The sequence below is a fragment of the Lutjanus erythropterus genome, chromosome 14, assembly GCF_056507025.1.
Source record: "Lutjanus erythropterus isolate fLutEry1 chromosome 14, fLutEry1.hap2, whole genome shotgun sequence".
Classification (NCBI taxonomy): Eukaryota; Metazoa; Chordata; class Actinopteri; order Lutjaniformes; family Lutjanidae; genus Lutjanus; species Lutjanus erythropterus.
This window is the reverse complement of record NC_139330.1, coordinates 24,573,911-25,114,961: the sequence shown is the minus strand read 5'-3', so window position 1 is coordinate 25,114,961 and position 541,051 is coordinate 24,573,911. Positions and strand designations below refer to the sequence as shown.

Sequence of the window (541,051 nt, the reverse complement as noted above, 5' to 3'; positions counted from 1 at the left end):
AATACGAACTTTGCCATTTTTGAGATGCAAGGTGATAACAACTCTGATTCCAAAAAAGTTTGGACTTTGTGTAAAACGTAAATAAAAACAGAATGCAATGATTTGAAACCCCTTTTTGACCTACATTCAATTAAATGATGACTTTTAACTAACTGATAAACTTTATTGTTTTTTGTAAAATATACACTCCTTCTGAACTCAATGTCTTGGGACAGTAGCAACAAAGAATCTGGGAAAGTTGTGGAATGCTCAAAAAACACGTGTGAAACATGCAAAAAGAAAAACAGGTTAATTAACAGGTGACAGAATCATGATTTGGTATCGAAGGCTCAGTTGTTCACAAGCAACAGTGGGGCGAGGGTCACCTATAACTGCAGAGGCAAATACTCATTTTAAGAACAATGTTTCTCAACACAAAACCGCAAGGAATTTAGAGATTTCACCATCTACAATCGATATCATCATTAAAAGATTCAGAGAATACAGAGAAATCTCTGCAAGGCTGAAAACCAACACTGAAGGCTGGTGACCTTCAACAGCTCACGCAGCACTGCATTAAGAACAGACCTGATTTTATACAGAATACTACAGGAGCTCAGTCACACTTTTGAAAACTGTTGTCAGCGAACACGGTTTGTTGCTGCATCTATAAGTGAAAATTGAGACTCTGCCACACAAAGTGAAAGCCATAGATCAACAACATCCAGAAGAGCTTGTCTGAGATTGACTGATGGATGTGGAAAAGTGGGCTGAAGAAACGGACCATGCAGATTGTTACCAGTGAAATCCAGTATCTGTGATGGTATGGGGATGTGTTAGTACCCGTGGCATCATGGCTAATCTGCATGTCTGTGAGGGCCCCGTTAATGTTGAAAGATACATACAGGTTTTGGAGCAACATATCCTGACATCCAGACAACATCTTAATGAGAAGACACTCAGCACATTACAACAGCGTGGCTTCGTAGTACAAGAGGTCTGGACTGCAGGCAGGCCAGTATAATGCCTCCATGGTCTCCCACTGAGAGTGTGTGGGGCATTATGAAGTGCAAAATACGACAGCAGAGACCCCAGACTGTTGAGCAGATGAAGTCGTATATCGGTCATGGTTCCCGAACACTTAGTGTTTTTTGGAATCAGGGTTATACTGTATATCAACAAAAAAAAGCTTGTAATTTTTTTATATCCTCACAAAAAAATTGCTTTCGTCTACATTCCAGTGGGTAAATGTCATCTATTATTGTTACTGAGCTGAATTAAAAGCTAAAGTGTATTTCCTCTAAAGCCTATTACTAATACATCTCTTAATATTAGTGTCATTCTACTTCACCCTAATTACATCTGAAGAGGAAATAATGACATTGATCAGGTTCCTGCTGCTCTATTCAGTCTTCTCTGCCTACACTACGATGGTAAATGTGAAACTAACATTTCTCCAGCTTACCGCACCACTGAGCAATACCTTATCAGAGCAATATAACCAAGACAGATTCAGGGTCCATATTTTGTTTTATAGTTTCTTAGAATAATGTGATTCAGTGAAGCTTATTGAGTAGAAAACATGACACTGCCAAGGCTGCTCCTGGAAACTGCACTGAATTTACAGCTTTGCACTCATTCTATTACAGTTTGTGTGCTCTTAAATTACCCAAGTACATGAAACTCTCTCCTTAGCAAGAATCAACACTGATGCCTTGAGTCTTAGCTTACAGGCAGATTTCTGCCCGGTCTCGCCGGATGCGAAAAGTGGCTGCTCAGCTGCACTTCAGCCAGGTTTGGACGGGTTCTGTGGCTGCGAGCCAGCTTCGCCACAGAGAGTTTCTGGCTGGTGAGGACAAGGCACCGGACTCAGCAGGTTGTTCTGGTTGTCCGGTAGCAGGTAATCTCTCTCAATACAAAGTCAAGGTGACTCATGGTGGGTGAGAAGTCCACTCGAGCCCGATCTGAGCAAAGCAGTAGAGAAAAGCCAGCATTGGTGGGAAGATGGTAGACCAGCCTGAAATGAGAAGAAAAAGTTTTATCTGTAACAGGAGATATTTAGATTTAAAAGGAATTACATTGTAGATTTTATCTTGAAACGGTGCACATTTTCTGTTATAAATACAGATGAATTAAAATTAAATTAAACTAACTGCTGTGTACTGATGCTTTTCAAGGTAACTGCATTCTTTTACAGGAGCTACAGAGACAGCAGTAGTAGTAGTAGTAGTGTGTTCAGGTCTGTACTGTGTCGTGTTATGGTTATTGTGTTTTTCTATTTATAGCTGCTTCTTAGCGGGTCGAGCAGGCAGGTAAGGACAGCTGCATGCACCTCCTCACCGACTGGCTCGCCTCCAGATTATCTCAGTAACCTGCACCTGCACCCACAATGCTTTTCAATGGTCTATTCTTTTCTATTCATGTCAAAATCTAATTCACATACACACAGGCTGCTTTATGCACAGCTGTACTGTCAGCTTCCTGTCTGCAGAAGAGAAAGGTTACATGCACTGAGGATGGAGAAAACATTTTATTGACAGTTGCACAACACAAAACTTTAGTATGCAGAAAATTAGCATATTTTTTGTTTGTATTTGGCTTTAAAAAGAGTCTTGTTGGTGTTTTCTAGTAAATGCCAGCTAAATATTTATGTTAGTTTAATCACATTACACAAAATTTGAACCCATTTCATGCACATTTTTGTAATATTATGCATTTCTGGCATCTTAAATAATCATTCAAAGGCTTTTAGCCTGGGGCCCTGCATGCACCATGAGCACGCCTTGTCGTTGTGCCAAGACATCCCAGCGTTCAATCTTTGCAGGTATGTAAATTTCATTAACACCCTCAGTATGAAATATATATTCTCCTACCAGTCATCCAACTTTAGCTATTACTGACTTCAAACTAACAGAGTGGAAAGCAGAACTAAAAGGAAACACACCGCCAGCCAAGTGTGTCAGGTACTTGCAGTTTTGGATCGTAGCAGAGTTGTTTTCAGGCTCTGCCGTTCTAAAGAAAAGCACTCCTTAATACAACTTGGCAAAGAAATGGAGAACGGAAAAAGTTAAAGTTACACCAATTTATTTGAACCAGTTGCATGCTACTATGGCTCTAATCAACCACTTCTGTAATCACACCAATTTCTTTTGCCACTTGATTAACGGAGTACTTCGAGTTCAGACGAGGTGAAAAGGCCACTTGCAGAGAGGCAACTCAAAAGTAAATATAAAGCTGATTAGAGATCAGAGGGGCTGTGCTTCTAAAGTAAAGTAGAAACTGACAACGTGTAGGTTTAGTTCTTCCATTATCATTAGACTGATACAAACAAAGGACAACTCGTGTGGCTTAGAAAATTCAGAAACGTGTTTTTTTTTTAGCCATGCTAGTGGCATCACTCTAGCATCACTGGCATCACTCTGTCTGTCTGTCTGTCTGTCTGTCTGTCTGTCTGTCCACCACTTTGATCCAGGATTAAATATCTCACCACTGGAAGGACTGCCACGAAGCTTTGTTCCAACCCAGAGAATGAATCCTATAGATTTTGGTGACCCTTCTGACTTTTTCCTGTAGCACCACCTGGAGATTCATATTTGGTTTTGTTTTATCCGTTATATTCTGGACCTTTATTCTACAGCAGATCAATTAAATTTTATTTGATCAATCAGATTCTTAACAACCGATTAATTGGTCATTGTGATCATCCCTACAGTAAACTAAATATCTTGGGCAAAACAACACATTTGCAGATGCCATCTTGGGCTTTGAAGAAACACAACACTTTTCACCATTTTCTGACATTTTGTGAACCAAACAAATTAATGAATCTACATTAATTAATTAAGAAAAAAAAAGAATCAACATATTAATTGTCAGTGAAAATAATCCTTTGTTGCAGCCCTAATCAAGTCCCCCTCAGGATGAATTATGATTTCTGAACTTTTCATCTATTATCACACTGTAACTCTATGTAACTATTCACTTGATCTTAAATTGGGTCTATCAGCTGACTTGAGAAGATAACACACACATCCTCAGTCAACATACACAACTATAGACACAGTGTGATTAGAGATTTGTTTTTGTACTTGAGAGGTCAGAGTGCAATTACGCTTCTGCCTGCAACAGTAAAAATCCCAGACAGGCTGATTTAAAACCATTGATCTCATGTTAATGAAGAGAACCACAACTCTTCCTCTGTGGTTTATTGTGCAGACGCAACAAATAGCTTTTCTGGTGGATGCGTTTTAATTTGAAGCACAAAAACACAAGCAGTCAATGCGAGCAACACAATTATTAAAAGGTTTGTTCAATGTTTTATTTAAACAATTTAAGAAGCATAAGGCAGTGCCATCGTTATTTTTAGTTTTTTTTAAATGGTCCAGATGAATCATCATAAAAGCAAACTGAGATTACCTGTTTAGTTTCTAGTTCTGACACTGAATAATTCACAACAGAAATGGCATTTCCAAAACACCCTGCTCTTATTTTTAGGTTTCCGTTAACTTATTTACACTAAGTCTACAGTGTTGTGTGTGTGAAAGGGGTCAGGAGTGCTAGAAGACACATAATGTTAACGCACAATTTGCTGAACGCCTGCCAGGCTTACAAGATTTGTTTTTACTCTTATAAACCTTAACCTGGTGACAGGAAAGTCGAGCCAAAGCAGACTGACAAAGGTCAGCTGAGATGAAGGAGTGGGAAGAGTCCTCTCTAATACAGATGAGACTTACCACAGAACAAATCACTAATTTAATCTAAAACAATTAAACGATTCTCGCAAATAAGCGATGAATCTGCTGCATACATCTGAAGCTTTCTTACCCTCAGGTGTGTTTAAACTACAGGTTAAATGAACTTTCCATTAAATAAAAAAAATGTAGAGTTATCTGCCATCTTATCAGTATAGCCATGAAAAGCACGTAATTATGGATATCGGCTGAAAAAAATCCATATCTAGCATCCCTAGTTTTATGGCCTGCAACTTCATTGCTTTGACTCAGTCCCACAGCTCTCATTATCCTTGTTTCCAATGCGAAGGCTCTGATAAACAGACCGTACACCACCTGCCCAGCACACAGACCGAGTTAGAGACTAGTTGATGAATGTAGTGCAGTATTCTTCAGCTAAAAGAGTCTGATATTAACTTCAGGAGTTGGTGGAGACAAAAACAGAGCTCCAAGGAAAGTTAATATTTGTAGGGTGGTCAGAAAATCAATGCTAATAAATGCTAATATTGAGTTGTGTCTGCTCAGTGTGTAAATGGCCAACTGTTCACAGTGACTTCATAATGTCACTGCTGTGTTTAAAGCTTGTTTTGCTGTCCCTAAGTGGTCCAACAACAAAAAAATATGTATGTTACTTTAAAGCCACTACAAGAGGTTTTTAACTTGCTGTGAAAGTCTAATTTTATTACTGATGATTCTATATTACCTACATTGAAGCAAACGAGAACACCTGTGAGAAGAATGGTTATTTCTGTGTATTTGTCCTTAATGCCTGCCATCAGGTTGGAGTCTCCTTAAAATCAGATGAAACAAACTTGCCTTTAACTTTTTCCAAGCAAAGTTACAGTTGGACAGATTTTTTATTCAGATAAAATGTCATTTTTTGAAAGACTTTGTGGTAATTATGGTGGAAATGCTAGTGCTTTTAGTCACGGGGGTATCATAGTAGCTTAAAAATAAACTAAGAATTTTATTTCGGCATTAACTAATAGTTCTTTGTTAATAAATTATATATATTATTTGATGACCAGAACTGAGCTGAGCTCTGGGCAAGGACTCTGTGCACAACCCTGCAGCAAGTGCTGCTTATCATGTATAGAGAGGCGTCAGGAGGGCCTGCCATCTCGCTTTAGGTACAAAATGAGCCAAATAAAGACACAGGGAGCAAAACAGGAACTGGCACAACCATGAAGCAGATGTCTCTCCATTTGGGAGAGTTTGCCCATCCAGATGCATAAAATGCCCCAGTATAACCAGCAGTGCTTCAACATCCCCTGAAAATACTCAAAATCTACAGACAGCAGCATTTTTAATCATTTTATTATATTTTATTTATGACTGTTTTCCGCCTGTGTGAGCAGGCCTCTCTCTGACTGTTTCTTTAGACACACTATCTTTAGCTGCTGTCACCTCTGGATGAGAAATGTCCTACAATGCAACTTAACTGTCAAATTAAAAGGCCACATGACTGGCTCTCCACATTGGAAACAGATTTATAAATGCCAGCTGAAACAATCCTGCAAAAAAACAGAGGCACAGACAAATCCTATTGAGTGAGTGTTGTAGAAGGCAATTTACCTTGAATGAAGACACGTTTCCAGAAGATTCTGCCAACATGTATCCCTCCGAGGAACACCAGATTAGAGAGGATGAGCATGGCAGTGGAGAAGGCAGAGAGAAGGGCAATGCAACGTCTTTCCATCGCCGCAGAGAAATTCTGCTCCTGGGAAATCAGTAAATAAATAAGTAAATTGCAAAGGAACCACGAGAGATTTTCATCATCATTTTAGAAACAAAGAACAGCAAGACACCTGGCACTAATGAACTGTGTGACCATAAACTAGGATGGTTACACAGTATGTCATCAGACATTATTACTATTTCAAGAACATGAACCTTCTCCAAAGGCTGGAGGCCAAAGAAGCACGAATAGCCTGAATGTCTCTGCTGCTGCTGCTAATGTATTGGAAATAGACTTTTACTCACATTAATGTTGAGTGTTAACTGTAAATGCCAATTAGATGTGACAGGGTCTAACCAGTTTGTCTCCTGTCTGTACTTACTATAGCAGCTCCAGGCATTATCTCCTATTAAATCAGATTACATGACCCCTTTATTTCTAGCTACAGGAGACAATTTGTTAAGTCGACACTTTTAAACTGAATGGAATTCTATCTATGTACAGTTTTAATCTCTTTTAATCTGATGTTTTTGCACTTTCAGAGTTAAATTACTGGATTTCATACTTACGACAATGGAGTGAATAAAGGATGAAGAAAGGAGAGACTTCAGTCCGGTTTCCACCAGAACTCCAACCCAATTCATCAGGGCCCAATACTGTAGGTAGTCATGGCCACCGTGCCAGAGGCAGACGAATCCAAACGCAAGGCCAGACGAGAACATTTTGTAAAGATGACCATACCGTGAACCTCCCAGTGGCACATAGATGTACCTGGAACATGAGTATAAAACATTATACAAAATAAATCTTTAAATGCAATCAAAGTGAATAAAAATGTTCTGCCAAGAACCCCTTACAAGATAGAGAATATACCAGGGGAATCCATCACATATTTCCATTTACACTTCTACTTTTTTATGTGAAAGAACAACACAATATATTAGGAAGATACTGAACATGTACTAAAAGTATTTGCACCACATCAACACAGAAGGACCATGTAGAGAGAGCTAATTTCCACTTAAATGGGTGTCATGTTTTTGACTGACTTCAGGATGATTTAAATTTACATTTTAGAGATCTATATTGATAGATTAGAACAAAGTCCTACCATGATAATTTAAATAAAAAACTTAAAAAACTTTTCACAGACCCCCTGGCAGAGTGCCATGGACCCCTATTTGAGAGCCGCGGCTTTAAAGGACCAGTTCGTAGGATTTAGTAGCATCTACTGGTCAGCTTGCAGATTGCAAACACGTCGCCTCACCCTCCTCTTCTGAGCTTGTAGGAGAACGTAGGGTGGCTGTGAAACTTGCATAAAGCCTGAAAAAATCTATCTTGAGCCACATGACTGGTTCTCCACTGTTTGCTTTGTTTGCTCTGGACATTTCGTATCACAATTATCATTATTATCACGGTCGTGTCAAATTATGCTGTACATGTAAATGTACAAAAGGTCTGATACTCACACTGAAATTATTTCATCAGTTCTTTCTACTGAAAACCTCTCGATGATTTGAAATGACATCATCCTTTCATGATGTCAATGTTTTCACAGACGCAAAACAAACCCACTTTGCAGCTGCACCTGCGTCTGAGAGACTGTTGCTGACTATGGTTAGCTTTTGGATAGCTTTGTTTAGCTAACAAGTGTATTTATCGTAAAACAAATTATCATTTCATCCCTATCTGGGCTACTTTAGAAATGTGGTGGTGCAACATGGCAACCTCCATGGAAGAAGTTCCATGTCCTCTAGATATGAACATCTCATTCTAAGGTAATGAAAGCACAACAATTCTTATTTTCGGGTAATCATCTGCTACTGAAAACATACTTGAATATTATATTCCATCTCTGCCATATCCTGCCTATAAATCCCTGTAAATCTTACAACACTGGGCCTTTCAAGGGGATTATAACCTGTCCATCACAAGGAAAACAGCAAACAAATGATAGAATATCATAAATAAGTGATAATAACAGAAAAATCTAACAAGGACAGGACAGAGATGTACTGCAGTCAGTAAAGAGTGTAGATATAAAAAACAAAAGGGGGTTGAAAATGGCACCATAATGCACCAATGAATTGTTGTGCTGGTCACATAAATTATCGTGTCTTGTTCATTGATTTTTAATCAAATAAACATTGCTCAGACACCCAGTGCAAAAACAGAGGCACTCCAGGGAATATCAAATCCTTTCAAGTTTGTTAATAATGCTGCAACTGGGTTAATGATTCCTAAGTGGTTTCTGTGATTCACACCAAACCCTTGACACACGTTTGACCCACTTTCTAACATTTCAACATTTTGGTTAATACATTGAGGAGATTTTTTTTTTTATCAAACATCAACTATCTAACGCAAAACTTATTATTATGCTGTGGTTTAAATGAGATTACACTTCATGTGGTATAAAAATAGCAGCTGTATATTCATGTGAGAGCCCACTTGCTGTGAATAATATCCCACCAATCAGTGAAGAATGTGGTGCACTGCGTGAAGAACAATGGTCTCAGATACTGTGAGAACCCCATGTGTCCCAGAGGTACTGAGAGCCTCAACATACTACATCACTCCAACATGCTTCGAAACAAACATCACGTTCTGTCTAGTGTTGCTGAGCTGGGAACTAATTATCTCAGCCACCCTGTGGCTAATCAATGTTCCTGAAAGATGAGCCAGCATTTTCTGAGCCTTAAATAGAGTGGCCAGCTTGGTCATACTGGAGGATGAAAGTAGGTGCAAAAACAGATGGAGAGGAATCAGAGTGTTAGAGCGGGAGCAAACTGAATACCTAAACATACTGGGTACCTATCCATCTATTTAAATTATTTAGATGTAGCTGGAGTCTAAGCAGATGTTAATCAAAATATGGTAATTCTTAGATATACATTAATACCCTGGATAATTAGTGTGTTATCTAACACCTGACTACTGCAAGCAGACAGTGCAAACGACACACACACAGGTTTTATACACAATGTCAACTATTATTATTGGTTTCTGTGCTCTTAAAAAGATGCCGTGTACTTGATCTTCCTGGCTTTAAGTGAAACCAGAAGTTAAATACGGCACCCCAACCCCCCAAACCAACCTGATCCATGCCCCCCCACTTATCAGGATCTAAGATCAATCGCTCCCTCTCATATGCAGCTGTAATAACTCAATCAAACAGCTGGTAAGAGCTCTTTTGTTGGCCGATAGCTGCATGTGTATGAAACAGAGAACCAGAGACACGGTGGCACAGAGAGAAAAGCGTAATGGAATGGCGAAGAATGAGCCACTTAGCTGCCCAGGGAGACGAGGTGTCAGTGAGTCATGCGGAGCACATCATTTAACACCTACGCACTCATCTAGCGCTCTTCAGACAATTTCAACAGAATTTCAGAACTGCATTAAAACCTCTTTAAAAGCACTTTCACTAGAAGGAACGTCGGGGCATTGTGTCATGGGTATCATTTTGCATCTGCAGTAGGATAATTGCAAGTGATGCCATTAAGCGGGAGAAAACAATTTCCAATGGACACGGATTAAAATGGAAACTTGCATTAGCAATTTAAATCCCAAGATCTTTAGTAAATTAATCGGAGCCACTTTAACAGCCTGATATGCCACATTTCATTCTAAACTCATATTTAACATCTGAAGATCAGATGGACGTGTACTGTACACCGTCATACACGTCAAACAGTCAACACAACAGCTAATTAGCAAACAATAACTAAGACAAGGGAACCTTTTCACAGAGCATCAGTGTGTTTCCTGACAACCGTGCAACTGTAGTGTCGCCTTAATGTAGCAAAACGCGTCTACCAAGCGGACCATAAACCCCCAATAGGCTGCATTCAGCCGAGTGTGCATCATTAAAAGCAGACAAACTAATAATGTGCGTTGTCCAAACTACAAGTGAGCAAACACATAATGCTCCCATTACATATGCACATATTAAACAAGGAGGCATTTCTCCAGGGTGCGTAAACAGTAACACAACAGAAGAACTATTCACCAACAACATGCAACCTCATAATCATGAGAAAGCCTACATGCAAATGCAGCATCCTTGTCCATTATGATGAAACATGCAGGCAGACAGCTGGAGAGTGGCACCTTTTATTTTTTAAGGTCATTCAAGTACAGTCTCGGCAGGAAGTGAGCTCTTTAGGTAAGTGTGCAATAAATAACAGATACATTATGATCAAACACATGCAAATATGAGGAAATAAAAACTATGGATAGATATAAAAGTATATAAATATTATGCATGCACACAAATCTGAATGTTATTCAAGAATGCACAAATAATGCAATGAAAACAGATATTTCTTTGCTTATTAATTTTCCAGAAAAAATTATTTCCCCAATGAAATGCAGTAATATTCAGTCCTACTTTTACTTTTATCCAAGTACATTTTTACACATGAACATAATATTAATGTTATAATATTATCTTATGTTATTATAATATTAATATACATGTATAATATTTCAAATACTGAACTGTAGTCAGATCAGCACATCAAGACACAAACTTGGTATCGTTGCAATTTAAAGGAACAGTTCACCACAAAATCAAAAATACATATTTTTCCCCTGGCCTGTAGTGCAATTTATCCATCTAATTTTTTTTGGTGCAAGTTGTAGAGTTTTGGAGATATCCACAGAGATGTCTGCCATCTCTCCAGTATAATGGGACTAAATGGCACCTGTGGTGCTCAAAGCACCAAAAAATACAAAAATTCAAAACCAATTTCTCTTTCCAAGTATCCAGTTACTTCCTATAATCCATAGACATTGTTATGAGCAATTTCAAAAGAACTACTTTTATTTCTGCAGTGGAATCTACCGGAACTACTTTCTTTCTAGCAGAAAGCGAAGAGCCATTTAGTCCCATTATATTGAAGACAAGGTAGACATCTCGGCCGATATCTCCAAAACTCAGCAACTCAAACCAAAAAAATCTTGATGGATAAGCAGCACTACATGCCAGGGAAAAAGATGTACCTTTGATTTCAGAGTGAACTGTCCCATTTTTCAACTGAATTATATTTTTCTATCTGTATAGAGTTTCCATTTTTAATTCAAAACAGAATCTTTCAAATTATAAAACTTTTTGGGATGAAAAGTACAGCCTGAGGAAGTGGTAATATATTCAATAATTAATTATATCTCAATATTAAATCAACTTAATGCTTTTAATGTTTTCCATTGCCAATGAATATTAGGTGACTTCTAGTCTAATCCACGTCCGCTCTTCTATCCGAATACAGATACAGATAATTTTGTTGGCTGAAGAGATACAAATAATGATGTCTGTGCACCTCTAATAAATACATGTGTAGATCCACACAGATAAAATAGATTAGATAGACAGCCAGATTAGACAGACAAATAGACAGACTGATATTTTAAGAGCTATTATTTGGTTTAGATTACATTTTTAGTAAGCATTAACATCTGAATTAGTCTGTCCACTGCTCTTGAAGTGCCTCTTACCTGATGAGCCATCGATACAGACCCTCGTCAAAGTGCCTGAGAGAGAACCAAAAAAAAAAAAAGGATATCTGAGTCACTAATTTGCATAATAATATAACACTGAGTAAGAAACACCTGAGCACTGGGCTTCATGTATACTGAGGCATGTGCACTACGTATGATGCATGCGTGTGTCCTTGTCATTTAGAAGATTAGAAAAGACATTTTGTTTTGTTTTTTTCCTCTCGCAGCCTATAAACCGAAGCCGTTTCGTCAATGATGTCAGCGGACAGCTTTATGCATTCCATCAATGTTGTGAACATTGGCCAGCTCAGCACACACAGGCTGGATTGAAGTGCATCGGTGTCAGCACATTGGTCAATCTAGTGGACAGCCGGTGCATTTTTTACTGCAAAACCAAACACACAGCCTTCCATCTCAATTTTATGTGCTTTAGCTTTCTCTAATGTTAATTACATTTAGGGACAAACAGATTGTGCTGTAAAAAAGTGACGCGACGCTTTAATTTTGCAATATTAACATGAGGTACACCAGATTTTACTCACTGTCAAAAATGTGTTTTTTATTGTATATTATAAGGTTTGCATTTAACTGCATGATTGTTCAGTCTTAACCTTGTTCATACACACAGCTGCCAGTTTATTAGGAACCCCTATCTTTAACTTAGGTAGTGTACGAAAGCTATAAATCCTCCCTTCAGGAATGTTATAAGGGTCAGTTCTTGTTGAAGACTGATTTAAAGAGGTGTTAATTCAACTTTATGACCACTGTTTATACTATTCAATTTTTTTCACAGTCTTCACTTTATTTTTTGCCTTATATTTATCATTTAAGTGCTATATAAATGCACTTTATTATTATTATCATTATTGCATTGGAGCATATAGGCCTAGTTTCTGATGCTGCAAACTGTTGTGCCTTATACAAAGAGATGTTTCTGTTACTTAGACAACCCTCACTGATATAAATGGGGTGGACCAAAAAATAGAAACACCTGTCAGTGTAATGCAATACAGTTCAACAGCACCACAAACTACAGCCTCCAAAATAACCATTGAGTTGAATCGACATCTCCCAAGATGCTTTGGAAAAACTGATAAATTATAACCTCCATGAAGGCAGGATTTATTTACTGCTGCATTAGACTGAATATCTAATAATACTGGCAACTGAAAGTATATTAGCAGCCAGAGGTATTTTTCTTTGTTCTTTGTGATGCACACCACCTCAAAGCTAAATGTTAAACACAAATGAGGCAAAACGTTCATTGTTGCATATACCTGAATGACCTGATATGGTTTTCAAAGCGGTGGAAACTTTGTTGTCTGTAGCCTTTTTGTATTTGAAGTCTTGTGGATGAAAGTGCTCTATTCCTGTATAAGGAGCACTGCAATGTGTGTGTTTATTAACTTGAGCAATTGTGACCCCTTCAGCATAAACCAGGCATAGTCTTCTTCATTGCTTTGTAACAAAAGTGTGAAGTGAGCTTGTTAATTGTAGCAATTATCATGAAATCTATTTTTAAACGTCCACCGTTTGTGGAAGTAGGTGTGACATAAATATCTCAATATGACGTGTGTGTGACTACAAACTCATGCTAAACCATCAATGACTCGACCTGAAAAATAAATTGGAATTCTCTTTCACACGGTTACGCTGGATGGTGTTATTTAGTTACAAATCTGTATTCAATCTTTGGTATTAGATCCCCTTTAAAACACAAAGACACACATTTCTGATCGTCATTCCTTTTGGTGATTTTAACATGTGGGCTGGTTTTGTTTTGTTTCATGATTTACTTTGTTGTCTTTGTTTGCTACTAGCCTGTTTTTCTTCCAGAAAGACAAGACGTGGACTGTGAATGTAGGAATGCTCCAAGTGAACAAACCATTTTAGCTTGAGTCTGAGAGAACAATACAATGTTCCAGGTGCAGAGGTGACCTGTTTTTCTGATTGCCAGTAATGACAGAAGATGAGACAATTTGCTGTGACCAGTCTTATTGCCAAAGCACAGAAAGCACTTAAGGCACTCGACCTTAAATTTACGTTTTCCTCAAGGATACAAGGAATGTTATGCTGCAAAGATCAATATAAAACTGTATTCACGTAAGTGGTATGAACTGGTGGTGGCTGTACTCTATGATCTTACCTCCACATCCCTGTGAAGCTGTACATGATGCTGACACAGCGAGGGAGCTTCGGGGGAACTAGTTTATCCAAAGTAGCCAGCATGGATGGAAACCCAAAAAGCACCAGATACTTCACATAGAAGAACTGGACGAGGGCCAGGGCCAGACCACCTATGACAAGACGAGAAGGAGATGTTAAAACTCATATATTTAAAAGACAAGTTCTACACTTTCCAAAGAGAATTTTTCTGTCAAGTAAATTTTAGGTATGCATGCAAAATTTACAAATTAATAGACAGTATATGACCCAACTGTTTATGCCATTACTTTGTGAAAAATGTAAAAGCAAATGAATACTTGTAAGATACTAATTCTGTCACTTAAAAATAAAATATAAATAAAATCACACTACAAATCATGATGACTGGATTATAAATCAAGGCCAGTGAGTGAGTCCACAATCAGCATATGAGATGAAATTTTAGACCCAACTAAATCCTGTGCGGTAACGTGTTTTTCACATTCTGAATCTCAAAAACATCTTCAGCGTGTCTGAAGTGGCAGGGAAACATTACAGATGAAACTCAGTGTTATGCTGTACTTGAAAGCACAAAAATGCATACAGCACAAAGACTTACCCAAGGCCCAAGGAGGAAGAATTTCTAAGTAGGTCTCATTAGACTGGATGGAGTGCATGTACATGACATGGATCATGTATTCTGCAATGCACCACCACAGGATGATCCGTCCTGATCTGAGCACCAAGTATCTGACTGCAGATTCACCCCTGTCACTCTCCTCGGCTGGCCTCCGCATCTGCAAGTGTAGAAAGTGAGCGTGTTGAAGCTTCTTCATAACAGGTTTGAGGTAAGAGGTCAAGGGCAATGAAACATGAATTGTTAGCAAGCTAGCTACTGGCTCATTTATGGAGAATAGTGGCAGTAACCAAAATATAATGTAATACAACTCTTCAACAGAATAATGTTAAATTACACCAAGTCACAATCTCTCCCTCTCTCTCTTTTTGTAGCAAACAATAAATAGACATCATGTATAACAGGCAGTGCTTTGCATTTTATTTGACTCTTATAATTCTGTAAACTTGAAACCAGTACAAGAATAATTGATAAAAGTCATTGTAAATAAGCATTTAGTTGCTTGTAAATGGTAGCTATTTTGCTACAAATCTGAAAAATTGTAAATAGTCCATTGCTCATGTTTTGCTATGGCAGAACAAAAGAGAATTTTAGACTACACTGCAGTTTAAATTCAGGAGTCGCCTTAGTTAGGTCTCTTACCTGCTCAACATAGTCTTTGTATGTGATAATGGGTCCATTGTAGAAGAAAGGATGATAGAAGGTGTATGATAACAACCAAGAGAGCTGCACAACTCCACCATGGTTTAGAGGGCACCAGCAATGCTCCAGGCTGAAGCTGATGAAGCGTAGACCACAGACGGCATCACTGAAGAGTAGCAGATAGTACTCCTCCTCGGTCTGATACCAGCCTCTCTGTGTAATACAGAGGGAAGGCCAATTATTTTTATGACACAGTCCTGGGGAATCCTTATACGAACAGTGATGGCTTGACACTAAATTTAGAGAAGCTTTAAAAAAACTATTTGTTTAAAGACACAGACCAAAATGAGAAGATCAGCAGATTACAGCAGGTTGGACAACTGATTTTAAAAATCTGTCAGCATGTACTAATGAACACATGCTTACGACAACTTTTTAATGAGGTCTGCAGGAGCATCTTTGCTTTCAAAGTCGTGCTTGAAGACAGGACTCAACTGTATGCAGTTGTGTGTGTGTGTGTGTGTGTGTGGAGGGGAAAAGGCAGATTTTTAGAAGCATGCACGGGTCTGTCAGGTCTTTTTACTCACTAAATTCAAATTTCTAACCATTGTGAGTGGAGCATACCTGCCTGGCTGTAACCACGCTTGATGTGTCAGATACTGTGCATTTAAAGAGATCTTTAGATCATGGGAATATAACGTAACCATCGAGAAATATTAAGAGCCAGTGTCCATCAGTACATTCATCATTAGTGTAGAAATGAATGGAACTGAGTTCTTAAACTAATATTAAAACTGAATTTCAAAATTTTTTGGCCTGTGATTCATTGTGTTTATCATTATGTTGTGATAAAGAAAAGACAAGTTAGTAAAATCTCTTTTGTTGCAGTTAGTCTGATTTTTTCAGTGTAATAAATGCTTGGCTGTAAGATATGAAAACTGTTACTGCTGCTCAGTGGTAGGTATTAAAATACTTGATGATGAAAATGGTGCTTTTTGCCTTCTAATCCTCAGAAATACTGGAAATAGATATATAAATTAATAGAAATAAATTAATAGATATGCTTAAAAAAAACCCACACCACTTCAACTTTTATCTTGTGGTATGGACACAGAATAATGGAGACAAGTGGCCAAATGGCTGCATGTCCCCTTAGTATCTTGTGCCCTCTTGTGTTCTTTGCAAATATGACATTTTGTCATAATCAAGTAATTCTCAAAATTGTCTTATGGTAAACATATAAAAATGGAAAATGCATAAAATGTAGTATTGATGCAGATGCATATCATGTGGCTCTTGTTTCCCTTAAATCATCAGTTTGTGATTCTGTATTTTTGACCTACTGTAGCAAATATTTTAAAGAAGATTTGACTGATTCAAATGTGTACAGCAAAGTGTCTATTTAATGGTCTGCTTCATTCTTTTAATACAAGACAAAACAAGTATAATCCAAGTGATACAACCCACCTGGATCTCTTGAAGCGGTCGTATGTGAAGTGTGGACAGGAGCAGCAGGTTACAAGCCCATGACAAAGTAGGCTTTCGCAGTTGGGCAACTGAAAACGACAGGCCCAGATGTACCAGCAGCACACTCACACCTTTAATCCCCAAAACACTGTTGGCTGCCAAAAGGCCGTATATTGTAAGTGCTGGCACCCTAAACTGTTGACAAAACATCAAAATGAGTCGGCTTGAACATCTTCCACCTAATAGCAATATTCCACTAAACAGTGCTGTTGCAGTCACTTCCTACCTTGGGGTAAAAGATGCTGGTCAGTCTTGATATCACGCCATGACCAATCAGAGTCCAAAGCAAAGACCTCTTAGCCCATTCAGTCCAGAAATACCACTCAAAGTCTGATGGATCCTGACAAAAACAACTAACGTCAAACACACACCTGAAGTCCGCTGAAAATAAGTCTTTTAAAAACTTGAAAAAACTGAAATTGAAACAAAACAGAAAGACATTTTTAGAAGTTTTTTTTCAGTTTCCGTGACACATAAAAGCTTAAATTGGGACTGTCACTTTGGATTTACAACTTTACAACTTTCTGTGAGCTGCAACATAATGTTTGTTCAGCCTAGGCTTTGAATCACAATTTCAATATTGAACTTACCCTTTTAAAACCTTTAAGAAGGCCCTTTTCCAACTGCAATTCCCTCTGTAACCCTGCTTCATGCTCTGAGGTACAAAACAGGAAATAAGTTTCACCTCTCTTTGCTGTTTCTTCTCAGTTCATTGAACAAACATACTGACATGTGTCCATCTACCTTACCTTTGGAGAACCTGTGCAGTTGGTAGAAAGAGTACAGATGAGAGCCAAATGACAGCACCCAGTATGCAAGGATCTCTGTCCATGGCAAGGCTGCCAACTGGGCCTTCGATTTAGAGGTCATCAGGCAAATTCACTGTGCTATAGTGCACCTAAAACAGTGTCATTGAAGTAATTACATCATATCCACAGTCACTGGCAATAACATTGAGTTATTTTTACACACTTAGATGTGAAAGTGACTGATTATATTTATACAAATATATTCTGCTTTTAATAACGTTCCTTTTTAAGTTAGATGGAAGTCTCAGAAACTGTCATCCTACACAAGAACGCCTGCACAGATTTCTTTATCGAATGAAAAAATAATCATCATATTCATCACAATGCTAATCTAAGTATAATACACCATACTGAAAAATCTCTGCAAACCCCAGCAGAGGTAGCAAATAGCAACACTGGCCGTTCTAAGTTTAATATTATATGCTATTTCTATCGTATTGACTGAAGTGAACTTCGTGAGATTGTGTTAAACCGCTGACAAATCGCATGCACTGTCGTCGCTGTGTCTAGAAAGGGAACGCTTGATTCGCGAAACTCTCGCGAGATTTCTACGCGTTATTATTTCATTTTCCCAGCCACGTAGTATGATCTAAATACGTTTTAAAATGTGAAAATGCTGTTGTTGAGCTCTAGGTAGGGTTACGGACAAAAACGTACAGAGTTGGGTAAAGACCGTGGTGCGAGTCAAAAAGATCACTCTCGCGAGATCTTTCGTGGGTCTGGAGTTCTCTTGTAAACAAGAGTGTAGACCAAATCATATGTATCAAACGGGCAAAGTAAACTATCCTAGCCACCAGCTCCGGTAAACAAACCAGATAACGTTACCAAACATCGTTTTATCTCGACTACGACGAGAACACTAGACCCAGTCCGCACGTGTTTACGAGTGATTTGTTCTATTCCCACATCTTTAGGTCACCTGAAAACTTCCATAAGCTATCCTATTCCAATGGCAGTTAGCTAACGTCAACTAAGCTAGCTAATCATTTGAAGAAGCTGCTGTGTTACCTAATAATACCGGGCTCGCGTCCATTGCGATGCTGCAAATTGTAGACTGCAATGTCTGACAGCGGCTGGACTGTAGAGACATATCGTTAGTAGTGAGTACACACCGGCATCCAACAGTCAAAGGTAATGATTTTTTCTTCTTTATGCCTGTTTCACTCTTGAATTCTTGCAAACAACTTTTTAGAGCATGGCCGCCCCCAACTGTACGGGAGGAGGAGGTAGAAAGTACTGCAATTTAATATTACTGTTAATTAATGCTGCTCTGTAGTTGTAACACTTCATTATACTGTAACATTGAAAGCTATAGATAATTCGACTCGATTTTTTTAATCAACTGATTAATTGATTCCCAGGATTTTTTTTTTTCTGTTTTGAACTGATGGATATTCACTGTCTTGCTGACTCTAGTATGACTGCAGCTAACAATTATTGTCACAGTCGTTTAATCTGTTGATTGTTTTCTCAATTAATCAATTAGTTGTTTGGTCTATAAATTGTCAGAAAATGGTAAATTGCCCAAAAGCCCAAGATGATATCCTCAAATGTCTTGTTTTGTCCATGACCCACAGATATTCAGTTTACTATCATTGAGGAGAGAGAAACTAGAAAATGTTCACATTTAAAAAGCTGAAATCAGAGAATTTTTACCTTTTTTCTCAAATAATGACTCAAACCCATAAATTGACTATCAGAATAGTTGGAGATTAATTTAATAATCAATTTATAATCGATTAATCGTTGCAGCTCTGGAATCTAGTACAGATTATTATTAGCAAGACACTTGCTTCACACTATCATTTGAATATTAGATTATCATGATTTTGACACACAAAATTATTTACCTTGACATTTTAATCACTCTACAAGAGGATTGTTACGCTTTGAAAGGGTTTATTGTGGAGAAACTGTGTTGTACAGTAGGTCAATGGATCAGACTATGCATGCATCCTGCATTAGACAGGTTTGCAGGTTTTTCATAGCAGAATCTTAACAACAAAAAAGCCACTGGGAAATAACAAATATGGTAACAAGTTAACATCAAGACAGCGTGAACAACAGTAACATAACATAAATCTGTCCTTCATACATGGTTCATTCTTTCATCACTGACAAAGTCTGCAACTTCTCACCAACTTTTCTGACAAATTTAGTTGAGTGTTTACACTCAACTTATGAACTTAACAAATAAACGTTTGATGTTTCATCTCCCCTTAACATCTATAGTTTGTTTCTTTGCCTTACAGTCAAATACAGAGCAAAATAAAAACATGACCACAATTCATGTACGCTTTCAGTTATCCACACTGAGAGATTCAAATTCATCAATATAACACTTAATTGTAAGCTCGTCTATTGTGTGTGTGCATGCATTCATGCTTGCATTTGTGTATGTCTGTGCACAGTGAGTGTAATCACAGTATGGATATTTTTTCACAGCTCGTCGGTCTCTCCATCAAAGGGCACAGCATCTGTCTCCATATGAATGCTGCTGGGCTCACTGCTGCCCACCCAGCCAATAGGAGTGCGGTTGAAGGAAGGCCGGCAGCCGATCTCCTGTTGGTACACTACTGCGGGTTCAGGCTCCTCTTTCGCCTCAGTTTCTGGCAGCTGGAATTTCAGGAACTGGTTGGCCTTCTCAAAGCCGCCATAGGGGATGGCACACCTACCAAAGCAAGGTGAGAGGGTGATTAAAGCCCTGGTTTGTTACAAATTACTTACAAAGTCAGGCATTGAAGGAAGTACCTGTTGAAACATTTCCACTTGGGGAAGTCCTTATGCTGAACGGGACCAGGCATTGAACCTTTCAGAGTAGCTAACAGGTTTTCATCACCCTTCATGGCCTTCTCCCATGGCGAAACATAGGTCTTAATGTGGAGGTGCTTCTTAGCATCATCCTTTGCACCTCCTGTGAAGAAAACATCCACGGCTAGAGCATATGACACACTTGACTGGAGTTAGTAGAGGTGTAACGATACATCAATCTGGATGCAAAGTGAACACATCAATCATTTTGGGAAATACTCTCATTTACTCTGTTACTAAGCTTTAGATAAAAACATGTCTGTATGATAAATATGGGGCTAGCTGGTTAGCTTAGCACAAAGACTGGAAACAGTGAAACAGCTAGCTGGACTCCAAAAATTAAAATAAATCTTCCTACCAGTTAATCCAAGGTTCACAAATTATCATATAATTAGTTTGCTCAATACATGCAAAGTGTAAAAAAAAAATACAGTGTGGTGTTACAGAGGTTATGTGTCAGACTATTTCTTGACCAGATATGGTGAGAAGTTAAATTACTGGATGTCAGCAAAGACAACATTTGCTGTGTTAAGTGTTAAGTTTGATTTAAAGTATTAAGTTACTCTTTGAGATGGCTTTTTTCTCTTATTTGTGTAGTGTGTAGTCTTAGATTAGAAATGTACTTATTCAATAATATCTTGCATGTGCTTTATTTATTTATTTATTTGTTCATTTTATCATCCATCCATTCATCCATTGTGAATGGTAAAGTCAAGCAAAATCAAACACATCTCAGAATATATTTAGTGAATGCATATTTATATATTTAAAATGGCCGAAAAATTCATACCCACCTTTTAGTGAAGACCACTCACTAGCTCCTTGTCCTTGTTCACCTTTTCCGTGGTCACCCCCACCCAGTCCTCCTGCACCTCCTGCACCTCCTGCTCCTCCTGCGCCTCCTGCTCCCATTGCACCTTTACTTCCAGGCTTTGGGGGAGGCACAGGGGCCCCTCCTCCGGTATGTAGCCCTACAAAATGCAGCTGTCCAGAATCTTTGCTAAGAAAATGCCCACCAACATTTATCATCTGACCTCCCATCTGACCACCCAGGCCTGGAACAAACTTCTGGAGGTTGTCCTGAAAGAAATATGATAAACATAACCAATCGTATGACACATAGCATATTCACCTATATTTTCTGATAAACCATTTCTCATTTTCTTGAAGCTCTAATCTAATCTAGCTGGTATGATTGACTAGTAACACTCTAAGGCCAAGGGTTTAATCATCATTGTTCAAGATGACTTAAAAGTAAGTATCAAGTCCATTCACAGCCTTCCTAGTGATAAGAATAAAATGTTTTTTCAAACATTGACAAATTTCTCCAGAGACTTTAGGGATATTTGATTGTTTCTGTGCAGTTTCAGAAAAATGATTCTCAATGAACTATGCTCTCACCATAGACTCACTACTGAAGACGTCAGGGTTGTTCTCGTAGATGAACTTCTCCACTCTTTGCTGCCTCATCTTGAACATCTTGGAACCTCGGTTCTTCAGCAGGGAAAGCTCTTCCAGCATGATGTCTTTGGGAGTCCTGATCTTTGTTCCCAAGTCGAACTCCGATGCCTCTGGCTCCGACTCGTACTCTAGGTAAGGGACACTTAGAAACGTCTTAATGTGGAAACAGAATTTTACTAAAAAGTATGAAAGGTGTAAATCTTAAACTTTTTCTGATAGATTTAATCATAATGGTCAAAAAGATTTGTTTTCTCAAACAAAGATGCTTTGTTTGTCAAGGACTGGGATCTGCAAAATCTGTAAATTATCATGTCTGATGATGCTTGATTACTTAACTGACATAATTACAGTCCCAAACTTTGGGAAAACTTTCAAATGTTTGCTTATTTCATGATGCCTACAATATTTCCTCATCTTCTCTGTCTGTGCATTTGTATGCATATATTCCTCCTGAAATAATGCAAGTTTTGCATTTCATTACACTTGCAAATTCATAGGTAAAACTATACAGGAGCCATAACTGCTATATTAAATTATATAGATTGCATCCCTTTTTAAGGTGAGTCGTTTCTTCCCACCCCCACCCCATCTCAGACTTGAAGCTCAGGCAGTTTGCCTGCAGGTTCACGGACACTAAACAGAAGTGCAAGACAAGCATGACATTATATATTGATTCTGACAAGTGAAGAAGAAGTCCCACACTGTAAGTTGATCAGCTGTTTATAACTGTCAATTCTCTGTCAATGTAAAACTAAAGACGTTTTTCCTGAAAATAAAGGCACACCACTGTGAAAATACTCACTCTGGAATTGGAGTTCAGTGATTTCCTGCCTTACCTCATTAACATATTGCTCACTTTAACCGTTATAAACATCTACTCCTTGTAAAAGATTGTTAATAATTTCTTACAACTCATAAATACAAAGAAACTCATTCAGTGAACATTCAGAATTTATTTGAACTAATGCACGAGTGTGTGATATATATAACATATTTCTCCTTTAACTAAACAAAATCAACGCAGAGTTCTAAATATTTAGAATTGGGTTATTGACTTTTACTCTTGTTTTGTTACTTTTATTTTTAATTTTTACTTGTACTGCAGTCATAACTATGCTTAACTTGTAAGATAAGTGCCCCACCTACAGAACCTGTAACCTATCATCCATCTATTTATGTATTCCGTCTTTATATGAAAGAGCTGCACTGAGTATATGGAAATTTGGTTTCGTATTCATGTAATTTCATGCCAGCCTTACCATCTTGAGTGATATGTGATAGGTCAGTTATGATCTTGGAGAGCTTTTTCCGCTTGTTTAGTGGGGCAGGTTTTTCCATAGGCATGGCTGGAGGTTCAGGAAAGAGCACAGTGTAAGCAGCAACAATACAGACATACAGAAAAAAAAGTTGAACATGCACTCTTTCAACAAATTCAGTGATAGATGTAATTAAAGTGAACCTTTTTTTCACAAGAGACAAAAAATGTAATGTCAGTGTTTCTGCAGAAAATATTTAGTTTTTAAGTTATACATTTACTATGAATATCATTTTTTTTTCTGTTTCAGCATATTTGATACAAAATGAAAGTACATCAAAGTGAGACATTAACAAGAAAAAAATAGAGCAAACAATGTTTTCAGTGCAGCAGCTTGAGGATGCTTGATGTCATGAGTTAGATTTTAACATTATATTTAATGTAACAATGTTGTTATTCATAAGAAATAATTCACAGTAATATGACGCTAAATCTGCAAGTTCAGACTATGGTTGAAATGCACTGAAGGGAATGTTTTTGCTTCAGTTTTAAGATACATTTCACACAACTAAAAGAAACTTGAGCAGATGGTTTGCGATTAATTCTGACCATTGCAACAACCCTTCAACATGAACACCTATCCAATCATCAACAAGTCCTGAAAGTCGATCCACAGGATCTGAACATATCAGACAGACAGACATCATGGACCCTGCTCATTTTTCAAGTTCAAGGGGGATGTCATTGCCCACAGATTCTTCACATTCCCCAGTGAAACAGATGTCTGCACCAAAGGAAACATATAGCATAATGTGTATTCCAGTCTTGTTTGGGGACACGAGATCTGTGCACAGCCTCAGTCAACATAAACAGAAGCACAGTGTGCTTCAGGCAGAAACTGGTGATCAATGCATTCCTGTGCTTTTTTACTGCAGTAAAAAGTAAAGGCCTCGCGATCAAAAATAGGATCTGATCATATTCCCCAATCTGCAGCTTGCATGAGAACATGTAGGCGGGGGAAGTGGGAGTAATACTTTCCTCATCTGTCGCGATATCAATCTCTGTTGAAGCCTATTAACATTATCAACCAAATTTCTTACAACCTGCGGTGCCTCCCTAGTCTGATTCTCGTTCTTACATTATCTTGTGTGTTTATTTTACACTGTGTTTTTTTTTAATCTTCCTACATTCATATGACGCTGTCAGCTCTCAACAGTTTCTTTAAGGCCCAGTCAAGTGGCAAAACATCACATCACATCTACTGGCTGTAACTCAACCCACTGCAGCTATTTTTAAAAGCCATTTCAAGCCAAGACATTTTAGCGACGTGTAATGGCGTCATACGACTATCAAATGGGCTTCACACAACTCTTAAGGACACAATACACACCTCCAGAAAACAATTCTAAGTGTATGTTTGAACCTGTCTCAAAACAGGAGGGAGATCTACAAGCAGTTGTGGATGTTAACCAGGAGGGTTTTGGGCACAGATTTAATTGCCTTAAATAACTGCAAGCTTAGGGACCCCTTGCGATCAGATTTACCACCCCCCTGTCAGGGCTTGGTAACACTATATAAAATCTCTCTGCAACGCCTACAGAGAGGGATGGTCAGCACATTCACCCATTCCTTTGGTCATTTTAAGACGTACTGTACCAAGAAAATCTAAAAGCAGCAAAGTGACTCCAAGAGCCATTTTATTTAAATCGTTGGTAGAATCAAAAGCATTTTCATCAAGAGCAAGCAATACTTTGGTTGTGTTGAGTTGTTGAGGTTATCTTCCGTTATTTGCCCAAGAATAGCTGCACCACGCACAGAAATTATGATTGTTGCAGATTTTTATTCCTTCTCCCCATTTGTTGCAGTAGCCAGAGTTTAAATCCAAGCTGTTGGTTTATTAGTAGAACAAAGCACGCCGATGAGATGCAGACCCACTCACCGGGTTTTTGTTGTAATCCTTGGAGGAGAGACAGACCTATAAATACCAAGCAGAGAAGAGGAGACCCAATGCTGGTGATCTCGATCACAAGTTTACAAATCCCTCAGTGCCTCTGACCCTACTAGTGGCTGGACCCAGGTCCCGGGAAGTGCAAAACTCAGATGGCAGATCTTCCAGAGGGTTGGGGTTGTGGGTGGCAGCAGTGTTGGTGTCAAGACAGCAGGAGGAGGAGGGTGAAGTTAGGAGTATGAATAGGGATTCAGTGGGGGGCGATAAGGCGGGGGGAGAAATCTCTGTTGGCCAGCTGAAAGTGCTGATGGGGATATTAAGGGAACAAAATCATTCTCACAGATGGTTCAGAAGACTATATTTAGTAGCATAGAAAGGAGAGGAACAGAACTCAGTTATAAGATAACCTCAGAGGACTCTGGGGTGTGTTTGGGCCACACAGGACTGAGAGTGAGGGCGAGTAGAGTATGTACAAGTGCGCCGTGAAAGTTTAAGGTTAAGCATGCTGTATGTGTGTATATTAAGGCCATGTCAGTTTTGTGTTTCAAAGTGGGAGTGAGCTCTTACTCCCTACCTTACTCTAACCTGACACTAGATTGTCACATTTTCAGTTTCTCTGATGCATCAACTGACTGGACATGATGGATATGTGAAGACAGAGCTGTCAGATCCTCTAGCAATGTTTGCATAGCTAAAACAGCTTATGCAAGCATATGTCAAAGTACTGGAGAGCATCCAAAGGCCAATAACCCATAAGATTATGCATGTCTTGTCCTGCAGTATATTTTTGATTTAGTTAATTTTAAAGGCATAATATGCAACGTTTTCTTTCTTTTTTTTTAAAGTTATGTTTTTAGGCTTTTCCTGCCTTTATTTGATAGGATAGCTGAAGAGTAGACATGAAAGGGGGGTGAAGAGAGAGGGGATGACACGCAGCAAAGGGCCACAGGCGGGAGTCGAACCAGCAGCTGCTGCAGAGGACTGACAGCCTCCATACATGGGGCGAACGTGCCACCAACTGAGCTAAACAGCCACTCCGTATGCAACGTTTTCTTAAACAATAATGTATGGACTCATATAAACAAAATCCCTTTCATCATCACTTATGACCCACTAGAAATTTCCTCATTATCCCTGCCAGGTGTAAGCCGGAAGGGGATGATATAATCGCTTCCCTGTGTGCATGTGTATTTTTTGTCCACATTTATGACTGTATGCTGAAGGACCTCTGTGATTCAGAAATCTTGAAAAACCTTGGAAAAACTTCACCTCCATGAGATTGGGACAGAGGTGAGGTCACTGTGACGCTGACCTTCGACCCCCAAATCTAATAGGTAATTGTTGTGTCCAAGGGGTCATTTGTGTCAAGTTTGAGAAAATTCCCTCAAGGCATATTTGAAATATCGCATTCACAAGAATATGATGACCTGAAAACACGATGCCTCTGGCCACAGCTTGCAGGCTTGGAGCCATAAGAAAGGTTTTTCAAGAACTCTGAATCACAGAGATCCTTCAGCATATGGTTATGAATGTGCACAAAAACCCTGGGCTGATCAGTCCAACAGTATTTGAGATTAGCTGTGGACAAGCTGCAGGTCCATTGATCATGCACACAAGCATGCACTCACACACGCGCACATGCTTGATCCCTTACACCTGGAGGGGATAATAAAAAATTCCTTTCATAAACTGAGCAGTTGCCGGATGGTGGGAATTCTTAGAATATGACACATCAAAGACCCATTTTCCCCAGTTCTGACTTATTTCTGCATGTTCTTGTTCAGCCTCGTCTTAAAATAACAGGTCTTGACCCCTCAGTACTGTTGAAACGTTGCGTAGAGTCTTCTATCATCTGTTCAATAATCACGTCATACAAGAAGATCAGACAGTCAGTAAGTGAAAGATTTTCATTCTTGCTTCTGACCACATGAGATTTTACATAAAGGTAATAAAGGAATCCATTCATTGTCTGGATTCCTGCTGACTCTTGAGTATCATCCTGGATCATTCACTTCGTCCTCCCTCAAATGTATTTAAACTTGTTTTCTGAACGTAGGCTTTCTCAGGGTGATTTTTATTTGTGTATTTATTATGGATTTATTCTGTGCATTTTTTTCTTTTTTGGCTGTTTACTCTCAGATTTTTAAATAGCTAACACTGTGTCTTTTTTGAAGTAGTTTGGAACTACAAATGATGATGATGATTTTTTAGATATATTTCTGAAGTAGGTTTTGTAATTATTTAGACATTTTTTGACACACCTCCTCCAGGAAATGTTCATGACCACAAAGTGCTATATCATTTGATAAAGTATCTGGTTATCTTACAGTGGTTCTATTTCTGTTTATAGCAATGATTATATGATTTCAAGCAAAAGTGCCATAGAGACTACTGTACAAGGTGCTTTCAATACATCTTGAAATAGAAACTTTCCAGAAGCTGGAAAGCCAGTTTTATTTTTTTATTTGATCTTTTTTAAGCAGTTAAATTAAGAACAAATTCTTAATGACAGTAGTGCCCTGGCAAAATGTCATTCTCTATAAATAGTTTGATTGGATATTAACAGGCCTATATTGGCATGCTGTGAGTGTGGAGGTTGGCAACACAATGCCCCTCTAATTGGACACTCAGTGAGAGTGGAGACCAACATTGACTCCACAGCACCACTTAGTGGAAAATGTTCATGTAGGCAAAAAACCCAACACGAATTAGAGAGGGATAGATCTTGAAAAGCTTGAATAGTTGGCAAAGACTTGATTACCACTGGATTTGAACCCAGGACCTTTGTGTCCATGGAGGACATGCTTTGTCATGCAACAAAATTAACAAAATGACACAGGCCAAACAGGAGTATTATGGCTATTTAAAGTTAGGATGTCACTATAGCACCATGTACTTGCCAAATTTGTTATGGTCTCTCAGATAGAATTTTTACACATGCCCATCAAATTTGGTTGCAATAGCACAGAGCACATTTTTTGTAATATAAGGCACCCTGGCAGATACATTTGCCCCCCCTTTCCATTCAGACAGAATTCCACCAGCCTTGTATCTGGTCGAGCTAGGCACAACTGTTTATATTATATGGGCCTCATCATTCACATACATTGAATGGTCTCCCTCTAGTAATAAACATTCATCAGTTCTGAATGAAGCATTATAAACACTTTGAGCAGGTGTGGAGCTGATGGCTCATTGCAGAGGGGACACCAAATCAGCTATATGGCATTGAGTGATTTACACATTCCTATTACAAATGACCAAGATCAGATGAAAATCTTGGCAGTCATTAATCAGAATATCTTTGTAAAGGGTGGGGCTTAGCAGGAAATTGGTTATAACTCATTAACCATTGGTCCAATCATCATATATAGCTTCAGGCCTTGTTTTAGAGTAGGTTTATTGAAGCATTTTGAACCCGACCCATAGGGAGCACTACAAATACCACAGCTGTGTATCTGAAAACCATTGGACAGAATTTCATTGGCGTACTTGCTCTGGGGCAAGTATTAACCAAATTCTATTGATTTGTGCAAGTGGTCATGCGCTCATGACACAAGATGCCTTTGAGCAATCCAGAATAAACTCACTGGAGATATCCTGCACTTTCTCCTGAACATACATATATACAGAGTTTTGTACAGTAAAGGGGAGGCTTTACCTCTGTGAAGCCTGAAACCCGCTGGCTGCTACTCACAGCTTTAATTTGAATGACTGAGCTGCTTCCATCCATTAGGCTAAAAAGGGTTTGAACTTGTTAGCTGTAGCTTGCAGTTTCATTTCCTTTCATTTTTGATCATTGCGTCACTTATAATGGCACCATATGCAGAAAAGGCCAACAGAAAACTCACATAAATAAAATAGATCTAAAATGACAGCAAAACAAATAATATTCCTGACATCAAAATAATGAATGTGACCCAGTCTTACTTGATCTCACCAATCATCACACCCAAATCGTATTCATTTTAACTCAACTCAATTCGGAATCAAGAAAAAAGAACTTTGTTCCTGGATCAAAAGCTCTGGGCCAAAACATACTCTAAAGTTTGTGTGATGGCCCCACCTTCTGCAGAGTTTCTGAACTGTTGCTGTTTGGTTTCTGAGATCCAGATGGTTTTAGGGCACAAGAAGAAGAATCCAAACAGATATAGTAGAATTCCAGCAGCTTGTCGGCCTGGAGCCCTAACAAATATTCCCATAATTTCACCACTCACCACTATTTTTTAAGTGCTTTGCTGCTGCTGTTATGTAGTTAAATTTCTAAAAAGTATATAGGTAAACATCCATCAGTGGTTAATGGCATTGCTCATGGTCGCTGGTACAGTAGATAGATACCATGATTTGTCAGGTAACAGGAGTCACTCTAACTACCATGCCACCTCCCTGTGACTCAATGGTGAACAGAGGTATATAGAAAAGACCTGATGTGTTGACACTCAATGAGAAATGTGTAATATATTTACTGGAATAAATCATAAAATGACCATGATATGTCATCAATTTAGCAATATGTTAATGGTTTCTGGCAGGCAATAAGGCAGCCAGTCACTTAACTCCGGTCCAGGGTGTGTGTTTTCAGAGTCAGTGGGCTTTTGGTTTCAGGATAATGGGCTTAATTTTACATTGACAGACAACTGACAGTTAAAAACTGCGGATCAACTTACAGTGGAGGACTTGTCATTGCTTGCTATTTTCAGTTCATGATTTTGCACGCATCCTTAGCTCCTGCAACCTCCTGCAAAGCTTCTCCAAGTCTGGGGAGGAGGGACTTGGGGAAACACCTTGCTTCAACCATAAATTGTATATTAAACAAGATTTCATTCTATTTAGCAGACAGTGTATGGCTCCAACTCGCTATTTGGGCAACCTTTAACAGGCACAACTGCATATTGCTCCTTTAAACTGAGTCCTGTAATTGGATCCTCTGTGTTTTCTCTGCAGCTAACTCATGGATATGGTGGTGGTGTCTGTCTATCTGAGCTGTTCAACTGTCTGTCTGGCTGGCCTGTCTCCTTAAAATATATCTTTCAACATGCTGCCCTCTAGTGGCAAAGCCTAGAATTGCTCGCATGCATGCATGTCATATGTTTTTCTCTGCTTTTGTCTCTCCTTTATCCTAAAAAGTTATCTCTATTAATAGTTTTCCCCTAATCGTACCATTATAGTTTTACCAAATGGGACCAATTAATCTATTGGACATAACAGCCTCATTAACACTTTACTTAGTTATCCTGTTGCAGTCTGTGTCTGTTTAATTAGTTATCTTATTTTAAATTCAGTACTCAAAGCAGACCTGGAAAGTTGCATTACCAGGCTTGTCTTAGTTTCCTTGGTAGGTCAGACACTTTATTGATGTGGAACAGAATATGGTGTAGTAAGCATGGCTTGATTATCAATATAGCTATCTTGCTTTATGAAACAACTGTCAGAATTTTATTCAGGTTTTCTTGTCCGTCAGAAGTTGCCAGTAACATTGCAGTTAATCTTTGGCCAGATATCTGTCAGCTAAAAACTGCGTATTCATTCATGTTCATATGGTCTTAAGTGAATGGAGTCATTGCTGTGAAAATGAATAATAAATGGGCTGGGTTGTGGCTGCACGTTTAATCAAAATGTTGAAATTGCAAGTGACATTTCCAGATTGCAGAAGGTGCAATGTTTTGAAGAGGGAAAAGTGTATGACACAATCATTATGAAGCATTATGAAGGACAGTAGATGAGATGAGACAGAGATGCACTGGAAAACAAATTCTGTTCTCCAGATGTAAGAAAACATGTTTGTTTGGTATATTCACCAACAAAAGTCATCATGATGTTATATAATAGTTTTGTTTTTTCAATGAAAATAACAAAAAAATGATCTGAATGAATGAGTGAATCACATGGCAATATCTGTGTGTGTCTGTGTGTGTGTAAAAAACAGCCTGTAAAGCATTTTACCTTTTCTGTGTATAGTTAAACATATATATCTTTATTAGAACTAATATACAGTTATTGCACTGTTCAATTGTGAATATTATCATTTAATACATAAATTGAAAGAAAAGTGCAGGATCACACAATCAGCAAAAGAGGGCAGTGTAGAATCAGACATATCAGACAAAAGGAGGGCTTTCAAATCTAATTTTATTCCTCTAAAAATGTCTTGTGTCCTAGTCAGTATAAACCTCTACTCAGCATTAATAACATAAAACATTTTCACACTTATTATTTAATCCAACTATATTCAAAAACATGTTGATTTATCATATTTTACACCTAAACACAACTATATCCACACTCTAGATTTTTCATAGCCATGATATTATGAAAACAAGACAAAGCTTTAAGAGAAATTGTATTTTAAAAATGGTAAAAAATAACAAAAGTCTCTCCCCCAGAATTCCACAGCAGAAAACATCATATTCATTTCTTTGCTTCTTATTTGTTTCCAATAACATTCTTAGTCTCTCAAGGTGTATAACCATTAAATACATTTATCCCTTATTTTTTAAATAACAACCATTACTAATGGAAAGACACCAGCTAAATTTCTGTGCTTCTTTTCATCAGCTTCATTAGCTTTACCAACAAACTTGAGGTACCAAACTTTCCTGTCCATCATCTTTAAACTTCTACAGGCTGTGGGATTTCATAACTATGTACAATTCAACCATACTGTAAGTAGCAATTTTCTGCCATGAAATCAGGCCACAACCCTTTATATGAAATAGTGGGCTATGACCACATTCAGTAAGCTGACCTACCTATATACTGCCTATATTCCCCCTCCACAGCGACTCTCATTTCTTGAACCATTTTATAAATGCTGGTGCCTCCCACTCACTCAACTTTCTCTTGCACCACTTAAGATTAAATCACGATTAAACAAAACAAAATACACATTCCTTCATCTGTGTTATTTGTTTAATAAAAGTTAAGAATTTACATATATCTGCAAAGACCACACTCATACTAAGGAGGCTCTGTTGTGCCTAAGTGGCAATTGGAAGCTGTGATATCCAGTGACAAGTGTATACTCAGTGACAGCCTGGGCACTTATTGAATGTGACCCATGCTAAAAAGATAGCATTTCTCTCTGGTTATAGTGAGCAGAGGTATTTGGCACAACCTCACAAACACTTGCAAGAGCAAACCTTGTCATCACATACAGTTCCATCATGGTGAGCTGATGCGTTTTACAATTTTCAATGGGTCATGCATCTTTAAAACCCCTGGATCAAGGTCATCATGGATTTATCCTTGATAATGTTACACACAGAATGGGTAAAAAACATTTTGCGCAATCAGTTAGTGGGACAAGTACTGAATAACAGAACTACATATTCAAAGATGAAAGTCTATTTTTGCTTTATGATCCTCCACCTGTCAACATACTACAACAGACATCTTCAGTGATTTAATCTTATGGTCAGAACCGCAACTATTCAGTTTCAACATCTTTCAGACATTTCAAGTTTCAAAGAATATTCAGTACAGGCTCTGTTTAGATGGTATTTCTGCTACATTAGTAGAAAGAGATCTCCAGAAGCCTTACACAAACCTCCCCCAGGACAGGCATATGGTGGACTATACAGTATACAGTATGTGCTAGTATACTCTATTATTATTGTCACTCAGATACATGTGTGAGTAAATGTGTTGACAGCAAAATAAATGTGATAAGCAGCATTTTGAACAGCAAGTTGATGTTTATGATCTATTACAATTATTCAAGTTCAAACATATTTTAAGAACTTGACTGGTTTCTGGGTTTCAACTTTAAACTGAGTCACCTCATCACCTTATGTTTAGAGCTGATGCTGAGCCTTAAAATAATGGATGTAGGAGTGCTTATTTTCATTAATTTGTCTCTTTTTTACTATTTAATGAATTGATTAGAAAATAGCCCATCACAATTTCCCAAAGGCTAACTTCAAAATGTTTGTTTTGTTTGACCAAATACTCAAAGCCCAAAGATATTCGATTTACAATGATGCAAGAAGAGAAAAGCATAATATTGTCACATTTAAGAAAATGGAACCAATGGATATTTGGCATTTTTGCTTAAATTAAAGAATGAGCCAATTAACAAAATTGAGTAGTCATTACAGCACATAATAATAGTACATAAAGAAGTCCAAGTGGTGGTGATAGATGTACTGCTGTTCAGAGTGCCCCAGGCCTCCAGACACGTGCCTGAACACCTCCTTTGTTGGCAACAAAACGTGGTTTGGGTGCTTGAACTGAGTTGGACTTGAGTGGGGGCAAAGAGGCAAGGATACTGAGCTCAGGAGCGCTCTGGAACTGCTTGGCACTCTGGAGCCCAGTGGTATATGATACTGGAGTGTAGGGTGTAGGGACTGCATGCGGCACAGGGTTTGGAATAGGGGGTGCAGAAAATTTTGGGAGGCTGGGCAGTCCAGCTGGTTGGGAAGGAGGTGAAGCTGGTGATGGGGCACTGACTGTTGCTGGTGTAGGGAGAGGGGCTGGGGTTGGGTTGAAAAGAGCAGGCGGTGGGGAGGTCATGCCTGAATGAGTCAAACGTTCTCCAAGGGTAGTGGCTGAACGGGGTGCAATGACTTTGGGAGTCAAAGTGGGAGCTGACATGGGTGTGGGTGTGGAGAATCGCTTGACCTCATAGACACGGGCTGTTTTGATGGGGATCTGCTTAGGTGAGATTAACGAGCTGCCCACCATAGTGTAGTCGCCCTGCTGCTGCCTTTGGGCCTGGTAAGAAGGCATGGCTGACAGATTGGCAGCACTGCCTCCATAATTAAACATGGCAGAGCTGAGCTGGTAGGGCTGTCTCCTCATGAAATCCAGAGCCTTGATGCCCTCTCTTTGGGAGCCTCCTCTACCCCTGTTGTCTGGCTTGCCTACATCTCTCTGAGGCCCTGTGGGGATAGTGGGCGTCAGGAGTGGGTTGTACCCAATTGGTGGAGGGGCACGGACATTCGGGGAGTATTTCCACTGAGAGGAAAGGGAAGGATTGAGGGAGGAGTCAAGGAGTTGGGGTGTACTGTGCGAGGCGACTTCCTGCTGGTAATGGGTCTCGGGTGGGGTGTCCACTACATACATACCCATGCGGCTCTGCCTGCGGGCAAACAGCTCAGCCCCCTTACCCCCTGCTTGAAGAAACTGTGGGGCCTCATGGATGACCTTAGGCTTGGGTGCCACTGGAGGAGGCACTCTCCCCATGCCGGATTCACCACTCCTCTCTTCCTCTGCACCATCATAGGTCATTTCAGACAGTGGTTGTCCAGGTTTGTGTCGGACAGACCTTTCATCCAGGTTCTGCACCATAGACAGTAGATCAGGATTGGGGGACTTCTTTGTGACATCTGGCACATTAAACATAGGTTTGGGTTTGCCGCCACGCCGTCGAGCCTCAAGTAAAATTCCTGTGCGACCTGATGGACCAGGAACAGGGGTTGGAGCTACAGCTTCTGGCTGGGAGACCACCGACACTGGAGCAACCGGGGCTGTAGGGAATAGAGGTGGAAGTGGCTGAGCAACTGGAACTTGAAGTGGAGACACAGGTGTAACTGGGTCAGATAAACCAGGGATTTGAGATACAAGAGGAACTGGGGCTGGAGCCATTGGTGCCTGTGGAGGAGGCATTGAAGACATAGCCACTGGGAGCACAGGTACGAATGGAGCATGATGAACAGTGGTTATTGGTGGTGATGACTGCATTTTCTCCACAGAAGTAGAGATGGCTGGTGGATGAAAGGTAACAGGAGCCTCTGGTGTCAGGGGCAGGGGACCTTGATGTACAGATGATGGTGGAGGACCAGGGGGTGGCTGTGAGGTTACTGGTGTAGGGGTAATAGTAATTTCAGAGGCAGTGGAGAATGGTGGTGGCACAACAGCTGCTGAAGCAGGACGCTGGGATGTCTTTGCAACAGGTGGTCGGAACGTTACAGGGGCAGTTGCAGCTCTAATGCTGATAAAGCCAGGAGTGAAAGGACGAGCTGTTCTGTTGAGAACATTACTAGTAGATAATTCTGGTAATGGAGTTTCAGCTGGTGGTGCAGGTCTGGTCAGAACAGTCACTGAGGCAGTGGCTGGTTTGGGTGCCACAGGTGGAGGTGACATTACCATGCTAGCTGTACTAACTGTGGAGTAGGATAGGTTCCCGTTCGATATTCCATGGGCTGCAACTGGACCTGGAGCCTGAGAAAGCTCTTGTTGTATGGCTGTAGGACAAGGTGGTATCATCTGCTGGGGCTGGAGGTTTGGTTGCATCTGTGGTTGTATTTCTGGATGCAACTGAGACTGCTCCTGGACTTGAGACTGTGGGGCAGCCTGTGGTTGTGACGCCTCTACCTTCTTGGCATGCTCAGCAGCCCTCTTTCTCTGTTGCTCAAACAACTGAGCACCCTTGCCTGCAGTCTCACTCAACCCTGGACTCGGGGCATCCTCTGCCCCATCACCACGACCTTCAGTGCCTGCAGTTGCCCTCTTCTCCAGCATATCCAAGTAGTCACTATCCCAAGTTGGGTCAGGAACTGATGAGAAGCCATCGTCATCAAACTCTGATTCGCTGCCAGGGAATACCCCATCCTCCTCTTGTGAGTCCTGACACCTATCCTCATCCACACTACCAAAGCTGGTGAGAGTGTACTTTTTGGAGCGCTGACGCCTCTTCTTGAACATCAGCACTCCCTTGGAGTGAGGGTTGGGAGCATCTGTCAGTAGAGACGCTATTGTTCGACACTTGCTTTTGGCTTCCTTTACTTGTTTGTCTTGCTGTGTATCCCCTCGGTTCAGTTCTGCAGGGTATGAAAGTCATAGCTGTTAGAAATTGTTTCACAACAGCATAACATAATTACTGCAGTAAGATCAGAGAGGTCTGAAGGAACAGATTTTACCTTTAAACCAAGAACTGACTCTGACATGACCATCTAAACTTGTCCTGACTCACATGCCTTCAAAAGGCATCCATATATTAACTTGCTACAGGAGCACTTCCGGGAAAATGCCAGGCAAGCCTTCAGCTTCTCACATTAGCTGGGGTGAAGGATAAATTTGCACTTTATTAGTCTTATGTACTCTGACATCTAACTTAACTAAAAATATTTGCAAGCAAGTGGAAAGTTGCATGTTGTAGGTGACTGGAAGGAGAACTTCAAAGGGTAGCCACAACATATCCTTTAACTTGTTATGGTATTAAGCAGATTATCATAGGCAACCTAATTCTGTTACCTTAATATGCACTGCCACGTGAAGGGAGTTCTTAATTTGTCTAGGAAGGGGTTCCTAAGTAGGACATTAGAATGTTAAACCTGCACCCAGAGGCAAGGGGGGTTTACAAAAGTAAATTTATTTAAGTCCTTAACTCAGCCCGTTGACTTCAAATAGCCCACCTCTGTCCTTTTCCTGGGCTTATTATGGATGATGGACAGGATGCCAAGTTGTAGGAAAGAATGCTTGCTCAGTGTCACTGCTCTGTATCTGTTGTTGTGTCAGTGTATGAATCATTGTCTTTTCTCTCTGAGGTTTGTGAATACCAAAAATAGTAACATATATAACTTTATTTTTCTGGGTTCAGTAATTAGAAATGATACATTATGATATATTTTAAACACTTTTAAACATGAGCTTCCTTTTGTAACATTTTATATACACAATCTTCAACTGCAAGTCAAGGTGACTGTTCCATGCTCCCTTTTACATCTGTGGCATTTCATTTTATCATCTAGCTTAATGGACATGTCTCTCTATTTTGTGCTGCAAAGCACATCACAGTTGTACTATTTCATAAATTTGATTAAATAGTAAGGCCAGTGAGAGAGGGAGAGAGGAGCAGGGAAAATGAGAATATGTCTGCTTTGCTGCTTGATACCTAAAACAAACTGTAGATGCTTTTCAGTGCTCCCAGACTGATCACTGGGGTTTTTACACACATAACAGGAAGTAAATAAAGTAAACTTCATTGGCCATGCTTATTTTAACACAGCTTAGGTTGACACTGGAATACTTCAAGAAAACAGACAGATATTTGGCTAGTTATGGTGGTTGATTGTAAGGTTAAATGAGCCAGAATACTCAAATGCTGCTGCTATGATAACTGTTGGTATTAGTTTATATTTTCAGGCCTCAATGGGCATGAAAAGGTACTGAAGTGCTTTAAAACTTGGATCACCTGTCTTATAAGTTTGGTGTTCAAGGTGTGGAGACATGAACTTACTATTGAAAACTCTGAAAATACTTAAGTTTTTCTCCATATAGTACTATACATATAATCGTTGCCTAGAGAAGTAAAGGTTTATTTTTACAAAGAGAACTTTTCTTCCTGTGTATGATAGTAGAGAAGATCAGCTGATCTTCTCTTCAGTGATGTATTTCTGTGCTGCAAAGCAGATGCCACAAAGAAATAACACATAGAAAATAATATAAATAATAACATAATGAATGCATCATACAAGAGATTTAATGTAATGACGTGAGCGACCTTTATCAGGAATGTATATAAACCTATATGAGGCACTGGTTGGTGTTTTTCTTCTTCAGCTGTACTTACTGGCTTGCTTGGCCTTTTCCATGTAAGTTGTTGTGAGCTCCTCGTCAACGGGTTTATTCACAGGACCCACCATCGGCACAAGCTGGCTGCGAGAGCCCAGCATCAGGGCTTCCTTTGCCCTCTCAGGCGATACCAGTGGCACGTTGGCTGGCTCGAGAAAGCCGCTGTCCTCCTCTTGCCCTCCATCACGTGGCCCCTGGTCATCTGCTGAGGAGATGATGGAGGAGGTCTCAGTGGATGTCTGGGAGGACCACATTCCTGGACCAGGAGGCTGGTAAATCACCTCCCTACGTGCCACCCCCGGTAGCCCCTCTCCTCCATTTCCATCTCCCCCACGTCCATCCAACAAACTAGGGAAAACATGTGCATCTGGAGCGCTGTCATAGCCACTCATCTCTGACGTCTCCCCACCCTCGGGAGAGGCTCTTCCTGTTGGTTTCCCCGGGTTGGAGTTGCTGGGGCTGCGGCGTTTCTGCCTGCGCTGCCTCTCGTAGCCTGCCACATCTGCATCACTGTCAGTCTCACCATAGTAAGCCTCACTACCAGGTGGAGATGTCAAACCACTGGTCAGGGAGGAGCGGCTACGGTGAACCTCACGGACAGGTGCATGGTGGGTGTGGGTGGGTGACATGGCACGTAGAGCAGCGCGGTACTCTTTATCTATACGGGGAGATGGGGCACGAGTCACAAGCACCACGGACTGAAAACCAGCAGGCACCCTGTAGATAAGTGGAGAGTTTACAATATTGATGGGGCCGAATGAAGACCCTTGGATTTGATATTAAGTCTTTACATACTCACTGCCCACATACAGTACGTCCCATGTGTCCTTTATGAATTATAAGCAATATATGCACTAGAGGGCACCACTCAGAATGAAAAGTTACTCCAAAGAAGAAGAGTGAAAAGCTTCTGACAACAACAAACATGGCAACACTGGAGGAAGTATCATGTCCAATACTTTAGTACTTTTATGGAAAGAGGGGTTGGTGATGGCTTATCACTAGTATAATTATTTGGTTTCTCTGACCTTTTGACCCGGATGTGTAGTACCCCAGGGGAGCTGTCGATCAGGTCCATGGCCTGGGCGTGGGATAGAGTTCCACATGGCTGGTCGTTGATGGACACCAGCTCATCAGCCTCCCGCAGCCCAGCCCTGCATGCCTTGCTGCGTTTACGCACCTGCACAAGCAAAGGAAGGAAAAATTTCAGTCATATAGAAGCAGGGTTCAACATTAATGGTCGGGAAAATGGGTCAGAAATCTCCTTGCCTGAAGTAAATTTTTACTTGGCCTTATACAAATTGTCTTATGACAACAAACCCCAAAGTTAATTGTCATGTTTAATCTAAGGTTGCAATGTCTATAAAATAAAACAGGGAAAAATGGCCATCCCAGCTTCTCAAAGTCCAAGGTGACGTCTTAAAAAGCCTTGCTTTGTTATTCCGAAAACCAAAGATGTGCAGTTTAATAGGATGGTAATCAGAAAAACAGGGGATCTCCATATTTAAGAGGCTGAAAGAAGAATTTTCTGCCATTGTTTTTTTTACCCAGTTGGGGAACTGAGTTGCTAGATTTACTAGCCTGACATGGCATTTTACTTGCAGCTATGCATGGCCTGTTTGATGCTGACTAATTTATCTTCTATTGTTCCAGGACTTTATCCTATCAGATATAATTTGTAAGGTCAAACCTTAAGCCTCAAGTGCACAGCTTTGGTTTGACAGAGCTGTGATGTGCTGTAGATACTTAGAAGATGATACTGAGACAACTGGTACAAACATCAACAGTCTTTTGCTGTCTGTCTTCATGCTAATTTGTTATTTCTTTTTGGATTGTATGTTCGACTGTTGTAACTGCAGGGACAAAAAAAAAAACAACTTGACAGAGGTATGCTGCTGTCTTGTCTCGGTTTGTGATAGTGAGTGACAGAGAGCAGATTTTGTCCTGACAGCTTGATCTTGCTGCGGACATATGCCACATATTGCAGCTCGAGTGAGGCACTCACACACACTTTAACAGGGAAATGCCAGCCAGCAGCCATCTTCATTTGGTGCTTTGCTATTTGTGCCCAAGGTCTGTCAGGACCATGGCGTTATGCCCACCCTAAATTGCCTCAGGTTTATGTCAACATGTTCCATAATAAATTCAAAGACAGTCACTGCAGTGTTGAATGCACTCTATGGAGACAGAGCCATTTATTAAATTAATATTGTATGTTGGATTTCAGAGATAAGGAAGCATTGCTTTGGTTGGCCTAATTACTGTAGATTTCTTTCCAGCTATTCTGGTTTGTCTGTAATGAAATCCCACATCCCCATTTAGCTAAGCCTTTCAAAGTGGCCTGTGCCTGCTTGTGCTACAGGATGTCATTTATTCATTCCGTCAGTCACCTTGTGGTTGCAAGTCATAACGGTTATAATACCCTTACATGCTCTCACAAACACACACCACATGGACTGGGACAGAAATACACAGAAACGCATATAAATAAACACATTTGCATGCTGGCTCACAGACACAAACCATGCACTGACACACCGGCTCTTTCAGTGAAGGCCCAAATTGCTCCACCTGTTATGGTCAGTATAGTATGAGACCTGAGAAGATAACACCTTCCTGCTCTCAGGGGTGAAGGAGCATGCTGTTTTGGATAGTCGGACAGAAACAGCTGTCATCCACCACCATAAAGGTGATTTGGTGTCCTCAGGCTCTGTGTACATACCACCACATTCTGGATAAGTCAACTACATGTGGGACTTAAATTTTAAAGAGCAGCCATTTTCAAGATGCTAAATACTGTCTGTCAGAAATGGTTGTTGTTGACTATTGTGACTGTCTCAGAGATATAATCTAATGGTGCACGATCCATACCACATTGTTCTCAAACCAAAATGAGCCTCTTTCTTAGTAAAGATTCATTTTAATGAGAATTGTTCTACTGATGCAACATTATAACTGATATTAGAAAAGGTTTAACATACAGTATAGTTAAAGGGGCGTGACCCAGTGCACAATTCTTCCGTTGAACAGAATTCTTTAATCCCACTGAACAACCAAAGGGATAATGGATTGCAAATATGTAATGTGGACAAACGCACAAACAATGTTTAATTCTACAAAAAAAAAAAATCAAAGATACTAAAATAGTCAGGCTGAATTGCTTGGGAAATGTGAACAAAATGATGACCAGGACACTGTGAAACATCGCTGAACTGCTGGAACACACATAGAGACTATATATATATGTGATATTGTCATATGGTGTGGAAAAAGTGAAAAAAAAATTAAAGCTACTTAAGGTGAGATTTATTTGAAAATCAGGACTGAAAAGCTTGTTAGCAAGCTGGTTTCTCTCCTGGTAATTTATTCTCAGCTCATGTGATTCCTGAACTGGAACAAGATAGTGCACAACAGAGGATTAGAAACCAAGAATTCCTTTACATATGAACCGAGAAAAAAAGTTGCGTGTCTTAAGCAGCAAGATACTGAGTGGTCTATGTACAAAAATAGTCTATGAGGTTAATTTTTAAGTACTGAGCTGAAACACACACCTTGGCTGACCCCATGACCTGCTGCTTCTCAACCAAAAATAGCCACCTGGAAAAGTAGTTCTGCTCACTCAACAATTATTGAACGTGTGTGTAGGTCCGTACGTATGTGTGATATGTGATCATATCTGCATTCATTATGTGTGCGCAGGTGTACTAAAAACCTAAACTTTCATATCCAGAAATAATATCTTTCTATATAGAGATTTAATTGAAAAGTCAGCCCAGGTTTCTTTTAACAGCAAAGACAAGTTTGGAAGAGTGAAGAGCAGTGACTGTGCTGTCACGTGTCATGTCACAGATCATGATGACATGGATACTGATTACATATGAACAGCATGCTGTAGGATCAATAGGAAGTCAGAAAATGTAACTACAGCTTTACTGCACTTGAGTATCCTTTTTTCCTGCTTGAAAGCTTTGGCGTGCATGCTTAATCCTTGCTTTCTCAAATGGAGATCACAATTCAGATCTGGACTGCTTCACCAGTGCCAAATGTGGACACCAAATTCTTGTGAAGAATTTGCTCTAGGGGAGTAAACTGAGCTGAGAGGCTCTGTATGAGAACTATAAGGTTTAATGCTTCCTTTACACACTGAATGTTTTCTTTCAGTTGACCTTTTTATACAAGATGTAGATGTAATTCTTTCAAAGTCTTTACAAAGCCACATAATTTCACTATTTTACATCACAGACACCAATGTGACTTGAGTCTGGCCTGAACCATAGTGATTTCACCAACTGAAATAAATCTCCGACTTTCATGACAGTCATTGCCCACTCATTGGTCCAAATAAATCTCAGGTAACCTGCCAACTTAAACATAATCAAGCATGGCTGGAATGATTTGAGTTCTTACTGAAACGATGACGTAGTGGAAACGTTCAGTGGCATAAATCAGATCATGGTCATGTTTGAATGGTGTGTAGTATCCATAAGATCCTCACTATACAGAGAAACTGACAGCCAATAAAACAACCTATATCTGCTGCAATGTATTTCAGAGCACTGCTGAGGAAAAGTGTCAGTAAGCAGCACAAAGTCAAAATAATTTGTCAAAAATAACCTAAGAAACCGATGAAGACTAGTTCAGATTTTCTGGTCAGTATCACTCTAATTTCACCAGAATTCTGAGCTGTAAGAGAGGCAGCACTCAGTGGAAGATATGCAGTAGGGTTGCCCTACATTCCCAGGTGAACTTGAAGTTTAAAGTTCACCCAATCAATCATTGGTGTGTCTTTGCATGAAGACCACTCTCAAACAAGCTCATGACTCATATTCAAGCTCCAAACTTGCATGACAGCCAATATTCCATATCAACTTTGTTCACAGCTGCTTAAATCTCTACCTCATGTATCTCAGCTGATGATTCACTTCTCTTTAGCAAGGTTGTTGAATCAAACTGTTAAAAGACTGCCTCTGTCCAACCTGCTGAGTCACCTGCCTTACCTTAGCCACCTGGAGTGGTTTCTGATGCTCCACACCTCCCTGGAGACGAAAGCCCCATGGCGCTCCGCCGGACAATGTAATTATCACTTCCTCTGCAACCATTGTTCTGTTTTCTGTCTTTTTTAGTTTTTTTCTTTTTCTTGGTTATTTTCTGCTCCGCTTTGGTTTTGTTTTGATTTTGCTTGGGGGGCCCTCAGTGCATTGGCCCCATGGTCAGTGATCAGGGCCCCCTCAGAGAGCTCTGCCACACTGTCCAGGCGCTGACTTCTCTCTGAGTCCACCTCCAAGGCCGAATCTCACACCTGAACGTACACACATGCACACACACTTCTGTGCACCCACCCACGCCCAGAGTGGGCCGACCATCATAGGGAGGCCAAGGGAGCAAGCGAGAGGGAGTAGGAGAGAAAAATATGATGGGGGGGGGGGTCTGTGTCTGCTTACACTGAGGAATGCTTACCCCAAACGAACGAGGGGAGGGTCCTACGCAACACTTGTCCTGTCACTCAGACCTATGTCACTGGGTTGCTGATAGCCCCTCCAAAAATAGGACACCACCACCACCTCTGCTGCTTTGCTTGCCTGTTGGTCTGTAGACCAAGGGAAAGTTAACATTTAGAACGTCCAAATGGCACTGTTTCATATCTGGCTTTACAGCATTGAGGTCATTAGTAACCTTTAGTCAGGTCACAGCCAGACTCTCGAATCTCAGGACTGAGACTTGTCATGATAGGGCATTCCTGTCTTGATTAGTTGCAATCAAGTACCCTTTGATTTTGTTTAGAAATGAATGACAATGAGTGGATTGACCTTAACTGCTGAGGCTGCTGTGTATCCTGGCAGCTCCTCTGAATCTGGAGACATTCTAGGCTGTCATCATAGAGCCTTTAAGGTTAAACACTTGCAAGCTGTAGATGAAAAGCCTGCATAATGAAATATATAGTTGGAAATCCTCAGTGTTGACTGACTGACAAATACTTTGAAACATAGTAAGGACACATGCCTGCTTGTATAAATATTTTTTGGTGAGATGCTTTCTTACAGTGCCGACTTTGTTGATAAACAATCACAGAGACATGCCAATATCTCTCTTGGTAGGCAGACATGGATTAATCCTACCGCATATTTATCTTATGCCCAGGAATCTGTCACAACCGGACCCCACATTCTTACACCCAGCCAATCTCTTAGATGTGGTGGCAGCTGTGGAGAGTCTGAACAAAGACATTTAACACGCATATGAACAAGACTTTTGAGTCTACAGTCATGTTAGCTGATGATGTGTTGCTGATGCTGTACCATTGACTGTAAATAAAGATGGACGCCGCAGCTCCACTTCCGCCCACTGTACAAAACTAAAGCCAAACTGTCCTGCAAATGAGTGCTGCCATCTTGTACTGGTGATGTCATTTGGAGCCATAGTCTGCGCAGTAGCGACAAGCATTCAAGCAGGACTTTGGAGTTCCTGCCCATAAAGCTTGCTAACTTAATTTTGAGTAGTGCTCAGCTGTCAATGATGAGGTGCATCAAATAACTAGCATCAATATAGCATCAAATAAATAATAAAAATTGGTTTGACACCTACTTTGATGTTTTAGTTGTCCTATCTAATAACACTGAGAAGGCAGGATTTATGACATATACTGCAGCCAATCACCAGAGGGCAATCAAGATACTTGGTTTTCAATTGATGGGGCTCTCATGTTGTCCATCTCTAATTTATGTCAGTGAGCTCTACTAAGGCACAGCAGTGGTCTGAGCCAATGCTAACATGCTCTCAAAGACAATGCTAACTTGCTAATGTTAACTATGTTCATCATTGTTGTTTAGCGTGTTTGTATGCATTAGCTAATTAGAACAAAATTTAGCTGTAGCTGATTAGTCGTTGGTTTTGCAAGTATTTGATCATAAACCACCAGAGTATTGGACAAATGCTGTCCTGATGATGGCACTAGATAAAAAGCACTGTAGATGAATGTACCAAATTATTTCACAGACATCCGTCCACATTTTCACTATCTAGTTGCTGATCAATTGGGAAGTTATGAATAATAACGATCAGATATGATTTATGGGATTCCATATGTTTAGACCAGAGTGAATATGGCGAAAAGCTAAGCTTCTCACTGATGATATTCTTAGCTCACCTAGGTCATATTAAGATATCAATAATAAATTGAAATTTTTGGCCCTGAGTTACCACTGACTGAGTGTATAACCTAATAACAGTTACTGGGTGAAGGAAACTTGCAAAATCCTTGTGCAGTCCAGGTCCATGCTTATGAAAGACACTGACAAATTTGATCTTAACTTAAAAGTCATATCTGAGAAACTATTCATATATGTATATATATATTTTGAAACATTTGATTTATGAATCCCATGAACCAGTGAGACTTTGGGTCCATCTTTATTCTTTTTTCAATCTTTCTCTTCTCATGTTCCCTCCTGGTCCTTATCCATTTGGATTTATGTACATGTCTAAACTTGACCTTAAAACTCACTCTGATCATAATCTAATCAAAGCACAACACAATTTCCACTGCACACAGAGTCTCAGTGGATGTAAACTTTCATTAACTATGTTGTGTTTTCCTTTGGGGCGTTCACAGGCCTTTAAACCTGTTGATAGAGGCTGGATGATCCCCTTGGTAGAAAAGAAACGCTGCCATTATCAATGCTGCAGGAGGTTACCAATGATAGCTGCTCCCTTTGGCAGCCTTGCTCTGCAGCTGTCTCCATACCTCAGGATAGAAACCAAGATCAGTCCTGGGTCAGACACTCAGAAAAAAATATCATCCTCTCTTAATGGAGACGGTATCAGATCTATCACAACGCCGCAGTTAAAGCAAGTGCTCGACCACACAGAGACAACTGACCCACTTAATATCAGGTCTGTATTTACACAGGGAAAGTGAAGGATTACATATCTGAACAAACATGTAGTTGTAGATCAGTTGTGCCAACCACTCCCCCTAGTGTTTAGAAGCAGGCTAGCTGTTGGCCTGTTGAAGCTTCTCTGTTTACTTCTCATTAATTACACTATTTTAGTGGCAATTTTTGTATGTTTTGTGGTAGAAAACAGCTAACATTAGATTTGATGGATTTTTAATTACCCTGTGATGCTTTCCATTTTATACTTTATACACATGCTATGTTGTAGCTGTTAAGTCACTCTGCCTACAACAGAAGTTGACTGTCTTTTAAGGAAAGTAAAAAGGTCAAAATCCATATGCAACAGCATAGGCTCCTTTTTTTTTTTTTTTCTTATTCCATATGTTTTCTACTCTGCCATCCATTGCAACAAAATGAATTCACTTTAATTCATTTTGTTGCATGTCAGAGTGAGAGCAAAGACTTGCTGATTGGTGCTGTAACTCAGGAAAGAGGGTAAGCTGGGTGTTTTTTCCTGTGGACATGGGAGAACTGTTAAGTGAGGCAACAGCTTCTTCCTTCTCATGTCCCCCCTGTTAATTATTTTGTGTACTATCTCTCCTTTCAAGGTTTTCTCCGTCACTGTTTTATGTTGTGTTGTATTTTCTCCTCCTTTTCAACCATTTTCACTGTGAGGAGCTTTAGATATTTTCTCTGTTCTCGCTCTCGCTCTCATTTTCCTACTTAATGACTTCTTTGTTGGCCAACTTGCCTTCCCAAGACGACTTTGACAGACAGATTTGTTGAATAGCAGCAGGCGCAGACCCAGTGGCCTTTAGCTGAGGCATCTGTGCCAGCATGGCAGACATTGCCAACCCGTCACAGCCAGCCCTGGCCCCTGGCTCGCATGAGGTGAAAATGAGATTGCCATACCAATAAACATGATGTAAGTGGAGGTTTTAGAAAAGTGAGCAGTGTATATGTTTGATGAAAGTAGATACAGAAAGTAAAGACAGTGAGTATTCTAAGCATTTGTGTACAATTCATCTGAGACCAGTTTCTTTTTGGCACATCAAGGAGGCAGTAATTAAAGCTGCATGTGGTTTGTAAGAGTTAATGCACAAATTAAAATGTAAAACATTTTAAAGCTTCTAGTTTATTTTCTATGTAGGGGAATGCATACATTATAACCTGTGTATATTAAAATGTGTGGAGAACATATTGTTCTCGACACCATACTGTACCCTTTTGGGAGACACATTTTCTGACCCCAGAGAGTCTCACATTTTTAAAATGTCAAGGTAAAGGTAGGTTGGTTTTCCCTTTGTAGAGGCTATAATTCTGACATTTGGCAATATATTTTTAAACTTTCATACTGTCGTGGCTTCTAAGATTTCCTTTGAGAATTAATTAGATTATTTAAGCTGACTTTTGTTCAGATTCCAACATTGTGTATTTCCTCATGATACAGTCGATCGTGCTGTCCAGTTCACTTGCACTCTTTCTCTAGAAACACTATGAGTGCGTTTATCTGCTGCATCTTGGAAATTATTGTCATTCTTTACATTGTCCTTACCTAGGGACAGTTATAGCACTTTGGAGTCTATCTTGTATTTTTACTTAATTACATTAAGTAATTATTAATTACAGTAATGGCTGTGTTTGATTATCGCGCTTTGAACAACTCACAGAAAATACTCTCAAATAGTCTCAGCCAAAGTTAGAAGCAGTCTTCCAAATGCAGATGCAGCAGGTCACTATAATGATGATATGTAATTTTCATACCTTTTCATTCTATCTAAATTCCATATATGTATGTGCATTTGATAGATTTTGTAAACTGTGAATTAATTGCAATTTTCAAGATGTCTGCACAATATAATTGTAATTCTGTTTTACTACATAATGTATGTGGAGCTTGTGATCACATCATTCCAGGCCTCTCACACTTATGAGCTTATCTTTAGGCTGCAAAAAATGTTTTAACAAGTTAATCCAAACCTTTTTTCGTCTGTGGCAGGCTCTTTTGTCAGCTCATCAGAATGTCTTTTTCTTTACTGTTTGAGGTGTGTGTTGACAAAAAGAAGTTAGTTCTTTAATTGCAATTACACGAATTTTCCTTCACACTGACTGACTCTCTTGTTCTTTGCCTCCAGCCTGTTTCCCCCTCACACGCTGAACTCCCGACCCCAGTTTGTGACAGACTGTGCTGCATCTCTCCCAGGACTCCCACTAGGAGAAATGAGTCCTGTGTCATCTGCTTCATGACACAGAGGCAACACTGCGCCAGGTGGCCCCTTCATAACCTCCGTGTGCTGTCACCAGTGAGTCACACACACACACACACACACACACACACACACCTACACCTGCGATCTCACACAAAACAATGGTATAAAAAATAGATTATAGAACAGGTAACTCTACCAAAGCTATGATCAAAAACAAAACCTGACTGATAGTTTCCTTTGTTTGAGTGTCAGTACATGGTTCTCCCTGCTTTCCTCGTTGATATATAAGTACTGTACTCTTTCTGAAAGACCTGATTTAAGCTGATGTGATCTGGTAGCTAACCATAATGTAAATAATCAGTCATGCTTTGTCAGTATTTGTGTATTTATGTTCTCAGTGACCCGTATACTTCTTATCCAGTCCACTGAACTCATACTTAGTTGTACAGAATCACCATAACACCCATAATCATGGTAACAGTCAGTTTGTGTATTTCAGTAATTAAATACTCACTGATGAAGTCGTTTTTAGATATATTGTGTTGTGTAACGTCCACATGCTCGCCATATTAACGCCAACATGCTGATGTTTAGCAAATACTAATACCATCTTAGTTTAGCGTGTTAGCATGGTTACAGCTACTAATTAGCAGCTGGGGCTGATGGGAATGTCATTAGTTTTGCTGGTATTCAGTCATAACCAAAGTATTTTACAAACTGAAATTGACTGTGGCGGTACAATAGATACAAATTGAAGAGACCACGAGTTGCTACAGTTTATCCTGTGGGGAACATGAATGTCTGAATCAAATTTCATGGCAGTCCATGGCAACAGATGTAAAGACACATCAATAAAAACCTACAAAATTGTCAAATCAGCATGGCTAAAAATCGTCAAAAGAAAAAAGAGATGTAATCCTCAAGCTCCCAGAATTTTTATGATCCACCATTTCGAAAAGACTTTGATTAGGCAAACGTCAGTGTGAAGGGGATTAGAGATGTTGCAAACAACTAATTTCCCTGTCGATTAAACAGTCAAATTTAGCCTGGGTGACCAGTCTAAAAGTAGAAAAAAAACACCCTGAGTCACTGAGTGTGGCTAATCTTAGCAGTGCTGGCACTAGTAGCCTGCTGTCCTTGCTGGTCAACATCCACATGCCTACCCATCTGAAAAATGCTTGGTCCACTGAGCTGAATCTGGAGGTGTCTGATGACATTTGGAATGAAGGCTTAACTAGAATTCAAACTTGTTCAATTAACGTCAGGTACAGACTGATTCAATACAAACTCATTCACAGACTCCACTACTTGAAGACCAAATTGAACAAAATGTAACCGTCTGTTTCTCCACTATGTGACAGATGTCAAGTTACAGAAGACTCTTTAACGCACCTTTTCTGGCTCTGTCCTCATCTATGCAATTACTGGTGTGAAATGTTTCAGCGGTTCCCTCGGCTCTGTGGAAGAGACGTTCCCCCTGTCCCAGAACTGGCACTCTTTGGATGTTCAGACACTACTTGGTAGCTGCCAAAAAGATGGTGCTAACCATCTGGAGAATACAGTCCTACAAATCTGTAGATTTTTGAGCATATGGGGTCCATTCATTGACTATGTCACAGATAAATAATTGTTGAATATGTTTGCCTACCCTTTACCTGTGGCCTTGTAACACTTGACTGTGTGACATCCTGAAAATCATAATACTGAAGGTATGTATGTCTGGCAGCTCTTTTCTTTTCCTTCTTTTATTTTATTCATATATATATATATATATAAATTTTCTTTCTTGTATTTTCTAGTCTGTTGCAGTTATTTTCATTTTACCATGTTGTTTACATGTTATTTGAATATAAAACTGAAAATATGAGAGAAAAAAAAACACATCGACATGCCTGATCCACATTGCTCCAGTCAAGTGGTTATCTGTCAGTTTATGCTGATACAGGCTACATACAGCCTTATTTTGATTTTCTATATCAAAATGCAGCTTAACTGAGGCTGCAGCCCTGGCTAGTGGCAGTTTGCTGCCTAGTATTCTTGGTACCGACTAGCAAGGGCAGCAATGTGTTATCTCTTGGTTGCCTAATCATGCATATCTCTGATGTACCGTATATACAGACAAAAATCAGAGTTCCAGTTAGATCACATGATACAATTAACTGTGAATATAGGGTTTAGAGCTTGCTCTTTTTCACATGGATGTTTCCTGACATCCATTACCTTGATGGTAATGTTGCCTTGTTAAACTTTTCTTTTTTCTTTATATTTTGCATTTTTCCTTTACCCAGCTGGGTTTGGATGTGCACACTTTGTACCTTTTTCATTATAATACTGCAAAACACATACTTTGTGTTTGTTAGTCTGTTAAAAAGTAATTTGGCTAATTTGGTTCAAAATTTATCCTTTTCCAATTTGAAGGCATAAATACACCTACTTGTGAATTAAAGCACTCAACCACCTTCTGCACACAGCCATTGTACCAGTCTCATTAAGGTGTTATAAATTTCCATTCCAACCTTCTGAATTTTCTATACATTTTTCCTTTCAAGGTGACAGTATTAATTCAAATTCAAGTTTTGATAGGATGGATGGAAAGAAAATCTGCAGGGCCTCCATAGTATATTTTTGAGAAGCATAGCCATTTGTTATTCCTCCTCTATCATCTTTGCTATCAGTCTGCATGCATTATTCCTCTGTTCCTCACGGTGGCAGTCTCCACTGGCTGTACCACAACAGTACACACACACACGCACGCACACACACACACATACTGTACACACACTGAGCTTGTGTAATCCCTTCAATTTTTGATGAGTCAAAGCCAGCACTCAGTCTCCTCAGGGGAAATGTCTGACAGGATAGAGCGGGCTGGCCATGGAGGTACTGTAAAGAGAGGGGGAGGACGAGGAGGTGGGGAAAAAGTTTACCCGTAGTTTGTGAATTTGACATAAGGCCAGCAGCATCCTCCATGTGGGTGGTTTGTTTGATGTGATGAGACTGAGTGGTCTCCCGCCCCCTCAGCCTCAGTTTGTCAATCCATCAGTGAGTAAGGTGAAGAGAACAGGGAGCGGATTGAGTTTCTGCCAGCTGGAAGATGATCCTCATGTATTTCAGGAGCAGCAGAGCCAGGGTCCCTGTGAGTGTCACCTTCAGGGTAGGTGGGAGTGGCAATGTTTGTTATGTCTCAGAGACAACATCTTCCAGTTCCACCTTTTGAGACCGATGTAACTTTGGACCACTCTGCCATAGATTACTCTCTCGCTCTCTCTCTCTCTCTCTCTCTCTCTCTCTCTCTCTCTCTCTCTCTGTGTGTGTGTGTGTGTGTGTGTGTGTGTGTGTGTGTGTGTGTGTGTGTGTGTGTGTGTGTGTGTGTGTCTATAGCATCCAATAAAGTTTCAGTGTATCACATAGTAATTGCAATTGTCAAGTCAAATTGAATGAATGATCCTTAATATTTTCCATTTCACAAATTGATGTACTGCATTTGTTGCTGTATGTATACTGTATGTATAGGCCACTAAGCCCCCAAATTTGGTCAATGAAGTACATTTATGGTGGCCACAAGAAAACATATGTACAAACAATACAAAAAAGTAATTGAATGCATCCTTAACTGTGACACTGTGATGTAAAATGTAACTAGACTAGACAAACTTGACTTCTTGGCTATTTGAAGAAACTTGTGACACATAACTGCAGTACATTATGCTCTTAGATGTTTCATATTTTAGTCACTTAAACTCCTGCTTTATCCACAGGCTCACAGTGTGGGGATAAAACTCACCTACATGGAATATTTGGTGGCCATAGAGTAGCTTTTTTTTGTAGATGCAAGGTTCCTGACTTCAGCAGAAGCCCCAAGTAGATGACTCTGACCTACCAAACTGCAACCAGATAAACCAGCTGGACGGTCAACGAGAGACGCTCTAGTGCACATTTATTTCACTGTAGGTCGTCTGATCAATAAAAACAGTAGTATTCTGACAAAACATTTGTTTGTTTGTTTGTTTTTTAATTTTGACATTTTTGACATTTAATAATAATCATAATAATAATAATATCAATGCAAATACTTTGTTACTGTCCTTAAGTAAAGTTTTAAGGTATCTGTACTTTACTTGGGTATTTATTTTCATGGCAACTTTTTACTTTTAGTCCCTACATTTTAACTCAAATATCTGTACTTTATACTCCTCTACAGTCTACAGTCTCTAGAGTCTGCTGCAAAGAAAAGGTGAGGTTCAGTTTGTTTTGCAAAGAAACAGCTGGTAAAATGTCCTTCAGAATGCTCCTTTTAACTTTTATACTTTGAGTACATTTTCAAACCCAGTACTTTTCCACTTTTATTGGAGACGCTGATTAAATACTTCTACTTTTACCAGAGTATTTTATTTTATTTATTTATTTTTTTTTACAGAAGTTACTTCTACTTACTTAAATAATGGGTGTACATTTGCCACTTCTGACTGGCATTAGTAAAATAGTAAGTGCTAGTAAAATGCTATCTCTTATCTAAGCTGAAGCTAGCAGCTAAGTAGCTTTTAGCTAATTGCTGGCTGAAAGGTATGCATAATTAAGGTTTGTATAATTGTGGCCATAATTTCAACTGTTGTGAAAGAGCAGTGTCAGCAAGTAAAACCTGATTTTGATTCCATGTGGACAAGCCGCATTCCTATAAGTTCATCAAAATGTCAAACTGGAGCAGCAAGACCAGGTTCAATATTACCCAATTGACCTTTGAACAAGACGTTACTCTGTGCTTAGGTCATTGTTAATGTCTGCCTTTGGGGAAACATCAGATGGCTTTTTTTTTTTTTAACCTGTTTTCCAGCATTAGGCTGCATCTTCGAAAGTGCATTTTGTCTACTGCTGATAATGATGGCTCTACTCTTTTGTTATTTGCTTGACAGGTTGGTACAGTTTGTATAGCTCATACATCACGTATCACAATACGGCAGTGCTTCCATAATGCTACAAAGTCATAGTCCTTTTTCTACTGTTATACTAAAGATGGGACAGTAACCTATTTTGTGCCAAACTTCAACAGTTGGTTGAAGTTCAAGGCCCTGGTAACAGTGCAATTAAAAATGTCTTAGTGCTGTTAGAAAATGACTTCTAAGTTTAACTTTTCATAAAAACATTACCTGTTGTCATTTAGACATGTCAGCATGCAAAGTTGCCAGTTGCAGCTTTAAATGCATCTTTTAGAAAGATTTTAGAGAGCCAGCTCTGCGTTTTGAGCTGGGCGGGGATCCATAAGCATCAATGAGTGCATTTTCTATCAGCCAGTACTGACGCCCATTTACTGTAGCATGATTACATCTTGCATATGGTGAACCATTTGAAATACCAAAATAAATCTCAGATGAAGACTTTTTAATATAGTAATACAGCTTTTTATTTTCATGTTTGATGATGAGCTTGAAAATGAAAGTCATTTTCAGATGCGGTTTGACACACGCACACACATGCGTTCACACACACACACACACACACTCCCCCACTTTAGCTCTAGCTCAACAGAGTGGCTCCAGATCGAGTGAGTCACTTATTCGTCGTCATGAATAAATCACACCCACTGCTACTCTCTTCTACTCTGCACCAATGCCTTTTCCAAAACACCCGCGCACACACACATGGTTGCACGCAAACATACTGTACAAATACACACTGGGCCATAAGTTGCATCCTTTGCCCTATACAGACACTCTGACCAATTACCCCCTTGTTGCACTACAGAAAATGTGTTTTCCAGGGTTTTGCATTTGTTGATAATGCAGTGTATAGTACAGCAAGCCCTGAAACTGGAGCAGAAAAAGTTCTACTTAAAAAACTGAGCCTTTTTACATTACTGTTTTAATATTTATTTTATTCTAGAGACTCACTTTTGTGGACCTTTAAACTACAACAAGAAACTTTTATATTTTCTTGATCTGGGATTTGTAGACAAAAGCAGTAGTGTTTCCACCAACATAACCTCCAAATATAATGTCAAAAATGAAATTATTTAAATAAAAATGTCCTCCTGCTTCTTTTTAACCGGCTAATGTACTACTTACTGTAACTCTGTCTGGGAAAATTTAAAGACAGGCTCATCTGACTTCCCAGAGAATCCGACCCAATGGCAGGTATTAAGAGTAACCATATAGCGATACCCAGTCTTCATTCATGCATCTATGCACCATGCAGACAAATACAAAAGACGCTATAGCATGAGTTTTCGCTAATATCATCTCTCTGTGATCCCTCTGAAATACACAGTTGAGCAAAGAACACAATCCCTTGCTCTCTGTACTCCTCAAGAAGACATTTGTCACTTTACATTTTTATAGCCCCCCTCCCTCTCCTCCGCCCTCTTAGCGGTAAAACGGAGTTCATGTCACCCTGCATTTCCCTGCGGCAAACTGATGGCTATACCCAGAGACCCAGACGTACATACACAGCAAGACAAAGTGATTGCTCCTTTTATGCCACTTTGTTTATGCTCTACTCTCTCATGTTAGACAGCGAAGCTTTCTTTTTCTTGTGTGGACGTTATTGCTGTCTCACTGCTGTCCCTCTTTTTTCTTGTTGTTTTTACTTATTTCTCAAGTTCTTATTTTTATGTCATAAATTCCTTTTCATATGTTCCCATTTGCCACCACTTCTTTCATCTAATCCACTTCAATGTGTCATCCCCACCCCCATCTGTCAGCCTCATTCTTACCTCATCGTCATCTTTCCCTGTCCTGCGATAGATCTCAATCTCCCCGGCATACCCCTCACTCTCACTGGGCAAAGAGCCTGTGAAATTTCCCACAGGGTAAGGCAACATGAGTTTGCTTCTACAACATAGGAAATGGACTCGTATCTGAGGCATTGATTTCCTCTCAGTATTATGGGAAGGAGATGGCAGTGAGGTGAGGGCTAAGAGCCCAGCGGTCGATACACATTCTCATCACAATGCCGGATGTTCCTCCGTACTTGGATTGGTTTCACTGGCCCAGCTCGGGCAGTAATTGTCATTGTGTGGCTCTATTAATTGAGCAGTGTCAAGCAACAAACGAAAGATGACAGGGGTTATTTGATTTTCATTAGGGATTTACAGTACAATTTGAAATGTGCAGTACGGGAAATCACAGTAGAAATATTAGCTGTAGCAGTCGTAATAGCACTTTAATGGGGATAGCAGTCAGAAAAGAATAGCAGTAATGACAGTATTAGTGACCATAAGTGTAATGACAATGGTTGTAGCAGTAATAGTAGTAAAACATATTGCTTCATTATGGATAGGCCTTAAATAGTCTACTAAGTTACAAAAACACAGATTTTCACCAGGGGGAGTCACAAAGCTCTTCTGCGATACTGACAGGGAAATTGCCAGTTGGTCTCAGCATAGAGTTCCAATTTCAATAGTGCAAGTTAAGGCCTTTTTTCAGACTAAGGTTGATTCTTCTGAGTTTCACTTCTGGCATGAACACATCTGACAAATCAAACTGTGTGTGGTTGGCGGCGTCACGTTCAAGACATTCGACATGGCGAATCACTTGTTTCATACATGTTTCACCGATCGTTTACATGACGAGAGGGAGGAAGCAACTACAAAGACAATGATTTCAAAGGCAGCATGTGGAGAGGAGCAAATGAGCGTCAGTATGATGATTGTGTGTATATGAAGATTGAACAGTCTACGGAAATGTCTTTGTTAGAACTTCCAACTCAGCAAACCCCGTCCTGTCGGATTACGATACACTGCGCACATCTGGAACTGTTACAAATCATGTGAAACATCTCACCTATGGATAGCTGCTACTTCAGATCAGTTGGGTCTCTCACATCAGTACTCTGCCTCTTCAAACTTGGTGCACTCTTAAAATATGTCCTGTTGCAGCTGTGAAACAATTTCAGCTACTGAGCCAAGCAGTTCTCCTCCTTTCTCTACATTGGCTGTACAAGGTATGTTGTTATTTCTTCTTTTTATTAAGTAAAAGGAGCCTCAGGTCTTACTAACTTGATGTTACTTACATCTTTTTTGCTGTCATGCAATTTATTTTTAGAAGCTTAATCATTTATTCTCAAAATTGTGTTGCTCTTGATCTGAATAGTCAGGTAGGTCAAAATCTTGCCTGAAATATTTGCAGTTTGGTGCTGTTTATTCATGTTGCTGTTGGTTTGTAAATGCCTTTAGACCTGCCCCCTATACTTAAGCCAATGCCTCTTTCATAACTCATGAACAGTTTGTATTAGATATTTGTGGGAGGCATCTCTAGACTTATTTACAATAGCTGTTACCAGTGATCTGTTGTAGATCATGTGCTCACATTGTATGTGATTAATGGCCCTTTTGCACAGCAGACTTTTTTCCATGTAATAGCAAGAACAACAAATTATGTTAGCACTCTGAATCAGTAATTATTGCAATTCAGAACACAATTAATAATGTTATAAAACTCCTGCTGTAGAAAGTGTCTATTCAACTTTACTTTCACAACACATTTTTGCCACTGGTCTTGTGCCAAGGACTTCCCAGCCATCGCATGAGGCGCCTGAAAGTACAGAGGAATGTAGCAAGGTACTGCAAAGAGAGTCGCACACACACACACACACACAACTCTACCAACTTCTTGCCCATCGAAGAGACAGCAATTTTTCCCCACCCACCACAGCAGCTGGCACCAGCTCAGCTCCATTTCACAAAACCAAGAATAAGCCCCAGAAAAAAGACGACAACTCATACTTAATGGACAGATAAGACCTTTGGACGAGCTCCTCGGACACACAGATCTGCCCATTTTTCTGCAGAAGTGATTCGGCTTGAGATTTATTGACTGCAGACTAAGCACAACAGAAAATACAGACAAAATTGGGCAGATAGCTACAGAGCACTGCTGGAGATGAGGGGAGGAATCTGCTCTGTGTTTTTGCTGGTGATCGGAGTGACCTTGCTCAGTGGCCTTGGCTGCTTGAGTGAACGTGAGTCTGTGGATGACAGTGTCAATACAGTGGAGGTGGAAAGGGCCAGGCCCCCACACCTTATCTTTATCATGGTGGATGACCAGGGTTACGGAGACATTGGCTACCATGGCTCAGACATCCACACACCTGCACTGGACCAGCTAGCAGCAGAGGGGGTCAAACTGGAAAATTATTACGTCCAGCCGATCTGCTCACCCTCTCGCAGTCAACTCATGACAGGCCGGTGAGTATTTTCCGCATCATTGCATCATTATTACAGTGGGAAAATGGTTTTGTTACTGCATCTGTTCTTGTATGATATAATTATGCATAGGCTTTACAGCCGTTTTGTCTTTTGTTAACATCTTTAATGATGTATCCAGTAATGGGGCAGCTCCCACAACAAGTAAGCCCGTAAAATAAAAGTACCACATTTTGTGGCAAGACGAAGTACTATATTATTTATGAAAAGCATCTTGTATTTTTGATACTTTTCTGTTGTTTGATCCTGAATTGTCATTCTCTCTGTGGATAACTGGCTAAATGTGACAAATTGACCTAACAGACATTGTATAGACATATAAATGCAACACAATGTCTGTGCAATATTGTACAATATGCAGCCTTCATTGCTTCTATATTTATTTGTTTTTCATTGTCTTTGTACTGAAGTAGTACTGATACTACTGAGTAATATTTTATATAATTTTGTGAATACACATATTAGTTTATTCAATACTGTATATTTATCTATCATCATCCCTATTTTTGCTACTTAACTTACCCTTTTGCTTCCCAGCAAAAGATTTTTTTTTTTAAATTTTTTTTTTTTTTTTTACATGATTTTATTTGCATAACCAGTGTGACAACAAACATCTTGAGTCTTGAAGTCCTGGAGACTGATATTTTCAGGTCAAATTAAGTCGTTTTTTGGCATGAAAGTTGCAGGTTGAAGGACAAAGTGGGTATTTTTTTAAGCTCCTTAACATGAAAGGATTCGGTAATATCCTCAAACACCTTGGTTTGATGATATGTAACAGTGTGGAAGTATCCACAGGTGCAGTATTTTTTAAACCATCTGTGAAATTTCCCATTATTGTGTTACTAGATACATCTTTGCAAGACACTGCTTTCTTCACATCTTCTCTCACACTCCCTCTATCTTGCCAGCTACCAAATTCACACTGGACTCCAGCATTCAATCATCCGATCACGTCAGCCCCTCTGCCTGCCCCCGCACATTCCCACCCTTCCAGAGCTTCTAGTGGAGGCTGGATATGCTACACACATGGTGGGGAAATGGCACCTGGGCTTTTGCAGGCCGAGCTGTCTACCCACAGGACGTGGCTTTCAGAGTTTCCTGGGTATGCTGACTGGCAGTGGAGACCACTACTCCTATAAGAGCTGTGATGGGGCTGAAGCTTGTGGATTTGACTTGCATGATGGAGACAGGCCTGCCTGGGAGATGACTGGAAACTACTCCACTCTGCTCTACATAGAGAGGTGAGCATCAAGGGATACATTAAACAGATTCACATTCAGAGAGATTAACTAAAATTTATGTCTCCTGTCTCCAACCAGAGTGAAGCAGATCCTGAGGAGCCAGGACCCCCATAAACCACTCTTCCTCTATCTGTCCCTTCAGGCTCCCCATACACCCTTGCAGGTACCAGACCTTTATCTGCACCACTATGATTCCCAGGGCAATCGCCTCAGGCGCCACTACGCAGCCATGCTGAGTTGCCTGGATGACGGGGTTGGACAAGTAGTCCAGGAGCTGAAGACTACTGGCCTCTATCAAAACTCAGTATTGATCTACTCATCTGATAACGGTGGGCAGCCGCTCTCTGGTGGGAGTAACTGGCCGCTGAGAGGTGGCAAAGGGACCTACTGGGAAGGGGGCATCCGGGCTGTGGGCTTTGTCCATAGTCCCCTCCTAGAGAGGAAGGGTGTGGTCAGCAGAGCACTCATCCATGTTTCTGACTGGTATCCCACATTACTAGGGCTGGCCGGGGCCCTGCCGTCCCACCATGGCCTAGACGGTCACAATGTGTGGGAGACCATCAGCAAGGGACTACCCTCTCCTCGCACTGAAATCCTTTTTAACATTGACCCAGTCTCAAGGAAGCCTGGGGAGCCATATGATAAGGCGCTGGTACTCAACGGCTTTGGGATCTGGGACACAGCCGTAAGGGCAGCAATAAGGGCTGGGGACTGGAAGCTATTGACAGGAAATGTGGGTGACGGGGACTGGATACCACCACAGGCTCTTCCTGGTGGTCCAGAAAGGTGGCAGAAGCTAGAGAAGCGGCGCAATGAGCTGGGGAAGTCAGTCTGGCTGTTTAATGTATCCTCTGACCCCTACGAGAGGTCAGACCTGGCTGAAGTTCGACCAGAGGTGGTAAAACATCTGCTGACCAGGTTGGCAGAGTACAACCAGACAGCTGTGATGGCCCAGAATCCACCAGATGATCCTATGGCTGACCCTGAGCTCCATGGAGGGGTGTGGAGCCCCTGGCTGGGCTTAGAGGGGCAAGAGAGGGATAATGGAGAGGAGGATGGCAGGAAAGAAAGGATGATCAAAATTAAGCACTGTAAACTCTGTAAATTAAAAGCCCTCTTCAAGAAGGTGGGATCACGCCTGCAGAGGCAGAACACTCTGTTCTACTAAATATCTTAACTAGCAACATTAATTGAACTAACAACTTGTTTCCACCAGGCATGGCTGCAACACCTCCCAACTTCAAATATGCGCCAAGTCTATTTTTTGACAGAAGCCATGTCAAGCTTAATGGAGCAGATCGAGCAGGCAGGAGATCAGACACAGGAACAACATAGAGAGTCCGGTCAGTATTTGAAATAAAACACCACATGCAGACTTGCAATGATATAACCAGACAAAAAAGAAAGTATTCAACTATGTAGCCTTCTTACCTGCAGAGGAAGTGTGAAAATCAAGAAAAACTGACCAAATCAACAAAATCTGAGCAAGTCAACAAAATCAAATGGTGAAAATGCTCCACTTCTGAAAAGCTTCTGGTGGGTCATGCAGCCCTGTGGGGGACAGATCAAAAACTTGGCACAGATGCAACATGCCTGGTGGAATCCAGTCATAAAGGGTTCAGTATGCTTCAAACAAACTTGGTTGTACAGTGTCATCTGAACACATCTGAAGGCAAAAATGTTAAGACCTGGTCTAAATGCCCACAATAATTGAGTAGGTGTATTTGTCATAATGGAAAGTTGCAAAAATGAATGAATGCAGACAATTCCATTTGTAGGAGTAGGGGGTTTCAACGCTGTTCAATGATTTGACAAGGACTTCATTTGAAGCATACTGACACCTTAATCGGGAGGAAGAGAAAGGAAAAGAGAGATGGAGACAAACAAAAATACAGACCAGCAGGCAAAGAGGCCAGTCAGATAGACGAGATAGACTCAGAATCAAATACTGAGGGTCGGCAGATAAACAGGCAGCTTGATAGACAAGGCAGACGTGGCTGTGCGGCTGGCTGAGCAAGCTGACTCACTCACTGTCCTGCAGCCAGACTGCAGCAGGGTGACTTTGGGCTGTCGCTGGACTGTGCATGGAGCAATGTGTGTGTCATTGTGCATATAGGCCTGTATTCATGAATAGTTTTATTTATACAGATAGAGTGCACACATGTGGAAATAAGGCCTGAAGAGATGGGAAGAGAAAGAAAAGCATAGACAGTGACCTCTTGATGTCTCATGTCCTAATCATCAGGGAAGACCCTTTGAGGATGACACAAAGACACCCATGAGGGTTGTTTTTATCAAATGTCACCTTGCCCTTGTGTTCTTAGGGGTTACATAGATTCACTTCTGCCCATTCTCTGCACACTCCTCTGAAAGACCTCTGACCACCACACTATGTCCAGTCCCTGCAGCATTGACCAACCAACAAAAGCTCAATAGCTGATATTATCAGTCTTTTCTGTTCTTTTAAATGTTTCTAAATTAATCCACTGTGTCATGATTCAAATGATCTAAATAAAATCATGAATGCAAAGTAAATATTAACATCTCATCACTACACACATAATTGCTGGAGAAAGTCAAAGACCACACTTGTTGGGTACTAAACTCAGCTTTATTTTACAGGTGTATAATTTTCTAATTATTTCCTCGCAATTTCCAGGACATTTCCTGGCAAGAATTATGTAATTTGGTGCTGATTAGATGAAAATAGAGGTTTCAGCTGGTCACCTGAACATACAGTAATGTGAAATTTGTCTGTAGGTAAGCATACAGTTAAGTTAGTGGAAAACAAGGGCTGGAAAGACCAGCAATTTTAAAAACTTACACCACCTGACCATGTTGCTTCCACAGTCAGAGGCCATTTTCTGAAGAAATTCAAATTCAGTTTAGGAAAAACATCTGACAACAAGAACCTTTCACCTCTTTATGAAAGATAATTGGCCCTTGCAGCAGGATTAGCGTTCACTAAGCTCTGTGAGGAGCTACTTTTGTCCTTGCTCTAAAGTGGCTTCTATTTAGGGAAAATTGTCTCAGTAATATTGTATTAAGTGTTAAGCAGTGGTGGAAATACTGAAAATCTGTACTCAAGTACAAGTATGATTACATTGCTAAAATATTACTCAATTACAAGTAAAAGTACTAGTGTTAGAAAAATACTTAAGTAAAAGTACAAAGTATTTCTCAAAAAAACTACTCAGAGTATTAGTTACTTTTATCCGATGATGTCACCATCACCTCTCCAGACTAGGGCTCTAAATTTTGTGTTTTGCTTTACCAATAGTTAAAACACTAACAATCAATTAATCATTAATAATTGATTTGATACAAAACAAGTCTTTTTTTGATTGGCCTTTTTTTTGTCTTTTTTTCCTACCATTTCAAGTTTTTATTTCCTTATTCAGCAAATGTCTCCAGCAGACAAAACAAAGCTAGAAATCTCCATGAATACATTTTTAACTGGTTAAATTCTTAATGAAAAATCAATTAAAGATCAGTCATTAAATATACTTTTTGTTTTTTGTTTGTTTCTTTTATTTTTTGTCCATATGTCCCGGTTTTCACTGGCTTTTTTGCCACCAGATCACTTTATTGGTTACAAAAATGCATCATAAACTATTGATATCTAATTAAATTGGCTTCTAACAGAAAAGCTTGCAATAAGAATTGAACTGTGACATGGTGTAACTGCTTACACCATTTCACATTTCAGTTAAATATCAAATTTGATCTGTTCTGTATCAGGTGCATGATGGGTACTTGTTATGTTATACATGTAAACAATCCAACCCTGTCGCCAGACAAGAACGGCAATAATGGCCACTGCTGCAAAACCCTTGATTACGTTCAGTGATGTTTTTAGAATGTGAACAAAAATCAAATCAAATCAAAATCTGTGCGTGACTCCTAGAGGATGGTTAAGGCTTAGGGAAAGATAGAGTTCATTAGGCAATTAAAATAACTTGTTAAAGGGAACCTCCATTGATTTTGCACATCCAAGTCTGTGTAGAGCTCTTGTGGAGTACTACTGCATGTGTGAAAAAAGTTGTATAAAGCCCTTTTGTGTCTCCAGAGGGAACTGCATGAAAATGATGTCACTTGAGTCAGCATAGGAGAAAAAAAGATGACATATCCGGTTCTGCTGAATTGATTCTGATCCTTATTTAAATTTCCACTATGTGTCTGACAGTGTAATTGGAGTGCGATTTTAAAGTGGAGGGAAACATTAACGTTATATTATAACATTATGTGACACAAGTCCATCCATCACCCCCACTTTACTAGGCTGCATAAAGGGCAGAATATTTCCTGCGTTGGCGCTGAACTTTGGCAATGGACTGAAACTGTATGGGGCAGAATCATCTAATATCTATATAATTCCTGGGGATACTTGGCTGAGGAGGCCTTTAGACTCATGCTGTCTGATTAGTTGTGATGTATCTGCCTGCTGATGGAGCTGCTGTTGTGTTGTTGATGTAGTTTGATAGGACCTGATCAGAGGTGGTGTGGCTTGCTCTCATACAACATGTACCGTGTTAACAGTTTCATCATTGTTAGGTATTGTGTACAGCAGCTCATTCCTTGACCCCAGCCTTTAGATGTGTGTCTGTGCGTGGATGTAGAAGTGTTTCTGGGTGTGAGTTTCAGCTGCAATCCCACACACAGTAGCAACAAGACTGTAAATTCCTCCCCAGCGGCCCAATAATGAATATTCAACTGTCCTTCTTCACTATTTCCTCCCTCCTCGCCTCCTCCTCCTCCTCCCTGTCACCCTCCCTCCCTCCATTTATCCCTCAGCTCTTTGCTCATTCCCATCCCCCTTGTCTTTCTTTCTCATTTTGCTCCTCATCCTACTCACTTGTTTGTGCTCATTTGGTAGATCGAGTTAGAAGTATTAGCCATGTTTTGCTCAGAGCTCTGTGGCGTACAGTTAAATAAAACGAGTGGAGGAGGGAAGAGAGAGCTCCCCAGGGGCTGCAGGGGGCTGTCATGTCTGAAGTGCTTGTAGATCAGATTAAAATGTCTTGTTTAGTGAAAAAGCCTCGCTGCATACATAACACGCACCAACCAGTAATAGTGTAGAAGTTTAATTTGGAAAATCTTTAGTTTTAAAGAATAAGGCTTTTGCTGTTGTCAACAAATCCCATTAAAAAAATGCATTGTGGTTTTTTTCAGTACTTTCTGATTTCCCTGCCCTGTCTTTGGCTCTCTGGGACTATTTCCATCCTCAGACTTGGAAAGTGTTTACAGCACTGGGACAGTGTATGTGTAAGAGTTTTTGGTCAGTGGTTTTGGTGTTTTCATGGGTTTTGTTAACAATTAAAACAGTCTAACATATTACCAAACTGTCTTAAGATATATCAGAAAACTCAACTCAGTAGTTCACTGTGTAATTACATCAGTCAGCTGTTTTATGAACTAAAACTGTCTTAAATGAATGATAATGATAAGAATATTTTTTACAAGTCAGGTCAAACATCTTAGCTTGTGATTGTAACAATTTAATACTAGTACTCCTGCTATTACTTGTAGTAATTTGAACAATAAACAGGAGTGTGTTCTGTGGTGCAGTGCCAGGTGCCCTGGAGCAGGTTGGGCTTTGGTGTCTTAGTCAAACAAATTTGCACAAGAGCCAGGAAGGATATACTGACTATTACAAACTGAATCTGTCATTTCTAAGTTACAGAACACACTGTGTCACAACCTGATCACACTGCCATCCAAAAATAGAGGGGCTGATGGTTAGAAAGACACTTTATGGATTTATTTCACTGTTATGTATTCATTTTATTTTTAATGGTGGACAGACTGAATGAAAGACCAACATTGCCATCCATAGATGTGTATTGTACTATACATGACACAAGAAACAACTAATGCTATTAGCCAATTCTGAGTCATGTTAGCAGGATGGTCATCTTTGTACACAAATTCAACATCCATCAACAGAAATGTGTCTGCTTTTCAATCATCCAACAAGCAGTTCTGATGGAGTGTACTGATCCCTGAAGTACAGCTTTGCAGAGCCACTAGCATGGCTGTAGACTCTTGGTGTAGTTAATAAACAAAGCACTGACCTCTATCTTTATGGGAAGTCGTGGAAATTAAACAACTGGAGGCTTTTTATTCCAAAACTGCAAAGACTTCATGACATGGATGACATCGCTCCAGGGACCACAGAAGCTGAAGGCACTCTGTTCACCTCCTCTGTATGTGCATGCAACAAACACACAGAGAGAAGACTTAACACCATGATAAGTAGACTCCAGTGATGAGATGTGATGAGACTGCTTTGGCTTAACAGTAGGACCGCTGCTCAGAGACCCTCAGAGTCCCATACATGTGAGAAACTGGTGAAGACAATCGTTACATGCCCACACATCTGATTCCCAGTATACTGTGATGGCCCGCAGAAATAAGGCAGCGTCAGATGATATAAATCATGGAGGAGGTGTCACACAAACACACACACACACACACACACACACAGGAACACACACACACACACACACACACACAGGAACACACAGTGCTATCCAGTACGTGGGAGGGAGCTGTCATATCCACTGTTGGATAATCAGTTGAAGGTAAGGCTAACTCAAGATTCTTTGGTGAAGTCGTGAAGTTAAACACAATAGACTCATGACAAAGTACAACTTTTATTTTCATGTGTCGGACATCGTGTACCAGATATGGCTAATTGTTCCACACTGAAAGGAAATGTAGCCCCTTTTCCACACTCACTCAGTGAGACTGAGTGGTGTCAACGACTCGATTGGGACACATTCACTAGAGTCTCTTGCATCGTAAATTGCAGCCCATTAAGCAGTGAAATAGACGTGATGTGCTATTAAATGCTTATGTGGGACTACGTGACTATTTAGTAATTGGCAAAGAAAGGTAATAGATCCACTCTAATGTCCTGTACATGACAGACTATTCCCAAGAAGATTATTCAGGTTAAACCTTGAGAAAAGATTTACTGAATGACATCCAAGCTGTCTCAGTGCAGCAGATACCAAGGTTTGACCTCCGGGTGTTGTAAATGAGAGTGGTCACTCCCTGAGACCCATACACACAGCTCTACACCATAAAAGTCTTGTGACGTCACTGGTCAGCACAAGGGAGGGGAGGCTCTCCAAAGATACGTAGTGTAGTCGTGAGCCAAGTTGAAAACATTCTTGCAGAATGAGTCACACCCTTTCAGCCTGTATAGCCCTACAACACTGCTGTTACAGCGTCAATACTGCGAGGAGGTTTAGTTGTAGAACCAAAGTGAGCTAAAGATTATCTTTAAAAAATGTTATATACAAAAAATAATAATGTGTGAACAAGTTAATACTGTTTGAAGTTTTTTTTTTTTTTCAGGGGCTCTCCCAGTGGCGGACTTAGGCTGTCTGAGGGACAGGGGCAGAAAAACTAAAAAAGGTCACCACCTGCATGTGGTGGGGCACCAGCAGGGTGAAAATCGTTGTGCATTTCAGGTGAAACAATTCCAATTCCTGGTTCAGATTAAAAATTGTTTTATTGTATAACAACTACTATAACTGTAATAAAAACACACAGGGAACTATTTTACTATTTAAATGCAAATGGAGGCCAAATCATTTTCTAGTGTGTCAGGTGTTTTCTACGCTGGAAGGATATCCTAGAGGCCACCCTATCATGTTTCATCCACAAGAAAGGCACTTTAGAAGGCACTTCACCGCATGTACTGTCCACTAGAGGGGAACCTTAGAGGGCACTTCATCACATCCAAGACGGCACATTTATATTGTCTTTGCAAACCTTGAGTCCACAAATGGGCTTTCTTGTTATTTTTGTTGTTGGACATTTAATACCTTTAATACCATACCCCAGAGAGAAGATTGGCTATTTCTATGTAGTTATTCTTAATTTCTGCCACCAAGTCAGATTTTCTGTGAAATCAGATGAAATGAGTTTATATTTTTCCAGGTTACAGCAAGTAGTACATTAGCCAGTTAAAAAGAAGCAGGAGGAAATTTTTATTTTGATCATTTTATTTGTGACATTATATTTAGTGATTATTACAGTAAAAACACACACTATTATCCTCGGTGGTCTCGGTGGTAGTATCATGTGATAAAGCAGGAGCTATCCAAAAGGGAGACTGGACAGTGAATTAATGCAAACAAGAAGCAATTGCCTCACAACATAAAGCCTGTTGAACCTGTGTAGACGAGTTAGAGAGGAAGAAAATACAGGATTTTAATATCCCAGTTGTACTTGACTCACATTTTCCCCCTCACTTCACCTGCTGCAGATGTCCTCACTCTATACTTCTTACGTATACCACCATTTTCTCCCCTGCCCTTAATTTATTCATTCAGTTAGATTGAATTATTTAACAAACACTTACAGACTCAACACAACTAATTAAACTAGTTAACAGTTATTTCCAGGAAACTAGCTGGAAATTATTAGAAATTTAAGGGCTGTCAACTAAATTGCTACTGTTTTATTTCACAGTATGATTTCACAGCCATGTGTTGTGTTGGTAAAACTTGAATATGGAGTCTAAAAATGCTGGATGACCAAAACCATCACACTTCAAAAAAAAAAAAAAAAAACATAGGACATGAGATTAGTCTTCCATTAGTTTTCCATTTTCAGGCTTTTAACAAATGAAGCATCAGGTTGGAGGAGAAACCACTTTTAGGTGCAATTGCTCACAGCTCATAGGGATATGCAACTTGTGACTATTTGCAAGCAGACGCTGCTTCATCTTTAGGGGTCACGATCGTGAAAGGTTGGAAACTGCTGCTCTACACCACAGCTTCCACTGTTACCACCCACCCTTCAACCTGCCACTGCACAAGCCTGTCCAAGCCTCTCCTGACAGGCACATCACTGAGGAAACACAGCAATTCAGCAATTAATACGACGGTACCTCTGCACCCTCGCTAATTAGGCTTTCATATCGCAGCGGCTCCCTGTAATTATGGCAGAAACTGGTCGCACTGCTCCTGTGCTCACTGCAAACACTCATTAATCGCCAGCAATGCTCTCTAAACACTGCTCCAGATATACACACACAGTTCAGAAGCAAGGCGAAGAGAAAAAGAACAGCAAGGAGATGCATATGTCGGCATTTACACATGCTGAACATGTTATTTTGCTGTCTTATTTAGCAAATAGCTAGACACATCATTCATATTCTGAACGTTTTCTGAACAAGTCTGCCAGTGTTTGTCCATTTTATTAAGAAAATGCATATGACCTTTCAGTATTATTATACATGTTCTCTTTCAACACCAGGGAAACAGGACCAAAATGCAGATTAACAGGCAGAGAAGGACAAATTATTGAGAAAGGGTGGTGTAGTTACATACTTGAGCAGACAAACAAGCAGAAATGGCAGGAGTACAATGACTATAAAGCAAATGAATGATTTGTCAAACAAGAAATGGCGAACAGCTTTCTATTTATAGTTAGGTGCTAATGACTGAACTAACAGCTGTGGAGGAAGGTGGCTAATCACTGGTGATTGGCAGCGATGGGAAAACTTAATGAGGCGACTAGTGGACAGGTGAGGAACTGAGTCCTGAGTCACATTCACAGTCCTGTGGTTCTGTCGTTTTACAAATGGATCTGCATGGAATTGCAAATGCATTGTGATTATGTGTGAAGAACTACAAATGGCGCCATATGGTTCAGCAATAGTACACTGTCCCCTAGTCATCTGACCCACTGTTAATAGAAAAATATTGCTTAGAGCAGGTTTAAAATGGTCTGAAGAAAAGGAATTTTTAAAGGGATAGTTTGGATTATTTGAAGTGGTGTTGTATAAGGTACCTAACAGTGTACAGTTAGTGTATTACCTACAGTACATGGAGGTCAGCACACACTTGGTTTGGAGAAGCAGAGATGGACACCGGCATGGAAGCTAAGCAATGGTCTTCTCTGGACAGGGTCAACAAAATGTATTTTAGCTGCTTAAAAAAAGGCCCACCCAAACAATCCATTATTACTTCAAATGTACGCTATATTTAGAATATTTTCACTGCTTTACTTTGTCATCAGACAGCTTTTTCTGACAGGAAACTACTGTTATATAAGCCAAATATAGTATATAGTATAGGTAATACAGTGACTATGGATAAGTACCTCATTTTGTCCTGCTTCAAATAATCTTAACTGTTCCTTTAATATACCAAGATCATCATGATGTGACAAAAATAATCCAGACCAGCTACTAAGTGGATCTTTAGAGATTATTTTCTCAAGTACTGTTTCTAAAGTGAAGCCTGAACTTTGAACCTTAACTGCACTAAGACCTGTGTCATCATAACAGTCTAAAGAAACAGGAGAGACTAAAATCATGCGTAGATTAATCAAGGCATTGTCAAAATAAAAAAAAATAAAAAAAACGATCTGCACACACTCCAGTGTTACTTCACTGGAGTGTGCGTGGCTGTAATCACCCACAGACACACATACATACTTTAACATGGTGCCAAGAGGATATATTAATACCCTTCATGAGATATTCATGAAAGCTCAGATAAACCTTTACAGTGCAGCAGCCAATTACATAACACATATAATTCCCTTGTCTCTTATACAATGATGCTCTGGCTTACAGTTAAAATCCCCAAAACTGCGTGAGCATGATCATCGCACATCACTGCCGGCTGGCCACCATGTTAAAAAAGAGATAATCAGATATCTTCTATCAAGGTTTTTGGAACCTGATTATTGTCTCTCTTTCGTGTTCATTTTAGGTGTTTTGTAAATTCCTTGGTGAAGTTGTATTCTGATAAATTCTAGTTGAAAGATTAAAGGTAAAAAATTTGTTGTGATAATGATGAAGATTTTGATAATCATGAACAAAGTTTGTCAGCACTATATGAAGACAGATGGGGACATACAGTGTTAAAAAGACACAGTGGGAGGCAGGTGCGCTTAGCTGTGACGGTGATAGCCTCTATGCAAATGCACTGTCACAGGGAAATAGCCTACGGTAAACACTAATGCAGTGCGATATCACAGTGACTGGGCATTACTGGTGAATAGGAAAAGATTGTGCCAGTATCATTGTGTTATTTCAGTGTTTTTAAGCTCTAGTTGTGCCCTAAAACCAATCCCAGAGACAGTAAAACACTCCTCAGATGTGGAAACTGAAGGACACATGAAGTCTTGTCCCCAGAAGTGCCAAAAGTCCTTCACTACCCTCAGATAAATGTCACATTTCAATTAATAAATCTCCAATCTTTCTGTTTCAAGACAAAATGCCATTACCAACAAGCACATAGGCAAAGATTATGTCAACTATTGGAAAGGCTGGCTTGTTAAAAGCTGCAAAAATAAGTGATGACACACAGCGAGGAGCTGCAGCCTGGAATCAAACCAAAGCCACTGCAGAAGACCGACAGCCTCAGCACATGGGGGTACACGCTCTACCAACTGAGCTACAGGGGCATCCCAGCACTTTTGTTTTTGCTCTCATTTTTCATGAGTTCAAGTAAAAGATCAATGGCTTCCTCTGGACACGAAAGGTTTATTTCTCTCACATTTGTTAAGAAATTTGTCAAAATCTGTGGTAGTGATCACCTCTCCTTTGCCGTGATAATCACAATAAAAGGACAATAAAAAAATGTACGGTTTGATCTTGAAAAAAAATAAAATATTTATTAGGCATTGGACTATAGCTATTTTTCATCGGGCTACAGATACCATTTTTCCCAGGAGGGCAAATTCATGACCCACCCTACTCTCGCTCTGATTGGCTAATACTCATTAGGCTTGTTCGAGATGAGCCAGCTCAGAATCGATTATTGGTGACTGCCACACTGATTAATGAGCTGACAGGCTGCGACTGGCTTGTTCGTTTTGACAAAAAAAAAAAAAAACAAACAAAACAAAAAAAAACACCACGTGCTTGAAAAAATCCTAATTTTCTGAGTGCTTGTAATTTCTAACCCTTAGTCTTGTGTTATGCAATGAAGGTTTAATCTGTTAACAAGCATACAGAGGATCATGTAACAGTAGGACGATCTCGCTGCTTCAGCTTCATCAGCAGTCAAGAAAGTATGCTTTATTTCTTTAGCTATAAATATTGGAATGTGATCTGCATACCTAAACCTAATCTATATTAGCCTAATCTATAATCTAACAGGATGTAAATATTTCTGTCACTTCCTGTAGATTCTCTGAAGGCTGCTACAATCTGTCTGACGTGACTGTAGCTTTTTGTTACCACCTCCTGCTGCGGCCGATCTCGTCTACTTTTCAGCAAATTAATCTCGAACGAGCCTATTGCCTTTGTTGGTCAGGCTGGTTAGGTTTATACATGAGGAGTTATTGAGTAGGGTTAGGATAAGAATATCAGGGGAAGCCAATCATGTTCATGACTTTGCAGCCCAATGTAAAATAGTTCACTGCCTAATAAATGTCTTTTTTTTTCAAGGTAAAATTTCACATTTTAGAGTGTCCATTTATTGTGTAAGTCACACCTGTGCAACTCTGACAGGGATTTTAACAAATTTGAAAAGGGTCTTCTACTTCAACTAATGAAAAATGGGAGCAAAACAAGAGCTGCATTTATAATTTTGAGTATAGACCCATATAGCAAGAATTTGCACTTGATGTATCAACTGCAGGTGTCTGTTACATAAGATATCAATAAGATTTTTTCCATTGAATATGATTTATAAAATGGTTTACACTAGGTGGAAAACAGTAAAATAAGTCCAAATAGTGAATCATTTTTGTCCCCTGGTGGCACATTTCAAGTGATGACTGATTCCCTTTTTTGGGAGACCCAGTTTAGGCACTGAACACCAGAATATAGTGGGCATGCAGCTCATTGCTCTGTGCCAATATTAAAATATTGCGGCATCACATCTCAGTACATGACTTGGTCGTCGACGGATGCTGTTCTTATCGGCTGCTCTGGTGTCAGCTCTACATTTGTGCATATAGATCGAAGATGTAAGAGAGAAATGTTGGAACTGAATCTGGATCTGCAGCTCCTGGTACAGCAGAAAAGATCTCGCGTGGCTTACATCCCACCTCCACCACTTCTGCCAGAGAGGAGACAGCAGACAGATGTCTCACTCTGACATTATTTCTGGTTTGAGAAAACATCAAAACAAAACACAGCAGGAAAACATTGACAATTGTCCCCTTCCAATTTACAGAGGATATGTCTGTCATGTCATGGTGCAAGTCATCTGCGTGGTACCTAAAACCTACCCCCCAAAAAACTGAGGTACATTTAACAAAGAGACTGTGTAAGAACATATATCTGATTTTTCTGTGAAAAATCAAAATCCACCCAGAAAATAACAAAATACAAATTCCCACAGGTAGAAGGGGTCAATATTAAAGGACCAGTATGCAGGATTTAGTGGCATCTAGCAGTGAGGTTGCAGATTGCAAACAACTCACCTCTCCCTCCCTCTTCTGAGTGTACATGAAATTCTGCAGTGGCTGTGAAATACGCAAATGGCTGTAGCTCGAGTCAGTGTTTGGTTTGTCAATTCTGGGCTACTGTAGAGATGTGCCTGTGCAACATGGTAGACGAGGATCCACCTCTGTACATATAAGTGGCTCATTCTAAGGTAACGGAAACACAGCAATTCTTATTTTCAGGCGATTATACAGTATTGAAAAAAAGCTTATTACAGGACTATTGAAAACATGAAAACACCAAATTAAAGCTCCTGCACACATGCTTCACCCACACCTGTGTTTTCACATAAAATGAAATGAATATCTCAACAACTCTTGGATGGATTGTGACTCAATTTCATACAGGCATTTTTTTCTCTTTAACAAAGCAAAGATGCTCTGTGCACACACTACTATATTAATATACCTATTTCTCCACCTACCTGTATAGTTTTATGTTCATTTTTATACATTTTATAGACTTGACTTTTGCAATATTTGCTCTTTATGTTTATTTTCTCTTAGGCTACTATGCTTATTAATATGCGCCAAAATACCATAGCAAATTCCTTGTGAAAACCTATGATTCTGATTTACCAGCCTCTGTTAAGTATGTTGATTGGCAGCCATATTGATATGAAATACCAGGGAAAACACAGGAGTTACCAATGATAATAATTAAGGTCCAGTCCCATTTAGTGTAACTAAGCCTTTCCAGTGAGCCAGAATGGACAATAGCAGCCGTGACCGTGACTCTGCTTGACCTGAATATAATGAAAACTTAATCAGTCTCATTGTTAATACCTGTGTTTACTCCACTTTTTCATGTCAAAATGTTTTTTGTGAAAAGGGTCTATTGTTCTTGGAACTGTCTTTAAGTACACTGAGAGCAAATTAAAAGCAAAAGTAAAATTCCTCACATGTATACAGATGATTGGCAAATAAAACTGAATAGATAGATAGACAAAATATGTTACTGCAGCAAGTTATCAGGCATAGCACAGAGACAGTAAATACTCATATACATGTTAACACCAGAAAAGAAAAATAAACTCAACAAATAAGGAAAAGAATAAAAACTGCTCAATGCATAGTTTAAAGAATTCCTTCTCTATAAATATTATTATTATTATTGTTATTATTATTATTATTATTATTATTATAGGGAAATATCTATAGAATATAACGCAGTTTTAGGTGTTTAACATGCATTTTTGCAAACCAGTTTTCATTTTCATTTCTTTTTCCTGTCTCCTTGTTAATATTCAGAGTGACTCATCTTCAAAATAGAGGATCTTCGTTACTACAGCTCGACTCCCCTCTCTCCTCCTCCCCCCCTCCTCCCTCCCACTCTCTGCTCCTCTCCCTGAGCAGCTCGAGCCTCTCTTCCCCCTCTCTGCCTTCACGAGCTCTCCTCCCGAAACCTGCGCGAGCGAGGCGGCCACTGAAGCGCGAGGCGACTCCCCCCCTCTCCCCGTCACTTCAGTCAACATGGCTACAGTGGTGACCTCGACCAGATTCACAGACGAATACCAGCTGTACGAGGAACTCGGAAAGTAAGCGACCGTCACCAGCACCACCACTGCTGCTGCTGCTCTTGTTGCATTCAGTCATATGTGTGTGTTTGTGCGCGCGCGCGCGTGTGTTTGCACGTTTTTCTCCTCTGCTGCTGCTGCCATTGTGCGCGTTTACTTCAGTGTTGACAAGGCAGGAGAGGAGAGGAGAGGGGGCTGTCAAAAAACAGGGAAGGGAAGGAAAACCACCTCAGCAACAATAAGCTGCAGGCAGGTTCATGTTAGCGCTACAGACGTTTGTATTTAATCCCGAATGCGTAATTAAAGGTGTATCGCACCATTGTTTCTGTCTTCGTGACAGAAAAGGTGTGAAACATCCGCGTCTGTGAGCAACTTGTTTGTCAATTTATCTGCAGGTAGCACGCGTCGAAAACTCGCGTGCACGGACCCATTGCTTGGTGGCATCCCCCGAGCTCCTGTTCAATCATTCAGCTCTGTTTTTGTGCATTTCTGAGCAGACTGCAGGGCTACTGTATGTGTCAAGCCACATAAAAAAAAAAGAAGAAGTCAAGGCTTTGCTGTAAACAAGACTGTGACGGTTGCACATTTACCCTGCTGCACTCAGGATTAAAACATGAGAGGACACATAGGCTACAGTGTATATCCTGCATGGCTACAAAGCCACTTTGTAACATCTAATCTCTGCGTGTGGCTAATAGAGCTGCTCCACCTACCAATGAGCATGAGTTTAAAGGAGGCGTCTGTGCAAAAATGCAGCCAACCTGAGAAGACACAGTTAAAAGAAAAATGTGTAGATGTACAGTCAGTGTTGATGGTAAAGGTAATATATTCCTCAGTGTGTGCTATATTGAGTTGCGAGATCTTCCGCTCAGAAGCTGTGGTAATATTGCCTACATGTACCATGATACATTGCTCATGAGCTTCTGATACCCCTGACCATGTATGTATCACCACTCTAGCCTATAACTATTACTTTTCTATGGCTGAAACTAGGGCTGTGTAAAGTTTTTCTTACCATGGTGCAAAGCAACATATTCCCGTGGGATGGCAGTTTATTGCCGATTGCCTGAACTTTATCGAAAAATGCTGCCATAGGTGACTGTGGAGTGACTGTGTTGCTCACAGCAGAGCAGAAATTTACCATATCTTTGCTTGGCCGGCTACATTGTCACCATCTCGCCAGTGAAGTGCTGTTTAGCGCTCATGTGTGTCAGTGAGCGCTTGTGTGTAGAGTTGGCGAACACGGATTGTCAGATAGCGTTGCTTTTGTTGGCACTGCAGTATGTAAAAAGGGCAGGGTTAAATGAAACTGTAAACTAACGGCAAGAATACATTTTCTTCCATTGTTTACACACCACAGGACTTATTTAGAGACTGGATACGGAAGTGGCAAAACAAAGACATGTGACTGGTTTAAGCATTTCCAAGTCATTGGAGTGCTGAAAACAGATGAGGTCAGCTCAGATGTGATTTGAACCACCTCATGCCCAACACGCAATGACAAGTGTCAGACGTCTGTTTCTAGCTTCACATCACTGGCTTCTATTGAAGATGACTCTGTAGTCATTTATTCATTTTTCCATGGTGAAAACAGTTGTTGTTGTTAGCATGTTGTTGGCCACCCACTGGCAGTCCGAAGATGCCTTGGGTTGAATCTCTTGACTAATCACAGGTTGTGTTTCTGACTGTTCAGTATGCGACATAGATGATCATTAGGTGTATTAATAGATCAATGCGTTGATCTCAACATGAAATTTGACCTTTCAAAATAAAAATTGCGATGATGATTGTAACGAGCTCAACTCCACATACCCATCCAGTGATATCACTGTGACATCGCTGGTTGCAGGAAGAACAACTGATGTTGCAGCAGGAGAGCTCCATTTTCTCTGTCAATATAGCACATGCTGAGGAATCTGTTGCTTCATTTGACTAAATTTACCATCAACACTGGACATTCACATGAAAAAAATGCAGAATTTTCCCTTTAAATATTAATTCTACCTTTGAATGTTCTCATTCAGCTATACTCATGTTTCTCCCTTTGAGCTAATGACCAGCCGTCGCCCTCCTATGTTAGACTCCAGTAGCCAGGACCTCTTCTCACATCTCATACACAGAATATCAGACTGCATTAAATATGCATGTGACTTTCTTTCCCCTCTCTTTTAAGGTGTGTGATTAATACATGCCTTTAGTGTGAGACAAGTTCAGCGCACAGCCATGCACTTTCCCCCGTTACACACACACACACAGTTTTGTTATGTTTGAAGTGGCTTGACTGATGTGCCATCTGAGTTATCGATTTCTTCTGCTCCAGGGGTGCCTTCTCAGTCGTTCGCCGATGCGTCAAGAAGTCCACCGGCCAGGAGTATGCTGCTAAAATTATTAACACAAAAAAGCTCTCAGCCAGAGGTAAGTGCAGCCGATATCCATTGTGTAGCTCAGTTTTACAGTCAAGGGGCAGTATGAATTTATACGAACTGAAAGCTGACAACGGTAGGCTGCTATAGCTGCTCAGTGAAGCTGCAGGTTTGTTCGTTTATTTCCTTAAGAGCAGTGATCCAGGCGCTCTGTCCTGTCCTTGTCAGCGGAGATTCCTGAAAAGCTGGAGGCCACTTGGCAGAGCTTAGCTGTTGCGGTTTGAAGTTGTACAGTGAGGTTTAGTAGGCTTTGGCAGTAAGTCCACAACCATTTTTGGTTTGTTATGGTTACTGTTGGTCTCGATTGTATGTGCACCAGCTTGACCTTCAGCCCAAAATATCCTCAACTCTGACAGCAGCTCGAATGATGAGATAAAGGAATGTTCTTGGTCTTATTTTAATAGTTTTAGCCATGGTTTTTTATTTCTTTTGGTATAAACTGAACTCACGCAGACAATTGCTGAAATCTGGGAACACAGCAACCAAGACAAGACAAGTGCAAGAAACATAAGCAGTGAGAAACAAACCCCCAGGTTAACTGAACTTACAGACTGACTTCTTGGTTCAACTTTGACCTTTTGTACTGTAGTTCTGTTTGTATACGGGTTTCTTTCTCTATTTGTTTGTCCCTACGTGACATCATACATTTGAGTCATAGAGCTTAGCCTCAATTTTTCTGATAATTATAAATGGCCATTTTTGAAGGTTGTTACAAATTGTTTTCAAGGTATTCCAAGAATCCACAAAGAGTCAACTTACCATTTGAATGATTGGATATGTTTTTAAACCAGTGGATAGAAGAGGGAAAAGTTTTTAAAATACCTTGTTTTTAATCAGAGATTGCCAGGGGTTTGTTTCTCAGAAAAAGGTGCTTAGTTTGGTGGCTCTAATGTAATGACAATACATGAGAGGCATAAATTGGGGTTAAAGGTAAAATATGCAGAATTGTTCGTAAACATGCCATTCAAAAGTTGGCCCCTCCTCCTCAATAAATGAGAGAGGCAGAGAGTGAATGGACCTGTGTTAGTGAGAACAAAGCACTAAATGAGAAAAATAAAGCATTTATTTCCCATTACTTCGCAGTGGTTACAACCTCAAGCACAAATAAACACACCCACATCTTCGTACAACGCTGGATTTTGTGTGAATACAGACAAAGCAAATGGTCATTCTGTGCTGTGGCTTTTCAGTCTACGCTGCCTGTGTATATATCTCTCACTGTAGCTCTCACAGACAGAGACAGCAGTACAACCAATAGTCCTGACCTCACAGCCTGCCTGCTGTTACTGGCTGGGAGCTAAGAGGCCCAGAAACAAGTATAACAAATTAGGGCTGAACAAAAATTTTATCGCAGTATGGCCAATTGCAGTTTGCAGATTACAGCAACATTTGTTAAAGGCAAAATATATGTAAAAATACCATTTTACATTAAATGTTGAGTTGCTGAGATGCCCTGGCCTGAATATTCATATTCCACATACTTAAGAAAACATTTTTTGAGTTTGGTACAGATCCTCGCAAAAATCACACCATAATCATTTAATGTTGTTTAATGAAAATGAGAACTATTATGTAAAACCTAATTATTTCTTCTTATAACACAAATAACATCACAATTGCAACATCAGTGAAAATATTTACAGTAACATAATAATTACAAAATTGCAGTGTCTGCAAATATAGCGACCACCCAGGGTTGGGCGATGTCTACTGGATTGGCATACGAGGATGTCTGCAATTAAACATCGCAATGGACGATGATATTGTTGTTGGGGTGTGAGGCCTATGAAGCTTAAAACAAAATTAGCTGGTTAAATATATGGAGGAAGCTAAGCTAAGAAAGCAACAGCACAAATAATAATGGCATCATTGAAAGAAACACACCAACAGCAGCCCATCAGGAGTTTGCCTAACTGGGCAGATTTAGTAAGAAAATAAACGGGACGTAATACAGCAGTGACCAACAACTCCTGCCTTACGGCAACTCTGAGAGGCCACACTGCTTCAAATACTTAAGACTTTAAAATTATAATATTACCATGGTAGAGAGCTCAGTGATTGATGACTGTCAGTCATCACAATGGACAATGGTGTCATCAGTTGGCCCAAGTGATTCATTTTTAATTGGTCTATACATTGTTTAATAGGAAAATCCTGCATAGTTTACCTTTAAATTTTCCTTTGCAGGGTAGAATCATTACCAAATAGGGTTGTCATTTTTTGTTTAAACTTTATTTCCTTTTTTTTAAACTAACCTTTTTTTTTAAGTTCAATTGAATTCATGTAATTTGTTCACACAGTTGAATGCAACCCATGGAGCCATGTAAGAAACACACTTGCCTATCCTAAATCAATAGATGGTAATGACAGAAACATTTGATAAAATGTTGTACGATTTTCAATTTGTGGACTGCTGTTGTTAGCCATTGTATGCTAATGCTGCCCATGTATTTTTTCCTGTCCTCCTTGTTTTTTGAGCATGTGTGTAAACTCTGCCGGCTCTCTTGCCTGACAAGCTAACATTACAAGGCAGTTGTGTTTTACATAGTCAGCAAACACCCTGGAGCTGGAGTACACAACATGGCCAGCTGCACAAATACAGTGACTATTTTAAATTTGAATAAATTACCACATATCGAATATTTAATATTTTCCCACATTTGAATGGTAGCTAGAATTTCAAATATAGTGACACAGTGGTATAACCAACATTTCCAGTGCTCTTTCTTTTGTTTTTATTTCTCAACAAAGTAGTTTAGCTAATCTAGATAAACTTGTCTTATCGTCCAACTGCTTTTGTGTCTTGATCCATCAAACTTTGTTGTGATGCTACTGTGTTTCCTGATCTCTGACATGAAAGCCAAAACTACGAGTACAAGATGTCATTTGTCAGTTGTAATAACCTTTAAGTCTGTGGTCAGTTCAGAATTCTGATATTTGCAGCTACTGACAGCCTGTGTGTGTAAGCGCCTGTGTGTGTGTGTGTGTGTGTGTGTGTGTGTGTGTGTGTGTGTGTGTGTGTGTGTGTGTGTGTGTGTGTGTGTGTGTGTGTGTGTGTGTGCATGCATGCAGCAGTTTAACACATGTTGAAATACGACCACCTGTGCTTCAGTATTTGTGGCAGATTTGTTGTCATTGTCATTAGTCTGCCTGTTACACTAAGCGTGTGTGTGTGTCATAGCATCCCTTCTGCTGTGTAGCTGAATCCAAGCATTTCTGTCTGTTGATCATTTTGGTTGTCACACACGTTTGTGTTTGCACATGTATCACAGTGGTCTGTCACTGTATCTCTTTTTGTCTTGGTGTGTAAACAGACTCGGTTTGTGCGAAGTGTCAGACCAGGCCACCAAAAGGTTGAGTGATGATCTGAGCTGCAGATCAAGGCCAGTTCTGGACTGATTGGGCAGCTCTTTTCTCAGGGGATGCAGGCTGAATGGCTCTCTCTCCCTCTTTCCCTTTGCCTGTCTCCATTGCTCTCAAACACCCCCAACAGTGTCATTTTATGTGTTGTTTTCTCCCTTCTTCCTCCCCCTCCCTCCCTTCTCTGTAAACAAAAGATTGATTTGAGGAAAGATCTTAAAAACCCTTCTCACCAGGCGATTTGATCTAGTGTGTGTGTGTGTGTGTGTGTGTGTGTGTGTGTGTGTGTGTGTGTGTGTGTGTGTGTGTGTGTGTGTGTGTGTGTGTGTGTGTGTGTGTGTATTGTGTGGAGGGCTGTATTGGCAGTGGTCCGGAGCTAGTAACCCGGCAACAGCAGGGGTGAAACTCTTCATCCCATAGGCTGTCTGGCAGAGAGGCCGCAATCTGTGTGTGTGTGTGTGTGTGTGTGTGTGTGTGTGTGCACGCATGTGTGTGTCTGGGTCGTGGTCACAATTGTCACGAAAACACATACACACACACACACACACACACGCACACACACACAAACACAAAGATGACTGCTCTTTTCTCACTTAAAGCACAAACAGTTGCACACATTTTCTCTCACCTACTTAGCAGTTCTCACATTTAATGCGTACGAGGCCTGTCTGCATACAGTTTCACATTGTGAAATACACACACATTAGTCTCTCCTCCAGTGCGCAGTGCCCTTAATCAGAGCTGAAATATGCTGGTGCTGCCAATGTGTTCTTCACAAACGCAAGAAGCATGATCTCCCTGCCTCAACTGCACACACGCACATCATGTCTATAGAGCTGAAAGAATGGGCACCCTTGTGTTAAAAAGTTCATCTGGTTCATTACAACAGCAGTCTTATTTTCATAGTTTAGGAAATCTGTGTCTTTCGTTCATGATAAAATAGTATTGAGTTAATTGCTGAGATCTGGGAATCAAGCATCGTGGCTAAGAATGTCAGACGAGCAGAGCAACGAAGCAGTGAGCATTTAGATGACCTGACAGATTTGACAGAGTGTAAACGGTACACTTTTTACCCAAATTGTCCACTGTAAACCTCTATCATAGTTTGCAGACTGACACTTGGTTGAGCTCTGACCCACCATGCTTTTCATAGTTTTGCACATGCACAGTTTTCTTAAGCTAACAGTATGTGGCTCCATGACATCCAAGTCACAGAGCTAAGCATTCGATCAAATTATGTCTGTCAGTTGTAAACATCCATCACAGTCTCATCAGTTTAACTGCAGCCCAGCATCTGATGGGGTAAATAGGGTAGATAGGTTAAAAAGAAAAAAAATAATTTTGTGATTATTTTGACAGATATTGTGATTGTGATATGATTCTTTTTTTTTTCATCACATTTTTGAATGAAAAAAATTAAATGGTGATGATATAACATGGAAAAAAATAATATTGCAATTTTGACAGATATTGTGACTGATGATATATATATATATGTATATATATATATATATATATATATATATATATATATATATATATATATATATATATATATATGTATACACACATATCATCATATGATGATATATATAGATGTGATTTTTGCTACATCTGCACCAAACAAACATGCTTTGGTAGTTTGATGTCTGGGGAACTTTGGAGTATCACTTGTGCTTATGTGGTGTGTGTGTGTGTGTGTGTGCGTAGGCAGGATTAAGCCCTATTCTGTGTGGCTCAGGGAGGGCACATTGCCGGTGAGGTCAGCGATTATGGCTGGGTCCTGTGGCGTCACATGCATGCGCACAGTCGCTCAGGCGGGTAGTCACACATGCGCACGTGGTCTGTCACTGTGTCTGACATTCACATGTGTAGACACAGACACATTGTTAATAACACAGTACATTTAGATAGCGTTAGTTGAATTTTATTGGCCGAGAGAAACATTTTCTATTATGGATACATTTTCTCATTATTGGACCTTGACAGTAATTTGTCTTCTAAGTCAATTAAATTTGTAGATTTTTGAAAAAATGTTATTTAAATAAAAGGTAGAGATCACAGTTAGGTGGTAGAGATTTCAGTAAAGAATGACATACAAAACTGTACTGATCACGCACAAGCAAACAGGAAAAAAAAACCTAGAAAACACCACAGGTACACACACCTTAAAAATATTAATATTTCATGATGATAGGCAAAGCTGAGTTTATATTAGAGTTGGGCAATATGTTAAAATTTTCCAAACGATCATCATCAGCCTATCCATCGGCCATTGGTGATATCTTTGTCCCCCCTCCGCCTCCTCCCGTCCTCTTGGGTCTCAGCTGGGAGGTGTGCACAAGAGGCAAATTCACTGTTACGCACACTGCATACGTTCACTACGCCCAATAGACAAAATTAACTCACAAAGTGTCTAGAAATGACATATTCCCACACTTATTTTCCATTTTAAACGGAGAAATATCTTCTGAAGTTTCTCTCGTTTACCGAACTAAGACGACCTTAATTGGCTTATTAACTCCTTGGAAAACACACTTAATTCAAACTTGACAGAAAAACATGTAAAACTTACCAAAACTGTCCACTCTTCCAACAATCACCAGCTCTGGTTTGGTCAAAATAAATCCTTAATTCACTACGCGAAAAGAGTGTAAAGAGTCTGACTCTGCAGGCTGTTTTCCTCTCACTCGTCACCCAGCTTAGCTCACTCATGGTCGGCTGAGTGGTGTGTACTGCACCGCTGGATGAATGTAGAGCAGAGCAGAGGCTGTCACTCTGCAGACTGTTACATTAGCAACATAAAATGGTAAATGTTCTACATTTTGGATAATAGGTTCCTTCATTTTCTGGTAGAGAGCCGGATGAGAAAATTGATACCAGTCTCACATTTGTCAGTTTATATTATTATATAAAATAGGGCTATATCCAGATGGTTATCTTAGCTTAGCATAAAGATTGGAAAGAGGGGAAAACAGCTATCCTGAGGAAACAAAATCCACCAACCAGCACATGTAAAGTCACTCATTAACATGTTATATCTTGTGTTTAATTTATGGAAAAAAAAAAAGTTTCCCATTTTACTGGGGCTTAGTTCTTGGCGGGTAAGTTCCTGGAGTCTCAGCTGCTCAAGGCCAAGAAATAGTTTGGCACACAGACCCCCGCAAAACAGCAGTTTTGTTCGGTGTACTTCAGAAGACACCTACTCAGATCTGTAAATGTTCCTGTGGTCCAAGGCTACTGATACTGAAAGCTACCAATACCGTAATTCTGTACTTCACAAGTGTCTCAAGCATCAGTTTACACAAGTAGATAATGACAATTATTCTTAGCCTGAGGCAGCAGAGACTAGTTGATATAAACCGTGGGAAGCAGAAGTTAAGAAGGGAAGTGTGCTCATACGCCTAAGTTACTTTTACTTTGGTGGTGGAGGGCTGCTTTTGTGCATAGTCATGAAAATAGAAGATCGTCTTCTCCTATCTTTGGCTTTTGCGATGAGCCATGACTTCTGTACGTCTCGTGTAGAGGCTAGAATCCATTTTGTACGAAGATAAAGTACCAGAAATCACTGGTCAGATTTTAAGCATACAATAAAAGGAAGCTTGGAAGATACTTTCATATCTCTTTTGTGACAGTAGGTTCATTACAGTAGCTCATCTCATTGTGTAAAAGCCAAAACTTGCACATCTATATGAATATAAGCAAGTCAGCATTTGCTTTTGCCTACTCAGCCTTCAGGTTTTCATTTATGGATCTCACTGTCATCATCACCAATCTCCTGCCTTCACTTCATTCAGTGGTGTTCATGAACCTTTTTGATATGAAGACAAGACATGGGTACACTAGCTAAAACTCTTATTTTCTGTCCATGTGTTGGACTATGAATTTACTATACTGTCATCTCCATTAGACTTAAGCATAATAAGATAACTGTGTAAGGCTTGTGGCCAGTTTTGTTACAATAAAAACCTTCCAATATCCAGCTTTTGTTGATTTGTCAAAGTCATTTATCAACTGCTAAACTGTAGCGTTTGACAAAGCACTCCAGGTACAAAAAAATTAGGGTGACTACTGTGTTTCCACTCACATGGCCTGAGAAAATGTTCACAGTTACCAGATTTATGTTGGAAAAAGTATACATGTTCCAGCTTTGTTGTGAGTTGCTACTTCTCCCAGTAAATGTTTACATTTACTGTGTTTCACATTAACCAAACATTACAGCATGTTATCTTTCACTTCTTTCGTGTCCGAAACTCAGGTTTTCTCTTATGAAAAGGACACTGTATGAGTAAAATCTTGGTGGTTGCTGAAACTATGATGAACTAATTAGACTAGTCCTTAGTGCCTCCAGAATTGGTGCTGTCTTGACAAAATATAAAGTCGTGAAAGCGTGTTGCTACAGGTACAAAGATAAGATACAACCTAGGAAGGCCGGTTTGATTATTGTATTCATGAGTAATACTGCACAGTAGTTTATTGGACTAGGTGGCAGGTTTGACAACTCTGGAAATGTGTCATGATGACAGTCATGTTATCCTCTGTTCTACAGTTGCAAGGTAGATGAATTAGGTCATTCACATTATTAGAAATGCATACTTGCTTGTATTGATTTACTAATGTAGACCATTTCCAGATGGCATTGCATTACATAATTTTCGTGGTTTAATTATGAATCATTTTTGTAATTGATTGATCCAGCAATCATTTTGTCAGTTAAACAATTAATCCTGTGATCTGTAAGATGTCATAATAATAAAAAAAATGTATATCACCATCTCCCAGAACCCAAGGCAATGTTTGTTTTGTCTGAATAACAAACCAAAACTCACAGATATTCATTATTCTATCAAAGATGAGGAAAAACAGAAAATTCTCACATTTGTAATGTTTAAATTGATGTAAGTTTGTTATAAAATGACTTTGGCGATTAATCAATTATCAAAATTTCTGGCCATTAATTTTCTGTTGATCGACTAATCATCCCAGCTCTAGATTTATTTGTAGAGGTTACTAGTCATTAGTGACCACCATCTCTTTAGTAAATTGTTCTGAAACAAAGCACCCAGCCAAAGTGACCCTGTACTACCCGTGTCATTTTTAATAATGTTACTTAAAGTTGAAATGTTTGGCCATTAATCTAAAAAAAATGGAAACGGTTTTGATATTTGGTTAATGGTTTTGGTAATTTTTCAAGCCAAAAAGCCAAAAACAGTCTGGATCCAGCTTCTCAAATGTGAATATTTGCTGCTTTCCTCAGCAGTTAATTGAGTTCAGTCTCAGGATTGAATGTAGGTCACCCACGTTTTGGCAGCGCTCAGATCCCAATACACAATCATTGTAGTTTTGTGTGTAAAATTGGAGAAAATATAGTTGAGGTGTAAAAATATGCTTCGGGTGGCGTTAACCTGTGTACAGACCCATGCTGTTGCGTGGCCTGTGTAAACAGTTGGATTGATTAAAATTAGAGCGTATCTGTAACATCAGACGAGCGTGAGATGCACGACTGCATGACACGGCTGAAAGGCTTTCTGTGCAGATGCTGTAACACCCACAGGAAACACTGTTGACAATGTGATCCATCTCAACGGTGTTTCATGTTATTTTTAGCTGCAATTATGTGTCACGTATTGTGTCGGACTGTGAAGTGAGTGTATTTTTACCCTCTTATTAGGTAAGGCCTTGTGATGTCAGCGAAAGGGGGGGTGGGCTGGCGGCACTCGTCCTGCTGTTGAATTATTGAGGTGCAAGGCTGCTCTGCTCTCACTGAACATGGACAAGAGCTGATGAGTGGACCCTCACACTCTGTTTCACTGCCTCCTTTCTTCATCTGATTTTCTTTCATGTGTCTCATTTCTCCCTTCAGCCACCATTCCCTTCCTTTTTTGTCTTTGCCTCTCTTTTGCCTCTTCCTCCCTCTTTCTAGTCATCTGCTTCCCTCTCCCCTCTCTGCAAGGCTGTCACATCGCAGGCCATGCAGGCAGACGATGTGTGTGTGTGTGTGTGTGTGTGTGTGTGTGTGTGTGTGTGTGTGTGTGTGTGTGTGTTCAGGCTTTTGGTGGGCTTCTAGTGCACTCGCTGGAGGCTGATTGGCGGAGGGCAGATAAACGTAGCAGCGCAGCGCGGTGAATGTTTAATGGGACCAACTGTGAATATTTGATGAGAGTGAGAGAGTGAGGGAGTCATATATGGAAAGAAAAAGATGTAGATATGGAAAGAGAGGGTGAGACAGTCAGGCTTATATGCTTCAAAGCAGAAATAGTGCATTGTAACACATGCATGTTGTAAGTTCCCATGGCATGCAAACCTTCCTCTTTACTGATCGAGGCTTTGAAACAACACTGTGTGTGTGTGTGTGTGTGTGTGTGTGTGTGTGTGTGTGTGTGTGTGTGTGTGTGTGTGTTTTGTGTGTCTTGAGGTTTAGTGTGTTTTTCGAAGACTCTCCTCTTGTCATATTCATCTTGCCCTCTTTTTCTCTCTTTATCTGCTCATCATTATACCCCCTGTCCAAAGCATATGGCATCATTTGGGAGCCAACTTGAATAAAATTTTCATTTGCCATATAGTGCTGGACAAGGACAGGGGATGCTGATTGAGTTATTAATAATAAAAGATGCCCACTACAGTTTCCCAAACCTCAAATTGACATATTCTCGTTCTTGTTTTGTCTGAGGAGCCAGTGAATGTTTGGCATTTGTGTTTAAAAATGACTTTAACTTCTTGATAATAAAAGTAACTGCAGATTAATTTCCTGTTGTTTCAGGTTTCCCAGTGAAGTGTATGACCTGGTTATCACAAATTGCTTGTTTTGTACAACCAACAACCCATTACTACAATGGACAGATCTCTTTTTATTGGGTTTTAGTGGTTTTGTTTAGTGGCTGTGTTTGTGTGTGTGTGTGTGTGTGTGTGTGCGTGTGTGTGCATGTATATATTTGTATATGGAAGATTGATAATTTTATTTCAACATTAGGCTCACTGTGATTTTGTCGGCCTTCAAGTTGGGAAGCAAAAACTGACACCGTTACCTATTTTTCTTTCAAGGATGGGTGAGTTGACAGGTGTGCATCGAAAGTCTGTGCAGCTGTGCATGCCCTGCATCCTCTCCAGTCCTTGACACCTTAGGCCCAAAGTCAGGTGGTATGCATCTCAACACCACTAGGCCACAAGGTCACTGTTTCATTCACACTTCTGTGCTCTAGATTGACAGAAATGTATTCAGCAACTATTCTGACAATCAGTTTATAATTTTAGTCACTTTTCAAGCGAAAATGCCAAACATTCTCCAAAATTAGCTGTATTAGATGTCTGTGTACATGGAACTATTATATCTATTATTATTACTATTTGTTACCATTAACTAATACAAGACGATTGTAAAACTGTTGCATGAAAGGAATATTACACTCGAGGACATGCTGCCATACTGATTATCAGCACGGCTGTGATTATCTTCAGCACTCAGCCTGCAGCTTCATGCCTACCAAATCATAGCCATGCTGATACTCAGTACAGCACTCCCTCTTGTGTGATATTTTTTAAGAGCAACCCAACTATGTTCACATCCATTCTGCTCATCATGCATGGAAACTATCAAGTTAGTTTCAAAGAGAACGGCTGCCTGCCAGCACTTCATTGGATTACATTACAGTAGAGAATCTCAGGTGTCTGTGCATGTGTGTGCTCCCCTGTCGGTTGTTATTCTGTCGTGTGTGTGTGTGTGTGTGTGTGTCGTACAGGAGGTCTCGTTGGTTTGTCCCTCTTCTGACAGTGGCGGTAGATTTGTTCATGTGTAAAGCTCGAGGAACGTCCTTGACTGAAAGCCTGCCTCACATAATATTGCACAGACTGGAGTGTGCAGATGCTCATACTGTTATTTCTATTCTTCCACAAATAAACCTTTATGTTATGCAAGAAACTTACTCACTACTGAGCATCTTTACCAGGTTCCTTTTTACAAATTCTTATGTTATTGCCTCTCTAATTCACTTAGAGCCAAAAGCTGAGTAATTGATAAGTTGATTGCCTAAGAAAACAGATTTCACACACACACACACACACACACACACACACACACACATGCACAGGCTCACACACAGACACGCACCAGACTCATATTTAGTTGTGAGATGGGTGCAGTAATTTCAGTTTACAGGTAAGTAAGTTGCTTCTTTCTAAAGACGTTTTTATTGAGATTATTTATTGCGGCAGTTGGAAGATTGAAAAGGCAATAAAACAGGTTACACACATGGGAAAAGTATCCAGCAATAATGTCTGTGACTGTGTATGTGTGTCTGTCCGTGTGTGACAATGACATCACTTTATGTTGGCAGCGCTCTCACCTTAACTGACTTTTTTCAAATTTTACTCTCTGTTCTTTTCTCTTTCTACCTCACTGCCTCAGAGAATTTTCACCTTCTGTTCTGTTGCAGCTGTTTCACATGTGTACAAATTCACTACTTGCTGTGTGAGTTAAAGGTAAAGCTAATCTTTTAAGTTTGGTTAAAGATAGTTTCGTGACTAACCTGTTTGATTCATTTGGGCTGGTGTGAAAACAGTATCAAACTCTGAATGCATGAAAAAAATAACTAAAAGAAGGAATTAAGGAAGATGTTAAGGAGGGAAGGAAGGAAGGGGTTAAGTAAGTAAAGAGATAGGGAAGGAAGGAGAAAAGTAAAAAAGAGAGAAGATGGGTAATGGGGTAAGAAAGGACAGGGTTAGGTCAGGTAGTAAGGAAGGAGTTAGGGAAATAATGAGGTAAGTAAGTAATGAAAGAAGTAAAGAAGGACACAAGGAGGTAAGGAGAAAAGTAGGTAAGTAACTAATGAAGGAAGGAAAGGGGATGGAAGTAAGTAGGTAATGAAGGTCGGAAGGAGGTAAGGAAGTAAGGGGATGAGTAAGAAGGAGATAAGGAAGTGAGGACAGAAATAAGGAGGGTAATAAGGAGGTTATGAAGTATAACTATAGCCATGTCAGGCTGTGTGTGTATGTGTGTGTCTGTGGCCCTCCATTCTTTTCAGACATGCCAGGAATAATCCCCTCGTGATCACACACTCGCTGTCATGCTGTCAGTCAATCAGCTTGTCTCCATGGTAACAGCTAGTTTACATTCATCATATTCTTCACACCTGACAGCCAAGATTACAATAAGTTGGTCACCATGTTCGCTTCACGTCATGTACGATGAACAGTAACACAGTGCCACCAGAGTCACCATGTTAGTCTGAAGTCCTTTAGCCTGAGGAAACCCATTCAGAGTGTCTGGCTGTCAATCAGACAAATTGATGTTTTCCAGGAAATGTCTCTGAAAGATTTGACTTTTGGTTTACTTTGATTTTTAGAGCTTTAATCTGACAGCAGTCGTTGAAGTGAAAGCTTCCACGTCAGGGATTCAATTCACAGCTGGTGGTGAGAGTAGAGGGAAAGTAAAAAGTATCTCTCAGGCCTCTGCCAGTCATAAGTGTTAGTTGTCTCAGAGTTGGTGAGCTGCGGTATGTTGTGTTTGTTCTCTACTAGTCTGTCTTGGGGAGTTATGCTACGCCTATGAAAAGACTTTTATAAAGTCTATTGTGGCTCCAGACGGAGCCGTGTGAGATCTGATAAATGCCTCAAATGATGTCATGTAAGTTGACGTCAGTGGGGGCCAAAGACCTCAAGTTTGAAAATGATTAAAAACAAAAAAAGGAATCCGGTCAGGTCTGGTGTCTCCACTGCCTCACTTGGGTGGCAACCTAGCAGGTTGCTCCTCAGATTTAATCAGTTATACCTGCAGCTGCAAAGTCTCTGGACAGCACTGACTTTGTTGTCAGTTTTACTAACTACAGTGACGAACAACATGCTGTACTGCTTCTTGGATTTTTCAGTGGTATTATTCTATTCTATTATATCTGGTCAGTGAGGCTTTGTTCGCTTATGTCCTCCACCATTTTTGTGCATTACCTTAGATTACTGTCAGGTTAATAGGAAATGCAGTAGGTCAAGCTGATAGTGAAAGAGCACCATTTGCTGCACCACGAGGCGAGCTACTTCAGACTGTGTTGCACCTTCCTGGGTAGGTGAAGTTGAATTTGTGAAGCTTTCTGAGTCGTGGGAACAGCAGAGAAGTTAAGTCAACCTGAAAATATTTTAGGTCTAGGAGAGAGCAGAGTTTCTGAATACTTCAGCCAGTTATGGCTGTTTTAATATTTCATTTATTTTTATACTGCCAAAGCAAACTTTATTATTATGAACTACATATTTCTAAACACTGCTCTTTCTGCCTCATTGAGCCTCTTTCATCACACACTCTCTTGCTCTCATTTCACTCAGTAATCTCCTTTTTAGAGGTTGTTATTTTTTCATCCAGGCTACAGGCAGTTCTGTTTACAACATGTCACTTTGCATAGCTGATCATTTTATTGGTGTGTGCTTTTGCCTGTTCATTTTACCCGATGCGAACTAGATTTATTATATAACCCAAACCAGGAAACCACGCTAACATCACAGCTTGGCTCTAAATGTAAAGAAACACAAACACAAAACATAGTGATCTGTGTAAATATTTGTTCACCTTTTGTAGTCATTATCTCCATTTAACACTATGGCTTCTTTGCACAAGGCTGCTGTATTCCCAAGAGGAGGATGTTTGACCAGCCACACACAATCCACACACAAACCCACACACACACACACACACACACACACACACACACACACACACACACACACACACACACACACACACACACACACACACACACACACACGATTTATTGTTCTCTTTTCTGTTTGATACTTTGTCAGTTATGTCTGTTTTATAGTAGTTTCACCTGAACGGTATACGCCTGCCTGCAGGCTCTTGGCCAACTTAAAATCATTTGATAATCCCATTTGAAAACCACTCTGCAGCTCTAACAACAGTTGGTAGTATCCCTATAAATTTGTTCAATGGAATCGAGTGTGGGGCTACATCATTTGGTTGAAGTGTGTACTCCTGTTGACTGGCACACCACCAACATAGTTGCGTGTGTGTCTGCTTCCAAGGTTACAATCAAAACAGCCTTTCATAATAAAAGTCTTCTCACAATGATGCCATTCAGCCTGCTGCCTTGACACACTTTTGTGCTGGTGTGGGCGATGCAGGTTCTGTGAAGTCTTCAGTGGAATGAAACACAACCTCCACTTGATCACCAGCGAATTGTAATTACAAAATGAGCTGCCACAATAACAGGGGAGTTTGATGTCAGCACTTTTTTTTAATGATCCAGGACTAGGATCATTTAAAGCCCTATTCGCACAGGACTAGTATTACCTGCCTGGGGAACTCTTGATTTAGAAATTACCCCCAACGTCTCAGTGTCGTGCGGCACATTGGCACGGCATAAGTGAAGTCTGTATTTACTAGAATTTACTGACATTATCCCCTGGATATGATGTCAAGGCTCTCTTGTCTGATGTTAAGCCTGTTGAAAGATAGAAAAAAGTTCCTTGCTGCATGCTACCATGCATGTCATCCATCTCATCATCTTTCAAAATTTTGATTTGTACTTGATCTTTTTTGAGAATGGGCTTACATGCTTTCTAGTGAGATGAGCCTCTTGAATTTGCACCCAAAATCTTTACTTATGACCTCTGTGTTTAGCAAAATATAGTAGGTAATTTGCAGTGGCATTTTTACTTTACAGTACAAATTATCGACCTGGCAGGTGGCACACAAGATTAAGATCACAACCACACAGATAGAATTACTAAATAAATTTGTCCTGTAAACGGGGCTTTTGATGAAATAGGTGTAACTTCCATAATATTTTTCTCATCAGTTGGCTAAAATTAAGTCAAGTGAAGCTAGGTTAAGTTAATATTTATGTAAATATATATTTAATGAATCCAGTACTTACCATTTTGAGTGAAAATATACCTAAACAATGATTATTTCAATCACTGGCAGGCGGCTGTGATATACTGTACATGTAACCAGAATAATCCATTCCAACCTGTCCAACTATTAAAAAAAAACACTCCTCGAAGGAAAGTGTGGTAACAACACACACAGCTCATTGTGTAAACAAAGTGTTTTAAGCCTGACCTGTGCTCAAACCCTGACAACATATTTGCACATACAACAACCTGGACTTGTTCCACAAGCTCCAAAATAAACATCGAACATCATGGATGTAGTTTGATAGAATGGTAGGGTCAGCCTGGCAAATGTAAAGTAACGTCATTATTTGCTTTTGAGGAGGATTATCTCATACACACTATCACAGCTCAGCTGTCCGACATGATCTACAACAGCTGTCACTCTTTACTCAGCTTTACTGGTTGCATTAATTTTTTTCTACTGTGGATGTGTGTTACTTCATGTAAAAAGGACTGGATCATCTTTACACACAGTGGAGGTCTTTGCTCCTTCTCTCAGGGAATAACTAAGAGATAAAACGGTGTGTGTGTGTATTTGTTTGATCAGCTCTCAGAGCTGGTCATTGTCAGGGTTGAAGCATGTCTCTCAGGACAAGCTGCTCATCAGTGATTAGTTATCACCACACGGGGATCAAGGCTGCACTCTGACACATCAAGGCTGGGAACCCTAGCAGTGTTATTTATGTGCTGAATAAAGGTGCCACTGTTTGCCTCCAGATCTATTCTTAGTACTAATTTGGGTGTCATCATCACACATCTTTTGAACAGTCCTCCAGTGAGTTGCTCGTCTCGATTGCGTTGGAAAAACTACTGTCATACCTTAAATTATCCAGTAAAACTCAGTATTCAAATACTTCCAGCACAAACAAGTATAGGTTGGTTGTTAATAGAAGCCAAAAACAAAACAAAAACAAAAACCTTCGAGATGAAAGTATCTGTACTGAGTTCATATAGTGAATATTACGTAGTGCACATTTCCACTTGACAGATTCAGCATTGCACTCCTATGACGTTGTTGGACTCGAGAGTTTTAAAAAAGGATTGAAATTGATGCAGCAGGACCAGATATGTTGTCTTTTTTATTCTGTGCATTTTTCTTTCTTGTCAAATCCACCATCTGCATTACCCACAATGCAACTCGAAAGCAGACAGTTCAGTTGGGAGTTCAGGGTGTGTTGTGCTAGTAGTGGCTAATGTAGCCTTGAGTCGCTAGCCTCAATCAGAGGTGAGGAGCGGACAAAAATAATCATTAAATAGTGAGCAGTTAACATTTAATTTGAAAAAGATGAAAGACTCATATGGCTTCTTAATTTAGTAGAACAAACAAATCCATGAATCAAATGTCTGAAATTGTGTTCACATTTTCTTAACCTCATGAACTCGGTGTAGTCGTTGATTTAAATGAGCAACAGGGTCATGCTCACAGCTCACACAGCTCTAATGCTGATAAGCTTTCAAATGTACTTAATGACATGTGGCATGGTGAGCTGGCAGAGTAGTTGCGATAAATCTAATTTACTTTTAATCTCATGATGTATTTGCTTAGCCACAGTGCAGTGTAGTTGAGATAATAGGAGGGAAAAAAACAGGACTTTGTAGCAATGTAAGAAACCACAGGTGGCTGCTGTTTATATTTAGACGTGTTAATATTTTTGGGGAGGTTGTGATGTCAGCATTTTCACTTCCACTGGTGAAAGAACCGTCGACAACTTTCACACGGTGGACAGCTTTCTGCTCTGATCCATTATTTTAAAAGAACAGTAAAACTAAGAACATTAGTGTGGGGTCAGTGGGCAAAAATGATGAGATGATGATGCAGCACTAATGCTCGGGATTTTGTCAGTTCAAATTGAATGAAAAATGGAGGTTTAAAAGGGATTCTGCACAATACCAAAACACCTTTACTTAAAATATTTCCCGTCTTTTTCAGGGATGGCAGGATTTAAACTTAACTCAAGTGTCACACAATAACTTAATCTTATGTATGTACTAATGACTGCAACATAATGAATGCCTCTGAGGTAAGACTCTCCCAAAGTGTACAACATTATGCCCATGTTTAAGCAATTATAGCATCCCACCTACCTTTGAATATGGCTATTGAGAACACTTTCAGGCATGGTAGGACAACACTTGATATGAACTGGTTAATTTCAAGCTTACCTATTGAATGTTGACTTTGTATTGTGGAATTGTAGAGCAGGATGGTTTTCAGTCCTAATAAGGACCAATGTACTGCATAAGGATTTGTGTGTCTATGTAAAGTATTATTTTTACAATTGGGATAAGCAAAAATATGTTTCCTGCCCTGAAGAAACATTGACTAATAATAATGGTTCTGATATTTCTCTGTGTTCCCCTCTGACAATAAAAACAAAAAAAATATTGTGGCAATACCTGACAGATTAGCTATGTGACCAGCTTGGTTTATTTGAGAAACAGCCTCCTACAGCCCTGTCTTGTGCAGTCCAGCATGTCTTGATTATCCCATAACAACACTGACATAACCTATGCTAGCTGGTGTGCCCACATGTCAGCAGTAAATCCCAGTGTGTAGGCTATGTGCTGCTGTAAGCAGAGGTGTTCAGCATGTTGCCATTCATTGCAATGTTGAGGTTTGCGGACTATAAACACATTTAACCAGTCAGAGAAGGAAAAAATAAGATCTAACTTTTTCAAAAACCTCATTCATCGCTCATCACAGCTGTGTTCGATGGCATTGAAGTGAGGTTCTGACAGACTAAATAGCTTATAGCTTATGATCTGTATTGTTTAATTCACTGACTTTGACTTTGCCAAACCTCTGGTCACATGAGGATTGGTGACATAGTGACTGCTGACATGGCTAGTTGATCAGCTACTGTAGCTTGTGAGCTAACCACTAACAGGCTAGCCACCCAGGAACATGCTAGTCTGTCAAAATAGCTCCCTGAGCTTCTATCTTTTTTTTTTTTTTTATTTCTACTATGCTGTTTACTCCCTCCAGACATTTTATTCTTTGGATTGTACCCTTGTGCCATTTCACTCAATAAAGAGTTACTGAAGAGTGGAAAAGTGAGTTAAGAGAGTTAAACAAAAGTGAATCATGCTAATGGCCAATAGGCTACAATAGCTTCCTCCATTTTTGGCTCAGTGGCTCTCCATTTCCTCAAAAGTCAGCGTGCCAAGATGACTTTCTTTCTACCACTGGTGCAGATTAGTATGCCAAAATTCATCAATTCAGTTGGATTTACTTCGTCCACAAAAGCAAATTCACTGACATGAATTTATTGTAGGGATTATTTTTATTAGCAGTTAATATGGCAATTGGCAATGTTTCCTTGTTTAATTGTTTCATTGTTTAGTCTGCAAGCTGTCAAAATTGTGAAAAATGCTTGTTACAAGTTCCTGGACTAGGGTGATACTTTCAGATTCGTTGTTTGTCTAACCCAGAGATATTTTTATAACAGACAACGACAGCCTCTAAACAGAAAAAAGAAAAATCTCACATTGCAGAAGATAGAACCAAATGTTTGGCGTTTTTTTGAAAAAATTACCTAAAAGACCAAATATGTATTTAAGTTGCTGATTAATGTTCTGTTGAAGGACACTATAATTGATTTTGAAGATAAACTGTGATGTTTTAAATATTGGTGTGACTTGGCCATTAATCAGTTATCACCCTGCTTCCTTCATCATTTTTCACCTCTATATGATGAAAAATACTGCTGGCATAATTAAATAAACTGTACTAATCAGTAGTCTTGGACCAGCTAATTAGAAGACAAAGAACGGTGGATGAAGGGAAGTGATTAGGGCGGGGGTGTTGGGGGGTCAGGATGGTGTTGCCGCCACTGGAGAGGGAGGGTGTCATAACAGAGGAAACAGAAAGTGTGGGGACACAGTGATAGAGAGGGAGAGAATGTGGACAAAGATACTTTAAATCAACGTAATATAGCTCCAACACCTCTTCATGCATATTTCAAAACATCAAGCTGTCTCCCTCCTGTCTGTAAAGAGAAAGGAACATGATTACTTGTTAATCTTTCATATTACTCTTAGCATTTACAGTATGTGACCTGTTACTTGTGATTTGATTCAACATTACAAGTGATGTTAAAAAAAAATGTTAATGTTAGGAAGAGTGAGAAATCTGTATGCATTTTTTATTTGTGGCCAAAAATGTGTTTTGACCTTGACTTTGAACACCAGAGTTTGAGTCAGTGTGTCCAACTGGCCATATGTCTCAAGTTTAAAGAAATTTCCTCAAGGCACTCTTCAGATATATCGTTCACAACAATAGTATGAACTGAAAACACAATGCCTGCAGCCATGCTGTCGCTGGCATGGAGTCATTAAAAAGGTTTTTCAGGGTTTTTCCAAAATTGTGAATCACAGAGGTCTTTCAGCGTACAGTCATGAATGTGCACGAAAAAGGTAACCTGTTTAGTCCAGTAGTATTCAAGATCATCTGCAGACTTTAGGTCTGTAGATAGGAAGCTTTAGGTCCATTGATCACACATGCATTCACATGATTCCCTCCAGGGTTATGCCTGGTGGGGATACAAATATTCAATTAATGATAAGAATCAAAGAAAGAGAGCAAATCCTCACATTTGAAAAGGCAGAGATGTATTTTATTTGACAAATTACTGAATTGATTGTTTATCAAAATTGTCACATTGCTGTAAATTAGCAGCAGGTGTCAGCTATAAAAAAGAAAGTAATTTAGTGTTAGTATTAGTATTTTAAAAAGTCATTTGAAATGACTAACAGAGCTCTTACATGGTCAAATCATCTGTTCCTGGGTTGCAGGGAAAAAGGAAAGTTATTTCATAAGTCTCCAAATCAGGACATTATATACCAAGGGCAGACAAAGTGCACTGACAAAGAGGAAGCCAACCAAAAGTGACATAATATAGTCAGGAGCATGTTATAATTCAACAATATATGTCTTTATAGGAGAAGTGACCATTGATATTAGCCTTTGTTTCTAAACTGTTTTTAAATGATAAACAGCCCAAATGGGTTTTTTTTGTCTGGCCATAAGTCCAAAATCCAAAGATATGCAGTTTACCATCAGACAAAAAAAGCAGCAAATCCTCACAATTGAGAAGCTGGAACCAAATAGTGTTTTGTTGCCTGAAAAATTACACAGATCATCAGTTAGGTGATCAGCTAAGCTCTAGACTACTCGTTTACTTGGGGAATATAAGCTATTTTTTTCTTTAAATGTTGGTGGATGTCCACCATGGACATTGTGTAAAAGAGTTGTGAGCAGTTGTGACCTTTCAGGCATAGGTCAGGACCCAGAAATAAACTCATTCCACCTGAATACCTTCATCCTACTGGAGAGTGTCACTGTTCCTTATGTCTTCTTCCTGTGGTGTTAAACTCAGTCCATACTCCCTCCTGCTATTCCCCACAGGAGAAAGTTTAAAGGAGGTGAAGCTGTAGCCATATTTGTTATCCTGTTGGTCAGAGTGAACTTTTCTAACGAAACCCTGTTAGGGGTCCTGGCAAGGACACAGACTCTTTTCACAGTGCTGCACAGCAACCTGATGTTATGGTCTCTCCCAGCAGGTCAGCTGTCTGTTTAAGCTTCATTTAATGGCTCACCTTAACAAACCCAGTAAGCCACACAATCTCACTTAGCATGCAGAACATGATGCAAAACAGAAAACATTATTGTGAAAAACAAAATGAGAGAGAACAAGAAGGATACACGGTGTGTCACTGCATGTTTTGGTTGAGCTACTCTGACACTTCTCAGACCCCAACACACACAAACACACATACAGACTACTGCACTGTTGTTTTTCATCATAAATTTGAGAACAGAAAAGCATGTAAGAATGTTGACTGAGCAAAGCCTGTTCTCATAATCATACGTTTTAACTTGAGCTGCAGCATATTTCACATCTAAATACACAACTGTTGTTAAGAGCAAAATTTGAATTGACTGGGAGCAGCAACAGGGTCTCAACAATTTAAACTTGAACAACAATATTTTGTTGGTGAGGCATGCAATTCTGTGCATCCCCAAAACATGAAATGAAATGCATGGATTGCATTTTATTTATGTGTAGTCAGTGTAAAATGTGGCATTAGCACAAAACATCAAATTAGAAACTTTGGAAAGTGTACAAGAATATAGTGCCTTTTGAGAAACCTGTTGTAATGGAGGCTGACTTTTATCTTTACCAGATGGTTGAGTCTTCTTAGATGTTAACCTAAATTACACCAGGTTTCAAAGAAGTACTATTTTGTTCATATTTAGATGTGTTAACCTTAAAATTGTGGTTTCATGGGTGTTATTTTTCTGGTACAGTGGTGTGTGGTGTCCCGCCACCTGTTTATTTGTGCTCCTGAACTGATTCAAAGGTAGTAGCAACATTTTCTTTATACATTCAATGCTGTATTTTGTACAAAACCTGTGACTGTAAGATTTCTAATTGTTAATTTGGGCTCTTGGTTCATTACACTCAAGCTTTTTTTGTACTGGCATGGTTGGATGGCAATGAATTGTAACTTTTGCTATCCTTTCACTTTTCATCCATCGCTATCAAAATTTTCAATTTGTCCATTTGGTTTATGACCAAATCTTGCAAAATGAATGACATTAACAGCAGTCTTAATTTAACTTTATTGTTTGTTGTCTAATTAGCAAGTACTTACATGTTAACATACTAAACTAAGATAGTAAACAAGGTGAACATCATACATCTGCATTTAGCTTGGTTGATATCAAGGTATTACGGTATATCAGTGTATTAGGAAATCCTGACAGTATGATTTTCAAAACCATCAAAAATACAGATGTAATTTATCCCAGGGGATTAATGATGTATGCTTTCTTCTTCCTCCACTTCTTCTTTTCTTCCTCTCTCTATTAAACTGATATAGAGATGCTTTATTGCGGTGATGTATTGTAGTCTGCAGCATGCACCACCAGAGGTCAGTCCCTCTACTGGTGGGCAGGGCGGCGCAGCTGAAAAACATGGCGTCTCAATGATAAACGTGAGCCAGCAAACACTGCAGACCACTAATGGTCAGAGTAGCGCGGTGCAGTTCGTGCAGCTGAGCGAGCTTGAGAGAGCCAGTGGCAGAGAGTGACAGTGAATGCAAGCTGAGTGGAGGAGGAGGTGGATAGTGAAGTTGTCCTCCTGGCAGTAAATGTACAGTGTAGATTTGAGTTCCTTGGTGAATAAAGACTGCAGCTTCTTAAGATCAAAGCAGAGCTCCTGAGTGTGCATTGATTCCTAACTGTGGAAATAGTGTTGCTATGACAATCAGCTCAACCTACGTTGAGGGAGAACTGTCTGCAGTGGAGTAGAGATCAGAAGAGCTTGTTTTACATAAATACCGTCATAATATTGTATACCCCGGTAAAATGTCTTGAATGTTTGAAAAAATAATATTCATTTTGAACATGTTAGCTTGCTGATGTTTACATTTATCTCAGTTACAACCTCACAGAGCTGGTAGCTTGGCTGTAGGCTGTTGTTGGCTGAGTTTTGGCAGTGCACTAGTGTCTGGGGTCCAGTCTTATTGGCATACTGCGAAGAATAGTATGCCAGTCATACAAAAAAATAGTACAGAAGCTTACTACTGTTGTTTAATGGTTATAGCCTAAAGTATCTTTTTGAGTTTCACTACCATCAGAATCATGTGATTATCAACACCATCCATATCTTTTCCCTTATCATCGTCTCTATCACTGCACTCCTATTTGTGTTTACATCATTATGCTGTTGGATTTGAGTAGGCGTCATGAGCATCATCATTACCCCACTGACACCAGACTGACCTCTCACAGCGACGGGATGTCTGACTAGGGGAAGTCACTTGTTGAAGCAGGAAGCTCTGACAGGACAGGAAAGAATCAGTGTCAAAAACTCTCCTTCGCATTTCTTGTTTCTCTGTTCGCCTCCATCTGTCAGTCTTTCTCTGTGCCTGTTTCTCTGTCTCTCACTTTCTGTCTCATTGTGTCTCTGTCTCTCTGCTGGGTGATGCAGGGCGGGCCAGGTCAGCGTGATTCAGGGCTGTAAGCCGGAGGAGGATTGGATCTATTTATAGTCTTGTCTGCTCTGGGCCACACTGACCCGAAGTCTCTGTCTGTTTTTCTCTTTCTGTCAGTCTGTCATTCATTCATCTCATATCAGTTGGTCTTCTTTTATCTTGTCTTACCCTCAGATAAGACGACATTGCCCTCCAGTGTTTAACCATCTCTACCTGACTGTAATTCTGTGTAGCAGCAATGTCGTCAAGATGCTCACACACTCATGTCTTTTTTCTAGAAAATGTTCCACCAGTTTTCTTCTTTGATGGCATACTAAACTGGTCCAGCGGACAAAAAATGTAAGATTTAAATCATGATATATAAAATGAGGAGAAAAGTAATTTTAGAGCATGTATCCAGAAGTGGTTTCTGTGGCTGTGAGTTGTGTGTTTGTGCGTGCGTGCATGCATACATACGTGCGTATGCAGTGAGAAAGAAAGGCTGAGAGCCAGGCTTTTAGTTGTGCTCACAGCTCTGTTTTCATTGACTTGACTGGAATGATGCTAAAGGCTTCAAATGGAATCACTAAGTTATCTAATGGCTTTGCTCAAATGAAAAGATGTGTGGAACAACAATACACACACACACTTTAACTAAAATGCACATAGATGCACTCTAATACTATACACTACCTGAACTGTAAGTACTTGTCAAAAGCGATTAGTGACTATATGACTGTTTAGTACAATATGTGATGTACATATTTTATGCCTGTATGCTTCATTGATTATCCTACAATTTAAAGTGTTATTCAAGTACAGTATGTGGATCTGCACTGTTGATTGAAGTTCAGCCAGAATTCTAGGATGAATGGTGGCCTGGTACCTCAGTTGGTAGAGCGTTTGCCCCATGTAACGAGGCTGTGAGTCTGAAGCAGCTGTCGGTTTGACTCCTGCCTACGGCCCTTTGCTGCATGTTACACCCCCGCTGCTGCATGTATTTAATATATATATTTAATATGATGTGAGGGTGAACGTTTTTTTTTTATCTTACACAAATATTGAGACAGATACTGTTATTGTTACTGTTACTGTTACGTATTGAACATAACTGTTCATATATGATGCATCTCAGAATAACCTGTGTTATGTTGACTTCAGTAACCTGGGCAATGCATTGTGACAGTGTTGTCGGGTTAGTTAATAGTGTAGTTGTGTGCAACTGCTTTGGAACAGTAGCAGCTGTGCATGAGTGGCTTCATGATAAAGTTCTTTAAAATGGAGAAGCTGTTCTGTGTGTGCTGGTTGTGTCTAATCAGCGACTCATCATGCTAATATCGTGCTATGCTTAGGGTGCAGGTTGCCAGGTCAGCTCCCATCAGCAGATGAAGAATGGTACATGGCAACCGTGATCTTTTGTTGACTCTGCTTGGTCTCTGACAGTCCCTGAGGAGAGGGGACTTTGACAGAGCTGCAGACTGACACACTGACTATTTAAAGACTCGCTGTGACAGTTATAATCTTGACAAAGTCTGTCAAACCTGTGATTTACTGTAAATAAATGTTAACTACTGCTGATAAAACCTTCTAGTGTACTGTTGCCAAGTTTTAAACTTCTTACTTTTTTTTTCTAAATACTTGGTGGATGGTCGGCCTCAGTAGAAGAAGAAGAGCTTGTGTGTTACTAGCTACGTGAAACACCAAATTCAGCAACAAAATCTGCAGACAGTGCAGAGCAAAAATGCCACAACAATGACCTCTTGTCACCTAAAAAATATGTCACTTTATCAGTCACAGCGTGTTTGGCTGTTTTTGGTCATGGTGTTTACTGTTTGTGCTCACTTAGCTGTCTTTTATTGTGAAGTGTTGTCTGTTTCTTTCCCTGCAGGCAGAAGTTAATTGATGTACATGGGGGAGGGGTATGGATCCTTTTTTGAACGGTGGATGTGGGCTGAAAGAAGCCATCTATCCATCCATCCATCCACCCATCCATTCATCCATTGCTCCAGTCTGCTCAGAGCTTCAAGATGAGATAGTAATAAGGGGAGGGCTGGATGGATAAATATGATGATGTGTCATGCCGTTGGTCATCACTCAATTCAATTGGGCTAAGTGCTGTGTGTTGTTCTTTTCGGAGCAGACGCTACGATATCACAGCTTCTCTCTGGAAAGCTGTAAAGGGGAGGTGTATATGTGGGTGGGGACGGTAAAGACAGGCCATGCTTTTGATGCTTTCACTACTTAACATGAAATACTACAAAAGAACTGAAAGAAAAGTTACCAAGAACCTTGCATACCTGCAGTTGTTCCTGTGTGAGTAAAATATAACATTGGTTAAAATATTTATACTCGGTAGTCTTAATGGGTCACTTCTCAGTTTGTGTCCAAAACATTGTTGTTTTGGTTTGGGATTTTGAGAGCAAGCTGCACACACCCTGTAGTCTGTACCTAGGATGAACTCATTGTGATATTTTAAATACTTGGGTGGCACAGAAGTGCAGCCTCACAGCAAGAAGGTTCTGAGTTTGAACACAGGGCTTAATGTGTGGAGTTTGCATGTTCTTCCTGCGACTTCCTGCCACTGTCCAGAGAAAGGGCAAGAGATTGATACTATCGTGATATATGACAGATGTCAGATTTTGGATATCATGATATTGTGATATGGCATAAGTGTTGTCTTTTCCAAGTTTTAAAGGCTACATTACAATAAAGTGATATAATTTTCTGAACTTACCAGCTGTTCCTTTATTTGCCTTTCCCCACTTAGTCATTACATCCACATTACTGGTGATTATTTATTAAAAATCTCATTGTGTTAATATTTGGTGAAAGCACCAATAGTCATAAATATCGATCTAGAAGTATTTGGTCAGAAATACTATCACATGTGATTGCCCAGCCTCTTGGCTGCAGATTGGCTCCAGCCCCCTGCGACTAAGGCTGTGTATTAGCAGCAATCTGGCGATACGATATGTATCACGATACAGACATTATGATTCAGCATATTACAATACTGTAAGCAATGTGATATATTGCTAATGTATGTAATATAGTATGTATTATCTAATTTTTGTATAACTGTCACATATTTTGTGACTGTGGGGGTTTAAATATAACACAAAATGAACCACTGCTACAAATCTTTGCATGTATCAAAATATCATGATACAGTGTTTTGAGAGTTGATACAATCTGTTCAAACTCAACAGAAAATCTGAATAAAATTCACCAAAACCATCTTGGTTAGTTTGACAGCTGTAGCAAAAACAAACAAACAAAAAAAAAAAACACCCAAAAAGATTGCCCAGAAAAAACCCATTGGCAATGAACAGCTAATAGCTGTTAGCTGATAAATTGTGTTGTAGTTGCCAGTTTATTAGCTACATGTAGCTTAAACTGATGTGGTCTAATAACAGTCCTGCAAGAAATACTACCTGCATAAAGGTTATAATGTTCAGTTCTAGTTGAAACTGTTGCATATGAGACGTTTCTGTTATTTAGCCTTCTCTCATTGATATACAGTAAATGGGTGGGACATTGTAAGATGGAAAAATGAGTCCCAAAACTAGTCACTAGTTGCAATCCAAGTAACTGTCTCCAGTTTCCCTACATTATTTATTGTGCTGTCTCAGCCAGTGAACCGCAGCCTTGGTAGTTTGTTTTCCTGTGGTTTTGAGTTTTGTTTGTTTGAGCTCAGCTTTCAGCCCATTTTATTTCCTGTGGTACACCACTGTGTGTTGATGGTTTAACGGTGTATAGATTCATGCACCAGGCTATATTGGGGAATTGTTTAGGTTTGATTATCAACTTGCCCTTTGTGCTGATTTTATAGAAAAAACATTATATTTTGTATTTGGATTCTACAAATCAAAGAACAAAAGTGAACAAATAGACATGACAAAGCAGAACAAAATACAATAGAATAAACAGACTGTCAAATTGGAAAAAGTGCACATATGCATGTCAGTCTGTACATTGACTGAAATGTCCATGGATCCAAGACCAGGTGAAGTTGAGGAACATCCAACATGAAGGCCAGACAACTGAAAACCTGGCAGATCAAAGAACAATACGGTACACTACAGTACAGTACAGTCCAATACAATTATAGTTCACAAAGATTTACATTTTTTATGGTGTGCCCTGATTGTGTTTACCTTTTTGTTTAGAATCTGTTTCCTGTGTCCACTAGGCTATATTATCATGTCGGATAAAATGCCCTGTGACTTTTGTTTGGCACATTGAAAGGTTATTACCACAACAGTCAGACATCAGACTCTTTGAAAACATTGACTGACACGCTGAAATGAAGAGGTTCATTGAAGAGCTGCATGTTCAGACAAGGGAGGTCTTCCTTACTTTCTAATTTTATCATAGCCTCTAATCAGCCTCTTTCAGTTGGTTCTTTCTCTCACTTCTGATCACACCCTACTAGTTCTGTTGGTTCTGTAAAGAGCCTGCAGTTGCCTTCCATATTTGACACTGATCAGCCTCTGTTAGCTGCAGTCAATTTCTCTTGTGTCTATTCTTTCTATACAATTTATCCTTTTGAAGCCTGTACTTGTTCTCTCGTCTCTATTGAAACTCCTCAGTCAGTTTCTAGTGTTTCTAAGCAGCCAGCTGCCAAGACTGTCTACCATCACAAGCATGATAAAGCCGTCATCTCAGGCCAGCATTGAAAAATAGTCCTATTTTTGCAGCCTGATCCAACTTCTAAGAATACAAGCAGCCAAAATAGCCCATTATGGCTCTGAGAAGAAGGTTGTGGAATGTCTGCAGAATGCTTTGATTTCTCATCCTCTGAACACACTGGTCAGATTAGTGTGTGTGTGTGTGTACGCATGCACGATTGCACGTGTGTGTGAGGGGTCTAAACCAAAGCATGGATATTGAACTTAACAGAGTAGATACATGTCGACACATCTGTATACAGAGACATGCAAAGCTGCAGCTGATTGGCTTAGGCCTGTGGATGAGACGTTTGGGGTCAAACTTGGAGTAGCGTTTTAATCCCTCCTGAATTTTCCAACAGGAGCTTGTTGGTTGTAAAGACACTGGATTTAATACGATATCAATATGCAAACCCTTATGCTGCTAATCAGGACATGACTTTATATTCAGAGATCACATTTTACTGTATTTTTTTCCTTCTTTTATCTAATTAGATAAAACTGAGAATGCAGTACTTTTTTAGCAAGAGGCTACAATGTTGATGAAGTTATTTTGATTACACTCAGTCATTGGACGCTCATATAAAGCATCTAGAAAACAAACACTCCATACATGCTCACCACTGCTGAATACTCACTTGTTTGTCAAGTTGACTTTTAAAACTTTGCAGTCCTGGATGGAGTAGACAGTGGCTGATGTTTCTCCTTCTGTCCTTGTCTCTGCAAGTTTGATGAAAGTAGTTACTAAATTTTTGCGAAGAAAAACCTGGAATGGCCATTTTCAAATTTTTTCCTTTGACTGAGGCCTGGGAAATATATCTCAAAAGTCTATCATGATTGTTAAGTTTAATATTGGTAGATATCTATAATTATTGATCATATAGGTCATAACTGATGATAGTTTGTGTTCTCCAAAGGGTGGAAGTGGCTAAGGTGATACAATAAGTTTGCTGTATTACTGGCCTTAGTTGGGAAACTATTCCTGCGGTTTACACGCAATGGTAGTCTGGTAGTTGTCCATTCATTCATATTTGCGTGCCTCTCTCTAGCAATACTGAACAGTACTGCAATTGCATAAATTGGGTCTCACTGGAAAGCTGAGACTCCTGTAGATCTAATGAGCCAAATTGTAATCATGTGTGATGATGTTAGTCCCTGTATCATTTTATTGTTGTGAGATAATTTTTTGAAACTTTAACATGATATTGATTACGTGCCTATGCTTGTAATGCTAGCTTTATGTTGTGACTACATTGACTATACTATCAATAAATGGTAGCAAATAATTACTGAAAAGAACTCATGAGTGCCATGTAAAATACTGAAATGTAATTTAATTGTCATGTGTTTTAAATGCTTTTTTAAGGCCACAAATTACATATTCATGTTAGTCATGGATGTGAGCTTCCACTGCCTCTCTAGGCCCCTCAGTGTTTCCTGTAAAGGAAGGAAGTATTTCCTGTTTTCTTTTCCTATCTGTGTTTATCCAGCCAGTCAGGAGATTTGAACAAAATGAAGCCTTCTCTAACCTCTGGGTCACCTCCACCCTATTAGCTTGATTCATTGATTACATGCAACTCCCTTAGTTTCCTCTGAGTGTGGGATTTCTGGTTTTGACAATAACTGCTGCCTCAATTGTCTTGAGTTTAGTTACTGTACACCTCCAAGTGACTGACAACTCTCCCACCAGTACTGCTAATAATTTGGATATTATGTGTTGACTTAACATTAAAGTTCATTTTGCTAACTCTCCTAAATCAGCAACACCTTACTTTGGTCTGATGACTCATCAGGTTTGAGCTTGGTTGCCATACTGAATTTTCTCCTGACAAGTTTTAACACGACTCTCCTTTTCTCTTCTCTTCTTTTTTAGCTACATATATCTCTCATTTTGAAAAGTCATCTAAATAAAATGCAAATTAGAGCGATTTTCCATCAGATACTGTTAGAATATATTCGAGGACATGATAAGATGAGATGATTAGTCAAGCACTTGTAACTCTGACACATGATACCATTTCCGTTCTGCTTTCTATCTTAAATGGCATTTGTGCTATGGTTCTGACTGGTATGAAACAATGCAGGTAATGAAATGTTTGATTGAAAATTCACCTCCACATCTAAATTGACAGGAATTAATTGAGCTGACTCTTCTCTACTGATAATGATTTTGATACCCAAATTCTGTCGCACTAAAAACATAAGCCCAACATAAGAGAATAAATATTACTTACAGAATAGCAGAAACTGAGAGTTTGACAATGATTAGAGCTGCAATTTATGTTTTTTTATATTCAGTTTACTGTCATAGCATATATGACAAAGAAAAGCAAGTCCTCACACTAAAGACGCTGATTCTGGTACAGTCGTATTTGTTAGTATGACAACATTTCCAATCTCTGCCAAGCCAAGAATGTTTTGTGATATTTTAATACAGGTTAATTCATGCAATTGAAAATGTGCATAAAATAGATGCAAATGTATCTTTGTGCAGAGCCAGCGTTGGTTGCAGTATTGACAGCAGGATTACCAGAGCACCTCTTGCATATTGCCTATAGCTACTGCTTTGGGCTGCATTTCTGCACTCGTAATCATCACTGTATGTAGAAGTGCTTATAGTATTAATGTATACTGTATACTGATGTGTGAAAGTGCATATCACAGAAGATATCAGTATGTTTGGTTGACTAGACAACATAACACTGCACAAAGCCTTGGATGGGATGGGATGGGGAATTAGGGTACCCCACTGTAACTGAATAAATGGAACTTAAAAAGCAGAAAAAGTTAATCTACTAATGAATTGGTAAAGAAACTGTATTTTAATGTGTCACAGTCATTATGATAGTACATCCCTGTTGATCAGTATGACATTTCCACCTTTGTCAGGCTTAAAAATATTTTGCGATATTAAGGCTTTTAGGTGTTTTTGATTATTCAAGCAAATTTTGTAGTTAAAAACAGGTAGATGGAAATATGCCTGTTGTCAAAGTGTTTGCTCACAATATTGACAGCAGGAACTGTTGCACATAGCCTGTAGTTACTGCTTCGGGCCGTGTTTGTCTACTCATGGTCACTGTACATACAGATGTGTTTACACTATAAACATGCACACTGGTCCATGTGAGTGCATGCTACAGCAGGTAGTGTTTTAGAGATTTAACAATTAATTGATTAGATGAGCAACAGAAATTAATTGGCAACCATTTTATAATAGATTACATGCATAACTTATTTAGAGATTGTTTTATTTTGGCATTTTGCTTTTATTTGATAGTGACCATAGATATACAGATAGACAGAGGGACACCAGCCAGAACTAAACTATGAATGTTGCAGTTGCAGCCAAATGGTGTGAGCGTTATCCACTGGTCCAGTCACTTTAATCTTTTAGTCAAAAATGCCATAAAGTAACTGGTTCCTGTGTCTCAGATATCAAAATTTTCAGGTTTTCTCAATACCTGATACCAAATTGAATAGTTTGGGATTTTGTACAAAACAAGTAGTTTGAATATGTGTCTGGTATTATTTCAGATATTTTAGGGTCTGAACAAAAAAAAAAATCCACAGATGACAATACAGTATATTGGAAATTAATGTTAGTTGCAGCATTAATGGTCATCTAGACACCATGACACTGACAAAGCCTAGGATGGGACAGGGGATTAGGGATGTCCAGTGTCTCTCCCTGTCAGTCATGCACACACACACCAAAAAACAAACAACACAGGCGTAACTCACTCACGTAAGCAGCCCATCTGTCCCCTGAGAGCAGCAGCTGGTGTGTGGCAGCATGTCCAGTGTGTGAACTTGACCTTTGGCACGCTGCAACAGGAGATGTCAAGCACTGTATCAGTCTACTGTATCTGTCCTACCAGCAATCTGCCTGTCCTAAACATGCACACACACACAGCTACACACGCACACACATGGACATCCTCCCTTCGCCATTAGAATCATTAACTGGACACTGATTATATTAAGGCCGGACCCACAAGACTAATTTCACTAAGTGCAAAAAGCTTGTGCCAGAGCTTGTGTGTGTGTGTGTGTGTGTGTGTGTGTGTGTGTGTGTGTGTGTGTGTGTGTGTGTGTGTGTGTGTGTGTGTGTGTGTGTGTGTGTGTGTGTGTGTATGGACACAGCATATAGCTGTCTGTCTGTCCACTTGTGCATGCTCATATTAGTTGACAGCAACTGTCTGGCTCGTGTCTTACCTTTTTGACATCCTGTCTCTGCTGTCCCTTCCAGTTCAAGTTGATCTGATGTTGGTCACAAAAATGTCAGGTTTAGAAGAAAACTATTGTTATGAGTAGAGGAGGAGGACCAGGGGAGATTGGAGAGATGTTTGTGTGTTAATGCACTACAGCTACACAGTTAAAAGAAAATGTTTAATAAATTCACATAGTCACTAGTGCCTGCATTTCTGAAATCCCTCCAAACAAGATATCAAGTTTTAATGGTTGCAAAAATCTTTGCTTTAGAAAAACTAAACAAATTATTCATTATTTATTAGCACTACATCTGTTTAAAAGTTATGTGGAAAAATCTGTTTCCAAAAAGCTATGTTGCAAAAGTGCTATTGAACAACATGACTTGAAGTCAGATTTAGTGAATATTGTTATTGTATACTTTGTGTTATTCTGCGTCCACTCACTCAGTGGGTTTCCAAGAAATATTTTTTTTCTCATATTCATGTAGCTGTAGCTCACATGTTGAACAAAGTATCTTAATATGTCCTCTTCCCGGTACTGACACTGTGTCCTCACTGTCTCCTCTCTGCTCTTTTCTCTCCTCAGATCACCAGAAACTGGAGCGGGAGGCAAGAATCTGCCGTCTGCTCAAACATCCAAACATAGGTGAGTCATATTCAACAGTCACCAGACTAATTTGTCAGTGGAAAACCTTAGTTAATACAGAGCGTTAGGAAAAGGTGTTGAGAAGCAAAATTGTCACTGCAACAGATTTCATTCAGATAGAAGACTCAGAGATCAGATGATGGAAATAGTCTGTGCCATCATGTAGTTACATCAACCCCTGTGTTTTGTTGAAATTGCCTTTACTTCCTTATTGGGTCCCACAGACCACATCACTGTATGTGAAAAATACAAATAATAATAATAATTTTAAGAACCTTTTTCCTTTTCTTCTGACCATAGTAAAACTCAATACATAGGAACATATTAAAGTGATAACCCTTCCTTTTGCCACGGACCAGGCTTGCACATTTAATAACAATTAAATTCCTTGTGTTAGACCTTAGAGAAGTCTGTGTTGCTTTTATGAACAAGCCATTTAAAATTCCAATATCATAAATCCTAGTAGACTAATCTGAGATCAGGGAGGTTAATGCTGCTTAAGAAGTGCTGTCAACACCAATCACACATATAAAGCAGAGGAAAATTCATTGTATTTAACCATGTTTTACAGCAGTGGTCTTTGAGACCCTGAATATGTATAATGCTTCAGTTCTCATAAAATTAGGAAAAATCATGACATGATAAAGCAAACTCAAACAGAAGAAAATGCAAACTGAAGGCACCACCATCACATTTATGAACTACAAATGTTTAACTATAAAGAACCATTAATTTAAAGAGCTAATAACTACCTGGAAACCCCCTGAACCACCCCCACCCCTTTATCAGGTGACATACAAAGTCAGGATGCTGCTATATTTCATAAGTCAGTAACTCTGGTTCTGCAGCATCACTGAAAAAAAATTACCGATTTGAGGTTGTATGCCTCTGCTGACCATGCATTGCATTTTACATCCATGTCTATCCAGACTCATAATGTAGTGAAGACTTTCAAGGAAATTAATAAAAGATATGACATGTTTTTTTGTTGTTGATGGAAGATATTAGTAGGACTTACAGAGGGCTTCTAGTGTTTTTGCCGAACATTATGATGTAACAGTGAAGCTGACCTTTGACTTTTTGGATGTAAAAACTCATCACCTCATCATTTTCTTCTATTCAGTAAGTGTGTGAAATTTTGGTAAAATTTGTGTATGAATTCTTGAGTTATGGCCAAAAACATCTTTTGTGAGGAAACACAGTGGACAGTTGTCGGCCCACTCACCAACACAGTGAGCTGTTACAGTAGTGGCTGTGACACACAGGTAATTAAGGTACTTTAAAACCCTTAGCACTCACGCCAACCTTACTGAGTCATAAGTCAGTCAAATCTGAACACACGGGCAAGATGATACACATATTTTTAGATTCTGTGTGACTCATACTTTCCAGGGATCTTCGATGTCCATTGTGAATGAACGTCCATAAATCTGTGAAGAAGTCAGAGGAAAAAAGAGCCCGGTATCGAAGTAATCCAGTGATAGATGCAAAAAGAAACTACTAACAGCTAATTCAACATATGTTAATGGTGCCAGTGTGCTAGAATATAAACAAATTGGCAGTTGTCTTGATTATGTCTGAGGGGAACACGCAGTGTCAGACTTTGAACTCCCCACCCTACAGAATGAAACTGCTTTGTTTAGTCTCTGTAGCAATAATTTGCCTTCACTAGGCACCATCATCGTTAGTTACTGTTGCTACACCTGCCAAACTTTCCAAAATGTGGCAGGTATAGCTACATGATAGATGACAGAAATGGGAAAAGGAAGCACAGGAACTTGATTAGTGCTGCAGACCTCAAGATGGGTCACCCAGCCAGACAAGCTGGACTGCTATCGCGCAACACAGTTGGGATAAGAGCTAAGATAACCCGGCTTAGACCTGAGGCAGCGAGCCAGAATGAGATGCGTAGTCATCAGCCCACTTTGATTCTACACAAGCCCACAATGTCCTCCTCAAACCCCCACATAACACATGCAGATGCAGTGGTATGAGGGATTCTCCACAAGATAGATGTAAACATTGCTGTAAGTCGTAAATCTCTGTTAAGTTTTAGTCTAATGTATTTTAATTGAACAAACCAAATGTATCTAAAACTTGAGTTTCATATCTTTACTACTGAAATGTGTGCGTGCGTGTGTGTGTGTGTGTGTGTGTGTGTGTGTGTGTGTGTGTGTCTGTGTCTGTGTGCGTGTTTGCATATGTGTGTGAGTGTGTAAAATCCAGACAATAGAAAGTGGCTCCTTTGAGAAAGGAAGGAAATGGCAAAGTGTCTTATCATATAGTGGTATGCTGCCCAGTGCAAGCTACACATGCACACACTGACGCACACAGAGTATGATAACTGCATAATAGGTATAGTTTCAATGGTCTTTCTTTCTTCTTTGTCCCACTTGATTTCTGCTTCTTCCTCGTCCTTTCTTCCTTTCTTTTCCTCCCTCAGCTGGTCTTTTCTTGTCCCACTCTCAAGGGGAAAGCTTGTCAAGTTTTCTTTTCTCTAAATGTAAGTCGTCTGAAGCAGGAAGAGAGTAATATACAACATTTTCAGGCCTAATTTAAGCACTCAGGCACTTTCACCCCTACCTGGACACAAGCAGATATTTAATCTAACTGGGAACATCCAGTTAACAAGTTACAGTCTGTGTTGGACTGTAAAGAGCAGCTGGTAAAAGTTGCCTTTGTTAGCAATAAGAAAAAAAAAGGACCTTTCTCTCCTTTACTTTGTTGTTTCCTGGCTGTTGTGCTTCTTTATCAGAGAGGAAAGCTAGAAGGAAATTACTAGTATTACATCAATTATGAATGATTAAAATATGGCAACCATTCTGTCAACTTTGTCATCCAAGAGCTGAGTGCTGGTTGCCAACAAGGCAGGTGGCTCTCAGGCTTTAGAAACCTACTGTGGCGCCCTGGAGTGGATAATTTCAGATAGGAAAGGAAAGCTATGCTGTGGGAAGCCTTGTATCCTTGGAGAACCGTGTATCACTTGACCTTGTGTGTTTGTTATGATTGTGAATTAACATAATAAAATTATGCTGATTTGTGTTTAGTGTGGTCTCTTTAACTGGCCAGTGATCAATAAGTATTAATATTATTATTGATGCAGTGATCATCTTTCACATCAAAATACTAGATGCAGCTTTTTCCTCCATAAGAGCCATATTAAAACAATTGACAGTTAAAGCACAAACCAAGTCAATTTGTGCATTTAAGTCAACACAAAAGTAAATTATTTCTCATAAGTTATACTGCACAAAATTACACTGCTTTTGTTGATATTCAACAAATGCTCAAGCTAAAATGAAAAGGTCCAAGTACAGAAACAAAGTGTGCCCTTATTGGATTTTATTTAAAATAAAATGGCAGGTCTGAGCCTAACTCCTAAAAACCACAGCATAATTTTTTTAAAAAAAAGGAGGATGGTTGTCTGGGGATGCATAGGAGAATTACTGTAAGGATCACTGTCTCTTGGCTACAGAGCGTGTGAAACAGGAGGTCATGAGACACAGACCATGACTGATAAGCTCTTAGCGCAGCAGAAACGGCCATGGCTGTCAAGAGCAAAGTTTCTAAGTGGTAGGTTACCTGTGTTGTTCCTGAGCTGACTGCTAACAGCTCAGACAGGCTGAGAGGCTCTTCAGTGCATATTTGTGGGGGAGTGTCGGTACATAGTCATAGCCCTGCTCATAATCATGGGCTCATCAATTGAGAGAAAGGATCCAGTGCAGTGGTGCTTCTATAACTGTCAACGGCAAGTCTGGTAAAATGTAATAAAATATTAAAATACTAAGTAGAGGGTTGACCAAAAATACTATAAATCAGCATTTGAAAAAGAGCGCTGTTTCGTAGACTCCCACTGAAGAGTCACCTGCCACCCAATCAGCCAACAGCAAAATTCAATATTTGTAATAGCTGGGTTTCAACCAGTAGAGGGCAGTTGCTATGCAGATGTATAACACATTAAGTAAAATTCAGATACTTTGTATTAAAATGCCAAGCTTGAACCTGAATCTGTCGACAACACTACTGATATAAATAATATATTTCGGTTTTGGAGGTTTAGTTACTCTTGGATGATATAAACACATCTACGTATCCATGGGTGGGTTAAGTGAGCAGTCCGTGCACTTAAGACACTGTTGATGGCAGTTTGGCAGATCACTTACGAAAGGATGGCCGGTAAAAGCAGCAAAAAGAGTCACACACCTTCCAACTGTGAAAAAAACTAGGTGACCCCTGACAGAAGGAGTACCTATCCTAAAAACACTAAACATGATCTGTAAATAAAATAAAATACACATGTGAGTAACATAACTTTGGTTCCATCCTGTTTCTTTCTCCTCCACTAGTACGACTTCATGACAGCATCTCAGAGGAAGGCTTCCATTACCTTGTCTTTGACCTGTAAGTAAATCACCCACACACACACGCACACACACACACACACACACACTTTAGAAACTTTAGACTTTAGAAAATCCATTGAAAAGCATGATATTGTATACAGCGTTTGTCTCCATTTGCAAGAGGGACCTTTATTGTCTCTTTGACAGAAAAAAAAGAAATAACAAAATCTCTATTTTGTCTTTGTGTCTGCCTACAGTGTCACTGGAGGAGAGCTGTTTGAGGACATTGTTGCTAGAGAGTATTATAGCGAGGCAGATGCCAGGTACAGTACATCATCACACTAATGTGTGAACATGTTATATAGTGCATGTTATGTGTTACTACTGAGTTTTCACTGCATATTTTTGTTCATGTTTTTTCTGCATAAGTTTTTTTCATGCTTTCAAAGCAGTTAAGTTTTGTTATGAAAGCACAAAATGTTTTCCATTTGAATCTGTGTTAATGTACTCTGTGCTTTCTGGCAGTTCTCTGAGGTTGTTTTCAGTGCACGGCACACACTTTATTTTTGACCATGTGACTCAGGGCTTTTAAATTTAATTCCATTAATAAATAATGATAAAGCTGTCCTAAGTTTTTTTGTGGCTGTGGCTGTTACCAGAAGTTGCAGTTGTTTTTTCTAGCCATTAAGCAGTTTGTTAGTTTAAACATGATCTACATGATGAAATAAAAACATTAGGTTCTAACATTATTCCATATGAAATGCAAATCTGTTGACACATTAATAACATTACCCAAACCCAAGTATGCAATGCAACCAAGACTTTGAGACTCTGTGCCTATAAATAACGATCATTTGAGTTATGGCCGAATTTGAATCTCATGAGTCTGAAGACAAAATGATGCAAGTCTTTCATTCTGTGTGGCACAACCATGTGGAAAGGTTCAGGTGGTGTATGACTCTTCCTCATCCAATACATAACCTGTGTGATAACAGGCAGAACTTTGTAAATGTAATTTTCTGATTATCTTCAGTATAGGGTTTACTATTTTTTTTACAGTGGATGTACAGTTAATTCAGAGTGTCAGTGTCTCATACTGCTTCCTTCCTTTGCTTGCACCCTTTGCTCATTCCTATAGTACTCATATATTCTGAAATTGCTTTTACCAGGTGGGAGTTCATGACATGATTCTTGTGGCAAGATTATAATGCATATCAAGCTGATACTTCATCTTATGGTGAACTTGGCTCTCTAAATCCTGTACTGATGGATTCCCTGCTTCTAATAAACGGGTCAGGTTGGGTGTGGAGGTTCTCTTTCCAAGCAAAGCTTTTACCCTGGCTATGTAGAGGGTCTCAGTGGATTTTAGAGACACCTTAAGCCAAGCCTCACATCCATACAAGAGAGGGCAGCTTCAGACACTTTCTTTTTTACACTAATGGGCATTATACACATGGGTGAACAAAGTAGAAGGCTGGGAACCCAAAACTTTCATATTTTCACTGCCAATCTGGAGAGCCACCATGAGGACATCCTCCTTCTCCACTTTTCTTTTTCTGAACGTCATTTTAAAATCTACCAAAAACACAACTTGTGATTAACCATCGAAATCATGTGTTATTATTTCCATCAAATGTATGGTCCGTCAGCTTAAGTGCCTCACCTTGAACTGGTAATTAAAGCCATATATACAGTAATTAAGAGCTATAAATGGTGTTTACAAAGTTTCAGTTTCGTAGTGGTGAAAACACTGTATGGGACAGTTTAGTTTTTAGCCATTGATGTTACCTTGGTAATAAGTATGAGTGATTGTCACAAAACTAGTCCATTTGAGCCAGGACAAACAAATGAAAGAAATAGGAAAGACAGGATGGATGTGAGGTGAAGAGTGTTGGGCAAGACAGAAAAAATGAGGGGATGTACAGTGCTAAAGTGAGTAAAAACAGCCGTGAGGTAGTCGGATGGGCACCATATTAGCTGAAAAAAACAGGAAGGAGAATAAAATGTGTCCAGATTTAGCCTAATTTGGACATAATGCCAGGAGCTCTTCTTGTGATTCTGCTGTAGAGAGAGAGAGGACACTATGCTCCCAAAATCTGCCTCTGTGCACCCTTCTGCGTCTGACCCTGACTTCACCTTTGCTAATGTCAAGCTCAATTTGATTTAAAAACAATAATAGTAGTTTTAAATGTGCATCAGACCAGCAACATTGCTGATATGTAAGCTTATGACAAGCTTACATAAGATCTCCGCCACCGCACACACCCTGCCCGTTCCACTTCCTTCCACACATTCATTCACATAAAAATGCACCCAACTTTTCTTCCACATGCGCCACTTGTTCTGCTAAGTCCATTCACAGCTGCATTGTGTGTGAATGCCAGTTTAATTATCATGATAACTTTTTGATTACTGCCCTTGGAAAATCTCACAGTAAATACTGTCCAGCATCAACCAAAGTCAGCAACAGTCTCACAGATGCAGGAGCAGCAGTGTGGGTTCATTTTGCATCAGTGAAAACATCACCAAGGACATGATGCCATTTCAAGTTCTTGAGAAGTTTTCAATGTAAAATTTGGTGAAATGATTTCAGTGTATGTGTCAGTACTTTTCTAACATTTTCGGTACATTTTAACAATACCAGAATAATACTGCCAAGTATACTGGCATCTTTAGTGAGTCGGCACTGATGTTGGGAACACCTGGCTCATTTTTGGCTTTTCAGTTCATCCCAGAGTGGTGACGTCAAGGCTTTGGGTGTCCATGTACTTTTGGTCATATAGCGTGGCAGCTAAGCTTAAAGCTAAAGATCAGCTTGATTGTGACATAGTCAGAGACACTGACTGGAGAATTGATCTAGTATGCATGTTTTTGGTTTTGATGGTAGGTGAAAGTGGAGAACCCAGAGGAAACCCACTTAGGTATAGAGAGAACAAATTCTCCACACAGAACAGGGATTAATAACCACAACCTTCTTGCTGTTAGGCAGAAGTGCTAACCACAGTGCCATTGTGCCATGTGGTAGTAGTTTGTGTATTTTGTAAGGGTGCAACTAACAATTATATTTATTGTTGATTAACCTGTTGATTATTTTCTTGATTAATTGGTAAGTTCTTTGGTCTAAAAATATTTGAAAATATTCACATTTGAGAAGATGGAATCAGAGAATTTGGACTTTCTTTCTTAAAAAATGACTTGTAGTCAGTTGTTGTTATATATATATATATATGTGTGTGTGTGTGTGTGTGTGTAAATAAAAATATATAGCATACAGTCTAGACCTGCTTTATATGAAAAGTGCACTGAAATAAGTTCTGATTTGGCACTACATACATAAAATTGACTTGTCTATTGAAGTGGTCTTCATTGAAAGTTTTTATATAATTTTTTTAAACCTTTCTGGTCATATGAATTAAAAAAAAAAAAAATCAATGATACGGTCATGGTGTTGAGTTTCATTTAATGCTTCTTCTCCCTCGAGTTTTGTACTCTATTGTCATCCAGCTGTTGTGGACTGACAGATGTGTCTCTCCTCTGTTTCTGTGTCTCCTCCAGCCACTGCATCAATCAGATCCTGGAGAGCGTCAGTCACATCCACCAGCATGACATCGTGCACAGGGACCTCAAGGTGAGTTGTCATATACCAGTGGGGATTATGGGACCTTTTTTGTACAAAAATCTGTTTTATATAGCACTGTGTTGTGAATGAAGATGAAAGGGATTTGTAGAGATTCACAACAGGTCTGAACTGCTTGGACGTCATGCTGTGACGTTAAGAGCAACTTAAGAGATGAGCGTCATTCCATTTTCTCCTCACCTGCTTTCTCTGCTTATTTTTCTGGTCCCATGTTCCTCTACGTATGTACCCCCTCCCCTTTTTCTTCTATTCCTCTCTTTCCTCTCCATCCTTCTACCCCCCCCCCCACCCCCCCCCCACCCCCCCCCCAAACACACACACACACACACACACACACACACACACACACCGCTGGGGAGTGACGAAAGCAGACCAGCTGCTATTAATAGCGGGTCGGTGGGTGAGATGGCGGCCAGTAACAATTTCCCCTGCAGCAACACTGTTCACCCCTACCAGAAACAAATAGCACTGTGACCTCTTCAGCTGTGTTATTTAATTTTAATGATGTGATGACTGAAGTAAAAGTGAGCTTTAGGAGATTTAAACACCTGGATAATTGCACCACATTTCTTTTTATTGCCAATGTTGATCTCAGAGTACTAAACTTTAATAGTTTACTTAACGATCTGGTCGAATACTTTTATGTGACAGAGCAAGATTAAACCATTACTCTAGAGTAAGTAGACAAGGATAAAATATAAATAAACAAACAAACTGTTTTTGTGTTAAAGTGGTGTAAATGGACTTGTGTTGCTTTTCATTGAGTTTTAGCTTGCATATGGATCTCTGTATCAAATAAACTTAGAGAGGGAAGAGTTTAAGCAGACAAGAACGATGATACATGAGGGAAGAGGCAGAAATAAATTACATTAGTTGACAGTTGCCTGCAAACTCATTCTGTGTTGCCAAATATCCTTCAGACCCACCAAAATGTACTATAAATTGTAGGATGGATGGATAATGAATGGATGGATGGATGGAACACAGTACGGTATCGCTATAATATCACAATACGCTATATAGTTGCAAAGAACATGAGTCTACTATTAAGTTTCTAAAGCAGAATTACATCTTGGGTTTGAATATTTCACTCAGTTTGAACATCATAATTTTGGGGGCCGCAGAAACAAGTTGTGAAAAGCTACTTAGGAGTAGGGGATGAAAAGTATGGAGAGGGTGTGGACTAAGGGTGGGGGCTATTTGCATATTCATAAATCATTGAATACTAAATGAAGGGAAGGTTCGCAGCTAACTTATTTTGCAAGAAAACATACCTTTAACATATATACAATTTATTACTTCTTGCAGAGCAAGGTGGAGGTGAACATTAAGGAACAGGCTACTAAACAATGAGCTGAAATTCACTATAAAGCTCTGTAAAAAAGAGGGGAGCAGCAACAAACAGACAAAGTTAGCAACTAGAAGAACAAAGATATCTTCCTCAGGGGTCAGTAGAGACCAAATCTGAGATCAAATGAGAATGAATATTGCACTCAAGGGGCCAGAAACTCCAAATTATGCTGTTATTGCTTTGTATCTGCTGTATGTATAGATAGCCAACCCTATAAATGATTGTATGTCAAGTTTGTATTTATAGCTTGTTCCACTGGCTCCAAGTGGGGGAAAAAAAAAAATCAATTAATACTCGTTTAAAGTTAGGTTCTCAGAGAAATCTGACAGCTAAACGAAAGCAAGAACTTCCTGAGGATAAACCTGCCAAAGTAACATCTGAATCGGAGCAATAAAGATACCAGTAACACCAACCAAGTGGACCGTGGAGAGTTGTGACATCATACACGCACACTTGTCATATTTTTGCCTCCTGTCATCTTGGGAGGGCCACTCGCTGAAGGGAAAACAAGAATTAGAGAGAAAGAGTTGAATGCTGGTGGCAGGCTGGGTTGCCATGGTAACTGTAGGGTGAGGTCACCCGGTTGCTGCAGCACCAGTGTAGGGACTCATTATGCCACCTCCCATCTATCTGTCTCTATCTGTCTCTCTTTCCTTTTTCTTCTGTTGCTTTCACTCCAGCTCTCCTTGTGCCCCCCGTGCAGTTCCTCTTTTCTCTCTGTTTCCCATTGTTTCACCTCTGCCCCATAGAGGGGATGGGATGGATGGATGGATACATGGATGGATGGATGGATGGATGACATTAAAAGAGAGGGCAAGACCGCAAAGTCAGTTGGTACAAGTGTCAGACATCTATCTGAAATCTATCTGTCTGTCTGCATTTGAAGTGATGTTCATCATTGTGTGGACTGCTAACCACTGCAAAGATATTTGCCCTCAGGACACACACGCATCACAATGTTAAAGAAAAACATGTATTTTATAAAGCCCTTCTCCTGCTCAGGGTCAAAGGGAGCTGCAGGCTTTTCTGGCATTCACTGAATAATAATCAGGGCTAATGCTCAGATAGACCACATTTATAATTGGTATTGTCTGATATCTGATCATATGCTTCTGCATTTACACCTGCTACAGTGTGTTCACTTGGAGACCTTGACACTTTAAGAGTTATGTATATATGTAAATGTATATTATATCTCAATTCAATATGAAGTGAGCTGGCAGACAAACAAGGTCTGAGGTCTACGGTACTAATATGAGATTCTCTTTACAAGACCCCTACGAGGTCTACTTTTAAGCAGCCCTGCATACTGGGCTAACGTTACTTGTACTATAAAAAGGTAATTATTTTGACTGAAGTAGCTGCTTGCACTAACTTGGCCACTTGTGTCATCTAAAAATGCACCGGTCGATTGTTAAGTAACTTGAACCGGCTAATTTTCAGCTTGATTGACCATTGTTGGTGAATGACCAATCACTGTCATTAGGGGTGTGACGAGTCATCGTTGGTCCGTGGTCCTTATGGATCGCCCCCCCACAGTTCAGCCCACTTGACTAAATGACACCATCATTGTGTGAAACAGTTTTACTGTCGCTGTTATTTTTTCAAGTAATAATTCCCTGAATCTCGATGCAGAGTTGCAGTGAAAAGACAAGACAGATGTGCGCTGTGTTTTACTCTGCAGCTCATCCCTGTGAGGCAGCTGAGTTAGCTCTAACTAGTAACTGACCTCACATGAAATTACACTTGACCTTATGTGTTTCCTCAGAATTGTTTATCTCATCTCTTCCTTAAATGGGAGAAACTGTAATGTGTAAGGAGATACAAATGAGAAAAGCGAGGACGCAGTTAACAAAACAACTAAAACCCAGTTAATATGTCCTCATCTCTGCCGAGTGCTGACTCTTTGTGTGATTATATGATCAGGAGGACAGTGTCAAAATACTGTGTTGCATTTTGTGACAGCTGACTGAAAAGGTCTTTCCTTTGGGGGAAGCCTTTCTAGCCTGTTTGACCAAATCATGCCTCATTACTACTGTAGATGTCATCGTGCTCCTGCAGCTCATCCAGTCATGCAGACAGATAGAACATTTCTTGAAGGAGGGGACATGCTTATCTCTTTTGCCCTTAATTAAATGTTTTTTTCCCCCTCTTGTTGCTCATAAATGTGCCACAGTTTATTTTGTGCCATGCAAAACTTCATAGAGTTTATTCAAGGATAAATTTATCAACATGTTCTTATTAAAAGACTAATTTATTGTGAGTTTTTATACCTGGAATTGGAAATAAAAATATTTCTCGAACATGAGGATTTGCTTGCCTTCATTTCATTAAATATTGAAAGTCTTTGGGTTTTATAGACAAAATATTAAACTGACTTGTGATGACCATTTCTCTTTGTGTTTGACACCTTACCAAAAAGACATATTGACAACAGATTGAAAATATTTCATCCTAAAGAACTATTTGTTTCTGTGTGTTGCAGCCAGAGAACCTGCTCCTGGCCAGTAAGATGAAGGGAGCAGCGGTGAAGCTTGCAGACTTCGGACTTGCCATTGAGGTGCAGGGGGATCAACAGGCATGGTTTGGTGAGAAATAAGATAATAACAATGCAATGTTTTAAACCTTTTCTATTTATTTATTCCACATTGTTCACTTTCAGCAGCAGCAGCTTTAGCATGAAAACTACCATGACTGCTTGAGAAAATTGCACAGTATTACATTAGTAGTGAGCTTGAGTTTGTGTTTCAGTTTAATATGAAAGAGAAACTACTAAATAATCCAAATTTGTCCACAGTCTTGTAAGCTCATTGCATTGTACGTGCATGCATACATGCGTGTGTGTGTGCTGAGAACAGTCTTGTAAGCTCATTGCATTTTCAACAATTATGTGTTTATAGTTGAGATGTATTAAGGTAATAAATAGGATTGTACCAAATTGTTGTATGTAGTTAAAACACTAAAAAAAAATAAATGGAACAAGGGGAAAATGAAATTAGTATATTGAGGGAGAAATGGTAAGTTAATCTCACACACAGACACTGAAAATGAAAAACATTTTACCTATTTCTAACACTTGATAAAAAAAAAAGATCATAAAGGCTTATGAATCCATAGTCTTGCTCAAACAATGCGGGAACCAGAAAGAATACTGCACTTTCATCATTGTGCTGTCATAAAAGCTAGCAGTTTTCATAGAGTTCAAGCTGAATTTCTCACAAGTATATTTGTATTTTCACAGGTTTTGCAGGAACTCCAGGATATCTGTCCCCAGAGGTGTTGAGAAAGGACCCGTATGGAAAGCCAGTGGACATATGGGCATGTGGTCAGTTAGTCAGAATTCACCGTTTCTGTCTGTTTGCTCATATGTATGCCTCTGAAACTACATTTTACATATGTTTTTATACAGTGTATTTATAGAGATCTGTGTGTGTGTCAGGTGTGATCCTGTACATCTTGTTGGTGGGCTACCCTCCCTTCTGGGACGAGGACCAACACAAACTGTATCAACAAATCAAGGCTGGTGCATATGATGTGAGTGGCTCTCTTTCATTTTCTTGTAGCTGTTTTCCTCTACATCTGCATATGTGAGCTGCATTTTTTGTTTGTGTGTAGAAGTTTAGTGCAGTTCGCCTGCAAACACATGACATCCCTGTGATGCAGAATAAATCTTGACACTTGCGCAGTATTCATGGCCTGAATGGTTAATGGCCATTGGAAGGGGACAGCAAATATCTCCATGACTGCAAGCCTTTTTACTATAAGGACAAAGTCAGTTACACAAACTAGACAAAACAATTTGTTATTGTTCACACATCTGTGGATTGACACATCCATATGACCCACAGTCTCTGCCTTGGGTGTGTGCACTGTTGGTGTCATAACAGGGGCTTGCAGCTTTCACTCCTCAAACCCACAGAGCACAGTTCAATGGTGAAACTTGCATATAGAATATTTGTAGTTCTACTTCTGTGAGCACAAGCTGAGCTCTGTAGCTTAGGTACATTGCTACACCAGATGCTGAACATGCAGCATATACATATGAGGGTATGAAGCTGATAAAGCAAAAGTCCAGACATGGACCAACATTAGCATGAATGTTGATTTGTGTTTCTGATGACCTGACAAACTGAAGACTGATATTCACTCTCCTTTTAACTCTTTTTTTTTGGTCTCCACCAGCTGCTGAGGATATGGCTCTAAAGTTCATATTTTAACATGTGTCATAACTTATTTTAGGGAAAAAGGCAAAGTGGAGTATCTGACGTGATTCTTGCTGTACTGATAGAAGTGAGTGAGTTTGCAATAACTGGGGAACAGGAGAAATTAGAAATAAAGCCCCATCTCTCTCTGCCACTGAGGTAAATAGTGGCCTCTATTTCAGAATAACAGCAGTCATTTGATCCTTTATAAATATAGAAATATAGATTAGTGCATCTTAAATAAATGCCCTTCTTTTATGGAGCTCATATTTGCGAGCTCATCCCAGGTGGGCTGATTGAGACCGTGTATTTTCCAGTGAATGGATCCATAAAGATCAGACTTAAGGTCCGCAGAGTCTGTTCAAAAGCTCCAGATGTGTTCATGAAACTTGATTTCTGATACATAATCTTAATCATGATTAATCTAGATGAGAAAAACAAGCACAGAGCCTCGAGATGAGCCCTACAGGACCCCTTCAGTTCAAGTCTCGTCAAATAATGCGCTCCGAATTCTGTTGTGCAAGTAATTTAGAAATTTAATTTTAGTTTTTAATTGCTTGCTACTTGTTATTGCATGATTTTCATCTAGCTGTAGAAAAAGTGATACACTATGAGAGAGCAATAGGCTTATTTATCAGATCTTGTCATCATCCTCTGGGAGATAGAATTTGTTACCCGTATTAATTTCCATAATTGGAAGCAACCACATCTAATGAATGTGCATAATATAAGCATTGATATGAAGTGACTGTGACAAGCAACTGTAATAATCTTCACTATCATCACTGTCATGCAGGTACCTGGAATCTCATTTGCTTTCTTTTTGTCAATAATCGACAACTGATACTTAAATGTTTGAAGAAATGTGTCTTGACAGCTTGCTCTGATTTTTAGTAGTGAACTTGTTGGCTGGTTCTTTATGCTACCTGGGTGGATGGATGAGGGTGGCAGGTTTGGGTGACTGGAGTGAAACAAACTGCGCTGACTTTGAAAACTCCACCTGTTACAATTGAAGGACTTCAGAACAGTGACATAACCACCACAGTTTGAAAACCACCCAGCTTTTTACTGACACATAGAATCAGTGATTCATTTTATTTTCTTTCAAATCATTGAAATGGCCAAACAAAGAAAGACAACAATCATTGCACTATTAAACATATTATACATGTTCCAAACAAAATAAAAGAAAGTAAAGCATGTTTTATACAAAAAACAAACAGAACATATTAAGAATAAAGCTATTGTACTTATACAACAAATTTTTATCTTAGAGTCGATTGATTTGTTAAAATTTTCCAACCAGCCACTGGATGAAACAAAAAGTTTGACAAATTGTGTCTGATCTGGTTCATCTCCTTTCTAAGAAATTCATAAAAGTTCATTCATATCAAACACAATAACCCAACTGCTAAATTTTTAAACATCATTCAGACTAGAACCGTGTGTGTTATTATTGTCTGGACTGTGCATGTTCTATTTTATGGTGTTTATTATTTATTTTGATGTGTTTGAACCAGCCTGTGAGCAGAAAGCAAATTTCTTTGTGTTTGTGGACTGTTGAATTAAGTTAAAATTCAAGTTCAATTAAGACAAATCAAAAAGTCTCCGTCTGTGATTTGTTTGCATTATGGGTTAGAATTTATTATTTAGAATTTAGACGAATAAGCATATTAACATGAGCATAATAACTGTGATGTACGTTACGTTCTGTGTACATTAACATTCCTTCCTTTTTATCTACCTCTTTCAGTTTCCTTCTCCAGAGTGGGACACAGTGACCCCTGAGGCCAAGAATCTGATCAATCAGATGTTGACAATTAACCCTGCCAAAAGGATCACTGCCGACCAGGCCCTCAAGCACCCCTGGGTCTGCGTAAGTCACACTCCGTCTTCTTTGGTGTCCACATCAAAAGAAATCCTTTCTGGGACATTACGTACTGATGTAGATATTTGTGACATCATTTAACAAAATATGTCACTTTTTACTTTCTGCTTTATTAAGAAGTCATACTTGACTTGACTTAGGAATTCATTGGCGGGACACCACGACCTGATGCTCCCACACATTCACACCCAGACTTATATTGTAAAATATGTTACATTTGACAATGCTTTACTAAACAGCGACGCAATTACATCCAATAGCCAAGTTCATTTGTCTCACACATGACCATGGAAATATGTTGTTATGATTGGTTGATGACACCCTTAGCCAAGAGTCTCCTGGCTAATGTAATGATGGTTTAGATTATGGCCATAAATACTGCAGTACCCATGAGCCTCAGCTGCGGATCGAGAAGAAACCATTCACAGGAACAAAACAAAGCTGCACAAATTCAAAGCACAAAACATGGCCCCATAAATGTCGAATTTATCTGAAATTGTGATGAGACGTTTCTTATCTAAATGCGCCTTGGGAAGCATAGTCCCACCTAACATTCTTATGATCACAGACTTGTACCTTCAGCTTTTTATTAAAGAACCAGATATTTTCTAAAGCAGTTATTAATCTTTGCACTGATGATTCATGCTTTCCCAAACTCTAGATGAGCTCCAACTGTGAGTCACTTACAGTAACTTTATTAAACTGCAGGTATCCATATCAGCTGCTACGCTACGTGCTAACAGTGACACTCCCACTGGTGAAAAGTACTTCAAGCAGATACAGTTTAGAAAGAAGATGGTGCAGTTTAGAGTAAATATCTGTATCTGTGTGTCTTTAGGAGACTAGTGGCATGTCCTGAGTCTCTTTAAACCAGTGGAAGTGAACGTGAGCTCAGATCCATTTTTCAAAAGCCACTAATCATCCAAATATTCTGAAACTAAAATGGTATTTTTTAGACAAACAGATCAAGGAAAAATTAACCTTGTTTGAATCTCAGCAATACAAATATGCTCTATAATAATATGAAGCATATTAAGCTAGCAAATAAAAATGAGTGACAAATAGCAGTGCAGTAATTAAATTTGTACTATAAGTGCTTTCATCCATTCACACAGAGTTTACAACACTTGTGACCACACCCATTTAGGAGACAGAAAGTTTATACATTTTTTATCATTGGTGCATCTTGTAATGCTTAATCTTCTTACATAAAGCATCATTGCTTAAAGTTCTAAACACATGAATAAACTTTAAATAATTTATCTTGATTTAAAGTAAGTGATTATTGTATAGGCACAATTATATTCTACTAGAAGGCGTCCTAATATGACTGAAGAAACAACATGCAAAAGCTCCACCTTGTCCATTATTTTCATTTTTCATGATTCCTTGTCATATAGAATCGATTTAGCTCGATTGCGCTTACTGACGTGGTGTTACATTGAAGATGTTGTTTCCTCTCTTGTACATACAGCAACGCTCAACTGTGGCCTCCATGATGCACCGCCAAGAGACTGTGGAGTGTCTGCGCAAGTTCAACGCCAGAAGGAAACTTAAAGTGAGAATGGACAGTCATACACACACACACACACACACACACACACACACACACACACACACACACACACACACACACACGCGCGCGCACACACACGCATATGTTACAAAACTTCTTATAATGTATATTTTTGTGTCTCTCTAGGGAGCTATCCTCACAACGATGCTGGTGTCCAGGAACTTTTCAGGTGAGCTTTGGCAGTGAAGCTAATTACACATCAAGAGAACTATTTGATTTGGCCCACAGTCTTCAAATGGGGTCCAGTGTTCATTATACATATTTGAATGAAGCCATACACAGAAGCACCTGGATTTAGAGAAACTGAGCTGTTTTGTGACAGAAAACTGAAAAAGTCTATTTTGTCTTTGTATGTAATAATAATGAAATTTCAGTTTGAAGCTGTATTCACTTTTTCCTAATGCGATACTTCATAGAGGCCCAATGATACGTATCGCTGTTGGTCTTCTACTTTACTTAATGTCTGCGATCTTTTCTTTGGCCTAAGTCTGGTTCCCTTAACTGCATATTTTTATTCTTGTTCACATTGGCTTGTCAGCTTTGTCTGCAGTTTTGATTTCGCACTTCAGGGGTTTGGCTTGGATTTCCTCCTCGTAAGCAGTTTGATCACTGAAAACATAGCGCGCTTTTGATCGAACGCCCAATTTGTGGGCTAGACGATGGCCTGGTGAGCTAATGCATTAATGCTATTGGCTCTGTGCTTATATGCCTTCATGTAAGTAAAGCAACTCCTGTGGATTACTGCCAACTACTTTCTACTGGTCAAGATCGATCTTGACTGAAGAAAGCAGACACACCAGACCTCTGAATAGCTTTATAAATAACTGTAGGCATGTTTGTTAACTTAATGTCCATGGGAATAACATTAATAATTTGGAGGTGCAGGTATTTTCGTGCTGAGAAGATTTCCTGTCTGCTGCTTTACTTCATCCTAATAAAAAGGAGTTTTATCAGAATCAGAGAAACACACTTTCTCAAAACCCGTGTTTTGTTATTCCTTTCTAATACTCTGAGGTTTATTAAACTTTAAGAAATCCAGAAAATTAAAAGGCTGTCATGCTTTAGTGAGGCTGAAGTCCCACCTGTGCCTCCACATTGAATCCCTCTCTGTCCAATAGTGGGACGGCAGCATACCAGCCCTGCCGCTACCACCAGCACAGCCGCAATGGCACAGGAAGGTACGTCTGCTCGAGGGGGTGTTGGAGTCGGGCACTGCCAACTTCGTACTCAGGCTGTTGGCATGTAGCCTGGGCTGCTTGAACCCCTCCACCTGCTGCCTGCTGCTACTGCACACTGATGGGCCACTTTTGAATGGTCGTCATTGCACTGGGGCATCATACACACACACACACGAACACACAAACATGTAATGGAGACCACAAACGTAGCTCAGCTCTTGACCTTTCAGTGCTGCTGCGTGTGTTGATGCTCTAATGAACAGAGCTCCTATCCAGGACCGCCTATTTAATTTCCTGTGTCGAACACAACAGCCATTTAACTGACACCCAGCATGACCCTCTGACCTCCTTCCAACTACTGCAGCTGCCACCTAAGCAAAGCTCTATTTACACGTCTCTGCATTAATGCAAACGGTGCAGGCTGTATGTCTTCCTCTGCAGCATAACCATTTAAACTTTTTATATCACAAATATAAATAGACAAGACATGCCAGCATTCAACCTCCACAACACTGCCAGTTTTTCTCCTTTGAACTGGTTTGTATTCACTGAATTCGGCTGATGCCCAGTCGATGCCTGCCTGTGATCGTTGCAACCTTCCCTCTGCATGGCTCTGGCACTAACAGCCAGCCAAGCATGTGTATAAGCGCAACAGTATGCATGGGAAGCTGGATAAACAGAATGCACAGTGTCCTTTGTTATCTATATCTCTTTGTCTCCTCTCTCCTGCCTGCTCTGTTGTTTTTGTGTGAACAGACAAAACCACAAGAAACCTAAAGGCATCAGTATGCTTCAGACAAAGGGCTTGTAGGATCGTCAAACAGTGTTGCTTCAGACTGGGGGGCTGCATCTGACATTTTTGTCACTTTCTGAAAACGCAGTCCAAAGAGGTCAAAACTGAAAACAACACATGTAGTGCAAAAAAAAACCAGTTTGTTGTGAAACCAATAACTTTCAACGTGTGTCATCATCATCAGGGTCAAAAGAATATTTAAATAAGATAGGTGTGAAGGAAAAAACTAATCATATACATACACAGACATAGAACTTTGGAAACAGTGCTATATATATATGTATGTTCATTGTGATAGTTTTAAAACATAAAAGATAACCAGCATTGAGATACATTATAAACACACAAATAGAGGGTTTGAAAATAGTTAAAAATAGCATTATGCAGTAAAAAAAGTGGCTGTACTAAATGACTAATATGTCTTTGAAAACAAAGATGAAAATATTAATTTTCATTTCACTGAAATGGTGTGTTCTTGTTCCTGTTATTTTAGTGGTTAATAGACTTACGATCTTTTGCATACCGACAGTTCATAGAGGTTCCACACGCTGCGAAGAGGTCTGTGCTTATTACTGACAGTCTGACAGGCACGGCCACCTCCCATTGTCCGAAACTCTGCTCCATTATCTTGTTTTTGTATGATCCTTTGCATATCATCCGTCTTGATGACAGCAGGCCTTTAGCCCTTGCGCAGACTAGTTTTTTGTGAAGCATACTGAACCCTTTACAGGTGACATGTCAAGTTGAGTGACAGGGTGAGCTGCTTGCTTAAAGGCCGTTCATACAAAAATTCTTGGTTGATCACGAGTGGATGAATTTGTTCATAGAAGTTTCTCTTTATGCTTGATTACGATGTGAAGAATCTGGATTTGAGATGATATCCTGAATTTAAAAGTTTCTGCTGGAATGCACTCCTCGGCACTTTTTGAGATGAAGACTTTGAAATGGATGCTGCATGCCAGACATGTTGATGAGCCACTATCATCGCATGAACTTCATGAACCACCTCTGTGAAAATTATTAATTAAGAATGTCTTAAAACATATAATACCAGCCTGACAGGTGTTTGTGCCTGCAATTCTCCTCTCAGTTCAGATATTAAGATGCAGATATTAAATACATTACTGTTTTCTTGCCTTCTTCATTGCCCTCCTTCCTACTTTATAAATGGAAGGTAAGGGAGGATCATTGGACATGACTAACACAAATATGAGTGTTTATACAGTAAGAGTGTGTCTGTGTTTATTTTTAATCTATGTCGATTTGTGTGCATGCGCGTGGACATTTTATTTCACTTTCCTGTTAAGTTGTGTTTGTTGGTGTCATTTCTGTGTCAGTCTGGTTATAACTGTGTGGTCAGGTTTTCAGATGCATGCACATGATGTCAATGTAATCAAGACTAGTAGGCCAACAGACAGACACGAACTGGTTGGATTGTAGTCTGTGATGTTTGATATGGTGGCCCTGAGAGCTCAACACACTGAAAACAGAAAACATACAAATAGACAAAACACCAAGAAATTAGGAAAATATATGGAAAAAAACGTGCGAAGAAAAAAGAAAACACGCTGCAAATACAGAAATGATGCAAGTAGCACAGACAAGAATGGAAACTATTTCTATGAGACACTTAAAAATGATGAACACTGGGATAAGAGTATGGATTTGAAGTGTAATGAGTTTACAGTTCAGTCTTATATCAGGCTACCTGCACATTGTTGTCATGTTTTGTGACCCATGAAATTATTGAAGGGTGGAAAATGAGCTAAAATGTACTTGCTTGGATGCAAAACATGTCTCAGCTGTGTGTGGATGTGTTCATCGCTTTTTAGTTTCTGTGTGTTTCATCTGTGCTACTAGCAGCGTTTCTGTATTTGTTGTTTTTTTTATAAATGCTATGTATGTCGGTGAAGATATTTTCCTTATTTCCTTGTGTTTTGTCTGTTTGCATTGTGCTCACAGGGCCACAGGTCTGTGACCTGCAGGGAAAGACAGTAAGAGGAATAAATCAAAATGTGTCATTTTTTTGCTTTTTATTTCTACCCGACACTTTTCACAAAGTCGTTCCAGCATTAGTGGTTCATTTCAGTGGATCAAACACTGAATCAGGGTCAATTTATCACTTATTAGTTGTACTGTTTGACTATGTTGTATACTTTATTTGTTATGTTTGTGTCCGAGTTGTTTTTAACTGCTTTTAATTGTTTTTTTTAACTGCTCCCAAAAATGTTGAATGTATGAAGAATGATTTTAATCAAAAGGATCAAATTATAACCAGGAGTAAATAGCAAAGTTGATATAAAAAGAAGGTTGATTAAATGAAAATCAAAAATGAAAGTGAAAAAAATTCACTGGAAAATAGACAATGCTAGTATTTATAAGGAACTAAAAAAAGCACTAGAAAATCTTAAAATATACATTTATTGATAGTTTTCATTGCTACTGAGTAATAGTGCTTCCTCTTACTCTTGATGTTTTGAAGCCAACACACAAATTTATGGAGCCTAATTTCTGTTCCATCAACAATGTCCTGAAAAGAAATTGTAGAAGTTGGGACTATTATTGGACTCTGTAACAAAATCACCAAGTCTGTATTTAAACAAAAGAATATAATGAAATAATAAATAACAAAGTCCTCAGGGAGCATACTTGCTCCAAGTTCAACAGTATCAAACTTCCTTTTAAAACATTGAATTGACCTCATCAAAAAATACTTTTGGGTGGAATTTTCCCTCCAACAATTGCTCTTGCGCTTACAAATATTGATGTGAAATCATGTGGACACTACATCAGGCCTGACAAACCTTTATTGGACCGTCTTTGTCTTGAGTTTGTCCTGCTGAGTGAGTGTTCTCAACCATGTTATCCCTCTTTCTTTCAGCATGCAAAACCTTACTAAACAAAAAGTCGGACGGTGTGAAGGTAAGTTCTCTGACCCTCAAGGGTTTTGTTTACTTTACTGTTTCTGTCTTACTCTTCCTGTCTTCTGTTGTCTCCCTTTTGGTCTGTCACCCTAACTACTCTCTGTTAACATGTATCTTTGATATTATGAGCATATGAAAAAGCAGAGTTTCTTTAAGTTTGATTACCTTTGTATTCTGGGGCTCATTTTTAGTTTTTCTAAGGTCTATTTTATGTGATTTAAAGATTTTTGTGGCTTAAGAAAAAGGATTGATCTTAAAAATCAAGTAGCCGCTTGATCATGTTTGTGAGTTAGTATTTAGATGTGGGGCACAGGTGATACAGATTTCAGATTAAAGTGAAAGTAGGGGACATGATTAAAACTTTACAAATGTTGTTTGGTTTTTACCACAAGGTTTTCCTTTGATTCACAGTGATTCGAGCCACCATCATGACTTGGTGCTCATTTTGTTTTGATCAACAGTCAGCGTCAATGCATGCAGTGAAGCACCATGATCACCAACCGCCAAAATAAAATTCCCATTACAAACAGTAACTTAAACAATAACTAAACCCAACATTAAACAAATAAACTGCACAACCAGTGATTTAAATCTTTCACTTCTCCTTATATTCCCAATATTGTTTTTGCAGCTGATTGTTTTTTTCTCCTGAATTCTCTTAATATCCCTTTGTCTCATCTTTGTTCCTGTGTAAGCTCCTGCAGCTGTTTTGTTTTTCTCTCTTTCTGGGATCAGTCTGGCAGCTTCACTTTTTTACTATTTTTGATTAGCTCCTTGTTTCCCGATGACCCTTTATTTTTTCCTCCTCCTTTCCATTGCTGTCTGTCAGAAAAGGAAGTCCAGCTCGAGTGTTTGTTTGATGGTGAGATTGGCTCTGTCGTTTTCGTTCATTTTTCATTCTTTGTCTCTCTTTGTCTTTCCGAGTCTTTCTCCCCTCTGGTCCTCCCCTCCGTCGTCTCGGTTTCATTTGTTTGCTTTCCTTTCGGAGATGCTTGAGGCGTCGTCTATGACAGTTTTCGTCTTGTCCAATTTCTGTCCATCCAACATCCCTGCATCCCCTTCTGCCATATGCGCCACCAAAACCATTTCAAGTCTTGACAGATCTCATACACACACACAAACACACACATGCTCACCTTCTTCCAGTTATCCTCTTCTGATATCTGACCCATCTGCCTTTTGATCAAATCAGGCATTTTGGACTACTGACCACTGACCATCACAGGAGTGGGGGACATTTTAATCACTGTAAACATCAATATACAATCATTTCCCCTTTTTTTATTATTTATTTGTACCCCCATTGTTTTTCATTTGAGTGAATTTACGTTTTTGTCTCCCTCTTTCTCTTAATAAAATAGCTGTCTTGGTAACCTGCAGATGATCACCACCACTGAACTAGAGACACTTCATGTCTGATAGATTAAAGATATCACACTGCACACATCAGAGGCTGTGTGCGTGAAGTAAAACACGTTAAAACTCAAAGATAATTTTAATATTTTGGTAAGAATTTGGTTTATTAATCTTTATTGATGTTTTACACTTTCACTTTAATTCCCTTTAAAAGCATAAGTTTCAGGACTGATGATAAAATGATATTTTGTAGATACCTGATGTTATATTAATGTCTCTCATATGTGAAAGTTAAAGTGAAAAAAAGTCTGAAACTGACCACATTTTTAATTACAGCTGGGGTAGGCAGTTTATTTTTGGTGTCACTGGGCAAAAGATCCATAAAGTAATTCAAGTAGTCGTAGGGAAAATTAGACTTCTGCTCTTCCTCTTGACTCTGTTTTCAGTCTTTAAAATCTACCCTGAAGACTTTGGCCAATTACAGGTCAGTGAGATAGTTGTATGTTGAGCATTTAATGAGACTGGGAATGAGACCCACCAATCAACTATCTTTGTCCACAATTGCCCACCCCAGCTTTATATCAGAAACTGTTTTGTCGACACATTTCAGCTTGTACTAAAAAGAGTCTCAAGGTTAACCAGCCCTAATAAACAATTTCAATTATAAATAACACTTAAATTCTGGTAAACACAATTTTTGTAGCTGTCGATTTAAAAAAAAAAAACCTCTCAGATCTTGTGTTTTTACACTTTAGTCTGCAGTTTGGATCATTAGACTTGTGACACACATTTGTGAAAGACAAATGTATTTCTTTCTTGTGTCAGTTGATAGAAAAATTAGTTTCCTGAGTTAAAATGAATATTATAAAGGACAAGATTTCAAGCCTGTCGAATATGAGCACCACCAACAAACATTTGCAGTAGTGGCTTCATAATTCTGATTGTCACAAGACAGTAAAAACTGATGAGGACTTTCATGGTTGTAGAGAATGTTAGAGAAATATAGTCTGCATATTTGTACTTCTTGAATGAAGTGTGGTTTGCCATGTTGGTCTCAGTGTTGCACATTAGTTTTTCTGTTAGAATATGTTACTAATCCGTCACAGAGACCACCACAATACTTTTTAAAGCCACACTGGGATCTTTGCTCCTCTTAGAGTTGTAGACAAACAGCTGAAAAACTTCCCAAAGACCTCCACAGCTCTTAACCTTTTATTGATGTAATCGGGTTGTCCACACCTCCTAACTTCCATGTGGGAATACTTATTTGCATTCAAGAAGTTTCTCTTTCCTCTTCCCTTCCAGTTAGCTCGAGGCTGAAAGGAGAGTCCAGCTCAAATTGTGTTTGCTTGTTCAAATCGCAAATTCCATCTATGATCTGTAGCTGTAATCTACAGCTGTGTTTATGCAGCTGACCCACTATTCTGGCTGGAAGATTCCAACAAAACACAACAAAAATTAATGTTTGAATTCGGAGACAGATTCTGAGACAGATTAAAAAAATAATAATTGAAAAAGTAGAGGCAATGAGAGCCTAATTCTTAGCCAAACCCTAGTATGGGTCAAGTTCCAAACACACTAGATTCAACATTTCCTGTCATTCAGACAATGCAGCCTTTGTCAGTCCTCACAAACTCCTGCACCCATAGTTTGTCACAGACTTTCTGTTGAAAATTTGCCAGCTCCAATCCCAAGCTATGAAACCTTTACTGTGACATAATTTTTTTCCTGACTCGACAACCTCTAGGCATAAAATAAGTTCAGAGTTACGATTTAAAGGTCCTGTGTGTAAGATTTATTTGGTTCTATTCACTAAATATGGCAGAGATGGAACATAATATTCGTTTTTATTAGCCTATAATAATCTGAAAATGAGAATCGTTGAGTTTTTGTTACCTTAGAATGAGCTGTTAATACTTACAGAGTGAGTTTTACAGCCGCTATAAGTCGTCTTACACATCTGGGTAGAGTGACATGAGGTGTTTGCAATATGCAAACTAGATGACACTAAATCCTACACACTGGTCATTTAATACATATCAGGTCAATAAAATTAGAAGGAATTTATTTAAATTAATTAATTTTAAATTAATTTTTAGTTATAAGTACAAGTAAAACTTATACTGCAGGGTGCGAAACAGCACTTGCAGAGAGATATTATTTTACATAAGCAGCCTTGAAAACACAGTTTGCTTAAAGGAGCAGTGTGTTGGATTTAGTGGCATCTAGTGGTATGCTTTCAGATCGCAAACACCTCATCTCACTCTGTCTTTCCTAGTGTGTAGGAGAACCTTTGGCCACCAAACTCACGTAGTAGGCCATATCTAGATCCAGTGTTTGGTTTGTTCATTCTGGCCTATTGTAGAAACATGGCAGGCTTCGTAATGAAACATATTTATGAATACTATATTTGCCATTTTCTCTCAATAAATCCACATAAATCTTACACACTGAGGCTCTAAGACTTTCAGGTTTTTTTCTCATTTTTTCCCCAAATTTTTATAAGCAACATTGGATTGAGGCTTGGATTGGGGGCTGAGTCGTCAAGATTCAGTCAAAGTAATGAACAGGGTCTCTTTAATACAACTGGGTGAACAATGCAGTTGCAGTAATGCTAAAGTAGTTTTGTGCGTCAAATAGGCTTTAGTGTTGTCTTTGATCTGACTTTACAGGGGCTTAAGGAGGGAAATAACATCCAGTACATACTTTCACACACGCACACATGCTGTTCTCCACAATTAGAGAAAATCCTGTCATCAAGGCCTTTCACTGCATGCACAGACCTGGACTGGTAACCATTGTTGTAAACTTATTTTCTGACTTAGTTACACATATTTTGGCTGTGTTGCTGCCAGATATGGGCCTCCAATTGCGGATGTTTGTTTTAGATACAAACTTGTGATTTCTCTTCTTATCCCTGCAAAATGTTTATTGACCTACTTGAAAAAGTGCTGGAAAAATACTTAAAATCCAGTCTGAAAATATGCTCATTGTTTTAAAATGCATTTGCTGACTAACTGTTCTGTATCCTGTACTTTCTTAATGTTGTGCAATGTCTGCAAAAGTCGTAGACATAAAATGCAGGCATACACAGGACGCCAGGCACAAAGAGCCCTTCAATCACTCAATACATCTTTATAGAAGAAATAATAGTGCTACTGTCAGTTAAACAAGTTAGGAAGTGAGTATACTTACAGTACGTTTTTGTTGGCGCAGGGCACTTAATCTGTTTCTGCAAGCTCCTGATGGTTAAAAGAAGTTTAATGTTATTGATTAAAGAGATTGTTTTGACGCTGCGTGCACAACAGACAAACAAGAGAATAAAACTACAACAGCCCTTTAAAGTGCACGAGGCAGAGAGGTGCAGATGATTGATACAGATATTCAGATAAATCTGTTTAGCATTGAACCCCACTCCCAGAGTGTGCACTTTTAAAACCTAGTCTCTTACAATATGTGAAATATTTATACTGGCCGTGTAATGGCTCTATTCCTGTTTTCCACCCAAGAAATCCGATAGGGTTTGCGGGAGCGGTGGGAGTCATTCTGTGTTGTGTTTCTTTGCCCCAGTCGCAGGGAAACAACAGTAAAAACAGTGTAGTAAGCAGCAGCAGCACCAAAGACAGCAGCATGTCATCTTCAGCACCAATGGTACCTCATCTCTATTTGGTTTCTTTCACATTGCTTTTTATGGCATCATTTCACCGTTTCCATCTTTTTAATGTTTAGTTCTGTCTCCTCCTCCTCATCTTTTTGTCACATCCCATTTTAAGTGAAATCTTCTCTGTACTTTTTCCTCTCTCTCGTCCTTCATCCTCTGCCTCTTTGCTTCTGTTTAGAACAAAAAAAAACTGTGATGTTGGCAGTCGATTTTGATGACGTTAAAGCTGAACGACGGGTTCATGCCTTTGAGTGTCTCTCCTGGCTCGTGTTTTACCCAGACCTCCTGTGGACACACTCATACAGATATTTACACACAGTGCACAGCACTGACAGGTAGACAAATGACTTTCATTTTGTTGTGCAACAGCAGACACTTCCATCAAGTTCTGCTCGGCCTCATCCTAGTGACTCTTTTGGGTGTTCAGCTGTGTCACCTGAGCTGTGTTGATGGTTTGCGTTCTGGCAATTTCTTGGAAAGCAGAACTCAGAAACCTCCATGACATCAAAAGACAGCACTTTATAAATTGCTCTTTGATATGTGCATTTTAAATAATGAGGACTTCTGGGTAAAACAGGAGCTGGAGAGAATGGGTAACGGGTATGAGGATGCAGCCCCAGCGTTAATGTAAGTAATGGGAATGAGCCAAATATACAACATACAATAAAGTCTGAACAAGGTTTGTGTCATATTGGAAAAAAAAATCTCAAACTGCTGAGTCTATGAAATGACTGGGGAGAGTAATTCCTGTGTGTCCACCCAGAGTTGTGACAGAAAATTAAAGAATATTTTTATTTTAAAGGTAGAATTATCAGCTCAAAAGTGCTAGAAGTCATTAAGATCCTTTAATCAAAATCATGCTCCTACAGCTACATACAGAATTTACAGCTAAATCTAGTAAATTATTGGATGGCTGTTAATCCTGTCTGATGTACAGAATATAGTGCCAGTAGTGTAAATGAGTAATTAAACATTTGGGAAATGTGCTTATGCCTTCCTTTGTTTTTGAGAAAGAGTAAGATGAAAAGATCAGTGACACCTTTGTTTAAAATAAAGTATTGATCTCGAGTCAGGAGGTGATTAGCTTAATTTAGAAATAAGACTGGAAGCAGGGGGAAATTGCTCGACTGGCTCCCTCAGCATAGGATAGGGGTTAAGACCAGGGACTGTCGTCTCTGAACTGTCAGTAATAAAGGCTTAAAATGTATAATAATCCCACATTATACATAATCCCATATGCCATTGAAGGGGCTGCATGCTCTGTGGATGTAGTTTCTGGATGTTGGGTCCAGTGGCGATCAGGAGCCTGAGTTTGTGACTCACTGACTAAAACCAGTATACTGTGGGTTTGTCTTCCAAACAGTGCAGTACATGGAGCTCTTAAATTGCTTTGTGCTGAATGTTTTTGTGACAGGGTCATGGTTGAGGATGAGGAGCAGTTCCACAAACACACAGTCGCCACGTCAATGTTGCATTCACCCCATGTAGGATGTTCAGATATGTATATGACAGAAAGCCATTATGTGTAGAAATCTAATGTTGCAGCATCTAACTATTCTGATACCACACGTTTTTGTTCCTAGAAAAAGCTTATGAACTGGGACAGCGGCACTCCAGAAACTTAAAAATGCCAATACTGTGACATCAGTTTACAATTTTATTTATTATACTGATAATTTTGGTAGGCACACCTTTATGAGACCTATAGACGGAGGAAGATATAATTCGTGGTGTTCTTATGAAGGCTTGTTTGCCAAAACAAGTCAGCATAAGTAATTAATGTGATGAATGAGCCTATATTTCAAAGTACGCAAGATGGAGTGCTTGCTACCCTAGTTCATGGATGCATCAGGGTTTAGTTGCTTTTCAGATACTTCTGTAATTATTTAGCACCATTTTGGATATATCAGAGCTGCCCACTTCTAAGTTCACTTGGACATTGAAGTGAGCTGCTTTTATAAAGTTAGACAATAACTTCTGGGTGACATAAACATAGCATAAACATCTGCATTCACACTTACCCGCACACACAGTTACTCACAGGTCCCTTCTCCTCAGTCATGGCCCTGATGTGTTTAGCTGTTTGTGGCTGTTTTCATGCATTTTGGAGACTCTAAAATGATCCTGAAGGCCACAGTGGTGAATGGGGAACAGACTGACACTGAGGGCCTTCACATCTACAGTCATCTGTTTGAATCACCATAAATGCTCCACAGCCTCTGTACTGTTGCTCCTGTGCTTTGATTTGGTGTGCGCACACATGTTGTTACTGTATGTTTGTTGTCATGGAATAAGTTGTTATTCCCTGGCATTTTCCATGGTGCCCCCCCCACCCCATCCATCCCCTCCCTGCATGGTAAAGTGTCTCCTACCTCCCCCCAGGAAGCCCAGACTACTGTTGTACACAACCCAGCTGATGGCGCCAAGGTAAGCCCCTTCTTCTCCCACCACTAGCCACCAGCCACTACTAACACTGGCAGGTAACGCGTGGAGGATTTTCTCTAAATATACTCCAAACGTCATTGTCAAAACAACCATAATGACTCTCTGAGCACGCTTCCGTCAACATGTTTTATTAATTCTCTTCCTGATTACCAGAAGGGATTTCACCGGAGAATTGAATCCTGTCAGCTCCCCAAATCTGGAGGCAGATCAGTTCAGCTCCTGCTTGTAGCAAATGTGCAGCATTATTGAGCCACTGAAATAAATGTAGAGTTTCAGTGTTTTATTATAATCTTTAAATACATTAAACACCATTAGTTTTATGAATGATGCACAAAAAAGTCAAAATTATAAATTGTGACATTAAATTTGTCCATTAATAATTGTATTTTCTTATTCTGTCTTTAATTGATGAATTAGTGCTTGGATTTTAAATACAGGAGCTCTAATTAGCCTGGTCCCACACACAACTCCCACCCTCACATAACAGCTGGCCAATCAGAGCTCTTGTTGCTGCACTGTGGGTTGGGCATGGTTGAAATTTTAGGATACTGCTTATCCAGGAATGAATTGGGATGACAAAAATTAAAATTTAAGAGTGTAAAATAGACAAAAATGTATTTTTTACAATTTAATTTTAAAGACATGATAATGAAGTATACTGTCTAATGATAAACAGCAGGCCAATTCAAATTGTAGCCTTTGATCGTTGATAAATATGTAGAGACAAAAGTATTAATCAATAATTTCTTCAAATAAGAGAGAGGCTAATTAGGCCTTTAATTTCTTATGTCTGTTGTGAAGCACAGAGATATTTGTTATTTTAAAAAGTTTGAACTTGTGTTGAAGTTGTTTCAGCAGGGAATTTAGGATTAGGGTTAGTCAATTTGAATGAAAAATGTTAAATGTGACACTGTTGATTAAAACAAGCTACTTCTAATCTAGGGCAATGATGTATTGTTTTTTTCCTGTACAGTTGTACATAATCTTTATTTTCCAATTGTGAAAACTAATAAAGTGGAAAAAGCTCAGAAAGCCAAATATTATTTTTCAGAAATATAAAATAATTTCCCCTGATGTTAGTCGAGGTGCACCTTATTTTACAACACAACAGGAAAAACCTGATAAGACCATTTTCACAGCAGCCATATTGATACAAAACAGTAGGGTAAACATAAGTATAACCAATAATGTTAATTAAGGTTCTGTTACACTCAGGTCAGGGTGCTGCTGTTGTACATGTTGGCTCACAAGAAAGGCTCTGCGACACAAAATCTAACAGGACCTTAATTAGGATCATTGTAAACACCTGTATTTATCCCAGTATTTCATATCGATATGGCTGCCATGAAATAGGTCTATTGATTATGATTAAACACTGTAAAAGTATAGAATTATTCCGGTGGGATCCCTCGTTATCCACATAGCTAATTTCAAATTTATATGAAAGAGAAAATCCTACACGTCCCGTCTTACACAGCAGCACATGCACACTGACAACTAAACTGTCAAATACTCACACATTTAAAAAAAATAGGAACCGACTGTCCTGCTGCTTGCGCTGTTATGTTGGTGTACAAGCTTGCAAAATACAAGAATCACTAGATATTCAAATGCTTTCACACGATTTTCTTTACATTGACACTTTTCTGGCTGGCTTCCTCTCGAGGAGCAATTCCACACCAACACACACCCTTCCTGTTAGAATTACCCACACATTTTCAAATTGCTCACACACTTTGTTGCTCTGATATGTGTGGCTCTCTGCGCTGCTGTCCTGGCTGGTTTGTGCTCCTGGGAGGGAGTCGTCCACCCGTCCATCTGTCCGTCAGGTTGTCTGTGTGTCTGTATGGGCAACGTGTCCAAAGCTTCCCAACTCCCACCTCACTCTCACGTTAAAAAATGATTTGTCTTGCTACCTCTCTTTTTCCCATTTATCCATCTATCTCTCTTCCCATCTATTCCTCTTGTCTCTCCCTTTTTTTGTCTCCTCTCTGTCTGACAGGGCTCCACAGAGAGCTGTAATAACACAGAAGAGGAGGAGATGAAAGGTAGGAAAGGTACTTGTCCAACTTTCACCTACTCTGCATGCCTGTTTTTGTTCACCTTATATCTTGTTCAGGTTTTGTTAACTCCAGATTGGATAGGAAAATAATACAATATACCTCACTATACACTGCATTTCACTTTATATTTGAGGTAATGCATGTCTACTGGGCAGAGGTTTGAGGCGACTGTCAACTCTGCTTCGGTCAGGGCAGTGAAGGCTAGTTTAGTAGTGACAGACGACAGATTCCTTTGAGCATCTCCGGAAAAACAAACAGTCAGATGTAAATTCTGTGCATGTATGGGGACTAATAACAGTGCTGCTATCTCTTTTTGCTGTTGTGTCTTGTAGAAACTGATGACATGGTGGTGTAGTGGTTATCAAGAGAGCTTTGTAACTAAACAGCAGGTCCACAGCTACTTTGTCCGTCCTGTTCACACCTTCAGAGAAAAACGCTTTCTGCTTGTTCATTACAAGTTGCTCTGGTTGTCTTCATAGTGTAAGCGCTTTTTCTGCCAAAAATGTGTGTATATGTGGTTCTGTGAGGAAGGTCTGAGTGACCATTCAGTAGTGTGCTTGCAGAGAAAGTGAAGCTGTACTGCACTGATTTGCATTTCCAAGCTGTGCCGAGTCGTGCCCAAGATAGTGGGGCCAGAGCAAGTTCAACCCACCTCTTCAAACCTGCCCCTTCAAACTCGACAGAAACAAAATAAAACATCTTGGTTCATCTTTTCACTGTTTAACATAAATCCTGAATCCTAGATCTGGCTCCCCGCTGCTTCTAACACCCAACCTCCCTCTCACTTCTCTCATCTCCTCACGTCTTTCCTCTGCCCGTTTTCCATTATCGTGGCTCCTGAAGTCAAGAGTCGTGGTTGGAGCCGTTGTAAACCTCCTCAATACTGGTGATATGCTGCCCCCTTTTTGTTTGGAGTTGCTGTCAGCATGTGGCTGTATTTTACCTGTTGCGCCTTTGAGCAAAAATGCCAAACAAAACACCTGTTCAAGCTTCTCAAGTGTCATTTTATGGGTGTTTTTCTATCATAGTACATTGGGTTTTTGGATTTATTTCTGAAGACATTGCCCTTGGTTCTGGGACACTGTGATAAGTGTTTGTAAATCCTTTCTGGCATTTTTTAAACAAAGTAATTAATTGATTAATTAAGAAAAAAATCAGTAGATTAATATTGACAGCCCAAGTGAAGAAGAGGTATGCGTTTCTCAGCTTGTTTGAGTTTATCTACCTCCATGGGGCCAAAAAAATTGAAATCATGCAGCATGAAGGCCTTTTTTGGTGATCTGAATCATCAGCCATCAAACATCCATCATTGCCTACCAAATGTGGATACTTGTACTCCGTTTTGATTGCTTGTGTGCGTGAGTGTGTACGAGCACCACATGCTACTTAAGCCTTTAATTAGTCGTCTTCAGCTCGGGCAATGACCCTTTAAGGTTTTCAGGTGATTGAAGTAGGACAGAGCTGCCTGCAGCCTTCCAGAAAACAGTTAATCCAGTTACTTAAGGCAGCTTTCTGTGGGTTTACCAGCGCTCGATCTCATGGTGGATCATCATCACTGACATGCAATTGGAGGCTGGTCTTCCTGTTTGCTCCTGTGTTTCTCTGAGATTGAATGAATTGGTTTTAAGTTGCTTTGGATGAAAGCATCTGTTGAATAGATGTAATGTCTCTGGTCTGTTCCAGCATATAAACTCAAACACTGCTAGGATTCATCAGTCAGAATGAAATACCCCCTCGTAACAAGAAAGTCACAAGGTCAGCACAGTTTTCTGCAGTTTTCTGCAGCCTGTTGCACCAGCTGTTAAAAAAATGAAGTTAAGCAGCCTACTGCTTAAAAGAATAAAGTTAAAATGTATGTTAGTGTATGAGGTAGTAGCCCATTGGTTACACAAAGGCGCAATCAGGAAAAACAACTGGTAATCAATGTTGACAGCAAATTATTTCTCATATTCCTCTTCACAAATCTATTTTACTGTTTCATTCAGCAACAACTTAACTTACAAACATTTCATATGACAATAACAATATTTTGTGCCATAAATATCAAAAGGATGTAGACAGCGTGCTCTCAATGTCAATGGCTAAGAAAGTCTCTGTCATTAGTCTTGTCCGTCTCTATAACTGCTCCTCCGTCGTGGCAACACTTAATAAGGAATGACTTAAGCCTGCTCACAGAGGTGTCAACTTAATCTTAAGTCTAACTAACTTGTTAACCCGTTTTTATCCCCACACTACTTTCAAACTGAGAGTCATTTGAACGGAGCTGGTGCGACAGGCTGCTGACCTCCATGTGGACCTGACGTTTGTCCATAAAAATTCTTAAAGGTTGTTCACTTTGGAGCACAAGTGAGCTGAGAGGTTTGGCTCCATGAGGTGGTTTGTCCAGCTCATTTGTTTCTTAATTTCTGGTGTCTGAATTGCCTGATGGTGTGATAATGTATTGTGACAAGTGATTAGGATATCATGCTGTACCGTTGAAACATTAAGTCGATTAATTGAGGAACTGATGGATGGAATATGAATCAGCAAACCATTTTTGAGAAGTTTTAATAATTTGAAGCAAAACTCAAATTGAGTGCTTTTCTTTGTTTTCATGTGGCTTCAACTGTAACACTTGGATTCTGGTCAGACAAAACAAGAAATCTTAAGATGTCACATTATGCTATTGGAACTTGTGATGGGTATTATTTAGCAATTCATTGTTGTAAGAATAATTTCTTGCACCCTAGAGGATTGTATTTATTTACAGTCAGTTATATTTACAGTCTAAAACTCAATGTTCAGTTTACTATCATAAATTATAACATTTGAAAAGCTAGTACTATCATTTTTGGGGGGCATTTTTGCCAGAAAAATTACTTAAATTATTGATTATCATAATAATTGTATATTAATTTTCTGTTGATCAGTAAATTAATTCATGGTCTAATTTTTGCAGCGTTTTTTAAAAACCTTTTTTGTCAATTTACCGAATAAATAATGCTTGATATATGAACTCATAATGAGCTCCTCTCAGGCTCCATGTGAGTGTGCATCTGTGTGTATTTGTGTGTTTGTCTTGTGATGGGGACAGTGGCTGCCTGTGACTCTACAAGTACAGATAGTACAGCAGTGTTAAGCCAGTGCAGCACTATTGAGGAGCAGACCCGGACCCTGTCTCCTCACTGCCCACCAACCACCTGTAAGTTGGCAGAAATTTACCTGATTCAACTCTCAGCTCTGACCTTTGTGTCCTGACTTTTTCCTGACAAATCTACCCTGTAAGCAAAACAAGACATTTTGGAATTAAAAGGCTGCATGTGTTTACACTGAGCCTTTTTAGACACACCTTTTCTTACCAACACGCTGCACTTCTGCCCTCCTGTGCTGTCATTTACTGGCACTCAGGCCTGACTTCAAGCTGCTGTTTGAAATGTTCATCTATGACTGAGTGCCTGGAATCTAATTTCCTTTTAATCACTGCTTGATGTTCATGCAGAATAAACTATGTAAATAATTATACACGTGGCTTTAACTTGGTTTTACTGGGATGCAGCTTGCCCTGTGCAGGAGGCTGCTAGCAGCCCTACTGTCCCTCAGACCAGTCCAGCTCAGAGCGCCTGTCCAGAACCAGAGTGTGCTCTGTTGCCCCCCGCAGGCGGCAGCAGCAAACTGCAGCAGAGTAAGTGCAAGGCAGGTTGTGCTTGTGCTAAGGCTCCTGAAGCAGTGTTCATACCGTCTGTTCCAACTTTCTGAGCCACTTGATGGCAGGAGGTTTGAGGACTTGTGGGAGGTAAACTGACTCTATGAACACGGAGTGACATGCAGGTGTGGAGGATTTGCTAGCTGGCTTTTCTGGCTCAGCAGCTGCATGTTAAAAAGTCAACAGAACTTTCAGAGTGAGTTCATGTCTGCTGGTTGTTTCTCTTCTCATGTTCAGTGTGTGCATGCAGTTTGTGCTTTTCTGGTGTGATCTTTTAAAAATCAACATTTCCTGACTGCTATCCCCATTCTCTGAATTTCTGTTGTATTTAAGTAATTGTTTGCTCTCTCACAAAGAACTGGGCTTTCTTAAATGAACATGATGCAGTGTATTTTATTGTTGTGATTTGTGTGTGCACAGGTTTTTGGAGTTGTCTTAGTAGAAGTGTTTGTATTTCACTGGTCTTCTCTGCTGTTGTTGGGGCAGATTTTGAGCTGTGATCATTTTGTGTTCACATTTTACCTGATTGAGCCGTTTCTCACCAGATTTCACAGGTGGCTTCCTCTCAGGAAAAAAAAAAAATCACTCTTAGTATGTGTCCTTTGTGGTGAAGTTTATATAGGTAACTACTTTATTTTCAGAGGGTTTCTGAACAGAATTATATAACCTAATACCCAGATCATTGACATAATAATATGAAAAAAAGATGATCGGTAGAGATATTCATTAATAGTAAATGTTGAAGTCTTTATACTGATTGTTGTATAGTATAGTAGTGTGATTTTTGAACTGTCTTTTTAAAACATTTTCTAAGAAACACAGTGAGTAAACAGGTAAGAACAGGGTGATATTGATGATATCACTAACAATGATTCAAAAAAGCCAAATCCATGCTTAGTAACATTTGATGGACATTGATGAACCTCACTCTGTCCTGTGTTAGGTTGTGTCCAAATGTCAGCAATAGTTTGCAGAAAACCAGAAAAAGGATCCAAAAAAAACACATATGTGATCCTACAAAGACTGAACTGCAGATTACATATTTTTTTTGTTGTTATTAAGACTATTTTCTAAGTGAGACCATTAAAGTTTTAAGTTATTTGTTGGAGATTTCAGATTTTAGCAGGCCAGGACTCTTGAGCATCATATAAACCCAGTGTCAGATATTGCTGCTGTTTATCATGAAGAGTGGACAGTGTGGTGTGTTTTGTTCTGGGTGAATTCAAATGTCACTTACCAGAGGCATCGCCTGTGTGGTGAACTTATTTCAAATGTCAGAGGTTTCAAGTAAGATTAGGGCGAGTATGAGGAGCAGTGTTTGTATGTTCAACTTCCAAATGATTTCTGGCAGCCTTTAACCTCATCTGTTTGTCCTCCACCTCCGTCCCTCTTTTTCTGTCTCTGCTTTCAGCTCGTAAACAGGAGATAATAAAGATGACAGAGCAGTTGATTGAAGCCATCAACAATGGGGATTTTGAGGCTTACACGTAAGTTTTCATAATGCTATTAAACCAATAAACTTGTTTATGTACAAGTCATCGCCTTGTAAAGGAAGAGCTCATAGAGTACTTATATATCTAGATTATTTTGGTGTGAGTTGTAGGGTTTCGGACAAATCGGCCACAGAGGATGTCTGCCTTCTCTTCAATATAACAGGACTAGATGACTAGCACAAAAAAATTAAATACATTTGAAAAACTCAACCAAAATGTCTCTTTCCAGAAATAACGACCCAGTTACTCAGGATAATGCACAGTCCTTGTTATAAGCAGTTTTATGTAGGGACTGCTTTCCTTCTAGCAGAAAGAAAGTAGTTCTGGTAGATTCTCCTGCAGAAAAAAATAGTTCCTACATGAAACTGCTCACACTGCAAGAGACATTGTTTCTCAAATGTATGATCTTGGTGTTTTGAGTACCACAAGCTAAATACCATTTAGTTCCATGATATTTGAGAGATGGCAGACATCTCTACAGCTGATTAAAAAATTATTCAGCCTAAGTTTACTTACAGCCGTGTTTTCCTCTGTCAGGAGAATCTGTGACCCTGGACTGACTTCTTTTGAACCAGAGGCTCTTGGAAACCTGGTGGAGGGCATGGACTTTCATAAGTTCTACTTTGAGAATCGTAAGTTGCTCATTTATGAATTTACTGCAGTGCTTGTTTGTTCTCTTTGCATTACACAGTAGCAAGCCTGTGAATTCTGTCTAAAATTTGTGTTGTGTGATTATTTTTCAAATTGAGGGAAATTTAGATTCTAAAATCTGCATTAAGACGTCTGTAGTGTCCTTGTGTGCGGGTACGATACAAACGAAACAGGGAACCAGTCTAAAAACTCCGTAAGAGCAACTTGGTATTTAGATTTCTCTGCCTACAGAAATTAACAATGTGAAAGTTAGAGGTGAAATACAATATACAGTTGCAGATTAGCACATTATCCAGATAAAGACAAAGACATCTTTTAACTTTTTGTTTTGGGCTGCAACTAACAATTATTGAGTTCATTATTATAGAAGACAAACAAAACAGCAAATATTCACATTCAAGGAGCTGGATTCAGTGAATTCTGGATGTTTTTGAGTAAAAAACAAAGTTTCTTCCTCTAGAAATCTTTGCTATAGATGTAGCAGAGTGAGAAGGATATTAACCTCTAAAATTCTGCAGTGTGTCCACTGCTTAATTCTGAAGAGATGAAGAGAGAAATTCATTTAACAGTTATGTCCTGTGGTGGTTTGAAGCTGCCCACACGTGTCTCCTATGGCAGCTGTAAAATGCTAGATGCTCTCAAATTTTGTTACTTAGCTATACGTTGACACCCAACAAGTCTATTTACAAACAGCTGAAGTGCACATTTCCATCCTCACAGTGCTGAGTAAAAACAGCAAGCCAGTGCACACCACCATCCTCAACCCCCACGTCCATCTGATCGGTGAGGATGCTGCCTGCATTGCCTACATCCGCCTGACGCAGTACATTGACAGCCAGGGCCGGCCGCGCTCCTGCCAGTCGGAGGAGACGCGTGTGTGGCATCGCCGCGATGCCAAATGGCTCAACGTGCATTTCCACTGCTCAGGAGCACCGGCTGCACCCCTGCAGTGAACCGACAACACAGGCCCAGGTAAAGACATAAAACCTCACTGTCATTACCATCTAAAGGGGACAATAACACTTTTAAGCTGCATGCAAGGATTATATTCAACTGTGAAGGCTCTTTGCACAGGATATTTGGCTCTTCTGAGGATTTTTACAGTACAATTTTTTGAAAGCTTCAATATGGATTTCAGAGCCAGCAAAGCTGTATTGTTTGGTAGTGTAGGTTTTTGTCTGCTTAACTAAACTAAAACTTAAAACTAAAACTAACTGTTGTATTCTTCCTTCTCCAGCTTTGCCTGAACTCTAAAGCTGTTTGGAGCATTTATTCTCCGTGGTCGGATTGGTGCCTGGATCCTGGCCGGGAAGAGGCTGCTTGGAAAGTTGTAAAAACACAAAAGTGGGGAAAATACGTTATAAATTCAAAATGTAAAAAAAGAAATAACAAAAACGCATATTTCAAAAGCTTGACTGAATGACCGACCACACCGACCAACACCAATCCAGTCCAACCCTAGCTAGATGAGGTTGGGGCCCGGCTGACGTCGGCCCCCCTTTCTTGCAGATGGTGCATGCTTCTGGTGGCGACACAGGGGTGATGCTGTCCTGGTCCTTTTTCTCCCATGGCCTTTATTTCCCCATCTTTGTTTTGTCTGCTGTCTGGAAAAGTATTAACATGTTAAAAAAATCTATATATATATATAAACAGAAAACATGTACACTTCACACACATAGTTAATAGGACTGGGGTGGCGAGTGTAACGTGGAAAAATGTGATTTCTTCTTTGTTTTGTCTTGAGAGCAGCAGAACGTCTACTTTAATAGAAGTTTTGTTTGTTTTATAGTTAATAGGTATAAGTGGGTGGGGCTTAAGGGAATGGGAGCAACTAATATCTACTTAATATCAGAATTGAACACCTTTTTATTCATTTTATGTGTCAGGTTTGAGCATCTGTACACAATGTTTTTAAGGGGATTAAAGGTGTTGATGCATTACTGAAGGGACCTTTATTTTTATTTTGTCTTTTTGTATTATGTGTTGGTTTTTATCTCTTGAATGATGTATTTTAAAGTATTTTGTGTTGAAAAAGGATCATTTTTAATCAAAAGGGGAATTTTATTTAATATAATTGTGTATAAATAGATATTTATATAGGCAAAAAGGGGAAACATGGTTTTATTTCCGGGTGTAGGGACGGGAGTTAAGCTTGAGAGTGGATGTTTTTTTGTTTTTTTTGTTTTTCAGCTTGGAGGTCTCGCGATGTAAATAAAAACACACACACACATACACACACACACACACACTCAAGGTCCCTGTGCTCCAGCCTTTAGGGTTGAGCCTCTCTTGAGCTTTAGACACAACATCCAGGCCAGCTTATCCTGAAGTTGCAGAAGGTTTCCATCTGTCTGCCCTGCGGTGTTTGGAGTCGAACACTGGGAGGCGCCATCGGTTAAAGTCTAAAGCTCCTCACATCTGAACTACCTAATCTGAAAGCACGGGCACACTCTCACGCCAACATTTTGAGTTCTTTTTATCTGTTTTTGTGTATTTTTGATGTGAAGCATGAATTATTCGAACTATCTAATGGCCTGTACTGTTTTTGCACACTTTGACACTTAAGACTCGATGCTGTTGCGTTTGCTCTTCTGAGGGAGTGAACCTTTCTGCAACTTCAGGTTACGCTTGCCAAAATCCTTCCCCTTCCACCCTACCTCTGCCCCTCTACTTCCGTCATTCCTCTCCACATCTGTTACTCTTGTGACCTTCGCTAACCGGCCCCATTAATCTGTCTTAGTAGCACAACGCTGTGTGATGATGATGATGTCACCCTTATGCCTGTCTCTTGTTCTGATTGTGTGATTCTTGAAAAAAAAAAAAAAATGTGCGTGTCGTCCGTCTTGGCTTGCTGTACTGTCAGTGTGAAGTCCTGGCACTATAAAAAGCATGTTAAAAAGGGATTGGACAAAACAAAAAGGCATTATGGGAAGGGAAGAGGGCTATGCTCGCAAGAGGGCTGTGGGACCTTCGCTGATGGCAATCAAAAAGTTTGGTCCCTTTTGTCACAGTTTCTGTTGTAAATGTTGTAGTTGGTGTTTCGATGTTGATGTTTTTATTAGTTGTTTTAGCCAGAACTGTAAAAAATGAGTGGTTGAAATGAAAAATGGAGGCTGGCAGGGACTGCAACAACCGTTTTGTGCTGTCCCCTCACACGCTGATAAATACACACATGCTCCCGTGGCTAATTATATTGGGATTCACATCATTGTATAAGCACACGAGATCAAAGATTCTCCCTTTAAAGAGGACAAAACATATCCCTGCAGCTCTGTCTTTGTGTGACTTTGTACCAGCAGAGGGTGAGGCTTGCCGTGTGTCCCGTCTCTGTGCTACGCTGCTCTGTAGTGAACTCACGCTCTACTTAGGCTGAAATCACGATGATGCTTCAAATCATCAAACATTGTGAATCATACGTGAGATCTGCCCTACTGTATCAACCGCCTGTGCTTCTTTCTGAGTACTGTGACATATCTGACATGCCATGAAAACTGTGTCCCCCATCTCCCCCCGCCCCCCCCTCCACACACACACACACAGACACGCACACACTTTTTGCACCATGACGACAACAACGCGTTGTAAAACCAGTACTGAAACTATGATGTGATGTTTTTTATGGCTCTGAGTAGTTCTGTTTGTGCTGTGGGCTCTGGCCCAGTTGGCTGTCGATGCCACCAATCTGACCAGATGCTTTTCTTTCATCGTATGTGTATTTCCACACAGTCATGGGGATGTTTAGAAGAGTGAGATGCAGTTACACTTTACAGGTTATCTAAAAGGACACTGATCCGAGGGAACAATCAGCTACACGGTCAGTTTAGTGTTGGAACAGTTGGATCGAGTTAAAATTTGCATTTTTGGTTGTTTGATATGAAGCCAAATTAGACGTTCCCAGCAGACATTTTGACATGTTGTAGCAGGAAAAGCACAAGTGTAAACAATGACATTAAAGGGATGATTTTGATTATTTGAAGTGGGTTTGTATGAGGAAAACATGTTTCAGCCACATAAAAAATTTCAATTTCAGTGTATGCTATATCTTTTCCAATGGGAAACCACCATTATAGAAGCCAAGTATGACTTTCTGCAAATCAGTCAGACTCCACTGGCAAAATCAGTAATTTTACCTCACAAAACAAGGAAGCTACCCATCTACTTCTACCTCGATCTCTTAGTTTGTATTATTGTGACTTCTGAGTTTTAAACAGTTAGTTCTGATTCAACAAAGTCACACAATAATACTAACAAAGTAGCAGATTGAGGCAGACGGAGACAAGCAGCTCCTGTGTTCTGTGAGGTAAAATTACAGTTTTTGCTAAAGGAGAGTGGTTGGTTTGGAGAGAGTGATATTTGGTTTATATGACAGCTGTTTCCTGTCAGAAAAGGTTGTCTGATGCCAAAGTAAATAGGTGAAAAACAGTCTAAATATAAAGTAAATTTAAAGTTGTTTTTTTTTAATGGGCCTTTTTTTTTTAAATGGCTAAAATTCTTTTTGTGTCCAATCCCGTCAACAGTAGTACATTGGTTAGCTTCCATGCTGTTGCCCCTCTCTGCCCCCTCTGGGGTAATACACTGGTTATCGATAAGTACCTCCTATAACCTTACTTCAAGTAATCCGAACTATCCCTTTAATACAGGCTGCATCTCATTTAGTTTTTCTACTCCAGGGTCCCATTTTTGCTCTTAAAAATACCATTTTTAATGTTATTATTTAGACTTGTTTTTCCTACTATGACCACAAAGTCTGTCAATTCTGAATCTATTGAGTCTTAAGAAAAGGCAGCTGGTGCAGTTCACTCACGCTTTGACCTTTTTTAATAGTTAGTTGTACAACAGTGATTCCCAACCTTCATGACCCCTTAAAATGAGGCAGCATCTACTCGCAGTCACACATCGTATGTCAGTGATGAGCAGATTCACCTGTCAGTGATTTTGTCTTCTCATTTTGTTTGATTTACAAAGAAAAAAAGCCCCCTAAATTTTCCCAACCTGTTAAAGGTACCCAGGAAAATTCCAATATCAGCACTATTGAGCAATATCTTTTAGTGTGGCACATGCATGATACACATTCCTTCAGGTGGTCACTGATCTATAAATGGCAACAACACGCCAAGCAGCACAGCAGTGAGGCATCAAAGACAGTGACGAAGACAACTGCAAGAAAATAAACATCAGTGTTAATTAAACACGGCAAACTTAATCCACCTTGTGACCCTTCAGATTTATCTTGTGAGGTTGGGAACAACTGTTGTAGTTAAACCCTCATCATGACCCTGATTTGAATATTTTTCCCCGCATTTATCTCAGTAACTTCAGCTGATTCTTTGTGGTACTTTATTCACTCTGCTCAGTCATATTTAATAGGTAACATATTTATGCAAGAACATTTTCTCACTTACCCCTATCTTGTCATCTAGCAATGCAGATAGTTTTGTTTTAATTTTTCAGCTTTTAAATTACTTTATTAATTCAACAGCAGCATCTCTCTCTAGAAAACAGCATCCTTGTTACTCTGAATAATCCACAGATTTTTCTGCTTCATTTATAGAAAGTAGCTCTAATAAAAATTGTAACACAAGTTTCTGAACAGAGACGTTGCAGTTGCATTTTTTTAAGCTCAACTTCTGCATGAAATCAAAACTATCTGCATGGATAGATAGTACTAGAGGTATGTGAGAAAATGTTAGTTGTAATTTGGATGAACTTCCCTTTAAAAACAACACAGTTCATAGTTACAGCTGCTGATCAGACCCTGTACTGTATAACATCTGGCATGGAGGCAAAAGGCACATATGTTTGCACAGGGTCTGAACACTGAATCCCAGTTGAATCTCATTGTGATGTGAATGGAGGCAAAGAACGGTCATTAATTATATATATATTTTATACACAAATAATGTAATGAGATTTAATGACTTTAGAATACTTAATACGCATATTTAAATAGCTCCAAATTTATTGCATTTAAATATTATACTTTGAAAATCATCTGCATGAATTTATGTGGTTTAAATTATGTTATTTGAAATTTCCAGAAGGTGATTTTAAGTTGTACAATTACAAAAAATATTGTTTGTGTGTGCAGGGCTTCCAGATGTTCATCTAAATGCAATAGGATAAAAATCCACTTGGAAAGAGGTGAATTCAAACCACATAAATTCTGATCAATGCTTTCAATAAATACTAAAATATTTTAATTATATAAATTCAGTGCTGTTAAAATTAAAAATGATATGTTCATTTGCTTAGAAAATTAAAATGATACAGCCGGTCTTTGCTTCCACAGAAGTACTACAGAGTGGCGTCCCCGCCTCAACTGAAGTGTCACTGAGATCCATTGTAATGTAACAGATTACATTTTAACATGACAGGGTATCAACCTCAGAGTCTCACTGCTGTACATAGGATACGTGACCAAATATAAACTTTACACAGAACAACGTTGGGCTGATTGCACCAATGACCTACAAGAGAATAATCATTGACAGTAGGTAGTTTGGTGTCTGTTGTTTTGCTTGTGTGTATAACTAAAATAAACTCCATGTATTTGACATTTTCCAAAATGTTTTTTTTAAATGTCAAATATATGTTGGATTGAAACAGCACCTGATTGAACTGAAGGGAAGAAAAGATGCATACAAGTTGGAAAGGGATCATTAAAAACCACAAACAGCAACACTATATATGCAGTTTTACAAATGGAAGAAATATGCATGTCTACTTTCTGGTAATTTTTCACTGTTTACTTGATAAAGAAATGGAAATCTATGTTACTTGCATCCTTGAGGTTATGAAATGGCTCCATCTGAGATATTGAAACAAAAGTTATCTCACATTAAAATGCATAAAAGATTAGCAGAAGCCTTAGCTTGTATGTAAGTAAATTTATTGCATCGTAACCTTGTACTAAAAGGGGCTACATGTGTCTATACTCTTTGAGTTTCAATTGGATGCTGGATTTTTGCATGACCATACAGTTAATAAACATCATACATTAAAAACTATCACGTGTTTGTTTGGATGGTTGTTCTTCATTGCTTTGTTATTATTGGAAAATTATTAAAGTATTTAATAAAAATAGCATTTCAAAATTGGTGTCTGTTTCTCTCATGTTGCAGCTTAAAAAAAAAATCTACTTGTGTGGTACAAGCAGTTATCAAAATATGCAGTACTGTGTTTGAAATGTTAATTTCATAAGATAATGAAAAGACAATATAGTGGTAACCTACAACTTTATGTATGTGGCTGGGTGATAATTAAGTGTTAAGTTTCAGAGGTTTTGTATAATTAGATATCACACTTAATTAATGACTACAAGCAAAGTGCTATTAACTATTTAAGGTTTTGTTTTTCATGTTTAAAGAATATGTAGGCTTGTAATACAGTTAAATGCATTTATCTCAGCTTTTCATGTGATTGTTTGTTCCAACTGTAGTACTGACTGTCACCTCTAGGGGGAACCAAAGACCAAACTGAATCAACCTAAAGAAGAATTGCAAAGGAGTTACAGTGTAAGACTCAAAAACCTGACACCACAGGTACACGTTGTCATTTCACAGGTGCTTTATTCTATGACTTTATCAATCACTTGGTTTCTAATGCCTTCATATAATTGTTTTGTACTTGTTTTAACTGGTGCTTTTAAAAAAAATGGGGAACCCTTGTCAAAAGCACCCAATTCCACCTATTCAGCTTTAATAGATGGAACTTTTGGTTGAGTTCATGTTTGCCATGGGTCCTAATTTAAAGTATCATACATTGTCAGGGGGCTGAGGCACTGACCAAGTCTGTCATTTTGAAGGAGACAGACAGATTTCTTCACATGCTCTGTCTATTTTTGTTTAACATAATGACTCAGACAGACCTGGGAATGAGACTCAATCAACTGTCTTTCTCCAGAACAGGTTACTCCACCTTTAAATGTAACTTTCCTAAAATTAAGTTTGCATTTTTCAGATTACATTACTTGCATACCTGGTTTGAGAAGAAATAAGCATTTTCCTGTGATAATTTCTTAACAGTAGTTAAGAAGTCAGTAGTCCTTGTATGTTAATGTGATGGTAAGATGAGTTAAGCTTCAGCTCCTGGGTGTAAAGACATGAGTGTTTTCATACCTCTGATTCATGGTGATATCTCTCCTCTGTCACGCAGGCAGGAGATGGTCTGTTCCCCTGTGGTGGCTCCCAATAGACAATCGTGGACGAGATGTATAGAGACGATGGTTTCCTTGTCAATGATGGTGTCTTCTGTGCAATCCAGGGGGACACAGCAATGACAAAATAGTCATTCGAAGCTCCTCTCAGTCAGATGCTGTAGCCTACACATCTGCATTTTATTCATCCTCTCTTTAAAGCCCGGAAAATCCTCACAGGTGTTCTGACTAATTCAGGATGAATAGACCTCTGAGGCTCTGATCAGCTTAAAGATGCCCACAGGTATGCTGGGAATCACATAATGTCAAACACCTTGTACTAAGAAGAATGACAAAGATAAAACAAGTAAGGTTAGTCTTTAACAAAAACTATCAAGAGAGAAAATGTCAGTCCTGAGAATGAGCCACACTAAGTGAAAACACCTGTGTGGGTGAATCATGTGAGCAGGGACGCTTTAATCCTCAGGGCCCACTGTCCTGCATGTTTTAGATGTTTCCCTGCTCCAACACACCTGATTCAAATGATCAGGTTGTTGTCAGGCTTCTGCCGAGGCTTGATGACGAGCTGATCATGTGAATCAGGTGTGTTGGTGCAGAGAAACATCTAAAACATGCAGGACAGGGGTCCCTGAGGACCAGGGTTGGGGAACACTGCTTTAATCAACATAAGCTCCCTCTTTTCAAGCAAGGAGTTTCCCTTTATTGCACAAATGTTCAGCATGGGGGGAATTATTTAAGTCTGAAAACTAATACCATCTGTTGTGTGGAGTTAGTGGTGTTACCAATGATACTAATTAAGGTCCTGAACCACTCAGTGTCACAGTGTTTCTAAAGTGAGCCAATATGCAGAATAACAGCAGACTAACTCTGGTTGACCTGAATGGAATCTTAACTGGTATCACTGGCAACACCTGTGTTTATGTTATTATTTCCTGGCTGCTGTGAAAAAGGTGCATTAGATGGTACAGGTGTTACCAAACCTTAATAAACTGGTGAATTAAACAGTTTGCTGTAATGTTTGAACCATTTCAGCTCAGGGGTTAACATGATCAGTGCAGTCCAGACTAAACTGAAAACAAATGATTTTGAAGGAAATTCTACATTTCCACATGTGCACTTCTCCAAAGGAAGTGCTCAATTTGGTTGCAGCTCTGAAAAGCAAGAACAAGTGGAGTTGTCTTTCACCATTTTCACTCGTTAGGATGTGCAGGTTCCTCACCCAACTTCTCCCTTTGTCCTGGAGATAACACGTTTTCACATAAAACACAAACGGGGCAGAGTAATCTTGATGAATTTTAATTACATCAAATGGATTTATGTAAAAGTGGAAAAGGAGGAAAACACTGGGTCTCATCATCACCATCATGTTCAACACAGCAACAGAAATCTGCACATGTTCTGTATATACTGGGTAGGTTACAGGTCACCTATACTCCAGTCAGTTCCTCACCGAGTGCCTTCCGAGTCAGTGAATACACAATACTGTGATGGTATGTTAATGAACTGTAGTGTGCTTGTACGGTTTCCATTTCAGAGCAGGATGGGAAGTGATAAATGAGATCTATGATGGTATATGATTGAAGCTAAGATGAAGAGTGTGCAGGGTTTGTTTCAGGGTGTTATGGCTGCCAACTGTCATATAGGTGACCTGGAACACTCCCATGATTAGTCTCTATCGTTCGCGCTCAGATCACACAACCTTTGCTCGTGATTGGCAGGCAACAGATGCCAATCACACAGCTGTCATGGCTTTCTGTCCAAGTCCATTTGGCATCCTGGCAAGTAAAATCCCCACAGGTCACTGCCCTCCTCTTTGATTGGATAAAGGAAGTGGGGTGATTGGCTGATTGATTGCTCCATGCAGATTGTGATTCTTCAGTCTGATAGGTTGGAGTTGGAAATGTTCGGTGCTGACATGCTTTTGAAAATGTTTCGTCCAAGCCTGAATGTTGTCTTTGCTTGTGCACGCTGCCCTTTTATGAAAACACTCACTTTTTAATGATCATGGTGTTGGGCAGAAGAAGGTCCAGTTGACTGTCAAGTTTGTACATAAGATCCAAAATGGAGTCATCAGTCTGGTTTAAGATCGCCCTTTTGGCTGTTGTGTGAACATTGGCACTTTAATCTTAAGTCCATAGAGACTAGTGCACATCTAGCAGTCCGTCACACCGAAGGACACATGGCAGTGCAATCTGCCACAGCTTTAGTCTTTATAGAAAAACAAAAACTGTCACCACAACATTTTCTAGTATTTTTCTGATGTTTCCTTGATTCAAGGAAGAAAAGCAAAACAGAGAAGGAAGCCACTTTTCTCTACTGAAGTGTCCTGGATTTAAAAAAAAAAAAAAAAAAAAAAAAAAAAGCAAAAAAGGAAGAAAGAGGAATCTGGGATATACAATCTTTTCTCACTGTAGACGGTCTCAGCAGATTTACTCTACTAGGCTTCAGACACACAGCTCCAAGGCCACCTTTCTCTCTGAGTCCCAGGCAAGCAAAGAGTGGAAAGAGGAAGAAAAGGCAGAAAAGGAGAAAGAGTAGAAAGTAAAGAGGAGAGACCACAAAACAGAAAGTAAAAAAAGAGAGAAAAGAGAAGATTAAAAGTCAGAAACTGTATCAGTAGACAGTGATATATAATAGGGGGAGACAGAGGGAAGCAGCCAGCCTGGATCTACATGCAAGAAAGGGGAAGGATTTCAGCGCTACACCGAAGCCATGCAGCAACAACAAGCAGCCTGAAAACAGCAAAGGGCCTTTTTTTTTCTTCCACTCAGTCAGCAGTCACCTTTACGACAAACACAAGCATCATGGAGGAGGGATACGGTGAGGTGCCGGAGTCGAGGAACTGCTCTCGTTGGGGGATTTAGGGACACAAACAGGCAAAGCGTTGGTCCACTCAGAACATGGTAAAAGCTGCCCATATGCCATGCAGACTGGGGTCCCGTCAGGCTCTGTGAACAGGCGTTTGGCACCACAGGGACGTCGGGGGCGACAAACAGGACAGTGAGGAGGGGGTGGGGAAGGTTTTGGGGAAGCAAGTGCACGGCAGGATGGACGACATCTGTTACACCATGTTTTAGGTTCCCATGGAGACAAGCTCAAACACCTCCCCACTCCACCCCGATCCCTATTCCTCCCGCTCGAGCAGCACTCACTCACCACGCGCTCACAGCATGGTAGCAGACAGACGAGGGTGGTGGGGGCGGGGTTTAGCAGCTTTGCTGCGGCTCCCCACTCCTGCTTTTAGACTTTCTGCCCTCCACATCTGTAGGACAAAGGCAACGTTTATGTTACATCTGGAGACAGTGACAAGGACATTTTCATTGACTTTATACCTGCATATACTGTGGATTGAGATAAATAAAATAAAGAAACTTAAACAGCAAGTACAAAAGCAGAAATAAATAAGGATCTAGAGGCAGACAGTACTACTAGTATTGGCACATAAAGCAGTGCTCGTCTTTGATTATAACTTAATGATTACAACAATCTGTACAAAAACTTGTCAGTCTACAAAACATAATCAAATATTATCCATTCTCAAGTTGTGGTGTGTCAGTGTGAGTAAAAAAAAAGTTTCCAGATACCAAAAGAAATGATGTTCACTTCATTCACAGAGCAATCTGACCACTGAAAACACTAGTCTCAACTTACTATTATCCACTCCCTGTTCCAATAACTCCATCAAGGACTGACAAAAATAAATATCATAATCACCTTATTGGGACTGCAACTAATCATTATTTTCATCACTGATTAATCTGCCAATTATTTTAACAATTCATCGATTAATTCTTTCTTCTATGAAATGTCTCAAAGTGCCCAAAGGGACGTCTTCAAATTGTTTCTTTTGTCCAACCAAAATTCAAAGACTCTTCATTTACTATCACAACTGACAAAGAAGAGCTGCAAATCCTCTCATTTAAGAAGCTGGAACCGACTAATGTTTGACATTTTTTGCTTGAAAGATGACTGAAACTATTAATCGATTATCCAAACAGTTGTCAATTCATTTTCTTTTGATCAGCTAATCGTCTACTTGTGTTGCAGCTCCACACTCTACTCCACTTCCGTCACTATCAACGTTCACTGAACCACCTGTACCGTCTCTCAGATCATTTTGAGAATGAAGCTTCATCATTTTGTCAACAGCCCAAGAGGTCAGTCAAGACCCACCAGAGCAGAGTCCCAGTTAATATATGTAAAAGAAAATACAGAAAAGGTGTCAAATGCACAAATACAAACAGTACACACCATTAATACAAAAAAACAAAAACAAAAAGAAGATAAACATGATGACCATTTTGATCACAGCAATCAAAATGAGTGCGAAAGCCGTGCAATTTAGTGGATGATGCCGAGTTAAAAGCAGTGAAAAAGACGCTCCCCCATACATCAAAACATAACAGAAAATGGAAAGTGAATCTATTATCTGACACACTGAACAGTTTTCTTTTGGATTTTGTGATGAAGAAATTGCTGCTACGATAGACAGCTATTTCTGTTCTGTTTTTTTTTAAATGAATCCTCGTGACACAGAATCTCCGATATTTAAACTCGATTGACGATATCATCAGAAATGCAAAGCCTCAACTGTGATGCATAAACCCCGAACCGCAGATAATAGTATAGTGTTAGCCAGGGAGACAGATTTGATGAGAAAAAAAATAATATGCCGGACGGAAGAACATTCACCGAAGTCCCACCTCAGAGAAAAGAACAAGGCAGAAAAATAAAGCAAAAACAGAACAGCGATTCACCGATCAGCACCATGACAAACAGAAGAGAAAGGAACAAAAACACCACACAGATAGAGTGCTCTAATAAATACATGCAGAGGAGGATTTTTTGTTCTTCCATCCTGTTAATTCTCCCCTCTTTAAGTCAAGTCTAGTTGAGAGATCAGCGAGCCGGCACCTCCCTGTCGTTCACACACACCCGTACTCGTACCACAGAGACTGGTTGTCCTCTGGGCTCAATGACTGCTCCGAATTATTCAAACGACCGGGATCAGCACCCTCATTATACTCTTTCATCTGGCCGTTTGATTGGCTGTGAAGGACCTGGTTTTGGGTGGAGATGTGGTTTGGGGCGGGGGGAGGATGTGTTTTATTTGTGACAGGAGGCCCGCTGATGTTGCTGACTAGGGTGGGGTTTAAAGACAGGAAGGGGAGGTTTTTGCCCGCTGAATCACTAAAGATGGAGTCCATGAACACAGACTCTACAGTGAAGGAGGGGCCGAGGAAAGACTCGAGGGTGGAGAGGTCGGGGTCCTCCGAGCTATGGCAGGGTAAGCTGAGTGACTTGGGCATGGGGGTGGTGGTGGTGAAGGGTCCCTTTAGGTTGGTGCTGTTGGGGTGGTACTCACTGGGTGTAGGCTGGGAGCGCACACCAGCCTTGGTGGAAGCGACGGGAGGAGTCGCGTCGACGGACACGGGCTGACGGTTGTCCTTCGAGAGCAGGTCGTGGATGCTGGTGCGCCGCGTGGTGCCCTCGGCTGTGGAGATGACGCTGCTGGCCCGGGGCAGCGTGGAGGAAGCGGAGTCCAGGCGCTCGGAGACGGACGTGGCCTTGCCCTGTGAGGACAGGCTGGAGCGGACTGGGACAGAGCCCTTCACGCGGGTGCTCTCCGCCTTACGCAGGGTGGGGCGTCCCGGTTGTCCAGCGGATCTCGGTGGGCGATCAGAGCTGGCAGGTGCTGCTTTCCCACTGGAGGAGCGCAGTATGCCCCTGCCCTTTGTGGAAGTGCGTTCTTTCTGCGCATGCTCAGATGAAGTGGAGAGGCGAGGAGAGTCTACAGTGAGGTTCTCCTGACTGCCAGACTGCAGAAGACGGAGATAATAAACAGTGTCAAGAACAGCAGAATTTAAAAAACATACAATCCTCTAATATTCAGGCATTTTAATCAACAATTCATTTTAAATCAAAAATATTCATGCTGATCATGTTTTATATCACATAACACATCAGTTACAACCACGCTGGAGGCCTCACCTCTGCAGGATCAATACCCTCATCCAGGAACTGCTGCAGAGAGAGCACCTCATTGCTCCTGGTCTGGGTCTGGCCCGGGCTGCTTGTGGCGGTGGACGGGTCGAGGGACCTGCGCAGCTGCAGGGGGCTCTGGTGGGAGGAGCGCGAGGAGGTGGGCTGTTGGACAGGGCTGCTGCCGCTGCTGGACCACACCTCCTGGTCCAAACTCAGGCTGAACTCTCCGCTGCTCTCGCTGTGAGGCCTGCTGAGGCTGCCGTTCAACGTGCCTGTGGGAGGGGGAGGCAGTGATGAGAACATGGGGAAAGTAATCCAAGATCTTTATTACTCATCACTAGGAGCTGCAGCAGTATACATAAACCAACACTCCTTACATTTTAACAATATATATACGAGGGCTGTAACCAACTAAGATATTTTCAGTGCAATTGGATTTCTCCAATTAATGCAAATATTCAACAATTAATTCTTTATTTTTTGTAGTTCAGTGTGCCACACTAAATTCCTATATTAGCCTACATGAATATGTTTTAACGGTAAGATTGAGGTTTTCTTTGTCATCTGTGATGTGAAAACATCAGATTTCGACACAGTCAGAGAACATAAAAGTGAGCCTCCTCCTATATAGTTTCCACTGCAGTGCATAATCTGCATACTTTACACTCCTTCACACTGTGAATTAAGGCTTGATTTTGACCAAACCAGAACTGGTAATTGTTAGAACAGTGGAAGGGCGAACTAAGACATTTTGGTAAGTTTTATTTTGTTTCTGTCAAGTCTGAACGCAGCTGACAATGATTTTTAAATTACAGTTTTTCGAAGGGAGCCTGGTTAGTCTGGCGAGAGCAATGAAACAGCTGTTTCTGGTTAAACAAAACTTATCTTACTCTTTAAGAAGGTGTCTCACAGTAGGGATCCTGTCTATAACAATCTGAGCCTGTCAGCAGCAAAAAACAAGGAAGCAAGCTTCACCTGCTGACAGCACGTTATTGTAACGCCCAATGACTGAAAAAGTAAAAAAAGGACTGCTCGTCTAGATGAATCTCAGACACTTGAGGGATCTCCAAGTGATGATTTGAGTCTTAGTCTTTGAGGGGGCAGCCCTTTTATATACTGTAATAAATCATGTAATTTAAAAGTAAAACGTATTGCAAAATGCTGCTTTGTTAGTTGCTTTTGCTGCATGAAATCAAAACTTAATGAGCATTTATAAATGAAATGTGTGGTATCTTTCTGATAGCTCATTTGTAACACTGTTCATGCACCACTGTTGACTTGAAAATGAGAGAAAAGAGGAAGACTTTAGAATGTGATCAAAATTCAATAAGTTGACTGTTTTAAGTACTTGACAACCTGCATAGAATATTAAATATATTTAATGATTTATCATTTTTGTGGTTCAATTAAAGTGCACCTGTCACCCATTTGAATTTGCTAAATAAACATTCAGTGCCAGTAAAATGTAAAGAAACTAGTTAACAGACAGATTTTCTTAAAGGGAATTGGATCATCCTAATACACTGATTTGGAAGAAGAGAGACAAGTAGCCCTCGACCCAGTTTTCACATTAAAGTAGGTTTGGATAAAGGCATGAAAGAAAAGGAACGGGAACAAAGGAGGAAGGCGAGAGTGGTTAGTTGAGAGGAGGGAGAGAAAAGGGACGGAGGAGCATACCTTTGCCCTCCAGAGGAGAAGTGAGGTGGGAGTTATTGTTACTATTACTACTGGTGGTCCTGTTGCTATGGAGACTGGTGGGTCTGGAGGCTGGGTAAGGGACAAGAGGGAAGACACACGCACACACACACACACACACACACAGTTAGGATATATATACACTTAAAGTGTACCCACACAAACATGCACTAACACAAAGACTAACGTGTAGGTGCTCGCTAACAGCGTGACAGAACGTCTCCTGCTGGGGCAGCAGATGGCACATGCCAGGCAGAGGGGCAGGAAGGGTGGCTCAGTGCCAGGCTGCAGCCACAATATGTCCAGTCAAAAAACAAAGCAACTACTGAGAGAGAGAGAGAGGGAGCCAGGACATCTGAATATAAGGACCAATCCAACTTAAAAAAAAAAAGGGGGGTGGGGCTGATAGAGACAATACTGGCTAACAGAGGATGATGGAGTGGGTTAAATTAGTAAAAAGGAAGAAATGGGAAGCCTTTATGTCAAAGTGAGGAGAAGGAACTGAGGAGGAGGAAGAAGAGAAAAAAAACGAGTGGTGACAATGTGACCTTGTTCTTGACAGTGTTTGCAGGGACAGTTTCAGAAAACCAGGGACCATGAAATAATTTCAAACTGGTTTTCAGCACATGGGTGACACCAAATTAGAATTTTAAATGAGCTATTACTGATCATTGTCATTGTGTCTAGGAAAGTAGCCCAGAGTGGCATTCAGTGCCGAGTAGTGGTCACTTACTACAGATGTTACAGGGCACTCTGCACATAGCGCTCGGCTCAACAGGAGAAGGACACAGAGCCAAAGCACTGCTATACACCTGCAGGCCTGAATAAACACACACATATATACACAACTCAACAAACCCTGGTTGTGACACATCATGTTGTGACATCGCACTGCTCAACACTGCTACCCAAAAATATCTCTGTAACAAACAATATGCACGTTCTGCCACTAGGGTTCTCTCTCACATTAAAACAAGAACAAAAGCTGTAGTTTGATGACATCTGAAGTAGAGTAAGATCATGAGAGCTGTTATCTTCATGGCTTAACAACCACCACGCAGATTAATATCTATATGACATACAGAAATAAATAAATCATGTGATGGTTTACTCATATCAGAGAGTGAGGAAGGAAGACAGCAAATGCATCTGATGTATCCTGTGTTTTCTCGGAAGTTACAGCAATTAGCAGCTGGTAGGAAAGACAGCTACCTTGAATAAAATGACAGATTTCTCTTGGTTTGACTATTGTTGCAAACATTTGGTATAATGTAGATACACAACTCAACAAAGTATGTATAATGCAGGTCTAGCACTTTTAGACACTTTAATGTTGACATGTTACCTACTATAGCTTTAATGGTTTGAAATACGGAGAAACACAAAATGAAATTGAGGGAATGTCTTGGCAGCCATAAAAGATGGAAAATCAATAACATCACTGGAAGATGACGTACTGGCTGATACATAATAAATATGTCCGATGAGTGAGTGAGAGTGGATGCAAGTTTCCTCCAGCCATTATGGAGAAGTACTGGGAAATGGATCTCACAGCAATGTATTGGATTTTATTAGTGCATTCTGGGAACTCATCAGCTAAGTAGGATCCAGGTTGGGCACTAATACTATGCCAGCGTCCTGGGAAACAAGTTGAAAGACATGTAACAATACACAATGTTTTGATGCAAAGTAGTAATGAGTCTGGTATACTTAAGAAAGTCTCCAGAACTTTTAATGTGGATGTCTAGTCAGTGATGGTTGAACGTAGTCAGTTCAATTGATGAATTCTTGCTTCTCATGCCTGTTACCTTTGTTATTCCTTGGAGACTAGAAATCCAAGCTGAAATAGTCTGCAGTTTGTCCTCATATCCAGCAACATCACAGAATGTAGGAAGAACAACAGATTTCGCAGCATTAGAACTCAGCTTTCTCAGTCAATATGGCACCACTGAAGAATTTGTTTCAATTAACTACATTTACCATCAACACTGACCAGATATCCACATGAAGTGTGCCGAATTCTCCCTTTATGCTTAAGAGAGGCTGATGGCAGTAGACGTGTCCTAAGTGCTAGGAATGTGTGTTAGTAGTTCGGTGGCCGTTTAACAACTGGGTCATCGACATCACGGTGGCACAAAACTGATGAATAGTTGCCTGGCCACAGATTAACTGCCCTGGATAACATCCTAAAGCCTGAATTAGAGTCAATCCTACTTTCAATGGAGGCTGATCTCTCTCTTTTTTGCCCTCCACTAAAATTGCTTTTCCAACTGTAGCACAGGCTTAATCGAAGTGCAGGAAGGCAGCCCAAAGATTAGCAATGGGACTGCTGAGGACATGACCTGCTTTTTTTGGGGGGTAGTCAGTCCTATTCTCATTTCTTGGTTGAAGGGCCTTCAGATTCCCAGCTGCTGTTGAGAAGTCGCTGTAAGTACCCATCTCTTTTTCTTTTAATTTGACTACAGTTTGATGCTGATGTCAGGTCTTACCTTGACTTTTGGGGTCATCTAAGGAGCCGGCAACATCCTCGCAGGAGGCATTATCTGTAAAGACACAGAAGTGTGATGCTACTTTACATTTCCACCACCTTCATATGAAGAGTCTATGTGACTAAATATTGACATTTACAGGGGCAAATAAATGCCAAACATACAGTATCTGCACATCCATCCTTACACCTGAAATGTGGTGTCAGGTTTTCCCTCCCCTCACACAAACTAAACAAGCATCCTGACCTTTGACCTGAAGCCGGAGTTTGGCCCTGCTGTGCCCTGCAGTGGGCAGGGTGAGAGCGGCACAATCGATGGCGTTGGTGGACAAGGCGAGCTCTTTCATGCGCTGCCCACTACGCTTGCTGCTGCCAGTCATGCTGGCGTCTCCAGGCTCCGCACCGTCAAGGTTTTCGATGCTGCCCGCCCACTGAGCTCCAGGACCGCCCGCCACTGCCATGGTCTGCAGCAGGTCGTTCATGGCTGAATGGATGGAGGAGGGATAAAAATGAGGACCTGAACACTATAAAATTCTACATTTTAATACTATTTTCACCTAAATTCATGACCAAAATAGTTTTAAGAAACCATTTAGTTCAGAAACTGTTTTTTGCATCCTATTTGACAAAGTGACTTAGGGATACAAAATGGTTCAGATGAAAGCAACCATTTTAGACGTGCTCAAAATTGCTAAATGTTCCTTAAGCTTGAAGGACCACCTCTCTAATCAGTGGTTTTCAAACTAGCTTTAAGTCACAGTGCCTTAAAGGTATAGTTTGCATTATCTGATGTGGGGTTATTAGCTACAGCAGATGCTGGTCGGCACACCCCCAGTTAAGAGTGGAGTACCAGCATGGACACTAGGAAATGTACTACTGTGGACAGGGTCAACAACAAAGGATGCTTTAGCCACTTAAGGTCAATCTAAAAAAAAATAAATAAAAATCAGTTTAAGTGTATGCTATATCAGACAGCCTGCTCTGACTGAACGGACAGCCAGGGCCTGCCTTCTGCAGGTAGTACAATGACTATCCAAGTACTCCATACAACCCCATATCAAATTATCCAAACTATCTTCTAAATGCAATAGCCTCATAAAGGACAAGGCTCAACTCCCACTATATGCATGGAAATATAGCAGCAAACTGTTTTTCATGACGTTTTAAACAAAATTACAATTACGTCTGTCTCAGTATTCTATAATAAATTCATCTGGTAGAACACAACAAAATCAAATCTCGTCTTTTGGAACTCAAGGCACATGCAAGCATCTTAAAGATTCAAATATAAAGTGCATAAAGATGGCAGCAGCATTGTTTGTCATCCTTTGCTACCCCTTCCATCTCAGGCAGATACTTTTCTGCCAGATACTTTTTAGGACTTTTTAGGTGATACGGCGCCCTAGGAGGCCGCTGTCTTTATGCACTTTGTTTACTGAGCTGTATGCAACGGTAGAGAAGCATGAAAGCATGCAGAGCTGCACCGAGCGGCAGTGCTGTGCACAAAAGATCAGAGCCAGAATCAGAACAAGGCAAGTCCATGTCAGCAGAATAAGATCTGAAATGCAGCACACTGGGAGAGGGAGAGGGAGGGAGAGAGAGAGAGAGAGAGAGAGAAAGAGAAAGAGAGAGATACAGATACAGAGAGTAAAGGCTCCATTTCAAGTCCTTCATGGTGAGTGCGAGCGGCAGCAATCAGGCGGCTGGTGATTGTTTTTGTCATGCTGTAATCAAAGATGGGAGCAAACACACCACAGGCGCATGAAAGGCAAACCCGCAGTCTCTCCCTCTCTCTCACCTGAACACACACTCTCAAACACACACCCACAAAGAGCCTTTCATTCAAGATATCACACAAAAAAATGAAATCACAGAGCACATGACAAAGCTGCCCAATAAGTTGCCCGTTGCATAGCGACTGCCACAGTCGCTAAACTGAAAAAATAAGCTGTGGTAGATGACATTCAGAACTAAGAGGTGGAAATCAAACTGCATCACACTACCAGAGACAGATCTATAGGAAAAGACTTTTGTAAAGTCAGTCCTAAATGTTTTATACATTCAGTTTCATCTTTGTTTTACATCTTTATTTTAAGACAAAGTTAGTGAAGTTTGTGTTATTCATTCTGATAGTGAGAACAAAGTGACACTACAAGCTGATAAAAGCTAAATCTACAGGGTTAAGTGGAGGCGGCAGACGCATGGTGGAGATAGTGACGGAGGGGTGGGGGTTACTAGGAAAAACTACTAAAGAAGGGTTACTGATATCACCAGGTGCAGCATGGGGGTACTTGAATCTTTGATAAACCTTGTGTAGGCGTCAGATATCAGACAACATTACCAGTGAAATTCCCAAACTGTCTTTTTTTCTTAAGAAATTCTTTTTTAGGACAAAAGGTACAAGGCATATATCAGGACAGAGGCAGTATCACTTCCCCTGCTGTCCAGAGAACTCAAACTATGTTTTAAATATTAAATAGAAAACAATCTGAAATGACTGACTGCATGTCTGAGTCACTTTAAGTGCTGTGATTGTGTGAAACCTGAAGCTGCCATACTGTCACTGCCACACCCCCACACTGCTGCCATGCTGAAATCAGTGACTGTTCCTTCTTTGTTTCTCCTAGTTTGACGATGAGAGGGAGAGGAGGCGGAGGAAGGCTAGCGTGGCGGCTAACAGAGGTCTTACACATGGAGCGCCGGTAGATAGCCTTGGCCTTGTCTTTGTCCTTGGATCTGTTCCTCATGAAAGGCAACCTTTTTATAGCTGTCAGAGCGCAGCCAGAGACAGACAGACAGATAGACAGGCAGACAGGGGAGAGAAGAGCGACAGAACAAGCCCGAGGGAGGCGGAGGAAAAGAAAACAAAAGAAAAAAAGGAGGGCAGAACAGAGGGATGTGGTTAACGTTTTCACAAAGAGAGTCAGGGGAGAGAGGCAGAGAGAGAGCTGAGCCCCTGGACACTCAACTGGACAAAAGACAACAATGCAATAGACACATACTCTACAATATATAACCTAGAAGGGGGGATCATATTATTACCTCTTGTTAATAATAAATAAATACTGCTATAAATTAAATAGCAATGGTAGATAAAGTTAATGGAGCTGAAAACAATTTCTCATTTTGTATTGAGAAGTTTGTGTTAATGTACATTTTTATATCTGTAACTTCTGTTGAGTTTGTGGTCAGCCCCACTACTTTTTATTAGCATTGTTAATAATTGATCATTTATTTCACAAATTTCAAATTTTTTAAATGAGACATTTATTAAAGTGCTTTTTCAGTGGACTAAAATGCCTCTAGTAGACTTCTTTAAAACCTGACTAACAGTTTTAAAGGGCAGTCTTCTGTACAAAGACACATTATGCAAACAAATACACAAATGTAAACACATTATGCAAAAACACCCACACGCTCTCACACATTTTATCTGCACACAACACATTCAGTCTCATGTTCATGGTCATGAGTGTTGTATTCTGCTTTTAAAGCATCACATACTGTACACAACAACATAACTTTCAACACATTAACACACCTACATGAAACACAGAGGATGAAGAATATTAAAGGGTGCAATCAGGGGAGTGAAAAGGTCAGAGGGGCAGGTTAACAGCATCACTGAGTGTTTTCATAGACATAACCAACTTAATTAGTCTATATTTGACTCATGTCTTTGGTACATGTCTTCATGTTGTTCATATGGATCCATTTATTGTAATTTAAGTTTTACTACATGGCTGCTAAAGGCTTCTTTTTCTTTCTCTTATAGCATCTTTATACTTACTTTAAATGTTTTTTTAAAGACATTTTGTACTTTAACATGTGTGTTACATGCAGATTACTGTGGTCATTAGTTTTCCCCACTTGTCCGAAAAATATACACTCACTTGTCAAACTAGATTGCTAATGCTGGATTCTATGTAATACATACATTTTCAATTTACACAACTTTATACTAAATCTTGAAGAAAACAGACCTACTTATTTATTTGGAGATGTGAACCTACTAACCAGTATGCTAATACAACACCAGGCATTGAGTAGAAGTCACTGTGCGTTGCACCTTTTAATAGCTTGGATGCTACATTAGTGGGTGTTTCTCTGCCTTTTACAGATGAACTGCACAGATCAGCAGGTTGGCATGACTGTAAATGACAGCTGATGAGCCTTCAACCCATTGGGGGGGAGAAGTTAAAAGTGAACTGGACCTGAAATAAAATAGCGTGTGAGAAACGTGTTATCCAGTATTTGAACCACATGAGATGCACTTGATTCAGCTTGATACCTGAACATCAATATTGTATTGTACTCCTCTTTAACTCACAATGGGAAGATAAAGTCAAATCAAAAATGAATGCAGCAGTGGGCTACAAAGGTCTGGTAAGCTCTCATCTGTCTCCACATCTACAGGTTATTTTCATGTCTTCAGCCCCTCCTGATGCTGACTCAAGTGACATCACTTGAGGCAATTAATCAAATTTCATGCAGCTCCCTCTGGAGCCATAAAAGGCTTCTTATATATATATATATTCAGTAGAACTTCCCAAGTTGGTCCTGTGACCAGACTTCGAAATGTTCAGTGAGTGAAGTTTGGTGTCACGAAAAACACACAAAAAAGTGACTGATCTGAGGACTAAAACTAAGAGTGTACTGGTGGTATTTTCCAGAACTCTGGTACCATAAATCAGGTTACACAAATCAAGCGCTCCCTCTGTTGTTTCAAATAAAGGAAATGAATGTACTTTTTGTACAAGGTCCAAGGTTCAGAGTCAACCTCGCGGTGCTGCGCAGCTCAACCGTAACGTCTAGGACAGCTGAGTGACACAGACAATGGACTCACGAAAACATGCCCTGAGAGACGTGACAGTCGGGTCACAAACCCCGCCCACCCTCCCCATCCGCAGCATACCATTGGTGGAACCCTGCCCTTGGGCATGGGACTGCTGCCCTCTCCTCCCTTCGCAGAGAGAGAGAGAGATAAAGGAGCAGTTAGGGGAGGAAAGTCCCATTCAGCCACTCAGCCAGCACACAGTCGCACACACACACACACACACCAAGTAGTAGTGAGTTTTGTGAAATATGTGAGTGTATGATTATGTGTTTATGAAAAGGCTGGCAACTATTTTGCTAGCTGCTTTCTTTGCATGTATATTTATGTCTATCTGTGTATGAAATATTGTCTAAATATTAATATATAATAGTACAGTATATTTACTGGACATTTGTTTGGTAAGAGTAATGTAGTTTGGACAGGAAATTTGTGTCACTTATCTTAAAAACAGAGAAAGACAAGTTCCTTCAGTCATGTTGGCGGCAACTATGCTGATCTTGATTCATGTATGTGTATAGAAGTGTCTGTGTGTTTCTGCTGTACTCACTGCTGCTCCTCTTTTGGGTAAGCGTGTCGTCCAGCGAATTGGAACCAGAGCCAACAGATGAGCTGTCCTGGCTGTCCTGGGGAAACGTCAGGAAACCGTCACCAAACTCTGAACGTGAGGGAGTCAGCGTCAGAGAGCGCATCCTCTCCCTTTTCGGTTTGATCAATTTCTTCATCTTTAAAGTGATCCAGTTGCCACGCCTACAAGGTAGAGACGAGAGACAGAGAACAGGAGGAGAACAGAAAACAGGATATAAGTCAATTCAGATTCTGACTGCCTGATTTCTTACCTGTTCGTACTCTACGTTAATGATTTATATCAGCCTCTAAATCTTCTCAATAGTTGACACTCAAGATAAAAATACATTGGAGTATACAGCTGTTTTAAAGCTTTGCAGACCATAAATATTTGATGCATCACTTCCTGAGGCTGCAATGTGAGTGTTTTCTGCCATTCCCATGCCTCCAAGACATGAGTCAACAAGCAATCTCTGTTGTTTTTTGCTAGCAAAATATTTTTTTAACTCATGTGATGAAGCTGCTTTTCACCTGCGTGGGGGTGAGGGGTCGTAGAACTTGTACTGGTCCATGATCTTCTCCTCCAGCTTCTCTTTCTGTCTCCTCAGCTCATTCAGCTTGTCTCTGATGGGTGAAGAAGCGAGAGATGATCCAGTAAGACAGACAGAAGTGTGACAAATTTGTTTTGAATGTTCCAAACCAAAGCAATAAAGGGAATATCAAAATAACTGCAGACAGGGACCAATTCAGACAGCATGTTTGCTGTCCGTTTTAAAGAAAATATATTATCAGGTGTTTACATGTATTGTCTTTGCTCTACGTGGAACAGGTCCTTGCTCTCCATGGTCTGCTCCAGCAGCGTGCGATTCTGTAGCATCAGAGTCTGGATCTGGTCCAACAGGTGACGATTCTCCTCCTCCAGGTTTCCCTTCAGCTGACTCAACAACTAACACACACACACACACAGATAATATTAAAGAGATCCTATGACACCTGTCTAAACAACAAATATGATACATTAAAGGGATAAACCGTCCCACAACACAGCTGGCTTAAGAAGTCGTCTCTACAAACATCATACATGAAAAGGCAGTTGGCTTTAAACTGACACACAAACATGTAAGGGGGAAACCCCAAAGTGAGGAGAAGAGGGAGGAAAAGAGTGCGTCTCCTCACTTCACACTGGTTGGTGAGTTTGGTGGAAGTGATGTCCAGCTGCTGGTACTGCTCTTTCAGTTTAGAGAATTCAGCCTCCAGCTTGGTCTGGTCCAGCTTGGCATTGTTCAGCTGGCTCTTCATGTTCTTGTGGTCCAGCTGGAGATTCTCATTGTCCTTCACCAACTGACGATAGGTCGTATTCAGTCTGAGGAAGATCATGAAAAATTCCAAGGGGTTTAAAAGGTTGAATCACTTTGTTAGCATATTATGCATATGTGTAATATTGACACAAGTTGATCTGACCTATCGTTCTCCTCTTTGAGCAGTTTGCACTGGTCAGCTGTGGCTTGGTGTGTGTGGTTCTCCAGCGCCATCTTTTCCTGTTGCTCCTTCAGATTTTTCTCCAGCTCCTCTAGCTCCCCCTTCCTCTGCAGGAGCTGCTTGTACCTTAACATATAAAAACACACACACACTTTACAAACCACTGTTACACAAGTCATATAAAGAAATATTTAAAGCCACTGGAAACCCAAATTCAAAATTAAGGGTATTATCTACATAGTTGAAAGAATGAAAAAAAAATCTAAAATTTTAAATATTGTCAATTAAGTTTTTGCACACTTTCTTTATTGGGTTTTAACTGGCATGGTTATATTCAAAACTACACAACGTTCGTTGTCCTACTCAAATTCAAACCCATCTCAACAACGGGGAAGTTAAGTGTCACACTGATCCAGACTCCTTTGACAAAAACAGTCATTTAAGCTTGCAGAACACTGGAGCTGCTGATCTTCCACTGCCTTGATTTGCAGCACGTAACATTAGTTTGAATCCAAACACCAAAGTCTGTGAGGTAAAATTAATGCTATTGTCAAAAAAAAAGTCTGGTGTATTTGAAGACAGCAAAGATAGCAGTGGTGAAAAAGTGGTGAAAATATTCTAAATATAGCGCAAACTTTAACTGATTTTTTTTTGGTGCTCCTTTTTTAAGCGGATAAATTAAGTTTTGCTGCTGCCCCTGTCCACAGAGGCTTAATTTTGATGGTACTCCTGAGGGAGGCGTCAATCAAAACATGACCTGCCACGCCCACACAGTCTAATGAAGTAGTCTAAACAGCAAAACAAGCAGTTTTTTTAACTAGGTTTTCTAATAGTTACAAACCTTTATGATCACTCAGATTTTTGTGGATGCTTAATGACACACTCAACTTTGATATCATATCATTTTTACTATTTCAAGCCAAAGTTCTAGAGGCCTTAAGACAGAAAGGAAGGAATACAAAGCACTTATATTTTCAATATCCTTAAGGGGTTTATGGTTTCCTCTAGTTGCTCAGCATGCTTGCTTTTATGATTGTCCTTTGAGGGTGATATTAAATAATGTACAAAAGAAAGTCAAAGTAGTGCATGAAGTCATGATTTGAACATGTGCCCATCCCATGCTCCTAAACCTCTGACTCACTTGTCCTCCAGGTCCCTGTGCTGCTGTTCCAGGCTCTTGTGGGAGCTCTTCAGGCCGCCGTGCTTTCCGATCAAGGCTTCGTACTCAGCCGCCTGCCTCTCATGGAGCGCCGCCAGCTTCTCGTGATCCCGGAGGAGCAGCTCGTAGGTGGCCCTCAGCTCCTCTTTCTCCTTCAGAGCCCCCTCGCGCTCACCCTCCACGCTGCTCTGCTGGCTCTGCAGCTGGGCATTCTGGGCCATGAGGGCTGCACTCTGTGAGCTCAGAGTGGAGTTCTCCACCTACAGGAAAGGATGAAGACAGAGATAAATTAAGTAAGAAGGTGCAAAAAGGGAGGAGTGGAAGGAGAGAGGAAGGAAGAGAGGGATGAATGAGGAGGGAGAGGGATTTGAAATGGAGCACAAAGATGAGAGAGAAGCAAAATAGAGAGTCTGCCTTCAAAATTTATCTGTGTTTATTAAAAAATCTTGTAAATGTGATCTGTGAGGAGTTTTGAGCTCCTCTAACCAAACCTCAAAGGACATTAGGTAAGGAGAGGTTGTTGCTGGTTTTTGCCCATAGGGGGCACTGTGTTTCTATTTGGTTTGTTCTCACCCTGTACTGTAAGCTCCATCTACAAAGCACCAGCAGGAAAACTGTTTCTTTTCATGTTTCCTTTGTGGTCACTGTGGTTTCCTAGTCTCAAATCCCTCTCCAGTCATAACTAGTGTGTATATTCGCACACTTTCTGTACCTTTTTTATTTTCTTTTTTGGGCATTTTATGCCTTTAATGACAGGACAACTGAAGATGTGACAGGAAATGGGGAGAGAGTGGGGGAATTAGAGCAAAGGGCCACGGGCGGGAGTCGAACCCACGGCTACTGCAGGGGACTCACAGACTCTGTACATGGGGCACATGCTCTACCAACTGAGCTATCAAGGCGGCCCCACTTTCTGTACCTTTAAACAGAAACGGTTCCTACCTCCATTTCACACACCTGCCTAGCTACACAAATCCCACACACATAAACAGCCAAAGAAACAGATAGACGATGCTGTATGGTCAGTGCAAATCCTGTCGCCCATAAGCAGGGTTTGAATTGCTGCCAAACAGGGAGTACAAGCCTAAATCCCGGCAGCTAAGCAGCCTGACCAGACAACTGTACAAAGAGCAATGTTAAAAGACAGCTGGACAGCTTTATATTTTGTGTTTAAAATGTAGGATCATTTATGTGGTACTATATTATATACAATGTCACAAGATATTTCATGCTATTTGATTCTATCAGGCACTATGATGACCCTAATATTATCATATCTTAATTATAAAGTTTTGTCTTATCATTAGTGTATCATATGCATCAACATAATTTTTTAGTGCATGTATCTAGAAGTTTTTCCTTGTCTGAATCAAGGGTCTAAGGATAACTTGAATTGTATACACTACATATTGTAAAGCCATTTAAAGCAAACTGATTTGTGATTTTGGGCTAAATAAAAAATATGAGCCTAATAATTATTTAATCCTTAAAACCTTGAAAACAAACAAAAACATCTGTTTCAGAATTAAAAAAAAAATGCATTACAATTATATTTCCCCCTGCGAATGCAGATCAAACGGTGTGATTGAAAGCTCCAGAATAGCCTCTAGAGAACCCTGAAGAGAGACTGTTTTGTCAACTGCTCCAACACACATGATGTCAGGTTACAATGCCACGACAACTGACAAACTTAATCTGTTGATGGGGATCAAGTGATATGATTGAAAGCTCCATAACAGCTACTAAAGGGATATCAGGTCCTTTGCAGTGAAATAACGCAAGCTAGAATATGATATTGTCAAGTGAAAGCTGTTTTATAATTTGTTTTCTACATGAGTGTGTGTAGAGATTGTAGTCTATACTGACTTGTGAGTGTGTGGCAGATTAATATAACAATATGAACTTGTTGTAGTCTGTTAATTGTTAATGTATCTTAATGAGATATAAAATTTTATTGATCACCATCTAACTTGTAGCTTTGTTATCTGTATCTGTAATAAAGCGGTCACCCACTGCCTTGGACATATCACATTGTGTAGTGTGTGGGGGTTTACCTGCAGTTTGGCGTTCTGCGTCTGTAGTGTCGTATTGTTCTCCTGTAAAGATGCAGTCTGTCTCTGCACCGCCACTATCTGAGCCTGCAGGTTGGAGCTTTGAGTTTCCAGTTGTTTGAGCTGACTCCTCAGGGCTGCCTTTTCTGCCTGCAGGGTGGCATTCTGGGAAAAACACACACATAATATAAGACATATGAGAAAGAGGAAAGAAGGGTCCAAATGTGTGTTCATCATTCATGTTGGAAAAGTCACATAAGCCATCCTAATATTGCTGACTTACATTCCTCTCCACCTCAATGAGTCGATCTTTGACTTTCAGCAGTTCCCTGGTTGCTTCATGACTCTCTTTCTCCCATTTACTGACAGCTTGAGGGTCCTCCCCTCCTCTAGGGGGTGAGCTCTGCACCATCCTCTCCTCCTCCTCCCTCTGACGCAGCGCCTCGTAGTTCTTCTTCACCTGGACAGAGACACAAGTCAATACATAACTTTCAGGTGTTTTTCTGCTCCTTCAGCACAATAAAATTAATTCATCCGACATGAATATAACTGGAATTCAAAATGGCTGAAAATCAAATACAGCTCCAGGCTTGACTGTAAAATTACTATATGAAACTGGCGGGAGCCAGGATCCATTAGAGTCCATCCAGAGATGCCTCAACTTTTTAACTCAACCTTTAGCTTTTGGTCTGATTTGTGTCAGCAAGTTCAAAACACAAATGCCTGAAGGAGTGCAGACATCCTCCACTCTGCTCCACCTCTTTGACAGACTCCTTCCGCCTCATGAATAGATAAACTGGTGATAGAAGTGGAAGAGTGCGTGAATAAATAATGTATCGGCCTTGAGAAGCCCTCAGTGTTTTCGGTGTTTCTAGTGTTTTTGACTGCAGTGGATGGGTTTTGGGACATGCTGTTCTCAAATGGAGACTGGTGTGTTTTGGCTTTGTGGGAGGAGAGTGTTTGTGGAATGTGTTGTTATACTGGGTCTTCTGTGTTGTGGCAAGCTGAGTGCCTGCATGCAACAACTATGGTATGTTTTTGTGCATGTATTTCTATGTTTTTAAGAATGTATTTGTGTATGTGTATGTTACTGACCGTCTTGAGCTCCTGGCGGAGTTGCTGGTTGAGGTTGGAGGACTCCTGCAGTCTGGCCTCCAGGGCAGCGATCTTCTCCTCTTTAATCTCCAAAGTCGATTTCAGAGTCGACTCCAGTTTGGTTTCCAGGAGCTTAAACCTGAAAAATACTTGGGTTAGCTCTGTTAGCTCACACATTAGTAATCCTAAATACAGATAATAAATTATCACCATAGCCACAGCATAGCCAGGCCAACTGACTTCTTGGCAAGAGTGTAGCAGATGAGGGAGATATTGGCCCAGAAAATCTCCCACTTGACAATTCTGCAACAGACTAACACTATATTAAACTTCAATACTGGATATAAAATGGGCCACGCGGCAAATTTATTTGCAACTGCAACTGTACTGATCACTTTTAATGACTCTGATCCAAGATGATACACTTAGTTGTTCTTTTAAGAGCCATCACAGAGAGCTGTATACTGTGGTTTGTTCATGTGTTTCTGAGATGATACCTGTCATCAGAGCTCTCGTCATGCAGCAGCCTTTCCTTGTTCAGTCCAATCTTCTCCAGCTCATGGGTCAGTTTCTCCAGATCATTATTCATCTGCTGAGTTCGCAGCTTCTCACTCACAAGCTCCTAAAAAATACACACAGGTACACACTGAGTAAATCTAAAAACGTACTGCCACCCTCAATTTACATTAAGATACATGATTTTAATGGAACAATCAACTCAGTAGCTATCAATGTGCATCAATAACCTTCCATATTGTGTTCAGCTTCACCTGTGTGTCAATAAATTCTCACTTAAACATAATTTATTAGAGTAATAAAAATACAGACGCATGAAAAAAATTGTTGGATTATAATGGATTATAATAAATCTCAAAGCATGTGAAGCTCAATCTCAAAACGTGAGAATAACTAATATTTGCAGACGTCTGACAATGTGAGGGCTATTCTGACCTCTCTCAGTGTGATGAGGGTCTTCTTATCAATGCTGGCCTGTTTAACCAGCTCTTTGTTCTCCCTCTCCAAGTCTTTGACTCTCGTGCAAGAATCCCTGAAGAAGATCATCTCCTTGCCCATGGTCCGATTTTCTTTCTCCAAGGTGGAGATCCGCTGGTTGTTGTCATCCAGCTTGGAGTCGCGGATCTCAGCCTGCTGCCTCAGCCGCTTGTTCTCCTTCTCCAGAAGCTTCTTGTCTTTCTCGAGCTGGGAGCTTTCCTGCTCCAGAGTCTTGTTCTGTGGGGATGATGGGGACGTAATGGAGTGCAGACGGATAAAACATTATTAGATGGGATTACTTTTGGTCTAAATGCCTTGTAAATACATGTTTGTCTAAAAGTGCACAAGGATCAAGGCAAAGAGCCAATAATCAATTTTGACATAATCTGAGATAATCCAACAGTGCAGGGAAACATGCTCTAATTTTATCAGAATGAACTAAAAGAGTGGCAGCATTGCTCAAGAGCTAAATACCAACATTTTCCTATTTATTTTAACATACAAACAAGATCTGTTGTATCACAAACACTACTTTCAGTCGACCTCAACTACAGTTTTTGGGCCAATCTGATTGACCCCATTCTGCCAGGCAGAATCAGTCCATCCCAAAATAAGCAACTGAGGCCGTGTCAGTAGACCACCTACAGCTATCTCCCAACTGATGTTGTACCTGTTCTGCTCCAGAGAAGACCGCAGTCCAAAATGTCTCTAATTGTTTGTATTTTTCAGCCTGCCACTTCCTACATTTCACCACATGATTACTGCTATTCATTGAATGCACATGTTTTTTTTTTCTTGCCTTACCTCCTGTTCCAGCTGCTCCAGGCGTTTACTGGAGATCTTGAGCTCCTCAAGGTTGCGTTGGAGGTTTTGATTTTCAGTCTCTACCTCTTGCAGCTCTGCCTCCAACTGCTGAATCTTCTTGCTGCTGTTCTCTAAAGCCTTCTGCAGGCGCTGGTTCTCTGTATCTAGGCCCTGGTAACTCACCTGGGAGAAGAAAAGCCAGATTGGGATATTAAAAGCAACCATGAACTAGTTGTGCTGCTCCCTGATGCTACCATATGACAGATCCCCTGCAACTTACCTGCAAAAATATTCATTGGAGATAATAATGATAAAAATCTAAGGTGCAAGGTGTCTCAACCGTCTGTAGACTGCTTTTTATTTGTCAAAGAAAGCTTGTTGCCACACATTGTATTGTATTTTAGCTGGGTCTCACTGCTCTCCAGTCACAGAAGTCCATGCACCAGTATGACCACCAGTCTTACCTCCAGTCTCTCTGTCTTCTTGGACGAGGCTTTGAGCAGCTCCAGGCTGCGCTTCAACTGGCTTCTCTCGCTCTCAAGCTCCCTGTTCTCTGCTTCCAGCTGAGCGGCTTTAGCCCCTGCCGATCGGAGACTCTCAGCCGAGCGCCGAAGCTGCAGGTTCTCCTCCTCCAGCTGAGAGTTCTCCTTTTCCAGAGCCTCTAGCTGGAAGGCCATGTTCTTCAGAGCGTCCAGCTTCTTCTTCAGACGACGGCCCTCTGCCTCCAGCTCAGTGTTCTCCTTCTCCAAAGAAGACACCTACACACACACACAAGTATGGATGAAGATGTAATATTGTGTTATATTGTTTATTATATACTCATTACACATTTTGCAGAGTTTTAACTACTTTTAGAACGAATGTTCCAACATCAACACAAGCAGTGAATGAGACAAAGAGACAGAGGACTGCATATGTCAAAAAGGGGAACACAGCTTGTAATAGATTTTTCTCTAATGCAGAGGATGACTCAAACTCAAAATACATTAAATCTTTACTACAGATAGTAAGAGATCGGAGTGAAAATAAGAGCTACAAAGGCTAGTAATTCTTGACAGTTTTTTTTTTAATCAGGAAAGTGTTCAACTTCAACTCAAAAGTGAGTGGTTAACCAAGATGAACAATGCCAAACACAAACATTTTTATATTAAAAATATAATATAAACTGTTCATTTTCCATGTCACTGCTACATTCGTGTAATAATTTGGAGAATAAATAATATTACAAATCCAATTACACAAAATAAAGGGTGCTGAAGTTGAAACGTGGGGAAACTGACACAGACTGACTAACAGACAGGCAAAAATTTAAATCCACCAGACCTTTTCACACGTGATCCCAAGACTGGCAACTTTCTTCTGCAGGCTCTCGTTGTCCCTTTCCAGCTTCTGCATCTGAATTTCCAACTCTTCTGCTCTCTCACCTTTCTCCTTCATCACTTCGAGCTCTTTCCCTGCATGAAATAAACACCATAAATAACCAGAATTTTGTTCCTGTGAATTCAAAATGAAAAAAACAAGGAACGGAAGCCTGAAACTAAAAGTGGCTATCATGTATTTACTGTATGAAAGGTGCTAAACAAATAAAGCTAATTATTATTATTATTATTATTATTATTATTATTATTATTATTATTTGATTAATGCATTGATAGAAAAATACTGTGTCACTTGTTACAACTTAAATAATACACCACTCACGTAGTTGTTTCCTTTCAAACTCCATCTTATTGAGTTTGGCGGTTGTCTCACAGATGGACTCATGGAGAACACGATTCTCTTTCTCCACATCTTTGACTCGGGCCTCAGCACCGACCTGGCAGCGCTGACGCAGAGATGACACCGTCTGCCCCAGGTGCTTGTTCTCCTGCTCCAGACCCTTCAGCTGGAGAACAGCAGACAGCAGAGTTTTGATGAGGGCCGGGGGTCTTGTTTAACATAATTACTCTTCAAGTTTAGTGCCGTAAATTATTTGACACTTCATTGTTCTGTGTTCTGTGACTTTATATTTAAATGTTCCAGCTAGCTGTAATGAGATGGGTTATATAAGTCAATGCCTTGAGAAAGATTTAAGAAATGAAAAGGAAGTCTCAATGTTCTGCTTCAGATCTCTACTAAGTTTAACTACATGAAAAACTAAATTAAAATTATCGACAGTAATCTGTGAGTGCAATGTGTTTTGTTTTCTCTGCCTCAGTAGATCATCAAGGCCCGATTTTACAAATGAGATGGTTAAACTAATCAAAGGTGTCAGATTTAAGTCTAACAGCTATAAAGTCCCCACAGACACACAGTGAGCGACTGTAACTGGGCCACAGAGTGCCAGAAATCAGTGCAGTCAATAAAACATAGTGGTAGTTCCACTTAATAGTTTTTCTGAGCCAAAAGTAAATCAACTGCACAAAGATTACACTTAAGAAAAACTGTGTAGACTTGACAAAATTACACAGCTTAGTCATGTTCTTTTCCTGGAGTTTCCTGGAATGAAAATCAATGCTGGTTTTGTAGACAGAGCAACGTGTATGACGCACAGTCTCAAAGGCCCCGTTTGTCTGACTGTGTTGGTGTATCTGACCATATGCTTGTCCAGTATACAGACTGCAACATTAACTATATTTTAGAGCGCATGCATGCTTGATGTTATTAAAGTCATTATCAGAAAAGTCTAACGTTTTAGGTTAACTGCACTAACAGCCGATTTTCAGCAAAAATGTGGCATAAAACCAATTATCACCCCAAAGATTCAGTTCAGTTCAGTTCCTACATTAGATTTCTTTTTATGCCTTTAATATACAGGAAAGCTGAATATATGACAGGAAACGGGGAGAAAGAGTGGGGGACGACATGCAGCAGAGGCCCACAGGTGGGATTCAAACCCATGGCTGCTGCAGAGGACTCCAGTTGGTAGGGTGTGCGCCCCATGTATGAACTACCCAGGCGCCCCCTACATTACATTTTCACGCAATTATCTGTACTTCTTTCTCATTACATTTTGGGAAGCTTGCCTACTTCCCAACATCAAAACTGATTTAAGCCTAAATGGATGAGACAGTAACACATGATGATTCCTTACTGTATCCATCAGTGTATATCACACACAAGCATCACAAATGTAACAACACGAAAGCGACATAAAAGACATAACAGGACGAAAAGCGTCTAGTGAATCTGTCAGCCGCCTGTGAGGGGCTTTTTAGCAACGCCGGACTGATTCAAAAGGACTGAAAAAAGCATCCTTGATCCAAAAACCTTGAGAACCAGCTTCTGTTGTGAACAAAAGATTTTGGTAGTCCCGTAGAGATGACAGAATTTATAAAAGAAAAAAAGGCTTAATTAGACCTGAAGTGTGTACACGTGTTAATTATAAAATTTTAGGTTCTGCAGCTGACATTAAAAACTGATTCGTACACTGGAGTGAAATTTAAGTTAATTTCTTTCAGTATATTTTTTATTATCCATTTTAAGTTAATAGTCTTCATGTTATATTAATATGATGTGAGGTCCAGTTAGCATTGCACAGAAAAATCCCAAAGAAATGTCACTCAGGGGGGCTACTTCTTTCTTTTGTGCTTTGTGTACATTTCAGAGCCTGTTCTTTTTCACTTTTACTCGAGAAAAGAAGTTAGTACTTCTTGTATTTATTCCCACTGGTATCTGCACACCTCTGGATTGAATACACCAAAATACTTTCTACTGGTGCAAAAATCAAGAACAAATGACAACTGACTGATTTAAAATGATGCTTTGGGACAAACTTACCAAATGAAATCAGTGTGTGCATGATTGTGTGTGTGTGTACCTGTCTCTCAGAGTTTTCTCTGAGTGTTTCCAGAGTCTTCTCCAGTAAAGCCTTTTCCTTCATCAGGTCAGTACTGAGTGACTCTGCACTGCGGAGCGATTCCCTTTCTGCTGTCAGTTCATTCCCCAACTGCTCCAACTGCAAACAATGATTAAAGCACCATCTTGACTGGGTTTTGATGTTTTGTCTGGTGTTCATCACGAAAAACTGCTGGGGGCTCATAATGCCTATCAATATTTTATAAGCAATTTCAGGGTTGTTTCCCCCTTCAGTTAGAGGTATTCAGACGCACTGTTAATTTTCTTACATTACATCCTACGTTGCAGCATCACTTATATTGTGATGCTGTTATTATTGTGGCCATCATATCTAGTGTGAGTTACCCTGTTATTTCCAGTCACAAAGAAGCTGCTGCAATTATTAATCCATGATACAAACTCATAACACCATCGCCTAATTCTGTCACAACACAGCAGACAAACACACACAAGTTCATTTATGCACACATATACAGACAGATGCACATTAAATGAGACTATTTCTGTTGTTCCAGTCTACCAGCGGCTGCATTCACATTCTAATGTGTTTTGGCTCTAGACCGCAAATCACTCGGAAATAAATTTCTCACTTTGGATTTTCTCTTTGTGAGAGAAAAACACAATTTCAATCCTTTTATTTCGAGGGCAGAGAGAGGGGCTTATGTCTCTGAAAATAGCTGAGAGACTTCTCTTAGCGAGGGGCATTCGAGAGTCAAAGACTGGAAAAGAAAAGGCAATGCCGGGCTGCCTGGATTTACAGCTTTGCTTTCATCCTCCTATCCACCCCTCTCTATACTCTCTCTTTCTTTCTCTTTTTTTATTTATTTCTCACTGGCACTGTGAAAAGACCTAAAGTCAAGTGTTAGGGTGATATACTGTGGAGGGGTGCAGGTCCAATATGCTAATCTCGGTGGTGACCCTGATGAGGGGCAGAAAATTAAACTGCAATGCCAACTGAGGCTGCATAGAGCATGGACAGTTTCTCTAGAGTATACCTGAATACTGACTCACTTAGCTGCAATCAGAAACAGAAATTTAACACTTTTCTCATTAGGCTGCTACATGTTCTACAAATACATTCAAGGCTACAGATGAACATCTGTAAGAGGTTTGCAGAAAAGTATTTCTCATGATCTAAAACATTTTTTACAGGCAATCTGACTAATTTTGCTTGAAAGTACTTGACTAATGAAATGAGGACATGCTAAAGGAGTATATCTGTGTTTGTAATTTGCCAGAGTTATTAAGAAGAAGATGAAAGAAGAAAAAGAGGAAATTACTTAGGACTTCCAGTCTAACTCTTACCCAACCACTGAAAAACCCTTCAATGCACAGTCTATTCCTTACTTTCTGGTTCAGTCTCTGATTTTCCTGGTTGAATTTGGCCAGTTTTGCCACAGTGTCCTGACTGGCTGTTCCTTTGAGCTCCTCCACAGTCTTCAGCAGTGTCTGGTTTTCTTTCTCCAGCTTCAACAGGCGACTCGAGGTCAGCTCATTCACCTCCTCGCCCAGAGACTTTTGAGGGGCTGAACCAATGGACAACAAGAAAATGTGAATTATACATCAATGTTTAGCAAATAGTGACAAATATATTTTTTAAAAATCTATTTACATTTTTTTATGTTGTGAGTCAAAACCACAGATGAAATTAAGACACATCAGTCACTGTAAGAGAGTTGAGTGGTGCTGACATTACAATAAGTGTAACAAAAAAAAAAGTAAATATAAAACCACAGGGTCCAACTTTGCAGGTCTTAAAGTGTTTAAAGTGCCATTTTAACAAACAACCCCAACCACACACACACAAAGTCCTTATCCAGATCCCTGGCTAGTTAAACCTCTTAACAGCTTTTATAATCCAAACACACAGATTATCCTCCAAGAGCCACTGAATATTAATTACAGGTCTTAACCGAGTGGAAAGAAAACCCAGTGGAGGCTGGCAAATGCAGAAGAGCCACGGGGATGAGACCAGGGCCAAGAGCCAATTATCAAACCTGGTCTGTTGGCTGTCTGAAACCTTCAGCCTGGTCAGCTCAGGTGACCATCAGATATTTCAATTCAACACCCCAATCTTTGCTTTCTTTAACGCTCCTCTTCGTATTTTTTTTTTCTTTTACTTATTCTATCTGCCAGTTAACATACAGAAATGTCCTCTTGTTCTCTGGTTTTAATAAGAGCCTTGGCTCCATCTTCTTCTTACCTTCGGTCAGTTCAGGTGTCTTGGATAGCTGCTCCAGCTCCCAGCCCAGGTGCAGGGACTCGTCCATGCTCTGTTTCTGGGCCATCTCAAGCACAAGATTCTCCTCCAGCAGCTCCTCCATACGCTTACGATCCATGTCCCGCTCCTGGGGATAACAGAGAGACAGACAAGTGTTGAAATAAACATATCTTGAACATACAACTGAACACTACTACTACAGATCCTGATTCTTCCTGATTTGAACCCCAGCTTCTCCAGCTCCAACTAATCAAATCTCAGATCTCTGCGCTGGAACACTGCTCCATTAATCCATCATCTCACCATCTCCAGGTCGTGGATCTTGGATTTGAGCTGCAGATTCTCCTTCTCTAGGAGGTGCAGTTTGTCAGATCGGGTCCGGCTAGCATCCAGCTGCTCTTCCAGCATAGCCTTAGTCTCCAACAGAACCTGGTTGTCCTCCTTCAGCTCCTACAGAAACCAATATTTTCAATATATCCATATTTGTAGAAAGCTGGCACCAAATACAATTCAGTCCAAGTAATTCAAACACTCTAGCTATATAATACTCATGTATCCAAGGAGTGTGCTTGGATACTTAGCTTGGGTGTACCTCAACTCTGGCCTTGTAAAACTCAATGTCGTGAAGTCGCTCCTTGTATCGGCTCAGCTCGCTCTCCAGTTTGTCAACGCGGATTGCTTTCTCTCTTAGTGCGTCCAGCTCGTCACGATAGGCCCGAGCCGACCGAGCATCCGACAGCAACTGGTAGCTCTGCAGGGGATGGAAGCCACATACAGACCATGAATACATTGAAATATTCTGAAAATATTTGCAAAAAAGGATTCACAAGAGCATACATCTAAAACTACGATATTTTCTGTGGGTTCAGAGACTCTAATCTTGTATGACTTGCAGATTATCTATAAACAACAAACAGCCAAAGTCATATTACATAATAAGAAAAAGAACAGAACAAAATCTCTACACCATCAATTATCACAAACATGCATCCACACGCACACAAACTACCCTCCATGCCCTGAACTCATCCACCTTGTTTACAGCATCCAGCCAGCCTACCACCCACTCCAAATCAAAAGCCATGTGAGGCAGTTGCTAGACTAAAGATAGCTCTAATAGCCTCTAATGAGCTAAGTCACTAGCTAGCTGATTAAAGCCTGGCATCGCTGCAGAAACAAAGTACTTAGAAAGAGGAGGGACGGGAACAGTAGGTGAAGGGGTGATGAATATCTGTGTGTTGTGTGCATATGTGTGTAAGGGTTGCTGTGAATTCTGGCGTTACCTCTTGCTGAAGCTTCTTGAGTTCGACCTCCATGTTCTCGAGCTCCTGTTTGGTGTCCAAAAGCTGCTCACTCTTCTCCTCTCTGAAAAAGAGATGGGAAGGAAGAGGAATTAAACGAGGAGAAAATGGAAAATGTCGGAGCACGTGAGAGAGGAACGACAAGAGACTAGAAGACTAGACTAGGAAAAGATGCAAATACCTCTGTAGGAAACAGAATAAATATACATCACATCCCAAATATTTTTATGTGTGCATAGATGTGTGTGTAACAACTCAGAGTATTAACAAGGACATTCCTTTAGGGCTGTTTCCATTTCAGAGTTTAATGGAAGCCACCGATTGACATAGTTGTAGAGGACGGTTACATTTCACACAATCTATCCTCAAAATCTTAGCTTTAGTAATTTTAGTTTTAGTAATGTGGTACTATACATTATTTGACCTGTTTCAGTAAATTAGTGTTATTAATCATGCAGGAGGCAAGCTGTGGTTTTAACAGCATTTTGAACTGAGTTATATAGTCAGACTGACAAGTGACCTGAAGATTAAAAATATTTAAAAGCAATTCTTCTTTACTATTATAGGTCATAGAGTCGGTTAGCACTGACATATCAACAACACCCCACTGAGCCTAAGAGGCCTTAGTTGACAAGTTAGAAAAATGTGCGACCCAAATGTTGATTTCAAGACATCAATAAACCCACTAACCCATTTTCTTCAGTAAAAATAGCCTATTGTGCCTGTCTGGTGTGTTTGACCTGTGGCTGTCAGGACACAATGACGTTCCTGTGTCTATGTCTTGAATTCATCTACAAATAACAACCTCATTCTCCTGGACATCACATTTAGCAAAACACACAACAACAAACAGAGAGGAGAAAAACAGTGGTCACAAATAACTGAAGAAAAGATAGTACCCTATGACTACTTCAGGGGTAAACACATGCAAATCTGCCCCCAAGGGTCAAACCCCTCATCTTCCTTTACTCTGGAGAAACTACTGCAACAGATACTATTAAAGACGTAAAGAAGAAAAGGTTTACATCTGATTTTAGAAAACACTGAATTAAATTTCTCATTCTTTCACCCTCAATAGTGGGGTCTTGCTATCTGCTATCTAACACTCCTGTATCATTTGTTTAAGTGGCAGTGAAATGGGGCATCCTGACATTTGCTGTCTGTGTGAGTTTGTGTGTGTGCGCAAAGTCTCCAGGCTCTAACCAGAGAGGGAGAATGTGTCGCACTGCTTTGAAGGAAAATGACTGCATTCCTAAGATGCTGTTGTCTGTGTGTGTGTGTGTGTGTGTGTGTGTGTGTGTGTGTGTGTGTGTGTGTGTGTGTGTGTGTGTGTTTGCATGATACTGCTTCACTGAACATCTGATGGCCTATTTGATTACAGCTCTCTGGAGTCTCGGGGTGCATCTCAATAAGGAAAAGGAATCTTTCTTTTCATGCTCTCCCATTTATCTCCTGCTTCCTCCCACATCTAACGTTAGTTGGGAAGTTGGAGTCAACATGCTGGCAGGATGTTCCTTTACCCATTTCTGTTTTTGTTTCATCAGTTAACCCCCTCCATCTCCTGCAGCCCCTCCCGGTCCCCACACAATTCCCCGTCTCCAAATCACAAACACCTGTCAACTCTAGCATGGCAGATTAGCTCTGGGCTCATATTATGGATGCAGCTGGCTCTGCTGCTTATGTTAATGGTTTAACACACGTTGCATCTGCGCAAGCACAGACACAAACACTTGTATGCACTGCTCTATTTGAAATGCCAAAGAATAAAGGCAACCTTTATTCTTAGTCTAATACACGTATAACTAGTATCCTCCTCACCCTTATCTCTACATTTCTGTAACTGGAAATCTTGCCTCATCCAAAAAATAAACAGATCCTTGTCTTTCTGAGAACCAACAAAAAGATTTTTTAATACTTCTTCAGAAGATAAAGCATTCAAATATAAAGCCACAACAACAAATTTTATTGTAAGCTACTGAATATCACCTCAACATGTGAATCACCTTTATCTACTTATTACACCAGATATAAACAAATATTTCTTCTGTAATATTTCGCAGAGGATTACCATAGTAATAGGGGATGTGACTGGATCTCAAAGATGTCTGTTAAGCCTGCACTACTCAATAAAGAAATTAAAACAAAGGCAAAAATTTACCAAGCATGACAAATGAAAAATTAACCTTACTGATCATCAATATTCAATTATACAATGAGCAAATGAGGTAATCAATGAAATGACTTCTGCAGGAACATGTGTTGGTTCAACAAGACAGCAGAGCCGTTTAAAATGCAATTTACAAACGGTCTAGAACAAAATTTGCACATGATGCTTGGTTGTAAGTTAACCAATTCCAGCAAGAATCTGCTGTGGTTAATAATCAACTGACATTCAAGTTGTATTGGTTGATTGATGCCAAACTCAGAAATACTTTACATTATTGACATTAAATCCGTTTCTGATCATTTTAAAATTTATGTTTGATATAATGCTTAACAATGCATTTAATAAGAGACCTTTAGAGATTAAGAAGTGAGAAATGTTTTTTTGGCTTTGAGAAATTGTAGCAGCGATAAAAATGACTCTTAATGTATTTTATGAGTATAAACTCAGTTTGTGTCTGAGCTTGAACAGGAGGAGGAAAAACAGCCAAGATGCAGTAGCTTTAACAGAAACATTAACAAACAGACCACTGTGGGAACACCGAACCATAACCCCCAGCTCTGAATTGGTGTCACACACACACACACACACACACACACACACACACACACACACACAGCAGACACAAACATTTGTATGCGGAGACAATATCTGTGCATGTGCATGCAGCCAGACACAACAAACTCAGTCCTCTTCTGCCTCAGAGAAGAAACTGCAATCATGTGACCACACTGCACCACCACGGACAGGCTTAAAGCTCTTTTTGTCCCTTGTCTGGCCAATCACATGACAGTACTTTTCTATCACAGACTCCACGACAACAAGTAAAGAATACTATAGCAACCAACAAACAAAATAGCTAATTGGCTTGCCGGGTGTTGTTCTGTCGCCCTATTTAGGTCTACTGAAGAAATCGTCATAATGTAGGTCAAGGAAGTATAAGAGAGATGTCTACAGTGATGAATGTCAGACCTTTTCAGCACAAGAATCACAATGAATGAAGGAGAGGATGCTTTTCAGTCTTTTCATGTGACCAAGCAAAGGGTGACCTGCACTCGTTTCTGATTTACAACCAATTGTTAAAGAAGCATAATTCTTGTTTAAATTTAGCCCTCACACATGCCACTGTGTATTTGACAAATGGAGACAACAATATCTCTTGCAAAATACAGGAGTGGAATGATACAGCATTCAAATATAACGTTTCCAAATCACCAGGACTCCTTATTTCTCTGCTCAAGAGGGCAGTACGAGACAACAAGCCAATCACTATTTATTTCCAAACCACTTTAAACGACAGATGGTTTAGGCATGTTGGATGACGAAACTCATTTAATATTCATAAAACATGCAGGGGTTGTATTCATTTTAATGCCGCTAAGGTGATGATGGGGCTTCTACTGTGGAAAGATCCTCGCAAGTGCACAAATGATTCCCTTGAAGAAGGAACTACATGTTGTTTGACCTGACAGAGACAGTCATTGAAATCTAATCCAAGATTAGTTTCAGTGGGGACTTAACCTTGAAAACACTGTAAAAGAAGGGCACACCATGAAGTATTCAACACATCTTAACCATCTTACAACAAAGGAGTTCCTGTCAAAGCATTGTCTACCAACACAGACCTCATGACGCCAGCCAGTCTATTCTGTTAAATCAGATGTTATGTTTGTGCCACATTTAAATACTTCCCCTTATCAGAACATGCTCCTTTTCTTCTAACTGGTCTATGTTTTTGACCATTAAGCCTTTGTCTGGCAAGGGATTACAGCACTTTGAAAAGGAAGCTCTATTATTCATGGGCAGAATTTAAAAGGCCTCACCAAGGTTTGTGAGTGTGCGTTTTTGTGTGCGTGTGGTGCAGTGCAACGTCACAGCAGCCTGGTCTTATGTGAGTAATCGTGATGTGGGGAGGAAATGGATTGCTGGTCTCCATCACTCTTCTCTCTGCATTGTCACTGTTGTTTTTTCAGTCTCGTGTCTGAGGCCTGAATACAGTCATTAAAACTCAGAAAAACCACAGAGGGCTGACAAGTCAGAGCATACCATTTCAATAGCTTCCCGATTTGTCAACATTGTTTAATTACAGTTAGGTCTCCCAACAGCTACAGTGTGATGACTATGCCAAAAATGGGGCACTTAAATGCCAAGACACCAACCTGAAACTGCAACATCTCTGTGGTCTTTATGTCATTTCTCTTTCTCCCTCATTTCTTGACATCTCTCCATTATTGCTACCTCATAATGGCAAAAAATACCATGTCAATTTTTTCTCAATTAATCGATTAGTTAATTTGTCTATAAAATGTCAGAAAATAGTGACGAATGTCCATCAGTGTGTTACAAGGCCCATGGTGACGTCCTCAGATGTCTTGTTGTGTCAACAACCCACATATATGCAGCTTAGTGTCACAGAGGACAAAAACAGAGTTTTGACTTTTTTTTCTCAAAGTGATCAATCAAAATAGCTGGTAATAAATTTAATAGTTGACAAATAATAGATTAATAATTATTAATAGATATATCTATTATCATATATCACTGCAGCTGTACAAAAACAATTCAAATTTACAAATTATGCATCTCAAATCCAGGGTGGAGAAACGTCATACCAGTGTGCACTGTAATACAATACAGTGAACTGCATTTTCAGTACAAAGAAGCTGAGATCATCATCATCATAAGCTGGCCAATGACAAAGTGAGACTGGAAGTTCCCAGTTTAGGTTGTAACAGATGACAGTAAGAGAGGCAAAAATGGCAACTACAGTAGCAAGATCAGAGATAATAGTTATTGTCTAATACCAGCAAGTGGCCTTTTTGGTTCTTTAGCTCATCTAGGGACAACTGTAGGGATTGAAATTGGTGTTTCTGTTTGTCCCCATTCTGTCCTCTTTGGCCAGTTTCAGTAATCATTTATGAAGATGATAAAGCCATGGCACTCACAGTTCCTGTCGAAGGCGTCTGATCTTGGCCTTGGCATCTGCCAACTCCACAGAGAGGTGCTGTCGGCTTTCGGTCCTCCTCATACTGGGGGAGTCACCGGGAGACTGGGTCGGACAGGGAGCCAGGGGAGACAGCTGCACGCAGTCTCTCTCCTGGGTTAACTCCACTATAGTCTGTATGGAAAAAAAGAAAAAGAGAGCAGATTGTGAGATTTCTAGCTGCATAGATGAGCGTAAGAGGCCATTAATAGAACTCAGGCTGTGTGAGCCGAGCTTACATTTGACTCCGAAAAAGCCAGACTCAGGAAAAAACACTACAGAAAGTGTTAAAACAGGAATATAATGAATGAATCTGTATTTTGGGTAATCCATACAGAACAGCTGACAACTGTAAGAGGTAGTAATCAACAAACGGACCAGCATGGACTAGAAGAAAAAAAGGAGAACAGATTCAAGGATGCACCCAAAGCACCCAAAACTAGAACACAGGCATTAGGGCAAAAAGTACATCCACAGTCGCACACGCAGCCTATTTTGATCTAGTGCCCGTGACAGGAAATGGGATTTTAATTGAGAACGGCTGGACTACACCGTGATAATCTGGAGGCTATTAGAACCCCTAACACACACACACACACACACACACACACACACACACAAACACAGACATAAAGATCAGCTCTATCAGTCACGGGCATCTGCACCCTATGGGTTGGAAAACTCATTTAATGACGTATATACTTTTAGTAAAACACACCCACACACACCCTCTATCCACGAGACAGTTAACAGTTTCAACCCTTCCTTCCTGAGGCTGCTCTTTTGTGGTAACGGCAAAAAAAGGGAAAAGTTTCCACATAACCTTACTCAAAGTAGCCCATCATTTTCATTAGCAAAACTCTGTGGATGTTACCATTCTGTGAGCACATCTGCACACGAAATCCTCTCCCCATAGAAAGAGAACAGAACAAATCTTTCGAAGTTGTGCTCTGCTCTGTTTATGTTTGGTTTATTTTGCCTTGGTGATAAAAGGAAGGCTTCATGCAATTACCTCCAGCTGTGTGTCCCTCTCATCCACTAGGTGTTTGAGGTGGAAAGCCAGGTTTCTAGAGAGGCTGTCCAGGTCCTCAGGAGGCATTTCCCCACTTTCCAGCCACTGCAGGTCCACTACATTCTCCTGATTATGAGTCACCTAAAGTCACAAGCATTATATCACCAATAACATTTTGTCCCCTGATGCATTCAATCATTACTTTCCAAGGATGTGCAGGGGTTAAAAAAATCTTAATTCCAGTTTTGTTTTTATGGAGGAGAAATACCTCTTGGATGTGAGCTGCAATGGCAGCTTTGGTGTCGAAGTCTAGAGTCTGGATGCGCTCAATGTACTCTTCCTTCTTCTCACACTGTAAACAGAGGTGGCAGGGGGGTGGAAGAGAGTAGAAAAGATTATTGAAATGTTGAAGCTATGTGTGTTGGGGGTCAACTGAAGGTTAGTGGAGCAACACTGCAGAGACCAAGGCAGAAGCTGCTCCGACATTCAGGTTTCCAGGAAGCAGCAGTTTTACTTCTTTTACGTCTTCAAAGAAAATGTTATCGTCTGGATCCAACAAAGATAATTTTCCTCTCTTGCTGGCTGAAGATGAAATCAGAACAAGACTGTGCACTAGATGTAAGTTCTTTTTCACTGTGTGCTGATTTTCACTCAGCTCCAGGTCCTATTTTGGTGAATGCAAGCTTGAAGTAAACAGAATATTAATTCAGAGTTACTTGCATGAATGTAAATGGGGTGTCCTTTTGCTAAAACAATACAGTTGGTGAAAGGTCAATGCTCTTGTTTGAAATGCAGTGAGTAATAGCTGAATGGACCTTTGTCACAGGACAGGAAAGGTCTGTTGCTGCGCCATTCATTACACAGCATTAGCTGTATGATAGTTCTTTCATTTTATCAAAGGAAGCAAATGACTGTAGTCAGGGGAAGCTGAACCCAAATGGAGATTTCTTACAAAATAAGATGTCTGGCTTTGAAATTAAATTGTTATAAGATGGCCAATAAACGTAATGAACAAATCAGCAACTAGCTCAGTTGAGCACGTTCACAAAATAAGAAACATCATGGCATGGGATCATTCACAGCTGTAATAATCAGCTTGTTGACCACGGGCCAAATGTGGCCCCTGATTTATTAAGGTAGGGCAGATTTGTTCCTCTCGGCTAAACTGACATAAGTTACACAGAAGAGATAGATAATTCTGAGTCTATAATTATGTATTTCATATTAAAACAGCTGAATTATGCTCTTCATTCTTTCCTTGTTTATGGTTTATGTTTATTAGTCATTTTAACATTTCAGTGATTGCATAACGGTAGAGGTTCCATCTATGTTTAATGTTGTATAAACTCTTTCAAATGTACCCAAAGCATCGGTCAATCCTTGCACAAGGTTAACTTAGTTAAGAAGTCAAGTTAATAAGTCAGTTAATTTGACAATTTCAAAGACAGAGGAGTTAAAAGAAGAGAACAAAGATGGACCTTTTTGTTTATCTTGAAAATATTGTGGACCAATGCAGTGCTCCTATCCTCACTGAGATTTTATTCATAGGCATTTGAAAGTAATTTTATCTAAGATCATGAAATATCATGAATCACAGTTTGATTGCTGTCTGTTATGAACTTATTTTGTTGATGCTCCTTGAAACCTGAATTACAAACACATATGTGAAGGGTTTAAGTGTTTAAGTTGACTAAACTGTGCTCTTACCTGGACAGCACAGCCTAGTAGCAGCAACAACAGTTTCTTCATCTCATCCAGACCTTGCTCTAAAGGAAAAAAAGAACACAAAGACACCGTGTCAAGACTGCTGCAGCCAAACCACTTGAAGCATGTCTGCATAAGACATGAAAACAAAAGACAAATAACATTTTGCAATCATTCTAATTCTGTCTTGTTTTCTGTTTAGTCTAGTCTGACACGCTGTTCAACCAGATTTTGTGGTTTAAAGTGGTATAAAAATACCAGAACGTTGATGAATAAATTCTAATGATAGATATTTAACTGATAGTGGTGGAAACCTTCCCCTCAAGCACTTCACCACAAAGAGAGAGACGTGATGATTGATTGATGGTGGAAACTGATAATAACATTTGTAAAGCCATATTCTTTCCAGTCAGCTTTGTGACAAAACACTGTTTTTTTTTTTCCCCAATTAGAGCTATAAAGTTAATCTAGGTCATAGCAGGTATTTCCCAGACAGATGGGGTATTACTCAGGGTATTACTCACCAGCCCATTCTGGCACGTTTAAACTTATTTCCCTATAAAACAACAAATCAAGATTGAGTATGTTATGGTATGTTCAGGGGCAATATTTGGAAGAATCCTCTATCTATGCCACATATACATGAATAATCCAATTAACTCAATTCCTAGGTTGTTACATCCCCCCTGCCCCCCTATTAAAACCCCTTCCTCTGGTTACAGTGCCACAATGATTTCCACTGTGTAGTGAGCTGGCAGAATGAACTTTCAGTGCTCTTCCACATGTCAAGACATATTGTGAGAAACTGATGAAACCTACAAACAGCTGCTAGCAAGCTCAACAGGCCTGAGCTCATCTGTGGGATTTGGGAAGAGCAAACCAGGTGGTGTGTGTGTGTGTGTTATACTGACTAAGTGGTATGGTATATGCAAGTTGTGAGCATCTGTGTCTATGTCTATGCTGGGACTGTGTGTTTTCCTGTTTGGAGCAGGGTGTGTGTGTCTGTGTGTGTGATAAGCCAGCTCATCATGTGGCCCAGGGGGTAGTGAGTCCTAACACTGTCCGACTCTAATAATAATAAATCCAGATTAGTGGCCGCATGTTTTCTGTGTAGGGTGGTCTGTTTGCCTCTCGGTTTAATGAGCCAATCATCACAGCAGGACCAGCTAAATAGCAGGCAGAAAGACAATTATAATCTATGACCTTGCCCTTTGTAGGACTTCCCAAATTATTTAAAATAAAATCAAATTATATAATAAAACCACTTCTCACTAATTTAATTCCGAAAAAAAAAAAAAAAAATCCAAAAAAATGACTCAGCTGGAAGAAGGAACCTGATTGTCTGTGAAAAGCACCAGTTTAGAGAGCGACAAACAGTAGACCAAGAAGTTCCTTTGGGAAAACTCAGTGTGCCAAAACAGAGTGTGCCCTATTAACAGGATCTAGCCATCAATTTTACAGAATCCTCCACACAATCAAATCAATCTCCATTCTCTCATTCCTCTCAAATCAATAGAGACACTGCAAGACATAAGTCAATGCATTATTGAGCAAAAGAGACGTCCATGTGGTCATGATGTGGCAGGTTAAATCATCTTGTAAGTGGGAGACCAATATTATACTCATGACAATTAAAGTTCCAGTGTGTTAGATTTAGGGGGATCTAGTGGTAGAAGTAGAATACAGTACAATGTATAATCCCCTTAAAATAAGAATAATTTTCTTTACCTTAGAATGATCTGTTTATGTCTACAAATTGTGCAGCGCCTCTTACATTGAGTCTGCCATGTTTCTACAGTGATGCAGAATGAACAAATTAAACATTGGCACTACAGAGGGCCTTTCAGGTCATGTTGTACTTTTGGCCATGGCCCAATCAATGACTTCACAGCAGGTTATTTTGCCTTACAGCTGATGCAAAACTGAAGCTTTGCAGCAGCTGTTTTCCTCTGTCTGTGATTAATTCATTGTTGCTTCACTCATTAGGACTGGCTGATGTCTAGATATCATGGTATGGAAATTCTGCTGTAGTTGCATTTGTTCTGTACTGCTGCCAAGGAAAGAGGGTGAATTTTGTTTTCCTAAGTCTCAGGTAAACTTTCTAGCGGTTTGGTATTAGCGTACTCCAGAAGTGCCTGTCTAATGGCTGAGTAGCATGCTGCTGCAGAAATATAGCTTTACAACATGGCGACCTTCGTAGCAAAGGACCCAAACCTTTTGTAGATACTAGGGCTCATTGTAAGGTAACAAAAACAACTATTCTTATTTTGTCATTATACACTAATGAAAAAAATACTTATGAATATCATATTCCATTTCTGGTATTCTGCCAATAAACCCCCAAACATCTTACACACTAGATCTTTAAAGTCCATAACTGAATATTAGGGTTGATAATCGATTAATCGCTTCGAGTCATTTCTTAATGAAAAAAACATCCAAATTCTCTGATTTCAGCTTCTCAAATATGAGATTTTCTCTGACAGTAAACTGAATATCTATATGTTTTTGACATAAGAGATTTAAGGATGTCACTTTGGGCTTTGGAAAACAATGATCAACTTTTTTCACCATTTTCTGGCATTTTATAGAACAAAAAACTAATTGAATAATTCCTACAAATTAGTCGCAGTCCTACTTAACTGAGAGCTGAAAATGCTAACAAACGATTAATCATTAATAATAAAACACAAGACACGATTTTTTCAGATATTTTTTCTCATTTTAATTTCTTCTCTTCTTTTCCCTCTCTTTTCGCATTTTAAATTAACTTTTAAGTTTCCTTATTCAACAAATGGCTCAAAACAAATAGAAAACAAAACAATGTGAAATGAAGTGTAATTACTGCCATTTCTAGACCACATTTATACATTATTATATATATTTATATATACATTTTTAATCCCTTAAATTCTTAATGTTGATTATTTGATTAATGATTAACTATCAATACCCCAACTGAATATAGTTTTAATACAAACTATTTCTAGAAAATATGACCAACCAAGGACTTGTTATGGACAGTTATCTATTATGATAGTGAGCTACAAATGTCACTGTTAGTAAGTACTAAAAAAATGTTAAAATTCATAATCAACACCTGCATTCATGGCATATGAGGAAATATTAAGCATATGGAGAGAATATGGGTGAATTTGGGTCTAGAAAGGTGAGGATGGATAAAACTTAATTCTTTCAGCAGTGGGGCTTAATGCTGCTCTATTAGAGCCATATGAACCTATTCTAGTCAGGGAAGGGATTTAGCTCAGCAAATCTACTGGAGCAACGTAGGAAAGATAAGGGACCTCATAGGATAAATAATTTATACAGCTAGAGAGGGAGAACAAGAGGGAGAAACTGTAAGAGGGAAAGATGAAAGGAAACCAGACAAAAGAGGGAGAACACCACAGAGCAACACAAACACAAGGGAGGAATACAGAAACAGGGAACCAAAAGAGAGAAAGAGCAGGAGGAAGGCAAAGAGGCAAGGTTGAAAATAGAAATGAGAAATCTCCCTCCAGCAGCAGCAAGGAGGCTTCAAGGAGGCACTACCCGTCTCTCTGCAAGCCTCATCTTTGCTCTATCGCTCTCTGCTTCCCTTCTGACACACTCTCTTCATCCATGCAACACACATCCACCCATCCTTCCTTCCTTCCTTCAACATTGTTACAAATCAACTGTGCCTCCTGAGCGTTTGCGTTCACTCATCTCGGCTTCCTTTTTCACCTCTCTTCCTCCCTCCCTGCTCCATCCTCCTAGCAGGAAACAAGGGGTCGGACGGACAGTGACTAACCCGTCTTCCTGTCATACCATTGTTAATCTGTGTAAGAGGATGTGAGTATATAAAATGAAAAAAAAAGTGTGTGTGTGTGTGTGTGTGTGTGTGTGTGTGTGTGTGTGTGTGTGTGTGTGTGTGTGTGTGTGTGCGCATGTTCAATAAATTGATACAACCCTCTGCCATGATGAATAGACTCATTCAGGACCTGATGACTTGCATGACAGTGGCAAAACTGGTACAAGCAACCTGATATTGCTTTGACGACATGCCAGGTTGTATTCAGCCATCTCAGTGCAGCAGAGGACAGAGTTGGCTGAACCTTATTTCCAGATTATCTTAGGGCATTTGTGCTTTACAAGGCGAGAGAGTGTGTCAAGTGACATCGAAGACAGACAGCCTGGAGCTGAGGTCAGTGTCATGAGCATAGGCACATGACACTGACCTCAGCAACCCTTGCCTTTGGACAAGGAGCAATGAACTGGATAAAGTTGAGCATAGAAAAGAAAAATTAGACAATAAAACACTGGTCAAATTGGCATACTTTGCTGTTTATCTTCATTGTTTCATTCTCATAATCCAGTACTTCGTCATACACACACATTCTGTCTATACTATTCTTTCTTAGGAAGACACCAAAATAAGAGACAATAAACAAGCCAAACATTTGCCTGCACATGAAACCATGTCTAAAGGCACACTATGCAGGATTTTTCCCAATAACAACACATTAAAAGTCTCAATCATCACCTACAACCTACCAAAAGTGGGTGGCAGCACCTTCATCCATAGACACCCCTCCCTCCACCTTCTTAATCTCTCTATAGTTTGCTGTTCTCTCGACTCTTTACCAACCCCAAACACCGGTAATTAGGGCTGTATTGGGAAGTCTTACGTAGTCAGACCTCTCTCCATAGCACTTGAGAAAGGTCTGGTTCCACACGTGATCATTCTGCTATGGGGAAAAAAAAAGACACTCCGGCTTATTTTGTATTTCTCTAAACCTATCACAATCGTCTTGGGCGGTGCTAAGCCCAGGATGTAGCAATGGTGCCCCTGCAAAATAGTTTCAGGAGGGAACTTGTTTTGGTGGAGCTACTGTAAGCAAGCTGATATTTTGCTATTTTCACATCAAATTTTAGGAAAACTGTAATAGTATAAAGAACATAACACCACATGCATAAAATCAGAGTTAAAAGTTTACTTTGTAATGTGATCAGAAGAGTGAAGATAGATAACCACACTGCGATCAAGCAGTTGGGGGTTTCAACACAACATAAAATGAACTACTGCCACAAATCTTTGCATGTATGTCACAGCCTCACACACAGTCAAGCCCCTCATTCTATGTTTTCTGTCAGCTGCCAACAGTTGTCATTCCAGTTGTTGCTGCTGTTAAAATGATCTCCTCATTGAGGAGCACTTTCATCTAAAGCCCAGTTTTGATTCATGTTATCCTTAAGTTTGGTCATATTCATTCATAAAATGTATTTATATTTATAGCTATAAGATTTGTATGTGATAAATCTGTCAGCAGTGTTGTGTTTTCCTTTAATGAGAGAGAGGATATGATGTTTTTGTAGCAAACACTACACTACACACAGACTGAATTCATGCAATAATGATAAAATGAAAGCCAGCAAGAGACTTGAGTGATATCAGATATTTTGGTGAGAGCAACGCTGACAATCAAACACGTTTTGATGGGAGAGACACATGTTTACAGAAGATCAGACTAGATCTATGCTGAAAATGAACAGGCTTTAAGACAGACTAAACAAAGGAGCCACTGTCTGTGCATGTGTGCTTGTGCATGCCCGTGTGGACACTCACTGAACACTACTCGCATGCACAAGCGAGTACGTCTGTGTATCTCACTGTGCATGTATATATACAAGGCAGGCTAAGGTTAAGTCAGAGCCTGGGTGGGAGAGAGGGTACTACAGTACATTCCCACTGTTCACTGTTTTGAACACACCCCTCCCCCATCCACCGACTAAACGCACACACATGTGCGTGCACTCACACACATGCAGTCGCCCCCTGCCCCCTAATGAGAGCATAATAAAAGCCACATGGCCAATGACTTTCAGCTGGCAGCCACAGAGCCACAGAGCCAGACTCCACAGCCACCGCTGCTCCGACTGACTGAATGATTATCTGACAAGCTAGAGGGTAAAGGGCAAAAGAAACCCTGAGGAATGCAGTCTAATGCTTTCTGCCTGCTCTGGTCCACTAGCTCCGAGTTGCCCTCCACTCCTGTCTGGGTCAACTTCAGTATTCACTTAATATTCACCTCAGCCATGTGTAAGGCCATTGTGTAAAGCTGCAGATGAATGATTTTCAAGGTGCTGTACATACAGTAGATGTTCAGAAATGTACTGCTGTGAAATTAGCTGTGACATGAAATAATCCCTCATGGCTCCACTACACAATGACTAGACTGGTTTATTATAAGAAGCAGCACTGAAAGTAATTAATAAAAAGCCAAAAGAAAGGTGAGTTATTGTGTATGCTGCAGATGGTTGTGGTAACTGGACAAATATGTAGAATAAATAATCAAAAAAATTAATGGATCATGTAGCTCATTTGGCTTTGGTCTTAAATGATGAAAACTTGATTTTACTACTTTGGCAGGGTAGAAATAGATGGTTTTATTCCTAAAGGTTAAGTAACAACCAAGTTATCCTAGCATGGAACAGAAAACACACTGGCATCATACAACTGTGTGTGTGTGCTCACTGCAGCTTTATTGTTCATTTATTTACTTTCATGTCTGTGGGGGCGTATGGAGATTAAAGAGGTACCCATGACCATTGAAAAGTGATGAAAACCCCAAAACGACAACAATGGCTGTGGTGAAAGTGTGATAAAAGCAGTTGAGGGAGGACAGGGATTTAGGAGCCATTTCATCGGCTTAAAAAGGTAAAGATATTCTTCAACAGGCGCTGTCAGCTGAGCCTGGAAACAATTCACTTTGAAGAGCTGATGATTACATTTACAGAGATGTACACAAAACCTATGAATATTTGTATAGACAACTTTTTCCAAAATTAAAAACAACCAATCCAATCACATCGTAGCAGTTTTAGCAAAGGTTTGCAGTGGGTGTTTTTTGTGCCAATAACTGATGTACAACAGCTTGGAGGCAAACATTTTTTCTTCACAAAGTTCTCATTTTACCCACAAAACATTTAATTTCCACAGCCACGTCTCCATGATCTTAAATGATGGCCCACTCTATCTTCACTCCTCTGTGGCTTCATTAAGGTCACAGTAGAATATCAAGTAGCACTTGGGGTTGCAGAGGTCAAGCTGCTTGAAAATGTTTTCATGAATCAGGAATCATTTGACACTACACTACTGTTGCTTTAAGGCGGCTCAGACACATCAAATAGCACGGCTGGGTTCAGAAGGTCAACACTTTGCCGCAAAATAATCAAATGAATTTAACACTTCAGGTACTAGAAGTTTACAGAGTCTTTTTCATTAAGCCATGTCAGGGAAGCTTCACGTTGTGGTTTTCTTTCAACTGTTCTTGTAAAAGACCTTGTGATGCTATCAAGTGCTGTAAACAGTGGTTTATATTCAGACTCGACATCACTGGAGAGAACATTGGACCAATCAATTCGACAAATGGAAGAGGTATAATTATGCTAATACTGTTCAGCTGAAATATGATTATTTCATCTTTTCTAGTGGGTTTTTGGGTCATAAAAGTTGTATTATGAGCAGATGAACCAGCACTTGGGTCTATTCGTGAAAACAAAGTAGTTGTGTCTGTGTGGTTTAATTTACTCTATTTGGTCCCTCAATTATCTGACTCATATTAAGGGCATCTATAATGTCTTAAAGCTACTTGCTGCATGTTTTGCTTCCCTAACATATGTTTAAGTCACCCATTAGACTTATCTCCTAATTCCAATCACATTCTTTGACAATGGTATATGTGTATTCATAAAATGTGCTATCAGAAGATGGTGGTCTGTACAGGGCCATTGAGCTGTTTCACTATATAAGACTGCACTTAAAATATTCTTTAACATAAATCAACAATCTATCCCCCTGGACAGACTGTAGCCATGGGTGTTAGAGGCCTTTAACCATGTCTCAGTGAAACACATGAAGTCAAGGTTAGAATGTATTATGGAAATACTTGTGACTTCTTAAAAACAATACTTTGAATATTTAAGTCTCCATATACAAGTTCTTTATTGGATTATATTAATGTGAGCAAAATTATTTCGGTTTTGTCCTTGAAACCAACCGATTAATCTTTCCATTTCTCATCACTTCAACAGTAACATCAGTACTTTCTCCTTAATTCTGCAATCATGTCCAATTTTTAATGGTATGGTTATGAATGACAGTCAAATAGATAGCTTGTTATTAAGCACATGCAGAAACAAAGAAATTAAGGAAAATTAAATGTAAAAAAATACTAAAGCAACAAATAATAAAAACAGCTCTACTGCTGCTTCCTAATTAAGTGACAAAAGCACTGCAAGATTGCATGTGTCCTCCTTGTGAACTGAATGCACATCTGCTGCCCCTGTGACTCACCTAGAGGAATGTCTTACAGCAGGTATGAATCATTTTTTGTTTTGATTACGTTTAGAGGCCAAGAGCACTCAAATTCAAAGCCTCACAACATTACTCAACGTACTAGTCTGTATAATAATGTGGTTATATTGTTAAGTGTATTGACACTTACCAGACAGAGGGTTCCGGCCCAGTACCAGCACGTTTGGCAAAGGCATCATCACCAGCTGCTGGAGAGTCTCCTGTACAAAGAAACAAAACATATTTAGCATTTTAAAAAATTCTGAATATGAAAATGAAGAGATGCAATTTTGTTTCCGACCAAGTCCAAACAACTTGATTTAATTATTCAAAAGGAGTTAATGAGCGTTGGATTTTGTCACTAGAGCATAAGCTACGAGAGAAGAGGATTCTGGTGCACATTCCTACTTGACAGTAAGAATGAAATACTATAACAACAATCCTCAGGGTTTTAACATTGTGAAGGGCTGAAGAAGACAGTATTTTCCAATATCTCCCATCAAAAACTGTAATAGTGGCAGGTCTGAAGTATAAGCTTTAACAGTGTGACAGTGTGGGCAAGGCTTAGACTTAAAACGGTTACCAAAATTCAGCAAATATCAGCAAAATGAACAGTATTGGACAAGAGTGATGGTCTCATGTGCATTGGTGATAATAGCACGTGTGTGTGTGTGTGTGTGTGTGTGTGTGTGTGTGTGTGTGTGTGTGTGTGTGTGTGTGTGTGTGTGTGTGTGTGTGTGTGTGTGTGTGCGCATGTGTGAGATGATGCATGTGACAGTAGTATTTATGTGGGCTAAATTGCTGGTGTGGGTTTTGCTGCAGGCACCCCTCCATTCACATGTCAATCATCAAAACCAAAATGAAACCATAAGCTCCAGTTTACAACACTCATGCAGACACATGTACAGAAACGTACATGTACACACAAACATACAGACATACAGCTGGTAAAGGATGGGCAGAGGCAGAACTTAATTGGTGTTTATGTTTTATCATCAAATTATGGGCACTGCACTAAAGCACAAACAAGCTACCAGCAACAACAAATTACTGACATTAATTTTTTACATAATGATATTGACTAATTTTTGCCCTAGCTAACATGATCCATGATGTATTCCAAAAAACTCAAAATTTCTCAAAATTTCACATGCAGACTATGACTCATCAACAACCTGCCACAATATTTTCAGAGTCCTAACCTTTAGATCAGTATAAACCAAGTCCAAACCACAGTTGTGTTGAAAAGGAAGGCAGATTTCTTTAAGCAGACGGGACGTGAAGGTCAGCTAACTTGAATATTTCATGTCTGCCTTAACTGCAGAGAGCAGTTTGAACTCATCTGACCTGATGGCTCCACTATTCTATGCAGGTTATTGCTGATGTCATGACAAAAGAGGCTTATATAAGTAAGGGGTTTGGAGAAGCCCCCAACCTCCCACTGTAACCATCTGTTCTATACATATTACATTACCTCATTGTGGAGGTGAAGGGGGGCAGGAAATCTGGCCTTTTTTCCTTGGTTAAAAATAGAACCACATCTGTGCTGCTTTCAGGCGTTTTCAAAATAATCAAGCAACTACGTTGACCAAGGCCTGATAAATTTAAAACTGTATATCACAGCTATTGCTGATGGCAAGTCAGAGGTACTAAGTAGGATATTCGTGTGTGTCATACACTTATCTGAGAGCAGTACATCATCTTTCTCACTAATCTGTGGAAAAATGCAGAGCTGTTCTTGTTTGAGATTTAGCACCTAAGCTTGAATGTATAAGCTTCTGTCTCCAACAGCCCTTAACCCAGTAATTACTACCCTGTGGTCAATATTGCCATATTGATGTATCAATGAAAATGTTTGAAAATGTTTTCTAGAAGAAGAAGGTATAAGTGTCATTGTTTCACCATGTCAAGAGAAATTTACAGTACAGTTGCAAACAACTTCAGCGATATCCTCTTTATCAGAGCCTGCAGCAGAGGCAAGTGATACCTGTGGTCGTATAAAACTTTGTTGACTGTTTGATTTGATGCAGAGGCAGAAAAAAAACATGGGTTTACAGGGGTGGTAGATTTCCAGTGCATCACTCACATCTGGTTTCAAGCAGATAGTGGCACAAAATCTGACAGACAAAAAAAAGGAGCTGCGTTGATGATGGTGGGTCCATTTTTACAGTTCAACCATGAGGTGGGATTCAGGAAATGTGTGTGGAAACGCACTTGTTTTCATTTCAACACACAGGTGACTGACTTGAATAAATTATTTTCAAATAAGAAATAAATTTACTTTTGTAGGTGTTGACTCAGTGTACTCAAGATGAGACCAAAATCATATGGGACAGATGCACGTTTTAAGCTCACAGAGAAGCTTCTGTGACCTGAGGTGAAGGTTAAAGTTTAGTTCTCTCTGATGGTCAGTCACAGTCATTAGGTTAGGAGCCTGTGGTTGTCATGGTTTTCTGTCAGTGGTGATATTGAGCACTGACCCCAACTGCCCTGTCTGTCTATCTCTGTTTACACTGGTGTATGGGGCAGGGGTTATGATATGTTATGATTGTATCTTTAATAGCCAACCATTTCTAAACCTATATGACAGAAAATTAATGAGAATATTACCTTTTCAGATATGTAACTAAGAGCTTGTACTCAGAGTGGATTACTTTGGTCTCAGTCTTTAACCAGACATATCTGCTCCACTAATAAATAGGGCTGAGTATTGTTTTTTCCAATATCTGTGCTAAAATGATACCAGTGCCTGAAGCGATATTTTACAACAATAAGCACAAAATTACGGTCAATGACATTAAAGAAGTTTTTTTTTTTCATTGCAAAGGCAAATTTGAACTTGAAACAATATATTAACTGTCAACTATGGTATGAAAAAATCATGTCACAATTATAGTGATCACAGTTATAAATTTTATCAAGGTGTTGGTAAAATGTGCTGAAAATAAAGTGAAATAATTTGACTAAGTTTCGTATTGAAATTCTCTCAATGATTTGAAATCACAAAGGATATGATGCCATTTCAGTGTTTTCAGTGACACAAAACAAACCCATGTTGCTGCTGTACCTGCTTCTGGGAGCAGTTCCTAACTTTGGTTAATGCCGGACAGTATTTACCAAAAGTTTTTCAAAATGCTGTAAAAAACAGTAATACTATACATCTGGAATTTTATTGCAATTAATCATGACACCAATTATCGTTTCATCGCGACTGCCAACTGTTTAACAAATTCACATAAATAAAACTGGACCCAGGGTACCTGCCAGGGCCATGAAGACAGTGTGCTGCCATTATGTTAACTAGTGATTTTGTGCAGTGACGCTTCTGTTGCCTGTAACATCCACACCTGAAGCCGAAATTTGTGTTGTGATTCAGGCCCGTAGATACTGTTGGTATAGAAATCAATACCATATCGGTAACAGGATTCAATACCCAACTCTACAAGTAAAGCAACTTAAAACCAACCAAATGTTTTATAAAAGCAGAGACATCAGCAAATATGGTAAAGGCAAAAACAACACTGATGATAATGTAATATTTTATGACCCTGATACTAATGATGACTAATACCAGGCAGTTCCAGTCAGAAATGACCAACAGCCATGATGTCTGAAGACTGAGACAGATTGACTCAACAAGCATCAGACAGAATGATCAGCATAGCTCAGACAGCCACAGTTGGTGTCTCACAGAGAGGCATTTGGTGTGCCTGACAGCCAATCCACCATGCACAACTCATGACAGTTGCTTTGGGCAAAATCAGCCAGGGCTTGAAAAGGGCAAAGAAACAAAATCTGCATCATCTAAGAAAAATATGAAGCCTAGAGTCACCCTAATATCTAAAATGTTAAGATGACTTGTGTCTTTAATCTGTTTCAAGGAGAAACATTTCTTTGATAATAAATAAGGAGTGTATTTGTACATATCTTGGAGGCTCGTGGTTGTTTGTACAGATCTTCCAGGCTTGCTCAAACTGATAATTGTGCTATTAGTTTTGCAGAAAATGATAAGTCACTACAGGGAGGAGAATGCCAACTGGATCTTCAGTTTGGTAACAACACACAAACACAGGTTTTTTTCCTTCTCTTCAACCACCTGTCTCACTTACGACCACTGCTTCCCATCAACACATGCTCACACCTGTCCCCATCAATGGCAGCATGTGTTTGCTGTGCAAGCACAACATTTCAGGCTGTGCTCTTTTTAGTCAGTCAGTCTTTTGTTCTTTTAATACCACCTAAACATAATGTAGTGCAAGACATTTTATCGCTGTAAGTTCACACTGCAAGGGATTCAAGTATTTATCTTTTACTGTATAAAAGTGCAGGGCAAAATTACAGTAACAGCTTAGCTCCAGTGCAGGTATCACTTTTTACACAAACACAGGCACTGTACCTCATGCACTCTTGTTCCAGTCCCAAATGATTAACTGACTTCCCCTCTTTCAAGTTAAAAAGCATGCAAAGAAATTATTTGTATTGTGCATAGTCAAGAGCTTAGTATAATACTATGCCTATTCAGCACCACTTTTCCTTCAGTTCCTTCCCTTCTTAAGGGTCCATTGAAATGCTCTTGTTAATCTGTGTTTCTCTGATCTGTCCAGGTGTTAGCTTGGAGCTTTCTAAAAAAATTCTACAGCATGAGAATCTAATGCCTTTTCTCTCATTTTAAATCTGTATTCTGTATCTGTACTGTAACACTACAGGACTAATGTAGACTAGATGCTTGATGCCCAGTGCTAACACCACTGTGTGTTTCCTACAGAGCAAGGCATTGTCACTGCTTCATCTCTACCACATAATGTGACAGAGTGGTGTGCAGCACAACGTCTATGTTTTATGCCATATGGAGAGGGAAATGAAAGCATCAGTTAAATGGATATTTGGATTATTTAACGTGCAGTTGTACGAGGCACTTATCGATAATCAGTGTATTACCTACAATAGATGTCGGCTTGTCCCCAGTTAGAAGAAGCAGTGTACTATATGCTACTCGGTTAAGAATATTTTCACTGCTTTACTTAGCCGTCAGACAGGCAACCAGTAACAAACTAACAGATTGAGACAGCAGTAGATCAGCAACTACCATGCTCTGTGATGTGAAATTACTGATACAACCTAGGGAGCTTAGTTGGTCAGAGCGATATTTGGTTTATATAACATCTGTTTTCCTGTTGGGGAAGGCTGTCTGATTGCAAGGTACGTGGGTGAAAATATTACAACCCTAAAGCACACTTACAACAATAGTGATTTTTTTAGATGGACTTTTTTGAGGGGATAAGTATGACTGCATATGGAGACCAATCCAAAGCAACGGCTACAAACTACAGCATACAAGTCCAACAAATATTATTTGATGAAATGGATGTATGGATGTAATACTAAAACAGCACCTTTAGTAAGTTGCCAGTCAAATATGTGTGTGTATATAAATGACTATTTTTGAAAGATGCGGGTAATAACACGCTTTGAGGATTTGCTGCAGGCTAATAAAGCTAAACTACAGCACACTAATATGCCTCTTGGATTAGCTGGCAAAGGCTTAGCTTTCATCCATAAAACATGATGGACACTGCAGGAGGAAGACCAGCCGCACACTGATCATGTCACGGCGATGTGCTACAGACGCTGACAGGCATGCACATGCATACACACACTCACACAGCTTTCAAATGGAAGCTTTCCCCGCCTCACTATAGCTGTGACAGCAGAAACGTCCTTGGCTCAGTCAGTATGCCGCTGTCCAATATTCACTATCAAATCATACCCAGTGCACACATGGGGAATGGGAAATAGTCATTTGAATGTTCAAAAAAGACAATATTCACATAGAGAGGGAGTGAGTGATGAGGATGAAAATTGGTGGGGTTGAAGGAAGGAAAAAAGACAAATAGAGAGGGAGAGGGAAGGTGGTGAGAAAGAGAGAGAGATGCAGCTTTGATTTCATCGCTTCTCACTCCAGGCACGCATGATTGAGCTGCCTCCTCCTCTCTTCAACAACCCCCCAATCCCCCCTACCCTGACAATATATTGCTGTATTATTGATTTCAGCAGGATTCACAGATCCTCAACACCGTCTCTTCTTGCATCCCATAGAGACATTTAGACAGACTGAATGAATGAAGAGTCTGTTAAAAGGAAGCTGGTCAAACAATGGAATTTACTCAATCTATATATTTTGTCTGCATACAGGCTGTGTGCAAAGAGATGGATTATTAACCATGAACCTTTATGCATTAGTGAGCAGAATAGGGCTGTGTGATATGGTAAAAAATAAAAAAGTAATTTTGCAATTATTTTGACTAAAATTGCAATGGCAATATGCAATTGGATTAGTGGGAATGATCATTTCTGCATTACAGTTTTCATTTTTACTGGACAAAAAAAAAGACTAAACTTGTGATGATTGTTCCAAACAATAAAATCTTCAAGGCTGCAACTAACAATTATTTCATTATCAATTAATCTGCAGATTATTTCCACAAAATCATCACTTAATCAATAGAAGTCTATAAAATGTCCAGAAAATGATGAAAAATGCTCATCACTCAGGCTCATCATCACAATGCACATCATTTCCTCAGCCCAAAGTGACATCTTCAAATTGCATCTTTTGTCCAACCAACAGTCCAAAACCTAAAGACTCTTTATTTAATATTATAAATGATGAAGCAAAGCAGTAAATCATTACATTTAAGATGCTGGAACCAGCAAATGACTGAGAGTGAGACTGTCATTTTTGCTTGAAAAATGACTGAAACAATTAGTCGATTATCAGAACAATTGACAACTAATTTTCTCTTGATTGACTAATCAATTAATCAAACTAATCATTGCAGCCCTACTTCTGGAAAGTTAATTTCAATTCAAACATATGCAAAAGTTATACTGTAGAATATGCTGGAGTAGGGCTCGGCAATATAGCGATACTATATCATATCGTGGTAGGACTAGATATAGTGATAGATTTTGAATATCAATAAGTCTTTTCCTGGTTTTAATGGCTGCATTAAAGTGTTGTCATTTTCTGTCTGTTTTTTTTTACCCACTTAGCCATTATATCCACATTACTGAGGATTATTTAACAAAAATCGTGTTGTGTTTATATTTTGGAGTACACACCATGTTGTCAGTCACAAACTGCATGATCAATAATTATCAATATCAGCCGATATTACAGTTTATTATCATGATAGTTTTTTCTGCTATTGATAGTTTTTTCTGCTATATCATCCAGGTCTATGTTGAAGAGAAAATTGTGGATGCAGGCATATAAAATCTAATGGATTCTGAGCTCTGCATCCGGCTCTATTGTCTCAAGCTAAATGTGGATTGAATGAATGTCTGCTGACAATAGAGATAATATTCTGCTGATCTGCAAGTAGCCTGCTAGATGAGGCTCTCACACACACACACACTGCTGCAAATGCAATACATGGTCATGGGCCACGCTAAGAAAAAAAGGTGCATGTGCTCCTACAGTAGGTATGCCTGCATGTGTATAAGTTTGTGTTAAAGTGCCAGCTTATAAGGTTATAAGGCTGCTGTGTTTCTGTCCGACAGGAGCCCCGTCTGTTAAACTAGCCCTCCCCAGGACACACACACACACACACACACACACACACACACACACACACACACACACACACACACACACACACACACACCTCCCTAACTCCTCCCCATCCATCCAACCAAGTGCAAGTTCCGCTACCGGCATAGCTTTAACAGGGGACTAATTGTACTGCTACTGAGTGTCTGCGTGTCTGCGTGTGTGTGTGCATGCGTGCGTGCGTACATGTGCGTACAAATGCTGCCTGAACCCTGAGAGCCTGAATCACACCCATTCTGCAGACACGGAGCGTTACCATGGAAACGAGGAGATGGGTTTATTCTCCCCATGCTTGCGAGTCTGACACACATAATACAGCACATGTAGAAAGGCACATGCGCACACACACGTACACACACATAAGCCCTCTCCTGGGTAAGGCACTGCGGACTTCTCTCCTGCTGAAAAATTGCAGAGATTATGAACTTGAAAAGGTTATTACCACCAACAATGGGAGGGAGCATGCTTCCTCTTTCTCTCACACTGAACACACAAACACACAGAAACCACTTAACACCAGATCTCAATAACATCCCCATGAACTGAATCAATGCAAAGAATACCTCTCCTGCCGTTCAGCACTGTAATAGACCCATTAGAACACAAAAGGGGTTTTGCGCACTGCAGTTCAAGGAGCGGAGCAACATCCCTCCAGTAGCTTATTGGATGGATGACTAAAGGCTTTCCTCCAGCACTGTTTTCCCTCTTATTCAGACTCAGGGACTAGCATTATAACAGGTGAAAAAAATGGTGATCTCAAAGGTGATTGTCTACCAATGCAAGCAGGCCAAAAGCAGCCAAATTAGACTTTAAGGTAACATCAAGGGTAACTCAATGTTTATAAAGCTAATCTCTAATCATTTGTGCAAAGAAGATGAAAAAGAATAGCCTTAATGACTATGTTAAATCCTCTTCAACTGAGTGAGTCATTATTGTTTAATTACTTCTTGGAACTCTTAACAGATCAAACAAATTTGGTCATTCATCTTTTTTCTTTTGAAAAAAATGATAGTAAAGACTAAAAAAGAAGAGCTTTTAACTTAAAAAAAGAATGAATTATGGAGAATTAATGATGACCCTGCGCAAGCTGTACTTCTAATCATCACATATTTCCAGCTTATGTGCACATTTTATTAAAAAAATAAGTGTAATAAATACAACAGCTTGTTGAACAACTAATTAATTTAACTGACCTGACCAAAAAAACTCAACAGTTGCTCTTGCCTCAACAGTAAACTCCACCAAAAAGAACAGCAGTTGGGGTCTACTGTCAGCCAGATGGACAGATCATCTCTTACATGAGGAGGAGGAGAGAACGAGCCATTAGTACCCTGTTTCTTTTGTTCTCTGGCGTTATCTATCAGCCAGAGTGCTTTTTACAACAGAGCCCTGAGGCTCAAACGAGTGGACTGGCTGATCCTGCTGCTCGTCTCAAAGGTGGAGGCAGGTGGGCTGGGGAAGCCTGACCCCTCTACCCTCCCACCCATCATCACCCCAGGGCTCTGATTCACACTGGCTGGAAAAGTTCACACAATCACACACATCATTCTACGCAAATTAAGTCAATGCAACTATTGGTCTCTTTAAGGAGTCATTCACATGAGGTTTGATGGCCTCTGTTGATTGCTCTTACAACTCTAATGTACTGTTTTCAATTCAGTTTAATTTGCAGAATAGCTTTGTAGTGCCAAGCCTGCAGAGCAACTGTGATAGTTGGTTTCTTGCAATTAAAGTAAATGTGTGTACTTGCTACAATCTGGACGTTTGGATGTTACAATAAGAAGTGGTCTTTTTAACTTTCTATTTACTGGGCCTCATTCCAAATTTGACTTTTTATTCACATTTTAGATTATAAAAAAGGTGCCTCTGCAGAAAGAATACAGAATAAATACCTTCAAACCACTTCAGATTTTATATTTAAATGTATGGATTTATTTTTTTTTAAGCACAGAGCAATGACTCCTGCAGACATGACCCACATGCTATAGTTCAGTGATAGAAAACAAGAACCCAGCTTCTAGCTTCCCCTTAATACAGCAAGTCTGCCAGTGCCTACAAATAGCTCCCTTTTAGCATATGGGAACCTACGCCACATCATAACCACTGTAAATTCCCCATCACATGTACTTTACTTGGCACGCGCGCAAAGACACTAAATAAGGGTTTGCAGAATGTATGCACACGTACAGGGACAGTGTGTTATTTTGGTAAGCCAACAGTCAGTTCCCACTTGAGGCCGTGATTACATGATGTGATTGGTGAGAAGTTCTGGGTGTAAACGGGAACACTACTCGGCACAAAGGCCTTGAAAGCTCAAAAACAGTGGGGACGTCTGTGTACAAATATGTGTCAGTGAGTGTTGTTGTAAGCGCCTAACTAGAAAGCTGGTGGCAATAAATGACACTTGGATGTCATTTACTAGAATAACTCCACCTGTTGTTTGTGATCAGAAACAGTGTGAGAATCATATCAATGATAGGATAATGCAAGAAGAAAGACCTGTTTAGCTTTGAGTATGATATATCAATTTTACTTGAACTGGATGTGTTACTGATTTTCCCTGTGCTGAAGCAAACTGTACACTTGTAAGTATTAACTTTTAGCAGTACTGCACAATTAAAGGAGAAATATGTAAGACCCTAGCATTCAAAAATGAGTACTGCAGCCCAAACAGTTGGAGCCATAGACTATATATTAAATAGGTTGAATCCCCATTTAATAAATAATAAATTATTAAGTTGTTTCCCCTTATCACATCATCCCCAGACTCAAAGCTGCAGTTGTCTGCAGGCTGCAGGGATAGTGAACCTGCACAAGCACAAGAAAGGTGCATCATTATTTTGACAATGACAAGCAACGAGTCCTACACTGTAATTTGATCATCTGCGTACAACTCTGTCAATGTAAAGCTAAGTCTATTACCCCGAAAAACCAAAGCCCACTGCTCTGATCCACTGTTGGAGTTCAGTAACTGCCTGCCTTACTGTCTGCCAGACTCCATTGCTCAATTTAATTGTGATAAACATCTACTCCTTCTAAAAGATTATTAAGGGTTTCTTACAACTCGTAAACAGACACCAACTCATTCGGCGAACATTGAGCATTAATTTTAACTAACAAACAGGCAAATCAAAACAGACGTTCCAGACTGAGATGAAAATTTCAAAGGAGAACATGCTAGCTGTCCCATTGTTGTCAGAGAAGCAGGAATTTCATGGTCCTTTTATGATGTAGTAGAGAAAATATATTACATATTTCTACATCTATTTCTCTTCTTTTTGAATGAACATCAATCTAATCCACATCTGAACAGAATTTTATTACCTTACTCAACTCTATCGAGAGATGTCTGACTGTCTACTGCCTATGTGATTGTTTACAAACTCAACTAGTTAGCTAGCTGCTTCAGCATCATCAACAGGATATTCAGATGCAAGTATGTAGCATGTGAGTCTGCATGAGAACACACATTTAGCCTGAAGCTACAAACACATGCCCTAATAAACTGATTTGGTCACGGCTGATGCTGAAACGAGGAGCAAGACAATGAGTCTATTGGGAATTCCAGACTTGAAGATTTAATGTATATATAAAAAAACATATTTTGACCAAGTTCTGGTCGAGGGTAATAAACATAACTGCTGGCTTGAGGCCAAAGCTGTAAAAACAAGGATGGAAAATAGTTTTCTCCATTTGTGATGAAGTCAACAACATAAACCACCATCTATAGCTAAAGGTTTGTATGCGTGTGCCTGTGCAACGTCATTCTGGCCAAGAAACAGAGCATCTTTGTGAGACTTTAGGTCAACAGGGGGAAAAAAAAAACCCAGTCTCTTACACCCCAAACACTTGAGTAAACTGAATGCTTAACTGGGAAGAACGTTTGCAGAAACATGAGCATAACATATGATATTTCATAGCCTTTTCGAGAGAAAAATACTTGTTAATGCCAGTAATTAAACAAATGTGTTCTCTCAGCATGGCAGAAAGGCAAGGGAGTGAGACAGCCATGTCATCACAAAGGTTCAACTCTAACACTTATTCAGGTTTAATGCTGAAAGGAAAGGACAGTAGCATTTCTTTTGAATGTGCCCATGAGTATCAAAACATTCTCAGGATGTTCTCAACTTAAATCAAACACCTAACACCTAAAACTCCTAAGGCCTGCTGGCCCGTCCCTACATCACCGATTCCCAGAGCCTTCCCAAATAACCTTGCAAAGCTTGGGGCCAGGCCGGCTCACCATGAATGGTGGCCTCTGTTACCCTTAAACAGTCTAAACAGAGCTCCCAGCCTTTATGCCACACCCCAAACCAAAGCAGTGGGGAAGAGAGGACAGACCTGCCCTTATTTCCAACAGTAACGTCTAATGCTTTTTCAAGGATGGGAGCAGAACTTTTTTTTTTTAACTGTATAGCAATGCACATCAGCCTGAAATCAAATAAATTCACATTAAATAACAGCCACTGGAGTTTACGTTTTTATAAAAGTGTTGGGGGAGGGGGTGTATCGTGCCTCCAATCAGTTTTGACATTAAATGACACCAGATGAGATCTTTAAGTCTTTAGGTTTTCATAAACCAAGATAAAGGGATTCACTTAAAAAAGCTTTAAGAAAAGCCAGTAAAAGCACAAAGCATTTAGTTCAGCTGGCTGAGGCTCCATATTACACCCTGCTTAAGAATGCCAAACCAAGGCCACTAAATTAAAAAGAGGCCCAGCATATTTGGACTGACCGCCAGAGAGATGAAACCCTCAGTAGACTGTTGTATAGAAGTGACCAGGCAACCAGAAAAGTTAATTTCCCATTCAAAAAACAGAAATGCAATAATAACTAGCATGAAAATGTATCCTCACTAACAGTTATGAAATGTTCATGTTATGAAATTATCAGGCTTTCTTATATGCACCAATAAAAATGCACATTACATTCATAAAGACAAGCGCACACGTGATTACAGCTGTTCAGCCTTGATCTGTTCACCAGGTTCTGAAATCAAAGTCTGAAGCCTGTCTAGACATTGACCTCCTCCTACACAATCTGCTGTACCAGAACAATAATACAGACTTTGAACACAGACACACACATACACACACACACTCTCCTTATAAATAGCCCAAGAGAGTTCAGAATGAAAACCATTATTACTGAAATTCTTGTCTTGCGCCAATTCACATTTCACAACGTCTGCACAAAGTCAATCTGCACATTTCCCATGTGGAGACACAATACACATACACACATGCTGCTAGGATTACATCTCATATAGAAGTGAAGGAGCAGGGAGGAGGAGTGGAGACGTAGGGTTGGGGGAGGAGAAAGATCCTCCACTGCCAGCCTCTGATGGTTCAAAAAGGTTAATGAATTAGCCATATTTTGAGACCAGAGGGTCCTTTGGCAAGTCAGCAAGAGCTGCAATTCAATAAAGTCTTCCCCTCCTTTTTCCTCTCAGACACTGAATGAATTATAGAGCTTTTCTAGAAGAGACAACACATCTACGGACACCAGTGCATGGGTGTTTAAAAAGGCATCAAATTCAGCTCATGTAGATACATTTTGTTTTTCCCGTCACTCCAACGAAGACTACACGCTGACCATTTGTTCATGACATACAGTGACATCCTTACCTCGAGAGTGATTTCTAATCATTTCTGACCCAAGCTTACTGGGAAAATGTAATTTAAAGTGTTTTAAGTGAGATCAATTTATTGAATCACAGGAAGCAACCAACCATACAAGGCATTCACTCATTCCAAGTCCTCTTTCAAAGTGCTGAGCAGTACAGTAAATACAAAACCTGCTAAGTCCATTAGCCAATGACCTGAATGGTTCTGTCCTCATCCATATGGCTCTGGAAATCTGAAACCGGTTGGTGACAAAGCAACCACAGGAAAAGAAGACCACCTCAAAAACATATCAAAGCCAATTTTCTTCCTCAGTAAGAACTGGTTCCTTTTGACTTGAGAGCAGAAACTTTGCATGTGTGTGAGAAGAAACAGTGTGATATATATGTAAGTAGTTAGACACTGACACATATTCTACTGTTTTGGCTCTGTGCTCTAGCACATTCAATTTTGTGTAATTTTGTCTGAAATACATATTAATATGTCCATTTAAACTGGCAGGTCCATCTCATTAGCAGCTAACTGAGTGACTTTCAGCGGCTTATGTCCATGAAGGGCCATCAAGAGGGCAGACAGGCACGCAGCAAGGACAGCAGGGAACTATAGGGGGATTTTAACATGTAGGTGGTCCCTGTGAGGCAGAGCCTAGAGAAACAAGTGGCCGAACAATAGTATGACCAGGAGGTCAACAGAGGGATGCAGGGACAAACAGAAGATTAACAAAACACCATGGAGGAACAAAAGTGTTATTGTTGGCTTACATTGTCCTCCTAAAACTAAAAAAACTTACACAAATGCTGCAATTCTAATTCTGCATTTCTACAAAATAGATCAGACCTACAAAATAACACCCATTTACTTACATTGTGTTCATCAATGTCTTAAATATATTTTGTGTCATTGCTGTTAATAGTGCAAGAAACCGATATAAGTGGACTGCATCATCATGTTGATCCAACATATGTCATCCAGATGACCCCAGTCAAAGTCCTTAACCATTTCCGTGATCTCATCATCCAAAGATTTCACTGGCCACTACTTAACACGAGCAGCCAGTGACCCGACCACTGACTCCGAGACAGATAATTCTGCTAGCCATTTGAGGCGGCCTAGTGGAGTGGAGCTTTTGTAAGCTTATAACGTCAAAGTCTACACAATAGGCTGATTGTTTAAATAAGATGACCGGGGAGTGATTAACAGGATGTTCAAAACCAGGGCAAACCAGACCTAACAAAGCAATTACCCGAACAGTGACACTATTCACTTAAATTCTGGGATGAATTTAAATATGGACTTCAGAAATGAAACAACTGACTTATAAACAATCTCAATAAAGTAGTTCAGTCTTATTCAAGTTAGAGAAAATTTATTTAGAGCTAAATGTAGGCTTAAAAATGTATTGTTACCCCTTAGTTTCATACTTTGTTTATTTGAATAACACCAAATTACATGATAACTAAGTGCCTTTACACAGGCACAGTCCCTGAGGATATGGGTCACAGTCCTAAATCTGAAGTGTGGGAAATCTTTGTCTCTGTCAGCGCCACTGCTCGACAATGATAACATTCCCAAACCCACTGTACTGTCGCAACAGCATGCTGGGTCACGCTCTATTCCTGGCTATGATAAACACAGTTGAGACACCGTTGCAGCAATGTAGTGAATCATATTCTCTCTGGATTGGTTCAGTTCTCTAAGCTCACAGGTTTCACAATTGGCATAACTGTAACACACAGTTGAGAGCGGTCACTGCATTTAAAAAACGCTGCGTAAGAGCAGACTGATATAAAAAAAAGTAAGCATTTCAAGTAAACCCAAAGAACTGCACAACTGTAACACCAACCTCATATGACTTCACTGACCGGGTCTACCATGTTTGTTTAGATTTGTTAAAATCACATTGTTGTGTGGAATACCAGTAGATATTGTTAATCTTGACACAGACATGGTATGATGTCACAATAATGCGCCGTCTAGGAGATTGCATTGTGCTAATTAATATAGAGACTCATGCTATCAAGCCCAGCCAGGCTTTGGTTTAGTCATTTCACCAGGATTTGCAGAGGGCAGTTCAAACCAAGAATATTGTGCCTACATTTATTCAGATTTATTCATATTTTGTTGTCATCCATTTGCAATGAGCAATGAGAAATTGCTTGAACTGGTAAGCGGAAAAAAATACAACTGTACAAATTTACACTCAGCTATACACAGTGAGATGGATTATAGATAAGGACTACATCTACTATTTGGCATCTAACATCAGATATGGGTTAGAAACCCTTGTCCAAGTTGTCTGACACAGGCAAATCCACCATGTAGTGTGCTGGTATATGTGCATACTGCAAACTTGATGGTCCAGGATGCGTGTGTACAAATATATGAGCACCATATTTTTTTGTATATTAATCATGTATAATTTCCACCAGCATTAACAGCTTTCCACTTGTGTTCAGATTACCAAATATGCACTAAAGCGCTGCGTGTGAGAAGCGCGCGGCTTTTCTGACATCTTGTTATCAATAAACTCCTCTTTCTTCCTTCCTCCATCTTGTACACCCCCACTCTTTTTCCTCCACTATGTCTTCAGCCAATAAGATTAATAGGATGTCTCAACCACTTCCTTTTGGTCAAAGTAATGATGAACTGTGGTAAGAACGACATGTTTTGGGGCCTGATGAGCCGATACTGTGCTAAATTGTAAATACAGACTGAACATGATGTAAGACTTCACTACATGTGGTTTGGTTTGATTCTATCACCTTAACATCTCTCTGACTAAAGCTTCCAAGTCCATCTTGTAGGTATTAATGTAACATTGTGAGCGATGAGGGTTTTTTTTGTAGGTCTGATATCTTTGTAGACTGCCTGAGAAAAATTGTGGCTGATATATCAGATCATCATCCAAGAGGGAAATGCTGCACAAGATCATTTTTGAGATAACAAGAGAAAAGCAAATGAATTGAAAGATTCATCAGAGGTAGCAGCAGAGGCAGATCAGTGGCTTCATGTGTTTCACATTCCCGGCGTCTCTGTATATTTATTGGGCCCTCTTCGACATCTGGATGGGGGTCATAATGCCACATCACACGCAATCACACACATACTCATCTGCAAATAGATCTCTGTTTACACGGCCAAGTCTTCATGTGGCATGTGCTTGTGTGGACACATTCAGTTCTGCGTGAATGCAAGTGAAAGCTGTGCTGTCTGCTTACATTTTTTTCCACTGTAAAAACCCACTATCTGAATGCAGACCACCTCAGCTCAGGCATAAGGGAACATGGGAACAGAGTGTACGGCTGTACAGCGTCACTTTTGCTTGAGCCATGCAGGAACACGTTTATACAAGTTATTCATCATGATTGTGACCCACATCTGTAGATCTACTTTCAAAAGATAACTGCAAAAAATAGCTCTTAACCATCACTTAAACATAGATAGTGTTGAATAACTTTAACTTTTTATTGAGCTAAAGGAGGAGTAAGAGACACCTGACTTTGCAGCTTGTTCAGCGGAAAGAAATCTTACCTGATAGTAGGCCTTAATCTGCCTGATGAGAATAGAAAGGTTCTGGATGCGCAGTGTGGGGTCATTGTTCACTTTCTTGTTGGTCCTCTGCACTGTGGCCTTAGGATTTCTGTGGGGAAAAATGCATATTGTTATTTAATCACCGTTTGTAGCAAACATTAATGTCTGTTGAAATGTAGGCAAACATTTAAAAATAATGTCCCTAAGCACATGTCTCTGGGTTGTTTGAAACATCTGTGTTTCAGTTTGACACTATGTTGCTCTATGTGATGAATGGGTGTGTGTTTGGCTAAAAACATTAGCAGCACAGTGACGGTGGACCCCTGTTCAAGCAGAGCCAATGCCATAGCCATGTTAAAGAAAACACAGACTCATTAAAAGACAGAGCAAACAGAAATGCCACTCCTTAAATCTAGTGTTTCCAGACCAGTGATGTCTCCAGCCTTCAAATCTAATTTTTCGGTGAGTTAAATCCACTTCAAACAGCTTAACGAAGCATTTAAATTTTCAGGCTAAAATGTCAAAAATGCTACAACAGGCCCTCTGTAGTTGACTGTAGTTCAAACTACTGAGAAGATGGAAGTAAACATTCATCTGAGATCAAATATAAGGGGGTGTATTTCGGTAATTCTTTGACCTCTAACCATGATCATCATTTATTTTATTTTATCCGTCTGAATAAAGAGAAGAAGCATCTTCTTAGTGTCTGAAGAATAGAAAGCCTGTGTGTTTATCTCACTGCGAGTTGCCCAAGGGACATTAAAAGAAGCACACACGACGACTGATGTTATCACGGGTGTCAACATGTTTTAGTGAGCCTCATAGACATTCCACAAATTCACACAGCACCACCTTCCCAGCCTCTGTGATCTACAACAACAATCCAAACTACCATTTGCACATATATGGAAATTAAGATACCAAATCTTATTTAATCTCAAACCACATTCAGAAGCAAGATTATTGCTGTAATTAACAGATGAAAAACAGGGATTTTCCTGGCAATTTGTGTATCTCTTTCCATCTCTTTGGAATGCTTGACATGCAAACTATTTTCCAGGTACTTGACCGGTACTAGTCACGCATTTATCAACTAACTACTTTCCCATGTCTTTAAACAATAAACTCAACAAGTCAGGGCTTCTTAACTGCCGCCTTTGACAGCATGTGCAGTGTTGATTAAAAGCTTGTTGGAGTGGCTCGTATACTTTCGAGGTAAAAGTTAACAGTCTAATACTATGTAAGATTTGCAGCCATAATGTGATATCTTCTGGTGCCCTGAGGGAAATTCCTATTTTCTAGTCTCCCCACTTCACAGAACAGAGGTGGTGACAAAGCAGAACCCCTGATATAGTTTCACCAAGTAGCAGCGGGACACTTTGAAAGAGCGGGTGCTTCATACAACACTTGCTTCAAATTTCTGTAAGGCAGTGGGATTTAGTTTTCACACTTGGGTCTCCTTACAATCTACTTTGATTCTTTTCATTTAGCGTCATTGTTCTAGATGGATTTTTTTCCCCTCTGTTACGTCAGGAGCACAGCAACTGGAAAATCAGTGAGTTCAAAAGTAAAAAGAGTGTGTTCTAATTTCTCACCCAGAGTCATTGATGAACTTTAAACTTGTCTGCGTATTCTGCAGTTGAATTACTGTTTTATCTCCCAGGGGTTGATTGCTTAACACTGGCAGCACAGGGGGAAGGCATACTGTGCTTCACTAACCTCGCTAGTTCTTATCTAACCTCCCAGTAGATCCCTGAATAAATATTCTCATTGATTTTGTCATTAAGGCTATTAGATATGATCCCACAAGATAACAGTTGAAAAAAATATTATACTATAAAGGCCTGGTTCTCTCTTTAGTTGAGGTAACTAAATAAAAATAGGCCTTATTCTAACATATTTTACAGAAGAAAAGCAGCACATGCATTTCACTGTATGAGCATCAAAACATTTATTTGTAAAAATTATTAGTAAAGTAATTTTTTCTGGCACACTTGAAGGAGCATGTTTTGACAATTTCATCCTTCGTCTACCATGCACTAAGCCCAAGAGAGAAGAGTAGTAAAATCACACCCATCCTTCCTAAAAAAAAAACTAAGCCTATAATTAATTTATGATACATTTGCCTTGGGATTGTCTGGGAAAACAACACTTCTGATGTACTTGAGATTTTTAGAGCCTTACATCAACAATGTTAGAGAGCAGCTCTCTTTTTCATGATATGCACTTCAGACTTCAAAGCATGAACATTGTATGACCTATATATGAGGGTCAACAGGCCCTGAGTAGGGGGGAGGAGAGCTCTGGCTGCTCGTGAATGTATGCATGCATGTAGCGTGGAGCACATGTGAAGTCATGCATGCGTCTGCATCTGTGCTCTTGCATTCAAGAATAGCACAGCCATGTTTGTGTCTGTATGGGTGAACAGGTCAATAAAGCTTGACTCTAAAATATCACAAAGACAGTTTATCATCTTTTTTTTTTAATCATTTTACTTGTTCCGTTCAAGAGAGGGGGTCAAAGGTGAGGAATTCTTTATCCTCCTCAAGGACATTCAGCCTGGTGGATGCTTGCAGTCACAGGGGACTTCTGATTGAATGGCTAGACCATGCTGGTGCTCCCCAGTTTCTCAATCAAACACACATCTATTTCTCATAAAACCAACCCATGAGAACCTGCTTCATACCAAGAAATATAAATATCCTTAGTCCCCAACTAGACATTGAGAACTGATTCCAATTGCTGTATCCAAGGGAAACAATAAATTTAAATTTTGACTCTGCTTATTGATTCCTACACAAATTTCACTCTGGCTACTTTCAAATTAAAGCCATATCCTTAAAACACCTACCTTCAACAGGACTATAGACATGCGAGCTGAATGCATGCATATCTTCCCATCTTTGGAGTCTAACATTAACATCAGTTAACCCAGTCAACCATTGCTTGACTAGCAGGTAAACAGCACAAGTTGTGTCAGTTTTTAACAATCCCCTCAATTTAGCAAATGCCATGCTACAAAACGCTTTACAATAGTGTGATACTCTCTATCATTACAATAAAATAGCATAGGAAACCCCAAAATATTAAGGGAACCAGAAAACAGACCACAGTTGTTAAGGTTATTTAGCTAACATTGACTTATCTTGGCGTTTCCACTGGCAACATTTGTCCATGGTAATTAGCGTTTCACAGGCTCTCATCAACATTGTTAAGAACCAAATCAATAAGAACTGGAAACAAAATCATCAAAATCTAATGCTGACCTAAAAAAAAATTGCTACCAAGCATCTGTTGTAATTTTTTTGTGCTCACTGGCGTATGCGTTCTTAAAATCTAAAATAATATTTTAATAAAGTACAAAAGGGCAGAATGCTTGTCTCTTAAATCAATCGGCTGCAGTGTAGATGTGTTAATTAGTCTTTTGATCAGCCTCCACCCTGATACACACACCCACACACAATCATGCTAATCAGAAGGACACAGAGCTCTTTTTAATACTGGTCTAAATGAACAGTCATGTGACCTCCCCAACTGCCCCCTCCACACACACTCAGCCCCTTTTGAGGTCCATAGTAGGGGGTCTATTTAACCCGTTAATTAAAAAGCACAGAGGAGGCTGTAATCCTGTCAGGGCGAGGAGGGTGATGCGGTGAATGAGGTGTGTGTGTGTGTCAGAGAGAGAGAGAGAGAGAAAGAAAGAAAAAGAGAGAAAAACAGTAACGAAAGGCTTGTCCATTCACACATTCCATCACCGTCAGAGTCAGCCAAGAACATGGTGGCCACAACAACAGGACCATGACAGCACCACACAATCCAGAACTCATTTCTTTGGCTGCATCTCTGATTCCACACAGACAAGCACGCGACACTACAACCCCCCCTAGGATCAGCAGGCTAATAAATACAGCGACTTAGAACGGCAATGGGGGTCAAATATCCTACTTATCGCCCCCACCTCCCTGTTCCTGCTGATACAGTAACCTTAAGACTTTAAATAGACAAATAGATTAGGGATAGACAGGCAGAAAGCCAGCTAAACAGCCAGCAAGGCAGACTACTAGTGAGACAGCCAGTCAATAAGCCGGTCTGTCGGTGCTGTCGATAGGCACCACAGCCTTATGTAGAGCCTGGGGCCACTGGGCTTTCTCCTCTCATCTCCTGGCTTTGATTGGCTGGTTAAGTTAGGGAGTAGTGTTAACCTATATATGACAGGCTACATTACAGTCAGCATGGGCAGCCAGGCACATGCTCATACACACACACACACATACACACACAAAGTAGGCTAAATGGACATGCACAAAGAGAAAAAGCAGGCTACATTTGGCCACGTGTTTGGCATAGAGCTTATGAGCTGTACTGTCCAAACACAGCAGGGAGTGTGTGTGTGTGTTTGGGTCTCTATTGGCCCTCTTACATATACAGAGCTGGCCTGGCTCAACTTGGTTTGACTAAGCCTGTCAGCCCAGCACGGCGGGGTTTTGCATTTCCATTACAACAGGGTTACCAACTTGAAGGTGGGTGTTTTAACTGAAGATGAGCTTGAGGAGGCTCAAGTCAAGCGGCTGTAAAGTGATGGATACACCATTCATATACGTCTCTGGGATAAACACAATCTTTCCTGAAATTCTTCACAAAAGTCATGGGTTGTCATCGCAGCCTGCTTGGAGGCGGGTCAGGCTGGCTTTGGCCCCACTCTAGAGTAGGTTGATCTCAGGCACAGCTCGGTGTGCTAAAAGTGATAATGGAAATGCAATTCGGCACGGTATGGTTTGGCTCAGCGCGGCCAAAAGTGTCGGTGGAGAAGGCCCATATGTGTGAGACATATACATAGACAGATGCACACAAATCTGGGGAATTAGCACTTATTAGCAGCCATGCTATGGTTAACAGTTCAGGTGCGGTTCAGGATAATTCTGTGGTCTGTTTCTGTAATGCCAGAACAATGGTGACATGATTTGCGATATTAGAGGTATTGATAATTTTGATTCACTATTCTTTTGACTGAAAAACATGTTAAACTAACTATGGTGTGATTTTTTTTCCAGGAATCTGTATCAAATTAAGTTTTTTTTTTTTTTTACGTCTATAGAATCTGATTTGTAGGAAAGCACATCTCTGCCTCATTCATCAGTTTAAAGTTTTTTGCCTTTACCAAATACCGCCCCTCCTGCAATCTGAAAATTGCAGAAAGTCATATTGCGATTTCAATACAGTAGATTAATTGTGAAGTCCTAATTCTAATTCTACTTTGTCACACATTTTGCATTTACCAAAAAAATTGCAGCTTCTGGGATTTTAATATTACACTTAGCCATATTGCAATTTTCAATATTTTGACAAATTGTGTAAGCCTAAATTCAATTCATCCCAAATTAGTGAAGAATTACGTAATATGTCACAATGGTAGCATCCATCTACTTTCAAAATAGGGCAGGAAACACATACTATATTAGCATACCATACAATCCACTGAACCCACAGCTCCAACTATAAGTTTGCAATACTAAGATATTACAAAACATGACTCTTTCATTTTGCGGGTATGTTAATGTTTTACTTTTTGCCATCATGTAATCTCAACACTCAAGATGACTGCATCCTATTCTGTCGCCCCATGGGAACTTTTCCCATGGAAATTGTAGTATATACAGAACAGTGAGGATCTGACCATTGGTATGTGGTTCTTGTCACCCCATTTCCTTGTCTTGGCTTTTCATGAGCCCATTTCTCTCCTGTCTTTGTCTTTCTGTTTCCACAGGGCCTCTTCCCATTCCCCTCCTCTCTAACTGTATCCATAGGGACTGCAGTTAAACTCATTTCTGCAAAGCTGGATGTGATCTGATTCATTGCCTGGTACTGGACTACAAACACTTTGACCATTAAGCATCGAAACAAAATTCAATGTCTTCACAAAATAGGAAAGATTACTTGTAATATAATGGTCCACAAAGGGAACCTAATAAGTTGTTTGCTTCAGTATGACAATATACTGTAGTTTTACTGTACTCGCAGCTGCTCTGAGTTCCTCTTTTTCAACAGAAATGTCACTGATTACTTCTCCTGTGCTGTTAATTCTCAATGTTAAGCTGCTGTTAAAGAAACTCAACACTTACTGCACACTACACAACACTACAGATGTTTCACAGTAAAAGTCTTCCAGGGAACAGAAGGGATTATGCCCCCTGAGCCACCGAAGGCCCTGTAACATGAAACAGATGGAGGAAGTGTTGAGTTTGCATTAGCAGTAAATGGCCACAACAGCAAACTGACACCAAATATCAGGTCTTGACAGAAAAATTAGATCAAGTATAATCAAATATAAGGCAGATGAAATGGGAAATTCCAAATAAAGACCTCTAACAAAACTGCAGTCTTAAATAAAGACCCGTTTCTCTCTTAGCTGAATAAATACAAAATAATACAAAAGAGCTACAAAAACATAAATGGTTAAATGGTTATATCTATGTCATTTTCTGACACACGCTGAACACAGTGCAGCCAAGAAATTCCTACTAATCCTGAGAATAAATCACTTTAAGTACCAGCCACTGTAAATCAGATTGGTTCTGAATTGCTGGGGCTGAGAACCTAAGAGCAAACCTGTGGTCCCTGTGGGGTTTAAAATGTCCTTGGTTGTGGGATTTTGAGTGCCTCACATTAACACAGCCTTGTTAAAGTTTTGTCCTCTCAAGGTCACAGCTGCCGTTTCCTGTCTGACTCGATACACATCCCCTTGCTAGACAGACACAGCGAGCTTGGCATGACACAAAGATGACAGATGAGAGATGCCAGATTAATGTCCGATTCTACACTTTTGATGTGAAAGGTGTGGACCCCACAGTTCAGGCAGCAGCAGCCACAGCAGCAGCTGGAGAGCTGAACAGACTGACACCCCAGCAGCGGCTCTGCCTGCCTCTTCTCTGTAGTCCAGCTGGAATCCCAACTATGTCTGCTGTAACTAGCCCAAGAGAAAGCCAACAAAAGCTTCAACACGCTGCTCAAAGAAAACAGAAGGAAGACAGGGGACAGAGAGCAGAAGGTGTGGCATGGACAGAAATGGAGACTGAGATGAAGAAGAAAAAGACTCCAGCAGGAGGAAGGATGGGAGAAAGAGGGAAAGGGGAAGAGGTACAGTCTCAGTCTCATGTTCAGTGTCCATTAAACTCTTGAATCAGTGGTCACTGAAATGTGAAAAATTAAAATGATTTAAACCATTTTATTGAAAATGCCATATTAAAGAAGGACAACTTGAACATGATTTTTTTTTTCTTTAAAGGCTACTGTGCCTTGTATTTTTTCCCCCCCATAATCACCCAAACCTCTCCAACAGCCCGAGGTAGAAAAGGATGAATGTAGACTGAAATAAAAAAAACTGAAGCAGCACTGACTCATACGTTTCTTTGTATGTGGCCTCTTCCAGATTCTGCCTGTAACAATAAAACGTTGCCAGATGGTTGTCTAACCTCAGAATATTGTGCTACAGTGACAAAGCCGTAAAAAGAATAACACGAGCATAATATAACCTCCATATATTATAGCAATTAAAGAGAATAAAATGATGCATCTACAACAGTCTACAACAAAAGAAAGTAATTTTCAATAGAAGACCAACTGGTTTAAATAAAACATGTTATTCAGCGTTCAACAGAGCTCATTGGTCAATTTCTGCGTCTGCTTATGTACGCATGATGTGTTGAAAAGCCATTTCTGTCATGAAAGGAAGTGATGACAGGCGCAGTGAGGACTACATCCTGTAGCCTTGAGAGAAAAACAGGCTTTCAAATCTGCATTCAGAATTAATAGATTCATATTCACTGACTCATATGTCTCCTTTATGATGAACAACCACTGGCAAGCACCCTCGTCTGTAGAAAAAATATGGAGATGAAATTGCTGGAAGGTGATAGTTACCTTCATATTATTTATACTCTCATTCCCATGTGTGCAGCCAGCCATTCAGACAGATCTCCAGACATGCACAGATCTGTCAGAATACTCGAGCCAGCTGAAACATTAACCTGTACAACATGCTTAGCGGCATTCTTTTTGTAAACCACATGTGTTTTACATCTCAATACAAGCACTTTACTCACCAACAATCACTTTTATGACAAATTTTCAGGGTTAGAGCTGGGTCACACAACAAGAAAGTGCAAATTCAGTGATTAAAAAAGACAACACAACTAATTTCCACAATCAACGTGACAAATGTTATGTAAAAATCAAGTGGGACACATAAAAGTTCCGTTTTTATTCCTGCAAGCGTCAACCTACACTCACATAGCTCTGTCCCAGCGGCCCGTAGAGGACAGACTGACTGGTTCAGCGAACAGGCCAATGAGCCGGCACGGGTCTACAGGATTGGCAGGAAAACAGAGAATTCAACTGGACACTTGTCACTCTGACAAAAATTTAATTGGCCCCCTCTCGCCGAGCGGGAAAACTAATTGGTTTGACAACACTGAGGAGGCAATCTAATTGGCTAGGTAATGTCAGTCACATGAGGGCAGGGGGGAGGGGATGTGGTGCCATCTGGGTGTCAGCAAACCGTTAGATAATCCTAGGGTCTCTCTTCTTCTCCTCTCTGTGCTCTCCCATGCTGTCCCAGTGACAACTGCTGCCAGCCTGTCTGCCATGTCGGCACTAACCACACAGAGACATTCACACAGGAACGCCAAAGCTTAGACTACAACAGCTGACATGACTGTAAAAATGTAAAAAGCTTAAGTTTCTTCAACCAATGTACTGTAAGTGTGTGTCTGGAGAGGGAAAGAGAAAATATTTAAACCATTTTAACCTTTTTTGTACAAACTACTGCACACTAAACTTCATCTAATAATGTGTGTATATCTTTGGAGTGTTATCATCCACTCTGGAAGTATTTTTCTTGGCTTCACAGAACATTATCTTCAGTGGCAGCGTTTTCAGAGCTGAACTCTTAGTGTAAACAGCAGCTACTGGCTGGAAGCTAACACCAGGGGAGTTTTTTCAGCACTTTCAGCACAATCACGAGTAGCGCAACATCAACTTACTCTCACTACAGTTTCTAGCTGTCAGAACTGAGGAGGTGAGGAAAAAACACATGCGTACGTGAGAGCCAGACCGTGTTTGTCGGAGCCCAAGAAATGGAACAAACACAATCCTGGTTAATTATCGCCTACGGTTCTTCAAAGAAGTTCACCTGTGGTTTCTAAGCTACTTTTAATGAAAGTAACAGTGTAAGGGAGAGATGAGAAGAGGGAAGGAGGCATTACTATACACCCACATAATTCTTCCAGTTGACATACAGTTTCAAATGTGAGCAAACTTTGGACAATGCATCACATTTCTGTCTTTTAATACTGAAATAACGACATGATTCTATCTTGAAAGATTATGAACTGATGCAGAAAAGTCAATAATCAGAATAACAATGAAAAAACAATTCCTGAAATTATTATTGCCTGTAACAATTTTTAAGACCAGGCTGTATGTTTTTAAAGGCTGAATAAACTGGATGATGAAACATAACAGATGTGAACAGGGTTCTATGAGGGAAAACTAAACTAATTATGGATTATTTCGAATATAAAATCATTATAAATACACCGTTTAAAAGTAGCAAGTACTCACACAGTGAGAAAAAAATAAATCATATATAGAAATGAAAAATCAAGATGCATCAATAATCATTTCATAATTTCATCATAGTGCTCGATATCAAATCGAATCATGAGGTGCAAAGAGATTCCCACCCATAGAATTGACAAATGTTAAGTCATTGATCGGTACCATCATCCAAAACTCCCTGCCAAGTTTAGATGCATGGGCTGTAACAAAGATATTAGCTTATGATACAGTCTATTTTAGGTAGCTGAGCCTACTGGAGGTGACCACTAAGAGCCGGTAAAGTGGGAGAGGCAGACAAAGAGCTGTCTCACCAACATAACATCTGACCAATACTGTAGGCCTTCTGTGTGGGAGGGTGGCTGGGCAAGACGACTACCGACAGCTGCCTCCAGTCCAAAACAAAATGAACAGAAAAAAAACCCTCAGATACACATACTCCCACATAGACACAGAAGCCCTGCAGAAAAGCATACACACACAAATGTATAAACACACAGAGCTAACTGTGACTGGCAATCCCCAACATCCTGTCAGGCAATCACTAAGCCAGTCACAGTTCATTTCAGCTCTGTGCTGGCTGTTCCCTACAGGAGTACTCAACAAACCACAGAAAATTCACGTTCAGCTCATTCCAATTGCTTGCAGATAAAATTCTACTGAGTACCTGATCAAATATCTCAGTATTAATATGTAGAGCTGAGGAGTTGCCATGTGGATTGGCAAACCAGGGCTGGAATTGGTCTTTTCTTTGCACATCTTCCCTGTCATGTTTAAGGTTTTTTGGTAAATCATTTTCCATCTCACTCATTCCTCCAACCCTTCCCCCTCATATCCTTTCCGGTTGCTTTCCACTATACAGTGTCCCAGAGGAGAAAATGCTCTAAAAATACTGCTGACTTCTTCACTGTTTTATGTGGAAGAGGAAAGATGTCCTTGTCCTACTGAACCTGCAAAGGCCTCCTTAAACACCTTTCTGTATTGAAGGATTCCTCCGAGAATGTGTATACAGCCTGGAGGAAGTCGGAGGAGGAAAAACAAGCATGTGAAAGAGAGGAGGAAGAGACAGTTGAAACGTGAAGGGAGGCGGCTTAGGGGAGTGATGCAGCCAAGGTGCAGGAGGTCGAGGACACTGGACAAGGACAGAGCAGGACGAAGAAGACACCAACCGGAGACTGGAAAGAGCCAGCCAGGGTTAATCAGCTCTTCATGCAACACATCTACAGCTTAACCCTTCTAAAAACAATTCACACGCAGCACTGAGGTATACTCTACCAAGACAATTCTGTCAGTCAACCACTGAATAAGACAGATACTGAAGCGAGGTAATACTAGAAGTTGCAATAGGAAACTGGAACACATTATAATCTCTTGTGAAGTGAAAATCAATTCCACTGGGAGCAAGCTGGGTCGAACGTGTCTTTGACAGGCAAACAGGAGGAGCAAATGCTGACAGTGTGAAGTGTGGCATTAGCGGAAAAGATGAAAAATTGTGCAGCTAGGGGGAAGTATCAGCCTTAAGCCAGACAAAGGAATGGGAAGCTGTCTTCTGTCATGCTATTTGCTAGGGAGTGACAGCTAATGCATCATCTTCTCCAGCGTCCACCTTCCAAAACATCTACTTCCCCTTTAATTGAATAAAAACAAACAAGTGTGCGTCTGTGCTGGCCTGCTACTTTTAAGAAGGATCTGCATTGCTGTGTAATCTGCATCTAGATTCTGCACTGCTACCAGTCTTACTCTACTTAAGGCTACTATTCCTAGTTTAATCTACAGCACAGCAGGAAACGTGAGTGCAGCAGCTTCCAGGGGCGGGGTGTCTTCCAGCCTGCTGCAGATGACAGTCTAGGGTGACTGAATAAACAGAGCAACTGGAAGTTGTGGGGCTGATTTTGTTCCTCCTTACACCAAGGGATCATAACAATAACTGTCTGCAAAGATATCTGACAGTATGACCCATTGTTGCCCCCAATACAAGGTCCCTTTGTGCTTAGCCTACATTCACTCCAGCAGACAATCTCAAGTGCTGGACAGAGACTGGAGAACAAACTAGGGCCGCAGCTAATGATTATTTTCATCAGCAACTGATCTTTCGATAGTTTTCTCAATTAATCGATTAGCTGTTTGGTCCATAAAATGTCAGGGAATCAGTAATGAATATTTTTCACTATTTTCTAAGGTAACATTCTCATCCTCAAATGTCTTGTTTTGTCCACAATCCAAAGATATTTAGTTTAGAACTGCAATGATTAATGGATTATTTATCAATTATTTATTGCCAACTATTTTAAAAATTGCTTATCAGTCTGAGTCATATTTTTAAGTTAAAATTCTGTGATTCCAGCTTCTTAACTGTGAATGCTTTCTGGTTTCTTTACATCCTAGTGACAGTAAATTCAATATCTGAGGACCTCATGTTGGGTTTTGGGAAACACAGTTTGACATTTTTAACCATTTTCTGACATTTTATAGACCAAAGAACTTTAATCGATTAATTTAGAAACTAATCAACAGATTAATGGACAATTAAAATAATCATTAGTTGCAACCCTGATTCAGTTTACTGCCATAGAAAACACAGACAATATTCACATTTCAAAAGCTGAAATGAGAGAATTTATCCTTTTTCTTAAAAGAAATCACTCAGCATTTCAGTTGGTTAGAAAATAGTTGACAGCTAATCAGTTAATAGACCAATCATTGCAGCTCTAATACTTTCTTATCCAACTAGTCCAAGTCTCTACTAAATTATGATTTTGAGGCATAGCCTACATACATCTATTATCATGGTGCGTTTAAGGTCCCAAGCAGAGGTCTGCACGCTCTCATTTGACCAATCCTGTTACAACAGTGTGGTGCAGGAGACAGATGCACTGGACTGATACATGTCTGAAATCTGCGTCAGATTACTTACATCTCAAGCATGATCTCGTTGAGGTAAATCCCATCCACTAATTCAACATATTCCGATAATTTGGTGCCATCGGTCACTGTCGGCTGCCCGACGGTCTTCACCTGAAAATAAATGGGACAATGCAAATAGGTGTTAAAATAATCAATAAACAGTTAAAAGAAATGCCTTCGCAGGGCAGAGGTGTTTAATTAGTGAGCTTAATACCCATTTGAATGGTTAATTAGGGATCTTACCCAGCAGACCAGAGGCGTGAGCATAAACTGCTCCAGCAAAGGGGTGAAAACCTCGTTTTCCATATTTTCCAGGGCAACTGGCGCCGTATAATTCAGCAGATATGGAAAAAAATGTGCACTCCCCGGGAGAAAGATGTGTTTGTTTAAGCTCCACTCATGTAGTTGATTCAATTAAAACGACGCTCATTTTGGCTAAACGGCCACTGAAACACGTCCGGGGTTTCTTGGAGATTAATTGGGTAGGAAAAAAAGAAAAAACGTTAATCCACAGTCTTGTCGACACGACCCAGCTGTTTCAGATGCCAGCGACTGGGTTTGGCTGCCTCATGGTGAGGAAAATGAATCACATTTTTTGTTTAAACAAAAAAAAAAAAAACCTTTGTTTCAGGTTTTCTCTCTTTTTGGCGTCCACTGTTTTAGCTGGCTCTCTACAGAGGCGAGTGAAGAAAGACTACAGGAGACCTGTGCCAGGTATGGCTTTAAAAAACGGACCGTTGCTGGCAAAAGATCACAGGACGATAAATGGAAATATCCCTCCGAGACGATGAAATTAAAAATAATATCCAGTGCGCAAACAATCCAGAGGTTTATGGTCCTGGTTTTAAAATGATCGGTTTACTCCTGGTATTATTTATGGAGTAATTTCTGACCGGGTTCCTTATCTTTCTCTGACTGCCTCCGTTCAAATGCAGCAGCATACTAATGAACAGAGGGAGCTGAGAGGATGACTGGAGGACACTTAGTACCGCCTCCCTCCCTGTCTGTCTCTCCTGTGCATCTCCCTCCGCCTCCTGCGCTCTAAAAGAAAAATAGGGCATTGATCAAAGTATCCTTTTCTATTTAGTTTTCCTTCCAAGGCCTCAGTGTTGATAACTGTTCCTAGAAAACATCTTCGCCATCTAGGTTGGTGCAATTAAATTGTTTGTAGGAAAGAGGCAGAGATTTTTAGAGTGGTGCAGATAGAAATGGGATGGGAATAAGTTTGGTTGCAGCTCCAGTACTGTCATTTATATGCTATGGCTATGGAAACATTTTTTGTCTTATTTTATTCCTTGGCAAGAGGAATATTGGGGATCCATGCATATCTTTTGTCTGCATTTACAGCATCCAGCACATAAGAGACACAAGGCCAGTAGGCTACTGACACCTGGTGGGTAATGTACAAAGAGACTACTGTAAATGTACAGTAAAGGATTAGTATTTGAGCTCTATCCAAATATATAGAGGAGGTTTAAAAAGTCAGTGTCCAATAAAATAAATTTTTCTCATCAAAGTGACTTAAATGTAAAGTGTGTAAAATTATGACTTACTTATCATATGAAAATAATCATTTGCAGCTCTGGTGTCATTGTAACTATGCCAAGATACCAAAAATATACAATCTAAATAAAAGCCAAGATTAAAGTTGTTGACTGAAATAAATATATAAAATCAAAGCCAGCAACCAGTTAATTTTAGTATACAGCATTTCTTTTAGCTGTATCAGCAGTAAGGTAATGAGTGAATGGTGAGTTTAGACTCACGGTCATTCACTGTAGACGTGGGAGACACCTAATCAACAGTTGATGAATGGCTCTGTGGGTGTGAATAGGTAGCGGAGACTGCGTGGCCAAATAGCCAATTAAAATTTAATCATTGATTTGGGAACTGGAGGCCTGGGTCACCTCTCAGGATGAATGGATTATTGTGTGTTTTCCTAAAACTTTTAATAAGCACATTTCAGCAGCAGCAGAGGTTCTCATTTGCATTTAGAATAACGGTTGCTCTGGTTGGGGTTTCAGCTTGAGGGTATACTGTATAAGATCCTGACTAGACCTGTTGTGTCTTGTTTTCTGTGGAACGTGTTTGGCTGGAGGGATATAAGCTCAGTGAGTGCACATCAGGAGTTTACATGAGGTGCAGCTTCTTGAAAATCTAACAAAAAAATCCTAACAGAAACTACCAAAATATGAAAAAAAAAGAGATTTTTATTTTTTTATTTGTCACTTGCACTCATGTCAACATCTTCATCTATACATTAAATATTTTGGGGTAGGATCTGACATATTTACACTGCGAAAGTACCATTTGGAGATTTTCTTCAAACTGTGCAACAAGTCTACACAGACGCATTTATAAAGAAAGTCGTGCTTCAACAATGGGATTCTCAGTGGAGTGCAAAACCCAACATATAGCACATCTCAAGGCTTCAAAATACTTATAAGTAAAATGTGAGTATTTGTCCCCCTTGACTTGAAGACTTGAGATATGCTACCTTTTCCATTTTCTGGAATAAAAGATAATTGTTTTTGCAGAAATAATCATCATTACATTTCTGGATATAATGAGAAAGTGTCAAATAATATAGTTGGAACAGTCTGGTAAGTTCAGAAAAATGCATCACTTTACTGGAATGCAGCCTTTAATACCAGGAAAAAAATAACACTTATGCCATATCACAATGAGACGATTCTAGTCTCAGATCATCATGTTGATATAATATCGATATTATCTTTCTAAAGTTACCTAGCATTATACATTAACCACCGTACACCACTGATCATACCAGACCAAATGAGGCTGTTGCAGTAAAAGTGTATTGAGGAATTTTGAGGAAGTGAAGACACAGCATCCATCATTATTTATGTCAATGATTTGGACAAAACTGTTTAACCTTCGTAACTCAGCTAATCCACTTCAACAGGACCATGCAGGTGTGGTCAGATGTGATTGACAGTAGTCTGGCAAAATAACATCTGTCATCACATTTTGAATCAAATGTGGCTCAATCTGGATTGGTAGAGAAGCATAAACATGACATCACTTTTTTTTTCCCCATCTGAGTCCCGCCCACTTTAAAACGGTTGAGTTTATGTTGTACCCTGTTGCTCAGAGTAAGAAGCAGATTGCAAAAATGGCTTTTACCTTTTACACTTTGTTCTCCAATCATACCTCTGCCAATTGTTCCCCACAATGATTCAATTCCCTCCCTGGAAATCAATAGAGTTTATCTACGCTTAATGATGCAAAAATAAAAGGGGGAATTTGCTTCAGAATCTACTTAAATCAAATATAGACCTCTTCTGAGGCAACCCACACATGTCTCTGCTAACTCTATCACCTCAACAGACGATTAAACACCGACACAGATAATGAAAACCTTTCATGGCTCGTGTAGCGCCTGCTTATCCACACTGCAGCCCCAACACCATTATGCTCTGCTCAATTACTGAGGATTAGATGGATATTTTGTATAGCTTGGTGTGTTTGTGTAAACTTGTTAGCGTTTGTTTGCATTAGCGTGGGATTCATTAACCTTGCATTGAACGGGGAGCTCCTGCCTGTTTCATCAGCATCTATTATTCATGATGCTTTTAAGAAGTTTGGTCACAAAGCGGCATCCAACTCCACCTAATGACTCAGTGATTGCACAGACCCACAGCAGCATTCCTCACACACACTCAGCACCGAAACTACCCAGTGGAAACCCACCCGACCGCCTCTTTTGGCTTAAACTCTGCAGAAGCAGTGTACACATGGAAATGTGTCTTCTAGTTGGTATTAATCTAACCCAGGGATGAAAAAATCCACAGACCATGAAGCAGCTCTGAAATCCACAACAGGAAAAATAAACTCTCTCTGAACAACTCCATGACCTCGCAGGGCCACTCTCGGATAAAATTCTCTCTTTGTCTTCTGTAGATGACTGCTGTATCCTGTTAGTTATTTCACAGGAATTTACAAGTCACCACAAACATTTTGATTTGGAGCTGTGCTGAATCTCATGTGGGCTTGAATGCATGGTGCACTGACTAATACTGGACAGAACTGCTGGAGTAACTACCATTTCCTATTTCTTCAGTAGCATGTAACACTCATTTCCCAAAGGCTGGGTCGTGACCCACAAGTGGGTCAAAGGAGAAATAAATAAAAGACTATGAGAAAATTCTGCAAATTTAAGATATATATCTGCAGCACACCTTTTATAAAGTATTTGCAATATGTATATTGATTTACTGATGAGAGGAAGTATGGTCTCATTTATGAAGTATGGAAAAATGTCCTATATTTTTTTCTCAGTGAGAGGAAATAAAAACAATGAGATGGCCTGTTAGCTCAGCCTGAAAGCATTCTCATTTATAAAATATTTATCATTTGTAGAATATATATTTTCAATAACACATAAAGATAATATAAGATGATGTGGAAAAGGAATTAAAATGGTCAGGAACGTAGATTCATGATCAAATTACCTTTCCAAGATTCATGAGGACAGGTCATGATGGTTGGTCATTTTTAAAAAGTGGGTCCCCAGAAAAACAGTTTGGGAAACACTGACCTGTACTGACTACCTCTAATAAGGTATTCTGACAAATACAACAAGTAGATAAACATTGTAGTATAGGCTTTTGTTGATGATGAATTCCGATGTCCACCAGGCAACCCAGAGAGAACAATAAAAATAATGTAATCCTGTAATAATGTCATCACCAACCTTTTGATTAGTAATTGAAATTTAATTGCATATTTTTTTCTCAGTAACTGTGATGGATTACATTGATCATGATTTCATTACATGTGACTAGCTAAATGTAAGTAACTATATATTGCTTGTAGTTTCCTGTTAGAGATTTGTGTAAAAGTTGCCATAATTATATGTGAATTCTTGTGTTATGGCTAGAAATGTGTTTTGTGAGGTTATGTGACCTTTGACAAGAGACAATCACTCACGTTTTGAGATATCATGTTGACAAGAATGGGATGACCCAAAAACATAATGCCTCTGGACATGTCTGTCCCTGGCATGGAGCCAGGAAATAAGTTTTTTCAGGATTTTTTCAAAAACTGTGATTCACAGAGGTCCTTGAACATACAGTCATGGATGTGCACAGAAAACTCACAAGCGATCACAATCACATGATCGCCTCCAGGCTTGTGTCTGACATAGATAATAATAATAAATCCTCATACAATAGGCCACATGCACAAGTCAAACCCAAGCAGCATATTCTAAGTAAAAGCACCTATGGTTAACAAATGACTGACATTCTGTTGAATGAAGTTCTGTCCTCTGTTTCTGATCAAGCTTGACAAACTGACCATAATCATTAGGAATCACACTCATTATTTTTCATGATACACGCAACTGTAAACTGTTCAGTAGTTGTAGAGATATCTTGCTTTGGACCACATATTACCATCCTTATGCAAGCCAGTTGCAACGTCAAACGCTGGGTGGCTAAAAAATGACAGTACAGGTGGAATCGATGGTGCCAAACTTGCCACAACCATATACTTCTAGTGGGTTTTGGGTGATGAAGTCAAGTCTATGCATTGTTTTGTGGCATTGTGTTGTTTTTTTGTTTGACTTTACTTTAATAAATACACTATTAGAACACACTTCTTGGTGGACTGATGATCATGTGGTCAACTGAAATATTTTGAAATATGTTGAACCTGTGATTAGTTGCCCTCAACACCCAGGGTTGTGTACAAACATATATATCAGACACATGACAATAATAACTTATCCTCAAGGAAGCAACAGCACAAAAAATGCACCATATACATAGATCATCAAACATTACCTCTGCTCTGCCATTATAGATGGACAAAATAATTGAAAGGTTTGACCTCTGTCTTCACAATAAAGGTCACTCTGACCATCGTCTCTGTCTCTCTTTGTCTCCATCCTTTAGTGCTGCTATGGGAAATCAATGCCTAACATTCAAATCTCCAGTTCAAATGATTGAGACGCCTGTGGCAAAGCCTAATTGCATAACATTACAGGGTAATAAAGATGTGTCCTTTCCCAACCTTTTGCATCCTGTAGATCTGCTATAACATGCTGATGCACCCTTTTACTCAGAGAGATTAAACCAATGTTTTATGACATTATATGACAGTTATTTCATCATGATAGCAATGTAATTCTCTACCCCCACCTCAAATACCAAGCTGTGGGCGAGCTTAAAAAGTGTAAAGACTTTCAACTACCAGCACAATGATGAAGACTCATTTATTAAGAATATTTTACAAACTCAACATGTTTTGATTATAGATTTTGATATTTTGCACATCATGTGTTTGTCATGGTCTTATCACAGTCTGAGGTTCTCAAGGTTTGAGACCAAAAAGTAATCAGCTCTTTGCAGTCCAGGCCTCAAGGCTTTAAATCACTGTGTCTTCCCTTCCATCTGAGAGGATTTTTAGACCAACAACACTTTAAGGGGACAATATTTAGGAATGCAGGGGTTGGAGTTGTAATGATACTAATGTTAGTCAGTCTGTATGTTTCATGAAATTCTTAATTGTAAGACAAAAATCAAATAGATTTTTGTTATAGCCATGGGTTGTTTTATTGATGCTGTGAAGATTATTCTCCCTGCTGCCCTCTTCATATTTTAAACATTGGAGTTCACTTTGGTATCTGCTAACTGCACCCAGTAAGTGTTGTTTATTGTGCATGAATCATTCAGGCTTAGACACTCAATAATCTATCCATTTTTTAATCTGCATCCAATCATTTGACAGATCCCGTGAGGTTAATTTATTATGGGAGCTTTCAACCTTCATTTAACTGTATGTGAACATTGTAACTGATGAACCTTAATAGATGCATAATAGTGTCTGCATACCTATTATTTCATCTACCATAAGGGAAATGTCAGTTCTAGGTCAGATACAGTAGAATAAAGCATTTTCCCTGCTATAATTCTGCTCTACTTCATTCTGAGAAAGTGGAACCTTATTATGTGGAACTTTGCCATGTGCCATAATCTAATTACCACGCTTGTGACAAAGGAAATCATTCCTTGCCCACTCAAGTCACTTTGAGCTGTCTAAACGGCGGTTCCCTCAAGCTTATGCATGTCCGTAATATTTAGAGTAGGGTGGATCCGATTACTGGCTTTTCAGTGACAGATGGGAGAAAAGTCTTTCAACCACAGAAAAGGATGAATCCAGATAATTTCAGTGTCACTGTAGTTGATAATTTGGAAACGGCAATTCTGCAAGGAAAGTTATAAAAAATAGTTAACAAAAATATGTCACAGGTTTCCACACAAAAAACATGTTCAATGAAGCTTTCACTGAATATTTAGAGTGATATATAATCTCTCTTTAAACACAGAGACATGCACGTCTGCCTGCCAAGGACCCAGAAAAACCTCAGTTAGCACCCCTGTGGAAAATCCTGTGAAATCTGCATGTGTGTGTTCATGTGTGTGTAACAGAGATCAGTGCAGCACTTGTGCAGGCTGTCCTGTTGTCACCTCCTGAAACACTGCAGCACGAAAATCAGAAAAGCACTTAAACCTCTTGAGTTCTGAAGTAACTGAGGCACACACATGCAGACACACACACAGTAAGACCAAAGCTGAATCTACCTTTGACATCATTCCTAAATCTGAGTAAAAACAATAACAAAGAACAAAAATGTCTGCGTTCTTACACCTCATACATGGTCATCGCTTTGAAATAGGCCCATATATGCCAATTTAATCGCAACAATCACATAAATTAATGTTTGCTTGGAAAAGCTCCCAAATGAAGATATTTTAACTCAAACGGATTATTATGGCACATTAGTCTTTAGTCTATAAGCTTTAGAAATAAGTTAAAAATAAAAAAATAGTATTTTATTTCCAAATCTTTAGACATTTATTCAAATGTCTTTTGTCATCACTTAGCCTGACATGTGGCCAGATCATGTCATTAAATATAAATGTTAATTTATGTTTTTTAATGTGTTATTTTTTTATTTATTTAATCTACATTAATGTGTTCAGTTCAACAGGCTTCAGGCAGATAAGACGTTGCCTGCTGCAGGAACAGTAAGTGGAGCTGGATAAAACTGAAAACTAGGAGAGCATCAATTCTCACTGCATTCACTTGCACTCAGACATCAGAATTTCACTGCTGTAAGTTTCTGATACATATATATTGTGGCAAAAAAGTGGTGTGGCAACTGGGATGGCAAGACATCTTTTAGGGTGGCAGCTGCCACCCCATGCCTTCCCTCCAGATCTGCCCCTGGTTATTTTAATCTCCAGAACTTGCCTGTTTGAATATCACTTCTCATCAACAACCACTGATCAATCAAATTCCATCAATGCCTTGTGTCATTACACAGCACGGTACAAGTAATCTAAGCTGTCACAATGATCTATGTAAGATGATGGTTTAATAATGGATTGGTTATAGACTGACAGACAGTTGACAGATAACCAGTTGATTTCTGCATTGGTCAATGAACATTTACATGAGAAGAAAAATAAGCCTCTTCCAAACAAAACAACACAGAATCTTCCACTGAGCTGTTTATGATCCTTGTAGTCTACCACAGAACACTGTCTGGTCCATTACGCACTAATAGTCCATGGCTCTGCTTGGTAATAATGAGATCTCAGTGTGTCCTGGAGCCATGGAAACAAGATAATACTAGAAACCCAACCTTGGTAATAATGGGAATGTGTGCTTGTGTTTTCAGAGTGTGTGAGCATGTGTGAAATCCTGCTATTGCTCCCTGCAATTAGCTGGAGTGTGTACATGCGTTTGTGCATGTGCAAGTGTGTGTGCATGCGTGAAAGTAATCCAGAGAGTGTTAGAGAGGCTGTTAACACTCATCTGTTGCCATAACAACTGCAGCAACCCCACTGTTTTGGAGTTGGCTCACTGACTGACTGCAGGGCTGTCTGGCTGCTAAGCTAACTTCTGGACCGACTGTATGATCAGCAAGCAAGGTCAAAGATTTTTTGACTGTCTGACAGACTGACAGACAAATTAAGTGGCTGGTCGATGCATATTAAGTTCATTTAATGAGATACATTTCACAGGTAACAGTGTGACAGTTGGCTCAAGCAGAGAGGCATTTCAATAACATGAATAACATACATTGACACTCAACATTTTTTTTGATTTACTGAAAAACTACCATTAAAAGGCCCTTGATAGCCTTTATGAATGTTCTTAAAAGCTGAAAAAAAGATCATCTTTGTGAGGAAATCCTGACACCTAGTGGTGAATATTTTAAATTGCATATGAAGGTTTACAAGCTGCTGCTACCTCCTCTCTACTTTCAGAGACATATTTACTGTTTTAAATGAGCTGTTGAGGTTAATTGTCTGCAACCTTCTTTTTATCCTCTTAATTGCATATTAACTGATATCATACTAACAGACCACATAAATACCCTGTCTCTTGTAGGCTGTTGTTATTATTATTATTATTATTATTATTAATTCCTCGTTATTATGTAGTTGCGTAGTTCTGTTTGCTCATCATGTTCTTTGGTTTACAGGCTTCTTGTTCAAAACAGACCTTAATTTCAGTGAGACTGCCTGACAAAATAAACTAAAATAAAACAGATACTGAGCCTATAACTATTAAGCCTACACCATTACTTGCATTCAGTCTTTTAAGGTGTAAATGTGTAAATGTAAAGGGAGTGAATAGTTTGCTCATAAAAATAATGTCATTATCACTCATCTCGAATAACATGTTTAAGAAACGACAAACATCACGTAATAGTCCAACTCAAGACTGCACAAACCAAGGATGATAAACGTCAAATGTAGCATCAAAATCACTTAATAAACGATTGTTTACAGGGGCCAAGGATAACTGAACGAGATATATACGTGTTATTTTAAAAGAATCACTTTGTTGGCCATCTCTAAGCTTTAAACCATGCTAACGAATTTAAATTCACGACGCACAAACTGGGGTTAGCCTGCTGCTAACAGCTAATCTCGTTTATTTACCCAAACCAGACCGCAAACCAAAAACTCGTACATTTTACCTACTGCTACAACAACGTATCACTGTTAGTTCGAGGTAACAACATAAACTAAAATTAATTTCAAAGACCCACAGTTGTTGAGACGTAGCTGTAGCGGAATTGTTGTGTGATGTACCCGGACACTTTTGGAGTTGCACACTCGCCTCAATTGGTCCAATCAGAAGGCGCGGCTCTGCGACGTAATTCCGTACATGTGACGAACTGACATGGAAGCCCCCACGCGTATACCTGAACTGTAAAGGCACTGACTGTACAAAGAAAATTGTTGTTTTGTTTTCGTGGTATTTGGATATGAGGTATCTTCTCCGGCTGGGGCAGTCGTTTGCCCGCCTTCATGTCCGGTCATGTCACCACAGTGTTTACAGCAGCCATGCTAATCCTCGCAGACTGGGAGTGGACCTTGGAGAGAAGTGAGTTGACTTTCCCAGCTTCCATTCACTTCACCAGTAACTGTTAACGAGCAAAGCATCATTTTTACCTACAGTGGTCATCCGCTGTCAAGGATATTCCTTGCTTTGGTATCCAGGTAGCTTTTGAAGCAGACTCGGAACAAATACCTGGGATGTGTTGCTATCCAAAACTGAGACTTCTTGTAAATACGACAGTGGTTTAGTATCTCAGACATTTCTCTTCTTGTTTTTGTAGGAAACTTGAGATCTCTTCCGGGAGGTTTGCTAGATTTGCTGATGGAGCTGCCGTGGTACAGGTACAGAAACATGTCAATAGTTGCAGCAAACAAGTGCATGACAGCACCTGTAAGACATTCATATGCATTTGCAGTGTATTTTCTTGACACCGCTATATTGTAATTTGCTGTTGCTCGTCTACTTTGTATATGTACAATAACCACTTTATTTATCAAAGTGGCACTCAGGTAATATACGTAATATACTTAAACCAACCCCAAAAACGTCTGCACTTATTCTCTCTCTTTCTGTTGTTGTGTCTCATGTCGAAAACAACAAGTGAACAACACACCTGTTAGATAATTGGCTGTTTGAGTGTCACTTGGAACATGCTCCATTATCAAGAAATATGATCGGCTGTATATGAACCAAGGCGTATTTGTTATGTGCTTTCATGGTGGTTTGAATTTAATGCATTTAATTGAAACTATTGAACATTTTATTGAACAGCTTTCTTATTGAAGAGGTGACTATTGCTATTGATTTTCCAAGGCTAAGGAATATTTTAAACAAAATACTGTGCTTTAGTGGTGTATAATCGCTGTATATTTGCTGTTAATATAACAAAATTTCAGAAACCAGTTGACACATGATATAGGAATATGGGGTCTACAGGACCCTTGAACAATTAGCCCACGTTGCCCTGTTGGTAATCCAGTTTTAGCGTCATAGTGTATTTCCTACTGCAATATGAGTGGTTCTGCACTGCTTAAAATGCAGTGAAATAAATTGCTCTGTAGGACTAAACTGGTGTTACAGATGGTTGATGGTATGATGTGATTTTTTTATAATTTTTTGGAACCTGTTCCATCTCTCTCTCTTTTTATAGCTGGGAGAGACCTCTGTGATGGTGACTGCTGTGAGCAAAACCAAACCATCTCCGTCTCAGTTCATGCCTCTTGTGGTATGTTCTCTAACATTACTATAAAATTCCCAACCTGCCTTTGTTTTCAGACGGAGGACTTTATTGTACTTATACGTAATATACGTGGACTTTGTAGAAGAATTTCTGAGATGTCTAGTGAATCAACATCCCATTTGACTGACAGGTGGACTACAGACAAAAAGCAGCTGCTGCAGGTCGAATCCCCACTAACTATTTGAGGCGAGAGCTTGGTACCACCGACAATGAGATCCTCACCAGCAGACTCATAGGTCAGTTAATCATAATGTTTCCTTTCATGTGAATAACTTTGGCGTAGCAGGTCTGTGTACTGATATCATACTGTGAATGTCTTTGACTCGAGTGCTTTGACTGACAGTTCCTCATGTCTCCGTTGCTCAGACAGATCCATCAGACCGCTGTTCCCCTCTGGTTATTTCTATGATACTCAGGTCGGTTCAGTTTTAAATTGTTTTCACCATTATGTGGTAATAGTTTTTCTCTTTTTTACTTTTTGAACAAAGATAATAATGTCCATCTGTCTCCATCGTTGTGTGTTTGTGTGTCTGTGCGCATGTATGTTTGTGTCTCCCAAAGGTTGTTTGTAACCTGTTGGCAGTTGATGGTGTCAATGATCCAGATGTGCTGGCTATTAATGCAGGTGAGTTAAATCTCAGACATGTTTTCCACAAAGCAGTGGTTTTTTTTATATCCTTCGCTAAAACAATATTTTCTTTCGTTAAAGCTTCTGCTGCTCTGGCCCTGTCCGACATCCCCTGGCATGGACCCATCGGTGAGGAACATAGAACACATTTAGACCTATTCGCATATTTATATTTATTGACCTTAAATCCTGCTTTTCACTTGTTCGCTCAATTCCAATTCTTGGGATATAACTGTGCGGTTGTTTAAGTGTAGCTTGGTCCTACTCGTGTGTTTGTGTTGTCACAGGTGCTGTGCGTGTTGGCCTGGTAGATGGAGAATTAGTGATTAACCCCACTCGGGCAGAGATGACTTCCAGCAGTCTTAACCTGGTTGTGGCCGGAGCCCCCAGCAGTCAAGTTGGTAAGTTGGCAAACACTGTAAAACTTTCAGCAGAAACTCTGAAAATACTGAATACTGAAAATAACAACAACTTTAAAGAGAGCAATAATCCAAATTGTCGTTTAGTTTTAGTACTTATGCATAAATATGTCATTATGTTATAAACTATAACAGTTGAAAAGTGTAGCCTCCAAGTCATGTAGCCTGTTACTACTGTATCCAGACTTTATTACGTTTTCTATGAATTGAAAGGGACGTTTTACATCAGTGTTTAAGATTATGAAGTAGCCTCTCCTCTGTCTGACTGATAACGGCATACAACACTTTCTTTAACGTGACTCTCTGTCTGCCAGTGATGATCGAGGCGTCAGCTGAGAACGTGCTGCAGCAGGACTTCTGCCATGCGGTGAAGGTGGGAGTCAAACACACCCAGCAGATCATACACGCCATCCAGCAGCTGGTGCGAGAACAGAAGGTCACCAAGCGCACGCCGGTCAAGGTCTTCTCAGCCCCAACTGACATGGTGGAACATGTTCGGCAGTAAGACCACTGATGAAACTGTTTCCCATAGTGTGTGCATGCAATACAAAGAGTGTTTTAGCTATATTACTGTAGAAACTATATGTGTAATGGTAAAACATCAGTATGGTACAGGGAATGCACAACTAATCAAAATATAAAAATCGTAACATGGCCAAGTGCAGTATCCAAATTATAGCAGCTGCAGTTTTTTGATAAAGGAAACATGTGACAAAACAGCATTATAATGAAGTACTGTGGGGCTACAGATGCCCTGCCTTATGAATCTTGTTCTCCAGATGTAAGAAAACCATTGTTTGGTATAGAACCCAGAAAATATCACCTCATCCTGACTCTAATTTTTGATTTCTCAAAATGGAGTGATAAAAATATGATTCATACTGTTTAAGATTTTAGTAATGACATGTTTTTCCTTTTCTTCTTTGCAGAATAGCCTCTGAGAAGATCTATGCTGTTTTCACAGACTACACTCATGATAAGGTAAAGTCCACTCAAACTGTCTTCTATTACAACCTTGAGTGGCAAATTTTGGACTCATTTAGCAAGGATTCATTTTCTGTTTGTGTATTTTAAAACAGACAGCATCACTGATGTTTCTCTTCTCTGCGAAATGATAATGTTCATGTTTTTCAGAAGATTGTGATTACAACAACAATCTTTTATTAATTTTGTTTTAGATTTCAAGAGATGAGGCTATCAACAAAGTTCGACTAGACACCGAGGAGATGCTAAAAGGTAGATCATCTTTATGTGGCATGGAAAGAATTTTAAGTCAGCGGTTTTGGATATTTTTGCAACCCCCTTTACACAATTATACAATGTATGTATATTTATTACATTTCAATTCAACTGAGTCCGTGGACTTTCTGTTCCTCTCTATCAGCTGAAGTGTGTCAATTGATGTCTTCCATGTGTAGAAAAGTTCCCTCAGGCTGAGACCTTCGAAGTCATTGAGTCCTTCAACACTGTGAGCAAAGAGGTCTTCCGTAATTTAGTGCTTAATGAGTACAAGAGGTAAGTCCATGGTGAGTTTAATGCATATTCTCATCATGACACAAGAGGTGCCTTTGTGATTGATGCAAAAACTGGATTTTTGTTGTAGATGTGATGGGAGGGAGTTGACTGCTTTAAGGAACATTTCCTGTGAAGTTGACCTCTTTAAGCCGCTGCATGGCTCAGCTTTGTTCCAGAGGGGACAAACACAGGTCAGTAGAGAGCAGGAAGGTCACACAACTTTCATTTGAAAGATACTTTTTGTGATAGAAGAATATCATGGTGCAAATTTGATGGAAGGGATTAGAAGACTGGCGTTTGCAGGTGTTTTCTGGGTTGTGCGATATTAAATAGTGTGGGTTTGACAATGAATGCAATATGCTTTTTTGGCGTCTTTCATTGACAATTTTGTCCTTTGGCTTTTCCTGTAGGTGCTGACTAGTGTCACGTTTGATTCCCTGGAATCAAGCATCAAAGCAGATATTATCACCACAGCTTTGAGGTAAAATGATCATTTTCACATATGAAACCGCACATTTATACTGTTTACATTGTCAGAACATTAAGCTACCCTTTTAGTACTTTCATGACTATAAATGAAAGCCGTGGCACACAGTGTATCGTCCTATGTAGAAGCCTAAATTATACACATAGACTAAGATGAGCCATTAAAAGTAATTACAAAGACAGTGATTTTCTTTCTGCAGTGGCATCAAAGACAAAAACTTCATGCTTCATTATGAGGTGAGTAAAATCCTGTTTTCTCATTTTTTAAAGTCACACAGATCATTAGACATATGATTCCACATCTGTTATTTTTCGCACTGAGCTCAATATCAACCCTACCTTTCATTTCAGTTCCCTCCATATGCAACCAATGAAACTGGAAAAATAGGAGGCATCAACAGGAGAGAGCTCGGGCACGGTTTGTGTTAAACTTTACACCCTCTGCTTGTATTCAGTCTCTGCTAACCACGCATCTCCACCAGATATCTATATTTGAAAAAAAGACTGTGTGGCTGAGGATGTGTTTGTTGATGTTTGTGCGTGTTTAAAGGTGCCCTGGCTGAGAAAGCTCTGAGACCAGTCATTCCTAAAGACTTCCCTTTCACTATCAGGGTCACTGCCGAGGTGCTTGAGTCAAACGGTGAGTGTGGTGACACCGTTTTTAAAATAACACAGGCAGGAACATGGGGTTACAATGTTTGATAACCTTGTCCTTTCTCTCGCTATTTCGACCATTGTCTCCTCTCAGGATCCTCTTCAATGGCTTCAGCATGTGGAGGCAGTCTGGCTCTAATGGATGCAGGTACCAGAGTAGAAATACATAGAAAATAGATCTTTGACTGTATCTGTATTAAAATAAAAGTTGTTTTTAACAGCTTAGCAGCTACAACTTTGGTAGGTAGGTTTGATAACCTACTAAAACAATTCTAATATTTAAAAAAAATCATAATTTATGTATATATAAGTTGCATTAGAAGTCAATGAGTATTTGTATGAGTTGTATATGAAATGTCTGGAACCTTGTTTTTGTTTGTGTTTTGTTTTTGGATAGCTTTAGCCCAGGGGTGAAAGTGTTACCTATCAGAACATGTTATGTAAAAAGGGTAGGCATGTTTTCGGCCAATTTAATGACTTTTTGTTAGCTATTGTTATTTATTTATCTCTTTATGAAAGTGTTAATTAGGACTGAAATAAACCACTACTACTACTACAAAAAAATCATTTTAGTTTGCATAAAAAATGTAAATGTGAATTTGATTAAACTCCATTTATATGAAATATTCCTATTTTCAATACAGTTGTCACAGTTCAACTGCCGTAAAACCTCACAGAAGAAGAAATCAATGAACATAATCACGTTGAATCTTAGCGGGAAGCCAGATTCAGTATTGAATGTCAGACGAAAAACAAGAAAATTGATTTGTTGTTGAAGTGTAGCAGTAATACAGCTGAATACACAGAAATAAGTGAAAAAAGTGAAAAAGACAACAAAATACTGTCTGTATCATGAAGAAATGTTTTTAATAGGATTTACCTCAACAAGCTGGTGGCACAGCTCTCTATTACATGGCTGCAAAAATGGGGTAAATCATTGAAAAAATTTTGAGAACCACTGCTCTGCCATAGAGGCTCTCTGACCGCGACTTATTATGCCTCTCAAAGCAAACAGATACTAGTTAAAGATGGATATATAGGAGAGCGAGGTTTGCTGCAGAGGTTTCTTCTCACATTTTGTTAAGTGTTTAGTAAAATGTGTGATCATGTCCAAATGTGTGTCTCCCAGGTGTGCCCGTCTCTTCCGCTGTGGCAGGTGTAGCAGTCGGCCTCATCTCCAAGGCTAATCCAGAGAAACCTGCTGAGATTCAAGACTACAGACTACTCACTGATATTCTGGTACATACAGTAGCTAGACCAACCTTTTATCAATACCAAAAACAAATAAAAATCTATAATCTATAACTAATGTCTTTACTTAACTGTATTCTTTATTATATCATTGTTTTCTAACAGGGAATAGAGGATTACCTCGGAGACATGGACTTCAAATTAGCAGGAACAAACAAGGGCATCACTGCTTTACAGGTAATGTGTGTCTGATAAATGGCGGTTTTTCATAGAAACATTTCACCTGGCCTGTATTATGTGTGTGTTTTGGTCTTCAGTCCATATTTTACACACCTTTATTTAACCTCCAGGCTGATGTGAAGATCCCAGGTTTGCCTCTGAAGTTGGTCATGGAGGCTATCCAACAGGCTACCGGTAAGCTCAAATGGCAGTGAAAGTGAACTGGTTTTCCACTAAAGAATAAAGTGTGTACGTGTTTTTGGTGGTTTAATGACCTTTGTTTCATTATTATGATGTTCCAGTGGCAAAGAGGGAAATCTTGGGCATCATGAACAAATGTATAGCAAAACCCAGAGCGACTAGGAAGGAGAATGGACCTGTTGTTGGTAAGTTTTTTGTTTGAACATAAATTTATGTTTGTACATTTAAAAGGAATAAAGTTGAACATGTTCTGTTCTGTACTTGAGCATCCTCTTTGACTTGAACATGCTGTTTGTTGTTTGATCTAGTTGGTGTCTCATGCAACATACTGATTAGCTTAGCATGTTTTTAGCATGCAGGTTAGCTTAGCAGGCTAATTAGTTAAACATGTTGTATAGGCATAGGAGTGTATGATTTGATGTAGGGCCGTCACAATATCAGATTTTCATTACACGATTATTGTGGCTAAAATTATTCACAATAATGATATATTACTACATAACTGTGGGAAATTAAAAAAAAATGCTGTCAGTCAAATTCATCTTTAACGTTTATTGTGTTTCTTTTTTGACAAATAAATTAATACATGTATAAGGATGTGGAGAGACACTTTAAGAGCATACAGTATGTTTAAGATGCATCCCACATTTGCCTCTTTTTCCTGCCACAATCAGGTCCACATTCCTCCTCCTACGATTCAGTAGGTGTGATCATAATGCAGTCCACATACATCAAACATGATATCATACCCAAAGTTTTGTGGCTTGCAATAAACTTAAAAGATTTCTGAAATCTCACAGCCTGTAGGGGCCATAAGACTAGTGGAGCAAAATAAGTCTGGATGACATGGACTACCAAGCAGGCCATGTCATTGAGATGATATTGCTTTCAAACGGTACTGTGTCTTGAGAACTGATCAGAGTTTTATTCTGTCTTCAGAAAATGTCCGGGTTCCTGTTTCCAAGAGAGCACGCTTTGTTGGTCCAGGGGGTTATAACCTTCGTAGACTACAAGCTCAAACCGGTAACGTGTGTTCAAAAAGTTTATATATAACTGAATCAGAAAACCAGAAACTTGACTTTTTTTTGTATATTGAAATACAGTTTCCCCTTTTTTCTGTTTGCTGCACAGTACAGACTTTTTAACAGGATGTTGAAACTGAAGGTTTTATTTCTCCTTCTTAAGGTGTGACAATAAATCAGGTGGACGAGGAGACTTTCTCTGTGTTCGCTCCAACACCAGGAGCCATGAATGAAGCACAAGACTTCATCAGTGACATCTGCAAAGATGATGTGAGTCTCCATGTCTGTATGTATTATGTACAGTATAATCAGCATAATCATACATGTGTATTTCTGTTTTGTGTTGCAGCAAGAACAGCAGCTGGAGTTTGGTGCCATCTACACTGCCACCATCACTGAGATACGGTAAACAAATTCATTGAGATGTGTAGCGTAAAACAGTATTTGATGCCAGTCATCAGCACTCAGGTTAAAGCTCCAGTGTGTAAGATTTAGGAGGCTCTATTTGCAGAATATTGCGGAAATGGAATATAATATTCAGAAGTATGTCTTCGTTAATGATTAGTCACCTGAAAATAAGAATTGCTGTGTGTCCCGTTACCTTAGAATGAGCCATTTATATCTACAGAAGCCAGCATGTTTCTACAGTAGCCCAGAACGGACAAACCAAACTCTGGCTCTAGATACAGCATTTCGTGTTTTGAGTGAGTTTTTCAGCCACTGTGTGTGCTCCTACATGCTTGGATGGCGAAAAGTGAGGTGATTTGTTTGCTATCTGCAAACTCATCGCTAGATGCCCCTAAATCCTTCACACTGGTCCTTTAAACATGATGAGTAGGAGGATTTTGTTCATGTTCCTAATAGTCAAGAAATGAAATGTGAAATGAAACCAAAGATAAATCATTGTTTTCAATTGTTTTCCTGCTTTGCTTCAGGGACATTGGTGTGATGGTGAAACTTTATCCCAACATGAGTGCTGTCCTGCTGCACAACTCACAACTGGACCACAAACGGGTCAGTAAATTCTCCTCTGCTCGTCCATGTTTCTATGAGTGTTTGGAAATGAAAACACCACTTATCATTCTATGTATTTTCCTCTTTTAGATCAAACATCCCAGTGCCTTGGGTTTAGAGGTGGGACAACAGATACAGGTATGTGTTGGTAATAATTACGCACTGTATTGTCTAAAGTAGCCTCCTGTGTTTATGTTCTAGTCTCATTGTCTCTGACTGGACTTGTGCAAACAGGTCAAGTACTTTGGACGGGACCCAACAGACGGCAGAATGAGACTTTCACGGAAGGTGCTCCAGTCTCCTGCTACAACTGTCGTCAAGACGCTGAGTGAGAAACAGAGCATCTCCATGGGTTCAAGCAACAGCCACACGAACAGCAGCGATTTGTGACACTCCAACACGGCTAACACCTGGCTTTGCCGTCAAGGTGGATTTAAACTGAATGGATTTTTCTGCAGAAAAGTAACGTTGTGAAATCCACCAAACCAAGACCATCAGATCTCGTCACAAACTGAGCCGGTGCTGTACATGAAGAGGTTTACCCTGCAGTCATGGGTATGGGTGTGATTAAACTGCACTTGACTGACCTGCAGCTCATCAAGTACAGTGTCCTGCTGTCACTGCGCCTCCATGGATTTGCACAAACTGAAAAGTACTCTTGGATAATGAGCAGGAGATGCATGTTTTTGTTTTGCTTTTTTAAATAAATACATAAATCTGTCTTATTTTTAACTACCCCCAAATATGGTGTCTTGTCTTTAGACAGCATCAAGCAGTAAGAGGGTTTTTCTTTAACTTTCCCCCTGCAGTCATTTAGCATTTCATTTAGTTTGTACCCAACAGACACGGCGCAATTTAACAACGGTTTTCTCATTCACATGTGACAATACTGCCTCTTGTAATAGGGGACTTCCATATTGGTGTCCACCATGGCATTGTGTCCTCTGAGCTGCCAGGATCAAGATTTGGACAGACAAGGCAAAGTGGGAGGAGCATACAGTTATTTTTGTAATATTTTCCCTTCATGTTGTGTTGCACTTGTGTATGTAAGTCATCTGTAAATAAAACAATCTCTGGTTGCCTTGTACTGTTTAAATTCAACAAAAATTCAAAATTTCTAACAAAAACAGCACACACATAAAGAACCAGGCTTCAATTCATCCCAACATTCACATGTCAAATGTTTGACAAACATGCCAATAAATAATGACATTTAAAGTGCCACAAATTATACAAATAAATTAAACACACTACAACCAATCTCAACCAGTCATAGTAAGAGTAAGAGTAAGAGTAGTTTTAGACAATAAAATACAAGTTGTAAGATAGCTGATGGGGGAAAAAAGCGATGAAGAAAAAGGCTAATAAATTTATTGAAAAATAAACTGAACATGGTACCTGGTCTTGTGCTGACACCTGATGATGATAAAACTAACAACAACAACAATAATGATTTTATGTAACACTTCAAATCCCTGCAACAAAGTGATTCATAAAGGCAGCAATAAAACAAAAACAAATCATAAAAATCCTCAGGTATTAAAAGGATATAGATTAAAAACAGTGCAGGTCTCCACCAGACAAACCAAAAGCAATATTCAGATGTTACTCTTTGTAATCACCAACATTTTGACTTTCTCAAAAACTAATTTCTCAAGTTATAGCCAAATGTATGTTTTGTGACATCACAGTGACCTTTGAGTACCAAAATCTAAGCAGTTCATTGTTGAGTTGGACATCTGTGCCAAGTTTGAAGAAATTCCCTCAAGGTGTTTACATGCACGGATGTAATTTTTTTTTTTTTTTGGGGGGGGCTCCTCCTTCTTTCCTTCTTCTCCTCCATCTTTCTGCTCCTCCTCCTCCTGCTTCTTCTCCTTCTTTCTTCTCTTCTTCTTCTTCTTCTTCTTCTTCTTCTTCTTCTTCTTATTATTATTATGTTGACCCTTCTGTTGTGGTCTGTGTAGAATTGAGCCTTTTTTGAGCCACTTTTCATTTACACATTCCATATAAATACCTAAAAAACATGACAATGTCAAATAAAATTGATGACTTGCATTCCTTACCTGTGTTGAATTATGGACATTTTTATTCAATTTATCCCCTCCTGTGATAGTCCCCAGGCTTCATTGTTAGATGTTTTTTTCAAAGACATGAAAAGAAAAAGATGTTGATGTTGAAGCAAATCTACCAACATGTTCCATATTTAACAGCATTTACTTCGTGGATATTGACAATTCCAACTTTCTGCTGTTAGCATTTGAGTTTAGCAAATAGGAAAGAAGCTCGTGCAACTCTCAACCAATCAGATTCCAGCGCCTCACCCGCGCCCCAACCACAAAGAAGTACAGTAGGAGCGAATTTGAAATTCAACACTACACTACTTAAAGACTACAATTTGACTCGTCGTCCTGAATATTACCGTCACCAAACATGGTGAGTATTAAATAAAACTTTTTCTTTTTGACTTCACTGGGTTTAACTATGCAAACGTCCCTCACCAATTACCAGTTCAAGTTGATGTGTCTTTTTTGATGTTAGCTAAGCTATCTTAACAACTGAACGTTTAGCTTCTGCTAACGTTCCGCTGAACGAAAAAGTCTGATGTGAAGAGCAGTTTAACAAAATAAAATTTTTCATGGTGATGTAGTGTTTTAAGGTTTTAGTCTAGGAAGGTGATGAGTAGGTAACGTTATATTCCGGTATACTGTAAATAAATGCTCAAGCTGCTAAAAAAAAAAAAAAAAAACAAGTGATCAACCGTCAAAAACTGACGGCGGTCTGGGAGCGCGCGCAGCCCGTTAAACCTCTGATGGTCACCGTTCTAATCATGGACATAGACGCCGCATTGAGCGGGTTGGCCCGTTGCTGCGATACGTCAGCGCGTCCGCCATATTGGATGTGGCAAAACTGCCTCGTGAACTAATGCAAGGAAAAGGACCGAACTTCATAAAGCGCCTTTCTACAAAGTGATTTAAGTTAATGCCCTTTATTCACCCATTCACACACACACTAATATACCTGGGAAACAAATAGGCATCAAAAACAACGTATGTAACTTTTAATGTGATGATTATAAATGTTTACTCCTTATATGTTTAGGACATAGGTAAGCACCAAACCAACATATGTATTTTTCTAATGTTTTTATGAGTTTTTTACAGCTATCAATGTATGTAACACTGTTATTGTGATGATAAGTATTGAAATATTAATATTAAACATCTGTGTTTATAATAATCAGATTCTGAAACGTAAATGTGACAGGTAGATTTTCTGAATAAAGAGCATGAACGCTTACATTTAACTGATTTTGATTCATCATTTTAATATTCAGTGATTGATGAACATATATACATACATATATCTGTGGGGTGGTGGTGGGGGGGGGGGCTGCAACGGATCGCAGTTGACCCTTGTCCCGTACGGATCGCCCTCTTAGGTTCGGCACGCATGTGATCCACGCACTACATGTGAGCATCATAGTTTTACTGTCACTGTTACTTTTGTATAAGTTATAAAACCTGAAATCTCAATGCAGAGTTGCAGTGAACAGACAGGACAGATGCTGCTGTATGCAGCGCATCTCTGATTTAAAAGCCATCACATCGCCTTGAGTGAAATCCAGACCATAACTTTTTTCACTGATGTAACTATGCTATCACCAAAGAAAACTGTGATGTTCATTGAAACTTTGGTGATATCAGCTGTCTTAACTTCTACACAGCTCCTCTCTGCTCACAGGTGCAGCTCTGTCTGTGACACAGTGTGTCTGCTGATTGATCATGACTTCTGACCAATCAGATGTGCTGCTGTAGGCAGGACATTGAGCCAGACTACAGAGTGTAGTTGTGTATTATACTGTACAGTGTATAATGATCTAATATATGTATAGTATATATATAGTATAGCACTGTATAAGTTTGAAGTTTTTAATATTATTACCATTATCATTACTATTATCATTATTATTACATCACATAACTATGGTGATAATTACAGACAGACAAAGATCAAAGACAAGTGCATTTTTAAAATATTTAAACTCTAATCCCACCACTTTTTTCTTTTTTGTTGATCCGGAAAATGATCCGATCCGTGACTCAAACTGTGATACGATCTGAACCGTGAGTTTTTTGATCCGTTGCACCCCTAACATATATACATACATATATCTATACAACTATACAACTACAGTCTCTGTGTGTGTGTGTGTGTGTGTGTGTGTGTGTGTGTGTGTGTGTGTGTGTGTGTGTGTGTGTGTGTGTGTTTGTAAGCTAAAAACCTTGGAAAAGAATGGTATTGCACAGCTTTTTCCGTCTGTTGCCACTCTGCATGAATGAATGAGGCATCTTCTCAGTTCGCTCTTGCCACTTCCAATATGGCGGCGACGTCGACGTATGATTCAGTGCTCAATGCGGCGTCTGTGTATATATGTCTATGGTTCTAATCCTTTATGTCCGAGGTTACAGCAATGTTATCAGAGAAAATAGCTGCGCAGTACAAAAAACACATCAATAACACAAGGCCCAGGGGTAAAAAGCAAACCGGAAGCGGAAAAAACAATAAATATGTCTATGTGAGTTTGTGTTTCCCAGTCAGTGTGGGAAATTAGCACCAGAAACCAGCCCAGTGCAGGTAAAATATGAAAGTGGCTGAAAGATTTAAGACACAAATTCAGTTTTACCCATTGAAATACCTATAAACACAGAAGTACAACCCATAAAATGCAGCTTTGCATTTTACCAAAAAAGTGATTGCAGCTCCTAATTTGTGACTGAAATATTCTGTCTCCCTCAAAATAGTTTAATTTCATTCTTGATGGTTATATTTGACAGATTAAGGCCAATCTAGTACTTTTACCCGTTGATATATCTTTAAAGGGGTAATACAACTATTAACAAGTAGTTTTCTTTAACAGTGAGTAATGAGTAAAGTAAATGATTAAAAATGTAATAATGCGCTGCTTTTCTTTTCCTCCAGCGTGAGTGTATCTCCATCCACATCGGTCAGGCTGGTGTCCAGATTGGCAATGCCTGCTGGGAGCTTTTTTGCCTGGAACATGGGATCCAGCCGGACGGACAGATGCCCAGTGACAAGACCATTGGAGGAGGAGATGATTCCTTCGACACCTTCTTCAGTGAGACTGGAACTGGAAAGCACGTCCCCAGAGCTGTGTTAGTGGACCTGGAGCCCACTGTGATCGGTATGGGTTCACGATTCTCCAAATCCACAGTTCAATTTTTTATTTTAATGACTGATTGATGATTGATTTGATTTTTTTTTTTTTTTTGCACTGACAGTCGTGTCCTAGACTACACAGTCTTGATTTGTAAAGATCAGCAGATCATTAGTTTGCCCTGCCAATATATAATGCAATTATATAATGTCCAGTAGGCTATGTTGTGTTTTCTTTAGAAGTGTTTTTATTTTTCCTTTGGATTAGTGCTGGAGGCAGCAAGTAGGTGGGGATGGAGAGGGAAAAAAATACTAGGAGAATCACAGATTCTGCCTTTGGTTTTGATTATTGAAAATGAAAGCTAATTTTAATTGATTTTCAATTTAATATTAAAATTATGATATCCCTGACTTGTATACTGAAATTAAATGAATCCTAAAAATAACATACTTGTTGTGTGTGATTGTTATGTTTTGTTTTTCTCCAGTTGTTAAAATCCTGCTATAATTTCTGCTAATTTCCCTCAGATGAGGTGCGCACTGGGACCTACCGCCAGCTGTTCCACCCTGAGCAGCTGATCAATGGTAAGGAGGATGCTGCCAACAACTATGCCCGTGGACACTACACCATCGGCAAAGAGGTCATCGACCTGGTGCTGGACAGGATCCGCAAACTGGTGGGTAAATTCAGAGCAAGTTAATTCCTAATTTTACTTTTGACTATCCAATGAAATGATATAATTGTATCTCATATGTGATCACTGTCTGTCCTCTCTGTTGTCAGGCTGACCAGTGCACTGGCCTTCAGGGCTTCCTGGTTTTCCACAGCTTCGGAGGTGGCACTGGCTCTGGTTTCACCTCCCTGCTGATGGAGCGTCTCTCTGTCGACTACGGCAAGAAATCCAAGCTGCAGTTCTCCATCTACCCAGCTCCCCAGGTGTCCACCGCTGTGGTGGAGCCCTACAACTCCATCCTGACCACCCACAGCACCCTGGAGCATTGCGACTGTTCCTTCATGGTGGACAACGAGGCCATCTACGATATCTGCCGTAGGAACCTCGATATCGAGCGCCCCACCTACACCAACCTGAACAGGTTGGTAAGTCAGGTTGTGTCCTCCATCACTGCTTCCCTTCGTTTCGATGGTGCCCTCAATGTTGATCTGGCAGAGTTCCAGACCAACTTGGTGCCGTATCCCCGTATCCACTTCCCTGTGGCCGCCTATGCCCCTGTCATCTCTGCTGAGAAAGCTTACCACGAGCAGCTAACGGTGTCACAAATCACCAGCGCCTGTTTTGAGCCAGCCAATCAGATGGTGAAATGCGACCCTCGTCACGGCAAGTACATGGCTTGTTGCCTTTTGTATCGTGGTGATGTGGTGCCCAAAGATGTGAATGCTGCTATTTCCACTATCAAAACCAAGCGCACCATCCAGTTTGTGGACTGGTGTCCCACTGGTTTCAAGGTTGGCATCAACTACCAGCCTCCCACTGTAGTTCCTAGTGGAGACTTGGCCAAGGTCCAGAGGGCTGTGTGCATGCTGAGCAACACCACTGCTATTGCAGAGGCCTGGGCCCGACTTGACCACAAGTTTGATCTGATGTACGCTAAGCGTGCTTTTGTTCACTGGTATGTGGGTGAGGGTATGGAGGAGGGAGAGTTCTCTGAGGCCAGAGAGGACATGGCAGCTCTGGAGAAGGATTACGAGGAGGTCGGAGTCGACTCCATTGAGGGTGAGGGAGAGGAGGAGGGAGAGGAATATTAAACACAACATAAAGGCATTGGTTAAACAGGAAACACTTTATTCCTTTTGTTCTTAAATACATTTCAAAAATTAATGTTTGTCTGTTAATTATTACTTTAGCTCTGTTCTCGCTCTGTTCTCAATAAAGTTCCTGTAACATATGAAGTTGTCTGTGTTGTTTAAAAAACTGTTGTTTTCTTTCAAAGAATTACAAGTTATCTTTCTGTCTGAATCCTGGACCAGTTTATGTAATCCGATAAGGAAATTGCAGACTTAGTTTGACAAATTTTTATACACGAATTAACATACATTACATCTAAAGTTTTGCAGGAAACATATGATATCCACAGTGTTTACATTCTACTTTTAAACCCTTGGAATGAGTTAAAAGTAAAGTCAGCTTATTTAAATTATGGCTTCCCTCATAGGTATTCTAGTGCTTTATGGTGACGTGAAAGAAACCCAACAGCGCCCTCTGGCCATCTGAGAAGATGCAGTACAGTATAACATCCAGGACCTTTTGTTCAGAACGGCCATATCTGTAACTACTGTTGCAAGTTAGTAATTTTGTGTCTCACAAAATATTGTGCCCCCAACCCCCCCCCATGATATATTGTGTTAACATGAATGGTATGACAATACCTCTGGCCACCACCGTCACCAGTGTAGAGGTGTAAAAAAGATTTTTTTTTAGCTTTTCCAAAATTGTAAAATCAGGTAAGGATCTCTAAGAAAAGTATGTTTTTAGAGGGAACTTATGACAGACTTAAGAGATCACTGACACAGCTGACCTAATTTTCTTGGACAAAAATAGGGAGAATCTAAACTGAGGGCAAGGGCGCCTTTTAGCAACCAGTGACCAGGCAGTAATCAACTCTATTTTAGTTTAAAGACATCTTCCACCCATTCTGGAGCAGACCTAGTTATTTCACCACTGTAATCACAATGTAAAAAGGCTGTTTTTATACACAGTCACTGTAATTCCTGACTGGGTGTCTTGAATTGGGACATACACAAGGACCTCATCTCCAGTTCTAAGTCCCATAAAGATGACTGGTTGATATGTGCAGGGTTCATTCAGTGGGCTCCAAAATAATCTGATGTTGAAGAGGCAGTTTACTACACACATGAGAAGTACAGCCCTGAGGCTCAGGAAATTGGGAAATACCCATGTCAGGAACCGCAGTGTCACAGTGTCTGGATCTGCTGTTCCATCTGTGATTTATCTGATGGACTGTGGAGCTGTAGACTGGAAACCAGACGAGCCCAGCTCGTGTTTTTTATTTGCTCTGGTGTTTCTGAATTAGTCTGGTGATGTCAGGCCAAGAGAATTGTTTACTTAAATAAAAACATGATTATTCTGTCTCAAGCAGAATTTGTTGTTACATTTATAACTCCAAACCCTCACCCTATAACAGAAATACACACCAAATTATGAGGGTGAAAACCGAGACAATATTCATACAACTATTTAAAATGCAATGATGGTCCAATACAGTGTTGGTAGTGTTTCCCCCAGGTAATATACTCAGTTCCAGCCTGCTTTTCTTGAGTGATAGATTAAATAAAAAATGTATGTATTGTACAAATTACAGCATGACATTAAATATCGCTGCTGTCTCATTGTTTCACCAATTTGAACACAGTTTGAAACACTTGATATCTACCATCTAGTGAATATCTTTGTCCATTCTGGTAGCATTTAAAAGAAAACTTGTGATGAAGTTAATTGACTTTTTCATATTTTGAAAGATGTAGCGTGATAGACTTGCATTGACCACAGGCTGCAATAAGACCAACTTTTGTCACAATTCAGCACGTACACTGAGGAAATTTCAGCTCTGTAGGACGTACTGCAGATTTTCTTTTTAGGTCTGTGAAATTTAGAAGTTGATATTTGTTTTCAAGATAATTATGAAAATGTAAACCTTGAGGTCAATATGTAGTAGTAGTAGTGAGTGGAATTTGCAAACCCACCTGACAATTTTGGTAAATTTTTGTTTTACAGTTTTTGCTGCACAACAAAACACTTTTAGTGGAGAAAAATAACATTAATGATGATGATGATGATGATGATGATGATGATGACACTACTACTACTATTACTACTACTACTACTATTACTACTACTACTACTATTACTACTACTAAAAATAATAATAAATAGTAGTAGTAGTAGAAGAAGAAGAAGAAGAAGAAGAAGAAGAAAGAAAGAAAGAAAGAAAGAAAGAAAGAAAGAAAGAAAGAAAGAAAGAAAGAACAATCATAAGACAAAAAGGGTCCGCAGTGAGCGACACTGTTTGGATCCCTAAAAACAAACAAAACTGAAAGCAGGTCCACATCTGTCTGTCATCTGCAGGTAACTGCTGCTGCTGTTATTACTTTTCTTGTCTGTAGGTGGCGCTCTGAACTTGTGGTGCTGCGGTTTTACCATTGGATGATGTCGCTCGGAGGAGGAGACCCCGCGGCAGATAGCGCTTGATTGACGTCGAAGAAGAAAAAGAACACAAGATCGGATTACAAGATGGCGGTCTGTGGACGTTAGCAAGAAGGCCGTTAGAGTTGTTGTGTTCTCTGTGAATTTTACTGTTTGATATTGGGCCTTCTGTTGAGTTGTTTCACATCGTGAACGTAATATGTTCATGAAATAGCTACTGACATATTTTTTACCGCTGTTGTGAACTTTACTTAGACGTGCATGTTTTATAACATGCGGGTGGAAACAAAGTTAACAGGTCGAGGGTAGGAAAACATCAGACGGGGTGAGGTGATAGCTTGTTAGCAGCCAGCTAGCCTGCTAGCTCCGACTCGGTTAACCATGTCGGACACTCGGCGGCGAGTGAAAGTATATACGCTGAATGAAGATCGACAGTGGGACGATCGGGGTACCGGACACGTCTCGTCTACCTTTGTTGAACGGCTGAAGGGAATATCATTATTAGTTCGGGCCGAATCAGACGGTAAGTTCCCAGTTAGCCTAGCCGCATTGACGTTACGTTGGCTAGCGTTAGCATGCTAACTCCTGGTTGTTCGGGCAGAATGCTTCCTTTGGCCACTATGTGTACTTGGTTAACTTATCTTACCGTACTTGTTTTTATGAATGTACTGCTGCTTTTGGAGCCAATGGTTTCAGACTGGTTGAACCACTAGTATTACTGCTGTCTTTAGATAAAATTGAATAGCTGGGAAGCTAGCAAGCTCGTTGGTTTAGCAGGCGACGTGATCTCAGTAGCATGGGGGCCTTCAAAGTCTAGTCTTAAACCTACAAACTTGTTATTGCTCAAGATAATAAACATTTAGTGATTATGCACCAGTCATAAAAAAGGTAAATGGTGTTGTGAAAAGGCCAGTAATAATGAGCCTTTTTATTGTTCATTTTAACTTTTATATTTTACAGTACTATTTTATTTAGCGCTTCACATTGTTTGCTTAAATGGTGTGTGCTGCCACATTATTAGCTTGTAACCTTCAAGAACTGGTTATGCTATGATTCGTCAGTCTTTGTTGTGATGAGTTACACGAGCTTGAACGTGAAAAGTTACGCAAGTCTTTGTGTTTCAGGATCGCTACTCTTGGAGTCGAAGATAAGTCCAAATACTGCATATCAGAAACAACAGGTAAGACTAACATTACATCATCTAATTCTGGATCATCTACAATTTCTCACCTATCTTATATTTAAATTGTTTAAAATTGGGGTCTTACATTTGAGTCACTCCAATGTTTAGACTTGTTGCTGCTACAATGATGCAGTGCAGACAATGGGAAGTCACTATCTGGTATGATTGTAACCATGGGCACGAGTATGTAATAGGCAGGTCACATCGTTGATAACAACAACACTAGCAAACTTTTTTTTTTCACAATTTTAACTGTTGGTATCATTTCACATACTTATAACAGAAATGTACTCCATGGTTAGAAATAAAAGATCTGGGCCAGATTTTTTCTCTGCATATTGTAGACAGGGATTTCATTCATCATTGTAAAGGGCTTGTTTCCTGGTGTGTGCATTTACAAATTTGAAAGTGCCAGTATGTGAATTTTGAGTATGTGACATTTGTGTGTGATCGCATACAGTTATGTTTGAGTGTGTCTAATGAATATTATAAGCATTTCTGTGTGCACAGTTTGATGTTTCTTTCCACTCCTCGCAGGACACGCTGATTGTCTGGTCGGAAGCAGATAATTATGACCTTGCCCTGAGTTTCCAGGAAAAAGCTGGTTGCGATGAGATCTGGGAGAAGATTTGCCAGGTAATGTCAATCCTGTTTTACCCATTTTGTGAATTGCTTTTAATATTTAACTTTACTGGACAGTGGTGTTGGGGCTAAAAACCAGTTGGAGTGGTACCTGTTTGCTGGTGCTGACGTTTAATTTTCTCTTCTATAAGGGGCAAGAAACAGAAGAGTAATACCACTGCTTTCTTTTTTTGCTTTATATGTACCAACTATTTATTGCCCAGGTTCAAGGCAAGGACCCTGCCCTGGACATCACCCAGGACCCCATTGATGAGTCAGAGGAGGAGCGCTTTGAGGAGATTCCAGAGACAAGCCACCTGGTGGAGCTCCCTCCTTGTGAGTTAAGCAGACTGGAGGAGATCGCTGACCTGGTTACCTCTGTCCTGTCTTCGCCCATTCGGAGGGAAAAACTGGCTCTGGCTCTGATGAGCGAGGGCTACATCAAGAAACTCCTGGGTCTCTTCAGAGTATGTGAGGACCTGGACAACAGGGAAGGCCTGCATCACCTCTATGAGATTGTCCGGGGAGTCTTGTTCCTCAATAAAGCGGCCCTGTTTGAGGTGATGTTCTCTGACGACTGTATCATGGATGTGGTGGGCTGTCTTGAATATGACCCAGCGCTGGTTCAGCCTAAACGGCACCGGGAATTCTTGACCAAGACAGCAAAGTTTAAGGAGGTGATCCCTATCACAGACTCTGAGCTACGGCAGAAGATCCACCAGACTTACCGGGTGCAGTACATCCAGGACATCATCCTGCCCACGCCGTCTGTCTTTGAGGAGAACTTCTTATCCACACTCACCTCCTTCATCTTCTTTAACAAGGTGGAAATTGTCAGTATGTTGCAGGTAAGCATTCAAAACAGGTAACATGTATTATTCTTTAAGGTATAGTTTATCTGAAAGCCTTTGTCAGAGTCATGTCACAGTTCTCTGAACCACATTTCATTGCCAGTTGAACATCTTTGCATGCACACTGTTTTTTGTGCACAGTGTCAGTGACTGACCTTTTGACAAATAACATAGCTCATACTTGATGATAAATGAAAAACAGATTAATTTCCATTATTAAATATATTGGTTTCTTATGGGAAAGATGAACTGTTAAATCACATGGGCAATAAATTTGAGGTTTTATCTAAGGAAGACTTCTTTGCAATAATATGAATATTTAATAGAGCAAAATGGGTAGGAATTGTGATCTTTCTGCCCCTATTTGTTGTAATCCAACAATACATATGGCCACTCAGGAGACTTATGAGGCATTTATAATTTCTTATTTATTTATGAGTTTTTGATCACCAGTGAAAGGTGTCAAATTATGTAAAGGATTGACCCATTAAAAATGTAAAATAATAAAAACATTTCTTAAAAGTTCATCAAATTGGTTAATTTCCATTGTATCACTTTAAGTAAATTTCAGCATGCTGGGTTTCAATGTAGAGCTTATGTGAGGCTTGTGTAATTTAAAAATAATTTGTATCATCCAGTTTGTTTCATAATGCCAACAGTCCCTCCCAGTTCATCCATTTCTTATTCAAGTGTTCAGCATCCAATGATTGTATTTCAGGGCCAATGAGAAGTGAGGTGGCTGTCTCTTTCAGTGCTGCAGGATTTACAGCTGTCATAACACCAACATTTTAAACTTGGATGTAATACCAGTATAAAAAAGATACTTGATTTAAATAATGGCTGATAATAACTGTCTAATCTTTGCTATGGTGCAAGCCTAATTTCAGCCAGGACAGTAGAGACTGAACTGACCTGAGGTCTTTCATGAGCACTTGGATCCTTTCTTTAATAGTTTTGGTACTTTCAGTTCTGTAATGCAGATATTGTGTTGTTTAAAACACATGGTATTGAAAAAGTATTGAAGTGTTGATACTTTTGACAATCTTAGTTGGAATAGTTGATTCTTGCTACAAAGCTTGGACACAAACTGCCCTGGATTAGGGTTTTAATTCCTCATTTGTTTCTCTTTGTGTTTTAGACTTTTATTTAGTTTCAATTGTGTTGATTTCTTATCCCTGTTTGTCCTATGTCACAGGAGGACGAGAAGTTCCTAACTGAGGTCTTTGCGCAGCTCACAGATGAAGCCACAGAGGACAGTAAAAGGAGAGAACTTGTGAGTCAAACATTTGTCAAAGCTCCAGGCCAGATGTTGTGGTAATGTTTTGTGGTTAGAGGTGGACAGTATTGTTATGTTGGCTTTCATTGTTTTGAGAATAAGGTTTGCTCAGCATTACTGTCCTTCTTAATTGGACATACTCTATTTGTCCATCCAGTTTTCATTTATTCAACTTTTAAAAAGCTTTGTTAAGTTAAATGAATTTTCCCACTACTGTAGAATCTTGCAAATGAAACATTGCCTTGGGAAAGTATTTTTGTCATTGACCTTTAACTGTTTGCTTTAATGTAACAGATGCTGATCAGTTATGTTCATTTCTTCTCCTTTATTCCTCAGGTGAACTTTGTCAAGGAGTTCTGTGCATTTTCACAAACATTGCAGCCACAGAACAGGGACGCTTTCTTCAAAACTCTGGCAAATCTAGGCATTTTACCTGCTCTTGAAATAGTCATGGTATGTTATGGACATGAATGCATGAATGTACATGTCTAACTTAGTGTCAGTAAAACAATTTTTTGGTTTAACATTCACAATTTTTTCACATATAAATGATAACCAGGGAAACATTTTACACGTGTAGAATTATGTCTTTGTCCCTGTCTTCAACTCATATTTTTCTCTTGTGTAGGGAATGGATGACCTGCAGGTGAGGGCAGCAGCAACAGACATCTTCTCTTACCTGGTGGAATTCAGCCCCTCCATGGTCAGGGAGTTTGTCATGCAGGAACCACAGCAGACAGACGATGTAAGTATCTAAATATCACCATCATGTGTGCATGGACATTTTAGATACCAGGGACATACTGTGACAATATGAATAGTTGAACAAAATATTTGAATTATGTACTGCCAAGTTGGCTGGTACTCGTATGAAATGTGGTGTACTGCTGATGTAAAAATGTACCTTTGTAGTGTTTCACTCATGCACTTTTTGTAGCTCTGCTGCATAAATTTTACACACACATTAAAGCTACAACAAGGAACTTGCATATTGTGTTGATTTTAGAGGCTCCTGTGGACAAAAGCGGTTGTGTTTCCACCCTACCACAAAATATAACTTCAAAAATAATATGTAAATGAAAATCTACTCCTGCTTCTTTTTACTGGGCTAACATACTACTACTACTACTTTGCCTGGGAAAATGTGAACACAGGTTTGTTTTATCTGATTTCATGGAGAAGCCGACCCGATGGCAGGCATTAAGAATAACTCTGCAGAAATAGCCAATCTCCTTGTGGATGGGCTTGTTTGTTTATATGGGTCATATAGAGGCATCAGTATTAAATTGACACTATTTCATAAGTACTTAATAACTATTTCACACCTCATTGTAGTAGTTTTAATGCACTCAAACATCTACACGTGGAAAAAAACTTTTTAACTGAATTCGTAAATGTGTACAGAAAGCTTCTGAACCATTGAGAGCAGTGCTCCTTCCAAGTAGTCATTAAGGTAAACTCTAAATATCAAACTGGCTTCGTAATTGTGTGATTGCATGTCCTTTGCTTTACTCCAATGTCTGAGATATACAGTGGGGTAAAATACAAAGTGCATGGATGAGGTCTAAAACTGGTAACAAACAATGCTTTCATTGCAATTGATACAGAGAATTGATCATTTTTAATTACCTATTTTTAATAAAGACAGAAAAAAGTTTAATCACTTTATTTTGAATTTAAAGACCTTACTCACACTATTTATCAAGGCACACGTTTTAAATTTATTGTTAACAATAAAAATCACACACAAATAAAAATAAATAATCATTTATGAATGATTTCACTGTGATGGACATTAAATACTAGGAAGCTGACCTGTCCTGTTTGTCCTGACTGTTTACATGTCACTCGTAGGGCGCTCTGTTATCAGGTCATATGATAGGGTATTTATGAGCTAGGGTGTATTCATTATGTGGTTTGCATCTAATGCATTCAAGTAAAGCTATTGTCTATTAATTTTTCTTATTGAAACTGATGAAGTATCTATGGCTGATTTATCTTCCTGTGCTGAATTTCTCCTTTAATGTGGATTACACTGAAACTGAACCATTTTACAGTATCTTCTATGTATGTGTTTTCTTTTGTTTGCAGGATGTTCTTCTGATAAATGTTGTGATCAAGCAGATGATTTGTGACTCCGACCCAGAGTTAGGAGGGGCTGTGCAGCTGATGGGTCTGCTCAGGACGCTCATTGACCCAGAGAACATGCTGGCTTCTACCAATGTAAGCAGAACCAGCAGACACAAGAATTTTAATGATGACCGCCTATAAAAAATTGTCTAACTCAAGTCAAAGTATAAAGCACACAAGGATAGTTGAATTGCTGTTGGATATCTGCTTTTCTATTTTTTTAAGTCATGAGGCCTCCGAAACCCCTGTTTGCGTCATCTAACTATCATACCAACAGAACATATCAAAAGTTCTTGTCATTTGTTTCCTGTTAGAAAACCGAGAAGACAGAATTCCTGAGCTTTTTCTACAAGTACTGCATGCATGTCCTGACTGCACCTCTGCTGGCCAACACCGCACATGACAAAAACTCAAAAGGTGAGCTGAGGAGAGGGGCCTCACATAAACTGAATGGACTGTGTTTCAGATTGTACGATAAATAATAAACTTGACTGATTATTCTATGTCATGACCTTTCAGATCTGCAGGAGGGATCAACTAAGATCAACCCGGTCTGTCCAGGTGGGTGTTATGTATAGAGCTTACTGAAAGTTATTTTTCGGTTCTGCAGATAATAAGAAGTTATTTAAGTTATTTTAATTTCATTTTAGTCTCAAATTATTTCACCTGAACCTTTTCAAAAAGATGTGAATTTCTACATCATATGAAGAACAGTTCAAGAGCTGCAAAGTTGTTTTTTTCTTAAAAGAAATACACTTGGATTGCACAACTGGTTTTAAAATGAATAAGTAAGCTTTGCTGTTTATTTTGTGTAGACAACTTCCAGACAGCTCAGCTGCTGGCACTGATCCTGGAACTTCTGACCTTCTGTGTGGAGCACCACACCTATCACATCAAGACCTACATCATGAACAAAGACCTGCTCAGGAGAGTGCTGGTGCTCATGAACTCAAAACACACTTTCCTTGCCCTTTGTAAGTCTCTGCATACACAAATGATTGTCACAGACATGCACACACCTCTCTGCTGCTTTCCTGCTTTAACATTTTTTCACTGGTTATACTACTTTGTGAATTAACTTATACCAAGTGCAAAGGCATAGGTTTTTAAGCATACAGTACACCAGTGGTAGTTCATAGATTACATTCTTATCTAAAAATCTACTCTCATGTCAGATTATTACAGTGGACATAAAGAGGGGGTCCCCAGTATATTTTTTGTCTGTAATAATTCCTTGGCTAAGAAAAAAATTGACACACTGGCAAAAGACAGTGGCTGAATTTTTGAGGTTTCCGTCTGTTTTTTCCAAGGTGCCCTGCGTTTCATGCGTAGAATCATTGGTCTGAAGGACGAGTACTACAACCGCTACATCATCAAAGGGAACCTGTTTGAGCCTGTCATTAACGCCCTGCTGGACAACGGCACCCGATACAACCTCCTCAACTCAGCCATCATCGAGCTCTTTGAGTTCATTAAAGTGGTGTGTACACACATGAAACATACTTCAAAGCTACTAAAAGGAACTTTTAACTGGTTACAAAACCGTCTCAAGACCAGCCACGAGAGGATTGGCTGTGTCTGTACAGCTATTCTCATTGCTTGCCACTGGGTCAGAGACTCCTTCTCCTCAGATGAAATGGGCCTGTGTTTACATTTTCACAGCCAAAGCTACAGTGAGTAGCACATTAGCATCTTAGGTTCACTTTTTTTGGAAGCATACCTTTCCTTTGCTGTTGTTTCTCACACTTCCTTTGGCAATGTAAACATCTGTTTTCCATGCCAATAAAGCTCTTTTGAGTTTAAATAAAAAGAGGCAGAATACAATTTTTAGTTATCTTTATATTTGACATTATATGCTGTAGTTATTAAACCGGAAACAGGATTGCTTTTTTCACAGGGGCCTCTGATATTAACAAAATATGCAAGTTCCTTGTAGTAGCTTTATTGAAAAGTGTTCATTAATATACAAAGTGTGCATGTGGCACTGCAAGTGGATTGTTTGTAATTTTCCACTGTGTCTTCTCCTTCCAGGAGGACATCAAGTCTCTCATAGCTCACATTGTGGATAACTTCTACAAAGCACTTGAATCCATTGAGTATGTCCAGACTTTCAAGGGCCTGAAAGGCCGGTACGAGCAGGAAAAGGACAGACAGAGTCAGAGACTCAACAGGTCAGTAGACTGACTGGACACACGCATCAAATCAGTGCAGTGAACTTCATGTTTGATATGTGATTATGCGTTTTTCCCCCAATAATTCAGTCACCACTGCTCACTGATACAAAATAACTGTATATTGTTTATTTCACTTTTCCCCTGTAGATATCGCAGAGATGCACGGTCATTGGACGAAGATGAGGAGTTGTGGTTCAATGACGACGACGATGATGATGATGGAGAGGCTGTAGAGAAGAGCCGAATGGAGGATGACTTCTCTGACAGCTACGGCAAATACATGGAAGCCAAAAAAGGTACGTTGCTTTGGTATTATTTCATATATCGTCCTTGAATTTTTTTCCCCCAGGTTACAGCAGTAAGTCTGATATTTACAGTCTCTGTCACTGCAGGAGCTGCCAATGGAGCTAATGGTGCCAACAATGGGAAGGCTGCTGTAATCCCACCTGCCTCACCAACCGTCACTCCAAACAACAGTTCAACCTCCTCTGTCAAAACAGTCGCCCTTCCTGCCACACCAGTCGTCAAGGTAAAGCATCTCTACAAGTAACGATGTGGTGTTTTTGGTCCAGTTATTTACTAAACTTGCATGTTTTTGCAGAAATGTTTTAGCCAGTATCATTGCCACCATCAGACTGTAGAAGTTGAGAGGGAAGCTAATATCTACAAAATTACATGTGTTATTGTCCAGATTTTTCTTTCTTTTTTTGATGGCCAGTAATAATCCAGAATCCTGGCGGTATAGAACGACTACATGACGTGTGTTAAATATCCATATAACAGCAGAGGTCTAGTGCTGTTTCTTTAAGTACTTGAGTGCATGCATCCATGGACAGTGGGAAGTTTATATACTTATGTCAGCTATGACTGAGCACATGATCAAATGTGAGACTGACTTTATGAGTGGTTTCATCTTGAGAATAATACAAGGCAGTCGGTATCACACTTTTCTTACTGGAACAACTGAAAAACGCCTCTCACTGCACCATATGATTGGGGCCATGCGCTTTAGTGAGGAGTCGATCTTCTAGTACTTAAAAATGGATTACGCAAACTATGAACATTACATTTCCTCACAAAAATGCGGTGGAGTGTTGTACAGATGCTCTCTGCCAGCGCTACACCTATTAATTTCTCAAGCCTTTCCTCATCCTGACACAGGGGACATGATCGTAAATAAAACAAACGATTAAATGCCAGTTTAACATGCAAGAATTAAGGAAATAATATTGAATATAAAATAATCACAAGTAATTCACTTAGATTATTTTTAAATATGCTATTTTTATTTTAGAGATTTTAACAAGGTGTGTTTGGTATATTTTGTTTTGGCCACTGGTATTTTTATCTGCTTTGTCAGCTACACGTGATACTAGTGAGAAACTGTATATGCTGGATAATGTCACAGTTTTCTAACACTCCTGAGCAGACAGCAGTGTAGAAGTGATCACAAACCGTGCAAGCAGAAGACAGTGGTGTGAAACCTTGGTAATTTTTTGAATTTGCTTTCCATATGCTTGGTCAGTGGGACTTTTTGTCAGTTGTTCTGTTGTGTCTCTTAGACTGCTCTGGTTGGCTTGGTGGACTACCCCGACGATGAGGATGAAGAGGAAGAAGATGAGGAGGAAGAGCAAGCTCCAAGGAAGCGGCCCCGTCTGAGCTCTTAAGGCTAATAATTGTCCTCTGTTTGGTCGTGGTGGATGGACACTGAGTCCCTGCCATCCTCCCTCCTCTGGTCGTCTCATTGGTCCTTGGCCTGCCTGTGCCGCCTGTCAGTCTCGCTGAGGAGACGGGCAAAGACGAGCTCCCACCTCAATCTGTCCCTCCTGATCTCTGCTCCTCTTGTCTCCCTCAGCAGAAGGAGATGGAGAGCTTCTCTTTTGGAAAGAAAGACAGATCAGTCTGTTCCTTCAGCCCTTTGATTTCACCTCTTCCCTTTTGCCAACTGCCTCCTCGAGGAGATCCCAAACTTTCCTGTTGTTCACCTGAGGAGAGACTCCGTCACCCCTCATCTCTTTCGCAACACTCTTCTACACCTCCTTCTGAACAACCTTCTCCTCCTCATCCACTGTCATCCTACATACCGACCAGAGAGGCTGCAGTGGAAATAACAGTGCCAAGGCGGTTCCTGACTCTGCTCTGTTGCTATAGCAACAGTAGCAAGGAAGCTGCGGTACTACAGCAACCCCGCAGGAGCCCTCACACGTCCTCATTTGAACTCTTCCCTTCCATCCTTCTTGAACCAATGAGCTCCAGAGATAGAGGAAGCCAGAACACAACCAGCCAGTGTACGAACTGTTCAGCAGGCCAGTCAGGCTAGCAGGACTAGCCGTCATAGTTATAGAAAGCTTGACTGGCTGAAGTAGTGTGTGCCGCCCTGCCACAGAACTGTTCACTTTTGTCAGGGATAGCGGGATCTAGGCAACATAGAAGAGTTTAACAGAATGTTGGGAGACAAGGGAGGTGACAAATGATAAAACATACCAGAAGGAAAACTCAGCAGTAATGAGGCTTAGATCCAGAGGAGCAGGACTCAAAACCTTCAAAAGCCATGGCGTCAGGTCGGCCAAGGCACACACACAAAAACACACGGCGTCTCACACACAGGACTGCGTTAGCCAGAAAATCCTGTATTTCATGAATTTGTTAAAAAGTACTGTACAGATGTTATTTTTTTCTTTTTAATCATTTGCGCCCCTGATCTGATTTTCAAAGGGGAGAGAGATACCTACCTACCTGTGTATTTTTGTTGTTGTTGCACAAAAAGGTGGGGGTCACTGTTCACCCTTTCAGTCCAGTTCATTTGATTCAATGTAAAATGCAGAGAAGTTGCAAATGCTGGTTTTAAAAATAACGTATTAAAACTGCAGTAAAGTCATTTTTGCAGCCAACATTTCAAGGATGTCTGGAGTTTTGTATTTTAGTGGATTCAAGAGTTTAGTGGCCCCGTTATGACGCACACGTAGCCCAGTTTTTGTTTCGACTGGGGGACAGTCCTGAGCTGTTGGTGTGTCCACCCTCTCACAGATCTCAGGTTCAGAGTTCACTTTGCATCAGAAACAAAAGGCTGCCCATCTCGTTTGTGCACTGTAACACTGCTAGCTTGGTGAAACATCTCACATTTATCGCTGAATGGAGTGAAAAGGGGCTTGAGGTGTTGGGTTTTTATCCCAGTTTGAAGGTCCAGAATTTTCAGCACCAGTCTGATCCAGTAAGGGTTGGGTATCATTCAGTTTTTCAATACCTGTACTGATTAGCGATACCTTGACTTTGATAGTGGTTCTTATTCTATACTTTTTTCAGTACCAATTTCATAAAATCCATTTTAACAAAATGAAATATATTCAAAGCAGTTGTGCAACTTTGAAAATGAACCAGAACTCGGAGGTACCAAAATTTGGTATTGAATGACAAGAATAAATAATATTGAAGTAATTTGGTTGGTGCCATATAAGTACTGAAATTCGGTACCCAGCCCAAGATCCAGGTCAGAAGTATTCAGCTTTGTTTCAGTTGACATCTAATTTCAAGTTTTCTTTCGATCTCCCATGAAAACTACTCTGCAGATCAAAACAAAGTTGAGGGAAGACATTTTTCTACAGTTTAATTCAAACTCTGATTGGATGAGCTTTTTTTTATTAGTTCTCATAAAGATGATTTATCCAGAGTCGATGCAGTGCAGTTTTTGAATCAAACCGTCGGGAGTATTTAAGACGGAACACACAGCGTTGACTTTGTGAGGAGGAAATTAGACATTTCAGTGTCGGGTTGAAACATTTCTTATGTTGTATCTTCTCTCCTGGTGTCACCACAAGCACAGAGAGGCAGATGAAGGGAATCAAAATTTGGTAAAATGCTACATCACACAGACTTTTGTCTGTTAAAACCACAAGCAGCAGGGTAGGAGCACAAGTAAAATTATTCTCGCCAGTGTGCTTTTCAGGAGTCCAGCAGTACATGAACAGCAATTTGTCTTTCCTCCTGTGTTAGCGTCACCCAACAAATGACTGTTTTTGCTCTCCCTTGATGAATTTGTACCAAGTGCATTTACTACCACTATCCATTCTTAACATTTGTATGAATTTATTTGATAAGTTTTGAAATTAAATGTGACCCTGACATTGAACTTGTGAATCTAGCTTTATTTTAATTTACTGATTTGGCAATTGGAGCTACAAAATTTCTAATTGATACTGAAATATTCCTTTTAGTCCAGATGATTGTACTTGATCAAACCTCCTAAATGTGACTCTTTAGCATTTTTTGATATTAGATATTACAGTGGAATTAACAGAACACCATGTGTCAAATTTTAATATCCATAAATTTGATATATTAACTCAAATTATTTTACAGCAAGGAATTAAAAGCATGTTTTGACATGTTGTACCAACAAAATGCAGTTTTGTGTACTCAGGAAGGTGTTCCATAGATAAATGAGAAATCCCATTTGGCCATTTTTCCTATATTAAAACAGAAGAGAACAGCTACATGTGAATTGGCTGTAGCTTTACAGGTTTAGTATACACACAGTCCAGAGTCCAGGTTGTTTCTATAAAATGTGATTTATTAAACAGCATACATGAAATACTGAACTCCTCAGAGAAAGCAACACACTTCTCTTGGCCCCTTTATGAACACATGACAGCGTGTTCATCTTGACAACTTCCACAGCGCTCTTTGCCTAGGATGAGCTGCTACAGTGTTATCAGCTATAAGATGTACCAGCTGACTTTTCCCTCTGGGAATGCTAATGGCAGTGGAAAACACACTGTACACTTGTGCTAGCTAATGTTACCCTCAACACAGGACTCTCCCAATCAAGTCTTTAACCAGGACTAATATAACTAGGCCAGTTGTGCCTAATGTTGAGTCTATTTTTCGTAGCCCACGGCCCCTTTCTGTTGTCTACAGAGAAACAAGCACATATGTGTCCAAAATCACTCTTCCCTTCTCAGTACATTGAGCAGAAAAAGTATTAAAAGGATAATTCTGACTATCTGAAGCATGAGGCACTCATCTACAGGCGGTGTATTTCCTACAGTGGTCGGCATGCTCTCAGTTTTGAGAAGCGGCATCAGCAGCAAAACAAATTTTAGCCACCCCCCGAAATCTGCATCAGTTTAAGTGGACACCCTATTTAGAATATTGTCACCACCTTACATTGCAGTTACAGCCTTTTCTGACAGGCAATCACTGTTATATAAGCCAAACATTGCGCTCTCAAAACCAACCAAACTCCATAAGCAAAATCAGTAATTTTACCTTACAAAATACTGGAGTTGCTGGTCTACGACTGCCTCAATTTATTAGTCTGTCTGTGTTACTGTGTGACTTTATTTTCTGAAAGGTTAATATGGATTCACCCAAGTTGTACAATAACACAAACAAACTACCTGCTTGAGACAGTGGTAGACTATAAACTAACATGTTCTGCAAGATAAGACTCTTGATTTGTCTATGGTTGGTTCCTTTTGAGTGATACCTGGCTTATGTAACAACAGTTTCATAAAGGCTGTCAGATGGCAAAGTAAAGCTGTGAAAATATGTACATCTAGAGTACACTTCGCTGATGTAATTTCTTTAGTATCAACATTTTTAAGTGTTAAATAGTGTTTAATACATTTTTTTCTGGTTGCTTTTAGCTTGTGTGCTGGTGCCTATCTCTGCTTATACACTGACTATCTATGAGAAACTCATGCAGCCCCACATCAAGTAAACAGAACTATCCCTTTAATCCTAATTTTGCTCCATTACTGGCCAGTGTAGTGTTGCATAATTAACATTTACACATTTATCAATAGTGAAGCACTAATGCAGTGCAGATTTTTAGCAAGTAGTGTACATGATTTTTCATTCAAATGTGAGATTTTGGGGATCTCCAATATGTCACTGAAGTAAATGTAGCGCACACGGAGGAGTGCACTACAAGGAGTGCCTTGGACAAAGCCCAGGTGTGTCTAGTGATGTACAGCAAAAATTAGGAATAAGCCATTAGAAATCCTACTAACATTGGCCTGACCGATCCGTGTGCTTTTCAGTTTGCCTGACATTTTCTGAACTTGCTCAGTCACACAGATGCCACTGTCTAACAGAACGCTTGACTGCTCTCTTAGTGAAAGGGGACTGCCACATACCGACCGGTGCATCCAAAATATAAAAAGAGATGTACCTTCTTCCTCTGTAGACTACAATGAAAAAATCTCTGAGGAAGGAAGACCTCAAACATGTTCTGTTTCTTTGGAAAAGCCCTGATCTGTGTTACATAAAGTGAATTATCTGACTGAAGGAGGCGGAGGAAGCCATGTGTTTGATTACCGGAGTAAACAGATAGAAGACAGAAATGACAATATTGCAGTTGGAAGGTAAGTTATTTCTTAATCACTTCCTCTTTCAGCTTGTCAGCCAGATGTTTTCTCTTCTGTAGTTTTTTCCTCTCCTCAGCAGATATGTCCTGCGTAAAGAGACCAGACAAGACAGAGTGGTTAATAAGTGGATGGATGAGATAATAATCACCACCAGCGGCTTGAGACAAAATGTTGACTGAGTGGAAATGACTACTAAAATACAACAAAGCACACACTCATACATGTCTGAGCTAGAAATCTAAATGAAAGCAGCTGGTTTTGGGAATATGACTATGCTATAAAGTGATATAAAATAATCAAATATTTAGAAAGCTTAATGCATCTAAAGATGCTGATAAATTAAAATACTAGCTTTCAATCCAAATTAATTTCAGATTATTTGAAGTGGGGTTTTATGAGGTACTTATGGTAGATAGCAGTTGGCACACTTCCAGTTTTGCGAAGCACGGAGGAGTACCAGCATGAAAGCTAAGCAATTAACTGCTGTGGACAGGAGCAACAACAAAAGGCTTTTTAGTCACTTAAAAAAAGTTCACCTAAAGTTCACCAAAGTCTCTGCAATATTTAGAATAGAATATTCACTGCTTTACTTTGCAGACAGTCTTTTCTGACAGGAACACAAGCCAAATATTGCTCTCTCCAAATGAACCAAACTCCATAGGCGAAATCAGAAAGTTCACCTTGCAGAACAGAAGGTGCTGGTCCAACACTGCCTCAATCTGTTTTTTTTGTGTGATTGTGTTATTGTGTGACTGTGGTGAATCTGAACTAACCCTTTCAAACACAGAAGTCACACAGTGACACAAACAAACTAACTGATCAAGGCAGCAGTAGACGAGCAACTGCCATATTCTGTAACGTAAAATGACTGATTTTGCCAATGGAGTCTGGTGGAGTGCGAAAGAGCGATATATAATGGCAGTTTGCTGTTGGAAAAAACTGTCTTATGGCAACGTAAAGATGTGAAAATCTTGTAAATATAGCATACTCTTAAACTGATAGGTTTTTTTTTAAGGTCAACCTTTTTTTAACTGGCTAACATACCTTTTGTTGCTGATCCTGTCCAAAGCAGTACATTTGCTTCTCCAAACTGACAATGTGCCAAATCTAGCATAGGTAATACACTGACTATCAATAAGTACCTCATACAACCAGACTTAAAATTATCTGAACTATCCCTTTAAAACTATATATAGCTTTTTTCAGTGGGTGCAATTTCAATCCACAGTGAAAATGAGGCTTTGTTCCCTTCACTTTGTGTCTTTAATAAGCAATTAATTGTTACTGGAAGTAAAGGAGCACAGTCTAATCTTTTTCTGCTGGATGGGGACAGAAGATTTTCTGTAAGACAGAGTGTGACAGTAAGGACGGAAGTGGGTGGGTGGGGGCACTACACAGCAAAACTTTAACAAAACACTCAGCACAAATGATTAATGTGTCACATCAGGCAGAGGCAGCTGATGGATCACCTTCTGTTTGGAGGAGTTAGTGGAGTGTTGTGCTGGAGGAGGAAGAGGTTGAGGAGGAAGAAGAGGAGCAGGAGGGGTACAAGCCCCATTCTTCTGGGACTGCCCCACTGCCCCCTGATAAGCCAGACCATGTCAGATATAGATGGAAGGAGATGAAGAAGAAGAATCCAATAAATAAATCAGAAGGATGATGAAAAGAAAGAAAAATTAGGAGGGAAAATGTGGGTTAAAGAAAATTTGGTCAAAATCAAGAAATGACTTTTGCAATTAAAAGACTGAAGAAAATAAATATCACCAAAATGTAAAGTATGGATATTAAATTATGAGGTCCTGGTACAATTTCTTACTGTGATTGCTGAGCCAAAACTCACCATGAAACTATCTATAGTCAGTTTAACTTCTACTAATAACTCCGATGGACCAAAATGAGGAGTTTGTGAAAAGTTCATTACATCTAACATCAAGTAAAATGTAATGACGCCTGCCATATTAAATATGCTCCACACGTTCAAGTGCCCTCTAACAGTCAGGTGGTTGATCCTGACCTCTGACCTCATTGTGAATGGAGGTATAACAGGCTGTAGTTACCGGAGTGGTGGTGGTGGTTGTGGGTGTGGGTGCTTCCTCTGGTGTTGTGGTCTGCTTGGTTTTCTGCTGTTCTTTTTTCAGAGCATGTAGTTTGTCTCGCTGCTGACGCAGATATGCTGCCCTCTGCTGGAGCTGCTCTTGCTGAGACGCTGACAACTCCTGGAGGGAATTGGAGGTGAAGATGAGACAGGAGTACAACTCAAACCATGTACAAGCAAACATGAATTCCTCCCAATTAAAGGTCCAGTGTGTAAGATTTAGGGAGATCTATTAGCAGAATATGACAGAAATGGAATACAATACTAATAAGTATTTATTCATTAGTGTATAATCACCTGAAATAACCGCTGGTTTCTTTGCATTAGAATGAGGCATTTTTATTTACAGAGAACGTGGGTCCTCTTCCATGGTGGCTGCCATGTTGCATTGCCTGGGGCAAATAAAAGGCCTCGTGGACTAGTAAATCTAGCAATTCACTTATCCAGGTGGGCAAGTGGTAAAAAATAATTAGACACTGTTTTTTCCAGAGCTGATGATAGATGTAGATCAGAGTGTACCATCTTACCCCTTTCTCATCTCTATTGAGAGCTGCTCATGCACAGTACTGATCAGGCACTTGCAAGAAAACAGCGGTCCGTAAAGACAAAGTTTTTGAGCTGAAGTGCAAGCGAGCATTTCAATTATCTCGGAAACAGGAGTTTAGTAGGGTGGCGTGAAAGGATGTGGGCGAAGTACTAACTTTATATTGGGTGGAAAGCAAAGCGGATAAACTGGTGATGATAAAAGTCATGTCAAGTTTACAAAATACATCCCTGGAGTGCCATAATAAGAGATGATGGCATCTTCCTTGCATGGCAGCTAAGAGGGCTGCCTACAGCCCCTCATCCAAGGCCTTGCCAGGATTTGTACGAAACATGAACACTCAGGCAAGCCAGGTAATCGCAAAACTGATCACAGTGGATCATGTTTCTAAAAACACTACTTGCAAGTTCCACTAGTTACTCTGGTCAGTAGATTTCTGACCCACTTCCACAAGTGAAAAAAACACACTGACATTGAAGCCTGCATTAGCCCTGAAGAGATAACCAAAGACTAACTCTAAATACGGCTTTCGTGTTCTGCACAAGTTTCACAGCTGATGTAGATTTTCCTACACACCTGGGAGATGCAGTGTTTGCAATCTGCAAGCTCAATGGTAGATGCAACTACATCCTACACACTGGTGCTGTTAAACATGACTTAGGAGAAAACTTTGAATTTTTGAGCACCCATGGGTGCGATAAGAAAAAATAAAAAATAAAACAAATGCATATTTTTAAATATATGCTAAGTTAAATCTTTCTGGTGCCATTTTACATTGTGTGTTTGAGAAACTGTATGTGTTCGTTACACACTAAACTGATCTCTGCTGACCATAAACTATGAAGCTGTTAAAACCTTCAGATTCCTGCACCTTCCAGATTAAGAATCTTTATTTTCTATAGTTCATCTCTGACGTGGTGGTGTGCAAACTAAAAAACAAAAAACAAAACTGCCAGACACATTAACGAGGGAATTTAATATCCAGCAGAGCTTGTGTTTCAGACAACTGTCCTACCAAACAAGAGGAAGGCAGAACAACCCGTCAAACAAAAAGAGGCACTGAAGTAGGAAGATAACTTGGTTGGCACCACCAGATTTAGCATGTTCATGACACTAAGCAGAATAAATCACACTGCATCTCACTCATGATGTACTCTACAGTATGTAGCAGGCTCACAGACTCACTGTATATGGCTTAGAGAAGCCGGCCTCCCTGTGTGCCTCCTCCAGACATGCCTCGGCTGCAGTCTGGCTGCTGCTGCTCTGCTCCTTGGTGTCAGGACTGACGCTGACGAGGGGTTCACCAGATTTTACTGGAGGTTTCACTGCTGGAAGGACTCTGGACTCCACACCATTACTGTCACAACCTGCATACACATATTCAAAGCAATTTGACTGCTCATGAGGCTTATTTATAAACTATTTTTCTCAACTCAATACATGAACTCCATAAATTGTGGAATTCATCCTCACTTTACCACACTGTAACCCAAATTTCCTTCAGAGGTTAAGTTTCTGAAGTTGGATTTGGATTTATTAAAGGTTTTCCCAAAATTAAACCACCTAAATGTGGTGGGGAGACAAAAGGACAAAAGGAGGAAGAGTTTAGAGTCAGAGAATTGGTGGTGAGGAGTTTGAAGTCCTCCTGCGGTACCTGATGTAGGTTTTGACGTGGAGGTGCTCTTAGCTGCATTCTTCTCATTTCCACCTCCTGCAGCAGCTGTCTTGCCCTCTTGTTTTCTTACAGATTTGCCATTGACCTGGAGGGAGGGACCCACAGGTATTAATACACATTATACAGATGACGCAACCACTACATTAAATTCAGCCCACTATTACAACATGCTAATGCTAGAAAGCAGCAGCTACAACACCATATAGAGTCCACAGACTGTAGACTATAGACTTAAAGAAACCTTCACATGACTATAATGACAAACACAAGTCACAGATTCCAGCTGTTTTTAATCTACTGATAGTACACAAGCAATGTAATTTACAGACTTTACAACTACATAGCCACCACATCACCAACCTACTACACAGGCTATGAAACTACTACCTTCTATCTACCCTCAGGATGCACTGATACCTAGTTTTTGGATACAATGCCAATTCTTGTAAATTTTGATATCAAGGAAATTTACAGCTGTTAATCTGTTAACAAGATTTTATATAGAAATCCTACATTTTGCATTTACAAATACAAAAACTTTTCACTTTGTTAACCATTACAGATGCCGTTGAAAATTGTATTAATGCATCCTTAAATTAAGCAGTAAACTGCTGTGTACTAAAAATTAGGTAACTAATTAAAGAGATAGTTTGTATTATTTGAAGTGGGATTGTATGAGGTACAGTCAATTTAAGTGTATGCAATACTTACAATATTTTCACTACTTTACCTTGCCGTCAGAGAGCTTTTTCAGATGGAAAAGCGCCGTTGTATAATCCAAATATCACTGTCTCTTGTTCAACCAGATCCATAGGCCAATCGGTACCTTTACGAAAACCTTTACGAGTTGCTGGTCTACTACTGTCTCAGTTAGTTACTTTGTGTGTGTTATTGTGTTTCTTCATTGTCATAAAGTTTTAATTCCGATTCACTAAAGTCATATGATAACACAAACAAAAAAACAGATCAAGGCAGCGATAGACCAGCAGCTCTTGTGTTCTGCAAGATAAAATTACTGATTTCACCAATAGAGTCTGGTAAAGTGAAAGACAGTGATATTTGGCTAATATAACAGCAGTTACCACTCTGAAAAGGTTGTCTGTCTGCAAAGTAAAGCAGTGAAAATATTCTAAATAGAGCCTACCTTTATACTGATATTGAAAGTTTTTTTTTATATAGGACTTTTTATAAGTGGCTAAAATACATTTTGCTGCTGACCCTGTCCACAGCAGTACGTCACTTAGATTCCATGCTGGTACTCTTAATAAACACCTCATACAACCCCTCTTCATCCTAACTATCCTTATAAAATGTTACTCCATGGATGGTTCGGTTACCAGATTAAATTCAGTGGCAGTGTTTCCATTCACTAGTGGGATGTGGTGACCATTAGTGCTGCTGTTGCCACCAGTCCCTTCAGCTTTGGCCTTAGCATGAAATAAAAAACACAACACTGTCAGGTTGTAAAGGAGAGATGGGGCTCTAACATCATTAATCATTGGGAGCATTGCAGCAAGTCTGATTTGTTAGAAAAATGATGGGAGATAACAGACCAACAAAGGTAACACAGTAAGGAGTTTTACAGATACCATCCCTTCTTATCAGAGGTTTTTTTTTGTTGTTGGCGCTCACACACAAAAATCCTTACAAGGTTCATATGAGGCTCCTCAGTTTGGCTGGTCCGCAGGTCTTATTTGGCTCACACAGATCAAGATGCATTACCTTGGCAGTGTTGCTTTGCTGGCTGGGAGCAGAAGTAGTATTCTGGGCTTCCCTGCCTTCTGCCATCGGCTTATTAGTACAGCTGCTGGAAGTGGAACCGACCTCTTCCTCTAATAACAGCCGCTTGGACATTTCCTCATCATACTCCTCCTTTGATTTTCTGATAACAAATCAGTGGGAGAGAAAAAGAAAGTGTCTGCTTTAACTACAGTTCAATATGAGATTTGATCCAGGGCTATGAGACTTGACTGAATTTTCACTATGCATAAATTAGATCAAGTAATTTCTTTTGCAAAGCTTGAAATGTATGAACTGGTCCTGCTACAGAGTCTTCAGGAACCCACTTGGATTGTTTTAAAGTATGTTTAGTAGCGCAGGTGTGATAATAGTCTAGTTAATTTAAAGTTAAGAAGGTTTTGTTGTCCATTTAACCTTTGGCTAATGACACAAATGGACTAGAATCTAGAATAAGACACCAACGTCAGGGATTTCCACATGATAACCACGCTATACCTGAGTTTGCTCAGAGGGATCACCACGCAGATCCTTTAATTTGATTTATTTAGCCACTTAAACTGCCTTAGAGGAGACTTCCGTAAAGCATTTACTATTGTATGTTTAGTTATCTGTTGGTATACAAATAGACAGATCATGTAAAAGAGCAAACTACACCAATACATTTTATCATTTTCATCATAGTCATTCCAGTTGTTACTATGACTGTAGCTTGTCAGATATCCTATTAATATTTTTGTAGTGCTCTGAAATATTTGTAGCACAGCAAAACATTTGGACTGTCATTCAAACTGAATCTGCACAGACAATGCATAGTCATAGTGTAGCTGCAATCAGAGACTAAAGGAAACAATTCCTTCATGGTGCATTCAGGGGCTTATCAGGAAGTCAGCTGCAGGAAAGCAGCATACTGACAGTATATCTGGAAGAGAGGTATTGCAGGAGAATGCAGCGCTGATAAGCAGCCAGAGTACCCCGGTAAGACAAAGGGGTCAGAAATACTATTTTTTTAGTTGCTTGTTTAGTGTCAATCCCTCCAACCTAAATTAGCTGGACCCTAAGGAGCTTAGCTGCGGTCCCATTAGACTCAGTGTGTTCTACTTGGCCAGGCTGACACATGTAAAATCCCATTAGAGAGCAGGGGCTGGAGCTTCTACAAACCTGGGCACATACAGCCACTGTGCCCACGTCTACTGACTTAAACTACAAGATGTTTTATGGAATATGTTTCCATTTCTAAGTAAAGTAATTATGATTTTTCAAAATAAAAACATGATGAGGAAAAAAACAGATCTAGTCAGATCAGTGTGTCCAGATGTTGTATATATAATGACATAAATATATTTGTGAGCTTCATAAAAGTTGAGGACTGAAAGATGAACCTCTCACAGGCTTACATGATGAATTTTGTGCTTTTTGTCAGAATTAAGGGAGTAAAAATCATACATACAGACACATCTCCATACATATTACCAGGGCACAAAATTAGCAGCAGTTAAATGCTGGTAAAATATGAAAGTGGTTGGTTGGTCACTCACCAGCCATCAACAACGGTAAGCTATTGAGTAGGCGGTAATATTTAAATATTCACTAGCTATTTGACTGGGGGACAAAAAAAGTTCATTGTGACCCCTACATGTTACGCTATGAGTATTGCTACTCATAACATCACAACTCCATACTTAGTATCACAATATTCTATTTCAACTTTACTAGAAATAATTCAAGATGTCCATCATCACAGTCAGGATATCTATACAATTCTGATTGTTGTTTGAAGATTTAAATCCCTAATAGTGGATGGTTGACTTGGTGTGTGTGAGAGATAGAAAGACAGCAAGACAGAGAAAACATGTTACTGTCTGTATTATATTGTCCATATTATATATATATAGAGAGAGAGAGAACAAGTGACTTACCTGAGAACCTCCTCCAGGATTTTCATCTCTTGCTGCTGCAACTCTGTCATCACGTCCACACCATCAGTTAGACACTCTGGGAGGGTCCCTACACACGTGCATGCATGCACACACACACACACACACACACACACACACACACACACACACACACACACACACAGGCATATAACTGTATTTGCAGCTATATCAGTGGTGTTTTCGTGTTTTGGAGTGTGTGTTTTGGTGTATGTATGTGAATTAATCCAGCTTACCGTTCTGTTCTTTAATGACCCGGAGGGCCTGAAGCTGCAGCTCCATGTTCTTCTGGACCATCAGTGAACGAAACATCTGGAAGTCATCTGTAGCCAGTACTGGTTGGAACACCGACTATACAACAAAAACATCAACTGCGTAAGACCATGAAAAATCACCATATCCAAAAGATAATTATTGATGAATGGCATTAAGACTAGGTACAGAGAAAAACTGTGGCAGTAGAGAATGGGTCAGTACACACAGCTATAGAGCCCAAAAGCACATTATGTTTGGAGTTTAAGTTAAAGGTCCATTGTTTGAGATTTACAGGGATGTATTCACAGAATGTGGCAGCAATGGAATATATTATTCATAAGTATGTTTTAACTTGTGTATAATCCCCTGAATATAAGAATTGTTGTGTTTTCGTTACCTTACAAGAGTGTGCAGGTCCTCTTCATAGATGTATCATAATGAACTAGATAGTGTATGAAAACATGACTGATATTTCTACTGTGATATTGATTTGCAATAGAAGGGGAATGATCATTCTCATTTTCATTGAAAAACATAGTAAAAGGATTATGGTGTGAGTTTTGTGGAGATTTGCACGTTTTTTCTTTGTAGAATATGATGTATAAGGCAGGACATTTCTGCAGCATGATAGTATTTAACTTGAAATGGTATTCTGAAACACATTTTGCTTTTAGCAAATATTGTGCCACTTGCAATTTGAAAATTGCAGAAGGCCGTATTGTGATTTTGATAAATATTTGATTAACTCTTCAGCCCAAGTTTGCAATGTTCAAGCTCACCCCTAGATGCTGATAAACCCTGTACACTTGTCCCTCAAGGATTAGTTTATTTTAATATTCTTTTATTAGCAAATGTATCAATTAGGCTAAACCTTACTCTTGTATAGCTACACGTCTATCTTGTCAGGTCAACTGAGGTCTAGAGAATATTCGCAGAAAAACAATCAAGATATTGGCACATGTGAAAACCTCTGGCAGAATAAATAGTCAGTGTTCCTATCAGGGTATTCTGCCTCTAGCAGATCAGGACGGGATGTACAGTACGGCCAAGCATTGTGAGGATCTCAAATCAAGTCCCTGCAAAAGCGAAGCTATGTTTGTAAACAGAGTGCTACTTAGGCATAATCTTTCACATTAGCTTCCTGTCTGTCTCCTGTCAGATCTGTGCCACATCTAGGCTAATGCTAGGCAAATCTTTTGACTAACCTTAAATACATGATCAACGTTCTTAGTGTAATACAACCGGGTCACCAGGTTCTCAGTCTGCCAGCTCAGCTTCTTTCTTTCTCCACTCTCTAGTTCCCTTTTTCAGTCTCTCTTATCCGATACCGTTTCTACCTAAAGCCCCAACCTACACTGCATCCTGTTTCTCTCAGTGACTTAATCACAGAGAAGGTACAGTCAGCTACAGTAAGTAAGTCTAAAGAGATATGACACCGCAATACCTTCCTTTGAGTCATTAGCCTCCGTCTGTCTGCTGTAGTACCTGAGTTGTCTACATTTCAAAGTCAAGACCCGACCTCTTATCAGCCGCTGATCAGATGAAAAGTCACACTGTACAAATAAACACATAGCAAAACTGTCTGAGATAAGACCCACAGACAATGTGAAAAATTATTTTGTCTTTACTTATTTGTTTTCTCTATTCAATTCTCTTAAAGGCTGCTATTCTAATTTCATTATTATTATTAGATACATTATATTATTATTATCAGAATCTGACTTATTTTGCAAAAATCTGTCTTTTTCCTGCCACTATAAAAATGAAGACACACACAAAGCTGTCACCTAAAAATCTTTCAGTGATTTTTAAACCTGGGCCATATTTTTTATTTTTCTAGTTTTTTCAAACAGGACAATTAATTCAAGTAAATTATGTATCACTGATTTTGCTGCACACTTTGACAAAGATTTAGTTTACGGGAGCTCTGCCATTCAGGACACCAAAGTAATGCAATTAATATCTCATATAGTTGAACCTAAAAAAGCATCTAAAATGCAATTAAGCAAGATAAGGCATTTGTACTACTCTTTGTAATCTTTATACAAAGCTTTAGCATGGGTAAACTGAGACACCTCTATGTACTGCAATTTCTGTGACAGTTAATCTTTGTTTTAGGAGAATTTGACCTGCTTTGTGGACATTAACGATTTATCTCAGTGGTAATTAATGAGATCCACGTCTCCCAAGGATTGCAATGAAATCCAGATCTCCATCTCTGCCAATCTGGCACAGACATATTCCCTACTGATCAGTGCCAAGGTTTAAAGTGTAAGTAATAGAATTCTTATTCAACCAACATAATACACTCTTAAAACCTTCTGTTATTTGTCTCAAACAGCCTGGGCAAACTGTTACAACTTGGGATACAAATACACATAGACACAACATATTTTTGGCCTGTGACTGCAGTCATAGCCCTTACAACATACATTCCATGCTTTATACACAACCACCAGTAGGCCACTGGGCATCAGCTGCAGGGTTGCCAGTTATTGAGGGAAGGGGCCAACCTGTTTGCTGATGAACTTTCAAACTCAAGGTTTATTTTCCAACTTTTCTGCTACATTTTCATCGCCTCATCAGGTACTGCTGGTTTATTACCTCTGACTTGCTCCATTTGTTTCTCTCATACTGTTCCTTAAACAGACAATCTCCGAATTTGTATGGGAATTAGTGTCAGATCTTTTCATGAAAGAACAGTTGAGATTTTTTCCACTGACTACGCAAAGGTGTTGCAGCAGTGTGTATGAAACCTCAAAAAAGCCATGTTAGAGATTGATGTAACATCATCAAACAATGTAAAGCTATCTGGAGACTGAATAACATCCTCTGTGATTTTCTGAAAGAAAAAACATGGAAGCACTAGACAGTTCATGTCTGTCTCCTCATTTCCACCCAAACGTTTGTAGGTAGTCTGTCATAAGGAATACTGAACAAATCCAATATTGCAAAATTGGACTAAATGTTAAACGTGGCAACAACGTAAGTGCCTCATGTTAGGACTGGGCTTAAAAATAATATCTTGATCTTTTTTAGGTTATTCCCCAATATATGATAGATAATGTATATTGATAACACTCATTTTATCTAATATAACATACTGTAAGGACTGGGCAAGACAAAATCAAATATGACAATATTTTTGACCAAATACCTTCATATAAATATTGCGACAATACTGTAATACTGTAAGGATGACTATTGACACAACACAAAATATTAACACAATGAAATTGATCAGTAATATGGATATAATTGCTAAGTGGGTAAATGCAAATAATAGAACAGTCAATAGATAACAGTCAATAACAGACAATATCTGTAATCTATATCTGTATCTATGTATAATATTGATATATTGCCCAACCCTACCCCATGTCAAGTTTTAGTCAATCAAAACAAGATAGAGTCCTCATAGCCAGGGTACAGGTGCTGCATTAATAATTGCTTGTTGGTACAGTTGCATAGCAAAAGTGGAGGCATGTACTCTGCTTAGTGCAGTACATTTACCCAATTGTATACATGTTTGGGTAACACACTTCAGCCTGACAAAGTCATGGCACTTATATAGGGCACATCTAAATATAGTTTAGGATAAAAACAGAAATGTGGTTGTAGATTATGTCACAACCTGATTTCTCATTTTGCTTATTCTTCAGGAAAACACACTTCTGCTTTGAAAGAGAGACACGGAGACAAGCCATGTTTGCACCATGTGAAAAGCAGTATAACTGGGGGTTATGCAAGCAAATCCTACTCTTGATTCTCCCCTCGGGTTAACTGGCAGGCTGACAGTGGTGTGAACATGGAGCTTAACATACCTGCAGTGTTTTGGACTTGGCAAAAGGAGAAGTGCATGCATCCAGAAACTGCTGCTCGTTGATGCCAACCTCCTGCATGTAATTATCTAACAGCTTCTCCACCTACAAAAGCAAAGCAGCTTACATCAGTCCAGATTGTTGAGTCAGCAATATGAAACCACTAAATGAGCAATGTTGATGAGGCAATGCATGAAAATAGAATAGGAAAAATATTTATGTTTCAGTTCATATGTGTGAAACATCTGGAGCAAAGACTGTACTCACCAATTTCTTATACTGCAGATGGATGTCTGTGTATGATAACTTATTTTCATCTTCGTCATCAAAGACTAAAAAAGGCCAAATAACATGTAAATGTTAGTAAGATAATTCAGGATTTATACTGTGCCCAGAGGAGTCATTTAAAAAAACATCCTAAACCAGGGGTGTCAAACATAAAGCCAGTAGGCCAGAACTGGCCGGCAAAATGGTCCAATTCAGCCCGCTGGATGACTTTGCAAGGAGAAAAAAATGTAGAGCAGTCATCAATTCCAGACCACAATGTTATTTATATACTATAATATTGACTGTTGTGTAAAATACTGTCAATCGGCAACATCAAGCATAAAATAATCTCTATTGGACTATTGGAAATGTATCTTAAAATAATATTGGTGGCCAGCACTGTGGCAACAGGGCTCCAACACTGTGGAAATGTCTGGAACATAAGAATTTCTACATCTCAACAACTTGTTCAAACAATAAAGACTTAAAACAATATATTGTTGTTCAGTTCCACAATGCATAATTGTTTTGTACATTTGTAGATTCTCTGTGATCTGTTGATTGTAATGCATATACAATGACAGTAGGCTCATTGTATATGGAAAAACTGAGACATTATTGAAATTGCACTTATTTTATTAAAACATCTCAGGGTGTTCATCATCTGTTCTATAAATGGATGGTCCATTACTTATGAACATCCTCAGGATGTACTTTTACTTCTTTACAATAAAATGGAAAAATGGAGGCTGTTATATATATAGATTAAATTATGTAATGGTTTTACAAGTCTGGCCCACTTGAGATTGGGCTGTCTGTGGCCCGTGACCTAAAATGAGTCCTGAACTTTCTTTATCTAGCAATCAACACTGATTCTATGGTCTTGTACTGTTAATTGCACACTAAAAAGTGAATGGAAATGGTAGCTAAGGTTTCCACTTAGGTAGCTATCTTGCTAACATTAGCTACTGTTACTGTGGTAACGTTAGGGCTTGCCACCTTTATCGTCACCTGAGTGCTTTCTGGTTTAAAATTAATGTCGAGGCTAATATTCCAAAATTATAATTAACACCCAACAAACACGTGTGTTAAATAAAATGCTGAATTATCAGGCGGTAAAATATATCTTATGTCACAAATTCTAAATATACGTTAACAAAAACATCGCAGGCACAAGTTAGCGTTAGCTTAGCCGCTGTGCTAACATTGCATAGCTACAGAGAGGCTTTAACGTCCTATGAAAGCAGGCGTCCAAGACGGGCGGATAACATGTTTTTACCTGTGCATTTGTTTTCCATGAAGTCTGTGACAGGAATGACCCATTCGGGACTTCCCAGGTAGCCAACGATGCTCTCTATAACCCATTCAGAGTCATCCTCAGCCATGTTGGCTGCTGCTGGGTAGCGTTAACAACAACAACACGAGCACAGCGATGTTTTTCCTCGGGTCGGCGCGTGCAGCTCCTCTACAGCAGCTCGAACAGATGGAAAAAGACATCTGGTTTATTGTCTTTCACAAACTACTCCCCATGTCCCGTCGCGGTGCTGTTTCTCCACTCTTGACGGGACGGGACGGTCTCCGACAAGAAAAGCACACTCATGAATTTGCAGTCGGGAGTGGTGACGCCTAATCGGTTGCTAAGGTAACGGTTACGTCAGTCCGCTGCTGCTCGAGCCCAGGTAGGTACTAACCACAGGAATCTCTGCTGCTCTCCCTCAGTTTCACTTCTCTTCATACCACCTTTTCCTAGATTTTAGCCAGTGGTGGAAAGAGTGCTGAAAATATGTGATCAAGTACCGTTACATTACTAAAATATTACTCAATTACAAGTAAAAGTGCTGGTGTTAAAGAACTACTTAAGCAAAAGTAGTCTTCTTCTCAGAAACTACTCAGAGTAATAGTTAAGTTTTAACCATTGATGTTTAATGCATTATCAGTAGCAGCATTTAATCAATTTCTCCAAATCATCAATATAAAATTCTCCAATGTCCAATACCAGCCTGTGCTGTTCCCTTCAGGTGTGTTGCTTAATGCACTCTTGGTTGATCTCCTACAATGTGCCTCAAATGAGAGAATATAAAGTATTTATACAGATGAGAGCATATACACATTATTACACTCTATATCACTGGTTCCCTAACTCCCCCCACAGGTCTTTAAAGCTTTACAGGTGGGTGTAAGATCTTCTTGATCTTCTTCTTGATAGATCCTCTTTATGTCATGGTTCTCACTGACCCATTTGTGATTATAGCCTTATGGTTACAAAAATGCAGATGAAAGGTTTGGGTATTGATTCAAACTGTTCTCAGTACTCAATTACAATTTCAGATGAACTAAGTTGATTACATAGTGTAATGTGTACTTAAGTACAATAAAAAAAATACAGAAACTTTTTAAAATTACATTAACTCAAATAAATAAAAAATAATTAAACAACTGCCCCCATTAAGGGGTAAAGGTTACAATTGCCCTAGGTCTCCCCTAGTAATACCTGTAAAAAGTCCTGAATTGAAAATGTTACTTAAGTAAAAGTAGGAAAATGCACTACATGTATTAAAAGTAAAAATACTCAATGCAGAGTGCATTATAGGCCTCTTTTGACATGAATTAATGGGGTAAACAGGTATGACTGATAATTCTGATTAAGGTCCCGTCCATTCAGGCCAAACAGAGTCAGGATGTGGCTACTGTGCTTGTTAGTTTGTATCATCAGTATCACCTATTTACCCGACTATTTCATATCAATATGACAGCTGTAAATAGGTCTATTAAATTCTTTGGTGCAGTGAATCAGGCGAATATTGTTGTTAATTATTCTGTCAATAATCATCCTATATGTTCCTGTAGCAACCTGAATACTCTTCTGCTTATCCAGAGGCTTGTCCATAATATAGACTCCATACAGGGCCTGACTGACAGCCACAGTGCAGTGATGTACTAAGGATTAACTTCTGAGGTAAGCCACCTTGCTTTAATTAACAGCCTTTGTGTTAGGGAAACACAATTAACTTATACTTTAAACACAAACAGACACAAAAAGCTAAGAGTTTTTTATTAAGAGTAAAAACTTCAATCAGATAATTCAGTAGTGTGCATTAACAAGAGTATTCAATAAGTATACATTCCTTCTGTATTTTTTTTAAAGGTATATAAGATTTCATTAATATCATCTATAGAAAGGCTTGTTGCTACTGTGCACAGTTCATAAAGGCAGGGCATGCAAGCAGCAGTCATGCTGAAAAAATTCAACAGACTTAAGGTAGGCGACATTAAAAAGCTTTTATAGTGAGCATTTAATGTGAACCAGTCAGTAATTCATTCTGTTTAACTTTGCAGCTACCTCTAACCCATCTATCATAAAAAAAAAAAATCAGTGTCTTTTTGTGAAAATTGCTCAATTTTATCTCATCTCACTGGAGGGATGGACAGATGGTCAGTGCACAACAGGTGATACAGAAACATTCTTGTTTTTTTTGTTTGTTTTTTTTTGCTTGAATTTTGTAATTTGCGTGTAGCAGATTGTAAACCGTTGCTGATCTCAAACCTTGGCATCTGTGCACCGTTTGTTACAATAAATCTCCATTGAAAATATGCCATTAAAGGTGTAGTCCTGGTCCCTGTTAACTAGAAAATACTTACTATTTTTGATTATGAGAATAGTTTGAAATGTACAAACTATTTTGCAGCAGCATTCCTGCCCCCCACCCCCACCCCCCACCCCCCCGTGCGACAATCATAGATAACAGCAGTGTAAAAGTCATGAATCTAACTCCAGCAATACAGTGTGTGTAGTTCTTTGTGGACATTATTATTGGGATAATGCTCTTCAAGTCTGCTCACTCAAACAAATGAAACAGATGATTGTGTTTGCATACACATAAGAGTTAGTGTCATACGACTTATGAATCACTTTATGAGACAGACAGTGTTAGGGCACACACAGCAGCAAAGGAAAGTTGTTTTATGTTGTTTTATGCATATTAGAATTAAACATATTTAACTGTCATCTTATATATATATATATATTTTATACTTTAATGCTTTATAATAACTTCCTGTACTATAATGTGCACACAATAGATCTTGATTTTTTAAAGAATGAATAATCCTCTGATCACCTCATACTAGTAATAATAGCCATCTACATAATCCGCTTACTTTCCCATGTCGCTGCCTTTTATATCATTTTATAAGAACTGACATATAAACAGTAGTTGTGAACCAATATGTATTCTTGATCAAGGCTGATTTTTAAAAAATGATCATGTCATATTGCAGCAGACAAGTGAGAAGAAATGTTCTTGCTTACAACATCCTCTAGATGGCGGAAGTTATCCGTAATGACCAGATTATAATTATCCATTGGTGTGTTTTTCACTGATAACCTTTTCATTTTGGTTCAGGAACACATTCCCCGTCTGTACATATAGGGAACATGTTAGAACTGAACCTGTGTAGTTACATTTTACCTGCAGCACAAAAAGAGCAGGCACACATGCTGTATACAACATCACGTTGTATATGCATCGTGACTGTGATCGCTTCAGTTTTTCAGACAGAATTAAATCATTCAATTGTTCTTCCTGTGCAGACAAAACATTGATTACATTGCTGCACTTTACTTTACAGCACACTAATAAGATATAACAAGCTGTACTTTGTATTAAATTAGGCAAAATACTAGAGATAATATTTTCTTTATTAGATAGTATTAGACCATTTACAAAACCCTTATTAGGTGGAATAATTAGGGACACTTACAACTCCACTGTACCATAAAGTAAAATGAAATCACATATCTGCTACTAAGTAAAGGCCAAAATTTTAGAGGTAGAGGAATATCGTATCTATGGGTGACAGCACAGACCTATTGTAATGCAGTAAATAGATATTGTACTGTGATTTGATCAAGGAAGTAGGCCTCGGTCTTTGCTGCTGTCCCAAATGTATGGTATGTATCTAGTAATGGGCTGCATAAAGGATCTAATACTGTCTAATAAAGAACACATTATTTCTAGTTTCTGTCTAATTGCATACAAAGTACAGCTTGCTATGTCTTATTAGTGTATTAAAAAATAAATTGTGACCAATTACACTTGCGCTGTTTTCACATTAAATCACACACACCCTGCATATTGTTAATGAGGACATCACAATGTACCTCTCTATGGTCATATTTTCCCGTTCCGTTGATTAAAGGCTTTAAAAGTTAAAAATCTTGTAATCCCGCAAGCATTGTCATAAAAACTCGCACTCACAGCAACGAGTGTGTAAGAGTGTGACATGCAGTCATTCAAAAGGTAAATGAACGTAGCCGCAAGCTTTCAGTCAAGGGCAAATTAGATATTCTTTACTAACTTAGCTCTTCCCCCCACATGGTAAATATATTATTGAGTCACAGGCGTGACTTTACACACCACCGTGTCCATGAGGTTAAACTGCAGCAACTGCAACTGTCAAACGCTGTTAAAAATTCATTGTATTGATTTGGCTGACAGCAGAGACCCTTTGGCCCCTTCTTCTAACTGCTCCTTTATTATTTGTTCAATAAGTCACAACATTGCATTTGGGAGAATACTATAGATAACCTTTCAATTCCTCTGCTATTCCTGGGATTGGTGTATGGGAACTGGAATGATTATCTATAAGGACCCTTTCATATCAATAGCCCCTTTTCCTCCAGGGAAAAATACAGTACCTCCCTTCGACTTAAACTAATGGAGGCTGTAGTGACAACTGCTTAAAAATTCCAGGCCATTGGATGTCATGTAATAAACACAGTAGAATAGGTGCATCATCTAATTCTATTATGATCTGAAAATGATTTGATACACACTGTCCTGCTGTGGAGAGATACATGATGCATCGCATCCTACATTATGTAGCCTCTGTCTGTACAGTGTTTAGTGCTTGTGCTATTGACGTTAAAACATGACAGGCAGGATGTGATCAATCTGTTTAGAGGGTCAGCACTTAAAATATAGGAATAATGTCACTGTTCATCAATTTCAGTGTTTTTTTTTTTTTGTGTGTAAATTAAATTGCAAATAGACACAAACATTTAATAACCTTTTAAAGGTTAATAATGTAGATTCTAAATTTAAAATTTCAAAATATTTCAACATATTTGTCTTTCTGTCTATTGACACAATTGAATAAATTATGTAGAAGAGCCACACGCGTTTGTCTGTTTCTATTGTCATTTGACTCAATGTAACACTAAACTCATGGTTCTAGGGTGCTTTGGTATGGGCTGCAGAGCTGAAATTATCAGTGGTTACGAATATGTTTACAGTTTTAGTTCACCCCAAAATCAAAAATACTTACTTTTCCTCTGGCCTGTAGTGTTATTTATCCATCTAGATAGTTTTGGCGTGAGCTGCTGGAAATATTGACCATAGAGATGTCCTTCCTTCTCTCCAAAATAATGGAATTAGATAGCACTCGGTTTGTATAGCTCAAAGTGCCAAAAAGTACATTTGAAAAACTCATCAGCAGTGTCGCTTTCCAGAAATCATGGCCTGGTTAGTCAAGATAATCCACAGACCTTGTTGTAAGCAGTTTTATGTAGATAATAACTTAGAAAGTAGTTCCTACAAGAAACCGTTGCACAACAAGGTCTGTGGATTTTCTTGAGTAACCTGGTTATGATTTCTGCAAAGAGACATTGGTTTTAGGTTTTTCAAATTTATGTATCTTTTTTTTTTTGAGTACCACAAGCCAAGTGCAATCTAGTTTCATTACATTAAAGAGAAGTCAGAGTTACACCAAAGAGTCTAGATGGATAATTAGCACTACAGACCATGGTAAAAAATTATGTGCTTTTGATTTTGTGGTGAACTTTCCCTTTAATTGAATTCTGGCATATTTACCCAGACTACTGCTGTAATACTGCTATTTACATGAGGCCAAAGTATCTACTACCAATCTGAGTAAAGAGGCAATAAGAGATCCAGAATATGTAAAGCATATATGTAAAAAAAAATGGTTTACCACTAAATGTAGCTGGTGTAGCTACACGTGCTGCGCTGTCCATCTCTGTATAGGCATGCAGGTGACATTCCCACTTTTAAAGGGTGATTATGACTGCCCTAAACAGCTTTAGGCAATCAGTACATGTTCAGCTGTTTCCTTTGCTTAAAAGACCTCGGCAAGAAAAAGATTAAGTAAGTAGCAATGTTGTAAGTCATTATTACAGTGTATTAACTGGTGTTTCTTTTAAACCAAAATGTTTTGGTTTCATTGTTAAAAATCCATCAAAAGTGCCAGACTGCAGTGGAGCCTTTAATTTCCTTCCTGAGTTCTTCCGTGCACATCATCAAGTCCCGCAAACCAGATATTACTCAAATCTTTCAAAGTTTTCTTCAAAATGGCAATAATAAATGCTACAAAGACCCAGTGTGTTAAGTCCGTTGTTGGTGAAAGAGAGCAGTTCTCCAAACTTCATTCAAAAAGGAACCCATCATGCTTTGTGGTCACAGTGACCTGTTGGAGATCTCTCTGCTGCCGCTGCTCTCAGCCGACTGGCTGGGTGGTTCCATTGGATTGTCATGGTAATTGTCTTTGATTTGTACCTGTCTATTGTCAAGGTGACTCATTTTGACTCGTCCCCTCTCTATAAATGGCACCAGCCCATTAGCCATGTCTTGGTGACTAATTTTGCTTAGTCTGTCGTCATGGTGCCTTGTTTTAAGTGGCATCTGTCCATCGTCTTTATGGCTGTTTCTCATTGGTGCAGGTCCGTTATCATGCTGGCCTGTTCTGATGGGCAATGGTCCATTGTCTATGTGGCTAGATTTCACTGGCACCAGCCTGTTGATCTGGTGCTTGTTGCAGATGGGGATCTTATTGGCCTGCAGTGAGCGGGTGTAACGTGAAAACCAGTCCCTCTCAAATGCAGCCCGTAGCTGCTCCACCACTGTAGAGTTCCTCTCCTCGATGCCCTCGGGCTGACTGATCACCAGGCCGGCTCCTGCATTAAAGGTAAACTCATTCCCCACCCAGTCAAGGTTACCTGTCAGGACACAGGGGAAGAAATAACAAGCAGAGCTTTGAAACACGGGCATGTAGTAGCAGTGGATCAGAGCTGCTCTGTTGTGTCAACTTTAAGGAAAGATGCACTTAAGGAAATACTTTTCTGTCTTTCTTAGACTTAGATATTAAGAGGATAATGAGAAGATGATGAGAAGATCGATACCAGTTTCATGTCTCCAGTAAAGTGCTGATCAGGAGACTTGAGGCAATTAGCCCAGCATAAAGATCAGAAGCAAATGGAAACCACACACCTGGCTCTTTCCAAACTTTTGAAATATTAGTTTAGGCTTTCAAGTGTCTTCAGTTGCGTTGGGTTAGACGGATGGCTCATACAAACATGGGACTTTTCACCCAGTAGACCAGGGTTTGTGTCCCGTGTGAAAAGCCAAACGTTATTTTAAGTTCTATGGTACATAATGTTATGTGCGCCAAGTGACTTGGGTCATGTGATGTTGGTCTTGCAAGTCATTTCAATGACATCAAATAATGTACGTAATGTAGCTTTTGTGCGTAAACCTACAACCTGTATTAAAAATGCTTTTGGCCAGTGTCAAATTCAGCCACTAAAGGGCACCTTGTGCATCAGTATGGCAAAAACATCAGTATGTCATGAGTTAGAGAAGGATGGGTTGAAGGTAAAAAAACCCCCTCTGTTTATAAAGAAATGGTTGTAGCATGTAATTTCCTCTAAATAAACAAATTGTCATTTTTACATTACTGTTGAGGGATTAAACAAGTGAGATATATCATGTTAATAGGTGAAAATTAACACTTACACAAAAGTATTCTTGACCTTTGGAGAAAACGAGGCTAGCTGTTTCCTCTTGCTTCCTGTCGTCATCCTAGAAAAAGTTATTCTCTTCTATAGCTCCCTACTTAACGCAAAAGTGGTATTATTCTTCTCATTTCACTCTTGTAAAGAAGTGGGGATGCTTCCAAAAATGCTAAATTTTACTTTTAAAGCCAAACGAAAATGATGGATGATGTAGGACACAGTCATAAAGTGAAGTCGATGAGCTCACCTAAATAAATGGCTCTGTCTGTCACCATAAACCTGTTGTAGTTTATTCCCTGGAGACTGCCATCCCTCTGCACTCTGGGGTTGAAGAACTTCTACGCACACAAACACACACAGAGTGGTGCAGTGAGCATTGATAAAGTGTGTCTGTAGAGTTGAAAATAGCACATAGTGGCCTTGTACTTACAGCTTCCAGTGAGCAGTTGGCCTGCTCCATGCACAGACTCCTCAGGGACCAGATGAAGTTGAAAGTAAGTGGATGAGTCTTTTCCCAGCAACTTATCAGCAGGCGAACCTGGACCTTCCGCAGGATCAGAGCCTCCCGGATAAGACCGTCGATACGAGACCAGTACCTTGGCACAGATACAAACAAACACACACACACACACAAAAAAAAATGTGGGCACGCAGCCAGATGCACACGAGTTTATTCACTTGAATCAAAACAAGGCATCCAATCATTTAATGATAAACGCCTGTCAGATTATTTTCAAAGAAAGCAGTGACACAGTAACTCAAACCTTTGGGCGTTTCTGCTTAGGAGGGGCAGGTAGTCAATGATGGAGATATAAATAAAATGGTGTGCCTCCTGGATGACTCTGGAAATGGCTTCGAGATCATTGCTACGATCTCTGGGGATGAAAACATCTGGGGAGGTCTGTCATCACAGGGGGGAAAAACAGCAGAGACAATTAGCATCATGATCATTGACAACTGTTATCATCAAAACAACAAACTCAGCTCTTATCATCATTATGTTCACTTAATGACCATTAGGAGTTGATTTCTCCCTTCATTTTATGCGTGTGCCTGTCTTCTTGCTGACCTGTGAATATTTAATGACGAGTGTGGTTTGAGTGTGCTTTTCGTGTTGATATTAATCTTGTACAGATGGACAGCCCAGCCAAATCAACTTTTCTGCTGCAGGCAGGATGACATCACTATCACTCATCTCCCAGTAAAAAAGATGGCACTGACAGACTCGGCGTCCTGCAGAGACACACTGTATGAAAAATTTACTCTCTCACCTAACTGTCACCTCCACTGGAGTTGTTACACTTCAGTGTGCTGCTGTACAAATTTATATTCTCCTTAGTTAGACTCCCTTGTTATAATAGATGAATATCTGATCTTCAGCTGAAATAACTGCCTTTTTTTTTCACAGCAGACGTTTTGACTTGTCAGAGCAGAAAAAGCACAGGTGGAACTGATAACATTAACGAGGATTCTGCTCCATTCACACCCATGTTACACCCACACAGGTGTTTTCATTTTGTCTGATTAGGTCTACTCAGTCTCCTGCTGTTAAGGTGGGATATTACACTTTTATTGCTCTTATTGGCAGTGATGGAAACAACTATTCATGTTACCAGAATGAAGTCATGTTTTTAGGTACTTGTACTTTTAAGAGTAGGTCTGTAACTTTACTCTTCTGTATGCATTACACAATGTAATCTACTTCACTACTTTTAAAACCATGATTTTCTACTGAGTAGACTTACAATAGACATTTTTCACAGCAGCTGTTTTTGACATGAATTAGTAGGGTAAACACAGGTGTTACCAGTTATACTTATTAAGGTTCTGTTCCATCAGGTCAAACAGAGTCAAAATAGACCTCAATTAGTATCATTTGTAGCACCTGCGTTTACCCTACTGTTTCATATCGATATTTCTGCCATGAAAATGGTCCATATGAATTAATCTAAACCTTTTATCAGCATTTTTGTAGCTAAAAAGGATATTTGATCAGAAGCAGGCCAACATATGCATTAAAAAAAACAAAAAAACTAAGCAAAGGTATGTGGAGGTGACTGTAATAATGGAAATAATTTTTAATGAAGATTTGGAGAAACGCTTTTTGAGTGAATGCCTGCTACTGATGATGTATTAAAGGTAAAACTGATTCTGTTCAGTTTTTTAGAGGACTACTTTGCACTTTTTAGAAATATCATTACCAATAACATATTTTATAAGATTATGAACATGTCATTTTAACATTAATATTAATAATAAATTTCCACCTAAAACAATTATAAGAAATAATTGCATCCTATGGGAAAAGACTGGAAACGAGTAGAAAAATAAAACCAAAAAACACTGCTATTTGTAATCAGTAAGGATACTTTACTTTAGTTGAGCTTTAACATAAAAACTGAGTGAGATATAGGTGCAGATAAAAAAGTCTTAGAACTGTCCCTGGTCGACCCTACTTTTTAAAAAAACTGAGTCTAATTACTTAATTATGGGTATTTTAATGTTGGGAAATTGTAAAGCGAGCCACTTGTGAAATTTTATTGACAGAGACAATAACATTTGTGTGTGGTCATTATGACCGTCTATAAAAAAGGTCCAAATGATCACATTATCTTTTCCTTTTTTGCAATTTACATAAAAACATTTTACTGCTTGTATAAATTTGAAAATGGTCAAAATGACCGCCTTCGCCTGGGACAATGTATAATAATGTTACTTACAGAGATGTAGGCCTGAGCCTTCGTACTGTTGAGAGTGAGCTTCAGTGGAGTGTCCCTGTTGAAGAGGGCAAAGAGGCGCTTGGACCAGAAGGAGGGGATGAAGTCTTTATACTGGAGCCCCCAGTACAGGCTGAACACTCTGTGGAGGTCCAGAGCCAGACAGCTGCAGTCGTACACCAACACACCCAGCTCCTTCCTCTGGGGAGCAAACACAGTCTCTTTTAGATCACTGTAAGCAAGGAGACAGCCAAGATTTACATCAACATCTGTGTAATTATCCAGTACATCACTGTCATAACGAGATCAACATTTAAAAAGCTGTTGTATTGCATAGCACCTTCCCCTTGTCAGGCCATATTGTCCACAAGTCAGCAAATTACATGCCTGTGTCCATGGTCACAGCAGCAGCAGGGAATGAGAAAGAATTACAGTGGTTCCTCTATTCCAATTTTCTGTATTTGCTCTCTGCTGCGTTTTCATTTCAAGGAGACACTTCTCAAGTTCAGACTCAGTTTGCAGCTTCTAAATTGCCTTCACTTCATATGCTTCTCTCTGCACGTTATCCTCCTGCAGAAAAATGTTTTCCTAAATAAAGGTCCGATCAAACTTCTTAAAGTCTTATTTGACACGACCTATTCTATCTCCCTCAAAACACACCAACATGCACTGTGAAATAGACTAAAACACAGTCTATAATGAAAAACTAAAACAAACATATCAGGACAAGAGCTAATACTGGAATGTGAATGCATGATGTTATATTCAGTTTTTCCAACAATGCTGTGAATTCATAGGTATAAATTGATTTTTTAAAAAGAATTTTAAGAATCAGGATGCATTAAATGAATGTGTCCAGGTAGGTTTTGATTTTGGGTGCCTACTTTAAGCTCCTTCCAATTCATCCTCCTAATTCAAGGCCCTTACTGTGTAAAGATAGATTGCTAAACAAAGGGTGTCCACACTTAATGAAATGTGTAAGAAACCCAGCTTTGAAGAAGAAGATGAAAGAATGACCACTTTCTATTTTTGGATGCCACTTCACCTAGCATGCCCCCAGTAATCATCCCACCCACCCACTCCCCTGTCTATGACTTTTTGAAGAAGAGGGCTGACATGAAACCTTTATACAAATATAATCTACAAATGTGTTTTTTCTGATTTTTATTTTTTAGCTTAGATGGAGGTAAAACTGTTCCCTAAACACACTAACACTAAATATGAGCTCTTCTGACTGTGCACAGTCACTCTCTCTTAGACCTTCTAGGACTTTGAGTGTTACCCATATGTCTTCCCTCAATGGGTGACTGTCCATTGGCGGTTATTTTGTTTAGGGGCTGATTTTTGTCATTTTATTTTGCTAATTCAATGGTCTGCACGAGTGACGTGCTGCTCTGCGACGCGCTCAGCAGCATAGCGCACACCCACTGGGCTGGAGGAGGAGTGAGAGGGAAACAGCCTGTAGAGCCAGACTATTCTCACATTTAACTCAGTCAATTAAGGATTTATTTCAACCAAACAAGAGTTGGCATTTTGCCTTAATTACACAGGGACAGCCGAAGAGCAAACGAGAAAGCAGGAGGGCGCAGGCTGGAATGAAACCGGCAGCCCCAGCACTTTTGTCAGTTCAGTTAGTTTATTTTGTCACGGTTCCCACACATCTCCCAGTTTTTGTCTTATCACAACAACAACAACAGTGACAGGTGGTATGCAATAAAACTTCAAGTTTCACTACTTCGATTCTGGCATCCAACAACACATTTTCGCTTGGTTACGTGGCCTCTTATTCAGAGGTGATTCATGTTTGCCTCCAGTTTTTCCTCTGTTTTGCCTCCAGCTAACACTGTGACATAATCATGACTTCAGCACTAAAAGGGTCGACAGAATCTTCTAAAATATCTAGAAAAATCTAACTATACTATCTGAATAACTGCAACATTTAGGTGCACCTGTGGACATTTATTTTGAGTAATTATTCAAAGTAAGTTACTTAAGTATTACCTCTGGTGATGAACATATCAAATCTAGCTATATTTGCCAAATTAATTAACCCCTGGTCATGTTACTCCTGTCAGTTATTTCACCCTTTTGCATAAGCACGCTGGCAACTTGAGATAACATCCTGAACATCTGAGTCAGAGCCAGAAGAACATTATCAAAGCACTTTACTGCACATTAGGGGATACAGAATTTATGTAATCAAATCCCATGTAAATCTGTTGGACACAAAATGACAACAGAGGGTATAAATTACCATAATTTGTGCTACAACACAGCTTCAGAATTTACAGTACTAAGATCATGATGTTGCACACAGTCTCTGTTTTTGGGTGAGAGTGCAAGAATGGATGTGTGTATAGTGTGTAATAAGCCTAAGAGTCTGTGTGTTTTTTTGTGCGTGCGTTATGACGTGTGGTGGATCATGGATACTGTTGCAAGTGATCTCCAGTCCATGCTGGCGCTGCCGATGTAGAAATGTCTCCTGTCGACCACCCAGAAGGAGGAGAGGAGGTGGCCTTTGGTCAGTGCTGTCATGTTCACATAGTGGACCTCAGCATCTAGAAAGGGACAATAAGAAGAAAACAGGAACACAGATTGAATAAAGATTTCACCCCCCCTTGTTAGCAAAATGACCAAAATCTATAATATTCTAACATTTATTCTGACTTTTTGTTTCTTGTTCGTTGCGCTTCGACACAGCAGCATGGAGTTACAGAGGAAAACGTACAACAGATTGTCTGACAACGAAGTCTTTGTAAAGTCGTTGTATAGTTACATGAAAAAATGACGTCAAAGAACAGCTGCCACTTTTTCATTTGTCACTAGTGTAAATTGCCTAATCTTTGCAAGTCTTAAGACAGCGGCGGAAATGCAAACAATGAGATGAAGGAACCTTTTAGTTTCTTGAAAGGTTCAGGCTAATTTGGAGGACATCCTCGATGCTGTCTGTGATGCTGAAGTAGGAGCTGGATTTGTAATTGCGACTTTTTCTCTGAGTCACACCCTCCTGTCATTTTCATCTTAGATCTGTAATATTCTAACTTTAAAACAGACTTTTTAGAACTAAAAAAGCTGTCATGATTTAGTTTGTTAGTCTCAAATCAACAAAAATGAATGAACAAAATGAGTCACCTGCTGCATTTGAAACAGGGAGAAGGGTAAAGGAAAATCTGGCCAAAGACAGAAACAGGATCAACAAGAAAATGACACATCGAGACAGATGAAGGGAAAGATGGAAAGAGAGGCAGAGATTGAATGAATAGATCAGGACAAATAGGGAGAGTCGACAGTAAACAGACAGAGCTGAGCTGCAGCGTGTTTGAACACAGACACACAGAATGTATAAAACAGCGAGAGTGAGAGCTGACAGTGTTTGTCCAGTGTGTTGAGCTCAGATGAGTCGATCATCCCGCTGGAGATCTTCAGATGGACTCCTTTAGCTTTCAGCCCCTGCAGCCTGGACAGTAGAGCCCTGCCCTGAAACAGGACAAACACATCATAAAACCTCACATACATGCTGTCAAAGGAAATTCATGCACTGTGTATTCTTGTAGATTGCTCAGTTTCTCTTTCATATTGTTAGCAGCTGTTTATCTGCTATTTTTGTGCCACATTTCCCAGAGGTCCTTCATCTGCAGCCGGCAAGTGGGACATCTATTTTTTTTTCTTTTGTTTTGATCAAATATTGATATTTGAGGGTGACATGCTTTTCTTCGTTTGCTCAGTCATGATATCTACCTCTGCTCATTCAAAGTACGCAAATGTTAAAATATAATAAAACACTATAAACTACAACTACTGATAAGCGACTGTCAAAAGATTATTTGATGACACAGTGAAATCTTTATTTTTCACTTTCCAGTTTTAAGGTGTTTTCTGTTTTTACACAAACTAAAATACACTGATTATACAAAACATGTAAGTACAGCGAAGAGGTCAGTAGAGGTGAGACCCATCATCCCTTATTGATTCTACTAATGCGTCCAACACCAATAATAAATGAGAGGTAGATGAAGAGAAGCAGAGATAGAGAAGGAGAACTGAGATGTGAATTTGGTAAAATGGGCCTCATTTACAGAAAATGTGTCTAATAATTTGCACATCTAATATTTTGTACCACCAAACCTGCCAGAGGAGACGCCGTTGACAATGGGAAATTTGTCGTGTCATAGTACATTGAAATCTCATAGAATGACTGTTACAGCTCTTTCTCTTGTCTTATGTAGTGTGTTAAGTTCTACACACCACCTCTGTTCCTGTATATTTTATCTCTGTATTATAAAGTACAGAAATCTTGATAAAGAGGTGCTCCAGCAATTTGACACATCAAGTACAGTTTACTTAGTTTTATAATGTCTTCTGCGGCTCTGAAGGGAGCTTTCCAAAATCTGAAAAAAATAACCCAGATGATATCATACAAGCTATTTTGGCATGGGCTTGAGTTTTACAGCCTGTATTACAAACTGGGAGATCGGAAAACATTTGTCTAACAAGGAGTGTCTCATGACATATGCTATCAAGTTGCAGTGAGATAAATGTAGGATCCAGTGTTTCTCAGGCTTTAACCATAATAACGCAAGCTCTGCTGCAACAATTTTGATGGCTTTCCTTTAAATATGTCTTTTGTAAGTCCTCCAAGTTTATGAGATTGGGTGCAAAACTAAATCACTGACATGTCCTTTTAAAGTGTGCAAACATAATCATTCTTCAGTTGTGGAATACACACCTTCCTGAGGCTGTAATGATTCCAAGAGAAATTCTCACATTTGGTGTTAACTTTGAGACAAATCAGAGACAAGTCAAAGACGTATTAGCAAAAGTGGAGTGAAGACCATTAAACATCTTTGCAAATTGTGAGCAACCACATCATCTTGAATCACTTTAATTCTTTAAGTTTTTTTAATTTGCTGATGTCACGTTTTTTAAACATTCCTCTGTGAGAAAAAGTACAGCTAAACTTTTCAGTGTCACAGAATTGAATTATCACATTTTAAAATGAGTCTGCTGAAGTGCTGGCGAGTCCTCTCAATGTGGGTTCATGAAATATCAAGTGATCATGATCTTTATGTCTCTTCATGGGTATAAAACCGCTTTTTTTTTTTTTTTTTTACTTAACTGATGTTCACAATATTTAGGAGGACACATACTGACACAAATATAAATGCAATGTACATGTCTGCCACCGTCTCCCTCTCTTGTAATTTGCCTTTACAGTATATAAAATTTTCCTCTCCAGCCCCCCTTCTAGATGAGGTGTCTTTTATGGCAGCTGTTTGCTGAGATTGCTGGAGGCTGAATGGCCATTAGCTGCCTTGAGGCCTCTTACAGGAGATATTACTTTCCAATCAACAGCGTTAGGCTTTCATTAGTCCTGGTAAACTGTAATTTTAAAAATAGAACTGTGCACAGTCTGGCGGCTGTCGGTAACACACATCCAATTCATATCCAAAATGAACAGCTCACTTCAAGCAGCCTGGAAATAGTCCAGACTAGTAATAGTCAGAACTTTTCTGTCACACTTTGCATGTATTATTATCTTTATTACTAAGTAACTAAGTATATTTCCATTTTTGGCTACTCAATTAATCTAATTCACTAAATTTCAGGGGAAGATATTGTACTTTTGACATAGCAAAACTGGTCCAATGTGTAAACAAACAGTTAAATGATGAAATCAGTCAGTAAACAGTAGGCCTGGACACTGGACACTTTTGTTATGTAGGTAGTTAATTTGCAGATGAAGTCTTTATTAAAACTTTACTACAGCAAACTAGGATTTCTCTTTTTTTTAGAAGATCTCAGCAAGTCGAAGTGTCCAGCTCCACAGGGTGCTTTAATAGCTCCTCAGAGCAGAGCATCAGCACAACAACAAACCATCTGTGCACTCTGAAGGTGCTGCATGAAACACACACACCTCAACACTTAACCAAACATATTTTCTCTTAATACCGACCGAAATAACCACAGATGAATCGTAGGAACAGTGTGAACACTGTGGAGCAAACTGTCAATAATACCAGTAAGCCTGGAGAAACATGGATTGTTAAGATGGATGTGTAGTGGCAGAGGCTTGAGGCAGAGGTTAGGTTCAGACCAACCAGGTGTTAAATTTACCTATGAAGGCATAGTAAGAGTAACAGTCACATGGTGCTCACAGCAGCAGTGCTTCATGGAAACTGGCAGCCTCTTATAGCCTGACACTGGCAATGACTTCAACTGCTACCACAATATAGGGAAATTTGCCCCTCACCTGACATCAAAACCACACAAACACAACAAATACACACACAAATCTATATCTATCTAGACACATTACATCAGAATTATAAAAACCCCAAACATCAGACGAAAGTTCACTAACACCCCTACATCATGGTATCTTCCAAAACCTTGAAATTGGTGCTCAGATACCTCGGGGACTCTTTTAGAGGAGACTAGGGTGAGTGACCTGAAAACAAACACTATTATTGAAGAATCAAGCAAAAGCAAACACTACATTCAATCCATCATCATTTGGCAAAGGTTTTATCACGATAAACATTATGTTGACCTAACCCAACTAGCCAGATCAAGTGTATTTGTCTTAGCTTGTTGATAAGAAAGATGTATTTGCCGCCCTTCCAACAAGATTTTGTGAGTTTAATTTACCACAGACCAACATAACACGTTTTATTGTTTTGACTGGTTGTATGTTCGTCCAATTGTGTCCAGAGGCATTTTGGTCTGCGACCACTGATAAAGCCCTTTGGAAATGAAAAATGAACGGGTGGTTCCAGACTAATTTGCATTTACAAATTAATCTGGCAATATCAGGCGGTAAACTGATCCAATATTTCACAAAAATTACAGAAATGTCCAAAATATGAATACAAATGAGTCTAGCAGAACTTTGTTATTTTGTCTTTTTTAAAATTCCATTAATCGTCTCTCATTCCCCCAGATTCATTTTTAACCATTTGGAGGGGACTCAACCCTTATGTTGGGGACCACTGGACAAAACTGGCTGGACAAAACATCTGACTGTATCCTAAGTAGTTTAAACTAACTCCATCTCAACCAGCTACAACAGTAAAATGTGGCTTATGCTCAAATGCATCATCAAAATATATGATAATAATATACCTCTCACAGGTGCAATTTCTCTGCAGAGCAAGTACATTTAATTTGATACTTGAATAAAATTTTGCTGATTCTGCACTTTTACTTCAGTATGAAATATTTTTACATCAATGTATTCTAGATGTTACTTGCATACAGGATCTAAGTACTTTTTTCTTCTCTTGATTATTATGTAGAGGAGGCAAAGAGGCCAATTCAGACAAAGATATAGAAAAGGAGATGAAAGAACGGACACAAAATTTAAATAAATGCCACCACTTTCTGCAGAGTCAAGTCTCGGTTGGCTTGCTCTGGTTTTACCTGTCTGGCAGCAGGCTGGAAGCTGGACTCATAATCCGAGGAGTTGAGGAGCCACAGCGGGGAAACTATCTCTACGGCCCGGTTAGCTCGGTCCAGTAAGCTGTACAGCCCCGCTGACAGAGGGACATGGGATGTACCATTGTCTAAGAAGGAGATGTCCTCTGGGATATTCTCCACGAGCACTACGCTGTAGAAAATAATGAGAGAACAACTGAGTAAATAAGAAACATAATGATGCAAGACAGAAGCCATCATTAGGCTGAGACACAGAGACCTGTAATGGAAAAATCCGGCAAGGTTCATGTTCTTTCACAAAGCAATTACGTGTTTGCATTAGTGGCAGAAGTATTATGAGCCTCCAAAATGAGATTATGTTCTGTCCCTTTCACTACTCTGTGACAAATTAACTAACAGCACCCTTCCTCCTCTTTCTCTGGATCGTTAGCTTAATGAGAGTTTTCAAGATTTTTAGACCACAAAGATCCCATTAACCACCATTAGATCTTGCACAGGTTGCCTCTGGCAGGAGCTGAGAATAACTGAAGGTTGACATGCAGAGCCGTCAGCAGTTTCAATTACACCTAGTCAGGGAAAAGTGACTCATTTTGACTGTATTTTTGTTGGTTTCTCATATACACAACTCCCTGCCCTATCATATGGTGCACTTTAATGTAATCATCAGCAGTATGGGGTTATATACTGTAGATGCAGCAAGCACCATATAATGAAATCATATACAGAGGCAATATCAATCTACTGTATGTGAGAGTCAGTGGGTTGCATGGAGAATAGAGTAACAGTTTCCCCAAGATTATCTACTTATGATTCAGGGCAGGCAGGTATTTCAGTAACACTTTATGTAATGTCATTACACTGTCTTAACCATGCCACGACCCCTGTCATGAAGGGGTTTTTATGAATGTTTGTGCCTGTTGTCATTAAGTGTCATTTGGTCAATGATGTCATTTTTCAATCCAAAGTTTACATTGTGTAGGATGTTTTTGTCATGACAACTTGAAAATAACCAACAACTTGACTTTAATCAAGACTGTATGACCTGTCATTGTTTTTGTCATGACAACTAGACATTATTGAACTTTGGTACCATACTCTGTCATCAAACTGGCCTTGTAAGATTTAATAACATCTTTATGACAAGTCCAAAATGTACCATTTTACTTGAAGTCAAGGAAAATATTCATGACAGATTTAAAATGGTCTCATGACCAGTGTCAAACCAACTACATATGATAGTTTAATGTAAAGTTATAACATAAAGCTAAACAGGTTTGATAATGTGAAGTTGTTATTACAAACAGGTTAGGTTGTCTTGGTTGTCATAATAAAGAAATTGACTAATGTCAAGGTGTCATAACCAAGACACCTTAAACAATATCAACGTTTCCTTACGAATGACACAGCTGACCAAATGACTCTAAATGAAAACATTTATAAAGATCTTCTTCATAGTCATGACAGGTGTCATGACATGGTTATGACAGTGTAATGACAGTCTTTTGCACCACCCTTCAAATTAAGTGTTACTGGTATTTCTCTTTGTCATACAACTGTGCCACCAAGCTTCCACCAAGTTAAATGATGGGGGAAATGTTCTCAGTGATAGTTAGTTGTTTTGCATTATATTTTGTATATACAGTTTATCGTTCTAAATTTCTCAGGACTCTCTGTCAGGGTGTGATGTCAAGTTATCTGGTTAACCATGACTCTGAGCTCTCCTTAATGTGTCTCCTTTTCCTGTTTTACCCCCACCAGGATGCCTGAAAATGACATGAGCATTAGCGCTGGAGTCAACAGATTGAATTAGCCGTGGCAGCCCCAGGTCTGCAGCCACACAGAACCAGGCTATTACCAAGCTTCAGTGCTCACCACATTCTCTCTGTATGTGGCTTCAGCATCGATTTCTGCCAAGTGGATATTCAGACAGAATAAAGGGTGGGGAGGGTGTTCAGTGAGGGTGAACAGCTCAGACATAAATTCTGTGGCACCGCCAGGGTTGATTAAGTCCATAGACAACATGCTGTCCATGAAACTGTCAGATCCACATCTGCATGAGAATTTACTCAGTTCCACATGAGGGAATGAATCTGATAAGGAATGTTATGGTAAATATATTTTAGTTTGGTGATCACTAGGTTGAATGTGGAGATAAACGGTGACAGTCTGACAGATAGACTTTTGCATTTTGCACAAACTTTGTGGCCATTGCAGGTTCTTGTAATAAGAAAGTGAGGTGTTTGCAATCTGCAAACTCACTGCTAGATACTGCTAAATCTTACCCACTGGTCCGTCTCCATTAGCTTGTGTAGTAACGTAGGGTGTTTTTGTTGTGGTTTTATACTGACTTTTCCTCTCAGTCAGCTGAGAAAAAAGATAAAATTTATTTTGGTACTGAACTGCTGTATATTCACCTTTTATTGGAATCTTGTTCATTATGTTATTTTTGAATAAATTATTTATTTTTCCACTTTTACTTATTTTAAGATTTTTTAATTTCTTCAAATGTCGCTTAGTCTGGGCTGGCGGACATCCTGTCAAGAGCTCTGTGATACAAAATGGATCTTAGCGCGCGGAAGTCAGAGCACAGGGTCAGCCAAACTGTGACAGCTCGGGGTCTAACGAGTGCGTCCCTCAAGGGCACACTGGCGAGAGCATGAGCTGTAGGTGATAATGTACTGGCTTCACATCGAGAGGCCAGTTGCCAGCTCGCAGCTTGAAAATGTATTTCTGGCTAAAGCAAAGCTACGTCAGGTTTTGGAAAGCAGCCAAGGGTCAAGCTGTAGGACTCACACCCTCTGTGATCACTACATGCCGATTTCTCCTCACGGAAATGACATTCAATATGTTTAATGATGCAGAGTTTGGGAGAATCACATGTAAAGTTGGCTCATATGTTTCTGAGGGTTTTATTTAAGTGGGTATTTACTCGCACCTTATTTTACAGTAAGCAGTACTTTCTATTAAAGACTTTCTATTCTTTCTATTACACAAAGACTAGAAATACTATGTTCTTTATTACACAGTAGACAAACATGAGTATGCCCTGATTAGACACTGTACACCTAACTACACTAAAATGACAATCTTCTTTATCAGATAGTATTAGATCCTTTATTAGACCATTATTTAGACTCAGACAGTGAGTAGGGACACATTACAACAGAACTTTACTGTCCTCTAAGAAAGTTTAATAAGGGTCTAACAGTGGGAAACAATACACTTTAGTTTACAGGACACTTCACAATCAGATTTATATATGTGAATGTACACTATAATAATTTTTCTTTCTTTTATAACATGGAAATGAGCACTGGCACACTGTATACTGACTCTCTTTGATTCAATAAAACATTCTTCAAACTCTAGTTTAGAGAACAGTTCTGCTGTTATGTGTCCCTAATTGCCCTCTAATGAAGTCTAATAAAGGTCTAATAAAGGGTCTAATACTGTTTAATAAATAACATATTATTTCTAGTTTTTGTCTAATTTGATACGCAGTACACCTTGCTGCTTCTTTTTAATGTACTGTAAATTTAAATGTGACCAGATATTTTTCCATTTGTCACTCACAAAGTTTGAGGACTGAAAACTGAGAGTGAGTCAAAATGAAAAGTGAGTGTAAAAAGGTACAAAGAAGCCAATATAGCAAGCTGTGATAAAATTATAGAGAAGATTAATGTTTACATCACACAGCGCAGAGTCTCCTTTGTTCTGAAAAGACAGCAAAAACTAGGCCAGCTACAGCAAACACTTCACAGTGAAGGAAAACAAGGATGGATGGAAAACAGGAAGAGGAGCACAAGTAATCTTATTCTGAGAGAAATCCTCTCAGTCCACACTAATGGCAGTGCAGTATGATGAATGCTGATTCTGAATAGTTTAAACAGCCAGACATGCTTTGGTATTAAAAGTGGAGGAGGAGGGAGGCAGTCGTTTCAGCCTGCAAGGGATTCATCGATTTCTGCAGTCTGTGGTGTCCACTGCTGGTCCCCCTCCTTTGTAACCCATCTGTGCACTCAAGGGTGTGATTCAGCCCCTGCAGCCAATACCTAAGTGGTGTAAACTTCACGGTATGTGTGTACACACATGAGACAGAGAGTGTGTGTGTGTCTGAAGGTAACTCTCTGAATGATAATGGTTTCACATCTTCACAGTGTGGCAGGTAAGAACTCTGATTTATTCTCCTAACTCTCCCTCCTGGTGTTTTATTCCAAAAGAGCAGGACACAAGGACATATTTCACACCATTACAGGACTGTCAAGATTGAGGCAAGTTTACATGCTAAACAAACTATAAACATCATATAGAAATCACCACCGCATGTTAAGATGTAGTGCCAATTACATGCAAATGCTGGTGCCACTGTGCCTGCTGTAACACACTTAGGGTAACAGCATGGGCTCATGCTGAAAATCACAGTGTGCCGGAGAGAGAGGCCCTGACATCTGATATAAATTATCCACCCTCTCATGTGCTGCCCTGAGCTCTGGGTGTGCAGCAGCAGCAGCAGCGAGGAGGAGGACATTAATATGGGTATCACAGGAGCTGCTGCTGCTCTGCTCCCTGCTCGCTGTTCATCTTAGAGGTAAATGTTAAGTTCAGTGATTCATCAGTTACAACCAAAACAATGTAGTCAAGGTAAACACACTTGATATGTAAACGTCTATCTATTATCTGAAACGTGAGATTTTTATTTTAAAATGATCCCCAGTGTTTTATGCAAATGAATGTAGACTGCAGGTGCTTAGCTGATTACATTATTCCAAGTCTGTCACGACTGCTGTCCTGGGTGTTTCCTCACATCTTGACTGATGGCCAATAGTTTGCCTTGACTGATTATATATAAATATTTTATGGTAATTTCAAAGTTCTAAAAATCGAAACTTGAAGACACTTTTTTTTATTTATTTTTCATGACTACTCAAGGCCCACCTGCAAAGCTTTCATGGCCCACTCTTTTGGGAATCACCTAGCCTATATTATATACCTTGTTGTTTATCATATAGTGGTTACAGAGTCTCAGAGACATCAATGCCAGGCTACCTTCACTTCAGTCTGTTTATGAAAGTTGTTTGGTTAGTTCAGTAGCCTTTTTCATTTTTTTTTTAGTTTCAGTTGTTTATGAAATCAGAAATTGTGTTAGTGGGGTTTTGTAGTTGTTTTCTAAGTGGATATTTAGGCATCACTGAATTGCATCACACAGACTAGTTCCTACACACAGATTATTTGTTACTAACTACTGACACCTACTAACTGCCAGGTGTAATGAACTAGCTAGCTGTCTGCAGCTCCGAGTCTGCATCACACTTTACTTATCAACCAAAAAGTGATGGTTCTCACTGTAAAAACTGCACTCTGTTTGATCAGGGCACATAAGTAATGATTCAATCGTCAAACACTTAAAAAAATGTTTATTCAAACTGCGAATACTCTATTTCTTGGGCGCTGGCGGCACTACTCCTATGGTTAGTTCAGTATCTGCCTGTCCTGGCATTGTTGCTGAATCATTTGGATTTTTGTTTGTGGGCTTAAACCAAATGACATTTAGAGCGTTTTTACTGTTGCAGACAAACTTACAATGTTGGTATAAAACCATGAGAGAGTTTTACCTCAGTTCCATCACCAAATCCATTAGATGGAGTAAGAGTTAGCAATTGCAGGGAGAGTGTGTGTTTTCAGTGCAATGGGCTTTCAGAAATGGGACATTTTTTGGACTACTGGGGTTTTGTAATATTGGCCAAACAGAACAATGGCATGGCACCATCTGAACAAATAGAACTGATCATTTATTAATACATGACTCATTTAGAGTAAAAGAGTAAAAGAGATAAAATGCAAAACATTCGATTTGTTTGAATTAATTTGACAAGAATATGTATTAGTTTGAATTTGTTTGAACTCAACTTTAAAAAAAAAAAAATGATAGCCCTAAAGAATCTCACCACCACTTTCAAAAAACTGGTGGAAAGACAAACATTTACACTCTAAAATGTTTTAAAATGTATCCCGAGGCAGCCGACTGTTCAGGAGGTGCTAAAAGCTACACAATATTTGGGGATTTAGCAAATCTGGTTCTCTGAGCATTGCTTCAGTCCTCCACAAGGCAACTGTAGATCGATACTAACCTGCTCATCAGCTGTCTGACATCAGGCAATTACACATGTACATCAGGGATACATCAGACTGTCATTTAGATACAATCAGATAAGAGGGTATAAAGTACCACTTCGCTGAAGCAACCGCATTACACACACTGTTATGTAAGCCTAAGAGGAATCATGTTTTACTGCAATTATAGCTGAAGTTGTTCATATTCAGAGGGGAAAATATAAATGAAACTAATTATGTGTTTGATGCACAACCCATCTCAGGTCTCCTGTCCCTGTGTTGCAAGCATTAGCATTATTCATCATGCAGACAAAAACAGATTAAAGGGAAATCTACATAACAAAACCAGCTTTGTGTGACATGTCTAAATTACAACATCGCAAACAAAAAAGCTGCTGATTCATTGTTTGGGCTGCTACAAGCCTCAGAGAGAGTTGTTTTTGTACTGTGAAAGGAGAGTAATGGCTGCAAAGCAGAGCTGTATTTAGATTATTCAGAAGACACAGTCTCAGATTTCATTTGTAAGTTAATCACTGGATCATTTTCAAAGTATGAATGCTTGGTTTAATAAATGACAATGACTGAAAGGGGCTTTACATGCATTTCCTTTGATGAATTACGAGTACCTTTAGGAATTTAAGTGAGCATAAGGAAGCCTCAGCGCACCCCATTATAAATGTGTCAGTCTCAGTAATTTATCACTTTTCTTATTTTGCACTGCAACTTTCTTTGAGCAAAACACTTTATGACATCATTAATTATGTTACACTCGCACACCTCATGGGTCGTTCAAATGATGCATGTCACAGTAAAACTTCATCATTAAATGCATGGGAGATAAATAACAGCATACACTTGGAAAAATTATAGCACACATTTCTGAAATTTGTGAATCCTGATCTGACAAGCTCTCCATCACTACAGACAGCAAGCTAATAACAGCTGATGAATCTATTCATCTCTCGCTCATTCCAACCACAAATCTACCCTGATATCCTTTTTTCTTCTCCCTCCATCTGGTTCACCCACCATGCCGCTCCTTGTCCTTGTATTTTTCTCTCATTCTACCCTCAAGCTTTAGGGATCCTTCAGAGCAGGAGTCCAATTCAGCTTTACAAGTTGGGATTACACTTTCAGCCTTGAGTGGAAAAGAGGGATGCCTGATGGAGTTTTCTGAAAGGTTATTAAATGTCTGATTTGGGGGAGAGGAGGGAGAAGGAGTAGATGGACACAGACATAAAGAAAGCGAGAGAGGGGGGAAGTAATTCAAGGCTGAATGGTAAATTGGATGATAAGAGTCTAATGGAGGGGAACCAGTAGGAAGCGGAGAGCAGAGAGAGCAGGGACTGCTGTATCAGAGAAAACGACTGCTGATCAGCCAGTTTCACTCTGGACACCAGGACACACTGCAGTGGTTTCCAGACTTTCTGTCTGAGGATCCATATTCTTAAAACTTCTTGAAACAGACTGTAGATAGTTGCTAAAGTCCGGTGAAAAGTAACTTCACGAAGAGCCTGGTAATCATTTAGGGCAGTGAGGGAGGCTTTAGTAGGATCGGTTTGAGAGAAGAATAAGTATAAGCAGTCTATAAATTATTGCAAGCAATACCATGAGGTCTGCAGCCTCTACACTACAGTTTATATATCTTGTGCCAGTGAATTAAACCTGCTGGACTGCAGCATTGCACACACTGGGATTGCTTTATGGTTTATCACTGAGCTACAATAAAACTACTAGAGTTTCTAGCAGTTCACCATATTTAGATGGTGTCCGTTTCTCTCTGATGTCACACCGAGGGAGGGAAGCTCAGATGTGTTACTGCTGTGTTAGAGGTAGAAGTGAAAACACAATGGATAGTGAAAATCTGGAGGAGCATCAGGCCATATTTCAAGCTAAAACAACATATCTAATGAACAATTAGCTGCCATGAGATAATACCTAATGTTAGCATTAGCCAGCTTCTAGCTAATGTGATCATTTGATAGTGTTACATGATATACACACAATTTCTGACTTACAAAAGGCATAAATCAATTCTGAAATATAAAACCATTTATGCCTTAACAATCATATTATGTAACACTATCAAGTAGTAACATCCGCTAGGAGGTGGATACTGCTAACTAAAGCCAGGAAACGATCCAATCAAGCTTTAAATATGGCTCGATGTTCCTACAGATTTTCATCCATTATATTTTCAGTTGTTGATCAATCGGAAGGTGGTGAAATGAAATGTCCTAATGGTATCTGAGCGTCCCACCCTGAACATGATGTCAGAAAAAAATAAAAAATTTAAAAATAGCTGCCACGTGAATGTGGTGAGCAGCAGCTGGTGGAATTAGAGAACTGCTAAAAGGTCAAAATTTCACACAGTGCAAGGCCAAATGTGTTGAAGAAAATGTGATTTTAAAGGATCAGTGGCATCTAACAGTGAGTTGTCAGATTGCAAACACCTTGTTAAATGTATAAATTAATTATTACATAAATTGTTTGTGGTTCTGCAGTTCTCACCTGCAGTTTCTGCTACAGTTCTCCTCCGTGATCCCGTCTTCGTCTTCGCCCCAAATGTCCACAGCTGAGAAAATCAGGGCCACCAGCACGGCGAAGCAGCACACCAAGGCAAAGATCACGATGCACTTCTGCTGAGACTGCAAGCAGACAAGGAGACTGACATTGATTTTCGCTGCTTTTCTAGTCTTCAATCGTACTGTAAAAACAAGGCCAAAGTGCCCCAACCTTGGCTCCTATTAGCTGACTGCTCCCTGGCTGATTTAATGCACAGCTCAGCAGGTCATAAGATGATATAAAGGGAATTTAACACAAACATGTGAACATATGACCTCGCAGGTTCACGCTCTCATATAAGAAACATGAGGCAGGAATGATGAGAAGAAAGGAAAGACTGTGGAGGGAGTCGAAAGCAAGGAGAGAGACAGAAAAAAGAAAGAGAAAACAAAGCAATCAATAAAAATGACACATAAAACAGCTTATTTTTTTAAAATCTATTTGGATAAAATCCAAATGATCTCTGCATTGTTGTGAAGGAGGTAAGGGTGACCATGTTCTATAAGGGCAGTAAAGATGTGATCTAAACTTCTCTCTTTCCGTCTTTCTCTCTCTCTTTCTTTTCTCTCATGCAGTTTTTAAAGTATGTGGGACCCATGTATTAAACACAGCTATTTTGGTGTAAAAGCATGTTTGAAATGTACCCAAACACAATATTTATGTGAAAGAATAATATTGTTTTTCAAATAAATGATGAACTGCAAGAATTAAGTGTGAAATTTAAGAAAACAAGCAAACTCACAATTACCAGTCAAGATTGAAATTGAAAAAAAAAGAATCCTGGTAATTTGAGAATGGCAAGTCATTGTTTTAATTTGAAACTGTAAGTTACAATGATGCAGAAATATGTTTCCTCAATTACAGTAAGTAAGATACATTTTCTTGCACGGATAATGTAAAATAAGAATAAGAAAAATAGAAATAAGAAAAATAAGAAATTGAAACATCAAGTCATTAAAGCTCCAATCAACAACTTAAAACAACTTAAAAAATCAGGTTGAGAAAACTAAAACATTTTAGTCAAATCAACTTAGTGAACTTTAATTTCTGATTTGAAACAAAGGCCTTCTTCAAATTGAGATAACTTGTATTTTCAAGGCAGTAGGAGAATTTGCATTTCCAAGTTAAACCAACTTGAAATGTCTTACAGTGTTGTAGCCTTTTTAATAGTCTTGTTTATTGTATATTTGGTCAACAAAATAATGTATGTTCATAGGACGGATTCAAAAGTGGGATTTTGATCAGATTATACAGGAGGTAAACCATACTATTATTGTGTTTTTGTCCAATTTCAAGGTGGCTGTCCAACAGATTTTCTGTGGCTTGCAGTACCAATTAAGAAAGATCTAAACTGGTAGCATTATTGCTTTGTTTTATTTGTTGCTGGCCACAAATCTTTCCACCAAAATGTGGTTTTGGCTCATTTATTGGTGACCAATTATGTGAAAGAAAATACAATATCTGTAACTCATCAGTCAAACAGCCCCTCTGGGTGCAAAATTACTCTCCAAAATCCATTATTCTTGACAGGAAGTTGGAAAAGCTTCCTACTACAATTATTTCCTAGGGGATTTGTGGACCTTTGGAGGACACACGTATTAGAGATATAAATAAATATATCACAACTGTAGGTTACAGCTGATAAATTATACATTTTTGCATTCACAGCAGATTTAAATGCACCACCTGTAATAATAAATGACCCTCAGGAGCAGCAGAGCATGAAGTCTCACCAGTTTAGGAATTTCGTCTTTATATTGGGTAAAAGTTTGACAATGGAAAGGTTATTTTGCATGTCCTTGCTTCACGACCTCTTTCATAAAGCTGTGCCTTGCGTTTAATTGAGGACATTTCCACTGTATTATGTCTAAGAGTGTAACACCTGGGCCTTGAGAAGGTTAACTACGTGTCACCTTCATGTCATTGACTCACCGACTCTAAGCTGCAGTGTCAGCTCAGGTCATTTACATGCTTGTGCTGCTCAGGTGGTGATGAGAGGACTCTGAGAGGGACTTAAATTTCTCTGTTAAGCTTGAAAACTAAGAAAAGACCTTTTTCACCATCCTGTCTCCTGCAATTATGTTTAAACACTACTACTTTATGCATTTTGAAAGCAGTCCAATGGCAACATTTTGTCATTCAAGACAATGTTTTATTCTTGTACCACACAAAAGTTGTATGACACTTTGGTTAAACGTCTTGTGAGTCAGTCCAGTGAGCACCAACCAGGATTTCAACATTGATAGAGAAAGAGGAACAATATTGATTACCGTCATGACATTTCTCATTTTTCATTGGTAAGTGAAATCTTATTGACATGAAAATGTGATTTCAGTGCATTTAATGCAACATCATAATGGGTGAAGTTCTAAATGTTGAATAAGAAATTGCACTCACTGATGTAGCTTAATGCACATGTCCGAGTACTTAGGCATATCGTTTACAGGACGTTGTATGGACGTGCAGCGTTGGGAGAAGAGCCTCTCTGTCAGAAGGCTTTAGGAATTCAGGAGATGTAATATAAAGAGCACTCACAGTCCTCCATCCAGGAGTCTGGGGTCTGGAGAGGCAATGTTCATCTTCTGGCTTTCAACAGAGAAATTTAGACGTGTTTCATCACTGCCTCAATGATAAACTGTTATTTGGACTTGGAAATTTTAATGTTCAGTCAATTTCTTCAAATAGTTGGTTAAAAACTTTCACTTTTGAACACATTCTGAATGTCTTTTCACCATTTTCAACAGAAGAATACTCACTGTTAAACTTTTGATTATCCTTAATCAAGTGTTTTAAGCGCCTAAACCTAGGCTGAAAAAAAAAAAAAAATGCTGGAATTGTTATGAGCAGATATTGCATGGATGGAAAATTTATGTCATTATGTTGATGAAAATGTAATTTGGGCGGCATTATGGTCTATGAGGCAGGGTCGTTTTCGAAGCACACTGTACATTTTGACTTGTCACAACAGAAAGGACACTGGTGTAACTAATAACATTAATTATGGCTCTTCTGTATTTATTTGTCCCTATAAGCCCTGTCAGTGAGCCAGCAGGGCCCAGAAATATGAACACATAAATGGAATACACTTATTATTAATGTCATTAAATACTAACGTGTTTTCCTGCACGTCAAAATATCTGCAGTGAAAGAAGATCTATTAAACATCTCTACTGAAGAACTGAGACCTGCATATTGATTACATAGATACTTGATACCACTATTATACTACAGTAGTCTGAGGTTTAGAGATATAAGCTTTCATGTTTTTAAAGTCATAACACAACCACTTCTTCCTATTTTAGGATGTAAACAGAGAATTTTTATCTACCACCATTAAACAAATATGTAGTTTACTTTGCATTTACATTTTTATCCGACATGGACTTAAAGCGAACAACACAGTAAGCGTTGCAGCCTCAGGACATCCTCACTCATGTTTCCAATATAGTGAGATGCTGATGTGCAGTAGATTTGACCCAGTAACTGGGAAATACCCCAACTGTTTGTAAAACAATAACAAATGTATCCTGATCCCTTTGAAACGCACCAGAAGAGCCAAAAGTAATTATCCTTGAACATTAGCACAGTCAGCTAATTCCATTCATTATCCTCAGAGACAAATCTCATATCATACACCATCGACCGACAAACACAAAGCCTTATTTTATTGTGTTTATTGTAGCTAAACACATTCATGTCCATAGGTCCTCATGTGGGAATTAAATTAATCTACCAGTCAGTCAATAAGGCGTCCCCAGTGGACCAAAGAGATGCTGGTGGGGACATTCAGCTTCACTCTCTCATCCTCACACAACCATCTGTCTGAGCTGATGTCTGACATGAGAATAGAGGTTTCTATTTCTTGGCAGCGCTGCACAGTGGAATATTATACCTACTTCCTATGTACAGTTTGCTCATCCAGCTCGTTCACTTTTAATCCTCTGTGTCTCATTCTGGTGCCTAAATGATCTGAAAGGGTGACAGCAGCATGAAGGTGACATAAATGACTTCCTGGCAGCTGGTTAACATCACTGATTGGTGAAAAAATGTGACTGAGGGAAAACAGAAACATTCATCTCTACCTCTGAACATCTGCTGCCGAACAACCCGAGGTGCTCAACAAAAGCTTGCTCAGCAAATTCTCACAGGATAAATGGAGGTTAAATCCCGTCCATCAGTCATCTGCTGGACCTTATACCGGATGTAAATATGAAGGAAGGTCTACCTGCAGGAGAATCAAGCTTCTCATATTTCCTAACAGCTGCTGCATCGTGGTCGGATGTGTGTGCATTATGGCAGCTATATGAAGAGGTCAGACTCAAAGTGTGCTGTAGGGACGGTGTTACCTGACACTGGAGCATAGCTCAGGATCAATACACCTTCAATTACAAAGGACTGCCTCACAGTAACTGTTTCAAAGTGCAAAGAATGTTTAAATGTAATACTCACAAAATGTAAAAAAAAATTAAAAGCAGTAAAAAATAATTTTCCTCTTACCTGTAGTGCGTTTTTTTTTTTTTTTTTTTATCATCTAGATAGGTTTGGTGGGATTCGCAGTTTTTTCCTGCCTTCTTTCCAATATAATGGATTTCAATGGCAGAAAACAACCCACCATTCAAACTCCTTTCGTGAGCCATGCCTTGCAGGGGATTGTTGCAATTGGCACAGTACTGCTAACTGTGCTGTATCTGTTGTTAGCTAGTTAGCCCAGTTAACAGTCCTGTCAGACTGGGAAACACCTTTACAGACCAGTGACAGAGGCCAGTTTGATGACTGGGAATACCGTACTGAGGTGATTTAATGTTACAGCGTCTCAAACCAGGACTCCGAGGTTCAGGCATGTCAGGGAGGCTTGAAGATTTTGAGGAGCGAGTTTTTAACTTCACGAGTTAATTTGTAAGTATACATCATCCATCGTGTTGATAATAGTGAGTATTTGTTTTTGTGGAGCTGGGAGTCAGTTATTCCAGAGTTTTGAACAAGACTTGTGTGAGGTTATACTTTCAAAATATTCTGTTGTGCTGACACATACCACTTCTTCCATTGGCATTTAGCAGGTAGCATGCTTTGTGCTCCAAAAATATATATTTAAATTTAACATAAATGTGCGACGACTAGTTGACTATGGGCTTGAAATAACGACTAGTCGACTAGCAAAATCTTTAGCTGGGGAGCCCTAAAAAAAGTACATTTGAAAAACTCAATAGCAATGTCTCCTTTCAGAAAACATGACCTGGTTATTCAAGACAATCCACAGACCATTTCATATAGGAACTGTTTTCTTTTTACCATCAGTAGATAATGATAAGTAAGATAACTTGGCATTTCACTCGCATCCCACATTTCTAAATAGCATTATAGGCCAGGAGAAAAATATGTATTTTTGATTTTGCTGCAGAAATCTCAAAAGCAGGACCTCCCACAGCATGTCTTTGTAGTTTTGGTGAACTGGCCCTTTAAGCATGCATTTGTGTTGTAGTTTATGGTAAAACAGCGCTGTCTATCCCTCCCATACTGCTGCTTCACAACAAACTGACAGTCATCATCATCACTAACGCAATAATAACTCTCAACTCAACATATGAATCCCTCTTGACTTCTTGTCTGTTTACAGTTCATACACACTGACATATGCTGGAAAATTCCACCAGAAGCAGATAGCCTTGAGTGACTTGCAAAAAAGGAGTCATAAATAACAAGATTTAGTGAGATTGCTTGCTGTCTGTTTTAAAAAAGCTCCACAGAGTCCATCTAAAAAAAAGGGCTGTGCAAGGTGGATGGCATGGTGCCAAACTCACACACGCACTCAAACAACCACAAAGTCGCTGTTACCGTGTCTCTCCCTCTGCTTGTGTTGCACTTTCTTTGCAGAGAGAGGTGAAGGCCAGGACACAGAGGGTGGATGTTTCTATCCTCAGATGAGAGACTGAACTTCTAAACTGTCTGCCCTTCTTTCTGATATTCTGTCAAATCTCTTGTTTTAAGATCGCCCTGTGCCATCTGCTGAAGGATTGGCTCATTATAATCATCTACAAGTGAGATGTAAATCATGCTTTGCAGAGTTTGTAGTGATTGTTTGAAGTTGGCGCTATTTTTTTTAATACCCCAGTTTGGTTTGTGCTTCTCTGTCACCATATAGTGCACTGAAGCAAAGCAGAGGGACAGTAGAAATATTGCAGAGAGCTGCTGGTTTGTGAACATGATACAGAAATAATACAGACCCTGCAGCTTTGGAAGCACATTTAAGGAAATTGTAAGTGCGCCTACATAGAGAGCAGAATGAGTTCCTTCACAGTTCAGCCTGAGAAAAGTGTCAGGGACCCAATTATCCTCTTATGAGTGTTTCCTCTGTATCACGACATGGTGAGAACAAGGAGTCGTGCTGCTCAGAGTTCCTGCACACCAACATCACAACAGAAGTCTGGAAGAACTGTGATCAACACGTCCTGGTCTAATTTGTCTTACGAGTGCTTGGAGTGCTGCAGATGTTGCGTGGCTGTTAGGAGGATGTGTAGAGCATAATATCACCACAAGCCTGGTGGCAGAGTGAGTTTTTTTTTTTTTGGCATTTCAACAGACAGTCTTGCTTTTAGTGCAGCCAGTTTCCCTCCGTGCACACAGATGTTTGTGGAGAAGAGAAGAGAGAGAAAAAGTAGAGGGAAAGAAGAAAACATATCACAGTTGAGGGTTTTGTCATTGTATTGGATGGGGAGTAGAGCATGACACCGATTGGGTCAGGACTGACTGATAATCAGTCAGTTATATCAGTCAATACTGCACCAGAGACTGAATAACTATCCATCTTCAAACCATCATTGACCTACTGCTTGTGGACAAAATTGTCACACTGGAAAATCAAACTTTCATACTGATGTTGCACCAAGCTATTTTTTTTTTAAATTTATAGCCTGTGAATTCATAGCCCGCTGCTGGTGACTTCAGGCTTTACATACATCACACACCAGTAGTCCTGGCTATTAAACAGATCAGGTCTTTGTACTGAGTCAGGTCAGAGGACTTCATCTACATCACAAGCAACATTCTCCCTCGCAAGACAACGGGGTGAAAACCCCCTGTGCCTGATGAAGACTTGACAAAACTCCAAGAATATCACTGCAGTCACTTGTAGAATTTCATCTGGTATATGGGTTTCAGCCAGTGACAATGTAGGCATTTACTGTAAGAAATGCTAGTTATTATTTGTTAATTTTTGTAAATAAAGCTTGGCATTGCAATTAGTGCTGCTTTCCGAAGGAATGCAAGAGATTTTTCTGTATTTTTTAATGTTGTGCTTCTGTAGAAAACTGTGTCTTAGCATGTGTGTTGTGTTTGGAAGGTCAACACCAACAAATCCAGAATATGTGAATTTAGGAAATAATCTTTTTTCAATACAGTCAGACTTTTTGGAGTTATTGGAATTGTTTGGATCTCACAGAAACTCTGTTCAGCATTCTCCCTCAGCAGTGCCAGTGAGACTGACAGGTGCTACTAGCTTAAATTCTGATGTGAAGTTTGTGGACTTAGAGGCTAAATCTGTCCATGCAAATATCTTAGTAGTAAACTAGGTTTCATTACAGAGGAGTTCTACTGACCTGACTGACTGAAGTTTTTCAGTTACTAGTCAGACCCCACGTGTTTCCAGGGAAACTGAGATAACAGTTTTCATTTTCATTTTCAGTCCTGACTACATCATTGTTGTGCGAATAATGAAAGCACAACCTCTCATGCAACATAGCTAAAAGCTAATGAGTGGACCTTTGAGGTGGGATGCACAGACCATCATGTTTAAAGATGCTGGTGATTTTGTCCTGAAGATGACGGACTTGAAAGACGAGCATCCTTTGAACACAGTGTCATTAACCAGCATCCCCACTGAGGAAGAGGTGAAGATCGTTGGATGGCGGCCAAGACAGGACCTTGACTGACGGGATAAAACCATCCCACTTTGATCAGATCATCTGGCTGCTGGCTGTACCTTGACACCATTTATTTTAATCACAAAAGGATTTTAACAAGGCGTGAGATCACCTATCTGCCCCTCTGCAAGTGACTTGTACAAAGAACATTTGAGCTGCTCACTCTCACATTTACTTCTACCCCACCTGAGACCTGGTACAGGTACATGGACACATATTTCTGATACATATTTAGCATGTAACAAGAGATAAATAGACAATTAACAGGGATACAATATTAGAACTTGCTCTTTTTATTTCACTGTGTCTTGAGCTTCAACCTTAGTCATAGTTCAAGTGTTCAATTTCAGGTGGAGACTTATGAATCATTCAGAGTTGAAACAGTTCAGTTGCTGCTTGTCCAGTCTGAGGGTCTAAGGATATGAGATTTGGGGCTTCATAAATGTGATTGACTTGACTTGCTAATAGATGATGTGTTTACACTCAAGAGTGTTCAAGGAGTGTTCAGACAGAAGACGTCAGAAGAAAGACAGAAGTAAATTTTTGCCTTTCGCCGTTTGTGCGAATCTGACTATTGGACTGATTCACTAAACATTAAACATTTTCAACCTACGTAGCCCTGCAAAAATGTGCATATATTTGTGGTTTCCCTGGTAACCAAGGTAGAATCCAAAATCTCTCTCGAATCCAAAACATGCAGCACTGTATGTACTGAGCTGGCTATACAATTAATGAAAATGCTCAGTTCACAAACCTGTGTATTCAGCAGAACCTTTAGGCTAAATTCGGGGATTAAAAAAAATCATACATTTTCATGAACAGGTTCATTATGGTAATTTGTCATTTATGCAGCTCTGTAAGATCATTAATAGACAACCGTTTTGTTGCTGTAGACAGTTTATTCTAATTAAGTGCAACCTTGAAAATTAAGTTAAGCAAGGTAAGTTAAAAGTTAAAATAACCTAAAAAAAACATAAACTCAATCAATTCCCATTAGTATTTGATCAATAGTTTGTACTATCTGGACACTTTAGATCTTGACTGTATTGGCCAACCTCTGTTACTTTCATCTGTCCCTCTCTCTCTCTCTCTCTCTCTCTCTCTCTCTCTCTCTCTCTCTCTCTCTCTCTCTGTCTTTCCCCTCTTTGCTGCATCCATCCTCAGTTTAATCACATTTGTGATGAGCAAAGTGTCCTGAGAGAACAAACACATGTTGTCCTGTTTTTGGTTCATCCTGCAGGCAAAACCACAAGGTCCACACTGCTGCTGGAAACAACAACTAATCACACTAAGTGACTGTATGGACACAATACATCTGTAACTTTATCAGTTGGACTCACACATGTAATATGTTATGGAGACACACATGCACGTGGGATTACAACTAGAGGAGTGCAAATCTCTGCCAGGCGACAGATGATGAAGCTACTGCAATGCCAACACAACCGACAGATGCATCAAGTGGGTATCTGCAGTTTTGGAAAGTTTTGATTGCAGGTTTTTTGCATTGTATATTCTCACTTTTGCTTAATATCATAGTGTAATTGTATTGTAACCAAGCATACTGTGTTCACCTAATTGTACTTAGAAAATAAATGGGACGGTTCAAACATTGTTATTTAGTTACAACATTTTGTTATTTATGTCATTAAAAGCAACCAGACAGCTTTATAACAATATAAATGGCAATAAAATATATAGAAATCTACATTTTTTAGGAACTCACAAAAGATGAAAACTGAATAATTTAAATGTGATGTTTATAGGTTGGAGCCTGCCTGTCCCACTGGCTGTTCAGCAGGTTAATGTTTTGGCATAGAGCTGATTAGATTATCCCAACAACTGAATTTTAAAGAGAAAGTTTTCTGTTTTTTTTGAGAGTTACATTCTTGTGTAGGTAATTTTATAACCTACAGGTGGTTGGATGAATAAAAACAATCTGCTATTGTTTGTTTCAGATAATATTGCTTAATCAGTGAGGTTAAATATTTGCATAGTTTAATTAATATTCCTCTGTCAGATTTAATTCCAAATAATTCTCAGTGAAGATGTCTCACTGATGACTCTCAATATACTTGGCTGAGCATGTGTGTGTGTGTGTGTGTGTGTGTGTGTGTGTGTGTGTGTGTGTGTGTGTGTGTGTGTGTGTGTGTGTTTTCAGTAAGTACAGCCAAACACTAATCCTATAGATGGTGAGCCAAACATCAGTGATATTATGTCACAGTAAGATATTTTCAGCACAACTACAATCATCCTTTGATGGAGAAAACCTTTCATCTGTTCAAAACATCAGATGTGGATGTCAGAATTTGGTGTCAGTCCATCTGTATCACAGAACAATGACTTCTTTATAGGTTCTCCTTTCAGCAGTCACACATTTATTTTCAAAAAGCTGAGCTACTAAGCTCTCAACCAACAGTTCATCTAAACAGAACTCAATTCAAGAAAGCCACAAGACCTCCTGAAGTTGTGCTGCAGTATTTCCATCAGTCTTACAAACAATAAACAAAGAAATATCTTGTGGCAGCCCCAGTTATGAAGTAAATGCTCCATAAAACAACCATTAATCCATATCAGGCTGTTCTATGTTATGTTTAAATGAGGCTAAGACAGGTTTCATCACATGTCACCTGTTGATAGCACCACAGGATCAGGTCATATTACATTATCATATTTACTTTGCAAGACACAGTAGAGTGACAGTGGTCAATAGGAGGCTATTTCTGTGCAATGGGTATATTTATGTTGTTTATTCATTGTGACAGAGAGCAGCAATCATTAGCAGAAGGTTTGCTGTGGAGATGGTTTTGGTAGATGTGTGTTTCTGAACAGGAGAAGATGACTGAGTGAGTGGCCAACTTGTTTCATGTTTTCTTCATATGTGTCATTTCCACTGGGTATACTGGGTACATCTGATTTTGTATCCATCACTTTTTAAAGCCACAATTTGTTAAAAATGTTCTGAAAAAGAGTCGTAATTGGTTGAGCTTGATTCATGAACACTTGTGAACTCTGTTTCTCTTTAGCTAATGTTGTTAATGTTATTCCTTCATTTGTTTCTAATTTGTCATATTTTAGGCCAGTAATATTGGATATTATTATTGCTGCACTGCCGCTTTCTACCATAGATATGATACTGACATTGTGTTGCAGCTGTGGAGGTGATGGATCACTGTTATTTGTGCTGTTGATGTTGTTTTGTGTTTTAGTATTTAGTATTTTTGTATGATCAACTCTGTAATAGCTTAGGCTATGCCCTTTGGATGCACCATTATGTATTTTATTACAAACAATTTTCTACAAATAATACAATTATACTGACTGAAATCACACGTTATGTTCCAACCACTTTTTTAACACAAAGTGATGGTGCACTTGATTCATATATATCCATTTACTTCAACTGAAGGTTCCAGAATGGACACATTCACAGATACGTTCCCTGTTTTGGTGTGATCTCCAGATGACTCAGGTCAGACTTCACCTTCATTCAAATTCAAATCAAATGAGAGTGCGTGCATACAAGTTTTGGTGAGAAACACAGATGCAGGGTTTGGAAGTAGAAACATTACTATTCTAGCAATATGTCATCACCCGCAACAGTACACTAGAATCAAAAATCTGAATTATTCCATGATACCAAACTGAAAAAATAATGATACTTAGGGGAAAAGTGGGACTCTGAGATGGGGCTAAGTGTGCATGAAGACTGTACTGTCTGTCTACATACTGTTGTGTATATCTATAGACTGCAGAGTTTGTACTTTCAGGTGATGTATAGTGTCTATACTGCTGCTGATGTTGGCCAGCTCTACACTGTGTCCTTCACACGAGGAAAGCACTTTTATGGTTATTCTTATGAAAGTGTCATCATTCCATTCAACATGTACTATTCTTCTTCACAGCAGGGGCGTAGAGGAGCAGTTGCAGAGAAAAAACATGATGAAACACTCTCAACACTCACACCTCATAGCTGCCTGGTGCAACTGCAGTCTTGGCTTCGGCACAGAGGTTCAACATCAACTGATTTATCACAATCAAGCAACACTTGTATGAAGTTAAACAAATGCAATACGACTGAGCTGAGTGAATCGGAATTCAATGAGAATTGCTGCAAAGTGGAGAAAGCACAAAGGCAGAAAAAAAGCTGTTTCAGTTATGGCTGTTAAAATTGTATTGACATTATAATGTGGAAAGAAGGTAAGACAGATGTTTTAGATAAGTATGACTGTCATGTGATCAGGTATCCATTGCTATGGCAACAGTTGCGCATGTAGAATGAAGTGGCCGGTAGCTCCTCCAAAGCTTCGCCAAATTTTCTCCTTTATTTGTCATTTTTTTCAGCCAAAACACACATCACACACACTTTTAGGCACTGGAAAATGAATGTGTGGGTCAGCATCTTTCAGATCAGCTGGGTGCACAGCCGCGGGTGACTACCCCAGGAAGAGAGGAGGTGAGTGGATAAGAGCCATGCTACAGCTGGGACTGCTCATGGACAATGTCCAGCCAGGAAAATGAAACGGATGAAATGGGATTCAGGTGTACATAGATAATAAGCAAGCACTTTGTAACTGTTTTGGTGTTTCTATACATATTTTGCAAATTGTAAATGTCTCATGGCAGTTTCTGAAATTGTTGCAAATTTAATCATAGATTTGTTTATACACAGGATTTTTGAAAACTTCATGACACTCAGCACAACTTTCAAACTAGTGACTTATCCACTGCTACTCTCATTATGGGGTTAGGTTAGCAATAATAAATATGCAATGTCTGGTTGAATGACGAGGAAAAACTGACAATTCATGTCCATGTATGTGAATTTATAGATACATTCTGAGACTATTTCATGAACTGCCGTGATACTGGGTGCAAATGTTAGGACAGAAAGCTTTAGCCTAAAGGTGTAAACATGGTGGAGAAAAGGATTGGGATATGGTGACAGTAACTTCCAATTAAACCTTATCATCAGACTTCCTCACCAGTAAAAATGAAGCTGCACAACATCCAAAACTGAGCTGACATCCCTGACCTCAAGGCTGCTGCTGCAACAGTAGCATCAGCTACCAGTGTTGAAATCAGTTGTCCTTTAATAACATGGTCACCACGAGTCTTTATTAAAAATCATCCTCCACTCCATCATCTCTCTGTCTCACATAATGAATAAAATAACAGCAATAATGACTAAACTTGGTTAGGATTACACATTTTTATCCTACACATTGGCTTGTATGAGTTTCTAGCATTTACACCTATACTCACATACAGATAATCAGTAGCTGTATATGTTTTGTGTCCTTGCGTGCAGTTAAGTTTTGTACAGCAGCTTTTCAATGCCAGAGGTGCCGAATGAGTGACAGTAAGAGAGCAATATCAGACATTGTCCAAGTATCTGCTGAGAAGGCAAGTTTTCTATGTGTGTGTGTGTGTGTGCGTGTCTTGATGCCTGGAGCAAAATGCTGGGAACGCAGCTCATTTCCAATAAACTGTGGTTGCTCTCTCTCTCTCTCCCTCTTTAGCTCTGTGTAATGAGTTGAGCCAGATTTCATAAAGTTATGTTCACCATTATACTGTGTTTACTGCCTGAGTTGGTGCCTGTGTCCTGTCTCCTCTGTGTATTTCTGTCCCTGTTTCACCTCTCTCTTTTCAGTATTCACTCTTTCCATATCAATCCAGGTATCACAAACAAAGAGTGAATATGCTCAGCAAAAACAGTGATATGTTCCTGTTCAGTTTACTAAGTCTTCTATCAGTGATGACAGGTCAGCTTCAATAGAGGAGTGAATTTATGCATGTTCTGCTTAAAGAAAATACTTTACAGTTTGGGACATGGTTTATTTGCTTTCTGGTGGAGAGTTAAATGAGAAAATTGATATCAGTCTCATATCTGTGCTGTAAATATGGATCTTATTAAAAAAAAACAAAACAAACTTACTTTGTTCACTGTGCTGCACACTCATATCAATTATATCAAGACAAAGAATTTACCATAATATATGCATCATATATAGATCCAGTATAAATATTTTTTAAGTGAAAGTGTTTAATTTTGTAGGTCTTTTGCCTTGTGTCTGAGATTTTACTTCTTTCTCCCTCCCTTTTCAATCACAGATTGTTTTCACTTGTTACTGATTCTGTAACCACTAATGCTGACGTAAAGATGGAAGTGCATTCAGATGGCTCTGAAAAGCAGTTAGCTGTATGTAATTAATGTCCATTTACTCTATGTAGTGTAAAGTCAAGACGTTAGCTCAATCTGTTTTCAGACGTTGGATTCTTTGGCTGCAGTACTTTATATGTAAGTGGGAAATCCAACTTCAACTTTCAAAGTATCCCTTCAGACAACCATGACCAACATCACACATACTGTCTGTGCCCTCACAGAGTGACACACTTCCTTCTCTAGCCTAAAGTATTCTCAATTAACCGCTTTCATGGAGAGATTTTGAGAGGTTTTGGTCCAAACGTTGGTCTTGAGTTAACACAGCCAAGTTCCTGTGATCAACCCCTTGACTCTGTCTGCCTGTGCTAGAGTCTGGTCATTGCATGAAGAGATGGTATCCTGACAGAGAGCTAGATGATCTGATGCTTGATTCAAAGATGGGTTAACAGAGAATCATCTTCATCAAGTGTCATAAATGTCATAAATCCTTTTTACTGACTATGATCAAGGTGACACTGATGTCTCACTCCAGGAGAGTGAACTGTCCCCTGGAAATTCATCAAAGCCAAAATGAAGGATGTTAAAGGGAAGTAGACAGATATTAAGTATGACACTTTGATTAGTTTAAGCCTTTCATGTAGAAATTGGTCAAAATATTATAGAAGATCTAGTGGTTTAAAATGAAAGACTGAAAAACATGTTGAGCACTGCTTCTGAAAGGCTGAGTATGCACACAGGTGATGGACATATAAAGCAACGCAGACTGACAGGATAGTGGCAGCTGGAACACAGCAGAAAGTGTATTTGTGAATTTCTGTGTGCGTGCTCTGTTCACACGTACACACTAGACAGCCTTCGGAAGGCTTGTGAGGAAGGAACGAGTTATAAGCTGAGAGTGAGAAATTCTGAGCCTGTGACCCAAACACAATTCGTCTGGGTCACAGATAATATTGTGAATTTTAGTTTACATGCAAGGCTGGGATATGTGTATGTGCTGGAAGTATTATCGATTAGCATTCGGGCTTTGCAGGCTGATAAACACTGTGTTCAGACAGAGCGCGAGGCGAATATTTAGAGGCAGCCCGACTGTGTACAAGGTCAATTTAGAGATGTGATAAGATGTGAACTCACTCTGGGCGCTGCACGAATTTGTAAACTTGAGAGAAATATTCATGCTTATACTGGAGTTTTATGAATCTGTGTGCAGGGAAAAGAAAAAAAGTGAGACAGGGGGGAAAATAACAGTTGAGTGAATTCAGTTAGCAGAAATACATACACGAGCTCACTGCCGTGGACGCAGAAGCACTGCTAGTTAGCCAACAAGTCAAGTCTACACACTACATTGGATGTTTAGGGCAAAAAAACACAGTCAAATTTGAGTGAATGATATGAGATAAAATTTTGAAAGCACTTTTGATTGATTATGATTATGATGATTAGCTTTAGCGATAGGCATTAGCAATTCACAAATGAATGAATGTGTTAATGGTTAGCATTAATAGTCATAGAGTCAGTTAAAGCTAGGTCATTTATTTTAGAGCTATGACTTTTCTCTGTGCAGAGACGAGAAAAGCAGTTTAATAAATTGTGATGCCATTACAATGTAAAAGAGCTGAGCAGGAACCTGCTGTGGGGCCAGTGAGAGAAACACTATGATGCATATTCAGTAGGCGGCATCCCATGGAAGTAAACCTGGAAACTAGAAAGCCTTTGTGGTATATGTGCCAGGTGAGCAATTCTCATTGAACTGAATGGGCGCCAACTTTGAATCCAGTGTCTACTTCATATAATATGTCTATGGTCCTCCAGCAGTAGTCAGGTAGAGTGGATTTATGTGTTTTGGTGAGGGGCTTTGGAGGGAGGCCTGAGGGATTTTTTTTGGTTGACTTCTTTCAAAATCTAGCTTACTTGCTGGTTCCTCCAGTGTTACCAACCTCAGCTTTAAGCCTGGTAAAATATCTGGTTCAGGAAGACCGACACGAGCACTTTGATGTTCTTTTACAGATGTTTACTGTGACCTGTAAACAGAGTTCATATATTTGGGATTTGATATTGTCTTATATACGTTTTGCACACATAACTTCTGTCAATGTGCTACATTAGTTTGGACATATCAAAGCCTGTAAGCACTGAGATGAATAGTTTTCCCTTTGTTTTTCCTTTCTGCACAACATTTTAGACAAAACTGCACTTTGTCATGCATAACATGGACAATTTCAAGACATTTCACCATCCATCATTGCTTCATGGAGGCAGCATATTGCAAGACGGTTTTCTTCTGTCGCCTACCCTCCATGTAGCTTCACATGGTTCCAGAGACAGTATATGTCTGTTTGATTTGTTGCATTGTTTTTCACCAATATTAGTCAGTGGTTGTACTTTATTGTACTTTAACCCTTTTCACTCTGCAATGCTGATAAATATTGGGAAGAAAGACAGGAGAAACGTGATTTACCTGGCTCTCTTTTCTAAGAAATGACAGCGTGCCTCTCCATCTGCGCTGTCACAGCTCGTCACCTCTAAGCCACTGCCGCCTCCTGCCTTATGGAAAGTGACATGGAGTGCTCCCCTCCAGAGAGAGACTGTGCTCTTAGTTCATCTCACTGACTGTCTCCTCTGGTCTCCTGAGTGAACCCAGGGCTGCAAGTGCTCTGCCAGCCGGATGAGCAGTCAAACAGATCTGCGCTTACTCAAGCACAATCACAGCAGCTTTATAAGGATGTGACTTCATAATAATAGGGCTCTGCTTCAGAAAGAGAGCGCTTTGTTTATGAAGGTTCTCTGTTAACCAGGTCAGGGGGTTTCTAGTATGATAAACAGAACTGGCCATGCTGGGCAAAGTTGATCAGAGTTTTGGATGAAGAACAATTGATGATGGGTGAGAAATGTCGCCAAGACTACAAAGCAAATCCAGTTGATTCTGAATTACAGAGTGCAGTAGCCGGTTGGCTGAGGGCCCTTTTTCCATCTCTGGTTAATTTGAAAAAGGAGTGATCTTCTCAGCTTGACGCCACTGGTCAAATAAAAGAAAGAAATGGATGACCAGATTCTTGGAGCTTGTTCTATGATGGCTGGGAGCCCAGACCTACACATCTTTGAAGATTTTCCACTATCAGTCTGTTTGACAGCTCTGTCAAGTGTTGCACATTTGTGGATCTTTTGTGTTGATGACTGTAAAACAGGAACTCTTATTAGAAACCTTTGATTTCATTTGACCGACAAAATGTAGTACGGAAATATATAACTTACTCATATATTTAACAATGTCTCTAATTCTGTGAAATCTCATCTTGAAAAGAAAAGTGACAGCTGCTGTGCTGAGCCCATTTAATGTCACATCCAGAACTGTCACGTGTTAGAATTCCTCCTCTCAGCAGCCTGTTAATAAAGCTGAACTGACATTTGGTTTCACTTCATTCATTCAGTCTGACAATTTGTTGTTGGACAAAACCCATGTTTGTTTTTGGGAGGTGGAGATAGTTGTTTTGTTTCGACTTGAATAATCAGTAAAAGTAGTCCGGGTAAATAGTTAATAAATTGATCTATGGATACATGATTCACACCATTTTCAAACAGATCAAACCATCCAGTGACTCCTTATCCACGTGGAAGCGTTTGTTATGTCCTTCCACTTATTTATTCAAGTTGTCACACGTCCACTCTTTATGCCTTTATTATTGCCCTGCTTTGCTTTATGGTAATGATTAAAATGATTAAAATATTGTGATGCACCCAAGGGTCCCAATGGTCTTCTGCTTAGTGAGGCATAAAAACGGATGATGGGATTTTTATTATGGGCGAGAATTATGCGAGGATTCTTTTTTTTCCCCCATAGCTTTTGTTTAGGAGATTTTCTCTGCACGCCTTGGTGGTCAAAGCTGACAAAAATAAACTTACTTCTCAATTTGTTTTTTTTCTCCATTTAATCTGCCTGTCTCCTCTACACATCCACATATATAGTACAAATCTTTTTGCTAACAGAAAAAGAGCTTGGCGTAATGCCAACTTGTGTCTGTTTCATTTTCAGTCTGAATCCACACAACATCATTGGAGCGAATCAATAGAGAAGGAACATCATCCATCTTTAAGACAGGTACGCACACAGCAGTGAAGGTCTGACCTGGAATACTGACGGCAAAGAGCCAACAAAGGTAAGACATTTAACCTTAATACGCTTCAGCTAAAACAACAGGTGACAAGAGCATTTCACATAATTCCTTTTCACTGTAAAGGTACAAACTGTCTCACATTTTGAGGCAAGTCAGATATTGTGTTTAAAAGCAGGCGGTGTATTAAGTGACATGCATCTTTTAACTGAAACGTGCAAGCCTAATATTGACATAGTAGCACCTTAATTTACTTAATTTACTGATTGATTAAGAGTTTGTGAGCAAACAATTCCGTGTTTACACCCTGATTAGACAAGGAGCAACCTTCAGGTTTGTGTCCTCCTGACAAATGTAGGTTCAATATTCACTCTTCTTCTGCCTCTGTTTTGTTCTCCACCAACTCCTGGGGGAAATGTGTGGCTGCTAAATGCTTCACTGTGTTCATCAGATCACAGAAGTGGTTGGTGGACATGCAGAGTTACTGCTTTGCAAGTCACAAGTAGGTTTCAAGTTTAGTTAAGTCCCAAGTCAATACAGGCAAGTCTTTAAACGAGTCCCAATTCTTAAACTTCTGTTTCAAATGCTAAACAAATTATATTGCGCCTCTCAACAAGTGCAGTTTTAACAACAGAGCCTCGACTTACTCTTCTTTCTGCAACTTTAAATGTCCAGTCACGTTGGTCGTGTCAGTAATTTTTGACTCACACATTTTTCATACTGCAGTTTGATTTTTGGCTGACCACCAAATATTTTTTGTATGCAAACAAAATTATCTTTGGGATAATTATTTCTTCATGGTTCTCTCCTGCAACTTGATTGCATGCTGTCAGATTGTTTTATAAATAACGTGCTTTCTTTGGGCTTGGTGTATATCATGTCATGAGTTGTCCAAGTTGAGTTGCAAGTCGTTTTTAATTTTATCAAAGTCTGAAGTCATGAAATCTGTGACTCAAGTCCACACTTCTGCCAGCAAGTGCTGTCTTTGTTTGTGAGTTGTATGCTGCTGAGCACGTGTTGTACGGTGGGTTTTTGTAGCCTTTTTGCTGAAAAAACAGCTGCTGCTGTAGCTGAAAACAAGACTATGCGAGTGACATGAGTGAACCAAAAGAGTAAAATTGCAGAGCGGACAGCTAAATATGAGCTGTAATGTGCTGAGGCAACTGCCTTCTGGGAAATATAGAGTTGGGTGATAATTCTCTGTGAGATCATGCCTATGTGCAGCTCACTACATATTGCATGTTGTCATGTCCATTATTAATTTGAGCAGCTTTATGATAGCATATGATAAAATATGCCATTAAATATAGAGGTTAGCTGTAAACTTAAATATATGAATGTACTGTGATGATTTATGTGTCCTGTTCGCTGTGGCAGATGATGGCCACTCCCCAGCGTTTGTGTATGTGTGACTGGGTCTTTATGCAGTGGATGTAATTAGGCTCAGATCTTAACTGGAAAAAATGTCTTATCAGGCACATTGAAAATTTAGCACCATTAATAACATAGGGCAACTTCTTATTTATATTGTCTGGTACTCCTATACACTGATTCATATGCTGCAGGTGTCCACGAAAAGGGAATCTGTTCACACAGCAAACAAACACCCAAACACTCTTATCCTATTCTGTTCTCTTTGACACTGATGTATTTCCTGCTGGGGTTTTTTTTGTGGTCCTTGATTTAATTTAGGTGACAAATTACTGGATAAATGAATCAGCTTTTGGTATGAATTTGTTTTGTTCATATGTTATCTTGTTCTAGCTGTTCCAAACTGAATTGCTTCTGTGTGAATAAAAGACTCTATTCCTCCGTAGAAGCTGAAGGCAAGGCCATCCATCACTTCTCAAGGCAGTCTGGGGACCAGCGAGTTGGAGCTAAACAGCCACAGCCGCTCCAATCTCCCCTAGATTTACTCAGACAGTCATGCACCCTCACACCTACACTCTGTAAAAAAAACCTCATCAGTTCCTTCCAGCTGGGAAATGTCTCTCAATCTGTTAGTTCTCTATCTGCACCCTTCAGCCCTGGATTTATCCCCCGATTCCCACTTGGGGCTCTGTGGCACTGAAGGTTAGCACATTGGATTGTTAAGAGGTCTGCAGAAATTATCCATCATCCAGTTTAATCTACTATGTCATGTTTTCACAAGGGAGGCTGGGATACAGATGTTGTGTAGCTTATGAGTGTAATTCATGCAGAAAACTCTCTGTAACAATGAAAACTGTGATTTATGATTTCAAATGTGGCACACTGGTTGCGGAATAGAACCTGTCTGGCAGTCTGTTTGAACCAGAGAGTAATTGATGTCTGAAGGACTGATGGTCACAACAACAGAGACTGTGACTGATGCACCTTTCTGTCCAGAGAACACTAGGACTGATTGGTTTCTGTGATCTAGTGAGAAGCATCTACTGCCACTGGTTGCATGTAGATAGTTGTGTGTCGCAGCCAATCAGGAATGATTAATGGTTGCACAAAGTGTCGGATGAGTGATTTGCAAACTTAGTGATGGCCTTATTACAGCATGTGCGTCAAATAATTCATAATGTACTTAAATGTGACACTGACAGTCCAAATCAGAGAGAAAGGTTTCAACATTTCCTGCATTTTGAAAAGCATTCAAACATTCAAACGCTGAGACAGACACCTGTGTATCATCTTTTAAAGGCCAGTCAGGTAATGCAGTCAGTCCCTCCCTCATAGTGGTTTTTGGCTGACCTTTTCCATGACCTTTTCAATAACTGACTTAACAGAGAAAGGTCAGTGTCCACCTCTGAAGACAAACACCAGCGCTGGCCTTGAAGCTGACCTGCAAAGATGATTTACGGCCCATTCCCAAAATGCGAGACAGGGAGACATACAGAGATCAGAGAGAAAGAGGGGCGAGAAATTCTGATAGTGATTCGTGAAGAAAGGATCAAAGCATGACAACATGATAAATTAAAGGTTACATCTTAAAGTAGACAGACCAGAGGCCTTTACTAGGAAACAGGACTTAAGGTTAGCAAGGTAACCTCAGTTTTAGTCCTGGGTTTTCAGGGTCATGATGGTAGCTCACCTCTTACTGGGGTACATCACCATGTCATGCTGCACAATTAACCTACTAATTCCAGTGTGTAAATGAAAGAGCTATAGGCCAACACTTTGATCCAGACTGAAATATTTAAAAAACACGTGAATGGATTGTCATAAAATTTGGTACTTTGGTTTATGACTTAATACTTGCAAAACTAACATTCCCATCAGCCTCAGCTGTACTGTGTTAAGTGCTAATTAGCACATTTTAGCGTGTTAACACACTAAACTGAGATAATGAATGTTCTGGCGTTCTTAGCTCAAAGCACCACTGTGACACAGAGCAGCACAGTTGTAGACTCTTAGTGTCCTGTATATTGTTTGTCTGCTCTGACTGCCTGCTCATTGCCAGCTGTAAACCTGTTAATTTGATCTCTGAACTTCAGAAACTTCCTGTTACACGGCAAGTTGAGTCTTTGTTTCTGCATTAGGTTTACACTCCTGCCGCCTGTAACCCAAAGTCTAACAAAACGGACTGCTGCACTACTGTACTGTGTCATATACTTTGACTTCTCTTATTTTGTAACTTTTTCATTGCCTTCTAAGATATTATGTGTTGTCCTTAGGTCCTATCACTAAATAAATATATGTGTACCCATGTACAGAATGTTGTGTAATTCTATAACTGTATTACTCTATTACAGGAAATACCTGGATAAGAAGATCAATACCACTCTCATATGAAGTTGGGTCAGTAGCTTATTATCTTAGCTTAGCACAAAGACTGGAAACAGGCTGTATATCAAATGCCAAGATGATTCATTTTGACCTTGATCGATGTGCTCCATCCGTTCAAATCCTTATCATGGGTTGATAATTGGTTCCTAGAACTTCCCAGAAAAGTGGTGCTTCTTCTCTTCCAAGATACAATTAATTTCTCTGACTCATCAAAGCTGAAACTAAATGGTCATCTTTCCTTGTCCATTCACAAGCTAGCCAGTGACGAGTGTAGTGAGACAGCCACTGTCATGGATACAGTGTACATTTTTTGTCTTCTGTGCATTTTTAACACAGATATAGGAATGACAGGACAAATACTGACTGAAGAAACAGGTTTGCAGCTCTAGTTAGGATTTCCTCAGATAAGATGTAAGGTCTGAGATAGGACAGGACACAGCCATGGGTTTAGGGATTTCTTCTGTAACAGAAAGTAGGGTAGGATAGGATATATACGTGTAAGAATAGAAAAAGAGAGACAGAAAGACAAAAAAAAAAAAAAGACGTGACTAGAGGTCTGGCATTACCCATATTAGAGGTGACCATCCTTTAGCAAACCTGTCTGTTTTCCATGATAAATACCTTTATCACCCTGTCCCTCAATTGCAATATGTTTGGTGGCTGCGGTTTCATCAGGAAACTATAATTTTTTGTTATTGCGTGCAAAGTTTTTTTTGTTTGTTTGTTTTTTGGAGTTTCTTGCTGGTTGCCAAACCCATGTCTAGTAGCATATTTCCTAAAATATTTAACTGTGCATTAAACTTAAATTACCAACAACAACTAAACAAACAAATGAAAACACATTTTTCACTTACATTTATAGGCATAGTGAAATAGTCATATGATTACTCTGTTTATTGTGTGTTTGTATGTTTATTGTATTAATTAACTGTTGTTTAATGTTATTTCTGATTAATTACTATTAATAGCATCTTTCCAAATTATGCAATAATCTATAAATTAATACATTAGCTAACATGAACACCATAGTAAATGATTACTAAACACAGTTGTTACTGAGAACGTCTGGGACACTGTTTTTCTTTTTAAAAATGCTGTGAGTCCCACAAACTAAAATTTTTATTCAAATCCTTAATACAGGTGGAGGCAAACATCTCAGAACTTGTTAAAGTAAAAATAAAAGTATCAGCATGGCTCAACAGCAATGGGGCTAAAGGAGAAAATCGGCTTCTTTCTAACATGGGTAAACCAACCTTTTAAATCTCCAATGCTGACACTCAATCCTCGTGTAACAGTTTTTTGCAGAACACACCCAATGAGTCTGAGTGACCTTTTACTTTGCCTTGAAAATGTTGTACAACCTGACCAAGGCTGTTTGTTCTTTCACAAGAAGCCAGTGTTCCTTTGTTATTACTTACTTCTATGCACCAAGTACTTGAACATGTCTGTATTACGTGTAGCAAGTAGTATGCAAGACGTTGCCTGTTAGCGTCCCAGCAGTAGATACTCACTCACTTTGATTCTTTTTTCTCAGTACACATTCTGGAGACAAAATCACAAAATATCAAGCTGTGTGGTGATCATTAATAAAACATAATTGCTATCCTGTTTTCAGTGTTTACAACGGTATCTTGTGCTCCATCTACTTTCTCTCACTCTTTCTCTTTCCCCCCTTTTGCAAAGCAGGCATTGATCCCAGCAAGGCTTTCAAAATCAATAAGTCAATTATAGCCCCATTAAAATGACATGAGAGCCCTGCTGACCTGATGAGATCTGAGCCCTCGGTCCACGCATCCAATCAACCCTCCATTCAGTCAGCCCCGGCCAACCTGTTCTCTCGGTCCAATCTTTAATGTGGGAGCATTTGGTTGCGTAATACACACGCAACAGCACTGCATGCATTGTCCGAGCCAAAGAATGCCCTTGTCAGCTCTGATACTGCAAGTGTTTAGATATATGCACAGCACTGAGTGGTTTGCTTTTTTGCTGGGTCAGCAACAAAACTGGGGAAAATATGCATTAGGAGCTAATCACTTTTGCTGCTGTTATTGATTCCCCGAGGTCAGTACCTTCTTTCTCACTCCACCTGTACAAAGGGGCAAACGGAGTGTCTGAAACTGCTATGGTGAAACAACGTGTCGTGTGGACAGAAAATATAGAGAGTAAAATGTAACCAGCTTACCACCAATTCGCTGTGCAAAATGGACACGTTATACTGTCCATATCCACCAGGGCCTCAGATGATCAACGCAGCAGACCTCTACCTGCCTTGGGACTTTTAAATCTTTATAGACAATTGTCAATAGCCTGAACAGTCTACAGGGACTGACAGGCTGTTTTATTTTCTATTTTACATGTATAGTGTGAGGACTCAGGTCGCCCCTTCACAATCGGACTGTAAGCACATAAACTGTGAGCTTTGCTTTTATACTACAGATGATTTACACAGATAACAGAGGTAGATTTAAACAACATTTCTGAAATCGTACAGTGTATGCTCTGTTGAAGTCCTCTGTGTACTTGTTTATGTCAACTGCTGTATGATATAAATTGAATTTAATTGTCTAATCTGAAAATACTGACGTCTTTTACATGCCTTCATCCTTCTGTGCACCGGCCAACCAGGTGTGCATTAGACAATATGTTGAATGTTGTTGTATATGAATGTTATTAAGATGTTTGTGTATAGTTAGTCAAATCTCCACTCTGCCTCCATCATGAGGTCTACACAAAGTTCCACTTGGTTGTATTTTGTTAAATCTCATAGCACAGTTGTACTATTAGTTTACTGCAGAGTTGACTGTGCTCCAGCACACACACACACACACACACACACACACACACACACACACACACACACACACACACACACACACACACTCTTTATAATAAGCCAGCCTCTGTGAATATTTAATGTTTAATATGGTTTTATTACCCCACTTTTGTAAAAATCTTGTAACTGTTTGTTCTATAATTCTGCTCACACCTGCTTTGATTTTGTGTACTTTTCCTTGGAGAGTACTTTGTACCACTCTTAAGAAAAGTACCATAAAAAATCATATTTTTTATTATTATTACTATTCCTCAGGGTCGATGATTCCCTCCATCAAACACCCGTACAATCCTCTGAGCACACTTTTTTTTTTTTTTTTTTTACAATTTCTTTACTTTCTAAACAGACTTGACACTCCAAACAACCAGTAATGTAATCATGATATCACTCTTACAATATGCTCCTGCTGGTGTAGCGATACATGAGATATGTGCTTTTTGTTGACTACAGTACTCCAGATATCACTGTGTTCTCATCTTACTAAAAAAGTACATGTTTTTGCAGAGCCCTGCATCTTTCTCCACACTTCTGACCATCTGACGGCATTTCCTGACTCTGCTCTCGTCTGCATATCCGTAATACTGAGTGTATCCCGTTGCCATTGGTCATGCCACTCACTGCTTGTGTGTGTGTGTGTTTGTATGACTCTCCTGTATGTGTTTGTGGTGGAATCTGCAGGATGTTCAATTACACTGGCTCAGCTGGTGTATATAGACAGATGGTTTACTGAGTACCTACACACACACACACACACACACAGATTTCCACTCAGGCACACACACATCCTTTGTGAGCCAAAACTGTTTCATTAAAGCTCTGCCAGTAGAGCTGCTTGGGCTTGATCCCCTGACAAGCCACAGGCCTCGGCTAAATTACAGCAATGGCAGGCAACAAAGGAAGACAGAGAAAGAACGACAGAGTGAGACTGTCATGAATTGATTCACAATAAGGGCTCAGTTCCCTGTCTCCTCATGTTTAATTCTGCTGGACTTTTGATGGACAAATGAGGATGTTATTAGCAGGTTTAAAACAGAATGTGAGCCAACCAATCATCAAAGCAATATATCCTATATTTGAATTTTACAGCACCTGTTTGGATTGTACAAGCTGAGACTGTAAACACTCTCAAAACAGTTGCATAAAATTAATTCCTGTGTTAAAGTCAGAGATGTTCTTTTGGTTTTATAGCTGAATAAAGTTATCACCTTGGGGACAGAGAGATGAACAGTTCTCCAAAAGGGGTTTGGGGACAGTATCTGCAGTGCAGCTAAAATAAAGCTGAGCAACAACTCTTCACCATGACCTTTTTCACAGACTTGTAGCCCCCACAACTTTGCACAATGCAGAACTTTGTTAAATACAATACAGCAGTTTTTTTTGTCTGTACTTTGGGTACTTGCGTGTGTGTGTGTGTGTGTGTGTGTGTGTGTGTGTGTGTGTGTGTGTGTGCAATTACAATGCAGCAATAAGTGTGTGTCTTTTTTAAACAAATGTAAGCCTGCAGCAGCTCTTTGACAAAATGTCAGTTGACAGGAACGGGGTGTGTGTGTGTGTGTGTGTCTGTGTGTGTGTGTGTGTGTGTGTGTGTGTGTGTGTGTGTTTATTGGCTCTGGCTTTTATGTCCGGGTGTCGGTCTATCAAACCTCCATTTGTATGTGTGTGAATTTGATTGTTTAAGTGTGTATATATGAAAGGATTAAGAAGTTCCAAATGCCTCATCAATTGTTTATTTTATCATGGCATATTAACAAACACACCTTTTGACAACAAGTCATTATCACAGTTTTATTTTTTATTATGACTTAGTCTCATGTAGCCATCTCCACAGCGCTCAGCGCAGGAGGATGATTTGTTTTGATGGAAAATTTGCATGTAGGGAGGTGAGCCCTGGCATTAAAATGGCAAAATTGCCAGAAAAGAAAAGGTAATAGCTTTTAGCATGTTTACATTTATATTAGCCATTTTCAGCACGTAGGTTGGTAACTTGGAGGTTGTTGTTGTTTCCCATAGCAACAGGGACTTTGACAATGCAGACAGCGGATGTCATAGATGCCACCTGAAACAGACAATGTCAGGCTTATACCCACAGTCTACTTTCATTGACTGAGACTAATGATGGCCTGATGTTGACCTGATATAGTCACGCTTGGTTGGTTATTTCAGTCCATCACTTTCAGTCCATATATCCAGACTGATATATCTCAACAACTATTGCATCAGTTTAAATGAACATTTGTACAGACATATTTGGTCCCAAGGAGAAGAAGTCCAACTTTTTCTCTGGCACCACCATCCAATACTAACCTATTGGATGGCTCGCCATGCAATTTGTGTGCACATTTATATTCCCCTTGGGATGAGTTAATAACTTCCCTTAACTTTTCATCATCTTCATCTTCAGTTCAGTGCACTTCAGTTAAACACCAAGCAGCTGCAAAACTAATGACATTCCACCAGCCGTAGCTGTACTTTGTGTTTGGTGCTAATTAGTAAATATTAGCATGTTAACACATTGAACTACAACAGTCAACATGATCGACATTATCGTAGACTCGTAAGTCTTTTATAGTGTCTATCATGCTTCACTCAACATGACTGAAGTCTCCCAGCTTTCACTGCTAAAGCTGTGTGGAAACAGTTGGAGAGTTTTAACCAGTCCAAAGGGTTATGAGTGGCTCTTCATATTGCGGCAGTGACATGCAGAGGTTATGTGTGGGGGAACATTGTTCCTGGGAAGATGTGTTTTTTAAAAAAATGTAAAATGTTTGTCAGTGGCTGTATTTGATGTAGTTCAAGCAACTACAGTGCATATAGAAATCCTTGGATGTGTGTGTGGTGACATCTCTGATTGTTATCGTTATAGTTCCTAAACAGCAGCATGTTATCATTATTATTGTGAGCATGTTAACACAGTAAAATACAGCCTCACAGAGCCACAGCACTTGCTAACTGGAAGTCATGCAAACATGTGACCATCTGCATGTGTCAGTGAGCAGTTACATGTCGTTTGTTAAAATATACTCACTCTGGTTTTAATTAATTAATTAGATTTTTTAAAAATATTTTTGGGGGCATTTTATGCCTTTAATGACAGGAAATTGATTAAATGGACACTGACATCCTTGACATGTCCATTTTCCCACCAGTCAGCAGTCGACATGGATGATGAGAGAATATATCATGGCAGTGAGAAGTGGCGCACCATATACAATCCACAGCAGCACAGCTATTGGGAGTTACAAGCACGTTAACTATCCTTCAACCAAACAAGGCTGGCATAAGAGAATTACATTATTATGAAGAAATTACTTGGACACTTAATTTACTCTCTTGCTGAGGAAGAAAATACAAGCAGTGCCACTGTGACATCACTTGCAGTACATTTTTTCTACTTGAGTACGCTCGCTCGCTGTCTGATAGAAAGAGGCTTTTGTTGTGTTAATCTGTTTCCATGAAATAAACAACCGAAGGGGCATTTGTCACTTGTCTGTCCTTCAGTAAAGAACACTGTGTACTGTTAGTCATTGGCACGGTATGTCTTGCTTGATGCTGTGTATTACCTTGAGCGGAGTGTATGAATTTCATTGTGTGTATGGCCCTGACAGTCTGTCAGCCTTTTCTGCCTTCTTTTCCTCATGCAGACACCAGGGATACTGATGCTCATAGTAATGAGCTGGAACATCAGGAAGTTTAGTGGCAGAGTTAACACTAAGCTAACTTTAAAATCACTGAGTCTGGAGTTTTCTGCAGTGATAATAACACTGCCACAAAAAAACTTTACCGCCTGCACATCATCTACAGTCCGGCTGAGTCCCCATCCAGATGTGGCCATTAAAAAGTAAGAGTACATTTTTAACAAGGTACAAAATTGCTCTGCCCCGGGGAGAAAAAGATAAGGTCATTCATTGTTTTATCTTTTTTTTCAGAAAGTTCCTGAAACCAAAATGATTGGCTCTGGTAGAACAGGTATTTGAAAATCAAACTTTAGACTACTCATGACGACAGCTATTCAATTTAAAGGGTGAAAAACAGCTCGTACTGTGAGTGAGATTTTCTCAGTTACATACTGTTACAATGATTAAAGCAAATGTGTCATCCTGACTCTACCCACTGTATAAGTGTATGTGACTCTACCATCCAGTCCTGTCCAAAGAGATCCTTTTTTAGATTAGGAACGCTTTCTTACAGAAAGCTTCATGAGGAAAAATAGATTAAGTGGCCCAGTACGCCATGGCACTGAACCAGCATGTACATTAACAGGGCTCTAAAACTGGAACTAAGCCATCAGTGTCATCATCAGTGTTTGCTTTAGTTAGTTAGTTTCTGTCATTCGCTCCTCACCTGGCTACTGGATTCCTACTTGTGACATCATCACCTTTCTGACCAGCTGTTTCTCATCAAGAATCAGTCTCAGTCAGCATTTATAGAGGGCACCGTGCTAGTTTGTTGCCTTTGTCTTCCAGCCAGTGGGTGCACATTTGGTAAAAGTGCTGATGCAAAGTGACTGTTTTAATTGGGTTATCTTTTTAAACTGTATTTTTGAACTGTAAATAAGCACATATTATATTGGATTTTATAAAGCACTTTGAATTGCCCTTGTACATTAAATGTGCTACAGTATATACTTAAGATAAACCTGTCTTGCAACATGTAATATGTACTTTTTCACTGCAGTCATTTTGACTTGTCATAACAGGAAAAACGCAGGTGTAATCAATAACAGTAGAGGCTAGGTTCACATTTTTTCAAGTCTGTAAGTGGGTTTGGGAAGTAACAGATTATATATCTTTATATTATGTAATCTGAATGCAAAAAATGTACACATACAGATAAAAAAAGGCAATTGGATTACAGACATACTTAGTAAAATGGGGATTATCAGCAGGATTACAATTTTAAAATCACTGTGGTCTGAGTGAAACCAGATAATCTTACAGTCAGTTCATTATCATGGCCTCTAGTGAAAAAATGATTCACTGGGTGGAAATTTCACCATTTTTGTCTTTAAATCAATCAATCAATAAATGGCACACAACAAAGGAGGGGATAGCTGGACAAACTAATAAACCTACACAAAACATAAAACACTATTTTAGTCTGAACAGTTTCACCAGATTTGATATTGAGGTAATCCAAGAGTAACGGAAAGCAATCAAGTTACATTGCTTTAACATTGTGATGCTTAGATTAAGTTACTGACAATATTTTTAACTGGTAATTAGTAATTGTATCAGAATACATTGTTAAAGTAATCCTCCCAGCCCTGCCTATCTTTGTCTTTGCTGTTGGTTGAGTCTGTGACTCCATCAAAGTTCAAATCCAGGTAAAGACAAAAGTTTTTGTGTTTGTCTCTGAAGTTAGTATGAGGCTTCAGCAGTTTGAATGAGAAAAATCAACCTTTTTCTTCATGTATTTTATTTATAAATTGTAGGTTAAACACAGGTGTTTCCAGTGATACTAACTAACGTCCAGTTCAATTTATGTAGCAAAGCCTTTCCAGTGAGCCAACATAGCAGTTCTTTGGAGGATACTAACTTGATTCGTCTAACTCAGACTACTGGAGCCTCATATTAGCTTCAGATAAACCTTTTACAGAACAATGACTGTACATTTTGTCCTCCATTGTTACACTGGCATCACATTAGGAGCGGATCTCTTACACATCAAAGTGTCTGCTGTGAAAAAGAGCAATTTTTGGCGAATTTTCTATCTGCAAAGCCACTGTTCACTTTTTTTTCTTTTCAAGATAACAGCACGTGTTTTTTTTGACAAATTGATACCCTCCCTGCATGGTGTGTCTCCACTAGTTAATTGAAGTGAAATGAATGTAGCTGTAGTTAATTGCACAGTGACAGCAACTTAATGAAAATTGATGCAGAGTGAAGCTGTCGCAGCCATGAAATAGATGAGCTCTCGCACTTTTGCTGTACAAAACACTGAACTATCACAGACATGAATGCCACGCTGAATACCAAGGACAAACATGCACATCAGAGGCTGGTGCTGAGTTTACAGCTGTGAAAAATGTATACCACTGGTTTCACAACAATGCCATCTGTCACACAGCAACAGCTATAAAACTGAAAAATTATACTTATGTATTATTACTGTAGTAAAATTCAATCCGCCTCACGCTTCTCTCAAAACGATCAAGTTGATGCATATCAATATACACATTCATAAAATGTGTGTGGAGCAGAAATGTGAAAATATTACCCTCTGTAAAAAGTGATTAATCAAGTCATTTAATCAAATAAAGTACAAAGAGTGAATATCTGATGAGCACTGACCGAAAAGGAGTCAACATCTTCTACTCTCCTCTCCTACGCATCTGATGTAATAAAGGTCCATCCATAATTAATGCTTTGTTAAATCAGACTGTGTGTTCTCTGCGAAGATCTTGTAATGTTCTGAGAGGTGTCATTTGTTTTGCCTGGTTAAACCCTTGTTAGCACAGGATGATAGATAATGTGTCTGTCCACAGTGTAGAATCAGTGGCTTCAGGAAATGTGTGTGTGTGTGTGTGTGTGTGGTGTGTGTGTGTGTGTGTGTGTGTGTGTGAGAGAGAGAGAGAGAGAGAGAGAGAGAGAGAGAGAGAGAGAGGGAGTATGTCCAATAAGTAGAAAAGAGAGCGGAGCAGTTGGTTCCAGAAATATGTCAAGGTGGCTGGTGGCTCATGGTATGGGCCATCAAAGCAGACACACAGACCACACACACACACACACACACACACACACACACACACACACACACACACACACACACACACACACACACACACACACACACACACACACAGGCTGTCCCTTTAGTCACACTTAAATATCATTCACTTGGTTGTGACTCCTGATGAGTTAATAAATGAATTAATGCATGATGTATCATGAATATCATGTTGCTCACCACTGATGAATGACATTTTAGTTACTTCATACGGTAACGAGCCGTCCTGGTTTGTTCAGGACCGTTCTGGTTTTAAGAAGGGTGTCCCGAGTCCCAAAATGTAAGTGAAAACACTATCATGTCCGTTCCAGTTGACACTGGACGGTAATGCTTTGATACAAGTTAGGGCCACTGTCACATCAGCTAATGCCTGCTAACGCTCCTGTGGATTTGACACATGAGTTTTCAGGCATTAGACATCGTATTTACTGTTCAACTGTACCTTCCAGTTGTTCAAATTGAAGTGATGGTACAGTGGTCACTAAAAGGAGTTTGTTGTTTTTATAGAACAGCAAAAAAACAATTATGTGGTTTAGGAGGTGCATGAGTGCACAATGCATTAGCCTTTGACATTAGAGGCCCAGTTTGCATGATGGCTTTTTTGTGACACATCAAAAGCACCCCTGGTTATACACAAATTTCTATTTCATGCCTTACTTGGACACTTCTTCTTGCTCAGGGTAGAAGTATTTTTCTAAAGTATAGGACCTTTGTGGGTGGAGCTTGCAGTGCTACACTTTATTGAACTGTTATGCTGAGTTATTGTTGATGTATAGACGCATGCAAAATTTACAAGTCAGCTGTAAACAGACGAGCTGAAGGAAAGTTTTAGTTCCTTGAAAAGAGGTTCCTGGGGGCTTTGGGTGGAAACTACTATTAATGTCATTAGTTCCTCCTGTGCTTTTCACAATATCTGCTGTGGGAAAAAGTGAATTAATTAAAATTGTTGGTGATCACCCAAAACATGGTCAATCCAGCATCTTGTAAAAATATCAATATCAATATTTCATACTACATTCTGCATTGTACAAAAGGTGAGAGAAGATGCAGAAAGCAAATTTCACAAAAGCAACTCAGGTTATACCAAAGACTCATTTTAATGCACATTCAAGTGAAGATTAGATTTCAGTTTGGCCTAAGAGTTTTATATTATTCCTTTGCAAAGCTTGTCAATAGCTTGCTAAATCATGCATCATTCTGCCCAAGTGTTAATTTGACAGAGTGTCACAGTGACAGCCAAGACAGCTCAAACCACTGTTCTGTATAGGAAGCGACTGCATTTGCATTTTTCAAAACTTTTTTCCCCTTTCTTTTGTGCAGAGCTTATGTGATAATGTGAGACATTCTTACACTGTGCAGCAGCACTGAGAGCCCGCCAAGTTTCTGACACACTCAGGTAGCTGTCTGAGCGCTGTCCTTAAGTGACAGGATCAGGAAGATATTATATGAGAATCAGTCTGCAGGGCAGATTGAAGAAATATTTCTACTATCTACTATATTTCTTCTTCTCTTTTGTTTTTGCTCCCATTTTACATGAGTAGAAGTAAAAAAAGACTGTGTTGATGAGCACTTCTCATTTGCAGACATAATCCATCCACCTGACAGGTGTGGATTCTGATTAAACAGCATGATTATTGCACAGGTGTGCCTTGAACTGGTCACAGTTTTGTTTTGAAAAAAGTTTGTCTGGAAAAAAGAGATTTATTAGGCACTGTACTGGGGATTTAAGTGGTTAAATGGCGACATGGAGACTGGGAGACCCAGTCTGCACCAGAAAAGAATCACTTGTTCCCCAGTGCAGATTGGTTTACCGCTTGATCTTTCTCATTTAGCAACAGATGATGCTAGGGAGGGAGCAGAAGGAAGTAACGATATGACAGTCTCTGCAGACAACATGCTCTGAGTCAGGTAGCTTTAACCCTGAATCCAATCGCTAACATTCAATGTAAACACGCCTCTTCAAGAAAGCGAGGTCTGGCTGGATTGACCTGTCTCTGAAGAAATATCACGCACACTGAATGCACCGACTCTGTATCTGTCCCATTGTTTTTGCAGGAGCCAGGAGTTTGGTTGCCATGGATACCATTTCAGGTGTTTTGGGCTCTGCTGTCTGCTGGCGCTTAGCAGCATGGTCTGATGGCTTCAGGGTCTGTTTGTGTGTGCTTGCATACCTGTGTGTGTGTGTGTGTGTGTGTGCACTGATGTGTGTGTGTGTGTGTACCTAGCATATTGATGGTGTCTGTGAGCAGAATTACCAAAGGCTCTCTCTTTTCTCTGTCACGCCACATTCCATCTTTTGCAACCCCCCCCCTCCCGACCCTCCTCACAGATAGACAGTCTGGGTGTAGTACGCCAGACTTGGCCAGCACATTTTGGCCAAGCAGCTAACTTGACAGGCAGTGCTCTGCTTCAGAGAAGGAGACAGAGGGAAAGGAGGAATGATGGTAAAGGGAAAACCTAGCTGTAAAAGTCTTGAGTTATAGTTGTCCAGGATTATATTATGGTACACAGTGGATTAAATTACAGTAAAATAATACTTTGTGCCTGATATCTGCATGGGTGTGAGTGCTGTATCATGCACTGATCACATCAGTGATTTATTCAGCCAGTGAGAGCTGGTATGTTCACAGTGAGGTGAAACAGGGAGGTCTGGTTGTCCTCCAGCATTCTGTGATTTGATTTGTGTTTGATGAAGTGTGCTGTGAAATAAGAACTCCTATGTTCAGTTGCAGGGATATTTCACTTTCTGGGGAATTCTGTCATAATGTAGTATTTACCCAAGGTTTTTTTTTTTTTCATGGTTGATATCGATATTGAGAAATCTAATTATAATATCTCTATATCAGCTGATAAACACAATGTAAAGCCATTTGTGATAATGATTCCCCAAAATTTTCAAGGTCATTATTGAGACATTTTACAGTTGAAAAATTAACTTCTAGTGGACATTGAAACACTATATTTCGAAATTACCCATGGCATATTTTGCAATTTCTTGTTAATTATCAGGCAACATATTCCCCAAATCACAACCCTGTCTTTTTTTTTTTTTTTGCATTTTACTCTACTCTCCATCCACTAGTAGCAGAGAGAGTGACAGAGGAGCTGTTTGACTGAATATATTAGTCTAGTCTTCCTGACTCATTGATCCTTTATGTGACTGTGGTTTGTGTAAGTTAGAATCTATGGCCCTGACCATGGCTCTGAAATATCAGCAGCCTAACTGGGCTTTGTATTGATAAATCCATGGTGCTGTCCGTGGTGCTGAAGTACTTGTAATTGTGCCTTTTTCTGTCAATCCCAATTAGTTTTTGTTTGATCTATGATATTGGTTAAACTGTATGGTATAAATACTCCATATTATATTGAAGCCTATATACTCTATAATACACTACTGCCTGTATTCCTGTATTCCTATAATAATTTCTCTGAATTTCAGAAGCACCATCTGTCTACCCCTAATCACATTTTATAAACCAATTATTGGCTTTTTATACGATCCAATCTTCTTCTATCCCCTTTCAGTGCCCAATAAAGCAGAAAACAAAAAGAGAAAAAAAAAGATCTATCATCAAATGTCTCTGCCCAGCATCAGAGAAGCACTTCAAGGCTCTGAAAGTATCAAAGTAGTTGTGGTGCTGCAGACAGCATTGCTGCAAGGTTGGTCTCGCACAATTTTACCCTGTCGACATGTTTATCAGGTGTCCAACAGTCAATAACAGAACCTTGTCCTAGATTTACTCAGGTATGCACAGTGCTGTAGGCATGCATGGACTCACACACATCAGGGTAGATTTGAGCTACTTCCCATCATCTGAACATCAGTGTAACAGATAAAAGTAGAGACACCAACATCTCATTGTGATCCTTAGAAACACAGTACAATATGCAAGAAGATCCCCAGCACAACTGTCCTCAAATCTTTACATTCAGTACTCTTTTTCTGCACACACACACACACACACACACACACACACACACACACACACAAACACACTCGCTGTTAAAAAAGCCACTTGGGTGTGAAGCACTTGCAGCCAAAGAACAGTCAGAACACCTGACACTTCCAGAGAGAAACAGTATCACTCTCATCTACAGCACACAGGTCAAGAGCACAGCATTATTCTCAATTCAAGGCAATTAGGTAAGACAATAAGCAGATAAACAGATGGATAAACAGACAGATAGATTGATAGATAAACAACAAGATAGTCAGACTGTCAAAGTATTGACAGCAGGACAGAAAAAGATCAGTGAAACCAAGTCATTAAACATGCTTCTGGCTGAGAGCCCAGTAACACTGCACACTCACACACATACACTCACACGCATTGAAAAACAAAACAAATTCATAGTAAGAAGAGCTCACCTTCATGATGCATCGCTCTGTCGCTAGTCCACTCTGAAACACATGCTTTTATCTGGGTGTGTGTGATGACAGAACCACGAAGAGAGTGTGTGTGAGAGCAATAAAATCAGCCGCTTCCTCTCTTTTCCTTGGGAGTCACAGGGGAGCAAGTCCGGTCCCTCTCCGCAGAAAAAAGATGTGTGTGTTGGTGTTTGTAAATGCACACGTGTGTGTGAGAGATGAGTGTGTGTGTGTTGGAGAGAGAAAGTGCTGCTCCTCCCAGCCTCTTTTGCCTGTTATATGAATGAAAAGTCGAACACAAAAGGACACACCTATCTATCTATCTATCTATCTATCTATCTATCTATCTATCTATCTATCTATCTATCTATCTATCTATCTATCTATCTATCTATCTATCTATCTATCTATCTTCTGCTCACTTTTCCTATCATCTGGATCTCCTCTCTTCTCTCTGTTTCCTGTCCTCTCTTCTCCTCTGTCTCACTTTCCTCCTCTCTTCTCATCTCACTATATTGTGTTTGTCCACCTCCTTCTAACTCTCCCTCCCTCCCTCCCTCCCGCCCTTCCTCTCCCATCTCCCCACCCTCTCCTTCTAATAGAAAGCTCACATTTCTCTTTTCTCCCATATGAACACAGAAAGAGGGAGGGAGGGATGAACGAATAAATAGATGGTCCGGCTTTTCCTCTTTTTTCACTGTCCATCCATTCGCCTGTCCTGTCCGTCTCCTCTCACTCGACTGAGCATGATAATGAGAAGCCCTGTCCTTGCATTAGCTTAATTATTCTCTGTGTGATTAAAAACACACATTTTACATATGTATTATTTGTTTGATGTTGATTCAGAGATACAGTAAATGTGCAGAAAATGTCTTATTGATGCATGTTGAACCAGTTGCAAACATTCATACTGTTGGTTACAAAGTATTTATCACCCTACAGCTGCATCTTTATTCACAAATTTGCTGTTTCCTGTCATTATTTGCCACTCAGACAGAAAGCTGTAGTGTAAAGAAAGAGATGCTATTTGGTATTAAAGAGTGAATCTCAGTGTGACATAAAGCACAGATTGCAATGGCAATATTGGCAGCACACTGGAACGCAATGCAGTTCCTGTTCACATGTAAGAATAGTAAATCTTTTACAATAAACTCAGTCTGCCCTGCAGCTGTGTAATGACACAGAATGGCCAACAGAGGGAGCCAGTATACTTCACAGAGAAGAGAAGAGAAGAGAAGAGAAGAGAAGAGAAGAGAAGAGAAGAGAAGAGAAGAGAAGAAGAAAGAATCAGAGGATCTCTATAAAAGTGGCCTTTCACCACTTGTCTATACAGCAAACGTCAGTGTCATGCTCATGTGACGACAGCATTCACACCACACTGAACCATCTGTATCCATCTTGACATTTCAAAGCGCCAAACCGCAAATGAGCAGCCAGTCTTTCTGTGCAGTGTGCTGTTTTCCTTTGAAATGTGTGAATATTCCTAATGTATTTTTTGATTATGCATATGATTGTGATAATAAGTACTGCACTGTATATTTGCATAATGAGTGTGGTGGAGAAAGAGAGAAATGAGAAGAGAATGCTGGTGGCTGCAGAACTGACTGGTGTTGGCAATCAGAGCAGAGGAATTGAAGTTTAGCAGTGAAGTTGTCTAGTGGCTGTAAATGTACAGTTTTCCCATTAATAAACACTGCAGCTGCTGGTTAAAGTGAAGGGAGGGTCTTACAAACCAGAGCAGAGTGCGCTGGTTCCTTGGCTCTAGAGCACACTGTGCTCCCTCGGATTTTCTTCTGCTCAGCTGGGGTCGCATTGTAGTGGCAGAAGACTATAAGCAGGGTATTCCAGCAACAGTTAGTATCTCCTCCATGCTAGATGAGATATTTAATCTTTTCAGTGAGCTCTGAGTCTACCTGAGGGTCTTCTCCCAGTAAGACATACCAGGAAAACCTCCAAAGGGAGGCATTGTAATCAGATGCCTACTGCTCTGAGCTCCCCTTGGATGTCCAAGCTCCTAACCCTGTCTCTACGGCTGAGCTCAGCCACCGTAAGAACGAAACTCATTTCGTCTGTTTGTATCCTAGATCTCATTCTTTTGGTCATGACCCAGAGCTCATGACCAATCCGGATGGTCAAACTTTCCTGACTCCTCCTGAATCTGTGTTTCAACAATGATGTGATTATATTATGGAGATACAACTTGCGATTATTGTTTGTAAGAACTGTTTAAATCACTAGTGTGAATGCAAAATGGACTCTTATAACTCAGCAGACCAGCATTCAGGATGTATATGAAGCCAGCAACGGATATAACAAGACAAGACCAGCAGAGATGAAAACAAATAGTAGAATATATTCATGTCTTTTCATCACAAAAGCCTTTACAAAACACATTGTCTTTATATCTTTTATGGGGTATCCACCTGCAGCTTTCAGCCCTCTTGCTTAGTACAACTTAACTGCTTTGGCAATAAACGACCATAAACAAACACCATTACTGTGACATACACTTTACTCAGCCAACTTTCACAAATCACTTGCGAGACGACAAGGATGACCTTTAGCTCAAGTTTAAGATTGCTGTAGTTGCCAATTAGAGGAACTGTTCATCTGTATTATGGGACATTCCTTCTTGTTTATTTCAGCAGTGGGTGACAGGAACATAGTAATCGAAATCAACCACTTAGATCATATTATAACTTGTATTCTAATGCATGTTAATCATCTTTACCCTTAAACAGCATATAAATGCCCAAAGGTGATTCAAAAGGCTTTGAATCCTAAAGCATTAATCCCATCCATGTATGTATAATCTATAATGTATTTACATGTCTCATTTAGAACCTCTGGGATTTATACAAACTATAGTGCCACGTCAATAGTCGATCACTTCCCTCGATTCATTCGTTCATCAGCATTTCAACCTGCAGTGACTGCCTCTAAATTCTGAAATATCTCTCCCTGTTTGTCTTTGTGCTCCACATCAGAAGAGTTTTCATTCCTGAGGGGGATGCTGGGTCATTATAGCAGCAATGAACCGACTATAAATAAAGATATGGCACATAAAATTCTTCAAGATACAACAAGAACATTCTCATGCAAACTTCCAAGTAAGTAGGAGTTCTCACTATAGTGCCTATTTTACAGTTACACACAATATAAACAGAAATCTTTGGATATTATAACAGATTTGATATGATTTGTATCACATGAATGCACAGTTTTGACAAGTGTAGGAAGTGTCAGTTTCTCTATACCAAAAAATAAAATGGTGTTTGTGTTTGTCAGAGGCGTTATTGATGTGCTCATCCATCTGTGGAGTTTTTGTTGTTGCACTGCAGAACAGTGAGTTTCTGGCTGACTTGGCACCGCTCACAACAAAGGACAAGGGGTATCCGTTTGGTTTGGTGCATGTATGTGTGTGTTTGTGAAAAACAACTGGCAGCTCAGGTCATTTCACAGCCAGTCTTCAGGTATCAGCTCCAGCTTTCCTTTGCCATGTCCTCAGGCAGGTGGCGGGGAGCCGTCAGATGCTGAGCTTTATGCAGGGTCAAGCTGCTGCCTCCCTCTGGTCAGTGTCAGCTAACACTGTTAGAAGCTGGGCAACATGCTGGTGTGTTTTCTTTACCCTTCAACTACCAACTCTTCTCTGTTTGGATGTTTTTGTGCAATCCATAAATCGACATGTTTACATTTTTTGATAACTGACGCTGCAAAGCTCCAGAACTGCCTGCAATAAATGTCAGATAAATTAATGTGGTTTATTTCTTTGGTTGGTAAAATTACAACCAACCAAGTCAGCCTCCTCCTCTGCACCCCAGCACTATGTTTGTAGCCTCTTATTTAAATAGTTAGTCCTCAGTGTATCATATTTTCCATTTCATATACACTCTAAAAACCATGGGCAACAATGAAGGGACACATCTGCTGCACGCAGGGTTAAGGTTATTGTGTGCTAAGTTGCAACAGAAAGGCTAAGGCCGATCCAGGTAGCTAGCTCGTGGACAAAATAGTATGCATATTGAGGTAATGCTGTTTTTGTATGTTTTTTTTGGGTAGAGTTTCCATTTTGAGCATGATGCTAGTATGTGTTGTGCCTGCGCCAGAGGAGATTTTGGTGATTTTTGTATGCACTTGAGACAGAGGAGATGATCTAGAGTCTCACCGAAAACATAAATCTCACGTTGGGTCTTGAGAGGGATGTACTACACAAAATTTCAATGATCAAATATTTATTTGCCCTAATACTCCAGCACCATCCAGTGCACCTGTGGAGAGGTTTTTAAGCTTTGGAAGTCTTGTCAGATGAACTAACTATCTGACACATATTTTGAAAAACTGTGTTTTATTGTTTTCATATACACCCCTGTGCTCTGCCAAGTTTGCTGTCAGATCATCAGGATAATACACTGTAACCAACTTGTGCAAGAAATCGCAAAGGGGTTTTCATTTTTGGAATCACAGAAGTATCCTTATGAGTTAGTTTTCCCAGTAGGTACCACTGTAATGTAACAAGTTACTTTTTAATTACAGTAATCTTGCAATATAATGAGTTGCTTTTAAGAGTAATGCTACTCAACACTAATAATACCCAAGGTTAGTTACATTTTCATCCTTTTCACACTTCAGGCTGAAATAAAAAAGAGGATCTACTGTACAAATGGAGAAAACTCCAGTAAGTGATTGATTCACTAAATATTCATACCGTTATGTGAAAGTCCATCTGATTTTCAAAAGTGATGTGAACAAAAAACAAATCAGTCAGTGTGTGTATGTACATGTGTTTGTGTGCCATGTATTTAACAGTTACAGGCTTCCTGTGGGATTTACTGTCAGAAAGTGACAGCCTGGAAAAAGGTTGCACCAGCAAACGTCAGACTGCTTGATGTGATTTCACCTCTTTGTACAAACAGAATATCAATCTGCACCATATGGCGATTTGTCACAGGAAACGCTCTGGTGACTTTAAAATAATTTTACCACGGGATCTCAGGGGTGTGAAGACAAGATACAGACAAGATACAGTCAGACTCTAATTGGAGAGATGGGACAGATGCACAAGTTGCAAAGTTGCCTCAGAACTTTTCAATCTTTCTCTCGCTCTCTTTTTCTTGCACATAACATCAAGATTAAAGAACTTCAGCTGCCCATTGATTGTAGCAAACCAACTGAGACACATGGCCTGAGGAAGTGGGTGCAATTACTGCCAGTACATTCATTCACTGAATGAACAAATGGTAAATGGACTTCATTTATACAGCACTTTTATCCAAAGTATATTCAAAATGAACACCTTTCACATGAAATAAGAGAAGAAAGAGAAATGAGAAACTGTTCCTGTTCTGTTATACTTTAAGAAAGTCATAACAATTTGCTGGTATGCGCTCTTTCTGCATATAGTGCTTGATTACCATAGATTCAGTTTGCGGTTGTTAAGTTTACATTGACTTACATACTGAAACTAACCATTAGCTAACATTTTTTGTGTCCAGCTGTCAAAAAATTGGATGCTAGATATTAGGACTTTCAGATCACGAAGAATATTACATGCTGCTGGTCATGATCAGTATAGGATGTCTGAGTCACGGTAACAGCGTCCTGCGTTTCTTTATCTGTTCTGGGTGATTGAGAGAACCAATAAACAGGGGGCAGGGACTTTAGTTCACTCTTCGCCACCATCCAGCCGGGCAGCAGCAGCAATGACTATGACCTGATATACTGTGGCTTTCTGTGCTTTAATTTATCATGGGGCCGGTGGTCATTTTTTCACAGCTTTGTTTCTGTTTGTTAGTTGCCTATTGGTTTAGAGTCAGGGGAAGAACCCTGATTCTCCAGCCCTTTGAAAGCTGATCAGGGGTGGCTTCACCTTTTTTGTTGATTTTGGGAGGCCCATCGGTTTGTTATTTTATTTTTGGGTAATTCTGATTTGATTTGATATATGGTTAATTTCTTGTGTGTTTCAAAAAAAATGGAACATGTCTTTGCAGCCCCTTGACCCCTTTTTGGTGATGAACTTTTATGTGGGTCGTAACATAATTCGGGGACGCGTCTGGGATAAAGAATAAAATATAAAGACTGCTCCAAGGTCAGCTATGACATCTTTCATTGGTGCAGATTTAAATCTTTTCTTGCAGGCCACACTCCACTGAAGGCCTGGTTATTATAGTGTTTCATGGGTCATCACACTGCAAGAAGCATTTGCCCCAAAGGGGAACATGGATAGTTTTCCTCTGTTGACAAAGGACATATCTATTAGATGTATGCCATACATCATAGCATAATACTTGCAACATAAAGCAACCTCTGTATTTTTACAGTGAGAAAATGATGACACAGAAAGAGGATGAGACTTACATTTAGAGCAATTAGTGTACATTAATATATGTTTCGTGTGGTTCAGTGGTTTGTGTTTGAGCTCTCTAATACCAACCATAAAATGAAAATGAGCAGAATAATTTCCAGCAGTCTATGATGACTAAACATCAGCTGATACATGGCAACCTGACAGCTGCTGTCCACACTGCTGGAGTGCTTAGTCTTCTGTACATAGCAGAATTGAGAGCAGTGAAGCAATAATTATTTTTCTTTATCCCCCTGTGTGGATCACTGCTCCTTCACAAAAAGCATTTCTTTCAACACATAGTTGTTTTTACTGGTAGTCATTGAGTCTGCCTAGAAAATGTGACATGTTCTCTCTCAGATGGGCTAAAACTGATAATGAGGACAGTGCATGGTGGTGATTAAAGAACATGTCTGAGATGACTGACATACTAAAACTACAAAAAAAGAGAACCTACTCAAGCCTCACAAACTCACAAAACCATCCTAATGAATGATGTTTTCAGTGCTGTGAAGCTCTAGTCTTCCTGACTCATTGATCCTTTCTCTGACTGAAGTTTGTGCAAGTTGCAATCTAGGTCCCAACCATGGCTCTGAAATATCTGCAGCCTAACTGTGCTGTGCATTGCTCAAACCATGGCGCTGTCCATGGTGCTGAAGTAGCAGATGAACTTGTAATTGTGCTTTTTTTCCTCTCAGTTTTGTCTTAGATTTGAAATTCTCTACACTCTGTACTATAAATATTCAATTTTGTACTGTGTTGTAGCAGATACAGTCTATAGACACACTGCTAGCTGTAGTATTTCTATAATAGTCCTATAGTACTTCTATGATTATTAAATAACATCTGTGCTTCTAATATAAATCCCCCAGACCCATGGGGGTTAGGGCTATTACAAACCTCCCGCTGGGCCATATCTCCTATTAAAAAGGAACAAGTTGCCTACACCTACACAGAGTTGTCTACTAAACCTAAAACCTAATTTTATTACATATACCTGCATTATTTGACCATCTCTTCAATAGCTAATCAAGGTGAATGTGTCCAGCAGCGCCTGTAGTTAAAATAGTAGTTGTCAGGGCGCTTATAGAAACAAGTCAAAGCATCATTGAGTTCCTATCTGAATATTCATTATAGTTTGCTCTGTACTAAAGCATCAGATATCTTGTAAAACATTAATTGAAATAAACTCCCTGTGGACAAGAAATAATCTTACATCAGATGGACTCCCTGACCTGACAGCTCAGTGCCAATGAATCTATTTTCATGAATCATCACACAGTCAGCACACACTTTGAAACCAGATACACACAACCACATAGATGTTACACTAATAGAGAGTGAAATAGAGTGATAAAGCCTGAACAGATCCCTCCCAGCACATACAAAGATATTACTTTGGAGTAGCTGTGTAGCTCTGCTTCATCCACTTTATTGAAAATTTCAGAACAGTTAGAGTGCACTAAGCGTCCAATATCTATTAGAAGCAAATTGCTCGCCTGTAAAATTTAATACAAAACATTTCTACAAATCAAGATACTAGCAAGGGCTGAAGGGAATATTAAATTGGATTATTAAATGCCAACATGAAAGACAAAGCTCAAAGCTGCAAAACAACCAAAGACCTCCTTTATAAGAGATGCAGAGATTATATCACAAAGATACTCATGCCAGGTTTAAATTGCTCTGACATTTTGGTGACATATGGATTTCACAAATCAGCAAGCACCCAAAGATCACACTCATGTAACACTTTTTCAATGAAAATAGCTTGTCTTTTGCAAAGTCTGCGACTGACTCTAATGAGGTTCAGCTAATTGCCTAATTAGTTCACTTCATGAAAAGCCACGGCTTCCAGTGGATTTTCACCATTAATCTGTCTCGGCATGTGGTTGAATGCATGTGAAGAGAGAGAGAGACATACAGAAAGAGAGAGATACAACATACTTGGAGTCTGAGAGGCCACACAGCAAATAAACTCATCAAAGAAAAAAAGGAGGAAAAAAAAACAGCCAATTAAAGTAAATGAGACGAGGGAAATTTAAAGCTCACATATGGGAAACTGACAGACAACATACTTCAAACCCTGGTACTGTGTCTGTAACACACACCTGCACACAGACAGTCAGATGTGTGCACAGAGACACACAAACACTTGTTTCACATTAGGCAATAGCTCCCTCTATTGTTCTTCAGGTCTAAATGTTACAGATCTAATCACTGCAGTAAGACTACTGACAGTATACATTATACAGATATACACTCCTCTTATAGCGTGATTAAGAATAATAATGATGATGATGTTCTAATATGAATTTAAATAAACAAATACGAGGAGCTGATTTTATATCTAAAGCCACCCAATTTACTGTAGGCCGTCACAGTGTCACCATGACAACAACAGACAACAAACATCATGCTACACTTTATCAATAATGTAGTAAATCATCGTCTCCCTCACCTGTTTAGTTTATAGTGGAGAAAACTGTGATCAAAAAGCTTCAGACAGACGAATTCCTTTACAAATGCTGTTTACATTATTTTTGTTGCTTTACTCCCATGATACTTTGCCTCACAGTAATCCCTCTGCCTCCAGCTGCTACCTGAGACTGCTGCTGCGTGCTCATTAAAATCAAGACAGAAAAACAAAGCCATTTCCTCTCAATGAGAAAAGTTGTGTCCTCGATACTTATAATAAATTGCCATTAACAAGCCACTGAGATGCAGCGGCAAATCTCGGTCTTCCGCAGGCTGCTTTGTACTGTCTGCTCAAACAGCGAGAAACAATCTGCTTATGACGGAGACAGAAAACAAATGGGCACAGACAAAACACCTGTGGTTGAAACCTGGTCACGTAATGGCCCCTTGAGCAGGCCCTTGGTGAGGGAAGAGTAGCAAAGCTGTCCGTTTCACTATATTCATGTAATAAATATACAAATATCAGTTTGATTGTGTAAGAAATTAAGACAGACAAAACAATTTGTTAGCCTATAGTGATCAATTTGCACTACATTTATCTGATGTAACTGAACCATATGATGAGAAACGTATATAAAATAGTAATAACACTTAACATCCCCCTGCATGTAGCATATGTAAGAAGTATATAAACAGTGAATAAATGATTAATATCACACTAAAATGTTTCTATAAGCATGTTATTAATGTATTTGTCAACAACTATAGCTGCACTTCTGTAGACCCATAAGAAGAGGCTGATGTCCAAACAGAATATGTCAAATTTAATGGATGCTTGAGATGTCCTCATATAGCTGCATTCAGTCAGGCTGCTAAATCAAAGACAGCTTCCCAGCCAGCCTGGACCCTCACCAGTTTGTATTAGATCCAGCATCTCCACCGCCCTCCACTCAGTCTTCATACACCTTAAAAAATAATAACACCTGCATCAGAATGCTGTTTGTTGATTTCAGCTCAGCAGTCACCTCAATCTCCCCCTTGAAAGTGACTGGCAAACTTAATATTCTGGGTTTGAGTACCACGCTCTGCAGCTAGATACTGAGTATCTTTACAAACAGAAAAAAACATATCCCCCTTCAAATTTCATGTTAACATCTACAGAAGAGCAATAGAAAACATCCTGAATGGAAACATGACATTAGATGTGCACTGGGCAGGACAGGAGGACTTTCAAATCACCCAGAACATCAGCAGCCATCAGTAATATTAGTATTTTAACGTAATTTTATTCTATCTTTAATATGTTCTATGTTCTAAAAACAGCTTCACCGCCTTTGAGCCATCACATGCAAAATGATTCATGTAGTTATCAGATGTACATAAATATCTATGATATGGAATGTTTGTGATGTCAAGTTTGTTTGTTTGTTTGTTTGTTTTTTGAATGCATGTCATTTTGTGGCAAATTTTCTGTTCACTGAATATTACTTTACAGAAAGGATGAAAGGTGAATTTTCTGTGTACAATACATGTAACACATTGCTACACGAATAAATTTACTGTATACATGCACATGTGCATATGTTTTTTCTGTGTGCTACAGTAGTGTACAATGCTGACTTCCCAAAAAATCTCTACCTACTCTTGAAATCTGAAAATCTCATCGTGGTACACAACAGTATTCAGCAAGACAAAAGACATAACTGCTATTCTTGTATTGTACAGTTAGCAGTCAATGTCAACAAAAAAGTAGAACAATCAACAGATTTGCACATAAGATACATTTCCAAGGATTGACTGCCATAGTGAAAATACATCTGAACATTTTGAGCAGGACAGTGCACCCAATGACCAAGCCTTTTATTTTGGGGGCTTTTTACTGATACAGTGACTCAGTTCTGAATATTGAAAATGAAATGTCTTGGGTAACTTTCTATCTTTTGCAGACATGCAATAGAGTTGTGACAATTGCACTTTGTTTTCAAAAAATGTCCCAAAAAATGTTTCAAAGGAGATGAGAAAAACTGCAGTAATCAGTATAATACACTCCATAATAACATACATGTACAGTAGCCATTTGAGTACTTTTATTTTTGATATTTCAGTGCATTTTGGCAATAATACTATACTGCACTACACTTTCATTTGAGTAGAATTTTGAAAGGAGCACTTGTACTTCTAGTTGAGTATTTTCTTTTCATTATGGAATTGCTACTTCTAATTTTGTAAGCTCTAAGAAGCATATGTCAGCGTGCCATATTCACTAACTGAGCCACTTGGCGCAAACACCTCACTGCGGATGAATTTATGTCTGAAATGATTACAGCAAGAAAGGGAGAGAGTGATTTATGTCTGTGGGTGGCAATTAGATAACCGCACGATGACTGGAAAGTCGTATGAATGTTTGATACGTGTGATTGATTTAGGGATTTGGCTCATTGTGCAGATGGACAGTGAGTCAATTATCAATTTGATGTGCCATCAGCATCACACATTTTTAACAGCAAACAGGCAGGAGGGAGGAAAACTTTAATTAAAGCCAGAAGCCCGGACACACACGTTAAGTCGCTGTTGAAAAGAAGTGAAGTTGAACGTGAGCCAAGCTGTCAAACAGGGAGCCAAACACCCCGAGCATCAATTTAATTGGTACCCGGTATTGAACACAATGTTAGGTGATTGACGATTGTAAGCTTCTGGCCAAAGGCACCTACATTTACATATATATAGATGCTTTTGTCACTATAAAATCTGATTGCATTAAAAGCAGAAACATTTCCCCTTCACAGACATAAAGGCATCTCTTGTCTCACTTCTTGCAAAAGGGTTTTTGTGACTTTGGTAGGAAAAAAACTGAAGATGTTCTCTTTCATTTTACTGACTTCCTTTCACGTATTGTCTTCCATCTACCACACAGAGATAGTATCCCATCTAATGGGTGTGAGAAAGCACCCTTAATTAAATGATAGCACTCTTAAGGGAAACATTTTCAGTGCAACAAATAACGTGTCAGGAGAAAATGATGTATTGTCTTTTAAGTCTAAGAGCAAACGAAAGCGCTGGCAAGTCTTACTGAAAGATCAAAGCCATCTAACAGCTTTAGGTGGAAGCTGCTTTGTGTCTGAATTGACGAGTTGAGAGACAGTAACAGCACAAAACTCAAGGTGAGTATTTCCTCCTGCTGAACAACTGTCAGATAAAACTCACCAATTATTAATGAAAGGCATACAAAAGTCAAAAAAACATCTTTAACTGGAAAAGTCAGGTCTGTTCTGCTTTCAAAGTGGTGACAAAGCCCAAGGTCTTCCTCAGACAATGGGGATGAACAGAAGAGCTTTGCTCAGCTTGTAGGAAATGCCCACAAAAGATTTCCTATCCGCACAATTAATCCGTACAAATCCTTTAAATAAAGGGTGGTTACTCTACAAAGAAACCAGAGTCTCATTATTACAGTAATGCTGCTGTCTTTATCGAGGGAACAGATGAGCAACTCTGAAAATGTTAAAGAGACTGTAAAGCAGCTATAAATGTCTGAGGTTATCACACCACAGAAACATGTGTTATAACCAACTAGCCAAATTTGAACGGTTAAAAAAATAATTAAAATTAAAACGTGCAGTTTTCTCTGCTCTGAAAAGCTGCGGGGTGTCCGCTCTGCTGTCTCAGTGTCAAACACAACTGCGACCTGAAAACCACCTAAAACATGGATGATTCCTCTAGAAGCTTTATTGGACATGTCCAGACATGTTTGAGCCTCCAGAGCCAGAGGACAGTGACAGGATGGTACTTTTTTCTTTTGTATTGGGTTGTTGAAATTGAAGTGAGATGAAGAGTACTGCTGGGCTGATCTGGACTGAGAGAGTCGCTTAAGGTATGTTCATAACTGGGCTGTGGCATCGTTCATGTGAGAGTTCATATATATGGCTTATACAGTGTTAGGGAATCAGGGCTCCAGCACATCACCAAACTATATTTCAGGTGCACCCAAAAAATCCTGAAGACAGAAATTGTGAACGACAGTCTACCAGTCTAACTCCGGTGTAACATGTATAATGTGTTTATAAGGAAAAACTCAATTTTTCCATTACATGGACTTCAGTGTCTGTAAATCTGTCATTATCGATCATGAGAATTTGGTTTTAAAAGACTATTTCATCATGGCAGTGTAGTTCATATGAAAACTTTTTGACAGTATGGTCTGTATATAACAAAAGAAGAATTTTACACAAGAAAAGACACTGCTACACTGACAGCAAACACCAAGACACACTCTTTTAAATTTTACCTTTGACTGATTGATGTCTCATTGATGAGCATCACCTGTTTGAAAACAGAAGGCCATCTTTTCACATAGTAACTAAAACCTGAAACTTGACAGCCATGCACCATCAGATGAATCAGATTCAGCTTATTTTCCATTCAAGTTGTGGCAGAAATCTCAGATATGAATATCTCAAACCCTAAGAAGCCAAAAAAGCCCTCAACAACTAAGCCACCAAGGCTAAGAAAATATATCTTTTTGTAATTTGGGGGAACCAGCTTTGTCGTTAGCTTCTTACATTTAATGTATCCTCTTTATTCTTCAAACCAAAACTTTAGTCTTTGTATCTGTGACTGCCCATTTGTCCCAAATGACTTCCTTAGATATCTTAGGTCAGATATTTTTGCCATTATTTGATAGCTTATATTAAATAAGAGTCAGAAAACACACTGAATGTAAGAGGAGGATGTAGAAAGACAGAGGTTACTTGTTGGATTTGAACCAACATGTTGCACTTACATGGTCTTCATCATCACCATAATGCAGTTTAATCCTCACTCATCAACTAAGCCACTGGAAAACCATCTATCACTTCCAGAAGATAAATCTCATCTAAATGTGTAGAACTTTTCACAGTACATGACCAAAATGAATAATTCAGACAATGGCTTATCTGCAGAATAAATTAATCTGTATTATTTCAGCTTGAGCTGAGTAAAATTTCCAAATGCCCTTAAGTCTTTTCCTCACAGTCTTCATCATCCTGACCCACAGTCTCCAACAGCACAAGATGAAGATGAAACAACCTCGTAGATCAGTTTGTATCCAGGGGAGAAAGCCTCAGGGTCTTATATAGTTTGACCAATACTGCCACAGACCTGAGTCTATACATCAGCACAGTCACCATGAAATTGAAAATGCAATCAGCGTGGGGCGAGAACTCCACTCTGAGCTGCCAACCCTTAAAAGTCATCAGGGACACTTCAGCGTCTTTGATCCAGACTCAGCCTCCCAGCCTGGCTGTAATCTGCTGCCTCGTCTACTTAAAGTCCACCTTAAGAGCATACAGTGAACAGACTTTAGATCCAGTAATTGCCTCAATATAAACTTGAATTGGTAATTTCCTTACCTCAGTGCAACGTGCATTTGAAACCAAGAAATAAATGCTGTCACTGAAGTACAGACCCATTCTAACATAAAACAATGGAGCATCCATACAGCCATTACCCACAGACCCTAATGGTATTAAATCCATTTAGATGCACTTACATAGTTTTAGAAAAGCAAACAGTAACCACAAAGCACAAGTTGAAATGAATCAGTCAGCCTGGTTTCATGTAACAGGAAATAGAGGTGAGTAAAAGAAAATACACCACTGGATAATGACTCCATCAGTATGCACAGCCACAACGCTGGTACTCTGCAGACCGTTTAAAGGTCTGCACAGACCAGAACAACAGTCGCACAAGTTCACACTGTTCACACTGTGGACCTGACCCGTGTCACATCGAGTGAGGCCAGTGTCACATAGTGTGAGATGGGTCAAGTCAACTTTTAGGTATTTCAGATGGTGTGAGGCCTGGCAGCTCTTATGAAAGAAAAAGAAACAGAGGTAAGCAGAGACTCGAGTCATCCATCTGCACCACTCTCACAGCAAAGCAAAAAGAAGAGGAGATTGTGAGGCTGGTTGTGGTCAGGAAAAGGACACCATGAAATGCAGATAGTGTGAGTTATATGTATGCTAACTTGCCTGCACTGTAAAATAAGCCATTTGTTTTCATTTGAAATAATTAGTATCCAGACTTCCATAAATTTTAAGTTGACAGAATTTGAAAACACAAGTTGAGGTAATTTGTAATGATTCAAAACAAATGAACTTTTTTCTGTAAATAAACTTGATATTAATTCAACTGTACTTGAGAAAACTTGTTACATGAAGTTAAGATATTAAGTTGAACCAACAATCCCTCAGTCGAATATTACTAACAAGGAACTGTGACAGAAAGCAAACAAAGAGACACACAGCAAGGTTTCATCATATACTCTTTTCTTCAAAATATTAAAGCAACGCCTTTTGGGAGGTCTGCTAATATGCCAATCATGTTTCTTTATAAACTTAATTTAATGAGTTGATTGAACTCTGTACAGTACATTCTTTCAACTTATCATTTCACGTCAAAAGACTTCCAGTTAGAAGAGCTGATGTTCAAGTTCTGAAATGTTTGGAATAGTAGATACTAGGAATTTTAGGATTTAATAGCTTGGATGAATAGAACTATATTTACATTCAGTTAATGAGAAAAGATTAGTTGATTCATCTAAATTCCTGTATGATGTTTCACAGTGTAGTAGTTAGATAGACTGTAACCACTGTACTTACAAACTGATTGTCCATTTCCTGTTGGTATGTTCCTCATATTGGATGTTACAAGCTTGTGAGACGTGTGCAGATTGCTTCTCAGTTTACAATATAGCTGTGATAAAATATTAAAAGCATCTAAACTGTTTTACTTCAGCTCTCTTCACTGTGTGGTATGTTGTCATCAGTGTACTCTTTGTGATCATATTCAAATATATATACAGAAATATAGTCTAACAAGTCTAAATATAAGTCTAACATTTTAAGCTACTTAGCTGCTTTTAGAATCATAATTCAAGACCTACAATTTGAATTATTTTCCAAACCTTTCATCTGCATTTTTGTGGCCAATTAGACTATCTGATCCCAAATGGGTCAATGAAAACCATGACATATGGAAGAAAAAAACAAAAAAAAAACCAAAAAGCTGCAGCAGGCTCAGGTTTAGAGAGGTGAGCAGACTCAGACCACTGAGCAGAACAGCAAAGCCAGCGTGGGATCATGGGAGTTGTTCTCTTCACTGTTAAAGAACCACCATAGCTGATGAAAATCTGACATGACTCTGAACATTGTTGAAAACATTTCTGACAATATAAGTACACAACTTAAGAAAATATATAAAATATTTCTAGTGTTTTTAGACATTTTAAACATATTGTAGCTTTAAGTATTTTTTAATAGCAGTGGTTTTACTTGTAGTTGAGTAGGCTATTATTTCAGTCATTTAACAGCACTTCTACTTGAGTACAGATTTTCAGCACTCTTTTCTGACTTAGTTTGCTGGGTGCAGCAGCTGTCACATTGTGGTATTTTGGTCCTACATTTCCGTTGCAGCCTTTCTCCAGAACCTGTCTCACATAATTGTCAACATTTGTCTGCAACATTTGACTGGGGACAGCCCAAAATAATGCATGGCCACAGGCCCTTAAGGCTCATGCTTGACTTGATTGGTATTGTCAGTTTAATACTCCTGTGCCTTAAGAGCAAAATTAGCTATAATGGTTGGTTATAACCTCTCCTTGCATTGTTCTTTCGTGATCCAAGCATCATCTATTATTTACTGACGCCTAAATAATTCAGATTCTCTATTCCTTGACCTATAAGTCACAGAGGTCAGTGACTGACTGGAGTATAAGTAAACCGTAGCTCATAGCTGTTGTCAGTTAAAACAAAAGCCTTGATTAGTTGAATTAGTGTTCTGTAATGAACTATCATACAGCATCAAACACCTTAAGAAAAATGTTTTTTCCCTTCATCTAAATGATATAATCCATTATAAATCCTGAATACAATTATTCACATGAAATGCTTCATTGGCACTGATTGGGAGTGGTTTTCTGTGCGCAGTGGTCTCGTGTCTGTGTATGAGGTGGCGGGGGGCGTCACTTTGCTGTGAGCCAATGGCTATGATGCAGGTGCTGATTGAAGGCAGGTGCGATTGAATGTTCCTCGCTCTCTGGGTTATTTAAGCTACATGCAGGAAACACTGCTGTCTCTCATCCTCTCGTGTGTTTCTATCTGCAGGCCAAGGTCCATGCCACATGCTGCAGCCCTGAGGCTAAGTTGGGCTTCCTGAAGGCTGAAGTGTGACGCCAGCCTAGTCTATGGTAACAGCTCAGAAGTCTGCCATCAAGTGACGTTTAAGTGTGACGGCAAAGTGACGACTGTAAAAGCACCCAATCTACGGCAAAGCTGACCTTGGCCTGGTCTCCCCCTCCCCTCGGCGAGTAGGAAGTGACCATTCCCCTGCCTTTTTAGAACTGAGGAACTGATCATTTCCCCTCACTCAAATTAGATTATTGCTGATTGTTGATTTTAATATACTTCTAAATAATAAATTGTGTTTTTAACCCTTTTCATGTCGTGTTGCCTCTTGTCTCTACTGATCTGGGCCCCGTTTCCCAGAGCCTTCGTAGCGCTACGTGCGTCGTAAGTTGTATTTTAAGGTCTCCCTTAAGGTTACGGGCTGTTTCCCAGAGTTGGGACAACCTTAAGGGAGACCTTAAAATACAACTTACGACGCATGTAGCGCTACGAAGGCTCTGGGAAACGGGGCCCTGGTCGGTCATATTGTGAACCTACAACCCCACTACAAGCACTGCAGCGGGGTTGTTATAAGAGGCAATTAGTTTAGACTGAGAAGGTTAAAAGATAAAAATGAAACAGGATGGAAGTGCTCATCTGTTTTGTGGTACTTTAGTTCAGGATTTCCTGAGACTCATGACTGACTCAGTTTGACGAGTCAATGCTGAACTTGTGACTTGAATCACACTGCTTTGACACTTGTACTCAATACGCCTGAAGCACTCTGCAATCCAACGTCTTATCTCATTCTCCTCCTACTTAGATGGTAAGAGGAGAAATCTAATCAGTCAGATGTTGCCAACGCATCCTGAACATTGGATGTGACTGGAATGGTAATTTTAAGAACTGAGAAGACACTGACCTATGGTTTTTTTTTTTTTTTTTTTAAATCATTGAACTAGAGAGAAAATATTGCAGACTGTGTGTGTGAGTCTGTGGGAGTGATGTGGACTGAAAAAAAAATCCTCTGTTAAGTAACTGCTGCAGGCTTGACTGAAAAATAGCTTGTCTGTGTGTGGTCTGTCTACAGAAACACACTTACAGTATATGTGTGGAGTGTATGTGTGTGTTTTAATGTGGCTGTGTGCACTGTACAGTACGTGTGTGTATGTGTGTAGGTCTGCAGAAAGGGGACAGGCTGATTCATCATCTAGTTGGTTATGCAGACAGGCTTAGAAAGCAGCTCTCTGGACGTGGCACTGTTCCTCTCCAACATCAAATATTCAACACACACCTTTTCCATTCCTTTCCCAGACGCTAAATCTCTACACCTAGCAGCTCTCTGTAGAATGCTGATACTGTTTACCTGCAAGCAGTGAGTCTCCTAAGGACCTTACAAGTGCTTTGTAATAGAAAACAAAAGTGACTGTTGAATATCACAATGACTGAAAAGAAAGGCAGTTTCAAGTGCAGTTTAAAGCTGGTTCCAACAGAAAATCTCCCACAACACAAAGAATTTAGAAACTTACACAATATGTCTTACTCAAAGAAGGGGTTATAGTTCAAGTAGCTCAGCATCCTTTGAATGGGACACAACAAATGTACTCCATGGTATGGCGACTTTCTGATCAGCATACAAAACAATTATTTTCATTATCGATTAATTTCTCAATTAACTGAGTAATTGTTTTGTTTATAAAATATCAGAATATAATGAAGAAGTACCTGGGATAGACATTAATATTTCTAAGCACTGGAACCACAGGTGACCACGCCCCTAAATTTGGTGGCCAGAGTACATATCAAAACATGTTAATAACCTGATCACTGACAGGTCAGATCACTGATAAAAGACTCATCCGTCTTAAATACGATGAAGACAGAAGAGCAAAAAAGAAAGTTGGAAAAGAGATGATTCCTGGTGACCAGACTGTGATGATAATGCACATGTGGCTTAAACTGCTACTTCAAATCACTTCACGCCATTTTGTTTTTTTCATAGCCTGCCCTTTGTGTTTCTTCTGTAAGGATTGTTAGCAGTTTGATTAGTCATACTGAAGCCTCCAGTAGCCCTCACATTATCTGTAGCTAGCCAGTGACAAGTACTGGCAGAAAGGAATAGGAATGTTTGTGGAACTACAAAGTGATGGCAAAGGCTCACTGTATGGGGTTTGAACTAGGTGGCCAAAGGGGGCGCCATGCATTACAGCCAAACATTTTATTTCATCCAGTAGTGCCTCCAGTTCAAGTCATGGTTTATAGCACTTGCACACTGCATGTAGACTACTTCTTTTTCTTCTAAAACCAATCCAGCCTTTGATCCAATATTCAAATATTGCAGTCACGAGAACTGGCTGGCTCTCAGATGGTCATATTTTAGTGCCAACAGCCTAATTAAACACCCAAAGCCAAACATTAATTTACCAACATACCCCTGTTTTATCCAAACACCAAAACTTTAATGTTCTAAATCCCTTAATCAGTGGGCGGTGTGGAGGAACCTGGCCTTTTCAGTTGTTCCTACTGCACTAATTAAAAGATTTCATAAAACTAAATGACTCAGTGCCCAACATTTTCAAAACTCCATGTTTTTTTGTGTCAGCATTTCACTTCAGCCTCCTTCCATCTGTTTCTCAGTTTCTCCAGTATTAAGAACTTACATGTTCCAGTTTCTCCCTCCTGCGAAGCCAGACGCTGGCAGAGTAGTCCTGCTGCCGCACCGCCGTTATTATGGAACTGACTGGCTGCCCGCTGGCTGGGATGCCGTACCCTAACCCCTGACCCCGCAGGTCGTGGCCACCCATTGATGCGCGGGTCCCTCGTAGCTCCATATAGGCTAGATGGTTTGGCAGACGGTGCAATGGTCGCCTAGTCTTGGTAAAAGAATCAATGAATTTATTGTTCTCCCATTAAAAGCTAAAGAAAATTCCTCCTTTTTGGGATGCATTGTGTACCATTGCACTTTTTACTCTCTCTGTACATGGTGAAAAAATGAATAAATTCATTTGACTCTTGCAGTCATCAGCCCCAGTTTACCAAACACTGACTGAAACACACAAGCACTGAGTTTGAAATGCAATCAAATGCATCACCAGACAGCTCTCAAACGTTCATTGTCATCATACCAATATCTTCATAAAGTGGGAGCATCCTTGTCTTCACCACTACTGGCAAATGTCCACAGTCTGTAGGAAATCCTCTTCCAACGTGCCTCCAGAAAATGCAGGGCTTCACCCTCTCATGATGAGATCTTCAGTATTTGCTGAGCTAGCCATGCACAGACCTGTTAGACTCAGCCCTCAGCAGAGCAGGGACTCCGACGACTCTGATCAGGACTTCCACCGATTCAGGCACCCCCGGTGTGGGAGCGTATGTGTGAGGAAGAGGAGGAGAGAGGAGAAGGGAGGGGTATAGAAACACGGAGAAAGAGGCAGAATGAGAGAGGGGACAGAGAGAGTTGTGGTGATGCTGATGCAGCGTCACAGAGGAAGGAAATACCCCTCAGTAAGACAGACACCGGTGGAGTACATGAAAACACCTATACCTATATGTCTCCCAAACTCTTCTGTCTCATTCTCACCCTTTTTCTCATTCCCAGCTGCTCACACTTTTTTTTTTACTTCTTTAAAGACATCCTTCACATATTATAATACTCTCTTCCTCCCTCTACATTGCACCTACATGTTCACTTTAGCTTCCCACCACTCCATACTGAAAATTATTACTGACATTTTTTTCCTTATTCAGCTGTGTTGCGCCTGGCTACACATATGCACCACAGACACACACACATACACACACACACAAAGCCTGGCACATCACAGCAGAGTGGTGCAGTGAGGCTGCAGTACCTCTCTTTCCTTACCTTGGCTTGCCACAGAAGCAACAGAGCTTAAAAACTTTAATTGGCTTATAACTGGCATCTAGGCAAACCCAGACGTGCTGTACACACACACACACACACACACACACACACACACACACACACCATCTAAATGTTGAAATCATTAGCGGCAAAAAGCCCGTGCACCTTAACTCTTTGAAATGGAAACAATCCATTTTAATTGCATGCCACTGCTGTCGAAATGCTTTCAGTCAGCAATACCAAACCAATGCAAAGATACTCTGTCTATTATATGAAGAATATAATTGCTGTGCCAATTATATTAAAAAATATATTATGAAATATAATGCAATGTGAGTATTTGGTATTTAGTTTTCAGGCTGCTGTCAAAATGTTTATTTTCAGGTGGCATCTGTATTGACCTGAATCGACTTCAGCTTCCAACACAATTCATCAGTAAGCACAAACATTATAACTGTCTGCTGGTATAGCAAAAAATACATTCATAGTTTTTCCTACAGCCTGAGATCTCTTGGCTTATAGCATCTATCCTGTCTGGCCATCTGTCTGTCTGTCTGTCTATCCATCTATCTATCTATCAATTTTGAATAATCTGCACAGGTGCCGACATGTGACATGTGTGCACCCGGACAGATGAAGATGCACTGTGCCCTGTTCTTCCTCCTGTATGTCATTGTTAGCAGTTGTGACAGTATGTGGCTGGTATTGTTTTTGCCTTGTGAGTCTGTGTGTGTGATCATGTCAAAATGTGGTCCTGGACACACTTGCTGTAGCAGGAACTACCACAGAAGCAGTGCTGAATACTTTGCCAGATGTTTATGTCTGTCTGTCTGTCTGTCTGTGGACATATTTTGCCAACACAAAGGCCAAATTCAAACATGGGTGTACTCTGAGCAAGGACACCTGAAGTAGGGGGATAAGTAATAGGAAATGGACCATTGCCCCTGGACTTTAGGTCCCTGACCCACACTTGTTTTAAGTTGCAGATTACTGTATCCCAGTTTCATTTTCATATAAGGCAAAATTTCACCCTCTGCCAATGTGGACCAGGAGACCTCTATTGTAGCAGGAACTACCACAGGCAGTTTTGAGTGAGTTTGCAGGTGTTTATATGCAGAGTTGGGTGCAAGGCAAGACAAAGCAAATTCATTTATATAGCACCATTCAGACACAAGGCAATTGAAGGTGCTTTACAAGAACTTAGAAATACATTAAAATAAAACATTAAAGGACCATTAAAATTGCATTTGAGGGGGGGGGGTGACTTTTAAAAAGCATTCCAATAATGATTAATGAATATGTGTCCTGAGAGGTTATTCCATTAGATTAACAAAGTTAAGTAATGTAATGTGTTCTAAAGACTTTGGATTACTTTTGGAGTACTTCACTCTGAATGTTCTCAACACTGGGAAGGACATCACCAGAGAGATCAATTTACTGTTCTCACTATGTCACATAGAACAACGTATGCACACCAAACATGTCCAAAGAATACAACGTGATTCATATGTTGGATAAACGGATTGTATTTGTGGTTAATTAGCAATACGTGTCAGCAGTTTGATTGAGCTAATTAGCATGGCTGTTAGCCGAACTAACAAGCAAATCAAGTCAAATTTTGATATGAAGACCAAAACCACAAATCACTAATTGCCTCATGGGGCTTTACAGTCTGTACAATGTACCACCTCTGTCCTGAACATTATATCCTCATTAGTATGACACAAAGAAACTTAGTTACATGAAGATGCTTCTTCAAATTACATGCAGAGACAAAGATGGATGATGGTCCAACCCATGAGTACTGAGTACAGAGCACTCATGTTGATGATGGTAATGCGGCTGGTGTGATCCTGTCGCATGGGATGATCTCTAGTTGTTATCTTGTTATTGTTGTTTGAGTTGTTATTGCTGTGGATTCTTATTGTTTGCTGTTAATTTTTTTTTTAACACATTTTGTTTTTGTTGTTTACTAAATAGAAAGTTACTGTAGTATTTCAGATTATCATTCTTTAGTAAAAAGTATTGTGATGCAAATGATCACAGTATAACCCGTCTTAGAGGATGCTACCGCAGGCAGCCTGAAGTGCCCATACAAATGACCCTGGACTGCGTATTAAAGGCAGTCTAAAAAAGAACTGGTGTATTACATCAATTTCCCCATAGTCAATAAAATTTGACCTTCTCTTTTATTATCTTAAAGATCTGGAAAAATCTCTCTCTTTTATTTATCTGGTTCATGAGACAAAGAATCCATACTTCAATTAATGTAGTGTTCCCTCTCATTTTTTCAAGTGGCGCATACGATTTTTTGGTGGCACGGAATTCCATCTCATCGCTGCTGAGTCATACACTTTGTGCTGAAGCTCACATCTCAAATCATCTTGGTCCTTCTCTAAAGTCCAGTTCCCTGTTATTCACTCCTGTTGTATGCCAATCACATTTCTCTCTGCTAGCAGAGTGCACTGTACTGTATCAGTAGCCATCAGTGGAGATGCTGGCTGAATACTGAACACTGAGGTTAATGAGGGGACTTAACTGAACACAAGCCAACTCAACTCACAACAACACTGAGCCACTTTAAAAGGCTCTCAGCTTTTAAGCCACAGAGAAGTACATCACGTTTTCTGGCAGACTTCAAAGGTGTCGGGTTGATGAAACGCTTTCATTACACTATAATGAATCAGACTGATCTCTGAACTAAATCTTTCCACAAATTACCATTAAAGGGATAGTTCCGGTTATTTAATGAGGGGTTGTATGAGGTACTCAAAGATAGTCAGTGTGTTACCTACAGTTGATGCCTGTTGAGACCCCAGTTTGGAGAAGCAGAGAGGAGTACAGCATGGAGGCTGAGCAATGTACTGCTGTGGACAGGCTCAACAACAAAAGGGTCCACCTAAAAAAATCTATATTAATTTATGTGTACACTATATTTAGAGTAATTTCATTGCTTGACCTTGCCGTCATGCAGCATTTTCCAATGAGAAACCACTGTTATATATATCTCTCCAAACTGACCTCCATGATTCAGTAAAATAAAGGTCTTATTTTTTAGCCCTTTATTTGAGAGGACAATTTCAGACAGATTGCAGGCAAAGGGCCACAGACTGGAATTGAATTCATGGTCACGGCTGAGGTCTCTAAGCCTCTGGACATGGGGCATGTGCTCCACCAACTGAGCTACTGGGGCGCCTGATATCAGTAACTTTATATTGTAGAATATGGGAGTTGCTGGTCTACTGCTGCCTCCATTTGTTAGTTTGTTTGTGTCATTGTGTTTGGTTTGGAGAGAGAATATTTTGCTTATATGAAGTTTCCTGTTGGAAAAGGCTGTCTGACAACAAAGTAAAGCAGTGAAAATATTCAACATATAAGGTACACTTAAACTGATATTGAAACAATATTACACAAGAAGGAGTGCTGTTGTACTGAATATCAGCATGGCTGTGATTCGGTTGTAGGCACTGGACTGGACTGTTGGCAGGCAACACAAACATTTTCCTGCACACTAACATTAGCTTGCTAGCTTCTTTGTGTAGGTCTATGTTACTGCAATAAAGCACCCCAGCTTAGTTGCCATGATGGATCAATAAAACTGCTTCCAAAATAGTTTTTCTTTTATGCTCTGTGTACTTCGTCGGATTAAAAAGTGTGTGACAGCAGCCCTACAGTGAAATGAATCATTAGTGTGCAAGACACCTCATTTCAGTCTGTCTTTGGTCTCTACCTTAGAGACACAACGATCACAGCACACCAACACAGTGCAGTCCAGCCAAATTCAGCCGAGTGGCTCGCAGTACAGAGCACAGACAACACTCTTGGGGAAAGATTATGAATCTATAACTCACTGCTTTTGACACATCAGGCAACAGGGGACGAATTGTTTCACACACTTGGTGATAAAAGCCATCAATAATATTTTCCTACAAGGGTATAAGTTGGTTTTTACAGTGTGTCTTCTTTGCTCTAACAAACAAGTGAGCTTCAAACTCACCACCACTCACCACAACAGCTCACAGTATCAAGCTTGGGTAAGTGTATATTTCTGTATATATATTTGTATATGATCACAAAGAGTACACTGATGACAACATGCCACACAGTGAAGAGAGCTGAAGTAAAACAGTTTAGATGCTTTTAATATTTTATCACAGCTATATTGTAAACTGAGAAACAATCTGCACACGTCTCACAAGCTTGTAACATCCAATATGAGGAACATACCAACAGGAAATGGACAATCAGTTTGTAAGTACAGTGGTTACAGTCTATCTAACTACTACACTGTGAAACATCATACAGGAATTTAGATGAATCAACTAATCTTTTTCATGAACTTAACAGAGACATATAGATTTTATGTATCTCAAGATAATTCAACTTTTTTTTTTCCAAACCACTTCAGCATTTACAAACATGAGTTGTTCTGACTTGAAGTCTTTTCACTTGAACTGATGAGTTAAATAAATGCACCAACAGTTATTGTTAGGATTAGACCAAGCTAATGTCTAAGTTAACTGAACTTGAGTTAATTTAACTCAATTGGTTTTACATATTCAAAACCCATTAGACAATGTTGAACTGTTTTTCTAACTTATGTTCGCTTAACTTATATTTTCGAGGTGGGGGAGCTTACATCTTTAAGTTGAACATACTTAAAAATGACTTAGAGTGTAAAGATGAACCTGCTGAAGCTGAAAATGTTGTAGTTCATGTTCACTGAAACTCATTGCACTCAAGATTAGTTATTGTCAGTAAATTCTCAGTGGAATGTGACACCTGCTATTATTGCTTTACTGCCTATGAAAGAAATCATATTTAGAAAACAGCAAGATGTAGTACACTGATTATAAAGTAAATTTTGAACGAGTCCCCAAAGCCTACCGCAAAACAGATTAACAGCTGAAACTGATGTGCACAGGGCTTTCTTTTCCCATCCTTTGAATTATAACAGCGACATCTGCACAAACAAACCTTGCAATTACTGTTTGGTGGATTGATATGAATCTCTTTCATTATATGAAAGGAAAAATTCAGCAAGGCTTGTTGAATAATAAATGAAGCTTTGGTCATTTTTGTTCTTTTTAGCTTTTCTGTTCACTGAAAATAAACAATTGTATGCTTAATTCACTGCTTTTTGAAAAACCATTCTAAGATTATTCTCCTTCTTTGTAACTCAAGCTGACAGTCCAACATAAATCTGCTGTCTGCCCCTGTTGTTTATGGTATATAAACACACATTTCCTCAAAGCCCATCACTGTGATGATTGCACCATAAGCTTCAATGACCTTTCCTTACAGTGGCATCCAAAGATTAGTCAGCCAAATATGCCTCAGCCAAAATCAATAACCGCCCTAAACCATCAACAGCTTTGAAGATCAGAGACGCCTTACCTCCATCACTCCTGCCAGCTCTTTAACGCTTGCTGTCCAGGAGAGTGTGTGAGCCGTGTTTCATCTCATGCAAAAAAGCAAATGCAGAAGACTGTTTGATTCCAGCTTGAACAGACCATTAAATACTTTGGCCCATATCAGGTCAGTCCTCTGATAATCCTCAATAAGGAAAGGTTAATGGACTATCTGTCCTGTCGAGTGTGAAGATTAAATATATTCAGGGCCTCTGGAGTAAAGTGCTGCAGAAGAAACCACTAAGTTCATTTACGTTTTGGAAAGATTAATCTTTTCAAATTAGTGTGAAGCGCAGAGACCTACAGTACATAGTTTTCTAGTGTGGTATGTGTCTGTCTTTCTCTCCCTATCTATCAGAAAGCAATGACTCCCTTTTACTCTGTTAAATCTCTAATACTTCCCCTCCTCACCATCTTTCTCAGTCTCCTTCTTGCCTTCTGTGACTCCAAGCTCTGCCATTCGTTCTCACTTTCACAGTGTCCCTGCGAATCACACGAAAGTGACCTGTCAATTTTAACTTGACTTAACCTAACGTAACATTTTAAATGCAACCCAGTCCATTAAATCACTAAAATTAATTGTATTTCTGGGGGAAAATGATCATCTGTACTCTTTAAATACTTCCAATATTTCCTCCTTCTTCAGGCTGTCAGTTGTCGCAGTAATAGTTACAAAACAGTGCAAATTTATCAGCTCTGATTAATGCGTCTCTCATTGCTTCTGTGACACTCTATCCTTCTGTTTCTCTAATTATTTACTCCAATTCTCTCTCACTCTTTCCCCCCCTCAGTGTCTCATCAGCTGCTCTCTGATGCAGAGTCTCAAGCACCAGTAGGTAAGTGAAAAGCTGCACTGTCTGAACAGATGACGCCTAAGTTAATTGGACTGATTCCTCTCTGCTTCATATGAGTCAGCCAGGAGATTTGTATAAACTACACTGTAGATTTAATGCTTGAAAATAAATGCTTCTGAGGTATGTGCACTAATATTGTGGCCTCTTCACCGATAGCAGGACAAAGTGCTTGATCTTTGAAGTATGGTGAGAATACTGATAGTGTCACACTGTGGGAGTGGGTGACAATACCACCAGTGTTGCAGAATCTGCTTTGCAAAACATATTATAGTCTCTATTGAGCAGTGGTGGAAAGAGTACTGAAAATCTGTACTCAAGTACAAGTACTATTACATTGCTAAAATATTACTCAATTACAAGTAAAAGTACTAGTGTTAGAAAAATACTTAAGTAAAAGTACAAAGTATTTGTCAAAAAAACTACTCAGAGTATTAGTTACTTTTAACCGATGATGTCACCATTACCTCTCCAGACTAGGGCTCTAAATTTTCTATATTTTGCTTTACCAGTAGTTAAAACACTAACAATCAATTAATCATAACATACAAAACAAGTGTTTTTCCACTCATTTTGATTGGTTGTTTTTTTTTTTTCCTCTCATTTCAAGCTTTTATTTCCTCATTCAGCCTCTATAGCAAACAAAACAAAGTTAGAGGAGGTGCAGTTACTGTCAAGACAATTGATTAAATATCCATGAATACATTTTTAAGTGGTTAAATTCTTAATGAAAAATAAATTAAAGATCAGTCATTAAATATACTTTTTTGTTTTGCTTTGTTTTTTGTCCATATATCCTGGTTTTCATTGGCTTTTTTGCTATCAAATCACTTTATTGGCTACAAAAATGCAGATAAAAGGTCTGGATATTAATTCAAATTGTACTCAGTACTCAACTATGACTAACTAAGTAAGTAAGTAACTAAGTAGATTTCATGGCATAATAAATACTTAAGTACAAGTAAAAGTACAGACTTGAAAATCTACTCATAAAAGTACAAGTACCCAAAAAAGCTACATAATTACAGTAATTTGAGTATTTGTAATTAATTACTTCCATCCCTGCTATTGAGCAGCATCAGGCTTTCTACTGTAACTTATTTACTATGGTTGCTATCTCTTTAATATACCGCTAAACTGGAACTTGAAATTTAAGCCTCTTCAACATGAGAGGAGGTTGGTTGCTGGTTTTTTAACGTTGTCCAGTTATTACAACACTGAAACAATACCAACACGTTTGTCCTTTGTGCAAGACAGGTTCCCTCATCTTTGTTTTACCTTAATGAAAGTTAGTTAGAAATCTGAAACCTTATGTAGGTCCGTGAGTAACCAGTAGAGGGCAGTAAGGTTCATTTTCAACGAAGCCACAAGAAAAAGAAGAAGACGGGAGTATCAACAACACACAACTGAAGTGAAACTATGGCAAATGACAAGGTCGGTATCTTTAACCTTCTTCATTAACATTTTTGCTATGTGGCTTGACTACATTATTACAACAACTCTCCTCATTTACAGTGTAATTGACCCGTCATCAGTTAGCATTAGCTGCTAACGTTATCTTATGGAACACTATGAACCAGTTGCAGGCTATCGTGATAGTTAGCTTAGCGTCAACCTAAGTGTCAAGTAGCTGGCTAGTTATTTTTAACAAGCCATATAAATGTAATTGCGCTATATTTAGAGAAACGAATTAAACAAATTGACGGTGCAGTGAACACAATACAGTTTGACAAGCTATTACAACAATGAACTGATGACTACCTGCTATTCTAACGATTTATTGGCTTTCTTGCAAGCTAACGTTAGCTACCTTAGCTAGTAAAAACTTTAAAAAGTGAGTCTGCTAATGAAATAAACAGTAACATTCCTTTGCTCAGACAATTTGCAAACGAGAAATACGTGACCTATAGCTTGAATATCTCAAATGTGACAAACATCGCACTGCTCATAACAAAATATGCTAGCATAATGCTAGATGTTAGCTAGATGAATTACTGTGTGCTGTCTGGTGTAGGTGAAGTAGTAACCTAGGTTAATAACATTATTCAGCCTGTCTCTAAATGCTTTGAAAAAAACGTCTGTCTGTTACCACTAACAACAGCATTAATAACCAAAGGGACTAGTTCAGATAAAGCTGTAAAATCAGGTCCAAGTATAGTATGAACAAGTTGCTCTAAAAAGTGAGTTTTTGTATTGTTTGGCGTTTTCCACAAAGAAATAGGAAAATGGGGGCAACATATAAGCCACTTCTTCATAAATGATCCATATTTGATCTTGATCTGTTAATGGAAATGGTTCCTTCTCCACTTGTTCAAATTCATGAGAACTAGTCACATGCACTGTTTTCATGTGCATGTTATAATAATCAGGGATACATGTTATGGATTTTTTTCAGCCCATACTTAAAAGATTACCAATCATTTCAGATTTTTGTACTGGAGAATGAAGGTCATATTACAAACAAAGAAAAGTCAAGAACTTTTCAAATGTTCATTTATTATTTCTTGTACATCAGATGACGTTGGCTGTCAGGCTATACAGGATTTTCCCTAAAAGTAAAATTAAATGCTTTTTATGTAATTACCAAATCAGTTAATGTCATAGCCATGTTTATCATCTTTATCGCATATTAATTTCATTAGCAGCATAATAAATAATGCTGTAAATTTTCCATTAATGTCAGATAATTTATCAGCCCTGATTCTTACTGTGCATAGTCCTGGTTGTTATTGTTGTCATAATGTGTTGTAATAATGTGTACTCTGTGTTTTAGAGAACCTTGGTCAATGACACTAACCTGTTGTTTACTTGTCTCTGTGTGTGCATGCCTGTATGTGCAGAGTCCTCTGGGCCAGCTGAAGGACCTTGTGGAGCTGAAGGACCAGCTGGAAGACATTCAGAGACGGGTGGAGGATGAGATACAGGCTGGGGTTCCTCCAGTAAGCTTTACATTATCACTAATGTCCAAATCATCAAGTTACCCGACCTGAACTTTGTTCACAGGCCAGGCAGTTATAAAACCATGAAAACTGCTGGTATGCAGTTGTAAATATAAAAAAAAAAACTGGTCAGACTACCAGCTACCAGGTCTAATCTCTCCTCTCTTTTCATCCTCAGGGAGGCAGTCTGCTGGCTTCTCCTTTCCTGAAGGGTTTTCTGGCTGGGTACATTGTTGCAAGGCTACGCTCTTCAGCATTGATGGGTGTTGCCATAGGAACGTGTACAGGAATTTATGCAGCACAAAATTACGCTGTACCCAACATTGAAAACAGCATCAAAGACTACATACGCAACCTGAGAGGAGGAAAGTAGGAAGAGAAGAAAGGAGGAGGAGAGGCATCTGCAAAGAGACGGTGTCGGTACAGCTGCATACGGGAACAGAACAGAACAGTAGTTAAAAAACCTTCAGTAGTTAATTATATTCACCTATTCACACAAGTAAATAGAAAATTCTAAAGCAGAAAGCTAACTTATGGAGTAAGGTGAAATACTGACTCTTTTCATATTCCTGTTTTTGATTCAGTTGAAATACTTTTTGTAATAAATTTAGCATATTAACATGCATGTGGGAAAGGATTACAATTCAGTTCATTTAAATACAGGAGACCCCATATTCTTTCCATATTGTCAGTGATTGAAATTTAGACAAGCTGCTGTCTACAGTAGAATTATTCTAGCTGCTATAATTGATTTCTGACGTCAACCCTGTCCTGACTGAAACCACAATATGTGCTGTCTGAAGATTTATTGATTCATAATGAAACCAGCTGACATCCACATATGCAGGCCAGCTGTGGTTTCTATTTCTCCTCCTATCTTAAGCAATTCCTCTAAAGAGAAACTCACCACATCTCTTTTCTTTTTCAGACAGATAGAGAAAGTTTTACCAAGAGGACCTCTTTGCTCTCACTGCTTTTGATTGGTGCCGTTTCTTAGAAATGAATCTTCCCCTTTGTTATCTTCTGCCCTCTAGTGGTCAGAAACCAACTATAGCAGCCTTGACTTCTTTGCACTTACTTGCTCAGGGGATAATAGAGCATGTAAAAAATTTCTCACCTCACATTTCATGGTGCTCTTCAGTGTTAAAGCTGTCAAAGCCCTTCATGGTTCTTGTTAGTTTTCACATTGTTTGCAGGTGTCAGAACAAAGTCTGTGATGTGTCTTCGCAGGCACAGCAACCCCCAATGAGATTATAGGTCAGTTTTTCTCTCAGTGAAACATTTTTTATTTTTAAATTATAGTCCTGATCTCTGTAGAGGTTCAAGGACAATAACCAAAAGTATATTAAAAAAATACCTGTCATTTTTATAATTGTAAAAATGACTCTAAAAAGTATGCACTCCATTCAAAAATAAGGAAAAAGTACTTCTGTAAATGGTTGTAACATTTCTCTATATTCTTCACAGTGCTAAAAAGTCATAATTTAGTCTGGTAGAGCTGGAGAACACCGTTAGTGGGATATCAAATGAAAATGTATGCCAAAATAATATTTTTGTCTACAGATTTAGTTTAATTGCACTTGGTTGGAGTTTTAACAAACAACATAAAAGTATTTTATGTAAAATATATATGTTAAGAGTGCCTACTCTGGTCTGACTTGATATTATCATCTCATGCCTTGTGTGCAATAGCCTCTCCTGATGGGATTTGGCTGCCTATTTCATATGCTGGAAACTAGTTCATCTTTTGCACTTGTAAACCGGTTATTTTGTCTTGCATCAATCAATGATTTTGTCTTTTGTCCCAGAAATATCAAAGTTTGTAAAAGAGGTTAGGGATATAGTCACATTTTTATTCATTTAAATTGTGGTATCTGTATCATGTTGAATTCTAAGGTGTTTTTTGTCTTTTCAAAGAAGAGTGTTTTATTTGTAATTTTAGTTGTTTAGTTGTGATAAATGTCCATATGATGTTCATAAACAATGTGTCTGCAGGATAGTAGTCTGAAAACCCTGCACAGAAAAAACACCAGAGTAGCACACATGATAATAACAGACACACATTAGTATGTTTCACTTTGCTGGGCAGATATTTCACTGAGGTGGACAACTGGAAAATGCACGCATTTTTGTTAACTAACTCATTTAAACTCCAATTAAGGTTTCTACTCTACTGCCCAGTGTCAAGTGCTGCATAAATTCATTATTGAAATACACATTTATATATTTTACATTAAGTTGCTGTTTGATTTAAAAAAAACATTCTTCAAAGAAATATTGTAAACACTACAGAATATACTGATTTGAGAAAATTCAACTTTTTCTGCATCTTATCCAACACATTCTAAAAACAAATAAATGCTCATCTAAGGAAGAAAATCCAAAAAATACACTAAGATGGTTTTCCTTTGACAGCAACATGACAGCTACCCGAGGTACTGTATTGCTGCTGCTGATATGAACGCACAAGTCCTGTAACAGGTTTGAAACAAAGAGCCATAAAGGAGAAACATATCTGAGTTCACATTGAGATTCTGCTCATTTTAACTTTTACTTGGCGCTGAAAATGTTTTAGAAAATGACATGTACTGTATGTTTGGTAACTGGAACCCAGAAACATCTTGTGCCTATGGACAATCATTGTGTTGCTGTCTTTGTATTGCATGCTCTTACTTTCTTAATTTCTTGTCTTGTATGTTTTTTTTGCATGTTTTCCCTCATTTCTAAGTAATACCTTTCTTTAAAGACTTGATATACTGTGGAATATCGAAGATGACTGGTATATTGTGATGATGCTGTATCTCACTGGCTAATCTATCTTGTCATGGGGTTTTCACTCCTGCACATCAATGCCAAAGTATTCATCTTGACAGTCTGAAATTCGATTGTGATTCTGTAAAAGAAAACCATCGAAACTGTCTTTTTATTGGTTTATTGGGATTGTTCAAATAAATGGAAAAATACAGTTTACAATTGTCTGAGTGTATTCTTGGTGTCAGTATTTTTTAAATCAGTTTAATCCACTTAAACTTACCAAACATTCATGTGACCACAGTTTATCTTAATTTAAACAATAGTTTAATAATCATATCATCATATCATAATCATATAAAGGGGCAGTGGACATGTCATGTTTGCATTGCCAAAATTCTAATCTTCACAAAAAGTATATCAAATATATTAATAATCAATCAATAATGCCTTCTACTTCTTTGAGTGCCCCTTGGTCAGACTAACATGGGCCAAAATTTGAATAAAATAACATTTAAATCTACAAAACACACTGCTGAAATCCTTAACTTTCAGTGGCTACTAAAAAAAACTGAAAGATGCAATCAGTAACAAATGAGATGAGTTGCAAGAAACTGATTAGATGATAGCAAGCAGGTAAATGGTTATAAATCAGTAAGCATTTTATAAAACCCAATTAGCTTATCAAGTACTACAAATGTAATGGTTATTATGAGTTGAGAAAGTTGTTGAAAAGTCATGTTCTTGACTTGAACCGTTGCTGGCCTCTGGAGAAGATTTTAGCTGCTTTAATTACCTAAGAAAAAGAGAAAGAAAAATACAATTAATCCCAAATTTTAGAATTAATATAAAGTAATTACCCTTTACAAACACCCATGTCCTGTTTCTTAAATATTTAAAGAAAGTCAGAAAAATGCTCTTCTTGATTGGACTGGATAAAACTGCACTGAAAATATATTGTAGAGATTCAAATATCACATCCTATATACAGTACTAAATAGTCATTTATATGACTACATAGATAGTGAATCAGATAAACACCTTTTTTTTAACACCACCAATATTTACTCACCACAGAATCAGGCCATAACATCAGACAGAGCCATCCCTTTGGTCAAGCGGCCTACAAAGACAAAATCTTGACTGTCAACACTGTTGCTTAAACCAGCTTTCAATATAATTATATTCTAATGAATTAATCAATGATTATATTGTTTAAGAGTAATATAAATTAATTTTAAACCTGCCTCTTGATCCTGATCTGCATGTACAAACAGTGATAGACAATAATGACATGACATTCATCTATTCTCAATCGTATTTCATGACCAGTCATCTTTTATCTATCTCACCACCGCAGAAGGCCTGTCCATTGCGCTCAGATCCAGGGACGGTGTGCCCGTTGACTGGGTCCACACACCAGCACTGCTCCATGAAGCACTGCTGGGCCTTGTAGAGGCCGTGCTCGTCACAGGTGGGGCGGAAACCTGGCACCTGTGGAGGCTTCACTCCAGCAGCCCTCAGCTGACAGTCAGTGGCTGGAGGGACTGGAAGAGGAGACCAGAGGAGTTAAATCACCTTCACCTCACAGAAAACGAGAATATCAGATAAAACAGTGTGAACAGAAGACATGTGAACTTTGTAGGGAACATATGAGGGAGGGGATGAGGCTGTGTAATTGTAATCAGATGTTCTCTCATGTGTAGACAGACAGAGATGATTAATTCATACATTGTATACAGTATACATGTATGACAACAGTAAATATATACACAACATACCAGTTCCCTCTGGGGCTTTGAAAGAAGAATCCTGCAAAGAAAACCACAACTTAAATTAAGATTTTTACAAAAATAATATGACAGGATTCATTCCACAAGAGGAACAATACAAAAACATTAATGTCACAACAGTATTAAAGCTGGATTTATTGTCATTATACAATAACAATATTACAGTATATGTTTACAATACACCTACACTTCTTTGTAACTACAGGCTGACTGATGAAATGGCTTGCCTGCTATATTGGCAAAACAAAACATATGATTATGGGATTTTTAAAACTCAGATATCGATATTAGACCTCAAAAAATCCAGTATTAGACCATTTTACCTTATCAACAGCGTCATCCATCATCTCGGGCAGGGCGGCCATGGGGATGTGCATCCGCATGGGCACAGAGACTACAGACAGCAAGAGAAACAGTGTGTGTGTATAAGAGGTAGAAAAACAAAACAGTGACTGATTCAGAAAATGGAAGTTAGACCCCAGCAGAGATAAATGGAGACTTGAATCCAGTCTAGACTGAATTCAAAGCCAAAGAAGACCAGAACAACACAGTTTAAACTACAATTCTGTCCATCTTTAGAAGACACAAGGCCAGGGACTAAGATTACATAGATTTTTTTTTTTGTGTGTTTAAGAATAAATGTTTTTACTTTAATCTATCCTCCAGATGGTCATGCATTTGTAAAGTCTCATTTGATAAGAAAAAGGAGGAAAATATGTTATTATTTGGTTAACCTTTACTTATCCATCACTAATTTAATCTAATTGATAATATTACAGGTCACAAGGGATTTTGCTGACATTTTACTGGATTTAGCTGCTCACAAGGTTGTTGACAAATCAAGCTATCCAGAGATGACCATTATTTCAGCTAAATGTATTTAAAATACCTATTTAATTACTTTAATTAATTAATGAGTATTTTGTAATTTATATTTTGCTGGCCAGAAAACAATTATTTGCCATTATTTGGATGCTTGAAAATTATATGGATACCAATTGAAAATGAACTTTAACCATTATTCACTTTCACTTCAATGAGTTTACGCAACATTTTTTTGAAACTTCAGGATTCAAGTTTCTCTTATGAAGAAAAGTAAATTATCTCAGCAAAATATTATTAGTTGGTAAAGCTTTTTCATAACGTAAAAGTTTGAGTTGGGCTCAAAACTCTCAAAAATCCATGCTGTTTTGAAATGTTTAGTTTTCTTAAGTTTGTCATTTGTACAATGTAAGTAAAGTTAGGCTTGTGTTGTGGTGGGGGCCTGTCATTTGTTGATGTTTGTGGACCCTATTTCTAAGCTAACATTAGCTTGTATCACACACTTTTGGCGCTGTAGGGAAGCTGAAGAAAGGCAAAACATTCAGGATTGTGCATAAACATCACATCCTTGGATTTTCCCTGAAAAACAATCCTTTACAAAGAAAGAAGTCCACAGGTGATGGAGAAAGTGTCATTTTTCAACATTATGATCTATTCACACACTGGTAATACAAAGTTAATAATACATGTCAATTGCTGCACAATGTACCTTTAAAGTCAGACCCTGAGGCAACTAAATGCCTAAAATTTGATATTATTAGAGAATGAATTAATAGAATTTCTTATACCAGTGGTTTGTGTTTTATTTAGATATATTTGATGAAACAGTATTTGTAATTTGCAAGTATCCTACTCATTTTGTTAAATACAGACAGTGTTAGTACACTCGTCCCAACCTGAACTGGATTTGGCCATCCCACCAGATCTTCCTTTGGTCAGCTCAGCCTTCAGGTTGTTGCTCTGCTCCTCCAGAGATTTGATGTCGCTCCTCTGGCTTAGCAGGAAGTAGGCAACCATCGCCTGTCCTGCAATCAGGACACAGGCCAGCAGGGTTATTCCAGCCACCTTATAGGCCCGGGTGGAACGCTCACTGGAGGGAAAGAGGAGGGAAGGGGTAGAGAAGGAGAAACATGTTTAATTTGGTTTTAGGGAATAAAATCCTCAGAAATGAAGGACGACAGAAGCAGAGGGAGGTGTGACAGCAGAGGAGCAGGTATGAGGAACATCACAGACGCTGATGCGTGGCTGAGAATTAGGGAAATTCTTTGAAACAGGAACTTCTGCTCTCACTGCACAGTAGGTACTGTATGCACTGTACCACCACCAACTGAATGATGAAATCAGCTGTTGCCAAGCAGACACCTGAGTGAAACTTCAGGATTTTTTTTTCTTTTGTGCCTCTTTGTGTTTCGCTTGGAAATTCCCATTAATTTAAATGATGTGTTCCCTGTGATACAACTTTTAAATCTCAGTGAACTGATGAATCCATTCTGTAATGAATCAAATCTAAAATCAATAAATACAATCTAATTTAGCTTTTAAATGTGCTAATAAAGATTGTTTTCATTGAAGTGGAATTTACTCATGAACAAAACAAAATATGTGAAATAAAATCAAAATGCCACATAGACATCCATGGACTTTTAATAGAAGTAAACCCCATTTAGGAAAACTTCCTTGTTTTTGTAAATTTATTTCTTTATCCTTGTCCATATTTGAGCCAGACTATTGGTCGACTGATAATATCAGCCCGATATTGACCTATCACAGCTAAATTGGTCTGTATTGGTATTGGCATATATGTTGTCTGATATGGGCCTATTTGAAAACTTTGTATATTGTATAAATTTGCATATTTGGTGCTATTTGTGTGTTTTTTTAATTGTAGTACTTTATTATTCATAACATACTGGTAACATTTTACTGTTTCAGTGCCTTTGGACAATAATGTTTACTGTTAAACTGTAAAATATCCTGCCTCCAGCACACACACACACACACACACACACACACACACACACACACACATATATATATATATATATATATATATATATATATATATATATAATTTACACTGTTTAACACTTTTGAAGGGTCATTTATTTATGTGTTTATTTATATATTCTGTATTCTTTATATTATATTTGTATGTAAATATGTAGATTTTCACTAACTAATACTAATATCGGCATTGGGACCAAAAATCCAGTTTGGCTGGTCTTAATGTCATACTTTTTGACAATCTGACAGATTTCTAATTCTGACAAGACTGCTGATGTATTTTTCATGTTTTTCACACATCCATTTATTTCCAGTCACTTCTGTACAATATGAAAATAGTGCAGACAGTGGTTGATTTTACTGTAAATCAATGGAAATCAACAACTGATTGTAGGATGGAAAATGCAACATCTGAAGCACAACACTGTGATTTACAAAATGGTTAACAGTTTGTAGTAAATGGATTTTAATATGAATAATCATTGTTATGGTTTGGCCCAAACAGTGCAATACACGCACATACGAACAAAAACACACATCAGGACTGGTTTTCTTTGAGGGGATTTTTAACAATAGCCAACACGGAAGTCTCTAGAACTAATTTACATTAAATGGTTGACTTTGTGGGGACCAGCCTTTTAGTCCAAGTGTTTGGACCCAATAAAGAAAGATAAACAACTATGTACACAATCCTTACCCCTGTGGTCCATTGGTGGCTGACTGAGCTCTGATGAGGGGAGTGTGGGTCTCGGGATCCGACATCTTCACACTAACACAAACCTGTAAGCAAACACATTAAGCTCAGAATAGGATGCTACTGACAAAAAAATAAAAAACAAACAAACAAACAAACAAACGAACAAAAAACATACATACACACACAAATGCACATAAATCACAAACACGTAAAACGATACCTTATTTCAGGTGAGGTTGCAAGCTGTGTCAGAAATAACAATGACAGACTTCAGTAAGTTTTTTGCCTTTAAAGCTGAAGGGAACTGAAACCAATAGGCGGGGAGAAGCCACACTCACAACCTGCACAAGCAGATTCAATTTCTGATTGGTTCGTCATCTTGACGCATCATCGGTTACTAGGGCAAGGGTATAAAGATATTTAGGAATAATGAAACAGCTGAATGTTGCTTTACATATCTTTACATTATTTAAATGTGCGATTAATGAAATATGTGTGAGATTGTAACATGATTATGATACAGTAATATTCAGGAAACAGATTAAATGGTCAAGGATACTAAGAAATAATTCAGGCCATATTGGATACTTGAACAATGGGTAACAAATTTATGTAGAACATAATAAACAGGTACAGTATATATACTGTGTTTCATATATATATATATATATATTTATGTATATACTGTTTTATATATATGTATTGTTTTTAGGTCCCACAATCCCCAGCAGACCCCATCATGGAGACAGACATCAAGTTGTTATAGTAATGACATTTTTGTGTCATTTCCATGGAGGAAGTGCCTCAAAGGATGATATAATAATAATGCTAGACTTCATTCGTACAATTCAAATAAATATCAGCTCGTCATCATCATCATAATAATCGTCGTCGTCATCATCATCAACCTGATCCTGTGATCATGTCCTCTTGCCAATTTATCTATTATAAATGTATGTAAGTATATGTAAATATATGCTGTACAGCTGGACAGACAGACTTGTTAGGTCTACTGGATTATGTCAGTGATCTAAATTGAGGCATCTAATGGAAACTGCCATTAGATGCCTCAACAAAATAAATTTAAAAAAGTATTGTATAATAATTGGGCTATGTAAAAGAAAATGTTACGTTTTTTAATGCTTTGACTTTGACTTTTAAGGAACAAAAAAAATCACATCAAAACGATATAAAATAGAAGTCTGACATTTGAGAAGGAGTGGCAAATTAAAGGAAATGAAAGCCCAGAAGAGGACACTGGGGAATGCGGTGAGACAGTTTGAAAATTACAGTAGGTCAAAAACAATTTCCTTATGCTTAGGGTCAAATACAAAGATAATAAAATCGAAGTTGTCCTTAGGGATTAAAGCATAAGTTTCTTTGTTTTTCGTATGAGTTCATTTTCAGGCAGAACAGACTGAAATGAGCAACATATTTTGTTTTTAAAATCACAGCTGACGCAAGATTTGAGTGAAACCAAAATGAAACGGACTTTCTTTTATAGCCAATCTTCTGCAATATACGCCAATCCAATGGGTGGCGGTATGGGCCCTTTAGGCTAACTTACCAGCCAAAGAGGAAGAAGATACAGCATGGTTTTAGTCGTGGCTAGAAGGGAACTGCAGACGCGCGAAAGATCTCGCGAGAGGGATTGTTTTAACCCAACCATGATCTTTCCTTAACCGTAGGCGTTTTCTGACCCTAAACCTTAGCAGATCTTCAGCACAGCGTTGTCACATTATTAAACAAAATTAGTTTGTACAGTATACATAATGAAGAAACACGTCGTATAGTTCTCGCGAGATTTTTTGCAAATCAAGGGTTCTCTTTTTGACACGGCCCATGGTTTTTCCCCTTTAAGACTTTTGGAAGTTATCATTGGTCGAACTCGTACTGTTGTAGGAAGAAGGTAGCTAGCTAATGGTATACAACGGAATACTCACAGTTGTGAACATTTTCAACGGTATGAAAGTACAAGCAAGTGTATACGCTTACTGCTATGCGGGGAAAGAGGGCCTTAAATGAATTTGTCACGTTGTCTTGCCATTTAGGAGTGTTGCTAACGTCAGCGTGAAGCGCCAAATTTGAAACAGCGAACCTAAGCTTGGTCATGACAGCTAGCAAACTTTTGCAAGTTCATGTCTCCTTTAGTAAATTCGGTGTTGCTGCTAAAGTTGGAAAGACAAATTATTCTTGCTCTCTGTTTAACGGCCATTTGGTGGGTAATGACATATAGCCTAGCTATAGCTAGCTTAACTGTGGGTAGCTATTACACTTCCATCAGTTAACGCTAACAATATGTTGCTAACCTCAATATTTGACTCAGGTCAGTTAGCTAAATGATGTAAGGGTACAGCTTTGATGTAACGCTAGCTAACTAAACCCTTTCCTCTCACAGATGACGCGAAGACCCCGAGCAACAACTGCCAAAGCTGTACAATACAGAGACATGGACTCAGACCTGTAAGTCATATTTAATTATTGGTTTATTTATTGGTATCATAATAGGTATTAGTATATAGTATTGTTTTGTATGCTTGTATTGTATCGACATTCAAAGGTTCAGTTTTCTGAACGGGGGACAGAGGCCTTGTTTAGGGTTCCTTTTCTTCATTTTTGTTTCAGTGATGATTTAGGGATGTTAACAGTTGGCCAGATCACCTCTTTGTTCACAGGGCTAATACAGAGAAACAGGCATACTCAAATTATTAGACTATACAGATATCTAATAACCTGGGAAAAACATACTACATTTAGCAGAAAGTGCTAAACCCTATTCTGATATTAAAATTGTCTGACTTCCCATTTTATTCCTACTTTACCATCAGGTCCTTTTCCCAGACAGTGAGTAGTGAAGAGGATAATGAGGAATGGAGGCCACAAGAGCCAAAGCCAAAATCCCCCAGCAAGACTCGCAGAGACCCTGCAGCAGGAGAGAAGAAAGCACCCGCCAAGAGAACGGCTAAACCAAAGGAGCCAAGAGCACCCAAACAACCTAAAGCTCCCAAAGTGCCTAAAGAAACTAAACCAAGGGCACCACGCAAACCTGCAGCAGAGCCGAAATCACAGGCCGCTAAAGTTCTGAAGAAATCTGGTGCACCTTTGTTGGCTGGATCAAAGAGGAAAAGGACTGACAAAAATGATGATGAAGCCGTAGAAGTTAAAGGAGAAGATTGTCCAGAGGGAGAGAGGGCTGAAGAGAGTCACCCAAGTATCAGAACGAAGGAGGAGGTAAGACTGATGGCCATTTTTCTAAGAGTATATCTACATGTATACATACACACACACACACAAACACACAGAAAATGATGAGATGATGAAATAATTAAGAAACAACTATAATAAGAGATTTGGTAGTATAATTACTGCTAGTTTATGAATGAACTTAGAGTATATGTGTATTACTAAGCTTGACCCACCAGAATAGCTGCAATGTAGGACTGTCAAATGAATTATTTTCACTTAGCTGTCATTCTTTACTTTATAAAGAAAGCCAAGCTCTCTTTTGTTTATAGCTGATATTACCAAAGTACATATGCCATCACTAACCTGTATTTTTCAACCCTTTGCTCTTGTTTTTTCTTGTAGAGGGTGTCATTTATTGTGTCAGAAGCTCTTCAGGAAGACAGATGGGCAGGCGAAGGTTCATCATTAGCTGGGTGTAGTGCAAAGAAAGAGGAAGTGGAGGAGGATTTCACGTTTGATGAGCCATGTCAAAAGAAACAGAAGACCAGTAGTGCCTGCCTGGGACAACCAGCTGCTTTACCATCATCAGAAGCACAATCTCTGAGAGATGAACTGAATATGAACTGGGACTTGATAGAGGTATTGTAGGCTTTGGTGATGTGTTTTATGTGTGGGAAAGTGTTTGTCTGTTTTTAGTCACGTTGTTGAATCAGTGCCCCCTATGACAGGTTAGGGTTAGTAAACTTAATTGAGCCCATGCTGGGGAAATTCACAGCAGCTCAAGAGTCCAAAATAGAGTTAGAAAAATAGCAAGTAATAAATAAAAAAATGAATGAAACAGACAATAAAATAAAAGAAGCTATGTACATCACATGAACCTTTCACCTGTACAGGTATATGCAGAATTGTAAAGGATAATACATAGTAGTACATACATATTATAGTAATACATACATGGTGTGTGTCACAGTAATAAATGAAAAAAAAATATTGCTGTGTGAAATGCACAAGCAGGACATTCACAGTGTAGTTAACATTATAATATTTCATAAACATATTGCACAGGATTGTGGACTAATCTGTTTATGATATAAAGATAAAAAAATATGAATAGTAATATTGGCATAATATGTATATATAACATATGATATGCATATATGATGTGTGTCTGAATACACAGTAATAATATAATAAATATAAATTTGAGTAAAATATGATATGTAACCTGAGAATATAAGACAGAACAAGTAGTTCTGACATGTACACACACATGCAAAGAATGGAACGGGATAGGAAATATTAACACGTAGCCTAACACTCAACTGTAACTATACGTTGTTCTCGTCATCACTTGGACATGCTTGGACATCATCTGTCCAAGTAGCTATCCAGTCAGGGAGTGGGACACCCATAACTGAGTGTATGTGCATTGGTAGTTACTTAAAGATTAACAAATGCGTTGTATTACTAATACCAGCAAACACTCTAGTGTCTGAAGGCTCTCTATACCAGTTATTACCAAAAATGGGTTGGGACCCATAGGTGGGTCACATGAGAGTTTATTTGGGTCTCCAAATAAATAAAAGACTGGAGGAAATTCTGGAATTTAAGATTTATTGTTTGTCTAATAAGAAGAAAAAATGAGAGCCTGTTCATTCCATCTAAATGCATTTATTTTGTCTTATTTATAAATCAGGATAAAATGTCCTATGTTGTTTTTCTGATAAGAGTAAATAAAACCAGTGAGATGGCCTGCCACTCAGCCAAGTGCATTTATTTCTCATTTCTACAGGTTTAACATGTGTATACGTTTCCAATAAATTGTCAAGATAATATAAGCTGATGTGGACATTGCAGTAAAAATGGTCAAGAATGGTCATGTATATGCAAACTCTTCCTGAAATGTATTGATAAGATTGTGAATTGGGTTGCGATGGTTTGATAGTGAGTCCCCAGGAAAAAAATTTGGGAAACACTGCTCTAAACTGTATATGCCCCAACAGACACTCTAAGATATAACTAGTGGTGGTTATATTGGTAGAGTCTTACTGCCTACTGGCCTAGTTGTGTATATAGATGAAGGCCTGTTGTTTCAATATCTGTGTGTGTCTTTCCCCTCAGGTGCTGTCCATCCTGACATGTGTGGAGCGATGGGTCTGTGCAAATATCATTCTACTGCTTCGTGAAGAGAACACGGTGCCCTTCATGGTGCGCTACCGCAAAGAGAAGATTAACCACATGGATGCCGATGCAGTGAGAGATGTCCAGCTGGTATATGAGGAGTTACGGTAGGCAAATAAGACATTTTAAATTAAACAAAACAAAATAGAGATCAGTACACCTTATGACCTATTCACACACTCATGAATGCTCACTGAATGTGTGCAGAGGCACATAAACAGCTGTAGCCGTGAAAGGTTATCTCATATGAGCTGAGCAGGATTTGATTCATTTCCAGACAGCATGTTTGACATTGTCCACTAGATGGTGCTAGTGGTCAAGCTTTGAGGCCAGAAGCGGCATCATTTTTGTGTGACTGTGATTGTGTTTTACATGTGTACATATGTATCATTTTATCTTGTGTGCTTGCTTGCACTGTATATAATAAGTTTTTGTTTTTGAATTTTTGCCTATGTACATCTTTTCCTCAGCTCTCTAGCTAAGAAGACGCAGTCTGTGATTCAAACCCTGAAGAAGGACGGGGTTTTGACAGCTGAGCTGGAACAAGACCTGAGGAGCTGCCGATCAGCTGATGAACTGGATCATGTGGTCAGAATCATTTTTTTTTATTTTGCTTTTTTATTTTTTATTCTAAAGTATAATCTATCATTTAAATGTGATTTACTAATCATCTCAACCCAGTACTTCTTTCTTTGTCTGTAGTACTCTCCTTATAAGAAAGGGAGTAAGCTGACGAAGGCTCGCAGGGCCAAAGCGCTCGGCCTGGAGCAGGCTGCCTCTGCACTGCTGGACACACCGCACACTCTGGATCTAGGGGCATGGGTAAAGCCTGGTACTGAAGGTGAGACATAAACAGATACACTCAAAATGAAGAGTTTTCTAGACTTTTAATTTCTGGTAAAACTTGCACTGAAGGTTATTATGTTTTAACAAGAACCCCCTGGACCGTTGGCCTTTTATTTTGTATTTAATAGCTCATGTTTGGAGGAATTTCTGGTACTTATTAATTATTATGGACAGATTTTAAGCTGTCTTAGATATTACTTGAATACCTAATTGTCAGTGATTGGGTTAAACATATTATTTCCTGCTTTGACACAAATGGTTAAGATGTGTAGATTCAGACATTCATGCATTAACATATACAGTGACATTTAAATTATGAAAAATGTGACAAAACATTGTTTATATTTGATCTTACAGATTTATATAACTAAAGGTCTATAAGTGTTATGTTTTTAAGTACAGTATGCATGTGTGTTTGTATGTGCATCAGGTCTGTCATCAGTGGAAGAAGTGGCTACAGGTGTGGAGCATATCTTGGCCGATATGATCGCCAAGGACCCTGAGACACTCACCTTTGTGAAAAATTTGTAAGAATATATCCATATTATACACACATTTCTAACACTTGATTTTAATTTCCACAGTGGTCTGCTTTTCATTGATATTGGGACCACAGTATCTTTTACTTGATACAAATGAAAATAATACTAAAAATAATGTTATTTCTTGCTGTGTCAGGTGTGAGAACAGCTATGTGACCATCCAGTCATCTGTGTCCAAGACGGCACTAAAGGAAAAAGAACAGGAGAAGTCTGCCCAAGACCACAAAAAAACAGGAGCCCAGCAAAACAAAAACAAAGACATTGACAAGTTCCAACTTTACTTTGACTTCACCTGCAATGTTAAGACCATCCAACCCCATCAGGTATTTTATCAGTCTCATAGCATATCTATCCACCCCTTGCTTCTGTCCCTGTTTTTAGATACTACACTATATTTTAAACAGTGGTTGACAGGTTAGGTTTAAGGTTTTTTCTCACAATATCACTGCAGTTTTGTAGCAGCACTGGAGCAGTCTGGACTTAAGTGTCAGCTTAGGGTTAGCCCTGATGACCTTGTCATAAATGTCTCTCCAACCCTTTGGCTAATCTTACCTTTATAGTCACTGAAAATGAAAATTTAAAAACATGAGTTATATACAGTGAAAGTGTACTTCTATTAAACTTATAACATAGAAAGTATATGGATTATTCAGTATAGCTGTTAACCTGAATTTAATACAGTGCCAACAAACAACTACAAAAAGAGCTAAATCTTACACTTGAAGCGTACGCTTAAGACACATATTTCTCTTGAAAATTAGCATTTAGACGAATTGGGTGATTGCTTTGTGTGTTCCACCATCTATCAGCACTGCCAGTACTGCGGTGGCCTGTCATGTGGTGTCACTCTAAGTGTCTGCTGGTCATGTCTAGAAGGGAGCAAAAGATTTGCAAAACTCCTGCGACATTTTTTGTCTGAGGTTTCCTTTGTGTCAGCTGTTGCCTGCTGATAGTGACAGCATGGATAACTGGATTGACGATGTTAGACCGCAGCCCTCAGTAACTAATGAAGGTACCTTTTCCTTAAATTTTTCATATTATTTAGACTTTAGTTGTGACAACAGCCAAAAATAAAGAAATAGATAGTAATAGTAATAGTTGCATTTAATCATTGCAGACCATTTACATTGGTAAACAAGAACAGAATCTTGATCCACTTCTGGCTGATGCCTAGGGAATCTATGTTGCTTGTATGGTCTCAGACGGGGCGCTCTTCATGAAGTGAAGGCTTGTGTATTTTGCATTATTGTTTTCTTCAGAGTTGAAGTTTGCCACCACTGTTGGAGCAGCTGAGAACTGCACAGGTTTATATAATATGGTTCCTATAATTATAAAGTTACTACTCATGCACAATCATTAAATACCACTTTTTAACCTAATAATAATCTTGGATAGAGTGCTACAGGACTGCATACTTAATTTAAATGAAATATTTATTCACCCTTTTAGCTATAATCAACATGAAGCCTGGGGAAATATCACAAAATCACACATTAAATGTAGCTTTAATCTACTTTTCTTCAGGCTAGTGAGCTTAATTTAACCGAAAATCTTAACGGTTTGTTAAACATGACAGAATTGTGATGCATTGAACAGTCTTGCTAGCCTGTAGAGGCGCACTTTCAAACTCAGAAGATTATTTAAAAAAACATATAATTTTGTTACACTTAACTTTGTCTGGAAGACACACTTACACTGTGCTGACACCCTTGCCATTCTACTATATTAATTTTAACCTCCTACTTACTCTTTGGAGTAAGTAAGCACTAGCCTTAAGAAGACAAATAATAACACAGCCTTAAAAAATTGCTTGTAACATGAATAAAACATGAAGAGCACCAAATTTGTAAGTTTGCTGGACCATACTAAAGGTCATTTACACCTGTATGGTGTTTTTCTGCTTTCCTGATACCTACTCTTTCTCTCTCTCTCTCTCTCTCTCTCTCTCTCTCTCACTCTCTCTCTCTCTCACACACACACACGCAGACATTAACAAATGTACACTATCTGTTTGTGTGTGTGTGTGTCACTACTGTCTGCTTCACGTGTGCTGCCTCTGAATGCTAGCCATGTCAGTCGCAGTTAGCCTTGTCTGTGCCTCCATATTTACCCCTCCTGTGCCCTGCTCTGCCTCCTCTGCTCCCCCTCTGTCCCTCTAGTGACTAGTGGGTTACTCAGAGTTGGTCCCGGGCCTCATGTGTCAACACAGCTTCCATCACCCGCTGCCCCTCTGCCACACCACACTCTTTGGCAACCGCACTCTGCCCTACAGTCATACAATCACATACACATACATGCATGTGCACACACTTGCTCACACACAAGCACACCCTGCAAGTCCCCTCATTCTCTCCTCTTAACATATGTGACATGTCCCCTGCCGACATGCCATTGGATTAGGAAGCTTTGATTGACAGGCGCTCTCCTGTAGTGACAGCTACTGCTGCTGGGCCCACAGGCGAACGGAAGGAAGGGGAGACGGGAGTGGGGGTGGTAAAGGGAGGGAGAGAACGAACAGATGAGCGACGTTGAGGTGCGTCCGTCACTTATCTCTCTTGCTCCGCTCTGATCTGTCTCCCTCCCTCCCTCTTTTTCTGACTAAACCTCAGCCCTTCAATCCACTCCACACCTCCCCTTTTCCCCTCTCCTCTCCAGTGTATTGAGAGGCCTTTAATTTGATGACTCGCCTTTGTCATGGAGCGTTAATCCACAGGCTGCTGTGACCCTGCTAGCTGTCGGATTCCGGCTAAAATGAACCTTTTCTAGCCGTCAAGTTGTCGGGAAGGGGGAGCAGGTGGGAGATGTGTTTTGACAGGAGGCATGTGTGTGAGCACACACTTGCCCTATTGCTTTAGCACATTTTATTAAGCCCCAGCTCTGGTGGTTTGTTAAAGGAAAGGGACGGGGCATTGTAGGAGGGGAGTGATAGAAAAATGTTAGAGTTGGTCCAGTGAACATGTCAGTTCACCTCTAGATGGGAAATAAAACCCTGTGGAGGCAGACAGAAATAAGTAGAAAAAACATTACATCTTTAATATTTGCACTTTAGTAAAAGGGATGCATCTTTGAATGATCAAGGAAATAAAAGTTGAATATGTTACGTAAAGACAGTAGTAAGACTAAAGAAGGATGAAACATGAATGTTTAGTGTTCATTGTCCATTTCAAATACACTTTGGGGCTGCCACTAATGATAATTTTCAATTTAAATGAATCTGTCAGGTATTTTTCAATTAATTGATTAATTGTTTGATCTATAAAATGTTGCATAAAATATCGTCGGTTTGCTTATTTTGTCCAACCAACCATCCAAAACCACAAAACATAAATTTTACAATCACAAAAGACAGCAAAAAGCTGAGAAGTCTCACAATTTAGAGACTAGAATCTGGGGTGATTGGAATCTTTGCTTGTAAAATGACTTAATCAATCAGTGTGGAAACTGTTTATAGTATGGTTACAGTGATCAACTGCTTATGTGGATCAATAGCTTGTGACAAATGATTCCTATACAAATGCTATTTCAAAAATACTTTTATAGTAATCAAGTGGTCTGCCTGCAGTGGTCATTTTGGGTCTCTTCATACATCGAAAAACATTACTTTTTTCTTTTTCAAATTTCGAAAACACTAGAAATTATATTTTTTTTAACTTTTTTTTTTTTTTTTTTTTTTTTTTTTTTTTTTTAACCCCTGATATTGTGCATCATGGTAACCTTTGGGTTTCAGGCTGCCTACCTGAGGCTGCTGTAGCTGTGTGCACATTGAAATCATGGCGGAAGAGGCATTTCTGTAATGGAAAATGCAGTCTCCTTGAAGCTTATGACATATGCCAAAAACGAGCAAACGAGATGCAGCAGTGAAACTGCAGTAAACTATTTTTTTTGTAATACACTGCCACTGTAACATAATATTACTGGTATTACTGTATTATTATTTGAATTCTACAGTACAGTAATTTAATTTGTCCACATTTGAAAAGCGCTGGAAATAGCTCTACTGTATTTTGAAATAGCCAATAAAATTCAGTATGGTATTCTGCGTGAGAAATAAAGAAAAACAAAAAGATTTGGTTATAATAATCATTCGCTTATATTGATCAATTTGACCCAGACAGATATGCTTATTAGAGGTTATTATAGTTATATTATATTTAACTAAATGATAGTTTGAGTAATTTATAATTTAACTAATAATTTCAGCCCTCAAAATGTGCTTTTTTTATTATGGGAGATTTATGGAATGTAAAAAGTTCATCAATGTATGTCTTTATAGAATTATGTTATCACTAAAGTTAATGTATTGAAAGCTCTGGTATTCAGCATGTCTTAAAGCATAAAACCATTTGACATATCCAGTGGAGATGCTTAGCTCAGATTTAATTCCGTCAGATTTGATTTGAGGCCTTCTTCGAAGGGTACGCATTTACCTTATAGCTATTAGCAGCCGGTACGCTCTTTGAGTATGCCAGGGCAGATTTATTGACTGTGCAGTGGGGTATTTTTAATGCGATTTGCGTTGTGATCAAATGGTACTTTAGTGTTCCAGTTTGGGGCTTGCCTGCAGAGGAGCTTTGGTAAATGGAACTGTTTCATCAATTAAACACTCCTTTTTGATGGATAGGTGGAAAAAAACGAGTTTATTTACACTGTCACACATACAAACACTGTGTGTTTGTGTGTGTGTGTGTTTGTGTTGGCTGTAGAAGTCCTCAAAGGATGTGATAACTTGGTATTACTTCTTGTGGTACACTGCTGCAATGCAAACTTTATTTCATCAATAATGTAAGACATGGTAAATTATCCAAAGAATTTCCAACAACATACAGTCAGAGGCCTGTCTGACACTGGATCTTTGGAGCAAAATATATGCATGAAGAAAAAGGATCAGATATACAGAAAATGCTGCCTGTTGAGCTAACAAATAAAAACATTCTGCACTATGTTCTGTTTTCATACAGATGCACATTGGACAACATATATGCCAATCACTATATGGACAGATATGGCTATAATAGGCCAATATTGTGTCACTAATATTGGTTTGACTAAGATATCTGTCAGGCTCTAATACAGAGTAGTTATATTTTTGTTATATTATTTCAATGACCACTGAAGTTATAAAATAAATGATACAATATTTGTTAAATCCAGATGTTAAACTATTAAAGTAGTGCCAATTGAAATGATTTTCAGTTGTTTCCGTTTCATTTTGATCTGAATTTTTTTCCCCATTAACAGTCTTAAGACACTGTGTCATCTTGTGTTTGTTTTTGGACAGAATGAGAGAATGTAAAATGGATAGAAGGAGAATGGAGTTCTTCTTGAGCAGCCAGTATGTTTGTGTAAAAGATCAGTGAACCATGCTGGTCTGTGATCTCTTATGGTGACTAGTCTTAATTGATCTTTAGAAAATATTTATCTGTAATTGGACTATCTAAAGCAGATGTACTCAGTTTTTTGTCAGCCAAGGACCCCTTATAAGGTAGAAAATATACTGAGGAACCCCTCATGTATGTTTCTTGAAATAATTTGATGAAGCCTAGGATTTTTAGGAATTTTAATTATCAATATGAAAGAACAACAAGAGAAATAAATTAGAAACATATTTGACATGCATTAAAACTGGCAGGAGGAAGATTTGAATAAAATATTTGTCGAACTATGAAGCATTTTGTAAATAAATATTTTTGTCGTAATATTAGGAATAGGAGCTTTGAGACACAGCTAAGCCTTAACTGTCATTTTAGGAATATAAGGAAATCTGCCGGCAGCTTTGTTCAACCATTTCTATACAAGCACATGTACCGCTCTTATACATGTGTGTCAGTCAGGTCAAAAAGTATACAAGTCTGCTGTGAATCTGTGTGTGTGTTTGTTTATCCTTGATCTGTCGGGTGGATAGATGTGTTGATGATAGTATTCCTCTAAAGAAAGGGTGAGACAGAGATGGAGACAGATAGAGAGAGGACAGTCGTTGGCGGACTGCCCTCCCTTGGGGGCTGTTGGAAAGATGAGGGGGCATCGAGGAAAGACATTCTGTCTGGTCTTGTCAGAGTTTGGCCAGTACTTGGCTGCATGTCACTCGTGGCCCATCTAACACACAAACACATGCTTCTCACTCTGTCTCACATCACCCTTCCTCTCAGATCACCCTCTGTCTCCCACCAGTGACCCAACCCAGGCAGAAATTGAGAGATGCACAGATAGACACATTTATCATCAGGAAGGGCAGTGGCCAGCTACAGAGGAAAACAGAGCAAGGACACTGAGTGCACAACTGTTGGAGACGGCCAAATGTTTTGAATTCTGGTGGGGCATAGTTGCATTCACCACAGTTGGGGTTTAACAATCAGGCAAAATAGAAGATTCATTCTGAGATGTTAGGTAGGTAAATTACTGGAGTCGAAGAAACAAAAGTTTGGGTTAGGGTTAATGGATTTGCAGCAGTGTTTATCTGTAAAGCCAAAATGTGTTTTTATCTTTCAGGCAACAAATGGTAGCATGGACTTTGGCAAGAGAATCTGCATAAATTATTTTTTAAGAAGAACAAAGATGATTTAAACTGTGTTTTCTATGCATCATCACATTTTTCAGTCACATTTTTCTGTGTGGCTTCTATTGTCTTTCAGTCTTTACTTAAAATGTTGTGTGTAGCAATAGGTAATTTTTTTGGACTGAAACTTCTAACTAGTGTCATTTTTCTTTATTTCCTAAGAACACACAGCATTGTTTTATCAATAATTTCTTATTTTAAATTGATGAAAGATTGATTTAATAGTATATAAATGCTTGTTCATCCCCACATTCAGTAAGAAGACAGTGTGCTACAAAGTGTAGGAATCAGCCTGTGATGCATCACCATCATGTGAAGACTATGTCATTCTTCATGACACAAAATGATCTCAGAATTGAACTCAGAATCCTGAGAACACACATCTAGCGGAGAAGTTTTGTATTTACTACTTTAATTTCACTTACGGGCTTTGCGAAAATTCAGGAAGAAGTGTTTTGCTTCTTCCCTGCGACAGACAGCATGTAACTTCAGAGCTTTGATGAAGATTGTTTGAGAAATCTCATCACAGTCGGTGTGGCTGCCCATGGCAAAAACATGCCAACGGAGGAGAAATCTAACTTTTAATCATAATTCAAAGAAGCTCACTGCTTTAATTCTCGCCTCTGCTATGCCATTAGCTGTGTTTTATAGTTTTATTTGTGTGTGTGTGTACATATGAGTGCAGCACATCTGAGGGTGCTCCTGAGTGGTAATGGTTGTGGCACCACCACGTGTGTGGATGTGGGTGGGGGTAAGCCTTGCGGTCTCAATGCTGATGGTGGCGTAGTGGTGGCATTTGTCAGCTCACTTCTTCCGCTTGGTTTCCAGATTGACATCTTGTTTCTTGGCCCTGTTCTGTGGCGGGCTAAAGGTTCCCCACTGAAAAGGTCAGACACTTACTACTGTTTGCTTAACAGCATGTAACAGTTCCTCTGAGGGGGGACCAGCACACAAGACAACAGGCCTGGCCACAGGATATACTCCTAGGCTCATCACTTTTTACACGCATGTGTGTGGAGAGTGAAAAGATTTTGTTTTTGTGCTTTTGTGAAGAGGTTTGGGTCTATGTGTTTACATATGTGCTGTGTCTACAGTAATCGTGTCTAACCCCAACTAAGCCTCAAGTGTACAAATGACAGGTTTAATTAAGAATATTTGCTTCTTTTTCTTCTACAGTTCTAGTGTCCTGTCAAGTGTAGATTTTAAATTTAAATTTTTACACTTGTGGTTTTGTAAATGACCAAGAGCTTTGTTGTTTATATTCAGCTTAGATTTTGGCAACACAACTTCAGCATTTTGCAGTAAAGAAATGAAATAGATCTCTGTTTTACAATTGCATAAGCTAACATGTCACTCTACCAATGTAAGCCTAGATATAAAGATATAAAAATCACTTGATTGATAATTAGCACCACCAACAACTACTGAATACTCTACAATTTGGACTGCTGCTTTTCAAAATGTTGATACTTTTTAGTGCATTTTTGTGCATTTTCCTTAAGCAATAGTTGAAATGCTAACAATTGATTATTGATTAATTAAGTATTAAATAATACCATTCAAACTACACGTTTTTTTCTCGTTTTAATGTTAACTGGTTAACTTCATCCTTTTTTCTCCAGGTCTGAAAATAGGACAGTCAAAATTCTCAGTAATTATTGATATCAAACACTTTATTGTGAATACATTTTTAGCAATATTGCCCAGTCCTTATATTAATTTAATTAATGTTCTTCATGCAGTGTGTTATGTGTTGTACGTCAGTTGAGGACCCCAGGAAGACCTGCTGATTGCCACCGCATCAGCTAATGGGAATCCTTTAAATAAACAAATTAATCCCCCGTGTTCATGTACTCCTGTGTGCACTGTTTATATAGTTCATTGTCTTGCATTAAACCGGGGACCATGTATATTTTTTGTGTTGTGTGCAAACAGACACTGGCTATTAACCGAGGGGAGAGTCTGAAGATTTTGACAGTGAAGTTGAGCATTCCCGACAGGGTCAAGAGTGACTTAACCAGGTGGTGCATCAATAACAGGTCAGAAGCACAATCATGCACAAGTAACCTTATACACACACACACACACACACTACATATTTGATTTTAAAGGATTTACAGTCAGTCGGAATGTGATTGGTGCAGAAATAGTGAATATTAAATTGCTTTCAAGGCAAGTAAGACAGCTCTTCACTTTCATACAAAACATTCATTGGCCAAGGTTTCTTTGAAGAAAACTTAACCTTGACAAATAGATGAGTTGAGTACAAACTCAAAGAATTTTAGTTTCAACCGTACTTTGTTATTTGTGTTAGATTAGAGAGAAATTCATTAACATATTAAAAGGTTTACTTTTAGAAAGTGGAGTACAAAAGAAATGTGTGAAAATAAAGCAAGGCTTTGCCATTTTGACACATGTACTTAGTCAACTTACCTTGTAAAGATAAAGGTTAAAGACATGAAATTGCACTTTATTTTTAACTCATGAGGCTGTCTCATTTGTTTGAAAGGAAAGGTCTGTTAATATAACACCAAATGTGCAATGAAACATCTTGATTGGATGAAAATATAATAAAACAACAAATTTGGGGTGTTTCATGTGCAGGGTGGGATGATGGAATATTTTCCCCTGAGAAGGAAGGGGTGACTTTGTAGTCCAGGGGAAGTTACATTTACTTATATACAGTTGATTATATTTATCAGTTGAAATGACCCTTAAAAAACATCTTTTTTTATCTGCCATGTTGATGCAGGTGGCGGCCAAGGACGTTTGCAAGAGAAGAGCTTCATGCCATCCTCAGGAATGCAGTAGAGGACTCATATAAAAGGCTTATTCTGCCTTTCCTCACCAGGAGTTACAGGTATTTTAAGTGCGACTCTTAGTGTGTGTGTGTGTGTGTGTGTGTGTGTGTGTGAGTATGCGTGTGCGCGCCTGCTCTCAGGATTTTTTTTCTCCCTTTGATAATAATTCATTCACCCATCTTTCCTTCTTTCCTCATCTTTTTCTGTCTCTCTTGCATTCCTTCTCTTTAGGACTAAGCTGACAAATGCTGCAGAGAAGGAGTCAATCGCCATGTTTGTGCGGAACCTCCGGCAGCGCTTGTTGGTGTGCCCAGTTAGAGGCTGTGTCATCATGGGGGTGGACCCTGGCTTTAGACATGGCTGTAAACTGGCAATTCTCTCCCCCACTAGTAAGTGACTACAGTGTACTGGACTGGATGTGTATGCAGTCAGCATTCAGTTTCATTTATGTTATTTCATGTAACACATACTTTTGCGTCCAGAAGACTTTGAGCTATACTTGTTATAATACCATACTTATCAACGAGATCCTATCTTCTTTATTACACTTTATTTGCAAGCCATAGGCACCAAAGTCTTGGGACAGCAGCTGTGTCTGGGCTGCAGCCTCAGGTTGTATGATGTGTGTTGATCCACTGAGATTAACAACAAACACAGGTTTATCCTGTGCCAATATGTTCAGTAGGAATATTGTGAAATACTCTCTCTGTCTTTCTCTCCCTATTCTTATGTCAAAACCACACAAATGATTTATTCATTATGCTGCAGAAGATTCAGACCTAGTATAGAAATACTGAAGTCAGACATCTCTTAATTATGTTCATGAATTATTTGATTAAGCAGTAATGAAGCCAGATATTCAGACTGAGATCCTGCCATGTAACCAGGCACCATTAACCAGAAGTTATGTTAGACAGGTTGTATGTCCGTCATTTTAACCGACATGGTCTTAAAAATTCCGTCATAATTTCTTTTTACCTGTTATTTGAACATATTTTTTTACTGATAATGAAACATTGTTTACAGAGCAAATGTAAACATACATTTAGAATGGCATGGAAAGAAAAGGTGAACAGATGCTGAAAATGCAGCCTCATTTCTTGTCAACAGAAGTGTGGTAGCAACATAAAGCACTGATATACATAATTTTAGCCTTCATCCTCCACTGACCCTTGTGTCTTTATTTCTACAAAGTGACTGGTGACAAATTTAGTGACCTATTCAGACCATCAGGGAAAAAGGCAAGAATTATGATCAAATATATTAAAATGTAATTCATTCCCATGCCCACTGCTCCGAGCAATGCAGTTCACAGCTCTGCTTCCAAGAGTGGAGTCTTTCCCTCTCCTGTTGTGCTGTGCACAGGCAGGTTTCAGCTTCTCTCTCACTCTTTCCTTCCAGATCTTGGGACATATGCATAGTTTGTTTGATCTTCTCCTGCCCTTTGCGGATTTTTTTCAACCTTTTCACTCAAAATATATGATGTCCCTGTAGAGAGTTTGTGATTGCTTGGCTAAAGATGTTTCTATCATTTATTTGGCTTAAGGTGATCTCTTCCTCGCTTCAACTGACACAACCAGTTGTTATGATAGATCACCCTCAGTGTTTTAATTTGTCAAAATGACTGCCTCCAGATTTTTCCATCATTGTTAAAAAAAAATTAGTCAATGATGAAAAATATTCTGTTAATGCAACCTCTGCACCAGACATGTCTTTACTATCAAGGCTTGTGTGCATGCCATTTGGTATGACATGACTGTTATAGGTGGATGATGTGTTGTGTGTTGTGAGCATGCTTTTGTGTTTAGGGCATCGCTGCCTCTTTATACACCATACAGTGATAAGACATTAGTTATTTGCATACAGTTTAGTCTGTTAAGCTCCCTGTTGCCATTGTAATACTTTCTGAGCAACACTGTATTTTCTCTATCATTCTGTCTTCATCTCTCTGCTCTCAGGTCAGATTCTCCATACTGATGTTGTGTACCTGCATAATTCAGGCCAGCAAAGAGAAGCAGAGAAACTACGCCACCTCATGCTCAAACACAGGTACTGCTGCTTGTGTCTGAACAGTCACTATTTCAGCTCAGAGTTAAATACAGTCCCAGAAAATGTAGTATTAATGGTTGGTGTTTGTGTCCTGTCTGCATTTATGTAGCAGTGGTAACATCTCAGTGAAAAAAAATCATCTTGTTTGACCAGAGTTATTATGGTTTTGTATCTTTTGAATGGGTTTGCTCATTTTGGTGTAGTTTTCATTGTTTAAAAATGTTCAGTTTCAGTTTAGTTTGTATTTGTTTCGGTTTTAGTTTTTAATTAAAATAGGGGGGTATTTGTCTGGGTAAAATATAAGAAGTTCAGAATAACTAGGACAATACAAATACAACATATATATAGGCCATTGCTGCTTACAAATTTGAAACACTACAAGTGAAGATATTTCCTGTATATTCCTATTTCATTTTAGTTTTGTTAGCTAAAACTAAAATGTTTTTTCACATCTAGTTTAGTTTTAATCAACTATAATAAGCTTTTTTCTTATGTATAACCGCCAGAGGACAGAATTAGTGCCAGCCACCAGAGTGGCTGGTCAAATTTGAACATTTGCTAGCCATTTGGCCAGTGGACAGAAAAATTAATTTTGCAGTTCGTGTATCACTGAATTGTAATCAAGCAAAGTGATTTGTGTACCCAACCAGATTTTTAAACTTTTATGGTTGCTTTCTTAATCCTTATTGCTGTTCTTCTTGTCCATACTAGCTGTACCAGGGTTGTCATTGGCAACGGGACAGCCTGTCGTGAGACTGAGTCCTTCTTCGCTGACCTCATCTCTAAGCGCTGTTTTCACCCCCTGGATGTATCCTACTGGTAAGGTCTTTAATCCAGTACATGCTACACTCTTAGAATTGAAGGGACCATCAAGAGCCATAATGAACTCTTTTTGTTTCCTGGTAGAACCTTTTATAGAGGTTCCACTCTACCAAGAACCCAGCATAGAGGTTTATGCCTACCTTCCAAGTGTTTCAACTAGAACCCACCCAGAGGTTTTCTACCAAGAACTCTTTTATATTATGGTACAAAGAACCCTTGATGAACCCTTTCTTCGAAAATAGGTTCTTCAGAAACAAATGGTCTGGTTAAAACCTCAGCTCTTCAGCTAGAACCCCCTGGAACCCTTATTTCTATGTTCTAACTGAATAGAAATAAGTGGGTAGAGAAGATGGATGGGTGGATGGACCCTACTGTCCAGAGGCTCCACTTGATTCACACATTATTTTTATTAGGTGTTGAAATAAATTAATAATCCACAGTGCATTTTGCATGTTTTAGTAAAATATTCATTTTCGATTTCATATTTCTCATACTTTCATGTTCTCAAGCACATTTCAAGACTTAAGTATTCATAACGATTAATAATAAATGTTCAGTTAAATATTCTTGGTTGTCATTTGTAAAGACTCAATGCCAAGGTTCAGTGTGCCTTAATAAAAGAGTGTGAGAGAGGTATGTAAGGATGAGGGAGATGGTGGGATGTCAATGAGGTCAGGAATGATAATGATGAATAAGAAATTACGCTCTCTGTATTATAATAAAGAAAGTCAAGTGTGTGTGGAGAGCAAAGGGCAGGCTGAATAAAAGAGGTTAGTGATGTGAAAGAGTAAAGGACAGGAGAAAAATGTGTGGGAGCGAGAGAGCGGGACACAGATGAAGAGAAAGACAAATTGGAATGTGTCCCTCAAGCGAATATTGTCTATTAAAGCCATCTGGACTTTGTTTCACTTTGGTCCAATTAAAGAGACGTTTTGTGGTGCACATTGTGTCTGTAACTAGGCCCAGTCCAGAGTACAACAGCACAGAACCTCGGTCCAAGCATAATAACCACTGGCCTCTCCCTGCTCCGTCTCTTTCTCCCTCTGCTGAGTTCCATGTGTGTTTGTTGACTTGAGGTTAGCGTTGGGACTAAAGCCTAGAATGATTCTGAGCTGTGCGTGAATGTGTGTGTATGCTTTTGCAGTATCTTTGAGTTCATACACACATGCACACTTCAGAGGTCATAGCTCTGGTGTAATAGTCCACATTTTTTCCGCTAAAGTTCCATTTTCTGTCTATTTGCAAGAACAGAAACAGTCAAAGTGAGGGCGTTTATTAAGTTAACTTCCACTTGATTATTTTCATGACAGGCATTTTTTTCCTTTTGAGCAGACTTGAGCACGTCCAGAGCAGCAAAATTTCACATCTTGATATAATGTCTCCCTTGTTCATTCTTTTACTGGAGCTAATGGCATTCGTGCTTTTCACAACACATAAGAATGTTGGACTTGTGTTTGATGTGGTGCTGGCTGAATGTCCTATATCACCTGATATGATTAACTGTATTTTCACAGCACATAACACATGTGTAAATGGTCTGGCTTTGCCTTAATATGGTTTGTAGAATAAAGGCTTTTGCAAGTGCATGAACTCTGGGAGAGCAGAGAGATGTTATTTTGACGTTAGCAGTAGAAGTATGGTTGTTGTTATCGAGGTGATATCTTATGCCTCACTTTGGTTTCTTTGGACCGTGGCTGATGTAGGCTCAGAAACATGGATGTTAAATCTGGGTGTCTGCATTAAAATGCAGACACTCAAATCTTCACTTCCCTTCTCCGTTTTCTACCACCTTTCTCGCCCCTGTCTTAGTTTCCATCATCTGTCCTCTTCAGACATTTCCTTCATAGAAGCTTGATTAAATAAGTGTGCTTTTGAAATTCCCTGCAAAGTCTATATGCTGGTCTCAGTCTTACCTCTGATGTATGGTTTTCCCCAACATATGTCTTTGAAATATAAGACTCTGGGGTATGGGCCCTCTTTGCACATAGTATTACTCACACTGTGGGATATATGTGATATCTGGGTGGGGTTAACCTCAAATTTCTCAGCACAAATAAAATTTCAGCTCTGCTGTAAGTCCGTAAAGCTCACATATCTAAAATACAAGTATAATCAGTGTTCTAGTGAAAATTATTTATTTGACATTAAGGACACCTTGCTTAATCATTTCTTTCCTACATTAATGTTTGATTAGTAATTGGTTAATCATTTAAAGCTAATTAAATATAAAATGCCTGTTTTTTTCCTTAAAGAGCAATTGTGTAGGCATCAACACACTGTTTCACTCTCCACTTCCGATTCACACTTTCTTCACTCCCCTCAAAAATCACACCATAATAATGCTATTTAATGAAAATACATAATACAATGTACAATTTACTATTCCCTTTAATATGGCAAAACATATAGCACTTGCACTATCACTCAAAATGATCACAATCAGGTATTTTTTGAAAATCATCCCACTGGCACGTTTGCTCTGCTGCTAAATTAGCGATGTGTGTTTATTTTTTTATTTAAGACTTTTTAAAGATATCTAAGTGAATGTTGGTTTTTAATGTGCTCATTTTGACCAAAATATCCCTTGATAGATGATGATGGGAGGGCAGGGAAAGATGACTGGCCTCAAGGAGTGACGGTTGTTGCTAACTATGAGGGTCTTACTCCCCTGCTGACTGACCCACAGCTGACCCTGACCTGCCATTAGGGAAACCTCATTACCACGGCAACAAGGATGATGGCAATGACGGAGAATAGTTATGTAGCATCAGGAACAGCGAGGGGCCACAGTGCTTGCTGTGAATGTCACCAGTTTAATTAATTGACCCAGTTTCTGCTATACTTTGTGACTTTGTGCGTTTTTATACGTGTGAGCATTTGTCGGCTGACCTTATGCACAAGTAGGTTCAAACAATTTTTGATCGACAGGTGTAGAAAGTCTTTGAGGCAGCCCATGCGTAGGCTGCTGGCTTAGTCATGGCATTGGAAAACCACCGGCACATACAGTGACCTTACACTGCACAGACACACTATTACTGAGCTGAATGGTGTCCTGTCTGTTTCACTGACCATTTCCATTGCTACCTACCAACCGTGTTTCTTTGGCTTCCTTTGTTTTTCTGCTCTCTTTTTGTCATCCTGAGCTACTGAAAGCAGCTGTACTCTTGGAAACGTATTCTGGCTCGTAAGCAAGTATCCATAAAAATGTGTGTGTGTGAAAAAGAAAGTGGGAGCAAGAGAGGTTGTATTTTGTCTTCGTTGTGATATTTGACCAGACTGGAGTTTTTAACATCATTAGCTTGTTAGGTGGGATCAGTCATTAAAATGTGACACTGCCAGTGTTGAACATTTTTTTTTTTTTACAGAAGTAGTGTTTGAGGAACAGTACCAGTCCCTTTTGTGTTTTGTGGGATTTTTGGAATTATTGCAGCCTAAAATGCCTGAATTCACGGCAGCTTCTCTAGAAAATTGTTATGTATGTTGCAGTGATTATAGGCTTTTTTTTACAATGATATTGTGGGAGCAAGTGAAAATTGTAAAGAAAAGTTGCAAACATTTTTTGCATATAATTTATTGCAAAAAGGACACCACCCACCGTCTAACTCGCAATATAACATTTATTTGTGATGTTGTGGTACTAGACCATCAGGAAAAGAGTTTATGTCAAGGAGAAGCCGTAAGCAGGGAGTGGTTGTTAGTCTGCAGCCAATCACATTGTCCACATGCAAAGAAGACAGAAATACTAACTAGCTATTAAACACACTACAATTTCCAAAACAGAGTTTGAAAAATAAACACTCTGTGTTGTAACAGTTGTAAATGTGTAACAAAATTAAAAAAAAAGTTTATAAATATTACATTCCCAAATATTGAAGGATATATTTTTAAATCAACCTGTAGGGATAGATTGACTTTGTAAGTTAAGAACAGCAGCAACAGAGACCTTTTTGCAACTTTTTGGTTCACTCGCCCCTATCCTAAGCACCTGTCTCATCAAATAGATATGTCAAGTGTTCTTTTGTTCTTTGTATAATTCATTAAAAATTAAAGGCAATTTATTCCAGAGAGAATAAAACCTCAGTCTGTTCTGAGTGTTAAAAGTAAACTTAACAAAAAGGCCTAGGATAACAAAGATTTTACCTGGGGGGTACATGCAGCTTTGATAAATGGCAACAACAATGACAAACTTTCTGTTGTTTTCAGTGCCCGTGACAAAATAAAAATAAATAAAGATAATACAAAACAAAACTTTCAGTCAGTTCATTGAGATGTACATGCATGATGTTTGCACGGGGGAATGCTATGGTTGGTGGAATGTGTGGGAAGCTACAATGATTGGTCAAATTTGTGGAAAAGTTGTGGTGATTGGACAGAATTGAAAGATTATGCAGAATTCACAGGGATTGGTTGAATTTGTGTTAACTGATGTGATTGCGACCTGATCTCCTCTCCTCTCCTCTCCTCTCCTCTCCTCTCCTCTCCTCTCCTCTCCTCTCCTCTCCTCTCCTCTCCTCTCCTCTCCTCTCAGCCTGGACAGAGCAGTAGTTCATTAAAGACCTCAGCCTCATTTGCACCATCTGCTTCCTGTCTCCCCGTGAGCCTTCATTGTGCCACCACCCCCACCCTTCTCCACCCTTTCTTCTCCACTCGCCTGCCTCTCTCTCTCTCTGTCCTTCTGCCTCAGTGCTCAGCTGGAATGACAGCCAGAAATGGCAGCCTGCGGGACTTCCTTACTTGTATTTTTTCTGTGTGTGTGTGCAGTTTTCAGCGCCTCAGTCCTGTTTGAGTAGACTCATCGTACTCACTGAGTCACCTCTTCCATAATTTGTAAGGAGTGTGGCCTTTTCTAAAGACGGCCAAACAAGGGCACACAGTTGTGTAGCCTTGTGTGTATGTCTGAGCAGCGTCACTTAGGTGGAGCGATGGGTGTGAATGTGTAGCGATGGCCGCCCAGTGTGTGTCCAGCTGAATAATTCTCTGTCCATGCCTGCATAAATGCAATATATGTTCAGATTTCTTTTTTTTTTTCCGGTAACAGAACAGAGACATTGTTAGACATTAAATATGTAGTTACAGTAGGGCTACAAGTAATCTTTTTTCGTCATTAATTACTCTGTTGCACTTTTTGGATAAATCATTAACTCCTCAAAATGTCAGAAAATCGTTAAACAAAAACAAGTAGCAGACCCTCGCATTTGAGAAGTTTCAGTGATTAAAATTATTGACAATTGCTTTTCTGTTGATCGACTAATCAATATATAGATTAATTGTTTCACCACTACTTTATTATGTTTTTTTCAATTTCCATGAAGGAAACTGTCAACATCTGTGTTACCCTGTAAGAAATTTTTTTCAGTCTCTTCGTCTCACTTCACATCATTTTATTGCAACAAAATGGGATATTCAAGCAGACAGACTGACAAACAATTACATAAAAGAAATGCCAATTCTGCTGACCTTGACCTCACCAGAAAAAAACTCTGATTTTGTTATTCTAGTACCAAAATGTTTAATTCACATTTGCAACAACATTGGTAATTTTTATAATAAAAGAAAGTGTTCATCCAATACTGCCACACAAAATATCACAATACTCTTTTATCAGTTTTTTTCCTATCACCCCCACTAATTTACAGCTAATTTAAAGCTTTTCCAAAGCTTTCAGCTGCATCTCACAGTCATCATCTGCTCCATCTGCTGATAAAGACTGTGAGATGCCATTGAAAGCTTCAGAAGAATCCAGTAAATGCACCAACCCTCAAGAGTATTTTGTCAAACTAGTATTTCCAGGGTAATTTATTTCTTGCTTTAGCACCTTAACTAGAGAACCATTCTTTAACTTAATGATTGATGTTTTGCACCGAGACTTAGGTGGATGTATCACTAAATATTTTTCTTGAATTGCCAGAGTTTGGATATTTTATTGGATATATTATTAATTCAGTTCTAATTAACCACATTCTTTTGGCAGTAAAAAGTTTTAGGGGTCAGCATGCTTATCAGTTTACTGTAAGTGTTATCTCAGTCTAAAGTTATAGCTCACATTAGTGTTTCTCTTTAATAACAAGCATATGACCTCATGAATATTTTGGCAGGTTACTTCTATCATTGTGGATGTACCAAGCCTTTTTAATTAACAGAGTTAAATGATCCACTGTGGAAATAGCCTAGGATGTGGGTGCTTATCTTGGATTTTAATATATTGATCATAACATCACAGGCTCAGGTTCAGTCATTATTTTCCCTAAAATGTTATTAGTGTGATTTTTTTTTTTTAGAATTATATTTAGTGAACGTGGCTGCCATGACCCGTTAATTGAGTTAGCTCTGTTTAAATGTTCTTCTCAAATTACATGGAATATTTAATATCAGAGAAGAACTAATTAAAAATACAAAAAAACTTGCAATTTCATTATACACCTAGTATTGAATGTGAGGGACAATCAAACAAATGTACTGTAATAGAAGGTAATATAATCAAAACATTTTATGTGACACACAAGACATAGATTTTTACGTTTATATGTTTGAGTAAAACCAGTGTCACCATAGCATAAAGTGTGACAGACAGCTTTTCAACTGGATCAGATGTAATAGTCTGTTATCTCCCTTCACTGTTGTCTTTGCTAAGTGAGGAATAAATCACCAGATTCGACTCTTCATCCCCCATTAGATTTACAACAAAGTGACCATACATGATTAAGCTTGAACAATGCCACTGTGAATGACCAGCATCCTGCAGGACATTATACAGCATGAGGTATTATTTAGCTGACAAGGTTTGTCTGTGCCTGTGATGGCCCCCACTGAATGCACATGAGGTGATTTGTCACACAACTGTGTCCCAATAATTTAAAGACCTCCTGCTGGACGTTAGTTTGTGAAAAATTAGTGTCGGGGGAAAAAAAAGTAAATTATTTTCTAGGTTGTAGGTGGCTTAAACCTGTTTGGATATGGAACCTGCATGTGTGTTAATTGTGTACAAATATGTCCTCTGGTTATTTGCTGCCTGATTATTGTCATTAACACCGGCTCATGGCTACCACATGGCCCACTGTTGTGTGTGTGTGTTTCTTTCTGGCTCCTTGACAGACCAGTGCAGCATGACCTTGTCTGTCATTGTGCTTTAGCACTGACTGGTAGAGCATGCAGGCTTTGTCAAAACTCATAAGAGTGCTCAGCACTGGCCAGACAGATGTCTGCGTGGGAGTGTGTGTGTGTATGTGTGGTTTGCAGTGTGACTCGCAGTGGTCTGTGTCACCCTCATCAGCTGGTGTTTCTAGATTTTTGTGAGAGGAGCTGATTGGTGGGGAAGGCACACACACAGACACACACACAGACACACACACACACACACACACACACACACACACACACACACACATACACACACACACACACACACACACCACCGTATGTCCTGATCTATCGACACTCAGAATGTAACTCCTGTACTTTTGAGAAGATTTTACAAATTGTGGCAGCACAAGGGGTGGGAATCTTGTGGCACCTCATGATTCGATTCTGATTCAGGGGGCTGTGATGTGATTATAAAAAGATTATCGATGCATCTAAATTTAAAGCTTTTAAGCCAGGGGATGCTGCTTGGATTGTATCCATCTGCAGTAACTCCCGCTCAGAGATCCTCACCAAAACTCATGTAGTAACCTAGTTTAGAATGTAAACTCATGCACATTATGTTTCACAATCCAATTGGGTTAGCCATAAGGAAGCCTGTCTTACAAAACTGTTACAGGTGATCATAAGAACATGTTTGTGAATGTTGTCGATTATAGTTCTTAGAAAGACTGAAAATCGGAATCGGCAGGTCAGACCCTCCAAAAAATCGGCCAAGAAAATTGGAATCAGTGCATCTCTATTGGCTTCACATTAATCTTTAATCTATTCCAAGTTATACAAACTGCTTTTTAAGATGCTGACAGCTGACAGCTTTAGTAAGCAACCCTGCTCTTGTTGTTCAGTGTTTGCATATCCATCTGAGAGAAGGAGAACAGTTGCCTTTTCTAGCTGCACTGCAGTGAGTAAGAAAAACTGAAAAAAGCATCTTACCCACTGAACAAGATAAATGTTTTTCACATTTTTTGGGAAATTAGATGATGATGTATTTTTTTTATTTTTTGGTTGAAGCTGTTTCTCATGCTGAATTGGACTAAGCTGTGCAGATGAGAAAACGATGCTGTGATTGAAACCAGATTGTTTCTATCATCACATTTTATTGTTGATTTGAATGTTTTTTGTTTGAGGCACGTGGGTGGCTACTGTAGATGGTTCAAGAAAACTTAAACAATATGCTTCTCACAATGTTATGAATAAACAAAACTAGATTTTAATATTTTAATATTTGTGTTTGAGGCTATGTACATAAGGAATGATAGGTTGACAGTGACAAGCTGATGTTAATGATGTCTGATATAATGATAGTACAAGACTTTGTGGGGTAAGGATAGGAAGATCTTTGGGCTATGGTGATGATACACACAGACACACACACACACACACACACACACACACACACACACACACACACACACGGACCACAGCTAAAGGCAAACAAAAATGACATTCAATTTCTTTATCACTTGCTTTGCCACTCCTAAAGGCAATACGATGACCGACTCTGTTACTCTTTTTCATAAAAACATATGCTTGAGGCTCTCAAAGGCTGAAGTTCCTGTTTACCTTGAATGAATTACTAGATGAATTCCAATGCATGTAATCTAGAGCTGCAACTATTATTCAAATTGCTGTCAATTATTTTGGTAATTGATTAATTGGTTTGAGTATTTTGTAAGAAAAAAAGTGAAAATTTCCCGATTCAGACTTCTTAAATGTGACTGTATTTTAATGATTCTTTACCCCTTTGGTCTTTGGATTTTGAACAAAACAAGGTATTTGAGGCTGTCATCTTTAATTTGCTGCATCTTAAAGAACCTTCTTTTTTCCATATGATCATTTTTGCTACGGTTCAACCTTCTGCATTGTCAGTTTATTTGGACTTGTTTCCTAGTCATAGCTAATATGTCTTTGCCAGATGTTGTACTCTGTAGCCGATGAGAGTAGTAGGCCATCTCTCTCTAGTAGTAGTCATCATTCTCTCCTTGACTGGTTCATACTTAAAGTTGTCCAAGAGCAATACAAGCAGTTGCAGCAGGAAACATATTCATACAATAGCCACCAGTGTACATCTGCACTAACACACAGTGGTTCTTACGATAAGTCCTTGACCGTCTTGCCCTCCAGCTCACTCCTGGTGGGATGAGATCATTATTACTGGCTAGCTGATGGACCTGGAGGACACTGGTGTAGACTGTATTTATGACTGTGTGTGGGTGCGGGCGTGTGTATCCCCTGTCATGTCCTGTGTCCAGGCGTGCTCCCAGGGCCAGGCTGAGTGAGTGATGAACATACAGTGGCAGGACCAGTGATGACTGAGTAAGATCCAGGCTCTTGGGCCAAAGGTTTGAAGGTTGGATAGAGGGAGGAGCAGAGGGACAGATGGATTTAGAGGCATGGAAAGGCCTTAGTCTAGCTGTGGGGTGTATCTTCATTTCAGAAGAGGAAAATTAACCCATGGGTAATGAAAAGGTTATATCTCACAAAAGGATGCGCAGAGGAAGCCAGAAAAGTTTGGAAATGTTTAACATGTGCAAACATAAAATCTGATTTATAGGGCATGATATGTATGTTACAGAGGACCTACATATTTTAGTGTGCAACTATAAAAATATACTTACTGATTTGTTGCATTGGAAAAGGAGGGGCTACTGAAAGAGATGAGTCGATGCATAAATATCTATAGTTTTCCCTAGTGAAATCTGTTCCTTCGCATGTCTCTCAGTTGTGCTGCTCCTTCCTCACTTTGACCTACAAAAGTGGTGATATTGTAGTGATGTGCGAGTCATGAGTCGATGAAATTCACTTCAGTGAACCAGGAGTGCCAGGTCCTCATCTCAATTAACTTCTTCACTGACTTGCTCCTCCTGCTTGCTAACAGCAAATGTAAACCGAGAAGACAAGGCAAGATCTCATGTCACCCACACTTTATATTAATGTATCAAGTTCATTATTGTATTAATCAGCCCTGTGAGAAAAGCAACTACTTTGGCACTTGATTCAGGTCAGTACTGCTGTCCCAGCCCAGAGCCTGACCTGATTTGGTGACTCAAGTGACTTGAAAACCCAATTGTTTTTAGTGAGTGACTCATACAAACTTGGATTCAGTGAACACAGTCAAGTTTCCTGTCTCTATGATGTTTACTCTAAAGGGCGTTAAATAGTTGTGACATTTGTGTCCTCATTCTGTATTTTCCTTCATTACTTTTCTTTATTCATTCTTTCTCTTTTGTTTCTTCCTTCTTTATCTTTCCTGCTTTCAATCTTTTCTTCCCTCCAACCCTCCCTAAGCTACAGGAGATAGATAGCTTGGTTTGTTACTAGCATAACCAGCTTTGAGACAGATAATTAAAATTGAAAAGTTAAGTCAAGTCAATTTTATTTCTGTTTTATTTCACAAATCAGAAAGGGGCTTTACAATCTGTACAGTAGAGTCATGATACTGGGATTTAAAACTCTGATGTATTACTAGTATAAAAAATGATACTTGATACCTTCATGATACCATGGCAAAAAGAAAAAAACATCCTATTCACTAGGGCTGTGACAGTAAGAATTTTCTTTTGTTGACAGTGGTGAAAAAGCAACATATTCCTGTGAGATGGCGGTTTACTTTAACTGCCCAAATAATTACATTTTATTTTATGTTTTTTGAAGGATACTATTATAAGCATACCATTACTTCTTTGAGGAATAGGGCAGTGAGCAAGAAAAGGAGAGCGAGCAGCTGGTGCTGCTTGTAGCAGAACGGAAAACCAACCTTAGCAGTAAGTTGTCAGTGGTAGTATGCGTACTAAGTAAGTGTACAGTATAGGTTACAGTGTGTCTGTAAATAAACACTGCAGCTGCTTAAGATCAAGAAAAGTCTGGCCTGTTGTTTCCCAACAGCTGGAAAAGTGGCAGGGTTAGCCCTAAAGTAAGCTGAGCAGGGAAGAATAACGTCATACTGATGCTAATGTTAGTGTTCTACCTTTATGTCAGCTCTGGTGTTATATCCCTTTCAGAACCTTTGCAATCCAGCCTTGAACTGCACTTTCCTTTTTGGAGATGTGGTAAAATAAACCCATAATGCTAAATTCATCACTAAATGTCATCTGTTATTATTTGTCTATTTTTCTGGCTTGAAAACAGTTGTTGTTAACTTTCACTGACAGTCCCATGATGCCTTGGGTCGAGTCTGTTGACCAATCAGAGGCTGTGATCCTGACTTGTATTTGCAGCTCTACTCTCAAATGCATTGTTCACTGGAATAACATGAGATTGATCCGTCCAAATTACATTTGTGGTCTTGATGGTAATGAGTTCAACCAAGCGGTAGGCATCACATGATCGTGGTTTTGCAGCAATCGCCACAGACCTTATTGAAGTATTGATTTTTATGACAACCATATTATACGGTATGCTCGATTTGTTCTATTACACCTTTGTTTTACCTCAGATGGTGCCACAGCCAAGAAATGTTTGTTGAAAAAGGCATATTTGTCCTTGTGAGTGTAGCTCATCATAGGTTGGAAAGTGGTGTTGGGCAGAGGACCTTTGGCATTCGCAAGTGGTGGACAGTGAATATCTGCCAGCCTCATCCATATCACCCACAACCCCCTTACTCCTCCCACCATGCCTCACTGGTGGTCAGCCTCTGTTCCTTCTTCTTCCACCCACCCGCTCTCCAGTCCGTACCATCCTCCCCTAGGGTGCCAGTGTTCCCTGCGATGGTCCTGCGTGTGACAAACATGTGTGATGAGTCTGTGTGACATGCCGTGTGTGTATTTGTGTTTTTGGGTGTGCGTGTTCATGCTGGTGTGCATGTGTTTATGCGTGACACAAGTGCAGGCCTTTCCTGCTACCAGATTGACATGAGTGTCTGTGAGGCTTTGCTCTTTTCAGACGTGCCTCACACTGGCAGTTGGAGTTTGTGTGTGTGTGTGTGGCTGCCTGCCTTCTAGCGCCTTGCAAGAGACTGACGGCCCCTGACACCTGCCATTTGGACGCTTTTCTCTGTGAAAAATGTCAGCGTCTTCAGACCCGACGTGTGTGTGTGTGTGTGTGTGTGTGTGTGTGTGTGTGTGTGTGTGTGTGTGTGTGTGTGTGTGTGTGTGTGTGTGTGTCTCTGTCTCGCTCTCTCTCCCTGTGTGTGCGTGCCTCCATGTGTGTCTGTCTGTGTGAGACAGAGATGGTGCGTCCCTCAATTTGTCTCCCTGAGGTCAAGCTTTGCAGCTGACTGAACAATGGACCCAAGCTGTTTGAGCAGCTGGGACAGAGAAACTTGAGTGTGTGTGTGTGTGTGTGTGTGTGTGTGTGTGTGTGTGTGTGTGTGTGTGTGTGTGTGTGTGTGTGTGTGTGTGTGTGTGTGTGTGTGTGTGTGTGTGTGTGCGTGCGTGCGCGCGCGCGTGTGCAATCCTCAGTGTATCCAGTATGAAATCCATCTTGAATTTTGTACTTCAATTGTCAAGTAGTCAATTCCTACTGAGCCCCTCGTTGCCTTCACCTGCAGGGTACTTATATATAACATTTTCCATTTGAGTTAATCACTCACTTAGTTCCAACCATTAGTAACTTTGCATTGAATGGAAAGTAGAGTTCTCACACCAGTTTCAGCGTACTACAGTTTCAAAAAGCCCACCTGGTAGGCTACATCATTAATATATTCCTTTAAAAAACATGTTTTCCTTAGATATCAGAGGTATTTTCAGCAGATAAATGAGGGAGGGCTAAATAGCATTTTATAGTATCAGTGTATACACAATCACTGTTTCACTGTAAAATGTTATGTCTGCAATATGTTACTTCTGCCTCATTTGTGCATACCGCAAACTTGACCTGTGGCTGTATTTTGAGGATATATGATTTAAAGGGAAGAAAATCGACCATTTACAGTCAAATTAACTATGACTTTATGGATTCTAGGGCTGCATATTTAATCTACATATTATCGACATCGCAGTATTGCCAAGTTCAATCTCTAAATGTCAGAAACTGCATTTTTTTGATAAAGGAAAACTGTATGACTATACAACACAGATGTCCTGGCCTTCAAAACTTATTTTCCAATTGTAAGAAAACATGTTTGTTTGGTACAGACCCTAACAAATGTCACATCATCATGTTTTTAAACTTTTTCTTTTAGTGAAAATTAACAATGTGGTACAAAAATGATCATCCCCTTAATTATAAAATTAGATCACAATTGCACTATCTGTCAAAAAAATCACCTTGGGCGTTTGATACCAATACAGACAGATACCAGTATTGGAAAAAGCTGTGGATACTGTCTAAAATGCTGGTATCTGTGTATCAGTGAGTATGCCAGTCTATGCACAGATCCAATACCACAAATTTATTAACCCCAAAATGAGACTCTGCTGCTTCCACTCAGTGTCCTGTAAGCCTTTTTTTCCCCACCAGGGTTGCGAAGTCATGTTCTATGGCAATCATTCTCTGTATGTATATGTTCATGTTTTACAAAACATCTACAACATCTTTTGCAATCATCTATACATCTAACACCTATACAGGGTTAGTTGTACACAGCTGTTTAAAAAAATAGTAAGATATTTTTAACTTGGATCAATACTTTGTACCACCTGTTGCGCAAAGTTCAGGTATTGAAATTGGGAATTGGGTATTGGGAAGGAAAACATGGTATAGAAACATTTAAACAATGTTTAACAAATTGCACTCTAGATGGAGGTGCTTCAGATCCATTTGTCAAGCATAATCCCTTTGAAGAATGTTCTCAGGCCACATAGTCACATATTGCCTGAGTTCATGAGCTGAGACTACTTCTAAATACAGCAATTTCTTCACACCCAGCATCAATCTTGCATGCATTTGACCTACAGTGCTGTTACAGTTTAGAGGTATACAGATATGCAAAAACCACACATGCAATTTTGTATATATAGACTATATTTTTTCAGTTTAGGAGGATTCACAGTTCTGGTCAAAATGTCACTGTTATGCACAGGTTTGCACTGCAGTGCCACTGGCATATTAAGATTTAGGCCATTGTATATCTTAGCAACCCCCCTGATTCCCCCTCCCTCCAACTTTTTTGTCTTGTGTATCAGATTAGTTGGTGATATTATTGCCCCTTTTCTTTTCTGACTGATCTGATGAGCTGTTTTTAATTTAGACTAGGGCTGTGTGAGCCAGAAGGCTCTAATGAGGTATCAAAGTGTGTATTCATCTCTTCCAATGTTAGGTCTCTTGAGGGGCAGCAGGGGGCCAGTCATGATGTGTGCGTGTGTTTGTGTGTCAGGCCCAGGGGTGTGTCTCAAAGACGACCAGTAGGGGAACAGATAGGGGAGCCAGTTTGTGACTTTGCCCCAGGATGGGACAGGGCTAAAGGCAGGCCTCTCTTTAGTGTGTGTGTGTGTGTGTGTGTGTGTGTGTGTGTGTGTGTGTGTGTGTGTGTGTGTGTGTGTGTGTGTGTGTGTGTGTGTGTGTGTGTGTGTGTGTGTGTGTGTGTGTGTGTGTGTGTGTGTGTGTGTGTGTGTACACAATTGAGAGTGCGAAAAAGTGATAGCCCTACAGGCCAACCAAGTCATCGCTTTACACCAAGAGGCGACCATTGACTTTGTGTCTCCAAGTGTGTGTGTGTGTGTGTGTGTGTGTGTGTGTGTGTGTGTGTGCGCGCGCGCGTGTGTGTGTCCACATGTCGACCATCCACCCACTTAGGCCAGAGAACAGACAACCTTCTGCTGGCTGCCAGGATGATGCCCTCACTATGGCGACAGCTATGGATGCTATGGTGATGAGGGCTCAAAGCTGTATCCATGACAGTGCTGTTACCCAGCTGCCCCAGTAGCAGCCTTAATTAAATTGGACATGATAGGGGCTGGTGGCCTTCCTTTCTTTTCTCTCCATGTTTTTTTTTTCCAACTTTTGTCTGCTCCTTCTCTCCTTTTCTCTATTTTTGTCACTCCATCTCTCTTTCTCACACAATGGACAGCATAAGGCCTCTCTTTTCCATGACCCTCTTTGTACTACTGTCTCTGAATGAGGGTGGAGAGGAAGGTTAGAGGTGTGCACTTTGTGTTTTCTTTCCATTTGACATCAAATTGAAGCCCTGTCTATTTTTATACTGTGGAAAGTGCGAGAGAGACAGAGTAGATAATTTTGAATCATTTTCCCATTTTCTTATGTGTCTCATTCAGCAGAAATGATTGTGTGTGTCTTTGTGTGTGTGCATGAGACAGAGCGTGTCAGGTTAATGACCATCTCTGCATTGACCTCCCTGAAGGTCATGTGCCAGTCCTCGTTAGTAGTGTCACCATGGCGATATGTCAGCTGTCAGCGCGATGGACGGGGAACTGACAAAAAGAACAGTGAGGCGGAGGAAAGGATGAATAGAGAGGATGGGAAAAAGAGGGAGGGAGGGAGGACAACTTCATTTATTTAAATTTGATTCTCATCAGAAGGCCTCTGCCACTCCTCATTAACAAGATACTTGTAATTGGCAAGGTTGTTGTGGCAATGTCCAGGCCTCTGGGATAGCGTGTGAGTGTGTATGTGTGTGTGTATCACAGAAGGCCTCATTCTGAGCTGTGGACATTGGGGAGGTGCTGACCCCCTCGTCATTTTAGTCAGCCCTGAGGAAAAAGCCCCCCTTTCTTCCTCCAGTCCTCCCTCTCTGTCTCTCTGTCCGCCCCAGAGAAAAGAAGGACTAAACAACATGACAGCTTCAGTTGTAGGTCAAGAGCATGAAGACGGGTATCAGTGGCTTTGTTGTACCACCATCCCGTCTGTGTGATGATGGATGATAAGCAGCCTACTTTAGACTGAATACATTAACATGGGAAATGGTATCATTTGTTGCCGTGTAGAATCTGTTTATTTTCAAGATTATCAAAATCAACATGTTAAAAACATTAAAATTATAGAAAATATATCAATATTAAATCAGGAATCAATAGGAAAGAACTTTAAGTTTCAGTAATTGAAATCAAAAGCAGAATCAGTGATTCTCCCAGTATTCTTTTTTCTCTTCACCTCACTTAAAAAACACTTAAAAGGCAACACGGCTTAGCTTGCCAGCCTTTGTATCATACCTGATATCATATAAACTGTCTTTTTTAAAGAATAATTTGAAAATGTAAAAGTTAGGGTTCAGACAGGGCATAAAACCACTGATCTATTAATCTTTACAAATCAAGACTCAGTAGTCTAGCAATGGCAAAGCCGTCAGACCAAAAAGAAGCAAGATTAAATGGAAACATCAGAAGTCAAATTGAATTGTGGAGAATTATGACACCTCCTAACATCCAGTAATAATTGCAACCTCTTTTTAAAGAAATAAATAATTCACTAGCGCTACAACCTGTAATCCTCCCACAAGAATATCCAGTCTTCGTGTTAATTAAAATATTGTTTCTAATATAATATCTAAATACATAAATTACATGGCACTAAAATGTACATGAAACTATGCAATCCAAAAATATTTAATAGGACTAATAGGTACAACAGTGTCACTCTAACAAACCAAATGAGACAATGTGTGAAATGTATTAACCCTGTCTGTTTTTCTGTTGTTGTACATTAGATAGAAATGTCTCTTTTCACCTAAACATGCCACTTAAATCTTGCTCTGACAAACAGTGCCTCAATCTTTATGTCTTATGTATTAGAAATTAAGTCCCAATAAATAACACATAGCAATCCCAGTTTTTAGACTCAACTGTGCATTTTACATAAAACTCTTTATATCCAAGAGGTTTCTTTTTTAATGATGAACAAACTTCTGACTCTGAGAAATTGAGAATCAGTTCAGAAAAAATCATTTTGGGATGTTATTGTTATATTTAGTCCTCTGGTCCACACAAGAATGAATAAAAACATATTATCCTCTTGATTTCTGGGCAAGAATTATCCATCTAATTCTCAGTCTCATCCATGACAGTAATGTTCTACAGATTTTGACAAACGGCAGTACAGCACAGTGACCTCTAGATGGCAGTAGTGTCACATAAATTGGGATTGCACAGCAGAGGTCTGCTGATGTCCTGAGGTTTCTCAAACACATAAGCACGTCATACTGTCTGTTATTTAGCTCAGTGTGAAAAGGTGCTCAGAGTATCGTAAGTCTATACTTACCCAAAATGTGTGCCATATTTTAAATAGGCCAAGTGATCTTGCTCAGTTATCGTTCTCACTAAATTACCTATTCTGAATATGTTTAGCATTCATCTGGGGGCCATATACGCAATCAAAATGTCTGTGGTTCTTTTCACCTGCTGTCAGTTGAATAAGAATTTCTCAAGGCATTTGAAAGATTGTAATTTGTGCTGTTAATGTTACAGCAGGACTACTAGTGATGATGCTATTTTGGCCGTAATGCCAGTAATGATGGTCAAGCCACGACTACAAAGGGTCAAACACAGTCAAATGAGGAGCCAGTCTGAGAAGCTGTCAGCTGCATTATTTAACATTGTAAGGCAGCTGTGATTTTCCTCAATAGTATTACCATTATGTCAAGCAGTGATAACTGCTCTGTGTTTTTTCCTTTCTCATATTGCACCCCTCTATTTCTGTTTCTCCTCCACTGGTCAACCTGCCCCATATTTCTTGTTCCTATACATTTCTCTCCTTCATCATCTCCCCCTGCTTCTACTTTTCTCTTTTTAACATTCTCTAACTTTTTTTTCTTTCCCTTTCCTTTCCCCAGTATAACCAGTGAGGCAGGAGCATCCATCTATAGTGTGAGTCCTGAGGCAGTCAAAGAGATGCCAGACTTGGACCCCAACCTCAGGAGTGCAGGTACATTAGCCATTATTATTATTATTGTTATTGTTATTTTTGGCCATGCAAGGACCAGTCTGCAGGATTTAGTGACCTCTAGTGGTTAGTTTGCAGCTTGCAAATACCACATATCTCCGTCCCAGAGAACCTACTGTGGCCTCAAAACTGCAAAACACGAAAGACTTTATCTAAATCCATTGTTTGGTTTGTCTGTTCTGGACTGGTGTAAAAACCTGGCGGTGCCACATACTGGCCTCCATGGAAGAGGACCTGTGCCCTCTATACATGGTTAAAGTAATAAAAACTTTATTATCCTTAACTATGATTATTCTCAGGTGATTAGACACTAATGAAAGCATACTTCTGCCAATAAATCTTGCACAGTGGACCTTTAATGGGCCCATTTCTATGACAAAGTTACTGATGTTGTGAAAGACACTACTACAGCCAGCTATTATTTTCAGAATTGATTGAGCTGTTGCTTATTTTCTTGATTTTTTTTTGTTGTTGTTGATAAATTGTGAGGAAAAGGAACATTCAGTACACCCACCACAAGGTGACCTGTTCAAACTGTTTCATCCAACCAGCAATCAATAACCCAAACATAATTAATGTAGAATGATCAATAAGAATTTAGTCAATAGATTGATAACTTAATTTCGTATTTGATTCAGCTCTATGTGTGATTTGCTCAGTTATTTTAAATAATATTCAATTTTAGCAAGTACTTAATACTAGTACTTTAATTTCACATGTAAGCTGAAATGTAATGGACACAGACAATGCAGTTAACACTACCACTTTAAGGAGAAGTTTTTACTGTAATAAATCTTTAAACCTTTAATAAATCTTTAAATTGTCTCTTCACTCGACATGAATGTTGCAGCCGCAGTGTCCCCCTTCTGAAATTCCCCCTGTCTGGGCTGAAATAACTGTTATACTTTGCCTGTTTTACATTAATTATAGTTAAAATTGATGCTGAATTTTTGCCAGGTGAGTTATAGTCTGTTTATGAGTAAAAGAAATAATTAGTAATATTGTAGAAGGCGTAGATGTTTATAGGTGTTAAATTCACCGAAATGTAACTGGACTTTGGCACCAAGTAGTGGGTTTTGTTTCCAGGAAAGTGGGCTTAACTTTACATTGACAGACGATTAACCATTATAAACAGTTGATCAATTTGCAGTGGATGACTCATCACTTGTCATTGTTGATTCACAAGGTTGCGCGTATCCTGTGCTCCCGTAGTGTTCGTGCAACCTGTCTGGCTCTGCTGTGTCTGTGGAGGAGGGGGTGGGGGGAGCAACTCGCTTCAACCATATCTCGTATATTAAACAGAAATTCAACCTAATTATGAAGTCTATGGCTCAAAGTTGCTATCTGGTCTGTAGTACTAATTTTTATACACACTATGGCTACATATTGCTCCTTGAAATTTCAGGTTTTCCCACTAACGGATCACAATTTAGCGTATAATATAAGCAGTCATCTCAATTTCTTGCAGAAAATACTGCATGCTCACAGATTTTTAAAATTTTATTTCCACTGTCTTACCAGTAACATAAAATATTGTCACATTATCAATGACTTTTTGGCATTGCTGTTAGGTTCTCTCATGTCTCTCCTTCCCTCACTCCACATACTACATCATTGAAAACACAGCAGAATAAAAAGGAATCACACACAGTTTTGGAGAACAAATGTTTCCAGCAGACTTCCTCTATAAAAGCCATAAATCAAGCAAGGCTGGATTATTCCTCACTAGTTTCCTGTGGTCAGCAGCACTGAGAGCCACGGAGAGCCATATTTATACCCCTAATGAAAGCCATGAGAAATCTACAGCGTTTGACTTTGGATGGGTATAAAAAGAGGGGCTGCTGAGCCAGGACACTTTGGTTACAGAGTCGGATGTGGTGACAGAGTGTTTGTGTCTGTCTGTTTTACCTTTGGGACTATGTGTGTTCCTGTTTCTGTCTGTATGAATGGCCATGTAACATAGTGTGTAGGTAATTGTGGGTTATAGGCACCTTCTATCTGTCTCGTCTGTTGTTGGGAGATATAGGGACACCTAGTGGTGATTGGCAATATTTAAACCATTCTCCAGGCGGACTGTTTTTATGCTCAGCTTATTTCTATCGTTTTCTTCTCTCCATTCTGAGACAGAGCAAGAAATTAGTTAAGAGTGACCACAATGGAAAAATAGTCAAGAGAACAGATCAGTTTTTCATTATTGTCACTCATTGATTGCCTGTTGCCGTGACAGGCAATTCATTCTGCATCTCCTTAAAAGTTGCACCATTTTAATGTAACTTTTCACCTCTGTAACAAATTTAGTGCTGCCACATCACAGCTGTCTTCCTGTCCCTGCCAGAATGCTGCACGTCACATTCTTCCACTTCTCCTGAGTGATGCGTCTGTGTCTGAACAGGCTCTTCCTCTCTTGTTGCTTTCTCCATTTTTCCCTATTTTTGTATTACTGTAGTTTGCTCATAAATTTGCAATAAGTGCTGGAGAGTTTAGCTGGACTCAATTTACAAATCGCCTCCTGTCAGAGAGAGAGAGAGAGAGGGAGAGAGAATAGATTGAAAGAGTATTGGGGAGTTTTGGTGGTGCACTGACCAAGGCCAGGGTTGAAACTCCATCCCTGTCTAAATATTATCTCAGGCAGCAGCCTCCCACCGCAGCCAGAGGAGAGAGAGGAGAGGAGAGCCATTGATTCCAGACATACTCCCTCTATTACATCCCATCCCTGTCTTTCTCTTTGTCTGTCCGTTCTGCCTAAAAGATCTAAGTCGTCTCAAGCAGTACACCACATCACTGAGCATTAAAGTTCAAACGTGCTTATAATGAACGCCTAACAGTGGCAAGCAGCAGCACAGGAAGGACAAAAAGGGAGACAAACTGTGTCTTGTAATTTCTGATTATTATTCTGATCATGCAGTGCGTGTTGGAATCCTAAATTTAAAGTTTTTAAAGGTATAGTTTGGATTATTTAATCAGGTGTTCAGTTGTATGAGGTGCCATAGTCAGTGTATTATCTACAGCAGATACTGGTCAGCACACTCCCACTTAGGAGAAGCAGAGAGGGGCACCAGCACGGAAGTTAAGCAATGTGCTGCTGTGAATGGGGTCGGCAACAAAAGGTATTTTAGCCACCGAGGCAGCAGTAAACCAGTAACAGATCCTGGTTTACTGCTGCCTCAGTAAGTCCAAACAGTTCTTTTAAAACACACACCAACTCTGATCAGGACAGTGGTAGGTCAGCACCTCCCATGTTCTGTGAGATTAAGTTACTAATTTCACTCATGGAGTTTGGTTGGTTTGGACAGACTGATATTTGGCCTCTAGAATGTGTTTTTGTTTTTTTTGTTTTTTAGGTGGACCTTTTTTAAGTGGCTCATATACCTTTTGTTGCTGATCCATCCACTATCAATAAATCAGCCTCAACCTCATACACCCCACATTAACCTTTAACATTTTTGCCATTCTCTATTCTTTGATAGAACTCATACCATTAAATACATCTGTTAACTTTTTGACTTATTTGTGAGTTTTTGAAGTGCATTTGTCATGTAAGGAGTTAACACTCAGAGCTGCCACGTCCTTTGTCTTTTACAGGGACGTGAATGTGACCTGTTATTTGGTTGTGCAATTCTCTCCCTCTCTGTGTGCGTGTTGGGGGGGATGATGTCATGTATTATCGTGTGTATGCGAGTAAGGTTGTTTGTAATTTTTCTCCTTGTCACTGGGCCCTGCCAGCATATTCATGGAAAAGACATTTGGCTTCATGCGCAGCAGCAAACTGAAGCCTTACAGACTCCATCGTTAAAAGCAACCCTACATTGGTCGATACAGACTGTGTGTGTTTATTTGTGTGCTGCATTTGGCTGTGTGAGCCTGTGTGCACGGGCCTGGTTAAATTAGCGGTTTTAAAGGTTCATGGCTCCAACATCTATCAGGAAGCTAAATGACAGGTGCAAAGACTCCATTTGAAAGCCAGCTTTAATTATTATTACTGGGGGTGGAGGAATGACAATTAGGTTTGGCCTGCCCTCAGGCCAGCACTGTAATATGCAGACAATTTGCATATTCAGTAATTATAAATAATATGGATTTGCATATTCAATAACTGTGATTCAGATAGCAAGTTCATGAAAAACACAAACCATAGAATCTCATGAGACATAGAATCTAATGTTTGTTTATTCTTTATGTGTGTGTGTGCGTGCGTACGTGTGCGTGTGTGTGCGTGTGTGTATGTGTCTGTGTGTTTCTCGACAGTGTCCATTGGAAGACGTGTCCAAGATCCACTGGCTGAGCTTGTGAAGATTGATCCTAAACACATAGGCATTGGAACATACCAGGTAGGTTTGTTTTTGTTTGTTCTTTTGGGATGCTCCTGGTGGGTGAGAGCTTCTTGTCCCTAGAGTGGGACATCTGCTGTGAGTTAGACTGGAGTGAAGAGCCAAGTAGGCGAGTGTGTGTGTGTGAGGATGTTGGTGTAAAAGCACATTAGCAATAAACCATGATTGTACACATATGCAAACTGTTATTGGACTGCTGTAGTTACTTATTCACTGTAAAACCGCAAATGTGCAAAGATGCGGAATGTGTATTTTTAATTTTTCTCTTTATTCTCTCATTTATTTAACAAGTATGGTCTTTTTAAGAGAGTTCTGACCAAAATGACATCATAATTATGTTACATGAACCAACACATTACCACCATTCACAGAAGGAATAAGAGTTAGGAAAGGAGGAGAAAATAAAACCATGTAGTCACATTATATCCACAAAATTTCTCAACAACAACTGAAGCTATACATTAAACATTACACTTACCTTTCTTGATTCCTAAGCAGTATATAGCATGCTTTGGTCTTGCAGAGTTTAGGTGTATTTTTTGTATTTTAGGAATAACAAATAAAGCAGAAATTGGGACTTGAGGCATAAAGGGAATGTGAGTGAGGAAGTAAAGATGGACACGACAAATGAGGGGAATGAGGGTTGAGAGAAGAGCAGCAAACAGGGAAGTAGATAAACTTGGCTGAGGCCTGTGTCAACAGATGATGCTAAGGGTGACAGCTAATCCAATTAATGGAGATCAGGCATGACGTGTGTTTAGACATTTGTCTTTTTTCATGCGTTCTTGCCGCTTCTTGTCCATATGCATTCAAGTGTGTGTGCAGATGAAACAACAGTTAGCTCAATGTTGATTTTGTTCATTGGTGTCTGTAATTGTGAGGGAAAGGACAAGCATTAGGTCAGCGTGTCTGCTACAGTATTTACACCACATATTAATGCAGTATTATTTTCCATATATGGTACTGTAGGTTGTGGTGGAAAAGGGTATGAGAGGATGAAAACGGGCACGAAGAAAAAGGACTGAGAATGACCAAGGCAAGGCAATAAGGTCAAATTGTCATAATGGCAGCTACATGTGATGCAGCCAGTAGTGAGTACTGCAGTGGTAGCAGCATGTGATAATAGATCTAACAAATAGTCTTAGGTTTTCTTGATGTATTATTCATTTAAAGACACACGGAGCATGATCAGGAGATAGAGGGGAGTGTTTCTTCAGTAGAGTAATCCTTCATCTGTGTTTTGCTGGTTGAGATGAAAAGTCCATTAAACAGTTACATATAAGTTAGAGGAGTCACTGTACTGTAAGGCTGAGTGTAGGTCTGCAACAAATGATTATTTTCATAATTGATTCATCTCTTGATGATTTTTTTTTATTATTCATGTAGTTTATAAAGTGTCCAACTATGATGCCATTGATCACTTAACTCTCTGCCTTGACAACATTGTACTTTAAAAGTCCTCTGTATTTGACCTAGTGTGTCCTCTCAGATTTGCACCAAGGCAGGACTTTTGTTCCGATTTTAACATGTGGGAGAGAAAATAAAAAAGAATCTGTTGCTGGTCACTGCACTGACGTTACGTCTCCATGACCCATTTATTATTTTCTTATTAAACCAAGCACATCGGTTACATCACTGGCTGCAGTGTTTGTTTTCTGCGGCTGTTGTTAGTGTGTATCTTTCTATTGTGCTGTATCTGAGCTATTGTTTTTCCTGGCTTAGCTTCCCTAGTATAGCTAGCTTGCTGACTTTGTTTCAAGCTTCAAAAGCTGAAGACAACTAATTCACAAGACAATATGATCTGATATGATAGAATATCATCCATCATGTACCACGTGTCTAGGCTATTTTACTGCAGTGGCCGAGTTTTCGATTCCAGCCTGAGCCCTTTGCTTTGCTGATGTAACTCCCCTCTCTCCTGCCTTTCTTTCGTCTACTGTACTGTCAAATAGCATGAAATGCCCAAAAAACCCAAACCAAAAAATTGAAAGCACAGTGATCTAAAACAGAGAAAAACAGCAAATCCTCAGAGATCAGACGATGGATGCTCCAGTGGAGTGTTCAGTGAGTGTTCAGTCAGTCTTTCCAGGGATAGAGGAACCCTATATATCAGGATTACTGAGAAGATGCTCCTGTATGCTTAGTCAGTTATGCACATCATATACTGTCATTAAGAGATACACTTGTTCAGATTTATTTAAACTTCATGTCAAAATGTTTTTTATTTTAAAGCTGAAACTCAGGAGGCGTGGAGATGTTGTCCTTTATTTCAAACAAGCAAAAGAATCCAGCAGGGTAAAGAAAGTTGAAAACTGCTTGAAATGAGAAGATAAAGGGAGAAAAGGGGAGGGGGGGTTAAAAAAGGACAGCAGAGGGTGACAAAAGTCAAAGGAAAAGGAATGAGAGGGCAATTTAAGGGTGAGGTGAAAACTAAAGAGAAAGGAGGAGGTCATATTGTGCAAGTGCTTGTGCTGATGTATGTGTGTTAGGTCACAGGCCCGTGTCTCTCATCACGTCCTGACTGGGCTCTCTAGGGTGCCTGTGGGTTCTGCACCTCCCGCTCTCAGATCATGTGACTAGGTCAACAAATGATAATATAACCGGGTAAATAAACTCTGGGTGCTGACAGATATGAGATGGGACATCACTTTGACCTGCGTGTTAGCTCATGCAAACACACACACATGTACACATCATCCCTTTTCAGAGCTTTAAGGGTCGACTGGGTATATGTGCACGTGTGACTGTACATTTTTATTTGTGTATATGTAAATGGGTGTGATAAAAGTGCACTCATGCGTATGTGTGTTTTCTAGCAAGTTCTTTTGTGTGATTCATGGTGTTTGAGCTTTCTAAAAGTTTATTGCCATTAGACCCAAAAAGCATAAGGGCAGATGTAACTCTAGACAGCTGGCACAGCATGCTCCCTCTTTCTCTCTCCCTCTGCTGACTCAGTGAGTGACAGCTCTGAGAGAAAGGAGGAAATGAGCTGAGGGCTAAAAAAGTGAGGCCCATTAAAATCAGATTGGACGTAACTATTGGTGTGGGAACACTGTTTTCACTGCCACACCACTGGCTGACAGGTTTTTCTGGGTACTGAGTTTGCTAGATACATGTCTGTTTGAATGGAGAGCCAATGTTATAAGTATTTCTTTTTAATATTAGTGGTTACCTCCAGTACAGTCAATACATTTAAAAGGCTACTGATACTCTCATAGTTTTGAGACACTTACAAGGACAAACATTTCAGGAATCTTGTGTCCTTAATAATTAGATACTAAGTGGGTGTGGCCTTTGGACAGCTCCTGCATCTGTCAATCAGCTCTTAATGTTGCTATGGTCTGTTGACAGCTGGGTAATTCCCAGAGCTGTGAAACTAACTGCTACTGGAAAATACACACACAGACACACACTGCTGTGTGAGAAAACATAGCCCACAAGCCGGATATTAAAGAAACTGTCACTCTTCCCCTTACCTCTTTCAGCTGCTCGCCTTCTCTCACTCCATCGTTTTGCTAGAAGTTTCCTGCTCTTATCCCAATGATTCCCCCTTCTCTGCTGTCCTTTTAACACTATATTTTCTCCTCTCTTTCAGCTAGTGGTAGACCAGGCACCGTAGACACAATAGGCACTGTAGAACATAGCATCAGATGTAGTTGAAGGGACTTTAGAATGGGAAGTGTTGATTTGCTCCTTGTTGTTATAGTTTTAGCTGTTTGAGCCAGAGAATCCAAATGTGGTTAAGACAAAACAGTCTGGATAGGGCTGAAGCTGCATCTACAATTTATGGATCAGTTTAGGCCTATAATAGGGTTGCACAATTAATTGAAACATTATTGAAATTGCAATATGGCCATGTGCCAATGAAGTGTTAGTGCTTCAAAGATGTCTTGGCCTACAAATCTTGTTCTGATGATGTAAAAAAAGGTTACATAATCATGATTTTATTATTTTTTTAAACTTAAAAACAAATTGCAATGCAAAAATGATAATGCATTGATTGTAGCTCTAGCCATAACAATATTTGTATTGAGTGTAAAAATCCTAATAGCAATATATCAGCCAAAAGAACATATCTTTGGCATTGATGTGCTGTGACTGTGCCAATACCACTTTGTTTTTGATAAATCAGCCTCTTATTGAGACTTGATGGACCTATCAGTGTAATTTTCCCACTTTGTTGTACTTTTTTCTATTTTATATCAATGATTCTTGAATTTTGTAGCACTTTTATTTTCCTGTTTCTTCTATTGTGTGTATTATTATGCACCAAACTACCAAGGCAAATTCCTTGTATGTGAAAACCTACTTGGCAATTAACCTGATTCTGACCGCTCTGTCAATTGTTAATAATGTTATTAAGATAAGATAAACATTATTGATCGCACACCAGGGAAATTCACATCAAAGCAGCTCAAGAGTCAAAAACAGAGGTAGATAAAGAGCCAGTGGTAAATAAAAATACAAATAAAATAGAAAATTAATTAAAAGTAGCTATGTACACTTTATACACCTTTCATTTGTACAGATATATACATAATTGTACGGGATACTCACACACATATTGTAACACACAAATCAGGTATTTAGACCTTGTGGAAATTTTTTTTAAGTTGTTTCATTTCAGAATGTTATCTTTGTATATCTATAGCAGTGATTTCCAAAGTGTGGGCTGTAAAGTCCTTGCCGGTGGGCCAGAACTAATAAAACAAAGCCATGGGACCTAGTTTATCAGGTATCACACTGTATTTGGTGACTTATCACATTATAAGACTGGAATGTATGTTATATCTCATTATTGGTTTGATTAGTATAATGTGTTGATCATAATTGTAGTAAAAGGTTTGGGCGGGTGCAAAAGATTTTCAGATTTCAAACTGGGCATCCCTGGCTGCTCTACAGGTAAGTAGGCGGGCTTTTCCCATGGACAGTTTCTTTCGAGACAGCTAGGTCAAGAGGAAAAACTATGCCTTCAGGCTTCTTTGCATTGACTTTAAGACTGAATTTGAGGTTTACACCTACAGCCAGTGCAAATGATGTCACTTTTCACACGAAGGCGACTGTGCCTACAGTGTAGTGCTTTATGGGTGTACAGCTGTGCACATGTGTGTGTGCACTTGCGCATGCTATCTTTCACTCTTGAATGGTAGTGCCTACAGGGGAGACAGGAGCAGACAGAGCTGAGAGAAGGAAGAGGAGTGAGAAATGGAAGGCTGACAGTGATTGATAGTTCCTGCCTACACGTCTTGAGGCGTGGGAAAAAAAAACAGACTCTTAAAGATTTGATCAGTGGCAGAGGCTGCCAAACATTATCTGCTACTATTTTAATTATTAAGTCCGTCAAAGTATGTGCCTGTGTGTTAGTGTGTTGAGTGAAGTTGGGAGATGAGTCAAGCTTGTGTCTTTGCCTGTATAATGGATTTAAACAGGCTCATGCCAATTCTCTACTTATTCAACAATTTATAAAACATTTACTGGCTGTTGTCATGTCAGGCTACTTATTCTAGCACTGTACAGTTTACATCAAGTGAGGATGTTTGTGTTTCGGTGGTTTTTAAGTAAGTAAATCTATTTTTATAGTTACGATCTAATACTAAGGTTATCACATGCTTTATATGGAATGAAATTAAACTAGTGGTCGAAGGAAAAAAACACACAAATGTCAGAAAAATAATTAAAAGTGTAAAACAGGATCAATCAAATTCTAACCTGGATGGTTACACAAGAAATCCAAAACAGAGAGGTACCATTAAAAGGTAGTAAAAGTGTGTTTTTGGATGTTTACAATGATGATCTGAAATCAACTGATCTGAGCTTAAACTGCTGGGAAACTTACTCCCATCTGTGGCAACAAAAATGCATACATTGTCTCAATGTCTTTGCTTAATGCAATATATTCATTTGTAATGTATTTTGCCGCAGAAATCTAGAATGATTTTATTCTAAGTCACTGTGCCATTTGGACTTCCTGTGTCTGTCCTGAAACTTGTTGTATTTAGATTTTCTCATGCTTGGTTTTGCAGTCCCTCTGGTAGTGTGTGTTGTATGTGTGAGATTGTTTTGCAGGAAGTTGAGGAATAGCCTCGAGCATTCATGAAAGGTGTTGAAAAAAACATAAAACCATCTCCTTGCTGTCATATCACTTTCAGCTGCTGATAAACGACTAGTATTTAACTATGCACAAATTCACACACACACACGCCTGCACACACACACACACACATGCACAGACTATAAGCTAAGCCTACGTGCCTGGAATAGTATACAGTATACTCAAGAAGGAGGTCTCAGAGGCCTTATAGAAGCTGTCAGTCAAGGAGTACACGACCTTCAGATAACCTCAGGCACCTTGTTAGTTTGTACATTGTCTATTGATTATCAGAGAGTGAAAGATGTCAAGTGGCAGTTTCACAGGATTGTCACACACATGCTCAAGGGAGAACACATTTGAAGAAGGTACACATCAAGTACAGACTTCCAATTTTTCCTTTTAGGAGAGCAGATTCTTGTATGGTTGCAACTTCCTGTCATTCCTCCCATTAAAGCTACTACATCTACAGCCAGAGGACAGGGGCTTCATAAATACCCCACTTTATCGGTCTCCATCTGTGAACAACTCCCCCCTGCAGCCTCACTTGTCACTTGTAATAATTAGAGTTAATGGACAGTGATGTTGTTGTTGAGTCTTAAAGGGTCTTCATCTCGGCACCACGTTTCCATAATGTAGTTGTAAGAAGAAAATAATGAACACAATATGGATACATAGTGCAATGAACAACAACAACAGCTTATTTTTATCTTCTCTCCCACATGTCAAAAACAGAACATGGGCAACAACTGTATGGAAACTCTGAGGAGACACACTACCTCAAATAATACAGTTGCAAATTGTCTGTATTTACTGATTAACTGATAGTTGAAACCGTTAACAATTAATTAATCATTAATAAGTAATAGGACACAAAATGCAAGTTTTTTTTCTCCATTTTGTATCTTATTAATGGTTAATGAATTCATTGCTAATGTGTTTGGCTATTTGTAAGGAAAATGCATACATTTACAATCCTAAATGTTTTTAGGTCACTGACATAGGAATTATTGTGTATTTCTTTAATGTGTTCATGTTTGGCAAACAGAATGACAATATTCAAATTCAACATACCTTTAAACTTAAGAATGATTGAGTCTTAAACATTCAAATGGCTGGTGCCCCCCTCCGCATGAAAAGATTAGAAGTATGAAAATAAGCCTAATTTGGAAGACAGGAGAATAAGTTTCTCCTGTCCCAGGCTGAATGCAATGAAGAGAGGCCCAGTGCCATTTGATCCCATCCTACAGCTTGTAATCATCTTACAGTTATCCTTCCATCATCTACTGCCCTCAGGCTCTTGGTACATGCAGCCTTTCTGTCTCTGACGTGGTTCCAGTTGCCAACCTCTTAGTGGCATCATTCACGGTGTTCATTCTGCTGTCAGTCCAAAGACCTCTGCCATCACTGTCAATCAACACCTCCACTCTCAGCTGTGGCTTTGCCTCCCTTTTTACTCTCCAGCTCTCTCGCCTTCTGGTTCTCTATATTTATAACTTGCGGATTTAGATTATGTATATGTTTCATTTTACAAAGGAAGTCTATGTGTATTTCTGTATCAGAGTAAAGGACGTTCAAGTTTTTCAGTTTCTCAGTAAAATAACTCACAAAATGCTTGTTTTGGTTTTCTGTCTGTGTCTCCTGCTCTGTATTTCTCACCACTCTCATTTTCTCTATCTCTGTCTGATTGACATGTGGTAACTCAGCAGCCTTTAAGTACTCAAGGTGCTGACAGAAGCACTTTGTTCTTGCATACTGGTTGGCCGGCTTCAGTTGGTTTCCGGCCAATCCAAACATGACCTTCACACATAGGGATCCAGTCCATTGGCTCTGGATGATTTTGAGGTTTGGGGGTCCAGACATTGAGACCAATGAGTGGAGGTAGATTTAAAAATGGATCGTAGCATATCTTGTGGTGGATGGAATCAGATTTTCCAGAGGTTTGCGTGTAGGGTAGCATGATGTGCTTCCATCATCAGATAGATATTGGGGATGCATTTTATAATAGTGTTTGTCTGAAAGCCTGTTTAAAATCTAAAGGTATTGTGGCATCATTGTGACCGTTTCATAAGAAATTTCTTTTTCATCCAGTTTACTAATACTAATAATACAACTTAGAGTCAAACAGTCAGAGTAAAGTACCAAGAAAAGGCAGCAGGAAATAAGAAATCATAGAGGTAGCTGACGGCTCTAATTCACATAAGAAGGTGGAGTAGAGCTAAATGATGAATGCTGCAGAATCTTCTGTAAAAATGAACACTCAACACCAGGACTGCACAATCATGGCTGAGATGATAACTCAGAATTCTCTAAGTAGCAACTGTGATTTCTGACGCCCATTAGTGAGTTTGCCTGTTGGTGAGATTAATGAAAGCAAGAGAGTGCAAGACAGAAAGATACAGGACGACATGCTCCATTGGTGCACTTAGTGCCACTGTAAACTGAGTAGAGCACCATGAGGGCCCCTGGATGTTATGACAGACACACACACGCTGTATTGTGTGTATGTATGTTTAATAGAGCAGAACCTGCTTGTTTTCTGTGACAGTTCTCTCTCTTCCACATGTTAAATCACTGCTGCTGCCAGAGAGACACACTACTCTATATCTATGTCTGAGTTTTTCTGTTCAAAAATTATTTTCTTTATAAATGTTTGTCTTCTTCTTTTTTGTGTCAATTGTATATTTACATGCATGATAACATATTTAGATTTTGTAGGAGTGAGTCAGTGACCAGCTAAGTTGTGCCTTATCTTTTAGACGCGATTATTATTACCAAACTATATCAGAAGGCTTTGGGCTTCCTTTCAATGTACAGTTAACAGCATCTGTTTTCATAAAATAATCACTAATACATGCAACACTATATGCTCTCCTTGAAGTGATGAGGTTTGCAACATTCATGTGAAGAGTTGAGAACTACAGTTACTGCCAGCTCACTGATATCAGCTGTGCCAATCTGTACAACATTTCTTTCCTTTGGTAATAAATATTATTTAAAACGTGCAGTTATTGATGTTCAGCTTTGGATTAAATTTAAATTTAAGACTGCATTATCATATGTCTTGTTTTTGCAAATTGAACGATGATACAATACTCCAGAGAAGGATTCAGATCATCTTAGCAAATCATTATCAAATCATTTGCAAGCAAAGCAAGCAAACTTTTCTTTATACAAAACAAACAACTAGAACTATTTATATATATATTGCTGTGCATACAGATATAAATACACATTCTACTTAGTTAATTAAAAATATGTATAAATTTACAGGAATGGGAATTTTTAATCAACTGGTTGTTAAAACTGAAATGTTGTCAGGATCAATAAAACACCAGTCATTTAGAATGAAAGGTTTTTCTTTTTTTTGTCATTACTTTTATTTTTTAACTGGACTGAAATTAATACTTATTCAAACTTAGTTACAGTTTCCCTGCAGTTTTTCCCATCACTAATTGAGCACAGTTGTATACTGAGGTGCACGTGCACCTCTGTTACAATACCTTAGATCCTCTCGTGTTGCTCCCACCTCTATAAGGTTTCAGTAAGAATGTGTGAACACATGCATTGGGGTTTTACTGCAGGTTAAAACTCAGACACATGTACACCTCCAACTTTCTCATGTGAAAACGTTCTCCGGTGTGATATTACAGGTGATTTCCTCTTTCTCTTCTCTGACTATCTTTCTCTCTCTCCTCTATCTAAATCACCGGAAATCATAAATCTTTCAGTCCTAGTTTTATGGGCACTTCTTATTGTTTGGAAAGTTATTTTTATTGTCTCCAAAATGCCTCTGGCTGTAGTGCCTCAGTGTTCACACTAAGAGTCAGACTGTCATATGAGGAGTCACCAGGGTTGCTGTGCTCTCTCTTCCATACTTCTTCATCATCCCCTCTCTGCTGAATCACACAGTGTTTATCAACCTACCTATTGTAGGCTACATTTATATTGCAGTAATTCATTTAAGTTTATTTAAGTAATTAATTTAACACTTTAAAGGAAGTTCTTGCCAACATGACAAAAAATGAAACACAAGCTCATTAAATAGGATAAATAGGATGAATTAAAGACAGTAAATGCAGTAATTAATTGCTGAGATGTTATCTGAAAAGAAAACGACATCCAATCATAAAGAATTGTGAACTGTGCTTGGGAAGTATCCAGATCATTCATTTAATTAAAAGTAACACAATCTAAAAGTAAAAGTCTTGTGTTTAAAGTTGGAAAACACAGTGATGAAGAAGCTGAATTCTTGTTGACGAATCACATTTTCTTTTGTTGAAGTAGAGCTGTTGCCATGAGGCAGATAGTACTTTCCTTTTTGAAAGAACTAGGCACTAGATCTTTTATAACCTCCAGTGTAATATTGCTTAGTGGCCACGTTGGGTGCTAATACTAATGTTGATGATGTTGGAGCATCTTGAACATTGTTGTTTTTCATAGCCATTGGCACAGAATGACTAAATGTACAAGACAGTATTGAAATGTTTTGATTGGAACCAACCTTCTCTATATGGATCCCTAAAGTGGCCAAGACTAAACAAATAAAAATGAAGTATTACATATATAATCACATGAATGCATTGTATTGCATATATAAATGAACCAATGATCTGTTAAATCATTTAAGAAATTATTATAATGTATCTCATTATTATTTTAAAATGTTATTTCTTTATTATGTTCATGGTTTTAAAAGCATTTGTTAGATTTATTATTAGATTAGATTTTCAAAATGTCTGTTTTCATTTCGTAATGAAAAATTCCCTAATAAAACTTTAATGTCACCATGACAGAGGAGGGTGTGTTGTGTGCTAGTTGTCGTTGTTGTTATCTGTTTACAAGCCACTGTTTCATGACACTTTATAATCTCATATCTGTTTTCATGATAGTGGTGTTGTCACCATGTTCTCACCTTTCAGCCAATCACATAGGCCCTGCCTCTTAAGCAAGCAACCTCAACAAATAAAACTTGACATGAAATAAGTGTGGGAAAAATGCCAGCTTTGTCTCTTTTATAGTGTTAAGAAGTGTTTTTTTTAAATTATATTTTTCTTTTTCTATTGTCATTTGGTTATGCCTTTTAAGTTGCAAATTCCTCTTGATGGCTGTTATTAAGGTTGCTTTCCCCAATAATTAAAAGTTGAATGATTTAAAACCAGAATTTACATGCATTTACATAAGTGGCCTACTTCTAACGTGAATTTTATGACTTCAGAGATTAGATCTTGACATAGTATCTTTTCTCTCAACATGACATCTGGCTAATATGAATATAAAGAAAATATTTAAGTATGTTCATCATCTATGTTTGCTGATCCCATAATTATGATTGCCCTTCACTAGCTATTAAGATGCAGGTTGTTTGCTTTGGCGGTTCTTAAAAAATACCCGAGTGAACTCTTGAACCACAGTTTCAAGCTGATAATATGTCCTTCTGGGTGCTGTGGACAAGTCTAACTTGGGCCTTGTATATTTCCCGCTTGATGTAATCCCATTCATTAAAGAAATACTTCAAATAGTTTTGGATTTTGCTCAGTTTAAGTGAGTCCAAGTAATAGTGTTGAGATTTTTTTCCCCTCTTTGGCTGTGCACCTCTCCATCTTATTATATTGATTATTCAAAAATACATGGTATGCTAATTTTAGGTCTTACAGGTAGTAATAATTGTTGAAATTCTAATTTATTTTGGCATTCCTAATATAGGATTGTATTTGAGAGTGAATCTGTGCAGTGAGTGACTTAGATGAAAATTTGATTCAGAGTCAAAGGCCAAGCAAAATATAGTCCCATGTGTTCTTTCACCCATACATACCTCTGTCTGTCTCCCTCCCTGTCCTCATGTGTCCTCCTCTCCTGTATTTGCTGACGGAGGAGGGTGTGTTGTGTGCTAGTTGTCGTTGTTGTTATCTATTTACAAGCCACTGTTTGTTCGGCGCTTGATCATATTACAGGACAACTCATGCTAGTCTCAGTCACGTTCGCACACAGCATACACTGCACACACATGCACACACACACACAGCCTAACAGTAGTCTAGTTTAGACTGTCAGCTAATCCTTAAGCAGTTGCTGAGGCATCAGTCCAGCTGAACTCCTTGGTTTTTGGCTCTGTCCTGCAGCACAGGGCTTCTGTTTGTATGCCAGACCTCATAGAATATCTTAAATCTTATTTTGGTCTTTTGTTTTGATTAGGTTTATTTTTTTGTAATTTTTCAATGTTGCTTTTCTGTTATAATATTAGCCTCTCCCCTCCTTTCGTCTCTCATTTCCTATCCTCTCCTTTTCTTGCATTGTTGGCTGTCCTCCCCGCTCCGTATTAGGAAAAAGATTCCAGTCCTTTTGGAAAATATGCCCTGATTTATAGTTGATTGGCTGGAGGTTGAGAAGTATGAAGAGTTCATTTGGAGGATCTTTATCGACAGCTCGCTACACTAATGAGAACACTGTGCTAACGGGAGAGAGACATTGCTGACAAGCCAAGCTAAACATTCTCTCTCTCTTTTCTCTTCTGCACTCCCTCTCCCTCTCTTTCTGTATCTCTGTCTCTCTGGTTTACTTGTCAGTCAAAACTCTCTGTCTCAGGTTATTAGTATTTTATTGCTGACACTGCTGATTTTTATCTATGAGTGAAATTTTAATGATACCCTTTGCGAAATTATGCCTACACTGGACAAAGTAGTAGTATCTAGCAAAAATGGAATATAATTGTAAATAAAAATACAGCATGGGGATTATGCAAGCAGAACATGATTATGTAAAGTTCATTAAAACATCTGCAGTAAAACACACTAGGTAGATATTGAGGTTTGGATGAAAATGATTTTAAAAAAATCACAGTATTATGGCAGTTAAAGGCAGCAATATCAGCTTAACGGTAAAAATAAATTTTCATAGAGGGAAGTGTTTTTACTGTGATTCTGTCTGTAAAAGACCATAAAATCCAAAACCACTAAAATTCCAAACTTGCTCATATGTGGTATGTCTGCATGTGTGTTAGAACAGGGAGCAACTTTTTTGATGAAAGCAGTAATTTAATGTTGTTTGTGTTGTTTGTGTTGTTTGTGTGTGTGTGTGTGTGTGTGTGTGTGTGTGTGTGTGTGTGTGTGTGCTAAATGTGTGTTTCTAGCATGATGTGTCAGCCGGAGCTCTGAAGGCAGCGCTGGATGGCGTGGTGCAGGAATGTGTGAGCTTTGTGGGAGTGGACATCAACATCTGCTCGGAGACACTGATGAGGTAGACAACACATAAAGACACATACATACAGTACATGTGCACACAAACACTCACACATGCACTCATGGACACATGCAAATTGTGAAATAGAGATGAAGTAGGGCTTAGACCTCTGACATACTTTCCCTTAGCAGTCACAACATGGCAAAGCTTCATTCACACTCATGCACAGGCGCATGCTTGATACACACACACACAGACGGCCTGCCAGCTTTCTGTTGAGACTAATGCTTCACACCCTGACCACACTTACTGGGCTGACTGTAATCAGCAGAGGGGGTTAGGCAAGGTACACACACACACATACATAGAAATGTATATATATGTATACACTTATTTACAGCACATAAACATAATTCAAAAGTACAGGAACTGCACAAATTTGATATATACACACATACACTTGTAGTGGATACAAACAGTCTGAAATGAGCTGGCATTAGCTGCAGGGCAGCCATCAGGTCATCTGTTTACCTGTCTGCTCTGCAAGTGAGCTTTTTTCCACTCCTGCCAGAAGTTATGTTACACACACATATACAAATTAAACACACACAGACGTGTTGATGACTGAGGTATTATGCTGAGTGTTGACATTGCTGTGTGTTTTAGTGTGAGTGACTCACTGCGGACCTTAACAGAGCAGACCTAATTGATTCTCAAATCACCTTTTTTCATTGCTTGACCAAAACTGGGCAAATATGCTCTCTAGATATTGCCTTGTGTGTGTCTCTTGCCCCTGCTTGTTTAAATGCCACATCACAGTCTGCACAATCTTCTCTGTTTGTTTGTATATCATAGAAGTCTGCTATGGGCAGTGTGCAAACCAAGAGCTACAGAGTTGCATGTAGATTTATACTGTAGATATCGTATTTTGAAACTAAACAGTGGGTTTCCCTGAGTTTTATTTTTCACTCGACTGTTCCTCACATCAGCATCCAATGTAGAACAGAGACCTTAGAAATAAACCCATACAGACGTCAACAAACTTCCAGTAATGATTTTAATAAATAGATGATGTGTTGTGTGACATATTTCTTGTTTTGTTTCCTAGGCATGTAGCAGGCCTAAATGTGGGCAGGGCAAAAAGTATTGCAGAGTGGAGAGAGCAGAATGGTCCCTTCATCAACAGAGAGCAACTCAAACTGGTTAAAGGCATGGGGCCCAAGACCTACCAGCAGTGTGCCGGCTTCATAAGAATCAACCCGCAAACCAGGTACACACTCGTATGCAAACTATATGTACAAATACATAGACACGAACAGGCACACACGTATGACTCAGTTTCTGTTTCGTCTCGCTTTCTTACTTTATTGTCATTAAAGGATCAGTTTACACAAATTACAAAAGAACATTTTCTTGCTTACATACAGTGATATCTAGCCAAGTAGGTAGCTTTGATTTAATTTCCCCAGGCTTTGAGATATATACCTCTGAGATTTTCACTCAAAGCAAAGGTATTCTAGTCACCTAAAAAACATTCATTCGAAAAAATGAACATTAGTTTAAGTGTGCGCTATATTTGTAATATTTTCACAGCTTTACTTTTCAAAGAGCCCTTTCTGATGTGAAGCTGCTGTTGTAAAAGCCAAATATGATCCTCTCCAAATCAGCCAAACTCCACTGGCGAGATCAGTAATTTTATTTTGCAGAACACAGAGTTGCTTGTGTACTACTGCCTCGATCTGTTAGTTTGTTTGTGTTATCGTTTGACTTCAGTGTTTAAAAAAGGATAGTTTGGATTCATCAAAGTCACATGATAACACAAACAAACAAACACACTGAGGCAATGATAGATCAGCAATTTACATCTTCTGTGAGGTAAAATTATTGATTTCACCTATGGACTTTGATTAGTTGGGAGAGAGTGATGTTTGGCTTGTATAAATGTGGTTTCCTGTCAGAAAAGGCTGTCTGATAGCAAAGTAAAGCGGTTAAAATTTTCTAGGTATTTTTCTAAAATACCTTTGTTGCTGACCCTGTCTACAGTAGTGCATTGCTTAGCTCCTATGCTGGTAATGTAGTGTTTTTTAAGGTATGAAAAGTGCTTGGATTTTGGATAAAGTGCTTGAAACTGCTTCAAATTGTAATTGCTTTATTTTCAACAAATAAATAATAATAAATCACTACCTGAACTGAATAGTTGGCTTTTTTGATGAAGAAATGAAAGAAGTCGGATATTGGCTCAGCCACGCTATATAGGATACCATGTCTACTTACAGACAGGTGACATGTTTTGAAAAATGAAACTTTGTTGTTTTTTCCTTTAATTTGTCATCCTTTTGTAGAGAGCTGTCACAAAACATAATTTTGGTTGTTTATCACAGAATAACATCTGATTTCATGTGATGAAGAAGTGAAATAATCATTTTGAGTACGTGTATGTAATTTACCACAGTTGTAAGGTGCTGAAAAACCTTGAAAATTCTTGAAAGTTGCTTGAATTTGACACTGGAAAAGGTGCAGGAACCCTGCCTGTAGCTGATACACTGTGTAGTGCGCTAGTTAAAATACTTATAGTACAGTTTATGTAAGATTTATATTGTGTAGAGGAGAGATTGTTGAGATGAGTCTTTCCTTTTTGGTGGTGTGAAGTGAAATAGAAGAGTCTACAGAAACAGTGTCTCAGTTACTTTGGGTAATAGACCTCCTTATAATTATAACATTTTAAATGCAAGTTTTCAATGCTGTGAGTGATGCAAACGATATGAACTAAACTCCATTGTACTGGGGTGAAAGCAGGAATCTCAGCTGCCAACAAAAAAACATTTAAACTACCTGCATTGCCACATACTACTAATGGTAATTGAGAAAATGTTTTTTGGAATTTGGTGAACTGACCCTTTGATGATAATTTGTGTTAATATGAAGGCTCTTTAAGACTTTGAATTTCCTTATGACTTAAGAATATCTTTTCTCTTTTAAAAACAGTGCCAAATCATCACCTCATCCTGAAGCAGCAGACAAACCAGCAGCGAAGAAGGTCAAGGGCAAGACTTGTGTCAACATACCAACCTCATTTAACCCCTTGGACCAGACCTGTATACACCCAGAGTCCTACCATGTGGCACAGAGGTACACAACAGTCAAATATACAAACACACACACACACACACACACACACACACACACACACACACACTTTTGTACAGCAGCCTACCCCACTGGCCAAAGCATGTTCAGGCTAAGATGGAGTTGATTTTTACACCCTCTCATATGGGGCTGGTTATAGCAGTGGAGGACTGTGATTTGATTTGCACAGACATGGGATACAAGAGAGGAGGCGTTGGCTTTGTATGTGTGTGACTGTGTGTGTGTCCTTGTGTGAGACGTGATTGTTAGCACTGCTGATGCCGATATCAAAAGCACATTGAACATCTGCCCAAGACTTGTATGTCCTGTGTGTGTGTATGAGAAAGAGAGAGAGAAACAGACGGACAGAGAGAGGGAGAGAGGGAGGGCCCTCTCTCCTACAGCTGTAGTCACTCAACTGTGTTTAGTCTACATAAGTTCTGACACTAGTGGCTCTAAGCATCGCTCCCCGCATGTTGATGCGCCTTTAATGGCCCCAGTGCATGTGTGTGGGTGGGTGTGTCTGTGCACACATGTGTGAAGATAGATTGATGCTGCTTGTATGAAACTGTGTTTTTGCTTATCTTTCCTACTTCAGCTAAAGTGAGTGTGTGTGTTTGGGTTTGTATGTGTGTTCAGCATAGACTGCATTGTACAGTTGTTCATCAAAGAGCTGATAGGGATTTAAAGGGACACATTACCTTCTTTTTATTTTAATGGACCCTTTATTCTTTCCTGGTACATGTACACTCTTTCCCATTTTTCCCAAATCCACACCAATGTTTGTAACTTAAAAACTAAAACTAGATGTGAAAAAGCATTTTAGTTTAGTTACTCACATAAAATAAAAAGTACACAGGAAACATTTTTAGTTTTCTTCTTTGTTGAGTTGGTCAAATTTGTAAACACAACTGGCATGAGGAGGCATTGGTGCATCTTTATTGAGACTGGGATGTCTACACAACACATGTGTTTGTATTGCAATACCTATTGTGCCCCTGACAAATAACTCCCATATTTTAATAAAAAACTACAAGTACTACTGGAACTAATAAAAGCTAAACTAAAACTGAAAACGTTTTTAAACAATGAAAACTAAACCAAAACAAGCAAATCCTCTCAGGAAACCAACTGAAACTAAACTGAATTAAAAACAAAAATATAAAACGAAATGGAAATTAAAAAAAAAATGTTATAAAAATATAAAACTATAATAAATTCACATAGCTTGCGTTCTTTAAATTTCTGTTTAATATTGTTTCATTCTTGCTTTGTTGGCAGAGAACTTTCTCTTTCCCATTCATCCATCCAATTTGACAGTTTAAATTTAGATTTGACTTTGTTTCTGCTGATCTTTTAAAAAGTCATAATTACGTTTAATTTAATATCTAGGAATAGTAGACAGGGAGGTAGAATATTTAATCTAGGGCACAGAAAATTTTGTAGGTCTAGTTTTCTGTCAAGTTTGAATATTTTGTTTTGTTCAGTAGCCCACAACACATTTCAACCGCTGTATTTGTGCATTAAACATCCTACATTTATGCCCTAAAACATGGACGCTCTGTCTTGTAGCTTCACTGGTCAAGTCCAGATATGTTTGAGCCACCAGAGCCAGAAGATGGTGGCAGGATGGTATTTTATTTTATTCAGTGTCCTGCCTACAAGACTATCTGACTATTTTGTTACATAGCCTGATAACACTGACACATTTTGAAAGTGAATCTTATTTCGAAAACCCCAGTAAAATGCCCTTATTTAGAATCACTAATTAGGATATGAGGGCCAATTAACCCCTCTCTACATGAGTAATCTCAAACTGTGTGGTGCACCAAATTTTTGGGCATCAGTGAGATGCTTTACTGCTCTTCTCACATCCTCACCTACATCTGGTCAAAGCAGGAAATACAGAGGGAAGATTGTGGGGGAATGCTGTTTGTCTGTGTGTGTGTGTCTGTCTGTGTCTTCACGGTGTATAAGAAATATCATGTTCATCGCATTAGAGAAACTGGATCCTCCTTTACTGCTCACAACCCACACATCACGCCCTTTTTGTAACCATATACAACTCTACAACACACACCACATACACCACACACACACACACATTTCTGAAACTTTTCTCTTATGTATAGTAGATGGTGGTCAGCACAACCCCAGATTGGAGAATCACAGAGGGGCACCAGCACAGAAGCTAACAGTGAACTGCTGTGGACAGGGTCAACAATAAAAGGGTATTTTGGCCACCTAAAAAAAATAAATATCAGTATCAATAGCAGACCTTTTTAAAGTGGCTAAAGTGCCTTTTGTTGCTGACCCCATCCACAGCAGTACATTGCTTAGCTTCTATGCTGGTGCCTCTTTGCTTCTCCAAACTGAGGACCTGTCAACCTCCATCTACTGTTGGTAATACACGGACTATTGATCAGTGTCTCGTACAACCCCACATTAAATAATCCAACCTATGCCTTTTGTATTGAGCTTTAGGGAATCTACTATTTTAGGATCTTTCACATGAAAATATGAGTGAAGCATGTTGTTGTTGGACACTTGGGTTCATTCCATAAAATATATAGTATTACTCTGATAAGAGACAGAAGAGGTCCGCTCTATGATGAATATTTCTCTAAATGTAACAGTCGGGGCCCAATATTTCTATAATACAAGACAGAGTGGGTTCTTGCTGTGGGCCTGGATAAAATCTATATCCTAGCCCACCCAACCCCACATTCACACACACACATACACACAGAGTGTTGGTAGTAATTATATGTGTATGAACCCAACAGCGGTGGAGGCCTCTGGACTCCTGGTACCCCTTAAATACTAACATACACCCTTGGAAAAATGAGATGGGCAACACACACACCTGAAAGTACAACCCACCACCCACTGAAACCAGTGTAAGATCCAGAGCCAGAAGGCAGCCTGCTCTTAATTCAACAGCACTTTCAATCTCTCCTCCTCTCCTCTCCTCTCCTCTCCTCTCCTCTCCTCTCCTCTCCTCTCCTCTCCTCTCCTCTCCTCTCCTCTCCTCTCCTCTCCTCTCCTCTCCTCTCCTCCATAGTCTTTTCCCGTTTTCAGCAACTATGTTCTAACATATAGAAAAACTTCTGTTTTCCTTTTGGACTTTAACTAGGGTTCAAATGATTCTCGGCCTGGCTGATGATCTGATCCAATATTCAGCATTTTTATGATTATTGGATTGGATTATTGGTGTGTTTTTTCCTCTCCAAGCCGCTGTCCAATCAGTCCTGGCAGGTGTAAACTAGTTGAATGCCTGGACTAATTCATCCGAAGACAAAGAAAAAACACCGCCGCCCCTTTCTTCATAATAAGCTGCTCCAACTTCTCATTGTGTACTTATTCCTCACCAAAACGGCCTGACAGCACAGTACACCCAACTTCACTCTGGGGTTCACAGCAGGGTCAACAAAACTGTTGCACACATGGCACCACACTCATACCTGTCCCACCTAAACAATGACAGGTAGGAACTACTTAGCGCTTCTTTTTCTTCTTCTTCTTGGATTTTAACGGCGGTTGGCAACCAGCGTATCAGGTGCATTACCGCTACCTTCTGCTCCAGAGTGTGGATCAGAGATTAAATGCTATTGTGTAAACCAGTCCATCTAATAAATTCAAAGAAGATTCTAGTGCTTAGTCCAGACTAATTAGCTGTTAGACAAGGGGGACATAAAGAAGAAATGCTACACATGTAAATGTTGAATTAAAATACTGGGTAAAATGCTTATGATAATGAAATATTATAATATATAACACCATTTATAATAGTAAACTTAATTCTTAAGTCCATAATAATGTTGGGAAATTATTATACTGAACTATACACAGTAAACTGCATAGCTTAATAAGGGACACAAAATCAGTAAAGTAACTTACTACAAATAACCTAAAAATGTCATGTGTACAGTAACTATGGTTACACTTGTAGCAGGAAACAGTAACAATGATTTGTTACATTTAGAAAGTGACCATCTAATGAAAATAAAACATAATTTAAAAATTATTGTAAGAACTTTAATGGCATTATTAAGTACTTGTATCGGCAAGTACCCAAATGTAAGTACTTATACTTGTACTCGGTCTGAAAAAAAGTGGTATCGGTGCATCCTTAATAATTTATATAGGATTTTAAATTTTTTCAAAGTAATGACTTGTACAATACATTTATGAAAAAACTAAGTTTGGATAAAATACAGTAGCAGACTAATTGCACATGACTCCTGTTGGCAGGTCTGGATCTTTTGTAAGTTTTGTTTGTTCCTAAGAGAAAATGCATATTATAACAGTGGTTCTTGCATGAGGCCCAATGTGTAGCTGTAAAGGAATGCAAGAGGGATGACCTGCAGCAAAGGTCCCTGGCTGGATTCAAACCATGGGGGCTATGTGGTAAGCATCTTAAACAACTAGGCCACCAAGACACAAGTATTTCTCTTCCTGTAAATAGATATATGGTGTGAAAGTGAAGAAGCCCAGGGAGACACAGGACAGAAGATCCTAGTGTTAGACAGGCATCCATTTTGGTCCAGAGGTGCCATTTCTTCACCGCTGAGCCATTTCTGGCACACTCAGCTTCTATTTTGTACCGATCTTGCTTGCGGGTGTTGAGGGATTGATTCCGCTTGTCTCCCTCTTTTGGATGGTAGACGGTGACTTTGCTGGCAGGGGCCTCTCCACTCACAGCTGTCTCATACATAGTTTGTACACAAGCCGTGTCCCGTTACATCCGCACTGTCCCCACTACTGCCAAATGAGCATTTCTGAACAACATTGTGTATGAATCAACGTTGTGTGTGTGTGTTCTTGTATGTGTGTGTGTCCACCTGTTCTGTCCATCATGGGGGGGGACAGCTGCGGAGCCTTTTTGGCGTCAGGCTGCCAGTGAGCGACATCCATCATGGACGCTACCCAGCTGGTCTACACATGAACACATGCATAGAGGCAAATGCATTCACATCCATCACCAGCTGTGGAAAGTGCCTACTGTAAATAATATATACAGTACACACAATACTCACACATTACATATTTTTCCATAAGCCCTATTTGCCTCTCTGGCTCTCATGCCAGTCTGTTACTGAGTCTGTTCGACTAGCTAATTAGTTTGGATTTAAATCTCAGGCCCAGTGAGTTTTAAATGGTGCGACCTGAGTGACTGTCTAGACATTTCGGAGGTGGGACATTCTGCTAGAATAAAGCGATAGAAGGAGATTTTTCCAGGCCGTTGACGGATGGACAAACAGTCCAACCTTAGCAAAGTGGGGGCATTTTCATGAGACAAGGTGTCAGGGTGTTAACAGCCCACTGTGGATTTACCTGATTTAATAGGGGGGTAAAATAAATGTGTGTATTTGTGCTTGTGTGTGCTGTTAGAACAGAAAGAAGTGCCTCAGCAACACATGACTTTGTGTGTCATTACTCCCACACCTTTCCCTCCTTTCCCCCAGCTCCCTCTCACTTTACCTGCATTAGCTTAGCTTTCCCCTCCCTCCTTTTTACGTCTTTGCTTTTCTCATCTTTTTTTTCCCTCATCATTCTTCCCAGTCTGTCTGCACTTCCCCCCCCTCCTTCCCTCTCTTCCTCTTTCCTTCTCTCTTACTCCATCCCTCATAGCCCCAGGTCTGTCTTTCAATCGGTGAGGGATGTGGTGCTTTAGCCCAACTAGGACCACTTGCTATTAAAGGGACACTAGTTCACCACAAAATTAGAAATACACATTTTCCCCATGCCCTGTAGTGCTATTTATCCATCTAGATTGTTTTGGTGTGAGCTGCAGAGTTTTGGAGATGTCTGCCTTATCTTCATTTTAATGACACTAGATGGCACTTGGCTTGTGGTGCTCAAAGAGACAAAAAAATACATTTGAAAAACTCAACAGCCATGTGTCTTTCAACAAATCATGAACCGGTTACTTAAGATAATCCTCAGATCTTGTTGCAAGTAATTTCATGAAGGACCTACTTTCTTTCTAGTAGAAATGAAGAAGTTCGGTAGAATTTACTGCCAGAAAAAAAGTAGTTCCAGTAGATACTAACATAGAAAGAAAGTAGTTCCTACACGAAACTGCTCACAAAGTCTGTGGATTATCTTGAGTAACTAGGTCATGATGTCTGGAAAGAGACACTAGTGCTGAATTTTTCAAATGTATGTTTTTTGCTACCTTGAGCACCACTAGCTGAGTGCCATTATTCCCATTGTATTTGAAAAAGGGCAGACATCTCTACGGCTGACATTTCCAAAATTGAGCAGCTCATGCCAAAATAATGTAGATGCATAAATAGCACTACAAGCCAGAGGAAAAAATATATTTTTGATTTTAGGGTGAACTGTACTTTTAAAACTCATTCATGAACACTCTTGCTAGCCACCCTATAAATTTGTGTCTGCATGCTTATATGTTTTGTTGTTTTAAAAGTTTAATTCCCATACTTTGTTTTATATAGTACATATTTTTTGACATACCTCACTCCTGTCCAGATTTCTGTCCATCGTGGGTGGGAGTGCAGACCAGATCGGAAGTGCAGGTCTGCGTCAGTGTGTGGAGAGGAATGTTCAGAGCAGCAGTGTGGAGGAGCTGGCCAGGACAGTGGACACCACACCTGAGACCATCAAACTCATCATAGATGGCCTCACGCAGCCCCCTGGGTTTGACATACGACAAAGTAAGACCCCTGCCGCTCACAGTCACACTAAAATATCAGCTCGTTTTTTGACACACAGTAAACAAATAATCTCAAGACCAGACACAAAGAACAAGAATACAAAAAAAAAAAAAGGCATTAAATTATAAGAAGCAAAAATAGACCGTGTTCATTTATATAAACTCAGCATTTATGCATTTTTAAATGGTCAGATTTATTTATATGGTGCATTTCAAACGGCAGGCATAAACTCAGTGTGCTTCAAAATAAAAGCAAAGATGAATCGTTCATGACAAAAGCATAGAATTACATATTAGAAAGTATAATTCCAATGTTTATTAAAAATATATGACAAGATAAAATCATACCAGATATTATTATTATTATTATTATTATTATTATCATTATCATTATTATTATTACAAGGAGATGATGATGATGATAATAATAATAATAATAATAATAATAATAATAATGATAATTCTAAAAAAAACAAAAGCAAAAAAAAATCAACAACTCAAAACTGAAAAACTTTCAGTGTTTACATTCACATAAAATATCATCGCTAGCACATATCTGCAACCTAGCAGCCGCAGTAACCTCTCTTAGTCTCTCATCTTTCCTTCTTAATGTCCTTTATGGGTCCCTACTGACTGATTGAATGTTGAACTTGCATTTGTCCAGTTCTTTGACTGGTTTGCTAGTTAAAACGCACACTGACTTTTCTTGTGCCTTTATTATAATAGGCATGTCTTGGCAGTGTAACCTGATAGGATCTGACAGTGCTGTGGCTTCGTCCCTGTAGCCCAACAACACAAGCAGTGTGTTTCTGACAGGGTGTGATGGGTCCAGCAGACTATGTTGTTGGATAGAATATCTTTACAGACACACACACATACACAAAGACCTCTGCTTTTCTCCTTAATCTCATGCTGTTCAGGCACACATAAACATACCAATAAAATTATACACAGTCACAAACTTTTAGATTTTCAGCTGTTTTTCTGTAGCTCAAAAATCTTTGCTCAAGACGAATTTATGCCACTTCTCTGACTCAGTTTTTCTTTTCTTTTTCTTGTTTATATTATGAAATAAAAGGTTTCTAAAATAAAAGAGCAGTTAGCTCAAAGCCATTTGAAATTAAAACAAAAGTCAGAAACATCTACAGCTGGTGTATAGCTAGTTTTTATAATATACACCTACTGATTCTAGAACTGTAATTTTTAGGGGTACCAATATCTCAGTATTATTTTTCAATAATAATCGAAAATCAATTGAAATGAGCTTTCAGTTTCAAAAACTTGAAAAACAAAAATTAATCAAATCAATCAATCAAAATCAAAAACTCAGGTCAGGTTGAATCATGGATTTAGCAAATCGTCCCTAATAATTTTAAGAATGACAATGTCTGAAGAATAAATAAGCTGCCTTGTGCAAAATCTGTGCAAAAACTTTCTCCTCTCTCTGTGCTGGCTCGTACCACTACACTAAGTCCCCCCCACAAAACCCACAAGTTTGAATGGCAGCAAAAGGAGTCAATTGCCCTGCAAAAACAGCCAATACGAGCACCCTCTCTCTGAATGATGGTTGACCAAAGTCTCTTGTCATGGGGTAGGTTTTCTTATGTCTGAAACAGAGCCAAGAGGAGGTGCAGCTAGTTTTCTTTCAGGGAACTTTAATTACAATATACTGAGAGGTTATTATAGAATTTACCGAATAACTAAAAATAAATTGCCTACTCCAAGTTAAATGAGCCTTGTTCTACTTAAGAAATGTAGGACAAGGCGATTTGTCCTGTTGTCCTCATGTAAAATAAGAATTAAAGCGCAAAAAAGTCTTGTCTAGCAAATCAATGAACTTGGGTTTATTAAGTATTTCTATAACTAATTTTTAGAGTGGTCAGTTACAATACAAAATAATTTTGTGTACCTTATTACTAGGGTATCCTGTTTTTGTACAGTTTCATGTGGGGAACAGGTCTAGGCTGGATACCCAGTTAGTGCTGGCTTACTCCTCTCAAAATTAAGGAACGCAGCTTGAAGGTTCATTCTCAGGTTGGCCCTATTCGGTTGCAGCCCACTATGCTTGGCCTCCTAGCCAGTGCTCAGCTGAGTAAACAGATGGGCCAAGGCTACCGCATGAAATCAGTGCTGTGGGGAGGATAATTGGTCCGGACTATTTCCTGGGGCGCGAGCCTTCCTTGTTTGTGTTAATGCTACAGAAAGGAAAAAGATCTCTCATGAACGGGCCAAAGAGGAAATAGGGGTAAAATAGAATGCTGAGAAATGTGGAAGTATGCAGACACAAGCATTGGGTTGCTGCTCGAAATGTAATATGTGTTAGTCATTTCTGCCCTGCCCCTTGCTTTCCTGCTTCCCTCTTCCCCGTCTCTTCTCCCAAATATTTGTGCTAGCTGCTACATGTACCTGATCTTGTCACTTCCTTTTAGCCACCTCATCTTATTGATATTCTTTCTCTTTTTGCCATCCCCAGATTTTGGGCAGGCGGACTTTAAGCAGGGGATTGTGTCAATGAGTGATCTGCGGGTGGGTGCGGTGCTGACTGGCCGGGTGGACAACACAGCTCTGTTTGGGGCTTTTGTAGATATCGGTGTTGGCCGCTCGGGTCTCATCCACAAGAGCAAGATCACCCTGGACAAACTGCCTGTCAGTCAGCGGCGCCGCAGCCTGGCTCTGGGACCCGGGGAACGGGTGGAGGTCCGGGTCCTGAATGTGGAACCTGAAAGGGGACGGATTGGCCTGGATCTGATCAGGGTCCTGCAATAGAGTCAGTTAATTCCTTACTTAGACTGTAATTGTACTGTTTTATAACAGGAAATTCCATGCAGAGCTACCAAGATGCAATTTACTTTTTTCTCAATCAGTTCTTATATGCAGAGCTGGAATTTTAACAGGCAACCTGTTAAGTGTATTTATAGGGATGGCCCTTTATTTTGCTTTCATAATAACATGCATTCAACCAATGAGTAGGCGTTATTTATAGGGCTGGGTATCATTTAAAAAAATAACAGTGATAAAAAGATACCAGTGCCAGTATCAGTACTCTTAAAGTGATACTGATTAGTAAAGTACTTAATTTGATACATTTTTTTTCTACTTTATTCAATGCCTATCATCTGAATGGAAGGATTTCTGAAGTAATCCCTGTGTATTTTATGCATTTATTTTCATCACATGCTGCGGGCATGTAGGCCTTATAAAGCCATACTTTCGAACATTTTGGTGGCAACTCAGTACACTTAACTACCAACTCTGTCAAATACACTGCCTTCAACTTCAACATACCACAGACAGTGTGAGTTGAATAGCTGCAGCAGTAGTGGGACAATCACATGTTTCTTACAGTGACTGGCTGCAAGCAAAACCATACGAATATTCTTTTTTTTTTTCTGCATACAAAAAGGATCTCATGCAGGTATCGTTTGCTGTCAGCTGTTACAAGTCCAGTGAAATAAAATCAAACCAAAGTTCCTTACAGTTACATTAATGGCTGGAAGACTTTCTTTCCCCTGTGGTCATTTTATCAGACAGCCTTACTCTTAGCCTGTTTATGCTCAGTGGAAGTGGTACATTGCTTGGGATTGGAACACTAAACCTGATTGCCTGTTTCAGGATAGAAATATCCTTTTTTGTTTGTGGACTTCCTGGCTAGCACATGCCGCTGCGCCTCCTCTGCACACACTGCTGTTTACTGATCATTAGAGGAGACTCTGATGGGACGGTTTATTGAGATAGAACCCATAATTATTTGCACTTTAGCAGTCATGCAGATAGACTAATACTTGAGCTACTCTTGTTTGCTTTCTATAAATATAATAATTTAATATTATACACATTCAACTGTTAGGATATGTTTTGTTTTGTACTACTTTGAACAGTTTGTCATGATGCATCTTTGTATATTTGCCATTCAAAGCAGACTTTGTTCACTGTGTTTGTTGACACTTGAACAATTTGACTGAAGGACTCACCTTGTAATCACAGACACATTTGAAGTTGTAGAAACACTGGGCTCATCTGCAGGTGAAGTTTTGACATTAAAAATATTTCCAATATACATTGCACTCTGAATGTACATTTTTTCAGGACTTTACGGACTCAGCAGTGTGATCTGATTCACATCGGAGAGGAGGGGCACAGATGAGGATGGAAAAGAGGGCGGATGGCATGAAGGTTGGAGAAATATAGTCTCTGATGTGTTAAATGATGGAAAGAAGATACCAGTTTAAGAACAACTTTTTCTTTCAGACAACAGGAAAACGTGAAAAGACAGAATGAGTGGGCTGGATGAGGGGGGTTGGGCAGAGACGGGGATAGGAGGAGGGAGCGTTTCTATCTCCCAGACTGCAGTAAAGCCTGAAGGCTTTTTAGGCATGGTCCCAGACACAATTATCCCAGGACACACACACAAACACACACTAATCAGCTGCTTCAAAATTAATCCCAGACTCCCCATCCACATTATCTAATTTGTTTGTTTTTATGAAACTTGAATAAATAAAAAAAATACATAAAATATGGTTCTGAGAAAGCCTGAGGTCCCTTGTGCTAAACCTTATACTGAATACCTAATCACTGTTAGTGCTGCTGCTTCACTATCTGCCCTTGGGGGAACAAATAGAATATATTCTAGGCACACAAACACAAAGAGATGTTCGATCAAGATTAATCAGAAGTGGCAGTTTGCTTCATGATGATCTTAGAAAACAACACACATATACAGACTAGATTCAAATACTGTGTTTCATTGTCTGTCTCTTGCTCATTTTTCAAAAGGAATTCCATTTTGTAATCAAGGTGCCTTATTTTATTTGACATGAACTCCCTTTGTCATTTTGTTGTCTGTTGTTTGTTTTGATCTCAGATACCGTAGCTTGGCACCATCTCCTAATGTTTCCAGTGTTTTTGTCTTGGGGAACACGTGTATTCGTACAAGTAGACACAGCTTCCCTCAGCATCATTCCTGCTTTTCCCGCCTTTAATTTTCCTCCCTCTACTATAAACGTGAGCACACAGATGGGACAGGCAATCTGGCAGCCTGCTACTGCTGCCCCTTGGAGTTTTTGTCAAACACTGACCAGTAATGAGCCTGTGCTAAGAAGAAAAGCGACTGCGGGAGTAGTTGTGTAGTTCTCGGTTATCCTCAGCTGCACTGTTTCACAGCTGTTGTGTAATGGAGTGAGCTCAGGTGTGCCTACAGGTTTTGGTGAAATGTGAAGAAAATTGATGGTAAGCAAGTAATTAAATGAATTTTACACTCACGATAATGAAACATCTTGGCCGTTTGTTGTCTCACAAGTCCGAGGCTATTAAAAGTTAACCAAGAAAAATATCCCAAGTGGTCGTGCAGGGCTCCCTTTCATCATCTTTTGTTCAAGATCCAGCCATGGAGACATAGGTGGATACAAAATCAGCTTAACTTTTTCCACACAGTAGCAGAGAGAATGGTTCTCACAGCTAGTAAATGCATCCTGCTAAGCGAACATTGAGTAGAGAATAGCTTTCTCTGTTGATCTCTGATTTCTCAGACCACCTGTCAAAAAAAAACATGAGTAGAAGTCTAAAGCACTGCGAACAACCCCTAAAGGCAACAGCGCTTATTACAGCCAACAATACAAGTAAGTTCTGGACAAGCAAACACCGCACGGATGATTTTGCTATCTGAAGTAAAGAGGAAAAAAGTTTTCCTTGAGATTCATGGAAAAGGAAAAACCATAGGGGCAGTAGAATTAAGAAAATCTCTCAGATTATAGGGGTGTAAAAAAATATCAGTAGACTTTAGTATTGCGATATTATTTGTTGTGATACTGTATTGTTTCTCAAGAGCACTGTCATATTATGATACATAAAAAGATGCGTGGCAATGGTTCATTTTGTGTTGTGTTAAAATCACTGCTAATTGCATAAAAAAAGTAAACTTTTTAAAAAAGATTTTATGCATATGGTAACAGTTTTCCTAAAATTAGATCAACAGACTCAAAAGTATTCCGCTTACTTACATTATTGCGCATAGCACAATATCATATTGCCAGATTCTTGCCAATAGACAGCCCTATCACATGGAGCAGATGTAACAAAGTTAAGTTGCAGTCAGTGTTGGCAAATACTAATGCTGTCATATGTCTGCTTTAGTATTAGCTACAGTTATACCATAGTGTACTACACTATTATATTCACTTTTTTCTTTAGGCAGTGCATACATGTTTGAGTATTAACAACAGGTGCTCATGACAAACAGCGATATAAGTCTGACTTCCACTGAATGTTGGATGTACTTATGTGTCTAAACCCCGGGTCTTCAACAGGAGGTCCACAGAGTTACCACAGGAGGGCCACCAAATTTTTGTTTGATCATTTTTGAAGGGCTTTTTAGTAAAGATAAAACGGCCTATTGGTTACGACTGCCGTGTGCACTCATATGAGATAGCTAACCTACTAAGTTATCTTTAACAGTAAAGCTAGCTACATATTATTGAAACATAGTGGCCAATTACTGTATTACTGTATTATTGTCCCAAATACAGATGCAATGGATCATTTTGTAATTTCACAAGTAAGAGATATACCCCTCATGTCAGTAAAGTGCTGAGAACAAGGCTGATGCAGGTCACATTAGCCATACTACAAGTGCCACGGGTAAACGCAAGTGAGAGACCAGAAATTCTTATATGTAGTAGGAGGTCCTCCCTCTCTCTCCATGGGCTGAAAAATGTTGAAGACCTCTTGTACTATCTAATTTTCTGTGTGCATTTTTACATGAAGTAACTCTACAGCTACAGTAGCAATAAAGTAAACAGGTTTTCTAAGTTTAGAGTACCTGCTGTCTAAAGTGGGGGAGCATTACACCTCTGGTCAGTTATGTGTCTCCTTTGCTCAGGCGGCTGTGCTGTGAGCACTCTCTTCTTCTTTCTTTTGTGTTGTTCCGTGGCTGTGATTGCCACAGTGTGATTGCAATGGTTAAGGCTGGTTTCTCCTTCCAGCAAAAAATAACTCCAGGTTAGCGGTGTGACCACTGACATCAATATGGTCTCCCTCTGGCTACAGATGTAAGTTTTGTGAGAAAAACTATTCTCTGTGGTCTATGCACATTTTTGCCCACAGTATTACCAAAGATTGTACTCACATGTTGACTGACAACATCTGGTGACAGGCTCAAATTGGCATTTTCACTTTGCTGAAACCAACTGTTTAGCAAACTTTGCTCCCTGTAGCTTCCATGAATTGTGGCCTTGCAGAACAGTAAGCTGCGACCAACTCAACTATTGACTTGTGTGTACTTCTAACACATATCCAGCTGGCAGTGCAAATTAGTGGTTGACCCACATGTTTTTTTTCAGTTGCTGATTGGAATATTTAGAGAGCAGGGCAGCCAATGGTCAATATATAATGCTGATATCCAAACAAAGAAAAATTATGTATAATTCCACTTTTTTATGCACATTAAAATCTAATATGTAAGGCATAACATACGGTGAGGAGGTCATTATTGTGAAATAAACCCTTACAGTGTGATGCAGGGTCCTGAAGGGGTTTATTTCAAAATAACGGCCTGCTCACTGGACATTACCCCACTTATTACATGGTTACTTACCAAAATAAACCAATAAATTAACACAAAATAACAGTCCTTGAGTATTTAACAAAGCCACGAAATAAACATGGATGTCTTAGCTTGTAACATGTTGTTATAGATAACATTTTTATTAATTAATGGAATAGAACAATATACCTTGTTATTCTGTTGAATTCAGAATGTAACTGGTATTTAAGGGAGAGCGGCGTGTGACATCATTCAACAGCATTATTCTTTAAATGATAACATAATATATATTTAACGCTAGACAGTAACCGTAATCACTGAAGTAATTTTAAGTACTCTTTTAAAGTAAATCTCTGTTTTGTCAAACAAAAGCAGACGTTTGAAGATGTGACCAGAGGCCTCTGCAGTATTGTGATAGCTAATTTGAGAAAAAAAAAATTAGAGCTGGAATGATTAATTGACTAATCGATTAGTTGTCAACTGTTGAATTAATCACCAACTTTTTTTTTCTGCTTTCTTTATTCCTCCTACTCCTTATGACAGTAAACTGAACATATTTGGGTTTTGGACAAAAGAAGACATTTGAGGACATCATCTTGGTCTTTGGCAAGTACTGACCAACATTTTTCACCCCTCTCTGACCAATAGACCAAACAACTGATAAATGACTTGAGAAAATAATCAACAGATTAGGCAACAATGAAAATAATGGCTCATTCCAGCCCTAAAATATTTACCAGATTAATTGATAATGACACTTCATATATGAGCACATTAGTGGTGAAATCCAAAGAGAAGGGTTTTAATGCAAGAAAACAAAACATAAATTTGTCACAAAAAAAACCCCAAAACTCTGAGGTATTCTTATTTTCCAGTGTCAGGTGACACTCTGAAAAGTTCCAGATAGGCAGAGGGTGAGAAAGACTTTGACTTTTGGCATCACTGGTGAAAAACAGGAGTAAAGAGAGGAGAGATGGATGAATGGAGGTAGAGCAGAGAGAGGGATGGAATGAGACAGGAAATGAAAGGCTTTCTCCGGTTTCACTCCCCGTGACCTCATCAGTGTGATCATGGGTTTTATGAGCTTTCCCTCTCGACGCCCACACACCACCTCACACGTGCCAGGACACACACACTCGCACACACACTTCAGGCCGTATATTTCATTCACTGGCTCGGAGACAAACACACAGTACATGTGTTTTTGTCTCTCTGCCTGTTCCTTTTCTCACACTCTCTCTGTCAGCCTTTCACATACTTCATCACACACCAGGACGCTCAAAAAAGCCGACACTCACTTAGAGCCACCGGGACACGAACTGACAGAGACAAGAAAATTTGTCTACAGTACTGATTGCATTAGCCTTTGCAGGGAAAGTATGAGACTGTGTAATAAAATAAAACCATTTAACTAAGCAAAGCTGATAAACTATAAAGCTGTAGCATTTACATATCCACAGCATTAGCTCTCCAAGCACACAAACTCACATTATAACAATACAGGTATTCCTGAGGGAAGCTGATGTGGCTTTTTGCATTACACCCCACCAACAGAGCTTATAAAGGCTTCCCCAGTGAAGGGAAAGATAAATGGCTATGAATGAGCAAGCATCTGATTAGTAGCAGTTAGTAAAATTTCCTTGGGGAGAGAGGCAGCTCCTGTCCTTCAAAGCACCTCCAGTGTATGTTTCCCCTCCTTTCTTTCCTCCAGGTCATCTCTTGTGCTGACATTCATTTCCCAACTCTTTGCTAAACATTTTTAAAAAAAAAAAACTACTACTACCACGTCACAATTCCCAGTCTCCAACAGCTTTGCCACTTATCTCCACAAAGTGGGTAATACCTTAAGACTGCCTGTTTGCTTTAATCTGTATTACGTCCTCTTGCATGTCGAGTGGAAAAGCAGAGACCGGGAACCAGAGGATGGGGTAATGTCAAGAGAAAAGTTCCCTCAGTGATTCCTGCCTGGGTAAATATTTTCATAGGTGCCAGGTGTTCACCATCCATCCTCCACACTCTCATTACACAGGGTGTAGGAAATTGTATTTTGGTCAATCTTGTAGAGCCCTTTACATACAGTAGATACACACAGCAAAAGAACAAAATAACAGATCAATCACGAAACCTGCATTTTTAACAGCTGGTTTTATAATTTTATAATAGATTGACTATTAAATTAATATATCTTTTTAACAAATTTAACTCTTTTGTTAAATGATAAATTGGTTTGAGATTTTTTTAAGAGAAGCATCCCTCCCTCTGATTACCTTCTTAAATGTGACTATTTTCTAATTTTTCTTTACTCCTTTATAGCAGTAAACTAAATATATTTGGGTTAAAAGAAAAACATTTGAGGATGTCACTTTTGGCTTTGGGAAACAGTGATTGAAATATTTTTTATACACTAAGCAACTGATAATAATGTGTAAAGAGGGAGCATTTGGGGCACATTCTACAGAAAGAGGTATATCATATCACATTTAACATTTTTAGCAGCTCAGTTATGTGTCACTTTAAGCTAATATACTTATGTTGATTGAAGAAAAGTCCACCACTTCACACTACAGACAAACATACACTATGCTGAATAGTAAGTTAAAAACACAGATATACATGGCTCCCTCCGGAGTAGCACGGTATGATCTGTTCAGGGACAACAAGGCCTCTTCCTGTTCCCGGGTCACGACCGTGCTTGGTGGCGTATAGTGATTGACAGCTGAGTGTTTGGGTTAGGCTGCCACCTCTGGGGATTTACCATAGACAAGGTCTTTAAACACATTCAGTATAGGACACTGGCACTCTCACAGACTTACAGTATAGTGTCAAAGCACACACAGCCACACAAACACATACACACAGTGTGCAGGCATACCCTCTCCGTCCTCGCCACTGACACACATACACACAGAGAGAGTGTATGTGTATATCTCGTCGACATATCTCATGTTCATCCCACAGGGAAACCAGCCTGAGACCATAGCAACATTGTGTCAGGGGAGGAAGGAAGTGGGAGCTTAGGGGGAATTCACTTACACTTAGAAACAGTTAAGTTATGGAATATTCCAAAAAATGTCTTCTGTTTTTCTCTGTTTCCTTTGGATTTCCCCCTTTTTTATGGGAAGCTGGGTGAAAAAGAATGATTATTTTAATTACAGCCATGTACTGTATAGCTCACTGTTGTATTTTTACTATGGACAGCCAAGAGGCCATGAAAATAACTGATCATCTGGCCCTTAGGATAATGTGAAACTGAGCGCTGCCTTCATTGTAGTCTCCTTCCAGATGAACGTTTTCTCAAAACAAACTTAAGATCTCTAATTACATAATTCAGCAGCTGGTGACTGAGCTGACTCCCCAGAAAATGCTCACATTTATTGAACTTTACATTTGTCAGAATGTATGGAAACTTCATGAAGATTGATCACATTGGCTCTTCTGGACAGTGGAAAGCTCTTATTGAAAATAACATGGACAGACATTTAGCTTTGTCTATCCAGAACAAGTGTTTTTTTTCCATCTCACCTGTGATTTCAGTAAATAATTTAAATGAAATAGCTTCATGTAGTTAAAGTTTTAGCTAAATACATTTTATCCACTTAAATATATATTTGAACCTGTATATTTAAATGTGTTTATGGTACATGTACGTAAGGAATATGTAACATTTCCATATTAAAATGTCTAAAAGCACAATACCTGTTATATATTTTGTTGATTTGTGTACTTCCATGATCCCAGATGTTGCCAACAATGGTGAAATCCAGATGAAAAATGTAATTTCTTCAAAGTTACAGTGCATTTCCTATTGGCTGCTAATTGCTAGAAAAAATCAGCAATGTAAGTGGAAGTTTAATATTATGATTTCTGCCTTAGTCTTGTCAGCTACTTCTCAGCATCATCAAACTATGTCTTTTGTTGTTGTTTTAATGCAAGAGAGACCTTAAGTAGCGACAGTTGCATATTGTGCATTTAACTGCATAAGATCAGTATGAACCACTGTAAAACCCATGGCCACTGGTGAATGATGCCTTTCCTGAAATGATGTGTGATGTTGCTTTTATACCAGCTAGTTCAAGGTGACAGTTTTTGCAGTATTCTGATGTTATCAATTTTATACTTAAAACAAGAATTTTAATTTCTTTAATTTTACTTGTGGATCACCTGAGGCATTTTTATTTTCCCACCTGTAGTAGTTTAAGTAGAATGACACGTCAAAATAGATACATAATCCAATGACATTGTTCATCAGTGAAAATGTTCTGACTGATATATGATTGACTTCTGAATTAGGCACATGAAAGATTCATATTGTACCCTGCAAATTATGTGTGTGTGTCTGTGTGTGTGTGTGTGGATGGACGAGGAGCCGCTAACCTAATGCTGCTACTCCGCTAATTCATTCTTTGAGGCAATTTCAGTGAAACATTTCAAAATCATTGAGGGAATTTATCTCCTGAGAATTTATTCGTGTGCCTGTGGTGGTAAAAAAATGTTAACGTTTAAGAAAAAACAACCATTCTCCTCTGGTATTTTTACGATAATGATGTTGCTGTAAAATAGTAACCATTAGCACTTCAGACCAGTCAAGCTGTGACTGTTAGCACAGCTGCTACTGTATGAGGAGCCAAGTAACATCTCTAGCCCGTATAGACCCCTCAGGGCTAAGACGGGGTAAGCTAGCTGTTGTTTGTTTAGCTGTGTGTTTCAGCAAGCCATTAATACTGAGGCCTAATAGTTCTGTCAGTAGCATTAACACACATGGGAGCAATTTCCTTGACACAGATTACACATGGATTTAGGCTACTAAAGTAGTGCTTCCTGAACATGGATTTAACCTGGAGTTAAAATCTTAAGGGTGTGGTGCACCTTTTAGGGAACACAGATAATAAACCGAGTGAAAGTGATGTTGCAAATTCCCAGGAGCTTCATTTTAAATGCACCTGTTAGAAGACTAAACACTTTAGGAGGGATCTGAATAATACTTGATGGCAAATCAAAGCCATTTACACACCTGTAATTAATTCAAATGCATGTTCCCATTACATTTGACTTAATTATGGGTTAAGCAGAAGATTATGATTGTAGTCCATGGTAAACAAAGTGAATTGTGATAGAAAACATGAACAGTTATTATTTATCAAAATTATTAATTATAAATAATTAATCTCAGTTCACAGAGGCACCAGTCCTACACCATTTACACAGTACATGCAGTGTAGCTGATTTTGACATTTATTATCCCATCAGCCTATTTTTTGTGTATGTTCATGACTGTATGGTGAAGGACTGCTGTGAGTCACAATTTTTGAACAACCTTAGTTTTTTTAATGCCTCCACACCAACAGCTGTGGCCACAGGCGTTATGCTTTTAGGTCATCCCATTCTTGTGAACACGATATCTCAAGAACTGCTTCAAGGAATTTCTTCAAATGCACAAATGGCCACATGAACTCAATTATGAACTGATTAGATTTTGGTGGTCAAAGGTCAATGATTACTGTAACCTCACAACACGTTTCTGGTCATAACTCAAGAATTCTAATTCTGACAAATTTTCACACAGATGTCTAATATGATACTAGCAGTGCTGAAGAGTACTGCTTACATGTCACTAGTTACATGTAATTAAATTACATAATAAATGTAATTGTAATTTGTACATCACAGTTAATAATCAAATTATTGCTGATTACAAACGGGGTACACACAGATACTCTTTTCAGGTTGCCTGGATGAGATCTGCACTCTACTGAGTGTACTCTTTGAGTTACCCTTGGTTATTAAGATCATAATGCTGTTCTTCTGGTCCTGCATGTTCCTCAAAGGATGCTTGAAATGATATTTCACAGATACAGTACAGCACCACCACCTTGCTGGCTGGAGAAACGTCAGGTAATTTTACAAATAATCTTCCTTTTAAAACTTATCATTGCATATTTTGGGAAGGGGCTTGTCCAGGGTGCTGAGTCAAACTGCTGCAGCCCTGAGTCAGAATGGGACACATTTTCTTGTATGATTATTTCCCCAATCTACTATTGATTTCTCTGTTTTTACCTGCCCAGGTACCGTGAAATGAGCCGTTTTCATCTAGTTTACAGTTTGACACCTCTGAATCCATCCCTCCATATTGCAGCACAACACGTAACACTCCCTCGCTCGCGAGGCTGTAAGTGCGCCAACAGTGCAGATATGTATTGTTATCTGCTGAGAGATATTTGGCGTGCCCACAGCAGCTGGATTTCATAGGACATTTTGTAAACCCCCACAGGTCTCTGTAGCAAAGCAGAATTCAACACAGTGGGCAGCACACTCAAAAATAGCGGTACATGAGGAGCACATTTTCACACCAAAAAGCACATTTGTCACAGATGTGCTATAATAGGTAAAATATTGTATCTTGTGAGATGAAATGCTTTTTGTTCGCCATACAGGCATAAAAATTTATTTTGGCAAGTAGCACAGAAGGAAAGCCAGGAGGGGCAGCAACTATTACTTTTACTGTCAGTCAATTGTTCAATTATTTTCTCGATTAATTGATTAGTTGTTTGGTCCATTAAGTGTCAGAAAACTGGGAAAATTGTCATCAATGTTTCCCAAAGCACAAGATGTGACCTACAGTGTCTTGTTTTGTCCACAATCCAAAGTTATTCAGAGAAGTGTAAAGAAACCAGATAATAATCACATTTAAGAAGCTGGAATCAGAGAAATTTGACTTATACTAATAGTTGACAAATAATCAATTATTGCATCAATCAATGCAGCTTTAGTTTTTACTGACACAAGCCCCTAAAAGACATTCAACATATGGGACAAGCAATCAAAAATATGAGTTTTGTAGCTTCTATGTGCTATACAGAAATCCCTGAACAGTCCAGGGTAGATGAGGTGGGTAGTTATTCTGGGGGTCATAATTCAAAAAGGTTGAGAACCAGTGCTGTAGAACAAAACATGGCAATCCTTTAAGCTTTTGTTTATCACAGACCTTATTTCAGACAAATAAGTAAACAAGGGGACAAGGGAACCATAAGTGCTCTGCCAACTCATTTCTGGGTTTTAGGACTCATTCCTGCAGCATTGACTCTATTGGTCATTTTGAAAGGAGAAAAGGTTAGATGCAAGTGCATAATTGTCCTTCTAAAGGAAAAATGATCAGGGTACAAAAATTGACTTGCATAAAGAATACTGTATTGTACTTGTACATGTAGCTCAATAACAGGCTGTTCCAAAAGGTACAATCCAGTTACCTATTTTTTGAGAGTGCATGAGCCGCCCTCCTACCACACAGAAAGAGGCATCAGCAAAAAGAATATTCCACAAAGAGTTTGTTTAGCTGTTTGCCCCTGAGGCTATTTCCAGTTGCTTTTGTTTATTTTTCCCCCTTTTGGTTCCTGTGTAATGGTGGAGAAATATTGAACAATTTGTTTTCCCTCAGAGGAAAAATAGTGTTGTTGAATGAACCCAGAAAGAGGAGCTATGCAGATGGATTTTCTTTTAAGTCTTTTTTTTTTTTCAAGTAAATATTGAAATGTATACTATATAGTTCACCAAGGAGGAATGAGATGAGACTATTTTCAGAAGCCCGGCTCAGATTGCTCTTGGTAAATAAAATCACTAGCCTGCCATCTTCTTGAGCAATTCTTCTGCCTCCCACAGTGTTTCCCAACCAGGCGTGTCCAAGAATATGATACAGTTGTTCACGAGGCAAATACTGTCTGGCCATTTGGCTTGTGTGATACACCAAAACTTCTTTGTTAGTCAAGTCTCAACTTATAGTGTTTACAATCTCTCTAAAGGAAAAAAAAACACTTAATGTTCTCAGTAGGCAGACATAAACAACTTCAGATTACTTTTGGTCATTTATACTGGAAGGCTGAGTCTCATCTTTTACCGTACTGGCATTTCCACTGCAGTTGACCAGTTCAGGAAAATGTTTCCAGCCTGAGAGAGCACATTCATGATGGAGAGCCAGTTAGAGTGTATTGTAGGGTTAGAAAAAATACAGGATAACCTTGAGGTGCTTCAATTTGTAGAAGCCCTAAAGTCGGTCCAGATACTGGACGGCCTTCAAACCTGCACACATTCTCTTGTCTTGCCTTCTGCTTTTTCATCGCGAAGCTGAAGGAGCAGCACAGATATTATATCCATCATGTCATATCATATCATCTAGAAGTAAATCCAGCTCGACTTTATTTTAATCTGTATTTTCTATAAGAGTTCTTCTGTGTATGTTTATTGGGTTGGAACTTGATTGAAATATATGAACATGCTTAAAGAGTTTTTTGAATCATTAAGGAGGTAAAGGACCAGATGGTTTGCTTTTTTGCCCATATATTCTAGGAAAACTGAAAATGATGAGACGGTACAGTACAGTAGACATAGTACTACACAGAGAGTACAGTGATCTGAATTAGAGCCTGACCAATACTGGATTTTTGGGGCCTATGCCAATACTGACCTTAGTAAAACAAATCGATATTAATATATTGGCAGATCTAACATATGCAACATAGATGTAAACATTTTTTTTTTTGCCATGATACTTATGTTGAATATTTTACAGTGTAACAATGAACTTTGTTGTCCAAAACACTGTCACTGAAGTCACTGAAACAGTAAACTTGTGCTTTTAATGATTATAAACATAGAAAACTTGTAGAAAATAGATCAAATATACATACATTTTGAGCTATAAACCTTAAAAAAAGAATAACAATCTTCATTGTATTCTGGTAATATCAACCCATATATCTGTCAGGCTCCAGTATAAATCCTAGTGCTGCAATATATTGTCCAGCTCTAATTCACACCAGCAATTATCATCCAAACCTGCTGCAGTCATTTGGTGATGCAAATGACTGAAATTTGCAACCTTGTTGTAGTTTGCCAGCCATAGATGCTGCCACCTGCTGACATAGCCAAAAAATTGGAAAAATAGAGGCCAATAAATAAATGAAAAAATAAAAGCAGTGTCGGGTGTCAATTTAAACAGTTATAGGAAAACAGGTCTAGGTAGATTTATTTAATAATTGATTATAGGTAACAGCTTTTGTTGGATACTATACAGTTACAAGGGTTTTTATCCTTGTTCATACATATTGAAGTTATTTTTTCTTATATATGTGAGACTTTTTGCTTTCTCCAAAACAAATTTCTTGTTCATTGAAACCCCATTTTCAACATTACCAGCCGTGTTCTGTTTTCTATGGTCAGCCAGTAACAACATGAATCTTGTGTAGGCAAAGCAGACTTACAGTCTGATTTTTCAGTTTAGTTCCAATATAAATCTTGCCATGGAAAGTATGTCAATTCTGCTTTTTGTCTTTAATTGATTTATTGTGCCTCTTTGGCAGATAAAAAATGGCTACAGAATCAGGAAAGGAAAAGAACGCCCCCCAGCTCACTCACATGTGGATTCATTCCAGTGAAACCTGAGAAGGTAATTAAACATAATGAAGATCTATGCAGAACCAAATAGCCTGTGAGGGCTGGAGAGAGAGCCAGGAAGAGTCTGAGCCAGTCAGAGAGAGAGAGAGAGAGGTGTAGGTTCAGGAATTGTCTTGTTAGGGTGTGTGTGTGTGTCCACCTCACCTGCCTGTGGAAAAACCCAATGGTTTGGTGTGGTTTCCTGGGAATACACTTCCTCTCTGTTCCATCTGTTCCACCACACGTCACCCAATCAATCGCTAACCTGATACTCATGCCGTTCTGCCAGCCAGCCAATCATAGGAGCCATCGGTGGTCATGTGGTACTCCAGAGACAGTTGGCAGCCCATTTGTAATGTACAGTTAACTGTATAATGATATTTCTACTCCACTGGAAAACCACTAGAGTTTCTCTGTGTGTGTGTGTGTGTAATGATCAGTCGACTCCTGCATTCTTCAGGATTGCTCTGATGTTCTTTGACAGTTCACAGAATGTGTGTTATGTGAGTATATGTGTGTGTATGTTTGCACAAAACTTATATCACATTGCATTTCTGTCTGCATACTGTAGATGCACCCTAATTCAAAGTTGCCTGTAGTTGTAATACTATATTGTCAGACAGTATTAGCATATTAGGTGGAATCTGGTTTTGCATCCAGCTTTAGTCATCAGCCAATGGCACTAATGTCTATTTCTGCTGGATTGCACTAAAAATGACCTTTATAAGAGCTGTGCTTTAGTGCAGATGCTTAAAAACAGAAATCTTAACATATGAGTCATCTCAATTCAACCACGCTTCATGGGTTTGTTGGCTCTTTCTTTCTGTCCCACTCGCACATGTACCAGTTGTTGGTTCCAGATCTATTTGCATAAACAGTATCAGAATCTCACATCTGAGCCTTTTTAATCAAGACTTGTTGTAACTGACTGTTGTTTCACCCACCATTTCCAAAGCAAACAAGCTGTGATTGCAGTGGAGGAGCGTGAGCCGTTGTTAATGGTTTTCTAACAGTCTCAGTGACAGTTCTCAGGCTGCCACTGTGGACGGCTGTGGTGTTCTTTAAAGAGCAGAACCACGTAACATGGCCAATGTGGAGGAGAAGAGACAGATGGATACAGAAGACAAAGTAAGCAAGAGAGGGCGCTAAAATAGGGGAAATGGGGCAGCAAGTGAAGAGCAGGAGAAACTAGGAATATATGGTGAGATGAGAGGACAGGGAGTTCTCATAGTCTCTTTGCTTGGCTCACAATGAAGAGAGCCAACAAGCAGGAGAACAAAACATTACACAAAACACATGTTACTTAATCACACCCTCAAATATGACTTTGTTTTGCAAAGTAGTCCATATTATACCTCCTTTCAGCAGCTGAGAAAAGCCCTCCCACCCCCCCAAATGGGGAGGCAACTGATAAAAAAACAATGAAAAATGAAATTTTGGTGAATGATATCAATAAGAGTATTGATGAGGTATCACTGTTGATAGACAGCATCAGTATCAATATCAGTATTAATAAAAATCTGAGCAATACCCATCCCTGTTTATTACAGTCTGCTATCAATCCCACAATAAATGTGTGACATTTTATATGCAACAGATACAGTCATGTGACACTTCACCTGTCAGAGTTGATGAAAAATGACAAAACGTGTCTATTATCACCTTTTACTGCTCTCTATAAACTACTGAACACCTACTGTGATATATAGGGACAAGTGAGTGGCTGAATGAGATGTGATTTTGGGCATAGCTGTGGTTCTGCTTTCCAAAGTAATCAAACATCACACATCAGCAAAATTTGCTGTTCAAGTTTTCTGATACTGTTGAAGGTTTATTTCCATCTGTAATGTTTAAGGTTGCCACAATTTCAATATTTAATAGAAAATCGATCAAAATGAGCTTTCAGTTGAATAATTTTTATGAAAGGCACAATCTGCGATTCTTCTTTCTTTAGCATCTGGTCCAAAGAAAAAAAACAACAACATGTGTAGCCTACCTGCCATTATATCAGACCTGATACCATATAGACTTCTGTTTAAATAGGAATTTGAAAATGTAAATGACACTTGTCAGGGCAATCAAATCGTGATCTTAAAATCAAAAGTCAAATTGAATTGTAGATTTTTTGGATTGGCCTCCATCTTAAGGTTTGATCATTTGACAAATGCACAGTGCTGTTCTAATTTCATTATATAAACTCATTATTTACCTGTGAATTTTGCTCAAATTGTATGTTAAGAAATGAGGGATTAGGCTTTTAAGCCTCTGTGATGTGACTGTACACTAATCCTGGTCAGCAGGACAGTTTCGCATGTTTGGGCTACCTTCGAAATCTGTTGCTAATGGAAGCATATTGTCACTGTGCTTCAAACTGTCGAGCGTCTGCCAGATAAACACCTCTTTATGAACACTTTCAATATTGGCACTTCAGCTCAGAAGCCACTGGTTTGCGGGACATGTTGAGTACATTTCAGACGAGTATCAACCAACTCTCCTCAGACATGAAAATGATTGTTTAGACAGGCATTGAAATGACTCTATTTTAGTGTGCATGTGTGAGGACATGGGGGAAATAGATTTTCTCGCACCAGTGGTATTTATGATGGGTGAGTAAAGAGGCGAGAGAGAGGGAGAGAGGGTTGAAAAGAGAGTGATGAATGAGAAGCAGTTTTAGTCATCACGCTCTATCTCCTGAGCCTCTTTGTGTGCTGCGGTCGGTTCATCTAGAGCCAAGTGGGGATGAGGAGGTGGTGTGTGTGTCTGCGTGCATGCATGGATGTCTGTTGGTTTTTGCAAGTGCTTCTGGCAATGTGCTTCTTTCTGTGTGTGAGCCTGTGTGTGTGTGTGTGTGTGTGTGTGTGTGTGTGTGTGTGTGTGTGTGTGTCTGCCTGCGTGTGCTTGTGTGGTATTGCTGACGGAGAACAGCTTAGAGAGGGCAGGCCAGACGTGTAAATGCTGCCAGGATCCTGCACACACACACACACACACACACACACACACACACGCACACACACGCACACTTGAACAGGAACCATCATTATTAATTCTTTAGTGAGAGGCCATCCTGATGTGGGGCCAATTTAGACCTACCACTACACATAAATCTATCCCAGAAGTCTCTGCTTCTGTCTGGCCAGCTGGCAGGTAGCGTTGGAGGCGTTGGAATGAAGAGAGAAATCCATCCAGTTAGCTCTCCTCGTCTCCCATTTGTGCTGGCCTGCAGAGAGAGGGTTCCCAGTTTCTCCCTCTCTTTCATTTATGATAGCTGACACTATTATTTAGTGACGGACAGTGACTTAACAACAGTGACTTGGACAGAACATGCCTCTTCTTGTTGGTGCATGCAATCAAACCTTTTATCAGTTGAAGATTTCTTTATACAGGTGTGTGTATGTATACACACGGTATATACAGTAGACGTTGTGCATATTTCGGGTGACACACATACACAACACTTTAAGTAAAAGAAAAGTACATGATATTCAAACCTTTGTCCCTTTCTTTTTTCTTTGCAACTTTGGCCACCGTTTCTGTCAGTTTAAGATAACATCGCTCTCACAAAGATAACCGTTGAGGTCTGGGAACACAACAACATTGGTGCAGTCAAATGGAGCAAGAAACACAAGTTATTATAATAAGACTGGCTACAAACAAGCTACTAGTTTTACCAGATTATCTAGCCCATTTTGTTTGGAAGTAAAAGTGAGTGAACCGATAATATTGGTTATAATTCCCCACTGCATAGGAAAACTGTGTGCACACAATTGTGCACAAAGCATGGTATGTTTAAAGTTGAACCGGGGCGTGTCTATGTGAATTCTGATGAATGTATCCAATCAAAAGTTTGCAAAATAATTTTACAGTTTTCCACCATTTTCTCTTCCAAACACTGTAATTTTCTCTTCCTAAGTTTGGCTAACCTGGAGGTTAACTTGTATATGTGCCTGCCTGCTTGGGTTTGTTGTCACACCACATTTACGGATCTCAGCAGCTGACTTGGTGAGTACAATGTTATTGTTCTGCCTTTGTGCCGCTGACAGCTGGGGCCAGAGATATAAGTTTTTGGGCTGTCAGTCTGTCTTTCTGTCCATCTCGGTCTTGTGAACAGCTTGACTGAATTTCTTCAAAGTTGGTACAAATGTCCACTTGGACTGAAGGATGAACTGATTAGAAGTTGGTGGTCAAAGGTCACTGTGAGCTCACAAAACATGTTTAGGCCATATTTCAAGAATTCTAATTTTGACAAAATTTCACAATAACATAAAATGATGATGTGATGACATTTTATATTCATAAGGTCAAAGGTCAGTTTCACTATGACATCATAATGTCTCACAGAAAATCACTTGAAGCTCTCCATCAGTCCTAAGTGAAGACAGCATGTTTCTCATTGGAGGTTATTCACTGGAATTAGACATGCCAATATAGTGATAACCTCTGTCAAAAAATGCACTTAAGACCTTTCATCAAATCCCTGGAAGTCTTCACCACAAGTATTATATGTGTCTGGACTTATCCTTTAATAGAGGGCAATTAGAGAACATCTCTTCCACGCAGGTGAGGTTTAAGTTTCGATTAGTTTTCATGGCAAGTCTACATCTATATATTTTAGACACAGTGGAAGAAATAGAATTAACAAAATACAGGCAGTGCAAGAGGCAGACTGTGTGTAACAGACAGACATGTTTCAGATGCAAACACGCTCACAGGCAGTGCCTCCATAAGATAATGATAATGAAACTGGCAGCAACGGTGAGATGTAGTGAGTCAAAACTGACTCAAAGTATACTGTATGGCAGTCATTGGCAGTGCACACAGCTTGGTGAAAAATCATTTTGAGTAAATGATCTGTAGGAATCTAATTTGTTGTAGCAGCTTCTCTGATTGATAGATAACACACAAGACTGCTTGTAAGTTGAAAAACAGTGATCAGTATGATCTGAAGGGAGTGTTGAAGATAATATATGAAAATATGAAAAGAAGCTGATATGATTTTAAATAGTTTCTCATATGGGCGCTGCTCCAGTGCGGAGAACATATAGATATTTATAGAATTAGAAAAGACTTAATCTTTCTTGATTTGATACAACCCTTCGTTACCAACATTACAAACAGGTGCACCAGCGAAGAAAAGTTGTAAACATATAAGTCAAGTGGGTTGGTATGCATCCATTTTTAAGAAATGAGCAAAAATAAATTTTCTCTTCCTTAGTTACAACCACAAGAAACACTTTCCTCTTAATGCAGAAATAAAAAAAAATTAGGGAATGTAAAATTTCATTCAGCACCTGCTGAGCTGAAGAATTATAAAGTCTCTTTAAGAATGAGACTGTTAAAGACTGTATGAGTGTGTGTGTGTGCATTTGCAGCCCTGGCTCACTGCCTTCCTGTTGTAGAACTCAGTATCCTGGATTGAGGCAATATGTTTATCTTCCTTAGAACTTGCCAGGGGCAAAACAGTATCATCATCACACACACACACATTTGTATAGACTCTATAATTCTCCAACTAATTATGTTGGTAGTGGAGTAAAAGTGAGCTCAAACTTGGCTTGTGTGAGTCATGATGGATAGTGTGCTCAGTATGCTGGAGTAGAGTTCATAATATTTACCCAGATACCGCAGGAAATGAATGGCTTGAAGTACGGCAGTTTCATTTTACACATTTTTCAGACCTCATTTTTTGGCACTTTCATTTAAATGGCTGAGAACATTATCCCTGTCTCCTTTTGTTTTATTTTCTCATAGCTCATTCTATGCCTCCCTCCGGCCTCCACTCTACGTATTTTTACCAGAGTGCCAAGACACACCGATTGGCTTGAAGAAAGTGACACACAGACGGTCACCGCCTTCTCTCTCTTTTTCACACATACACACAAACATCCAGTGCAGAACCTTTCCACATATACAGATACCGCTACTGATGTAAATACCCAGATTAAGGCAATTGTTTGACTAAGGGGGTTTTGGTGGTTGGTCTAATTCTTCCAAACTAATTTTTTTGTTTAAACGGCTTGGCAGCTGGAAGCTGGACCATTCAGTGGACTTTAGGGAGTGCATTTTAAGCATTGCAGAGCTAAAATGAATTATGACTATACAATGTTGGTGTATTTTTACTGAAACAGAAAACCAGTTTTGGAGAAGTGGGACGACTTTTCCAAGTAAGGTGTGGGAAGGAGAGCACTGTCCACAATGAAACTGTCAATTTGCGGTGCAAAAAAAGTTTTCATAACTTGTTGTTTAATATCTATCAGTTAAATGTGGTAGGTAACATGTGGCAACATCCTAGTCACCACAAAATAAAATGAGGAAAGTGGGAGAGGCTCTTATCATTTGCATTTGGAGACATTTTTCAAAGACACTGCTTTTTTGTCTGGGTCCCTCTCTGACCTTGATGTAACAGAATCAAAACACAGAAAGAAAATAGATTAAGTACACAGTATGAGACTAGACACTGCGGTTTACTGTAACAACAGTGGCAGACTTATGATCGGAATTTACACTAATTTAGCAACAGTAGGTGTTTAATTCCACAGAAAAATAAACAAAAGCAGGTTTCTCATTTCTAGCTGATGACCATGGATTTTGTTGGTTAAAATGATGACATCCACCAGCAGATTTCATTGGTGTGGCATGCTAATGTGAGCTAATGCTAATGCTTAAACTCCTGACTTAGCTGACTTTTTAATGTTTCCTTCTCACACATTTTAAAAGGAGAACCTCTCAAAATGTTCTGAAATATGTTAATTAATGGCTGCATACATGCTATAGGTTAACTTTAATGTTAAAAGACTGAGGCTTAAGCTACATCCTAGCAAGCATTGAATAATGAAATATGGCATGTATATGTATATGATAGATAACAGAAACACCCTCATTAAAAGGACATGTAGGGATTAGATTGTGAAGTGTGATGGACCTTGAAACGGTCACCCAGCCAGACCAGCTGGACTGCGAGCAATCCCAGTGAGAAAGCCGGCTTAGACCTAAGTAGTGCTGGGTACCGACATGCCAACATGGCACCAATTTTCATACGACCAATACCTGCTGGACCAAATCACAACACAATTTATGGTGCCTCATTTCAGTGCCACAGCTGTATGACACATGGGACATGCCTGTGCCATCCTAGGAAAAAATATTGTGCATGGGACACAGTTGTAAGCGGAGCCATGGTCCTGGAAAGGGGGGAGCACAGATATGAAACACTAGATGAGGCGTGTCATAATGACTTGCCATTTATATCTATGATGAGGAGACCACTGATGATGATGACAGCAGTCTTTCCTCGGGTTAGAAAATATAGCCTGATAATATTCATCAAAAGACTTGCTGAAGTTTGAAGCAGGAATTTTTATTTATTTTGCTGTTGGTAGTACTATAACTGTTACATAGTGTTAATTTATTGTAGTTGGGTTAGGTTTCATTCATCATGTGAAATTGTTATTGTTATTGTTATTATTGTTATTTAACACAAGTTAGTTGGAGGTAATGTTACTGCAGCTAATAAGCTAGCATTAGTTAGCCAGACCTGCTATCATTTGCAGTTTACATTAGAGCAGATAAAGACAAAGGTTCTTGTGTTGTATGTTTTTGAAAGACTACACAAAAGACGCCACAGTCCAAAGTCATGAGACACTGCGTATGGCCCGCAGTTCCTAGTTACAGCTGGTAATCTATGATTACACAGTTGCTGTTTGGAGGCGGAGGTTAGCGCAGGGTCAATTGAGCTACAGTCACTCATATTTTATGCTTAATACATGTAAGATAATCTAGTTACCGTGTCTTCAAGACAACTGAGATAATTGCAGTTCTACCTTATTGTGATTTTGATCAAATTATCAGATAGACTGTAAATGGGTTTATTAACAGTTGGGTGCGTACTAGTGGAGGCATGAGGTGGTACGACCGATGCTTTAGCCCCTCGAGGCTGTGAGATTTTACACTGCCTCTCTCTGCTTGGCTTTTTCACCTGGGAAAGGAAGCTTCACTGTAATAGAAACCCCACTACCTCAGGCACTGTACACACACATTAAGATGCACACACCTCTGGCCCTCTCGGCTTTGTGCCTGGCTGGGTGGGGGATGTCATTTTGAGTTGATCTTTCGTTATTTCTGTTTTTGTGCGTGTGATTTTGTGTTACACTATGTGTGCACATAATTGTGTGTCTATTTGTATACCCTTTTAATACACTAAACATGTGCAGGTCTGTTTTTGTGTATTTGAGTACTGTGTATTTCTCACTCTATATTTCTGTATGTTTTAGCATATGTATATGTATATATTAATATGTCCAGTTGTGTCTTTGTGAAACTTTAGCAAAACATTTGTGTGTATGAGCAGTGTTAGCCTTAAGGTGCATCGCGAGAAAATGAGAGAGAGGAGGCGAAGGCAGGAGATGAATGAGGGGGGTTGAGATGGAAACCTGAGATGGTCAGACCTCACCTGGAGGCGGAGCTGGCTGCCTCGGGGCCATGAGCTGTCACTCACGGCAGGACTAAGCGTGTTGTTCCCAGGACCTTTAGCTCAGGTGAGACAGAAGACGAGTGCGAGAGGGAAATAGTAAGAGAAACAAAGTTATGTTTTTTAACACATACCGTCCTGATACTCGATCTTACATCTGCTATCATCTGTCACATTTTAACGTTCCTCTGAGTCATCTATATGTTCATTCACTGTGTACTTTAATTAATGTCTGACATACATCTCTTTTACTGGCAGTTTTTTTTTTTTTTTGGGGGGGGGGGGGGGGGGGTGGGGTCGAGAAGTATTTCTGGGACAAGTGAAGTTTTTTAAATTATTACCTGCTTTGCTGTCATTGTTTAAAAATAGTTAAACAGTGTAGTGGAAGAATACACAAATTTACACATTTGCATGAAAGCTCATCGGTCATTTGTGTATGATGACATGTGTTGTCTTGTGTGGGGATTCCAAGAACTGTCAGTTTTCCCGCTTGTGTGGGTGGTTATCTCACTGTGGGTTCTGATCAGATTACCGGTGCCTGTGTAGATTATTTGTATATTTGCATGTTCTTTTCATACATTAATTTATTTATACTTTCATTTCTGTATTTATCCTAATGTGTTTAATTTCATGTACGCAGTTATCATCATTTGTGCTGCCTTCTACACTACACCACACCACACATCTTGGAGGTGTGGATTCTAACGAATTTTTGAACTGAATGGCATTCGGGTGAGTGTGCGTATATCACTCACCGTCCCTTTACAGTATTTTGTTCGGGCTCCAGTTACAATGGCCCTCTGCCTCACGCTCACTGTCGTCACAGCAGCGAAACCCGACGCCCACGCTCTGGGTGTTTGTTTCACATGTTTATTTTCTCAGGAGAGTCGCATCCTCCCCTCCATCCTTCCACCTCCTTCCGTCTTTTATTGTCTGCTGTATAGAGCTGCAGAGATGAGAGGGGCGAAACAGGGATCAACATATAAAAAATGCATGTGTGCATGCTTGTGTGAATACACATGGTATGTGTGTAGATGTGGTCACATATACCTCTAATTAAATTCCTTCAGAGTTTTCCTTACATGTAGTATATGAGTCTGACAGACTTTTTTAATAGAAATGTACTTGTACCTTTAGTTTTTAAATGTAAAATTTCACATTTGCTAAATGTAGAGATTGACAGGAAAAATAGAGGCAGAGAGTGACACATATCATGTAGTACATGTCCCATTAGATGTGTTGTATTTGACTCATAGCCATCTGGGCTACCAAGAAGACAGCAAAACAAAAGATTTCCCCCCCTGGATTGCTGTTCATTTTTCTTTTATGTCATCTATCCATCGTGTGTGGTTGCTTTTACTAATGTGCTCACACACCTGGCAGCTGGCCACCTCAGAGCCAGACAATGCATTTCACTGTCTGCTTCTTCTAGTCAGTGAGTAACTCCATTGTAACAAGTGCCTTGCTATAAGGCAGTGGTTCTCAAAGTTGGGGTTAGGGATGTCTAAGTTTTTTCACCGCTTTCTAAGAGTTTGCAGGATAAATCTTGGGGCTCAGGAGACCATAGAAAGAAAGGCGACACACAGTTCTGTTACACATATTTGTACTCTTTTTTCCTGACCTTAATTTTTCTTTTTTTTCCCTAGTAAAAATACTGGATATGTTTAATTCTTCAGGCATTGGTCAAATATTTAAATAAAATAATGTGACAAATTTAGAGGAGAAAATCACTCTCTTGTGGAACTTCTCAGACATACAATAGGAAGCCTGTGTTGATGGGGCGTAAGTGGATCTTGTTTCATTTCAAGGGTTTGAAAGCCAAAAAGATTCAAAACCACTGCACCCAGGACAGAGGTGGGATCATATTATCATTTTGCAAGTCACAAGTAAGTCTCAAGTCTTCACACTCAAATCCCAAGTCAAGACCCAAGTCCCAAACCTTGATTTTCAAGTCCTAAAAAGTTTACAATGTGACAGTGAGTTTCCAGCTTCATTGATTTACAAAGTTAACATTAACATTAGCTAAGCATTAGCTTGCTAAATGTGTTAATTTTAGCCTTGAATTGCCATTCGTTGTGTAACTTCAAATGTGAAACGACGTTGGAGGTTGTTGGAAGCCAACTGAAGCTCAGTAATTAAGTTAGTTCTCCATGGTTCTCTCCTGCAACTTGATTGGATGCTGTCAGATTGGTTCAAACAAAGTGGACTGTGGGAATTAAATACTGACTTGCTGAGAATGAATAGTGTTAACATTAGCTGATTCAGGAAATGAATGGGAATTCTTCAATTTGATAACATTTGTTCATTCATTTTCTGTAACCAGTTATTCCCGAAGGGTCGCTGGAGCCAATCCCAGCTGACATTGGGTGAGAGATGGGGTACACCCTGGACAAGTTCATTGCAGGGCTGACACCTAGATACAGCCAACCACATTCACACCTACGGGCAATTTAGAGTCGCCAGTTTACCTAGCATGCATGTCTTTGGACTGTGGGAGGAAGCTGGAGAGAACCCACGCAGACGCAGGGAGAACAAACTCCACACAGAAAGGCGAACTCAGGACCTTCTTGCTGTGAGGCAGCAGTGCTCACCACTGCACCACCATGCCGCCTCAATTTGATAACATATTTTTTTTTTAATATTTGGGCTCAGAGGAAGGTATCAAGTATTTAGAAATCAAAAGGCTCCTATGCAACTGAAATCACAAGTCACTGGTGGTAAAGTCCAGGTCAAGTTGCAAGTCTTTTTTGATTTTTGTCAAGCATTGTCTAAAGTCATAAATTTTGTGACTCAAGTCTGACTAAAGTCCAGATCATGTGACTTAAGTCTCCACCTCTGATCCAGGGCAACTTGACGGTATTAGCATCATTTATTCCTTTTCCTTGTTCATGTTTTAGCAAGATTAGAGGTTTTTATAAATATCACACCACTTCCAGTCTCCCTATCAAATTGTTCTAAAACACAATAATGATAAATATTATACTAAATGTTTACCATTAATGAAAGGTTGTTATTCATACAGACTCTTTTAGGGCCACAGGTTTTAATGTTTCTTGTCTAGTCAGTTTGTTTTCCTTCATAAACTTTGTATTCTGGAGGGCTAAGTAGAAAAAAACCCCCAAAATTTACCCACTGTGCTTTGGGTGAATACAGTTTTAGCATGGCAGTCCCAGTAGGAATTAAATGTCTAACCCTGACTGTATCAGTGACATACTTTACATATTAATGTGAGAAGGACTGGGTAATGTGTGTGTGTCTGCTGTGTGTGATGATTTGGCCTGATGACTGTATGCATGCGCTTGTCTGCGCGCATGCATGTAGGTGTGAGTACACAGATGACAGCTGACTACTAAGGATAATGAATGAAGTGCTGAATGTATTTCTCTCCAGGGTCCCCCTAATGGAGGTGATGTGGGGAAATAGAGTCCACACACACACACTCATCTCCCCCGCCATCTACAAATAACACACACTCATACACACATATCCCTCTTATACAGGCCCTGTCTCCCCTCGTCTCCCCCACCAGACATTCCTTTTCTCCCCAGCGAGGGAACCATTAGTCGGCCCGCTCTGTCTACTCACTCCCCAGGCTCTCACTTGGCCCCCACTCACTTAGCACCTCCCCGCTCCAGGCCCTTCTCTCTGTGCCACCACGCAGCCTGGTAGTGGGAGGCCCAGAAACGGGACTCTTTTACCCCCAAACAGAAGGCCTTTGATGGGGATGGGCCAGGGAAATGAAGCCCTGACCAGAGTAAGAGACCCAGCCCCTCTCAGCTTTCACAGGGGGACTTCCAGAAAACTCAAGGGACGTGAGGAAGATGCAGGAAATAAGTTCATGTTTTGTCCAAATATGTGACCTTGTACCCTCTCCCTCTCGATTAATTCTTGGCCTGGTTTATACACATATTTGTGACAGATCAAGGAAATGTTGGCAGAAAAGGATGGGAATAGAATAAGGAACACGAATGTCAGTTTGCAGACAGATTTATACACACTGAGAGGTGTTTTCTATTCCTCAGTGGCTACCTGTCACTGCAAATCTCATTTTCATTTCTGTTCCCACTTTCATTGATGACTAAAGATTATTATTTGAGTTGAGGTGTAGAATACAGAGGGCATTGTTTCCTTTGTAGGTGTGTGTGTGTGTGTGTGTGTATCTCTGTGTGTGTGTCAGCTTTCCTGTAAAGTTGTTGGGACATGACAGTCCTGGCAGATCCTCCTGTTCTTGTTGGATGAACTCTCTGTGACTCTTTGCTGAGTATGTCACTACTCAAGTAGCACACACACACACACACACACACACACACACACACACACACACACAAACAAAGTTGAGTCTCACCTGGCTAAAAACAGGTAACCACCAGGAAATAGAAATGCACGGACAATGCAAAATTTCTGTATCAGTGCCAAAGTCTGATTATGAACATGAGGGAAATTTTGTAGACTGAAATTGGCAGACAAGTCACACCACTAATCTATCTAATTAACTAAGATCAGTGCAATTGGTACTGATGTGTGTGAGATAAAGTGACAAAGACAGGTTGTGTGTGTGAGTGTGTGAAAGTGTGTATAGTGCACCCACAGATTGCACATGTAGTACATAGTTCACACAGTTGTCAACTGTCTATGGCTGCAATTACTGTAAGCGTGTATGTTCCCAAGTGTGAGGATGTCTTTTTGCTTTGTGTGTTCAAAGTGTGCAGGTGTACATGTTTATTATAACCAAATGCCCCTATGCTGTTCAGAAAAAAAGATCCCAGTCGTGGTTAAATGTGCTGAAATCTTTGTGAAAAATGTCCACCTGCAGCGTGACTGCTAACAAAAGCACAAAAAAATGACCCACACACTGCGTCTGAAATATACACACCAAAAATGTATGCTATCATTCAACATTTGTGTAAATATATATCTTTTTAGACACACTTCTCAGCGCATATCATGTAACTTCTTCACACCCTCCTTGTTGGTTGGGGACACGTTACCATGGTAACCCATGCCACTAAACTAATTTTAAAATTATATTTGTCCTAGCAAAGTGAAATCTTGCTTGCATACTGTAAAATCTATCCAGAAACAGTATGCACATTGCATACTATTGGTTTCATGCTTAAGTTTCAGATATACTAGAAAATCTCACATACTGTTTTAACATACTAAATAGCATGTTAGTAAGAAATTTTGGATGCAGCCACAGAATACATTGATGAGTTTGCATGACACTACTGCCATAAACAAACTCACTTTCATCTCTTTCTGTTTTCCCTGTCTGGATTGTGTCTAGTAGAGACCTGACAGTTCTTTACCACAGCACGATCACATTGTAAAACATAATTAGATCGCACAAAGTACATAATGTAGAAAATCTGCACAAATCTGCATTCACGCTCTCATTTTCCTGTTCAAAGCTTGTTTATTGTTCTGCTGCATTTTAAAAACACGAGAGCTGATTGTAGATGCAAGTTGATGAGCTCGCAGCTGCATTTGTTTTTTTCACCACATCCTCATAGCTAAATGACAGAATAGGTGGTTTGCCAATGACTCTCAAAAAATGACATATGACTGAGTTGAGAAAATAATTAGCAAAAGGCTGACCGAACCTTAACCGCGTTACATCTGTTAGTTTGATACATCCAGCCAACCCACCATCACCATATGTGGACTTTCTCAGTCTTTATATTTCTCCTGTCATAATTACTATGCCCATCAGAGGTCGCTGTCACAATAAAAATAAATTGTAACAAGTTGCTTGCACAGACATCCTAGACGCTAATTTTTATGATGAGGATGTGCTCTTTTTTTGTTGTTGTTCCTCTGATTCACCAGACATTTATTGCTCAGTCTTATGAATATTGATATTGTACAATACATTATTAAATAGATCTTGTGCAGTGTGATTTGAAATCAGTCTGCAAAATTGTTGTTATCACCGTGTCTAGAAGTACACAATTGAGCGTGTGAGCCTACATGTGCAAGTCAAATTTATTGCCCTTCCCATTTTGCCACCTTGTGCTCAGCTGTTCGCACATCTAATCTCTGCTGGCTTAAACCACTTCATCATGCTAAATCCACCACTTTAACACACACACACACACACACACACACACACACACACACACACACACACACACACACACATGCACACACAAACATACAGTTGGCAGTGACAGGTTCAGTCACACTGAAAGATTGATCAACAGCACACACACATCCACAGAAACTGAGGGAGATTGACCTGCCCTGCAGTGTTAGAGAGCAGCTTATTATGAAAGAGCATTTTCTACATTCCAGACATGTCACCTAAAACCTGCTGTTTACCATTTAGTGCTGTGGGAGCTGTCCATCCAACACCTCACTGTGCCTGCGTGTGTGTGTGTTAACTGTCGATAGGCGCGTCTAATCTCGCTCTTAAGGCTTTGAGTGAACATGTCAAGACCTTACTCGGTTGTGTATATGTGTGTGTATTTCTGTGTAGGTGTGTGACAGGTTGTCATGTTATCCAGGTGCTTCTGCTAAGCTTAGTGTTGACATTATCAGCAGGAGATACGCGGCAGGATTTGAGGAAAAGGAAAAAAGTAAATAAGAAATGAAAACCTGCTATGCTGTAATTTTTTAAAAATCTGTATCTGCTGTTGAAGTTCGAGTTTGCATATACTGCTGATAGATCATAACTAATATCATATCATAATAGTCATAATTTGCTTGAGTGCATTACCTTACACTCACTGACTCTACTAGACAAATATTTACCAACTGATAACAAACACCGGCTTGACAGGTTTTGAGCAAGTCAAATTTTACCCAGTTATCCAGAACACTTATTTAGGAGCATACAGGAAAGTGAAACTTGCAGGTCATTTTTTAAATTTTCCACTGTAATGCAATAACCAGTCCATTGCATTGCAGAGCTGCTTCTGGGGTCAACTCAATGACCCACATATTAACCATATTACAGTTTTTCAGTTTCTAACACACCACACCCCACTCTCTGAACCAAAAGTTCAGAGCCCTGAACCCATTTATCAAATCATTCACTCTTTTGGCAAAACTCTAAATGCATTTTTACTCTCTAGGACATATTTTTCACTGTGATGCACTTCTGTTGCAAAATGTTGAACATGAGCAGCAGAAGCTAAACACAACTGCAGCATGACTGTCATCATTTACACACAACAACTCAAATTCTGCACACTTTTTTCTAATGATGTGAATTAGTTTTCTGCAATTGTTTACACACTAAAATTGGAACTTTAAATGCAGTCACTGAAATCTGAAACTCATGTATCCAATCCCTAAACCAAGCCTCCAACACTGCAGCACAGTATCTGCCATACACTCAGTTTTCAACTCTATGTAAATCACACTTTTTGCAAAACACTGCACACACAGTTTTCTACAGAGGCACAATGTTAAAACTTACGGTAAAATTTTTCCATTGGAAAGCAGCATCAATTACAATACCAAGCTTTATTTCCCAGTATTTACCACCAGTAACCAGTGTTTCTTACAGTAAATGCCTACATGGTCTATGGCTGAAAACTAATATACCAGGAGAAATTCTACAGGTGACTTGGTCTGCAGTGATATTCTTGGAGTTTTGTCAAATCTTCATCAGGCACACAGAGGTTTCACCCTGTTGTCTTGCAAGGGAGAATGTTGCTTGTGATGTAGATGAAGTCCTCTGACCTGATTCAGTACAAAGACAGGATACTGAGGCAGATTGAATCCGTCATCTGTACTACTGTATTACTTGAAGTACTTACTCAAAACAATATGTTCTGTGCTAAGCTGTGAATATGCATTTTACCAATATTTTTGAAAATTTAAAATGAATTTAAACACATTAAAATGTTTTCCTGTCGCTAAATGCTCTGTAGCATGTAGCTACAGTGTATCTGTATTGTGCAATGACTGCTGAATGGTATTTATATAATGACTGGTTGTGTCTATGATCTGAAAGTATTGTTTGATTTTGCCAAAAGAGTCAGAGGTTTTGTGAATGTAGTTTGAATATTTGGTTTTGTGTTCAGAGTTTTGACAGAATGGTGGAAGGTTGCAAGAAATGTGTCTTTTGTTTAGTGGTATGTGGCTCACTTTTACATAAGCTGAATGACATTCCTGGTAATCTTCTTGTTGTTTATCTGAATCTCAGTTCACAGATAAAGATCTAAATTGAATTTAGCTTTTTGTACATCTTGATGTAGTAGTAGTTATACCGATTATAGAACAAGTAGCATCAGTTTAAAGAGAAATCTGTAACATATGTACTGTAATTAATCATAAAATGACCATGATATGCCATCTCAGATTAAGTAAACACGCTGAGTTGAAGTACTTCCTTCTCTGTTCTCTTTTGAAACTTCTATTTACTTCTATCAGCCTGTAACTTGTGTTATTGTTTACCTGTTTCATGTGAGTAAGACTTCAAATTAATGCTGAACGTCATAAGAAATCTTTAATAGTCATTTTGAAGGATTAGATGTTTGTAACAGTTAAACTGAGTATTATGTTAATTACAATTTCGCACTTGTCTTGTGCTCCTGCAGTGTTCCTGCAGCCTGCCTGAGTTTCCTCAAGTTTGGGGAGGAAGGGGTGGGCAACAATGACTCGCTTCAACCATAGACTGTATATTTAATAGTATTTCAACCTATTTAATATATTGTCTATGGGTCCAACTTGCTGTTTGGACTGTAGTACTCATTTTTGGTTGCACAATTGCTACATATTGCTCCTTTAAATACATAAATAAACAAAAAATAAATAAAAGAATAAAACAAAGATAACTCACACACAAACACTAAAAAGATTGCCAATATTATATTGAAAATAATAAAAGATGACAGTTACACTACTAAAAAAAAAGTCGAGACAACTCAAAATTTCAAGGCAACAAACAAAAGATTTTTGAGTCAATTTTTCTACAGCTCGCAGGTTCATGTTTATCTAAAGACAAAAATGAATTATCTCTACAGAAGATTTGAAATTGCTAAAGCCTTTTCAAAACTTTTTGAAATGGGCTCAAAATTAAAAAAAAAATTGCAGCAAGTTTTACAGTGTATGTTCAGTCACCAAGAAGTAGCTCTGCAGTGCAACAGACCCATACTGGAACTTAATAATGGAACAAAAGGTTCATTCATACTATTTGCATATTTGACTTGCCTGTTAAAAGGCAAGCAGACAGACAGTTGGTGTAAGCTGAAGATGGAAGTGACAGTCAAAAGGATGCAGGTGTCACAGAACTAAGGCAATATAAGATTTCAGTCAGATTCACGTATCCCTGCCATGACCTTGCATTTCAGTTCACGACCTTTGAACCTGGCCTTGAGGAAGCGAGCCGCACCTGTTTCAGAGAAGAGAGTTTCCTAAATCTCCTGACATTTGTAACCCAAAGAGCGCTCACCTGCACCCTCTTCACTATCACTTGCAGTTTCCTCCTAATACGCCTGTCTGCCTCTACCTGTTAATATATGTCTGCCTGCTGGCTCATCTGTCTCTGTCCTCGTACGGATCAACACAACACAGCGCAGAGACAGAGAAAACCAAAGACAGAGAGACAAGAATGATACATAATGAGAGACATCTGACCACATTTTAGCGTCATGTTGCAAAGCAGCTAATCCTGTTGCACCTTTGGCTATAAATCTGCCATATGTTTATTGTTTTGATTTATTGGAGTCAAAAGGGCAAATGCCGCCCTGAGGAATGTGTGAAAAAGGAAATTATTCAATCCTTTGAGCTTCCCAAACTCGCATGAAGTCATATAGTTAAATATTTAATTACAGTGTTGCGGACTGTTTGTATTGAACCTAAAAGCACTACTGGAAATGTGCCCTGTATTATAATGCTGTCACAATTTTGCATTCTTTTTTGTCTATTAAATACATATCTGTACAATTTGGTGTTCAAGAGCAGTGCAGACTCCAGAAAAGCTTGGGTTTAATCACACCATGTCTACATTTTGTCCAGTTCTTCTCTCTGACATGGCTGTTTGTTTGTTTTTCTTTGTATGTGTGTGTTTTTATTGGTCTTGGGACGCGATACTGTGCATTCTACACTTTTTATGAGCGATTCATTCTCAGACACATATGTGTGTCTTGGCAAACTAGTTATATGTGAGCAGGTGTGAAAAGGTCAGATTGTGACTTAAGAGGTGACAGAGAGGTGAAAGACAGAGAAAAGGGTGAGAAACGGAGGCCCAGAGTGGAAGTTGATGTTCCTGTGCCCCAGGGCAGGGTGCGCGAGTGTGTGTGTGTGTGTGTGTGTGTTTGTGTGTGTGTAGGTGTGCATGCCCAGGGCAGAGTATTAGTAACAGGATATGGCTGCAGTAGAAAGCTGGAAACTTGTACCTCCTTATCTAGAGGGCAAGTGAGTCTGTGTGTGTCGTTTTTCTCATACATACCTGATCACGACGATAACATCCACCTTGTGTGTGTGTGTGTGTGTGTGTGTGTGTGTGTGTGTGTGTGTGTGTGTGTGTGTGTGTGAGGGAAGTCTCAACTTTCTGTAAAGTCCCCCTGATATAGCTCATGGCTCACAGGCAGGGCGAGACAGGGATTGTGAACTCTTATTTTGGCGCTCTTCATTGCAAACATCATACAGTGGACCATGAAGAACTCTAGACCAGGCCTGCAACTAACCATTATTGTCATCACTGATTAATCTGCTGTTTTTTTCATGATTGATCACTTATTAAAAAAAGCGAAAAATGCTCATCACAATTTCCCAGAGCCTAAAGTGATGTTTTCAAATGGTTTCTTTTGTCCAGCCAACAGTCCAAAACCCAAAGAATCTTCATTTACTATCATTTGCAGCAAATGTTTGCCATTTTTGCTTGAAAAATGACCGAAAAAAATAATTGATTATCAAAACAGTTGGCAATGAAGTTTCTTTTGATCAACATTATTGCAGCTTTACTCTAGACCTTCAGATAAAAAGAGTTCATTTGAAAAGTAAAATCAAAATCATTACAGTCACAAATGATTAAAGTGCCACTAATCAACAGAGAAAAGAACATGATGTATATAGAGTTTTATACATCTGTGGAGAAATTCTGCTGGAATTTACATTTTTTTTGTAAAATACAGCTTTTTGTGAATTTACATAATTTTAAAGGTAAAGCCAACGTCACTTCCAAACATCCAGCGAGTGAGTAAAGTCAGATGAAGCATGAGTAATTGTTCAGATATGCTGTGCCGCTTGTGTTTTCTTTTCTTGCAAATGAGTAAGTTAAGTGTCTACAATATTTATTCACAACAAATCTAATTTTCTGAAGTCAGTCTTGTTTCTATGTAGTTGGAGGGTAGTTTATTTACTTTATAGCCCTAACAGCTCCCTGTTCTCCTTGCAAACTGTACCCTTTTTGAGGGAGTCCTTATAAAAAGGGTGCTCTGGGTCATATAAGATGTCCACTTCTCAAACATGGGGCGAAAGTGGATAGGGTGACATTCAACAAATGTTCCTAGACAGAATCAAACTGGTGACAATGAGATTACATGTAATGTGCCTTAGACTGCACAGTGCTAACTAGTGCACCTGTGAAGTCACTTCCAAACCAATGTAGCAACATTTACTGAGATCAAACAGGCCGGTGATACTCCAGCGTGAGTGATTGATAGGACAAAAGTAATCTGAGTAGTCATTAACATTGTTTAGTATCAACAGCTGTAATTAATGTCATGAATCATTTGGCTGTCATGGTGCGAGTGTGTTTGTCAGTGTGTGTGTGTGTGTGTGCGCGCACAATAGATATGTTATTTTTAAGGCTGCATTAATGTGGCTTGCGGCTGTTTTATTAAACGTCTTTCTGCCAGTGCTCTAGTTAATCTTAGCTTTTGATTCTAGTATAAACACTTCTGTCTACATGGTTTTACAGTATCTTCATATTAGCATGAAGTGTAGTTTGGCAGAAATGGTTTCTTATCGGATGATTGTGATCAATATCAAAGAGACTACGTTTGCTGCTTTCCTCCTCCCTCCCTTTATCACAACCCTTCAGCTCTCTGACTCACCCATCTCCCCCCGCCCTCCTCATGTCACTTCCCCCTTTTCTCCCCTGTGTTTTTAGGGAGTTTTAGGTTCTGACTGTTTTTTTTTTTTCTGCCTTCCTGAAAAGGTAAGACGATCCATCCTCTGTTTTTTTTCTCAGAACAATGCTGGGGGACGGTTGGAGCTTGCGCAGGAGAAGGGAAAGGGACAGGGTGAGACAGAGAAAGAGACAGAGAAAGAAAAATAAGGCGGAATAGAGCTGTGAAATGTTAAAGCCAATCATGGTGTGACGTGTCATGGCTCAGGCCAGACCACCTAGACGGTAGATATACAGTATTGTATATAAGCTTCACTCCGACCCACGCGCGTCCCCTTTAACTTTCCCCAATTTGATTTCTACTGCCTTGCTTTATTTTTTTGGCTAGCTTGTTCTCAAGGCCCATTTACTTCTGTGCATTCCTGACCTGTTCCATCATCACTTTATTTCTTTCTTTCTGTTTTTATGCTTTCTTCTTGATTTTAATCTGTTCTCATTCATTTCCTTGTGCCCTATAATCACTTTGATCAGTTTGCCTTTGTTTCCTTTCTACCTTGTTCTTTTTAATCCAACTATCAGTTGTTTGTTCACTTATCTCTAACTGCCATCTTCCTCTCCCCTATTTACCTACTACCTTTACTCCAAATATTAACTATATTTTTGCTAATAGCTGGCTTATATATTCAAATTATACACCCATATACAGTATAATACATATATATATATATTCCCAATACATCATCAGTTATTTACATAAGTAGCTTGCTGTAGTTAAACTTATGTGAACACAGCAATCATGCTCAGACACGGTGCAAAACAAGCAGATCAAGATTGCCAAGATAGGGTGATTTTGGCTTGCCTCCACTCGAACTGTGGAACAGTTTCTTTGTAGTCAGAATGCATCCATTCGAAGCAACTGGCTCATGCAATTCCTGATGATTTATAATAATCTAATCAAGTGTACCTGATGTCCCATCTGAAGAACAATTGTCGTGCTAGTGTGTGGTGATGTGCACCCATCCGAACTGTTAAGATGCATCAGGACATTGTTTTCTAGTCCCGCAACTGATAGATGCAATCAGTGGAGATTCACATAGTTCTGCTAACACTGACAGAATGGAAGTTCTCACCTGTTTTTACAGAGGAACCATATAGAGCTAAACATTATGATATTACAGTGAAGTTAACCTTTGGATATAAAATGCCATCACATAATTTTATACTGTTATATTAATATAGTTAATTTTATACTGCATTTTTGTGTAATTTTGTTATAATTAGCATATTAAATATTAAATTAAATGAGTTAATGTGCACAAACTAAATCAGGCCCATTTTCATTTAAATAGAGACTTTCATGAATGGCTGATGCATGGATATGTGTATATCCACCCACAAAGCTCTGTGTAAATCTCACCCCATAGCCATTTCCCTGCTTATATGTCCAGATGTTGTTCAGCAGCCATGATTTCATCTCAGTCACTCTTTGTCACAAGAGCTCTTTTCAAACTCCCAGTCACCATCAGTTATACAGTGTTTTATAGAGGACTCAATTCAAATGCCTTTCATGAGCTAGAAATGCCTCGCAGTCTCCTTTCATGTGGCCAGGGAATGAGAAGGAAGAGAAGAACAGCCGGACTACCTGGCTTGTGTGAGTAATGTTCTGTCTGCAGCGAGCCTGCTCATCTGTGTGTCTGCTGATCATACTGAATCACAGAATAACTTAATGAGAAGTTTGATTTATGTGTGTTTGCCAAGGTTGGTTGTAGGCAGATGTGGAGGACTTTCATCCTCCCTCCACTGAAATGTATTTCGATTTTATGATTTTGGGTTGACTGTCAATCTGTCCCTCTGTCCCATTCTTGTGACCACTATCTCAAGAATGGAATGGAATTTAATTTAAACTTCTTCAAATTTGTTTAAACTTGGCACAAATGTTCACTTCGACTCAATGATTAACAGATTTGATTTTGAAGGTCGAAATTCAAGGTCATGTGATCTCATGTCCAGGGTCTTCTCGTGAAGAAGAAATATCGCAAGAATGCCTTGGAGGGATTTCTTCAAATTTGGCACAAATGTCCACTTGAACTCAAGGATAAACTGATTAGATTTTGGAGGTCAAAGTAATTGTGACCTCACAAAACACATTTTGGGCCATAACTCAAGAATTCATACACTAATTATGACAAAATGTGACACAAATGTCTAATAGGAGAAACTCACAAGGTGATGATATTTTATATGAAAAGTCAACTTCACTGTGACATCATCATCATATACATATTACTTTAGTCATAACTTAATTTTGACAAAAAATAACGCATTGCCTTTTATTGAATTCTTTCAAAATTTTAACGAAAAATATTGTATGAGGACAGACATGGATGTAAACTGCAACGTGACTGGTTGGTGGAGGCATACAGCATTGAGTCATTAATTCTGTTTAGGATCTATGTTTGAGAAAAATATACTACTAGTATACATCCATGTTTCCTTTCTCATTATTTCTGTGTTGCTTCATTTTCCCGCCTTTATTTCTTCCACTCAAACTTCTCTTTTCCCATTCATCAGGTTAAAATGCCGTCCTGCCTTGATGGTCTACCGATCATCACAATTCCTCCTCTTATTCCTTCCTCTTTCTCCCTCCTTGCTCCCTCTCCCCTTCCTCTGCTACCTGATATGGGTGTCAGGTCATTGACGGTTGTGTCAGACAGAGTCATGAGTCATGCTTCTATTCTGACAGCTTGCCTTATAAACCGTCTGCCATATTGGGTTACTGAACAAACAAACTTTGGGCCAGCAGAAAATCCATTAGCTATATCGATAAACACAGACGCATGCTTGTACGCGTGCACACAATGAAATGCAGACGACCGAGATGGTCATGTTCTTACACTCAGTAATGCAAACATGCGCAAAGTGAGCACCAGTTGCCTCATGGGTAAGTAAAAACACACATTAAAAAATAAAACAAGCAAGCATGCACAGACATCAACATGATTCCATTAGCTCTGTCAATAAATGTGAATGACAATTCACAAGAAACTATTCTTTATAGTATTCCTGACACCAGAAACATAATGACTGTTGTGTGTTTTAGCCATTCATCGTAACTAAATTAAGTATGTCAACAGAGCAGGGATATGCTTAAACACACAAACACACCTACCTTTAACAATGAATGAAGTCAGAATGGTAGCGTTTGACAATTAGGAAAGAGTGGGACAGGAAAATACTATCAAAACATGAGTAGTTAGGAGAGAGAAAACATGAGGACAAAGGGTGTGGTTATGATGAGGGTTTGCCTTTGCAGCACCATGAAGAAATTACCAATTTTTCTGTTTTTCTTTTCCCCCTGCACTCCGTTGCCCTCTGTTTCTCTCTCTAGAGTTAAAAAATTCCTGCCTGGAAACAGTGATCTTGAACATCAAAAGGAAATGACTGCTGAATATGAGAACTTTTACATAAATTCCACTCTTAATACACAGGTCGGACTGCATTGCTGGCCTGCCATAGACACACAGACACATGCAAATGCACACCGACATACTGTACACACACGTTTCCATGCGGTTAACACAGCAGTGGCAGTTTGCTATGGAGGTTTTTCCTCAATTACCAGCACTGTAAGGAGCCTTTCAGAGTGTGTTAACCCATCAGTGAGATTAGTGAGACTGGATACATTCCCAGCACACACTAGTCGATGAGCTGGGAGGTTTTAGAGCAGTTTTTTCAGCTGTAAAGAACCTAATCATGATATGAGACACCAAGAACTCATATTTTTTTTCTGAATATCCTCATCTATGTAATGTGCTGCTGACATGCCAGAGTGTGTTTTTCACTGGAGTGACCTGGGCGTACAGGGTCAGCTTGTGTGGTGCAGTGGATCTCCGCTGATTTTACTCATGAAAGTTTTCAGTGTCCTGGAGTACTACTGTACATGTGAAAAAACAGTTGTATGAAGTCTTTTGTGGCTCCAGAGGGAGCTTCATGATGTCAGTTAAATTGCCTGAGGTGATGATACTCGAGTCAGCATAGGCTGGGGCTGAAGACTACAATTCTGAAAATGAAAAAGATCTGGGGACGTGAAGTTATGGCCAAAATATATGGGATATGGACGTGGCACAACATGGCCACTACAGTATGCCCACAGCAAAGCATGTAGATTATAATCAGTGGAAGCTGCTCCTCTGAAGCCGCGCAGGCATCGTGCACACATCTCTACTTTCATTGGGAGGGTCTATTTTGTTCTTTCTAAACGTGGCTACATGCCCTCCAGCATACCTCACTGGACTAGAAGGTGTCAGAGCAGAGAAGCCACATGTGTGTTTTTTGCAAGTTAAAATAAAACTTTTAAATCAAAGAATATTCATGATCCTATTTAAAACGATCTAGCTAACTTATTCTGTACCGTTTAATATAAACTATGCTTCCATACCCTGCATAACTAACTACATTATTATGAAGTATCCTACCTTAAATCCCTTCAGAAAACACAGCTGCAAGCAACCATGTGCTGAAAAGACAGATTTCAGTGTACCAGATAAAAAAAATCCCACCCCACTACACCTACATGATGAGTCATGTCTGTGTCCCATATATTTCAACCATGAGAAAGAAGGGCTCATGGCTACATTAGCTGCTACTAGCATAACAAATCTCTGACTGAACTGTCAGCAGTTGAGTCACATTGTGGGTAATGTAGCCGTTTTGACAAGACAGAAGAATGCGTAGAAAATAAAACCAATAATCCCTGTTCTGCAGTTTGTTCTTTTTTTTAACTGCTTATTATGAATTGGATAACATTATAGAAGTGCAATGCAATAAAGAACTCTTTTAAATTTTGAAAGAAAAAGTATATGTTCACTGGATTATAAGCTTCAGCTTTATTAGACTGAACAAGCTCACTGTTTACAGAGAGGAGATAAATGTGTCCAACTCAAGTCAAGACTTGAGCCTGGTTAAATCACTGGCGTCCTTTTGCTGACTCTGGTAAAGACAAACCTAAAGTAAATTGTTAAAGTAATTTTCATTTGGAAAGGCAGCAGGTAAGACTTTACTTTTTCATCATTAAATTAACTGAAAAGATTACACAATCATTTAGAATAGTAGCTGAAGTGAATGTTGGAAGAAAATGCAAAAAGGACACACTCTTTTAACAGCAGAAATTTTGGCATGAAATAGTAGCATGAGAGTTAGACCAGTTTCACTTGGGGACCAGGCAAGGGTCAGTTGTTTTGTCAGAGGCGGCACATTTAACCCGGGTAGTAATAGTACACAAAGTAACAGCACACAAAAAATATAAAACATTATAACATAAAATACCATGATTGTTATTTGTTATAGTAACTTACTGTTTCAGTTCTTTGTTTCAGTAACATGGTATCAGTGCCAAAACATTGCAAGAAAGTAATCCTTTTATTACTTTGTGGACTCTTGGAGGGAGGGGCACAGTGGGGTCCAAACTAAGTTTTACAGGGCCCCCCATAGGACTGCCCCTGAATAATGGGGTAAACGCAGATGTTACAAATGATACTAATTAAGGTTCTGATCCATTCAGGCTGCTGTAAATGGATGTGAATGTGAAAAAGTTCTGTTTAGGATTTATAGAAGACAGACTTTCAGTGCCACACTACAAATATCTGCATATGGATGCAGAAGCTGTAGTCAAGAGATAAGACTTTGGTATCAGAAGTGTTCTGGTTTCCATTTGTAGTACGAATACTAAATTGCCTTTGAGTGGATTTTGGTTACATGCAGGTAGAAGTCTGTGTGGAGAGCAAAAGAGGCAAAATACGTTAAACATTTACTGATTTACTGATCTTTATTTGAGGATCGGTTTTGTTTTTGACTTTTCACCAGCAGTCACATTAAGGCAAATTTATATTTGTAGAATCTAATCTTAACCTTATTTAAGTAGAATCCAACCCTAATCCAATTCATGTGGATTTCAAGTGTCAAAATGTTTGAAACAATTTTTCCAACAAGAAATATATTGGTGTAATGGGAGCAGGGCAACGTGACAGAGAAGACTTGGGGCAGTTGCATCACTCCAATTTGACAAATGTCCTGTCAACATGAAGCATGATGGGAGCTTTCCACAGTGCCCAAATAAAACTGAAGTGTTCTCGCTTTCTGTCTCTCTGTGCCACCACCAGTTGCAATCACTGCGAGTTAGCACCTCGTCATAAGCATTCTTTAGGACATATTAGCACAGGCTTCTCTGACCTATCCAGTTTCAAACCACACACACACACGTACACACATGCAAACGCACACATACATAGACTGCAACCCAATATGATCCCACTCCCACCCTAACACAATTTTTACAGAAGGCCTCTCAACAACAAGTGCCTGGTATAAAAATATCCTTTGTGTCATTAAGGATGTGAGATCTGATTGGTTGAGAGTAGGGACATGTGGCAGGTGGCAGCCAATGAAGAGAATGGAGGACAATGAGGCTTAAGTTACCTGCATCGTTGCCGTGTGTGTGTTTGTGTGTGTGGTATTTATAACAGCAGTGAAAGTGTCAGTGCAAGGAGGTCAGGACTTTGGGTAAACACTTGCGCCTGCATGATCACTGCAACGCCTTGTTAAACGTGTAGTCAGTAGTGCGCGGGTGTGAATCGAGACGCACTTACACGCACATAAACGCAGTCACGATTCAGATGCTTCATTTGGGACGAACAGAATTAAATTTCTTTTGCTAACTTGACCCCACACTGCTCCCTCCGTCTCCCATCCCCTCCAGCCAGCTGCCGGTCCGCCTGGAGCAGAAATCAAGACTACCATATTGCACAATTTATGTCAATCCAAATGGAGCAGAAAGGGAAATCAAACACTTGAGTAGGCGATAAAGTGCATATTTGCCCGGTGCTGTAATACGGTCTGTTACCCTGTGAAACGCTTGCTGAGTGATGTGAAGTCATGCAGGTTGTCGAATGGGTCTCAGCTCCTTCGACTTAATTCTCTGGGTGAATTCCTGGTGGCACAAAAAGAGCTTAACCACATGTCATTTATTGGCGCCGTCATGTGTTTCATATCCTTGATAGGTTGTCATCCTCTTTGTCTATAATTCTTTTCTTGTCTCTTCATTGTGTGGTATAAAAACAGCAGACTAATGTGTACTCCCATTTCTTTAAACTCACAGGGGACAGTTCAGCATTGTTTTCACTGTCAAAACACTCACAGATCATTATTAATTATCATTTAGCATCAAAATGGAGTACCGCAGGTGTCAAACGAGTTTGACCTGGTTAATTAGTGCTGATACATTATTATTTGGCAGTTACACAACACAGGATTGACACACTGGGCGTGTGGCAAAGGAAATAGTTGTTGCTATTTAGAGCCAAGCATCCATAATGACTCTGAATCACTCACAGATCATTCACCACCCCCCTCTCAACCACTGAACCAGTCAGACCTCAGCTGATCGAAGGGCCACATGTTGGTTTGGGATTGTGGTTAAGTTGGGAAAGGAGAAATGGTCAAGAGTGTGCAGTGGCGTAGTGACAAAATCTGGAGTTTCATTCTAAAATACAATATCTGAGCAACCAAAATATGTGATCCTGACAGTTTTGCTTAAAAAATTAGGAAATATTTTATATGTTATTTACATAGCATGACGAATTGTCATTCTTGCTGTAATTGAATACAAATTGAGTATAAGTACCATAGAAATTTGCCTAATCTGCTTTAGGACAATGAAAATGTATGAAAAAAACATGTAGGAAAAGTTAATGTAAGTGAATTAAATGACTAGCACGACAAACCTCTCCTAATAGTTCCAGCATTATATGACTTGACCTCACATAAATTCTAACAGAAACTCTTTCATTTGTGTTTGGTCTCATAATTTTGTGTTTTGTAGTGTAGAAAAAGAAACCTGAGTGGCAGATGGTATTGATGCCACAATATCCCATTGCCACTCATATTAAAAACTCGAGTCATGCATGTCTTTTTGTCTGATGTCCACATAAAGGGCTCAGTGCTGTCCACCATCACATCACACAAAAACACAAAAATGTCTGTACTGAATAAAAGAATTTTCGGTAGAATCAGACTTTTTAATGTCATTCAAAACATATCAAGGACCCCCACTTTTCTGTAAAATATCTAGACATTAATCTTTTCTCTTCTCTTCTTTTAATCAAAGTCGTTAGCCTTTATGAAGAAGAGTGACTTATTTTGTTGTGTCACCTGCTGGAATTAAAAATAGCTGAAAACACAATACAGTCTTATAACTGTTGTTGTAAAATTGGCTTTTAAACCCCAGTTAAAAAATGAGGCCGATGAGAGAGAAGAAGTGAAAACAGACAGAATGGGTGGGAGGATTTAACATGGGGAGACATAGAAACAGACAACCAGACTAAGAGACAAGGAGTGGGTGGACGGCCGCCTCCCTTAAGAGACTCTCCATCCAGAACTCAGACACAGCTCCTTAACTCAGCATGACCATATACAAACTCTCAGACAATCCCCGAAGACACACACACACATACACACACTGACCCCAGGGCTACAGGTTCAGAGGGTCGTCTTATGGTTTCCCCTCTGTGTCCTTTAAAATCTTCAGATGACAATTACGGCGAATTTGATTAACAGAGCTAACGGCGTGGCTATCATGGTTCTTCTTTTTTTTTAATGGTGGGCCAGTGTATCATGTTTCACTAGCTGTCATTTATACTACCATGGGAAGGATGGGGGGGTCCCTTTACTGGCCGAAAGCAGACTTCAAACAAAGCCCAATGGAGAGAGACAGAGAGAGCCAAGAGCAAAAAGAAAGAAGGAATAACAGAAAAAAAAAGAAAGAAATGAAAGAGAAAAAAACAATTGCACAAAATGAATGAGCAGACTGAGACAATTTAACAAGAGATGTGGGGACATTCCCCCAGTCATCTAGAGTTGGGTTTCATTTTGGCAGCTCGACGTGAATAGCCATTACTTTTCCAAGGCCATCACATTGTACAATTGCTACTATGTCAGGAAGATAAAACCCCAATCCGCCCGCGCCTGCGTATGGATACTGTCATGAAATCACTGCGACCATGAAGCGGCCAGACAAATAGTCTGGAAATCAGACTCAAGTTTTTGAACAGGGGATGGAAGAATTTGTGGCTCTGGGGTGAGACGCTAAATGGAGAAACACTCCGGTGAATTTCTCATTCCAGGACGAAAGACGCAAATGTATGAATGGGTTGGTGCGTGCCATTAGGCAAAAGTTGGCAATTGCCTTAGGCCCTAAGCTACTAAGGGCCCTATAAAATGGCTCATAAACTTATGGTTAGGGATGAAACAATAATTAGAGTCATGATGAACTGCAATAAAATCCCTGACAATTAGTATTAACATTTAGAATTTAATTATTGTGATAACCATGCTTGATTACTGTGCTTTGAAGAACTCATGGTAAATACTGTCCAGTGTCAACCAAAGTTAGCAAAGTTAGTTTTGTATCAGTGAAAACAATGACATCACGAAGGACACAGTGCCATTTCATTAGCTGGTGAAATTATTTCAGTGTGTGCATCAGTTTTTTTTCGAACATTTTCAGATCATTTTAACAATACCATGATAATAATGATAACCAAGATTATTTTGGTCACTATATTGTGATATTGTTTGTGATAAGTTTTCATATACTTGTTTTTAACTTTGCGCTAATTAATTACGTCAAATGCTTGATTCATGAGTGTCTTGGGGCCTCCCCAGTCATCAAGGCATGGTGTGGTGAAGCAAAGCACCACCAGTGGTGCTGAAAAAAGGAGGATGTAGAAGGATACTAGACAATACAGCCCACTCACAGCCTGTTCATCCTGTTGCCACCTGGCAAAAGATGCAGAAGTATCTGCTGCCGTACCAGCAGACTACAGCACAAGTTATTTCCACTCCTGTGTATGAAAGTGAACACAGACTAACACACACCGACACACACAGAACAAAATTCTAAGCATAAGCAAACACAAACAGTCAGTAGGACACTTTTGGGACACAATCTACCCTGTTAGCCCTCTCGCTCGTGGTCGTTTTGATTGGGCCCACTTGCTTTTACGAGAGCTCTGAGCAAATCCAACTGCTTTATTGAGACCAGCTCCCCTCCTCCCTTTCTTTTCTTTCTGTCTTTCTCTCTTTCAGACACATAGACCCACAGTGCATAAACAGCCATCTTCATTAGATGTCTTGCTCTCCTAATAGAAGTCAAATAAAGTATGACTTTATGTTACAGCCAGCTGGTTAACATTCAGACAAGGGCCCTAGTATGGCCCCTAAGAATGAAAGAAAGCAAGCAAGGAAGACAGAAAAAAAAAGTCTAGTTATTTTCCAGTCACATCAGTGTTTGAGTGGCTGCTGGGCTGTGAGTGTTATCAACCTAAACAAATCACCAAACCGCGGCCCTAATGCAGTCAGAGGGAACGTTGGATTTATTTTTCTTTCAGGAATACAAATGGTTTTGTAATAAAATTTCGGCGCAGGCTTTTGGCCTTAATGGCTGCCTCTTGACAAGTGTAAATGAATGGCCAGCAAGGGAGCGTGAAGGAGTGAGAGACAGGGAAAGAGAGGAGTAGTAGTAGTAGCAGTGAGAAACAAGGTTTGAGATGAAACATGCTGTTCTCGCCTCTGACACACACACACACACACACACACACACACACACACACACACACACACAGTCTGCAAGCAATTTCACACTGTAAGGTATTCTTTTCCTTGTTCTGTGAGACATTTTCATTAATCTACACAGCTAATGCACTCAGCTGTGTGTGTGTGTGTGTGTGTGTGTGTGTGTGTGTGTGTGTGTGTGTGTGTGTGTGTGTGTGTGTGTGTGTGTGTGTGTGTGTGTGTGTGTGTGTGTGTGTGTGTTGAAGTGCGTTGTGGTCTGGCAGAGGTGGCTGATGGAAATGTGCTGAGTCGGAGCCATGAGGAAGTGCAGCTGTTGAACAAAACGGGTTCAGCAGTGACTGTATGTGCATGTGTGTGTATGTCTTCGTCAAGTCTTTTCTTTCTGTCTGTCTCTCTTTCTTTCCTTACCCTCCACAACTCTCTGTGGAAACAAGTAATCACTACACTTTAATGCACAGCTTTTACAGGTGCTTCTGTGTTTGAATGTCTCTTAAAGTGTGTGTGTGTGAGAGAGTGGTTGTGTGTGTGTGTAGGTAGAGTTACTGTAAGTGTATCAGTCCCTGGTGAATTTGATGGAAATCAAATCCATTCTATCAGGCAGTGTTTACGTGACCTTGGCTCAAATTAACTACTTGAAATCCATCCAATTCATTCTCTGTGATGGACTAATCCTGCTTGGCACAATCACACCAAACATACACATATACATACACCCCCACAGCTTATAGTACAGCAAGATAAAAATCTAACACTGTATACACTTTGAAAGCTTGTTGACACAATTTTCACAGGATGTGATAACATTGCTTTTAAATTAAAATTATGTATTATGTACAACCCTTTTATAAGCTGTTTAATATCTACATTTAAATAGCAGAGGTGTAAGAGGACTGTTGATTAGTTAATGAGAGGTTTCTTACAAAATTTTCTTTGACTGGCACTCAAACTTTATTTAGAAACATTTGTAGTGTGTTATATCATATTGTTCATTATAATAGTTAGTGTAAATTGAGGCTGGTCAGCAAATGTGCGATATCCAGTTTCACTGCTGATTTTATAGTGATCTTACTGTCACACCAGTACTGCCATCCATTATAACAATAAGCTATTCTACTATTTTCAAAGGTCACACCTGTCCATATTATTTATAAAATAATTTTATGTTTATATTTGTTCATTTGTTACTCTCTATTTTTAACTGTTGTCTGAGAAGTGTGAATGCACCGACATGATTACTACTTCATTTCTGTGCAATGGCATTAAAAAGAATTCTATTCTATCCTAATTCTATTCAGTAGTATTGGTATAATTTTTTGTATGATTAAAAAAATCATTGTAACAATATCAAAAATAATATTCCCACTTGCTGACATAATGATGTTATAACAATTACATATAGCGACAATGAGCATGACTTCAAGCGAAAGTAACATTGCTACTGGCTCTACGGTGCAGGAGTTCATTCCAAAAAGGAAAGCAACTTCTGTAGTCAGGAAGTGGTTTGGTTACAAAAGATCACATGTACAATAAACCATGGTGATATGCAAGAAGTGCAACAAGACTCAAACAACAAAAAGGGGCAATACAACAAAAAGCCCCCGACTGAGTACGGGAAGAGCCAAAAATCCCTCAAAAAGAGCTCAAAATTATTGTGAGTTATATAAGATAACAATAATTTTTCTGTATTTTTTTAAAATATTGTCAAGAATATCTTTATTGCAAAAATACTCTGAAAGGGCATATAACTCACCCCTAAGGCATATGCTGTAAAACATAAATGGGTAAGAAGGGGTGAATGTGTGTGTGTGTGCAACAAAAGAGAAATAATCCCCTACACTTAGACAAGCTACTAGCATGTACCTCTCAGGTTTTTACGTGCACACGCGTGTAAACCCCAGCACATTTAATGGCAGGCTGATTATCAACAAGTCAGTCATTGAGCACGTTCTTAACATCTGCTCTCTGTCCAGAAATCTGAAAGTCTGAATGCTTCACACAAGCACCCCCACCACACACACACACACACACACACACACACACATACACACACATACACACACATGCAGACATATAAATGTGCAGGCCTGCATATCTGTATGTTTATGCACATATTCATTCCAGGTTATATAACATTTTGTTGGGGCTATGTGTTCATTAAATCATACCATAATCAAGGGGAGTATTGTGCTGCTGCTTTACAGCAAATCCGTATTTGATTTAGATTTGATCACACAGTCAGCCACGATAAAGTCCTGCTCCTGCAGCCGCTCTCCTCCTCATCTTTCCTTGTCCTCTTCTCTCCTTACCTTACCCTTTCCCTTCCTCCCAACTCTCCCCCCTTCTCTCTGGAACTAATTTCTTCCCCTGTAGCGACTCTGTTTCAGGGACTTCTGAGATGTTCACAAGCTAAACTTGCCTTATAAACACCCGCAGGTCACAACCATTTTAAAATCAACCTTGTAAACACAACTGTGAGGAGTGGACAGATGGGGGTGGAGGATAACTTTTCACTTGCACTGAAATCTCATTTCATCAGTGGAGCAACAGGCGGTTTAAAAATAAGGACATGTTACCTGGAAAAATAAATTACCTGTGGCAAAGAAAATTCAGTGCTGCACTTCAATAATTTCTCATTAGGGAGTTTTGTAAATATCACACACACACACACACGCTCGTACATACGCAAACAAATACACACGTCAGCTGCAGCAAAGTGAGCATGGCCCGTGATTCTGGAGAAACACAAATACACACAGATCTAAATGGCTAATGTCAATGTCAGCGTGAAGTGTAAAGAAAAATCTGTCAGTAATGTGCACACACACACACACACAAACACACACTCACACAGAGGAAAAATAGACTCCTTGCTGTCATGTCTTTTAATGTCCAGCCAAGAGACACATAGCTAGAAACTGAGGCTGACATTTCCAGTATGTTATGAAGAGAGAGAGCAAAATAAACATAATAAATAGAGGGATTGACATCATGTGTCTGCTCTGGAGCGCCAATGTGAAAAAAAAAGAGAAATGCAGTGGGACTCAGGAGAAACAGAAGGAAAGCAGAGATGGAAAAAGGTTTATTTTTCCTCTTAGATTTTTAACTGAGCAACTTTCCCCCACCAACAATGATTGATTTATGATTTATTGATTTATTATTTCTATTTATCACAAAGTGAGATGAACTCTTAGTGTTATTACTTGAATGAACTGGTCAAAGTCACGCCACAAGAGGTGCTCGAGACAAGTTAAGGTGTGGAAGTCAGCTCGTACCACCATCTCCAACACCAGGCGTGTACACTAAAATAAGAACCAGAAAAGACAGCTGTCTTACCTCAAAACATTAAAGGGTTAGTTAGGATTATTTAATTTGGGGTTGTATGAGCTACTTATCAATACTGTATTAGCTACAGTAGATGCAGGTCGGCCCCCCAGTGAAGAGAAGTAGAGGGGAGTACCACCATAGGAAGAAAAGCAATATACAGCTGTGGACAGGGTCAGCAACAAAAGGTAATCTAACCAGTTAAAAAAAACAGGTCAACTGAAAAAAATCTGTATCAGTTTGAGTGTACACTATATTACTATATTTTCACCACTTTACCTTGCCAACAGACCTCTTCTCTTGCCTTTTTTGTAGGAAAACCCCTGTTAATCTCTTCAAACCAACCAAACTCTGTACATAAAATTAGGACACAAGAGTTGCTGGTCTATTGCTGCCTGGATCTGTTACTCATTTTGTGTTATTGTGTAACTTCAGTGTTTTAAAAATATCTTTAGGATTCACTGAAATCACACAATATTACAAACAAATTAATAGATCGAGGCAGAGGTAGATCAGCAATTTCCCTGTTCTGTGAGTTAAAATGACTGTGGGGTGCGGTTGGTTTGGAGAGATCAACATGAGGCTCGTATAACAGCAGATTCCCTTCAGAAATGGCTGTCTGACAGCAAGGTGAAGCTGCTGAAAGCTGAAAAATCTTCTATATATAGCATACTCTGAAACTGATATTGAGGTTTTTGTTTTTCCAGGTAGACCTTTGTTTAAAAATAGATTTTGCTGCTGACCCCGTCCACAGCAGTACATTGCTTATCTTGCATGTTCCTCCTCACTGCTTCTCCTAACTGGAGCTGGGTCGATCGGCATCACTTTAATACACTAACTATCGATAAGTACCTCACACAACATCTAACAACTAACCCTAACCTCATATCAAATAATCAGAACTATCCCTTTGATTGATTTTCCATTAGATCTTTATGTACATTCTATCTATAACGTTGTTTCTGTCTTCACGTTTGTGGATGCCTAAAGTGTGTATTCACGTGTGTGTGTATTTTTGTCTTGATACTGAGCCAGATTTTACTGTACATTTGATAGAAACAGTTCAGTCGCCACCTCTCACCTTAATACCGCTGGAAAAGTGCAAGGAAGGAAACGTGTGTGTGTGCGTGTGTGTGTGAGAGAGAGATAGACGAAACAAGAGCAGTAAGAGCAGAGAGGAGGGAGAAACAAGGAAAGCGTTGAAAGATTCATAACAGCCAACCAAAGCCCTGAATGTTTATTTTCACTAATTATGCATATGAGTTGTAACAGGATACGCTGTGCTGTGGGAATGCCACAAAACTAATTATGGTGTAACTCCAATCCTAATTAGCCCATAAACACACACTCTCACACAGACACACACACACACACTCATACACATGCTGTCTCTTTTACAAACTGCTTAAAAGCTGTTAGTATAGTTCTTACTGTTGCACACATGCACACACACACATACACACACCCTGAGTTGCCTCATTTACAGTTTATGGCTTAAGCGCAGGCTGTGGTATTTGGTGTTGTCGTTAATGTGAGACTGTAAAGCTTGCGGCTGCTGTTTAGGTACGTTAAGAAGACTGGGAGCTCCTATAAGCCACGTTATGTGGACATCTGATACATTAGTGTCTAGACGATCTTGTGCTGATTTTTTTTTGTTTGAGAATCCTCAAATAATGGCATGTACAGTATAGGAAGCCACAACTATACTACATGTTAGTCAAAGTAAGAATGCAAGTTTATTTTTCAAATTATATTTTATTATATGTAAGTAAAAAGTAATTTGTGTAACTGTCCTGCAGCTCATATTTCCCCATGTGATTTCTTCATCATACACAGAGTATCACCTCTAAGTTGCCCAATAAGGAAGAAAACTGACTCATATCTAAAGTTCATGATTTTTCTGTTAAACTTCAAAGTGGAAAATGGCCAAACATCAGATCTGTGTCAAATGTATTCAGTGGCATTTTGTGTAATTTCCTCCCCCAACACTGTGTGAGACGTGCTCCACTTGAGAGTTTCAATCTTCGGTATGTCACAGTATCCTCACTTCTCCTGTTCCAGACATGGGTCCAGTGTAAACCAGGCATGACAGACACTCTATACCCCGGTGTAGGGTTGCTGACTTGGCCTGAACTACTCTCTAACGTTCAAATCACTGGTGAACCGTATGCAAACCTGACTAGGCCTTGATTTCCAACAGCATGTACAGTATTTCTGTTGTTATGTTTTATGAAAGGTTAAAACACTTGTAGTTCAGGGTTTCTGTGGGCCCATAAAATGTCTTAACTCCAATTATCTTATTTCAGGCATTAAAATGTCCCAAAATATGATTTTGACAGGCCTTAAAAACTGATTGAATTCTGAAGTTAATGTTAGTAATAAAGTTTCATTAACTTATTGCCTCTAGAACTGTCACTTTGAGTAGTACAAATGCATATTTAATATCAAAGTTTAGTTTCTCATTAAGTATCCACAAAGATCTGAGTGTAAATACATGTACATAACTATTGTAAAACCCAGTTCAAAACACAGCTCATTATGCTGTTAAGACCATTTCTTAAGACGTTTGATCGACGTTTGATCCACTTCTCCCTCAGGAGTCCCAACACGGGACCAGCAGATAAATGCAATCTATCCACCTAAAAAAGGGGTCACCTAAAAAATCTATATCAGTTTTCACTATATTAAGAACATTTTTACTTTGCTGTCTGCCTTTTCTAATGGAAAATGTAAGCTGCCATCTATGCTTTCTTCAAAGTCACCAGACTCCTACTAAAGCAGTAATTTTACCTTGCAGGACACAGGAGTTGCGGGACTACCACTTCCTTCGTCGCTTTATTTATTTGTGTTATTGTGACTTCTGTGTTTTAACACAATAGTTGGAGTCTGAACTAGCATTGCATGTTGCAGATTGAGGGGGCAGGAGACCAGCAACTCCCATGTCCTGTGAGGTAAAATTCCTGTTTCTTTCTAATTTGCATTCATAATGATCTTCTTAATAGTTTTAAATTTAACTTGCTGGAACCTACAGAAACCTTTTAGTTGTGTCATCAGGAGAAACTAAAGGAGTGTGGATACTGTAAACTATTTGACAATACTTTAAAATTAAATGTGGCACAGCACAGGGTGTTTAGGTAAATTCACTTTCAAATCATGAACCATCTGAAAACTCCACAAACGGTGGTTCTGAAAGATTGACTGACTTTGAATTATAGTTGGAGAGCAACATAATGTGGTATAAATGCCTTGTTGCACATGCTTATCCCAGCAAATTTCCTGTGTTATGAGTGTGCACATTTGTTTGTGCTTTTAAATCAAGATAGACTCAAATTTCAGACCGTAATCCACTGTAAACTTTAATTAAATGTTTACAAGAGGTGGTGGATTCACATCAGCTAAAGGCATTTTTTTTAACAAATCTAATTCATTTGAGTGGATTATCTTCATCAGTCGTTATCCAATCTTAAGACCCGACGCATGTAAAGAAATATAGCACCATAAGGTTTGCAGAAAGCCAGATTGGGTTAGATTAGAGGCAAGCCATTCAGAAAGGGGCACAAGGTGTGTAATTCTATCCAACCCCCAGCTCTCAGCTTCAATTTAACTGAAAACGCAGCAAGGAAAAGACCCTTCGTGCACAACCTAAACTCTGTAAGGGAATAACTCAAGCGAAACACCTTAAGCCTCTTTCAAACAAATTTGCCCGAATCAAAGTGGCACTTATCAATAATTACACCGGGTGTTTATAGGGTGGAATAAGACGGAAAACAACAATTAACAGTGAAAGTTTTCTTTTTTTTTTCACCCCTCAGCCTCCTCCTTGCAGGCAGTTTTGCCGGCGTGTGTGCCCTGATAGCTTGGGGAAGTATCTATTTACTTAGTGATTAGGACAATTTGACTGTCGTGGGCTAGTAAATTCAAACCATTCACTCTGGCAGATTGGCCCAGACAACATCATCAAGCCACAATGTGAAATACAGACACACATACACGGACATGTACACACACTCACGCACGCAGGCTTAACCCACTCTGCTCAACACGCATACAAGACCCTCATCTGGATTTCTGTCCGTCTGTCTTTTTTCCTCCACGTTACCCTCAAACTCAAATAAACCTTCACATATAATTACGCCCAATTCTGTATATTTTCACGTCCATTTTCTCGAAACACTCAGAGAGATAGGTCTCTAAGAGCTGAGCAAGTGCACGCGTCTTGATGAACGAACAGCACACACATGCTTCCCAGCTCGGGAAGAACTGAAAGAGCGTCTTTTATTGATTCAGAGGTAAAAAGGTAAGAGCAACATTAGTCGTTCTGTCCTTCACTCGCGCAGGAGCCGCCGTGTATTTGGTCTGTGCAGAAATGCTGTTCATCTGATCTGCTGTTGCCACGTAGTGATGAAAACATTATCAGAGTCAATATTATGAGTGAGAAAAAGGTCCTCTTGCGCAGAATGTGGTATTGTGGTCACGACTCGATGTCTCACTCAGAGTAAGTGCCAGAACTGGTAAAAGGGGAGACAGTGGAAAGTCAAGTTTAACACTCAATCCGGAATTGAGTTTGGCGCCACTTGTGACCTTCTCACCCAAAACACACACACACAAACACACACAGAAGCACACACAGGCAAATGTGACTTTAAATTGCCAAATTAAAGGCATTCCTTCATTCTCAGTTGATTGTCTGAGGTCTGAGTTGGTTAGGAACCTAATAATAACAAAAAAATAAAAAATAAAAACTCAATACCATACTGCTGTACACATCAGATTTATTTTAAGTTGTAATTTGTCATGTGTGTCATAGTTTTTTTGTATCGCCATATCCCACAAGTTAGTGTACTTTTTTTTTTTTCTGTTTTGTTTGTTTGCTTGGTTGTTTTACATTTTGGGAAAAAATAGGCACATTAAAAAAATGTATTAGATTAATCATGATTGCTTACATAGTAATTAATTAATAACATTTATTGCATTTTGCAATACCCCTAACTCTAGAGGCAATAGTCAGTGACTGGCATTTCTGTGCATTTCTCACAAAATGATAGTAGAGGCATCAAAAAGAGATTGTACCGAAAAATCATCACACCAGAGTCTTTTCAGGTGTGATTTTTTTCAGTTTGCATGGTATAGGTGAGGAATATGGACAATATTCATACAGTAGATTAGTTAAGAGTGTATTTAAATAGTCTGTGGACTTGAAATTAGGACACTGTACAAAAACATGGACAAAGTACAAAGTGGACTTTCTGCTGTTTGAAACTAATGTATTGGTGTTAATGGTTTCTGATGGTTTCACAGTTTGATAGATGAAAAACAACACAACACCGCAACTGGATTATACACATTCCCTCTTAAATACTCTGAACTTGCAAACATTTTCCTAACTTGAGTACAAAAAGGTAGATATTTAGGCCACAAGTTGTTGCAAATGTTAATTATAGATGATATTCCCCACCCTGAAATTGCTGCTGTGGTTTATATGGAGGTGGAGGAGTTCCAGGTTCTGCTGCAGCCAGCCAGTGGAGGGCAATGGATCATCTTTGGTGAGCTCTGGCCCTGCAGAGAGAACCACAGAGCCTATAAAATGGGAAAAGCTGCCTTTCACATTTCAGTCACACTTACAAACACAAAAGGTGACAGTTTGCCTCGAAACTGTCTATACAAACCTCTGCCTTCTGTCTACTTTCTGGCTCCTGTTGATGATTGTTGATTGGCAGAGTGAGTCTGATACTGACTGTGTTTTTGTGTGTTGAGTGTTTGACTGAGTCTCATATCATGTGTTGTGTGTGTGTGTGTGTGTGTGTGATGGAGGAGGAGGTGAGATCTGGACAGTGTTCCAATGGCCAGAGAGGGATGTAAGTAATTACCAATTCTCCAAACACTACTTTGCCCTATTTAAACATATTACATGCCTCTCACAGCCACCGCAGGCCACTCCCTTTGCACTACAACCTGTGAACAACACGTACACACACACACACACACACACACACACACACACACACACACACACAGAATAAGCTCTACACTAAACTTGCAAGCTGCCTGCAATTAACCAATCATCATCACCGTCATCATGATCATCATCATCATCATACAAGTGAGCGCTGCACACACACATACAGACACACACACAGACGGTGCCTGCCACAGACGCAGATCCTCACTGAGAATTAACTTACACCAGTGTTGTTTTTGTTTAAGTTTCACTTCATTCTCTGGAGGATAATCTGTTTTGTAAGCTCAGTAAGCCACCAGCCAAACCCATAAAGCCCTGACCTGTCCTTAACAATTGATTTTGAATCAGAATATTGATTCATGCTAAAAAAAAAAAAAAAAAAAAAAAAAAAAGAAGTTGATTTTATATGTCATTTTAATTATACATATTTTTTCTAGATTTTTATTTTTACATGGAATATTTATAGGGTCTTTACTTTTCTTTGCCTTCATGTTTGTGGTGTTTACGTCTTTGTCTTTCCAGATGTCATTTTGTATTTGTATTTGTGTAAGATCAGACGCATGGCCCATGGCAGATGTGTGAAATTTAATGTGTCCATTATGTACCACACAAGGTCTCTTGTGCGCACATGTACACACACACACACACACACACAAAAGCAGAAACAGAAACAAATATAGTAAGTAGGTAAAACATGCCAAAGATGCCCACAGCATCCTGGAACATCTTCTTCTGGAAGGTGTGTGTGTGTGTGTGTGTGTGTGTGTGTGTGTGTGTGTGTGTGTGTGTGTGTGTGTGTGTGTGTGAAAACATTTGTTGCTTGTGTACACTATCCTGGTAAGCAACTATTTAAAAAATGGCGTTTTGACAGTTAACATTTCAGTGTATGGACAAGTCAAATGATTTACATATATGAACAAACTGAATGTATTTTTATAACTTTGATAATGTAATCAGTTGACAAATACAAGGCAGGGCAAAGTTTCAGATTAGTTGAGAAAAGACAGTTTGCAAAAATAATATGGTTGAAGTCCATTATGAAAAACAAAACAAAACAAAAAAAAAACCATCTTGTTTAAATATGCACCCTCCTATTTAGGACCTTATCAGTACTGGACTTGGGCCTGATACCAATATTAGGGAGTATCAATACATTGGACAATATTATCTTTACATGATATAATATATAGAATATAGATAATATACATAAACACACATTTTTTTTTTTTTTTTGCAATGATCCCTCAAAGGTGACAGCGCTATGTAATGGAGGCAGGATATTTCATAGTTAAACAAAAAACTTTATTGTCTAAAATGATATTAGGGTGCTGAAACAGTAAACTTTCACTGATATTTTTAATTATTATAAATAGCATATATTACATGAATTAAGAAAAATAATATACATATACAGAAAATGCTATCCATAAAGCTGACAAATAAAAACAATCTGCATTATGTTCTATTAAAAAAATACAGGTACATATTGGAGAACATATATGACAATACCAATATAGCTGTTATAGGCCAATCTTGGTTATCAGTTGTGCTCTATAATTGTACAAAATGCATGAATATCAAATCATAGATGTTCCAAAGAAGTTCATCCTCTGAAAAATGAAAACATACTCATACTAGCATTTCATTTAAAAATCAAAGTTATGAATTTGTATAAAACCTTAAATAAAATATTGTTATATAAATCTGCATTGACTCGTGTTACTTAGATTGATGATTGTTTTTACAGAGGAGTGCAGAGGAGGGTCATGAATACACGGGAGGCAATAACGTCTAAGATTGACAACAGAGACAAAATAATTATGAAGTTAACAAAAGCAAGACAACATTCCTTTGCAAAAAAAAAACGTAAAATGTTTTTACTAATATTTTAGTAACTGCACAGAGTAACGTGACAGAACTCAGTACACACAGTTCAAGTAGCAACATGTAACATTTGTATAAAACCCCTTTCATACCATCAGCATAATTGCCGGCAGCATTGCAGAGCTGTATTACCTTAAATTGATGCTCATGTATCATCACCTCCAGAGCGACAAGAAACAACAGCTGGAGCTCTGAACAGGAGAGTCGGCTGCTTGATTGATAGGCAGGCTGCATGCTAACATGTTAGGCAGGAAAGGCGGGGAGGGAATGTGTGTCACACAAGGCGAAGGCCAAAAGGCAGACGCCATGCTCCACCGCACTGTCCTGCCCACGGCCCTGACAACTGATCTATGTGCACAGAGAGAGGGAGAGGCTGATTAGTTTAAGAGGGCCTGAGGGCTTCATTACAATATCACAACAAACAATTGTCATGTCTCAGGAGGGATGGAAAACACACACACAAGGGCAGCCTCACACACAAACATTTTATGGTAGATATGGTAACACACCCCTGACTACAGCGTGGGAAAATTAAAAGCTATACTATTAGTGTTTTGCATCTTTTATATCAGTGTTTCACCCATGAAAATCTGTTTATAATTATAAATCTTTTATTGAATTTTCCTGCCACATACAGGCTACAACAGGTGGTTTATAAACTGTAAAAAAAGCTAAATGTCAGAGCAGCATAAAACAGTTGAGCGGTTTTCTGGTCTTAACCTTTACATCCTGTTTTTTCTTTGTCTCTGGGGAAAACCGGTGAACTCTGTATAGCTCATTAAAGCTGTGAATTTTATTGTCAGTGACGAAATACATTTAGCATCACAAGTTCTGCTTTACATTAGCACAAGATTTACTTGGAGAAGATAAATTATAATTACTGAAATAGAATAAAAAAGAAAAGAAAAACACTTTTTTATGTTTGGAGGAAGAAATAAAAATTAAATGCTAAAAAAGTTTATGAAAAGTAGAAGAAAATTAATGATATTTATTCATTTATCAACAGTGAAGTAATTTAATTTAATTTTAGCCGGTAATGGTCATTTAAAATTAAAATAATCTACACTCTTAAAGAATTGCATTTGGAAAAGAGTGAATCACTCTGGTTCGTAGTCTGTGGTGAGCTGCCGTTCAGACAAAGGGCCGGTGTTGGGTTGCAGTGCAGTGGCCTTTGCTCAATACTCACCACACACACACGCACACACACACACACACACACACACACACACATGCACTGCAGTAACCTTTTACTCAGTCCCCAAGCAAAGGTTATGTCCCACACACCACTTAACTCTCATTTGTGGGAGCCAGACTGGAACAGCAGCTCATTCATAAATGTATGTAGCCGATACAAACCTTCATAAATAATGAGTTGTGTGATGTGTAACTCAAAACAAAATTTATGTTTAAAAAAATAACTATTTAGGTGAAATTTATTGTTGCATTACTGTTTTGGTTTTGTTTTTGCCAAAAAACATATCTTTAGATCATAAATTAATTTACTTTTTTTTTTAAATATATATATATTTAGTAAAACAAGTAACCTTTCTTAATTTATTAAGCTGTAGAGTTCAGAATTCAGGACACAAATATACACACGCATAAATATGTGTGAACGGTGTAATATTTTCCTGGCTGCTGCTACAAAGATCTGAACATGTGGGAGCAGACAAATATTCAAACTGTATAAATGAAACAAAACTCCAGCCGTTTGAAGCGCCTCTCAGTATAATGTCACATAATGAGCAGAACTGATGGTGTACAGAATATTTTTGTACCATCATCAGTGTACTAATTATCCACCTGACTAACAGCAGCCCAAATGTATTAAGGGTTAGGAACACACGCTCATTACTCGTCAACAATGTCCAGAGCTCTTGTCAGCCTGATGATTAATGACCCTCTCACTTAGACAATATTGTTTTAACATGATTTCTAATAGAGCAACTTGAACTGCCAACAACACACAGAACAAATCGGAGAGTAATCTTTGGATAAAACGCAGACCATCGATAATTATGCAACAGAAACTAAACTGCAGTGGATGAAGCACAGACACACAAACCAGCTTTATATGAAACAAATTATTGGCTTATATCTCTGCTTTTTAAACACAGCACAACTCACATTCTTGATGTTTCTCATTTACTATAGGTAGCAGAATATCAGCAGTGGTTTTATAATCTGTCTGTGACTAGGTTTTCTGTATCCGCCACTTAAAGAATCTACTCTAAAATTAAGATAAAATGTGGCATGACCTCAGTTTGACAGAAGGACTTTTTTGCTGTCATTCCTGAACACATGTTATTTGGAGATGATTTTTCCAGCAGTCTATGCTGACATGACAATAAAATGAGAACATTCAGTAAAATACAGTATAACGTGTACCCATCACAGATTAATGGATGAACACTAGATGTGCACAGAGAGATCATGTATCTGTTCAACCAACACAATGATGTGTGTCTGTATGTGTAATCAGAGAGAAGACTGAAAATCTGTGATTTATATGGAAAATCATGTTTAATCAGACAAATGTTGTATTTACCAACCTAATATTCATTGGCAATACAACTGTTGAGCCTTTAAAGCATTGGGTTGATTCAATATTAGCATATAATTAATTATTGAATATATTTCCAAATACTGTACCTTTCATCTCTCTTTATGTTTGTTATTTTTATTTTTAACAAAACTAAGTTATAAATGTAATAAATATAATAAATGTCCCACCTTTACTTAGGGGAAATTGAGTAATAAGAAACTTACTACTAGTAGAATATTATACACGTATTTTAATATAATATATTCTAATAATGTTATGATATTAAAATTAGGTATTTGTGTAAAAATGTATTTAGATTAAAGTAAACAGTAATACTCTAAACTACTGCATTACATTTTGGAAATTATTTTTTCACGAATAATAATGAGCAACCTCAGGTAGAAGAAATATCTGTAATCTTTGTAATAATTGTACTTTACTGAATAAAGCATTTGCATTTGGGTTCATCCCTCGTGAATACAGCCTGTATTTTAGATATCATTATGATGAGAAAATTAAAAGATTGAAATTAAAAAAAAAAAAAAAAAAATCTGATAACAATCTTGTTTTTTATGCAACCTGACCCTCCTAAAATATCTTGGCCCTCTGTATCTGCAGGACACAACATCAGCACACACATCTCATTTTCACTAACCGCATGAACGTAATTTCAAAACTCTTTTAAACAAAGGACTAAAAGTCTTGAGCCTGTAGATGTGAAAACCTATTGCGACCATTATAGACACTGAAAAGGTATCTTTGTCTCTGTTTCAGCTGCACCAAATTAACAACGAGAGTTTCAAGGCTGAGCTGGCCTCATCTTACTTAAAATATTCTCTGGTTGTACCCTCTGCATTCATGTGTGTGTGGGTGTGTTCACTGAGTTTTAGGTAATTTATAAAATCAGGCTTAATTTGTCCTCATTAATTAAGGTGTATGCATAAAGTGTTGATGTCTGTGCATCTTTCTTCATATGTACTTCTTGGGCTGTGAATGCACTGAGTGTTAATGCATGCGTGTGTGTGTGTGTGTGTGTGTGTGTGTGTGTGTGTGTGTGTGTGTGTTCCAGAGCAGTGTAGGGTGTTAAAGGCGTTGGTTGGGGGGCTCAGCAGGGACTGCAGCATGGAGTCTTAATTCAATTTAAAGCTCCGTGTTTTGACAGGAGTTAAGAGTTAGCCGGGGTGGCAAGAAAGCTCAGTAGTCTGAGCCGTATAGATCAGAAACACACACTGCACGTACCCACACACAAAAGGACGCACGGATGCTCTCATCATATCAGTGGAAGAATATTTTCAGATAAATCCTGAAGCAGACACATGAAGCAGTGAGATCATTTTTATCACAGTCTTTTAATATAATGAAGGCTCCCCCTTTTCCCATTGTGTTATCAGTGTTAGTTTCATAACACTGCCAGGATCTAATACTGCATAATTTGATCCAGAGGAATAGAGTTAAATAACCGGCGAATACTCGTTCTACTAATAAGTGCCCTGAGGAAAGAACGGCGGCATTGTCCACCATAAAATGCCAGCGATAAACGGCAATAAAAATACCACAAATTAATAAACTCAAACGAGACAGCTATTGTCTCTGTCTGCCCTAATTACACATATCTTGGATGAAGTGTGTGTATGCCTTTGTGTGCACCTCTGAGTATATTCATGTATGGGAATGTGTGGCCCCCTGGAGACAGAAAGCAATATGTTTGAGATTTGCATAGAGCTGGGAGAAAAATATATTCTAATTTTTTATATTATAAGTCATTCTCCCATAAGAAGCAGGTAAACAGGTATGATTTCAGCCTAAAGGGAAGGATGCACATGTCTTGCAATCTGCAGTGTTGTGCAGGGTTCAACAATAAGGATTGCCCACTTGCCCTGGGCAAGTCCAGTGTTGTGTCGGGCTAGTAAATCTAGAGACTCACTAAAAAAGAATTAAACAATTAAACTATTTTGATTAACAATTAAGCAATATGTAGCATTTGCACCTGCAAAAATGAGTTCTGCAGTCCAAATAGTGAGTTGTAGGCAGTATATTAAATAGGTTGAAATCCTATTTCATATACAGTCGCCCCCTCCTCCGCAGGCTTGGGGAAGCTCAGGCAGGCTGCAGGAGTAGTGCAGGAGTGCAAGATGCATGCAACATCATAAACTGACAATAATAAGGGAGGATGAGTCACTGTAAGTTAATCAGCTGTTTATAACTGTCAGTTAATATAAAATTTAGCTTGTTATTCTGAAAACAAAAGCCCACTGCTCTAAAAATACACTCTGGACTTTGCCTTAAGTGACTGCCTGCCAGACTCCATTAACATAACATATGGCTCAATTTAAATATTATAGACATCTACTCCTTCTAAAAGATTTTTAATTTTTTCTTACAACTCATAAACAGAAACAAACTCATTTGGTGAACATCCAACATCCATAATTTTAACTCTAATAAATATGAATCGGGGCAAAAACAAAAGCAGCTATTCCAGCCCGAAATAGAAATTTCAAAGGAGGACACCTCGGCTGGAGTATTGTTGTCACCTTCACCTTAACATGTTTCCTTCCTCTCTGATGACATGTCATGATCATTTTATGACTTGCTAGGGTAAATGGATTATAGATTTCAACTTTAAATGAATTTTTCATCCAAGAAAGGAAGAAAATGCTCTTTTCAGCTTCTTAAATATGATATTTCCTGCTTCTCTCCGTTTATCATCATAAACTGAAAATCTGGTTATGGACTCGCAAAACAAGACATTTAAAGACATTTCCTTGGACTTGGAATGATGGAAAATTTTCACTATTTTTTTTACATTTTAGAGGCATTGTAGAGTAAACGTGGTTATTAATTTTAGTTTTTGTACTTATTTGATAACCAATAATAAATAAGCCACTTTCTACAGGGGCGAGTAAAACTGACTTTGGGCAAGTACATTTCTGTGAAAAAGGAACATTAACACTGAACCTTGTTGTGTGTGCATATGAGAGCCTGAATCCAGTTGCTGCTGTGTGTTTTCGTAGTGTGTTTGCGGTCAGATGCGTGTTTGTATGTGTGGTGTTTGGCCTGTGTTTCACTGTGTGTGTGTGTGTGTGTGTGTGTGTGTGTGTTTGAATTACAGATAGGAGCGAGAAATAGACGGAGAGACACAGAAGTGATTGCGGTATCGTGGTAGGTAGGTAGGCAGGTTATGAGGCCTATCTGTTTCATGTCTTCCCTTCCCATCGTCTGGTTTCCTGCCATTGATCAGAACAACCCACCTCCTCCTCCACTCCTCCTCTCCTTCTCCACTGATGGACAGAGAGAAACTTGATCGTCGAGCAAGGAGTGGAGGAGGAGGGGGGCGATGGAGGGAGGAAGGAAGGAGAAGAGAAGGGTAAAGGCATCAGTGCCGTCTGCAGCCTCCTCTGTCAACCGTGCAGAGAAGCCTGCACAGAGCCACATCATAAATAGAGTATCTTATTCTGCCCTAATGTAATTTCTCCATTCCTCTCGGCTTTACTGTAAAATGAAAAGATCGTCTGACTCGTGGTGTGTATCTGTATCGGTGTGTGTGTGTGCGTGTGTGTGTGTGTGTGTGTATGTGGGTGGGGAAGAGACAGAGTCGTTAGTGAAGAAGTGTGAGTGAGAACGAGAGAGAGTTTTCCATGGAACAGATGTTGGTGGAGTGTCAGTCACTCGTATCATGGGGACCCTGTTTGCCGTAGCACCCTCAGAGCCATAACACAACCCCCCATCGTCCTCCAACACACAAATCCACACTCACACACATCCACACGCTGGGCTTTTGAGTGGCAGCTCGGGCCTGCCGGGAGGGGGGTCATCACCCCGTCCATCTGTTCCTGATCGGCCCCCGACGTGGAAGGCAGTCGCCTCACAGAGTCCCGTCCCTGGAACACACACACAAAAAAAGAGTGAAAAAATATAGTAGAAATCAGATTTTGTATCTTTTTAGGCAGTTTAAAGTCTCACAGCTTCATATAAAGGTAAAACATCAGAGCAGTGAAACTTAACTATATGGATTGGGGTCAAATGAGCTGCACAACGAGGCGGGGAGGAACAGTGAGTTTAGATCTGGCTCAACAGGTCGCTCAGCCATTAGAAAAAAGTGTTCCGCCTACTGCAACTACAGCAGAGATGCAACTTAAGTGTCACCAAACGCTGAGTCAGTAGAGATAATCAGACGCAACAGTGCAGCATGCATCTTGCCATTATTTTAGGAAGTGTCTGTGTTTGAGTTTGACGATTGAACAAAATCAACATTCAAAGATTGATTTTACATCAATATAACACAGGAGTATAGTTGTTTGGCAGCATGATAAAATCTCATTCATTCATCATTTATTTTTCTGGGGGATAGATGTTGAATTGTGTGACATAATCCTGGATGAACAATTGTTTATGTTGTAGTTCAGTGTTGTGAGAATTAGGGATGTTAATGATTAATCATTGATCAATTAAACACCATTAGGAATTTAACTGATAAATAAAAAAATTATTACTTGATAATAAATCAACACTCTAGAAATGGCAGTAATTACACCTCACTTGACATCGTCTGGTCCGGTGGAGCCATTTGTTGAAAAAGGAAACTTAAACTTAAAATGAGAAAAAAAGGGGAAAAGAAAAAGTTTTTTAAAAATATGTGCATTTTGTACCTCTTGAATTATTATTATTATTATCGATCATATTAAAGTGCACAAACTTTGCAACCAGAGGAAGACTTCATGCAGGAATGAAGGACAGGACACATGAAACAAGGTCACACAATTACATGGCTGAGCAGTGAACAACACTGAGGCTGACAAAAAGAAAATACAGATGAACAGAAAATCAAGTGTCACATGTCACAGTTGTAGGTCAGATACAGACCCCAATTTTGTGAGGATTTTGTCTTGAGGAATCCCCTCGGAGAATGTTTTTATTTGTATGTTTGACGATAATAAAGTCTTCATAGTCACTCAATGATCAAACTACCATTGAATCACTGTAAATTGCAATCAATCAGTACGGCCAACCCTGTTTGTTTAGTGTTTTTCCAAATTCCAAAAATGTGATTAAAGTCCAAATATTCTAGTCTTCCTCAGTGAAAGACCCGGACCCCAGTTTGAAAGCCACTGGTCTCTGTGATTCTTAGGGATTTCAGCACATATATTAGTATATATGTTAATTACGTTAAATATGTTACATTTAATCCCACTTTCATTCTGTGCAACATATTTATTTTACATGATCCACAGCTTTTATGTTAGTCAGGTGTCACTATATAACACAGCATATAACTAAAACTTTATTTTCCTCAGAATGAGTTTGAACTTCTGACATGAACCAGTGACTTTTTAGTTTACCTGCTGAATATTCAGGCTCAGCTGTCTCATTCACCTGCAGCTTCCCTTTACGAGAAGTAACAAGTTATGAGACAAACAAAGGTCTCCATTTCATAGTGTGGAACCATTCAGATGGTTCAATCATGATGATTTATAGCTAGTAATAAGAAACTGTAATCTGAGAATTGTTGGATGTTTGTTTCTACTTCAGCCTCAAAGAGATGCTAAAGTGCATGCAAATGTTTTAGTGCTTTTTATTACAGTAAATAAGCATATCTTTCCTTTTTTGTTTTAAATTTCTGTGTGCTTTCCTCATGATTTATCACTTAAATACAAAGAATAATGTTCAAATATTTTTCAGATTTTCTTTCTCTCCCTGTTCCTCTTAGTCCTTCTTTCTCACACAGACTGATTTTTATTTCATGGATTTCCTTCACATTCTCAGCTCTCTCTTACAACTCCAGCCAGACCTCAGGTCAATACTGCAACCTGATAGGCCCACACAGTCTGGTCCCTAAACCCCTGTGGGCTTCTGCCTCCACTGTCACCGCCACACCAACTCATTATTCACCTCCAGTCTCAGCACTGCTGTGCAGTCAGAGCAAAAAGAGACCAAAAAAAAAGGAAAAGTAGCAAAGAGGAGATGTGTTGATGAGGTTAAATTAAGCATTGTGATGCCTTCTTCCTGTATCAGGGCTGCGGCTGGAGTTCAAGATTGCATTGTGCATTGTGTGTTATTAAATGACTCAGTGTGTCACAGTATGTGGCGCTGGATGGCGTGACAAAACAAACTCAACCTGACAAGTGTTCTGTTAAATGTGTAGCCTTTTAGTGTACATTTACTGTAACAGCGGTAAAGTAAAGCAGTAAATTTCAGTTCCTAGATTAGTGGTGTTTCCAGCCACAGATTATGAGCAAGTGTCAGCATCTTGAACACGGTTTCCACATCAGAGAAATGATGAGAAAGACGATGAAAATAAGACATTGAGATGTCAGTATTAACTTAGTTCCTTTGTTAATATTCATTATTTCCTTCTCAAACAATAATACAGTCCAAGGCTCCTGTAAAAGTAGCCTTTCAGATACATACTTAACTCTCAGCAGTGGGGGGAAAATGGGAAAGAAAAAAAACCTAAAAACCAGTAAGTGTTCATTTTATCTGCAGAGGAAATCTCCCACAGATGTGTATGCATTCATCAAACTGACTGATCTCCTCTGCTTGCCTGCACTTCTTGCTGAGCTGCCATTGTGTTTCTGCTCTGAGATTTGGGAAAAGCAGACACGGAGAGGCTTTTTGGGGGATTATTATGGGCTATAAGGAGAAACAGGCTGGTAGTGGCAGAGAGCTGGGTGAAGTGGTGGGAGATGAGTGGATGCACAGGGGCTGAAATGGGCTCTGCGCTGTAAATCCAAGCAGGATGGGAGGATGGAGAAGATGAGCCGAGGATTGCCTGTTTCCCCCGATATAAATGACTGTATATGTATTTATGATAAATGATCGCTGAGGGCCGCACCATATGCAAGTGTGTGTCTGAGCATATGGTATGTGTAACTGTAGACAACACAAAAGGCAAGATACACACATATTTCAGTATCACACACCACTGTTTGTGGTGAGAATTTATGTTTCTGTCTTCAAAGTTTACCATAAAAGTTTACAAAAAAAGTTATTTATGACAAATGGGAGATTGATTTTCTTTCCATTTTATTACCATAAATCAGCCTTAAAGGAGCAGTACGTAACAGTTGTGCATCCAAAAATGAGTACTGCAGTTCGACTGAATAGTGGGTTGGAGCCATAGATGATATATTTAATACACGATTTGTGGTTGAAGCAAGTTCTTTCCTCCTGCCCTCTCCTGCCCAGACTTAAGGAAGCTCAGGCAGGCTGCAGGAACACTGCAGGAGTGCAAGATTCATGCAGCATCATAAAATGACAACAACACATGAAAACGAGTCCCACACTGTAAGTTAATCACCTGTTTATAACGGTCTCTTGTCACTTAATGTAAAGTTAAGTCCATTATCCTGACAATGCTCCAAAAATACACACTCAGTGACTGCCTGCCTTACTGTCTGCCAGACACCTTAATTTCTGATGACATATCATGATCATTTTATGATTTATTACAGTAAATATAATACAGATTTCTTCTTTAAAGGACAATCTTGCAGTCATCATTGCTGGTTTTAAAAAGGTGAAAGCAAAGCCACTGCTGAAGTAACTGATAGCAGTCAATCTAAAGGGACTCTGTTGTTTACGAGCTGTGATAAAAAAGAAAAAAACACACACATTTGCCTTAGGCATTTTGTGGAACCTCCTCAGTAGTTTATTCCCCCTCTGCTGAGCTAATAGAGTCAGATAATGAATTTACTCCCAGTCACCAAAGCAGTTTTTAATAAAAGGCAAATTCCCTCTCTCAGAGTGTTATTGCCAGGAGTGTCCTTACCACCTCAGAGACCAGCTATTATACCCTAATGGCATTATGCTGTCTCGCTTTATTGGCATTAAAACTACTCATACAATATATGCAAAGTTATTATTTGCAAATTTTTAAATAAACAAATGAATACATTTCAGCAATGCATTTATTTCTAAGACATTTTATGTGACAGACAAGCTCTGAAAAAGTATAAAAGTTAAACACTAGGACAGTGAGAACTCTGCATAGTCAGAAACATGAAGCAGATTTATTTTAGCCAATCTAATTTGCTTTAAATTAAACCCTTAACCCCTTGCCCATATATTAACTGACTGTATAAATGGATTACAGTGTGTTAAGGCACCTACGCTGTGTTGGTCACCGGTGGAAAAGGAGGCATTTTACTGTGTAAATAAATGATTTAATGCATTGAAACCTTTCCCTTAATTCACCCTGAGAAACTTCACAAAAAAGCCAAGGTTATGTGAAGGAAATTAGATGATTTCATTTTCCGTGCCTTGAGAAAAAAAAAAAAAAACAGCAGCTGTCGTATTTGTAGGAGTTAATAAATGTCATGGCCAGAAATTGAAGTTTATGCCCATGACCGGCGTACACACCCTGAGTGAGGCTGCTGTACAGCGGCAGAGAATATACTGTGCTTACTGTATTCTCTGGCCGAGCACACCAGCAGCAGACACACTCTGAAAAACTCAGCCAACTGTAAAACAAGCTGCTTTCTAATTATTACTTTGTCACTTGCTGTCAATTATTTTTTTTCCACATTTGTAATACGATATGGTTGGAAGGATGAGAGGGATTTAAAATACCTTATGCATCAGTACAAAAGATATAAGTCATTTGTTCTTCTTCTAAAGCAGTTTCAACCTGAATTCCACAAGTTTGCAAAATTAAATGTGTAAAAAAAAATACGATATAGGTGTATCTACAACCTGTATTTCACAGAAAACTGAGGAGGATATATGCTCTTTCTCACTTTAGCAAGTTCCAGCTACATGAATTAAATTATTTAAAGGGCAAGTTCATCCTCAAACTCAAAAGTATATTTCCACAAATCATGAACAGTTTCATGTAGGAACTACTTTCTTTCTACAGTAAAAAGAAAAACCGACCAACTCAATACAAAACAATTAAGATTAAATAAAGATAAATTGTACAACAGGCCAGATGAAAAGTATGTATTTTTGATTTTAGGTTAAAGTGTTGCTTTTAAATAGGCAGCTATGTTTTAAATTACTATGTCCTTAATTCCAACAGATAGTGGCAACTAGTTTTGTGACATTCCTCCATAACCATATAATTATTTGTACCATTGATCAGCTATCAATTAATAAAGCTTTTCCTGAATATATGAAATTTATCTATAGCAGGGGTCTGAAACTGCTGGCCCAGGGGGAAACTTCTGGCCCTCCCTCCCCTTCCCACCAGCTCTTGACATGATTTCAAAAGCATAATCTGTCCCACAAAGTTATCATTATTTTATTCTTTTATTTTATATATATTTTTTCTAGTTGTTTCATACCAATTTAAACTACTTAATTCAATTGGATTCAACTAAAATAAAAAACAAAATTCTATTAAAAAAAAACATGTATGTATTTCTGAAGGATTACAGGTTGCAATTCACTAATATTTTATGTCCAGTAAAGACTATCTTGATCAACAAGATTTCTCATCAGCAGACACAGTGGAAGTGTGGATAAGCAAATCATCACGTGACATTTATGATCAGTTACACAACAAAGCTAGAGTTTACACCGCATGCTCTGTGGTGTTTGACGAAAGCACAGGAAAAAAAACAACAATGCTCAACTAGTCATTTTCATCAGGGTTTTTAATGACCATTTCAAAGTGACAGAAGAGTTGCTGAGCTTGTGTCCAATGCACTGCTAACTAATATACATATATACATAAATGTACAGAAGCTGCTGTTCGCTTTGAACGTTGAAGTGCCCCCTCATTGAGATGGTAATACCATCAGTGGCCCCAAGACAGTTTATTCGTAATCATATGATTTTCATACCTTCACTGATGAGCTAATTTTCAATGGGAAATTATCTAATAAAATATAGAAACATCTGCTTGATATACAAAGTCACCCATGACTTAGCTCCACTGCCACTTGTAGCTTATATAGACAGAAGAGACAACACTGATCATGTCACTATTGGGTCTACAAGAGGAGACTGCACTATTCCATAGTGGGAAAGTGCATTTAGCTTCAGTCGGCCTGGTCTGTATGTGGATCAAGACAGTGGAACACAAATCCAAACCACATAAGACAACTCAGCACTTATAGATCTTTTAGTAATTCATTAAAACAACAGATGATTAATACATACACATGTCAGCACTGAACTCTCTTTTTGATGTTACTATCTATATGCCCTGTTTGGTTGCTTTGTTTGCAAGACTTGTATGCAAATGTCGTTTTATATGTCTATACGTCACTTCTGCTTTGTATAGATGTATGTATTGTGTATGTCCTTGTTTTTCCTATCTTCAAACTGAATAGTCTGCTTTGTTTTTGCTTTGTCATATTTTACTAAGCTTTTTACGGAACTACTACTAGGAACTACAGATGCGGATTCTGCCTTTTTTTTTTTCACCTATGTACATTAACCAGCTCTTCTAAACACATGAAATTCATTTTTGGTCTTAGATATTTTTCACACAGTATTTACATTTGAGGCCTACAATTGTCTTTGTCTCAGAGCTCCACACCCTTCCTCACCTTCCTCAAACAAGGAAACACTCCAATAACTGATCTAATAAATACAGCCTGTAATAAATCACTAATAATTTACAGAAGATCCCTTTAACAGCTTTGGACTGTGCATCACTCAGACCCCCGGGTCCCCATTCTCCGTACCCTCTGCACTAATGCAGCGCTAATGCAGTGAACGGGGGGCTTGTTTTTATTAGCTAGTGTCCCACTGTTTGGATAATCTCTCGATTTACCAAAGCCCCTCGTTGACAGGCCTCCTCGCCGAGTCCCGAGCCCCTACAGGTGTCCAAACATCAGCTAATGGAGCCGGCCCAATCGTTAGGCAGGGAGACAGAGAGAAAAAGACACACAGAGAGATATATGGCTTCCATTTTGTCAATGCAAGATTTTTCACTGCTGAACGGCATGTGAACTAAACTTTAACTTGTCACAAATTCATCATGGAGATAGTTTCGGTAACTCTCACTCAAGACTTTGCTGCACGAGCCCAGACAGACGTCATATTAAAGAAAATATGAAAACCAAAATAATGTGCTAAATAGGCCACTCGGATGCTTCGGGCAAGTTCCTCCTACACACCGGCTGTCTAGCAATCAACGCATGTCAAACACAATAGGCATCAACTATAGTCTGTGGATGAGTACCATGTGACTAGATGTCCTGGCCAAACTATAAAGCAACTACTGCATTCACTTTGATGATAACACAGGAAATACACAGAGATGATAATATGTGGGATTTTCACATTTTTGTGTGCTTTTCCATCATTTCAGCCACACTAAATCAAGGCGGTTTTGCAGGAAAGTAAATTTCTAATCATTGCGCTTTTTCTTTTTGACAGAAGCAGAAAGAGTTTTGAAATCTTGTAAACAAAGTAAAAAAAAATTGCTCATATTTAGTTAATTTCAGAGTAAAACTCAACACAGCGGTCAGCTGATATATCAGTATGATATCACCCTGATATCCGCCAGTCACAGATATATTGATATTTGCATATATGTTTTCCAATATGCACCAATTTGAAAACTTTTTTACAGAACATATAATGCAGAATACAATGGTTGGTGTAATTGAGATTTAGCAAAATGCTGTTTTACAGCATTTTCTCGGTTCCCTTCTCTAGCTGGTTGGTATATATAAATATTAAATTATTTAAAAACGTGAATAAAATATACTGTATTTTACAATAAAGTTATTTGTTTCAGAAAACAGCCTTCTGATTACCTTTGCATAGTCATATCAATGTAAAATCAGTGCACAATCCACATGGAAAAGGTCTATTTTTATTCAAGCTCAAAAATTCACTCTCTCGCTCACCATATTGGTAAGCTGGTATAATACCAAATGGTATCATCCAATTGGTATCAGTATCGGTCTCAAAAATCCCATATCAGTCTGTGTTATGCCCCACCCTTAGGCTGCCCTGTAGGAGCGAACAACACTCCAACACTGACCCAAATAAAAAGACACCTTTAAAATGACCAAACCCATGGGATTTATTAAACATACAAATAACCACGAACGGGGGCTCATCCTATTTCAGAGTTTGTGGATGCCTAGAAATTGTAACAATGTACATAAATGATTGTCTTCCCTAATACACTGTAACAAATCTTTTTAGCTCTGGTCTCTCTGGTAAATCTTCATTAAGTTTTAATACCTAAGAAGGAAAATGCAAACAGAAGGAAGAGAACAAAAGTACTCAGAAAAGTAGCTGTACTCATAAGTGTAACTGAAGTAGATTTTGATTACTACTCCCGTACTCCGGTGTGTGTGTGTGTGTGTGTGTGTGTGTGTGGCGACGCTGCAGAGAAAGGGAGTGCAGTCAGAGAGCTGTGTATGTGATGGTTTGCCATGTCAGTCCATTGGAATGGTTGATGAGTTCACACCAAGCAGGCCCGGGTGATGATGGGATAGGTCTTAATGTAGACAGCCATAAACACAGCAGGCCATCTCTAATCCTGAGAGGCTCCTTTGTGTACCTCACGCTGCACAAACTGTTTTGATGAATCTCCCGACCCCTGACCCTTTGATGACGGATGGCGCTCCGAGGGGAAATGTAACCAGAAGGCAGCGGCTCGCCTGGCCATCCTGTTTGGGAGATGAAATGGACTCTTGCTTCATCATCCCAGTTTTTTTGCCATGATATATTTGGTTTCAGTGTGGCAGACGGCTTGTGGATGAAGGCTTCAGTAAAATGTAGATGATTTAATTAACAAGAATTACAATCTTTAGCTATCAAGAATTCACATTAACTGTTGAATATATGCATCATTTATGTTTAAACCTGCGCACAAAATATTTAATTCATAGCATACTCCCTTCAGTGAATGAAAACCTCCTCTTTGCAGGACTGAACAGGTTGAAAATGTCCGCTCAAGACGAAGAAGTGAAGTCCAACATTTAGGTGGTTAAACATCTGTGGCCCAGACACAATCACATGTCATGAAACCTAAACTACATTTCTACCACATCACACAAACATTCACACAGCATCACCCCGAGCATCAATCAAGATTTCTAAAAAAGTCAGTGCTGTCAATCTACAGTATAGAATATTAACCACTTAATTTTACAATTTGCTGTAAGTTTATATTAGCTTATAGTACAGGTAGTGGTGGATTAAGGGGGTCATGGACCCCTAGGCCAGTCTTTGTGTGGGGCCCTCCTTTGCTCATAATACTGTACCAGGAAAAAAAGAAAACATCATTTAGTGCCTTGTGTAAAAGTGTGCTAGAAGTATTACATGACCTACATGCACAATGCTACAGGGAAAAAAGACATTCTCAGTGCATCTGCAAACTTGTAACAGCTTTTAGTTTTATTTGAAAACCAAACTGACCTTATGAACCTGGCCACATGATGTGGCCAGCAGCTGACTGGGTAAATGTGGGCCACATCTACCCAATCAGCTGCTTAATTTTTGAAATGTTTTTTATGGGCTCATAGTGGTCCCATTTTTTCTATGAAGTAAATTTAAATAATCAAAAATGGTCTAGACAGTCCAGGTCTGTTACACATCGGCCCCTGAGCTGCAGCGTAGGCCAAACTGTGTATTAATCCTCACAGAGTACAAGTAAAGTTCAAGAAATTAAAAAAAAATGTAATACTCTCCTAGGTATATAAGTACATATATGTAAATGACTCAATATATTGTTTTATTTTATTCAATTTTTTAATATTTTATTTTAAACTAAATTCAATTAAGTGTCTGTATGTGTGTGTTGCATGAAGGAACCCTCATTTGTTGTGCAAATCTGTGTTGTGTAATGATAATAAATGACCTACATAGCTTGAAGGAATTAGATTACGTTAAACTGAATTGTTTGAATTAAAATAGCGGGGGGAAAAAATCCCCACACCGTACCGATAGCTCCCAGCAATTTTAATGCAGCAACATTTCGATCTAAGATATTTGTCAGCCATTGTCAAATCATCTGCTTTCTGACGGTGATGAAAAAAATCTCTGTGGGCTATGCATGTCCAAAAAAAAAGATATTACAGGTCCTGGATCAAAAAAGCAAACTGAATGCAAAAAGATCCACACACTGAACTGATAGTGCCCAGAAATTCTAATGTAGCAAAGCTTCAACAAAAAACAGATCTTTGTCAGGTATTTGTCAAATCACCATCACAAAACTTTGTGATACTGATTTAACAATCCTTTTTTGATCCAGCACCTGTAAAAGTCTTTTGGATGTGTGTATCCCACAACCTCTTTGTCCTTGAATTAATGTAGTAAAATTGTAATTGGCCTGAGCATTATCTCAAAATGATTAAATATTCACTTGATTATCATTTGAAAAAGAAAGAGCAATACTTGTATATTTGGATACTTATTAGGGAAGTACAGTTCAAACAGAATGAACCATACTGTTCTCACTGACCTGAAAGTCAACACTAAGCCATCATACACACACACACACCCTTACACACACATGCACAGTCACAGTGCACAGATGCACAAACACACACAGGTCATGTCTCCTCGCACAGAGCCTGTTTGTAAGAGCAGTGCATTTGTGAACCTGACAGTGGAAAATGTGAGCCGCTCCCTCAGCCTCCGTTTGGTCTTGGCGTTTTGATTTGTTTGACAGGGGAGAAAATTATAACAGCGGGGGGAAAGAAATATGAAAATATGACTGGTAATACTTTCAAAACACAGATATTTTCCTTGCTGTCTTTGCAGAATCCATAGTGGGAGCCTGCGTGTGTGTGTGAGTGCGCGTGTGTGTGCATCAGGGTGCAACGCTGCAACAATGAATCATCTTTACTGATGACATGGTACGCTAATCGTTTGTCTATATATTGCAGGTTTGTTTCCATATCTCAAGGGTTTCCTTGTGGTCTCCTCACCATTTCTCTGACTTGATTCCATGATCTTCATTTCATTCATTTATTTATTTATCCCGTCTGCGTTATTGCTTTGATTCTCTGAGCCGGGGGTTATTTTGTTTTAATGAACGCCTTATACTTCTCCTTTGTTAGCGTCCGTAACTGAACTTTTCAGAGTAAACTATCTCATTGGAGATGATGGTTCAGTTGAGGAGAGCAAACACAGACTGCGCTCTGATTATTCATAAATCTGGCTTATTCTCATGGGAGTAAACTCAGAGAAAATGACACCACAAGGAGGAAAAATTCAACTTTCTCCGTGTCACAACTTCTTTGTATCCTGATTTTAATCCGGATTTCTTCATTGTTTATATTTCTAATCGCTATTACTTTTCACGTTGAGGAAACACACCTGATGCTGCCAAAAGGACACTTTTTGCTACTGTGGACCCCATGACCCTTTAGCTTACTGGGGCTGTGCACAATTAGCGGTCTAGTAGATTAATCATCGCCACCCCTGCTGTTTGGCACTAGGCAGTGGATCTAATTTTTAATATTTATTAATATACAACCCCAGTTAACTGTTTGCTTTTGGATGTTACACAGCCTACTGCCACTAGCCAGCGCTGCAGCCCCATCAGATGGCAGCCCTCCCTTCCCCTCGCTAATGCCCTAATGGCTTGGATGTTGTTATCAGCAAAGTGGGACAGATAACAGCTTGTAAACAGCATGTTGTGTCAGCATTTTGATCTAGAAAATGAAAATAAGGTTGTATCTTGGCTGGATGAGAATAAACCAGCAATCTGTAACTGCATTCATCACGGGCACGTGGATGTTAACCTGCAAGGAGAGCAGGCTGCTAGCGCGAATATGCTGATGCACTGTTAATGTCAGCTGTCAGTGCCACACAGTGTAGCAGCTAATGTCTGCAATGGGTAACCAATGTTGTTTACCCACAGACGCTGTCGTCCTGCTCGGACTGAAAAGCATTTAGTGAGCTGTTGTCATGTTTTGTAGGATAATTTGCAATGTACATAATGCACTGAGCAAAGTGCTACACATTTCAGCAACATTTGAGTTAAGTTAAGTTATTGAAGAATGTTATTAATGTCTTCAAATGGCTCTTAATACCCACATTTTTTTGGACAGTGTTTATTTATCATTTAATGAATGGTGTTCAATTTTAACTGCTTTCATAGTGCTATTTTTATCTTTAGACTAGTTATTATTTAAAATTTATCTTTCATTGACAGGGAAATTAGTCATCGGGAACATCATATTGCTTACCACAGCCACCATCCCTCACAAAACTACTAAACTCAGCAGACCCTTAAACACAGCAGAACCAGGGATCAACCCAAACATATTAATGTAACACTGGAATTTAGTGCACCACAATCGCTGCTGTTGATAAGACAGAGGACTGAATATTGTTTTAGGGGAAATTGAGCGGCGCTCTGGTTTAGCCGTGTTTGTGTTTGACTCCAGACTAATCACTCATCAGCTCCTGCGTGCGCTACAGCTACTGTGCACATAACAACTCACCTCCCCAGAGAGTGTCAAGATACAGTCAGCTTCAAAGAACCGCAGAGGCCGCCTAATTGGCTCCCAGCAATAACACAACAGCTACTCTCACTCAGCAGGGCTGAGAGCGGAGTCAAAATGTGCCTGTCACTGTGCTATTTGCTGAGGTAAAACCGTATCCCTGCTTAGCAAGTAGCTCTTGTTTTGACACAAAAACCGTCAAATTATTATTTTTTTAGTGGAAACTTTGGGATATGAATAATGAATAAACCATTGTCTTGTCATGGAAATCAGGCCAGAAAGTGGTGTTTTTGCTACAGTATGTTTCACTGTCTTTATTGGAAGAGGCAGCAGTAGCTAATATATCAGACAAGCCTGTGGTGCCACGAGTCACAGAGATTAAATGACTATTCAGTGTTTGTGTTGTGAGGGTTGACTGTTGGCCATCGCTCTAATGCCAGAAATGAACTTAAATCACACAGAGGCAAAAAACAGACACAGAAAACACTGATGCTATTGTGCGGTGTGTGCAAACCCAGCGAGGCTGCTGGGCAGCGGAGAAAGGAGGAAAGGAAAGAGGAGGAAGACAGATGAAGGATCTGAAAAGAGAGGCAGGAAAGGGGGTAATTAAAAGAAACAAAGGAGGTGTGAAAGAAATGCAAGAAAGTCATGGACAGGCATAAAGGATGAAATGAAAAACAAAGAAAGAAAAAAAGAGAAACAGGAAGAAAGTGAGTGAATAAGGAGAGTTTTAGGAGAATCGATGCAGCGTCTCTCCGCTGGGACCGAGCTAACAGCGCAGCAGACCGTGGGTCTCAGGTGTCCAGTCGATGGCTGATGCATTAGGCTGCTGATACCCGCCGCTTTGGGTTCAAACACACATTTTCTTAATACAACATGAGCCCATTTCCCCCCCTCATTAATCATGTAACCTGATTAGGGCTAGAGGTCGGGCCTGTACTGAACCCTGCTCCGCTCGCCGCCTTTCATTTTGTCAGGCTTCTCATCATACACACATGCAAGGATACACATGTGCATGCACTCAGACATATTAACCCATGATTTTCCATATGTTTAAAGGTAGTTCTGTTAATCAAATAAAGCATACGTTCATACAGTAATATGCACAGGATGGAATGAGTTGGTACCCCTGTCGTTTTTGTTGCAATCATTTTAGAGGAAATGTGTTTAGGGAGGATCTGTCTACAATCAGACCAATAAGTGTCATTAAAATGGTCCAAATGACTCTTGTTGGCACTTGTGGTCGGTCCAGATATCTACTTGGATAGCTCAAGTGATACTGAGTATTTTACCAATGTTATATTACATGTTATATGCACTAAGCAAATGCTGTCTGCAGCACTCAAGCTCAATCATCTCTGCTGAAGATGTGAATTTTAAAAACAGGTCACATACATATAGTTTCTTTTCTTAAAAAAAAAAGGGCAAATAATTTACTTAAACACTGGGACACTGTAGATTGCACAAAATCCAACCAAAGCAGGAGTAAATTATGCAGTTGTTGGGGACGATTTTCAGCATCTGATTTGTTCTGCTAGTGATAATTTACTGCAGTTTTAATGGCGGCAGTGTATGACGTACGGAAATAAATTACAGTGCTTATTTTAATGGTTTTGAAGGAACATGTTATCCAGTGCAACAGGGTGGGTCATTGATGTGTTTTTGGACAACAACAGAGGTGTGAGTACACTTTTCACACTCTATGAAGCTCTGGATTAGCAGGCAATATTTAGAGGGATCAAATCACTGATTATAGTCATTTCATGGAATTTGTAAAGAAAAATATAGTATATCAGACTCATCCTGTAAAGGAGCGATATGTAAGACCTTAGCATTCAAAAATGAGCACTGCAGCAAATAGTGAATTGGAGCCATTGCAACAATAACAAGTGAAGATAAGTCCTACACTGTCAGTTGATCAGCTTTTTATAACTGTGTCAATTAAATACACACTTAGGAGTTGAAATTCAGTGAGTGCCTGCCTTGTCCCACACCCTCCAGTTTAGGACATACTGCATTAATATATTGATCAATTTATACATTATAAACATCTACACCCTCTAAATGTTTATTAATGATGTCTTACAACTCATAATCAGACACATTAATTTTAATTCTAATAAACGTGAAACAGGTGAATTAAAATGGCTGTTGTGTTGTCAGAGAATTCAGTATTTCAACTCAACATTATTCCTTAATCTTTGATTATATATCATGGTCATTTTATGATTTAGTATGGTAATTAGATTACATATTTCTCCTTTACGGCAAAATTGCCCTCAGCTCTAGTGATGGAAAAGGTTCCTCTTATTAATTTTTCCCCTGCCCCTTTAAAAGCTGCACCCTGTATGAACCCACAGACACGTATGTATAGCCGCATATTTCACCAAATGCCACAAAGTACACTGACATAAATTTACAGCCCCCTTAAACTGGGAGGACACAGCGCTGTGGTGTCATAGCTGCAGGAGACAGAGACGTCAGTGTTATGATTATGACTAATTTCAGCCACTCATCAGGACGCAGAGTGTGAAAGACAGGCTGACAGACCAAGTTAAACATAATACCACTGAACTGAATACCATTCTGGTATTCATCGACAAATGACAAGTCCAATCATTGATTTGCTCAGCCTCATTGTCATATAGTCTAAGTGAGCTGTGACAGATAACCTGACCTCAGTTTCATGTGTGCTTTTTGTTTTCTCTGATTCTCACATACACACATACATGAACACACACTAGATATTCACATACACAAGTTATTCTCTCTCTGGTCCTTCTCACTCACCTACCCTCTGTCTGCTGCTTTTCTCTGCCAAGCTCATGGCAACACACATACAGGAGTTATTAGTTTGAGGTAAGATGGCCTGAGACCTTTACGTCTATGTCACAAACCATTATCATGTCATCGGTAAACACACACACTTTTACCCGCAAACAAACATTTCATTTGACTTTCTAGACTCAACTCTCTCCTGGGTATGGACACAGATGTGTCTTTATTTCAGATGAGAGGACATGTCAGATGTTCCACTATGATTTAACATTTCTGCTGCTTTTGCCTCACTGGATGGAAATACTGTACAGTACGTCCACTTGAACTTCCTCTGACTCTGGCTTGTTTATAGATACGTACACGTATGCCGCCTGTGTTTGCATGCACACACACAAACAGTCGCCACTATACACTGCAAACATCCTGATACAAATATAAGTTGAATTTCTGTTGTTTACTGAAGCACCCTCCTGAAGTGTTACACCACACTAAAATAATGTATTTAAACATTAGAAGATAAAGAAACCTTGATCTCATTAGTTTTTATGTGCAAACCGCTGTCAATAAATTCAGTAGCATGGGGAGTGTTTATTTTGCATCTATCCAGAAGTCATGTGAAGGCATCAATGACTTTCCTATATTTTTGTTGCCGTGCAAGTTCTGACAGATATTAGATGTATCCTAGGAGCCAACCAATATCATCTCAAAAATAAACAAAAATTGCGGTAAATGGTATTAAAACTGCACCCACAGTAAATGAAAAGCGTTATGTAAAACATACACCTGTGCTATGTGTGTGATGCCTTTGTTTTCATTGTAAAGACAGTACCGATTAAAACTAGTAGTACTGTGTGGTTTTATGAAGGTATTGAAGGCAGTGAATCAACTGTGCACAGTATTTTATGTTTAAGATAAATTATTAGATAATAGATAATAAACTTAGTGCTGACAGAGTGCAAGAAACCCAACTTCTTATGGTTTTATTTTCCTATGCACCTGTTCACTTGATGTGCATTAGGCAACACTTAGTTTGAATATGTTTTATATCGAAATAGGATTTTTGAGTGGGATATGTTATGTTGAGAATAATCTCTCTTTTGAGGGTCTTTTTTCCTTTTTATAGTACTAACAGTAGCCTAAGAGTAGACAGGAAAGGGGGTAGAGAGAATGAGGATGACATGCAGCAAACCATTTTGCATATTTACTTATTATTATTAAAGTATCTATCAGAATCTTACATTCCACTCCTTTAGATTTTTTTTTAATTTAAAAGATATAAATAGTCCTACCAATGATAGCAGAGTGGTCCCACACAAATGTAATATAAAGTTTCCAGATTTTATTCTTAAAGTCCTCAAAAACAAATTGAGCCTCTTTCCTTAGGCTGTGAGACTTCTAAGTCTATCATGAAAATAGTTTTATTTTTATGAGGTATTTGTTTACCCTTTTGCTGTATATACATTTTTGTTTGTTTTTGTGAGCAGCATAAAGGGAACTTGAGCTAACATCTCATTATACAACCCTATGTTATAAAATGATTGAATAATTAAATTAACCTTATAAAAATTAAAAGTAGGCTACATACAAAAGAAAACAATGCACATGCTTTAAAATACTCAGTCAGTTCAAACTAGAACCTGCCTGTGTCTTTGCTGATAGCCTCTGTACATGGGTGCCCTGAGAATAATCATTTAAAACTATCAAATATAATTTATGAATTGAAAAGGAAGTTTATAGTGATGAGAGACTGAGACTGGTCAGAAATCTCTAAACAAACTGATTTTCTTAAATTTGTTTTTACTCAGATTGTTACATAATGAGGCCATCATTGAAGAAAAATATTTTCCAGTTCCATTTTTTAAAGCCATTACAAGGAACTTTCATATTGAGTTGATTTTGGAGGTCTCTGTGAACAAAAGTGGTAGTGTTTCCACAGTAATAACCACAAAATATGACATCAAAAATAAAAATGATCTGAATAAAAATCTCCTCCTGCTTCCTTGTAACTGGCTATCGTACTACTCACATAAACTTTGCCCGTGAAAATGCAAACACAGGCTTGTTTCTTCTGATTTCAAGGAGAATCCAACCCGGGGGCAGAAAAAAAGTATAACTATATGGAAATAGCTGATCTTCTGGCGGATGGTCTCGTTATGTTATGTAGGTCATATTGATGCATCAGTGATAATTTGAGACAGTTGTAAAAGCTTTAATTTCACTGGTCAGACCCTGCAGAAAAGAAATGCTTCTGGTTTTAATGTAAAAAAAAAAAAAAGAGTTCTCATCCTTTCTATACTTTGAAGTGACACATGTTAAAGCTACTAATATTAGACTAATCCTGCATATTTCTGACAAACTAAATGTTTGTGTTGGTATAGTGTTGTCAGGAAATGGTTAGCTATTTATCTTTGGTCAGGTTGTGATAAATATAAATTGCTCCTACCTGCATGGTTAAAATAAACAAAACAAAAAGAACATAAATAAGCAACTTGGCCTGTCAGACAACCTGTCATCTAATACAAGTTGTCCTTTTAACCATATTTTCCAACCAGAGAGTAATTGAGTCATGGCCTGCTTAAAGGTCTTAGCAAACATTTTAAGAAAATCCACATGGCAGAGTTTTTGCATGGTAGAGAATCAGACTGTGATAACTTGAGTTATTCGAACAGCATTAACACAATTTACATGAATAGTAGCATCATACTGGTGAAGCAGCAACCTGTCAAATAGTCTCAACGAGTGTGAGAACGCAGGAAGCGTCGCCAGGAACAGAGAAACAAGAGCATAGTGTGTGTTTGTGTGTGTGCACGCTGTGGGACCTGGAAGGCCACAGCAGACCAGGTCAGGCTGGGTTTACATGCCTGACACACTGTCACAGATACCCCCGCTGCGTCCGTCACTCAGCACACACACACATAGACCCAGACATACAAACACTCAAACACACACATGCACACTTGTACAGAAACACCGCCACTGTCCGATCAGTATCTGTCAGTAAAAACACATTAATCAGAAACATGTTTTGGACTCATAATACTTTTTGTTCTTGGACTAATCAAAGAAATCCTAATCATACGGCTCTAGTTAGTTCGTTTCTTTTTATGAGAAAATTCTAATCTCTTTGGGAAGTATGCATATTTTATAATCCCCCAAAATTAATAACCATAGAGATGTGACTTGTGTACAAACAAAAGAAGTTTATTTGAGCTGAAGTATTACCATATAAATTATCTAATTTCTTTGTTCTTGTGAACTGATTCTTTCCCTTAGCCAAAATGCTAATTCCACAGACAAATTGCTTGCACATATTCTGTGTTTCATTACAAGTTCAAGATAGTGGGTTTAGTCCACAGAGTTGAGTTTTGATGAAGGAGGAGAAAATCACAAAGTTTCTTCCACAGTTCTGCAGTTGCACTGTTTCATCACGATGTGACAAACCATTTGAATGGTGGTTTTCAAGTCGTTTGTTAGTGTTTATGTCTGTTCAGAACATTGTAGTTTGTGTTGGTTATTGTCATTTTTGTGCTGGTTTATAGTTTTTTTTTTTTACCATGAGTGAGGTGACCATTGCATTTATTTATTGGCTGTTACATTTATTCATTTATGTATTTTGGACATTTTTTGAGTACTTGTCCCTTATGTTGAATGTCTTTCAGGTGCTAAGAGCTGCTTCCTGGCTCATTTCATGCTGCTTGCCACAAAATGTTTTTTTTATCCTCCACAACTATCTGGTGTCTCCTAGATATTATCCAGGAGTTCCAACCCCCAGGTTGAGAACCGCTGACTTAAGAGAAACCACAGATGCAATTACCTGAAAGTAGTTATAGTATCTCTGTACAGTGGCACATATGTTAAGTACCTTCTCTCTCTCTCTCTCTGTTATTTTCTCTTTCACACTTAATCACACACACACAGGATGGTATTCTGTCCACGGTAAGGACAGTGTGGAGAGTTGGAGCACACTGTCTGTGCAGTTTCCTGCTAGAGATTCATCCTTCAACTATCACAATGGCTCTGATACAAGATACCCGTCCACACACTGGCACGAACACACACACGCTTCCATTCAGCCTTTAGTCACATACAACATGTATGTGAGAGTCGGTACACCAGATACTCTGCCTAGTTTACTGTAAAAGATGAACAGTTTAACTGCCTAAGACGTAAAGGCTCAAATATGTTCCCTTTACATACAAAAATAGACACGTTCATTTCAAACCATGTACTTGTCACTGATTCCACGTCACATACTTCCAACTGTTCTTTACATTTGCATTGGTGTAAAGCAATACATCCACTGGAGGGCATCACTCAGAGTCAAGAAGAAGAGTCAAAGGTTTCTGAGAAAAACAAACATGGCGATGCTGAAGGAGGATGAAATAATGATCCACTTGAGAAAAAGGCTAAAGTGGAGGCAGTGTTGTAGACGGCCATGGTCTGTGTAGCCCTTAAATGCGTCGCAACATGAACAGAGATCTTTTTTTTTTTTTTACCAGTGACAGACATTGATGACAAACATCATATCCAATTATTTCAGATTCAGGTCTTCATTATGTCCTATGATCGTATCTCGCAGAACTATTGGCTACACTGCCCTCACAACTTTCAGTACGGTTCCATTTCATCCGTATCTGTAAGAAATGAAAGCAGAGTACAGACAAAAAGCTCTGTCCGTGTCCATATGCGTATCAAATGTTAAGCATGAGTGAGTTCTCTGTTGAAAAGCTCTGTGGCCTCTGTATTGTGGCCCTTTATCACCTCAGTCGGGCTGGTTTGTGTGTCCCAATTTGGGGCCAATGCAGAAAATGACTCATGGCTTAACAGGGCTTAAAAAGTAATGGCTTATCTGTATTAACGTTAGTCAACTGGCCTCAAAGCATCAGACGGTGCTACATGTATGCCACTCCAACCCTCAGCCCTCGTCTAATGAGCCCCAGTGGTCTTCAGATCAATAAAGTGTTAAGTGGCCCTTTGAAAATAACATTGTAGTGTTATGTTGGTTTGTCAAGCACACGGTCCACAAGCTGGGCTGCAGCACTTCAACTTAAGAGCTGCCATCTTGTTAACATGGATTTACTCATCAGTGGGTTCAGATGGACAAAGGGTCTCTCACACCACGGGGAAATAATCAGACAGTAACAATACATACACACAAATGCACATACACTGTTATATACACTAGCTCAATCATGATGAGATTTTAACATTTAGGTGTCTTTGACTCTGCATGAATTTCAGGATGACTAGTCCACAAATGTTGCTACAAGTTTTATCTGTTTTGACATACAGGTTTTTATGTGTTGTTAGAAGTATAGATTTCATCATAGTTTTTATCATCATAAATTACTTTTTAATAAGTACAACTGACAACTCTATATGTCGCTCTATCAGTCAGTTGGTAGGTCCATTAAAATCCTCCACCCTTCCACAGTTGTTGCCCTAAGAGGCTAAAATTTGGAATGGAGGTCAAGTGTGTTTGTGTTCATGCCAATTGGCTAAACGAGTGCATAATAATGGGAGTGGCCTGACATGAAAGTGCATAACTTCCAAATGTATTCACAGACTTGCACAACATTTTGTGGAAAAGCTGGTCAGGAACCAAAGCTAATTAACGGTCAGCCAGCTGATAAAAAGGAGGGTGTAGCAGTGAGAGAGGCCCATGACTTCTAAACAAATTTGCATACCACGGCTAAATTCATGAGCAGTTGGTTGTAGACTCTTGTGGAAGGCATCATTGCACTCAGCAGAGTTCCTTTATCATTAGTGACTTATGCCACTCCCTCCATACTTGGCAGTTGTCACTGGACTTGGCAGAGTTTCTTTTTCCACTGATGGGACTTGATTCCACTCCTTATACTTTAGCCACTGAGGTTAAATGGTTGTGTGTGTGTGTGTGTGTGTGTCTGTGTGTGCACTTGTGGATGCATGCATGTGCGTATGCTGCAAAAGCTGTTTAGTTATTACCTTGTTTTTGTCAGTGAAAACATTATGTTGACGAAAAATATGATGAAATTATTGGTCAACAAAATTGTGCATGTATAAGTATTTGATGCAAAGTTTACCAGTGAATAATGGCAATTTAAACCACAGGCCACTTTCAGAGGCACCTAAAGATGATGATGATGATGATGATGATGATGGTGTGAATTTACATGCACAAACAAAAAAAGCTATTATACCTCTGGTCTAAACAATACTTACTGTATAAGAAAAAAAAGGGCTCAGGACACACATGGTTAGACTGACATGACAGACCATTAAACTGAGTAACATAGATTTAAGAAAGCATTAAAGAACTTAATAATGTAGAATTCTCTTCACCCTGTTTTATTGACTGAATCAGACCTCTCTCCCTCCTCCTCTCCCACCTTTACCACAACCAACTCCATCTTTCCAAAGAGTCACATTTAGCCTCACTCTGTCTCCCACCCACAGCCTAGCAACACACACACACACACACACACACACACACACACACACACACACACACACACACACATAGCCTAACTTTGAGGGCAAGCTAGCGAATTCCTGAGGGCTATCGGGTTTCGGGTTGCCTTGGCGACCGAGCACGGAGGCAGATCCATTAATCATTGAGAGCAGTTCACTCCAGAGTGGAGGTCAGACTGATTGCTGTGGATAGGGTATCATCCCAAAACACACACACACACACACACACACACACACACACACACACACAAAATGTGGACCAAGGACCTTGATTTGAATGAAAAAAGATTAGTCTGCCTCCTCTTTCCCAACTTCAGTTCCTCTTTTAAAAGATTCAGTCTGCAGACACTCAGACACATGTAACCTGCATAGAACGAGAGCCCAGTTTACATTAGCACTCTTATTGCTTTCTCTTTCTTTTGCTCTCTCTGCCTCAAACACACACACACACACACACACACACACACACACACACACACACACACAGACAAAACAATCTCTCCCACCAATGTTGTCTGGGCATCAGGACGGCCGTGGTGGTGTCATGTGACGTGGCTGCGTGGAGCCGAGTGGATTAAGAGATTGGAGCTCCACATTTATTTTTCAGGGACTCGGCTGAAACACTAGACCTGCACAGGTGTCTAGGAAAACTGAGAGAGCAAGGGAGGAAGAAAGACAGAAAGAGAGATGGGGGGGAGGAGATGGGATGAAAAGACAGGAACAGAAAGAAGAAAGTTATATTAAAAAAGACATTAATCTGCCATATCTTTGTTTCTACATCTTTACTTCTTTGCTGTTTTCACTTTGCTGCCACTTCTGACAGTTACCAACTTCAAAAGCTTTCCTACTTAGCATCATAAATGCATTGTGACAATATAATTACTAGATGATTGATGAGATGTGATGGAGACTCACTGCCAATATTGCTTAAAAGAAGCATTATTTCAACACTTACATGAGTATATTGGGATAGCACAGATTTTTGAGGCAGACAGTCACAAACAAGGAAGCAGCAGGTGGCTTGGATGGTTAGAGTTGTGGATTATTAGTATAGGCCGTTTTGCAGTGCAGCAGGTGACTCAGGTAGATCTGATAAATGCGGATAACTGAGTTTTGGCGGCAGGTTGGGTGAGCTGTTGCAAGACATCCAAGGGGCAGCCAAACACACCAACCATATGTCTTTGCTGAACTTCAGCAAGACAATGAACTGATTTAATAAATGTAGTATAGGCTTTTCTGGTGCTGTCCAATGATGTGATCTTTACATAGGTCTGTGTGATTCTGGATTATATCCAAGCGTCTTCTGATTTTTTCTTTTCCTTCAAATGGACATCACTGTTTGTAACCATTACTCTTAGAAACATGATCCAAGAACTGACCTGAGATCTTCTGTCATTGAAGGGTGTTGGGTTGCTTAACTTTCATGTTGTTGTTGATGGGCCTTCACAGGGCTTCACCTGATACGAGGGTCACTTAACAGTTTAGTAAAAGAACTTCTTTTCATAAACGATAAAGCTACATTCAGACAGAATCAGGCACTGTGGTGAAAGCGCCAGTCATCTCATTCGCTTTAAATGGGGGTCATGTATTTTGGATTGGGCAACCTGATGTCATGCTGCGATGGCCAATCACAAGCCAGCAATCTGACGAGTTGGCAATCTGATGAGCCGGCAAGCCGACTGCTCCAGCCTGAATTATCCCCAAAACCAGGCACGATCTAGTCTATCCCAGTTGTGCCTTCGTTTTTTTTTTTTTGTTTTTTTTAATTTCATGTACTTAGCTTTGATGTCTGAGGTCTGGCTTGCAGTTCATGCATCCCATCAATAGGGCTGGGCGATGTCTGCCAAATTGGCAAATTGCAATGTTCACAGTGAAGCACTGTGATAGACAATGATATAATTGTTATACTTCTGTTACCTGCAGAAAGAAGATAGAAGGTTTCAAAATTATTTTAATTTTTCCCCATAAAATAAAACATGCTTTTACTGGGCAGTAAATAGTGTGACAATATAAGCTGTTTCTCTTTTCATAAATCAAGCAAGGATCTATAGTCTAATAATCAGAATAATAAACCCATCCTTCATTGTTGCACTCTGTGGCTGACACTCATGCATTAGTTTTCAGGTGTAAAGTTTGTTGATATTATTCTTAATTTTGGACCCTGTCTCTCCTGACCCTGGGTGACTTTTAAATCACAATCTTATGATGTTATGATGAGGGCTCAGTGGTTGATGACTGTCAGACATTGTGGTGGCTGATGGAAACCCTTCCTTAGGTTTACATCCATTTATTTCTGTGTGAGAGAGAGAGTGCACAGCTGTGGATGTTCAAGGCCGACACTGAATGGGGAATGAATCTGAAAAATATAATGTATTATTTCCTGATTGTTTCACAGCAGTAATTTTCTTAGCACAAATAAACACTGCTGCGCAACCCTGCAGATAATAGCCGCAACAGCTGATTCTGTCTGAATGTAGCCTAATAATTCTAGCTATTGTAAACTCAGAGTGGTGTTGTGGCCAGTGGTGTTCAGAGCTATATGGAGCCACAGTATTACTGTCTAGAAAGTGAGAAGGAAGATTTTTGTGGTGCTATAATTCTTGTAAGACTTGACCATATGGGGTAGGGTATGTTTAAAGAAAGGATCAAGTCACCAGTCTAAAATGAGTCGAGGCCCAGACAAACCAAAGTGACCTCAAAAAAGCAGCAGCAGCAGAAAGCGAGGTTATGCTCTTTGTAGTTGCCTCATGTCTTCACATTGCACTTAAACACACCAAAAGCACATATGTTCTGCTACTAACATTTTGACACCTGTTTAATTGGAATCATAACATGCTTGCAATACAAATTCAGAATATGCGATAGGGTTGT

At 39.2% G+C, this 541,051-nt stretch overlaps 14 protein-coding genes and 2 long non-coding RNA genes across 41 annotated transcripts; 7 read left to right on the top strand and 9 right to left on the bottom strand.

The window, feature by feature from the left end:
* Positions 1-1,495: 1,495 nt before the first annotated feature.
* On the bottom strand, positions 1,496-18,794 carry hhat (hedgehog acyltransferase). Its single transcript, XM_084736365.1, has 12 exons — positions 18,655-18,794; positions 17,587-17,735; positions 17,428-17,492; positions 17,064-17,177; positions 16,778-16,972; positions 15,311-15,523; positions 14,651-14,828; positions 14,033-14,183; positions 11,884-11,919; positions 6,957-7,158; positions 6,285-6,429; positions 1,496-1,996 (listed from the first exon to the last, which is right to left on the bottom strand). The coding sequence occupies exons 2-12, from the start codon at positions 17,705-17,707 to the stop codon at positions 1,911-1,913; spliced, it is 1,506 nt and encodes a 501-aa protein (XP_084592491.1). The 5' UTR covers positions 17,708-17,735; positions 18,655-18,794; the 3' UTR covers positions 1,496-1,910.
* Positions 18,795-19,525: 731 nt separating this feature from the next.
* Positions 19,526-25,328, bottom strand: myoz1a (myozenin 1a). Its single transcript, XM_084736261.1, has 6 exons — positions 25,113-25,328; positions 23,178-23,264; positions 21,859-22,046; positions 21,252-21,537; positions 20,398-20,560; positions 19,526-20,317 (listed from the first exon to the last, which is right to left on the bottom strand). Exons 2-6 carry the CDS (start codon positions 23,260-23,262, stop codon positions 20,086-20,088), a joined length of 954 nt encoding a protein of 317 aa, XP_084592387.1. The 5' UTR covers positions 23,263-23,264; positions 25,113-25,328; the 3' UTR covers positions 19,526-20,085.
* A 7,831-nt stretch (positions 25,329-33,159) lies between these two features.
* On the bottom strand, positions 33,160-42,993 carry synpo2la (synaptopodin 2-like a). Its single transcript, XM_084735768.1, has 4 exons — positions 42,632-42,993; positions 38,663-38,814; positions 37,633-38,351; positions 33,160-35,881 (listed from the first exon to the last, which is right to left on the bottom strand). The coding sequence occupies exons 1-4, from the start codon at positions 42,731-42,733 to the stop codon at positions 33,273-33,275; spliced, it is 3,582 nt and encodes a 1,193-aa protein (XP_084591894.1). The 5' UTR covers positions 42,734-42,993; the 3' UTR covers positions 33,160-33,272.
* A 13,438-nt stretch (positions 42,994-56,431) lies between these two features.
* Positions 56,432-60,658, top strand: LOC146315626 (arylsulfatase I). The gene is made up of 3 exons (XM_084735761.1): positions 56,432-56,914; positions 57,841-58,173; positions 58,252-60,658. Exons 1-3 carry the CDS (start codon positions 56,610-56,612, stop codon positions 59,339-59,341), a joined length of 1,728 nt encoding a protein of 575 aa, XP_084591887.1. The 5' UTR covers positions 56,432-56,609; the 3' UTR covers positions 59,342-60,658.
* Positions 60,659-72,956: 12,298 nt separating this feature from the next.
* camk2g2 (calcium/calmodulin-dependent protein kinase (CaM kinase) II gamma 2) lies at positions 72,957-149,058 on the top strand. Of its 20 annotated transcripts, XM_084736464.1 has the most exons (24): positions 72,957-73,142; positions 75,442-75,536; positions 108,247-108,306; positions 112,653-112,707; positions 112,907-112,972; positions 116,205-116,277; positions 120,123-120,225; positions 120,879-120,962; positions 121,077-121,171; positions 123,593-123,715; positions 125,202-125,285; positions 125,430-125,472; positions 126,422-126,481; positions 130,156-130,196; positions 131,028-131,060; positions 135,125-135,205; positions 137,598-137,642; positions 139,663-139,717; positions 142,797-142,904; positions 143,259-143,384; positions 144,817-144,892; positions 145,436-145,530; positions 146,270-146,521; positions 146,787-149,058. In XM_084736464.1, the coding sequence occupies exons 1-23, from the start codon at positions 73,078-73,080 to the stop codon at positions 146,500-146,502; spliced, it is 1,899 nt and encodes a 632-aa protein (XP_084592590.1). In that variant the 5' UTR covers positions 72,957-73,077; the 3' UTR covers positions 146,503-146,521; positions 146,787-149,058. The 20 variants fall into 20 exon arrangements, with proteins under 20 accessions (XP_084592590.1, XP_084592570.1, XP_084592569.1 ...); XM_084736444.1 differs by lacking the exons at positions 131,028-131,060; positions 142,797-142,904; positions 143,259-143,384 and having other exon boundaries at positions 139,663-139,708; XM_084736443.1 differs by lacking the exons at positions 131,028-131,060; positions 142,797-142,904; positions 143,259-143,384.
* A 5,926-nt stretch (positions 149,059-154,984) lies between these two features.
* LOC146315624 (uncharacterized) lies at positions 154,985-157,337 on the bottom strand. The gene is made up of 2 exons (XR_014771827.1): positions 156,861-157,337; positions 154,985-156,180 (listed from the first exon to the last, which is right to left on the bottom strand). It is a non-coding gene; the product is annotated as an uncharacterized LOC146315624 (long non-coding RNA).
* Positions 157,338-157,365: 28 nt separating this feature from the next.
* On the bottom strand, positions 157,366-230,651 carry ccdc88ab (coiled-coil and HOOK domain protein 88ab). 4 transcript variants are annotated; one of them, XM_084735243.1, is made up of 37 exons: positions 229,941-230,651; positions 229,708-229,808; positions 217,182-217,290; positions 200,566-200,635; positions 192,080-192,138; positions 190,641-190,724; positions 190,373-190,513; positions 189,323-189,495; positions 184,196-184,277; positions 183,505-183,663; positions 183,216-183,362; positions 182,895-183,039; positions 182,039-182,217; positions 180,654-180,791; positions 178,556-178,739; positions 178,178-178,308; positions 177,319-177,612; positions 176,855-177,037; positions 176,009-176,287; positions 175,555-175,679; positions 175,058-175,196; positions 174,246-174,422; positions 173,966-174,127; positions 171,894-172,171; positions 170,735-170,878; positions 170,450-170,636; positions 170,074-170,219; positions 169,805-169,897; positions 169,257-169,456; positions 168,788-168,835; positions 166,562-166,639; positions 164,120-164,356; positions 163,874-163,927; positions 162,118-162,204; positions 161,367-161,456; positions 159,696-159,961; positions 157,366-159,523 (listed from the first exon to the last, which is right to left on the bottom strand). In XM_084735243.1, exons 1-37 carry the CDS (start codon positions 230,001-230,003, stop codon positions 158,630-158,632), a joined length of 6,126 nt encoding a protein of 2,041 aa, XP_084591369.1. In that variant the 5' UTR covers positions 230,004-230,651; the 3' UTR covers positions 157,366-158,629. The 4 variants fall into 4 exon arrangements, with proteins under 4 accessions (XP_084591369.1, XP_084591372.1, XP_084591371.1 ...); XM_084735246.1 differs by lacking the exon at positions 162,118-162,204; XM_084735245.1 differs by lacking the exon at positions 168,788-168,835.
* A 9,258-nt stretch (positions 230,652-239,909) lies between these two features.
* On the top strand, positions 239,910-249,762 carry pnpt1 (polyribonucleotide nucleotidyltransferase 1). The gene is made up of 28 exons (XM_084736081.1): positions 239,910-240,131; positions 240,367-240,427; positions 241,237-241,311; positions 241,457-241,562; positions 241,693-241,742; positions 241,888-241,951; positions 242,036-242,083; positions 242,242-242,355; positions 242,688-242,874; positions 243,303-243,354; positions 243,552-243,609; positions 243,792-243,888; positions 243,977-244,079; positions 244,299-244,369; positions 244,575-244,611; positions 244,726-244,792; positions 244,925-245,014; positions 245,123-245,176; positions 246,158-246,267; positions 246,385-246,456; positions 246,570-246,633; positions 246,741-246,824; positions 247,579-247,662; positions 247,825-247,931; positions 248,011-248,066; positions 248,597-248,675; positions 248,766-248,813; positions 248,910-249,762. The coding sequence occupies exons 1-28, from the start codon at positions 240,013-240,015 to the stop codon at positions 249,063-249,065; spliced, it is 2,313 nt and encodes a 770-aa protein (XP_084592207.1). The 5' UTR covers positions 239,910-240,012; the 3' UTR covers positions 249,066-249,762.
* Positions 249,763-253,124: 3,362 nt separating this feature from the next.
* Positions 253,125-255,641, top strand: LOC146315621 (tubulin alpha chain-like). The gene is made up of 3 exons (XM_084736662.1): positions 253,125-253,878; positions 254,379-254,527; positions 254,635-255,641. Exons 1-3 carry the CDS (start codon positions 253,758-253,760, stop codon positions 255,613-255,615), a joined length of 1,251 nt encoding a protein of 416 aa, XP_084592788.1. The 5' UTR covers positions 253,125-253,757; the 3' UTR covers positions 255,616-255,641.
* A 2,444-nt stretch (positions 255,642-258,085) lies between these two features.
* On the top strand, positions 258,086-270,392 carry ppp4r3b (protein phosphatase 4, regulatory subunit 3B). 2 transcript variants are annotated; one of them, XM_084735523.1, is made up of 16 exons: positions 258,086-258,554; positions 259,156-259,211; positions 259,752-259,850; positions 260,060-260,683; positions 261,882-261,959; positions 262,299-262,415; positions 262,591-262,707; positions 264,054-264,185; positions 264,407-264,509; positions 264,612-264,653; positions 264,908-265,066; positions 265,403-265,572; positions 266,124-266,263; positions 266,414-266,562; positions 266,644-266,795; positions 267,829-270,392. In XM_084735523.1, the coding sequence occupies exons 1-16, from the start codon at positions 258,413-258,415 to the stop codon at positions 267,931-267,933; spliced, it is 2,385 nt and encodes a 794-aa protein (XP_084591649.1). In that variant the 5' UTR covers positions 258,086-258,412; the 3' UTR covers positions 267,934-270,392. The 2 variants fall into 2 exon arrangements, with proteins under 2 accessions (XP_084591649.1, XP_084591650.1); XM_084735524.1 differs by having other exon boundaries at positions 258,088-258,554; positions 266,659-266,795.
* A 1,548-nt stretch (positions 270,393-271,940) lies between these two features.
* cfap36 (cilia and flagella associated protein 36) lies at positions 271,941-286,576 on the bottom strand. Of its 2 annotated transcripts, XM_084736371.1 has the most exons (12): positions 286,245-286,576; positions 284,966-285,030; positions 284,702-284,803; positions 280,859-280,973; positions 280,605-280,692; positions 278,671-278,830; positions 278,286-278,375; positions 276,928-277,033; positions 276,459-276,640; positions 274,692-274,850; positions 274,104-274,217; positions 271,941-272,720 (listed from the first exon to the last, which is right to left on the bottom strand). In XM_084736371.1, the coding sequence occupies exons 1-12, from the start codon at positions 286,348-286,350 to the stop codon at positions 272,637-272,639; spliced, it is 1,371 nt and encodes a 456-aa protein (XP_084592497.1). In that variant the 5' UTR covers positions 286,351-286,576; the 3' UTR covers positions 271,941-272,636. The 2 variants fall into 2 exon arrangements, with proteins under 2 accessions (XP_084592497.1, XP_084592498.1); XM_084736372.1 differs by lacking the exons at positions 274,104-274,217; positions 278,286-278,375.
* A 5,426-nt stretch (positions 286,577-292,002) lies between these two features.
* LOC146315618 (inactive phospholipase D5-like) lies at positions 292,003-368,200 on the bottom strand. The gene is made up of 10 exons (XM_084736560.1): positions 368,030-368,200; positions 312,548-312,684; positions 303,911-304,097; positions 299,860-299,968; positions 298,922-299,049; positions 296,495-296,692; positions 294,539-294,675; positions 294,205-294,370; positions 294,022-294,112; positions 292,003-292,979 (listed from the first exon to the last, which is right to left on the bottom strand). Exons 1-10 carry the CDS (start codon positions 368,198-368,200, stop codon positions 292,441-292,443), a joined length of 1,863 nt encoding a protein of 620 aa, XP_084592686.1. The 3' UTR covers positions 292,003-292,440.
* An 8,648-nt stretch (positions 368,201-376,848) lies between these two features.
* LOC146315617 (SLC35A4 upstream open reading frame protein-like) lies at positions 376,849-379,755 on the top strand. Its single transcript, XM_084736159.1, has 3 exons — positions 376,849-376,930; positions 378,337-378,435; positions 378,614-379,755. Exons 1-3 carry the CDS (start codon positions 376,916-376,918, stop codon positions 378,806-378,808), a joined length of 309 nt encoding a protein of 102 aa, XP_084592285.1. The 5' UTR covers positions 376,849-376,915; the 3' UTR covers positions 378,809-379,755.
* Positions 379,756-382,156: 2,401 nt separating this feature from the next.
* On the bottom strand, positions 382,157-386,857 carry cd74b (CD74 molecule, major histocompatibility complex, class II invariant chain b). Of its 2 annotated transcripts, none has more exons than XM_084736157.1 (7): positions 386,723-386,857; positions 386,503-386,585; positions 384,698-384,891; positions 383,303-383,373; positions 382,968-382,998; positions 382,539-382,733; positions 382,157-382,309 (listed from the first exon to the last, which is right to left on the bottom strand). In XM_084736157.1, exons 2-7 carry the CDS (start codon positions 386,565-386,567, stop codon positions 382,266-382,268), a joined length of 600 nt encoding a protein of 199 aa, XP_084592283.1. In that variant the 5' UTR covers positions 386,568-386,585; positions 386,723-386,857; the 3' UTR covers positions 382,157-382,265. The 2 variants fall into 2 exon arrangements, with proteins under 2 accessions (XP_084592283.1, XP_084592284.1); XM_084736158.1 differs by having other exon boundaries at positions 384,722-384,891.
* A 1,973-nt stretch (positions 386,858-388,830) lies between these two features.
* On the top strand, positions 388,831-453,655 carry srbd1 (S1 RNA binding domain 1). Its single transcript, XM_084736380.1, has 20 exons — positions 388,831-388,965; positions 389,331-389,733; positions 390,091-390,327; positions 391,810-391,976; positions 392,340-392,457; positions 392,572-392,710; positions 393,146-393,242; positions 393,394-393,580; positions 401,746-401,849; positions 402,563-402,670; positions 402,843-403,000; positions 404,570-404,660; positions 405,372-405,479; positions 423,283-423,374; positions 427,638-427,720; positions 440,938-441,044; positions 442,096-442,257; positions 443,973-444,116; positions 450,612-450,796; positions 453,269-453,655. Exons 1-20 carry the CDS (start codon positions 388,901-388,903, stop codon positions 453,559-453,561), a joined length of 3,048 nt encoding a protein of 1,015 aa, XP_084592506.1. The 5' UTR covers positions 388,831-388,900; the 3' UTR covers positions 453,562-453,655.
* A 52,817-nt stretch (positions 453,656-506,472) lies between these two features.
* LOC146315614 (uncharacterized) lies at positions 506,473-510,940 on the bottom strand. The gene is made up of 3 exons (XR_014771864.1): positions 510,170-510,940; positions 507,650-507,750; positions 506,473-506,702 (listed from the first exon to the last, which is right to left on the bottom strand). It is a non-coding gene; the product is annotated as an uncharacterized LOC146315614 (long non-coding RNA).
* Positions 510,941-541,051: the final 30,111 nt, after the last annotated feature.

What these genes read in the sequence shown, in the direction of transcription:
- ccdc88ab (XM_084735243.1), bottom strand. Translation starts at nt 230,003, where the DNA reads ATGGAAAACGAGGTTTTCACCCCTTTGCTGGAGCAGTTTATGCTCACG. An exon ending in AGACGCCTTCGACAGGAACT is followed by an intron (nt 184,278 to 189,322) that starts GTGAGTGCCATG and finishes TCTCTTTTTCAG; the next exon opens with AGAGGAGAAGAGTGAGCAGC. An exon ending in AGAAGACAGAGAGACTGGAG is followed by an intron (nt 177,038 to 177,318) that starts GTAAGACTGGTG and finishes TTCTTCTCCCAG; the next exon opens with GTGAGTTACCAGGGCCTAGA.
- LOC146315621 (XM_084736662.1), top strand. Translation starts at nt 253,758, where the DNA reads ATGCCCAGTGACAAGACCATTGGAGGAGGAGATGATTCCTTCGACACC. An exon ending in CCTGGAGCCCACTGTGATCG is followed by an intron (nt 253,879 to 254,378) that starts GTATGGGTTCAC and finishes AATTTCCCTCAG; the next exon opens with ATGAGGTGCGCACTGGGACC. An exon ending in TGGACAGGATCCGCAAACTG is followed by an intron (nt 254,528 to 254,634) that starts GTGGGTAAATTC and finishes CTCTGTTGTCAG; the next exon opens with GCTGACCAGTGCACTGGCCT.
- cfap36 (XM_084736371.1), bottom strand. Translation starts at nt 286,350, where the DNA reads ATGGCTGAGGATGACTCTGAATGGGTTATAGAGAGCATCGTTGGCTAC. An exon ending in CACGTCAAAACCTACATCAG is followed by an intron (nt 276,641 to 276,927) that starts GTACCGCAGGAG and finishes ATGTGTATGCAG; the next exon opens with GTTGTGACAGTAATGGTGTG. An exon ending in CTAACTCCTCCAAACAGAAG is followed by an intron (nt 272,721 to 274,103) that starts GTGATCCATCAG and finishes CTCTTTACGCAG; the next exon opens with GACATATCTGCTGAGGAGAG.
- hhat (XM_084736365.1), bottom strand. Translation starts at nt 17,707, where the DNA reads ATGACCTCTAAATCGAAGGCCCAGTTGGCAGCCTTGCCATGGACAGAG. An exon ending in CCTTTATTCACTCCATTGTC is followed by an intron (nt 6,430 to 6,956) that starts GTAAGTATGAAA and finishes CTGATTTCCCAG; the next exon opens with GAGCAGAATTTCTCTGCGGC. An exon ending in GAAACGTGTCTTCATTCAAG is followed by an intron (nt 1,997 to 6,284) that starts GTAAATTGCCTT and finishes TTCTCATTTCAG; the next exon opens with GCTGGTCTACCATCTTCCCA.
- pnpt1 (XM_084736081.1), top strand. Translation starts at nt 240,013, where the DNA reads ATGAGGTATCTTCTCCGGCTGGGGCAGTCGTTTGCCCGCCTTCATGTC. An exon ending in ATGGTGGAACATGTTCGGCA is followed by an intron (nt 242,875 to 243,302) that starts GTAAGACCACTG and finishes TCTTCTTTGCAG; the next exon opens with AATAGCCTCTGAGAAGATCT. An exon ending in CACAACTGGACCACAAACGG is followed by an intron (nt 248,676 to 248,765) that starts GTCAGTAAATTC and finishes TTCCTCTTTTAG; the next exon opens with ATCAAACATCCCAGTGCCTT.
- srbd1 (XM_084736380.1), top strand. Translation starts at nt 388,901, where the DNA reads ATGACGCGAAGACCCCGAGCAACAACTGCCAAAGCTGTACAATACAGA. An exon ending in CTGGTATATGAGGAGTTACG is followed by an intron (nt 391,977 to 392,339) that starts GTAGGCAAATAA and finishes TCTTTTCCTCAG; the next exon opens with CTCTCTAGCTAAGAAGACGC. An exon ending in CACCTCATGCTCAAACACAG is followed by an intron (nt 404,661 to 405,371) that starts GTACTGCTGCTT and finishes TGTCCATACTAG; the next exon opens with CTGTACCAGGGTTGTCATTG.
- ppp4r3b (XM_084735523.1), top strand. Translation starts at nt 258,413, where the DNA reads ATGTCGGACACTCGGCGGCGAGTGAAAGTATATACGCTGAATGAAGAT. An exon ending in CTGCTCTTGAAATAGTCATG is followed by an intron (nt 262,416 to 262,590) that starts GTATGTTATGGA and finishes TCTCTTGTGTAG; the next exon opens with GGAATGGATGACCTGCAGGT. An exon ending in ATACATGGAAGCCAAAAAAG is followed by an intron (nt 266,563 to 266,643) that starts GTACGTTGCTTT and finishes TGATATTTACAG; the next exon opens with TCTCTGTCACTGCAGGAGCT.
- LOC146315626 (XM_084735761.1), top strand. Translation starts at nt 56,610, where the DNA reads ATGAGGGGAGGAATCTGCTCTGTGTTTTTGCTGGTGATCGGAGTGACC. An exon ending in AGTCAACTCATGACAGGCCG is followed by an intron (nt 56,915 to 57,840) that starts GTGAGTATTTTC and finishes CTATCTTGCCAG; the next exon opens with CTACCAAATTCACACTGGAC. An exon ending in ACTCTGCTCTACATAGAGAG is followed by an intron (nt 58,174 to 58,251) that starts GTGAGCATCAAG and finishes GTCTCCAACCAG; the next exon opens with AGTGAAGCAGATCCTGAGGA.
- synpo2la (XM_084735768.1), bottom strand. Translation starts at nt 42,733, where the DNA reads ATGGTTGCAGAGGAAGTGATAATTACATTGTCCGGCGGAGCGCCATGG. An exon ending in AACCACTCCAGGTGGCTAAG is followed by an intron (nt 38,815 to 42,631) that starts GTAAGGCAGGTG and finishes TTGCTTGTGCAG; the next exon opens with GTGCGTAAACGCAGCAAGGC. An exon ending in CTACACATCCGGGTCAAAAG is followed by an intron (nt 38,352 to 38,662) that starts GTCAGAGAAACC and finishes ACTTATCTACAG; the next exon opens with GGTGCCTGCTGGTTTTCAGT.
- cd74b (XM_084736157.1), bottom strand. Translation starts at nt 386,567, where the DNA reads ATGTCGGATCCCGAGACCCACACTCCCCTCATCAGAGCTCAGTCAGCC. An exon ending in GCCACCAATGGACCACAGGG is followed by an intron (nt 384,892 to 386,502) that starts GTAAGGATTGTG and finishes CTTTCCCTCCAG; the next exon opens with TGAGCGTTCCACCCGGGCCT. An exon ending in CAAAGCCCCAGAGGGAACTG is followed by an intron (nt 382,734 to 382,967) that starts GTATGTTGTGTA and finishes CTCCTCTTCCAG; the next exon opens with TCCCTCCAGCCACTGACTGT.
- LOC146315618 (XM_084736560.1), bottom strand. Translation starts at nt 368,200, where the DNA reads ATGGAGCTACGAGGGACCCGCGCATCAATGGGTGGCCACGACCTGCGG. An exon ending in CAACACACTGGACAAACACT is followed by an intron (nt 299,050 to 299,859) that starts GTCAGCTCTCAC and finishes GTCCCTTTCTAG; the next exon opens with ATGCTGAGGTCCACTATGTG. An exon ending in CTAAGCAGAAACGCCCAAAG is followed by an intron (nt 294,371 to 294,538) that starts GTTTGAGTTACT and finishes ATCTGTGCCAAG; the next exon opens with GTACTGGTCTCGTATCGACG.
- camk2g2 (XM_084736464.1), top strand. Translation starts at nt 73,078, where the DNA reads ATGGCTACAGTGGTGACCTCGACCAGATTCACAGACGAATACCAGCTG. An exon ending in GCTCGAGTGTTTGTTTGATG is followed by an intron (nt 131,061 to 135,124) that starts GTGAGATTGGCT and finishes TCTTTGCCCCAG; the next exon opens with TCGCAGGGAAACAACAGTAA. An exon ending in ACCCAGCTGATGGCGCCAAG is followed by an intron (nt 137,643 to 139,662) that starts GTAAGCCCCTTC and finishes TCTGTCTGACAG; the next exon opens with GGCTCCACAGAGAGCTGTAA.
- myoz1a (XM_084736261.1), bottom strand. Translation starts at nt 23,262, where the DNA reads ATGCCTATGGAAAAACCTGCCCCACTAAACAAGCGGAAAAAGCTCTCC. An exon ending in ATCACATATCACTCAAGATG is followed by an intron (nt 22,047 to 23,177) that starts GTAAGGCTGGCA and finishes TCCCTTACCTAG; the next exon opens with AGTACGAGTCGGAGCCAGAG. An exon ending in TGAGTGGTCTTCACTAAAAG is followed by an intron (nt 20,561 to 21,251) that starts GTGGGTATGAAT and finishes TTTTCTTCACAG; the next exon opens with GAGGTGCAAAGGATGATGCT.
- LOC146315617 (XM_084736159.1), top strand. An exon ending in TACAGGCTGGGGTTCCTCCA is followed by an intron (nt 378,436 to 378,613) that starts GTAAGCTTTACA and finishes TTTCATCCTCAG; the next exon opens with GGAGGCAGTCTGCTGGCTTC.